Source organism: Halichoerus grypus, chromosome 9 (genome assembly GCF_964656455.1).
Source record: "Halichoerus grypus chromosome 9, mHalGry1.hap1.1, whole genome shotgun sequence".
Taxonomy (NCBI): Eukaryota; Metazoa; Chordata; class Mammalia; order Carnivora; family Phocidae; genus Halichoerus; species Halichoerus grypus.
Genome location: NC_135720.1, coordinates 108,957,047 through 109,474,743, shown reverse-complemented (window position 1 = coordinate 109,474,743; position 517,697 = coordinate 108,957,047). Strand labels below are relative to the sequence as shown.

The following is a 517,697-nucleotide window of genomic DNA, read 5'->3' as shown; positions in this document are numbered from 1 at the left end:
TCTGCCAGGAAAGCTTGATTCTCTCAGTCTCTTTCTCTTACACCCTCCTGTAAGCCAGGGGAAAGTGTAAGATTAGGAAGGGACTAGAGAGGTTGTAGAGAATGGGGATATCAGGAACTAATCCAGCCGCAAAGGCGAAACTCTCCCCTATTGCCCCATTCTCACCTGCCCTGGTGAGACAGACCCCCACATCGGGGAGGAGCAGTTGAGGCTGCCCTGTTGTAGACGCTTACCAGCCACACACACTGTAACTCTCCAGGAAATACTTAACCTCTCCATACTCCCAAGTCTATACGGCAACTCTCATCTACACCCACACACGGGCACTCATCTTCCTTGTTGGGAGATATTTTCTTCCTGAATTCCTTCTAATATACGATATAACTCTAATGCACTATATAACAGTAAAATGACCGCTGGGGGGTAGGGAATCTGGACTGTTCAATGACATATCCTCAGACCTTTACATAGTAGACACTCAATAAACATTTGTGCAATGAAGGAGTGAATGAATTTGTCAAAAACGGACACTGAGGACGTTTCTCGCTCTCGCTCATCTAGCTTCGTCTATAAACCTCAGGGAATACCACATCCTTTCCATGCATCATGAGCTGGGCCTCTAATTATACCAACCTTGCAGTGAGGAAACGGAAGCCGTGTTGGGTTAATTTGTTCAAAATTTCCAACCAGCCAACAGCCAGAAGTTGGAGTGGCACATTCCAGCACTTGGTACCAAGGGCTGGCCCGGACCCTCTGTGGGGGCAAGGCAGCAGTGAGCCAAATTGGTGCATGGCCTTTAGCCAAGGCCTTTTATTCCCACCCCCCCACCCCCACCCCCACCCCCCGCCATGGGGAAGGTGAGGGACTTTGCTCAGGTGTCAAGAGTTAGGACAGTTTTTACTGGAGGGGGAAGTTATCTGTGGTGTGTCTGAATTGGGCAGGAACAGAGGGTCTAGGGATACAGGTCTGAAGGATTGATCTGAGTTTGTGGATGTTTCTGTCTCTCCTTTATGGCACCATGCGTGTGTCTCCAGGAGGCCGGGGCAGGAATCCCCATGTTTCCTAATTCGGTGTCCCTGGGGACTTAGGGATCCAGGTCCCCTCAACGAGGCCTCTAAGTTGCTCCCTCTGGATCCCACCCACTCCCCAGCCAGGCCTAGGCCCTACCCCAGGCAGACCCCTCTTCTGTCCTCTGCAACTCCTGTCTGCCTCCTACCCACCCTGCACCCAAGCTCTGCAGTCCCACCCTCCAGCCCTCAGCCCACAAGGAGTCCAGGCTTCTGTCCCAGATCCCCTGTGTCTGGAAAGAAAGTCAGGGACTGTGGTGTGAACAGTTCATCCAGCGGGGGTGGGGGCAGTTTGAGAGGCCACAGGCTCTCTCTCTGTTTGGAAAATTCTCCACCGTTCCTCTCCCACCTCCGGTCTGTGTTCTTTTCCTAAGAAAATAAAGGGCCTCTTCCTATTTCAGTTTCACTGTCTCACAAAAACATTGCAGAATACTTTGGGATGAATCAGGTTTTATTCAAAGTTTTTATAATTTCTAGTTTCTCTATCTTTCCATTTTACCTATTTCTCCATTTCCCAACTTCTCTCTTGCCCTCAATGTGGTGCTCACTCTCTCCTCATCTCTCCTTCTGTGGTCCCGTTCCTTACCTTCCTGTGTCTTCCTGAACCTCTTGACTTAGCTCTCCATTCTCGTGCCTCTCTCCCCTTCCTTGGGCTCCTTCCAGAGTGAGTGTGCTTCTCCTCCTCTCCCCTCACTTCCTCCACCCTCCCAGACTCCATCCACACATTTGGGTCAACAATTTCTGATGGAGATCAGAAACTATGGCCGTTCTCTGCACAACAGCCAGTGGGTGCTTTTGAAAATATAAACTGTGCTGGAACCAATGAATATTAGACTACTTGAGCCTCGAGGATGGAAAAGTAAAAGTAGGTAAAAGGCGGGGGAGGGGTATTTTCTTACACAAGCTGATGTTGGGAAGCAAGAATTTCCTGTGCCCTTCTGGGTCCTTCTAGCTGGACTAAGAAAATCAAATTGACATGAGACAGATTAACAAGAGAAAATCAAATTTAATTTCATATTTGCAGGAAATCCACACAGACATGGAAATTCCAAAGACAGTTGGTCAAAATGAGGTATACATGTCATTTTGAACTAAGAAGAAGGGGGTAGGGGTCTGGGACTTCAAAGGGAAGGATTGCAATTCACAGGAAGATGAAAAAGAGTAAATGTTTGGTAAACAAATGTTTGCTAGGTCACTCAGAAACAATGAGACATAGAGGACTTTGATCAAACAGGCCTTGCCAGATTCCTCTGTCTACCATAGCTAGTTCATAGTGTAATGTAGATATCTATGGTGATAGCTCTCTTCCTGGAACAGATCCTCTATCTGAATTCTTTTTAGCAGTTGAGGGGGAAGGTAAAGAGCCTTTCTTGAATCTGCTGGGTTTTGATTGCTTTTTAACTCAAAATAATCTCTACGATTTGGCATAAAGTGACCCATCTTGGGGTGGCCTGCCCTTGGCCCCTACACTGACTGATACAATGCTTATGGCTAATAATCATTTCAGAGTGCCATCTTTTGAAAGGCAATCAGCTTTGAGAATGGAGTTGAATTTCACATTGATAGCAACAGGTCACTAGATTTACGTGGGTCCCCCCTAGGAGAAACTGACAGAGCAGATCAGCTGTTTCCCTCCAAGTCATGCTCTGGCCACAAAAGTATCCACATTTACCTTTGTCTTCCTTGGTTCAATTAGGTAAAGGGGTTATCCTCTTGGTGAATGAATGTTTGATAATCCTTTTTTTTTTTTTAAGATTTTATTTATTTATTTCTCAGAGAGAGAGAGAGAGCACAAGCACGGGGAGTGGCAGGCAGTGGGAGAAGCAGGCTCCTGGCCAAGCAGGGAGCCCAATGCGGTACTCGATCCCAGGACCCTGGGATCATGACCTGAGCCGATGGCAGATGCTTAACCCACTGGGCCACCCAGGCATCCTTGATAGTCCTTTCATAACACTTACTGCTTTATTTCTTTTTAGGAATATTTCTGTTTATATTCTCTTTAGGGATTTCAAGTGGAATAGTTCCCCTCTGAAATTCACATATGATCTAAGGAGACATATAAAAAGCCATTAAGAACATCGAGTGGTTCAACAACACAATCACTTGAAAACCTTGTTTCTTTAGAAAAAACTTTGTAGCTGTCAATTCAGAAGTTCAAAAGGTTTTATTTTCATTTTTGTTCCTGTCATGTTGCTTGAAGGATAGACAGTTTTAAAATAGCTTACATTATGAAAGATTGTCAATTACTTTAATATCTATTAAATTTTCATGTCTACTAATCCTCTGGCTCTTCAGTTAGAAAGGTTCTGAGTAGTAAATTCAATATACCCAATATGACAACCTTCGTGTTTTATCCTAGGAAAAACAAAATAAAATCACAGAGCAATAAATTTGTAGTGAAAATGGTGTAAGTACAGTGGAATATTATTCAGCCTTTAAAAAGAAGGAACTTCTGGGACACCTGGGTGGCTCAGTCGGTTAAGCGACTACCTTTGGCTCATGTCATGATCCCACGGACCTGGAATCGAGTCCTGTGTCGGGCTTCTTGCTTGTTGGGGAGCCCGCTTCTCCCTCTGCCTGCCGCTACCCCTGCTTGTGCGCGTGCTCTCTCTCTGACAAATAAATAAATAAAATCTTAAAAAAAAAAAAGTGAACTAAAGTTCTCTTTATAAAAAAAAAAAGAAGGAACTTCTGACACATGCTACAACATGGATGGACCATGAGGACATAATGCTAAGTGAAATAAGCCAGTCGCAAAGAAGACAAGTACTGCAAGATTCCGTTTATTTGAGGCATCTAAAGCGGCCGAACTCTTAGAAGCAGAAAATAGAATAAAAGTTGCCAGGGAGTGGGGGTGGGGGAGGGACGGGAAGAGCTGCTCAATGGATATAGAGTTTCAGTTTCCTAAGATGAGAAACTTCTAGAGGATTTGCTGCAGAATAAGGTGCATGTAATTAACACTCCTGTGCTGTCCACTTGAAAATGGTAAAGATGGTAGATTTTATATTATATGTAAAGTTTAACGTAAACACACACAGACACACACACAGTGAAAATTAGTGAAAATTGAACTTGTAAATTCAAGGTAAGCTATTTGAAGTTACAAGGATTAGCCAGGCATTGAGGAGAGTGACGTGGCTAAGTGGCGGGAATTAGTCAGTAATTAACCTTCAGCAGGGTTTCAGTTACTCTTAATACTGAAGCTCCATGTCCATCATTCTGAGAGCTTGTAAAGCTGTGGAGAAACATAACCTTGTAAGTTAAGAACAGACCTCAAGCACCAATGCTGAATTTTTGGTCCTGGAAGATTTCAGATAGATCTCTGTAGCCATTTCAAAATCTTTTCCTTAAAAAGGAGGCATGGCAATATGAGAATTTCACAGTTGTGGGACAATATCTGAAACGTCTATGGCCAGGAAAAACAATTCGTTAAGAAGCCCCCAGTCTGGCCAGTTCAGAGGTCACCCAGAGCTGTTCTTTAGACTGGGTCATTTTTTAGAGTTGACACAGCAGGGTGTGAGTTCTGGGACTTACACCCCAAATCTTTCTCTCCAATTGTCATTGATGCCTGAAACCCATATTGGAGACTCATGCCTTTGTGTTACACATTGCCCTCTTCCTAAGACCTCTTTTTAACTCCATGAAAAGGGGATGGCGTTAAGACTCTAACAGTTTACTTCTGTGGATCTTAACCTTTTCTTGTTTTGTTTTCACGACTTTGAGTATCTATGATTTTTTTTTCCCCAGAGTTTCTTTTTTTTTTTTTTAAGATTTTATTTATTTATTTGACAGAGAGAGACACAGCGAGAGAGAGAGCACAAGCAGGGGGAGTGGGAGAGGGAGAAGCAGGCTTCCTGCTGAGCAGGGAGCCCGACGTGGGGCTCGATCCCAGGACCCTGGGATCATGACCTGAGCCTAAGGCAGATGCTTAATGACTGAGCCACTCAGGCATCCCGAGTATCTATGATTTCCTTGGAAAAATGCAACCATGCACCGACCCACCAAAATTTTTACACAAGTTCTGGTGGTTTCAGAGGGACACCCCATTCTCACCTCCCACCACAGTTGCCCCTGGTTAGCCTACTCCATCAACTCCTTCGGCAGGGAGGTTTGGGGGGACTGGGCAGAGCTGTTTGATGAGGAGGAGAGAAGAAAAAGGTGAATGGAGGGACGCCTGGGTGGCTCAGTCGGTTAAGCATCTGCTTTTGGCTGAGGTCATGATCCCAGGGCCCTGGGATCAAGCCCCGCATTAAGCTCCCTGCTCAGCGGGGAGCCTGCTTCTCCCTCAGCCTGCCGCTCCCCCTGCTTGTGCTCTCTCTCTCTCTCTGACAAATAAATAAATATAATCTTAAAAAGAAAGAAAGAAAGAAAGAAAGAAAGAAAGAAAGAAAGAAAGAAAGAAAAGAAAAGAAAGAAAGAAAGAAAGAAAGAAAGAAAGAAAGAAAGAAAGAAAGAAAGAAAGAAAGAGAAAGAAAGAAAGGTGAACGGAAAGGGGGTGGGACACCAGGGCAAATTTGACATATCTTTACAAATTTGCCTATAACAATAATAATAAGGCACTTTTTATGTGTTCCCTATGTGCTAGATATTTAATAAACACTAAATGAGGTAATGCAGATAAATAAAACATACTATTGTTATTATTATTATCTCATTTAATGGTTGCAATAACACCACAGGGGGTTATTAGCCCATTTTACATATGAGGAAGCTGAGGCCCAAAGAGGTTAAGTAACTTGCTTGAGGTACCTTGTACAGGGTGACTTGACTCCGGAGTCCATGGCTGCTTGTCCCCATTGACCTGAGCACATGCTGTCTCCACCCCCCCCCCTTCCATGGCCTCCTCTGGCTCCCCCTGAAGCCTCCTAGTTTCCTTCTGTACTGTGCGTCTTCGCCCTGCTGGCCTAGGCCCTCCCCAGCTCACTGTGGGAGTGACTGGGTGCACCTGGCAGCCTGTGGGGCTACCTCTCTTGTCTCTCTGTCCTGCGGTGAGCAACCTCCTATGTAGCCTGCAGGATTTCTTTTGGATATTGTGGGCTGTCCCTGCTGGTCTCTTACAGCCTGCTCCCTTTGCTGGTCACCCTGAACACAGAGAAGGGCTTTGGAAAGAAGAAGCTGTCAGTGGAGTCAACTGTTCTCTGCAGGTAGAGATGAGACTCCCATACTGACCTTGCCAGTATCTTTGGGCAACTGTTTATAATGTCTCATATTCATGCATTTATTTATTCATTCATCCATTCTTCCATGCTTTTTTTTAAAGATTTTATTTATTTATTTGAGAGAGAGAAGGAGCACAAGCAGGGGGAGTGGCAGGCAGAGGGAGAAGCAGTCTCCCCACTGAGCAGGGAGCCCGATGTGGGACTCGATCCCAGGGCCCTGGGATCATGACCTGAGCCGAAGGCAGACGCTTAACGGACTGAGCCACCCAGGTGTCCCTCTTCCATGTTTTTTTGAGCAAATACTATGTGCCAGGCTCCAGCATAATGTGGCCCCATCTTTGTCCCAAAGGGCCTTTGAATGACCAGGAGACAAAAGGGCAGTAAAAGTCCACCTAGGGTTGGGAAGCCAGGGATTACAGAAGTGGGGCTGGGAATCAGTTCCATCTGGATAGAGTCAAGAGTGACTTCAAAGAGGAGCTGATCTTGATAGTCATTTTAGAAGCTAGGTAAGAGTTCACCAGGCGAACTGGGTGGGGGGAGCAGCAAGAAATGTCATGAAGGCAGAAAGCAAGGAGGTGGGCTGAGCAGCCACAGGAGACTCAGTAAGACTAGCGCTCAGGGGAGGGGCAGCCAGAGACCAAGTCCCAGAGCTACAAAGATGGTGTGTGTGTGTGTGTGTGTGTGTATGTACACGCATGTGCACATACACTCAGGAGCATAGGGGAGGGGGCAGGGGTGTCATGACAAGGGGTTCTAACCTGTAGTAAAGAGGTCCATGGATAAAATTCAGAGGCTCCATGAACTTGGATGTAGAGACATTTTACATCTTTATTTGCACTAATCTCCGTCTGGAATTTTTTTTTAAAGATTTATTCATTTGAGAGAGAGAGAGAGAGAGAGGGAGAATGAGCAGGGGAGGGGCAGAGGGAGAGGGAGAGAGAGAATCCTCAAGCAGAGCCCCCACTGAGTGGGATGCCCATGGCAGGGCTCGATCCCAGGACCCAGAGATCATGACCTGAGCTGAAATCAAAAACCAGCCGCTTAACCGACTGAGCCACCCAGGCGCTCCTCTCCATGTGAAACTTAACGTCACCTTCAGTAATAACTGCAGATGACAAACACAGTAGCATTAGCAGCACAGGAGACTTCGTCACCAACAGATAGTCACCAACAGATACCGCATTTTCAGCCCCCGTGCAGTGGTAGTAGATACCTCAAAACATTGTTTCAAAATTATGTCATTAGCCCCATTGCTGTAACTTATAATGTGTTAATGAAAAAGCACATATATTCCTATACACAATTTTTATCTTTAAAGAATATTTTGATAATTGTGTTTTGATATCAGCTATGTCCTTGAGAAAGTGGGGGCAGCAACAGTACCGGGGGCGGGGGTGGGGGGAGAGAGTGGGGACCAAAAGGAAGGTAGAAACAGTGGCAGTGAGAGGCAGGACTCAGGAGGTGTGAAAGGGTTGGGAGCTTTGTGATTTGGGGGCCTGTCACAATTTTTGGAACTCCCCTACTTCCTGCCTGTCGTTTGTGGGACCTGCTCCATTCTGGAGTTGGGCACCCATGATAATCGGCCTCCCCTCCCGCATTGCCTGAACACAGGGCTCCCACAAGAGCCTTTCCCCCAGCCTGCCTCCCCTAGCCTCCCTCAGCCCCTGGCTGCTCTAAGCAACCCCAGAAGGCCTCATTTAGACCCACTGTTCAATGCCTACGACAGCCCCATCTGGCCCCAGTGTGGCCGATACCAAGGGATGTAAAAATCCCAGAGACAATTGGCTACTTGTCCAGCAGATGAAAGAGGGGCCCGAGGATTGGATGGGGGGGGAGGGGAGGAGGATGAGGAGAATGCCAAGGGGCAGGAGGAACTGGGATTCCTGGAATTTCTGCCTTCTGAGCCAATCTCAAGAGTGAGCTGGGCAATAAACAGAACTTGAGCACACATAGGACTTTGGCCTTGGAGTCCTGAGACGTGTGTTTCTGAGCAGTGGCTCACCAGGTGCTGGGGCTCCAGGCACTTGGAGCCCCATACCTTGTGACAGGACACGTCACACGGAAGTTACTATTCACTGACTCTCCTGAGGGACTGGAATCCCGGTTCCCAGTCACAAAGCACCCCCTCTTCAAACCTTCCTGCGGGTGAACATATTGGGGTGAATGTTCTAGCCCCTTCCCTTGTACCGTCTGACTGTCAGGGCAAGGAGGGGACCTGTCAGAAGCTAGGCCATGATAGGAGTCACCCTTCCTGTGTATTTCTCACGTGCCTGGTGCTGCTCTCAGCACTCGAGACACATGGCAGCGTGTACCGCACAACGGTATGACCCTCTAAGGTAAGCCTGGCCAGTCTCCCCATTTTACCTGGGAAGGAACTGAGGCTCAAGGAGGAAAGTGACTTGGTTGATCTGGTGTGTGGAGAAACCAGGATCGGAACCCGGGCAAAGGCCTTGGAGCACTTAGACAGGGCAGGGTCTGAGAGAGCTTCCCTCCTCCAGAACCTGTCCCCTGTCTCCCCTGTCCCTCCGGAGCCAGGCTTTTACCTTTGGGGGCGGGCAATGTTAATTTGTCTATCCTCCCCCATCCCATTGGCTATCTGCTGCCTCTATTCTTTTCATTATGGTCAAATATACGTAATATAAAATTGACTGCTTTAACCATTTTTATTTATTTTTTATTTTTTTAAGGATTTATTTACTTGAGAGAGAGAGAGAGTGGGGGAGAGGGGCAGAGGGAGAGGGAGAGAGAAAATCTCAAGCAGGCTCCCCGCTGAGCACAGTCTGTCCACGTGGGGCTCGGGGCTCAATCTCACAACGCTAAGAGGATAACCTGAATTGAAATCAAGAGTTGGACGCTTGACCGACTGAGCCACCCAGGCGCCCCTAACCCGTTTTTAAACGTACAATTCAGTGGCATTAAATACATTCACAATGTCGTGCAACCATCACTGCTATTTGTTACCAGATGTTAGCATTTTTAATATGATGTTGTGGCTTAAAAATAAGAAACATTTTCTTTTTAGGGATTAAACAAAATGCCGAAAGAATCTTGTCACTTCTCTGTTTTCCCGAGGCTTGAGATAAAGTCCTGTGTTCTTACCGTGGCCTCTATAAATCCAGTCTTCGCCTGCCTCTCTGGTCACATCTCCCACCATCTTCCCAGCCCATCCACAAGGGACCCAGCCACCACTGTTCATGCCAAGACCATGTTGTGACTTTTGTGGGAGGTTTAGCCTTTGCAGGTCCTTTCCTCTATAAACGATATCTTACAAATGTATTAGTATAAAGACCAATACATGAATATCATATTTAAAACATTTTCTTCAACTGAAAATTTGGTTTTTTTCTTCTGATTTTAAAATAAAAATATTTTCGGGGTGGGGGGCGCCTGGGTGGCTCAGTCGGTTAAGCTCAGGTCGTGATCCTGGAGTCCTGGGATTGAGCCCCGCATTGGGCTCCCTGCTCAGTGGGGAGTCTACTTCTCTCTCTGACCCTCCCCCCTCTCGTGCTCTCTCTCTCATTCTCTCTCTCTCAAATAAATAAGTAAAATCTTAAAAAATATATATATATTTTCATGGGCTCCTTGTAGTCTGGTGGGCCCGGGACACTGTTCCCAGCTACAGCTAATGGAAAAGTTACCCCTGTTCCAGAATCGTACTGTCTCTACCTCCCCAAACAGTCTCTTCTCTATCCCTCCATCCTGGCAAGCCCTACTCTTCCTTGGAGAAGGCTTCCCTGACTGCCCCAAGTCCCCAAGAGAGCTGGTGGCCTCCATCATAGGCATTCACGCCTCCTGAACCCTGGCTTCATAAGAAGCAGCACAGTTGAGAATCATATATTAATCTGTGTGATTCCTTGCTTGATGTCTGTCTCCTCCACTAAATTGTGCATCTCTGTATCTGCAGCGCTTAGCCCAGTGCCTGGCATTTGGGGGTATATCATGATAAATATTTTCTGAATAAAGAAATGCATTGGAAGTATAAAGAGACACCAGTTGTGCTTAAAAACATTTGAATAGGAAAGAGAAAAATGTCTGGAAAGAAATATACCCGAAGGGTAACCATGTATTTGGGGGAGGTAGTTAGCAGGAGGTAGAGAGTGGTAGGTTTAAGAGTGATTTTTACAAAATTGCTAAGAGACTAGCTCTTGGGGGCGCCTGGGTGGCTCAGTCGTTAAGTGTCTGCCTTCGGCTCAGGTCATGATCCCAGGGTCCTGGGATCGAGTCCCACATCGGGCTCCCTGCTCGGCAGGAAGCCTGCTTCTCCCTCTTCCACTCCCCCTGCTTGTGTTCCTGCTCTCGCTATATCTCTCTCTGTCAAATAAATAAATAAAATCTTTAAAAAAAAAAAAGAGACTAGCTCTTGAAGTTCTCACTTCAAAAAAGAAACAATAATTTTGTGATGTGATAGAGGTGTTCACTACCCTGCAGTGGTAATCATGTTGCAATATATAAATGTATCAAGTTGATAAGTAGTACACCTTAAACTTATTCACTGTTATATGTCAATTATATCTCAATAAAAAAGAGTGATTTTTTTTCCCTTGAATATGCTTGAGTGCATTTTCTAGTTCTTTCTCTATGAACATCTGTTGCTTGTGTATTAAAAATATTAAATGAAACAGCAGAGAAGCATTCTTTCCAGACAAGTCCTGAGAGAAAGACCCCACTGACTGCAAGCTCCTTGAGATATGGCTGTAACTATCTTGTTCTCAGTGGCGTCCCTTGTGATGGCCACATTATAGGTGCTCAATAAATATTTGTTGACTGACGGAATGCTGATCCGTGAGGTCTGCATTGGAGATGGTGACAGCAGGGAGGAGGCTTCTGCCTTGCCCTGTTAAGGATGAGATGGGGATGCCATGCAGTCAGCAGAAGGCGGAGAGAGAGGGAACTTCTGGAGGCAGGATTATCAGACTCATAGAGAAAGGATTCATTTTACCTGCACAACTGGATGCATGGCAAAGTAGGGAATAAGGTGGAGAGAGTACAGCAGAGGGGGCAGATAACGAGCTCACCCTGGGGCTTTTTACATGGAAGGTGCTCTCGGCATACCTGGCAGAATCAGCCCAGAGTGCAGAGAGACCAAAAGACCAGAAATTCAGGAATTGGAAGAGACAGATTTGGGGGTCATAGCACCCAGATGGCGGTTGTCTTCTTCCAAGTGGCTCAACGGCCCGCTCCCGCTCCCAGGCTGGAAACAAAGATGTTAGCTTTGTTCGGCTGGCTTCCGAGCTCTTGAGAGGAAGAGGGAGCTTCGCTGGGACAAGGATGCAAACCGGTTCCAGGGGCCAGACAGAAGCTGGGGATGAGCCTCTGAATAGAACACTGGAACTGAAACAACTATCAATTACCCCCACTGAGTCAGAGTCCAGGCTGACATTTAAGAGCACAAACACATAGGAACACGTAGAGGAGGCAGAACTTTCTGTTCAATAAAAATCACGGCTGTGACCCAGCTGAACCGTCCTTCAGCTCATGCCTAGACTGGAACCACTTCTCATTCCAGGTGCGTCCTTGCTCTGAAATGGGCATATGAGTCACTTGGAAAAGAAGATTTGATTAGCAAAGATTCAATCAGACTACAGCTGTGGCCAAAAAGTGGGGCGCACCTGCAGGGTGAGACTTCCCTGCAGGCAGCTGGATTGCCAGGCACCCCATTCATGCCTGCTGCCTGCCACTGTGCCCCAGATCTCACCATTGGGGGGCACGCCACTGGGTGAAGGCATGGCAGCCTCCGTGGTTCTTACTGCAAAATGTGAATGTCCCTTCATGGTAGCACATCGCAGTGGTTGAGAACTTGCAGCACATCTGTTTCTGATTCTCCTTGAGGGTTCACTAGGATCAGGACCCTGAGAGAAAGGAGTTTTAATGAGGGAATGGAAAGACAGAGACAGTTGTGTAATTTGGTATGATGCGGAGGGTGGGGTGCAGCTTAAAGGCTTTGGGCACGGGGTGGGGATGGGGTACAGCACAGGAGGGGTCTGCATGAAGTGTAGCTGTGCTGCTCCAGGTGTATGTGGAAGCCAATCGGGCTGATCCTGGAACAGCTCACAGCCATCCAACCCTGTGCCCCTGTTGTGGATTGTTCTCCCGTCCATGTATGCTCCGTGATTATTACCCAAATGTATGGAAAACCACCTCTTCTTCCAGGGACCTTTCTTCAAAATTCTGTATCCTTTGAATCTCTTGGCATCACACTGGGCACATAGTTTGTGTGTTAATAAGACATGTCCATTGTTAGCTCAGAGAGAAAAGCTTCGCCAGAAGCCAAGCATCCAGCAGACATACTGATCACCTTCAACAAGTTCTTCAAGTACCTACAGATCTGCAAATAACAAAGAGCTCCACAAAGATCTGCAGTCTCTGCAAACAGCAGTGGGCTCTGTAAACACCTTCGAGCTCTTCAAACAGCTGTGTATTGTAAAGCAATTACAATTTTAAACTGTGATTTAAAAATTTTTAAACATTTACAAATGACAGGCTCTGCAAACAGGGATGGGGCTCTGCAAACATCTGTGGGATCTGTGAACAGCTAGAGGCTTTGCAAAAAGTGACAAGCTCTGTAAACACCTGCAGTCCACCAGCACCTGCATGTTCTGCCCTGTAGCCCAAACCTGAGAGCACTATTACAGTTTTCGAAACTGATTATGACGGACCCTTTCCAGAAGGAATAGATATTAGGAAACAGATGGGAAGGGATGGGAGAAGGATAAGTAAATTTGATAAAAAAATGTTATGGGCTCTGGGTGGGTTCAACAAAACATCAACGGAATCATTTTTGTTGTTGTTTAAGATTTTATTTATTTATCAGACAGAGAGAAAGAGAGAGAACACAAGCAATGGGGGAGCTGGAGAGGGAGAAGCAGACTACCCTCCCAGCAGGGAGCCTGATGTGGGACTTGATCCCATGACCCTGGGATCATGACCTGAGCTGAAGGCAGCTGCTTAACTGACTGAGCCACCCAGGTGCCCGCCCCCTATGGAATCATTTTTATGTGCTGAGAATGGTGTTAGGCACAATGGGAAGCAACGGGAAGTGTGGAGAACCCTATGCACTCACTGCTCATGGAAATTCAAACACCCTGCGCCATTTCGGATAGTCATCGAGAATACCTGTACACAGCTCAGATCGATTTCCTTCTGAGTCATGATTACAGTATACCTGGCTAATACCCCTGGTTATCAACTGAAGCAATAAAAACCCATCATAATCCACCTGCAGACTGTATCCAAAGGTGATTGACACTTCTGCTGATGGTTGCTGGCATCAGGGCTGGGCCAGTCTTGTCTGCGGGGACACAGGTACTTGAAGGGCAAAGAGCAGGCCAGGACAGGGGGCAGGACTCCAGGCATGGCACGTCCCCGGTACATGATGCCCACATGCTCCCGTGTGTCCTTCAGGGCCTGCAAAGCATGGGAACGATGCTGAAGCATTTGCTCAACTGAAGGCTCCTGGCAGGAGGAGGAGAGCTCAGGACACACTCACACCCGCCACAGGCTGGAGAGGAAGATGGCTGTTGAGAGGAGAGGAAAGGAATAGTCCTAGGGGAATGCTGAAGCCACTGCACAGACACTTTCCGGCTGTGTGGCCTTGGGAGGATGATTTGACCTTTCTGAGCTTTATTTTCATATTCTGTGGAAACAGGGGATAGTAGTACCTGCCTTAGAGTGTTGTTGTGAGAGTCAGATGGGTTTGTGTCAACAAAGTGCTCAGAATAGCGATGGCAGATGGCATGTGCTTAGCTTCAGCTTAGTGAGATGACAGTGATGAGGAGGAGGATGGTGGTGATGGTGAAGATGAGGGTAGTCGTGGGGGTGATGCTGTTGCTGATGGCGATGGACACTGTATCCATTTCCTGGGGCTTCTGTCACAAAGTACCACACACTGGTGGCTTAACCAACAGAAATTCATGGTCTCACGGTCTGCGGAAGCCTCAGCTCAAGGCGCTGGCAAAGCCGGGCCCCTCTGGAAGTAGGAGAAAAATCGGTTGCGTGTCTCTCTCCTAGCTTCCACTGATTTGCTGGCAATCTTTGGTGTTCTTTGGCTTGTTGACCCATTCCCTGATCTCTGCTTACACATTCACATGGCATTCTCCCAGTGTGTGTGTGTCTCCCTTTGTGTCCAGATTTCCCGAGGACACCAGTTACATTGAATTAGGGCCCCACCCTAATGACCTCATCATGACATCTGCAAAGACCCTATTTCCAGATAAAGTCACATTTCTGAGTACTGGGAGTTAGGACTACAACGTTTTGGGGAGGACACAACTCAACCCCTAACGATGATGATGATGACGGCAGTGGTGGTAGTATGATGGTGCCCTTCCTTTTTCTCACCTCTCTCTGCCTGATAGCGGGCTTCCTGCACTGTATCGCTTAAAGAAATGCCTGTTCATTGGCCAGTGTCAGATCTTGCCCATAGGGGGCCCATGATAAATACCCATTGCATTGACTTGCCGTCAATCCCACCCCGCCATGACCTTACTGTCTGTTTGGGGTCTCCCATCCAATCCAAGATAGAGGGGGTGGAAATACTCTGCCGAGGAAGCAGGAAACAAGCTGTTCCAGCCAGCATCACCGTATCGATATTCCCAAGACTCTGAGCAAGCAAGGCATGAGGCTGTATTGTTTTATTAGTGTCTGTATAAACAGATGGCAGGAGAGCACTCAGTTGGGACAGGAAGGGGTGATAAGGCACGAAGAGTCATAAACACTTGGGTGCAGGCTTCATCCCAGCTGAGCCTAAGGCTGGGTGTTTGCCCAGGTGTGGCCTTGCCTCCTCCCAGTGCAGATTGCATCACTTTTTGCCCTGGGGATAAGGGGTTAATCTGGGGGGTGGAAAATAAATAAGCACACTCTTCACGGCAACAGCCCCACCCCCACAGACAGCACACCCTTTTGGAATAATCCCACATTCTAAAAAAAAAAAAAAGTATAACAACAGTCCCCTTCTTACCTTCTCTGCATTTTCCAAAGCATTTGGGTACACTCTTTTTAAAAAATAATTTATTTTGAAATCATTTCAAATTTACAGGAATGTTGCAAGAACAATAATACTAAGAACTCCCTTAACCCTTCACCCAGATTCTTTAACATTTCACCACATTTGCTTTGTCACCCTCTTCCTTTAGATACACCCATTAATCTTTTTCTGAATTTAAGAGCAAGCTGCAGACATAATGCCCATCACTCCTAAATACAAAAAAAATAAAAATAAAAATAAAAAAAAAATCTCTTGTATGAATCATCCTAAGGCTCTCCAGGTAAGGGAATTGACATCAGTAAAGACTACCATTCAGTCCACAGATCCTGTTCAACTGTTGCCCATGTCTTTTTCCTTTCATGGCCCAGGATAGAATCTAGGACCATGCATTGCATTTAGTTGTCATGTCTCATCCATCTTCAATCTAGAAGTTTCTCCATCTTCCTTGCCCTTTGTATCCTTAGCAGACCTAAAGAGTTTAGGCCTTCTATTCTGTAGGATGACCTTCAATTTGGGTTCGTCTGATGTTTTCTCTTGAGCAGCCCCAGGCCACTTCTTCATTCTTGACAGGAACACCACAGATAGGATTCTGTGCCTTCATCCCGTGGACCATCTGGTGTCTGTCAGCCTTCCACACCACACAGTCACCATCTCTGCTTAGTAATTAATACAGATGTTGTGAGGAGATACTATGAAATTATGCCAATATCCTGATCCTCATCGAACCTCTGCCCACCTGCTTTAACATCTGTTGACAAGTCCTGAATCAAACACTACCACTGTGGTTGCCAAATGGGAATGTTTCCATTTTCAGCATTCCTTCTACCATTTGTTGGTTGGCATTTAATTACAAGGAAAACCTTCCTCTCTCCCCCATTTGTTTGTTTGTGTATGTCAGAATGGGCTCATGGATTCCTATTTTATTTAATTGGTTGAAATGCATTAAGATTATTATTTATTTTAGTGTTCAAATTATTCCAAGTTGGGCCAGACAGACCCCCTTCAGGTTGGCTCCTTGTGTCCTTTGCCATGTCCCTATCGTGCTTTGAGCATTTCCTTAATGTCTGGGGCAATAAAGCGTTCCAGGCTCATTTGTACTCTCCCTGCTCCAGCCTTGGAATCAGCCACTTCTATAAGGAATCCTGGTTCCTTTTAGTGGAGGGTGGTATTTAGAAACCAAGATCTGGGTGCTCAGTGAGTTGTTACGGGAGCATCATTACTTCTAGGCCCTCTGAAAACATAGAGCTAAGACAAAATATATATACAGCCACTCTCATTCACAGTGGTTGTGTTTTATAAAGTTCACCAACACTGCATCAGTGAGCACTGAACCACTGCTCTTAGAGGAAATATAAGGTTAGGTTCCTGTGAGCCTTTGGTCACATTTCCACCAACCAATCAATACATAACCTTGTTTTATGCGTGTTTCTGTTTAAAGACATCTTATTTAATAGATACTGTTGACTCATGGACAGTGAATGCATTGCCATCTGCTCTGTAACTTGTGTCTGAACAAAGCTTGTCTAACATGTATTTCCTCCGTGAGGCACGTCACGGCTTTCTTGCACGTGCAGCACTAGACACTTCAGCACTATGCTTGGGCTCCATTTTAAACAGCAAAATCACCAACAGGAAGCACCAGAATGAGAACAAGGTGGCACTAAATAGACCGTGACAAGGATACTTGTCGACAGTATGAGAGTCGAAACGAGGAGACAAAGCAGTCCTTGTCGACCTCAGCTGAGAACACTCACATTGGCAGACTAAACTTTTTTACCTCTCTGTGTGTGTCCGTAACCTCAAAAGTGCTGCAAGTGTTTACTTTGGGGTTACAAATACATTTTGGTGAGTAGGTGAATTTGCAAATATGGAGTAATAAGGATCAAAACTCATACAACTCAATAGCCAAAAACCAATCTGATTAAAAATGGACAGAGGATCTGAACAGACATGTTTGCAAAGAAGACATACAGGTGGCCAGTGGGTACATGAAAAGGTGTTCAACATCACTCATCATCAGAGAAATGGGAAATGGAAATCAAAACCCCAGTGAGATATCATCTCACACCTGTTAGAATGGCCCTTATCAAAAAAACAAGAAACAACAAGGGTTGGCAAAGTTGTGGAGAAAAGGGAAACCTTTGTGCACTGTTGGAGGGAATGTAAATGAGTGCAGCTATTATGGAAAACAGTATGGAGGGTCCTCAAAAAAGTACAAATAGAACAACCATGTGATCCAGCAATCCCACCTCTGGATATTTATCCAAAGAAAACGAAAACACTAACTCGAAAAGATATCTGCAGCCCCATGTTTATTGCAGCATTATTTACAATAGCTGAGATATGGAAGCAGCCCAAGTGTCCATAGATGATGGATGAGTGGATGAAAAGTTGTTTTACATACATGTAAAATATTGGAATGTTATCAGCTATAAAAAAGGATGGAAATCTTGCCATTTATGACAACATGGATGGACCTACAGGGTGTTATGCTAAGTGAAATAAGTCAAACAGAGAAAGACAAATCCCATATGATCTCATTTATGTATGGCATCACAAAAAACAAAAAAGCAAAGTCCTCAAGTTCATGGATGGAGAAAACAGATTGGTCATTGCCAGAGGTGGGGCTTAGGGGGTGGGCAAAATGGATGAACAGTCTTAGAAAGTACAAGCTTCCGGCTATAAAATAAATAAGTCCCGGGGATGTAATATACTGCATGGTGACTAGAGTTAATTACACTGTATCGCATATTTGAAAGTGACGATTGGGATGCCTGGGTGGCTCAGTCCATTAAGCGTCCAACTCTTGATTTCGGCTCAGGTCATGATCTCAGGGTTGTGAGACTGAGCCGCGATTGGGCTCCGTGCTGGGTGTGGAGCCTGCCTGAATTCTCTCTCTCCCCCTGCCTCTCCCTCTGCCCCTCCCCTGTTCATTCTCTCTCTCTCTAAAAAACAAACAAACAAACAAACAAACAAACAAAAACCAGGAAAAGTTGATGGGAGTAGATCTTAAAAGCTTTTGTCACAAGAAAAAAAATTGTAACTATGTGTGGTGATGGATGCTAACTTGACTTATTGTGGTGATTATTTCACAATATGTACAAATATCAAGTCATTATATTGTGCACCTGAACCTAATACAATGTTGTATGTATTTATTTATATCTAAATAAATAATGAGTTTTGACCGTATATACATACAATACACACATACACACATAATACCTAATACACCACATAGAGACATCCACAACTCTTTCAGTATCTATCTGCATCAATGTATTTTAAAACCGTGAGTTTGTACCGATACTTCCTATCCCAGTCCCGAAGCTCCAGATCCTTCTAGCTTTCCCTCTCTTCATGTGCTTGTAAAGCATCTCTCTGACAATGAGAAACTTAGCTCCCGTTATCCCCAAGGTATTTACTTCCTGTGCCCGCACCTTCTGAGCTGAGTTCTCTCCAGTCATACACATGCTTCTGTGCAAACCCTTACCCCCTCATGGCCTCACTCCTTTGGCTGCCCCGTGCACCCACCGTTCTGTGAAGAGAAGAGACCCAGGGGAAGGGAGGGAAAGGGAAGCTCGGGTAACCATTAGTATCATACTGGCCTGGTGAGGCAGACAAAGTATTTTTTACCCACTTTACAGATGAGGCTCAAAGAAATTGACCATCTGGCCTCGAGGTCAACAGGGAGTAACTCTAATTGCTGAAGAAGTGGCTCTCAGTCCTGCATGCACTTTAGAATCCCCAGCAAACTTTCCCAAAAGACTAAGACTCAAACTCCACCCCAGGCAATGGGAGAGGCAACTGGGAATGGGAGGCCAGCAGGGTTTTTTTCAAAGCTTTCCAGGGCATCCTGGTGGCTGTAGCCAGGGCGAAGAACCACGGCCTTAGGGCCACGTGAGTCCAGATCAACTCCCTGTTGTGCCGCCTGAGCACAGCTCAGCAGGCTGCTGAGATGTTGGGGAAGGTCCTGGGGCAGGAAGCGGCCACCTCGAGGAGGCGTGAGCCTGAGCTTACATGGGATTGTCCAACATAGCTGTGGCTGAAAGCAGACCCGCGCCCAGGAAATGTGAGGCAGGCAATCATGAGCATCTTCCAACAGATACCAGATACCTGGGAGGGTTGCCGGCTCTTCGCTGGTCAGCCCAGAAGGCTTCTGGAAGGGTGAGCAAGCAGGGAGTTGCTGATCCTTATAGATCCAAGATTGGAAGTCAACCTTGACTACTCTGAGGGCTTTTGTTTTGTTTCTGATAACACAGGGACAAGGACTCCCCCCATCTGTTGAGGATGATGCCATGATGGCAGATGGTGTCTCAGGCTTGAGAATGGGGAGCACATTCTGCACTGCTCCGACCCCCAGTCCATCCCTCCTGCTGCCCAAAGACAACAATGCGTGATGTCATCCCCTCTTGGTTGAGGTCTTTGGAGAATGGGACCCTGTGTCCATTTGGAGGGAACTTTAGGGAAGCTCAATGTTTTAGTTAGGAATTGCATTTGGTTGCCAGTAAGAGAGATTCAAAATGATAGTGGCTTAATACGATAGAGCTTTGTTTTCTCTCAAGTAAAAGAACTCCACAGATAAACTATCTTTAGAGTTTCAGTGTCAGCTCCGTGGTGTCGTGATGCCCCAGGCTCCTTCCAGCTTTGTGTCTCTCCATCCTTTGCATGGATTGTTATCTTTTGGGTCACCTCATACTCCAAGATGGCAGCTGGAGCTCCAGCCAGCACATCTAAGTTTCAGAAAGGAAGGAGTATGGGAGATAGGGCAAAAGGCACCTGTCAGCTCAATTAGGATCCTTACTGCATTTCCCCTGAAACCTTCCCCCTCCCTCACCATCAATGTATCATCAGCCTTCCTGCTGTGAAAGGGAGTCTGGGAAATGTTTATTTGTCTGTTTGTTTTAAGCTGGGTACGTCATCACCTCCCACAGTACAATAGTATAAGGAAGAAAGTGAGAGTGGATATGCTATGGCAGCCAGCAATCTCCACAAAGGGCTAAGAACTCTCCTGGCCCTCAAAGGAACTGGTTCAAATCCAGGATGGACAGAAAACCTGGAAAGAAATCCCACTTGTGCAATATCCTGCCCAGCCTTCAGATTTCACTTGTGCAATACCCTGCCCAGCCTTCAGATGGTGGCGATGAAGCTGATGGTGGCCAAGGGTCCAGGTGGTTTAAGACCAGTGCTCCCAGCTGACAGCAACCCCATTTGGGAAGCCCAGTGTCCTCCACCAAGGGGAGGGCAGGCCTGGGACCTTGGTCCTGCTTGGATGCCTTCTCCCGTGACTCAGCCACACTCACTCTTGTTTTCCACTTGCCTGGGCCAGCGGACATTAGCACCTTCAGGGATCTGTGGTTCCATGCCCAGAAGGGATCTGAAGTGGACTGGGGAAGCAGAGGCCCATGGAGTGGCCCTGTTAGGAGGTGGTGAAGGGATGGGGAGGAATAAAGTCAGACAGCTGCATACCCAGAAGAGTTTGACCCCCAGAAAGGAACCGCATAAGCTCCAATTCAATGCCTAGTACCGACTGAACTGACCTCGATTAAAAGAGAGAGGGGAGGGGGGCTCCTGGACTCAAGGGTCTCTCACCCCTCCCCCTTGCTCCTGGATGGGACCCAGCCTGACCCAGGCAGCCCTTTTCTGGCCTTTGAGGCACATGATGGAAGTGGGGGGGGGGACGACTCACTCCTGGGGTTAAAGTCTCCCTCTCCATGCTTCTTGCACCTGAACACCCCCACCCCAAGACTTACTCCTTACCACCGCCCCAGTGCTTAAACATTTACCTGGGCCCAGTCAAGTGGCTTTCCAGGAGCTTTGACCCCGTCAGGCACTGATGGCCACTGAACGCCACCCATTTGTTCATGGAGCAGAATTGCAGATGCTGACTTCGACGCCCTCTGCCCCGGGCCCCCCACTAAGGCAGCTACAAGCCAACCACCCTTCAACCTCAGACTGCCTCCCAGACCCCACCCGCCATTGCTCTGAGCTCCTTTTGTCACAAAAGCACCAGGTTTGTCCTCAGAATGCAAAGGGGGTGGGGAGTGTGTGTGGTGGGTGTATGTGGTGGGGGGGAGGGAGCTGGGACTGTTACAGTCACCTCTGAGTGACAGGTCAAGGAGAGTTGTAAACCTGGCTTTGACACCTGTGTGACCTCAGGCAAGTGATGTAAACTTCCCTGGGCCTCAGTATTTTCATCTGTAAAGTGGGAAAAACTAGATAGGCAGACAGACAAACATGATAGATAGATGATAGATAGATAGATAGATAGATAGATAGAGATAATAGATAGATGATAGATAACAGAAGATAGGTAGATAGGTAGATAATAGATAAATATAGATAATAGAAGTTTCACAGGGCTCCAGCGAGATCAAGAGTACTTATAAATTGATGAAGATAGGAAGTATCTACCCCCTTTAGGTGCTTCCCCAGGGGTCAGCATTTGGGCAGCCCAGATGCTGAGGGATGACACATCTGGCTGTTAAGTCTCAAAAGCCAAGAAAAGCATAGCTAATGTCCGCTGTCTCAATTATTCAAAAGTCTCTGACACTCTCAACACTAATATATAATGTTGGGAATTGCCTGAAATATTTTAAAATGGTCATTTCAGCACTTTTTTCAAATCACAGTGTTTTCAGTTAAAAAATTACATCTTTGAAATGTATTATTACAGTTATATTATAGAGTTCATTTAAATTAAATACTTGTAATGTATAGAGACTAATTTTGAGGTTTTCCAAGGTAAGTGCGTTTACTGCTTGAGGAAAAGCATGCTTTGTTGGACAAATTCAAAATGACAAGTTATATTGTGTGTCGATTAGGGATTGAACGATCTAAAAGTGGGTTTGATACTACTTTCCATGTTACAGAGTCAACAATTGCTAAAAACTTTCAGGACATGATGTGTGAAATTCTTGCATTTCGCATCATGAAAAATCATCTGGTTCCTTGTCACACTTTTCAAGTCTGGTTTGCACATGATGGGAGAGAAGGTTTCAGACCACTTTTCCTTTTTTTTTTTTTTTTTTTTGAGATTTCACCTATTTATTTCACAGAGAGAGAGAGCGAGAGAGCGCACAAGCACGGGGAGCAGCAGAGGGAGAAGCAGGCTCCCCACTGATCAGAGAGCCCAATGCGGGCTCGATCCCAGGACACAAGGATCATGACCTGAGCCGAAGGCAGACGTTCAACCGACTGAGCCACCCAGGCACCCCTCAGACCACTTTTCCTAAGCATGTCTGCACACATAACACAGGGTGGTATACATAGCCTCCATTTCTAATAAAAGCACAGCCAAATTGGAAAGAATCAACCCTCTCTTGTTTTGTTTTAATATTGTTCAATAATAAGAGCTCAGGACATCTTGTTGTGCTTTAAAAATAATTTTGATCAGATGAATGCAAATTATGGATCTGCTGATGAGCACTGGGAGGCAAATTGCCAAAGCCCATATTGGGTGGTTATGCTTTAGAATCAGTATTTTTTTCTCCTTCCCCTTCCTAACCAACCAGCCATCATAGATAAACATAAAACAATAAATGACAGTATCTAAAAACTATTTAAGGTTGTTTAATGGTCAAAAAACGTGTGGCTGAGTAAGAAGCTTCATCCCCACTGAGCCACAAAGAGGGCAGGCTCCCCTAGTAAGCTCTCACATCTCCCTAGGGAGAAGCTTTTATTACTTTTGAACGGCTAATATGGTCAGGTGGTTTCAAATGCAAAAACTACAAAAGCAAAGTGGAGTGGCTGGGTCAAATGAATATGCATTTATAATTTCAATAGCTGTAGCCGAATTGTTCTCCAGAGGATTTCTTCCAATTTACATGCTCAACAGAAAGATCTGAGTGTTGTTTCTACATATCTTTGCCAACTCAGTATACGGACAAATGTTTGATGTTTGTAGGTGGAATCCTACGTTGGGGCTTGTTTATATATGCAATTCCCTTACTACAGGTGAAATTGGGCATCTTTTCAAATTGAGCCATTCAAATTTTCCCTCCCTGTGGATTGTCTGTTGATGTCCTTCACTCACTTTTTTCTATTGAAGATTGTTGGGTTTCTTCCTTATTGATTTGTAGGAGCTCTTTATATATACTAGGGAAATTAACTATCTGTTTATGGTGTTAACCACAAATACTTTTCCAAGTTTCTTGCTTGTCCGTTGGCTTTGTTTATGATAGCACCTACCATGCAGAAATTTGAAAAAAAATTTTTTTTGGAGTTAAATTTATCAAGCTTCTATTTTATGACTTCTAGATTTTGTGTCATGATTAGAAAGACCTAGGATGAAAAAAGCAATTATTTAATTTATTGAAGTTATAAGGCACTGACATGGAAATAGACACCATCATCTCCTTTAACTAAAAGTCCCTGGTTAGGAAGACCTTGGGAGACCCTGGGCTTTCATAAGACTTCCGTTGGTGTAAGTTGATTTACTCCAACCACTGCACTGAATCAGAGTGAAGACTGAAACCTGGAGCAGAAAAATCCACACAGAGTTGGTGTAGAATGAGTCTGCTCACTTTCCCTTCCGGGGACCTTGCTGTCTCTTTGTAAGCCATCCCCAGGTGAAGGAAACTCACACTGGGCTGATTTCTGCATGCACCCTATTCCTGACTCTGCTGGGAAATGGGGGAGAGAGGCTGTTGGTTCCAAAGAGAGAGGCAGATTCTCCGTGAGCAAGGGGGTCTGTGCTCTGAAGGAAGGGTGGGGTGCCTGCCAGGTGGGGGAGGAGCCTTGGCTACCTCCCCTTCCCACCATCTTCCCTGGCCCTCCCCCTCCTGGAACCCACCACTTTCCTGTCAGAATGCCCCCCCTCAGTGCCCAGCACCCTTCCCTTGAGCCATATCCCGAGGACTCGTTCCTCTCATTAATATCTGCACTTCTAAGAAGCAGGGGCTTAGTTTACAGTGAGTTGGGTTTACTGAGAGGAGAAGCTCATGGAGCTCAAGCTGCAGGGTCTGTCCCGCACTTTCCAGGCCCCCGGGATGGGCCCCAGCAATGAGTTCTCATGGTCACAGGTTTTTGTAAAATTTGTCATTTTGAATGATTTCACTAAGGGTGCCCCCTCCCAAATTGTGGGCGCTTCGAGCCCCACAACCCGTGGATGATCTATACTTAAGTAACCGTAATGGTGGGATCTCGGGCAAGCTAGAGGGAAAGCGTTATTTGGGAGGGGAGGATCCTCCTGCCCTCTCTAAAATCACGTGGAGCCAGTGAAGCCCTCTCAGCCTGAAGCTCACAGAGCACTGTGTCTTCTTCACCCCTGTGTCCCCAGTCCCTTGTGCAGAGCCTGGGCCATAGCACAAAATGAGCCAGTGAGTGAGCCAGTGAAGAATGTGCCCCGGGCGAGCACTGGTCACCTCCCTTCCACAGCAGCCCTTCTCAGAGAAGCAGAAGCAGCCCCAAGGCACTGACTCCCTCTCCTAGGCCCAGCCCAGCAGCCACTTCCTCTTGGCTGTAGTGAGAGGTGCAGGTGGGACCTTGATTGCAGGGTGGGGAGGAAGGTGGTGTCCTTGGATGAGAAGTGTTCAGTGTTCTCCGGGTTGGGGTGGAGTGTGTGTTCAAGTGTGAGTGGAAGATTCTGAGTGGGAAGGAGGAGGGCAGCAATGCCCCACGGTCCACATATACGCACCTCCAACCTCCTCCCACACTTTTGGGTAGTGTTCCCCTTCTTCCCTTTCCCTCAGTCACCCCTGCCTTTCAGACCCTTCCTAACTGGCAAGTCTTTCCAGATTATCTCCAATCCAGACCACACCTGCCTTCAGTGTCTCCTTGGGAATTTTGGATGTGATTAGCTCTGTTTGTTCATCCACTCCTATTGTTGGGTCTCCTCTGTCCTCTCCAAGGCTCTGTAATTTCTGCTCCTTACATCCTGCTGAATCTTCCTTCCTGGTGGGGACAGCCTCCCTCCTCAGACTAGGAGCTCTGTTCCCCAGTAACTGTTGGCATTTCTGTAAAAGGTAAGAATGGAGGGGTGGGGCAGGGAGGGTCACTCTCAGACAGGGGTCTGGGGGTGAGTGGAGACCCAGGGGTCTATTAAAAGACCCCAAGAAAGTTTTTGAAAAGCACATGGGCTTTTCTCCCCTTTCTTCTTTTTTAGTAATAAAAAAAAAATTGGCACTAGGTTTGACTTTAGCTTCAAAATTCCAAATATATAAGGAGTGCCAAGTGAAATTCAAGTATCCCCTAGCCCTAGCCTCTAAACACCCCGTTCCCCTTCTTGCCCTCAAATACTATTACCAGGCACCACTGTGTATGAAATATGTTTACGTAGGCTTAGATTTTCTCTTTAATTAAAAAAAAAATGGTGTGCCACCCACTTTGGACAACTGGCAGTATCTTTAAAGCTGACCACTTGCATGCCCTGTGACCCGGCAATGTCTTTCCTAGGTTTCTCCCCAAAGAAATGCACGTGTCTGCTCACCATGAGACTTCAAAATGTCCATAACAGCTTCATGTATAAATCAAACAGTGGAGGGGCGCCTGGTGGCTCAGTCGTTAAGCATCTGCCTTCGGCTCGGGTCATGATCCCAGGGTCCTGGGATCGAGCCCCACGTCGGGCTCCCTGCTCGGCAGGAGGCCTGCTTCTCCCTCTCCCACTTCCCCTGCTTGTGTTCCCAATCTCTCTCTCTCTCTCTCTGTGTGTGTGTCAAATAAATAAATAAAAAATCTTAAAAAAAAATCAAACAGTGGAAACATCCAAAATGCCCATCAAAGATAGAATGGATAAATAAATTATGGACTATTCTCATAATGGGACATTACGAAGCAATGAACATGAAGCCGTGGTCGCTATGCACGACAACACAAACATATCCCATAAACATGATGTTGAGTGAAAGAAACCAGAGTCAGAAAGGGGTGTATTGTGTGATTCTGTTTAGAGAAACACAGCCACAAAGAATCGATAGTGTTAGGTGTCAGGCTAGTGGTTACCTTTGAGGGAAGTGAGGGTGGGTGACATGGCCACGGGGAGAGAGGTATCTGGAGCATTCCAGGTCCCTGCATGGGCCCAAAATCCTGAAGACCTTGTTCCTGTCCAGGGCCCACAGTGCACTGGAGTTGAGGACCCACAAGAAAATAAGAATGGGGGTGACATCATGACAGAAGAAAGGCATCCCAGCTTGGGAAATGTGGTGAGCCCCACAAGGGCTGAGCAGACTGGATGACCAGCCCTCTACTTGGTCTTGGCAGCACGTTAGCCTGAGCAGGGCTGGGAGACAAATGAGGTGGTGAACAAGGCACAGGATTTGAGTCAAAAACCTTCCCATTCAGTTCAACAGACACAAGTGCCTGCCCTGGGCCGGACACAAGTCTAGGCTCTCTAGGGACCCGAGATAACAAAGGCTTGGTGTCTGCTCTTGGGGAGCTCACAGTCTGGTGGGAGAAAGACGTGGCAGATAGATGAATAGTTAGCATGCCACGTGACACATGCCAGAGAGGTATGTGCTTTGTCACAGGGGCCCAGAGAAGGAAGTATGTGACTTGAGCCGGGAGATGACACACGAGAGCTGAGTCGTGAAGGGCAACCAGGAACCGCGAGGCCAGCAAAGGCGCTCTCGACAGGGGCACAGCATGTGCAAAAGCTCGGAGCTAGGGAAGATCATGGTGTGTTGGGGAGCTGCATTTTGTCTGGAGCATAAAATCTGTGCAGCAAAATGAAAAGAGGTGAGGAAGCTACTGGCACAGGGCAGGGCCCAGAACTGTGAAGAGCTTGGCTTACCTCACTCGGGAGTTTGGACAGGAACCCACATGTCATCCATCTTGCCCTTCCTCCCTCCCTTCCTTTCTCTCCCTCTCTCTCTTTCTCTGTCTCCACCCTTCCTCGCTCCGTCCCTCTTTTGCTTCACTTTCCTTACACGATACAACTAATACGTGCTGCCTGCAATAACTTTGGAATATGCAAAAACCAAGAGTGGGAGCTCAGGGAAGAGAAGAACTTTGCTAATTCCCCATCATTTCCTCAGGGTCTATTTGTGGCACCTGACACTAGGTAGACACTCAAAAACATATTTGCTGGTGACATGGGTGCTGGGCAGCACCCTGGAGCCACAGTCTGGGCAAGACAGATGGGGGACTGTCCCCGCCAGGGTCACTGTAATTCACCAGCAACAGTCACTTGGCAAGTGCCGTGGCGGGGAACTGGGGCAGAAACCCCTAACCCTGGGGTGTGGTGGGGAATCCAGGGAAGGCTTCCCAGAGTGAGCAGTGCAGAAGCTGAGAGCTGAAGGCCTGGGCAGGAATTCTTCAGAGGGAGAGTGTTCCCGGCAGAGGGAACAGCATTTGAGAAGGCCCAGAGGCCAGAGAGCCCTAGTGGGGGTGTGGGGGAGGGGGTGTTGACTTTAAGGATGAAACAGCTATAGTGTAGAGCTGCAGGAGGGGAGCAGAGGTGAGTACAAAGCTGAGTAGGGGTCATATCTTGAAGGCCAAAGTAAGAATATGGGGCTTTGTCTTCATGACAGTGGGGTTTAGGCAGAAGAGTGCTGTGGTATATTTTGAAGCAAAGAGAAGGATCAGAAGGGGCAAGGAGGTAGGAGGCCGGCAGACAAGAGACTGTTAACACCAGCGGACAGAGGGGAGGGTGGTCCAGGTGAGGCCAGAGGCCCCGGCAACAATAGGCCAAAGAGCGGATTCTGGAAGTCCTTAAAAGATAGACTGGTCTCAGGGTGCCTGGCTGGCTCAGCCAGTGGAGCCGGTGGGGCTCTTGACCTTGGGTCTTGTGAGTTCGAGCCCCACATTGGGTGTAGAGATTACTTGAAAATAAAAATCTTAAAAAAAAAAATGGTAGACTGGCGTTGGGGACTGAAGAACAGAGGGGGCAAAGGAGAGAGGAGTCTAGCATGACTCCAGGTTTCCAGCCGGGACACTGGACTCATCTCAGGGAAGAGGAGTTCTGACATTATGCAAACGCTATACAAAGTTCCTGCCACTTCTTCTTATTCAAATGCAGTTGGCTTGTGGTTCCATGGAGGATGACTGACAGAAGCAACAGATGGGCTGTCCTGGAGCTCTGCTGGCTCTCGTCCTCCTGCCCTCTCCTTGCCAGCCTGCTCCTTCCTGTCTGAAGGGCTCACCCCAGCTCTGGTTCTTGGTCTTTGGACTCTCTTCAAAGTCCTTTCCCCTCCCTCCACTCCCTAGTTCTTAAGAAAGCAGAAATTTTTCCTCCTTGGCCCTGCGCCCAGCTGCCAGCCCAGGAATGCATGATCCCTCCCCGCTGTCACCTGTTCCTTGCTCATTCCTGCATGGAAATGCCCCACCAGAGACCAGCTTGGCCACCCCGGCTCGCTTTCCCTTTCTTCCACCTGGGGTTTTCGGCTAGCCCATCAGGCTGACCCTTCCTGCATCTTTGGTGCTCTCACTTTTCCAATGAAGCCACAGCTTCTCTGAAAATCTTCACCCTTCGAGGACCCCCTTGATTGTGTGTGAGTGTGTGTTCCTCACGCGTGCGCGCACACGGGCAGACACCACCAGAGCGGTAGGTCTGCTCCAGCACAGGCATGTGCTCAGCCTGACCCTGACACACAGATATTGAGGCCCAAACCCAGGTATGTGCAGGGAGACGGGCGAGACTGGAAGCTCCCCAGGACAGAGACCGGTCTGATTTGTTCGTTTCACATCCCGGAAGCCTGGCACCCAGCAGGTGCTCGGTCAACGTGTGTCGAATGGAATAATGCGGTGGATTTGGACATGTGCTGTTGCAGACTTCCCTTCAACTGCCTGCCCAGTTGCAAGGAGTGGGGTGAGCTGAGGGTTCTAGGTCTTAGCCTCTTCCAGAAGCCCGGGGCTGGGGCCAAGGTGCAGAGAGGGGCACCCAGGACACAAAATGTGAGGACATGCTGGCCGTCAAGGTCATGTGAGCACCTCCTGTGGGCGTGTGCTGTGGGCACCGCCTCACCTCTCCAACCTTGAGCTTGAGGGCCACTGGCTGAGCACAGCGGCGATTCTAGGGTCTGGTCATGTCTGCCCAGCGCTGTCAGGGCCCCTCTGCTGGGCAATCTTTGCTCTGCAGTTCTCCGGATGGGCTGGGAGGCAAAGGTCAGATCTGCCCATCCTGCCTCTGCCTGTTTCCTTTCTCACAAGTCACTCCCCGGGGACCCTTCCCCATGCCCACCTCCATCTCAGCAGCTGCTTCCTAGAGAACCCAGCCTGCTGAACAGGTACATCCAGGTGACAAAGAAATAGACACACACACATGCCCATGTGAGTACCTCTCGCTCAGTCCTGAACCCAGTGCCTGGCATACACTAGGTGTTCCATAAATCACCAGACAATGGCTGAATGATGGGAGGCTAGTGACCAGATATGTTAACCCAGCTAGATGTCCCTAACCTGGTGTTCCCAAGGCACCCTTGAAGGCGACAATGGAGATGGAAGGGTTCTTTCCCTGGAATCCCAGTCTCGTGGAATATGTGCTTTTAGATGAGATAAAGCCATTCGGGTTAACTAAAAGGTCCAACCTTTTGTCTTGACAGGAATGATATCAGGGTAGTGTGGTAACACGGGGTTATCTTGGGGTGAGCAATGGTTCCCAGTGGCAACTCCATACAAACATGTTTTTTACTGGGCACAGTGGAGGCGGAAGTGAGGAGTGGGAAGGTCGATGGCTCTGGACGGTCAGATGAGGTATCCTCGGGCAAATAAATCATCCCACGTCTCCGAGGCTCTGCATTCTCACCTGTGGAAGCATAACAGGCTCCAGAGTCTGGGGTTTTGGATAATCAGGTCCCCCCAAGATACTTTCCCCTCCATTATCTCATTTGATTTTCACACTAATCCCAGTGGCTCCCTGGGCAGGAAGCCCTATTATTCTGATTTGCCTTTCAAAGCCAGCCCAGATAAGCCCTTCTCCAATAAATGCTTCTCTCTCTGCCCGTCCCCCCATCTCCCCCCCGCCCCCCCGCCCCACCTCCAGGTTAATCATTGCATTCTGGGGGCTGGGTGGCCTCTGAATCTGGCATGGGCTCCTGCCTTTCCACTCAACCCCCTACCTTGCATCAAGGGCACTGACCCCTCATTGTCCCTTTGGTTCCCCAGGGCCTGGCACACAGTAGGGCCCAGTGGCTGTTGTAGGAACACCAAACTCATTGTTCATAGGGCAGACCACCATCTGGATTCTGTCTTCCACAGTGCTCCTGAGTCCACTCTGCACCTGCCCTTTCTAGAAGCTCGATAGGTGGGCATTTGTGTCTTCATCCCAGTCGCTAGTGACGGTTCTGGCCAGGAAGAATCCAACAGCAGAGCCCTGGGCCCCCTCTGCAGAGGGCGTCACCCTCAGGAAACCAGTCCTACAAATAGCTGGTTCCAACACCAAAGAGCTTGGAAATTACCTGCCCTGCCCTGGGCCCAATGTCATCTTACAAGCGCCCAGCCCAGGAATGGAACCCAATGGGCGCTTCCCTAATGTCAAATGCTAGTTCCTGCCCCCTCCCTTCCCTAAGCAGGTGAAGGTAGGCAAAGGGGAGACTCCAAATGGGTTTCCAGTTTACGCCTTTATTACGGCCGAGTGCAGGGGTCCCCCCCCACCGGCCACCCACTCCCCCTAGCGCCCGCAGCTACTTTGTAATTTATCCAAGTCTGTTTCCTGCTCTCAGGGTTCTGGGTGGCCTTCTCCTTGGGAGGAATTTGAGGGGTGAGGCAGCCGCTGGGGTTATAAACAGTCGTGTTATGATGAACAGCAAGGATTTGGAGCTGGGCAGTCCCAGCTGAGCCACCCGGGCAAGTCACTGCACCTCTCTGGGCCCAGGGTCCTCATTCTGTGAAATGGGGGTTATAACAGTACCTCCTCATTGGGTTGGTAAGGGTCTTGGATGAGGAAATATTTGTGAAGGGACGGGCAGAGTAAGAATAGTGGTTTTTAGGATCTGTTGCCATTGAGGGGCAGTGGAAAAACTGGGCAGGACCCCTCCAGAGCTGCCCCCCAGCCTCGAGTGAGCCCAGGAGCTGCCCTGGCAGGTGAAGGGTACCCAGGCAGCCCTGCACTCCCTGCCACCAGGGCTGGAAGGTCCTGGGTGCTTGCATAAAATTTGGGATGGGGGATCCAAGCGGTTCCTTGTTGGCAAAGCCCCGCTCTCCCTGGGCGCAGAGGCTGCAAGCCTCAGCCAGACTTTCCCGGTGATGACATGTACCCACTCTGGGCAGGGCCTGTCAACTGCTGCCATGGCCATGCTGCCCCACCCCGCTGGAGCGAGAACGGAACAGCGTGTCTCCCTCTGGGTGTCAGCCTGGCCCAGTGCCCCGGGCCCCAGGTACAAGGGTGGAGAATCAGGCAGAGAGAGCGAGACGGTGGACCCTGGTTCAAGTCCTGGCTCTGTTTCTGGTAAACTGATGTGACTTGGGGTAGGCCTCTCACCCTTGCTAAGTCTCAGTTTCAAGACTTTCAAACTCTCAGTTTCCTTTTCAGCTCAAGGAGGTGTCTCCCTCCCACTCTTCCAGGAAAAAGCAGCCTCTTTCCTAGATGTTTCCTGCCCTCTTGCTTCTGTCAAGAAACCTGGGTTTGGATTCTAGTTTCATTCATTCATTCATTCATTCATTCATTCATTCATTCATTCATGTTCTCCTAAGGACCGGGCCCGTTCTGCTCAACACCTATTCTTGAGGCTTAGGGGTTGAGAGGAGAAGAAAGGTCACAAGCCCGCGCGTACTGCAAATCAGTCAGGTGACAGCCGTGCCCAGAGGGGCTCAGAGGGTGTGAGGGCAGCTCTGAGGGGTCAGATGGGACTGAAGGAGAGCCAGATGCGGCACACCGGAGGGAAGGGAGTGCATTCGGGCCGAGGGGCAGGGTATGTGCCTGAAAGGGCAGGAATCAAAAGCCCTGGACGGTGAGCGACCACCCTCAGACCATTCAGGCCTTCGCTTCTGTGCACTGGCCCCTGCCCAGACCTAGGCCCAGCCCTGCTGTGGGGGATCCCTGGGGCTGGGAGCAGCGTGCTGTGTGTCCCGCGCCCCCTCCCCCCCATGATTCTGTCCGCAGCTTCAGTGGCTGCTCTCAGCTGGTCGCCAGCAACCACTGGAGGGACGAGATGGGCCAGCTGTGGACGCTGGGTCACTAGCTGCATCTCTTCACTCTCCCTTTTGGTTTTCATTCTCGGTTCTCGTCTCTCTCGGGAGCTGTGATTTTCCTACTGCTGAGTCACCCAGGGAAGGGCAATAAAGGAGCGTGATTAAAAGTGTTTCAGTTCCCGGGATTTCCCATTTCTGTTTACAGGAATTCAAAGCAAAGCCACAGCAGTACCTGTGGTGAGCTAGACAGAAGCCTCTGTGGGGCCCTAATGAGGTACCCCACCAGGCCTGGGCTCTCTTAGGGCACAGCCAGGGTCTCCCTGACAGACCTAGGGCTCCCCAAGGGCAGGGGCACTACTTCCCCTCAGACTGGGGCTCCCTGAGGGCAGGGCTGTGTCTCCCCCTCAGACTGGGGCTTCCCGAGGGCAGGGCTGTGTCTCCCCTCAGACTGGGGCTCCCTGAGGCAGGGCTGTGTGTCCCCCTCCATCAGGCGTTTCCCTGGGGTATATTCAACTCTCATTCTTCGGTACCAAGCCCCCTGTAGCCAAGGGTCACTGGGTGTCAGGAACAGAATAGGTGGCCTCCTGGGGCTCCTCTTATGTCAGGGGAAGTAGTCAGGACATAAAGTGTCTCATTGCTCTCCTGTGTTCCTTTTTCCTCTTGCCTTTACCCTCTCCCAGTCAGACCACAAAAGGTTGCAACCGTTTCTTCATCTTCTCCCACCCATCCCACATTGAATCCATTCCTACCCAGCCCTTTGGTCCCCTGTTCTAGCCTCGAACCACTCTGGTACTCATTGACCAGGGAGCAAAGGTGGCCGAATTGGATACTGTGGGTGAAACCAGTGACCAAACAGACGGTGGAAGCCCTGGCCATCTTCCCTCTTGTCTCCTCTCACTGATAGCTAACCGAAGGCCAGCAGGGCTCGTTCTGGCTCTGTCTTCAGTGGGAGCTGAGGGCCAGAGGACCGGCTCTGTACTCAGAGGGAGAGAACAGGGATGCCTTGCTGATAACTGGCTGGGACCAGGAGAAGTGAACATAGCTACTTGTGGAGATTCTGCCAACATCTGCCATCCCTTACATCGTCAGTGACTCTGGGGTCACTGCCCTAGGGCAGCCCAGGGTGACTCCACACACAGCTGTCCCTAGCTGTCCCTAGCGGCAGCAGCTACTCTTTGCAGAGCCTGTCCTTCGGACTGTGGCTGTTAAAGAACGCTGATTTTTCTCAAACTTTTCCACCAGAATGGTGCCCAAAGGGGCCAGACCACATTCCCCCAAGGGCCTTGGCTCAAAACAGCCAACTCAAAGCCCTAGTAGAATCTCAAGGCTTCTGTTTATCTAAAACCCACACATAAGTTTTGCATTCTATCCCATCATAACTGTGTTTAATACAAAAAATAATATTTTCCTCACATTCTTTGAGTCAAATGGATGTTGCAGGAAGATGGGGCACATTTATCCTTTGGCTTTGTGGCCAAAGCAAAATGGTGGCACAATGGTGCCTGTGGTGGGAGCCTAGAGCAAGTGGCACAGGGCCCACGTGGCCTCAGATTTAGTCCTGGTGCAAACCTGCCCCCCAACCTCAGCTGTGCAAGAAGGTTCTCTGTCGGGGCGTCTGGGTGGCTCAGTGGGTTAAGCATCTGTCTTCGGCTCAGGTCATGATCTCAGGGTCTTGGGATTGAGCCCCTCATTGGGCTCCCTGCTCAGCAGGGAGTCTGTTTCTCCCTCTCCCTCTGCCCCTCCCCACCGCTTGTGCTCTCTCTCTCTCAAATAAATAAATAAAATCTTAAAAAAAAAAAAGTCTCTCTGTCCTTCCTGACCTCCCTTACCCAGGTATTCCAGTTGGCTCCCTGAGGGTGTGAACAGGGGTGGGTGAAGGGTTGGGGATGTGCTACCCTGTGCGTAGGGCTCTATGGCTCTTCTTCCAGAGAGGACTTGGCTCTGTTCCCCTGGAGAGACCTGAGAGGAATCCCATTATTGGATTCAGGCAGTTAATGAATCCAGGGACAGTTGGGGATGTCTCCCATATCCGGTTCCAGAAGGCCTGTCATGCCCACAAGCCTGGCCACTTGACAGGCGGCTGTGTGGGACCCAGCAGCTCCTGGAGGGGCTGTGAGGGTGCATGCCCCGAGGAGGAGCTTCTTTGAGCTCAGGGAGCTGCCCCTTTCTGCTCCCGTATGTCCAAACCAGTCCCAAGACCCAATATTTCCATCCTCCAAATGCTTCTCAAATCCATTTCACTTAATTTTTTCCCCAGTTTCACTGAGACATCGCGGACATACACAGCATGGTGTAAGTTTTAGGTGGACGGTATAACAACCGGACTTCCATATATTGTGCAATGATTTCTACAGTAAGTTCAGTTAACATCCATCGTGTCAAATGGATATATAAAAAAAGAAAAAAAAAAAAGAAAAAGTTTTTTCCTTGTGATGAGAATTCTTGGGATCTACTCTTTCAGGAACTTTCAAACATACCGTACGACAGTATTAACTATAGTCACCGTGCTGCACGTTACACCCCAGGGCTTACTTCCCCCATGACCGAAAGTTTATACCTTTCGACCGCCTTCATCCAATTCCCCCTCCTCAAGCCCCTGCCTCTGGTAACCACAAATCTGTTCTCTTTTTCTGAGTTCTTTTCTTTCCTTCCCCCTTCCCTCCCTCCCTGCCTCCCTTCCTTCCTTCCTTCCCTCCTTCCTTCCTCCTTCCCTCCCTTCTTTCCTTCTTCCTCCCTCTCCTTTGTTCTTTCAAGATTTCCACATGTGAGATCACAGTACTTTTCTTTCTGTCCGCCTTATCTGACTTAGCATAACGCCCTCCAGTTTCATCTATGTGGTCACAAATGGCAGAATTTCTTTTTTTATGGCTGAATAATATTCCATTGTTCCATACACCACGTTTCCTTTACCCATTCATCTGTCAGTGGGCTCTCAGGTTCTTTTCCGTATCTTGGCTACTGTAAATAATGCTGCAGCGAACATGGGTTGCAGATATCTCATATATTCAGATATATTTCCGGAAGCGGACTTGCTGGATCATATGGTATTTCTATTTTCAATTTTTTGAGGAACTGTTCTACTGTGAAAACAGTATGGAGACATAGCAACCGCACCAGTTTGGAATCCTACCAGCAGTGCATAAGGGGTCCCGGCATTTATCTCTTGCCTTTTCGATGGCAGCCCTTCCAACAGGTGTGAGGTGACATCTCATCGTGGTTTTGATTTGCAGGTCCCTGGTGATGAGTGATGTTGAGCACCTTTTTATGGACCTGTTGGCCATTTATTTGTCTTCTTTGGAAAAATGTCTATTCAGGTCCTTTGCCCATTTTAATTAAAAAAATTATTTGTGGGTTTTTTTTGTTTTTGTTTTTGTTTTTTTTGCTATCGAAGTGTATGAGTTCTTTATACCTTTTGGATATTAGCCCCCTATCGGATATATGGTTTGCAGATATTCTTTCCTATTCCCATAGGTTGTATTTTCATTTTGTTGACATTTTCTTCAAAATAATCTTTGAATCTTATCTCAAAATCTTATCTCATTTTTTGGTTTAAAACCCTTTAAAGGCCTCTCTCCCTAGATTCCAGACAATGTCCAACTGGTCTGGCTATCTCTATCCTCATCTCTTTCCTCTCTCTCGACTCTGACATCTTTTTTCTTTCTTCCGTCAGAGGCTTTGCACATGCTGTTCCCTCTCAATATAGAACACTTATCCCCTCATCCCAACCTTGTGCCCCATTCTTCTCCCCCAACCAGTCTGACTCTTAATCATTCTTACTCTTATTCACCCTGCACATTTGTGTCTCCCATGTTCCAGGCCTGGGGGAAAGTTCTTCCTCAGGCTCCCAGAGCACCTCTCCTCACAGCAGCTGGATGATGCTTATGCGGTGTTATGTGGTGTCCTATTCCCGCAAGGGTGGGTCATGACAAAGTAAGAAGCAGAAAAGTCTCTGGCCTTTGTGTCTCAACCCCAATCCCTTAGGGGAACTACAAGGATGTGGGAGTAAAAAATAGGAGAAATGTTTAAAAAAACAACAACAGTAAGCACATGAAAAGATGTTCAATATCACTAATTATTAGAATCATTAGGGAAATGCAAACCAACACTACAATGAGATGCCACCTCACACCCATTAGGATGACTACTATCCAAAAACCAAACAAACAATACAACAAGTACTGACTTAGAGAAGCTGGAACCCTCATGCACTGTTGGTGGGAGCATAAAATGGTGTAGTAACGGGATGCCTGGGTGGCTCAGTCGTTAAGCATCTGCCTTCGGCTCAGATCACGATCCCAGGGTCCTGGGATCGAGTCCTACACTGGGCTCCCTACTCCGTGGGGAGCCTGCTTCTCCCTCCCCCTCCACCTGCTGCTCCCCCTGCTTGTGCTTTCTCTCTCTCTCTGTCAAATAAATAAGTAAAATCTTTTTAAAAAATGGTGTAGTAGCTGTGGAAAACAGTATTGCAGTTCTTCCAAAAATTACAAATAGAGTTACTGGAAAGAGCAATTTCATTTCTGGGTATCTACCCAAAAAAACTGAAAGCAAGATCTCCAACTGATGTTTGTACACCCATGTTCATAACAGTATTTTTTTTTTAAAGATTATTTATTTATTTATTTGAGAGAGAGAGAGAGAGGGAAAGAGAACATGAGCAGGGGGAGAGACAGAGGAAGAAGTAGACTCCCCAGTAAGCAGGGATCCCCATGCAGGGCTCGATCCCAGGACCCTAAGATCATGACCTAAGCTGAAGGCAGACACCTAACCGACTAAGCCACCCAGGCGCCTCTCGTAACAGTATTATTCACAGTAGCCACAACAGGGAAGCAACCCAAATGTCCTTTAATGGATGAATGGATGAGCAAAATGTGGCCTATCCTCACAATGGTGTATCAGTCAGCCTTAAAAAGGAAGGAAATTATGCAGTATACTATAACATGGATGAATCTTGAGGATGCTAAGTAAAATAAACCACTCACAAAAAAATAAATACGGTATGATGCCAGTTATATGAGGAGCTTAGAGTAGTCAAATCATAGAGACAGAAAGTAGAATGATGACTGTCAGGGGCCGGGGTGAGGAGAGCATGGGGAATTACTGTCTAATGGGTACAGAGTTTCAGATTTACAAGACGAAAAGAATTAAGGTGATGGATGGTGGGGATGGTTGCACTATGATGTGAATGTATTTAACACCACTGAGTTGTACGCTTAAGAATGGTTAAGATGGTAAATTTTATGTTATGTGTGTTTTACCACAATAAACAAAACAGTGGGAAAAAAGGTAAAGAGGTCCCCTCTCCATTTGCATGGTAGATTGTATTTTCCAAAAATGGTCACAACCCTATTGCTTCCCCACATGCTCTTCCAGAAGAGGTGGCTACTTCCTCATCCCATGGAAACTGGGTGGGAGCTTGGGACTGCCTGGATGACAGAAGGCAGTGTGAATGTCCCATATGGCTTCCCAGGCTAGGTCGTATGGGGCAGTACAGCTTCTGTCCACTCTCAGGGTTCACCCTTGCCCAGCAGCCAATATGTCATGAGCAAGCCTAGGTCACATGGAGGTGAGCTAGGTCTCAGCCAACAGCCCATTCCAGACACGAGTGAGCCAGCGACTCTGTAGATGACCCACCCAGGCTTCAAGCCGCCCTCGCTGATGCGGGCTAGAGCAGAGTTGTCCCCCCAGCACCTGCCTGACTTGCAGCTTTGTGAGTGAAATAACTGTGACCATTTTAAGCTGCCAAATTTTGGGGGTATTTTGTTACACAATCATAGTAACTAGACTGCCCTGGCCCCCATCCCGTCCTTGACTTGAAAAATACTTCTCCTGGGCTAGAAGAAAGGAGGAGAGAGTGAAAGGAGTTGATGGAAGAAGAGAAGGCAGAAGCAATAGAGAATGAATACATTCTCCTTTTACCCTGTTTGAGGAGGCATTTAAAATAGAGATTGAGTTATAAAGAAAGAAAGAACATTGTAGTTCTTGCCAATACAAGATTGTAGCTCTCTCTTTCCACACAGAACTGGGATTGCCTGTTGACCTGTTTGCGTCCTTGACCCCGTTCCTGTCGCTGTCTGGGTCCCCTGTGACTTCTCAGCTCCAGAATTATTCCTGTTACAGACGAGACACTCAATAAACATGTGTCAACGAGTCTATGAACGAATGGCGAATGAATGAAACCCAAAGCCCATCATGGATTTTTTCAGAAAGGTCTTGGTCATTTTCTCAGAGAACATTCATCCAAAGTCAGGTTGGGAGACTCACTCCTTTTATAAATGAGGACACTGAAGTCCAGAGAGGGGCAGTGCCTGGCCCAAGGTCTCATGTCCCCTGGGTGGCAGAGCTGACCCAGGACTCAGTCTCCAGGAGCCGAGCCCATGCTCCCCCCCACCCCTCCCTGTCTCCTGGCCCTGACTGCCACCAGGCTGCTCAGACCCTGGGAAGGATGGGCTGGGAGACAGTCTTCACTGTCTCAAATCATGATTTGCGTTAAGTCTACTTGCTGGTCTGGTCCCAGTCCCTCAAGGGCAAATAGCAGATACAGAGAAATTATCCGAAAGGGAGCCCTTGAAGGCTAGTGGCTGGGACTAGGAGGAGGTGTTGCAGAAGGGTATCTGACATATAATAGGAACTCCATAAGTATCTGTTGAGTTGAATTGAACTGAATTGAATTGAATTGACATAAACACCAAAATAAATATGTAATTACAAACTTGTAAGTGCTATGGAAGAAGGTTTCAGGGAGATGTGAGGGCTTTCAAGTGGGGTCATGCTTCCTTCTGGTAAGGCCTCTGAGGAGACGACACTGATAGGTAAGGAGTTGAGTGTGTGGGATGGAGTGGGGGAGAGCCTACACGCTGTTCTAGGCAGAGGAAACAGTTTATGCAAAAGCTTCCAGGTGGCAGAGAATCAAGCTTGTCCGAGGAAACCAAGAGAAGGTCAATGTGACCATTGCTGAAGGAAGAAGGCTGTGTATAACAGCGACACAGAAAATGAGGCTGATGAGGTAGGCAGAGACCAGACCAGTGGTGCTCTGGGCTCTTTGTCGTTTAGCTAAAAGACTTATCTCCCAGCTTCCCTTGGAGTGAGATGTGATCTTGTGACTAACTTTTAGCCCATGAAATAGAAGCCCATGGGCTCTTTAAGAAATCTCCTTGAAAGTGGTGGGGAGTGTGGAGCATCTCTCCTCCCCTTCTTCCTTCCTGAGTGAACGTGGACATTATGGCTGGAGCTCACATGGCCATCCTGAACCAGGAGATGATTGGAAGGTGATGATCTCGACGCTTAGTTTCAGGAGCTCAAAGGAGAAATCTGGTTTAGAGATGAAAATTTGAGAGAGGTCAAGCTGTGGTTGGTTGTTGAAATCTTGGCAGGCACTTGATGGCCTAGGGGGAAAATACGGAATGAGAAAAAAGATGGCCTAAGGATGAACCTTGGGAAAAACCAACATTTACAGAAAATAGAGCTGGTCATGGGGCTGGGATGGCAGATAGGACTCCAGTTAAAGTTTCCAGGCTCCATGGGCCCTACTGCAGGAGCTCCAACATCTCCCTCTGGAACTCTGTTATCTGCAGCTGACAACACTCTCAGGGGGCTTCTCAGTCCCAAGGGGCTAAGGCCTGAGATTAAGCATGGGGTGAGAGAAGACTAGAGCCCTGTAGTCTCATCTCTCCACAAATCTCATGGCCATAGGTCACTATTGTACTTGGTCCAGCACATTCCTCTCTCTGAATATCTCTAAAGATCTCACAAATTGTCCACCCGCTCCCCCAAGCTCAGAACAATGGATGCCTGGTTGCCCTGCATTTGAGTAGCTAAGTGTTCCCCAGAAGCGACGCTTTACCTGACAAAGAAGTTCAGTTGTCCTCCATTTCAGAAAGGAAGGAAAGAGGGGAGGAAGGAAGGAGCGAAGGAAGGAAGAAGGGAAGGAGGGAAGGAAGGTAGGAAGGAAGAGAAAGGAGGGAGGAAGGAAGGAAAAGAGGAAAGTATAAAAGAAGGACAGAAGTAAAGAGAGACGGACTATCCTGCTATACTTGAGAAGTGTGGCCAGGAGAGCAGGAGGAAATCCAGTAGAGTGCAGCCATGCATATGCCAATGTGCTATGAGGGCCAAGTAAGATGAGACTGTAAAGTGTAGCTGATGCGAAGGGCTGACTGTTTTCCCTCAAAATTTGTATGTTGAAACCCTACCCCCAACGTGATGGTATCAGGAGGTCAGGGCTTTGGGAAGTGCTTCAGCCATGAGGGTAGATGGTATGTGAATGGGATTAGTGCCCTCATAAGGGACTTTTAAAGGAGGCCCGAGAAAGCTCCCTGTCCCCACTACCGTGTGAGGACACAGTGAAAACACGGCATCAGTGAACCAGGAGCAGGCACTCACCACACACCAGCACCTTGATCTCAGACTCCCCAGCCTCCAGAACTGTGAGAAATAAATTTCGGTTGTTTGTAAGTCACCTAGTCTATGGTATTTTGTTATAGCTGCCTGAATTGACTAATACACTTGACTTAACAACCTGGAGGTCTGTCCTCACAGAGAAACACTTGAGGTCAAATTCTACATTAGAACAGGTTAGGGGAAGCAGGGTCAGGGGCTGTCTTTGGGGGCACTATTGGGCAGTGTGGAGACCCAGGGCTTTAATGCCAGGTGGGCTGGACACAAGTCTGGCTGGACGGAACCCCTGGCATTACCACCTCGCTGAAATGAATTGATGAGTCCAGGCACATAGCAGGTGTTGAGGACGTTGGCATTTCCTTCCTTCCCCCATTTAATACTAGAGATGCCCGTGGGCAGTTCATATTCTCTGAGCCTTGGTTCTTGCTTCTGAAATAAAATGCCCAGCTCCACTGCCTCTCTTCCTCCAGCAGGTTAGTCTAGAAATGTTCTCATGGCTATGGTAGACAGAGCCAGACCCAGACAGAGAGAGAGAGAGAGAAGGAAGCTCAAACTCATAAGTACTGTTTGAGCCTTTGTGGGCATCTCATTTGCTAACACCCCATTGGCCAGAGCAAGTCATATGACCAAGCCCACACAGAGCGTGGGAAAGCATTGCAGAGTCAGCCTGCAAAAGGGAGGGATCCAGGGAAAGATGAAGACTTGGGGCTGCTTTTCAGTCTACAACACAGGGCCAGGGGTGAGTAAAATATTAGAATGTCCCATGAGTCCCCCCTTCCCTCCCATTTCCCAGAACATGCGACAACTGACAATTTGGAGTGTTAGGAGAGGAGTAGCTCCGTGCTGGAAAGAAAACTATCAGTTAAGATTAAGTTTAGCTGCCAGGGACAGAAAATCCCAAACAGCAGTGGGCTAAATGAGCTAAAGGCATATTTCTCTCTCCTGTAAACCAAGCCCAGAGGGAAGCAGCTCAGGGCTGGTATCGCTGCACCACCATGGTTAGGGCTGTAGCCCTCCTATGTAGTCAGTCTACTTCATGAACACAGCTTTCACCTCATGGTCTAAAGGGGCCGTTCAAGCTTCTACAATCACATCTAGAATATTCCAACAACAGGAAGAAGGGCTGAAAAAGGGAATTCTCCTTTCCTTTAAGGACAATTCCTAGAAGCTGTGCACACAAACTGACTCTAGCCTGTTGCCAACACCGTGGCCGTGCACCCCTTCTGACATAGTAATGGCATTTTTAACCAGTTGTATACCTGGTCGGCTGACCAGCCTTCTGTGGTTAGGTGTGGTCATGTGACTGACTTCCCAACAATACAGTGTGAGTAGAAATGATATTTACAGCTACTAGTTGTGACCTGAAAGGGAACAAGTATGACCTTTCTTTCTCCTTTCTCTCCTTCCCACTAGCTGAGATGTGGATGTGATGGTAGGGGCTGGAGCAGCCATGTTATATGATGAAACGAAAGTCTTACATTGAGAATGATAGAACAACAAGATGGAAGGATCATAGACAACCTCCTAGGCCTTTATATGAAAAATAAATACATTTCTCCATTAGTTAGGTCACTACTATTTTGCATCTCTGTTTCAGTAGCAAAACAATATCCCATCTAGTATACAAGCCTTAGTTCTTATCATAAGGCCACACTGCCTCAAGGGAGCTTGGGAAAGGAGGTCTTTATTCTGGGCAGCCATGTGCCCATCTAATAATTAGGGGTGCATTACTGGGAAAGAGCAGATGCTAGAGGAAAACCACTAGTTCTAGATGCTGGAGGGATAATGACAATAGTCATAGTGTCTATCTACTGGGAGCCAGGCTCTGTGCTGACCACTTTGCTTCCATGTCCTTCTGGAATCTTCACAGACATCCTGAGGACAGGTATTAGAGTCCTGGCTTTAGAAGTGGAAAGACTGAGACCCAAAAAGTGATGTGACCTGACCAAGGTCACACAGCTCCTGGGAGTAGAACCTAAACCCGTGGTTCTTAAAGTGTACTTCCTGGACCAGTAGCTTCCACATAAGAACTTGTACGAAAAGTAGATTGTCCTAGCAATCACATACTCCATGGATCGGGCCAGCAATCTGTGTTCGAACAAGCCCTCTTGGGGATGCGGATGCACAATTGGGGCTGAGGGCTAATGCTCCAAGCTGAACCTGGAAACAGTGTCCACTTGCCCTCACCTCCTCTCTCCCCAGACAAACCGTACCACCAAGAGAGATTTAACCCTGACCAGATCCAACCTTTATTTCTTCTGCCATCCCTACCCCTGGAACTTAGCTTAGCTGGTACACGCAGAGTCTCCGCCAGACGGGAAATGGCCCTGCCTTCTCTAAGAGATTCCTGAAGCGGGTGGGTGGAGAGGGGTGTAGCTGTGATGTCAGGCCCTGGATGTAGCTATGTAATTTTGGGGTGGAAGGGGGAAGTTTGCACTATCTTGGAATCAAGGCTTCTGAGGCACCTGACATTTCCTGTTGAATGCATGCGATCACACATTCTCTTTCCCTCCTAGTCTCGGGTCACTGTTGGCCAGGGTATGGTTGGTTTTCAGTGGGAAGTTGGCGGGGAGGAGGGCTGGGAGTCTATGGCTAGGCTTCAGGGAGTTTGCGCATTTCATGGACAGGAGGTGACGGTGATGAAGATGACAATGGCTATCATATCTGTAATATTTACTCTGAGCCAGGCCATTTTCTATGCTTATTATATGTATTGACGAATTTACTCTCAGAACCCTTTGAGTGAGGTAGTAGTATTATCCCCATGTTAGATGAAGAAACTGAGAGGTTAAGCAACATGTCCACTGTCACGCAGCTGGTAAGGAGTGGAGCTGGGCTCCAAACTCAGATGATGTGGCTGCGTGTCCAAGCTCTTAGCCACTGGGCTATTCAGCCTCCAAATAATAATAAAGATGTTTGTGGGACTTTTAATATTCCAGGTACTCTTGCAAGTGCTTTGCATATAAAAAAGTGGGACACTCTTACCATGGTGACAACTGAGATATTTCCAGCAGACACTTGGCGTTGGAGGATTAAACCTTTGTGGTTTGGGCTATTTTTTATAACTCTGTGTGTGCGTGTGCGTGTGCCCGTGTGCTTGCATGCATGCACACATGTGTGCTTCTCGCCAGAAGTGGGAAAGGCGAGGCCAAATATTGTTGCTCTTCCTGTGGTGTCATGTTCTAAAATGAACCTGTGCATCACACTTGTGGTTCCTGGGGAAAAATAAACCAATCCCCACTACCAGTCGAAACAACAATATTTGCGCAGCTCCGGTAATAACCACTGGAACCCGCCCTCCTCCTGGCTTGCTGGTGGCACCTTGCTCTCTGCTCCCTCTCGCTCTCAGGGCCTCTGCAGCCTTTTTTCCATGCAGCTCCTGTTCTTGGGCTCACAGCAGCTGCTGGCTCAGGGCTCGCCTCTCTCTCCTTCCCTTCATTCCCCTTCATTCCCCTTCCTTGCCTTTCTTTGGCATCCCTTTCTAGCCCTGCCCATTCCTGCTTCTCGGCCTTTGCTCTTGAGGTTCATCCACGTGGTCTGCCTTCCCCCGCTCCTCACCTGTCAACCGGGGCCCAGCTCAGGGCCTCGTGCCTTGATCCAGCCTTTCCTGATGTCTACGGGCGTCTGACCTCATAACCTCCTCCTCTGACTGGCCATGCCTCTCCACCATCTAATCAGCCCCGCTAATTCAAGCATTTGAATCTCTCTGGACTTATTTGGCATTCATTGAAATATTTATTGCGAACCCATCCCGTACAAGGCCTGCTTCTTCCTTTGCCTGGAAAGCTTGTATTCATGCTTCAAAGCTCACCCAGGAAATATCTCCTCCTGCCTTGACCCCCCTTTCCCACAGCTGGGCAGGTGTCTCCTCTGCTCCCATGTCTCCTGCCCAGTTTGAGTGTAATTAACACGTTCAGTGTTACGAGACAGTGCCCTGTCCTCTCTGCACTGACCCATTCCCACGTACTCCGCAGACTTCTGCCCCACATGTGCTGGGGAGGAAGCACCTCCCTCTTCAGGCAGAAGCCCTCACATGCTGAGAAATGGGAGTGGGGAGTCATATGCCTCTCTTCCTTGCCCCTCGGAACAGGCAGCTCTGAGGCACGCTCCACCCAGAGTTCTGCAGCAGGCTGGAGCCCGATTGCCCAGCAGCCCTCCCCTGCCCGTCAACTCTCTGGATCACTCTCCTTTTCCTCCTGGTGCTCTTTGGAGCCACTTCTCAAATCAACTACTTGACAGCCAAATCCTGCCCCATGATCTGCTCCTGGGAAACTCAGACAAAGAAGGTAAATCATAGAGAACTGACTTTGTGCCAGGTGCATGAACCCATTCCACCTACACCACAGCCTTCCTCCTGAGGCCGATTGCTGTTGGCACATGGGGGAAACTGAGGCACCGGGAGATTAAGTAGAGTGAACAACTGTCCCACTCTTCCTGGGACTGAGGGGTGTCCTTGGAGGCGGCACTTTCCTAGGACAGTCTCCAGAGAACTGGGACCAGTTGGCCACCCCAAGGTGAAGTGACTTGCCCAAGGGTATACGGGTGTGAGTTGGCGAGTGCCCCAGGGACCAGCTCTGGACCACCCGCGGAGAAGGAGCTGTATTCCAGATGGTGGGGGGGGGCGGTCACACTTTGCACTTTTCTATGTCTCTAAGGTTTGCACTGAGGAGTTGTTTGTTGTTTGAGCTAGATGCTGGGGATAATAAGAAAACAAATGAGTGAGGCTAGCCCCTGCACTCAGGGCACAGCTAGTCAGATGGGGGAGACATGGCGCTCCAAGTCTGACAAGGAGTTTCCTGTGGGGAACACGGTCTGTCCCTTCTTCCCTGACTTCTCTGCGTGGCCCAGAACATGGTTGAGGGGAGCCTTTTCCCCCTTCCTTCATGTTGCTGTCCCCAGCCAGGCAGAAGCAGGTAAGGGTGATGGGGTGTGCCTGGCACCTGGGCCTGGGTCTCCACTCTTGTTACCCTAAGCCAAAGCTGGAGCCTCTCCTGGATCAGGGAGGCTGAGTGGATTCCTCCATGATTTTAATTCAGTGTTTTGAGCCTCCAACTCCCAGCTGGGCTGCAGTCTGGCTCAGGGAGGGAGCTCGGGTTGATGAATTGGGTGCTCGGATCAGTTGGGTCTTTGTGGGAAGTAGATGGCACTTCCCGAAGGTTCATAGCTGAGGGTGTGATGAAGGGAGCATGGAGAGTATGGGCAGGTCTAGGTGATGGTGCAGCTCAGGGACCGGCGACAGTGGGGAGTCATTACGGCCCCTGGTCCTGAAGGGGTGGGGAGCGGGGCTCTCACTAGAGCCCAGTCAGTGTTGCTACCTTGGGAAAGGCGCCAGCCGGACAGGCGCTGTGCCCTCAGGGAAGGAGTACAGCACTGCCAAAACCAGGGCCTGCTGGGAGAGGGGGCAAATACCCTGACTCCTCTCCCCTCCTCCCCTCCCACCACTTGCCCTCTTAGGCTTCCGCAAGTCAGAAGCCAAAGACCAAAGGAGCCTGGGTGACTCAGCCCATGGAGGTCAGACCCTGCCCCCACCGGGGAGGTTCAGGGGTTCAGAGAAAGTCCGAGAGTGGATGGGGAGAAGGAGCCAAGACAGATTATCAAGGAGCGCTGTTGCAGGCTCACACCCACCCCCCAGGGAAGCGACCTGACCCAAGAGGTCGGCCAGTGGGCCGCTCCTCCAATACACACACGAACCCTCTCACTTTACTGGTGGTCTCGTGCTGCCTCCCAGAGCCTTGGCAAATGTATTCCCTCCATCCCTGCCTCACTTCCTGCCCCTCCCAAGTCCACTGGAGGCCAAAGGCTGGGAGGGTCTAGGAGGTCTTCTCAAAGGAAGTCAGGGAAGAAGGGACAGACCGTGTTCCCCACAGGAAACTCCTTGTCAGACTTGGAGCGCCATGTCTCCCCCATCTGACTAGCTGTGCCCTGAGTGCAGGGGCTAGCCTCACTCATTTGTTTTCTTATTATCCCCAGCATCTAGCTCAAACAACAAACAACTCCTCAGTGCAAACCTTAGAGACACAGAAAAGGGGTGCAGAAGGGCTCCATGAGCTGCCTGATGAAAGAGGGTGGGGTCAGGGAGAGCTTCAGGCCAGGAAGAAGAGAAAGGGAGGGGAGCAAATATTTCTGAGCCCTACGATGTAGCAGATCCAACTCGGGTGCTTTCTCATTCATTACTCACTCCCCCACATTCATCCAAACATTCCTGAGGATGGTATCAGCATTTCCATTTTAGGCTCAGAGATATTATGTGACTTCTCAAATGTTGCACAGCAAGCAAGTAATTGATAGAGTCGGGATATAGATTCACGTCTGCCTGACTCCAGGGAAGAGTAAGTGAGATAAAAGTTGGTCTGAAAAGATGTGGAAAGGATGGAATGCAGGCAAAGGCTGAGCTGGATCCTAACCCCAGAACCAGGCAGGGGCAGGGGGCTCAGTGGCTGATGGGAGTGAGTCTGATTGGTTTTGCTTTCACACTTCTGGAGACTATGCTGGTGTGGCAGGGGGAGTGTCCCTGGCTCCCCACAAAAGCCCTAACTGGGGTGGGGGGTGTCCAGCTCTGGTTGCCCCTCCTGCCTCCAGGCCTTGCCAGGGCTGCCATGGGGATTGGGAAGGGTGTTGTGACTGGAGTGGGGGGTGGGCTGGGAATCTTGGGCAAAGACCCCAAGGATGGGCTGAGGAGGCCTTGCGGGGGAGGGGGATTGCTGCCTCCTGAACCCCAAGGAACAATTTTAACTGGAGATGAGTTTTGGTTAGCAAAGGGCAAGAGGGTTAGGACATAACAGGGCACAGCACAGTATAGAGGGGAGAAGGAGAGAGGGTCAGTGGGGCCAGGGCCCAGCACTGAGAGTGTCTGGGGTGTGGGGGTGGGAGGGACAATAGAGTGAGAGACCCAGCGACCAGTAGCGTGGGTGGTTTAGGGAGAGCAGAGGGGGGCTGTCAGAGGGTCAACTTCAGGCCATTGCTCTCCGGGCCTGGAGCCCAGGGGTGGGGAGCCGGTGAGGTAAGGGTAGAGGGAACTGGGGACGGGGAGAGTCTCAGATAGCTGTTGCCCAGACTATGGGGGTCCTCTGGCTGCTACTGAAGCCTTCTCTGGCCCAGTTCCTAAAATGAACGGACATCCCTCCCACAGCCAGGCTGCCAGTGCTGGAGGGGCCGTGAGGGAAGGACCTGGGGAACTTTGTGTGTGTGTGTGTGTGTGTGTGTGTGAGGGAGGGAGAGAGAGAGAGGGAGAGAGACAGATAGATAGACAAAGACAGAGTGAGACTTCCTTGGACCTTTAGGTCCAAGCATTTATGCTTAAGACAGCCCAGGAGAGGGCGCCGGGGTGGCTCGGTCGTTAAGCTTCTGCCTTTGGCTCAGGTCATGATCCCAGGGTCCTGGGATCGAGCCCCACATCGGGCTCCCTGCTCAGCGGGGAGCCTGCTTCTCCCTCTCCCACACCCCCTGCTTGTGTTCCCTCTCTCTTGCTGTGTCTTTCTGTCAAATAAATAAAAATTAGAAAATCTTAAAAAAAAAAAGACAGCTCAGGAGATGGTTGGGGCCAGGAACTGCTCTCCCTGAAACATGGTCAACTAGAACAATCCAGACAAAATTCCAGAGGGAATAGAGCCAGTAAGATGCAGAGTCCCCGAAGTCAGCCTCATCTTTTACAGAGGCACAGAAAGGGGAATGGCTTGTCAAGATTACAGAGGGCTTAGAGGGAGAGTCTCCCTGCCCCCATGCCAGGCCCTTACCTCTCTCCTGCTCACCCACAGGACGGGCGGCTGTCTTTGCTTGGCATCCAGTGAAAATGTCATTTTCCCTGTCTTAAAACTGCATTAAAAAGAACAGCCCCTTTCTCGGAGTTGATGGGAGAATAACTCAGTACAAGCAAAGTGCTTACAACGAACAGTGCCTGGCGCATAATAAGCACCCCATAAATGTTAGGAAATCATGATGATGACCAGGATGATGACGTGGTGATGACGAATGTCGCTGGTTTAAAGGGAACCACCATGTGACAGTGAGTCTGATCTTGCCCTGGCTGTGCTGAGGCCACAGAACTGGACAGCCTGTCCGGTGGGGGGGTTGGGGCAGAGGCACAGAAGCCACTGGGGTGAGGGGTCCACCTGCCCCTCTGCGTTGTGGGAGCAGCAGTGGCCGGTCCCCTGGCCCTGCGTTTGCACGCTCAGCATGCACTTCCCCTTCTCTGCCAAGAGGCTCCTCTATGACTCACGCGTGTCCAGACCCCCTCATCCTGGCTAGCAGCGTGATGGTGTCAGCCTGGAAGCCCCCCAGGGCGGGGCTGAGTCCTGCGTCAGCGCTTGCTCCCTGGAGCCTGCCTGGCCAGCCCCGAGCCCTGAGAGGGGTCAGCACGTAGCCACCAGCCCTGCCTCCTGCCTGGTCCCGGGGCCCGCTGTGGGACGCCAGAAGCTGAGATGCACATCACGCCTCCTCGGGGACGACGCACACCCTGCTGCTACTTTACACACGCATCGAATCCCGGGACACAGCCCGGCTCTTATCTCCCTTCCTAGAAGAAGAAGCCGATGCAAGATGTGAAGTGATTTGCACCGGTCACCGGAACGGTGAGCCAGGTAGGCTGGCTCCGAGCTCCGCACCCTGAGCAGCCGGGCTCTACGGCTCTGAAAGGCCCGCTTTCCCTCCGCTTCAAGGTGGTGCGAAGGAACGAGTGACCTGGTTGCTTGTCCGCACGGGGCGGGACAGCTTTCTCAGGCTGCCATACGACGCCAGCAGCACGCCTCCTTCCCCTCCCTCTCATCTGTGACTGCAAGACCTCACTGCCCCTTCTAGTCTGTGCTTTCTGGGCCGAGGTCTGACTGTTCTTGCGCCTTTCCCAGACCCAGACCTTTCCCGGTGGCTCCCAACATGGTTTCCTGAGGCTTCTTCTCACACCCCACACCGCTCACTCTTCCTCTTCGTTCCCACCCCACCACCCCTCTCACTTTCTGGGTGGATTTGTGCATCAGGGCTCCAGCGACCCCTCTCATTGGCTGTGGGGCAGACATCTGCAGGCAACTGGCCAATCAGAAGCCTGCCTCTGCCCCACCGTGGGTACCACGGGCTTGTTCTCCCCTGGGCATTGTGAGCATGGGTCTGGGTGTGCGTGGGGTAAAGAGATTGATGGGGGGTGAGAGGGACTCTGTCTAAGAGGCCAGGCATGGGGAGAGAGGGGCTCAAGGTGAGGCAGAGTTGGGACCATGGATATAAACCCAGCACTAGCCTCTGTCTCTCCCAGTTTTGAGTTATGGGTCTTCTCTGTGGAGTGTGTTAAGTACAAGGATGCCAGTTCCAGACCTCCAGCGATCTCATCCTCACCTCCATTTTCCTCTGCCCAGCCTGTGGGCCTTAGGAAGAGGGCATGGACCTTGTTGTTTACTCGCTGGTGTTTGCTCCTGGGGCTGGCCTTGGTCCACTTAGGGCCAGGCCAGATGGCGTAAGCTGGATGGTGTAACAACCCTTCCTTCTTTTTTGGCCAAAAGGCTGCCCCTGACCCAATTTCAGGAGGGCTCTGAGGCCGAGGTGTTTGTCCCCAGGGAGAGGCCACATGGAGCCCCTCAGGTCCCTGTGCCACCACAGGTAGGACAGTGGAGGGGAGCCGAGTCGTGGATATCCACCGAGGCCAAGAACCCAGCTGCCCCCGGTGACCCTCAGGTGTGGCTGGTACTGCCAGGGGCTCCTGGCTGGCCTGGGGACCTCAGTGTGATAAGGAGTGTGCTGCCTTAGTAGCAACCCAGAAGCAAGAGACAGAAAGGCTCAGGGGGAGACACTCTATCTACAGACTGAAGTGACGTCTGCAAAGCCTACCTGGCCTTGCAAACTGTGCAATCACAGTCTTCAAATGAAGTGGGGTGGGGTGAGGCAGGAGGAGCCCACTGGCCTGCCCCTGGCTTTTCCCTGGTGTGAGGAAGCCCTAGGGCAAGGATTCAGCAGTCAAACTGGGACCAGCTGCCTGCTGGCTGGATCAGCCCTCACAATGATCTGCAAATCTTTAGTGAGTTTACCTAGAAGGTCTCTGGAGGTGGAGGAGGAGTTGTACTTCAGCCTTCAACCCATCCCTTTCACCAGGGAGTCCTGGGCAAACTCACCTGGGAAGGGAGTGGATTCTCACTGTGTATGTTTCAGTCTCAGATGCTGCCTTTGTCTCTGGGTGTGTATGTCAATTAGAATTAGCTGTGGTTGTGAGTGACAGAAAAGCCCAAACAATACTGTAGTCAATAAGACCGACATTTATTTCTCTCTCACATAAATGAAGTCTGGAGGTATTCAGTCCAGGTTTGTTATGGTAGCTCTGCCACCATCAGGAACCTGGGTTCTTTCTATCTTACTGTGTCACCAATCTCAAACACGGCCTCTACCTCATGGTGCCACGTGGTTGCCAGAGCTCCAGCCATGATATCAGCATTGCAGCCAGCTAGAAAAAGGAAATAGTGAAGAGGAACACCTCCCGCCCCCCTCCCCGCCCTGCTGCGAAAAGTCACATTCATAAGTCACACAGGATACTTCTCTGTGGATTCTATTGGGCAGAATTTAATCATATAGCTTCAAATAGCCTCAAGAGGAGATTAATAAAAAACGTAGTCTTTAGTCTGAGTGGTCATGGGCTAAGCTTAAAACCAGGGGTCTTGTTGCTGAGGAAGAAGATGGAACACATACTGGAGTAGAACTAATTGTCCTTTCCACAGCATGAGACCTGAGTAGAAGGTTCTGGATGCTGCATGATTCCCATAGGCTCCTCCGGATGGCAGCCTGGCTGTGGTGAATGGGGTTCTGCCTCCCCATCTGGGTTCTGTCTCCAGCTTTGGGACTTGAAGTTCTCCTTGGAGCTGTGGTGGTAGCAGGAATACGATCTCCCTGGCGTCTCCAGCAGGGAGAGGATGAGTTTGATGATCAGGGCCAGCCACGCCATCCCAAAGAGGATCCATAGGGACACTGTATTCTTGTACCATAGCGGGTACCTCCGGGAGGGGTCCATCCCTGGGGGGAGAGGCAAAGTAAGAGGATGGAGGCCTGGGAAGGTCAAGGCCACATTCCCAAACAGAAACAGACACACATGGCTTGATGCATATGAGCAGAATATGGGAAGTTCAAATTGATTGGAGATTGCTGGCCTTGGGGCCACCTCTGTAGGACTCTAGGAAGCCTCCTTGGGTTGATGCCTTGGGTTTGGAAGCTAAATTTCCTCTTTGGCTTTCTGACAGATTCTGCGCTCTATCCCAGTGGTTCTCAAAGTGGGGTCCCTGGACCAGCAGCATCAGCATCACCTGAGAGTTTGCTAGAAATGTAAATGGTCGGACCCCACTCCAGACCTACCGAATGCAAACTCTGGGGGTTGGCTCAGCAATCTGTGTTTTAATAAGCCTTCCAAGAGATTTTAATGCCTTCTCTGTTGTTTGCCTGTCTCTGTGTTTGGTTTCCTCATATCTAAACAGAGGCAACTTGCCAGGAGCTTTAGGAAGCACAGAGGGAACCACTGGAGTTTGTATCCGCCTCGGTTCTTCCTAGCTGTGTGACCGTCATCTGTCTGAATGCCCCTCCCCTGTGAAATGGGGAAGATGATTATTTTCCAAGGCCCTGGTTTTTGGGATGAAATCATAAACTCTTCTCCCAAGGTCCTTATCTACTCCTCCAGCCTCGATTTGCACACCTCTTCCCACTGAGTGCTGTGCTTGTCACTCTGGGCTTTCCCCACTTCCTCCGTCTATCATCAGTCCTGCCTTTGCATTTGCTGTCCTCCCAGCTCAGAATGCTCTTCATTTCCAATTCTTCTTGGCTTAGTTAACTTCCCCTCATCCTGCAGATAGATCTCAGCTAGTCTTCACTCCCAGAGATGAGGCTGAGCCCCTCTGTTACACTCTCTCCCAGCCCATGTACTCTGCCGGCTAAGCTACTTATTCTCTCTGGGACTTGACTTCCTCATCTATAAAACAGAGACAACAAGAGGTCCACCTTCCAGGACCGGCTTCAAATATCTAAGGTTTTCAGAATGGTGCTTGGCACATAACAGGTGCCCAAGACCTGGAGTTGGGTGATTGTTTTACTCACCATTAGACCCCCACAAGGGTGCTCCCAACATAGTCAGGACTGGATAAGCAATGGCAGAGGGAAGGGACAGATGGAGGTCACTGGAGGCTTAGCCTGCTCCATAACTTAATTTTTCCCTCTTTCCTAGGGGTCTATCTTGCCTCCCTCATCAGATCGGGTTTGTTCAAAGGGCGAGATCTGTCTTCTTATTTCCTCAGCATCTTTTTCTGTCTTCAGGTCCCGTCCCACCCACCCCTCTGTCCACTCCCATCCTGCCCTGCTGGCCCCAAGACAACCTCTCTTCCCAGTCACTGAAGCCTGGGCCCCTCTCCTGGGCCCCAGCTCGGGAATGAGCCTGCAGCCCTTGACCCCACCTCGCCGCCTGGCAGGAGCCAGGATTGGATTAAGCTGATTGGGTTATGGGGCCAAGATTCCGCTGGCGGTCCCAAATGAGATCAGTGGTGAGCCAGCTCTCTGCCCCTGCCACCCACCAGTTCGGCTTGCTCCTGGCAACTGAGGGGGAGGAGGTGTCCTTCTCCGGTTTGATTTCATTGTTTTAGCCGAAATCGTAAGTGGCGGGAGATCTGGCAGCTGGCAAGGCGCTTCAATGAGTTGCAAATGCAATTGGGGGATGTGGGGGTATAAGGCCGGGGGGGCACAGATGGCTGGGACTGGGGTGCCGCTCTTGGCCACGGCCTTCGGGGAAAGAAGAGCGGCCGTGAAGACAGCACCCCTGTGGTTGCTGATACAGGGACAACGGGCACCCCGAGTCCAGACTGTGGACCTCAGCATTCCCATCCAAGGAAAGGGTTTGACCTTATCCTTGGAGGACAGAGAAGGTCAAGAGACATGAGGAAGAGGCAGGAGTGGGGTTTGTCCCCGCTCAGCCTTGGAAGATTCTGCAACATAGGTATCCTGGCTTGGGAGTCTGTCTTCGACCTGCTCTGGGCTTGCCGGCTCTAGGACCTTAGTCAGCCTCTTTCCCCTCTCTGGGCCTCAGCTTCTGCTTGCAGATGAGGCATTCAGGGGGTCTGTGTGTGGTGCAGGAGGCTGTGGCAGGACCCATCACATCTCGCAGGCCTGGGCTGAGCCTCTTCCGGCTGAGCTCCTGGTGGCCCAGTTGCAGGGTGGAAGAGGGAGAGCTCAGAGTAGAGAGGGAGGCAGGGCTCAGCCACACAGAGGCCCTTGCCAAAATCATGGATTTTGGACTCTATCCTAAGACTGTGGGAAAACACTGAATGTTTTCAGAGGAGCTGGGCAGGTGACATGATAACACCTGTCACTTTTAAAGGTCCTAAGAGCCAAGGGTGGACAAAAATACAGGCTGCACAAATCCATGGGTGCCATTCCGTTGTGCTCTGTGTGAATAGCAACTCCTTAGGGTTGTGCAGTGCTCATCTTTGTAGCCAGCCATGTGCACCTGCTCTGCCTGGACTAAAGGGATGACAGTGGGAACAGAGAGGAGAGGACAGATCCCAGAATCACTCTCTGAGCTGTGAGGGGGCTAGATGTGGCCCTTGGAGCCACTGGGCTCAGCTCTCCTTAGACACATCTCTCCATTTTGAGGGTAGGAGTGAGAGCATACTCAGTTGGAGGAAACCTCCAAGATTTCCTTCGAGAGCAACAGGCTTCCTCCCAGGATGGAGGATATCGGGAAGGGACAGCGTGAGGCCCCTGACACAGGACCCTTCTTCCCAAGGAAGGAGAGGTTCGGGGAAGGGGGCTCTGCACACAGGTGAGAAGGCCATCACCTAGCCCAGGCCCCCCATTTTATAGACAGGAACACTGAGGCCCAGAGAGGGGATGTGTGAGGTGGTCTGGAAAGAGTATGAGCTTGGGAGTCAACGGATCAGAATTCGAGCTAGCTGTGCAATTGCAGGCAAATGGCTTGGCCTCTTTGAGCCTCAGCTTCCTCCTTAGTAAAATGGGCAAAAAATTGTCACTCTAGGTTGCTTGATGAGCTAACTGCTTGTTACTTTGGTAAGACCTCATTTCAATATTCCAGGCAGGGTTCTGTCTCTAAAGATGTGAAGAAAGACAGGGCCTCCTCCCTAATCGAGGGCCAGGGATCTGAGGGAGGGTGTAGAGCCCCTTGAGACCACTGTGCTGGTCGTACCACTAGTCACTGAAGTGGCCACTGCTCTTATGGTGAACCTTCGGGGAGGGCAGCAAAGGGGGCTGATGAGGCGGAGCGGAGGGCCCAGCCACCCCTGAAGCCCCACAGAATGTTCCTCTACCGCCACCTGCTGGGCACCTGCCTCATCTTTATTATGCAAGGCCCGAGGTTTCTGGGCCCCTCGCCTTGCCCACACTGGGTGGTGACCACTGATCTAACCTCACCTTGGGCCTTCTGGACCACACAGCCCTTCCTTGCTGGTGCTCAAAGCTTGTCTGCCAGTTGTTTTCCAATGCAGACTCTCCTGCCTAGTCCCTGGGGCCACGTGGAACAGATGGACCGCGGCCCAGGGAGAGTGGGAAACTTGGCATTTCATGGGGCAGGGTGAAGTGGGGAGGAGAGACCCCGGGACAAGGAAGGATCAGGGAGGGAGGTCAGGGACTCCCCTAACTTGGTGAGCGCTCATAACAATAGTTGAGCCTCAGACATTTCCAGTGCTTGTCAAGAGGGCCAGGAGTGTGACTTACAGCCAGCCCCAAGCCCTGGGGTCAAACTCCAGGCGTCACTTTTTAGCCGGATCTTGGCCCCATCACACAACAAAGCAGGTTGAACTTGCCAAGGACCGTGTCCTTTGGACTTTGGGCCTGCAAACCCCCACGGGGCCTGGCACGTAGCAGGTGCCAGCAGACGGAGCGGGCGAGTGGAGGGAATGGAGGCCGGCAGCTGCGTGTCCAGGCCACTCTCCCACCGCCTGCAGGGCTCTCTCACCAATCACGTAGTCGCCGAAGCCCACGGTGCTGAGGGTGATGAAGGCGAAGTAGAAGCTCTCCACGTAGCTCCAGCCCTCCATGTGGCAGAAGAGCAGTGGGGGAAGCAGCAGGAAAAGCAGGAGGCCCGAGAAGAGGGCACCAGCACCTGCCAGCCACCGAGCTTTGGTCGGGTCCTGTGGGTGCACATAGAGCCCTGTGTGGCCTCTACCCAGTGCTGGGGGACCAGACAGCCGGGGGGGGGGTCCCGAGTTGGAGGCAAGGCGAATGCTCCCTGCCAGGAGGAAGGGGCTGCCCTTGCGACCCCTCTACGTAGTCTGTGTTCTCCAGGTTCTTGGGCAAGACCTTGGCTGGCTCATTCCCTTCCTGTCCCCCAGGTACCACGGCGTCTCCCCCACTGATGCCCCTTTATTACTAAAGACCCCATTCTGGGCAGTGGCCTCCAATCCCACCACATCCTCACCAGGAACCCTGCTTTCCAGAAGTAACCCCTGCTCCTCTGGGCCCCCGATTCCCACTACCTGGCTCATCGTAGCATAACCCACCCCTCCCCTTACTCCCACAGCCCCCTCACCTGCCAGGCGCCCCCCAGCCTGCGGGCACAGCGGTGCATCCCCCTCTGCATGAGATGCCCCAGTCGGTTGAGCACCACGAGGTTGAGCGGGATCCCCACAAGAGCAAAGAAAATGCAGAAGAGGCGGGCGGCCATCGTTCGGGGGCTCAGGTTGCCATAGCCTGAGGCGAGATGGAGGCACATCAGGGGCCCTTTCCATCCCCAGGGGCCACTGCTCCTCACCCCCTCCAGACTCGGCAGCTGGTATTTACCGAGACCTTTTGTTCCCGCTCCAGGACCGTGCCTTCATTCCCCCAGTCCCACCTCACAACCGGCTGTCCAAGTGGGGATCACGCCCCATGTTTTACGGACTGGAAAACAGAAGCTCCAGGAGGCTCAGAAGTGTGTGTGAGCGCAAACCCACCAAGTGTGAGACTCCATTCTCTCCCTTTGTTTCCCCCTCTGTGGACAGACAGAAGGACGTGGAGAGGGACACAGAAGGGTGTGGAGCCTGCAGATGCCGCACCTCTGGGACAGACACCATTCCAGCCAGGGCCCTGTTGCCTCCAGACTCCTGTCTCTGGGCGCCGCCCCAGGCCTATGCAGTCAGTCTTGCTTGGGGCTCCAAACATCTCTCGGGCTCCTTCTTCGTCCTTCAAAGACCTCCTTCCCCTCCCCCGATACATCTCTTACACATCTGATTCTGTCTTGAAACCTGATTGCCGGAGGGCCCTCACTAATGCACCTGGGCTCCCCCCCCAGCCCCTTGGAAGTGAGGGGCGGTGGATGGACCATCAGGTGCCCTGGGGGAGGGGGAGGTTGGCTATCTTCCTGTCATGAAGATAAGGGATGGGGAGGCTAGGGGGACGAAGCATTCCTCGAAAGATTCCATCAGCCTGGGCATTCTTTCCTCTATCATTCCTCTCCATCTCTGTCCCCCCACTTCTTGGTCAGCACCGCTGTCTTGCCTTGAGTCAGATGCAAGCCTGATTATATCGTTTCCCAGGATTCCTCGAGTCTGCTGAGGAAAGCCCAAAGTCTCACCCAGCCAAGCTCATCTGGTCCCCCACTTTCCCAGTTCCAGCCACATTCCTGCCCTGCTGAGTCCCCAGCCCCTTCCTGCCTCTGTGTTTTGAGCATGACTCTCCCTCTACCAAGAGCATAGAAATGGCAGCCCCAGTGCCATGGCTCCCCCAGCCCTCTGCCGGCTTTGAGGGGAACCCACTGTATGGGAATGATTTGTTTCCAAGTCTGCTATTCTCAAGGGCCCCTCAAGAGCATGGGCTGAGTCATAATCAGCTTTATATTCTCAGCAACTGGCACAGGATTTGACACCTCATAGGTGCTCACCAAATGTGTGTTGAATGAGTTTTAAGAATGAATGAATGAATGAATGAATGAGAAATACAGGAATGAATGAGTCAATAGATGAACAGATGCCCTGCACCCTGCACCCCCTGGGGAAGCAGACTGGGTCAGCACTCCTACATACCCCATGCTCACTTGTATTGGTGGTTTACCTCACTCTCACCTTATTGGGGGGTCTCAGAGGGCATAGTCCCAAGAGTGGCCAAAGCATGCACTCATCTAGAGCATGGGCTTTGGAATCAGAGGTGCTTCCTGCGTTTGAATCCCAGCTCTGCCCCTTGAAGGCTGTGGGACCTTGGGTGAATGGTTTGACCTTTCTGAGCTTCTGTGTCCTTGTCTGTAAGATGGGTATACATCTACCTCACAGTGTGCCATGGGACAAAAGGAGGCAATGGAGATGTGTCATGGATAGGAATGTGTCCCCTCAAGCATCTAGTATACTGAAGCTGCTAGAGGAATGTTTGCTTCGTGAATGAATGGATGAATGACCCAACTCCACTGTACCAGCTTCTGGTCTGAGGACATCAGCAGCCCCCTTGCTTTAGAACCCCATGCTCCATCTAAGCCACCTCTCATTTCAGCAGGCCTCCCACCTGTCACCTCTTTTCCATTGCTAGTCCAGCCCCAGGACATCCTGAGAGAGCCCTACCAGGAAGGCCTTGTGTGGCTGCCCTGCACCTCCTCCAAAGTCAGGCCTCATTTCCAACCTTTCCAGTCACCTCGTCCTCCTTCCTGTTGCCCAAGCCCAGCAGTCACACTCCTACCTCAGGGCCTTTGCACTTGCTTCCCCAGATATTTAGATGGTTTTCTCCCTCATTCTGTTCATGTCTCTGCTTCAAGTTTACCGTATCAACAAGGCCTTCGATATACAATAGCCCCCTTCACTATCAGAGCCCCTTACCTGGCATTATTTTTCTCAAAGCCCCTCCCACTGAATATTGTCTATGTATCTATTTGTTGGGTGTCCTCTTGCACTAGAATGTCAGCACCCTCCAAGGGCAGGGACTTGTCATTTTCCGCTCACCATTGTTTCCCCAGAACTGTCAGGCTCCCACAGCTACTAAGTCTATTTGTTGAATGAATGCATGACTGGATAAGTGAACGAATGAGCAAGCCAGAGATGGAGTTCATAGGTGATGGACAAAGTGGGGGCTTAGGCCTGTCTGGCTGGTCTAGAAGTGTTCAAGGGCCTGTCAGACCCTATTTCATCTTGGGTCTTGGAAAGTACAGCCTTTACTGGGTGCTGGACCCAGGGCCCCAGGGACGCCAAGGAGGCAGTCCTCTGCTGTGTCTCTCAAATTATTCCTTCCTTTCCTTGTGGAGTGTTCCATAGGTACCCCGTTTCCTATCTCTGCCTTCCTCCTCCTCTCTCTGCAACCCCTCTGCATGCTCGTGCATGCGTGTGTGGTCAGAATCACAGGGACATGAACTTCCCTACTGTCCACCCCAGAATGGCCCTCTCTTTCTTCCTGTTGTTTAGAATTCCCACTCTATCTTGTAAACCTCCTAAAGGTTTATGCTTAAGAGCAATATTGTCCCCTAGCTGGGTTTCCAATTCCAACTCTGCTGCTTATGTGACCTTGGGGAAATTGTGTAACTTCTATGTGCCTCAGTTTCCCCCTCTGTGACATGAAAATAATAAGCCCTATCCTTGGAGATAAGGCCATATGGACAAATCTCAATTGTAAAAGAGCCCCTCAATTGAAATCTCAATTGTAAAAGAGCCCCTCACAGTGCCTAGTACAAGTAGATCATGTGTGCAGGGTGGGGTGGGCTCCCCCTTCCTCTGCCCTTCTTCCCTTCAGAGAGAGCTGCATCAGGCCGAGTAAAGAGGAAGGGACAGGCTACCAAAGTCAGAATTCAGAGGGCCAAAGTCCAGGGTCTGGGGCAAAGGGTGTAGGAGGTGTAGGGTTTAGAGACTAAAGGCCCCCACACACCAGGGAGGCCTCCCTGCAGTGACTGCTCCTCAACATCCCCTCCCACCCTGGGACTCAGTGAGTACAGGTGGAATGGGTATTTTTGGAATTCATTAACGTGTCAGGGTTTGTTGAGTGTCCACTGTATCGGGGCTTTGTACTAGGCTCAGCGGGTGTAAAGAGGAATAAACACCATCCTGGCTAGTCCTTCCAGGGTCACAGGGTCCGTGGAGTCTGAGGCGCCTCCCCCAAGCATGCTTGCCTCAAGGAGGAGGGCTGCCCAAGCTCCTGTGTAGCCCTCAGACCCGTTTCCAAGAAGTATTTGCTGCTTTAAAACTAGATGGAGAGTCCTCTGGGTGCTCCTGCCTGGCTCCACTCTGGGGAGGACGGAGGCTGGGACCCTGGTTCCTGGGGAGAGGATCCTGGCGCGCCCAGAGCTGGTAGAGGTGGCCCTGGCCAGCAGTGGTGTCAGCCTGCCACCTGGTGGTAAATCCAGTGTCATGCAGGGCGGGGCAACCCCAAGGGCAGGGGGATGGGGTTCTGGACTTGAGTTATTTCTTGGGTTTCAGAGCTGGAGGGACCTAGGCTGCTCTTCTCCTTCCCTTTCCAGCAGCCCCCAGGCACCTTCCCAAGACAAGTTCTACCTTTGCTCTCCTGAAGGCGGGGCTGGGGAGACGGGATTGAGATCTGGCTCCAGGGGTCCCTGTGTGTGAGGGAGGAAGTGGGCTTGGAGAAGATGGTGAGGAGGGTGAAGGGTGCCACAGTGAGCTGGGGAGAGGCTTCCAGGAATGGCCACCTTTCCCCAATGCTGAGAAGAGGGGCCGGAAAGGCTCTTTTTAGATTTCGGCCCCTCCCTCCTTCCTAATTTTCCCTTGCCCCTCGTCTCCACCCCTGGGCTCAGTGTTGGGTGGGCTTGGCTCTGGACACTTATAAAGTTGAGAAGCATCTTTACTGCTGCACAGGGGAGACCCCCTGCTTCCTGAAAGGTTGTGTGAGGCAGAAATCCTCCAGAGCAGCGCTTCTCAAATGTGAGTGTTGCACACAAACCTCCTGGAGACCTTGGTGAAATGCAGAAACTGATTCAGCAGATCCCAGGGGAGCCCGAGATCCTGCCCACAGGCAGTGGCCACACTGCAGGGGCTGACTACACTTGGAGTCACGGGGCCCTAGTCACCCCTCTAAAAGGCACTGGTCCCCTGTCCCCCATCCTCTAGGGGGAGACCAGCCTCCCCAGTCCCACCCACTCTTACCAATGGTGGTGACGGTCGACACGGAAAAGAAGAAGGAGCCCATGAACTCCCAGCGTCCCATGCTGGTGGTGTTGCCAAGGACAATGTCCCCACTTTGGTATGCTTGGATGATGCCCTGGGGGAGAGGCTGCAGTGACCACCAGGCTCTGTGGGGCAACTGGGCCCCTGCACCCAAACACATACACATGTGTGCATGAATACATGCACATGCATGTGTGTACAAACACACACACACACACACACACACACACACACACACACACACACATTCATGGACATTCAACCACTATTCAATCTCAGCCCTTCCAGGGCAAGGAGGTTCTTCCCCTCCACCCAGGGCCTCCCCAGGGGCAGGGACCATGGGGACAGCTCCTTCCCTTCTTTACCCTAGACCCCAGGTCAGCTCAGGGTGTCTCAGCAGCTGGAAGAACACCATTCCATCCCCCCTCCCCTGCTCACTCCCATCCTTGCAACGAGCACTGCCAGGCAGGACACGTGGTGTTTTAGGGGACCCGGAGATGTAAGAGACAGGATCTCAGTCCTCAGCGGGACAGAGACAGACTTAACTCATACAGTGCAGCCAGTGCAGCTTTGGGCATTAAGGCGGTACAGCTGCATGACCCTGGACAAGATACCTAACTTCTCTGTGCCTCAGTTTCCTTATCTGTAAAACGGGAATACTAATAGCACCTACTTCATAGAGTTGTTGTGTGGGTTAAATGTGCTATTCGGTGTAGACTTAGAACAGTACCTGGGACATGGTAAGTGCCAGTGGTTGCCATCATCCTCATGGTTACAAATATAATAATAGGAATGCAAAGAGGAAAGGTGTTCATTCTGCTGGGGGTAGGGGCAGAAGACTTCATGGAGGGGGTGAGGTTTTAGTTGGGCCTTCTTTGAGAGTTGAAAGGGACTGCTCCTGGTGGAAGGACATTTAGGGAGATTTAGGGATTCCTGCGGGGCAGGACTGTGCCTGGGATTTAGTACAGGGAGACTGAAAGACAGGTGGGGGCCAGGTCATGCTTGGCTCTGCCATGCCAGGGATGGAGCAGCAGGCCTCTCCCAAGGTCACCGAGCAAAGAGGAGGCAAGATCCGGTTTGTGTGTTCCCTGGCAGCTGGCACCAGAGGTGTGAGCAGACCAGAAGGGGAGAGAGCCTTGCAGGGGCGAGTAGCCTGCATCCTGGCCGAGTGGTCCAGGAGGAACCGAGAGGAGATACTCAAAAGCCTAGGCCGTTGGCCCTATTTGGTGTGGGTAGTGAGGGAAGCCTCTAAGACCACTGTGGGAGTGTGTGGATGTGGGGCCGATGACGGAGATTTGGAATAGGTGGAGGTGCAGGGCTGGGAGGAGGAGGGCTGCTTGCTCTTGACCTTGGGGGAATCTGGGGAAGTTGCATGTACCTGTCTGTACTCAGTGGGAGATCTGGGCTTCGGACACACCAGATCCTTATCTCGGGGATGGTGGAAGCCACGGGATGGTTGAGGAAGGGGCGAAGTCGAAGTGCGTGTGGAGCAGAGGGGGTTGGAGGGGAAGCTAAGGAGATGAAAGCCCTGCAGGAACTTTGGGGAACATCCCCCACAGATCCGCACCGAGCCCCATCTTGGTGGTTAACAGGCCCAGCTCCCTGGCTATGCAGCCATGTACTTGTATTTAACCTCTTTGAGCCTCAGTTTCTTCATCTCGGAGATGGGATGTAGGTGAGGATGAAATGAGTAAATGCAAGTTAACCCCCCGGAACAATGCCTGACACACAGCGAGGGCTCTGCAGAAGCACTCTCTGCTATCATGGCCATCACTGTCATCCTCCCTGGGCCAGTGCTGCAGGTAAGGGAGGTTCAGCACTTCTGCAAAAGGGGTGCCGCCCAGCCTCCAGGACAAGGCAGTGCCGCTGCATTTGTGAAAGTGTAGAGGTGGGGGGTGGGTGGAGGTGCGACGTGAGGTCCTTAGCAGAGACAGTCCTCCCGCTGCCCAGTCAGCCCAGGCCAAGTGCTCAGGACCCTACCACTGTTCCAGTGCAGGGTCACTTCCCACCCAGAAACGTTTCCCTGCTACCTTCTGGGGACTGGCTTCGGAATGGCCGCTCTGGGACTCAGGCCCTGCCCTCCTCGATGGAGGCGGCGCCAGGACTGCGGGTCCGGCATTTGGGGCTAGGGACACAGCTGTCTGGGTCCCCGGACCCAGGGAGGTCCCGGGACGTTAAAACATCAGCCAATTCTGGGCGGGTCCCGGTCGGGTGTGTCCTGCCCGGAGTGAAAGGAGACCTCCATCCATCTGCGATTCCCCCCTTCCCCAAGAACCCTCCCCTGCCTCTCCCCTCCCCCACGCCCCGCTGCGTCCCGCACTCCCTGAGCAGTCTCTGTGCTCCGGGACCTCTGGATCCCCCGGACGCGTCCAGCCCGAGTCCGAAGACCCGGAGTAGAGCGGGATCAGCCAAAGAGCGCCCCTGTGACTGCCCCCCGCTTCTCTCAGAGCAGGTCTGTGCACTTCGAGCTCCCGGCCCCATACCACTCACCCGCTGGGACAAGAGCGCCCTGGACCCTTTCCTACCCCAAGACTCCCACTCAGCGCATCCTCAGACACTGCCCGTCGCCCCCTGTCCTCCTCGCCCCCCCCCCCCGGTCGCATGTTTGCACTCTCTGTGCAAGGCCTCAGGCGCGCCCTTCCGTCCTTGGCCCGCGGTGCGACCCCGACACAGCGGCGCGCGGGCCTGGTGGGACCCTCGCCCCGCCACCTCCCCGGCCGTGCGAGCGCCCCGCCCCGCCAGCCCCGGACCCGGGTCGGCGCGCCCCCTGTCCTCCCCATGCTCAAATTCCGGTGTTGGCGCCTGGCAACCCTCTCCACGGGGCGGGTCGTGCCCTCTCCGCCCTACCCGGGCACTGAGCGCCGCGCCCGCTTCCCTCCCGCCTCAGCCGCCGGTCCCGCCGCGCTCCAGCCCGACCCTCCAACCCCCGCCCGCCCCAGGAGGTCCGCGTCGAACCCCTCCGCCTCTCTGTCCCCTGAGAGCTGCCGGCGGGGCCCGGGCCGCAGCCAGGGCGTGCCCCCTCGCCCCCGCCGTGCCCCCCGCTCGCCCGCCCCGCTCGCCCCTGACCCGGATCAGAGAGTCCAGCGCCGGGCCGTCCAGGCACGTGAAGTTCTGCAGCAGCGCCCACTTGTCGCGCTGGAACCTCGCGCTGGAATCGCGCGCCGCGGGGCTCTCCAGCACCCAGAACACGCCGGTGCCCAGCGCCAGGTAAACCAGGTAGGCGAGCAGCAGGAGCAGGGTGCCCGGCACCGCGCACTCGGGAGCCCTGTGGTCGGCCTTCGCCCGGGCTGGGGGTCTGCACAGAGCCAGAGAGGCAGGGAGGCCTGGGCCTGGAGCCATGGGCCAGGTCTGAGTCGGAAAGAAAGGGCTAGGAGCTCGGCTGGTCCCCTCCTCAGCCAACGCCTGTCTGTGGCCAGTTTTCTCAGCAGAGGAGGCTTGCTGGGGAATGGGACAGCCCAGCCCCACCCCGCACAGGGATCCAATCCCAGGGACAAAATGAGGCCGGAGCTGTGGGCATCTGGCCCCGCCTTGAGTGTGTGTGGCGTGCTCACCCCCCAGGCCTAGCTCAGGGAGAAGGGGAGGGCTGCGGGGTGACCACAGGCCTCAGAGGGAAGGGGCCCAGAGCCCCCCAGGGTGTCCTACTGTAGGGAGCAGAGGGAGGGACTCCTGGAAACTCCACGCAAGAGGAAGAGAAAGTAGAAGACATGTTCATTGCCTTAGGGCCCCAGCCTAAGTTCTTGGATCCTGGGACTATCACCAAGGACTTGCCACCTGTCAAGTCCTCCCTGGATCTCTTGCAACAACCCCCTTTCCATTGTGTACCCAAAGGTGAGGGACCCCAGCTGATCACCTCTTGTCTATGAACTTGGGAGGCAAGAGGATCCTTGACCAGTGGGTTTGTTCATTCCCTGCTTCTGAAGAGGCCCCCTAACTCCCTTCCTGGGGGAAAGGTCCAGGGTATATAAGGAGTCCCCTGGGAGTCTTCCGTTTCCCAGGCCTCTTCTTCATACCAGGAAGTCCTGTGGTGTAACCTGGGTCACTCTTGTTGCTGTAGATCCTTCCCTGTGTGTCCCATCTGGAGCCTCCTCTTCCTCACAGCCTTGCCTCAGTCCTGTCCAGAGCCCCCGGCCACTATTGGGCCTGCCTTGATGGCAGACGTAGGGGCAGAGGTTTGGAGTCCTTCCCGAGGCTGGGCTTTGGATGGACTGGCCTCAAACTCTCATGTCCTTCTGGCCCGAGATGTCAGAGTCCGGCAGGAGAAAGGCCAGGGCTGCAGAGCGCGTTCCCAAAGGAGGCCAGGCCTCCATGGAGCTCATTTCCTGGGGGATCTCCTGGGATCTGCTGGCTCCCCGTTTTCCCAGGGTGTGTTTAGAAAGGCTCTTAAGACAGACGCTCAGAGGGGGTGATGAGGTCAAGGGGTGCCCTGAGGAGTCAGGGGGAGGCCACATTCCGGAAGGTAGGTGGGACACCCAAGAGCCCCGCCTTGTTGACGGACAGCTCCAGGCCTTAGGCAAGGGGAGCTGGTGGGCTCTGAGAGGTAGCTGCCACCTTCCTGAGGGCAGCTATCCTGTTTGCACGAAGATGCTCCAAAGTCTCTGCCCAGCCTCTCTCCTTGACGCTCCCTGCCAGCCCCTCCTATGGGCTCTTGTCATACCTGCTCTACCCCATTGGGGGTACTGGCTCAGGGCCTCGAGGCTTGTCTAGTCCTTCCATTGGATGAAATGCACAGGGAGAGCAGGATCTTTCACTATTTGCCCCCAGAGCCTGGAACTCTGCCAGACACACAGTGGGGGCCTGACAAATGCACATTGTGCATATATCGAGTGAGGTGAAAATAAACTCACCCTTTGTCTGCTGTACTGAATAAAGTCTCCTGGGTGGGGGGGCGGGATGCAGTAGGACATCATGGGGATTTGACCAGAGTGATCCATGTCTGGATTCAACTTTGCCAGGCCACATTTGGGGGAGGGGCTTTGGGACAACAATGCACATCTCACTCCACACACATCTGTTCATCCTGTCCTACATCTTGCAGTGACCTGCTTGGGCATTCCAACTCCTTTGCTCTCTGGAGAGCTCCTGAGAGCGGCCCTGGCTAGGAAGGGAGTGGGACAGGACACGGAACAGGAAGTCCAGAGGGCATACAGGGGTAGGGGCAGCAGGAGGGGCTCCTGGGGCCACTGGTGACCTCACGCAGAGATGGGGATCTTCTGAGGTCTGGGGAGCCCATCCATCTCGGGGGCTCCCCGGTCCTTGAGGCTGAGTCCCCTGCTGAGCGGCCAGAGCTGGGAGCACCTGTGCAGAAGCAGAGGGCCTAGCGGGAGGATCAGCGCCAGCCACGCCAGGCCCAGGAGGATCCAGATGGCAGCCAGGCTTCGGTACACGGAGATGTAATGCTTGCTGGGGTCTGTGCCTGGCAGGGAAGGAGACATGATACATGCTAGGGATCTGAGGGCACAGCCCCCGTTGCCCCAGGTTCCACAGGGGTCCCCGCCGGCCTCCCCATAACAAGGATCTGCAGTGGAGGTCCCCGGAGGAAAGGGCCATGGGTCCCAGGCCACAGATATCTAAGGATGTTAGAATCCTCAGCAGCCTCACAAACTGTTGGTCTCCCCTGGATAACCAAGGACTATCTGATCCTCAAAAGGTACCTCCTGCTGATATCTCCCCATCCCCTGAATCCCCGTGGCCCCCACCCTGAGCTATGTGACTGCCTTGTTCTCACCAACAACATAGTCCCCGAAGCCGATGGTGCTGAGAGTGATGAAGGCGAAGTAGAAGCCTTCCCCAAAGCTCCAGCCCTCCACATGGCTGAAGACCATGGGTGGGAAGATGAGAATGACCAGCGTCCCCAGGGTCAGGAACAGAGCCAGGCCCAGGATCTGCAGCAGCTGGGAGCGAGAGAGTCTGTCTCTGAGTCTACTTGGAAGGCCCCAGGATTGGGGAGGGACAAATCTGGGAGTAGAGCTGGGCCATAGCTATGTCTCTTCCTGGCTCTGCAGACCTTTGGGGTGGGGGTTGTATTCTGTGTGTGCGCTCTTGCCCAGGCCAGGGAATATTTGGTCAGAAGGATTTCATTAGTGGGTCAGGCTGGAATCTGGAGACTCTTCTGGGCCTGGGGATCACACTTGGATAGGCCCTCGGGGGACTCAGATCTGGGATGGAGGACAGCCACTGAACTGTCCCGCATTGCTCTGCACCTCGGCCCTCCTTCATGTGCCTGGCTTTGCAAGGTGCTGGCCAAGCGGGTGGGCACTGGGGGGTGTGCCGGGTGGCCTGGAGTTTATTTTTAACCACAAGAGGAGGTGCTAGAGCTCTGTGATGACCACAGGGATGTGCCGCCCAGATCCCCCTTCAAAGAAGACCTTGTTGACTAGCCGTCAGCCAGTGGCCTCCAGCTCTCAGCTCCTTGGAGGTGACCCTTGGCTACAGAGGACTGCCTGGCCCAAGGGCACACCCTTCCCAGGAAGGCCACCCTGTGCCTGATGGACACGAATAAAGCCCTGGCCAATTTAGCCCCCCGTGGGGCCAACTTCACCGGCCACACACAATGCAGAACTCCGTGAGGGGCTGTCCAAGTCTTTGTTCCAGCCTGATCACAATTCAACCTCTTCCTCGGCACAGCCCTTTCTTCCACAAGCATCTACCCCTAAGACCCTGCCTGCCAAACTGCATCTTGGTGTCAACTTCCATTTTCACCCTGCAGCAGATCCCATCAGGGCAGGGCTGGAAGGGGCTGGAAGGGGCTGGAAGGGGGGAAGGGCCCTACCTGGGAGCGCCTGGGCTGCTCCTCCCACCTCTCCAGGGTAGCCAGGTGGCCATGCAGCCCTGCGCCCAGGTGGTTGAGGAAGACCACGTTGAGCGGGATGCCAACCAGGGCGTAGAAGACACAGAAGACCTGGCCTGCCTCCGTGCTGGGCGCCAGGTTGCCGTATCCTGCAGGGGGGAGGAGTGTGCAAACATGGAGAAGAGAGCGTTCAGAGCTGCCTCCCGCACAGGCTCTAGCAGAAGGTGGTCTTCCACTACCTCTGGGGATGGAGGGGAAGCTCCTCTGTTCCCAAGAACATTCTCCCCACCCCCCCGCCCCCACTAGAAAGATCTCTATTTGTAAGACTCCTGCTTGTCTTTGAAAGGCCCATCTCCAGGGACACTGCCTCTAGGAAGCCCTCTTGACTGCCACCCTCTTCTTCCTTACTAGGAGTGATTCTCCATAGTGCTTTGTGTCATTCTTGTCTAATTATGTACTTTGCCTTGTACTATTGTTTTTTGCGTGCTTATCTCATTCCGCTTCACTGGATCAGAAGCTCCTTGAGGGCTGAGCCTGGGTCTGATCCAAGTTTGTACCCTCCTAACTCCCCACTCCCTCTGCTTTAGTTGTCCCCTGAGCTCAAGGAAGGTATGTGGAATCGAATTTAATTGAATGGATGGGTAGACCTTGGAAATGGGGGGTCTGGGGTTTCCTTGGGAGAGGTGGTGTGGGTTTTCTAGGTGAGGGGGTGTAGCAGATGCTGTTGGGTGTCCTGTCCCCTCAGAACACCTGGGGCACCACCTGCAGCTCGGGGGACAGTTCCTGCACACACAGGTGGCTCTCCACCCCAAGTCCCTGCCTCTCCACTTGAGAGTGTGCTTGGTCTGTGGGCAAGTTTCAAATACTGGAGAGTTAACACATCTGGGATCAGCTCTCAACCAGCAAGGGCAGGAATTGGTAGATAAATAGCCCGCTTCCTCGCCCCTCACAGGCACTGTTCTGAGGCTGGGCTCTGCCTGGCCTCTCAGAGGGCCCCGGTGGGAGCGAGGCCAGTGACCCTCACTGGGACCCTGCTCGTCAATGCAAACTTTGCTGTCTTTTCTCCCCTCCTGCTCTATCTCCCCACCTCTCTACTCGTGCTTCCTGGCATCATCTCTGAGACAAACCGCATCCTGGTCTCAGCATCTGCTCTGGGGAACCCAAACCAAGACAGGGGCTTTGGGGAAGCCCTTCCCCACCCCGACCCTTTACCTATGGTGGTGACAACCGTGCCTGCGAAGAAGAAACTGCTGCCGAAGTCCCAGTTGCTGGGGTTGGTGGAGTTGCCTTTGGGGTTCACGCCCTTTACCCAGGCTTCCATGATGACCTGTGTGGGGGCAGGGGGGGTGGCATGGGGTGGCAAGAAGAGGGAGTTGAGGCACCAGCTGGTGGCCAAGCTCTCTGCAGGGTGCTTTCCTGTTATCTCATTTAATGATATCCTTAGGGGCTCTTGTTTCCATTTTGTAGAAAAGGAAACCACGGCTCCATCTGAGTAGCTAACTGACTTGCCCAAGGTCATTGGATTCCAAATCCACGGCTTGTTCCACGGGCCAGGGCTGACTGAGGTGTGGGCTGTAAACATGGGCTGGGGGAGGGGAAACAGGTTTGAGGAGGCAAAGGGTGCTTACGGGGTGAGCCAGGTGGGAGATGCTGCCTATGGCCAAGAGGGTGAGGCGTAGGTGTGTTGTGAGGCCAATGGGAAGATTTCAGGTCGGATGCTCCCAGAAGGGCTTACTAGGGAACGTGGGGTTTGGGGACCACAGGGAAGCCATGGGGCTGCCCTCCCACAAGGTGGATGGGGGAGACCAAGAGAACCCTGTGTTCTCTGAACTTCCAGGTGAGCGGGTGGCTTTGCTCTTTGCTGTCCCCTAGTGACGCCCCGCCCAGGCTTACCTATAAGAGAAATTCCACCAGAGGCCAGGGCAAAGGTCGGTGTGTAGCAGTGTTTCTGCGTGGTGTGTTGTATACCCGTGACGTGCATGGGTTCTCTATGTTGCATGTATGTGCATGTGTGTTGAGTCTGTGTTTACACAAGCTGAACACTTGTGGGCTCAGGCCGAAGCCCCTCTGTCCCTAAGACCAGCCCTCTTGGAGCTGGTTAGGGATCCCTCTCCCGTCTGCTCCCCAGTCCCCTCCCCTGTCACCGTGCATTGTCCCAGGAAGCAGCCCAGCCTTGCCACGTGATAGAGCCCCCAAAACAGGAGGAGGCAGTGGGGGAAAGGGCCACCCCGGCCTCTAGTTCCCGTGGGAACCGTTTCCCTACTGGCAGTTCAAGTGTGCTCCCTGCCGGGGTGGTGTGGCCCTGGTAGGCTGGGCCAGTCTGGGAGTCGTGACACAGGCTGTCTGCTTTTCTTCACTTTGGCAGAACTGGTCTCGTCACATGTGGACTTTGGTCTCCCTCCCTTTCCCACACACCCAGGGAGGCCAGGACGGAACATTCTGGAACACGCTCGCTCCCTGGAGACCCTCACCCTTGGGAGCAGCGCTTGCCCTAGGCCCAGCTGTCTCCCACGGCCAACCCGAAGCTCTCCAATCTGCTGAGGAAGGGGCCTTGATTCAGCAAGGGTACTGAGTTGGGGGGGCCCAATGCGACCTTCCAGTTTTCTGTAAGAATCCACACGTGGTAGAGAAAGTCAGACATGAGTCTTCTGAAACTGGGCAAGGCCCTTTTCTTACGGAGGAGTCTCTCATACTGCTTCTGGTGCTGCTAATAGCTTTTTCCTCTTGCGATTGTACCAGTAACGTGTGTTCTGGAATCCTAGACCAGCGTTCTTACTGTCAGCCAGGCATCCCCTGGCAACTGAGGCTCCCTCCCAAGGAGGCTGAGGATGGGGGTGTCCTAATCAACAACAGGGGTGCCGTTAATCAGTGGCTGAGGCTGCAGTCAAGCCTGTTGTCTCCCACCTCTGTTTACAGAGCTAGTCAGATCCAGCTTCAATCCTTCCCGCACCCTCCGGCTCCTGGGTTTCCCCTCTAACCCTAGGCTGGGGGATGAGGAGGTATCATGACCTCCAGGGCTTCTGCCTTATCCCCCAAGGTCTTGGGAGGCTCCAGAGCCCTTCTCAGCCCCATAGGGCTGCTGGAGAACAAGGAAGCCTCATTTCCTGGGAGAAAGGGTCTGGACAGGGCTCTCACATCTCCGGAAATTTCCCTCTGACCACTCAGCCCACCCATCATCTTCTACGTCAGCTCGTCTCCATCTTGAGGGTACGGGCATGGTCTGGAGGGCTTGTTAACGACAGGCTGCTGGTCCCGCCCCCAGAGCTGCTGATTCCCAGCGTCGGGGGTGGGGTGCCATCACTGACATTTCTAAAGGACTCCCACGTGACGCTCTTGCATCTGGTTCACACTTGGAGAACCTTATCCTGCCTGCCCTCCAACCCCGCACTTATGCTAATTTGTATGGTGAAGAGCTGCTGGCCTATGGGTGAGTTCCGTCTCTATCACTCACCGTGCAGTCTTGCCAATACTCCACCCCTCTGTGCATTTTCCATCTGCCAACTGGAGACAGTGATGGTAATAGGTTGTTATGAGGAAACACACACAAAATGCTTGGCTCCAGAGGATGGATCATGACTGGTCTGACCCATCACGATGACCCTGCTCCCCACTGTTTTAGGCATATTGTAAATGCTCACTATGGGCCATTTATCTCTGTGATGACTCTGCACTTGGCTTGTTCCTTTGTGGTGGGTGTTGTCATTCACCGGGCCCCCTGGTCTCGAAGGCATTCACAACACCGTGGTTTTGCCTTGCTTCTTGGAGAGAGGGTGCTGGGGCCCCAGAGTTTGTGCCGGGGAGCAGAAGGGGCCCAGGTGGTGGTGGTGGGGGAACCCGCTCTGCCATCAGAGAGATCCCCCTACGGACACCTTACTGGTGGAGCTGTCGCCCTGGCCACCGCTCACCCGGCCGGGGAAGGCCAGCGTGGCGGCTGCTCCTGATCTTTCTTTGTGTCTCCCGCCCCCCCAGCCCTCAAGCATGGTCAGCACAGGGGTGTGAGCGGGGAGAGGGCAGAAGGGTTAGCAGCCCTGGAGTCGGCGTTAGGGGAAGGGCAGAGCGTGGGAGAAGGAAATCTGCACAGTGTTGATGACGCCGACACACAGCTCACGTTTATGCCCCAAGTGGCACCTTACAAAAGGGCTCTTAATGTGCCGTCAATGCCTGCAGCGCATAGGAGAGTATTCTCACCTTTTAGACGGGGCATTCGGGAGCAGGGAGTTGAAGCGACTTGCTCCCTGTCGCACAGCATGCAGCACTAGGGCTCAGCCGGCTCCCTGTTGCGCCCCGCAATGCGTCAGCCCCTGGGTGGTAGCTGCGGACCTGCCGGGAGAACCCGCATTCTGCCCACCGTCCCCGCGGGCCTCTCCCCTCACCTGCACAAACTGCTCCAGGGCCCGCTGGTCCAGGCAGGTGTAGTTCTCCAGGAAGCGCAGCTTCTCAAACTGAACCTGGTCTCTGGACTGAGCTTCCGCCTGTTTCTCCAGCAGCTGGAAGACCGCGGCTCCAAGCAGCAGGTAGCAGACATAGGCCAGCAGCAGGGGCAGCACCCGGCCGCCCCAGCAGCCGCAGAGCCTGGCTTGGGGCATGGCGTGGCCAGGGCTCTGCCGGGGCCGTGGGGCTGCCTATGGGAGGAGAGGTGGGAAGCGCCCAGGGGCCCGCGCCCAGCCTCCTGCCCGCCTCGCCCTCCTCGTCCTCCTCAGCACAGGTGTCTGGAGGCCGGAGAGTCTGTTTGAACAGTGCAGCTCAGCTTGGCTGCACTAAGTGCCTCCAGTGCAAACAGGCCTGCCACCCCCAACCAGCCTTTTTTTTTTTCCACCATGGAGAGCACAGGTCAGTGGCACGGACCCCTCAAACAGACCTATGGGGTCCTCCGGAGGTCATTTTGTCTTGCCCTCTGCCTCTAGGTTGGATGGGTGTTTCTAGACCAAACCAGATGCTTCCCCCTCGTTTTGCCCAGGCCTGAAGGGCTGCCTTCCACAGCCCCCAGTTTTTCACCCATGATGCTTCAGACCCCCAAGCTGGGAAGAAAGCAGGATGGGGGTGGCGCCTGGGTGGTGCAGTCGGTTGAGCATCTGACTCTTGGTTTCAGCTCAGGTCATGATCTCAGGGTCCTGGGATGGAGCTCCGAGTCGGGCTCCCCACTCAGCCTGGAGTCTGCTTGAGATTCTGTCCTTCCCTCCCCCTCTGCCCCTCCCCACTCATGTTGTCTCTCTCTCTCTCTCTCAAATAAATAAATAAATAAAATCTTATAAAAAAATAAATCAGGATGGGTGTGAATATGCCTTGTGCCCAGTTGCCCTGGCTACAGAATGGGGTTGGGAGGATTGACCTGCCTACTGGGGGACCCTGAGGATAAGTAAACTGGGTGACAAATCAGGGCAAAGCAAATAGACACATAATAGTCTCGATCAGGAGAGGTACTGGGGTTGATGCTCCTAATCGGACACATTTGTTTCATAGCTTTTGCTGATAGTTTTCTGTGCTTGAAATCCTTTAGCAGGTTCCCTTCAGAGGATACTGTATTGGCGAGACGTATGTGTGAATAAAAAAGAAACTAAAAGTATATCCTGGCCTGAGATGTTCACAGTGGCTCACTCGGGGGAGTGGAATCTAGGGTGTTTTCCTCTCTTTCTCTTCTTGGCTTGTATTTGTAATAGCTTTATTGAGATATAATTCACATACCATATCATTCACACTTTTATTTATTTATTTTTTAGAAGATTTTATTATTTATTCCAGAGAGAGAGAGCACAAGCAGAGGAGAAGGGCAGACGGAGAGGAAGAAGCAGGCTCCCCACTGAGCAGGGAGCCTGATGTGGGACTCAATCCCGGGACCCCAGGATCACGACGCGAGCCAAAGGCAGACGCTCAACCGACTGAGCCACCCAGGTGCCCTTCTTTCACACTTTTAAAGTATACAATGGAATGGTTTTAAGTATGTTGAGAATCATGCAACTATCTCCACAATCCCCTACCCCCATTTAGCTATCATCCCCCTATCCACCCAACCTGCCCCCTCAGCCTCTGGCAACCATCAGTCTGCTTTCTGTCTCTGGACATTTCGTAGAAATGCAATCAGACTCTACATGGACTTTTGCATCTGGCCTCTTGGTGTAATGTTTTCAAGGCTCATCCATACTATGGCACGTGTCATCCATACTATGGCATGTGTCTCAGTACTTCATCCTTATTTATAGCTGTTTCCTATTTCATTGTATGGATACAGCAGTGTTTTATTTATCCATTTATCAGTTGATAGATATTTGGGTTATTTCTACTTCTCGGCTATGATGAATAATGCTGCCAGGAATATTCATGGACAAGTTTTTGTGAGGATGTATGTTTTCGTGTCTCTAGGAGTGGAGTGCTGGTCATGCGGTCACCCTAGCTTTTTGAAAAGTGCCAGACTTTTTTCCAAAGCGGCCGCATCGTTGTACATTTGCACCGACAGTGTGTGAGGATCCAAGTTCCCTGCTCACGTTTTCTGTGATGAGCTGGGGCAGTGGACAACATGGGCCTCCTGCCCACATCCTTTCCCTCCTTCCTGGCTAAGAGAGCCCTACTAGTGTACATGTCAGCTCCAGGCAGTGGAGCATGATTGTTCTAACCCGTCATGATTATCCTGCTCCCCAGGCTCTTAGCTGGGGTCCTCGGGAGCAGCCCTGAGAGGACGATTTGTGTATGAGCAGCGGACTAGGGGAAGACCGGTAAGAATGTGGGGCAGGCGGAGCCACGCAAGGGACCGTAGTCCCAGCTCCGCCTGGTTCCTGGAGAGCCCCGGTGGGGAATGCACACCCTGTGAGTCCCAGGTGGAGGCAGGGAGCCGGGCTTTCATAATCCCACACCGGCTGGTTGTTGAGGTGTCTCTTGCTCTGCACACCAGCAGGCAGAACGGCTCCAGTAGCCTCTTCAGTCCGCTGGAGTCCCAGGTCATTGGCAGGCCAGGCATTGGAAGCAAAAAACACCTTAAAGAGGAGAAGAGGGGCACAGAAATGGGGAGGGGATCAGAGGATTGACGGTGTCCCTTGCAGCTGGGGCGGCCATGTGACCCAGTTCTAGCCAATTAGATGCGTGCAGAGCCCGCCGTGGAGGTGTGGGGTAAAGCTGCTCTGTTCCCACAAAGGGCTCAGCTGCAGCCGGCCCCACCGTCCCCACACAGAGCACCGGCCCTGCCGAGCCACCTCGTGCCCTTGAGGGAGCGGTCCGGAGTGTGGCAACGCCCATCTCTAGATTTCAAAAATGTTAGAAACATAAAGCCTGTTCTTTCAAGCCACTGCCAGGCATCCTGTTACTCCCCAACGGCTACACAAGTTTTTGCCATTGCTGTTGTTGTTTTCATTGTTCAAGGCTTATTTGAGTTGGAAGGAGCAGGAACACACTCCAATTATCTTAAGTAATTGAAACAATTTGTGGTCGGAGCCCAGGAGCCGCCAGCCTTCTGGAGCAACCGAGCCTGTGTGTTCACTCCTGACCGTTAACAGGCTCCGTCCCCTCTCCACACGGGGCAGCCCCTCCACTCATCTCTCTGCTCGCAATTCCGCTCCAGGCCGCCGCCCTCATCTCATCAGCGTCAGCTGCTGGGTCCTCTTCTTCTTTCTCTTGGTACTTCTTGCCTCGGGTCCTCTGTGGTGAGGCCAAGTGTCCCAGGGCCCCTTTTCACGCAGGCCACTTCACAGGTATCTGGCCGTCCTTGCATCGGGCACCACCTTCAGCTTCTCTGCCCCTGCACACGGACAGGTGTCACTTGGAAAAGGCTATGGGGAGGCAGAGATGGTGGCCTGCGTGTCCAGCACGAGGGAGGGGAAGAGAAAGAGATTGTAGAAAGCAAAAGTCAAGGGGGAGAATTTTACCATTTCAAGTACGAGGGTGATCAGGAGAGTGGGAGCATCATAGGTTCTTAATCTGCTCTGAGGCCCAAACCAGGACAAGAAATCACAGGGACCCGAGGTGCAGGCAGGATGTGGAGGCTGCACATGGGGACATCCCAGTGCTATAACCAGTGCTGAGGGCAGGCCGCGGTGTCCTCCGTGTCCTCCGAAGCACCTCATCTTTCCCGGGGTTTGGGTGGGGCCTGGCCTGGGCATGGCAGCTGCCTTCTCTGTGATCCTGTTGGTTCGGGGTTCCCCGAAGCCACCTGGGGATCTCAAGCTGTCCTGTACGAGGCTCTTCTATACCCAGAGCTTTCCCGGACAGCACCGGGCTGGGCTGTGGAGGAGGAAGGAAGCGTCAAGACTCACAAGACTCACCCTCGACTGGTTCTTCTTTATGGTCTGGAGAGATGGGATGACGGGGCCACCATCTTATCATTACAGACTTGCTAATAATGCCTGGCTTTAAGCTAGGCTTGTAGCTACACTTCAAGACCATGTAATAATCAAATCCTATTTTATTGCCCTAGAGAAGCTCAACATGTGAAGAGTTCTCTTATGTATCATTTAGAAAGCTCATCCATGGACGTCTGGGGGATCTCAGGCATGTCTTAGCAACCTCTGTAGCCCAGTGTCCTCGACGGGTCTGGACACCATCCACAGGTAATGGTGGTGGTTCTAAGGTGGAAGGAAATGAAGGGGAAGAGCGTGGACTACCTGTGTGGGAGAAAGGGGTGGGTGCAGGGAGCCAGAGGTAGGTCTCTGATGTGTTGGGCTGGAGGGAGGGCTGAATCAGCCCTCACTGGAGCCCCCTCTCCCCTCCTCCTGCAGCCTCATGTCCTGGGCAGGTTCACCGGGGACAAGACACTCCATTCGCTTGCAGCTGACCTACTGAGAACCTCCCGTGTGCCAGCAACCTTGGCCCCCCCTTGCCCGGCTGCTCGCTCTCCCCTTCTCATGCTCCTTCCTCTGCTTGCACCCCCCGCCCCGTGTCCTGTTCTCATGCTCACTTTTCACAGACACCCAGAGACCTGACTGGAATTTAGATAGAGTCCTTCTTGGGAGCACTTCCAGTTTAATGGGGGGTCCTTATGAAAACCCCAAGGCCACAGGGCCAGAGGGTGGTTAATGTAATGGCAGAACTGGTGGATGGGGGTCAAGTAAAGAGGCCCTCAAGACCCTGTGCACCACACAGGCAGTCCTCTTTCTCTCTCCCTGTACTGATTCAGCACACACTCGTTGAGCCCTCTGTGCTGGGACCTGTTCCAGCCACTCCTTCTGTCAGCTGAGGCCCCCTTAGGTCCAGTTTAGGGGAGAACCTACATGACTGTGGGCACCTCCCCTGGCTCTCAAGCACTCCCTCTCCCTGCCCGACACGTCCCCATGTGGGCACACGCCGCTGTGAGGGATGGATGGACACAGGGCATGATTTTTAATTCCTTTCAGGGAATTATTGCTGCTAATGGGCCGAGCCAATTCGTGCTCCCCAAGTGGGGAGGGCAAAATCAATTAATGGAGAGTCAAACCTGGCCAGGCCTGGTGGCAGAGTGTGGCCTGACATCCGGCAGTGATAAGGGACTTTCCGAGGCTGAACTAATAAGGAGACCGGAGGAAAAAGAAGAAAAACAAAACCCCTCTCAGATCAATTTCATGTACAATGGGCAGAGAATGCAGGGTAAACAGAGCAGCTGGGCCCGGGGCCCCTTTCCATCTGAATGAGCCCCGAGATAAGGAAAAGGACAGGCCGCCACCCCGCCAGCCAACATCGGCATTCGCTCAGGGAGTCACTCGATAGGCAGATATCCGCACGAGTGAAAAAGGGCACGTTCCAAACCGGAACTGGAGGGAGAAGATAAGGCCCACCTGCCCCAGGGACGTCCCCTGTGGGGAAAAGGGCGAGCAGAGGGAAAGAGCCCTGGTTTCAGACGCCGCCTCCCTGTGCCCACCGGATTGGCGGCAACACGGGGCCAGAGTGGCAGGACAGGTCCTGTGTGTGGTCATCCAGGCTCCTGGATGTCCCCCACGGTGAGGGGTGTGGGAGGGCGTCCTCTGTGGGGGCAGGGGAGGTGGAGGTTCGTGTGGGGCTTTGCCCTCATGGCCAGAGAGTGTGATCGCTGGGAAGGTCCAGCCCAACGGCATGGCCCGCAGAGAGGAGGGAGAAAGCTGAGGGGTGATTTGAGGGAAAGGCTTAAAACAAACAAACACACCTGGTATTGACCTTGTTCAGATTTTCCATTGTGTTTTTTTGGAGCAGCAGGATTCCTTTCTCACATGAAATCTTTCCCTGTGCCTCAATATGTGGCACCGTGAAGAGCAGGGCTCTGGTTGAAGTTGGGGATGGGGCTCCCACTTTTACCACCTCGAGGGCTTGATTGCAAGAGCCCCCCAACTCGTGACTTTGAAATAGATGCCCTTGTTCACATTGGGCTCACTTCAGAGCAGACCCTGAGGCAAAATCTGGATGTGTGAGCGGTTCATGGGGGAAGTGATCCTAGGAGATGATCCCAGGAGCATAGGGAGGAGAGACGGGGGGCAGTCAATACAAGGTGAGTTATCGAACAGGTGACCGCTGTGGGCAGCTGGGGCCCAGCCCTGCTGGGGAGCTCTGGGACACTGTGTGGGACACACTTCAGAGTTGACCCACAGGGAGGTGAGGCAGCTGAGAGTGTTTATCCACCAGCCCCTCCCCCTCAGTAGTTGAGGATTGTTCCAGGAGAGGCTAACTCCTGCACTACTGGCCTGCCCTGCATATGCGCCGAGAGTGCCCTCATGACCAAAGAGAACCTTCGGGTAGAGACAGACAGGTACTTGAGATGAAGCTATTGGTGGGGATGGGGACTGTTCACGTGGGACCTCCAAGTGGGCCGGGGGACACTGCCAGTGTCTGTCAGACTCTTAATTCTCTACCCCTTTTTCTGAGTCATTATAGTTGTACATCCTGCAGGACAATAGCTCATCTGTGGAACAGAATGAAGGAGTCATTCAGCTTGTCAGACAAATGCCCTTGGGAGACGACGGAAGTGGGAAGATCATGCCTCTCTCTCTCGAAGGCCACTAAATTTGAATAAGCCTCCATCAGATACCCCATATGAAAGAAGCCCTCCCCCCCCCCCAAAAGAAGCCCCTATGTCTCCTTCTGTCTGTCTACTATGGAAAAACCCAGAGCTGTAAGATGCAATGAAGCAAAAGCAGAAATAAGCCTGGGAAGACATGGACCAGGGTGTGGATGTGGGGTGTTGACCAAGGTATGGTCCATCTTGGCTGCAGGGATGAGTGGAGCCTCCCCAGGGCCTGAGAGACGTAGTGAATGGAGGAACTGAGAGTACGGAAAAGGCCAGGCCTGCTCCTCTCTATAGAAGCAATTCGATAAAAATTATGTCAAATTCATGAGTCCATGTGAGGTATAATAATTTATTGGTGAAGATTTAGAATGTAGCAGAGAACAGGTACTCATGGATTTGTTTGTTGTCCATTCAGTGCATGTGAAGATTCTTTGTTATACGTGAGAGTCACTCAAGTGAGCAGGTCAGCACCATTCGAGTGGCCCAGTCTTGAGCAATGTCATGAGTGGAATGCTCAGGTCAGTGGAATGATCTGCTCACCAGGCTGTTCTCCTGGAACCAAGGATTGACCAAGGGGCCCCAGCACAACTCCATAGGCATGAATCCTGGAGTATCTTGGGGCATCTGGTCAACCACCCCATGCAAGAATAACCTGAAGAGGGGCGCCTGGGTGGCTCAATCGGTTAAGCATCTGCCTTCAGCTCAGGTCATGATCCCAGGGTCCTGGGATCGAGCCCCCCCATTGGGTTCCCTGCTCTTAGGGGAGCTTGCTTCTCCCTCTCCCTCTGCAGCTGCCCCTGCTTGTGTTCTCTCTGTAAAATAAATAAATCTTAAAAAAAAAAAAAAAAGAATAACCTGAAGGGAGGAAAGGGAATGAGGCCCACATGGGCCCACTTGATGACACTGTTGGCCATGGCAGGTCCCAGCGCTGGAGGGAGGTTTAGAAACTTTCTGGCAAGGCATTTTAAAGTGTCTGAGGCATGGCTGAGGGCATCTCCTTGCCTGGCTCTAAGGAAAGTCATGGAAAAGGCCAACCCAAAAGATACTTCAGAGGAGAGATGACATTAGTATCTCACACATGGGACAGGGAGTGTAGGGGGCATGGGGCTGGTCTGGGGAAGTGCTGCCTTCTCAAGACAAGGAGTTGAGCAAAGTGAGAGGGAGACATCCCTCACCAGCTTTCTGCTTGCTGGTTGCTCCAAGTTCCCCCTCAATGTGCATAAAATGGGCTCAGCCCTGCTCGCTGGCACTTGGCCATGGAAACTCAAATAGAGCAGTTAATCCTAATAAAGTTTGCCACCTCTTCCCTAGCCCTGACAGAAGCATCCAGGGCCATAGCCAGGGGCCACCTGCCATACCGAAGATGGAACCTGTGTTAAAGGAAATGCTATTTCTCCTTCCACATTTTACATGGACATTTTCACCTTCTAACATTCACAGCCAACCTTTCCACACCTCCTCTGCCTGGTTGCCCTGGCAGACCCCTGGACACATGTCATGAGATACTCTCTCCCTCCATATTCTTCAATGACTCAGATCCCCCAAGTCCCCCTATTTGCCATGCTCCACCTTCCTAATTGATGGCTCAGCCCCAGGCCTCTTCACATCCTCGAACCCCTGACCTGGCATTCTAGTCCTGAGCCTGCATCTCCCACCTTTCTCTCGGTACTCTGCCCCACCCTTGATGGTGAGCCCAGGCCCATTCTATCCCACCCCAACTCCATCTTAGCTCAGATTCCCTTGTTTAATTGCTGTCTGTCTCCCTAATTAGAATGTAAGTTCTAAGAGGGCTGGCACTTTCTCTGTCCTGGTCGCCTCTGAGTCATTGGAACTTAGCACAGTGGATGGCACATCCTTGTTAAAAGAATGACCAGATGATTGAGTCATGTTTACATTTAAGGAATGACAAGGGGCATCTTTCTCCCTATATTTTAAACATACACCCATTGCATTAAAAAAAAAAAAGTCCTTGTCTATTAATTCAATCATCTGTGTCATTCCTGGGTCTGTTTCTAATTCTTTCGATTGGTTTTTCTCCTATGGGCCATATTTTCCTGCCTCTTTGAATGCTTGGTCATTTTTTTACTGGGTGCCACTTCTACATTGTTGTTAGGTTTTTTTTTTTTTTTTATTCCTTTAAATATTTTTTTAAAAAAGATTTATTTATTTGAGAGAGAGAGAGAGCAAGAGAGAGAGTGCATGATTGGGGGGCAGGCAGAGGGACAGGGAGAGAGAAACTTTAGCAGACTCCTTCTTCACTGAGCTTGGAGCCCGACGTGGGGCTTGATCTCACAACTCTGAGATCATGACCTGAGCTGAATCCAAGAGTCAGGGACTTAACCAACTGTGCCACCCAGGGATCCTTTACATATTTTTGAGCTTTGTTTGGAAACTCACTGAAAACAGTTTGCCTCTCTTGAGGCCTACTTTTTAGATTGTGTTAGGCAGGACCAGAAGAGCTTTGATCTATGGCTAATTTGGCCCCACTTCCGTGGCAGTACCTTTACTTGATTTCTGTTCAATGACTCTTTTGTTTGAAGGTTTCTCCACTGTGGCTGTTGGGAGCATGAACTATTCCCAACCCTGTGTTATTTCTGGAAATGGTTCCACCTGCTCCTTTCTGGTGGTTCTTTCCCCAGCCCTGACTGATTTCCTCCCCACCGTGCATTGCCCAGCTGTGAGCTGAAGACTTGAGAGTCTCCACAGTACCCTCTGGAGATCTTCGGAGTCTGTCCACTCTCTCTGTCTGCAGCTTGCTCATCCCTTGTACTTCACCTTGCCAGTAGAAGCCACCTTGGCCTCCCTGGACCGCTGGTATCAGTTCCTCAACTCAGGAAACCACTAGGTACCCCATGGTGGCCTTCTCCTGGACTGAGGCCCAAGCCCTGCATGAAGTTAAGTTCCGCAATCTTGGGCTCACCTCACTTGTTTCACTTCTCTTGGCGGTTGGTGTCCTGTACTGCCTTCTTCCGTTGTTTTATACATTTTGTCTAGTTTTCAGTTATTTCAAGCAGGAGGGTAAATCAGGTCCCTATTGCTCTATCATGGTCATAAGTGGTGTCCTACTTTTTCGTACACAGCTTACTCTCAAGTGCATTTCAGTAGGCAGCATGGAAGAAAAGAGTGAACTTTGAGAAATTCTGCATCTAGCCATCTACCCTTTCTGGGTTTCAATATCTGTATCTGTTAGCCATTTCTACAATTAATGCTCCCTAACAAATCACCCCAAGTCTCAGTGCCTTATATGGGGTCTTTGGGTCAGCCAGGGTTCAGCTGATCTGGGCTGAGCTTGACAGGGAAGCTCTGCTCCAAGCCACAGGTCAGCTGGGCTTGGCTCCAGGCTATAGGCTGGGCTTAGATATGCTCTGTGTATGTTCTGGGATGGAGGCTGAAGGGGCAGCACCTATCCCAGGCATGTTCTTCTCAAGGCAGATCCCTGGAGTGCAAAGAGGCAAGCCCGAGCATGCAAGGCTTGCATCATGTCTGCTAACATCCCATGGAGCAGGGCAAGTCACAGGACCAAGCCCAAATTTAAGGGGTAGGAAAGTATACCCTGCCACCATGAGGCCATGGCAAAGCTTTGGATGTATAATTTTATTACAGAGAGTAAAGTCTTAAGACTGGCTATTTGATCTACCATAGTTTCTTTATCTGCTTCCTAAAAATCCCTTTTAGCAAGATCTGAGCAAGCCCTCCTCCTAACATCTAGACCACCCTCCTTCTCCTCACATCCCTGTCAAGTGAATAGCAGAGCAAATTGAATTCTAGTAGGGACTGGGCTGGAGTCACCGGCCAGGCTACTTTCCAGAAGACGTCTTGGAAAGCTCCAGTTTGGCCTGGAGTGAACTCAGATGCTCCACTGAGCTCAGGGTTGCTGGACAGTCTTTCCAGAGGCTTGCATCCATTTCTCCCTTTTAGAGGCCAGTGAACTTTGGAGAAGATGCACTGTGCTCAAGCATGTGTCCATGTCCAAGGCCCAGCTTCCATTGAGAGGGGACCTTTGGAGAGGGGACTCCCTCTCCAGTGGCTGCATACACTTTGTATATGACTCCCTGCAGGACACCATGACCCAGCTGTCTGTTTTTCTCTCTTCTTTTCTCTCTGCTCTAGGAGGTGGGTTCACACCCTGCATGGGGCCAACCACACATCTCTGTCAATAAGGCCTTTGGATCCTGGAGATAAGTTCTCAGCAGGAGATCTAAAGTCAATAGACTCTAACCAGCTCTAGAGGGCTGAAGGCACTCAGGTGTGCTAGGTACACTGAGGCTGTCTCCAAGGCGCTCTGGCCAACTCCATGCTGCCTTCAGCGCTCTTGAGAGTGTGTGTCTGTTTGCTACGTGTCGGCCCTGTGGACTTGGGGAGGCTTCTAGGATCAGGCTGGAAGGGCTCTGTTTGATCTTCTCGGGTTCTATAGACTTTATGGAGGACTTACTATGTGCCACAGAACCATGAGGGACCGGGTCGACCAGAGAGACTGGACTCTGCCTTGATGGACCTCAGTCGCAGAGCCAGAGTAAAGGCGTGGGACAGACGTGAGCCCGAGAGTAGGAGATCTGGGTTCTGACTCCGCCACTCATTAATTGAAGGATTATTTATTTAGTACGAACTTGTGCTGGGAACACGGCGGTGAGCAAGACCTATAGGTCTTTGTTGTCATGGAGCTTTTAGTCTCAGGGAGGGGTGGCAGGCCATAAAAAAATAAGCAAATAAAGAAAGATAATATGTCACGTAGTGATGGGGAAAATGAAACAGAGAAATGGGGGTGGCTCTAGTTGGGGGGTTAGGGAAAACCCCCCAAGGCTCTTAGAAGCCAGTCCCTCCTCTCTGTTTCAGGTTTCTAATATTATCAATAGTGGTGTGGATTAGAGGGGCTCTATGGGCAGACTGGCTCTGAAATGTGATCATCTACCTTCTCTCACATGATCCTTTTACCCAGTCCTGGCAAGGGGAGAAATTAAGCCAATTATATGTATTTTCTCTCTGCTCTCTCTGTGGTGGCAGGTCCTGTATTTACAGGACAGAGATAGTGGGAGTGGTAGATGGACACTGTTATTCACTTAGCTTCATCGCGGTGCCATTCCTCTCCCCACTCCCCACCCCTCCCCACCTACAGCTGGCTTGGGACCTTGCTGATGCTGCCCTTATGCAGGCCAGGTGGCAGTTCTCCAAGGGCCTCCTGAGGGCTGGCCCACCCTCCTCTGGGTCTCTATCCTGCAGCCAGGCCCTGGAGTGCTGAAAAGGCTCACGGAGGCAAGCCCCCAGCAGCTGTTTCCTTGGTAGGAGTGGAAGGTTTTAGCCCCAATCCTTGCCCAAGTGGCTCGGTGAGGGTGTGAGGCCCCAGCTGCCTATACTGCCCCCTCTCAAGCTCTCTGCAGGGCTCCCGGGAGCCATCTCCTGCTCTCGGGTGCAGCGATGTCCTTGGACCCTGATGGAAATATGGCCGATTCAGGTGCTGTCTATGGGTCATCCGGGCTGTGAGGGTGATGGTGGAAGGTTTGGTTTGGGAGATCAGGACTGGCCATCAAGATGCTTTGTATTCAGCTGCGTTATCTTGGGCTCTGACAGCCTGTCCTGCCTGGCTTGCCCCAGCTATTCCTGGGCTCCTACACCTGGCTGGTAGTTAGCTAAAAATAACGGGCTATCATTTCTCCCATATTCTACCAGCACGAGCTTCCCCTGCCGCTACATTCTGATGGTACTGTTTCATAATGTCCCGGCTTTGTAATCGACCATGGGAAGAGCACCACAAGAGTGAGCAGAAGCCCCTGTCTCGCCCCTGTCCCGCCCCTGGCACCCTGGCATTGTCTCTAGCACCCACAGCAAGGACGGCACCCTAAGCCCTAGGCCCAGCCTCGCCGGCGGCCTTCAGGACACCGTCCTTAAGGAAACACAGCCCCTTCTATTGGAGCCAAAATCACTAGTTGCTCTCAGCAGACCGCAGATCACGTCTGAAGCCAGGGTGAGTGAGAAAAGGCGCCTTCCTTCATCCGTACTCTGTTCCTGCGGCCACGATGCATGGCTGGACACCTACTGGAAACCTGAAAGGAGACGGGATGTTCTTGGTTAGGCTGTGCACGGGGGCACCGATTCCTCCCCAGACGGAAGGGCGCGGGGCACAGGGAGGAGGCTGCAAGCCACTCTCCTCGGCTCTGGGGTGGTGCGCCTCTCAGTGCCCCGACTCCCAGGGGCTGCCTTTATTCCCCCAGCTCTGCAGGACGATGCCTCCTTTGCCCTCTGCAAAAGCTTAATCTCCCTGAGCCAGGAACCGTACTCATTGTCCAACCGCACGGTTTTCACAGACACCCCTGCTAAATTCTCCAAGAGATTCTCTTTTTGCTTTTTGCTCCTGATATTCATTATGTTCCAGGGTGGCTCTTTTTTTTTTTTTTTTTAAGATTTTTATTTATTTATTTATTTGACAGAGAGAGACACAGTGAGAAAGGGAACACAAGCAGGGGGAGTGGGAGAGGGAGAAGCAGGCTTCCCGCCGAGCAGGGAGCCCGATGCGGGGCTCGATCCCAGGACCCTGGGACCATGACCTGAGCTGAAGGCAGACGCTTAACTACTGAGCCACCCAGGTGACCTCCCAGGATGGCTCTTTCTGACCACATGGCTGGACACGGAGAAAGGTTCTCTGGACTAAGAACCAGGGCCCCTGAGTTCTAGCCAGGACAGTCCCCAACCCGTGGTGTGGCTGGGCAAATCATGTTCGTTCTCTGGGCCTCCTTCCGAACATCCAGATCCATGGAGCAGATGAGGTACCCAGAAGAAGAAAGGTAACTAGCATGGCTCCTTGCTTCTCAAAGTGTGAGTCAGCAGCCCTGGCATCCCCAGGAAGCTTGTTAAGAAGTGCAGAATCTTGGCCCCCAACCCAGACTTCCTGGACCAGAATCTACGTTTTAACAAAACCCCTACATTTACTGGCACATTAACACGTGAGGAGTGGTGTGAGTGACAAGCAGTTAATTTGCTTAAAGTCTGGCTATCATAATAGGAGCCAGAGGGCCCCACAGACACAGACTTCAACCCCAGATAAAAGGGGCCATTTCTGGACCCGCTGAGCCCCAGTGACGTGGTGGTGGAGCCGTCAGTCTGTAGGGGATTTTGTGACTGTAGGTTCCCAGACTGGGGGGTATTGCTGCAGAGCAATCCTGGAGAGGAAATCACTCCTCACTGTGTTGGGCGAGCTCTCACCACTGAGGCCAGTTCCCCCAATAACGGCTCCCTGGTGCTTGGCTGCTTAGAGGGGACTTCTATGGATGTTATCTCAGGAGGGGTTGGCCACCCCGAGGGGGGCGAAATCTGAACTTGACAAATGTGTGAGGTGAGCTGCCCAAGATCATATAGGGCCGAGGGCAAAGGAGCCCTGGGTTTGGGCCGCCTCCCTCCCAGTTCTAGGTTCTTTCCATTTCACTGGGACAGATCCTGCACAAAGGCGAGCTGGAGGGTTTCTCGGGGTGCAGATGGAGGAGTTGGGGTGGCAGGGGTCTCTGAGGCACTTGGCAAGAGCCTCTTCCTGGCACCAGCCAGAGAAGAGGGCGTGGTGGTCATGGGGGTCACACTGAGGTTCCTGTCCGCAGGCAAAAAGTTCCAAACTCAGGGATTAGGAAGATTTTTTTTTTTTTTAAAGCACTCTAGAAAGGGGTTAACCTCATTTTCTCAGATTTTAAAGCCATCCTCGGCAGTTAGAACCAACAGATTTGACACTATGGATGACAAACACCCCGTACGGGGGATATATACCTGTCCACACGTGCCCCTGGCAGGGATTTAAACGTTCCACAGCTTTTCCATGATCCTAAATCAACTAGGTTCATCCTGGCCCTTGGTGAACTGCAAGAGCTGGCGGGCGAGGCGTCTGTTCAATCACCCTCTCTGGGTTCCTGCTCCCAGGCTGATAGTCACAAATTCCCCATAATGAGCCCTCCTGAAGAAGCCCGGACAGACAGCGCCACTAAATTAAGAGCGGAGGGAGCCCAGGGCAGGGGAGAGAAGTGTTTGCTTTGGCTGGGGAAGGTGCCTGGGGCCCGGCCTGCATGTTTGCCTGACGCGGAGGCCTGATAAGGGGGCTGCGTAGAAAGTGCTGCGTGGTGGGGCCTGGCCATCTGCCGCCCGTCGGAGAGGCTGCACCTGCTGGCCCTTTGGCCCTGACCTGGAGGAACAGGACCCCCTGTCACCCTTCTTCAGCTTCCTTTGCAGCCTCATGGTCACTAAGAACCCAAGATTACTTTTTTTTTCCCCTTAAGAATAAAAATTGAACCCTTGAACTTTTGTTTTGATGAATTACTTCCAGGCTGCTATTTGTTTGGAGAACAAAGCTCCCCAGCTGCAGGGAGGGTGGAGGCCAAGAGATAAACACCCGACCGACCACAGAGCAGCTTTTCAAGACAGTGTGGCCATGCAGAAAGAGTGCAGAAAAGCTGGGTTATCCTGGCTCTGCCATTCAACTGTTGCGTGCCTCAGTTTCCCCACCTGTCAAAAGGGGGATCAGACTCTAGGCTCTGTACACTAAGGGCGCCCGCCTTTCAGCACAGCTTTCTGTACCCTCTGGGCACTGTGTTAGCAGGAAGACACCATCCTGACATAGACCTTGGGTTTATGCCTCTTCTTCTCTGAGAGGGTTGGAAAGAGTGTCTTTATTATGCGGGCAAAAGCTCAGTAAACATAACTTAAAAATGTTGCTTATGTGGACTTCTTGAGGGGATGAATGATGTTTGATTTCTGTGCATTTGTTCCAGGGGAGGGGAGTCTCCCAGCTCCAAATGCCAACCGCTCACTCCACTTAACGTCTGTGAGAACACGTCTGTGTAACCCCTGCTTCTCCTTAGCCCCAGCCTCCTCCCAGCTCAGCCCCTGGGACAGCTGGCCCCACTCCCCATCTCTGCTCTCCTTCTTTTCTTTCCTCAACCACTGCAATGGGCCTTTCGTCCTCCCGGCCCCCCCCCCCGCCCCCCGCCTACAGGGCGCTTGTCCAGCCCACGTGACGGGTGAGTGGCCAGTGGGCAGCGTCCCGTTCGTGCTTCCTCAGCCTCCAGCAGCCCTGGGCTCTAGTGGCCCGTCTCCGCTGGACCACGTTCTCCTGCAGGCCTGCCTGAGGCCACGCTCACTCCCCTGCTGGCCCTTCTCTCGCCCTGGCCGAACCTTCTCTGTAGCTTTGGTTGGATCTTCCCGCTCACCTCCAAACGTCAGAGTGCCCCAGCGGTCTGTGTCAGCGATTAGAATAACCCTATTTGTTCTCTTCGACAGGGATTTCACTCAGGGCATGGTGCTATAGTCCACCCAGACTCGTGTTCAGGGGCCTGCTTATCTCCTCTGGGGTCTCAGGGGGCTTCTGAAACTTCGGATGGGCCAACTGGAACTCTGAATTCCCCCAGTAACTTCCCTCTGGGGTCCACGCCTCCCTGCCTTTCTGCCGATGGCATCCCCAGCCGGTTAGCTGCTAGAGCGGATGCCCGCCAGCCCTCCTGGCTCTCCTGTCCCTCACGACTCACGTCCAACCTGCTGCTGGGGCCAGGCTACCCTCACCCCTTGCCTGGACCTCCCCAGGAGCCGCATAACTGCTATTCCTCGGCCCCTGCAGCCTCGGCTGTGTACAGGGGCCAGAGTAAGCTTGCCAAAGCCCCAGTCAGACCACATCACGCCATGGCTTAAATTCTTCAGGGAGCCTTCACTTCTTGGAAGAGAAGCCAAGCCCCTTACCCTCGCCCACAAGGCCTGTTGAGCTGGCTCCTGCTCTCTAGCTCAGCACCTCAAGTGATCTTCCCTATTTGTTGGTGTCCTCTCTTTTTTCAACAAGGAAATGGAGGAGAGAAGGCGAGCCATGGTGTCACCTCAGGCTGGTGGCAGAGCCTATCTCAGGTCTCAGAGACCTCGCAGTGGTGCTGGTCCCCGAGAGCGAACAGTGGGCTGGCTGGCATCTCGGCGAGGGCGCCTGCCTGCTGTCGGTGCGCATGATGTGCCAAGGCCGGCGTTGGCCTGCCACGCTCCACCCATGTGCGAACCTCCTAGTGTCTGAACTGCAGAGAGCTGGCCATGAAAATGAATGTGGGCCTCTCGGGGCAGGTGTGACTCCTGATAGGATCCAAGTCTGCCATTTCATCCATCACGGGGAAGCAATGCCCGGCCCTCTGCTAGCCTTTGGCTTACTGGAATGAGGTTAAAAGTACGGCTGGGCTCAGGGGTCCTGGGTCTCATCCCTGGGGGTCTCTGGGGAGAGGGGAGGCAGGAGAAGAGAAGGCCTGTCCACAGCCAGGCAGCAGCTGCCAAGAGGAAGATGGGGGGACGCGGGTGACAAAGGCCAGGAAGGGCCTTTTCGTTCTCTTCCTGTTGCTGACACATCACCAGTATTTCTTCTTCAACTGTTAATGGTGTCCTCAGGCCTGAGCCTTTAGATGGTGATTATGTCTACAACTCATTGGTAAGAACCAGGCTCCAACAGGAGAATGATAATTCTAGCCAGGGACTCACGCCACCAAATCATCACTCAGCCCCTTCTTGTATGGAAAAGGCTGAACAGAGGTGAGCTGGCTTTGGGGACAGAGAACACAAGGAGCCAAAGATCTGGAAGAGGGAAGGAAGCTTTGCCAAGCAGGGCGGGAACACCTGGGCCCGCACCCCTTTGAGCCTGTCTTGGTGTTTGTGATGCTGCCTCTTGGAGCTTTTTCCTGGAGGAAGCAGATGCTAGGCACGTGTGAGGTGACCGCAGGGTCAGTCCTGTGGTTTCAGGAATATGCAGGACGCTTCCGACTTCCTTCTCAGCTCACTCTGGCCTTCCCCCTCCCTCACCCAACGGTTGGTGAGCAGAGCCCTGGAGGAAGGTGCACTTACATTTCTTCTGCAGAATGCTCTGTCTGGCCTTAACGAATGCCAGTATGTCCGAGTCCGTCTGGCTGTCCCCGGTGAGAGGGACAGATGATGCTGGCCTCTCAGGGATGCTGAGGACAACCACAAGTCACACATCACTGCACCTTACATTTGGACTCCATGCTTACCTTTCCAAAGTGCTTTCTGTGTTCAGAGAACGGATCTCACCCAGGAGGCTGGGGGACCACAGTCTGCCTCCTCACCCCTGCACCATATCTGGGCAGAAGCCACAGAAATCCTTTCACCTGCAAACGTGTCATGTCCTCTCTTAACCCTAACCCTAACCCTACCTTAACCCCTAACCCTAACCCTAAACCTTAAGCCCATTAGTGGCTTCTCGCATCACTCTTGGAATGAAACTCAAACTCTCATCTTGTGTGATCTGGCCCCTGGTGTACCATGCTCCAGCCACCGTGCCCTTCTTTCTGTTATTCTGTTACTCAATGACATGAGTTCCTTCTGGCCTCAGGACCTTTGCTTTAGCTGTCTCCTTTTCCTGGACTGCTCTTCTCCAAGACCTTTGCATAGTTGATTATGCCTTGTCTCAGCACCTTTCCCATCCCTCCCAACTCCTGCCCCCACCAAGGCTATTCCACCTGGGGCTTGACTGTCTCCTTCAGCACCCAACTTAGATGGCATATCCTGAAGGACATCTCCCCTGTGCGTCCCCATACCCTACCATGGCCTAGTTGCTCCTGGGGCAGATAACTGTTCTCTCCTCTCTTTATAAAAACATGGTATTTAGCTGAATATGTTACCATGGCTGGAAAAAAAAATACTACATTTCCAAGCCTCCTTTGCAGCTACGTGCAATCAGGTGACCAGGTTCCAGCCAATGAGATTTGTAAGAAGTGTGGAATTTCCAAGAAATCCCCTTAAAAAAGGAAGAATGCACACGTGCCTTTCTCCCTCCTCTTTTTCCATCCAATAAATCACCCCTAAAGAAAATTCAAAGCAGTGCCCTCCTGGCTTGCCAAGCGCCCCCCTCATCCTGTCACTCCACACAGAAGGTGACAGTGTCCACTGTCTCAGAAGGCAGTGAGGACAGGACATAATAAAGGGCTGCTCATGATCACAAGTAATGGTTTGTGTTGGCATCCAGCTGCAATCGAGGAGAAGTGCTCCCATGGGGCAGCACGGAGCTGTTCCTTCTGTCCGGGCTCTGGGAGGGACATGGCTGGACCTCACCTTCGGACAGCTTGGGAGGTGTGTAGGTGAAGAAGGGTGCTCAAGAGTTCTAGTCGGGGCATAGAGAGCACTGCTGGGGAGAGGTCTTGTCAGCTTTGTTCAGTCTGCAGTGAACGGTGCCCAGGGCCTGAGGCTAGGCTTGTTAACTCTCTATCCTTCTCTGCCTTGGGACCCTGTGGTGGGACTAGTGGGCCATGTTGGAACGGCCCATGGGCCAGCTCTTCTTTCCTTTAATGGCCCTGGGTACATCTATTTACAAGGAGACTTGAAGCAAGTCTGCCTGCATGGGGCCCTGGGAGAAAACCTCCCAGCTTTGGGACTCAGCATCTGTGAGAGACTCCAGGGTATTCCTAGGGTACCGGGGCGGGGGGGGGAGGCTAGCCCTGAGCTCTGTGCAGCTACCAGACGAGGGGCTCGCAGGATGTGGGACAAGAGAACTGGCAATTTTGACCTATTCCACCATGGCAGGGGCTGCCACAGGCATCAGAGGGAGGAGAAGACAGACCTGCCTTCCAGGGGGGCGCTGGTGCTGTTGTGCTCCCGGCTCTGCGGGGGGGGGTAAGGCGAGGGCAAGATTTTCCTGGCGTTCACTTCACTGCAAAAGAACAAAGAAAAAAGGAAAAGGAATGGGAGGAGATTTACAGAAAAGAAATTTAGGTTTATATTTAGGAGCTGTCCAGATTGAATGTGTGTGTCCCCCCAAATTCATATGTGGAAGCCCTGCCCCACAGTGTGATGTATCTGGAGGGGAAGCCGCTGGGAGGTAATCAGGTTTTGATGAGGTCATCGGGGCGGGGCCCCCATGAGGGGATTGGTGCCCTTACAGGAGGAGGAAGAGAGATCAGAGCTCGCTACCATGTGAGGACACAGGGAGAAACTGTCATCTGCAAGCCGAGAAGAGGGTCCTTGCCAGCGACTGATTTTGTTGGACCTCGACTGGGAATTCCAGCCTCCAGAACTGTGAGAAATAAATAAACTCCTAATGTTTAAGCCAGCTCGTCTATGGTATTTTGTTATGGCAGCCTGAGCTGACTACGAGAGGAGCCAGGAATCCTGTCGTGGATGGTGTCGTGGTCAGCTCAGGCTGCTGTCACAGAACGCCCTAGAACGGTGGCTCACAACAGGAATTTGTTTCTCACAGTTCTAGAGGCTAGGCGTTGGAGACCAGGGTATAGCATGGTCATGTTCTCACACCAGTCCTCTTCCAGCTGACTGCCAAATTCTTCCTGTGTTCTCACAGGCTGGAAAGAAGGTGAGCTAGCTCTCTGCCTCTTCTTACGAAGGCGCTAATCCCCTTCATGAGGGCTCCACCCTCGTGACTTAAAGACCTACCTCCAAATGCCATCACATCTGGCATTAGGTTTCAACAAATGAATTTTTAGAGGACACATTAAGTCCATCACATTCTACCCTGCCCCCTCCCACACCATCGTCAAATTCATGTCCCTCTCACGTGCAAAATACATTCCTTCCATCTCACCAGCCCCCAAAGCCTTAACTTGTCCCAGCATCAACTCTAAAGTCCAAAGTCCTGTCTAAATCAGATATGGGTGAGACTAGAAGTCGAATCACCCTGAGATGGAATTCCTCACCAGCTGTGAGCCTGGGAAACCAGACAAGTTATGTGCTTCCAAAATACCATGGTGGACAGTGTAGGTTAGACATTCCCATTCCACAAGGGAGAAAGAGGAAAGAAGGAAGGGGTGATGAGTCCCAAGCAGGTCTGAAACCTAGCAGTGCAAACTCCATGAGATCTTAAGGCTTGAAAATAATCCTCTCTGGTCCAATGTTCTTGCCCTCTGGACTCACTGGGGTGATGGTCCCATCTTCTGGATCCACTGAGTAAAGGGCCTGCTGGGCTCTGCAGGGCAGGGATCGTGCCCTCATGGTTCTGCAGGGAGGCCCTGCCCCACAGCTTTGGGTAGAGGCTGTTTGGTCTGTTGAAAGCAAGGCAATGCCCCCCCACTTTTGAAATGGAGGAGGCAGCCGGGATGATCTCTCAATTGCCTTTGGGGTCATTCTTCCTTTAACTTGGAAGAACAGTGCACGCTCACAGCAGAATAGCTGACATTTATAGACACCATCTACTCACCAGGTCCTAGAAAGTGCTCTGCAAACATCATGCCATTTCCTCCTTTCAATAGCCTCATTATCCTCATTACACAGGTGAGACAATGGAGGCTTAGGGAGGTTAAAGAAATTCTAAACATTACCAGCTGGCTAAGGGCAGAATCTGAATCTGATCCATGACTCTGTGAGGGGTCAGAATCCGTGCTCTCAGCCATGATACTTTATCAACCAGACTCAGCTGGAAATGCATGGCTCACCTCCGGCCATACCGACTGACCAGCCCCTGCTCCCAAGTGACAAGTCAGACCCAACAGCTCAGGCAGGTGCATCTTTGCCCGTTTAACTAGGCTGCCTGAGGTGTGCGCCTTGCCTTGGATTCCTGGTTGCAAACAGCAGAACCCAACAGTGCCCCTTGGGAGATGAAGGGGCCACCACTGTCCCAGGATGCCAGTGACAGGCTGGGGTTCTCTCCCTTGCTTTGGAATGGTCCTGCCTAGGCACCATATCAGGGCTGGAAGAGACCTAAAAGGTCACCTGGTCGGAACCTTCCTTTACAGATGGGGACACTCAGGCTGAGAGGTGGGCTAGGGTTGGGGGGGGCGGCTTTGCCTAGCCTGCACCATCCATCTGAGGCACTCCATAGGCCCAACAACCTGCTGCCCTACCCATGAATACAGCCCCTTCCCCCGTTCCAGCCTTCTGCCCTCTCCCATCTCAGCCAGCTGCAGGGCCTCTTTCCCTGGGCCTGCCTCCACAGGTTTGAGACTGTGGGTCAAACAAACAGGAAAGGAAATCAGAGCCTGGGAATCCCCCCATCCTCGTGCCTATTTCCCTGCATCCCAGAGACTGCACTGGCTAGTTGGGGGGGGCGGGGCGGGGAGCATCTGTGCTGTCTGGTTAGGGATGCTGTAGAACCAGAGGCAGCCACAAGGTGGCAGGCTCTGCATGCTTTTCTTTGGAGAACAGTGGTCAATGATCAGGGCTCCTTCTGAATGGTTCCTGGTGCAGGCCTCCAGAAGGGAAGGAGAAAGGGCTTTCCATTCTGTAGGAGCTTTGATTACACGAGGTCAAAGTCAGTTTGGAAACTGTAGCAAGTCTTGCAAGATCAGGTCACTGGCACTCAAATGGCTCATTAACTCAGTGGATTTCCAGTGGATTCCCAGTGGCTCCTTGACTAAGATTCCAGGGAGCATCCACAGGTACAAACAGTTGAGGGTTGGCAGTGGGTGGCAGAGGGGCAGAGATGGACGTGGACAGGGCAGAAAGGTGTCGTGATCAGCACCGTGGAAAGATGGGGGTATCCAGCATATTGCTGCAACCGTGTAGGAGGATGGCACAATGTGAAAGCTTGGGGCTCCTGAGGGAGATGACTCCCCCAGTTTCGAAGCTGCTAGAGTGCCCGTGGATGCCACAGCTCAGTTTCTGAACCCTTAGGATCACACGACAAATTACTTTTGTCTGCTTTCCTGACCAATCAGCCTTGCACATTGCATTCATTTCTCATGTTGACGTGCCTTCTGGAGAAAGAACACACCAGCCATCAGAACTATCTTTTTCTTAATAAGGGTTAATGAGTAGTATTAATAAAAGGCCTCCTGGGTTGCCAATCAGAGTGTTGTGAATTTAGTGTGATCAGCCCGCAGGCCATCCCTGAGGAAGTGATTCGATCAGGTTTCTTCCAGAACCTGAGGAGCAGAGGACTAGCCCCAGGCCTGCAGTGAGTCCATCCGGAGCAGCCACTCTGGAGCTCGGGGGAAAAAGCCAGTGGACTCTGGCTTTCTCACCCCTGCAGCTCCTTCCATGGCACTGGCACATTTATCTGCTCGTGGAATGATAGTGTCAGAGGGACCTAGATGTATCTCGAAGATGAGATGAGGAAATCCGCAAGGAGGGAGCTGCCTTGCCCAAGAGTCTGCTGCTTGAAAGAACTAAAATGAGGATTTGTTTCAGACATCCTTTGTGAAAGTCTAAACTGAGGGGACTCCTTGCAGGTAACCTATGGTGATGTGATGCACACCTCTGAAATCCACTGCTCAGAGCTTCAGGGTTAAGGGTCTCTTTCAATTGAAATACCTAAGGAATGTTCAGGAATGCCATGGTGCCACTTCTCACACCAGTGGGTGCTGGGAGGGGAGCATGATTCTTAGAGTGGTTCCCCAAGAAGATTCTAAGAGGCCCTGCCCAGTGGCTGGGCACCCTTTCGCAAAAGCTGACAGGTAAAGTCTGGTGGCAGAGGGGACAAATGGACAAGCAATATGGAGAGGCAGGCTTGGCTGATGGAGAGCATGGGAGAGGGGCATGATGCCTAGAGAGGGAGACAAATAAAAAAGAGGGAGAAAGGGAATGGAGGGTGGGGATAAAGATGAGCAGAGCAAGAGAGTGGGAGAAAGGGATGGGGAAGAATGGAGTGCAGGAGTGAAGCCAAGAGAGGAGAGGAAGCAGGGAGAGGGCAGGGGGGAGGGAAGTAGGAAGAAAGAAAGCACCACCACTCAGCCTGGAGCCTGAAGTTCAGAATTATCAACTACAGTGATAAAAACATCCCTTTTCCTTTCTGGGCCTCAGTTAGTTAAATGAGGGGATGGAATTCAGGGCTTCTCAGCAGAAGTGGTGGGGGCAAATAGCAGGGAGTTCTGGTTTTCCAGTCAGATGTTCGCTTTGTAGGCAAGTGTAGATTTGCTTTTTGAGAATCCTGGCCCCTTGGAAAAATCAGGCTGTGGACACATTGAAAGAGGGGAGGCCCCAAGCAGGAGGACCTGGCATTTGGTAGAATATAAAGAAAGCAAAGTTGTATAAAATAGCACAGAATATGGGCTGGAAAATGCCCACCTCCTACTAAGCAAGAGAATATACACGTGCTCCTCAAGGGCAGTCACTGATGTGAGGAGTGAGCAGAGTAGCTGGGCACTGACAGGTTCCAAGCCTGCCTTACCACTGATTAGCTGGGAGACCCTGAGCAAGTTAATTGACCTCTCAGAGTCCGAGTGTTCTCATCTGTAAAGCGGGGACAATGATTGTATGCTGCACATTTGCTCAGTGCTTGGCCTACAAGGCCCAGGAGAAGAAAAGAGAAGAAAGAAAGAGAAGAAGTAAAAAGAAGTAAGAGAAGAAAGCTAAAGCTGTCTCCTTGGGGAATTTAAAGACACCAGCAACTCATCCTCCACTGCTGGATGTTGGCAGAGAATGTCTGAGAAGCCATGATGACGTGGGACAGTGTGCCCTTCCCACCTCGTCCCTGCTAGAGTCCTGTGAGCTCTTTTCTGCCAGCATTATAAAGCACATGGCAGGTGATTTCTCTGTCAGAGGTGGAGTCCTACGCCTCTCCCTTTCCAGTCTCCAGCAGGGACCTTTTCCTCTCACCTACTGGAAACCTTCTGACTATAATTTTGGGAATCCAAACTGCTGCATGGAGGGAATTTAGGGGTGCCAAACACTCACAGTTGAGGTGTCTTAGCAAATACCATTTAGGATGCTTGGTTATCTCTGCCGAGGGTTAGAAGTCCCTCCAGAGCACCGGCTGCCACAGGAGATGAACAGCACTCCAAGGCCTATCTGGGCCATCTCTCCAAAGACCCTCCTGCCAGCAGTCATGAAGGGGCCTGGGGTAGTGCTCTGGGAGCAAGATTTTGAGAAAAGCTCCCATGGGTGATCTGATACACACTTTTGAAATTCAGGATTCTGAACTTTACTTGGCAGGCGTAGTCTATTTCTACCTTATAGCCCTGGAGTGTGCGTACTGGGCCTTTACACACACACACACACACACACACACACACATGCACACAATGCATTGTCTTTGAAACAAAAGAAAACTTAGAGATGGAGCTTCCTATTTGCTGGGCAGGATATTTCTACCGGTAAGGAACTATGCAAGAGATCTAGAAAAGAGGCTGGGGAAATAACCAGGGGTTCTGAGCCTCATCATTGGGAGGAGACCTTATTAATGTGTAGGACACATGAGAGGCTTGGGACCGAGCCAGAGCAATGACCAGGGAAAGCCCTGTCCTTTTGGCTGGGCCAGTGTTTTTCAAACATGTTCTGTGCAGTCCAGGAGTTTCAGGGGAAGGAGGCCGCTATATAGGGGTTGCAAACTCAAGTGTCCCAGAGGTCGGCAGGTACCTGAGGGATGCACAGAGGACCGGTGTAGGACGATAAGGCTAGGCTGTCTGCATTGCTGGAGAGCAAGTCTACTTACACTACCGTTTTAAAGAATTTAAATTGATGAACTAATTTTTTTGAGAAGTTTTAGATTTTTTTTTTTAAGATTTTATTTATTTATTTGACAGAGAGAGACACAGCGAGAGAGGGAATACAAACAGTGGGAGTGGGAGAGGGAGAAGCAGGCTTCCCGCCGAGCAGGGAGCCCGATGCGGGGCTCGATCCCAGGACCTGGAATCATGACCTGAGCCGAAGGCAGCCGCTTAACGACTGAGCCACCCAGGCGCCCCTAGAGAAGTTTTAGATTTACAGAGAACTGAGCAGATGGTACAGAGAGTTGCCTTATCTCCCCTCTCCCGCCTTGTGGATTCCCCTATTATTAACATCTTGCGTTAGCGCTGTACATTTGTTACAACTGATGAACCAGTATGGATACATTATTATTAACTGAAGTCCATAGTTTACCTGGGGGTTCACTCTTTCTGTTGTACAGTTCTGTGGATTTCAACAAATGCATAATATCATATGCCCACCACTACATAGCATACAGAATAGTTTCACTGCCTTAAAAATCCCCGGTGTTCCCCCATTCATCCTTTCCACCCTCCCCTCTTGCCCTGGCAATCACTAGTCTTTCTACTGCCTCCATAGTTTTGCCCTTTTCAGAATGTCATGTCGGAATCACACAGTATGTAGCCTTTTCAGTTTGGCTTCTTACACTCAGTTGTATGAATTTAAGCTTCCTCCATGTCTTTTCATGGCTCAATAGCTCATTTTTTTTTTAGCACTGCATAATAGTCCATAATCTGGATATACCACAGTTCATTTGTCCATTCATCGTTTGAAGGGCATCTTGGTTGCTTCCAGTTTAGGGCAATTATGAACAAAGCTGCTGTAAACACCCAGGCACAGGTTCTTGTATGGATCTAAGTTTTCAACTCATTTGGGTAAATACTAAGGAGCATGACTGCTGAATCGTATGGTAAGAGTATGTTTAGTTTAGTAAGAAACCACCGAACCGTTTTCCCAAGGGCCCATGCCATTTTGCATTCCCACCAGCAGAGACGGAGAGTTCCCGTACCTCCACATCCTCACCAGCATTTGCGGATGTCATTGTTTTTGGATTTTAGCCATTCCAATAGGTGTGTAGCAGTAGTTCATTGTTGCTTTAATTTGCAATTCCCTAATGACATATGACTTTGAGCATTTTGTCATACACATATATCTGTAAAACTTCTTGGGTGAGGTGGCTGTTCAGATCCTTTGCCCATTTTTAAATTGGTTTGTTTTCCTTATTTGTCGAATTTTAAGTTTTTGTGTATTTTGGATCCAAGTCCTTTATCAGATACATGTTTTGAAAGTATTTTCTCCCAGTCTGTGGTTCATCTTTTCTTTTTCTTATCAGTGTCTTTTGCAGAGCAGTGTTTTAAGTTTTAATAAAGTCCAACTTATCAATTTTTTCATTTTCGGATCTACACTGCCTTTTAAAACACCAGGCTAACCAAACAGAACACACTTTACTAATTGTTGACCCTGGACTTAGGGGCTCAGATAGGAGGTGTTTCCTAAAACTGGAACGTAAGTGGAAGTACTGGCACCTAGGGTCAGCTTGCGGGGGTATGCGGAAGTCCAGGGAAAATGTCAGTCAGGTGGTGGAGGGCTCACTGGCTGGCCTTTTTTTTTTTTTTTTTTTTTTTAAAGAATAGTTTCAGATGATAGCATAATGTATAGACTTGTGGAATTACTGCGTTGTAAACCTGAACTAATGTAACAGTATGTGTCAACCATACTTAAACACAACAACAAAAGAAGAGTTTGAGGTTTACAGAAAAGTTGCCAAGATAGTACAAAGGGTTACCGTGTCCCTCATACCCAGTTTCCCTTATTATACTTTCCTACCTTGGTATGGTATATTTGTCCCAACTAATGAAACAACGCTGATACATGATTATTAATTAAAGTCCATGCTTTAGTTGAAGTTTCTTAGTTTTTCCCTAATGTGTTGCTCTGACCTAGGACCCCTTCGAGGCTCGCACATTACCTTTTGTTGTCCTGTCTCCGTAGGCACCTCCTGTCTGTGACAGTTTCTTACATCTTCCTTGTTTTTGATGACCTTGACAGTTTTGAGGAGGATTGGCCAGGTATTTTGTAGAATGTCCCCAGGTTTTTTCCTCATGATTGGACTGGGGTTATAGGATTTTGAGAAGAAGACCATAGAGGTTGGGCACCTGGGTGGCTCAGTCGTTAAGCATCTGCCTTTGGCTCAGGTCATGATCCCAGGGTCCTGGGATTGAGACCCATGTCGGGCTCCCTGCTCAGAGTCTGCTTGTCCCTCTCCCTCTGTCCCTCTCTCCGCTCATTCTTTCTCTCAAATAAATAAATAAAATCTTAAAAGAAAAAAAAGAAGACCATAGGGGTCATGTGACATTCTCATCACGTTAAAGGTACTATCCGGCACAACCCCCACCTCCCACTAGTACCTTTATTTATTTATTTATTTATTACTTAATTATTTATTTATTTTTAAGAGAGAGAGTGAAAACGAGAGAGAGAGAACGAGCAGGGGAGTGAGGCAGAGGCAGAGGGAGAAGCAGGCTCCCCACTGAGCAGGGAGCCCGATGTGGGGCTTGATTCCAGGACCCTGGGATTATGACCTGAGCCAAAGACAGACGCTTAAAAACTGAGCCACCCAGGCGCCCCAAGTTCTATTTCACATTTCCCAACTTGAGAGCTCAGCTCCTATTCAAACCCAGTCAAAGGATTGCTCCTTGGTGGCAGAGGCCAATGCCCCACTCATGCCACCCTGGCCTCTGTCCTGACAGTAGGGGATCTGTCTGGGGGATGGAGGGTGGCCAAGGCATGCGTCCTAGGCCTTACCACCTGAGTTGTGTGGTTGGAAAGATAATAACATGGATGGCATGAGAAGGAACCTGCCTTCAGAAGGTGGTGTGGGGTGGGGGGGAGTGGCGTCCCTTCTGGATCATGCCGGCATTCAAGGAAACTGGCTCTGGGCTGTCCTCAGGTGGAGGCCGTCCTCATGGAAGGCTGCCCACAGCTGTCCTGAATCTGTGCTAGGACAGAGTCTTTTACCAGAGCTCCTCCATATCCTGGCAGGTCTGCTACCCTCTGACCTACCACCGACATCCCCCTTCTTTCCCATTCCCCTTGTGTCCCCCATGCTACTCTCCCTTCCACCTACTGCCAACCCCTTCTTCCTACCGGGGCTTTGCACAGTTAAACCACTTGTCTCTTGTTGCCATGGCAGTAGGTCCACTGGCTGTCAGAGCCGGGGAGAAGGACCGAGAAGGTGTGCTCAACAACCCTTGCTCAAACCTGCCCGAAAGCCACTGGCTTGAGTATCACAGCCAACATAACAGTACACGTGATTCATCTTCCCGGATCAGGCGGCCCATACAGACACATTTAGAGCAGCAAGAACAGGTGGAGGAGAGGTAGGGAAACTTTTCTGCACCCTCCCTCTGTTGGAAGAGTTCTCCCCTTACCTTTTGTTAGAGACAAGCTGAGGCCTCTCCTGCTGGGACTCAGGCGTGTGGGGAGAGCGCTTCATGTGAGTGAGTGAAGTCATTGCTGGCGAGTCTACCTGTTGGGCCAAGAAGGAATTTCACAGTATTACCTTGAAGCTACTGGCATGGCAAAATGTCCTTGATGTATTTTTTTAAGGCAAAAATGTTAGCTCTAAAAGTTGTTAGGTACAACATGTGTGGGAGAAAAAAAATTAATCTAGACATTGCGATGACTGTCATGATAGGCACCAAAATATTATCTCTGGATGGCAGGATTATGGATAATGGTTGGTGTATTCTTTGTCCTTTTCTGTGCTAAGTCTTCCAAATTGAGCATGTGTTGCTTACTTGCAGATAGGAAAAAGGGTTTAAAATGCGATCTGACAATTCTCCAGAAGTCCTCTCACTTTTGCCTCCCCTTGTCCCCCAAAGAGATGCTACCAGAGGCAGGAGAAATCCATTGAGCACTTCACGTCGAGGAACAGCTCCACCACGGTGCCCCAGCAACCCTACATGGCTCCACACAGGGCTTGTGAGCAAGGCCTCAGCAGCAGCTTCTCTGAGTCTTGGCAGAATGCCCTGTGATTCTCCCAGAACCTGAGTAGCTGCTCCAAGACTGTTCCCCACTTGCCTTCCTATCTCCCCGGGAGGCGGTCATGGGACAGTTTCTCAGCACCTCCCATGTTCTGATGAGGTTTAAGGCTTTCTGCCTCACTCCCCTCAGGGTACATTTGCAGGCTGTAAAACTGCCTAGCGGCAGCATAGACTTCACTCCTCAGCAACAGGGTGCCCCATCATCCCTCCTGCAGCCACCGGGCCCGTTTTGTTTTAGTGACTTCCTGTGGGGCAGAGCTGACATCTTTGGCCACACCAGTTTTCACTGTCTCTGTGAGCAATACACCGCCTGAATCCGTCCGCCTTGCCTTGACTCTTGCTGCGTCACACAGGATGACCCTCATCATCTACTGTTCAGTGGCTAAAGTCCCTTGGGCATCAGCAGTGGCTGACGGCCTCTCCCCGGAGGGTTCTTAATGGGGGAACAGACAGAATGTCGGGGTGCGGGCAACATGGATGGGAACCAATGACATTTTTAATTTTCCTAACTTCTCCCTGAAATTTAGCATTTCTCTCAACAGTACAATGTGGACAACAAACCGTAGTAGTGTATGTCGCATCAGTGACTTGTCACCAGTGGGAAGTCACAGATATTTTCATATCATATTACACTGTTGCAGAAATCTTGAAATACTGTGTTCACCATTACTTCGAAATTATGTTAAATGTTGGGCCCACCCCCTAGATCTTATTAATACATTTGTAAAGTGGTTTACATCTTATTATACCATAACTTTGCTTTAATATTTTGATAACTTTATTTCCATCTTACTGGTTTTCTTTGTCATCTCGTGTATTAAATTTTATCCAACTATTCTTCTCTAGTGTCTGATAACATGGCTATTTGGTAACATATGGCCACTGCTTGGCTGTGTGTCATTGGCCAAATAACTTCTTGGGCTCTCAGCTTCCTTGTCCTTAAAATAAAAGGATCAGCTGTTAATCTTTGAGGGTTCTGCCAGCCACACCAGTGATGTGATAATATGTATCTCGTCACTTCCATTATACCACAGCTGATGAGTTACAGGAGGACAATTGGAACTGGGGGTTTGTATTACACTTCTTAATATGTCATTTTAGCCTTCATAGTATTGTAGAGAACTTCCAGGAACCTGTCTAGCAAATGTGTAAACATTTATCTACAAATATGTTTCCAGTGCAAAACTAGAAACAAACATTAAACAATAGAAGATTAAGCAGACAAAAATAAATTCATAGGATGGAACAGTGACGGCCATTAGAATGATGTAGAAAAGTATCATGGAAGAGTAGCCATGCGATGCAGTGAGCACCACGAGCAAAAGCCATTTGTGATCCTTGAAGACCAATATGACTGTTTTTATAAAAACATACAGAAATATATGCATCGGAAAAAAAGATAAAATAATATAATCCAACATGATAATATTGGTTATCCTTAAAGGTGGGATTATGGTGATTTTTACTTCTTTGTGTTTTTCTCTATTTTCCAAAATTTCTGTAACTTATCTATAAATTATAGAAGTATATACTTACATATACATACATGATGTATACACACACACACACACATGACTGTAGTAAAAAACAGTCAATATTGTCAGTATGGTATCACAGGAGAACATTACACAAAGCAACAGTGGCAAATCCACTGGTCTGGGCATACCTTCCATCCCCCACCTTTCTACGTGTCAGGCCTCAGAGTACGGAGACAGCGAGCCCCCGGCCGGCGGCATCCTCGTTACTAGGATGAGCACTTGCCTCACTAGCTAAGGCTGAGAGCATGTGGGCCTGTGGGTCGAAGCCCCCACTCTTCTGCCTCTGACAGCCCCTCTCCAGGCCCCAGGAGGAGGGTGAGCTCTGGGGCAGTGAAGGGGACGGCGGCGAATACCTGCAGGCTGGCGGCTTCCTCTGTCCACCAGGCTTCAAACTCCTTCTGCAGCTTCACCTTGGCCTTGTCCATGAGCAGCTGCAAATGCTCGATCTCCACCTTCAGGGCCTTCAGGCGGGTGAACATTATCTTATACCTACAGTGAAATCAGGGAAGAGTCGTGAAAGTCGCTGGCAGGGGGAAAGGCTGGGAGTGGAGTGTCACTGCAGGGCCCGTGTCTCAGAAGTCTGGCGTGCCTCACTGGAACGAGGGACTGGGACCCCAGGGGAGCCCACAGAGGCCGGAGGCCAGGGCCTGGGCTTGAGCCCCTTACAGGGAAGCAGAACCACGTGTTTTTGCCCAGCAGGCCCATGGGCTCCATGTATGAGATGAATACCCCCTTCTTCCAGAAGGATGGCTAGTGTTACTGAGCATTTATACAGGGCAGGCATTGCCCTAGGCGCTCGGCATATCCACGCATTCAGTCCTGTACACAGTCCTATCAAGGAGACGCTCCACTTTACAGATGTGGAACCTGAGGCATGGAGGGGTTATATAACTTGCTCTGTGGGCTAATAAACCGAGGGGCCAGTATGTGAGCGCCGGCCATCCGGCTCTAGAAACCACAGCCACCTCTCTATTCCATTGGTTCACTTCGTACTGAGGACAAAAGTTGCACCGCATCCGTCACTGCGCACTCAGGTTTGGCGCATGTGGCCACGGGGCAGAAGTCGTCCAACAGGAACCAGTTAGGCAGCCGAACTGCAGACACAGCGTGGCTCCTGGAGGGACGCTGGGGTTGGGAATGTGGACCAAAGGGACGACACAGGGTGGAGTAAAGACACAAAAAAATGGGTTGGAAAGAAATTGGGAAAAATAAACAGAGTGAGGGAGGAAGAGGATAACTCCAGGGCAACTCCAGGGGGTGGAGAGCAACAGCAGCACGTCTGGGAGGGCAGCGCAAGGCTTTCTGGGAGGAGGATGCGGGCGGGACAGGCCCCAGTGCAGCTATGGGGAGGAATCTGGGGACCTGCTGCGTGGGGCCTTGTTCTGCTCCAGTCTCGGGGCGGCAGGGGTGTGTGAGCGGCGAGGGCGGGGCACACCTCGCCAGCCCAGGGATGGCACATGTAACACTGACTCCATCAGCATCCTGAGGGCCAGGAAGGTGACTTGTTCGCTCTCCCCAGAGCCTGTCCATGGCCTGCAGGGCATAGCAAACATTGGTGGAATGCATCAACCAAGGAATGAAGGAGGAAGCCGGACCGCTGTGTTAAGCGAGATTCTGCGACCATGGTGAGTATCAGTCACAGCCACGTGTCTGCTGATGCTGGATTCCTCGCTCTGTTCGTGACGTCATCTGGGGGCCCTGACTGGCTGCAAGAGGCTGTGAGGTTCTCAGGACGCCCTGCAGGTGAGGAGACTCAGGAGGGCAGTGGGGGCAGATCTGCAGGCAGGCAGGAGACCTCCGTGGTCATACTCCTGGACTCCCCTAGATGGCAGCAGTAGATAAGCCTAGTTGCTCCTGAGCCACAGCCGGGGACCTTGGGCGGGGGAGGGTGCCAACAAGCAACCCTCTCTGTGGGCTCCAGGGCCTGGCGAGGCCTTCCGCTCCGGATTCCAACCCCACGCTTCTTATGGTCCCTGCATTCCACATCTGTCTGCTCAAAGGCAGCACGCCCTCCAGCTATTTGAGGACCTGACCACTGGACCCACTTCCCAGAGGAGTTCCAGACCTGGGCTGGGGAGTGGCCACTCCGCCTGGCCTGGGCAGCTCCCGGTCATCCCCGAGGGCTCTCAGTGGATGAGGTCAGGGTGTGTGAGGTAAAAAAAAAAAAGGGTACCTTCTCTTTTCTTCCTCCAGTTGGGATCGGAGCTTCTCTTCCAGCAAGTCTGGCATCGAAGGCATGGCTGTGTTTTCTGAGATGCCTGTGGATGAGAGATGGGTTACTCCAACAAGGAAGAATGGTAAAAGGAGAAGTGTGAGATTTAGGGCAGAGGACAGGGTAAAGGACCTGTGAGGACCTTCTGGGGCCTTTGGGTGGGAGTCTGCTTCAGCCCCCTCCTCTGGATGGCAATCTCTGCTCGGGGGAAAGCCTCCAAGGAGAGGCTTTCATGATTATTTCGGCTGTCCCTGCCACAGTCCATCTGTCACTGGAAGAGAATTCGTCCTTACATTGCTACCAATCCTTTTACTGTTGAGTTCACTTATTTCCTCTCGAATCCCCAGGGAAGATGCAAAACAGCATTTTCCCATCCTCTGCTCCAGAGCCCCTCACAGATAGGAAGACATCACTAACCCGTCTCACATCCGTCACATCTGTCTTTGCACCAGTTGAGGTGCTGAGGGTCTCTGGCCTCCAATCATGTCTCCGGTTTTTGACTTCCCTCCAAAGCAGAGGTTGCCAAGCGTGATGAACCCAAGCAATGCTAATACGCAGCCAGAGCTGAGAACACGCTCAGACACCCTGCCCATGAGACAGGGCGGCAGGACCGTGCCACGGTCCTGGTGAGGGCTGTGCTCCCAGGCAGGCCGACCCCTGCTACTGGTTACATAGTTGCCCGCTCTGGCTGGTTGCCCGTCCGGGGCCTGGCCCATCCTAGCCTGCTGGGTGGGGTCTATTTATCCTCCTAGGAGTCCCTGTGGTTGCTCTGCATTTCCTAGCCCCACAGAGGTCATCTCGGAAGTCACACAGCTCTGCTTTTTTACTCCAAGTAGGGGAGAATCTACTTTGGGCCAGGTGCTTTCTGGACATGATCGGACTTCATCCTTCTAGTACTCATTTGAAGCATTATTGTTCTCATTTTGCAGCGGTTAACCGAGGGTCAAAGAGGTTAACTTGCCCAGGACCACCCGGCTAACTTCAGGAACCTGGATCCAAATCCAGCTGTGTTTGGTTGCACGGGCCTTGGATCCAGAAATTCCTTCTAACATTTCTGACAGATGGTCATCTACTTTCTGCCCAAATACTTCCAGGGGTGGGGAGCTCACTCCTTGGCACGGTAGCCCATTTCATGGTGGGTAGGTCTGTCTCCTCTTCCTTTGAGCTGAGACCCATCCCACTCACTTCTTTCCACCTCTACTTTGGTTCTTCAGGGCAGCATAGCATGTCTTCCTTCCTTTGATGGTTCTTTAGAGATTTCCACAATGACGACAACAAAATAATGTACTAACCATGTATCTGGAGCTTTATTCTCAGGCTGCTTCTGCCCAACTCCTTCATCAAGGGCTCAGTGACATGGCTGCTTTCTAACAACTTCCCACTCACCTTATTGCTAATTCTCAAAATAACCCAGCAGGGAGGGTCTTACCATCTCATTTCAGTTAGATTCTGAGGCTCTGAAAGGGCTGTGAATAACCCAAAGTCACACAGCTAATGAGCACAGCTGGGATTTGAACTCAAATTTTTCTGGTTTCAAAGAACTCAGTGTGTAGACCAGGCACCCTCAGCCCAATGCTGTTTCTGTTTTTCAAAGCTTTATAATTGTCATGGCCTGTCAGTTTGTCACTGGCCTCTATTAAGCTTGTGGTTAGTTTAAACACTTTCATATTTTTATGAGTGGTTGTCAAAACACATCCTATTCCAGTGTGATTGTCCTTTTCATCCTAAATGCCACCTTTCCCATCTATTGGGGGTTAAGCCTTCTGAGAGGTCCTTATTCTGCCATACCTTTATTCTGTCCATGTTAGCTGTCTTTTGTACCATTATCCAGCTCATTGATAAATATGAGAAGTCTGTCCTTTATCTTCCAGGCGCTGATACTCTCTCTCCATGTGCCAAGTGACAACTGTCTCTTGGAAAAATGACTGGACAGGTGTCTTACTCCATCTAAACACGGGACATGCAGATACCATTCGACTCTCCAACTGAGGATAACATGTCACCTGGGCTAGTGTGATTTTGGACCTGATGAGTTGGCTGCCTGTCCACGTTGCCCACGCTCCCCCAGGCACAGGCGCCAGAAGCCCCTGGAGGGCAGGGACTGGTCCTGCTGCTGTCGTATCTCCCCTGTGCTTCCTTCAGGCTCCACGTGCAGCGGGCACTCAATGCTTTTTGCGTGCACAGCCCTTGCCCTCTCTGAAAAAGGTCAGATGCAATAAACCGAAGACAGGATCTTCACATCAAACTGACAATGGTAGGACTTGAAATGGACAGAATGTTTCGCTGTCTCTTAACAGTTTCAGAAATGAGCAAATCTATCTACCAGCTTGTGGAAAAAGAAAAGCTGTGAATTTCCTTCCTTCTTTTAACACTTTTTGGCTCCACGCCCAGGGAACCCCTGAGAAATTCAACGAAGACCCTGCTCCGTAGTGCAGCCCCCAGCCGCACTCTGTATGAGAGGTCGCGGGAGGCGGGTGAAGGCAGGGCCGCTGGATCCGCACGGGGGCGTCTCACCCAGCCTGGCGGAGGCTATCTCTAAGGGCCTCATGCACGGAGGCCGAGATGACCTAACGGCTGTGGCTGACCCAGCATGAGTGAGGAGCCCATCTGCAAGAGAGGGCTCTCGCCGCACCCCATCGCTGGCTGTCTTTTCCTCGGGCATCTTGCAGGCTCCCCTGGCAGATCACAGTGGCAGGTGCCTTGGAGGTGTGTGGGTGTCCAGGAGCCTAAGGCAGGGACAGCATTACTCTGAATGCAGCTGACCCAGGAATAAGAGATGATGTCAGCTCCCGTTTGTGGGGCATGCTCTTGGTTCTATCCTCTGTGCCGCCTCATTTATTCCTGTCATTCTAGCTAGCAGATATTATCACCTGTTTTTCAGACAAGGAGACCAAGGCTTGGGTGACCAGGTGGCTTACACCATGCCATAAAGCTGCCAAATAGAAAAGCCAGCTTCGAATCCATGGCTGGTCATTCATTCTCTCATGTAACAAATGGGCTGCCCCTATTCCAGGGGCAGTCTGCTGGGGAAGGTGGACATTGAACCAACAAAAAATTGGGTTGACATAATGCCAGGGACCAAAGGACACCAGGAGGAGAGAAAGCTGGATAAAGGGTAGAGGGCTGCGATGTTAGGTAGAATGGTAGGGGAGGCGTCTCTGAGGAGGGGGCAAAGACCTGAATGAAGGGAGGGAACAAGCATGCAGAAATCAGGACAGAGAGTATAGCAGCGGGTGCAAAGGGCCTGAGGTACGTCTGCTTGGTGCTCTGAGAAACTGCGAGAAGGCCAATGTGTCTGGCAAAGTTGGTAGGGGAGAGAGGTGGGAGCTGAGGCCAGATCACATAGGACCTTGTAGGCCCTGGTAAGGATCTTAGCTTTGAGAGAGACGGAGGCTAGAGCATTTTGAGGACAGAAATGGCTCGATCTATTCCTTTGATTGCTAAGCCAAGCAGTTTTTTGCTGATCAAGACAAAGCTGCTCCGAACTAAAGAATGGTCCTTGTGAGTTGGCGCCGGGATGCTGTAAGCCTATTGAAAGGATGTGGGAAAGAAAGCTGGGGTGAGGGACCTTGGGCAGCCAGAATGAGGGCACAACATATCCCCAAGACACAAGCTGTCCACGTTGTCATGGCAACCAATGGGTTATTGCCAAAGGTGATGTCTGCTTAGTGAAATGCATTGTAACCCCAGCAGGAGACAGCCCCTGGCTGCTTCTGAGGCTTCCTGAGGTTGGGTTTATCAGTCTTCTCTGAAGAGAAAGAGGGGCTGGGAACTGAAAGGGAAGTGAACAAAAGGGGCTGAGCAAGAACAGAGGAAGAGGGAGTAACTGAAGGGCATTCGGGCTTTGTAGGTCTCCGTGCCCACTGGGACCATGGCCAGGGACAGAGCCTCCAGTCACCTGACAGGAGGCACAGGGGGCTGTCCTTTCAATCACAGGATTCTGGCTGGGACAGGAGCACAGAGGGTCGTAGCCCTGAGTGGCCTATGAGGTGACATTGTGACTCTGCTTGGGCAGCCGGCTCCAAAGCAATACAAAAGCAAGAAAGAAGGGTTTCATTCCAGCAGCCACAGATCCGAATGTCACACAAGGAGGGAGCCCTGAGTGGTCAAATAGTATATGAAACTTCCAACAGGCACCCCCAGTCCCAGGCTGACCCTATGTCTGGTGTGTCGGGTATTCGGGAACCAGCAGCACCAGGACAAGAGAGGCCCCTGCTGGGAAGGCCGGCTTCCCGTGCGCCCCCTCCTACCTGGCGGGGTTTGGGGACACTGAAAAGATCATTATAACTCCTCTTCCTGCTTCCCCATACCCTCCTCTAAACATATTGCACATGCGTGCATGTGCATGCACCCCCCCAAAACTCTCCTACAGTTATTTCAGTGTCTGAAATGTGCAGAATATCATTTCTTTGGTTCAGTGGCTCTCTATTGGGTGTGCACATGAGAGGCTGGTAAAAGCACCGAGACAGCTGGGCCCTTGGAGACTCAGATGCTCAGTCCTCGTTAAGAAACACTGCTCAAGGCTTTGAGCCCAGGTTCAATGCAAGTGCTCCACGCAAGCGTTACAAGGAATGCAGAATCTGCAGAGGTTTAGATGGGACAGTATATGGGGCTAGCATGTTCCTTTGCCCCCGTCCACTTTCTAGAGCCCCAGTGGGGAAGAGGAGCCCAGGGGTTTCCAGCAAGAAAGACACACTCTTCGTAGGGCTGGAGCTGCCTGCCCTTGACCCTTGTAAAGGGTGGACAAAATGTGAACCATGATATCCACCACTGGGCTGCTCCATGGGTCAGATACTTCCTGCGTCTTATCTCATATAATCTTCATGATGCCCACTACAGATGGGGAAACTGAGCTCTGATAGAGGAAATAATCTGCCCAGGATCACACTGTTAGTAAGCAGAGCTGGGGTCAGGACCCAGCTCTGTCTCACTTCAAAGCTAGTACTTTTTCCTCTGGAAGTGATTCTGATAATGAAAGAAGCCATGGGGCAGATTATTGACGTTGGTATCGACTTGTCCTTGGTGTTTGAAGGCAATGCCCTTTTTCCATGAATGCCTTTCAGATCTGGGGCTGGGGCTGACGGAAAGCCTCAGCCTCTCCTCGAGTGCTGGCCTGTGGAAGACTGCCCTTTACGAACCAACACCATGGCCTGCAGCCTGATCCCACTTGGTATTTGCAGCTCCCCTGCTGGGTGTGAGGAGTTGTCCTTACTGGAGTCTGAGCCTTTCCCAAGTTCAGTGGCCGGAATACCCAGAGCCAGCCTGCTCTTCTCCTAGACTGTGTGCTAGGAGTCCTGAGGAAGGCAATATTGAAATTTCCAACCAGGCGCCAGAGCCAAAAGGGCCCCTGTGGGCTTCTGGAGGCTTCCGTAGAGCAAAGGCTATAGGGCCCAACATGGCAGTTGCTGGTCCAGTGCCCTGTGTGGGAGCTCAAGCCATGAGTTATGTGGCTCTACCATGGCTGACAAGACCTCAGGGCCAGGGAGGCATTCCGGCTGGTCTCCTCAGCTATCCAATAATGATTCACTTACTGAACACCCACTCTGGGCCTTTTGGGGCTAAACTATCTCATAGAGCCATAGATTACTCAGCCCCACCTGTTTGAGAGGTCAACGTGTCTATTCTTACAGAGATTGATGGTGTCACGAGCTCAATTACTACAATGGTCAGCAGCTCAGAGGCAAAGATTCTCTGGCTTTCCAATCAGACCATTTCCTGTTTAATGGCTCAAATTTATTGTCAGCTGGAGTGATCACATGCTGACAGGCACTTGGAGCCTCCATCCATCTTGGTGTTGATTTTGTAACGCCTTAGCTGCCTGTGGCATGCTCAGGCTTAGGGTGTGATGAATACCCTGTGGACACATGGCTGGGAGCGATAATCTCTCGGGCACACTCACACCCACAGCCACAAATCCAGTCACTCAGCCGCCATCCCCCCAGGGAGCGGCCATGCTTTAGTACAACCAGAACGGTCAGGGAAGCCTTTTTAGAGCAAAACGGAGACCTAGACACACCCTGTAGAAGGCCGTCTGCCATCCCCTGCTGCCCGAGTAACCTCCCCTGTTCTACTCTGGGCTTCTCTGCCCAAGATCACAGCCCTGGGAGGGCGGCGCTCTCCTTCTGCATTTGCTTCTTCTCTCCCTCCATGTTCCCCGTGGAGGAGGCGAACTGTGCAGAGGGTCAGCGTGCACCAGGGTCCGTGTGGACTTGCAGGCACACCCGGGAGCACACTGCAGACACAGGAGAGACATTTCTAGTGCCATTACTTGCTTCAGCTTGGCACAGGGTCCCTTCCATGGTCACCTCTGTTCAAATAGGAACTCTTCTCTCTCTCCACAGTCCTTTCGGCTGGAGCCCCAGATCCATCTTTGGTTTGCTGTCAGTGTTCTCTGGTTGCAACCACTCAGAGCCTGGCATGGCGACTCTCCTTCAGAGGGTCCAGGTGCTGCTCCTGTCTGCTTTCTGGCCCACTTAGGCTCCCCCGCTCCTCAGACGTGAGCTCACATTTCCAAACACAGGGTTTCTCTCCAAACCCGAGTCCCTTGGTAAGTCTACTGTCTGTTGCTGCAGCCTCCCTGACCAGTGGTGACCACAGGCCTCAATCCGAGTGGCTTTTCAGACAGAAGTTAGCAAGAACCTTGCATCCCTAAAACCCAGTTTCATCTTTGTCACACTGGAACAAGCCAGTCTGGAGTGTTCTCAGGGCACATGTGACCTTGTGGGACGGCGGTTTTTCTCATGCCTTGAGAGTGAGCATGGGCCTTCCTCCTATAAAAACCTCTAATGATGATGGTTGGTGCGATTTAGTCAATTCTTTTGACTGGCTTATAAGAGACATTTTAGGACTTTCAGGAATTGAGTTGAGGATCCTTAATAAAACTGTCTCCTGCCACTTTGAGAAAACTTATCTGCTACTAGCCAATTTGTAAACCAATCTGTTCGTTTCCAAAAAATTTATTACACATTAGAGTCAGAAGTGAGTTCTGAGACGGACCACACAGTCAGGCTGGCACATTTTCAAAGTATGATGGCAAGAGCTTGCAAGACAACCAAAATACCCCATATCAAGACAAGGGCCAAAAGAATTTTTTGAAGAGAATTTCCTTAAAGAAAGCTGGCAGTTTGCGTTAAGTCCACCTTATCCTCTTCACTGGAGGCAATGTGTGTGTGGAGGTCCTTCTCCCTCCCTTAAAGATCTTGAGGGGATTTGAAGACCACTCAGAAAGATTGGTTAGAATCCTCGGGAATCCGTGCATGTGTGTGGGGTGTATGTCGTGTGTGTGTGTGTGTGTGTGTGTGTGCACAGTGGACAGAAATCTGATTCCCATTCAAGAACTCTCCAGCAGGGCATGGGCTGAAGTGCTGGGAGCAAGACCAGAGAGTTCGCCGCTGTGGAAACAATGTGGGGTGTACCTACTCCCATCATGGCTGATTTCAAGCTGCCAACATGATGTTCCTGAATTCGGAGCTGGGAAGAGATGCACATGGTCAGCTCTCACGAGCCAGTATGAGCTGGCTCCGCACACCACTTGCTCCCTCTAGCACACACTTAAAACTCAGATCCTTTTTCTTCAGTGCAAAAAACTCAGATCCTTTTTTAATAGGGCCAGCCAGAAGGGCAATGGGACCTAAGTAGAAAGAAACTTGGCAGTGGACCACAGGATGCCTGTGGGCTGAGCCCTGCACCTGTCTATTTTTCTCCCCTAAGTCCCCCCTCCACCGCCTTCTACTCTTCTGCCACTTGCCCTGGGAGGCTGGCTGGTGGAACAGTGGGCTTCCTTACCCCTCGCCTTCTGTCTGGGCTCAGCCAACGGTGAGCATGGGCAAGTGACTGGAGGCGCGGGAGGGGAGAGGGGCTGAGGTGCCATGAGCTGGATGCACTGCTTGACTGAAGGTCATAGCTCCTATCAGATGGCCTGAGTCTTTCTGCACAGCCCTTTCTGTCTTCAGGTTCAGGTAACTGCTCACTCTTCTTGCCCCCTCAGGTCTAGGGGCAGCAATGCTTCCTACCCTGCTGTTGTTACAACCTCTGCATTTCCCTAAATTCTGCTAACACCTTTATAAATAGGCTTGTATTCAACTCTCTTTATAATACTTAATTTGAATTTTTTTTTTTTTTTTAGAGAGAGAGAGAGCTCAAGTAGGGGAAAGGGACAGAAGGAGAGAATATTAAGCCGGCTCCACTTCAGCCCAGAGCCCTATGTGGGCTCGATCTCATGACTCTGAGATTATGACCTGAGCTAAAATCAAGGGTCAGATGCCTAACGGACTGAGCCACCCAGGCGCCCCACCTAATTTGATTATTGATTTCAGTAACCTGCGTTGTGTTTGGAACCCAGAAAGGCTCAAAGTGGGTAAGCAATTGTCCAACAAGATACATTCCATCAGATCAAGGGACTTCCAGGAACCCATGAAAGTACCCCAAGTGAGGAAGAGTCACTTGAAACATCTGCGGGGCCCAAAGAGTACAAAGCCATGTTACAAAGTACCAGTCAAAGTAACATCTTTACCAACTGCCTTTCCTCCTTCTCTCCAACTCCTTCTTGGAGTCAGGGGAAATTGAGCTCAGCAGACTGAGGGAGGAAGTGTCTTAGAAAGAGAAGGAGCTGATTGTATTCCTTTCCTCCAGGTGGTTAGCCTTAGCTGGGGAAAAGGAGAGAAGTCTTAGCTTTGAGTGAAATTTGAATTGTTGAGACTGTAGTTACAATATAAAACGACCAATGTTTTTTGGTTCTTGTTTGTTTTGTTTGTAATTAACAATGAAGGAGCAACTGAGTTACTGAGCTGTCCAATTTCCATCCAGTGCAGAGGCCGAACTGTCCCTACTGCAAGGACTTAGAGATGGTGGAAGAACAAAAGGTGGGCTTACAAGCACCTCCCCTGCATTGCTCAGTATGTCCGGCACACCCTCTTTAGCTATTAAGTCCCTCCTAGAGGACACAAGGCACCTAGAAAAGGAAATGAGAAGTGGTAAATTTTTTGTTCCATCTTTAAGTGAAATGCTCCTGACACAAACAGTAGTGAGGAAATGAAAGTTAATCAGAATTGAATTGGGATTTGGTTTTTACGACCACTGCTCTCATGGGGATTCCACTTAACAGTAATTTTTGTTTGATCTCTGAACCCTTGGAGTGTAATCCTTCATCGAGTTTGGAAATTATTATAAACCATTTCAAACATAAAAAAGTTTAGAGAGTGATATAAATAACACCCACATACCGCCTCCGTATTTTGAAAAACTCCATAGTATGCCATAGGTGCTTCCGAGTGTGTGCATGTGTGTTTGAATGAGAATATTGCAGAGCTGGGGGAGGCCTGCTTAGTACCCACCCCCAGCCACTATCCCTGCCCCCCAAAGATAACACTGTCCTGATGGTGCTGTAGACCTTCCCTTCTTGCTGGCACACTCTGACCCTGTATCTCTAATATCTCTTAAAATTACTTCATTACTTAGCTATTTCTTGACCTAAGAGGAGGTGGCAGAGGGATTCTGTTTGTAAGTATTTGTTGGACTGTACATCTGTACATATGTTTTATGCATTTTTCTGTACTTATGTTATCTTGCACCATAACACAGAGCTCCCACTCCCCTCCCCCGATACACAATATCAGCAGTTTTACAATTTACATAAATGGCATCATTCCACATATATCCTTCAGCAATTTTCTTTCTTGCAACCATCATTGTGTTTCTGAGATTTATTCATATTGCTACATGTAGTTCTAGTTTATTCATCTTTAATTCTCTATGGTGTTCCATTATATAAATATGAATTATATGAATATATCAGATGATATGAATATATCATAGCTGTAGCTCATTTATCTACCTGCCTACTGAGGGGACCTTTGGGTTATCTTCCGTTCTTGTTTTTGTTTGTTTTTTGGCTGTTCGCCATGATAAAAACAATGCTGGTTTCCTGTTGGTAGGTCTTCCCCAAACTCATGATCAACTTCTTTGGGGAAATGAGCTTTTGGGGAAATGAGTCTTACCTAGCTCCATTACTATGCAACAGAATTGTTCCTAGGGAACACCAATACCTTTCCTGGGCTGGGACTTGCCAAGCACAAATGGTGATTTTTGTCACTTGTGCCAGCTAGAGGGGCCGGCCACCATACATTTTACCTTACCAGATGACATCAAGAGGTTAGAATTTTGTCTTCTATATATTTGACTGGTTATATGTTTATTATACGTTATATATGTTGTATATGTTTGTTATATATTATATATTTGGATATGATTGTATGTTTGCTTGTGTAACCCCAAAATTCATATGTTGAAATCGAGTCCCCAGTGTGATGGTATTTAGAGATGAGGCCTTTGGAAGGTAATTAGGTCATGGGGGTGGAGCCCTCATGAAAGGGATTAGTGCCCTTATAAAAAGAGGTCAAAGAGCTTGCTCACCCCTGTTCTGCTGTGTGAGGACACAATGAGAAGCTGGCAGTCTGTGACCCAGAGGAAGGCCTTTACTAGAACCACCATGCTGTCACCCTAATTTCCGGCTACCACCCTCTGGAACTGTGAAAAAATAAATTCCTGTTGTTTATCACGCACCTAGTCTATGGTACTTTGTTATAGCAGCCCCAACTGACTAGGACATTGGTCGAATGCTTAATTCATTCAAAGTAGCATACATGGTTCCCGCACATTTGCATGATGAATAAAATGGCCCTGGCAACTGGTAAAAGGACCATCTTTAACCAGTGCTCAGTGGAAGAGATAGGGACCGGATTTTTGCAAGGTAGGGTGATCAGTGATGCCTATGAGCACATGTGGGTAGAGGGATGTGGTGAATGCAGAAATGTGGCGACCTCCACAGTTAAGCCAACTGGTGCTGTTGGCCCAGAGCCGTGGTAGGCTCAGCAGCAGGGGGCTGTGGCCTGGGCATCTGGGTGTCTGGTTCCTGGCACTCAGAGATAGGTTCCATGCTGATTTGCTGAGCATATACTCTGTCCTTGACTCCATCACACACACACTTCACCCAGTACTCAGACCAGCCCTGGGAGCAGATATTCTTCTCTTAGGGACAAGGAAATGGAAATTCAGGAAGGTCGATGGACAAAGGTCACATGACTAGCAAAGGGTAGAGGCATGATTCAAGCAGGGCCCTCCTGATTCCAAGGCAAGTGTCTTTTTACTAAACCACAGCTGCAGTTCGAGGCTGGCACCAGGGCTGATGCCCAGAGCCTCCTTCTGCTCTCCAGAATGGCTAGTGAGGAAGTCTGGAACTACCCAAGGGGACTGGAGCCTTGGCAATTGGGAACTCGGCAAGGAAATCGGGTGGGGACTCCTCACCCACAGACTCCATCTTGAGCCTGGGAATCTGGCCAAATTTGGCCTCATGTCACAGAAGCTGGCCCTATATTCACAAGCAACTGTGGATTGGAATTGACTCAGGTGGAGAGAATTTATTACTGGTCTTACAGAGCCACCTGCGTCCTTCTGGAACCAACTGAGATGACATCTTAGCGTTTGGGGTAGCTGCTTCCTTTACATTCTGCCTTACTCCAGGGGTTCGCATTTTGATCATTCCTTTCTGAGAGGATGAAGGCACCTCTAATCCAAGCCCTCACATGTCTCCCCACCAAGGCTATGTTTCTTGCATGTCTTAAGGAGGTCTGCATTCACAAAGAGGTAAAATCATGACACCTGAGGGTGAGAAGTGTTAGATTCATTTGTTCATTCAACAGGCAACCAGCAAACGCCAGCTCAGTTTCAGGATGTGCTGGGCACAGGATGTCACTTGGTCCGACCACCTCATTTTATAAATGTTGGAACCTAGGCACAGAACAAACCTTTATGGAGGACCTACTGTGTGCCAATCCCTGTGCTCAGTGTTGGGGAAATAAAGATCTCTGTACAGTGGGGGAAATGGATAAAAGACTGAATAATTATCACACAATGTGATAAGTCCTATCACAGAGGTACAAGCAGAATTCTGTGTGAGTCCAGAGGAAACTCAGATAGTTCTGGGGAGGGGACCTGGGAATCTGCCTCTGGAAATGTCTTAGAGCCACAAAGTCTGAAGGAAGACGTGTTAAAAGCTGCAGAACCTTTTCTTCAAACAAAGGCTTCACAGCAAAAAGAGAAATAGAAGTTGCTTTGGTTGAATCAGGGTGGGCAAAAATCCTGGGGCCCTGCCGCTTGCACCCTGGCTCTCCTCCCCCTCGCCTCATGCTCCCTAAGAACACTTAGGTCCCAGAGAACCCATTCTGAAAACTACTGAGCTAGAGAATGCAGGAAGGTCCCCTCCAGTTCCATCCCAATCAGTGGTTCCTCCCCATAGCCTGGACTTCATGGTTTCACGTTCTGACTGGATCATATGAGGTGCTCAGTGAAGTCTGATAAATAAATGGATGACATCTGACCTTTTGCTTTCTCTCAAGTTTGTTATCCCCAGGAGCAGAATTCCAAAAAAGCAGTTCCAGATTCAGTCTTAAACAACAGTTTGGAGAGGCAGAGGGATGGCAGAGGCCTCGGTCTAGAGAGCAGCAGGGATGGCTCAAGAGGCCACTGAAGGAATTCTGTTCTGGAGACGAGAACCCCTCAGCAGACTCTAAGCTGGGACAACGCAGTAGAATAGGCAGCCTCTGGCCTCAGTGGCTCTCCCAAGTCTCCTCAGGGCGCCTGCTGGGGACATGCAGCTGTCACTGCCCTGTTTTCAGGGTCAGGGAGCACACACCACCCAGGGGCAATCCAAGGGTCCACGAGGCACTGCAACCACAATAGACTGTTCTTGGGGGCTTTTTTTGTTCAAAGGATTTCTGCTCCTGGGGTGGTGAGAGGGGTGGGGGAGGGGAGAGGAAGACTAGTATTCAAGAGGCTAGTATTGGGGGCGGGGGGAATCTCAGGATACCATTTGGAACCTGCCAATGTCATGCTCACGGATTTTTATTTATTAATCATTATTATTTTTATCTTCTGTAACAGTATATTAAAAAACATGCCTACACATAGAAGCAATGGGACGTTCCAGGAGGTTATGTTTTCACAGAAGTTGGGTCAAGGGATAAATGCAGAGAAAGGTGTGGTATTATCCAACATGGACAGCTTGTGTGGGGCACATCTGTGAGCTTCTCAAGGGCTGTGATCTCCCCACTTCCATCTACCATAGAACAAAAGAATGGACTGACCACCTACCCACAAGGGGCCAGGCCAGTCTGCAGGGCAAGTGATCAGCGTGCAGCAACCTGCGGCAGCATCATATCTCAGCGGGTGATGTCGGCAGCAGATTTACTCAGACAGCCAGACGTCCCAGAGGCCCTCCCTGAGTTTGGGCTGGAAGCATGTGTGCCCAGAGGAACAGATCAGAGCAGGGCAAGTGGGCAAGGGGCTGGGGGTGGGGTGGTACAGATTATTTACTCATCAGTCAGAAATGCTGAAGAATTGGAATGACTGCTTGGGGGCTTTCTTTTCTTAAAAGGCCTCTTTGACCAAAGCTTCCTTGCTCAAAAATGTTCAGTGGCTCAACTGCCCATAAGATAAATGCTCAGATTCAAGGCTTTCAGTGAAACTGGCCCAACTCACCATTTTAGATTTTCCCTCCACTACTTCAAATAACTCCCCAAGAAAGTCCTCTCCCTCTACCCTCCACACACGAAAACACATACCCCACACAAAACATACACACACCCCACACAACCACACATACAAATACCCCACACATACCACACACACACACACACACACACACACCACACCTATCTCCCCACTCTGTTCCGAACCTCATGGTTCGGCCTAGGCCTGTGGCCTTGGTGACAACTGCCAGGGGCCACTCCCTCTGGTAAGTTCCCAAAGCTCTCATGGCCTGTCCCTCTCACCTGACACGTTTCACATACTGCTAGTGCCATGTGTCTCAAATCTGAATCACAGGCATTTGGTAGAGTTTTGACTGTGGGCAGAAAAAGAGCTTGTCCCTGATCAAATATTGCTCAAAAGAGACACTTAAGAGAGAGGCCATAGACCACATTCCTGGGGCTAGCTTCTCCTGGTTTTATTCCTGCTCTGTTGCAACCATCAGAAAGCAGAGTACCTGCAGCAGATTACCTCAGCCGCTCCCATAAATGTTTTCAATGAGTTATGCTTTAATGTCAGGCCTCTTGCTTTTGTTGAGGGTCGATATAAGAATCATCTGGTAGAACAACATTTCGGTATCTTTTGTAAGACTGCTGTTGAAGACATCATTCACTGTGTCACTCAATGTCTTTTAATAAGAATCTGCACAATAAATTCTGGGTTGTGTTTCATTCCAGGAAGAAATTCTATTTCTGCAGATAAATTAGTTAGAATGCTTCCTGTTGTCAGAAAATGAAAACTACATAACTCTGGGTGCTTTGCGTTTTGCTTAGTGGCTAGATAAGAGAGAGTCAAATTTATTGCCACTGTATTGTGATCGGCTCAGCTGTGGGGTCCAAAAGCACTTACTCCTTCTACTTCTTTTAAATGGACTTATTTTATGTTCAAATGTCCCATTATACTTTTGCAAGATGTGTGAGTCTGGAAGTCATCTGGGGAAGCATTGATTTGGCCTATTTATTGCCCATGCTGGGTGCGAGGGGTACAAAGATTATTCGACGCACCCAGCTTTCCAGGAGCTCACATTTCAGCATGGAGAATACAGCTCTGAAAAATACACATTACAAAATAAGGTTGGCGCCTTCCAGAGGTGTGTGAGGCTGGAGGACAAAGCAGGCTTGGGGAGAAGGGGCCAGGCAAGGCTTCATGACAGAGGCCAAGGCTGAATCCGTTTGGGGCTACGGTGGGAAGAGGGTAGTGAATAGGATAGTATGTGTAACTAAATCCAAAATTAGATAAAGAGTTACCTTTTTATGTGTATTTCCCCTTATGATGGCTAGAGTAGAAACACTTTGAGGGCAGGCATCGGATCTCTGTCCCTCTGTGAACTCCAAAATGCCCTGCACAGGGCTGAGGGTGACATGGTGTGGTGGTTACTGCACGGGCTCTGGACATGCGTGTCTGTTTACATCCCTGAGCTGAGCAAAGTTAGGCAGGTTCACTTAACCCCTTTGGGATTTAACTGTAAAGTGAGGGTAACAGTAATATCTCCTTCATGGGGATTTCAGGAGCATTAAAGAAGAAGCTACACATAGAGAGCCTGAGCTCTCTATAATAATAATATATAAGAATATATAATATAATTATATATATAATTATATATATATAATGATTATATAATAATAATATATAATAATGCCAGGCACACGCCAAGTTCTCAAGGAACATTTGCTGATCAGCCTCATCTGCATTACGGACAATGTTATACCATTCAGGGCAGCTTAGTACAATAAAGTGGGAAAACCACACGCAACTAAATGCAGCAAAGCAATTTCAACCCAACCAGCTGAATCTAGTTCAATTAATATCAGTTCCAAATGATGCCTGATTAAAAATAGCATTGTTTTCTTGTTTCCTGAAATGATATGTGGGAGTAGGCTCTCCTCTAAGACAAGAGGAACATTTGTTTGTTGATGATATTCACAGAACTGATAATTGATGTTTCTCTTAAAGGACCCAAGACTCTGGCTGTTATATCGAGGGCACACCCCGGGCCCTATGCTTCTCCTGCCCCACGTCTGTCTACCCTGGTTTCCCTGTCCACTCACTTTCTAAAGGGCCGGGTTTCCCTGGGTAGGCAGTAAATGAAGGAAGTACCATCATCTAGATATTCAGCCAGGAAGAGAAGTCTTTCTAAGAACACATACGTGCACAAAACTGGTGCTTATCTGGATGGCCATGCTGTGGTGACAAATGTTGAACCACCAGCTCTCTGGGGGAAAAAAGCGCCCCAATTTATAATAAAATTTGTCAATTTCCGTGGCGTAACTAGTCCCACGAGGCTGGTTTGAAGCTGCCGGGGTGACGTCCCTGCATGTGGAATTAGGAAGAGATGCACAGTAGCGCGACCTAAGACAGCATTTCCATGATAAAGACACAGTAGTAGCAGATAATCCCAAGAGCAGAGATAATAGTAAAATGTAGTAAATTACAGATGGTCCCCAACTTACGATGGTTCAACTGAGGATTTTTTGGCTTTCGGATGGTGCAAAAGTGATGCCCACTTAAGGGAACTCTACTTTGAATTTTGAGTTTTTATTTTTTCTCAGGCTAGCGAAAGGAAGCATGCCAGGCTTTTGTGACGCTGGGCAGTGGCAGGGGCCACAGCTCCCGGGCTGCCATGTGAACAACTGATACACTCAACCACCCTGTACCCGTCAGCCACTCTGTTTTTCACTTTCAGGACAGAATTCAATCCATTACAGGAGCTACTCAACACTCCATTAAGAATGGGCTTTGGGTTAGGTGATTTTGCCCAACTGTAGGCTACTGTAAGTGTTGTGAGCATGTTTAAAGTAGGCTAGGCTAAGCTAGATGTATTGTAGGTTAAGTGTATTAAATGCATTTTTGACGATATTTTCAACTGATGATGGGGTTATCAGGATGTAACCCCACTGTAAGTCAAGGAAGATCTGTAATTAGGAAGTGATAACTATTGAGTATTTGTTGCCTTTGTATTTTAATATAATTTAATAGTGAGTTTCTATAATTTAATTTTTTAAGATTTTTTAAATTTATTTGAGAGAGAGAGAAAGTGCGTGTGCAGGTGCAGGATGGGGGAGGGGCACAAGGAGAGGGAGAGAGAGAATCTTAAGCACACTCCTCGCTGAGCGCAGGGCCCTACACAGGGCTCAATCCCACGACCTTGAGGTCATGACCTGAGCTGAAATCAAGAGTTGGATGCTTAACTGACTGAGCCACCCAGGCGTCTCTCTTTAATTTTTTTTTAAGATTTTATTTATTTGTTTGACAGAGAGACACAGCGAGAGAGGGAACACAAGCAGGGGGAGTGGGAGAGGGAGAAGCAGGCTTCCCACAGAGCAGGGAGCCCGATGCGGGGCTCGATCCCAGGACCCTGGGATCATGACCTGAGCTGAAGGCAGATGCTTAATGACTGAGCCACCCAGGTGCCCCTCTAATTTACTTTTTAACAACAGCTGTGTCTTACCATGTCTCCCCAAATTTCTAAAATGGTAATGGTCGCTCTTGCGATGGGTGCAGAGCTGGCTCCAGCCCATCACCAGATCTACAATGTCTTCCACATGGCATCCCTCAAGTTGCCATTAAATCTTTGCTCCGCTGAGATACAAGATTGCTTTTACACACATTTTCTTAGGCATACATCCACTCATACATACACAGACATATTCTTAGGCAAAATACATGAGAAAACCTCTCCTACTCAGCCTTGCTCATTACCCCCTCCCCTCTTCCCCCCAGAACAACCAACCAACCTGACCTACACTTTCATGGAAACCTCAGAACATGGAGGCAAAAGAAAGAAACAATACCAGAAGGGAATACTTAAAATGGAGGGAGAGTAGACAGGAGACAAAGGAAGGAGAAAAGAGAGTGAGGAGGGCAAGAGTAGAAGTCGTCACCCCCCATTCCTCCCCTGGAAGCCCCAAGTACAGGGCACCAGGGTATACTGAACACTAAATACACCAAGCTGCTTTGGGTCTCCCCGGAACCCTGGGTCCTAGCCCTCGGCCCCAACTCTGGCCTGAGTGGCGAGGGTGAAGGCAGGAAACGGCTCTATAAACAATGTGTTGCAATAAGGGGTTTCTCCCCATGAGAAGAACTCTGAAATGTGGTCCCCAGGGGACTTGTGAGCACTGGCTGTTCCAAAACTCTGTCAGACAAGCTCCTGAGAAGTCTGGACTAAAAACATGGCATTTAAGCTCAAAATGGCAGCTGGGAGATGTTAACACTTCTTTTCTAATTGGGATAGTGCGCTTTTAAAATAAATAGGTATTTCAAATGCTCTTAATTAGACTTCCATCCAGAGTGTTTTCCATTTGAAGCCTGCTGATTACTTCAGGCAAAGCTGGGCCCTGTTGAACCTGACACCTGCCGTAATTCAGGAGAAGGCTCCCAGAGAGATGAGCAAGAGGAATTATGGAGAAGACATGCAGCTATTTCCCACAGGCCCAGGACTGTCTGGGATGGGGGTGTCGGAGAGGATGGGGCACCTCTTGCCCTGAAAACCTCAGGAACTGACCAGTGTTTTCCAGTCATTTTTTCTAGTCACTCAGCCTCGTGAAGACTGGAGAATAGACCAGATGGCAGCCCTCAGATGCAGGGCCTAGTGGCAGTCCTTAGGGATGACTCCCCACCCAGTGACCTATTCGTGAGGTCCGAGGGTCACCTTGGCACAGCTGCCCCACAGAGGTCCTTAAGACCCTTCCTAGCCCAGCCCTATGAATCAGGGCCCTGGGGGGAGTCCTGGCTGCTTCCTGGAGAAGCACTCAGGAGCATCTCAGCCCTGACTCCCTGCCTGCATCTCTGGTGATGGGAGGGCAGGCCCAGCACGTTGACCTGACCTCTCAGTGCCAGGGTCCATGGAGGGAAGCTCAAGTTCTGGTCAGTGTGCCTCAGGCTTCCTCCTTCCTTGTTTCTGATGCAACCAGGGGCTATGTGATATGATCATTACTCTAACTGAAACTAAACAACCCGCCTTCCTAATAATCCAAATTATTGGGGTTCAGTGGGTCATCCCTATGACATTGGGGGTCTCCTCCATCTCCTCTCTAGATGTCCTGGGTGCTGGACTTCTCTGACTTCAGGTGGTTCCAGGGGCCAGGCCATCTCAAGTGGAACCCTTCATTTGGAATACATGAATTGCTTATTTCATCGCCATAAGTGCTTGGCCAGCTGGAGAGGAAACAAGGGGGTCGTGCCCCAGATACCTGCTCCACCAGGCTTTCTGGGAGCTGAACTCTCCTCCCAGGTGACTTCCTTGGGTCCCATATCAAAAGGGGGCATTTTCTGCAGCTGTCCACTGCTTCAAAGATGCCAAGTTTCCCTTAGCATATCACTGTGTCGGTTAGTGTTTGCATTATTAATGTATTTAGTGAGCCCATCATTGTTGGCAGTGAATGGCATGGGGGCTAAGAGCACCACGTGTGGACTCAGAGACCTGGCTTCACATCCTAGTTTCAAGGATTCCTAGCCATGTGACCCTGGGCAAGTCATTAAATTGCCCTCATCCCAAAAAATGCACTTACTTCTGAGGACAGTCACGAGGCAGAAAGGAGACCAAGCACACACAGCAGTGCACAGGGGTGGTTCAGAAAACAGTCGCTGTCTTCATCACTCATGGTTGTTGTTAGGATTTGTTAGTAGTAGCTCTGGAAAGCTCAGAGTAGAGCTCTGAGAAGCTGGGACCTAGGGGTGAACTTAGGTTGGGGTGTGGGGTGGAAAGGTCAGGAGGATGAGGCAGCAGCTAGGAAGGTGGGGTGCCAGTCCGGACAACTGGGAGCAAGCATGCAGGACGGGGGTAACTTGTCCCAGAGAGCAGAGAGGAGGAGCATCCAGAGGAAGCTGCACTGACAGCAAACCTTGCCTTCCTTAACCTTCTTGAGGGTTCTAGATGGATTATCTTTTAGCTGGGTCTAGGTTTCCAAGACCACACAGCTTGTATTACCTTCACCTTCTTCCTGCATCTTCACTTCGTACCCACCTAGAGCTACCCGCTGCATATGCCGCTGGGTGATTTCTTCCTTCAGGCGACCTGTCAAAGACACAAAGGAAAACCACTAGTGAGTTTCCTGCAGGCTGGAGGAAGACTTTACCTCAGAAGCAGGTTGCAAGCAAAAAAACCCCCAAAACAAAACAAAAACAAGGTAGAGGAAGGAAGATAAAAGTGGGCATAGCTTCCAAGAAGAGCCCTCCAGGTACTGGGTGGTGTTGGAAGAACGGGCTGGCTGGCATGCTGGCATCTTGGCACATCAATGTAGATACACATTTCACCTTTGGGTTCAGTTACCTTAGTCTGTCACTTGTAACCTTTGTTAGGGCCCTAGTCTCTTCAATAGTTCTATCTGTCTATTATTAATGGAAGGAGAGGCAGGATTGGATCTTATAATAATTTACAGGGCCACTTTTAAATCTACTTTTATTCTTTTAAGCTGTATGAAACTGTGTCAAGGAAAAAAATGGCTTTAGTTAAGGATAACCTTAATATGAACACAGCAGTTGATCATTTACTATGAAACATATATTATTTATTCTAGGTTGCATTAATAAAGGTATAGTGTGTGGTTGAAGGAAGGTGATGGTGGTGAACTCTGCATATGTACGCTGTAGTGGTCAGACCACAGTTGGCATTTGTTCTGGGAGTTACTCTTCATAAGGAATGTTAGTAAAATAGAAAATATTTATAGAAAATGGTGAGGGATCTAAAACCATGCCATATGAGAAATATTTGAGGTGATCTGAGATATTTAGATGGAGAAGGAAAGACTTGGAGGGAGAAGAGGCTCAGAGATAATCACTGTCTTTAAAAATCTGAACGTTGTCGGGGCGCCTGGGTTGCTCAGTTGGTTAAGCATCTGCCTTTGACTCAGGTCACGATCCTGGGGTGCTGGGGTCAAGCCCTCATCGGGCTCCCTGCTTAGCGGGGAGTTTGCTTCTCCTCTCCCTCTGCCCCCCACCCCACTCATGCTTTCTTTCTCTCTCTCAAATAAATAAATAAAATCTTTTAAAAAAATTAAAAAAAATCCAAACGTTGTCATTTGGATGAGAGAACAGATTTATCTTGGTCCTCTCCCTGAGGGCAGAAGTCAAGTTGAATAAAGACAGACTAGGGGCTCAATAAGAGGGAAGAAACAGTTCACAATGAAGACTGTCTCAACATGGATTAAGTTGTCTCAACCTGGACTACATTTCCCGGCAGAGCAGTGAGTCCTTTCCTGACAGTGTTTGAGAAGAGGCTGGGTGATAGTCTTCGGGGTGTGAGAGCAAGAACTCCTGCCCTGGGGAGGACTTGGGGTGAAGTGACCTCCAGTGTTCCTCTATCTCTACTATACTTCCATGATTTCATGCTGGAAGGAGGGGTGAAGCACCCCACCCCCTGGGTTTGTTTATATCCAAGGGCTCAGCACACTTGTTAAAATGTCATTGCTGTCTGCATCACGTGTCCCATTCACGAGATGTGACCGGGCCCTTGGGGACCCCGAGAGAGCCTGGGAACTTCACCGCTCCCTTGTCTAATGTATTCCTTTCTTCACATAAAGTACATTTGACACCTCAAAGGCGATAGCTGAACTGAGTTTTCGAAAGATGAGTAGACAATGAAGCAGTCACAGGAGACCCCGTCACTCACAGAAAGTTCTAGGGCATCTCTATAGAATGCTATGACTGGGAGGGATGGCAGAGGTCATTCACTTTAACGTCCCGCCCCATTCAGGAGTCCCTGCTACTTGTATGACTTGTATGTATCCAGGCTGTTCCACTGATTAAGTTGCATAAAAGGAGTTACTGATGTGATGTTGACACTTGCTTCCCTTAACTTCCAGATTTGGACCTGGTCGGTTCTCTGGAACAGCATAGGAGAAGGATCCTCTCTCATTGGCAGTGAGGATCTGAGTATGCCATGTCTCCACCTGGACTTGTCCTCTCTGGGTTAAATGTCACCAGTTCCTTCAGCTCCTGCCAGAGTGCAAGTCTGTGCCTTGCCTTCCATGTGTCCCCACGGGAGAGGAGTACGCGCAGAGAGGAAGCCAGGGATTGGGCATAAGCAGTGGGAAACCCTAATTTCAAGTGGGGGAGGGTAAGAATTTAGGGAATGTGTTGGGCGGGGGGAGAGGTGGAGAAGTGGAAATCTGGCCCAAGGGTGAGAATTGGACCAGCCTGGCACCAACAGGAAAATGACCTGAAACCCAGGCCAGCCACAGCCACAGATGGGATCTTGTCCCCTCTCTGAGCAATATGACCTTTATTGTCTACATGGGCAGAGGAAAGAAGATGGGGGTCCAGGGGTGGTGCTGGGCTGAGGTTCCAGTCTATGTCCAACACCGCTGAATTGAATTGTAAAGAAGCAGAGCACATGTGCTTTTCAAATCAAAGGAGGAAAAGCAGTAGTGTTATGACAAACGCAACACACCATTTAGACACAGCTCCTGATGGAGAGTAGGTCATTAAGGGCTTTGTCATGCCCACAGCAGGGACAGCCAATGCCACCGTGGTGCCTGGGTCCTGGGGATCTGGCATAGGTGCCTTCCACCACCACCCTCTTCTGTGCCTCCTTCCGGTTGAGACGGGGTGGGGACTTGCTCCTTTGGAGGACACACTGGGCTGCATTCCTCCTTGGGAAACTGTCTCCCAACGAGACTCCGGACAGCTTGTCTCCCTGACCATGGGCCTCCCCAACGAGAGGTCTCCTCACCTACGTGCCTCCCACCCTCATGCCTCACCCCCGTAGGTGTTCAGTCTCGTATGGCATGATTTCCCCTGCTCCCAGCGCAATGACAGACCGGGGTCCCTTCTCCAAACCCCGGGGAAGCAGGGTTAGATTCTCCACGGCCCCCAGCCTGGGAAGAGCTGCTCATGTAAATAAAGAGGGGAATTTGCCCCCAGGACTGCCGGTTCTATAGACTCCACAAACAGAAATACCTACTCCCAGAACAATGAGCCATCCTGAGGGGACCGCAGGTGGGTCTTTATAATGCTCATATTGAGAGAGGTAGGTTTAATGTGTGTATGGATGTTCAGTTTGGGTGACTTGGCTAACGTTGACTACCACATGGCGATTTTTGTTTCTGAGATGTTCCCAAACAAGCATCTAAAAATAGCCTTATAGCTGATACCTAATTGCATTTTCTAACAGAGTCATTCTTCATGTGAAGATAACGGTCTCTGCAATCGGCTGGATCTTGCAGTTCCACAGGTTTTGGCAAAAGAAGGAGTTGAGGGGGAAAGCAGAATTCACTCAGCATGCGGCTTGCTGTCATTAGCATGGTGATAAATTTGCTGGTTTTGGCCTGGGTTCCTGGACACATCCCCATCCTGAGGTATGGAAAAGAGATGAAACGGAAACAGAGAACTCCCAGCCTGAGGCAGGAGATGGTCAGGGAGGGCAGCTGGGGCGTGGAGGGATGGGGGAGGCTCCGCTTGTAGGTGAATGGTGGTAATTAGTAATTCTGTCTCCAGTAACTTACAACAGTGCATGCCAGAAACACCTTCTCTCCCTTTCTGATTCATTGATAGCCAGAATGGGGGTGTTAGTAGGGGGCGGAGGGGTACTTGGAACCCGCAACCACCCCTGGGGAGCTCCAGTGGAGACGCATGACCTTCCTAATCGCCACATGTGGGGTGGTGTGGCGTAGAGTTTTTCTGTACCAAGTAGTTCATATGAAATATATTATCATCATTCAGAAGCAACACTTATTTTTTTACAATGATAGTCTTTTGGATACAACAATTTTCCTTAAGCTTCACATTTTATTTTGCATGCCTGGCAGTTTGGAGTTGTTCACCAAGGGAAAGCGGCTTAGCTGATCCAGAGCAGAGCGCTTCACTTTTGACCCCCGCCCCCTGGCAGAATATGGCCATTTGCAGGCTGCTTGTGCAACTTCCGTGATGCGGTGCCTTACTGAGGATGCTGCCATCACGACCAGGGAGTAAATATTTCTCGCTCACGCACTGTATGTTGAGCACCATGTTAAGTGCTAGGCTAGAATATACAGACTATTTAAGAAGTCTCTTCTAGTTCAAGAAAGCTAGCCTGATACAGGGGACCACAAACAGGGTGCCGGCATATTCTTCCTCTTAAGAGCTGGACCCATGACAGACCTTGCTCTTCCCTCATGGATGGTTTGTGTTCCTGTTAAGCCTGGGTTGGGCTCTTCAACACAGCACTTTGGGCAGCTATAACCGTTCACTGGGAGTTGACCTCGAGATGAAGCAAACCTCTTTGCCATTTTGGTTAAACTAGAAGATAATTACAGACTTGTAGGTCTACAGATTTTAAGTTCAAATCCCAACTCTGCTACTTCTAGTAGGGCAGGTTACTTAACATTTCTGAGCCTCCATTTTATCCTTTGAAAAATGGGTCATAGTAAAATAACTGGGATAATATCCATTTTACCATCTCTCAAGACGTTTGGGAGGATAAGAGATAACATGTCAACGTATGTGACACACCAGACTAGTTTAAGGCATGAAGGCACTTTCAGACATATAGAAAGGACACTATATTCAGAAGATGACAGGTCTGAAGGACGAGTGATTAAATGTCAAATCAATGGTAGACTTAAGCTTAGAGGAGGAAAGGTGGGTTATCGGCATTAGGAAAGGCATCATCACTAATGGTGAGCCTTGGGTGGATTCTGAAGGGAGCAGAGGTGTTAAGGTGAGGGTGGGGAAGACACTGCAGTCAGGATGATGGTGGGGGCAACGATGGTGGACAAGGCCAGGCATACACTGGTTTGGGGTGGGGGTTGGAAGGGAGGGCTTGAATGGAGCAGTAGGGCTGGGAAAGACTAGAGTCTAGGGTCCAGGGTCATTACTAAGGGCTCTGGACGCCAGTGAAAATCTGTTCTTCTATTTGACTCTATTACTATAGCATTTCAGTAAAATCAAATTAAAGTAAACTTCAGTAGCAGGATTGGGGTGTGGGGAGAGGACACAGAATTGTATCGCCTGCCTGAGGGGCCTCTTTGAAGGGAAAGTCTAGTTAGTGGGTCTGAATTCAGAGTGTGGATTTCAGCTGTGACGTGGGATGCCAGTTTCTTGGTACTCTAACACAGAGGACTGTGATTACCGAAAGGTTAGACTCCCCAAAGACGGTTTGTAAGGCTATTTGTAAAATTAATGGGCCCAGCATAAATTATGTGTGTAATGCTTAGATGAGTTTCCAACAAACAGGAGTATGTAAATCCTTTGAAGTCTTAAAATCAGGCATATTCATCTCCTCCTTGCTAATATCTCTTTCATCAGGTTGTATCTAAACTTGTTTGGATAATTTGAAAATCGATTGAGGCAGGACCTACCTCTTCCCACCATAGCAATGGTGAATAAAATAAAACAAGAGAATATTAAGGAGACTTTGCTAAATTAGCTTTCAAGACAGATTTCTGAAGACCTGAAGTGGGACAGAAATGAAGACTGGTCGGGGGAGCCCAAGTTTTCAGCTGGCAGGGCTCCAGGTCAGGAAGCAGGAAGGTGACTAAAAGTGCACCATGCAAGCAAGACACGGTCTGAAGCTGCAGGGTGGGGTGAGAGGCCCCTGCCACCCCACCTGTGACTGAAGGGGGACTGAGGAAAAAAAGTGCTGCTAGATGTTGCCAAGGGCTATGGTTCATGTCCTATTATAAGCCCAAGGAGGAAGAAGGTTTCACACGCAGCTACTCTCAGTTGCCACACCAAGCTGTCCCCTGAGGCTCTGACCAGATGGGCCACATCCCAGTATGGCCATGGAGCAGTCACTCCATTGTCTTTCAGATGGGGGGCCTGGAGGGTCTGCCAGATAGAGAGGGATGAGCAGAAACGGACAGAGGGAAAGAGAAAGGAATAAAATGTGTTTCATTAAAAATGGACCTGGCCACAAAAATGCCAAAATGTATGACTAAACCTAATGCTAAAAAAAGATAGTAAAATTAATAGCTAGAACATGAATTCATTAGAGACGAAAGTAATTTTTTTGATAGACAGATAGAGACATTTATTGCTGCAGACTCACAAAGGGTTGAATTAGTCTTATTCTTTAGTTAACAGCACATTATCCTTGTCAGTATGGATAAAGCCCTGCACGTATGTGTGAGTGTGTGTGTGTGTGTGTGTGTGTGTGTGTGTTTATCCCCATGCCTTATGCCCCATCTCTACTTCCCCTTCCCTTATGCCCCTACTAGGTGGCCCTTCTGATTGGTTTGATATATACTCTTTTATCACATATATTCTTACATTTCATGTTAAAGTTTTCTGTGCAATTTTTAAGCGATGAAAGAAATACTGTGCTACAGATTGCATTGTTTCCTATTTCCTTGCTAGCACTGTGTTTTTGACATCTATCCATTTTGCTGTATGTGCATCTAGTTCTCAGTTTCTAACTATTGCATACATTGCATAGTGTGTACCCCAACCTTTTACTTCCCTTCCCTGAGGGTAGGACAACTGGATAGCTTCCCACTCCCATTAACACCAGTAGCGCTGTGACGGCCATGCTGGAACATGAAGTCTTACAGGTCTGTGAGAGAAGCCCCTGCTGGGTCTCAGCAGATCTGTATTAATTTGAGGTGCTGCCTCCATAATGACCGTACCACTCTAGGCTCCCGAGACAGACTTAAAGTAAGTATGATGAGAATACTCAAAGAGATTAATGACGGCTTATGTTTTCTTTAAAAGGAATAAGAAATCATAGAGCAACTAGGTCTGAATAAGAATGAAACAAGAATAATAGGTGGATAGGAAAGATGTTTTGAAATGAAAAATAGAGTCATTGACACAAATAACCAAGAACAATAGAGGGAATAAGGGAATAAACCCCAGACTGGACACATTTTTTAAAAAGACATTTATTCATTTATTTATTTATTTACTTAGAGCTCTAGTGGGGGCAGGGGCAGAGGGAAAGGGGGGAGAGACTCTAAGGCTCCATGCTGAGCACGGAGCCCTATGCAGGGCTCCATCTCACGACCCTGAGATCATGATCTGAGCTGAAACCAAGAGTCGGATGCTTAACAGACTGAGCCACCCAGACGCCCCTAGACTGGACATATTTTAAAGGTGAATTAGTGATTGGAAAGATACTATGGAAAAAGTCACCCCACACCCACCTCAAACATGGAACAGAGAGCAAGACAGAAAATGTGAAAAGGCAGTTAGAAGTCCCAGAAGGGAGACTGACAGGCTTCGTCACATGTCTGACAAGAGTTCTAGAAGAAAGGGGGAGGGGCACCTGGGTGGCTCAGTTGGTTATGCATCTGCTTTTGGCTCAGGTCATGATCTCAGGGTCCTGGGATCTAGCCTGGAGTTGGGCTTCCCTGCTCAGTGGGGAGTCTGCTTCTCCCTCTCCCTCTGACCTCCACTTGTTCTTGCTCTCTCTCATTCAAATAAATAAATGAATGAATAAATATTAGGAAAAAAAAGATTTCTAGAAGAAAGGAAGTAAGCATGCTGAAGAAGCAGTATTGGAGAAGACAGCAGGCGTGCTTTTCCAGAAAGATGTAAGCCATTGGGTTGCAAGTGCACTCTGAGCACGCAGCAGTGCAAAGAAAGACAAATCCACACTTGGACATGTTGCAGTGGACAACTGCAGATCTTCAGGGAAGAAAAGCCCCTGTCCCTAGCTGCCAGGGGACCTGTACCAGAACTCCTTAGCCCACATCTCAGCCATAGCAATGGGTACTGGGACAATGCAGGGAAGTAACTGTCAATCTGAATTTTATACCTAGTCCAACTTTCATTCATAAATGAGGGCACAATAAAGACATTTTCTGTCATAAGAGGACTAAGAGCATTTACCACCCACAGATTACCACTCCCCAGAAAGGGGTCAACTGAGATGTTCAGTATACGGATGTTCAGTATATGGACTCTGGAGCCAGGTGCCCTAATTTGCAGACCAGCTGGGCTACCTACTGTGCACCATTGTGCAAGCTAGTGAATGGCCCTGCACCTCAGTTTCTCATCTACGAAACAGGGTTAGTACTAGTATCTGCTGTGAGGACTGAATTAGGTCACCTATGTAACATGCTTAGAAGAATGCCTGGGATATAAGAACCATATAAGTGTAAAAAGTTATTATCATGATCAGCAAGAAGAAAAATTAACACAGAAAAATATGTAGGAAAAAGAAACAGTGATGAGCATAAAAAGGAATAAGTAAGAATACTTAACTACTGACCATAAAAACTCTGTGCGTGAGTGTGTGTGTGTGTGTGTGTGTATGTATGTGTGTATGAAAACTAAAACTTGAAGCCATAATAACAAGATAGAGATAAGGTGAGGGGATGTTCAAGCTACAGCCCTGGAGGTGGGTGGGTAGAGGGTATATTTGCAATAACTACAGACATTGTTATAGTTACTTTTAAACTCTAGAAGAATAAATACATACTATAACAACCAAATCAATAGAGGATCAGAAAAAAGGCAGCGGGGAGGACTGCAGGGAAATAATGTCAAAATTTTAATAATTCAGTAGAGCAGGAAAGGAGAAAAAGGAAGCAAAGAAGACAATGGGGAAAAAAGGGCGTAAATGATCCTGTGTTTGATCAAACAATGACAAGAGCCTTATATACGTGTGTATAGAACTATGTGTGTGCATGGCACACACACACATCTATACGGCCATATGAACATGGAGGTAATTTTATTTTTAATTAATTAATTCATTAATTAATTTTTAAGAGAGAGTGCACAAGGTGGGGGTTGAGGCAGAGGGAGAGAGTGAATCTTAAGCAGGCTCCACACTCAGCGTGGAGCCTGACTCGGGGCTCGATCTCACGATCCTGAGATCATGACCTGAGCCGAAATCAAGAGTCAGGCGCTCAGTGGGACACTTAGCCTACTGAGACACCCAGGCCCCCCTGAGCATGGAGTATCGTGACTGGATCCCCATAAAGCTGTTACGATGAGTTAACTGAGGGTGGAGGATGAATTGGGTCGGAGAGGTAGAAGCCAAGCGAGATGAAAAAAAAATGGTACAAATGATTTATGATTTATGTAGAAGTCTATTTATGTATATTTATAGAAAGAAGTTAAAATTTAAAAACCACTGCAATTTGCTTCTTTGAGAGGGAATGGGATGTTCCTACAGCATGCTGACAATTGTGCTTGGGTACCGGCCACACAGTGACAATCATCCGTCCTGTGTGTCGACTGAAAATGGCCACGGTCTGAGTCCCACTGCCAGGGCTGGGGGCAATGAGGAGTTCCAGCTTATTGTCAGAACTCTGTTAGTGCTCAGGACCATGTGCAAGGAAGGAGAGGGTGAGAGGTGGAGGGTCAGAGGAAGCCCAGAATAGTGGCAGCAACCCAAGGGATTTCCACCAGCTTGGGCTGGGGGAGGCCCCCGAGAAAACTTCAGCCCTCTCTGGGAGAGGGAGGATGGGTCCTTTCATGGATTCCCCAAAGAGAAAGGTTCAGTGACAGGACACTGAGTGGGAGACCAAGAATGGTCTAAATGTCGGGCAAATGTTTTTAAGCCTTCTCATTCCAACATGACATTTCAATTCTCCAGATTTCAAGACTTTTCTTCCACTTGGTAACATTATTAAGTCACAGAGGGAAAAAAAAAGCAGCTCATTCTTAATATCAATAATTTCAAGAAAAACACATTGTAACTTGCCTTGATTTTCCCCCACCAGGATTTTCTCAAGAGCACCCATCACCTTGGCCCTATCTTGCAGAGGAGGATGTGCCCCATAATTGATGAGGATTTCAGCTCAGGATGAAAACACCAGACAGCAGTCTGGGCTTCAAGACAGCGCCTTTCTTATCACCAGGACAGTACATGATGATCACATTTTGGGAGAATGCTCTCATTTATAAAAAATGACCAAATTATACCATGTCTGGGAGACCTGATTCTTTTCCTGTGGGATATTCATTCTGGTTACCCAGGTAATCATAATAATCATATGAGATTAGCACATTCTATCTGAAGCTTAGGCATTTGGCTATTGTATCCACTTAATTAAGCTAAGGAGCTTATTGATATCACTATTCCAGTATGTGATAATATTCCATAAACATATTCAGAGAATTAAGTAAATAAGCACATTTGTTAAAAGCTCAAATAAATGTGCAAGTAGGTAAGCAGAAGGAAAATTTTTCAGCTCAGCAACCAGGATGAATTGTTAAGTACTAAACATCTCAGGGAGCTGAGGGCTCATGATTGTGTTGGCTTCCATTCAAAAGATACTACTTTAGATGCTTGGAAGTTCTTATCTCAGCAAGGGAAGGATCTAACCAGCTTTCAAGACCTGCCCTGGAGGAGTAGCTATAGATCACAATCCTTCTTTCCATTTGAAGATGTGGCTCTGGTTGCCAAGGCTGCTATCTGGGGCAAGGGGAGGGTCCATGTAGCATGGCCTCTGACTTCCATCCCGAAGCTACAGAGGTAGCCCACGGGACACGCCCAGGAGGTACCTGGGCACATTCAAGCCTCCTCTGCTCCACTGTGGGTGGGGCAGGTATTTCCTACTTCTTCCCAGTGCCCCCAGCTCACACGGGAGGCTAGTTTGTACAAGCCCCTCATTAACTGTGGATGTAGGGAGCAGGGCTCGTTTAGGGATATAAAGTAAACCCCAGGCACTAAGGTGTTTGATTTGGCAGCGTATTTAGTTTTTAGATAAATTAAAACATGAAATTTTTTTTTTTTTTTTTTTTACAAATGTGGGACCCCACATACTAAACCTATGCCTTCTGATCATTACTCACCCTCAAATTCACTATTACTTTCATTAGTAACCAGGTTTTTCATATTCCTTTATATAGTCAAAGATGACTGATTTCTGTAATTGGAAGTAAACGACTTTTTAATAAGCTTGCTTGAAATGCTGGTGGTAATAGTCATGGTTTCAGAGCCTGGGATGATTCCTACCCTCATCCTTTTGTTTTTCTTCCAGAAAATAGCACCAGAGCTCTTCCTCTTTTTGTTTCTCTTATGGCTAAATATTCTCAAAGAAGTGAGGGGAAGAAAGAGAGAGGCAGAGACTCGCCCACCATTTTGCAGAGGATGCCTTACAGAAAGGACATGGTTCAGGGAGAATATATTTTCCCCTCCTTGAACTTGAGCTCTGCCTACATGAAATGCCAGTGTGCATGGCCCTATTTCTGTAGGGATTTCTATCCCAGCTGCACATTTGGGGGATAAGTGGAGAAGAAGGAAACCGAGGGAGTTAGGACCAGAGAAAGGAGGAAAGCAGACAGCAAAACTGGAAGGGAGGTTTTTGCAGTGAAGCTTTGGGAGAGATGAAGGAAGTTGAAGGGGGAAGTCCACCCAACCTGAGAACTACCTTCTTCATTCATCAGAAGGGGCGAGGAGGGGGGCTAGGGAGTTGGAATGTGTGTAAGCAGGATCAATGGCACAGGTTTTGGTGCTGTGTCTCTGGGGAGTCACTGCTCCAAGTGATAAAAGCAGGCAGGGAACACTCAGAAGAAAAACAGACACGGAGAAGGAATTGCCATAATATGCAAAGATAAAAATAACTTACAAGCTTCATGTTGAAACTTCTGGGGAGAGAGATCCTGAAAAAATGTCAGCATATTAAGGAATGATAAGTGGAAGTTAAATATACACAACCCATAATGACAAGTTGAAGATAAATTAGATGCTATTATATGTTCTTTAGTGTCTTGGCTTTAGTGTTTTGTTTTGGTGAATATACAAATATTTGTAGGGTCTTTCATAAGTTTGCTTGCAAACTCCATCTTGTTTTTCATATAAAGGCTTACTCCTTAATTATGGCTTTTCTTATCACAGGGATGTTCCGAACCCTCATGGCTGGGGATGGATGGACACTGCACTCTACAAATCAGAGGACAGGACAGTGTATATCCCAGGGTCCAACAATTGTTGAGAACTTTCATTTCAGCAGAAGCTGTTTTCTGTTCAGCTCATGGAGTGTATTGGTCATTAGCTGCCCCAGGGGACTAAGTGGGGCCAGGACAGCAGACCTTCACATTCTTTGAACTTGGGGAGGTTAAAATTTTCAGAATTAGGAGCAGCTTCTGCCTCCTACGGGAGAGTCTAGATATCATCTTCAAGGCAAACAGCGCTGTTTGAGATAATCTAATCATTTAATGCACCATTCGAGGTCCCTATATATAAGGCTAAGCTCCACTATTCTTGGGGAAGCTCTAAAAAATGAGATAACCCAAATGCAGGTGTTTCAGGGTAAGAGTTAGGTGCTCTATGTTCAGAAATACACTGGATGTGTGTTTCTTTAGCAGAATTATGTGTCTGCGCAGCTAGAGAATTTTTTTTCCCCCTAAATCTCAATGTAGATTGTCATATGCCTTAAAAGTACTGTTTGTGCTTAGACTGTGTGATGGCTAATTTTATGGGTCAACTTGGCTGAGGTATGGTGTCCAGATATTTGGTCAAACACCAGTGTAGATGTTGCTTTTAGATGTGATTAACATTTATATCAGTAGAGTTTGAGTAAAGCCGACTACTCTCCATAATGTGGATGGGCCTCATCCAAGCTTTAAGAGAAAAAAGACCGAGGTTCTCTGAGGAAGAAGTAATTCCAGAATGCCTTGGGACTTCACTTGCAAATGAATGGCATCTCTCATTTAGGTGCCGAATAGTGATCATAAGAACAGGGAAAAGACATGACTGGTATTTAGTGAGCAGAATCTGGTCCTGCACAGTAAAGACCTGCCCTTCTCAACAGGCCAATGGCACTCCCATTGAGAAAGGTATGGTGAGGAGCTGGTCACTGGGTGTAGCCCACTGGGACTAGCCCCTTGTTTTGTCCTTTAAGACTGAATAGCCCAGAATTGGGGAAAACAAAGTGCCATGAACTATTTGTCAGGACTCTGAGTCCAGACAATGACCTAGAGAAAGGGATAAAGAGGCAGTTGGGCCTGGAGGCCAAAGCAGGCTGCTCCTTGGAATACCTGATGGAGGCCCAGAGCCACTGGGTGATGGCCCTCCAAGAGCCCCACTTCCAGAAGGAGCTGTTAGCGCCCAAGCCTCTGGTAAGGTCTTATAAAAGTCTGCCTGGCCTAGTCAAATGTGGTAGCCAGGAAGCAGTGTCCCTGGGGCTGGAGCAGTGGCCTGCAGTAATGCCACCATCAGAGGACAGCAAGCCCAGCATATGGCAGCCCCTGCAGCATGTGGAAAGATGAGGAAGCCAGGGAAGATGAAGGATCCTGGGCATGTACTGCAGAGCATTAGAGAGGCTGTCCTTGGAGACCCTTTCAGGATCAGTCTGGGGACTTGTTTTCAGAGGAGTGGACTAATTTTTAGCAGGAAAGCCAGTAGAGACTTCAGCCAATCTAATTTGGGAATAAAAAGGAGACATAGCCCTGTTGGGCTGTCACCAGCTGGTGAGGCCAGGGGTACACGAGACTCACTGGGAGGGGCATCCTCTGATGCTGTCCCCTCCAGGAATGAGAATGGAAGGCTTATAAGGGCAGGCGAGAGGTAAGAAGGCTATGCGGAAAGGACAGCATCTTTCAAATATGGCCTGGATGATTCCATTCCTAACCGGTGCCAAACCGAACTCCCAAACTGCTGAAGAAATGAGATCTGGTTAAATTTGTTCTTTTTTGCCCTCCTTAAAAATATCAGAAGCTAATATTTTGCAGCCGGCTTTATGCCAGCCATGCTGGCTGGCCAGGCCTCGTGGGTCCAAAACAAACACACCTGATCTGCATTTGGTCAGCATCGGGAGGCCCAAGGAGGCCAAGGAATTAACAGAGGAATCCAAGGATTGTTCCTTATCCCGGAAGGCCTCAACTTGAAATAGCTCTTGCTCTGGAGGACTTGTATGAGTGTATGGCAAGGAGCGGGGGCAGGACTGTGGGGGAGAAGCTTGTGAATCCATTCAGGTTCATGCAAAATGATTTTGACGCTGATCTGTCATTGGAAACAGATCCGACTCCTTCTTCATGGGGCTGAATATTTATGATCTTTTCTCTTCGTAGTCCAGGGTGTCAATGAAGAGTGAATATGGGTGACAAATGCAATTTTTGGTGAGAACTTCGTTCTGGGCCTGAGGATACTGTCTGCTACAGACAATATGCTTGAGGTAATAATTTTTTATTTCCTAGAATCACAGAAATCTGTTTTCCGTGGGATTACATATTAGCAGACTAATGTGAATGATCCTCTGTGGGTTGTTACTTTAACAATGAGGGGGGGTTTAGTGGAATTGGTGATTTTTACCTGGATCTCAGGAACTTGCCAACTCTGCCAATACAACAGATGAATGATGGGTGAGTTAAGATCTTGCATGTACAGCAAGAAAGAGTGAAGCGTCTGGCTGGCAAACAGGCACGCTGATTTCCTAATAGTGTGACAATATCAACACTGACAGGACTTCGAGGAAGCTCTCAAGGAGGGGCCTGAGGCCTTCCTGCAGTTTCCCAATCCACTTCAGTGCTCCTCGATCCAGCCTGCATAACCCTTCTCACAGTTTTCTCTGTCTTTCTTTGACCATTGGAGTCATGGAGACCCCCTATCTTAATGTGGTATCTTCCAGGAGCAGACCCCAGGACAAGTAGCTTATTTGGGAAGTGAGCCCTGGACAAATGGATAAGAAAGAGGGGAAGTGAGATGGGGAGGGAGAGCGGTCAGTGAAGGGAGCAATAGGAGCCTAGCTGCCAACTGTGGGCCATGCAGCTCAATCGCACTGGGTGCCTCTGGGGGACAGTATAGGACCCACATCTCCAAGTTGTCCCTCCTGGGGGTGAGGGAGGTGGGGTGTATATGTACCAACTTCGTCCAGACATTGGTTGAGGCCTCCTGAGGGGGGCAGGGTGGGGGAGGTGTTAATTCCCTGGCAGTAGCCTGCTCTAGATGGCCAGGGAATGCTCTCAGGAAGACTGGAAGGTGCTAGCAGATGAGGCCATGCTAGTGTTTACACATGGCACACAAGGGGATAAGGGTGAGGCTCTGATCGCATCTGCTCTAGCCTTTATTTCTTGGTCTTCATCCTCCTTGTCTGAGAAAGACCAGGACCTCCTACCGTCCGTGCAGTCTCTTACAAACAGAGCTAATTCTCTGGCAACCAAGCCAACCAACCAAGAGAGTGAGAGAGAGAAGAAATGAAATATTCCAGCCAGTCCATTGCCTGATTTCTTATAGGCCTGGCTAGTATTTTGGGGGCCAGGTTTATTTTCTGACCTAGCAGATAGGAATGCCTGTAACAGTCCCTAGTTTTCTAGTGATCAGATTTTAATAGATTGTCCAGCCCCTTGGCTCCCATTCTGCACACTGGGGGAGACTACTATCTCTCTTGCTGTCTCTGTTTCCCTTTTGGGGTTACACCTTGGAAATGAAGCTCTGACAACAGAAGCTCCTTCACGCTTTTGCTGGGAGATCAGCTTTTGCTTGGTGCAGGGGAAGGAAGGCAGTGATGTGCCGCTATGATGGTAGATGCCACTTTGACCAACCCTGGCAGAGGTGGACACCATCTGGGGGCATGAAGGACTCAAGCCATTTCAAGGACTCATCTTAGAACAATGCAAACAATGCATCCTCCTCGGCCTGGATCCCTGGGCCTGTTTTACTCACTCCATGCTATGTGTGGTAGAAGCTGGCAGCTATTTAGGAAGTCAGGGAAAGGCATCCCTGGCCGCGGGGTGGGGGTTGGTGGGGGGGCCGACTTGATGAAATACTGCTCTGTGGGGAGAGACTAAGAAATAAGGGCTGTCGTTAAGTGGGACTGAGATAAAAAAAAAAAAATCTCCTGAGGTTTGTTTAAGAAACACACAGAATTTGCTGGGTTGAGCATAGTAGGGGAGATTGTATTATCGATGATTATCCCTGATAAAATGTCTCCAAATCTTTTACAGGACATTGATTTGTGGTGACCTGTTATTCCGCCAGCAACAGGTGGAGAAGCCCTCAGTGTGTGGTGTATTAGGGGGCTCTACACAATGTCCACAGGGCTCAACCCTAGGAGTCTTCTTTGTCCTACTTCTCAACCAGCTTATAAGTCCCCAGAGGCTGGGGCTCTTGGGATTTGTGTGCCTCCCCCCCCCAACACGGCCTTGAACTTAAGAGATGCACAATAATTGTCAAATAAATCAGTCACAGGACCTAGAGTTTCCACGATATTCCTGATCATAGAAGCCCTCAATTGCCTACTCTTTTGTTTCTAATGCCAAACTGCCTAGCTTCAGGAAAAACTGTGGTAAAGGATCTTACTGCGTTCAGCCTGAATAATTCACCACACATATATCCTCAACCCACACACAGTTGCCTGAGCACCCTTTCTCTAGAAATTAAAAAAAATTCTGTTCTCTATATAAGATTCATTTCAAGATTATAGCTGAGGTGCGTTGTTTGATATGGCCTCCTGTCTTCTTTCTTTGGTGGACTGATAAGTTTTATTTTTATATTAAATTAACATACAGTAAATTTGACTCGGGTGTGTGTGTGCATGTGCATACTCCTGGGCAGTTCTGAGATTTAACACGTATATAGATTTGTATAACCACTATCTCCCAAATTCTATTATCCCCCAAAGCCCCGTCTTCCTGCCCTGTTGGAGTCATGCCCTCCCCCCACCCCTGCTCACCATCACTATAGTGTTGTCTTTCTCAGAATGTCCTATAAATGGAATCAGAGATTGTACAGCTTTATGAGACTGGCTTCTTTTACTTGGCCTGATGTCTCTGAGGTCAACAAATGATAACATAAATTATTATTTCTCTAGGCTAAATATTGGGTTGTATGATATGTCTATGTTTAACTTTATAAGAAACTGCCAATTATTTTCCAAAGCATCTGTACCATTTTGCATCCTCACCAGCAATATATGGGTTCTGGTTGCTCCACACCTTTGCTAGCATTTGGTATTGTTAGTTTAGAAAAATAATTTTTTAAAAGCTATTTTAATAGGGGGTGTAGAGATAACTCAGCATTGTTTAAATTACATTTCTCTAATGACCAATGATGTGGAACATCTTTGCATGTGCTCATTCACCATCCATACATCCTTTTGAGTGAAGCATCTGTTTACCAGACACTTGGACCCCCCATGACCCCTTCTTTTTTTTAGTGAGCTGTGGGGCGCCTGTGTGGCTCAGTTGGTTAAGTGTCGGCCTCTTGACTTCAGCTCAGGTCATGATCTCAGGGTGGTGAGATCGAGCCCAGCATCAGGCTCTGCGCTCAGTGGGGAGCCTGTTCCTCTCTCTCTCTCCCTCTGCCCCTACCCCCATTCTTTCTCTCTCAAACAAATAAATAAATCTTTAAAAATTTACTTGTTTCTCAAATTCCTCCTATCAGTGAGATCATATGATACTTGTCTTTCTCTGATTGACTTATGTCGCTTAGCATAAAAAAGGGTACTTTTTTATTACTTCTAGGAAGTTCCATCCACGTCTTTGCAAATGGCAAGATTTCATTTTTTTGATGGCTGCATAATATTCCATTGTATGTATATATCACATCTTTATCCATTCATGCTGGAGTGGGGGGGGATTGGGAAGGATGGGGTGGCTGGGTGGTGGCCATTGGGGAGGGTATGTGCTATGGTGAGTGCTGTGAATTGTGTATGACTAATGAATCACAATTCCTGTACCCCTGAAACAAATAATGCATTATATGTTAATAAAAAAATTTACTTGTTTTCCAAGTATGAAATTTGGAGAGTAGAATTTACTTCTACCCATATTCCTTTATTACTTCCAGTCTTGTAGGTTCTTGGAATTATCTAAATAGACAAATATGTCACATGTGAATAGGGACAAGAAACTGTGAATACAGTTTCGTTATTTCTTTTCAAATTTTACGCCTTTTTAATATTTTTCTTGTTTAATTGCACTGGCTAGAACTTTTGGTATTGTGTTAAATAGAAGTAATAAGAGTTAACGATCTCAATTGTTGCCAAATTTATATATTATATTCTGAATATAGGTCCTTTGTCAGATATGGTATTTGAAAATATTTTCTCCCAGTCTGTCACTTGTCTTTCATTCTCTCAACAGCATCTTTCATGGAGCAAAAGTTTTAATGATGATAAATGCAATTTATCACTTTTTTTCCTTTTGTGGACTGTGCTTTTGGTATGATATCAAGAACCCTAGTGATGAAGAGCTTCTTCCAAAATTTTATTGTTTTACATTTTACATTTGGATCTCTAATCTATTTTGGCTTAATTTTTTTTTTAATTTTTTATTGTTATGTTAATCCCCATACATTACATCATTAGTTTTAGATATAGTGTTCCATGATTCATTGTTTGTGCATAACACCCAGTGCTCCATGCAGAACGTGCCCTCCTCAATACCCATCACCAGGCTAACCCATCCTCCCACCCCCCTCCCCTCTAGAACCCTGTTTGTTTTTCAGAGTCCATCGTCTCTCATGGTTCTTCTCCCCCTCCGATTCCCCCCCTTCATTCTTCCCCTCCTGCTACATTCTTCTTCTTTTTTTCTTTCTTAACATATATTGCATTATTTGTTTCAGAGGTACAGATCTGAGATTCAACAGTCTTGCACAGTTCACAGCGCTTACCAGAGCACATACCCTCCCCAGTGTCCATCACCCAGTCACCCCATCCCTCCCACCCCACCCTCCACTCCAGCAACCCTCAGTTTGTTTCCTGAGATTAAGAATTCCTCATATCAGTGGCTTAATTTTTGTATGTGGTATAAGAATAGGTTTTTGTTTTGCATATGGATGTCCAATTGTCAAAAAGGTGATTCTTCCCTCTTGCAGTGGCACCTTTATTGAAAATCAATGGACCTTCAACATGTGGGTCAGTTTTTGTACTTTCTAACCTGTTCCATTGATCTGCATGTCAATCTTTTTGCCAATGTCAAAATTGTCTTGATTACAGCAGCTTCTAGTAAGTCTCAAAGTTGGGTGGTGCCAGTCTTCCAGCATTATTCCTTTATAAGATTGTTCTGACTATTCTAATTCCATTGGCTTTTCACATAAATATTAGAATCACCTTCTCTGTAACTACAAACAGTTTGCTCAGATTTGATCAGAATTGTATTAAATCTAAAGATCAGTTAAGGAGAACTGACATCTTTTCTATATTGACTCTTCTAATTTATGAACACAGCATGTCTCCATTTACTTAGGTCTTTTTTGATTCCTTTCATTAGAGTTTGGCAGCTTTCCTTCCATATGTTTTGCTAGTTTTATACCTATTTCTTTAATTTTTAACCTCTATAATTATGTATTAATTAATATGTATGTTATATAACTATATATTTTAAGGTATGAAGTGATAAATATTTAGTTTTGGTTGTCAATTATTCATGATTAGTATATAGAGATGATTAACTTTTGTGCATAGACTTTGTATCCTGCAACCTTGCTGAACTCCTTTATTACTTCTACCCATACTCCTTTATTACTTCCAGTCTTGTAGGTTCTTGGAATTATCTAATTTTCCAAATATGTCATGTGTGAATAGGGCCAGGAAACTGTGAATACAGTTTTGTTATTTCTTTTCAAATTTTATGCCTTTTTAATATTTTTCTTGTTTAATTGCACTGGCTAGAACTTTTGGTATTGTGTTAAATAGAAGTAATAAGAGTTAACGATCTCAATTGTTGCCAATTTTAGAGAGGAAAGTGTTAAGTCATCCACCAGTGAATATGATGTTAGCCATAAGTTTTTAAGAGTTGCCCTTCATCAGGTTGAGGAAGCTCCCTTCTATTTCTAGTTTCCTAGAGTTTTTGTTGTGAATGAATGTTAAATTTTATCAAATATTTTTCTGCTTCAATTGGAATGATCATGTGTTTTTCCTTAGCCTGTTAATATGGTGGCTTATACTGACTGATTTTTGAATACATCAAAATTGTTTTCCTGAGGTAAACCTCATTTAGCTGTGGGACATTACTCTTTTTATATATTGCTGGATTCAATATGCTGGTATTTTTAATTATGTTTATAGGCGATAGTAGTCTATAGTTTTCTGGTGATGTCTTTGTCTGATTTGGTATGAAGATAATACTGTCCTCATAAAATGTGTTGGGAAATGTTCCTTCTGTATTTTCTGGAAAAGATTGTGTGGAATTGGTATTATTTATTTTTTTAATGTTTGGCGGAATTCTATAGTGAAACAATCTGGGCTAGGAAATTTCTTTTTGGAAGAACTTTTAACTATGAATTCAATTTTTAAAATAGATATAGAAGCATTTAGTTTATCTAATTCTCCTTGTGTGAGTTTTGGTAGTTTGTGGCTTTCAAGGAATTTGTCCATTTTATCCAAATTGTGAAATTTATATAGATCGTTTGCAATATTTCCTTATCCTTTCAATAATGTAATGATATCCCTTTTTCATTCTTGTTATTGGCTATTTGTGTCTTTTTATTTCTTTGTCAATCTAGGTAGATATTTATCAATGTTACTGATGTTTTCAAAGAACCAGTTTTGGTTTCACTGATTTTCTTAATTGTTTTTCTCTTTTCATTGATTTTTTTCTCTTATCTTATTTCCTTCCTTCTGTTTGCTTTTGAATTATTTTGTTCTAGTTTCTTAAGGTGGTAGCTAAGGTTGTTGATTTAGAACTTTTTTTTTTTTGCCAATATATGTGTTTAATGCTATAAATTTCTTCCTAAGTACTGCTTTAACTACAACCCAGAAATTTCTATGTGCTTTATTTTCATTTTCCATCAGCTGAAAATATTTCTAATTTCTCTTAAGAATTTCTTTTTGATTCATAGGGGTTTTGGGGGAAGTGTATTGTTTAATTTCCAAGTTTTCAGAAATTTTCCATTATCTTCTGTTATTGATTTCTAGTTTAATTCCATTATTGTAAGAGAAGATCTATTGTATTATTTCAATTCTTTTAAATTTGTTAATGTTTATTTTATAACCTATACTGTGGGCTGTCTTGGTGAATACCTCATGCACACCTGAAAACAATGTATATTGTACTTTTTTGGGGTAGTGTTCCATAAATGTCACTTAGATCTGGTTGGTTGATCAAGCTGTTCAGTTCTTCTATATCCTTGTTAATTTGAAGTCTATTTGTTCTATTGATTACTGAGAGAAGAGTATTGACATCTCCAACTATAACTGTGAATTTGTCCAACTCTCCTTTTCAGTTGTAACAGTTTTTGCTTCATGTATTTTGAAATTCTGTTTTAACATATACATGTTTAGGATTGCTAGGACTTCTCAGTGAATTGCCCCTTTTATCCTATGTCATGTTCCTCTTTATCTTTGTAATTAATTCTAAGTAATTTTCTTGCTTTGTATTTGATCTGAATTTAATATAGCCATGCACGATTTCTTTTGATTAGTGTTTGCATTCCATATACTTTTCCATCCTTTACTTTAACCTATCTGTATTATTATATTTAAAGTAGGATTTTTGTAAATAGCATATGGTTGGATCTTTTTTTTTTAAATCGATTTTGCCAATTTCTCCCTTTCAGATTGGTATGTTTAGACTGTTTATATTTAATGTAACTATTGGTGTGTTTAGATTTAGGTATACCATTTTCTTGTGTTCTGTTTGTTCTGTTTTTCATTCTCTTTTGCCTTTCCCACCTTCTTTTAATTTGAGTATTTTTAGAATTCCATCTTAATTTATTGATTCAGTGTTTGATTATATTTCTTTGAGTAGTTTTTTAAGTGATTGCTTGGGGGTTACAATATATATAATTCACTTTTCAAAGTATATGTAGAATTAATGCTTTATCACTTTGAGTGGGATATAGAAACCTTAGCAACTGCAAGAAGCAGTGAATCTCTGGTATGTTAAAGGTTTTATGCATATAAAAGCGGTGGGGCAGTGCAGTGACCAAACAAGCCTGAAAAATGATGGATTAAACAAAACAGTTGCATGGGGAGGTTTCCCAGAGAGACCTTGAGTAAATTAATGCACATTATGACTCTTTAAAGGGGAGGGTAGACTATTTAGCATCTCTTAAGCTTTCTGATCTAGAGAACTCCTTGTTCATGGATTTTTCCCAGGACTATACTTTATGGAAGTCTGCCTTCTATGTGGTAGGTGCTCCACATTTTTTGAACCGAATTGACATAGGGTAAGTCTTACCCTTTTCATTTGACATTTGAGGACGGCATATTTCTCCTTGGTTTTTCTTTTCCATATTAACTACTCTCTTTAGACTTTCTTCCCCTGTAATTATCACCATCCTTTCTTATCATTGCTTTATTAAGTCCTTCTGCCTTCCACACCATAAGAGTGGGAAGGCAAGTTCACCACTTATCCCCATGAGCTCTCTCTTTTGGGCATGTTCATGAACAACCTTTAAGAATGGGGTGTCCAGAATGAACCTGCCATGTCAGAGGAGATCCAACCAAGGCAATCCAATGGGTGAAATTGTCACTACTGCCGTGTTTTGGACACTGCCTCTCTCCATCTGCCCAGGATCACATTGGCTTTGCTGGCAGCCATCACATGATCCTGCTGACTCACCCAAAGCTAAGCAGCCAATTGAGATCCCTGGCCCTTCTACACAGGGAGCTGTTTCTCCTGATACTCTTGATACTTCTCTCCACTTTTGCCATTTTCTTTTTGTTTGTGTGTGTTTAAAACAGCTTTATTGAGATGTAATTCACATGGCATAAAATTCACCCACTTGAAGTGTATAATCCAATGGGTTTTGGTATATTTACAGTTGGGCAACTATTGCCACAACTAATTTTAGAATTTCCATCATGCTAAAAAGAAACACTGTCCCCTTTAGTTATTACCTCCCAGTCCCCCCAACCCTTCTGGACCTAGGCCACCACTAATCTAATTTCTGTCTTTATAGCTTTGCCTATTTTGGGCATGTCATATAAATAGAATCATATGTGGTCTTCTGCGACTGGCATCTTTCACTGAGCATAATGTTTTCCAGGCTCATCCATGTTGTAGCATGTATCAGTAACTCATGCCTTTTTGAATAATAGTCCCTTGTATGGCTAGAGCAGAATTTGTTTATATATTCATCAACTGATGGATATTTGGGTTGTTTCCACTTTCAGTTATTGTGGAGAATGGTGCTATGAAATTTGTGTACAAGTTTTTATGTGAACATATGTTTTCAATTCCTTTGGGTATATACCTGGGAATGCAATTTCTGGGTTGTGTGGTCACTCTATGTTTACCTTTTTGAGGAACTGCCAGACTGTTTTCCAAAGTGACTGTTCCATTTTGCCTTCCCTTCCAGCAGCGTACCAGACTTCCAATTTCTCTACATCCTCTCCAACACTTGATGTTTTGAGGAAAGCTGTCATAAGGGTGTGATGTGGTATCTCATTGTAGTTTTGATTTTCTTTTCCCTGATGACTAATGATGTTGAGTATCTTTTCATCTACCTATTGGTCATTTGTATATTTTCTTTGGAGAAATGTTTATTCAAATCCATTGCCCATTTATTAACTGAGTTATTTGACTTTTTATTGTTGTGTTAAAGTATTCCTTTTACATTCTGGATACCAGGCTCTTCTCAGATATATCATTTGCAAATATTTTCTCTTGTTTTTTTACATTGTCTTTTCACTTTCTTGGTGGTATCCTTTTAAGCACAAAAGTTTTGAACGCTGGTGAAGTCCAATTTATCTATTTTCTCTTTTTCTGCTGATGTTTTTCATGTCATATCCCAAAAACCATTGCCAAATCCAAGGTCATGGAGATTTATCCCTATATTTTCTTTTCAGCATTTTGTAATTTTAGCACTTTGATCCATTATGAGCTAATTTTTCCATATGGTGTGAAGTAGGGTTCTAACTTCATTCTTTGTAATGTGAATATCCACTTGTCCCAGTGCCATTTGTTGAAAAGACTATTTTCCCCCCATTTAATGGTCTCAGTATCCTTGTTGAGAATCAGTTGACCATAGATACATGGGTATATTTCTGGGCTTTCAATTCTATTCCATTGGTCTATATGTCTATCTTTACAGCAGTACCACACTGTCTTGCTTACTGTTGCATTGTAGTAAGTTTGAAATTGGGAAATGTGAGTCCTCCACCTTTGTTTTTCCTTTTTAATATTTTTTTGGCTAACTTCATCCCTTGCATTTCCATATGAATTTTAGGATGAGCTTGTCATCTCTACAATGAAGCCTGCTGTGATTCTGATAGAGATTGCATTGCTTCTGAAGATCAATCTGGTGAGTATTACCATCTTAACAATATTAAGTCTTCTGATTCATAAACACAGGCTATTTATTTAGATTTTTCTATTTATTTAGATCTTTAATTTCTTTCTTTACAATGTTTTGTAGTCTTGAGAGTATAAGTTTTGTACTTTTTTTGTTAAATTTATTTCTAATATTTTATTCTGATTGATGAATTAGGTTCTTAATTTTTCTCTGTTCATTGCAACATGTACAGAAATACAATTTGAATTTTGTACATAATCTTGTACCCTGAAGCCTTGATGAACTCTATTAGTTCTAATCGTTTTTGTTTTTTAGTGAATGCCTTAGAATTTTCTATATATAAGATAATTTCATCTATGAATAAAGATAGCTTTACTTCTTCCTTTCGAATCTGGATACCTATTATGACTCTGACTTCTTAATACTAAGAGGAGAACTTTACATTTACTCCTATCACATTTAATTTTGTTTGTTTTAACCATAGTTCAGTTCTTTTAATTTGGATAGTCTTCTAATGCATTTTATTTGCAATTCATCTTTTTACCCCAGCAATTCATGTTTTTACACTGTTGGCACAGTGTCTTGTGTTTTGCATTCAATAAATGTTTGCAAGATTAAAATTATAGTATGAATCTGCGGTTTTGGCAAGGATGTCTTCTTTGTGTTTTTTACTGTGTTTATTTATTCACAAATGTTAAGCAACAGGGGTGCCATTAAAATTTCTGGGGCCCCAGGATATCAATGTGGTGGGAGTGGTACTGGAAGTTACCCTTTCTGAGTACCAAGAGGCCACGAGAGAAGTAGGAGATAGCAGTTTCAAGAAGCAATGGGGACATTTGTACCGGCCTTGTAGACACTAACTCCAGAGGAGAGAGGTGAGGTATTCTCACTTGACTCAGGCAGCAGATGCACCAAAGAGGTCAGAGCAGGAGAGGAGGATAACAGCTACCACGATGTAGGGGGAAAGACCTTGGTCATGTGCAAATGCTTTCTATGGATCCTTAAAATTAATGGAGGGCAATACTCTCAGTGGTCTGGGGACCCCAGAATAAGAAGTTGGGGTGAGAGCCAAATGTGAGTCATTTCATCTAAGGCTGCTGTGGTGTGGCAAAACTTGAGCTACACATGCAAAAGTCTCTCTGTCACAAATGGTTTCTTTGATTCTTCCTTCCCTTCAAAATGCTACATCAAAAACTAAGGTAACATGAGGGGGCGGAACAAGATAGCAGAGGCGTAGGAGACCTGGATTTCCTCTGGCCTCAGGAATTCAGCTGGATAGGAATCAAACCATTCTGAACACCTACGAACTTGACAGGAGATCAAAGAAGAGAATAGCAACAACTCTCTGAAAAGAAAAGCGACCACTTTCTGGAAGGTAGGACGTGCGGAGACGTGAATCTGAGGCGATAGTCGGGAGGATAGACGGCGGGGGAGGGGGCCTCCGTTGGCCGCTTCTGGCAAGTGATAGAGCCCCGGAGCACAAAATCGAAACTTTTAGAAGTCGGCTCTGCTGAGGGATTTCGCTCCAGTGGCTAAGGGGGGGTGGAACCCTCGCTGGGACAGTGTGGTCTCAGGACACTCGGGGTCACAGAAAGACTGGGGGTGCCTGAGTGCGGCAGAGCTCCCAGGTATCAGAGCAGGGAAGCCAGTTGCAGAGACGGAGCCGAGGCATGGGCTCTCAGCTTGGGATTGCCATAAACCGTGATCCACAGCACAGTCGGGCCACTGCTCCTCCAGCAGGGACCCAACAAATGGCAGATCCAGGGAGACTCCCCTTCCTCCCCCGGGAGGAACAGCACGGGAGCTCACCGCAGGGATCTGCTGGGTTTGGAGACCCCACACGGGGTCGTGTGCCAGAGATAGAAACGCTTGGTCACAGGCCGGGTGAGCACAGAGTGCGGCTGGAGACCGGGGAGACAGGAGTGATTGACTGCTTTTCTCTGGGGGCTCACTGAGGAGTGGGGCCCCGAGTTCTTGGGTCCTCCGGGGCAGAGATTGGGAGGCTGCCATTTTCACTCTGGTCCTCCAAAGCTGTACCGAAAGCTTGCAGGGAACAAAAGCTCCCGAGAGCAAACCCGAGCAGATTACTTAGCCCGGACCCAGCAAGGGCAGGGCAATTCCGCCTCCGGCAAAGACATTTGGGAACCATGAAAACAGGCCCCTCCCCCAGAAGATCATCAAGAACAGCCAGCCAAGACCAAGTTTACCGATCAATGAGAATGGCAGAACTCCAGAGCTGGGGGAATACTGCACATAGAATTCATGGCTTTTTTCTCATGATTCTTTAGTCTTTCAAAGTTAATTTTTTTTAAACTTTCTTTTTGAATTTTTCTTTTTCCCTTTTTCAACCAACATCTTATCAATCCCTTTTTTAAAAAACATTTTTATTTTTCATTTTTAGAGTCATATTCTATCCCTTCATAGTGGTTACCCTTATTTTTGGCATATATATATATAAGTTGTTCTCTCTTTAAAATTTTGAGATACAGTTTCTTCTAACAGACTAAAATATACCCTAAATCTCTAGTGTATGGCTTTGTTCTAGTCTCCTGCCTGATCACATTCTCTCCCTTTTTTTTTCTTTTTTTTTAAATCCTCTTCTTTCTTTTTTCAAACAACTTCTTATCAATTCCTTTTATAAAATTTTTTATAATTTTCATCTTTACAGTCACATTCCATCCCTTCATCGTATCAACCCTTATTTTTGTACATATATAAGTTTTTCTTTCTTTAAAATTTTGGGAGGCACTTTCTTCTAACAGACCAAAATACATCCAAAATCTAGTGTGTGGCACTGATCTATGCACCAGCCTGATCATATTTGATCATATTCTGTTTTTTTGTTTTGTTCTGTTTTTGTTTGTTTTTATCTTTTTCTTTTTCTTTTTTTTCTTTTTCTTTTTTCTTTCTTTCCCTTTCTTTTCCCCTGGCTTCAAGTCTTTTCTGATTTGTTTAGTATATTTTCTGGGTACGTTGTTACCCTGTTAGCATTTTGTTCTCTCATTCATCTATTCTCCTCTGGACAAAATGACAAGGCAGAAAAAATCACCTCAACAAAAAGAACAAGAGGTAGTACCGACTGCCAGGGACCTACTCAATACGGACATTAGTACGATGTCGGACCTAGAGTTCAGAATCATGATTTTAAAGATACTAGCTGGGCTTGAAAAAAGCGTGGGAGTTATTAGAGAAGCCCTTTCTGGAGAAATAAAAGAACTAAAATCTAACCAAGTCGAAATCAAAAAGGCTATTAATGAGGTGCAATAAAAAATGGGGGCACTAACTGCTAGGATAAATGAAGCAGAAGAGAGAATCAGTGATATAGAAGACCAAATGATGGAAAATAAAGAAGCTGAGAAAAAGAGAGACAAACAACTACTGGATCACGAGGGCAGAATTCGAGATAAGCGATACCATAAGACAAAACAACATTAGAATAATTGGGATCCCAGAGGAAGAAGAAAGAGAGAGAGGGGCAGAAGGTATATCAGGGCAAATTATAGCAGAGAACTTCCCTAATTTGGGGAAGGAAACAGGCATCAAAATCCAGGAGGCACAGAAAACCCCTCTCAAAATCAATAAAAATAGGTCAACACCCCGACATCTAATAGTAAAACTTACAAGTCTCAGAGACAAAGAGAAAATCCTGAAAGCAGCTTGGGAGAAGAGATCTGTAACCTACAATGGTAGAAACATTAGATTGGCAACAGACCTATCCACAGAGACTTGGCAGGCCAGAAAGGACTGGCATGATATCTTCAGAGCACTAAATGAGAAAAATATGCAGCCAAGAATACTATATCCAGCTAGGCTGTCATTGAAAATAGAAGGGAGATAAAAAGCTTCCAGGACAAACAAAAACTAAAGGAATTTGCAAACACGAAACCAGCCCTACAAGAAATATTGAAAGGGGTCCTCTAAGCAAAGAGAGAGCCTAAAAGCAACATAGACCAAAAGGAACACAGACAATATACAGTAACAGTCACCTTACAGGCAATACAATGGCACTAAATTCCTATCTTTCAATAGTTACCCTGAATGTGAATGGGCTAAATGCCCCAATCAAAAGACACAGGCTCTCAGATTGGATTAAAAAACAAGACCCATCGATATGCTGTCTGCAAGAGACTCATTTGAGACCCAAAGACACCTCCAGATTGAAAGTGAAGGGGTGGAAAACCATTTACCATGCTAATGGACACCAAAAGAAAGCTGGGGTGGCAATCCTTGTATCAGACAAATTAGATTTTAAACCAAAGACTGTAATAAGAGATGAGGAAGGACACTATATCATACTTAAAGGGTCTATCCAACAAGAAGATCTAACAATTGTAAATATCTATGCCCCTAACGTGGGAGCAGCTAATCATATAAGACAATTAATAACAAAAGCAAAGAAACACATTGACAACAATACAGTAATAGTGGGGGACTTTAACACCCCCCTCACTGAAATGGACAGATCATCTAAGCAAAAGATCAACAAGGAGATAAAGACTTTAAATGACACACTGGACCAGATGGACTTCACAGACATATTCAGAACTTCCCATCCCAAAGCAACGGAATACACATTCTTCTCTAGTGCCCATGGAACATTGTCCAGAATCGATCACATCCTAGGTCACAAATCAGGTCTCAACTGGTACCAAAAGATTGGGATTATTCCCTGCATATTTTCAGACCACAATGCTTTGAAACTAGAACTGAATCACAAGAGGAAAGTTGGAAAGAACTCAAATACCTGGAGGCTAAAGAGCATCCTACTAAATAATGAATGGGTCAACCAGGAAATTAAAGAAGAATTAAAAAATTCATGGAAACCAATGAAAATGAAAACACAACTGTTCAAAATCTTTGGGATGCAGCAAAGGCAGTCCTAAGAGGCAAGTATATAGCAATACAAGCCTTTCTCAAGAAACAAGAAAGGTCTCAAGTACACAACCTAACCCTACACCTAAAGGAGCTAGAGAAAAAACAGCAAATAAAGCCTAAACCCAACAGGAGAAGAGAAATAATAAAGATCAGAGCAGAAATCAATGAAATAGAAACCAAAAGAACAGTAGAATGATCAATGAAACTAGGAGCTGGTTCTTTGAAAGAATTAACAAGATTGATAAACCCCTGGCCAGACTTATCCAAAAGAAGAGAACTGACCCAAATCAACAAAATCATGACTGAAAGAGGAGAGATCACAACCAACACCAAAGAAATACAAACAATTATAAGAACATATTACGAGCAACTATATGCCAACAAATTAGGCAATCTGGAAGAAATGGATGCATTCCTAGAGATGTATCAACTACCAAAACTGAACCAGGAAGAAATAGAAAACCTGAACAGACCTATAACCACTAAGGAAATTGAAACAGTCATCAAAAATCTCTCAACAAACAAAAGCCCAGGGCCAGATGGCTTCCCAGGGGAATTCTACCAAACATTTCAAGAAGAATTAATACCTATTCTTCTGAATCTGTTCCAAAAAATAGAAATGCAAGGGCTAAAACGAACTATTGGGACTTCATCAAGATAAAAAGCTTTTGCACTGCAAAAGAAACAGTCAACAAAACCAAAAGACAACTGACAGAATGGGAGAAGATATTTGCAAATGACATATCAGATAAAGGGCTAGTATCCAAAATCTATAAAGAACTTATCAAACTCAACACCCAAAGAACAAAGAATCCAATCAAGAAATGGGCACGGGGCGCCTGGGTGGCTCAGTTGGTTAGGCTACTGCCTTCGGCTCAGGTCATGATCCTGGAGTCCCGGGATCGAGTCCCGCATCAGGCTCCCTGCTCAGTGGGGAGTCTGCTTCTCCCTCTGACCCTCCTCCCTCTCATGCTCTCCGTGTCTCATTCTCTCTCTTGCAAAAAAAAAAAAAAAAAAAAACTTAAAAAAAAAAAAAAGAAATGGGCAGAAGACATGAACAGACATTTTTCCAAAGAAGACATCCAAATGGCCAACAGACACATGAAAAAGTGCTCAACATCGCTTGGATCAGGGAAATCCAAATCAAAACCTCAATGAGATACCAACTCATGCCAGTCAGAATGACTAAAATTAACAAGTCAGGAAATGACAGATGTTGGCAGGGATGAGGAGAAAGGGGAACCCTCCTACACTGTTGGTGGGAATGCAAGCTGGTGCAACCACTCTGGAAAACAGTATGGAGGATCCTCAAAAAGTTCAAAATAGAGCTACCATACAATCCAGCAATTGTACTACTGGGTATTTACCCCAAAGATACAAATGTAGGGATCCGAAGGGGTACGTGTACCTCGATGTTTATAGCAGCAATGTCCACAATAGCCAAACTGTGGAAAGAGCCAAGATGTCCATCGACAGATGAATGGATAAGGAAGATGTTGTATATATATACAATGGAATATTATGCAGCCATCAAAAGGAATGAGATCTTGCCATTTGCAACGATGTGGATGGAACTGGAGGGTGTTATGCTGAGCGAAATAAGTCAAACAGAGAAAGACATGTATCATATGACCTCACTGATATGAGGAATTCTTAATCTCAGGAAACAAACTGAAGGTTGCTGGAGTGGGGGGTGTGGTGGGAGGAATGGGGTGGCTGGGTGATAGACATTGGGGAGGGTATGTACTATGGTGAGCGCTGTGAATTTTGCAAGACTGTTGAATCACAGATCTGTACCTCTGAAACAAATAATGCAATATATGTTAAGAAAAAAAAAAAGAAGGAGAAGATAGCAGGAGGGGAAGAATGAAGGGGGGAAAATCAGAGGGGGAGATGAACCATGAGAGACTATGGACTCTGAAAAACAAACTGAGGGTTCTAGAGAGGAGGGGGGTGGGAGGATGGTTAGCCTGGTGATGGGTATTAAAGAGGGCACGTTCTGCATGGAGCACTGGGTGTTATGCACAAACAATGAATCATGGAACACTACATCAAAAACTAATGATGTAATGTGTGGTGAATAACATAACAATAAAAAATTTAAAAAAAAGAATAAAAAAATGATGCCAGAAGTTTTCAGGAATAGGTCCTTGTATCTAGGAGCATGAATTAACAATAAAGCAATAGAATCTATTTTCAAAAATTGGATAAGATATAATCAGGGTGTGGTTTGGACAATTCCTAGTCTTTTGGTTCACCTGGTCTTTGTGTAGTACTGTCTTGCATGATGTGTCAGACTGAAACAGATTTCGATGCCTCTTCATTTTCCACAGGATTGATTTTATGAGAGTTTACTAAGAGGCCAGATGACAAATGGACTGTTACCAAAGTTTTTTGTTTTTGTTTTTGTTTTTTTACCACCATAATGATTTCTTAAATAAAGTATAAAACGTATGGGCTTCACAAAAACAAAACAAAACAAAACAAAACTAACGTAACGTATTGAATGGAGCACTGGGTGTTATACGCAAACAATGAATCATGGAACACTACATCAAAAACTAATGATGTAATGTATGGTAATTAACATAACATAATAAAATGAAATTAAAAAAACTAATGATACAGTGGCTAACTGAACATAATAAAAAAATGCTGAACAATTTTTCTTTTCTCCCTTAATATTAAACCCCTAAACCCCTCCTCTGCTCCTTCAACCCCACACTGTCCACAACACATTGCTGTTGGCTTCAGTGCCCAGCACCTACCAGATCTGCCTGTAGCCTCTCAGATTCGACTCTGCCATGACAATCAATTGATGTGTTCATGTTTTTGAAAATATTTTCTCTGGCTGTTGTTTGGATTAGATAATTTCTATTGTTCTCCCTTTAAGTTTGCTAACTCCTCCCTCTGTCTTCTCCATTCTTTCCTTGAGTCCACTGGCTATTTTATTTTTCATTTATAAAATTTCCTTTTGGTTCTTTTTATGTTTTCTATTTTTTTATTGAGACTTTCTACCTTTCAGTTTGTTTCTGGGGGGTCTTCCTTAATTCCTGAAGCATGGTTTTAGGAGCTGCTTTAAGTCTTTGCCTTTTAATTCCAACACTGTCCAGTTGGGGCTGGTCTCCAATGATTGATTGCCTTTTTTCTTTTGAGTTAAAATTTGTTGGTTCTTATACCAGGTAATTTTCAATCACATCCTGAACATTTTCAGGGTCTTGTTTAAATTCTAAGAAGACCACTGGTCTTTTGTTGTTGTTTCTTTGTTGTAGCAGACAGTCAGCCTGGTTAAGGTCAGGTCACAAATTCCAATAGTCTTTTCTGGGCTGTGTTTCCAGTGTCAGCTCTGTTTTTGCAGGCTTTGCAGTGCTATTCAGATTTGGCCCATGTATGTGCCACTCAGTGGCCAGTATAGGACCTGGGTGTTGGTTTACCTTATAGCAGGATTGTCAAAGCCTTTGGTATGCTCTTTGGATTCATGCATGCTCAGCTTGAAAGTAAGGGGCGTATGTAAACAATTTTATGGAACCATTGTCTTGATCTCCTTCCTCTCTGGGATCTACCTGCCTGACACATTATGACTCCCTGAGACCCATTCATGGACTCCTCAATTCTGCCACACAATTCTCATGACTATGTCTACATTTGGGACCAAGCAGTGGAAGGATGGAGAGAAGACAAAGCCATGAGGAGTCTTCTCATTTTTGGTACCACAGCTCCTGTGGTTAAAGCAAATGAGTCTCTCTGCATCAGAGTTTTAGGCTTCTGTTTGTCTGCTTCTGCCATCACTGCCACCAGAGGATTTTCTGGGGGTGATGACTTGATGGTACTTTGAATTCTGGTCTCCTTCCCTAAGTTGCCTGCTACCACTTATTTTTCCGAGTTCTTAGCTAGCTGTTCCATTCATTCTGTCCATGGTTTAGAGTTGCTTCCAGTGGGAAAGACAAGATAGAGTGTGATTACTCTACCTTCCCCAGAACTGGAACCTTACACTATTGTTTATTATAGGCAAATGTTCATGTCACTGGCCAGTTCCACAGTTCAGTCTGAAAAGTCTCATCTATAACATTTGCTTCATTTCTCTTTCTCATCATATGGGCAGACACAATTTCCCTCCTTCACCAAGTTCATTAGCCAATTCTATTTATATTGTACTTAATTCTTTATCACTCCTCAGGTATTTATGTCTACATGATCTTTGGACCTACCCACCAGGCCAATTCTCAAACACAGAATCTGTCCATTACCTCTCCTACCCCTGGAGTACTATAGATCTGTCTCACCTCAAATTCACATTACAGAAATTTTAACAGCCCAAATAGGGTGATGTACACAATCCTTACTGTATTAATATGATGTCCTTTGTCATTCTAAATCATGTAATCTTAAGCCGTTTTCATTATGCTCAGGAACATGATCAGAGATGCTGTTACCGTTATGAGCTAATAGTAATTCAGAGGCTCTAATGAATATAATAAGACAAGAAAATAAAATATCCAGTGTAAATATCAGAAAACAAATTTTCTTTTGTGATGCATATGACTGCATTTCTAGAAATCTAAAGAAACTATAGCAAGAAAAAGCCCATTAAAATTAAAAAGAGAATTTGGTAAGATGACTGGGTATAGGACAATATTTTTTAAAAATAGATTTTTCTACCCCAGGAAATAGAAAAATATTCCATTCACAAAAGCAGCAAAAAATATAATATACTTAGGAAGAAATCCTACTCCCTGGACTCATTCCAAGGACTGGCAAACTGGGGCTGGCAGGTCAATCTGTTCTGTGGTCTGTTTTTCTATGGCTTTGGACTGAGAGCTAAGAATGGTTTTTAAATTTTTATAGGACTGTGAAAAAGAAGAAGAAGAATATGCAACAAAGACCATATGAAGCCCACAAAGCCTAAAATATTTACTACCTGGTTCCTTACAGGAAAAGTTTCCATAGAAGTAGAAGCACCAGTATAGAAGGATATATGTGCATATTGCAGTATATTTTATGTGTCAGAAAAATGGAAATAAAGCAAATACCTGTCAGCTGGAAAATGATGGAATATGTTACACTACAACCTTTCTGTAGAATATTATGCAGCCATTAAAAGGAATACAATACAGCCATATATGAAATTTATATATATGAAATTCAGGATGCAGTGAAAAGCAGGATACAGAAAAATTGTACATGATTATTTTTATCTTTTTTTTTTTTTTTTTGGTAAGATGAGCAACCCAATTCCCCATATAAATAAGTGAATGTTAATATAATTATATCAACATGGAGAAAGAATCTGAATGTTAGATTAAGGGGCATGAACATTTTTGTAGGCCTCAGAGGTTTATGAGTGGGAGTGAGGAGGAGAGAGATCGGCTGGAGCTGTGGTTTAGGGATATGAATCTTTATAATGTAAGCTTTATTACTTATTACTTGGAATTCTAATATAAAGGTGGCCAACTTCCTATTGGCAGACTACTGCCAAATCTGCTATTTCCCTCACCACCCAACCTTCCCCCAGTGGATTTCTTATTTAGAATCAGCATCCGTGGATTATTCTTTAGTATTTGAACAGCTTTGTGGCTTTGGCAGCAGTTTGACTCAACCCTGACTCTGAAATCCTTCCTCTGCTGCAATCCATCTTCTCCCCCTAAGTGACAACAGCAGAAAGGTATTGTCATTATTGTCCTGTTGAGGACTGCTTGCCTAGAGAGTCCCCATCGCACACGGATTAGTGGCTTTTAGGCCAAAGCCTGTCCAATTCAGCTCTGCCCCTGTGGGTCTGGTATACGGCCTCCCTAGTGTTGGACCCCTTTCTGCATACGGCATTGCCTCTGTCATGGGAGCTAATAAAGGTTTTGTTCTAGTTACGCACTGTGGGTAAAGTAAAGCTAAGCCCTTCATGACTCCTCTCCATGACATATTTCGTCCTTTTTACAAGACTGGGGTATTTACCTCTGTAGGAGTATATTGTTTCGTAACTTTCAAACATAGACCTGCCCTTGCTTTAGGTTATTGGTGCAGGTGATTAATAAACTTTATGTCTTTGATGTCCCTTGCTTATTAAGTTTACTTGGTACATTACCCATTTCTGTAGTCATTCCTTAACTCTGTGCTTTTGTCTTCCAACAGAAGGGCGTACCCAAGGACCCTGCCATTTGCTAATGAGTTGCTCTGTACTGCTACATTCCAATTATTTATTAGGAGGTTTTCTAGACTTCAGCATCATCTCTACATGTGTTAATAAGCTGTTTTGCAAAATACAATTAAATTTTAAAAATATTCAGGCATCATTAAAGATAACTTCAATAAAGATTAAATTAATAAATTCAGTCTTTGCCTCATTACAAAGATTATGTCTTCAGCAATAAAATCACCAGACTAGTGGTCTGGTAAAAGGTTCAACATTCTGTACGCAGGGCTCATGTACTCATGTAGTGGTCAGTGGCTACAAGACAAATGATCTGAAATGGTCATATCCAGTTTGGGCCCATATATGTTTTGGTGAGTGCTGTGCAGTGTGACTACGTTACCCTGGATATCTTCTTTGGGGCAGTGTTGTGAGGCAGGGTGATGGAGAGATAGATGAGAGCCTATCTCTGGTGAGGTAGGGTGGATAACTCCCAGTTACAGACAACTTCCAATAAAGAAGAACCAGACAAACCAGTCTTATCCAAGGCAATTTTTTTTTTTTTTAATTAGGGAGAAGCAACTGTCCTAGAGTTCTTCCAAAAATCTTAAGAGAAAATTAAAACAAGTGGCAGACTGGAAGAAAAACATCTGCTACATACTCCATAGACAAAGGCCCGATATCCAGAGGACACAAAGAGCTCCTACAAATCAAAAAGAGCAATTCAACCAACCAATGAGCAAAAGATATGAGACACATGAAAAAGCATTCAATTCCACCAGCTGTCAGGGACATGCAAATTAAGACAATAATGAAATACAATTTTTTGCTCTCCAACTGGCAAAACCTAAAATGACTGATATTATCATGTACAAGCAAGGGGGGGTACTGTCATACACTAATGGGAATGCAAACTAATGAAACCCTCTTGGGAAGGCAACTGGGGAGTACTCATTAAAATTAAAAATACACATCCACCATTGTTTTCCCCAATTCTACTTCTAGGCATCTAACTCAAAGAAACACTCACATTTGTACACAAAAATGCATGCAGTGTTTGTGACAGAAAAAAAAATGGGAAAAAAAAATGAAATGGCTGTTACAAGGGAGTAGTTAAATAGATCATGGTTAATTCATACTTATAAGTAGCCCCATCAAAAATGGTAAGCAGTAGACCCACACTCACTGGTACATGAGAAAAGCAAGGTGCAGAGTAACAAGTACATTGTGGTCTCATTTATGCAACAGAACAGGGTATCTTCACATGAGTCTGCTGGCTGGCTGTGTGTGTGTCTATGTATGTATGTATGTATGTATGTATGTAGTATCTATCATGAATCTATCTATCATCTATCTATCTATATCTATCTATCTATCTATTATCTATCTATCCATCTATCTATCATCTATCTATCTATCTATCATCTATCTAAAAATGCACAGAAGGGGATGGAAAACATGCATCAAATTGTTGAAAGTGGATATTCCTCTCTGGGGAAGGGGCGTAGTTGGTACTGGGGAGAGGAAATTAAGAGGGCTGTCACATTTTGATTTGTATATTAATGTAGTTTTTAAACATTCTACAGTGAAACTGCATCCAAGAGTCACGTGTACAATTAAAAAGAGACAGAAACTAAACCTCCAAGGATTTATAACTTTCTAAACTCCAGATCAGGGGAGAGAGCCTAGGAAGATAGGCCTGCCCTCCCTTGGCTGACTTCGCCCTTCTCCACCTCCTGCCAACCTCTCTGCCTCCTTCCCCTATTATATTGTTGAAAGTAAAGAGGGGATGAAGGCTTTCTTCGCTGGCTCCTTTTCCTCCTTTTTATCATCAGCTTGAACTCAGAGAGAACATGTGACCTTCCTGGGCACTTACACAACAGGAACCTAACACCTTCTTAGTTGAGTTGTGAATTCTGCCATCCAAGGGCATTGACCTTGGAGGCCAACAGTAACTGGTTCCAGCTCTGGCTCTGTCCCTCACTAAGCAGTGTATTACTGAGCAGGTTTATTAACCTCCTTCGGCCTCAGCTTCTTCATCTATAATAACAGACTAATACTAGTATCTCTACCGAAGTTACTTATTATTACTATGATGGTGGGAAATCCACCTCTTTGACTCTTGCCGGCCCAAAGTCTGTGGGCCACACAATGCCTGGCCTCGAGCTTCTCTGTTTACTCCCAGTCCTTTCAGGCAACCCCAATCTGTGCAAATATTCATCCCAAACTTCAGGGAGTCCCAGTGGCACTCCCGCTGGTCCTGCCTGTGGCTGCCCTCTCAGCTTTCCTCAGGCAGGTGCCCAGAGTCCTGTTGTTACTATTTTCTCCACACAAACTGCCAGGGCTGGGCTTTTGTTCAGGAGATGCCTGATTAGTGATGCAGCCTGAATGTGCTTGGGAAGATCTCAGTTTGGTTGTTTTTTTTTTGTTTTGTTTTTAAAGATTTTATTTATGTATTTGAGAGAGAGAGAATGAGAGACAGAGCATGAGAGGGGGGAGGGTCAGAAGGAGAAGCAGACTCCCCACTAAGCAGGGAGCCCAATGCGGGACTCGATCCCAGAACTCCAGGATCATGACCTGAGCCAAAGGCAGTTGCCTAATCAACTGAGCCACTCAGGTGCCCGGATCTCAGTTTTTTAAATGTTGTCCAACAGCTGACATCTACCTGTTGGAAGGAGAGTGCTGAGTCCCTACAGACAGACGAATGTCTCTGCACGGTATCTGGTGCCCCCTCTGCAGGTCTAAGCTTTAACTAGCACATCTTGGGGTGGAGCTGCACATGTGTATTTTTAGTCTTGCTTTGATAAGTTGTGGTGTAGACTGTGTGTTAGGGGGTGGGGCTGGGTCCGCAGGGTCGGGTTACTACATGAAGCCAACGGTAAACCCAGGCTGTCTCCACCCTGAACAGAATGACCACTGTGGGGGAAGGATATTCCCCCCCTTGTGTGTCCTCTGCTTTTGAAAGCTCTTGCTGGTTTCAGCAGGGAACTCATCAGTGTTTTCTGGGTGGTTGGCCGGAGACAGAGCAAACCCTCTGTTAGTTTCAGCTCTTCCCTGCACAGTGTCATTGACAAAGCCCCTACCCACTTCTAAGCCAGCTACAATTACTCCTCCTTTTTAATCAGTGTAAGATAAGACAATTCACTTTTTCTCCTTAGAGGTGAAACAACATGGTATCATTTATCTTCCCCTGGCAAATCAGTAAGGTGAACCAGCTTGTGCTGCCAGGCTTAAAGATAGCTTCCTTCAAAGAGCCCAGATGTCCATCGACAGATGAATGGATCAAGAAGATGTAGTAGATATATACAATGGAACACTACTTGGCCATTAAAAAGAATGAAATCTTGCCATTTGCAATGACGTAGATGGAGCTAGAGGGTATTATGTTAAGCAAAATAAGTCAGTCAGAGAAAGACAATTATCATATGATATCAGTCATATGTGGAATTTAAGAAACAAAACAGATGAACATAGGGGAAGGGAAGGAAAAATAAAATACGATGAAAACAGAAAGGGAGGCAAACCATAAGAAATGCTGGACTCTAGGAAACAAACTGAGGGTTGCTGGAGGGGAGTGGGGTGGGGAATGGGATAATTGGGTGGTGGGCATTAAGGAGGGTTCTTGAAGTAATGAGCACTGGGTGTTATATGCAACCGATGAATCACTAAATTCTACCCCTGAAACTAAAAATATACTGTATGTTAACTAAATTGAATTTAAATAAAAAAATTAAAAAAAAAAAAAGACAGCCTCCTTCCCTTCACAGAGTGTGGAGAGGGATCTCAGCCTGCAGGGACCACCCACTTAACAGATACACGCCCGTCACTACCCCTCCGTGAGCTTCCTGGTTTACATAAAAGGTGGCACTCCTCTGCAGGGTTATTCTGATATCCAGATAATAGTATTGGCTGGCAAAATTATTTTTGTAATACTTGTAAGAAAATGATCATGTCAAGGATGTACATCACTGCTATGATGACATTAGATGCATCATCTGCCTTCTGAAAATCTGAAATGACTCTCCTGTGAGGGGAAGAAATTTTATTTGAAGGCATTTCATTAAACCAAATAGGTGTTGGGAAAATTGGTTCTTTGCAAAAGATTCCACTTCGAGCCTCAGCTGATGCCATATTCCACAATAAAGCCTAAATGAGTTGAGTGTGAAAAATAGACAATAAAAAAAACGAGAAGAAAATTTAGAAAGCTTTAAACAAATACTCGGCAATGAACAACCCATCGTTATTATTGTTCCAATGACCCTTTCTAAGTACAAAAGCAATGAAGGAAGTCATAAAAGAAAAGATCAATGGATTTGACTATATAAAAATAACAAAATAAAACCCTATATATTATAATGCACTTTACAAAGATTAGTCACTAGTACTGATGGTAAACCACATGCAAAATGGTGCTCTGCTTCCTTTAGAACCTGCAAATGAAGGAACTGATATAACCTTATAAGAGCTGAACTAGCGAAAATCTTTACACAGCTCTCTGTAAGACAAAGCCCAGAGGATACAGGATATCAATCACTGTGCCCGCTCTACCCATCCTCCTTTCAAAAGAGAAACCTCCCCTGCTGCCTAGGTGGCCTCTTTCTGAGACCTCTTTTCCTCCTTGGCTGCCTGGACCAGGAGTGGGTTTCTGACCTCAAGACAGCACATTCTCAAGCTGGCCAGCAGCTGCTGTCCTGGAGGTCTACAAAGGATAGAGTGGGCCACTCAGGTTCTTTTTCTCATGACTTTGAGCTAAGAAATAAGTAAAGAATGAGCACATTCACCTTCGGAAAGGATGTTAAAGGATGCTTTCAGGTCCAGCTGGGGCCAGAGCAAGCCAAAGGCTAGCAAGCAAGACCTATCCGTCAGGACCAGCAGGCTACAAGAGCAGGCATACACAGAGGTGGCAAGAGGCCCGGAGGAAGGCCTGGGGAGGGTACACTGGGCTCTGACGCCCCCCTGGGACGCCCCCCAACTGCTCTGGCTCCCATTTCAGCTTGGATGGGTCTCAGATCTTATAACTGCACACTGAGGAGATTCTTGCCTCCTAAACCTGAGCTAGCTCGACTGGGTTTCTATTTCTGAAAATCGAAAGAACCAAACTAAAAGTGATTGTTCCTGTGACCCAGAGCACAATTCAAAGTGATGTGGGCTTCATCCCTGAGAGGCAGGAATGGGAAATAATTACAGTAAGTAGAACCCTAACGAATGGTATTTTATCTTTTCTGGAGAAAGGTTCTTATGCACAGAAGGAGGCCGTTCAGCCCAGAGACCGACCGTAATTGCTGTAGGGATATTTGCTCCTGTGGGCAATGGATGCCCTGGGAAGCTTTACCACGACTGTGAGAATCTGTCTCTCAAAGCTCTTTTCTTTGTTTTGATTTTCTTTGGGCCTAGCGCTGCCTATTTGCCAGCCTTCCAATAACTAATCTACTCTGTTTCTTAAGAGAAAATGCCCCAGATGGAGGCAGTTTAAGAGCTCCTGTCTATAAAGGAACATCCTCCATGGTCAATTTAACACTTGCTTCTCCAGTTTATAGTGAGTTTGATTGGCATGGCTTTCCTGAATCCATCCAGACAAGGCCAGATCCCGGGCCCTGGTTCCTTCATTAAGGTAGGACCACCCTGTCAGGACTCCAGGAGAGCAGTCATCCATCTTTTTTGGCTGTCATTCGAACCAAAGCAGGGCTTCCTTCCTTATACATGACAATTATTAGTGTTACCTCTTGTCAGTTAATATACTTTACAGCCCTCCGGCTAGCTCAGATCATTTTTGTTTGATCTCCAAACTATGACAGCAGACACTCAGTCCATTCCGTGAAGACATCAGTCAGGCTGGTTATGGGCTGTCACTCAGATAACTGCCTGTCTGGGAGTTTCAGCGTTCCAGATTGTTGCAGGAGGGACCCTGAGAAATCAGCTTCACCCTTTTTGTTTCTAGCTGCCCTGAGCCATCTCAGAAAGAGGCCCATCTATCCTGCTTTTAAGTAAGATTCCTAGAGTCTCTATCCATTTAAATTACCTTTTGGACACGATGTCTTTTCCCACAATGAACTGTATTTTCAATACAAGTGAAAATTATCTTTTTCCTTTTTCAGACTCTTTAAAGATGAATTATAATTTGTTGGTCCCTCTCCATGACATCACGTCATTTACTGTCCGCTCGCTTACGACTAAGTTCCTTTGGCAGAAATCCGCGTCATGCAGCAGGCTCATCTGCTCACAAAAGATTTTTTTCTTTAATAAGTTAACGTTTTTGCACCACCAGGAGAAAGTCACCAAATAGCTTGCAGAGCTGAGCCCCGTGGTCTGTAGAGAAGCACAGGACTATACACAGCCCCCTTCCCCCCGCATTTCTTCTCTTGGTCCAGGGTGGTCAGTGCGCTTTCGGCGAAGAAATGGCTTCTTTCTTGCTGTGCGGCTCTTCCCATCTTGTGCGTATTGGTCACGTTTCTGTAACTCAGCACCTCAACCCTTCCCGACGCCCCCTCTTCTAACATGAAGCCTCAAACTGGAAAACAAATCTGATGTTTTAGACAGTGTTTCCCTATGTATTACGAATTTAACACTTCTTTCTGTTTATATCATTATTTTTATTAGGATTGTAATTGGTTTTGTTAGAGCTCTAGTTATAAAGTTGCATGGGTTTTGAGAGGTCGCCCCAATCTCAATTTTCTTACCAGGCCGATTATTTTTTAGCATGTAATTCTGCATTTCTTCCATTATAACAGAAGCACTGATACTTAAAACTAGCTTTTTGAATTCCCCGTGCACAGCTTTCTTTTTTATAGGATACATCACTTTAACTGTTACCTTTTCTCATAGGACCTACAATTTGTTCCTTTACAGATATCTGTTTCAAACCACAGACACATTTCTGAAGGGTCTGTAGTGAACTTGGTTGTTGTGTGCCCAGCGTTTCTTCCTTTGGAGAAAGTTAACTCTTCAGTTCCTTACAAATCTTGTTCAGTTTATGTGGTGCAGGCGGGTTAAGCCCCCGCCTGAGGAATGGGTGGAGCCATCCAGGTCCAGCCAATCAAAGTGTTTCATTCCCCTTGGATGGAGGGATTGCTTTAGAGATGGGCACATGACTTCAGCCAGGCTAAGCATCCTCCCTCCAGGGACTTTTTGCCAACATTGTTGGGAGAGATCGCATTTACTGGGATTATGAATTCCACAGACCATGTAAACTGAGAGCTTTCAGAGCTACCTTGTCACTAAATGGGGTGAGGCCGTCAGGGAACTTAGTCAAGTAGCACTGAGAGATGGAAGGGGGAGGGGGAGGAGGAGGAAGAAAAGGAAGAAGAGGAGGAGGAGGAGGAGGGAAAGAAGGGTACATGTGGAGCCAACTGTACTCCTGGGGCTTGCAGGTTACACGAGACAGTAAATTTCCTTTTATCCTTATAGCCAAACATCCTGGCCAATACAAGTTGACCACAAATTAATTGAATTTTTTGATAAGTGTAGTTTAAAGAAAAATCACACAAATACTCTAAAGCACAGACAGAGCTTGTTAGTTAAAATAAACACGTGGCAAATTGTTTCATAAAGCCAAAGATCTACTCATCCCCTCAGCTGCTCTTCTCTGAACCATCTCTCTTCCCGTAGAGCAAAAGCAATGTGCACATGGAAATGCTGGGCAGAGTGAAAGTCTTGGTTTCTGCTTTTCTTAGTTTTGAGAATAGAATATTTTTCCACTTGGTGGTAACACATTTTTATTTTGTGGTCACTGATGATTTCTACGCCTGCCCTTAATCAGGTTTTCTCTGGTGCTTATTGGTGACTGTTTTGCATGAAGCAAAAGTACTTCATGACACCCATTCCTACTAAACCTCATCTAAGTTAATGCTTTGAATTCTCTCATGTTTCCTGAAGCATCACTAAACCCACTCAGCTGGAATTGTATGGAGTCTGAAAATACAACCCTGCTATTCTATTTTCCAACCCACTGAAGAGGATGGTTGAAACCCATGTGGGACACTGACTCCTATCAGGGCTGTTGCAAGTCCATAGCATATCTTTCTGCAAACCAGAAAAAGTCATCCCTTCCTAAGGGCAGACGCAAGCCAGGACTGGTGTACGTGGAAATGAGAGCAACGGCAGGCTGTGTTTCAGGCACCACCCGCCCCTGCAACAGAGCCCCAAAAGGCACAGGACGACCTATCCTTCATCATGTTACAAAGACCCTTTCATCTTCTTGAGCTGTGTGTGCATGAGCTAGGGTGTAGTTTGAGTCTTTTGTTGGGTACGCTGGATAAAGGCCAAAGATTCAGGAGACCTAAGTAACAGCAGAGTGAAATTTTAAACTCAGAAGAAAATGTCAAAGTCAGATAAATCTGAATTTAGGGAGATCATAAACTGTATTTAAAAGTTCTGCAGTTGGACAGAAATGGAATTTGATTCCAACTTAGTCACACAGCAGGCAACTTCACTGAAACTCCATTTTTTTAAATCTGCAAAATAAAGATAATTCTCTATTTCACAGAACCTAGATTATGTCAATGGTAAGACTCATCTTCATTCTAGAAGTTTGTAAAAGGTGAAAAAATGTCCAAATGTATCTTGATTTCAGAAGTGTTAAGACTAAAAATTGTGATCTAGAATATACAACATAAGGTAACACTCCTGCCCCCCCAGAGGTCATGGCTCTTCTTTGCGAGGGTTAAATGAGATAGTGTATGTCAAGGTTTGGCACGGTGCGGTCAGTGCTTAATACATGGTGGAAACTGTTGTTGGGGTGGTTGTTAATTGGGACTAGTGACAAAGAGTAACAAAAGATATACTTAATTCAGGTCTTCATGATCCAGCAAAATGACCTGGATGTCATCTTTCCCCTACTCCCGGAGAAGGTACTAGAAGCCATCATGCACCAACAGGTCCAGAAGCAAACCTCAAGGGAAGATCCAAGTACAGGAAGGCACACAACTGAAAATTGTCCTATTTACCCTGCTGATGGAGACCTGGATCTGAGAAATGATTTTCCCAATGCCCAAATATGTAAGAGAAACATTTTATTAAAGAGTGTTGCTCAAATGGGGGGAGGGGTGGCTGGGGTCCTTTGAATGCAGAGTAGGAGAAAGAAACTTCCAGAGTGTTTTGTTAGCTTTCTAGCGTTTGGTGTTTCCCTTCACCTCCCACTAACAGCTACTGCTATTACATTTCCTGTGACTTGTGAATTGATTACTGATTGGCCCACTAGTGAAAACCCTTCTATGTGGCATCCTGTGATGTTCGTTTTCATTCAGGCCTGGAGGGGTTGGTGGAGGATGAAGAGGTGCCAGTCAAGCTCTTTCCCCTGCCTCCAAAGCAGCTGGCTCCTGCACTGGTCTAGGGGTGGGCCTTATGCCAAAGGACAGCCCTTCATTGTTCCTTGTTGCCAAAGACAATGCTGCCGGGGTAGAACATCGATGTAGAAGAAGGAATGCCAGAATTCCAGCAAGTGAAAAGTGGTCTGGTTGATGCAGTCTACTTCTTTCCCCCCAGTTTGGGCTAAATGGCATTTTTAGAGATATGATGAATGGAAGCAGGGCATATGTGAACGTGTCAAATACACAGCCCGCGTGATGAAAAGCAGTCTAATGCTCTTGTGTATGGGCCATGTAAGTACAACGAAACACCTCTCCTACAGAAACAAAGACTCTACTTTTTTCGGGGAGATTCTAAATTGGCTATTTCTTCCATTTCTGATTTCAGCTAATTCGACATCAGAATTGATGTAAATGGTGTACAGAGAAGGACAGAAAAGGACTTGGTGGCAAGAGTTTATCTCCCTAGTTTGGGTTGGCTTATTACAAGAAACGGAAATAACATGGACGTTTTGGTTGACTTATTATGCCATGTAAAATGAGATATTATGTGGTTATAACTGAATTGTTAGCCTTTAGGAACTTTTGAGGACAAAACTCAAGTGATAGTTCTAGATCACAATGTCAGAGAAAAACAAATGACCCAGGAAGGAACCTGAACTTGAAACACATGGGCTGGTTGATCTGTAGTTCACAAATACAGTTTTCATTTCCTGTCTGCAGGCCAATGCCATGTGCACTCCACAGCATCCCATTCCTGCCTCAGGGGCCAGAGGCAGGATGTGGCACAGTTTGGGAGTGGAGCTGAGTCACCATCCACACATGTGATGGTAATCTGTGCCAAGCTCCCACCTCCTGACTCTTAGATTCACTAAGTCTAAGATTTCAGTCCCTGGGGACTGAAAATTCCACTTGATTTAATTTCTCCCTAGGAAAAATTGCACTTAGAAAGGTCACAAATCTCCTGAAGCCAGTTTCCTTCAAGATTGCCTTGGAGATTTTAAATTTAAATGTGTGTACAAGTTCCACCTTATACTTCCTTAATCTTAGCCTTGTCTCTGACGTGCAGTGATGATGGGCGACTTCCTGGCGTCAAGCACCATGAAAGCTTGTTCAGTAATGAAGCTGAGTCTCAGTGACCCACCTTACCTGGGCCCCCTTGGATCAAAAGCACGTTAGGAAGACCGGTGGCCCGGGGATGGGTCTTAGTCTGCTCTTCGCATAGGGTGAAGGAAGAGGGACATTGGCACTATTAGCACCACTAAACTAGCTACTTTCTCGGTAGCAGTGAATGCTTGAATCTCAACACTGCTATGAGCTCTGCTTGTTATGATCCAGAAAAAACAAAGGGCCACTTGCCCAGGGTTTCTGCTAGCATTTCTGGGCCCTTTGTGTGTCTAGATCATCCTCTCTGAGAGCTAAATTAGAGCCCTCACACCCTCGGACTCTGCCTCTTGGGCAGGGCACAACCCACAGAGCTGTAAGGCAGCCTCTAACTTGCCTTCTCTTGAGAATGTGGCAAACCGGATCCATACACATATGATATTGCACCAAAACTATGAAGAATTCAGAATTATTTGTGACAACCACCTGTACTCCAAGTGAAAAACTATATTGGTATAGGCCATTGGTGTCTTTCATCATGAGTCTATTTCATTAGTGTTGGAATGAACACTTTGGTTTTATTTTGGTTGAGAGAGTTAGATATTTTTCAAGAGCAAAACTTTATTACTTTTTGGGGAGAAGCAGTTTATAAAAGGTCTTTCCCTCTTATCCCTCCAGGGATAAAAACAGAACACTGGGTCCTTTGAGTCTCACAAGGCTGACAAGTCTTGGCCCTGGATGCACTGAGGCCTGCTTCCCCTACCCTCCCTCCCTTCCTTATAAGCCACCCAGCCAGGTGGGCCAGCACGGTCCTGCTGCTGGGCCTAGGCTGCTCCTCAGCCCTGAAGTCCTGGCACTGACGATGGGGCACTGACCTAGAACCAATTTCCTTATTAGTTTGGGTCACTGACCCCTCTGAGAATCAGACAAACTATGGATATTATCTCCAGAAAAATGTACACACCCTTAACACCCAGGTTTTTGCTTTTTTTTTTTTTTCATGTAGTTTTAGGGGTTTGGGAATCCAGGTCAAGAAAGGAGTTTGTAATTTGTTTTTTGCCAGAGTTCCTTCTGGCAGCCTGATGAAACCATGGACCCTCTCGCAGAATGATGATTTTTTGGGTGCATAGAATGAAAAAAATGGATTTTAAGAGAAATCAGTTATCCTGAAATAGTTATCTAAAATTTAAAACTTTTGTGATACAGAAATATCTATAAGCTTTTATATAAATGCATTAAATAATAAGATCTAATGGTGAGTCTGATAACTACCATAATTTTGAAGTCCTAATGAATATAAAAGATATTTTATGATATCTGCCACACTGGGCTGTGAAATGAAAATGTCTGTAATTTCCATGGGTGACAGGTGTTGCTAGTCCTACTGGGGTCAGCTGCCTCCATTCGTCACTGAAAATATGCTATATTGCAGTTAGAGGTTGGTGAAAATAAGGGCTCATTTCCCCCCCCCCCCCATACGAGTTCCTAGATCTTAAGTTAAGAACCCCTGAGGTTATAGAGATTCTCTGCACGGTGCTGGGCATGGCTCAGGGCCCAGTTGCCTCAGGTGGCAGAGGAGAACGTGAGACTCCTCTTTAGAGATTGAGTGCCTGAAGCTGTTGTAATTTTCCATATTCTGTGGGAAACGCCAAAGGGGACACTCACAGTGGTTTTTGTCTTGTCCTCACTTATAGGGGAGGAAGGTAGGAACAAGGGAGATAGATGCAGAAGGTCAGCTTCTCTGGCAAGAGGCAAAGGCAACAAGGGGCCCCTCTGCAGAGCTGCTCAGCCTGGGAGACACCCTGGGTGTCTTCTAGCTTGGGATGAAGGCAACATTTTCCTCCCACTTTGACAAAAATATGAGGCATATTTTTACCGAGTTTGCCTTCTGCCTTAACCTCATTTTTCCAGGGATGCTCACCTAAGTGGCGGAGCCCCACTGGGCACCTATGTCCTGGGAAGGCACAGAGGCTCATTTTCCTTCTCCTCCTCCCACTGGCTTATTGAGTGGTGCTGAAAAATGCAAAATGCACACCTGTGCCCCAAATGCTAAGTATAAGCTTTGGGGGTGTGTGTAGAAGTGTTCCACAGCACTTGAAAATACGAAACGTCACCGTAGTCTTGCCTTTGTGTCTAGTTGAGCTATTGTTGAGGAACACCGGGGGCAAAGCAAAACTTTCTCATTGGGATGCTAGAGCTCAGGCCTGCATGAGGATGAAAAGTTCAAGTTCTAGACAAAAGAAAACACTTTTCCTGATGGATGGTAGGGGAGATGACAAACTTCCAAGGAAAGGCGCTCTCAAAGCAGCTTCCTTGGCAGGGATGTCTTGAAACTCAGCTTCATGGTTATTTGGAGGGACATCATGACCTGATTTTTACCAGGAAAATGGTCTGTGAAAAAGGCTCACAGAATATCATCTGCTTACCAATTTTACTTCTTGTTTCATTTATACTTTCTCCCAGGGCCTTCGCTTCAGAAAATCTGCAGGGGGGAAAAAAGAGAATTTGTCGTTTTCAGTTTATCCCAAATTATGCTTTAAAAATAATAGATTCTTGAGAACTCTCTAAAATAATTTAAAACTTTATGGAAATATATAAAAGAAGATCTAAATAAATGACATATAGTGGGCTTAAAAATAGAGCTAAAATTTATATTAATTACTGGTATCGTGAATTTTTACTTCTCTATTCAGCACAGAATATTCATCCTCATATTCTGTAATTTATGATTTGCAATTTTGAGTGTTTTATGATGCAAGGGTACTGGAATAAAGCATGGCTGTAAGACTTTTGTACCCTGCCCTTCTCTATTAATCACAGTACCAAGATCCTGTAGTTATAGTTGAGAATACATGCTTACTATAACTTAAATAACATTTTTTCTTCCTGATTATAAAGTGACAGGTCAGAGGCTGGCCAACTGTGACTGGTCGTGAGACACATCCAGGCCACCACCTACTGCTGTAAATAAAGTCGTAATGGACCACAGTCACTGCGATTCATGTAGACATTGTCTATGGCTGCTTTCAGGTCGCGTAGGCAGAGCTGAGTAGTTGTGACAAAGATTGTGCAGCCTGCGAAGCTGAAAGTATTTACTATCTGACCCCTGACAGAAGAAGGTTACTGACTCCTGTTGTATATGATGTTAAATCACATTTTGAAAGTATGAAAACAGAAAAAAAATCCCTAATAACCCCTCCCCAGAAATCAGCACATTTTGAGCTTCATTCAGTCTTTTTTCTACTTCATTTTTATAGAATTAAGATCGTACCATCCATATGATTTTGTGCTTTGGTTATTTTTCACTTAACAGTACTAATCCCTCCACACGTCATTGTCTTTGATGGCTGTCTACTAGTCCGCCAGATGGTTGTGCTGATGTTTACTTAATGACTCCTATATATTTTCCAACAAATATGTATGAGATGCCCGCTGAGAGCCCACCTTTGTGCTGGCAAAGCGGTGTAGGATCTGGCCTATGTGAGAAACACGCAGTCTGGTCCCCTATACATGGGGAGCCCTTAAGAAATGTCAGTCTTTCCCTTCTCCTCTCTGCCATGGAATTTAAAGGGCAACCGAAAGGCTATGAAACAAATCCATAATAAGTGGCTACAGTAAATCACTGTGCTACCATGGATGACTGTGGCTAAGCCACTGGAGTATGACTAGGGAGGGGCCTGTCCATGAGTGGAGAGTAGGCAGGAAAGCTTCATGTACAAGGTAGGATTGACCTGGCTTTTATGGATGCATAGGACATGTTAGAAAACTCTACCTACCATCATGCTTCATTAACTATCAACACCGGGCCAATTTGATTTTAACGATCGCCTCTCTCCGCGTTCCCTCCCCACCCCCCCAAATCTTTCTGGATCCCAGTAAATCCCAGGTATCATGTTGTTTCGTCTCTAAGCTCTTTAGTGGTGTACGATTTTGTTAGAGGAGGTGGGAAGAGGAGGGCATTCCAGGCAGGGGAACAACGTGGGCAGAGGCCAGAATGCTGTGATGGCCGGCCCTGTGCTTGATGGAGGAGAAGTGTGAATTATGTCACCACTATTTTCCTAGTCTGGCTGCTTGGCCTGTGACTGCAGATGGGAAGTTTCCAAAGAAGGGGACTAAATTTCCTCTCACTGTTAGGTTTCTTGGGACTCCACCCCAGCTCCCTTATTAGGGTGTTCAGGCTTGTGACAGATTTATGGATGTGTTCTCTTCAGCTAGGGCCTGTCACCTTCGGGAGAGAAATGCAGTCCCATTTGATGCCATTCAGACTGAATTCAGTTCAGCAGACATTCAGGTAAGTCCCTGTGCTGGGCTCTGTGGGCTCACACTGGCCTTTGCCTATGGGGCAGGCGGCATCTGAGGTGTGGTCCAGGTCACTCAGAAGATGAGGGCTATTTTCATCCTGTAAGTTCTACAAAGCCAGGGGACTATAACTGTCTGATTGTTGGCTGTGTCCATCCCCAGCATCTAGGACTCCACAGGGCTTGACAATCCTTCATTGCTGGGTGAACGACTCCTCTTAGTGCCTGTTCTTGCAGAATTCACTCACCCATTTGGATTCTTGAGAATAAAGAAGATATGAGAGCAAGGCTGCAGAACTGCTGAATGGAGGAAACCAGAGTAGAGAAAGAAAAGGGGAAGATAGCGAGGTAGAACAGGCAGTCTTCACAGCAGCTGTTCAGAGAAGCCCCAACGGGGGGCCTGGGCTGGGGCTGGAGCCCCCCCAGCCTCGGCAGTGCCCACACGTGTCCTGGAGGGCACGGCAGAGGGAGCTGCTTCGTGCTGTGAAGAACCCGCTCCAAAGAGCCGCCCTGCCAGGGCTGGCAGACCCAGTGGGGGAAGCCACGAGCTGTTCCAGTCTCTCCTCTGCAGCCCAGCGCCGAGCTAAAACAGACTTTCCCACTGAAGGGGTGTGGGCTGAGGGCTGTCCTGTCCGCATGAGACCATTTTCCCTTCACTCTGCAGTTGTCCCTGCTCTAGGCCACCCCACCCACATGTGTTCCTGATCTCCAGTTGTCAAGACAAACTCTGGACTAAGAAAGCTCAGCCCCGAGGAAAAGAGGGGGAGAGTGCAGGGGAGGCGGGAGAGATGAGAAAAAAGGCGACCCCCATTTCTGCCACGTTCATCCTCACCCACCTGCATCTCCGTACCTGTCCAGCCCACGTCTCCCTCAGCCCCTCTGCTTCCCCTTGCTCCAGCCCCAGACTAAGTTCTGATCATCAGGAAGGGGAGACTCGTGATGACTCCTTCCCGACCTGAAAGAGGCACGTTCCCATTAATGATGTGGTTCAGGGAACCAGCCTGGGTCCAAGGCGGTTGAACCTGTGCTGACTTTCGCCAGGGCACGCTGCTCCTCTGGACAACATCCTCAGCTGCTGCTCACTGAGGGGGAGGCCTGGCCTATGTCAGGGAGGCTGCACCTTGGGCAGGGCCAGGGAGAAGGGTCTGTGACTTAACCTGTGCGCCCCCGAGGCTCTCCTCCTGGCGCCAAGGCATTCCTCTCTGGGAGTCGTTGGCTGCATGGCTCATTTCAGGAATCGCAGAGTTGCTGGGGGTATTTCCAATGTGGGGGCTGGCAGGCAGCTCTGTGCGCTGCACAGAAAAATCTCTACCTCGGGGCAAGGCCTGGGCTTGGAAGGGAGAAGGAATGCGGTCCTCTGGCTGCTCTTTCACAAGCCTGGCTTCCCGTGACACCCAGCCTTCCCTGATCCCACAGCGGCCGTGGTGCGCCCGGCGCCGCGCTGCACACTATCCGCGGAGTGCAAACCCTTCTCCTTCTTGGCTTCCGCGTCACCTCAGCCATCTCTCACCCTGACTGCTCCTTCTCAGTCTCCTCTTCTGCAGCTGTTCTTAGATGCTGCGAATCGCCAGGGTTTTGTCGTGACCCTCTCCCCGGGCACCCCATCACGCCAGCGCCTTCACTTGTCATCCCCACAGATAGCTCCCAGATCTCCCTCCCAGTCCCGCTTTATTTCCTGACAAACACATTTGAGGAACTGATCGCCCCCCACCCTTCCGAAAACCCCTCCCCTTCCTTTTTCCTTTCCTCATCTCACTGCCCAGGACAGACACTCACCTATGTGCTCCCGCCCCTCCCTCCATTAGCATCTTCACTCACCGCATCCATTCCCTGTCCTGGTCCTCCCTATCTCTCACAGCATTCCACCTGGCTTCGTTCCTTCGTTCCTCAGAGAAGGAGCAGTCCCATCACCCCATCACCTCAAAGTGACAATGGCTTGCGTGGCTCCCCGAATTCTTGCTACCTGCCTTCAGGCCACTTCCCATGAAGCCAGCAAGCCTTCTTAAATGCAAACCTGATCTTATTATTCTCCTGCTTAAAACTCTTCAAGGGCTCCCCAGGGACCACAGGACAAAATCCAAATTCCTTAACAGGGCTGACTAAACTCTTCATGCTCTGGCTGGTGTGGACTTCTCCAGAATCTTCTCTCACAGCCCCCCTGCCTTTCTAGGCTGGCCCGAATGGCCTCAGTTCCATCAAGTGTCACACTGGCTCACCTCGGGGCTGTTCCCTTTGCTTGGAAAATCTTTTTTCATCTGGCTAATTTCTACCTAACCCTGCAGTTGCAGCAGAGAGATCTCTTCCTCTGTAGGGCTGGGCAGGTCTGCAACCCCACGTGTTCCATAGAACTCTGAACTTCTGTCATCACGGGTACACCATGTGGGAACTGCCTGCTGACTTGTTTTGTCCCCTTGCTCAACATCATAAGTGCCCTGACGAGAGCGACCACATCTATTTAATTCACACGTCTATCCCTGGAGCTTAGACCGGGGCACGCACTTGGTGAGCATTCTATACCTACCTGTAGTGTACAAGCGGCAGAGCGTGAGGGAGCATGTGGGCAGCACTCCCTGGGGTGCAGAGACTTGGACTTGAATGCCCCGCTGGATCTCAGAGTCCTCGTTTGTAAGATTAGGATGAGATGCCTCTCAGGCTTGGGTTGATGTGGGAAGTATGTGCATACAAACGTCCTTTGTACCTAAATCATGACCACTGCCTGGCAGTGTAGGGACCCCCTTGCGTGATGGACCGTGACGTGGGATTGCATGTTGGAAGCAGCAACTACAGACAGGAATGATGGCTATCATCCTCTCAGCAAACCAAGGGGTCAGAGGAGGGATCCTTGCAAGTCCGTGGTCAAGGACACCTAAGATAGTTGCTGAGTTTCTCAATCTTCAGGGGCAATGAAAGGGATGGGAGTTGAGGTAGAATCTCATGTAACGTTCAAGACCTGCAGCTCCTGGGAGAATCCCATCCTGCCGTTGGTGTGGGTCAGGCAGAGATATGTCACCACTGGGGAGCAGCTGAGGAAGCGTGACACCTGGCTCTGCCCCAGGGCAGTTAGAACCACAGGCAATTTGCTGCGGACCAGGGGCAGCAGCTGCTTTAACCTATGGGCTAAGGGGAGGAGCTGATGTTCATAAGCCACTCAATCTCCAAGAGCCTCTGTGGTCTATTCCCTGTCACGTCAGCTGGGATGGTTTCCTCAGGCCAGTGGGGCAAATATGTCCTTGGAGGGCAAGGGGTTCCTCTTGACACCTTTCCTAGTCTTCTTGTCTACAGCAGTTAACTTCATATGTTGATTATTTACAGAGTGAACATGCGATCCTCTTCCCTATCAGAGAGGAAGAGTAGGTCTGCATCTGTGCCATTTCCTTCCGTTGGAGACCTATCCCTGACATGGCACCTTAGCTGTCTCTATTATATTGCCATGAAGATCCACCTTTCATTTCCCTTAGCCTTTTCTTTAATACCAATACTTCTTTTCTATTCCATCTTGTTTCCCATCAAGATGGCTGCCCCCCTCCCGTGTCCTGCTGAGCTGTTCCTTCCCTGTCTCGAGAAGCCTGCGGTTGCATTCTCCTGCTTCTAGGAAGTAGGTCTTGAGCAGTTTGCTTGGCTGCTATGACTTCTCGAAGTCAATTTCAAAGTGTCATTCTCAAGCCAAAGAAATATTTTTGAGTACTATTTTTGTGGCCAGCACTGTGTTAAAAACTGTGGGGAGGCTGGGAAGATACTAATCTAATCTCAGCTCTCAGAGTTCAAAATTCTAGTTCAGGGAATAAGGTGTAAATACAGAAAACAAATGGAAAAATAATAAAGGTTAAAATTGGAGTCTAATAGGAACCAGGGAACTCCTATTTGTCATGGATGTTATTTCCAGATGGTGCCACAAGATTGTTCTCCAGCCTCGGTCCAGTTTTCCTGTTGGTTTTAGATTGCTGTTCTAGTCTGTGTCTGAAGGATCCAACCTAGTGAAGGGGCGCTTTTCTTGATTGAGTTCTCATTATCATTGCCTTTGTTTCCAACTGCAGTTAATCTCTCTATTTATTTCTTCTTTTGTTATTTAATGGAACTCTGTGACAGAGGGACTCCCTTTGTATCAAAGACCTGTCACAGAAGAAAGTTAGCTGTGTGGTGCCTGGGCACTGGTCTTTGCCAAACATGGGGTCTCCAGCCTCTCTTCATATTATTATATACTACAAGGCTGAGTCATCCCTGATTTGAATGTAGATTTTGAATTGTAGTTTTCTTCCACTATAAAAATCCAGCTTAAGAACTGGCTTACATGTTCTAGTTCAGCAAAGGGTAAACACCCTATTAATGTGCCAATGTCTTGTTTTTCTTGTCACAGACAGGTAGCAAATCTCCTCCAGACTGGGGACTAGGGCTGAGAGATGCTAGAATTGCCTGGGAGGACAGCAAAGGGTCCAGTAAGATGGGGAAGAAAATCTTTTTTTCGGATGTGTACGTGTGAGCCACTGATGGACCCCTCTGTCCTGAGGCTCCAGGTCAACTCTTGTACTCTGGGGGAACTGAGGGATCAGAAGGGATCCGGGGCCATCGATGGTTCCTTCATTCAGACTTAGAACCTCCTTGCCATGGGCTAGAGAGGCTGAGCTGCCCCCAGGCTCCTGTGAGTCCCAAGCCCCTCTTTTGTGAACTTTGCCAACATGATGTCCCAACATTGGAAACACGGACGGTAGAGTGATATGATGTGAAAAGTCGGGAATGAATGGCGGGCCAGGACGCTGGGGCCTCGTTGCTGGGGGCTTTCAGAGGGTGAGACTTTCTCAGAGGAAGTAGTCTCCTGGGAGCTGAGTGAGGAAACAGGTGTTTAGCGCCATCCTGACTAAAATGCTGAGGTGCATGTCTGCATTCCTAGGACCGGCCAGCCCTCCTGCAGATGGGCCACATGGTGCTTCCAGTCACCAGGGGGACAGGCAGCAAATGCTTGGAGGGGATCGGGGTTACTGCAGACTGCTTCTTGAGGTAAGGACAGCGTGGAAGTCGCCCCCACTGGCACCTGTGGGGCCCTATTTTGATGTCTGCTGTAGGAGCAGTGCTTTAGTTATTTGTTTTCACAGAAAAACATTTTCTCTTAGTCTTCTGCCTCCAGCAGTTATGAGCATGTAATACCTAGTAATTGAATACTCTCCATGAATGCAAACAAAAGCTCCAATCCCGAGAAAGGTGTAGATCCTGGGTTACACTCACCAGTACCAAATATTCCTTTAATGATTGTTATTACAGTAACTTTAAACAGATGTAGACATTTTTTTTTAAAAATGTGGGCTGGTCTCTTGATTTTTCATTTGATTTAAAAAGATTGATTTACTGCTGGGAAAAACCCTTTTCAGAGGAAAGCTTTGTGCGAGTTTCATTAATTCCCTCGCTCTATGGCCACAAGCAAGATGGGACCACCAGTATTACCAGCCCATCCTATGTGATTGGATGTGTTTCAGCCCAAAAGCACATTTGTCATGGGGTTGTCAGAACCCTACTGTACTAGAGTTAAGTGAGCTTTGTATTAAGAGGCTTTGAAAGACCACATCTTCAGCCCTGCCATCCCAACCTACCCTCCCACTGGAAACAGACCTAAACTCGAGTATAAACCAGAACCAGGAACCATACCAATTCCAGAGTAATTCTTGGGGCGCCTGGGTGGCTCAGTCGGTTAAGTGTCTGCCTTTGGCTCAGGTCATGATCCTGGGATCCCGGAATCGAGCCCCGAGTCAGGTTCCCTGCTCAGCGGGGAGTCTGCTTCTCCCTCTCCCTCTGTCCCCCTCCCCCACTCATGTTCTCTGTCTCTTAAATTAAATAAATAAACTCTTAAAAAAATAGAATTCTTCCTAAGCTAGTGGTTCTTAAACTCATGTGCACAAAAGAATCGCTTGGTAATTGGTTTAGCCTGTAGAGTTTGGGGATCCTACCTCAGAGCTTCTGGATCTCAAGGACTCTGGACACTGTTTAGCCAGTGGTTTTCAAACCTGGTTTCATGTTGGAATCTTTAAACAAATGGATGCTTAGCTCCTACCTAATTAAATTAGAGTATCTGAGGGGTAAGGCCCAGTGTTGGAAGGTTTTACAAGCTCCATGGGTCATTTTAATATGAAGCCAGAGTTGTCAGGCCCTGGTGGAAGCTTTGAAGCCTTGGGTGAGAAGGCTGAGGGCCCCTTAGAAGCTCGTATTGGATGAGGCAGCAAGTGTGACGTGCTTATCTTCAGACAGACAGGTGTTCTGCTCCAACACATCCAGCTGACTATCCCAGAAACTCATGGCTTACTGTGAATATGCATTAGAAGGTTTGAGAAACCCCAGGATTCATTGCTAAAATTTGTGTGGATGCGCTATGTCCATTTTTCCAGGGGGAGGGTCCTCAGCTTTCAGCAGAGGCACTTTATTTTCTCCCCAGCCCTTGTTTTGTTCATTTATTCATTCACACCCCCCTGTCCTGCTCTCATTCTGCTCCCTCACACAGGTAACCATTCTTATGGTTAAAGTATGTGATAATCTATCTTCACGTTTGGCTATTTTTGGTTGTTTTGTGTGCATCTCTTTATGATTTCCATGAATTGTGTTCTTAGTGCTGTCCGTGCTGGTGTGGGTACATTCATCCATTGCTCCTGACTTCATGGTTAGCTTCCCCAAGATTTTACCTCTCTGCTTCCTTGGTGAGGGACACCCAGGCTTCCAGCTCTCCTCAGCCACAAACTGAGCTGCTGCGAACATCCTCACATACGTGCCCTTCAGAGCCCACTCGAGAGATTCCTGGGAGACAGACCCGGAAGCGGAACCACTGGGCTGCGGGGGCCACATGTACTTCTTCCGACTAAGGGGGGCAGCATGGCGCCCAAATGACTGCTCCCAGCTACACCCCTACCACCATCGTGGGATTCCTAAAGTGATCTGAGAGCCCCACTCACACGCCACCACAGCGAGAAAGCCAGTCAAGCTGGGCCCTCAGCGCTGCTTGCCTTGCCTTTTCTTTTTCCAGCTCTGCCTTCTTTCCGGTTCCCTGTGACATCTGTATGAAACCTCTGCCACTATGTCTGCTACCTCCCAACTCTTATTCCACTTCAACTTCCACAGACAGAACAGAGGCCGTCTTACCTTCCTCCCTTCACTTCCAAGGGCATCAGAGGCAGTGTCTTGTCTCATTTTTCTCTCCAGGCTCACCTCACCGGGATCTTTGATGCCCTCCCTCCCCAGATCTTCTCCCTGAGGCCTTGCTGCATCAGTTCTTCCCCTGGTCTGTCTGTCTGTCTCCCTCTCTCTCCACGGGCTTGCTTCCATGGCCTGCAATGTTGGCCACTTCTCTCCCGTTCTGAAACAAACCTCCCTTCTCCTCAGGCCTCCATTTTCCCTCCTTCGAATGTTTGTCGTCTATCACAAACTTTTTGAATACATGTTCACGTGTGCTCTCTTTGCTCAGCTCCTTCTCATGTGCTCCCTCACTCCCAGCCCTCCAACCCGTGGTCCGCAGTTGCCCGCTCGCTCGGTGTGTTCGGTCCAGTCTCCCCTGCTTCTTTCTTTCTAGTGTCAGACAGCACTCACAACATGCTTCTGGGAGCCGCCTCCCCTCTTGGTTTTCAAGGTAATATGTTCTCCTGGGTCTCCCCTGCTTCTCTCTCTGCTTTTTCTCAGCCTCCCTCACAGCCTCTTCTCCCTCCCTGCCCTTCAGAGCTTTCCCCCTGGTTCTCCCCTCTAGACCCTTGCGTCTCCACCTGTTTTCCTGAGCTCAGCCACTCCTTAAGCTTCCTTGAAGCATTTTAAGCATATGACTCTCAAACCTGGATCTCATTTTAATTCGGCGAATTGGTTTTGAAAATTTCCAAATGTTTGTTTGTGTGTGTGCTAAGATCCAGAGTCACGAGTGACTCAGTGTAAGAGTTCACAGACTAGAACTCTCTCTTCTGAACTCTGGACCCATGCACCTGGCAGTCTTTCTGTTTGCCAGTTTGTGGCTGTGCATCTAAACCGCAGATGAGCTGAAATGAAGTTTTTTTCCTAAAGGGTTCAGAGGCCAGCTTGACGATATGTCAGCAGACGCTGCTGCCCGCTCTGCTTCCGGCTGAGAACACGCCAGAGGCCTCTGGGTCACAGGCTGTGCGCACATATACTCTCTCTGAGTGGGAAGCGTGGGCTGCAGCAGCTAGAGTTCTAAGATGACAATTTGGTCTGCAGACTTTTTCCCCTGGCCCCTGGAACAGCGTGATATGGACAGAGTCACAGGCAGACGGGAATTAGTGTAACAGGTGAGAACTGTAGACAAAGTTGGTGCTGTCACTGACAGACCCCGCCCTGATGTTGCGGACCCCAGCAGTGCTGGCATGAGGAGTTTCCCACGTAGGAAAGTCCTACCGGGCTGGACATAATTCACCGTGCAACTAAATACACATCGGGCCTTTCTTTTAGAAGTTAGGTCAAGCAGATTAGGGACAACGGAGTAGCGAGTTTCCTTGAGACTGGCCTGGCTAAGTGTCGGGGGACCAGCGGCCCTGTGAATCAGCCTTACCTCTGCTTCAAAATCTGTTTGTTGTCTTCGATGGTGACGCTGTCAGCGTGGTCCCTCTTGAAGATTTCAAAAGCCTCTTGTCGTCCTAATGACATTTCTTCTTTCATCCCTGTTTGGAGACATGGGGAAATGGCCTCAGTCACGGCATCAGGATCCCATTAATTTCACTGTCACTTTAGGCGGACCACAAAGCTAGCCCTGGCTCCAAGAGGCTCACAGCCGAGAGGCTCCTGACCAGACAAGGTGGCCCCAGGCTCTTCCAGCTGGCCACCGACCCAGCGAGGAGGCCCTTCCAGCGACACCCTGCACCCTGCAGGGCTGGGCCTGTGCAGGCATGTGACTTGTGGGGGGCTGGAGTTTGGAATGTCTGGTCGGAGGAAATGAGAACCAGAGCCCCAGGCCCCAATTGCCGAGGACATCTGCAAATGCACTTTCTGCCATCATTCAGTGCTATAGCTCTCCCCGTTTTCCTGTTATGCCCCGTTTTGGTTTTCTGTTAAATTTCATGCTGGATTTCCAGGCATTTAGTTAAAAGAGGTACAATCCAGGCTGAAAGATACAGAACCTAGAAAATTCTACTCTTAGTCTCCATATAACGACTCATCCTTGTTTCCTGTGTCTAGGGAGGGGTCTTGGTGCTTACTCCGACGTTAGGTTCTCCATCGCAAGATCCATGAGCAGGTTGTGATGGCGGCTCTTAGTTCACGTCTAAATCCAACATCCTGGGTCGCTATCGTCACTATGTGCCAACCCTTGCTGCTGGGCCCTGCTCGGGGGCCAAATTCTGGAACCCAGAGTCAGGACGTCCAGGGACGGCGGAGTGAGCAGATGGTATTCCTGTACCGCAGCCCTCTTCCTCCCGGCCTCCCAGAGCGAGGCTCAATGCAAGTGTGTGCCTGGGACTCCCTAGGCAACAGCTGAATTCACAGCTGGATTTTGGGTGAATCTATGGAGTTGTTTTTTTATGCCTCTTTTAAAAGCGTTGGTTCTTTTTCCCCATGTTTTCATCCAGTTAATTCTACTTATCTTTGAAGCCCTGGCTGAGTGTCACCAACCCCGAGAAGCTTTCCCTGAGGCCCAGGCAGCACGAATCCTCCCTCCGCAGTCAATGATCCTCTATTAATGCATCTGTAACACACACAGCCCAGTAGACACTGTCACTTCACATGACAATCCTTTCTGGTGACAGGCATGTTTCTAGGAGGTAGAGATTACATTTTTGTGAATCCCTAGTGTCTTGTTCAATGTCTGGCATTTAGAAGGTGCTCAACAGATGTGTGTTAAATGAATCAGGTCAGGAACGAACCAGGAGTGACAATGAGCCTTGCTCTAACTGCCACATGAACATGATCCAGGGCGAGGGTGGTTCGCCTGTGAGGCCCCAGGTTCCGGAGACGCATTCATATGGGCCACATACCACATCTCCTCTTGCCTGGAAAAAACCCGCTGAGTCTCATCACCAGGCCTCAGGGTGAGGAACTGGACCAGCCCATCTGACACCAATTTAATGATTACCGTTGATAAAAATAGCACCATGAAGAATGTCTGAATGGTGAGGCACACAAGACGCCCCACCCTTTTCCAATCAGAAGCAAATGGGCATGTCTCGGTTTTGTCTCCACATCTGCCCTGCACACTCCAGAACCGGGTCGGCCTGGGAATGGGTTTGTGCGAGACTCGGAAAGATGAGTTCTGCTGCATGAGACACATTAACCGGGGGGCACTTTTCATCCAGCAGAGCCCACCAGGAGCCAAGGGACTCACGCCATACCTCATCCCCCGCCCCTGGTCTGTGCCCAATTCTGACAATGTGTGCTTTTCACTGCCAATGAAACAGCAACAGAGGGTAGAGGGAGCGAATCTCTCTGGAACGGAGTGGGGGATGAGGAGAGCTCCATGGAGACCACCTGGGAACCTGCCTGGGGGATCCCCCAAATTGCCTCCCACAGAGGAGGTGATGAGAAGGCAGCGGCAGGGATGGGGGGCCGGAAGAGCGTTATTCAAAAAGTTGCAGTGAAGGAGTTGGGTTCACGGCCTTTTCTCTCCCAGGCTCTGCTTTCTTTTAGAGCTGACAGTCCGAATTGACAGCTGGGTGGAACGGCCGTGCTGAGGCTTCTCAGCGCCCACGGCACTGTTACAGCAGTTGGTCCTGGAAGAACTTAGAACCAACTGAAAACCCCGCTGCATCTTCCCTGAGGTGCGGAGGGGCCTGGGTAGTGGGAACAGAACGGACATGGGGTGCACAGAGGAGACAAGCCCAGGAAGGTAGTTTGCTATCACTCTCCAGAGGATCTTGACATGTGGGGCCAGCGCTGTATCACAAGTATGTAGGAGTCACCAATTTTCCAAGAGTTAAAATTCAGTGAAGTGCAGGTTATGAGACAGAAAGTTACACTGGAAGGACTTAATACTTTCGGTGACTTAAGACGTGCTTGGGGTCTTGCAGTGCCGTGGGCGTATCATCGGGAACACAGGACAATGGAGAAAGCATTCTGGAATTGGAGTTCTCTGATGGTGGGGAGCTCAGGTGAGCGGACATTAATATGTGAGGGCTGTAATTCTGGCAGCTAGCATCCCCCATGTCTGCTCAGGGAGGCCAAGGTGCGGTGGCTGATGATGCCCATCGTCTGAAGGCAGAGAGGCAAAGTAGGGCCTGGAAGCCTACTGAAGAGCTGTCTTCGCCTCTCAGGATTTAGAAAACAGCTTTCTAATGCAGCAAGCCCTGGCCCCCATTAGAAGGACTTAGAGCAGCTGGAGCACGAGAGTGACTGAAAGCTAATGAGATAATCATCTATTTATTTATTCTCTCCACCAGTATTTATTTCTCTTAGGCACTGTGGTTGGCATGTGACCGAGCTATAAACTTGAACAAGAAGATTAAAGCTTTGATCCTTGCCCTTAAAGAATTGAAAGTCCAGTGAAGGAGAAAAAACGTGAACAGTAACAATGAAAGCTGCTATTTGCTGTGAGGCAGGCCTGTGTCCAGCGCCGGGAAACAGGGAGGAGGAGGGTCAGCTCTGTCGGGGAGACTGGGAAGGATTCTGAGGGACGAGCAGCATTTGCCATGTAGAGCAGAAGTGGAAGAAGACCCCAGAAGGAAGGGACAGAGGAGGAGAGTGCATCAAAAGGGCAACTTGATTCATATGTAAGGTTCTGCCACCCAATAGGAATGGCCTTTGGGGAGAATAAAATGAATTTCTTATATACTTTACACTAATCACTGTATCAAGTGCTTCCTTACCTATTATGTCAGTTAACCTTCTCCATGATCCCTGGTCAAATAGCATTTTACAGAGGAAGAAACTGAGGCTCAGTTAAAGAAATGTTATAAAGGGGTAAAAACGGTCTGGCTTTTTAGAGGAAGTCAGTTCTGCTCTTAGATCCGTTTTGCTAAGGAAAGCATAATGACTCTCATTACTGTCTATCTTGTCCCAAACCTTGCATTTTCTTTACGGTATCACAGAAAAAAAGAATCACAAATTTTGTTTTACTATTTCTATTATTATTTCTAGAATGTGTGCACTCCATGGGGCAGGGATTTTTGTGAGTTTTGTTTGCTGCAGTAATTCTAGCACCTGGATGGTACCTGGCACATAGGAGGAACTCAAATTCTTTTGAATGAATAAATGAATGTCCTACATGCTTACTGTTCTTCCTTCTGGCATAGCATATTGTGACATGATGGGGTAAGTACATTGATGGCTCTTCCTTCCTCCGCCACCACACTCCTCAGTGGGTGCATCCCCTGTATAAAATTCACACACACACACACACACACACAAGAAATTCAACACCATCTTCTCCTACTACATGTCACTATGCTTCATAGCCCACTCTTAGAGATTCCAACTCCAAGAAGCTTTTATAAAAATGCAAATACTCTTGAAGGCATCACCGTCTTGGAGCTAGCAAAGACAAACTCCATGATCTGTTGACCATTAGCTAACAGATCCTGCGAAGACGAGACATAAGATGGTGTCTCAGGCTGGTGCCAAAATGGGGGAAAATCTGAGCTTAAAAGGGAAGGTGTGATGGCAAAGACAAATTGTGCCTTTTCCCCAACTTTGTTTAGTCTGTCAGATTCAGCTGCTCAACAAAGCAGAGGACCTTAGGAGTTCCACTTGCCGTGACTGTTTCTAGCTTGTGGTTGTTTCCTTTTAGTGAATTTCAATCATAGGTCACAGTGTCGAATCCCAGAAAACATGTATGACTCAGAGCAGCCTGCTGGCTTGCTGAGGCACAGGACTGTTTAAGACCCGGAGGAGAGCACATAAAATATTACAGGCCAGTATAAAATTTCAAACAAAACAAAGCAAAAACCAAAAGACGAACAAACAAACAAACAAAAAACCCTAAAGAAGAAGAGGAGTTTCTCAGTCTCGGCCTCCAAAACAGGACATTGCAATTCCAGGTTGTGAGCTAGATGGAAAACACTTCCAAATCCTAAAGGTATGGCCTCTTCTGGATTTTGATACTTATTATGAATGGCACTTAGGTAGAAATGGCAGACAATAAGGCACTTGCAAAATCAGCCTTGGAGTGAGGCTTCTGTAAATGTTAGGCATATAAAATTCTTTGGTGCTGGTCCCTCACCCGTTTCTATAATGTTCTCTTTTTTTTGGCCATCCTGAAATTTGGCTCCTTATTTTGCTGAAGAATATGCATCGGTACTTTTGGAAGCCCTCCTCGCCCCCAACACAGGGTCCCATGGAAACCAAGTGGAAAGGAAAAACATCGGAAGTGGAGAGTTTATGCTCCTGCCTTTGGGCCTGCTGTCTGATTGCCTTTAGTCTGGAGCACAAGGGCCAGAGCTCATTTTCCTGGCTGCCCCAAACAACTTACTGCTTCTCAAGCTATTGCTTAAAAATTGACAAAGGTAGAATGATGGAGAGTTGTGTTATTCACCCTGAAAAATGGATTTCCTGGTCAGAGCCAAAAATCTATTTTCCTTGGGAAAGGCATCTATTCATGTGGTGCCTCAGTTCCCTCTGACTGAAGAAGGAAGGGGAGAAAAGAAGACCCACAGAGAATGAGGAAAAGTGAGCGATGGCGTGGGATTCTGACAGGAAGGGGGCTGTGGATCACACTGGTTGGGACCAAAAGCAAGAGAAGGCTCAGAGCTGGGTGGGGGACATTCAAGGCTGAGAGAGGGAGGAAGCTGGATGTGGGGGATGATCATACGGTTTGTGGCTTGGTAGCGGAAGTTTTCGAAACCAAAGGTGAGGGAGTGGCTTTGATATAGTGACATGATGAATCCCCACAATATGTAGGACATGGGAGTGCAAACAGTAATGAGAAGCAACAGGCAGGGATAGAGTGTGGCTTTGTACGATAACTGATACAAGGTTCTCTAGGCACTGGAATTTCTCAGTAAATGTTGACTTATGTGAAATATACAAAAGTATCCTCCTATAAATAATTAGAAGAGAATTCCATGCTTTGGTGTATAGAAAAGTTAGAATGAATGGACCAGTGGGAGGGAGAGAAAGGAGGAATTTAGATGAGAGGAAGAGATAAATCTATCAAGGCAGCATGAAACATAAAAGGTCAGGAGGGAAATGAAGGAAAGGTCAGTGGTCCAACACTCTTGGGAATGGTGCCTGGGACAAGGATGTCCCGAGGACCATCAAAAGGAAATGATGGCTACAGCCAGACACTCTGCAGTGAAGGACAAGTCAGCAGCTTCTAGCATGGAAAGCAAAGGGTCCACTGATGCTGGACTGAAAACATGCATGAGATGGGGAGGTGCTAAAAGATCTTATAAAGAGAAATGGTCCATCTCCCAGAAAGATTAGGAGGGACATTTGAGACACTTGACCTTCCTCTCCTCACTGCAGGGAGGATGCTGTCATTTAGGAAGGAGGAGGTTTCTGGAAGTTACGTGAAAGACCTGCATGGCACGGAGGTAGTCCCCACGTTCCCACATTCCTTCCTCACACTCACGGAAGACATTGTCAGGCAGCCTACATCATTCATCCCCTTTCCCAGATTACCACCCAATCAAATGACAACTGCTGTTACTTTCATCATTCCTATGTTTCTGGGGGAAAATAGCTGCCCAGTTTTACCACCTTAAGGGCTGACATGCAGGTGATTTTCCCCAGGGAGCAGCATCATGCCTTCAAGTGCCCGAATCACAGAGTGGCCGCCTGGGGGCAGATGCCAAGGAGCCCTCCGTCCATGCTTCCCCACCCCCAGGGTGATGGAGGCCACCATAGGAAGCGGTGCCATGTGCCATGGCTCTGTTTACTTTAAGGGCCAGCTCAGCTACAATTTGAGGGGTGGCTGGGTGGGTGCAGCGGGGTATGGAATCTGAAGACAAGGGGAAGACAAAACCACTTAGCCACGGCCAAAGTGACTGCAGATGTGAAGACCAAGAGTCGATCTTTTGGGGTGACCAAGGACACTTGCCCAACCTACTTCCTGCTTTTGAGTGACACTTCTGGAATGAGTTGGTGCCCTAGGCCTTGGGGTTAAAGGCTTATGTTCAAACCAGAAGATACCACCTGGGCTGAAGTCCTCAGATTAGGACTGGCCTTGGAGTTTCCTAAGCTGCCACATGAAAGCCGTCAAATGAGAACCTTTAATTTGTAGATTCTTAGGGCTGGCTTGGACCAGGCTGAAGCATGGTAGGCTTGGCAGGGGCTTGAGGGAGTGGAGTAAAGGGAAAATCTGAAGTGGAAAGCCACGGAAACCTTAGGAGACCCACCCAGTAGTGGCACCACATCTAAATAAATCAAATGGGTTCCTGACTCCTGGTGCCAGAGATCACACGTCCCACCAGCAAGCCTCGCAGGCCCAGCAGCACAGACCATGTGGGCTGGGTGGAATTAGGGGTCAGTGTTCGAAGCTGGTTGTGTTTCTCTTTCGTCTTGGTAACCATGTCTGAGTCACCTTCCTGCTGCAGCTGCGTGCTGGATGTTAGCCTGAGCGGGTGCCGAAAGGCCCTGTGTGCCAACCAAGTGGACAGACTTGGAGTGCCCGGAAGAATGGCAGCTGCTTGAGGGCAGTGGCCCATTTCCAACAGTCACATTAAGCCTTTAAACCATGGTCCTGAGGATCGTCTGCCAAAGACCTTCCTTTTCCTAACCCGGCCTCTCTGGGGTTTTTCTTTTGTGAGTGTTCTTATTCAGAACAAAGTGCCCATGTGGGTTGCTTAGAAAAACCCGTGGACAGACACAGGCATGGAGCTTGGAGAACAGCCTGGGTCATGTTGGCATTTCTGCGTTTTGGAGTTAATTCAGGAATCTGGAGGCCAGCAACATTTCCATTAAATAAGACAGCATGCTGTGGCTCCTGATGCCAGGCGAAACTGGATCTACAGAGTCTTTTCCATTGATTTCAGTCCATAGATGTGGCAGCCTTGGTGACCAATTCCATGACCAATATTTGAACCAACCCTGGAAATCTGGGTGGAAGGACATGTGGGCTCTAGCCCTTTGTGGGTTAAAGGGCAGTTGACCGAGAGGCCCACTGAATAGAAAGGCAGCATTCCTCTTCAGCTTAATAAGAGGCTCCAAATGCTGCAGAATCTGAAAAACACAGATTCCCTGAGTTTGAGATGTCCTGACCATTTCTAAAGGCTATGGTCAACCGGGTTCTGTTGACTGGTGTCCACCCCGATGAGCTCAGTTCTCACGTCAGCCTGTGCTTTGGGGGCAGCAGCTAGAGCATTGTTCACATGCCCTATTGTCTGACAAATGAGGGCAGTTTTCTATCTATGCCTGAATTAGGAATGAATTCCACCGTAGTCTCAAATTTATTTTGCGACATTCTTAAAAGAGAATTAAAAAAAAATACATTCTAGCCTAGTAGCCTCTTCCCTGAAATGCATATAGATTTAAATAAAGTTCTGTTTCTCTTGCTTGGAAGCAAGCAAAAGGTAAAATGGAGTTTGGGTATACTGGTATTCATTCCTTGGGGGCAAAAAAAGGAAGAGGAAAATTATTTGTTGTGTGTCTTCTATGTGATAGGCACTGTTTCATGCTTCACAAATATGAACTCACAGATATTAACTAATCTCACAACAAGTCTATTGGTGGTGATGGGGGGTAGCTAATGCTTATTGAGAACTTTGCATGTGCTAGAGGGATTTCATATGTTGTCTCATTTAATTCTCACAGTGACCCTGTCAACTAGGTAGTATTGGGCCCATTTTATAGGTAAGGTAATTGAGGTTGAAAGAAGTTAAAAGTGACCCCAAGACAACAGTTAGTAAAATGGTAAAGCCATAACTTGATCCCAGGTTTGTCTCACTCTGGAACCCTTCTTCTGCATACTGTGTTGCTAAGTGAAAATCATTTGTCAAGTAGAAATGATCTCACGAATACCAGCAAACCACTGAGGTCAGACATATGAGGTCAGGAGGTCATGAGAAAAAGGCAGTGTTGGGAGGGTTGTGAGTTGGGATGTGCACTGAAAACCATGAATGCACATGGCAGCTCGTTAGAGCTGGAGATGATCATGAATGGGAATCTGGGGCAGGCACCAGATGGCCAGGAAGAGCTGCTCCACCTGGAGTCCCAGGGCCTGGGTAAGGATCAGAGGGGAAGGGAGGGTTGTAGGGGAGGCTTGGCTTTCTACCATGAGGACTTCATTAGTTAACCAACTAGGTCAGGTCCAGCTGAGTAATTATCTTTCCCTAATCTACATGGAGCTTCAGTTTTGAAGAGTCTCCATAGTCAAAGAGTTTATGCACTTCAAATAGTGGTGTTGGACCAAAGCAGGGGGATACTACAGAGAGAAGGGGTATGGTCCAGGTTGCAAGAGTGTGGACTTTGGCAGAGAATAATTTCCCATCCTCAAATGAGCAATAGCCATGAGAAAGAGGTGAAAAGGATCCAAGGGGCCATCATTTTCCCTTTGACCCCTCTGTATCCTGACTGTTTTTTCTCTGGAAAGAATTTCATTATTTAAATGTAACATTTGTTTATTCACGGAGATTGTGAGTCAACTGGTGAAGGAGACCATCTGTCAACAAGTACTGAGTATCTGCTCTTTCGACAACCCTCTTCTATGGTTAATGTTACAGATAAATAAAAGAAATATTGTCCTTGACCTTGTGATAGAAAGCACTGGGGGTATGGGAAATTCAAGCTTACATTAGAAAGTAGGTGAACACTCATAGACAATGCATTGGTGGTAGTATGGTGCAGGTGGTGCAGACAATTGTAAGAAAGTAAAAGAAGGGGAGTGGTCAGATTGCAGAGGGCTTTTCAAGAAACAAAGCAAGGTCATAGGGGTGGGAAGGAGCCCACCATGGTCAGGGACTGGCACAGAGATTGAATAAAAGGACCTTGGGGTTTCCTTTGACTGTGGGGGGAATTGGGGCCCAGTCCTCTAGGTCCAGACACCATACCCTTAACAAGTCCCCTGCATCCCCAGGACATTCCCAGGCAGAGGTGCACTGGAGTTTTCCACAGGCTTGTCAGGCTACTCTCCATCCCTCAGACGATGGAAGAAAATCTGCTTTAGAGTGTAACTCTGAGCTACTCTTCTACTACTCTTGTGCAGTGGTTGGGGAAAGGCGATAGAATTTAAAGTAGGAAGACATGGGTTTGAGCACGGGTTTCACCCACTAGCTGTATGATCTAGGATCTGCCATTTATATTGCTGGAAGTCTCAAGCCCCTCATCTATCAAATGAAGCTAATAAAAACTGTCTCTTAAAGTTACTGTGAAGTGTTAATAAGAGATGGTGGCACTTTGTGCATCTCTCCATTTTGGAACTGCTGAATACATTTGTAATAAACTATTTGCATGACTATCTTATCTGCCCACCTTCTCCACCCCTCAGGCCATGAGTTCCAAAGACATGTGACTTTGCCTTATGAATCTGTAGCCCCAGCTCCAAGCTCAGTGCTTGGAAGATACTCCAAACAAGGTTTGTCAACTGAATGAATAAACAAGGATGAAATACCTCTAGTTAACTTGTTTTTCTTAAAAGCATTATTTGTTAAACTGTACATGCATCTCTAGGCAGTTTTCTATGTATATATTTTGCAGTAATAAAACTGAATATGGCAGCTATGAATCATTTATTTGAAAGTCTGACAGAATGAATGAATAAATACGGAATACACTATAAAAAGTGAAAGTGTAAAAATGAGTTATTATTGTCATCATAAGTAATAATGAGTCATCTAAAAGCCTACCCACAGCAAGCTGTTCAGAGCGCAAGAACGACTTGAACACAGTAGGAGAATTCTGAAGGTAGTTGCTAGTTATGAGTTAGCAATGGAGGAAGAGAGGGTGGTTTAAACTGTCAGGCAGGCTCCACTGCTTCTGTGTTCTCTGCTCCCTGACTACCCCAGGAGGCTCATCCCACAGTAACAACCTCTTCTCATTGGGGAGATAAATGCAACAGGACAGGGGCTACCTCATCAGTCCTGACTGGTGGACTCAGTGCAATCCAGGCTTTCCTTCTGGTGAGAATGGATCAAGCATCCATCATCTTAACAAAGGCCAACCCCTCTACCTGGGCTGTGGTTCCCAAACTCCCCTGGCCTTCTTCTCTTGTCCCTTCTCTCTTGCCTGAGCAACTTTCCGCCTCTTCTTTGGATTATGTCCATCACCACAAAACCATATTTTAAAATCCATGTTGAATTAGATATAGTTAGATGTAGATATATCTGAATTTGTAGGTACAAAATGGAAGGTTAAAACATTCAATGTTCACTGGCCTTGGTTTCATTAGTGAAATAGGAGACAAGTTCATCTATTTATAGAAGGATTGCAGAGTAAGAGATTCAAGGACATTTAGATACCCAGAGGAAGGAAAAAAATACTGTTTAACAATATTCCCCCTCCCCTCCCCATTAACCTTCTAGTTATCTTTCTATTTCTCTGGTCCCTTTTCATAAAAAAAAAAAAAAAAAAAAGCTTCATCAGCGTGGTTGATATTCACCATCTCTATTCCCTCACCTCCCATTCTCTCCTCAATCCAGTCCAATGGAGTTTCATTCTTTCCACTCTATTGAAAGTATCTTTTTAGCATCTTTAGTGATCTAAGCATAGCCAAAGCCAGTGATCAGTTTTCTGTTCTCATTTTAGTTGACCTCTCAGCAAATGGTAGAGCAGTAAAGTCACCAACTATTTCATATGCCAGCACCCAGTCCCTAGGTCCCCTGCAGGTTGGGAAGGTGCACGTGACTGTGATATGTGTTACCCCCTGGCCGAAGCACTGAAGACTCACTGTCCCATTTTCCGTGCTCTTTCTTCTCTCACTCTGGTGATCGGTGTCATCACAGATATGTGTCATCTATGTCAGCCTGGGTCCCTGGTGCTTGTGGAGCAGAACTTCCACCCTTCTGACCCACAGTGTTCATACAATGTGAATGAGAAATAAATGTTGTTGTGATAAGCTATGCACAATTAGTGCTAATTTATCACCAGAGCATAACCTAGTAAATCCTGACCAATACGCACCACCGTTAGACATAGTTGACCCCTCCCTTCTGCCCGCAGCACCTCCTTCCTTGGCCGTCTGTGACATCACTCCCTCCTGATTTTTCTCTCACCTTCCTGCCTTCTTCCAACCTCCAGATGTTGGAGCACAGTAGGGTTCAGTCCTGGGCACTCTTCTTTTTCAACAGGTGATTTCATTTAGTATCGTGGCTTTAAAATGTATTATACACCAATGGCTCCAAAATTTATATCTTTAGCTCTGACCTCTTCATTGAGGGCCAAATTGGGACATTTAACAGCCCACTTGAAATCTCTACTTTAATGTCTAATTGGCATCTCAAACTTAACATGTTCCAAACAGAACCCTTCATGCTCCATTCCAAAATCTACCCCAAGATGTTTCCTCTAATTGTTTCCATATCAATAAATGGTACCACTTGCTCAAGCAAAAAATCCTAGGGCTCGTCCATGATTCCTCAGACCCCACAACAGTTCTACCAGCAGATTCTGTATGAAATCTTTTAAAAGTATGCGTTAGACCTCGTTGCTTCTCTTTGTTTCCTTGTTTATCCCAACTGAAGTCGCCACCATCTCTCACCTGGACTGTCTCCTGTTTGCCAGCATCCATCTTGCCCTCCTACAGCATATTCTCCACATAGCAACCTGAGTGATTTTTTAAAGAACATAATCATGTCATTCCTCTGCTTTAATCTCTCCAGTAGTTTCCCATGGCTCCTGAACAAACTCCAAACTCCTCAGTCCAACAGACCTCACATCATGGTCTCTGCCTACATCTCTCCCTCCTCATGCCCCTCTTAGATAGCCTTTGCTCATGCCTTCTCAGGTCACTGGTCTTCTTTCAGCTCCTCAGATATGTCCACTATGTTCCTACCTCTGGGCCTTTACACTTGCTGTTTGTTCCTTCTGTTTGGAATGTTCTTTCCCTGAATCTTTATGACTATCAATTCATTATTCAGTTCTCAGCTCACATATCACCTCTTCTGGTCTCCAACCCACCCGGACTGTTTCTTATCCTATTATTTTGTTTTATATCCTTCCTAGCACTTGTCGTCATCAGAAGCTACACGTATATATGTATTGTATAAAATGAAAACTCCACAAAGGTGATCTGTCTTGTTTATTGCTCCTTTTCTAATGCTAGGAAGGAAGGAAGAGAAGAAGGAAGGAAGCATGGAAGGAAGGAAAGAAGGAGGGAGGGTAGGAAGATAGAAAGGAAGGGAGGAATAAAGGGAGGGAGGGAGGAAGGTCAGCAGTTGTATTGGAAATAGGTGCCCCTAATATGTACTAAATTTGCACCCTGCTTCCTGCCCTCCTGCTCAAGCCCAAACTGCTCTCCTATGAGAACCCTGATGCCTGAGTTTGAGTTCTCTCCCCTCCACACCCACAGTCAGAACTTCTCTTTAAAGATTTTATTTATTTATTTTAGAGAGAGAACAGGGGGAGAGTGAGAGAGAGAAGCAGACTCCCAGCTGAGCAGAGAGGCCGATGTGGGGCTTGATCCCAGGACCCTGAGATGATGACCTGAGCTGTAGGCAGCCGCTTAACGGACTGAGCCATCCAGGCCGCCCCCCACAGTCAGAATTTTTAAAGTGTCCCCTCTTTCTCAGGAACCTAGCTTGGGTCAACTTCCACAGCTCCCTGCTAACCCATTCTCTGATTAGCTTTACCACCTCACTCCTTGATCTCTCTCTCCTTTGGTTTTCACTTTTGTGGTTGTTTGTTTTGTCTCTGTTTTATGCATACTAAACCTATAAATAATTATTTCTAAAGGGAGCCAAACTAAACACCACACCTAAATGGTGAGTGGGCTTGTGAGAATAGCTCCCCTTCCTTTTCCTGGCAAGAATTTCCATTTCTGAGACAGAGAAATGAGAATCTTTGGGGACATCTAGCATTATTTCAGAACACTATAGGGTCAGCCAGTTAATATCTGTGCCTAGCATTTGTACATTCTCAACAGAAAGAGGTAATTTACCATTATGAACCATTTATAATAAGCCTTTCAGGAAGGCTTCTGAGGAATTTTTCTTTCACAGATGCATTATCTTATAGGAATTCAGAAAGGAATACAATTCATGCATAAAGCAAGTCCTAAAGATTTAACCCCCTATATCTTTGCCTGATGAGGTAAGAACATCTGAAAGTTATTATTTTACTTTTCCTAATTATCAAGGTATAGCTTGTCCCTTGCAAAAAACTGGGAAATAAAGAATGGTATAAAGAAGCAGGAAAAAAAAATAACTCACAATCCGTCTACCTTCCTTCCAGTTTTTTCTATGCTTTGTTTTATCACATAGTTAAGATGATAATGTAGATACAATTTTGTAGCTTGCTTATTTCACTTAACATATCTCATAATCCTTTTTCCTAACTCATCAAATTCTTCATAAATATTACCTTTTGTGGCTATGTAATATTTCCTCATTATAATCTATTCTCTAGAATTAGAATTTTACATTATATATATATATATATATATATATATATATGTGTGTGTGTGTGTGTGTGTGTGTGTGTGTGTGTGTAAGTAATGCTGCAGTGAGCATCTTGGTGTGTAAATGCTATTCCACATTTAAGTACTTAATTAGTTCACTAACATAAATATTTACTGAGTGCCCACTATATCCCAGTTACTATTCTTGGAGCTAGTCAACAAAGGCTATTTCCTTGGAATGCTGACATTCTACTGAGGGTGACAGACAGGAGAAACAGATAAATACATACTATCAATTAGCTCTGTGAAGAGAGGTAATGCAAAGTAAGGGGATGGAGAGATCCCAATGATGCAGGAGGCTGTTTTCCTGAGGGGGTTAGAGGAAGATCTCTCTGAGGGAGTGGTCTTTGCACAAAGGCACTTTGGATTATTTCTGTAGGCTAGATTCTTCAAGGGAATTTCTGAATTAAAGTTCTTGCTTTCTAGGAAGCCAGTTTATTCCAACAGCAGTTCTCAGCAGTGCCTGGAAGAAACAACAGTTATAAAAATGTACCCTACTAGGGTGTGATCTTGAGCAAGTTACTTAATTCCTGTATTCCTTAGTTTTCCTGTGTGAAGTGGAAATAATTATGCCTGTATGTGTACGTGTGCGTGCATGAGTGTATGTGTGCATGTGTGTGTGGGCGCGTGTGTGGCGGAGGCAGGAGGGTTGGGGATGGCCATGGGGAGGGAATGTTAAGGTTTCTGTATCCTGGAAGGACTGGGTTAGGGAGCAAACACATGATCAAGCTGTGAAATGTGTGCAGGGCATTCCAGTGATGGAAACTTAATTGAAAGAGGGCTCTGGAAGGTGTGGCATGAACACTTACTGTGCCTGGCACATAGTAAGTGGTCAGTAATGCAGACTGAGTAAAAGAAAGAACCCACCCTCTTGGGAAGAGCTTATTGATTGATACTGGGGAGCTGAAAGAGGAAGGTCTTAGATGATTGGTCACCACATAGCAGTGCAGTGTGGCTCATGATGTGTCAATCAGACAAGCTCCTTTTCATCCATAAGATTGCAAACAGGTGGTATCCTCAGTTTACTCAATCAGAAAATGGGGCTAGTAATATTAACCTCATAGGGCTATTTTGAGGATTAAAAGGGACTGAAATATGGAAAGAACACAATACTGTGTCTTGGTCATAGTAGGCCCTCAACAAACGCATGTTTCTCTCCTTCATTTTGCAGATGGATTAGGTAGAAAAGGATCTGGGATAGTAAAGAGGTAGGACAGTGGGATTTAAGTAAAGTATTATCTCTCCAAACCCCAGAACTGGATAGTGTATTTGCTTATGCACCTACATTTGTGCTGTATTCTTTTGAGTTCTCAGATCTATGGTAATAAAAACATTTTGTTGCATCTAAGATAATTAATGTGTGCTGCTGTTGACAAAAAACTCCAAGGAAGGAGTTTCAAGGCCCTAGTTTATGGCTGATCGTAAGCAAAGTTATCAAAGGAATCTATTTTAGCATCAGACTTAAATGCTCTCCTCATTTAAAATGATTAACTTGATTTGGAAAACAGCCAGAATCACATCTTCTTATTTCCTCTTGGTCCTTCTAGCAGTGTCTCCCTTCTGTTAAGGTCCCTCCACCTCCACCCTCCACCCCTCGTCTTTGGCTCACTCCCCTCCATCATATCTTTCTGATCCTGGAAGAGGCTCTTTGTAAGGCCTGCCAGACTGGGCACCAGGCACACCCTGTATGGTAGTGCACATCAAAAGGACACACACATTTAACATGACCACCAGTATCATCCTTCCTTTTCCCAAATTCAGTGATGTCCAGGGTTCCTTAGTCTTGAGGCTGCCAAGTTGTAGCCACAGATCTGTTCCATCTACTGCTGGGCTCCTGGCTTCCACTTGTGTCTGTCTTCTACTCTTTGTCACCTCTCTTCACGTGGTAGCAGCACATGAGCAGCTCTTCACTCAGTACTTGCAGTAATAGCTTTGTCTGACTTCTTTCCCTACTGTTTAGGTTTTTTTATTTTTATTTTTTAATCCTGTCTTTTCTTTAAGCCAGAAGCAGAACTGGATTGTGGAAAACAATGCCAAGGGCATGGGGCCCTGACTATTGCCATCTGCTACAATGGCAGGAAGAGGAGGAAGAAGGAGAGGGTGCTAAAAGTTAAGTAGATGAAGTAGTTAGTTGATGAAGAGGAATCTAAATTTAATTTGCTTAAAGCTTCTCAGACTGGCATTCATCTGTGGTGGAAAATGCTCACTGGCAGATGCTCTAGGAGCTGGTTAACTGTTTGTGGTTCACATGGCAGGGTAGAAAGACTCCTTTCTGTCCAAGCCCAAGAAGCTGCCTGTCTTCACTGGGTTCACTAATGAGCTTTGGGTTGCCTTGGGCAGTAATTTGCTCTCTGGATAAAAAGAATCCAAAGAGTGAGCAGGCTGAAAGCCCCTCTGGCTGGGTTTCCTCTTCTTACAAACAGCCAGGCTTTGAACTTGTAATTATGAGTCATGGGGCTCCCAGTCTGGCGCAAAATTGACTCATTTTAAGCAAATTATCAGTTTTTGCCCTGTTACCAAATCCTGTGATCAGCCATTCTGTATTAAAAAAAAAAAAAAAAAAGGAACAGTTTTATTAAAAGAGCAGGATGTGTATGGAAGGAGAATGAACTACACTATGCTTTCCAGACGTATGGACCAAAGTCAAGCTCAGGCCCAGTGTAAGCCAAGCAACAAAATAAATAGTAAAAATGGCACAGAAAGCAAACGATCAGGAAAATTCATTTCAGAACAGATGCAAACCCAACTTTTGCAGCCAACAGCATACGATTCCTATAATGCTATGATTCCAGGACATTCTCCCCTGCCCAGCTTCCAACTCACTTGGACGTAATGGAACTGAGGTCAAGGAAGAAATGTCCTTCTTTGGGTTGATTTAACCCACAATTTTGTTAAAGAGTCAGTGATGATAGATGCTTCTGAGTTGTCCAAAGTTAGTTACTTAGACAGATGGACTGATAGAGCAATCATAGTAAATAAATGTGATCTAGTGATGAGTCTGTGGTGGAAGGAGAATTCCAAGGCCTTCTGTTATAGAGCCCTCTCCTGAGGACACCTGCTACATTAATGGACTTTGGCTGAGGAAACATTTGAAATGATCATTACTTCTTTGTCAGTTCCAAGAATAGTAACTGATCTGGAAGACAATTTTTTTTTTTAAAGATTTTATTTATTTATTTGACAGAGAGAGAGACAGTGAGAACAGGAACACAAGCAGGGGGAGTGGGAGAGGGAGAAGCAGGCTTTCCGCCAAGCAGGGAGCCCCATGCGTGGCTTGATCCCAGGACCCTGGGATCATGACCTGAGCCGAAGGCAGATGCTTAACAGCTGAGCCACCCAGGCGCCTCTCAGTCCATTTCTCCTTATCATTGTTTTAGGAAAGTGTTAATCATACCCAAGGCATCAGAGAAGAAAAATTGTCTTTTCAGGGGTGCCCGGGTGGCTCAGTCGGTTAAATGTCTGCCTTCGGCTCAGGTCATGATCCCAGGGTCCAGGAACCAAGCCCCCAAGGGGCTCCCTGCACAGAGGGGAACCTGCTTCTCCCTCTCCCACTCCCCCTGCTTGTGTTCCTGCTCTCGCTGTCTCTATGTCAAATAAATAAATAAAATCTTTAAAAAAAAAAAGGAGAAATGGACTGAGAGTAAACTGGGAGGCTATGTGGTCCAAGTGTGTATTTTTTTGAAGAGTGGTTTGAAATTTCTTTTTTTTTTTTTTATTATGTTATGTTAGTGACCATACAGTACATCATTAGTTTTTTTTTTATTATGTTATGTTAATCACCATACATTACATCATTAGTTTTTGATGTAGTGTTCCATGATTCACTGTTTGTTATAACACCCAGTGCTCCATGCAATACATTCCCTCCTTAATACCCATCACCGGGATTTCTAATTAGTCACTTTAAATAGCTGCCCATTCATCTATACCACTGTAGAAGATACTTGGCTCTGGGTTAAATTGACTGACTTCCTATGATAAAAACTCTCAACAAAATGGGTATAGGTGGAACATACCTCAGCATAATACATGCTTTATATGGCGAGCCCACAGCTAACATCATACTCCATAGTGAAAAGCTAAAACCTTTTCCCTTAAGATCAGGGACAAGACAAGGACATCTACTCTCACCACTTTTATTCAACATAGTATTGGAAATCTTAGCCAGAGCAATTAGGCAGGAAAAAGAAATAAAAAGCATCCTAATTAGAAAGGAAGAAGTAAAACTGCCACTATTTATGGAATACATGATTTTATATTTAGAAAACACTAAGACTTCACCAAAAAAATGTTATAACTAATAAACAAATTCAGTAAAGTTGCAGAATACAAAATCAATATGCAAAAATCTGTTGTTTTTATACACTAGCAATGAACTGTCAAAAAGAGAAATTTAAAAAAATCCCCTCTAAATTGCATCAAAAAGAATAAAATACCTAGAATAAATTTAACTAAGGAGGTGAAAGAGCTGTACCCTGAAAATTATAAGACATTGATGAAAGAAATGAAAGAAGACACAAATAAAGACACAAAGATATTCTGTGCTCATGGATTGGAAGAATTAATGTTGTTTAAATGTCCATATTACCCAAAGGAATCTAAGATTCAATGTAATCCTTATCAAAATTCCAATGGCATTATTCACAGAAATAGAAGAAACAATCCTAAAATTTGTGTGGAACCAGAAAAGATCCTGAATAAAAAGAAATCCTGAGAAAGAACAAAGCTGAGGGCATAATGCTTCCTGATTTCAAATTGTACTACAAAGATATAGTAACCAACAGTATGGAATTGGCATAAAAACACATAGGTCAATGGAACAGAACAGAGAGCCCAGAAACAAACCCACACTAAAATGGTTGATTAATTTATGACACAGGAGGCAAGAATATACAATGGCGAAAGGGCAGTCCCTTCAATGAATGGTGCTGGGAAGCCACATGCAATAGAATGAAACTGGACCACTATCTTAAACTGTACACAAAAATGAACTCAAAATGGATTAAAGATTTGAATGTAAGACCAGAAACCATAAAACTTCTAGAAGAAAACATAGATAGTAAGCTCCCTGACATTGGTCTTAGCAACTTTTTGGATCTGACTCCAGAAACAGTGGCAACCAAAGCAAAAATAAACAAAGGAAACTATATCAAACTAAAAAGCTTCTGCACAGGAAGAATGAAGGGGGCGAAATCGGAGAGACGAACCATGAGAGACTATGGACTCTGAGAAACAAACTGGGGGTTCTGGAAGGGAGGGAGGTGGGGGGATGGGTTAGCCTGGTGATGGGTATTAAAGAGGGCACGTTCTGCATGGAGCACAGGGTGTTATATGCAAACAATGAAGCATGGAACACTACATCAAAAACTAATGATGTAATGTATGGTAATTAACATAACATTAAAAAAAGCTTCTGCACAACAAAGGAAATCATCTGCAAAATTTAAAAAGCAGCCTATTAAATGGAAGAAGATATTTGTAAGTCATATATGCAATAAGGGGTTAATATCCAAAATATATAAAGAACTCATACAAGTAATGAGCCAAAAAATCTGATTAGATAGTGGGCAGAGGATCTAAATAGACTTTTTTTCTAAAGAAGACATACAGATGGCCAATAGACACATGAAAAGATGCTCAGCATCACTAACCATCAGGGAAATGCAAATCAAAACCACAGTGAGATATCACCTCACATCTGTCAGACTGGCTAAAATCAAAAAGACAAGAAATAACAAGTATTGGTGAGGATTTGAAGAAAAGGAAACCCTCATGGGGTGGGAATGGAAATTTGTGCAGGCACTATGGAAAACAGCATGGGGGTTTCTCAAAATATTAAAAATAGCACTATCATATGATCCTGCAATTCCACTTCTGTGTATTTATCTGAAGAAAATGAAAACACTAATTCAAAAAGTGATATGCATCCCTATGTTCACTGCAGCATTATTTACAATAGACAAAATATGGAAACAGCCTAAATGTTCACTGATGCATGAATGGATAAAGATGTGGTATATACATACAGTGGACTACTACCCAGTTCTAAAAAATAAAATCTTGTTATTTGCAATGTGGATGGACCTTGAGAGTATTATGCTAAGTGAAATAAGTGAGACAGAGAAAGACAAATATCATACAATTCCACTTGTAGCTGGAATCTAAAAAACAAAACAGATGAACAAACAAAACAAAATTCACAGATACAGAGAACAGACTGGTGGTTGCCAGAGGGGAGGGGGGTTGGGGGGGTGGGTAAAAGGGTTAAGGAGTTCAAGAGGTACTAACTTCCAGTTATAAAATAAGTCATGGGGATATAATGTACAGCATGGGATCTACAGTCAATAATATTGTAGTGCAAATTTGAAATTAGCTAAGAAAGTAAATCTTAAAAGTTCTCAACACAAGAAAAAAAATGAATTGTACCTCACTGACCCAGCCTATATAGGCACTCACTACCACTAACCCCTCCCAAACCTGGAGTGAAGTGACCCCACCAAGGAGAAAGAATCTAAGACATGCTAGGAAATGAATATAAATTATTTATTGTAAAATGCAAAAAAAATTGACTTACAAATTTTATATCCTTTCCAAATTACTTTCAATTTAAAAATGCCTTTCTTGTTTTCTGAGTCTATTATCTCTTGCCCCTTACATAGAAACCATGGCGATTAAATGGCTATCTTTGTATGTTCCCAGATCCCCAAATAAAGTCCATTAATCAATCACTTAATGTTTTTTGAATATCCACCGTATATGCTTTCTGCTCATTACTGTAGTTAATGAGAATTCAATGAAATCCATGAAAAGTAAAGGCAGAATATAAGAGTCAGCAATCATCTCTTCATTGGCAATTCCAGGGCTCATTTTTCAATTCTCATACTTTTTGGCCTCTCTGCAGTATTCCTTCACTATTAAAGTGAATATTCCTTAACTATTCAGTTTAATATTTAGTTTATTCAATATTCTGTAACTATTCAATATTTATTCAATATTCCTTAACTATTCAGTTTAATATTCCTTAACTATTCAGTTTAATATTCAGTTAAATATTTAATATTCACTTAAGCTGAATATTAAACTGAATATTCCTTAACTATTAAAATTTCATTCTCTGGCATCTTGGCACAGTTCCCTCATTATTCTCCTTCTATGCCTCTGACTGTTTATTCTGAGCCTTCTTGACTGGCGGCTATGCTGTCTGCCTACCTGAGCAGCATAACTGACAAGGAGGAGGTCAGTGGGGACAGAAAGGAAGTGTTGAATTCAGTACACACTTCTGATGGAACATGATGACTAGCTGGCTGTGTGAGTATATATTAGAATTTCTGTGTTGCAAATAATGGAAACTAAATTTTAAGCTGGCTTTGAAAAAAATGGATTGTATCAGGTAATTAGAAAATGCAAAGGCAATGCTGGTTTCAGGCACTCTTTGAGACAAAGATTAAAAAAGCAAAAGAAAAAGACTAATCTAGGGAAATCAATCAAAATGTAGCACGGACATCTAAAGAGATAGTAAATATGAATTAGAGACTGAGATGTGAGATATAGAATAATAAGGTCCAACATAGGTCTAATAGGAATTTCCAAAGATGAGACCACAGAGAATGGAGTAGACTCAATATTTAAAAAGATAATGGCTTTGTATTTTCCTGAAATAATAAATATGTAAATCCTAGTACTTGGGAAGCATAATAAATTCTGGGCAAGAAATATAAAAACAAAAATTCTCTAGGCATAACATTGATACCAAGAGCACCAAAGACAAGAGAATCTTAAAAGTAGCCAGGGGTTTAAAAGGCATATTGTTTACTAAGGAATGATGGTTAGATTGAGAACATACTTCCCAATTATAACAATGAAAACAAAAAGACAATAGGATAGTGTCTTTAAAACATTGAGAGAAAATATATATCAACCTAGAATTCTATACTCAGCTAAATATACCCTCTCAATAATTGAAAGATCAACTAGAAAAAAATGAGTAAAAATATTGAGAACTTGAAATAATATGGTTAACCAGCTTCATCCAAAGAACACATAAAAATCCTATACCCACAAATAAGAAAGAAAATATATATTCTTTTAAAGCATACATGGAAAATTGACAAAACCAAACATGTACTAGGTCCCAAATCAGGTTTTAACAAGTATAAAGGTTTAGTCATAGAAAACCATGTTCACTGACCACAGTGCAATAATATTAGAAATTAATAACAAAAAGACAGCTTTAAAAAGTTCATATGTTTGAACATTTATAGAAATCTCAAAATTACTTGTGGGTCAAAGAAAAACTGAAAAGGAAAGTAGACGCTATCTATAATAATGTTAATGTTTCTTATCAAATCTTGTGGAATAGAGTGAAATCAGTAATTAGTGGCAATTCTATAGCTTAAGAGTTATATTAGAAAATAAATAAGACTGTAAGTTAATGAAATAAGCATATACTTTGAGAAGGCAGAGAAATAAAATTAGAATAAATCCCTTACAAAGAAAAAGGATATAATCTGTTCACATCATTTGCCTGCTTCGAGAAATATTCTGCTTATTCCTCACTTCACCCTTACAGAAAGTCCAAGTTCTAGCCTCAATTCCAAGCAGCCTCCTGTAGCTACACAAAATTTTCACCAGTATCCACATGCACTATGTCTTTTCATGCCTTTGTAATATTACCTCCTCATTTTGGAATGCCCATTCCCATGTGGTAGGCTCCAGCTTATTCTTCTAACTTCAGTTAAAGTGCTACCTCTTCTGGGAAACCTTTCATGACTCCTCCTGGCAGAATTATTAACTTTATTATTGCATTCTTTCCCATTTATTTCAATGTACAATAAATTTTTGTTATATGAAAGTGAGTATGCACATAGAGTAAGAGTGCTGAACTAGGTGATCAAAGAAAAATGTTTAGAAGAGGTCAACTTGAAGCTAGAATTTACTTAACGCCCAGCTAGACCTTGTTTAGGCCCAGCCTAAATGCAATAGGAATAACAATAAATCATAGTTAAGATTTATTGAACACTTTTCTGTACCAATTAATAGGTGAGATGAGAGGTATTCTTCATGTGCTGGTGATACAAGCAGTTTGAATGAGGCCAACCCTATTGGTTGGCTAACCTAAAAACCATCCCCAATCCTCCTAACTTTTGTATTCCCCTCGTTCTAGACAAGCACTGTTCAATAAAAATATAATGCAAGTCATATATATAATTTTAAGTTTTCTAGTAGACACATTAAAAATGTGAAAAGAAACCAGTGAAATTAATTTTAATAATATATTTTTAAACCAATAGATTTAAAATATTATAATTTCAATATGTAATCAATATTTATAAAATTATTAAGATACTTTACATTTGCTTTTTATATGAAATCTTTGGACTCCTTTGCAAATTTTATACTTATAGCACAGATGCTGAGTTCACACTGGAAACATCATTTATATTTAAGTTTCATAAAATTTCCAATTGTTCTAAACAACCTTAAAATTTTTCCAATAACCAAAGTGAGAGCTAAAAAAAGTATTGTCCTTTAATATTTGCATCCATAATGACAAAACTGGTCAATAAAATCTTTATGTGTATTACTAGAAACAATTTATGTGCCTGTTGACATGCAATGATTAAAGTGAAATATAATTCTACCAAAACAATAAAGTTGTATCTAATGGAAAAGTGTTTTTTACTGCTTCCATTTGATATTTAAATTAAATTAATTAAAATTATATAAAATTAGTAATTCAGAGCCTCACCCGCACTCACCACATATCAAGTACTCCATAGTCACATGTAGTTAATGGCTATATTGGACAGTGAACCTCTACAGGCTGGAAAAGCCATATACCATGTTCCCAGACTTCCTTGCACGTTAGGCTGGTTGTGTGATGTATTTTTGACCTAAGAAAATGTGTGAGAAAGTTTGGAATGGTCTTCTGATCCTGATTTTCTGACAAAGGGATAATCACAAGAGAATTTGCTAGCATTATTCCTCCTCCTCCTTCTTGCTTTCAAGAACATTATATGATCCCTGGGCTATAGCAGCCATCTTGTCACCATGAGACAACCCACAAGGATAAAAAATCAATACATTAAGAATGATGAAGCAATAACTTGAGATCTGGATGATAATCAATGAACTGTTGGACCAACTCTGAGATTCCCTGCCATTTAATTTCTTCATAAGAAAACCACATCTGTCCTTATAACTTAAGTCATTAAAATAGTCAGATAAAACTTGCAACTGAAAAGATTCCTACAATGTGTATGGCACACTAGGAAAAGAGACAATAGGAAGCATGAGCAGATAGAGGTATATGTTGAAGAATAATAGTAAGTTAGCAGAGATGGGGCGGAGCCAGATAATGGAGGGCTCACAGGTATCTCAACTGAGAAGTCCAGACTCATGCTCTGTCATATGGACCTTATCATATCCTGTGTTTTCTATGGTAGTTTGTACATAAGTCATTTTTTTGGTTACTAAATTATAAGGGCTGGGCATTTTTACAGAGAAAGTTCAGTAAATAGTCATTAGCTGAATGATTAGATAGAGAGTTAAAGGGATCGAGACTGGGTCTGAAGCATATATCAAATGTTTAACATTAAAGAAACCCCAACAAAAGAAAGCCCTCAGTGAGGGAACCTATTAAGAGTTCCTGTGTTAGTATGTCAAATAGAAAGTCTTTGGCCTGGGGCGCCTGGGTGGCTCAGTCGGTTGAGCGTCTGCCTTCGGCTCAGGTCATGATCCCAGGGTCCTGGGATCAAGCCCCACATTGGCTTCCTGCTCAGCGGAGAGCCTGCTTCTCCCTCTCCCTCTGCCTGTCTCTCTGCCTACCTGTACTCTCTCTCTATCTCTCTGTCAAATAAATAAATAAAATATTAAAAAAAAAAAAGAAAGTCTTTGGCCTAACTTTTATATCCCATAAACACCTAAAACAAAAAGGACCACATTAAATTGAATTTTGCCTAACCCTTTCTACTTTCAACTTAATTACTAGGTAGCACCTTTATCCTTCCTCTGACATTTGGCTTCTATTTTCATCTCTTTGAACATGTAATGCTTATTAGCCTCATGGTGTCCTTTCTGTTATTCCTCCTAACTGAGCTCCTCTATTTTCTCATCTTTATCTCACTCCCACAGTGTGAAACTAGGCCTCCAACTCACTGCTTGAATACTGTGCAAACCTCTACCAGCTGATCTACCACCAGCCTCACCAACCCCAACCTATAGTCTAATCAAATTCTTCTGATACTATTTTTCAAAGAACACATACTTTTTTTTTTCAGATTTTAAAATAATATATTCTTTGGAGACTATTCGGAATAAACTTTTAAAAAGAAAAGAAAAAAATAAGATAGTAAGATAACATAGTAATAAGATAGAGATAGTAACTATATTTTAGTGTATCTTCCCGAATTTTTTCTATGCAGGTTTAGATCTAGGTAACATAATTGAAATATTATAAACAAAACTTTGCATTCATCCTCTTTATTTCTCCTCATATCATAAAACATTCCCTGTGTCATTAAAAATTCTTCAAAACAATACAAAAATAACCATATGAGCCCATCAGATGGCCATGCTTGAACTTATTTAACCGTATTTTTATATCATCACTTCTCTTTTCTGAGTCCCCACAGGGACTGACAACTGTCTTTTGTAGTAAATAAAAATTCCCACTCTTGGATCCTGTCAGGTGCTATCATTCTACATCTGGCTCTACCCTCCAGCTGGTGTTTCATGTTCTAGCCAAATAAATTGGCTCCCTTCTTCCCATATACAACTTGCCTCTCTCCTGAGCCATCATTCATTTTCTTCCTCTTATATCCCAGGCAAATCATTGCTCTTCTTAAAATTTACCTCAGGTGTCATTCTAAAATCTCTCACTATCTCCTTCTTTATATCTCACATACCCTGGTTTATCTAGTGCACATGTTTATGACCTCAGCCGTGTGCTGGTTGTACTTATGTTTCTACCACATGTGTTGGTCTGATAGGGTGCCAGGGACCTGCATGGTGGGCAAACACAGGAGGATCAAGGCTAGCAGGTCAGGGGCCACTTCTTCTGGACCCCCCATTGCACTTTATGAGGTTTTGGTCGCTTTGGAAGGGAAGTGTGAGGTAGGGCTATTCTCATGCTCAGAGCTGAGCAGCAGGGAGTGGTGAATGTTGGCCCGGCTATGATTAACAAGATAGACTATCAGGCATTTGGAGGCCATCTGCATTTCCAGGCTAAATGAAAACATATTTATTTTGGCTGCTGAGTATCTGGAGGATGAGGGAGCCTCTGAGCATATGGGAGGCTTACCCTCCTTTGGAAAAAATGATCTCAATTAAATCCAATATCTGCTTTAGATTAGCCAGTGTGTTATGCATAAACTTGTGCACTAACTTAAGGGGCCCAGTGAAGTTTCCCTACTTTTGTATCCAATGTTTCTTTATCTTACACGGCTATTCTTTTATAATTGAAAATTGTGAGCATCTGGTTACAGGTTGAATCTGAAATACAAAACAGTCACTGGCCTCCTCCTCAGCCTTGTCAGGCCATCACTTGGCAGCTTGCCTCACACAGCCTGGATGCCAGTAGGCTGAGGTGGCCAGGCCAGGTCAGGCCAGGCCAGGTGGAATGTTTATGAGCACCACTCAGTGGAACAGAGCTTGTGCTAACAAGACCCCAAAGGAACCCACTGGTCTGATTGTGGGTGATCATTATGACTTGTTGAATTCAGTGCAGTGATACACCTACAATGGATTAAAGGCCTTTAAAAAACTGCACTTTAATATTGGTCATTCTTTATCCCTATTAATGTACAACGAACTTTTGGCTACTAAAAGCATGACTATCCCAGTTTATGGCAAAAGAAAGTTACACACAAACTGGGCTTTGTGCTTGTTAGCCACTTGAGCAAAAAGTTGGATGGGAGTTAGCAGCTTTAAGATGTATCTGTAAATTTTAATTGGTGAAGACTTCTCTCCTAGTAGCCCACTTCTCTAAATATTTCTGGCATCACCAGATGGCAGTGCATTTCTCATTTCCAGAATAGGTTATGGATTACTCTGCTGCTTCTGTAGGTAGACAGGGATGTTATACCCTAGGTATGCATAAACCTTGAGGGAGGCACCCCTATTCTCTGGTTGCTAGCGCACCACTGGCCATGAGGTTATGAAGGGGAGGGCAAGGAAGGGCTAGATGTTACAAATAGCATGATACAGACACATCTTTGGCAAGTGAAGAATTTGGACTAGTAATTCTCATCTTTCTAAAAACCAAAGCAATGATTTTGTCATCAAGAGGCAATAAATAGTAGGTAACTGAGAAACAGGTGCCAAATGTGAAATTTCTGAATCATCCTTGATCTCTTCTCCCCTTATCATTGGCATTTAATTGGTTACACAAACCTTTTGATTTCCTCTCATATGGATCTCTCCCACCCATCTCTTCTTCATCCCCAGTACCACTGTCCTGGTTCAAACCTTCATGATCTCATGGCCTAAATGACTGCAGCTCACACCTTCCCCATTTTCTCTCTGACTCCATTCTCACCCTCTCCTCGTGCTTGTCAGGAGTATCCTTCTAAAATAAATCTGATAGTTTCTCTCTGACTCTTAAACACTTCAGAGGCTCCTCAGTGTTTATGTTTATACCATTGTTTCCAAGCCTTATGGATTTAGCAACTGGGCCCCAACCTAAGTCTCTTCTTCTGCCACTCCCCCCATATAGTACATCTCATATTCTGACTTGTGTTCCACAGTCAAGTGCTTCAAGTCCTCTCAATGTTTCACATATCATGCTTTCTCATGCCTCTCTTCTTTTTTGCCCACACTATTCCCTATTCCTCAAGTGTTCTTCTCCATCACTTCTGTGGGATTTATTTCAAGAAGCAGCTGAGATGCTGCTGTCCATGAAGTCCACCCTAATACCTCCAGGCAGAATGTCACTCCCTCTCCTCCATAGCACAGCACTTTCCACACGCCTCCCTCACCCCTGCTACATTACATGGTAAGGGCTCCTTTACTTTTATCCACCTCTTTGACTTCTCTGTGAGCTCTTTGACCTCAGGACTTTGTACTCCAGGAACTAGCACATGTGCACAGTGCTCATTCATGTTTTCTGAATACATAAATATGGTAGTGGAGGAAGTTATTATGATAAGCAGTTTTTTGTGACAGTAAGACCAGCTTGCTTGTTTCTTTCCTTCTTACCAACAAACACTGGTACCAGAACTCTTTTGGACTTTCTGGAAGAACATAGAGCAATGGTTCCTCAGTTAAAAATCAAAGATAAGAGAGTTGGTATATCCAAAATGGTGGTGTGAGGAACTCAGAGGGTCCTCTCACCAGCAAAACAATCACAGCTAGTGAAAATTATTTAAAAAACACCAACCACTTTAAGTCCCTGAAAATTATCCTAAGGGCACATAGCAGATGGAGAGTATTTATTTAAAAATATCTACTAAATCTTGGTAAGAACAGCAAGAGTTTGTGGCATTTGAGCCATGACTCTCTTCTTCCCCATCATTTACCTCAGGGTGATGGAAGTTGTACACTGGGTGAGTGCAGATTAGAACACAAGACTCCCTCTCCCCATATCTCCCAGTCTAGTTTTATGGTATCTCCCTAGGAGGAACAGGCTACCATAATTTCTCATGATCCCCAGCTCTGTGTTGTAGAAGCTTTATTCTAGGTAAGAGCAGATGAGATGTCTGGGGCTCCCTTCCTCTACCTATCCCCCACTTGTAAGGCAGAAGCTCTACCCCAAGAGTAGTGGGCCAAGAATACTGGGTTCTGATTGTCTCTTCCTCAGTTGTTCATAAAATGATGGTTCCGTACTGGAAGAGGCAAGGTGATGAGGGAAAAGGCCACGGCTCCTGGCCAGCACCTCTCTCATAAAGCAGGAATGATGATGCTTCAAGAGAAACAGACCACTGTCCCCACCCTCAGCTCCAGAGCAGTGGCTCAGAGACTTGGCTCTTGGGAAGAGGCAGGTATAACAACAGAGAGCTTCACAGCTTTCCCAGGGGAAGTGCCTTATTTAGAACAGAAAGCATGGAGATGTTCAAATCTAAGGGTGCTATGGAAACAATGGAGATTTTGGTGGCAAGTTATTAAAAGGAAACTGGTAGCTCCATGAAGGCAACAAACTAAACAAGCTTAAGTTTAACAGAGATGAGACCGAAGTTTAACATAGAGAACCAGGGAAAGAGACTGTTAATAAGAGCCCTCCTGGGGTTAGAACAAGCCTTGAAGACTGGCCTCAAAGACTACTACAAAGGGGCTGGATTTAATTGCATCAAAATCTGGAGCAATTTATGCCCAGGTATCACTGAAAACAATGGATAAATCAGCTGTCAATTAGTGGAGGCTAACAGCTGGGTGTGATATCAACAGAGGCAGACAGCTTAACAGAAAAATCAGCGAAAGAGGCCATTAAAGAAAGGCCTGCTAAAACCACTCTCATCCCAGGTGACTATGCACCTGCCTAAGACTGTGCCCTCTGAGGAGCATCACTAGAACTTGCACACTGCACAGGAATAGACTTCACTGAGATAGTCCAGCCAAATCACTAAACAAATAAACAAATAACAACATGCCCTGGGGGAGGGGGAGGGATCACTATCCAGAGTTGCTACAATATATTACCTAAAATGTCCAATTTTCAACAAAAAATTATGAGAAATGCAAAGAAATAGGAAAGTGTGACCTATACACAGGAAAAAAGTAGGCAACAGAAATTGCCTATTAGAGGTTTCATATGTCAGCTTAGCAGATGAAGACTTCAAACCAGCTATTATAAATATAAAGAACCAAAGAAATCATGCTTTAAGAATTAAAAGAAGGCATGAAGCATGCCTTATGAAATACAGATTATCAATAAAGAAATAGATGTTATTAAAAAAAAAAGAACCAAGATGGAAAGTCTGAGGTTGAAAAGCACACTAATCAAAATGAAAATTTTAATAGAGGGTCTCAATAATAGATTTGAACTGACAGAAGAAAGAATTAATGGATTTCAAGAAAGATCATTAGAGATTATGCAATCTGAAGAACAGAGAGAAAAAAGAATTAATTAAAAAATAATAAAGACCCAGAGAAATGTGGACACGGTTAGCACATCAACATACAAGTAATGGAAATACTAGGAGAGAAGAGTGAGAAGAGCAGAAAAAAATATTTAAAGAAACAATGCTGAAAACTTCCTGAATTTGATTTAAAAAAAGATTAACCTATACATCCAGGAAGCTCAATGAATTCTAAGTGGGATAAACACAGAGTTCCACACCCAGCTACATCATGGTTAAAACGTTGAAAGTTAAAGACAGAGAAAATTTTGAAAGCAGTTAGAGAAAAATGACTTGTCATGGACAAGGGAACCTCAGGAAGATTAAGAACTGACTTCTTAGAAATGATGGAGGCCAGAAGGCAATGGGATGATATATTCAAAGTCCTGAAAGGGGGAAAAAACCCAACCTCCTGTCAACAAGAACTTATATCCAGCAGAACTATTTTTCAAAAATTAAGGTGAAATAAAGACATTCTTAGATAAAAATGGAGAGAATTCATTGCTAGCAGATCTGCTTTACAAGAAATACTAAAGGAATTTCTTCAGGCTGAACACAAGTGGCTCCAGACATTAATTTAAATCCACAAGAGAAAACAAAAAGCATTAGTAAAGGTAATTATGTAGGTATTTATAAAAAAGATATAGCATATTTCTCCTTTTAACTGATTTCAAGAGTAATAGCATAAAACAATATGAATGTAATTGTATTTTTGTGGCATATAATATACAGAAATTTAATAAGGTTGACATTATTAAAAGAGGTAGGTAGGGGCAAAGCTGTATTGGAGTAAGGAAATTACCAGGTTACACCAGATGGTAACTTGAATTCACTGGGATGAATTAAGAGACCCAGAAATGGTAAATCAGAAATATAACAAATTCTATAAATATGTAATTGCTCTTCTTCTCTCAGCTTCTTTAAAATACAAAATGATATAAAGGAATAATTATAACAATGTATTATTGGTTTGTACACATAAAGATGTAATATGTGTATTAATAGTAGTGAAAAAAAAGGAAAGATGGAGTAGAACTATATAGGATTAACATTTTTTATATCTCACTGGAATGAATTAGTATTAATCTGAACTAGATTCTGATAAAGTTAAAATGTATATATAGGAATGTGCATATATACATATATAACAAGATATATCTATCTTGTTGAAGTATAGTTGACATACATCAGTATCAGGTGTACAACATAGGAATTCAACAATTCTATACCTTATGCTATACTCACCAGAAGTGTAGCTACCATCTGTCACCATACAACACTGTTACAATATTATTGACTATATTGCCTATGTTGTGTCTTTCATCCTGGTGACTCACTCATTCCATAACTGGAAACCTGCATCTCCCACTCCCCTTCACCCATTTTGTCCTTCCCCCATCACCTGTCAATAAGAACTTATATCCAGCAGAACTGTTTTTCAAAAATTAAGGTGACAACCTTAATTATCTATCTGATAATCTTGGTTTTTTCATTGGATCTTTTGCATATGGCAACCACCAGTCTGTTCTCTGTATTTATGGGTCTGCTTCTGCTTTTTGTTTGGTTTGTTTGTTGGTTCATTTGTTTTGTTTTTTGATTCCACATATAAGTGAAATCATATGGCATTTGTCTTCCTCTGTCTGACTTATTTCACTTAGCATAATACTGGGCCTTTAGGCCCAGCCATATTGTTGTGAATAGCAAGATCTCATTCTTTTGAAAAAAATGGCTGAGTAATATTCCATTATATATATCTTTATCCATTCATCTATAAATGGACACTTAGGTGGCTTCCATAACTTGGCTACTGTAAATAATGCTGCAATAAACAGGGGTGCACACATCTTTTTGAATTACTGTTTTTGTTTTCTTTGAGTAAATATCTAGTAGTGGAATTATTGGATCATATGGTATTTCTATTTTTAAATTTTTGAGGAACCTCTACTCTATTTTCCACAGTGGCTGCACCAATTTACATTTCACCAAAAATGCGCAAGTGCTCCTTTTGCTCCACATCCTCACCAACACTTGTTATTTCTTGTCTTCTTTACACTAGCCACCCTGACAGGTGTAAGGTGATATCTCATTGTGGTTTTGATCACAAAAGATCAACAAAATATAGAAGACTTGAACTACACTATAAACCAACTAGACTTAACAGACATCTATAGAATACTCTAGCCAACAAAAGCAATTTGCATTTCCCTGATGATTAGTGATACTGAACATCTTTCTATGTTGGCCATCTGTATGTCTTCTTTAGAAAATCATCTATTCAGGTCTTCTATCGATTTTAATCAGATTATTATTATTATTATTTTGGTGTTGAGTTGCTTAAATTCTTTATATATTTTGGATATTAACCCCTTATCAGATATCATTTACAAATATTTTCTCCCATTCAGCAGGTTGCCTTTTCAATTTTGTTGATAATTTCCTTCACTGTGTAAAAGCTTTTAATTTTGGCATAGTCTCAAGAGTTTATTTTTGCTTCTGTTTCCCTTGCCTGAGAAAACATATTTAGAAGAATGTTGCTAAGGCTGATGTCAAAGAGTTTACTGCTCATGTTTTCTTCTAGGAATTTTTATAATTTCAGGTATCACATTTAAGTCTTTAATCCATTTTGAGTTTATTTTTATGTAAGATGTGGATCTATCCACCTTTTTTTTTATTATGTTATTAGTCACCATACAGGATCTATCTATCTATCATCTATCTATCTATCTATCTATCTATCTATCTATCTATCTATATATCTATATTTTTTTAGTAAGCTCTAGGCCCAAAATGGGGCTTGAACTCATGACTCTGAGATCAAGAGTCACAAGCTCTTCTGACTGAGCCAGCCAGATGTATATTTTAAACCCAAGCAACCACTGAGAAAATAACTAAAAAATAAATAATAAAAAATTATTAAAGGAATTAAAATGTTACACTAGAAAATACTCAATGCAAAATAAAGCAGTTAAGGAGGAAGAGAGGAATAATAATGATAGAAAAGAAAAAGTACAATGGAAGATACAGATTCAACTATAATAATAATAGCATTAAATGTGAATGAATGAAATGATCCAATGAAAAAGCCAAGATTATCAGATAGATAAAAAAACATGACCCAACTATATTCTATAGGAGACACACTTCATATGCAAAGACACAAATATGTTGAAAGTAAAAGGGTGGAAAAGATATATCACACAAACAGCAATCATAAGAAAGCTAAAAGAGTTATACTAATGTTAGATAAAATAGACTTTAAAAGCCAAAAATGTTAATAGAGATAAAGAGGAACACTCTATAATGATGATAGCGTTAATCGAGCAGGAAGATATAACAATTATGTGTATACAGCTAACACAGAGCCCCAAGAAAGATGAAGCAAACTGACAGAATTGAAGGGAGAAAAAATTTAACAATAAAAATAAAATAAGATAAAAACAGAGAGGAGACAAACCATAACAGACTCTTAACTATAGGGAACAAACTGAGGGCTGCTGGAGGGGAAGTGAGTGGGGGAATGGGGTAACTGGGTGATGGGCATTAAGGAGGGCACTTGACATAACGAGAACTGGTATTATATGCAACTGATGAATCACTAAATTCTACCCCTGAAACTAAAAATACGCTCTATGTTAACTAAATTGAATTTAAATAAAAAATTTTAACAATAATATTTGAAGATTTCAATACCCCACATTCAATAATGGAAGGAACAAGTAAGGAAAAGATCAACAAAATATAGAAGACTTGAACTACACTATAAACCAACTAGATTTAACAGACATCTATAGAATACTCTATCCAACAAAAGCAAAATAAACATTCTTCTCAAGTGCACATGCAATATTCTCCATGACAGACCATAAAACAAGCCTCAATAAACTTAAAAGTATGTTCTTCAACCACAGACCAGTGGCAGGGAAGGACAAAGGGGATCACAGAACAAAGTGTAGGGAAGGACCAGGAGTTGGCATAGCAGGGCCAATGGAGGAGGAGGTGAGGAGACAGAGGAGGGAACTTCAGAGTTTGAGGTTCAAAATTCAGAGGTCTAAGAGCAATTTTATATGGATGAAAGATCAATGCAGTAACAACAGCTTGCAGTCTGACAAGTGGCTGAGCTGTACAACATGGTTAAATACAACCCAAACACCTGCCTGGTAGCTCCTGCCAATAACACAGGAGGTCACAGACTTCTCTTAGGAGCATCTGGATTGGTCACAGCAGAACATCCAATGATGTGCCCTAATGAACTTGTCTCTAAGCACTGCAAACTGGAATCCACTAGATGACTGTTCTGGAGATTATCTAAGGATGATACCAAGAGTATGATTAGGAGAGATCTCCTTTCTTGCTCCCCAGATGATGTGGAAGATGTTGTACATTCAACAGGGTTAGGTTTAGAAAACAATATATTTTGGGGAAGGAAAGAGGAGCAATACGTCACTTTTTTCACCTATAGCGGTAACCATCTACTGACAGATGTTCCCACTATTCCTGTAAGTGAAACACTTGGAGAGAAGCATTAACTCTGTCCATAAGTACCTTCCCAGCATGCATATGTGTTTCCAAGGGATCAACAGGCACTTACTGCCCATACTCCTCTATACACTGCCCTTTTTAACATAGGTTCCTTTAAGATCATATTGCTTTAAGATGATCAGATTTTTCCTTTAATGGAACACCACAGAGCTCTTTTTCCCCTTGACCTTTTAATTCATGTTGAATAATAAAATTTAACATTGAGCTGTGCTTTGATATTACAACACCAGGGATGCCAAAGCTAAGGCCTTGAGTTTGCCAGAAGATTGCAATTCTTGGTCCAGCAAGATTTCAGGATGCAATCTGGAAGTGTTTTAAATGCCAAAAGAAATGTGACACCCCTCTCTTCTGTTTTCATTTCCTTTTCTCCTGTTCTTCTTTTCCCTTGGTATCTTTTATAGTTTCCATGTTTCCTCCTTGAGGCAGTGTCTCCAGCACGTGGACCAACATCTTCCCAAGGAAGGCTCTGCTATGTGTATTTGCCACCCATCTATTTTTGCTTCCTCCTCTCTGACTGCCTGACCTTTCTTTCCATTATGTCTCTGTGGCCCACACCCCACCATCTTATTGCCTTCTTGTCTAGTGATGAGATTGGGTACTCCATGTCTTAGGTTTTACTTAACTGTAGTCATTTTTAGGTCATCTATTTATGAAGCCACATGTGTTCAGCAAATGTGTACCTGTGATGGCTGCAGGCTATCTAGAGGCCCTCAGGTGTCCTGATCCTGAATATCTTCAGGAGAGGGTGAGAGTAGTAAACATCCTCTCCCAGCACATCTGGAGACCAGCCCAAGGCAGAAAAGGTGTAAGTAATTCAAGTCATTGTATTTCTCCCAATGGAACTACTTTATCTCTAGGAAAACCAGGTTCTCCAAAAATGTACCTTGGTCTTGATAGGGTTATTTCCTGAGCACCTAAATTGAGGGGATATACATATGGCCTTTCCAAGGAATGAACAAACACCAAGAAACTCATAGAAAGTGGAGTAAATTGTAAATACATTGCCCTGTACTTATTCCACTTTTTAATGAAGCCATTGATATTGCTGACACACCAAGGAATTCCAACTGTATCCTAAAGCCAAAGAATCCTAGCATATATGGCACTCAGAATTTATGTGTGACAGCACTGTATCCTAATACAAGCAACAATAAGTCCCTCCCTGGACCCCATTTTTTGAATCTTCTACTAACTTGAGTCTTCTTCCCCTTCACAAGCAGACTCCTGGAAGAGCTGTCAGTGTTCCCTGGCTCCATGTCTTCAACTATTCTTCACACCTCATTTCACTGCAGTCTGGTTTCTATATTCAGCACCTCATTGAAACTGCTCTTTTGAGGTCACCCACCACCTCCTCATTGCCACACCCAATAGTCTTTCTTTTAAAATAGACTTTGTTTTTTAGAGCATTTTTAGTTTCACAGCAAAACTGAGCAGAAGGTATAGTATAGATATTTTTCAAAGACCCCTACTCCCACACATGCACAGCCTCCCGTATTATCAGCATCCCCCACTATATGGTACACTTGTTATAACTGATGACCCTATATGGACATATCATGATCACCCAAAATCCATTAGTTTACCTTGGGGTTTGCTCTTGGTGTTATACATTCTATGCGTTTGGACAAATGTATAGTGGCATATATACACCATTATAGTATCATACATACAGTAGTTTCATTATCCCCCAAATCATCTGTGTTCTCCTTATTTATAGCTCTCTCTACCCAACCTCTGGAAACCACTGATCTTTTGCTGTCTCCAAAGTTTTGCCTTTTCCAGAATATCACATAGTTAGAATTACACAGCATGTAACCTTTTCAGATTGGCTTCTTTCACTTAGTAATATGCATTTAAGTTTTCTCCATGTATTTTCATAGCTTGATACTTCATTTCATTTTAGCACTACATAATATTTTATTGTCTGGATGTGCCACAGTTTATTTATCCATTCACCTACTGAAGGACATCTTGGTTGCTTCCAAGTTTTGGCAAATTATAAATAAAGCTGCCATAAACATTCATGTGTAGGTTTTCGTGTGAACATGTTTTCAACTCTTTTGGGTAAATACTAAGGAGCACAATTGCTGGGTTGTATGATAAGACAATATTTAATTTTGTAAGAAACTGCCAAACTGTCTTCCAAAGTAGCTGTACTATTTTGCATTCCCACCAGCAATGAATAAGAGTTCCTGTTGCTCCATATCATCCCCAGCATTTAGTGTTGTGTTCTGGATTTTGGTCATTCCAGTAAGTATATAGTGAAGTTTCATTGTTTTAATTTGCATTTCCCTGATGACATATGATGTGGGGCATCTTTCATATGCTTATTTGCCATCTGTATATCTTCTTTGGTGAGGTGTCTATTTTTTTTAAATTTTATTTTATTATGTTTTGTTAGTCACCATACATTACATCATTAGTTTTTGATGTAGTGTTCCATGATTCATTGTTTGTGCATAACACCCAGTGCTCCATGCAATACATGCCCTCCTTAATACCCATCACCAGGCTAACCCATCCCCCAGCCCCTCCCCTCTAAAACCCCCAGTTTGTTTCTCAGAGTCCATAGTCTCTCATGGTTCATCTCCCTCTCCGATTTCCCCCCCTTCATTTTTCCCTTCCTACTATCTTTTTTTTTTTTTAACATATAATGTATTATTTGTTTCAGAGATACAGGTCTATGATTCATCAATCTTACACAATTCTCAGCCTTCACCATAGCACATACCCTCCCCAATGTCTATCACCCAGCCACCCCATCCCTTCCACCTCCCACCACTCCAGCAACCCTCAGTTTGTTTCCTGAGATTAAGAGTTTTGGTGAGGTATCTATTAAAGTCTTTGGCTCATTTTTTTAATAGGGTTGTTTGTTTTCTTATTGTTAAGTTTTAAATGTTCTTTGTGTATTTTGGCTAACAGTCTTATATCAAATGTGTCTTTTACAAATATTTTCTCCCAGTTTGTGGCTTTTTTAATTTTTTAATTTTTTTTCTTTTTCAATTCATAGACTATTTTTTTATTATGTTATGTTAGTCACCATACAGTACTTCATTAGTTTTTGATGTAGTGTTCCATGATTCATTATTTGCATATAACACCCAGTGCTCATTGCAATATGTGCCCTCCTTACTCCCCATCACTGGGCTAGACTATTTTTAAGAACAGTGTTAGAATTACAGAAAAATTGAGCAGATATTTCAGAAAATTCCTATGTACCTCTGGTTCCCCACATGACTGTGGTGTATAATATAAATATGCATTGTTGGGTTTGACTTGCTGATATTTTGTTAAGGACACATTGTTGCTATTAAATTACTTTGAACAGTTATCTATTTGATCAGTTAAAAATAAGAAAAATTAGAAATTTTATTTTACCTTAATTTTGTTCTCAGATTCTCTTTTTTTCTTAATTCAGATCGAAGCTTCTGACCCATATCATTTTCTTTTTCTCTGAAAACTTTTAGTATTTCTTGCAAGGCAGGTCTACTGGCCACAAATTCTCTCCATTTTTGTTTGAGAAAGTTTTTATTTCTCCTTCACTTTTGAAGGATAATTCCCTGGATACAGAATTCTAGGTTGGTGGTTTGTCTTTTTTGAAAACTTTGAATATTTCACTCCATTCTTTTCTCACTTGTATGGTTTCTGAAGAGAAATCCGATGTAATTCTTATCTTTGTTTTTCTATAGGTAAGGTGTTTTTCCCCCGCTCTGTCTTCTTTAAAGATCTTCTCTTTCTCTTTGACTTTCTGCAGTTTGAATATGATATACCTAGGTGAAGATTTTTTTGGTATTTATGATGCTTAATGTTCTCTGAGCTTCCTGTATCTGTGGTTTGGGGTCTGTCATTAATTTAGTAAAATTCTCAGTCATTATGACTTCATGTATTTCTTTTGTTCCTTTTTCTCTTTCTTCTTCTGTTATTCCTGTTATACCTTTTGTAATTGTTCCACAGTTCTTGGATATTCTATTATGATTTTTTCATTTTTTTCTCCTTACCATTTTAGTTTGGGAAGTTTTTATTGACATATCTTCGAACTCACTGATCCTTTACTCAGCCATGCTCAATCTACTAAATCCATCAAATGAATTCATTTTTGTGAGAGTTTTTAATTTCTAGCACTTCTTTTTTTAGTCTTTCTTAAAGTTTCCATCTCTCTCTTTACATTTCCATCTTATTACATTATCTTCAGGCTGTCTGCTTCAAAAGATCTTATTTATTTATTTTAGAGAGAGAGAGTGAGTGCAAGCAGGGGGAGGGGCAAGGTGGAGGGAAAGGGAGAATCTTAAGCAGAGCCCATGCTGAGCATGGAGCCCAAAGCGGGGCTCAATCCTATGACCTTGAGATCATGACCTGAGCTGATATCAAGAGTTGGCCGCTTAACTGACTGAGCCACCCAGGTGCCCCACCAGTTTGTGGCTTTTAAAGATTCTCTTGATAGTGTCTTTCTGAAAGCAGAAGTTTTTAATTTTAAAATTTCAGTTTATTAATTCTTTCTTTCATAGATTATTCCTTTGATGTTGTATCTAAAAATCATCACCAAAATCTAGTCATCCAGATTTCCTCCATGTTATCTTCTAGGAGTTTATAGTTTTTTGTTTGTTTTACATTTAAATCTGTGATCCATCTTGAGTAATTTCATATGAAAGGTGTACGATTTGTGTCTAGATTCACTTTTTCACATCTGTATGTCCAGTTGTTCCAGCACCATGGCAGCAGCATGTTGAAAAGACTATCTTTTCCCCAATGTATTATCTTTGTTCCTTTGTCAAACATCAGTTGACTATATTTAAGTGGGTTTATTTCTGGGTTCTCTGTTCTTTTCCATTTATCTATTATTTTGCTAATACCACACTGTCTTGATTACTATAGCTTTATAGTATGTCTTGATGTTGGGTAGTGTGAGTCTTCCAACTTGTTCTTCTCCTTCAATATTATGTTGGCTATTTTGGGTCTTTTACCTCTCCATATAAACTTTAGAATTAGTTTATCCATATCCACAAAATACAGTTTTGGGATTTTGATTGGGATTGCATTGAATCTATAGATCAAGTTTGGAATAACTGACAACTGGACAATATTGGGTGTTCCTACCCATGAACATAGAATATCTCTCCATTTATTTAGTTCATTGATTTCTTTCATTGGAATTTTATAGTTTTCTTCATATAGATCTTGTGCATATTTTATTAGATTTATAACTAAGTATTCTCTTTTGTTTGGATGCTAATTTAGGTATTGTGTTTTTAATGCCAAATTTCACTTGTTCATTGCTGATATATAGGAAAGTGATTGACTTTTGAATGTTAATTTTGTATCCTGCAACATTGTTATAATCTATTATTAGTTCCAGGAGTTATTTTGTTGATTCTTTTAAAATTTTCTATGTAGACAATCATGTCACCTGTAAACAAAGAGTTTTATGTCTTCCTTCCCAGTTTGTATACCTTTTACTTTCTTATCTTATTGCATCAACTAGGACTTTCTGTACAATGTTGAAACATAGTGGTGAGAAGGGACATCCTTGCCTTGTAGCTGATCTTAGTGAGGAAACATTGAGTTTATCACCATTAAATATGGTGTTAGCTAAAGGGTTCTTTTTCCAGATATTCTTTATTTAGTTGAGGAAGTTTCCCTCTATTCCTTGTTTGCTGAGAGTTTTTATCATGAATGGGTGTTGGATTTTGTCAAATGCTTTTTCTGAATTTGTTGATATGATCATAAAACAGGGGGGGCCTGTTGATGGATTACTTTAGATGGTTTTTGAATGTTGAAACTGCCTTGCATACTTGGAAACAATCTTAGTTGGTTGTGGTGTATTATTCATTTTATACATTGTTGGATTCAATTTGCTAACATTCGGGTAATGATTTTTTTGAAAAAAATTTCAGCTTATTAAGGTATACTTACTATACAAAATACTGCACATATTTAATGTATGTATTTTGATGAGTTTGGACATATGCACACACCTGTGATACCATTACAACAATTGAGGTAATAAACATACCCATCACTTCCAAAAGATTTCTTATGTCCTCTTGCTTGTGTGTTGGGGGGAAGAACACTTAGCATGAGATCTGCTCTCTAAAGTTTTTAAGTGTACAACACTCTGTTGTCAGGTATAGGCACTATGTTATATAGTAGATCTCTAGAAATTATTCATCTTGTATAAATGTAACTTAAACCCATTGAACACAACCACCCATTTCTCCCTCCCCATATGCCCTGGAAACCACCATTCCAGTCTCTGCTTCTAGTCTCTGAGTTTGACTATTTTAATATTTCATATGAATGAAATCATGGTGTGTTTGTCCTTCTGTGACTGACTTATTTCACTTAGTATAATGTTTTCCAAGTCTATTCATATTCTTGAAAATAGGATTTCTTCCTTTTATAGGCTGAATAATATTCCATTGTATGTATATGCCACATTTTCTTTATCCATTTTCTGTTAATAGACATTTGATTTGTTTCCATATCTTGGCTATTATGAATAATGCTACAATAAACATAGGAGTGTGGATGTATCTCTGAGATGCTGATTTCAATTCTTTTGGATATATACTCAGGAGTGACATCGATGAATGATACGATAATTCTATTTTTAATTTTTTGAGAAATATCCATACTGTTTTCCATAGTGGCTGCACCATTTCACATTCCTGCCAACAGTGCACAAGGGTTCCAATTTCTCACATCCTTGCTAACATCTGTCACCTTTTGTTTTTTTCTGATAATAGCCATTTTAACAGATGTGAGGTGATATTGTGGTTTAGATTTGCATTTCTATGATGATTAGTGATATTGAGCACATTTTCATATACCTGTTGGCCATTTGTATGTCTCCCTTGGAGAAATGCCTATCCAAGTCTTCAGCCCATTTTAAAATCAGGTTATTTATTTATTGCTATTGAGTTGCAGAAGTTCCTTATATATTGCAGAAATTAACCTCTCTCCCCAATCAAATATATAGTTTGCAAATATTTTCTCCCATTCCACTGGTTGCTTTTCCATTCATTTGATTGTTTTCTTTACTGGACAGATGTTTGATAAAAGGGAACACTTCCAAACTCATTTTATGAAGCCAACAGTACTCTGATATGAAAACCAGTCAAAGACCGTACAAGAAAAGAAAATCACAGGCCAGTATTTGTGATGAACACAGATGCAAAAATCCTGAACAAAATTCTAGCAAATCAAATTCAACAGTACATTAAAATGAACATATATTATGAACAAGTGATACTTACTCATGGGATGCAAGGATGGTTCAAAATGTGCAAATATATAAATGTGATACACCACATTAACAGAATAAAGGATAAAAATCATATGATTACTTCAAAAGAGAAAAAGCATTTAACAAAATTCAACATCCTTTTATGGTAAAAATGCTCAGTAAGCTCCATATAGAAGGAATGTACCTCAGCATACTAAAGGTCATATATGACAAGCCCACAGTTAACATTTAATGGTGAAAAACTGAAATCCTTTCCTCTAATATCAGGAACAAAACAAGGATGTCCACTCTTGCCACTTCTATTCAACATAGACTGGAAATCCTAGCCAGAGCAATTAGGCAATAAAGAGAAATAAATAAAATCCAAATCAGAAAAAAAGAAGTAAAATTTTCTCTGTTTGCCGATCATATGATGTAGAAAACCTTAAAGACTCCACAAAAAAATCTGTTAAAACTAATGAATGAATTCAGTAAAGTTGTAGGGTAGAAAATCAAACTATAGCAACTAATAACAAACCTACCAAAAAGGAAATTAAGAAAACAACTCCATTTTCCATAGCATTAAAAAGAATAAAATACTTAGAAATAAATTTCACTAAGGAGTTGAAATATTTTTTTAAATTTTATTTTATTATGTTATGTTAGTCACCATACAGTACATCATTAGTTTTTGATGTACTGATCCACGATTCATTGTTTTCATATAACACCCAGTGCTCCATGCAGTACATGCCCTCCTTAATACCCATCACCAGGCTAACCCATCCCCCCAGCCCCTCCCCTCTAAAACCCTCAGTTTGTTTTTCAGAGTCCATAGTCTCTCATGGTTCATCTCTCCCTCTGATTTCCCCCCCTTCATTTTTCCCTTCCTTCTCCTAATGTCCACCATGCTATTCCTTATGTTTCACAAATAAGTGAAACCATATGATAATTGACTTTCTCTGCTTGACTTATTTCACTTAGCATAATCTCCTCCAGTCCCATCCATGTTGATGTAAAAGTTGGGTATTCATCCTTTCTGATGGCTGAGTAATATTCCATTGTATATATGGACCACATCTTCTTTATCCATTCATCTGTTGAAGGGCATCTCAGCTCTTTCCACAGTTTGGCTATTGCGGACATCGTTGCTATGAACATTGGGGTGCATATGGCCCTTCTTTTCACTACATCTGTGTCTTTGGGGTAAATACCCAGGGGTGCAATTGCTGGGTCATAGGGTAGCTCTATTTTTAATTTTTTGAGGAAGCTCCACACTGTTTTCCAAAGTGGCTGTACCAATTTGCATTCCCACCAACAGTGTAAGAGGGTTCCCCTTTCTCCACAACTGCTCCAACATTTGTTGTTTCTTGCCTTGTCAATTTTTGCCATTCTAACTGGTGTAAGGTAGTATCTCAATGTGGTTTTGATTTGAATTTCCCTGATGGCTAATGATGATGAACATTTTTTCATGTGTCTGTTAGCCATTTGTATGTCTTCTTCGGAGAAGTGTCTGTTCGTATCTTCTGCCCATTTTTTGACTTGATTATTTGTTTTTTGGGTGTTGAGAAGTTCTTTATAGATCTTGGATATCAGCCTTTTATCTATAGTGTCATTTGCAAATATCTTCTCCCATTCTGTGGGTGGCCTCTTTGTTTTGTTGACTGTTCCCTTTGCTGTGTGGAAGCTTTCTATCTTGATAAAGTCCCAAAAGTTCATTTTTGCTTTTGTTTCACTAGCCTTTGGAGATGTATCTTGAAAGAAGTTGCTGTGGCTGATGTCCAAGGGGTTACTGCCTATGTTCTCCTCTAGGATTTTAATGGATTCCTGTCTCACATTGAGGGCTTTCATCCATTTTGAGTTTATCTTTGTGTATGGTGTTAGAGAATGGTCGAGTTTCATTCTTCTGCATGTGGCTGTCCAATTTTCCCAGCACCATTTATTGAAGAGACTGTCTTTTTTCCATTGCATATTTTTTCCTGCTTTGTTGAAGATTATTTGACCATAGAGTTGAGGGTCCATATCTGGGCTCTCTATTCTGTTCCATTGGTCTGTATGTCTGTTTTTGTGCCAGTACCATGCTGTCTTGGTGATCACCTATCCACAGAGACCTGGCAAGCCAGAAAGGGCTGGGAGTTGAAATATTTTTACACCAAAACTACATTACATTGATAAAAGAAAATGAAAAAAAACAACAACAACAAACCCAGAAACAAATGGAAAGACATCCTCTGTTCATGGATTGGAAGTCTTTTTTTTTTTTTTTTTTTTAAGATTTTGTTTATTTACTTGAGAGAGAGAATGAGATAGAGAGAGAGCATGAGAAGGGGGAGGGTCAGAGGGAGAAGCACACTCCCTGCTGAGCAGGGAGCCCGATGCAGGACTCGATCCCAGGACTCCAGGATCATGACCTGAGCTGAAGGCAGTGGCTTAACCAACTGAGCCACCAAGGCGCCCCGGATTGGAAGTCTTAATATTGTTAAAATGTCCATGCTACCCAAAGCAATCTACAGATTCATTGCAATTCCTATCAAAAACAATGATATTTTTTTACAGAAAGAAAAAAAAATCCTAAAATTCCTATGGAACCATAAAAGACCCAGAATAGCCAAAGCAATCCTGAGAAAGAGGAACACAGCTGGAGGCATTACATTTTCTGATTTCAAAATATATTACAAAGCTACAATAATAAAAACAGTATGGTGCTGGCATAAAAATAAACATATAGACCAATGGAACAAAATAGAGAGACCAGAAATAAACCTATGCATATACAGACAACTGATCTTTGGCATCAAGAACACATAATGGGGAAAGAATGAACAGTCTGTACACTAAATAGTATTGGGAAAATTGAATAACATGCCAAAGAAAGAATCTGGATCCTTATACCATACATAAAAATTAACTCAAAATGTATTAAATACTTAAATGTAAGATCTGAAACTATGAAACTTTTGGAAGAAAACAGGGAAAATTCATGACATTGGTCTTGGCAATGATTTTATGGATATAACACCAAAAGCACAAGCAACAAAAGCAAAAATAGACAAGTATTGAGGACTTTTGCATTTATAGTAATAAGAGATATTGTTCTGTAGTTTTCTTGTAATGCCTTCATCTGTTTTTGTTATTAGGGTAATGCTGACTTCATAGAATGAGTTAAGAAGTATTCCCTCTGTTTCTACCTTCTGAAAGAGATTGTGGAAAACTGGTATAATTTCTTCCTTAAATGTTTGATGAAATTCCAGTGAACCCACCTGGGCCCATTGTTTTAGAAGGTTATTAATTATTGATTTCTTTAAGAGATATAGGCTTATTCAAATTGTCTATTTCTTCTTCTTAAGTTTTGGCAGATTGTGTCTTTCAAGGAATTGACCCATTTATCTGATCTAGGTTATCAAATTCATGGGCATAGAGTTGTTTGTAGTATTCCTTTATTTCCTTTTAATATTCATAGGGTCTGTAGTAAGTCTCCTCTTTCATTTCTGATATTAATAATTTGTGTCCTCTCTTTTTTTTCTTAGTTAGATGGACTACAGGCTTATTGATTTTATTGATCTTTTCATACAACCAGTTTTTGTTTCATTAGTTTTTCTCTATTGATTTCCTATTTTCAATCTCATTGATTACTGCTCTAATTTTTATTTCTTTCCTTCTGCTTACTTTGGATTTAATTTTCTCTTCTTTTTCTAGTTTCTTAATGTAGAAGCTTAGATGACTGATTTTAGATCTTTCTTCTTTTCTAATATTGCATTCAATGCTATACATTTTCTTCTAAGCTCTGCTTTTGCTGCATTCCACACAATTTGATGTTGTATTTTCATTTCATTTAGTTCAAGGTATTGTTAAATTTCTCTTGTGATTTCTTCTCTGACCCATGTATTATGTAGAAGTGTGCTGTTCAATCTCCAAGTATTTTGGGATTTTCCAGTTATCTTTTTGTTACTGATTTCTACCTTAATTCAATTGTGGTCTGAGAGCAGATACTGTGTGATTTCTACTCTTTTAAATTTGTTAAGGTGTGCTTTATAACCCAGAATGTTATCTATCTTGGTGAATGCTCCATGTGAGCTCAAGAAGAGTATGTATTCTGCTGTCTTGGGATGAAGTAGTCTATAGATGACCATTATATCCAGTTGAATGATGGTATTTTTGAGTTCAACTATGTCCTTACTGATTTTCTGTCTGCTAGATTTGTCCATTTCTGAGAAATGTTGAAGTCTCTAACTACAATAGTGGATTCATCTATTTTTCCTTGCAGTTCTATCAGATTTTGCCTTAAATACTTTGACACTGTTGTTATATGCACACACTTTAAGGATTAAGGATGTCTTCATGGAGAATTGAACCCTTTATCATTATGTGATGTACTTCTTTATTTCTGATAACTACCCTTGCTGTGAAGTCGGCTCCATTTGAAATTAATATAACTATTCCCACTCTCTTTTGATTAGTGTTAGCATGATATACCTTTCTCCATTCTTTTACTTTTAAACCTATATGTGTCTTTATACTTAATGTGGGTTTCTTACAGACAACATATAGTTGGGTCTTGTTTTTTGATCCTTTCTGACAATCTCTTTCTTTAATTGGTGCATTTAAACCATTGACATTCAAACTGATTACTGATATAGTTGGATTAATATCTACCATATTTGTTACTGTTTTCTATTTGTTGCCTTTGTTTTTGTTCCTATTTTTGTCTTCCACTTTTTCTGCCTTTTGTCATTTTAATTGAGCATTTTATATGATTCCATTTTCTCTCCTTTCTTAGTATATCAATTGTACTTCTTTTTTCACTTTTTTGAGCAGTTGGTCTAGATTTTCAATATACATTTACAACTAACCAAATCCACTTTCAAATAACACTATACCATTTCATCTTGGTAGTATAGTTTACAATAACAAAATAATTCTAATTCCTCCCTCCCTTGTATCATTGCTGTCATTCTTTTCATTTATACATAGGCATGTAAATATATATATACACACATATAAGCATATATATACATACACATATATGAATATATATACACAAGCATACATAATCAAATACATTGTTGCTATTATTTTGAACAAACTGTTACCCATTACATCAATTAAGAATAAAAGAAATAAAAGTTTTTCTTTTACCTTCACTAATTCCTTCTTCAACACTTTTCCTTTATTTATGTACATCCAAGTTTCTGACCCATATCACTTTCATTTTTTCTAAAGAACTTCTTTTAACATTTCTTGCAAGGCACATCTACTGTCAACAAATTCCCTCAATTTTTGTTTGTCTAAGCAAGTCTTTATTTCTCCTCCAGTTTTGAAGGGTAATTTTGCAGGGACCAAAATTCTAAGTTGGTGGCTTTTGTTCTCTCAAAACTTTAAATGTGTCACTCCATTCTATTCTTGCTTGCATGGTTTCTGAAGAGAAATTGGATGTAATTCTTACTTCTGCTCCTGTGTTGGTAAAAAGTTTTTCCCCCTCTGCCTTCTTTCAGGATTTTGTTCTCTATCTTTGATTATCTATAGTTTGAAAATGATATGTCTAGATGCAGTTTTTCAGTCATTTTCCTACTTGGTATTCTCTAGGCTTCCTAGATCTGTGGTTTGGTGTTTGAAATTAATTTTGGAGAAATTTTCAGTCATTATTATTTCAAATATTTCTTCTCTTCCTTTCTCTCTTCTGCTTCTGGTATACTCATTACACATATGTGGCCGCCTTTGTAGTTGTCCCACAGTTCTTGAATATTCTGTTCTATTTTTTTCGGTCTTTTTTCTTTTCAGTTTGAGAGGTTTCTGTTGAGATATGTTCAAGCTCAGTGATTCTTCAGCCATATGCAGTCTCCTAATAAGTCCATCAAGGACGTTTTTCATTTCTGTTGTAGTTTTTTATCTCTAGCATTTTTTTATTCTTAGAATTTCCTTCAATCTGCGTACATTGCCCATCTTCTCTTGCATGCTGTCTACTTTATCCATTACAGCCCTTAAGAAATTCATCATTGTTTTAAACTCCTGGTTTGATAATTCCAACACCCTTGCCATATCAGTGTCTAGTTTTAATGTTTGTTCTCTTTGAACTGTTTTATGGTGTGTTTTTGTTTGTTTGTTTGACTGATTTTTGGATTGGGGGGCATCTGTGTCGGCTTTTTTTTTTTTTTTTTTTTGCCTTTTAGTATGTGTTGTAACTTTTTCTTGATAGCCAGACATGATGCACCGAATAAAAGAAACTGCTATAAATAGGCCTTTAGTGATGTGGTGGTAAGGTTCCGGAAGAGGGGAAGCATTCTATACTACTACGATTAGGTCTCAGTGTTCTAATGAGCCTATGCCTCTGGTTCATGAGCTTCACTCATGCTTCTCAGTCTCTGCCACCTCCACTCCTACTTTGGTGGGACATGATTGCAAGAGTGGGCTGGAGTTAGGTATTTCCTTTTTCCTATATAGAAAGCTGGGGGGGCGGGTACAGTTGGGCATCTACCTTCCTCCAGGTCAGTTAGGATCTGATAAAACCCCAGCAGGTTAGGCTCATGTTAGAGCTTCTCCTGAGGGCAGACCTTGTTAAGAAGAACAGAGTGCTCTGGCATATTTCAAAGTGTTCCTTTCCCCCTGCCCCTGCCAGAAACATTAGATTTTTCTCTAATATTCACTTTGAGGATATAGTAGAGCTCTTGGAGGTAAAACAAAATACAAAAGTATGGGGACCTCCAACAATTTGTCAATTATGGTTCAGGTTCCCTACCTTGCCACTAGTTCCTGTAAAGATTTGTACATATGGGCCTCTGATCCAGTAAATTATGGTTCTCTGTATTCACCTGTCTCTCCAATTTTGAAGTCAGGGCCCTGTGACCTCACTTATTTTATGGATCTAAAAAGAACTGTTGATTTTTCAGTTTGTCCAGCTTTTTACTTGCCATTAGGAGAAAGTGATGACTTCCAAGCTTCTTACATGCTGGACCAGAAATCCCCAATAGTGTCTTTGCAGTCCTCATCTGATTTGATACCATGAACTAATCCCAATTCTGTTCTCTTGTTCCCAGGACTCCACATTGCTGGTTGTCCTCCCATCGCTCTGTTGATCCTTGCTCAGTTTTCATAGCAGCCTCTTTCTCTACTTAACACTGGCGTTGTATTCTTTCTTACCCTCTAGCTAGAAACATTCATGTCTCTGAGTGAAACTATAATTCAAAAATTGTTAGTCTTAAAATGACTAATAATGAATGACCCCAAAAGATTGATTGTTGATGTTTTTGCCTGTACATTATTGGGGAAGTAAACATAGCCCCATATTGTAAAGAAATGGTTGGTCCCAGTTGCAATAAGAAATCAAACAGATTTCTAGGACTTTCCCCATAATGTGAGGTAAAAAACAAAACAACTAATAACAACAACACCCCCCCCCCCACCAACGCACACATATTCTAATGTGACACTCTAGTTTTAAAAAAATGTAGCTGCCTGGGTTTTCTTGGTCTTGCTGAAAAATCAAACGTTCCAGATTTTCTGCTCCTACAGATGAGCCCTGGCCAAGCAGGCCAATGCAATTCACACTGCCTCTGATAAATCCATCACACTCTTTTTGTTTTAATGTAACTGCAATGCCAATACCACAAGATTCTCCAATAATAAAAATGTTGCACATTTTCCAGTCACTTACTGAGCATAAAAATTTCTACTTTCTAGGCATTTGCCTAAAAAGAAAAAGGATCAAAATTGATTTACATAGAAAAGATTTTGTTAATGTTTCTGTATGTGTGACATGACAAAACCTTTTTTTTAAAAAACCATTCTTTTTTTTTTTTTAAGATTTTATTCATTTATTTGTGTGTGTGAGAGAGAGAGAGCACAAGCAGCGGGAGTGGCAGGCAGAGGGAGAAGCAGACTGCCCACTGAGCAGGGAGTCCGATGCAGTACTCAATCCCAGGACCGTGGGATCATGACCTGAGCTGAAGGCAGATGCTTAACCGACTGAGCCACCCAGGCATCCCATGACAAAACCTTTTAAGAGGACTGAAGTTCACACATTTCTCCTACACATTCTCCAGTATAATAGATGTACAAGAAGACTTGTTAATTTAGTGGCTTTGAATCCTCTAGACCCACTGCTGCTTACCTGTAGATATTGAGTTTAAGAAGCAGGGCCCTATGCATCAGGAAGAGACTAAATGTTGTATCATATACTTTCCTTATACTGACAGAGCCATGCAATAGATTTTTAGGATGTTTATCAAAACATAAGATTGGTTAAAATGAAAAAGAAAGAGATAGACTTCAGTTTTTTGCAAATTTCCCTTATCTGAAAAATTTCATTTACTACTAGTGTAGGATAAATGACTCTACTTGATCTGAGGCCAAAGAGTGAACAGAAATCAGGGTTAAAACACTGGGTATATTTATCTCTAACTTTGACTTTTAGCTTTATTTTCCCTTCTGCTGAAGAGCTTCACTGATTAATTTGGTAACTTGAGTATGGTAGAAAACTCTGGACACATCCTTTTCCAATGAATAATTTTCTTTGTGGAAAATTCATTTGAGTTTTGATACAGGACCATGATTCTGACTATGACAATATCAACCACTTCTGTTCTTTATTTGGGCTTTGGAAAATCCAATCCTTGGAAATAATAGATGTGTGCTTCCAAAGAGGTTTCATATTATTTCTGTGTGAGTCTGCAGAAAAGCTTTTATCTGAAAACAGGTAAAGACTGGGGGAAGGAGTCTTTGATAAGGGAATGTTTAAAGAAGCAGTTATTTTTAAGAGTTTGAGATATTTATAAATCTTCAGTTACATGTAAGCCATGATGTGTGACTAAATACTATGTAAAATAATTGATAAAAATATTACCTATTTTGCAGATAGCCTATTTATTCTCAAAGCAAATTTCTTTCTTAGTTAAGAGGTCTCTTTAATTGCAGGCATCTGGTAACTAAAGTAACTGGCACACAGTACGTGCTTAATAAATTTTTCTTTACTTGCATGAATGAAGTACATCTTACCAACCTTATATTTCATCACAGAAAGCTAGAGTCTTCAATATTTCCATATTTCCACGGGGATAATCACTGACCACAAAAACATGATAATAAATGGGCTGGAACTGATAAGTGAAGGTTCTATGATCATGTGAGAGAACAAAATAAATCCTTAATGGAACTGTGTGTTGTCATGTTGTGGTTTATGAATTGTGACCTAGCAAGTTTATCTCTAGGTAAGTGGCAAATCTTCAAGAGTGGTTCCAGTTCTAACTTGTAGATGAACTGCCTTGCAGTAGACCCATTGCCCTGTGGCATAATCATCAGGTTGATCATCCGGAGGTATGGACTACTCACTTAACCCCGTTTGGATCCAGCACAGTTGCTATGGCTTCAGATCATCACAAAACAATTTTAGAGTGGTTCTATTGCTGAAAGTGAAGATAATGCTTCTTTTTTGGCACTTCTCAGTGCCAGAATTTCTTCCCTGAGACCAATTTTACAAAAAGCTAAGAAACAAATCCTGGAAAGAGCTCCAGTTTGGGGTTCAGAAGACCTGAGTCAAAGTCTGGGCTCTTTATGAAGTATGTGACCTTGAGCAAGTCATTCAACCTCTTCTGGCTCCTCTTTGTCTATAAAATGGGTGAGTAGTAGAGATGGAAATAACACACGGGGTGTTCAGAGGAGGAAGTGACACAACAGACACAGATGTATTAAACAGACTATAAAATGTTGAACATAGGTTAAAGTTGTTTCTTCTTGACCTGCCATTTTAACACATACACACACATACACCCCAAAAGTAACAACAGAAAGGAAAAGAACCAACAACGGGAAGGTTGCAAGGATCTTAATTTTCCAAGTATCCTTATTTTAAACAGCTAATCTCCAGCAACAGAACCATTTAAAATACTGAGTCCCCACTCACATTATTTTTTAGGTCCCTGACAATATTCCTTAGTTATTTTTAGTTATAGAGGGTCTGGAACCAGGATTCTAACCTGAATTTCAGACTTACCTTCTCTTTCTTCTTTTCCTGTCCCCTCTCTGCCTCCCTGCTCTTTAGGTGGCTGTCACAGCTGACCAAGCCCCTGGCTTGATGTGATCTTATATTCTGGGCTGTGACTGTGGGGGCAGCTCTCATTGTCTAAGGAGGAAGGGGGAGGCTCATAAACAGGTGAAGGGCATCATGGGTCTTTTCGGGTAGGCTTTCCTTTAGGGACCATGGTTCAGTTCAAGCACAGCTCTTAGATAAGTCACTTCAGGTAAGAGTACACCATGGAAGTTCTGCTTTGTTCTTGCTGACAATTGTTCTCACCCTCTGCCAGTCTAGCAGGGGCTTCTCTTTGACTGGAGATAGCATAAAGCAAACAGTTGGCAAATGTGCTGCTGGAGAATGGAATTCCATACAATTCATAACACTAGCAAACGATCAAATATGCTTTGCTGTGGCTCACAGTATTTTGATGTGAGAACACAGAGAAACCACAAAGAAACAAAGAAACTCAGGCTTCAAACCCTAGCTAATGACAGTTTACTCTGCCATAGGATCTGAGTTCTGGGTGGATTCTGAGGAGAAATGAAGGTGGAAGGAGCCTGAGGAACTCACATGCTGGGGTCTTATTTTGTCCTTCTGATTTGCTTCTAGTTCTATGGAAACCACTTAATCATACCAGCTTCAGACCACTCTTTAAGTGAACAAGAAACTATGGAAAAGAGCTATGGGATTCCTTCTTCCCTTTCTGGGGACGAACACGGCATTTCATGTAAATTTCTTCACTTTTCAGCCTAAGGCAAGTAATCATTCACTCTTAGAATACGGCATGTAATCTTTGAACATACATATATGTTACTTTTATATCTGCCCTGTAAGCTTATCCTATCTTTTGCTGCTTGAGGGAAGAATCATATCTAATTGAAGATTTATAAATCCAACAGCATGACCATGTATTCAATGACTTATCCACTCATTCATGCAAAGATTTCTTGGGTTTACAAATCTTGACTGAAAACCTGCTCTGTAGCGAGGCCTTTGGGGAGGCTCTGGCGGGGGGGTACAGAAATGATGAAGTCATCCCCCTAAGAAGGAGCTTAAAATCCACTGGGCCCAAAAACATATGAAAAGATGCTTAATTTCACTCATAATAAGAGAAAAGCAAATTGGAGCTGCATGAAGATTTCACCAACAGAGCAGAAAAATCCCCAAAATGATAACCCACTAGCTAGTGTTAGGAATGGCCAATAGCCTTCATCCTGAGTGCTGACTGCCTCCCATCAACTGATAGTGGCTCCCTGGAGTCCTGTTGAGAAGGATTTTGAAGGCCAGTCTGGCTTGCTGGGAGAGAGTACCATAATCCATTAGAGATGTCTGCCATGCACTCAGAGTGGGAGGTTGCTTTTTTTTTTTTTTTTGTGGATTTGTCATCCTTTGATCCTATCTATATTACAGACAGGGAAACTGAGTCCTAGAGAAGGGGAGTGTCTTGCTCAAGTTCTCCTTATCAAGCTAGAAACAGAACCCAGGTCCCTTCTTTTCTATCTTGGCTTCTCCATTACCTTGTAAGGTTTTCTTTTTGTTTTGTTTTGGTCCTTTCTTTCTTCCCTCCTTCTCTCCCTCTCTCCCTCCCTCCCTCCTTCCCCACCCCCCTTTTCTCCCTCCCTCCATCCCTCTCTTCCTTCCTTTTGATAAATGGAAAGGTAAGGATAACCAAAATAACAAATTATGTAAAACCTTGATTTTTGTTAATTTAATTAACAGTTTTATTCTTCTATTCCTTCCCTCTGCCCCTCTACAAAAAAAAATTATAAGTGTTTCATAAAATAGTCAACAGATGTGAGATATTTTTCTCCTTTCTCTCTGGCTCTCTGCCTACCCTTTGAGGGGGAAAACTAGATGGAACTGAAGAGGCAAAATATAGGCAGTCTGAAGGAGAATGAAGTAGGAAAATATTCAGCTAGTCCACAACTGAGTGAATAATCTGAGTCGATCGAGCCCACAAGCTTTTCTTGCGTGCACCAAGGTCCTTTCCCTCCACAACTGCTGTTTTCCTGAAGCTCCTTCCTCCAGCTCTGCCACATACAACCCCCACCCCATTCCACAACTGATTTCTGCAGCTGAGTTTACAAGGAAACAGTGATTTTTTAAGATTTCCCACCTGCCACATCCCATTATGAGTCATCACACTGGGGTGTACCTTCGGCCAGCATGCCAAGTTTTCTCTGCTAGCATTTTAAAAGGCAGTCTTTCACTCACAAGAACAATTTAAAATCCACTGATATAGAGAAGGTTTTAAACTCGTGCATTTCAAGCATCTGAAAGAGATCTAAGGTTTGACATTAGAGGCCCCAACATTAGGGGCATGGGCACTTAAATGTTTCGCTGCTCTTCCAGGCCTTTATCCAGGACTCACAGGAAAAACTCAAGCACTGGTGCTGTAAGACCCAGGATATTAGCCCTAAGAGAAAAAGGAAATGGAAAAAAGCCTACCAGCATTTCAGGATCAATACATGAAATGAGACAGGCTCTGACGGAAGACAAGGTATTTAAAAGTGACATTTCTTGGTGACTAGCTGCTCTGTTCATTCCAAAAACATTTATTGAATTCTGACCAAGGGCCAGGAACCAGGGATAAAAACATGAATCAGTCATATCCCATGCTCTTCAATTCACTGTGTGGGGGAGGCCCACATGCGTGTCACCAGGTGATTTCAGGACAGTATGACAAATGATAATGAAGATGAGGGCGTGGAGTGATGGGGATGCTTTCAAGAGGGACTCAAAAGGACTTCCTGCTGCTAACATTTATTTTGTGCTTATTATACACCACTCTACGCGTGCACCTGTGCATTTCTACTTTATCTTCCTACTACGTTGTAGGGACCACACTTTCAACTTATTTTGTTTACAGGGTCTGCTCTACAGCAGATGCATAATAATTATTTAATTAGATCCGCAATTATTTATTGAGCAGCTGGTACCTGGTACAAGACAAGAAGTCGAGGAGGCTTACTATGATGAATACGCTCATTCCCACCTGCAGTAAAAATGGAAGACATGGTATGATAAAGGGTCATAAAAGCAACACAAACCAAAGTGTTGTGGGAATGCAGGGCCAGTGGCGATCTGTCTGCTTAGAGGAACAGGAAATTCTGAGGTCTAGGAAAGAGCAAGGAGCAGTATGGACAAGAACCACTGGAAAGAAAGTGGTGGGAGATGGAGTGGCAGATGCCAGAAGTGCAGACAGGCCGATGATGTGTGGAAGACCTTGAACTTTATTTTCCAGGCAACAAAAAGTCTATGGTTGATGGATTGATGGAAGTGATGAATTTCAGGAGTCACAGATGTGGGCAAACCTGGCAGTATTACCGGAGTTAAGCAACTACTGAGAGTCACCTGGACTGTGAACCTTGGTGGGATTGTTCCATGCATTAAGCAACATCCCCTATGCTATGAACTGGGCCTTTCTATATAAAGGTAAAACCATTCCCTCACTCATAGGCCAGGCTACAGGGCAGTGGAGTGGCTCAGGTGGTCAGCCTGCCATTGTGACTGCCATCATTTCCATCCCTCCTCAGTCTGGTGTCTGCCTCCCCCAGGGAAGCTCCTCTAACTAAGTCCACACCATGTGTCCCTGGGTCCCCTTTCTCTGGCCTCTTCTCTCCACTCTGAACCCTCCCTTTATCAGCTTTCCTCTTCCCAGCAATTCACTGTCACCCCTCACCCACAGGGCTTTACCCTTGGCCTAAAGATTCCTCCATTTTGCAGATGAGGAAATGAAACCTTTGTGAGGTTAAGCAACTTGTCCACTGTCACACTGCTAGGAAGTATAGTTAGTAGAAAGGGACCTGCAGCAATGCCCCCAGGGCTGGGACACTGGGTCATTTTCTAGCAGTGACACTAATACAGTCTCCACAGAGTGGGTGAGATTAACCACATGCAGAGCTACTTCACAGATAGGACGTCCCAAAAAATTAAGGAAGAAAGGAAAGCTCTAGAAACTTAAATGTGATGAAATGTGAAAATGCTCACAGGTCTCCTGATCAAAGAGATCATCCCTGATACTTTATCTAAAACCATTGCCCCCATTTTCTGCAAATCTCAGGGCTCTTATTGTGTTTGATTTTCTTCAGAGCACCAATGACATCTTTGCTTACTTGGTCACTAACTGTCCCACTTAGTTGAATATGAGTCCCTTGAAAGCTGGAACCTTGTATCTTAACCAAACTCAAATCTCTGGCACGCAGAACAGGGCTTGGCACACAGTAAGCAATGGATTAATACAACCCATAGTTTCAGGATTCTCAAGGAAGAACTTGAAAAAGCACCACCCACACTCCCCCTTCTCAGTGGGAGATTCTGATCTCATCTGTCCCACTGATCATCAGTGTGTGGAGAGCAACTGTCACGAAAGCAGTGTGTTGGCCTCTCAGGTACGTCAGACCATAACAAAGGGGCAAGCCACTGATGTCTAGCTTGAACAAGGGTGTGGATACATTTTTAGAAAGAATGTCCCAACACAAGAACAGTAAAAGAAAGAAAGTAAAACAAACAAACAAAAAACAGTAACAGAAAAAAAAAAAAAAACTTATATAGCACTCTGCTCCTTTCACCCTGCCCCACCAGCCTGATGAACAACTGCTATTCACATTTCAGGACTCAACAGAGATGCTCCCTCCTCCCGGAAGCCTCCCTTGCCTCTCTGGTGCTGGGTTAGATCTCCTTCCTGTTTCCCTGAAGCTGACTACTACCCTTGCTGTTTAGTAGGTGGTGGACTCCAAGAGCTTAGGGACTACATCCAGCCCCTATATTTTATATCTTACTTAGCAATGACTCCCTAAAACCTGACATAGTGCTTGGCACTGCTTGGCATTTTGTAAGTATCTGTTGAATAAGCAAATACCTGTTTAGCCATGTACACAGTCCTACTAGAAAGAGATTGTTCCCGACTGGCTATTCCCTAACCAAACATTAGAATCCTGTCTTGCTTGGTAAACATAAACAATTGTGAATTCTTGTCAATTGATATTTTGTGATTTATAGCTCTATGTTTACATGAATCAGTCCCCATTAATTTCATAAACTCTAACGTCTTGATTATAGCCATCTGATGTCTGACCCTGATAGTCTTACCTTGTTCCCTGACATCAATTTTAAGTGTCAGGCCAGTATCTGAAATCTGAGGTTCTTGGCTTTTAATTATTTGAATTTCTATTGTAGGATTTTTTTTTTCCTTTTTGAGGGTTAGCTTTTTTTTTCCTAAGGAAGGCTATTAACAATTTTCCAAATTGTTTTATTTGAACAATGAACTGGTCCGCATTGAATACATCTGTTAGTTTAAAAATCAGGGGTAGTCATGGCAATAGACTTGAGAGAAATCTCAGCTGGAACCAAGGTCTACATGGACCTATGCAATTACTGTTATCATTAAAAATAACCTTTAATTATTTTTTCCTTGTTGCCAGGATAGAAAATGAACAATACTAGCACAAAATCTCCAACAGGAAAAGTGGAGAACAGAGAGGGATGACAACTGCAACAAGGGCAGTAGTATTTCAGTGCCTTCAAAGGGGCCACACTGTTTCATGATGAAGTATTTCCCCCAGTGGCTGGCTTAATAGCACCAAGAAAAAAGCTTCCAGAGAGAGCCATCTGAGAAGGGGAAGGAAGGATAAAGGTCTTACAAATGAGCAAACCAAACCTTACTAAACTACTTAATACAAACCTAGAGGCACTACGACTTTATATTATTATCAGTCATTTCCAAAGGAAAAATTAAGGTCTTTAGAGCAGGGCACAGAGGCCAGGGAACGATGCAGAAGTAGAAGGTGTAAAATACATTCAGAAATGAACTACTGGTGGTGTACGTGACCCGTGACAGTTTTGTTCTTTTTATCCTCTGGCCAAATTTCACTCTTGGATATATATGTAACAGTTCTTACTAAGTTAAATGGAAGTTAAATGTGCATGCTCAAAGGACAAATTTGGTAATGAAATATATGTTAAGAAAGAAAAAAAGAAGAAGAAAAATGTAGCAGGAGGGGAAGAATGAAGGGGGGGAAATCGGAGGGGGAGAAGAACCATGAGAGACGATGGACTCTGAAAAACAAACTGAGGGTTCTAGAGGGGAGGGGGGTGGGAGGATGGGTTAGACTGGTGATGGGTATTGAGGAGGGCACGTTCTGCATGGAGCACTGGGTGTTATGCACAAACAATGAATCATGGAACACTATATCTAAAACTAATGATGTAATGTATGGGGATTAACATAACAATAAAAAAATTAAAAAAAAAAAGGACAAATTTGGCCTGAAGTCTCTTTCCAAAGATATTAATAAAATAGGAGAAGCGGACGTGATTGTTGGGCCATCGGTTCTTGTTTCAGATGAGAAATGCCGGATAGACCGGAAGGATGGCGTTACATTCTCCTCTGAAGAGCCTCCATCTCTGCATTCCCTAACATCAGTGTGTTCTAACACTTAAAGGTGCCCACAGAAGCATTGTGGATTCCAAGTAAACCTTCTGATCCCCTGCAGCAGCAGGCTTCCAGACAATGTGAAAGCAGAAAGGCTTGGGGAGACATCCAGTTAGGGAAAATAGGAGCTTTTATGCTAAAGGAGGAGAAGTGAGTCATCATACCTTTCTTGATGAGAGAAGTGGGAACGTTACATGGGAAAAAGTATGGGTCTGAGAATCTAAACCAGGGGTTTTAGGGTCTGGTGCCTGTGACCGATAACTTGCCTGACTATGTGTGTGCAGCAAGCATCTTTGCTGTACGAAGCTTCGGGTTTGTCATCTCTAACATAAAATAGTTGCTTGAGAGAATAAATAAGGTATCTTTAGCCCTAATATTCTGTGATTTTATGAGATTTAAAATTATCTATAAAAGTTCTACTAGCAATTAAAGGCAATGATAAAAGTTATAAAGAGGAGGGAGAAAGGAAGTTAAAACAATACTTTATCTGAGAAGATTCTGACAACACTCAGGAAAAAAACATACTGAGTGGTAAGAGTAATAATGATGTGAGTAATAATAAAATAATTTATTTAGCCACTACCTGGCTATGTGCCAGGCACTTTGCATTTACCATCCCTAACCCTCACTGCAGTCTGCACCTAGGTGTGGTGGATTGTATTTTCCAAAGATGGCCACAATGCTATCTTCCATCCCACGTGGAATCTTGTCCCTTCGTCATCAAGAGGTAGAGTCTAATTTCCTTGTCTTTGAACCTGGATGGACTTGTGACTCATTTATAACCCACAGGATGAGCAGAGGTAATTCTGGATGCTCCTGGGTCTAGATCATACAAGGTAATGCAGCTTCTGACTTGTTAGATTGAATTCTCGCTCTTCAATACTCTAGTTGCTAAACAAGCAATCTGGCTGCTTATACGAGGGGGCTTCCACGTTGTGAGAAAGCCCATCCAGAGACCACATGGAGAGGTCCTGAGACAATGTGAAGAGAGGCCTAGATGGCTCCCAACTTCTCCAGCATCCTTTTCCCTCACTGTTGCAGCTCTAGCTGCCATCTGACTGCAACCACGTGAGAAGCCCTAAACCAGTACCACCCAGTCAAGCCTTACCAAAGTCCTGATCTACAGAAACCATGAGAGATAATAAAATGATTGTTGCTTTAAGCCACTAAGCTTGGAGTGGCAGCAATAGCCAGCAATAGCTAACCAGTAGATTTGGGTAACATTGCTACCTGAAGTGGGGCCACTGCAGTAAACAAAAACCTGTAACATGTGGCATTGTCTTTGGGTCTAGACAGCAGTAGGAAGCCAGAAGGGACTTGAAGAGTCTGTTAGTGAAAGCCTAATGAGTTTTACAGTGTTAGCAGAAGCCTTGAGGAAGCTATTGATGAGGGCTTCCTAGAAAGTGAGAGAGATATTATTTGAGCTGGAGGAAAACAGACTCATGTAGTGGGGGAAGTTTCACAAAATTGTCACCAGCATAATGTGGTAAGTAGAGATTGTACCTAATGAATTCAATGACTTAGCTAGGGAGATTTCCAGGAAGAGTGATAAGGGTGCTGTCCAGTTTCTTCTAGCTGTGTCTATTTTTTAAAAAAAGATTTTTATTTATTCATGAGAGAGTGAGAGCACAAGCAGAGGGAGAGCAAAGGGAGAGGGAGAAGCAGGCTCCCCACTGGGCAGGGAATCTGACAGGGGGCTGGATTCCAGGACCCTGGGATCATGACCTGAGTTAAACACTTAATTGACTGAGCCACCCAGGCGCCCCTAGCTGCCTATTTTAAAATGGGAGAGTAGAAAAATGAAATAAGGAATAAGATCCAGAAGAATCTTTTCAGCCAGCAAAGGGTTCTTAAGGAATGCTTCCTGGAAATGATGCCATCCAGAGCGGGATGGTACGATTCTTTGTTAAGACCTCATAAAGATTAGGGTGCCTGGGTGGCTCAGTCGTTCAGCACCTGACTCTTGGTTTTGGCTCAGGTCACGATCTCAGGGTGGTGAGATGGAGCCCCAAGTTGGCCTCTGTGCTCAGTGGGGAGTCTGCTTCTCTCCTTCTGTCCCTACTCACACCCCACACCTCCCCTCTCACACACACTCCCTCTCTCTCCCAAAAAAATAAATAAATCTCAAAAAAAAAAAAAAAGATCTCATAAGGATCTAGAGTGGTATTTCTTTGACCCTCTCAGACAGACAAAAGTTCTCCTAAGGATTTTAAGGGCATGTCTCACAGATCCTTATAGTTAAATAATAGGACTTCTAATGATTTTAAGGGTATCATCCCACAGCAGCCTGCCTCGCAGGGAGCCCAAAGTAGAGAAGGACTCATCTCTTATAGAGACTCATGGGTGCGGGCTTTGTCTAACAGAGTGGATTATAAACTGATATGCAGGCAGGCCATAAAGTTTTTAAGGAAATTGTATTAGTTTGGGCTGAAGTAGAGATAGTATGAAATATAAAGAAATCTTTGGATCCCCAAACTTTTGCAGATAGGAAGTAAGCTAAGGTGCTCAATGGAAAAAAAAAAAAAAAAGTTGCTCAATTGCAAATACAGGCCACTTCTTTGGGAAAAAAAGGATGACCCAGAGACTGGAACCAAGGGCAGAGCCAAAAGCCATGGAACCCAACTCCCAGGAAATCAAATTAGGTTCTAATGAGGGTCCTGAAACTACGTGCCTGGATAGACTTTATAAAGTGGAGAGGACCCCTCCCCTTCTTTTAAAAGGGAGTATCTACTGCACTTATCTGAGTGTGGCACTAAGCTCAGCATATCCATTGGATATTATATGTGAGGAGGGTGGGTAACTTGTCTCTACTGGTCTTCAATTGGGTAAGTATGGCACTCCCAGTGAAGTATTCAAGGAAGTACACCAGATTTAGAGCCTAGACCTTGAGCCTAATGCTTGCTTCAGGCTCTTGATTTTTATAGGAAAAATTATAGCACAAGGTACAGAAACTGTCATATTTAATGTCTAGATTTCCTTTTCTCCTTGACATATAAACTATTAACTTATCTAAACTATTAACTTATCTAAACTATTAACTATGACTGCTTCATAACTGAAAATAAGCTCCTTTGGAGCAGGAATGAAGCTTCAATTCACCGAGCATGCAGCTCAGGATCTTACATTTATTAGGCATATATTAAATGCTTGATGATAATTAAATGGTGATAAAAGCCTTCTGCCCTTCCTTCTCCTTCTGCAGAACCTCGGAGGGTATACTTCTCCTAGCTGCAGAATTCTTAGTTCAATCCTGGATGACCCAAACTATTTATGCAAGATAATTCTTGTATATTCTGGAATTTTAGAACTGGAAGGTACGAGAGAGATCCAACAGGTCAACCCCTTCATTTTACAGATGAGGACATTGAGGTTTTACTGGTCAGTGGGATGATTTACCATAATGTGGTTAAGTGACCTGCCTAAAGTCATGTAATTAATGACAGAACCCAGACTAGAAATTTCTCCTGTCCTTCCATCCCTGCATTCAACAAACTTTTCTGAGAACTTGCTATTTGTAAGGCATGTGTTCGATTCTTTCCTTTTCTGTTTCCCTTTGATATTCACTAGATGATGTTAAACAGAATCAGGAATCAGGTAGTAGAGAGACATTCAAGCCAGTCCACTAAATCCCCTTTTAATAGTTCTAGAAAAAGTCTGATGGGTGGGGATGTTAAAACTTGCCTTTGTCTTCCCACCAACAGTGTAGGAGGGTTCCCCTTTCTCCACATCCCCGCCAACATCTGTCATTTCCTGACTTGTTAATTTTGGTCATTCTGACTGGTGTGAGGTGGTATCTCATTGAGGTTTTGATTTGGATTTCCCTGATGCTGAGCGATGTTGAGCACTTCTTCATGTGTCTATTGGCCATTTGGATGTCTTCTTTGGAAAAATGTCTGTTCATGTCTTCTGCCCATTTCTTGATTGGATTCTTTGTTCTTTGGGTGTTGAGTTTGATAAGTTCTTTATAGATTTTGGATACTAGCCCTTTATCTGATATGTCATTTGCAAATATCTTCTCCCATTCTGTCGGCTGTCTTTTGGTTTTGTTGACTGTTTCTTTTGCTGTGCAAAAGCTTTTTATCTTGATGAAGTCCCAATAGTTCATTTTTGTCCTTGCTTTCCTTGCCTTTGGCGATGTTTCTAGGAAGAAGTTGCTGCGGCTGAGGTTGAAGAGGTTGCTGCCTGTGTTCTCCTTTAGGATTTTGATGGACTCCTGTCTCACATTGAGGTCTTTCAACCATTTGGAGTCTATTTTTGTGTGTGGTGGAAGGAAATGGTCCAGTTTCATTCTTCTGCATGTGGCTGTCCAATTTTCCCAACACCATTTGTTGAAGAGACTGTCTTTTTTCCATTGGACGTTCTTTCCTGCTTTGTCAAAGATTAGTTGACCATAGAGTTGAGGGTCCATTTCGTGCAGCCACTCTGGAAAACAGTATGGAGGTTCCTCAAAAAGTTGAAAATAGAGCTACCCTATGATCCAGCAATTGCACTACTGGGTATTTACCCCAAAGATACAAAAGTAGGGATCAGAAAGGGTATGTGCACCCCGATGTTTATAGCAGCAATGTCCACAATAGCCAAACTGTGGAAAGAGCCAAGATGTCCATCGACAGATGAATGGATAAAGAAGAGGTGGTATATATATACAATGGAATATTATGCAGCCATCAAATTATGTTGCCATTTGCAACGACATGGATGGAACTGGAGGGTATTATGCTGAGCGAAATAAGTCAATCAGAGAAAGACATGTATCATATGACCTCACTGATATGAGGAATTCTTAATCTCAGGAAACAAACTGAGGGTTGCTGGAGTGGGGGGTGGGGTGGGAGGGATGGGCTGACTGGGTGATAGACACTGGGGAGGGTATGTGCTCTGGTAAGCGCTGTGAATTGTGCAAGACTGTTGAATCTCAGATCTGTACCTCTGAAACAAATAATGCAATATATGTTAAGAAATAAAAAAGAAGAAGAAGAAGATAGCAGGAGGGGAAGAATGAAGCGGGGGAAATCGGAGGGGTAGACGAACCATGAGAGACGACGGGCTCAGAAAAACAAACTGAGGGTTCTGGGCGGGGGGAGGATGGGTTAGCCTGGTGATGGGTATTAAAGAGGGCACGTTCTGCATGGAGCACTGGGTGTTATGCACAAACAATGAATCATGGAACACTACATCTAAAACTAATGATGTAATGTATGGGGATTAACATAACAATAAAAAAATAAAAAAAACCTTGCCTTTGTCAAGGTATTGCCTGTGATTTGGGATTATTTAAGGCAGATAGTTTGTGTACCATCTTACCACCGATAACAAAAACTTAAATAAATTGGCTATTTTCCAAATAGAATATTTTTCTTTCTCAGATGGCTACCTTTAAGTTGTACAAACTCCATTTAATTCAAAGTTTTACAGCAATCCTTCTTACCAGTGCCTTGGCCTATTCCCTGCCTGGCCCTTCCCAAAACCCATCACTGCCTCTCAGCAAGATGAAGCTCAACTTGGAGCTCCTCCTGGCTTGCAGAACCTTCTTTTGATCTTTTTCTGCACACAGCTTGGTGAGGTCTTGGCACGTTTCATCAAAATTTTCTCCACCCCTGGCACCAAACCTCTTATTGCACAACTTCCTACATAAGGAATATTCTCTGTTTCTAAGAACAGTAAGAACTTTCTTGATATTCTTAGGAAAATCTCACTAAAGAACCCACTGCCCTTTTAATCCTTTAGGATTTTAAGTGTGGAATGTGGATTCTCCCACCCTTGCCACTTTTTTTCTTGTCCAGAGTTTATTATTGACTTGATATGTAGCTTAGAAGGTAAGAGTGATATCTGGTGAGTGACTCTGGGTAGTCCCTGGTATATCACTAGGCACTCAACAGAATTTAATATTACTTTTAAGACTGCACACTCATTCAATTGACTAAGTTCTGGGAACAGTGCTCGGTTTTATCACTTAGATGTTTCTATATTAAGAAGTAGATAAAGCCTCTTCCTTAAGAAGTTTCTAAAATAAAAGGTTTATAGTGAAATGAGTGACAAACTAGCAAATTAATACTCAACACCAAATAAGAAAATACTGGTTTTTTTAAAGGTTAAATAATCACAGGCATTTTTGGGGTATTAGAGAAGGGGCAGACACTTGAAATAGTATTTTTGTAAAAGAAATATGGAGAACTGTATCATTCAAACAAAAGCATGTATTAAATTTGATAACAAATCAATGCCTTTATGATTCTGAATTTTTGAAAGAAAGTTTAATATTCAGATGTAAAATAAGGGGGTATTTTATTCACGGGCAGAAAAACTATGGTGATATTTTCTTGTCCTCAGTCCTTGTCCTTTTTGTAGGAAAAAAATCAAGATCAATAAATGATGAGGTACCTAATCGCAAAAAGTTAAAATCTGTAAGAAATGACTCTAATGACTTTGTAGACAAGAAAAAAGATAAGAAAAACTAATGAACATGATGAATCCACAAAAACTTTCTAAACAGGCAGGGTAGTTGCCAGGATCATCTTTAACCAGCTTCTAAACATACTTTTTGCATCAGGGGAAATTTCTCAGGGGAAGTGGAGTTGGGGACACCAGAGGCTTCTGAACTGCCAAATTTATTTAGGGAAAGGAAATAAAGGTGGAAAAAATGTGTATCCGCAGCTCCTACACCCCATGTTCGTGGGCACTTCCAACTAACTGGTGACCAACAACATTTTCAGCAGATGAGATAGCTTCATTCTCAAGCAGCCACAAAATGGACAAATTACCATAATTAAAACAGTTTCCATAGAGTTCTAGCTCTTTTAAGGCACTAGTGAAGTGATAAGTGCGAGACTCAGTCTGGGCTCTGCTCTCTATGTCTCTATACTTAAGTGAAGCCCAAACGGGGAAGACACACAAAATTTAGCAATTTGAAGCAGCAACACAGAGCAATAGTCCCTAGGTCAAGAGGAAGAGAAAGCGCTTGGTACAAACAGAGAAGAAATGGACTCACTGGGTGCTGAGCAGCATGCTGTATCCCCAGTCCTAACTTATACCGAGATGTAAGCTTCCTGAGGGCAGGAAAAGTGACCATCATCTCTATTCTTTGTATCTCTTTCTTCAGTGGCCACTTTGGTGCCTTATATCAGCATTTACTGCAATATGCTGCAAGGAGCAGTGAATCTCTGCTATGCTAAAGGTTCTATACATATAAAAGGGGTGGAGCAGTGCAGTGACCAAACAAACCTGAAAAATGATGGATTAAACAAAACAGTTGTATGGGGAGGTTTCCCAGAGAGACCTTGAGTAAATTAATGCACATTATGACTCTTTAAAGGGGAGGGTAGACTATTTAGCATCTTTTAAGCTTTCTGATCTAGAGAACTCCTTGTTCATGGATTTTTCCCAGGACTATACTTTATGGAAGGCTGCCTTCTATGTGGTAGGTGCTCCATACTTTTTGAACTGATTTGACATAGGGTAAGTCTTACCCTTTTCATTTGATATTTGAGGACAGCATATTTCTCCTTGGTTTTTCTTTTTCATATTAACTACTCTCTTTAGACTTTCTTTCCCTGTAATGATCACCATCCTTTCTTTGCTTTCATTGCTTTATTAAGTCTTTCTGCTTTCCACACCGTAAGAATTGGGAAGGCAGGTTCACCACTTATTCCCATGAGCTCTCTCTTCTGAGCATGTTCATTAACAACCTTCAAGAATGGGGTGTTCAAGCCAAGAAACAGACTCTTAATTATTGAGAACAAAATGGTGGTTGCCAAAGGAGAGATGGGTGGGGGATGGGTGAAATAGGTGATGGGGATTAAGGAGTACATCTGTCATGATGAGCTCCGGGTGATGTATGGAAGTGTTGAATCTCTATATTGTAGAGAAACTAATATAACACTCTATATTAACTATACTGGAAAAAAAAAAGAATGGGGTGTCCAGAATGAATCTACCAGAGAAGATCCAACCAAGGCAACCCAACCAGTGAGACTGTCACTACTGCCTCTCTCCATTTGCACAGGATCACATTGGCTTTGCTGGCAGCCATCACATGATCCTGCTGACTCACCCAAAGCTAGCAGCCAGTTGAGATCCCTGGCCCTTCTACACAGGGAGCTGCTTCTCCCAATACCCTATTTTTGCCATTTTCTTTTTGTTTGTGTGTTTGTTTAAAACAGTTTTTTAAATTTAAATTCAATTAACCAACATGGATTACATCGTTAGTTTCAGATGTAGAGTTCAGTTAATCATCAGTTGCATATTGCATAAAACAGCTTTATTGAGATGTAATTCACATAGCATAAAATTCACCACTTAAAATGTATAATCTAACAGGTTTTAGTATATTCACAGTTGTGCAACTATTGCCACAATTAATTTTAGAACATGTTCATCATGCCAAAAAGAAACACTGTTCCCTTTAGTTATTACCTCCCAGTCCCCCCGACCCCTCTGGACCTAGGCAACCACTAATCTACTTTCCGTCTCTATAGATTTGCCTATTTGGGGCATGTCATATAAATAGAATCATATGTGGTCTTCTGCGACTGGCATCTTTCTTTGATGTGAAAGGCTCATCTATATTGTAACATGTATCAGTAATTCATGCCTTTTTGAAACTGAAAAATATTCTATTGTATGGATAGAGCACAATTTGTTTATATATTCATCAATTGATGGACATTTGGGTTGTTTCCATCTTTTAGCTGTTGTAAAGAATGGTGCTATGAACATTTGTGCACAAGTTTTTGTGTGAGCACATGTTTTCAATTCCTTTGGGTATAAACCTGGGAATGGAATTTCTGGGTCGTGTGGTCACTCTATGTTTACCTCTTTGAGGAACTGTCGGACTGTTTTACAAAGTGACTGCTCCATTTTGCATTCCCAACAGCAGTGTACCAGAGTTCTAATTCCTCTACATCCACCCCAACACTTGACTTTTTGGAGAAAAGTGGTCGTAGGGGGTGTGATGTGGTATCTCATAGTTTTGATTTGCTTTTCCCTGATTACTCATGATGCTGAGTATCGTCTCATCTACCTATTGGTCATTTGTATATCTTTTTTTGGGAAATGTTTATTCAAATCCATTGCCCAGTTCTTAATTTGGTTATTTGACTTTTTATTGTTGAGTTAAAGTATTCTTTGTATATTCTGGATGCCAGACCCTTCTCAGATATATCATTTGCAAATATTTTCTCCTATTTTTATGTTGTCTTTTCACTTTCTTGGTGATATCCTTTGAAACACAAAAGCTGTGAATGCTGGTGAAGTCTGATGTATCTATTGTCTCCTTTGTTGCTTACACTTTTGATGTTGTATCCAGAAGCCACTGCCAAATCCAAGGTCACAGAGATTTATCTCTATGTTTTTTGGTAAGCATTTTGTAATTTTAGCTCTTTGATTCATTTTGAGCTAAGTTTTGCATATGGTGGTGAGACAGGGGTTCAATTTCATTCTTTTGAATGTGGATATCCACTTGTCCCAGTGCCATTTGTTGAAAAGACCATTCTTTCCCCCACTGAATGGCCTCGGCATCCTTGTTGAAAAATCAATTGACCCTAGATATATCAGTTAATTTCTGGACTGTGAATTCTATTCCATTGGTTTATATGTCTACCTTTATACTGTATCATTCTGTCTTGATAACTGTTACTTTGTAGTAAGTTTTGAAGTTGGGAAGTGGTGAGTCCTCCAACTTTTTCTTTTTCAAGAACATTTTGGCTATTCTGGGTCCTTACTTTCCATATGAATTTGAGGATGAGCTTGTCATTTCTACAAATAGCCAGCTGAGATTTTGACAGAAATCGCATCACCTCTGTAGATCAACTAGGAGAGCATTACCATCTTAACAATATGAAGTCTTCTGATCCATGAACATGGGCTACCTTTCCATTTATTTAAATCTTTAATTTTTTTCAACAATGTTTTATAATATTCAGAGCCAAGTCTTGTATTCCTTTATTAAATTTGTTCCTAAATATTTTATTGTCTTTGATACTGTTGTAAATGGAATTTTCTTAATTTTACTTTCAGATTGTTCATTGCAAAATGTGTAAAAATACAATAGTTTTTACATGTTAATCTTGTACCTTTCAATCTTGCTGAACTCTTTTATTAGTTCTAATAGTTTTTTTTTATTGGATTCTTTAGAATTATCTATCATGTCATGTCTGAGTAGAGGTAGTTTTACTTCTTCCTTTCCAAACTAAATGCTTTTTCTAATGTTGGCATTTTAATACAAAGAGCAGAACTTTACATTTATTTCTGTCCCGTTTAATTTTGTTTGTTTTAATCCATAGCTCTGTTCTTTTCATTTGGAGATAGTCTTCTAGTGAATTCTGTTTGAAATTCATCTTTTTATCCCCAGCAGTTGGCACAGTGTCTGGTGTTTTGCATCCAATAAATGTTTATAAATTACAATTGTGCTATGAATCTGTAATTTTGGTAAGCTAGCTATGTTCTCTGTCTTTCAGTAACAAAAATGTTAAGCAACGTGGGTGACAATAAAATTTCTACAGTCCCAGGATATCAGCGTGAGGGTAGTGGCACCCAGAACCTGCCCTTTCCCAGTACCAAGAAGCTACACCAGAGGTAAGAGATGGCAGCCTCAAGAAGCAATGGAGGTGCAGCCATTATGAAAAAAAAAAGTATGAAGGTTCTCAAAAAGTTAAAAATAGAACCATATAATATCCAGCAATCCTATTTTTGGGTATATATCCAAAGAAAATGAAATCAGTATTTCAAAGAGATATGTGTACCCACATTCATTGCAGCATTATGCACAATAGCTAAGAAATGGAAACAACCCAGGTGTCCACCAGTGGATCAATGGATAAAGAAGATAAATACAAAGACACACACACATATATGCACACTGAAATATTATTCAGCCTTAAAAAATAAGGAAATCCTGTCATTTACCACACTGAAACACCTGGAGGACATTATGCTAAGTGAAATAATGCATGCACAGAAAGACAATATATCATGATCTTACTTATATGAAGAACCTAAAAGAGTCAAACTCATAAAAGCAGAAAATAGAATAGTAGTTCCCAGGGGCTAGGGGATTGGAGGGACGTTAGTCAAAGGGTTCACAATTTCAATTATGCAGAATGAATAAGTTCTAGAGATCTAATATACAGCATGGTGACTATAGGTAATAATAGTCTATTGCATTCTCGACATTTGCTAAGAGAGTAGATCTTAAATGTTTTTACCACACACATAATAAAGGTAAATGTGTGAAGTGATGGATATGTTAATTAGTTTTATTGTGGTAATCATTTTACAATATATGCATATATCAAAACATCATGTTATATGCCTTATATATATATATGTTTTTGTTTGTCAATTATACTTTGATAAAGCTGGGAAAAATTTAAAAACTGAAAAAAGAGAAGCAGTGGTATCACCACTGGAGCAAACATTGGCACTGGCCTTGTGGACACTAACAACAGAGGATAAAAGTGAGACATCCTCACCTGGGTTGGGTAGAAGATGACACCAAAGAGGCTAGAGCAGAAGGGGGAAATGGCTGCCATGATATGGGCAGGGTGCAAATGTGCAACACTCTCTATGGAATCTTACAATTAATGGAGGGGAATACTCTCAGGGGGCTGAGGACCCCAGAATAAGAAGTAGGGATGAGAGCCAAATGTGACTTATTTCATCTCAGGCTGCTGTGGTATGGGAAAACTTGAGCCACACATGCAAAGGTCTCTATCACAAATTATTTCTTGGATTCTACTTTCCCTTCAAGATGCCATTCTATTTTTCTTTTTTCTCTTCATTGTAAACGCCTAAGCTGCCTGCTCTGCTTCTTCAAATCCCATACTACCCATAGCCCATTACATCCTGGCTTCAGTATGGACCATCTACTGAAGGAGATCTACCTAAAGTCCCTCAGATCTCACTGTCACATCACACTTCATTTTCTACATGACCAAAGGATGGACGGAAGTCATAAGGGGAGGAAGAGCCTTCCACATCTAGACTGTGTGCTCAAATGGCTTAGTTGCCTCCCATAATCACAGTGATAGTGCTAGCGTTGCCAACATTCCTTAAGTGCTTATTCTGCTTAGACATGATTTTAAACACTGTATACATATGTATATGTGTGTGTGTGTGTGTGCATGTGTGTGTATCTTTAAGACTCACAGTAACCCTCTGAGGGTTAAGAAACTTTCCCTTTCCTTGTAAATGGCAGAGTCCACAATCCTACACCAGTCTTCCTACACACGCTCAATTGAAAGAATAAAGTTTAGACAAAAATAAGCCCTCCATTTTCAATCCTGACATGTTAATAGGGTAACCATCTATTTCTATGTGAAAATCTTATTTATGGAGAAACTATGCTCACCATCTAACATCAACAGAAGTCACTTAACAATGGTAAATTATTAACATTTTCACATTGAGCTCAGAATGATGAGTATACATTTAGTTATTACAAGACTAAAATGAGCCAGAGCTTGGGTTAATATAAGTCTATGTTTTTTTGTTTTGTTTTGTTTTGCTATGTTCAGTTAGCCAACATATTTAGGAACTCTACTTTTTTGAGATCCTTCAGAAAGTTAGCAAATTTAGGAATTCGACTTTGACTTATAGTGCTTAATCAAATTGCTTAAAAAGTCTAAGTCTTGTACCATATTACAAAACCATCACTATGCTAAAATAATTGCTAGGGTCACAAAATGAAGATTGCAAACTGGAGTTCTAAGTGCCTCCTCCGCAGGGCAGCAGCTGGACTGCACTACACATGGAAAACTGCTCATTCTACCTCAACTACTTTTTGCAATCTTGGTAAGTTCCTCAGTGACAGGAGCCAGGCTGCCAAAAATCAGCATCAGGATCTGGTCCAACATAAACACCCAGCACTGTGTGGCTAATGCACTGAATTAGAGTCATGCTGCCATCCCACCACTCCTTACTCAAAGACAACTTCCCAGATCCAAGAAAAACAGATCTGTCGGCATGAAAATTGGTATAGTTGTCAAATAAAGTCAATGCCGTTCAAGTCCATTGTCATCAGCCAAGTCTGAAGAAGACCTGCAGAACTGCAGGCTTCTGACAGACCTGTTGCTTGGGCTCACCAGATTTTGTTTTTCATCTTCCAATATCTCAGGCAGGTGGCTCCGTATGGAGAGGAAGGGATTATTTGATCCATTTACCATTCAATTCTAGCACAAAGCACAGTGTTCAAGGAGGCTGCCCACCAGCCTCAGGCAGGCTAGAACCAAACTTTGTTCCACCCATTAAAAGGTAAGAAATTTCAACCACAGTGACAGCTTCTGTGTGACCCTATGGGGCCAGACCTCCAGATAAGAGCCATATTGAAGTCACTTTTGACAACCCTTCACTCTCCTGTCATTCACCTTCCTGCTCCAAACTCATGTTTCCTAACTTTAATGTTCTTACAGATTCTTTCTCCCTGTCCTCTTTACCAGGCAGCCCTCTCCTTGTTCTATTCTTCTCTAGATTTCTGTAAGTGAACATCTAGTAAATTATGATTGTGGTCTAGAGAGTCAACTTAATTATTTTGCAAACTCATTCTTGTTCATCTTTAAAGGAAGCTTCTATCCTATAACCAGAAATCTAGGATGTCTTATAGAGAGGAGAATTCTGTGATTCTCAAACTTCAGGATGCATATCAGAGTCATATAAGGAACTTGGAAAAATGCAGTTTGCCTGTGGTGGGGCCCACATTCACCAAGTGCCCACATGGAGCTCAAAATTTGGCACTTTGACAAACCTGGCCTAGACAGAGACAGAGACCTTCCCTCCCTCTCAATTCCTGGGCCCTGCACAGTCTACATTTTCAAAAGCCCCTCAAATGATTTAGATGCAACTGAGCCACAGACCTCACTTAAAAAATACTGGCCCATACAGTTCCCTCATCTTCCTCCAAAATATCTCCCTAATCAGCTGTTGATAATTCCAAAGCCCATCAGGGTAGACAGCAGGTGAAGAGAGGGACAGAACGATGAGTGCTCAAGTTATTGAGCTATTGAGTCTTGAGTTATTGAGTCTATTGAGTTATTGAGTCTATAACAGAAAAGAGAAGATTGGATGACCACTGACAAATTTTGACTCCTTCGCAATTTCTTTTAGGGCAAGGGTCAGCAAATTTCTTCTGGAAAGGGCCAGGTAGTAAATATTTTTTTCCTTTGTGGGCCATATGGTCTCTGTTGCATCTACTCAATCTGCTCTTATAGTATGAAAGGAGCCACAGACATGCAAACATATAAACATGACTGTGGTCCAGTAAAACTTTATTTATAAAAATGGGGTGCTGGCCATGGGCTGTGGGCCATAGTTTGTTGATGCCAGGTTTAGAGTCAATATTATAGTAAATAACTTTAAACAAAATTCTCGGAGAAGAGATGTTAGGGCACTGAGTTCTAACTGCGTTTTTGAAAATTATTTTAAAAACAACTGGAAAGAGAAAAACTGACTGGCACACTTGCTGAAAGTTGACTTCTCTGCAGATAAGGGATATTGGTATATTCAAGCCCTCTGGCCTCTGCTGTGAGCACACAGAAGAAGAAATAAACAGAAAGGGGGAGAAAAAGAAGTACTAATTAAAAAATAGTTGATAAATGCTCTGGAAATAATGAGTAACCACTTATCACTACAGAAACTGTGATATAGAGAAGCTATAGAAAGAACAAAGAATCTGGGGCCAAAAGACCTTAATTTAATTCTGCCAAGTGGTCTGGGCACTGAACATGGCTAAGACCCTACCCTTGGAGAGACTGAATCCCATGGGGGACAGGTTCCTAGCCAGATGGCTGGAACTGCATGTTTAAGAGTAGTGGAGACCCAAGAGAGGATGATCTAGCTCAGTGTGGAGGTGCGGGAGGGCTTCCTGGAGGGGGTAACACAAACAGAACCTTGAAAGTTAAAGAGAAGCTGGCTTGATTTTTTTAAAATAAAGGGGAAAAAGAAAGGGCATTACAAGAAGAGGCAAAAACATGAGCAAAAGCATGCAGATGAGAAATGGCAAAATGGTGATCCCAAACTTGGGAAGAGAGCAGGTTCAGGTCACAGGGGGTTGCGTCCCACTGCAGGAACCTGGCATATCTAGTTTACCACCTACTGGGTCATAGTTCCCCAACAGCCCAACAGCCCCTTCTGGTCCCCTCCCCTGTACATCTCTATAAATAGTTCCTTCCTTTAAAAACCTCTGCAAATATCCCAGCTGGGCATGCCATCTCTGTCTGATTCTTGCTGGGACTGAAAATTTGGATGGAGAAGATGGGTAAACACCTCCCCCTCTTCTTGGGCCAGCAGTAGGAAAGTCAGTTTTTCTAGAAGAAATCCCCACTTCTAGCCCCTTCAGCATCCCTTAGATAGCCTCAAAGTGGGTGGTAATAAGTTCCAGGTCGCAAAATCGGTTTCAGCTTTTCTGGGAAGTGCTTACGATTTAGTTCGGGAGCTAGACCTGTGAATTAATTCTCACAAGCAAGGATGAAGAACTGCTTGTTAGAGGTACAGGCAGGGTGCTGTTGGTTTGTGAAGGAGAGTGTTGAACACTGGCTGGTGATGTCCTGCCCCCACCTAGGGAGAGGCAGCGTGATGTGTGGATGCATGTTTGGGATGGGGCATGGCATCTGGAGTGGCTTCAGCGGACACACATGGAAGATGAGGCTAGAAAGTGAAGTTGGGCCTGTGCTGTGTTCAAAGTATGGACTCTAATGAGTTAGGGATGGGAAGACCATGAAGGAAGCTGAGCAGGTGAGGGACATCCAGGCAGTCTTATGGGAGTTCACCTGGTAGTGGCATGAAAGTGATTGCAGATGGTACGAATGGAGACAACGAAACCAGATGCAATAATGCAGGTGAGAGATAAAGGAATGGGAAAGAAGGGATAGTCTCCAGAGTTCAGGGGGATAACTAGTTAGAATAAATAACCACGTTCGTAGTGGAGAACTAGGGGATGAAGGAATCTGAAATTAGATGAAGCTTTCCCACCATGACAACTGCTGATGTCATTAAGTGAGGTAGAAAAATACAGAAGGAGGAGCTAAGGAATTATAATTAGATAAACTGGGACAAATTTCCCTAAGGGGGTGCCTTGAGGCACCCTGGGGATTTTGGCTGGGTACTTACCAGCGTTAAGATTTGAGGCAAGTTACTTAACCTTTCTCCTCCTCAGTTCTACCATCTATAAAATAGGCAATGTCACTTACCTTATGGGGTTCTGGGAGGATTAAATGATAAGGCAAGCAAAGAGTTAGCCAAGAGCCTGATACATAAAAGGGCTTGACAAATGTCACTGTTGTTGTGACAGGGTCATCTTATTTTTTTTTCATTTTTTATTGTTATGTTAATCACCATACATTACATCATTAGTTTTTGATATAGTGTTCCATGATTCATTGTTTGTGCATAACACCCAGTGCTCCATGCAGAACGTGCCCTCTTTAATACCCATCACCAGGCTAACCCATCCTCCCACCCCACTCCTCTCTAGAACCCTCACTTTGTTTTTCAGAGTCCATTGTCTCTCATGGTTCATCTCCCCCTCCGATTTCCCCCCTTGATTCTTCCCCTCCTGTTATCTTCTTCTTTTTTTTCTTAACATATATTGCATTATTTGTTTCAGAGGTACAGATATGTGATTCAACAGTCTTGCACAATTCACAGCGCTCACCATAGCACATACCCTCCCCAGTGTCTATCACCTAGCCACACCATCCCTCCCACTCCACCCCCCACTCCAGCAACCCTCAGTTTGTTTCCTGAGATTAAGAATTCCTCATATCAGTGAGGTCATATGATACATGTCTTTCTCTGATTGACTTATTTCGCTCAGCATAACACCCTCCAGTTGCATCCATGTCATTGCAAATGGCAAGATCTCATTCCTTTTGATGGCTGCATAATATTCCATTGTATATACATACCACCTCTTTTTTATCCATTCATCTGTAGATGGACATCTTGGCTCTTTCCACAGTTTGGCTATTGTGGACATTGCTGCTATAAACATCGGGGTGCACATACGCCTTTGGATCCCTACATTTGTATCTTTGGGGTAAATACCCAGTAGTGCAATTGCTGGATTGTAGGGTAGCTCTATTTTCAACTTTTTGAGGAACCTCCATACTGTTTTCCAGAGTGGTTGCACCAGCTTGCATTCCCACCAACAGTGTAGAGGGTTCCCCTTTCTCTGCATCCCCGCCAAAATCTGTCATTTCCTGATTTGTTAATTTTAGCCATTCTGACTGGTGTGAGGTGGTATCTCATTGAGGTTTTGATTTGGATTTCCCTGATCCAAGCAATGTTGAGCACTTTTTCATGTGTCTGTTGGCCATTTGGATGTCTTCTTTGGAAAAATGTCTGTTCATGTCTTCTGCCCATTTCTTGATTGGATTCTTTGTTCTTTGGGTGTTGAGTTTGATAAGTTCTTTATAGATTTTGGATACTAGCCCTTTATCTGATATGTCATTTGCAAATATCTTCTCCCATTCTGTCGGCTGTCTTTTGGTTTTGTTGACTGTTTCTTTTGCTGTGCAAAAGCTTTTTATCTTGATGAAGTTCCAATAGTTCATTTTTGTCCTTGCTTTCCTTGCCTTTGGCGATGTTTCTAGGAAGAAGTTGCTGCGGCTGAGGTCGAAGAGGTTGCTGCCTGTGTTCTCCTTTAGGATTTTGATGGACTCCTGTCTCACATTGAGGTCTTTCAACCATTTGGAGTCTATTTTTGTGTGTGGTGGAAGGAAATGGTCCAGTTTCATTCTTCTGCATGTGGCTGTCCAATTTTCCCAACACCATTTGTTGAAGAGACTGTCTTTTTTCCATTGGACATTCTTTCCTGCTTTGTCAAAGATTAGTTGATCATAGAATTGAGGGTCCATTTCTAGGCTCTCTATTCTGTTCCATTGATCTATGTGTCTGTTTTTGTGCCAGTACTATACTGTCTTGATGATGACAGCTTTGTAATAGAGCTGGAAGTCCGGAATTGTGATACCGCCAGCTTTGCTTTTCTTTTTCAACATTCCTCTGGCTATTCGGGGTCTTTTCTGGTTCCATACAAATTTTAGGATTATTTGTTCCATTTCTTTGAAAAAAGTGGATGGTATTTTGATGGGGATTGCATTGAATGTGTAGATTGCTCTAGGTAGCATTGACATCTTCACAATATTTGTTCTTCCAATCCATGAGCATGGAACGTTTTTCCATTTCTTTGTGTCTTCCTCAATTTGTTTCATGAGTATTTTATAGTTTTCTGAGTACAGATCCTTTGCCTCTTTGGTTAGATTTATTCCTAGGTATCTTATGGTTTTGGGTGCAATTGTAAATGGGATCGACTCCTTAATTTCTCTTTCTTCTGTCTTGTTGGCGTATAGGAATGCCACTGATTTCTGTGCATTGATTTTCTATCCTGCCACTTTACTGAATTCCTGTATGAGTTCTAGCAGTTTTGGGGTGGAGTCTTTTGGGTTTTCCACATAAAGTATCATATCATCTGCAAACAGTGAGAGTTTGACTTCTTTGCCGATTTGGATGCCTTTTATTTCTTTTTGTTGTCTGATTGCTGTGGCTAGGACTTCTAATGCTATGTTGAATAGCAGTGGTGATAGTGGACATCCCTGCCGCGTTCCTGACCTTAGGGGGAAAGCTCTTAGTTTTTGCCCATTGAGAATGATATTCGCTGTAGGTTTTTCATAGATGGCTTTTATGATATTGAGGTATGTACCCTCTATGCCTATACTCTGAAGAGTTTTGATCAAGAAAGGATGCTGTACTTTGTCAAATGCTTTTTCTGCATCTATTGAGAGGATCATATGATTCTTGTTCTTTCTTTTGTTAATGTATTGTATCACGTTGATTGATTTGCGGATGTTGAACCAACCTTGCAGCCCAAGGATAAATCCCACTTGGTTATGGTGAATAATCCTTTTAATATACTCTTGGATCTTATTGGCTAGTATTTTGGTGAGAATTTTTGCATCCATGTTCATCAAGGATATTGGTCTGTAATTCTCCTTTTTGATGGGGTCTTTGTCTGGTTTGGGGATCAAGGTAATGGTGGCCTCATAAAATGAGTTTGGAAGTTTTCCTTCCATTTCTGTTTTTTGGAACAGATTCAGAAGAATAGGTATTAATTCTTCTTGAAATGTTTGGTAGAATTCCCCTGGGAAGCCATCTGGCCCTGGGCTTTTGTTTGTTGGGAGATTTTTGATGACTGCTTCAATTTCCTTAGTGGGTATAGGTCTGTTCAGGTTTTCTATTTCTTCCTGGTTCAGTTTTGGTAGTTGATACATCTCTAGGAATGCATCCATCTCTTCCAGGTTATCTAATTTGCTGGCATAGAGTTGCTCATAATATGTTCTTATAATTGTTTGTATTTCTTTGGTGTTGGTTGTGATCTCTCCTCTTTCAGTCATGATTTTGTTGATTTGGGTCAGTTCTCTTTTCTTTTTGATAAGTCTGGCCAGGGGTTTATCAATCTTGTTAATTCTTTCAAAGAACCAGCTCCTAGTTTCGTTGATCTGTTCTACTGTTCTTTCGTTTTCTATTTCACTGATTTCTGCTCTCTTTATTATTTCTCTTCTCCTGCTGGGTTTAGGCTTTATTTGCTGTTTTTTCTCTAGCTCCTTTAGGTGTAGGGTTAGGTTGTGTACTTGAGACCTTTCTGGTTTCTTGAGAAAGGCTTGTATTGCTATATACTTGCCTCTTAGGACTGCCTTTGCTGCATCCCAAAGATTTTGAACAGTTGTGTTTTCATTTTCATTGGTTTCCATGAATTTTTTTAATTCTTCTTTAATTTCCTGGTTGACCCATTCATTCTTAGTAGGATGCTCTTTAGCCTCCATGTATTTGAGTTCTTTCTGACTTTCCTCTTGTGATTCAGTTCTAGTTTCAAAGCATTGTGGTCTGAAAATAGGCAGGGAACGATCCCAATCTTTTGGTACTGGTTGAGACCTGATTTGTGACCTAGGATGTGATCGATTCTGGAGAATGTTCCATGGGCACTAGAGAAGAATGTGTGTTCAATTGCTTTGGGATGGAATGTTCTGAATATGTCTGTGAAGTCCATTTGGTCCAGTGTGTCATGTAAAGTCTTTATTTCCTTGTTGATCTTTTGCTTAGATGATCTGTCCATTTCAGTGAGGGGGGTGTTAAAGTCCCCCACTATTAGTGTATTGTTGTGGATGTGTTTCTTTGCTTTTGTTATTAATTGCCTTATATAATTGGCTGCTCCCACGTTAGGGGCATAGATATTTACAATTGTTAGATCTTCTTGTTGGATAGACCCTTTAAGTAGGATATAGTGTCCTTCCCCATCTCTTATTACAGTCTTTGGTTTAAAATCTAATTTGTCTGATACAAGGATTGCCACCCCAGCTTTCTTTTGGTGTCCATTAGCATGGTAAATGGTTTTCCACCCCCTCACTTTCAATCTGGGGGTGTCTTTGGGTCTAAAATGAGTCTCTTGCAGACAGCGTATCGATGGGTCTTGTTTTTTAATCCAATCTGAGAGCCTGTGTCTTTTGATTGGGGCATTTAGCCCATTTACATTCAGGGTAACTATTGAAAGATATGAATTTAGTGCCATTGTATTGCCTGTAAGGTGACTGTTACTGTATATTGTCTGTGTTCCTGTCTGATCGATGTTGCTTTTAGGCTCTCTCTTTGCTTAGAGGACCCCTTTCAATATTTCTTGTAGGGCTGGTTTCGTGTTTGCACATTCCTTTAGTTTTTGTTTGTCCTGGAAGCTTTTTATCTCTCCTTCTATTTTCAATGACAGCCTAGCTGGATATAGTATTCTGGGCTTCATATTTTTCTCATTTAGTGCTCTGAAGATATCCTGCCAGTCCTTTCTGGCCTGCCAGGTCTCTGTGGATAGGTCTGTTGCCAATCTAATGTTTCTACCATTGTAGGTTACATTTCTCTTCTCCCGAGCTGCTTTCAGGATTTTCTCTTTGTCTCTGAGACTCGTAAGTTTTACTATTAGATGTCAGGATGTTGACCTATTATTATTGATTTTGAGAGGGGTTCTCTGTGCCTCCTGGATTTTGATGCCTGTTTCCTTCCCCAAATTAGGGAAGTTCTCTGCTATAATTTGCTCCAATATACCTTCTGCCCCTCTCTCTCTTTTCTTCTTCTGGGATCCAAATTATTCTAATGTTGTTACGTCTTATGGTATCGCTTATCTCTTGAATTCTGCCCTCGTGATCCAGTAGTTGTTTATCTCTCTTTTTCTCAGCTTCTTTATTTTCCATCATTTGGTTTTCTATATCACTGATTCTCTCTTCTACCTCATTTATCCGAGCAGTTAGTGTCCCCGTTTTTGATTGCACCTCATTAATAGCCTTTTTGATTTTGACTTGGTTAGATTTTAGTTCTTTTATTTCTCCAGAAAGGGTTTCTCTAATAACTTCCATGCTTTTTTCAAGCCCAGGTAGTATCTTTAAAGTGATGATTCTGAACTGTAGATCCAACATGGTACTAATGTCTGTATTGAGCAGGTCCCTGGCAGTTGGTACTACCTCTTGTTCTTTTTGTTGAGTTGATTTTTTCTGCCTTGTCATTTTGTCCAGAGGAGAATAGATGAATGAGAGAACAAAATGCTAACAGGGTAACAGAAAATATACTCTAAACAAATCAGAAAAGACATGAAGCTGGGGGAAAAGAAAGGGAAAGAAAGAAAAAAGGAAAAGAAAAGAAAAGAAAGAGATAAAAACAAAGAAAAACAGAACAAAACAAAGAGAACCAGAATATGATCAAATATGATCAGGCTGGTGCATAGATCAGTGCCACACACTAGATTTTGGGTGTATTTTGGTCTGTTAGAAGAAAGTGTCTCCCAAAATTTTAAAGAAAGAAAAACTTATATATGTACAAAAATAAGGGTTGATATGATGAAGGGATGGAATGTAAAGATGAAAATTATAAAAAATTTTATAAAAGGAATTGATAAGAAGTTGTTTGAAAAAAGAAAGAAGAGGATTTAAAAAAAAAGAAAAAAAAAGGGAGAAAATGTGATCAGGCAGGAGAGTAGAACAAAACCATACACTAGAGATTTAGGGTATATTTTGATCTGTTAGAAGAAACTATCTCAAAATTTTAAAGAGAGAACAATTTACATATATATGCCAAAAATAAGGTTAACTACAATAAGGGATAGAATATGACTCTAAAAATGAAAAATAAAAATGTTTTTAAAAAAGGGATTGATAAGGGGCACCTGGGTGGCTCAGTTGGTTAACCATCTGCCTTCGGCTCGGGTCATGATCTCGGGGTGTTGGGATCGAGTCTCGCATTGGGCTCTCTGCTCTGCGGAGAGCCTGTTTCTCCCTCTCCCACTCCTCCTGCTCTTCTCTCTCACTCTCTGTCAAATAAATAAAATCTTAAAAAAAAAAAAGTGATTGATAAGATGTTGGTTGAATAAGGGAAAAAGAAAAATTAAAAAAAAAAAGACAGTTAAAAAAAATTTAACTTTGAAAGACTAAAGGATCATGGGAAAAAAGCCATGAATTCTATGTGCAGTATTCCCCTAGTGCTGGAGTTCTGCCATTCTCATTGATCAGTAAACTTGGTCTTGGCTGGCTGTTCTTGCTGATCTTCTGGGGGAGGGGCCTGTTGCCATGGTTCCCAAATGTCTTTGCTGGAGGTGGAATTGCCCCGACCTTGCTGGTCCAGGCTAAGTAATCTGCTGGGGTTTGCTCTCGGGAGCTTTTGTTCCCTGCAAGCTTTCCGTACAGCTTTCGAGGCCAAGAGTGAAAATGGCGGCCTCCCAATCTCCGCCCCGGAGGAGCCGAGAACTCGGGGCCCCACTCCTCAGTGAGCCCGCAGAGAAAAGCAGTCAATCACTCCCGTCTCCCCGGTCTCCGGCCACACTCCGTGCTCACCCGGCTGTGACCGAACGTTTCTATCTCTGGCACCTGACTCGGTGTGGAGTCTCCAAACTCAGCAGATCCCTGCGGTGCGCTCCTGCACCGCTTCTCCCAGGGGAGGAAGGGGAGTCTCCCCAGATCTGCCGCTTGTTGGGCCCCTGCTGGAGGAGCAGTGGCCCGACTGTGCCGCGGATCACAGTTTATGGCAACCCCGAGCTGAGAGCCCGCTCCTCGGGTCTGTCTCTGCAACTGGCTTTCCTGCTCTGATACTTGGGAGCTCTGCCGCACTCAGGCACCCCCGCTTTTTCTGTGACCCCAAGGGTCCTGAGACCACACTGTCCCAGTGAGGCTTCCACCCCCCGCTTAGCCACTGGAGCAACGTCCCTCAGCGGAGCAGACTTCTAAAAATTCTGATTTTGTGCTCCGAGGCTCTATCACTTGTCAGAAGCGGCCGACGGAGGCCCCCTCCCCCACCGTCTATCCTCCTGAATATGGCCTTGGATTCACTTCTCTGCACGTCCTACCTTCCAGAAAGTGGTCGCTTTTCTGTTCAGAGAGTTGTTGCTATTCTTTTCTTTGATCTCCTGTTGAGTTTGTAGGTGTTCAGAATGGTTTGATCCCTATCCAGCTGAATTCCTGAGACCAGATGAAATCGAGGTCTCCTACTCCTCTGCTATCTTGCTCCACCCCCGTGACAGGGTCATCTTAAGAGAGATGGGATTGTGGAGTTGAAGACAGGGGTAGAGCCAGAGGTAGAGATTTGGAAGTTGTCTCCAGAGAGAACGTAGTTGGGCTCTGAGAGGGGCTGAAATCCATTAGGGAGAAGAGTAGAAGGAAATGGACAAAGATCTGGCAGCTAAGGATTTGCGAACTTATTATAAGCAGATCCAGAAGGGATTTTTTTCCCCCAGTGAGGCCACATCCTACCACTTGACTCTTCAATTTCTTTATAAATGTTGTTCTGCTCTTTGGCTCTCCATCCCGGTGCCGTGAAAATCCTCATGTTTTTGACAAAGATATTTTCTCCAGATATGACATACTTTTATCTAATAATTTATTTCCTAGGAGCCCGGACTTGGGAGGCGATGAGAAACAAAACTGGGGTCAGGAGAGTTCTAGCACAGGTTGGAGCAGTCTTGCAAAGTGTGGGCCATGGGTTCGCAATGCAGGTTCCCAGGGACCAGCCACAAATATCCAACAGGTGGTTCCTTTGTGTGAGAAAGTTTGATAACTAATGGGCTAAAGGATGGGTTCCAGATGCTATAACCAGTAATGAAGAAGCCAGTATAAAGAATCAGAAATAAAGAAAAGGGCCTTTCTTCTCTGCAGAGAGACGAAAGGGGTGGTGGTGGTTAGAAACAATATTATCATTATTATCATTTTTATTATTATGTTCAGTTAGCCAACATACAAGTACATCATCAGTTTTTGATGTAGTGTCCAATGATCCATTAGTTGTGTATAACACCCAGTGCTCATCACAACACTCTCCTTTCATCCTGATTCTTTTATGTTGTGTAATACAGGATTTTGTGGATGTTTTAATTGCCATCCTTTGTTCATGTGCTTGTGATGCTGGTGGGCCACGAAGAAGGCAGGTATTTCCAGGTTTTCTGAAAGTTGCCCATCTGCTCCTTTCTAGCCCTCTGGGGTGTGGGGTCTCCATAGCCTCCCACCTGCAGCCCATATCTGTGTTGGCTGTGGCAGGTTGCATGTTAGCAACCTTAGTCCTTGTGCTCTGGCATGAGTCTTACTACCCTCTGCAGTGTTCTAATGTTTCTGGTGGTGAATCTGGGCACGCTTCCCCTTCCTCCCTCCATCTGGACACAGGTTATATGAAAGAAAGCATTTTGCCTCAGCTTCTTTGCCTACCATTTCAGTTCCCCATTGGAATGCAGTTTCATCCAGAGCTTCATTCACCTTGGCTGGGACCCTGACATCCATTTTCACCCCCACAGATCCTTTCAACCTAAAGGACTGGCTTCTATTTCTTGTACCTCTAACCACAGGCTAAGATCTTATTACAAATTGATGGCTGATGAAGATCAACAGGAATGTTTCTGACCTGACTTTGAGTTTTGCCTGCCTCTAAGAAAGAAGTCCACAAAAATTTGGTATATGCGCCAGGCATATCTATATGTTTTTGTTTTCATTTCCCAATTAGTTCTTTGACAACTCCCCCGCACACAACAAAGTAGTTTTTTATAGATAAGTGAAGTAGGGCTCAGAGAGGTTAAGTGACTTGCCTGAAGTGACACAGTTACTAAGTGCATATACATGAATATTCTAGTCCTGATCTTCATGACTCCAGAGCTCATGTCCTTTCTTCCATACCGCAATGGGAGGCTCCCTGCCAGTGGTCCCATCTGAGTTTACCATGACACTTGAGCTCCCACAACAAGTGATCTGGCTGCCTTTTTTGGGGTCAGCCAACCTGCAGCTAGGTTTGCTTCCCCCAGTGCCTATGGCATCTGTATCAGGTTTCCTCCCCTTCCTCCCTACCAGACTCCTGGGTGCCTGAGCTCCCCCAGGTCCTGCAAGCAGCAGGTACTGGCAGGCTGACTGCTTTACCCTCTCAGTCCCTACTCACCATGATCCAAAATATGCTGCAGCGTCATTGCCCTGAAGCTAAAGAAGCTCAAGCTTTAGGACCTTCCCTTGCACAGGCCCCTGAGAGGGTCTTGGTAGTATGGGCACATGGTCAGGAGGTGTTAGTATTTTTCAAAAGTAGATATTTTAATTGCAATCAGTCAAGAAAGCTGGATCTTTCCACTTGGACTTCCCATCCATTACACTTCCCATTTAGTCTGGAAGTGTGGAGCAGTGGAGTGACCGTTGGCATTTGGGGGTCTGACGAAGGAGAACATTTAATCTTGTTTTAGAGTAATATAGCCCCATGGTTCTTAGTGCCTTCTGTTTGAGCTTAAGTTATTGCTAGCAGTCCTGGTGTAGGAACAGTTTCCAGCAATACGTTCTCCACTCATCATGCCAACCCACCTGCACTTTGGCATGAAGATATGGCTCTGGAGGTTATCCTATGATATGAACATGCTCTGTGGCACCCAGCATTGGAAAATTTGGGCATTGGGATAAAAACAAGCTTGAAATGTAGGAACACAGTGATGGGTCTGTGGAGGTAGACAATTTCTCCAAATGGGATAGCTTGCATATGAAAGAAACATGATGGGAGTTTTCCCAAATTTGAAAATTCTAACAATTTACATGACATTAACAATGAAAAGTTGTAAGATGAAAGCATCTTTTCTAAACTGCCAATAATAGAATTAAGTTTCAGCCAACCATGTTTAGAAGAGAAATTGAGTAATCTTTCTTTTCTCTATAGAAAATAGTATGACAAAATGGTTATGTGAAGTAGCAAAGATTATGCAGCAAAAAATGTAGAGAAAAAGTATCATAGAGGTGTGTCAAGCAGTTAATTAAAATATATTTTTATGGATTTTATTATGTTAGCTTTTTAAAATTTATAATGTGCTGTGATGCATTCTTTTCTATTTCATAAATATTCAATTTCCTATCTACTTTTGAATAATTAATTTTGAATTTTTTTCTTAAAAAGGAACACCCCCCCCCCCCCCAATGCATAAGCTTCAGGTCCCAGGAAACCTGGATTCTTCTCTGATAGTGGAATTTACAAAAGGGTTCTCTAGATCTAGGGGTACAACATGTAAAAAGTCATCAGGTTTTTTTCTTTTTATTTTATTTTTTATTTTTTTAAAGATTTTATTTATTTATTTGAGAGAGAGAGAATGAGAGAGAGCACATGAGAGGGGGGAGGGTCAGAGGGAGAAGCAGACTCCCTGCCGAGCAGGGAGCCTGATGCGGGACTCGATCCAGGGACTCCAGGATCATGACCTGAGCCGAAGGCAGTCGCTTAACCAACTGAGCCACCCAGGCGCCCAGGTTTTTTTCTTTTTAAAAATGTTGTTCTTGGGGCACCTGGGTAGCTCAGTTGTTGGGCATCTGCCTTCGGCTCGGGTCATGGTCCGAGGGTCCTGGGATCGAGCCCCACATCGGGCTCCCTGCTGGGCAGGAAGCCTGCTTCTCCCTCGCCCACTCGCCCTGCTTGTGTTCCCTCTCTCTCTGAGTCTCTCTCTGTCAAATAAATAAATTAAAAAATCTTAAAAAAAAATGTTGTTCTTGTTGTTTTTCTGTTTCCTTTGGGAGGTTAAATGGTTCAAATGAGGAGAAAATCCCTGTTCTTTCCCTTCCTGATACCAGCTGTGAACTGGCTTCTTCCCCCAGGCATTAGAATGTAGGCAGAGAATGACATGAGAGATTGAGAGAAAACTCTCTTTCATGTAGGGCACAGAGTTGGGAAAGAATGCAAATGTGTTCACGAAATGTCTCTTAATTACATGCAAACTTAAATATAAAATGTATAAGATTTAGGGGCACCTGGGTGGCTTAATCAGTTAAGTGTCTGACTCTTGATTTCATCTCAGGTCATGAGCTCAGGGTTGTGAGATCGAACTGCAAGTTGGGCTCTGCACTGAGTGTGGAGCCTGCTTGGGATTCTCTCTCTCCCTCTCCCCGGCTTGATGACTACGCTCTCTCTCTCTCTCAAAAAAAAAAAAAAAAGTATAAGATTTAATTTTTGCATTCCTCAGAATAACTCTGGAATGCAAAAAAATGAAATCATTCAAACTTCAATTAAGTCCACCAATATTTGCCTTGCTTATGTGCTTATTTGCCTTGCTTATGTGCTTATTAGCACATAGAGAAGACATATATAATACTCACATAGAAGAAGATGTCATGAGACACATTTGATTATCTCATTTATGAAACTACTTGGATGAAGTTTCCAAAAATAATCATCCAAACTCAAGACTTTTTATCTGGAGATAATTCCCCCTACTACTTCATTTAACCATTTTCAAGTTAAATGAATGGATAGACAAATGGAAAATAACAGCACTAATTTGAACATCAAAACTTGACTAATGATGGAAAAATCAGCATTGTTTTCACTGATGATTAAAGTGAACAAACCAAAGAAAAGCTTAAATCATGTTTTTATGTTACATTGTGATAAAGCAGATCTATAATAAAATAAATGCTCTGAAGCCTCAACTGGAAAGAGAAAACTATGAAACCTACTAATTTTCTTTAACTATATGAAAATAAGTTTTCCTATATGATGCACATTAAACGCATGCAGATTGGAATGAGGTAAGGAAAATATTTCAATTATGAGGACTGGATTTCATTCTATACTTGAGGCTCTTCTTATAAGCCTCATTCTATTTGTTCAGACAGAAGGGCTTTTTCACATCTTTATCAAACCCGAATGTCTAGAAACAGGAACGCAGGCTTTCATAGTTCAGGGGGATTTAAGAAGGGAACTAGGTGATGTCACGAATAAGAACCATATTGGAAGATGAAAGATAGGAGTTTAGCACCAACATTGGCCTTCCCCATGTTTGATGTGGACTCAGATAAAGCTGGCCCACTTCCCTTTCCCTGGGTGGATCACGGTCACTTGATGCTGTGGTCCGGGCCCTCCCCCCGGGGTTCTCCTGCTGCCATCCTTCACATGTAGTTTCTGGCCACAACTCTTTCATTTCTACTCCCCTGGTCACCGCTCTCACTTTGATTCCTATCATTAAAACTTTGATGCATTATCCCAAGGAGAAAAAGAAATTTTCCCTCACCAACCCTCTCAAATATTTCTCTTGCCTTGTACTTCTGGTCTGACAACCCAGGATGCAACCGACAAAATCATCACAAAATGATATAAGAGATGCAGTTACTTTATCTCTTCCACCACAAACAGGGAAGGAAAAGCCACAAAGGGGGCCCTCCCCACTGCCAGCCAACTATAAAGAAATATCTAGCAGATCCGATTGCTAGGTCAAAACTTCATGACAATAATTCCATCAATATCGGAATGTCTAAATCACCTGTGATGTAACCACATTTATGCATCATTTAAAATGACTGAGGTGCATCTATATGTATGAAAACGAATAAACCTCCAAGACATATTATGGAGTGAAAGAAGTTTGAGAATGACAGCATTTACTACAATGTAAGTTTCATGAGGACATGGATCTTTGTTTTATTTAGGATTCAACTGCCAGCCCCACCTAGAAGAGTTCCAGGATAGAGCAGACACTTCACATTTGCTGAATACTGAATGATTATTTATGGAGTAACACACAAATATATTCACATAAAATAATGTTAGATATTCTCTATGGATTTACTATATATAAATAAAAATAGGTATTCATATATAGTAAACATAAATATATTTATATTATTTATATATTTAAGTATATTTATATTTGAGTATATTTATATTTACATTTAAATATATAAATAATTATATAAGTAAAATTTTATATTATTTATATATTTCAAATTATGTATTATCTCTCTATAAATATAAACATACATACATAAATATAAGTATATATGTGCACATATACATATATAGAAAAGGGGAAATTACACACATATATATAAAGAAAAAGTAAGAAAAATGATCTTATACACACAAGTCTATCTTATACACACAAGGTAGGGACTGAGAGACTGGCATGGGTTGTCAAAGGGAAGTTAGTGCTACTTGTAAGGTTTTAATTATTTTCAAGGAAAATAACTGCAAGTATTACTTGTAACATTAAAAGTTCTATGGCATCATTCTTGCTAAGCTACATGGATGTTACAGCAACATGCGACATAGAAGAAACTTACAAAATCCTTCTACAGGCTGCACACAGCAAATTTGGGGCCTGTCTTGATAATATACTTCCCAGATTTCAGCACTTGTTACCAGAAAGCCAGCTGGTTCCCCAACCCCTTTCCTGCTCTTTCCAGATGCGGAGTGAGCCCTGGGAGAAGGGAAGGTAGGAGGAGCCACATTTCAGAGTGGTCCACTTCATTCTCCTCGCTCTCTCACTGTGCCCCTGTCCTTCTCCCACTGACCAGCATGCTGCTTTCCAGGCTTCTGGAAAACGGGCCCTCACTGCTAAGTACCCTGCCCATGTGTGGAGTTTCCTCAGATTACCTCCGTTTATCTTAGCTAAGAAAGGAGGTGACTAAATGAAACACACTAAGGTAGAATGATAGATCTTTCTAGCATAACCTTCTTAAGGTTGTTATCCCATTTACCCCTATGAAACTGAAACTAATAGGATTTCAAGCTTAGGAGAGTAGGAGGATATTTGGGGCAGAGCATCCCTAGCCCCCACCAGAGGTCTCTACTGTTAGGGACATGGAAAGAAGAGAGAGTTCTATTGAGAATCCAGGCTGCAGCAGGGACTGGCTTAAACTTTGGCAGATTTGGGTTGTGACAGTGAATGACACAGACTGATGGGAGTTCCTCTCTGTGGATACGTAAGATACCATCCATAGCACTGTCACCTACTGCACCTGGTGAAAAATGGGGTTTTCAACCCTGGAGTCAATCTTCTGTCAAACAAAACTATCCCAGAAAAATGGTTAATTGAACATGGAAGCAATGAGTCTGGGATAATGAGGTCCTGTGGGCTCTGTTTGCTAATGGCAAGAACTGATTATTTCACACAGCATACGTAATTAAAATGGAAGGGGTAATGAGCAATGAAGTTATGAAATGAATATGTTAACCAATTAGGTTTTTACTTCTTTAAAATTTTTTTTAAAGAGCCTATCTATTATATATCCAAGCTAACATAATCAGCTTAACAAGCCTTAATGAGTTCGGAGAGAGCAATAGACCACTAAATCCTGTCTATCTCCCTGTAGGGCATTAACAAAAACCATCTCGGGCCTTGGTGAGAAAAATTACACACACACACACACACACACACCACATTAGGCAGAGGATCACTTTTCCATGATCTCATACATATCAAATGCTGTTCTGGTCCTACTTGTGTTCACAGAATAAAGTGGGTCACAGGAATTCATTGAGATCATAAGGGCCAGATAAATGCTAGAGGACAGCAACCCAGTAGCTGCCAGACTTAATGGAGTGGAACAAAACTGAAATTTAACCTATGAGTCAGTAAATCAACCATTTAGATAGTTCTGGACCAGTAAGTATGGCAGGACATTTGCTTAATTTCGTATGGACTAAGAAGACTAGACCAGGACAGGAGATATTAGAAAAGCACAAAGGATGAAACAGTTGGTGTGCATGCCATGTGTTTTGTGTGTGAGTGTGGTATGTATGTGTGTTCACAGTGTATTGTGTGAGTATCTACGGTGTGTGTGCATGAAAGTATACGTATGCACACATATATCTGCACAGCTGTGATTGACGGAATGATTTAGTCACCCCGTGTTATTTGAGTTAAGTGATGAGCATTGCAGACTAATAGTTTAAAAGGCTCAATTTCTCTTTCTCATATCAGTGGACTGTAAAATTCTAAGGTGACATATCTCACTGTGAGTTTTACTGTAATATGGGAGAATGACTGAACAACATAGGACTTGAAATATGAAGTACGATACTACAGTCTTGTAAAAAGAATATACCAGGCATTTGCTTGGGATTGTAAATATAAATTTCTAGTGAAAGAAAAAGAAAAAGATACCATGCCTACATTCAAAATCCAGATGGTGCTTAAACTCAATTAGATCATGTTAAGTAATGAGGCCTGAAGGTTGAGCCCATTGCTACATGGCACTTCTTGGAATAACCATTGTCTGACGCCCTTTAAACTCTTGTTGGTGAAGTCATTCATATTCTGTAAAACCATCCACATGATCAATGTTGAGCTCTAGAGAAATAAAGCTCCTAAAAAGGGATTTGTAAACACATCACAACAGCACAACTGGTGAGGGGAACCTAGCGATGAGTTGGTTTTCATCAGGCATACTACAGCATTAAATGTTAATATCCCCTGTTCTGTTAACTTCACAAAGTCTATGACATCATGCACAGAACTGAGCTATAGAAGCTTCAAAGTCTGGCTGCCTTGAGAAGTTCAGAACATCCACAGGCTATCCTGATTGTATGGTTGGTCAAGTTAGAGTGGGAATCCTTCACTGGAAGAAAGTACTGTATATGATTGTTCTATGTTGGCTTTTCAGCTTAAGGAAACTAGGTTCAGTGTCTTTCTGGGCATCTGAAAAACTTCCAACAGAAATAAGCTACATTATTAATGAAAGCATTGGTTATATACCTTATTTCCAAAAATAACCATATACAAATGACTGGGCTCTAGGAACCCACTCTCAACAAGATACGGAGTTTATCATGCCATGGTTTGAGCCAGTACTGGTCACTGACAATAAATCTGAAGAATATCACATTGGGTGAACTCTACATAGAGCAAAAAATGTTCATGGGGAATACTGCACAGCAGGTGTTCTAGAGAGCACAAGCATCCTGTGAGATCCTGACAGGCGTTCTGAGGCAAAAGTTTAAGAGATGCTATGCACCGTAACTCTCCTGTCCTCCTGCTAGGATCAGAAACTTGGAATTCCACCAGTATAGAAAGAGATAGCTATAGGACAAAGAATAAAAAACTGCAGTGTTTGGTGCTAGAAGATCAACTCCACCTCCCCCCATGCCCCCACACCCCACCAATACAAGAACCCTGCAGCAGTCCCGCAAGCCAATGGACCCACACAGACCCCCTATTCCTCTTCTGGAGCAGTTCCTTAAAGGCTGTCTGGGAACCCCCGTACCAAGGAAACATCACAACAAAGAAAAGGGCCAGGGGTAGCATTGTCAGGTAAAATACAAGATTGCCCAGTGACATCTGAACGTAAGATAAACACCAAACTTTATGTTTTAGTATAAGTGGGTCCCATTCACTATTTGGGATGCTATTTACACTAAAACGTCATGCATTATTTATCCTTAAATCTGATAATCCCAGCCAGAAGCACACCTCTTCTATTAGTTTTGGGACAGTACTCAACACAAGTTTATGAGGTTCAAGATATTCAGAAAATGGATTGCTGTAGGAGTCCCAAGAAATCTCTTCATCAAAATGAAGTAGAATAATTGAAAACAAAGAACTTACCAGAGTCACAGAAGTATCACTAGAAATTAGGGAACTGGAAGATCCTCCTGAAATGCAGCTAGAGGGAGTGAAGTAGTTAGTATTTCTGCGCAAAGCTTTCTGGCTGAGGGAGGTTAAGAGGTAGAGTAACAGGTGACAAAAAGCTTTTCAAACGATGACTCAGGGTCTAATCAAAAGACAAACTTCACGTGTACAGTGGAGAAAGGCTCGTTGTTTCCCAGGTGGTCTTTGTAGCCATACCTGCTCCACCCCTCAACATATATACTGATTGTAGTAAATATCAATGACACAACCATAAACATGAAAACCAGCTGAACTTAACTGTAGTAAGAGCAGAGCGGTAAATTCTGGCTTGGGTTGTCAGAGCAATTGATAGATGTTTTACAAAGATCACGTCTTATGCTACAAAGAAAGTCAGGGTTCATCTATCATGTTTCCAAAATACATTTCCTGCTGAACATAGTGACAGAAACTATTTTCGTCTTTGTTGGTATAAATCCCAGAAAATCATATTTGAAAAAGGAAGCGCTGATGAATTCTCAAACTCCATGGTCAAGGCAAATGCTGTAGCTCAGTGCAATTATTGTCTCTCATCGCAGGAGGAAGTCTGATTACGTGATGGCCAGAGGGAAATGACAGAGTTAACTTTGTCAGATAGGAGGTTTAAAGATTCTCAGCTCTGTGCCTGACCCAAATCAAGCAGACCAGAAAAAGAATCTCCTTGATTCAATTCTATTTCTCTTTCTTTAGTGTCTCTGTGTTACCTCCAGAGGGGGCTCTGAGGAGGCCTCTGAGCACAAGACCTCCTTAGGAGCTTACAATTTAGGAAACGCAATACCAAAATTCTAAGTATCTGACTTAGGAATGACCCATATCTACAAAGCCACAAAACTACCACTAATGCGAGTGTCCCCATCAACTAGGAGAGGGGCTGCTACTGCTGGAATCAACCAGCAAGAGAAGAACACGTGGGAGACATACAAACTGCTCCCCACAATGTGAGGAAAACTCTACCAGAGAATTTCCAGTACCTTTCCAAGCTTTCCCATGCTGTACCTTTGTCCTAAGCTCACAGGGTCCTGCATATTTCACTGGAAGTGGAATGTTCCAGAAGCCAGCTGATCTTTCCCCTCACCCGCATTTCAAAACATCATCCACGAAGAGTTCATGTCAAAGGAAATCATCAGAAGCGTATCATTTAAAAACCAGTAAGAGACTGAATCTGCCATACTTCCCAGGCCTGTAGCCTCAAGGATAATCAGTCCTACCATGACTTCTATCCCTATCATCTTTGGCCACCCACAAAATGCAAGCCCCTGCAGGCAACTGTCATCTCACTTATTCTTTACTTCCGTGCCCTACCTCAGTGTCATTCCACCCATTCCTCCTTCCACTGCTGGCCTCCCTGAGAACCTGTCCTACTCTGCTCTCTGGACCCCACATTCATTGTTAATTAAGCTCTCCCACATGCTCACCATTTTTATATGGAATACCCCCTTCAGCTCTTTCTCTTTAGTGAAATCTGACATTTCCTTCAAGGATACTGACTTATCTGGAGCCCTCTCAAGTGGAGGATGTTCATTCTCCTGTAGTGTAAATACTGGAAGGGCCAGAGACAGTGTGGCCTTTTTCTGAGTCAACAGTACCATTTCAAAATCACTATTTTTAACATCAAGGCCCAAATCTTTCCTCCTCTGAGATTTGTGCCATTTGGTGCTGCTACCCACTCTCTCTGATGCTGCAACTTAAGGTATATATTGGTCCAAAGAATGAACAAACCACCCAGCTACCCTGAGCAGAACTTGGGCTCCTGGCTCACAGTTTCCCTTTCCGCCCCATTTCCTGCCAATATCCTAAATGACTTCAACACCCACAAAGAAACTCCATTTAACAATGCTAGCCTCAAAATTCTTTCACTTCCAATGATCTCTGTGACTATTTCTGCCTCACTTCCTCTCTTCCCACTCTTCAATCTGGTACAGTGAGCTTTCTGCTCCCTCACTCTTTGAAATTGCTTTGGCAAAAGACACTGATCACTTCCCATCCAAATCCAATCGACTGTGCAGTTCTCATCTAACTTGACCACTCCGCGACATCCAACACTGTTAACCACATCCAGCTCCTTGGAATACAACCTCTGGTGGGGCTTCTGAGATCTCACTCTCTCTTGACCCTCTCTTGCCGTTCACAGTTCTGCTTTGCTGGTTCTTCTGCTTCAGCCCACCCCATTAATATTGGGAATCCTAAGTGTTCTGCCTTTGGTCCTTTTGTCCTCTTTTTCCTTTCTACCCATCTCACTGGATCACTTAATCTACTCTCATGGCTATAGGTCAGTGATCCATGTCTCTAACCCCTTGCCTTGAGCCCTGAAGCTGTGTATTTACTAGCTTAGACACTCCCATTTCATACTCCTTCTCAACATATCCATAATTAAATGAATAAACCCTCCTTCCAGACATGCTTCCCTTCATGGCTCATGGTCTCGGTAACCTGGGAGTCATCTCAGATTGTTCATCTCACCCCTATTCCAACCAGTCACAGTCAGTTCTCCTTCCTATGTACCCCTAACACTTTTCTCATCTTTTCAATCCCTACCGTGGCTGGTTTGATCCAGGCTCTTATCATTTCTGACCTTGGTTAATACTACAACATTATCCATTCTACCTTCCCCCTAGTTTCTAGTTACTCAGCACATTGCTATCAATGATCTTTCTTTAACAGAAATATGATCATGTTACTCTCCTATTAAAAAGCTATAATGGGGGCACCAGGGTGACTCAGTTGGTTAAGCTTCTGCCTTCGGCTCAGGTTGTGATCCCAGATCCTGGGATCAAGCCCCACATCAGGTTCCCCACTTGGTGGGGAGCCTGCTTCTCCCTTTCCTTCTGCTCCTCCCCTCCACTCATGCTCTCTCTCTCTCTCAAATAAATAAATAAAAATCTTTTTTTTTTTTTTTAAAGCTATAATGGCTCCTAACTGCCAGGACAATTAAGTTCTAAATTTAGAAGCATGGCTTTTAAGCTTCTCATGAGCTCGCTTTCTTCACCTTTAGTTCTCGGTAAACACAATCCTATCCACACAAACCTTACAGTCTGGCCAAACCAAAGACTTGAACCATCACAAACATACCATATTCCACACCTCCATACTGTTGCTTGAGAAGTTTCCAAGGCACTCTGTCTTTTGCTTCCCTCCTCTGTTCATTTTTCCAGACATAAATGTGATTACCTTTTGAAGATTTTGTTCAAGTACCACTTCTTCCATACAAGTTTTCCTAAACCTACCATACAAGAGTGGACCATTCCTCTTCCATGTCCCATGGCACTCTCTGTTGCATATTCACTACAGGTCCTCTTCTAGATTGTAAACCCTTTAACAGGTACTGGGGCTTATTCACCTAGCGTAATAACTGGTACATAGCTTCAATTCAATGTTTATTAAATGAATTAATTAATAAGAGCCACTGCTCCTGCAGCTAAGAATAGTCCTTCATGTTTCCCAGAGCCTCTGTAGTAGAATACCTTATATTCTCCACATCATCTAGAATAGCACAGTACTTCAGGTGTTTTATAAAGCAAATACACAATTGGTAAAAAAGTAATGTTTTATTGCCAAAGTCTGGGCAAGACTTTGCATGGATATGTGTGTGTGCACACGTGTGTGTGTGTGTGTGTGAGAGAGAGAGAGAGAGAGAGAGAGAGAGCATGCTTTTTTTTTATTATCTGAATGTTTGATCTTTTTTAAAAAAATTTTTTGTTATGTTAATCCCCATACATTACATCATTAGTTTTAGATGTAGTGTTCCATGATTCATTGTTTGTGCATAACACCCAGTGCTCCATGCAGAACGTGCCCTCCTCAATACCCATCACCAGGCTAACCCATCCTCCCACCCCCCTCCCCTCTAGAACCCTCAGTTTGTTTTTCAGAGTCCATCGTCTCTCATGGTTCATCTCTCCCTCCGATTTCCCCCCCTTCATTCTTCCCCTCCTGCTATCTTCTTTTTTTTTTTTCCTTAACATATATTGCATTATTTGTTTCAGAGGTACAGATCCGAGATTCAACAGTCTTGCACAATTCACAGCGCTTACCAGAGCACATACCCTCCCCAGTGTCTATCACCCAGTTACCCCATCCCTCCCACCCCACCCCCCACTCCAGCAACCCTGAGTTTGTTTCCTGAGATTAAGAATTCGAGAGAGCATGCTTTTGTTCCTCTGCTGCCAGAGTGAAAGGGCATGTGTTCTTGACATCCCAAGTAGGAAGGCAGAATATATTTTATCATGAAAACAATGCTAAAAGTAGTGACTGGATAACACAATTTTTATATTTATTCAGATTTATGAGTCATATTACTATAGAGTGACATTATGAGCTATAAGTAACATAATTCAGCTAAATTAAGCACTGCATTTGTATTTTGGATATCCTGGAAAACTTACTACCTGTGGTGGATACTGTGATGTGCTTTCCAGATACCCCTTCAAGAATGAAGGACTTCGGGGCGCCTGGGTGGCTCAGTTGTTAAGTGTCTGCCTTCGGCTCAGGTCATGATCCCGGGGTCCTGGGATCGAGCCCCGCATCGGGCTCCCTGCTCCATGGGGAGCCTGCTTCTCCCTCTCCCACTCCCCCTGCTTGTGTTCCCTCTCTCGCTGTGTCTCTCTCTCTCTGTCAACTAAAATAAAATCTTTAAAAAAAAAAAAGAATGAAGGACTTCAAGAATAAAACATCTAGAAATAAATTTAGCCAAGGAGGTAAAAGACCTATATATAGAAAGCTACAAGACATTAATGAAAGAAATTGAAGAACACACAAATAAATGGGAAGATATTCTGTGTTCAAGGACTAGAAGAATCAACATTGTTAAAATGTTTATGCTACTCAAAGCAATCTACAGATTCAATGCAATCCATATCAAAATTCCAATGAAATTGTTCAAAGAAATAAATAGACTTCATCAAGATAAAAAGCTTCTGCCCAGCAAAGGAAACAGTCAACAAAACTAAAAGGCAGCCTATGGAATGGGAGAAGATATTTACAAATGACATATCAGATAAAGGGTTCACCATATCCAAGATCTAAAAAGAACTTATCAGACTCAACACCCAGAAAACAAATAATCCAGTCAAGAAATGGGCAGAAGATATGAACAGACATTTCTCCAAAGAAGACAAAGAAATGGCCAACAGACACACGAAAAAATGCTCCACATAACTTGTCATCAGGGAAATACAAATCAAAACCACAATGATATGCTGAGCGAAATAAGTCAATCAGAGAAAGACATGTATCATATGACCTCACTGATATGAGGAATTCTTAATCTCAGGAAACACACTGAGGGTTGCTGGAGTGGTGGGGGGTGGGGGGGATGGAGCGGCTGGGTGATAGACATTGGGGAGGGTATGTGCTATGGTGAGCACTGTGAATTGTGCAAGACTGTTGAATCACAGATCTGTACCTCTGAAACAAATAATACATTATGTGTTAAAAAAGAAAAAAGAAGAAGAAGAAGAAGATAGCAGGAGGGGAAGAATGAAGGTGGGGGAAGTCGGAGGGGGAGATGAACCATGAGAGACTATGGACTCTGAAAAACAAACTGAGGGTTCTAGAAGGGAGGGGGTGGGGGATGGGTTAGTCTGGTGATGGGTATTAAAGAGGACACGTTCTGCATGGAGAACTGGGTGTTATACGCAAATAATGAATCATGGAACACTACATCAAAAACTAATGATGTAATGTATGGTGATTAACATAACATAATAAAAAAAATTTAAAAAAAAATAACCACAATGAGATACCACCTTACACCAGTCAGAATGGCTAAAATTAACAAGTCAGGAAACAACAAATGTTAGCAAGGATGTGGAGAAAGGGGAACTCTCTTATACCGTTGGTGGGAATGCAAGCTGGTATAGCCACTCTGGAAAATAGTATGGAGGTTCCTCAAGACATTAAAAATAGAGCTACCCTATGACCCAGAAATTGCACTACTAGGTGTTTACCCCAAAGATACAAATGTATTGATCCAAAGGGGCACCTGAACCCCAATGTTTATAGCAGCAATGTCTACAATAGCCAAACTGTGGAAAGAGGTGAGGTGTCCATTGACAGATGAATGGATAAGGAAGATGTGGTATATATATATACAATGGAATATTGCTCAGCCATCAGAAAGGATGAATACTTACCATTTACATTGACATGGATGGAACTAGAGGGTATTATGCTGAGAGAAATAAGTCATTCAGAGAAAGGCAATTATCATACGGTTAAACTTATATGTGGAATATAAGAAACAGTGCAGAGGATCATAGAGGAAGCGGGGGAAAACTGAATGGGAAGTCATCAGAAAGGGAGAAAAACCATGAGAGACTCTTAACTATAGGAAATTAACTGAGAGCTGCTGGAGGGGACGTGGGTGGGGGGGTGGGGTAATTGCGTAATGGGCATTAAGGACAGCACGTGATGTGATGACCACTGGGTGTTATATGTAACTAATGAATTATTGAACTCTATATATGAAACTAATGATGTACTATATGTTGCCTAATTGAATTTAAATAAAAAATAAAAAAATAAGCAGTCATAAAATTTATGGAATTGCACACACACACATGCACACATACACACACACACACACAGACAATAGCAAAAGCAATATTAAAGAAAGGAAAACAAAGCTGGAGGCATTGTGCTCCCCAATTTCACACTGCTATAATAATTAAAACTATTATAGCTATTACAAAGCTATAATAATTAAAACAATGTGGTATCAGCATAAAAACAGACATACAGATCAATGGAACAGAATAAAGATCCCAGAAACAAACCCATACATACATGGCCAATTAATTAATGACAAAGGAGACAAGAATATGCAATGAGTAAAGGACAGTCTTTTTAACAAATGGTGCTGGGAAAACTGGATAGCTACATGCAGTAGAATGAAACTGGGCCACTATCTTACAATGTACACAAAAATTAACTCAAAATGGATTAAAGATTTGAACGTAAGACCTAAAACCATAAAACTCCTAGAAGGCAGTAAGAATTTATGAATCTGACATCAAAAGCAAAAATAAACAAGTAGGACTACATCATACTGAAAAGTTTCTGCACAGCAAAGGAAACAATCGACAAAATGAAAAGGAAACCTACTGAATGGGAGAAGATATTTACAAATCATATATGTGACAACGGGCTAATATCCAAAATATAAAGAACCCATACAACTCAAAAGCAAAACTAAACAAAACAACAAAAAAACCCCAACAATCCAATTAATAATGGGCAGAAGATCTGAATAGATGTTTTTCCAAAGAAGACACACAGAGGGTCAACAGGCACATGAAAAGATGCTCAACATCTTTAGTATATGTGCTGCCGAAGCAAGCACGATGCTCAACATCTTTAATCATAAGGGAAATGCAAATCAAAAGCATAATGAGATATCACCTTACATTTGTGATATTGGCTATTATCAAAAAGACAAGAAATAACAAGTGTTGGCAAGAATGTAGAGAAAAGGGACCCCCGTGCACTGTTGGTGGGAATGTAAATTGGTGCAGCTACTATGGGAGACAGTATAGAGGTTCCTCAAAAAACTAAAAATAGAACTACCATATGGTCCAGCAATTCCACTTCTAGGTATTGAGCCAAAGAAAAGGAAAATACTAACTTAAAAAGATATATGCATCTCTGTGTTCATTGCAGCATTATTTACAATGCCAAGATATGGAAATGACCTAGTCATTTGATGAATGGATAAAGAAACTGTGAGACACATATGTATATTATTCAATTACAAAAAAGAATTAAGTTTTGCCACTTGTGATAACATGGATGGGCTGACTTCAAGGGCATTATGCTTAGTGAAATAATTCAGACCAGAGAAAGACAGATACTGTAGGATCTCTCTTATATGTGGAATCTAAAAAAAAAACAAAACAAAACAACTCATAGATACAGAGAATAGATTGGTGATTACCAGAGGTGGGGGCTGGGGGCTGAGGAAAATAAAATTTAGGGTGAAAAACAAGAATGAAGGACTTATTCCTCCACCTCCTAAGAGTACATTAGCAGCAAGTCCTCAGTTGTCAACCCTCTTTGGAGATTTTCTCAGCTGAAGAAAACTGCCTCATTCAAAGCCTTGCCTCTTCCATGGGCAGGCCCACACCCAGTGACTGATCATTCTTAATGTAGAAAAGCCCTGTCCCATTGCCTCAACTTGGGACAACTCCAAAGGACTTGCTCAGTGCCAGAGCCCCTGAGGCCTTTGTCAGGACTCTATCACAGCTCAGCCTCTCTGTCTGCCAAGTCCTGCATCTTTCCTTTCCCTTCCACAGCTGTTGGTCCCAAGGGCCCTCTCTAATAAACATCTGGCTGAGACTTTGCTTCCCAGGAAACCCAACCTCCCTGTATATGGGAGAATGAAACCTGAGCTCTAAATAATCAGCTGAAAAATTAATTTTTGAATGCAATGTTTAATAAAATGAAAATGACCTGTGTTCTGACCTAATCTTCATATTTATGATCCTTTATCCTAGAGCCAAAAGATAGGGTTCCCATGCCCAGAACCATTGCTAACTTTCTGTTGCATACATCACTTTGGGCAACGGGTCTTCCACGACTGTTTTGTTTGGGTCCTCTACCAGACCTGAGTGCTGTCCCTTCTTGCAGCAAGTTTTGAAGGAGATTTGAGGGTATCCCTCCTATTAGAAGAATCAATTTGTTGAGGAGGCAATATTCTATCTACTCTATTAACATAATGGAATAGAAATAAAGCCTTTCACCCCATACTTCAGGGCAAGGTGAGAAAGATGGCATTATCTCAGAATAAGAATATTCCGGGGCACCTGGGTGGCTCAGTCGTTAAGCATCTGCCTTCGGCTCAGGTCATGATCCCAGGGTGCTGGGATCGACCCCTGCATTGAGCTCCCTGCTCCGTGGGAAGCCTGCTTCTCCCTCTCCCACTCCCCCTGCTTGTGTTCCCTCTCTTGCTGTGTCTCCCTCTGTCAAATAAATAAATAAGATATTAAAAAAAAAAGAATCTTCCTACAACCAAGTAGGGAAATGAGGATGTTGGCCTGCATTTTACCTGTTTTCTCTTGGTGATTCTAGAATAATACTCACTCATGCTAATGGAAATAAACACAAAGCAAACAATATAATGTAGGCAAACCTTTTCCCCATTCAGGCTCATTTCAACTGGCTACAGCTTCTTCTACCATCTCCTCCCTACTGCCATCAGCAGTCCTCTGCTTTAGTCATTTTACTGAGCACTTGGGTATCAGGCCATGGTCTTCCTCTACATACCTAACCCAGCAATTTTAATGTCCATAGGCAATAGGACACTGCTTCTTTGATACCTCTAGTTCTTTGATTCCTAGCCATATTCAGAATCTGTGTTCTCCTTCCTGACAAAACCGTTTCCCCAAATAATATGGAACTGATGGTTGACTAGGCTACAATTTTTGAGGAATCCTCAAGTCTCCAGGCCCCTTTTTTGAACATTTTCATCATACTAAAAGACAGCTCTATCTACCTACTTATCTCCCTGACTAGATTAAAAATTCCTGAGATGCTCATAGATGATGACTTCCAAGATAGATAGATAGATAGATAGATAGATAGATAGATAGATAGATAGATAATAGATAGATAGATGATAGATAGATAGATAAAGGCACATGGGAGCTCATGGGTGTCTATTGAATCTAACTGAATGTCAGAAGTTGAGTCCCATCTAGGGCCATGCTGCTTTCCTCTAGAAAACACATTGACTCTTATTTGTTTGTTCACTTTTTAGATTTGGAGACCTTTTTGGAATCACAAAGATTATCAGATAAAATAAATGGAAATGGGAGTAAGCCTTGATTTTAAACCTAAAGCAGAGATCTGTTCTCAGTTTCTCTCTCTCCTTTTTCTCTTTTTTGGACATCATTTATTCATTTCATCCAATCTAGGGACCCTTCAAATAGGAGGGATGCAAAGATGCATTTCTCAGAGGTAGTGCTCAGAGTAACCTCAATATTATGCCCTGCAGAAGTGAGATTAGCCATGGAGCTAAAGAGAAGGCAATGATCCATTTACTGACTGTCTCTTTAATTGCATTCAAAGGGAAATGCAAGGACAAAAGTGTGGTCAGTTCCAAAAAGAGAGGGTAAGATGGATCATGAGAGGTTTGAAAAGCAAGAGGTGAACCTTTATGCCTGAGGCTTACAACAAAGCAAGTTGGAAAGGATCTTAGAAAACCTAATCTCTATTCTTTTTCTCTGGTTTTATGGATGAGTTTTGCTCTATTGATTTCTCTTTGAGCTCTTCTTTTCAACTTAGTGGATAATGTAACAGTAGCTTTTGGTCCAGAGAGCAATCCTTTAAGCATGGGTAAAGCAAACTCAAAGAATGGACTCCAGGTTTGATGCAGCATGCCAGAGAAGCTCCAGGTTCCCTGTTCTCCTGGCCTTGCCGTAGCTGCATCCTCAGTGCCAGAAGAACTGGGAAAACCAGGAAGAGGGAGAAGAAAGAGTTGTTTATGCCATGGAGAACTGTTGTGGGCTCCCTCCGTTATATCTCTTCATGCTCCTTGCCTCTTCTCTGTTTCCATCACTCCCACCTTGGACTATTTTATTTCCTAAACCATTTACTCACATCTCCAGGCATCTCATCTCCAAGATACTCTAAAGATTTCTTCCACAAATACCTTCCCAGAGCACAGCTATCACCATGCCCCCTCTGTCTTGGTGGTTCCCTGCAACCCAATGAAGGCAATTCCCTGGCGAGGCATTCAAGAAATTAAGTGCAAGAAATTAAAACAACATGAAAGCATATAAAGTTAAAAGGGGACATTCCCATCTATTCCTCTACTCCCTCTCCCTGAAGAAGCCATCCCAACAATTTCCCACTCATTTTTCTAGCCTTATGTCTTCAGACTTCCTGTACTTCTCTAAGACCCCAGCTAAACAAGTACCCTTGCCAACTCTACATATTTTCCCTTGCTTTCCTGTTCCCAAGCCTTTACTCATAATATTCTTTAAATCTGGAATGTAATAGAATGTTCTTCCCTCCATCTTTATCCAAATTCTACCGATCCTTTGAGACCTAACTTCCATGTCACTTGCTTTGTAATGCTTTCCCAATCCACTTATTAAAATCCCTGCCTTCTCCTTTGACTTCCCACAGCATTTCTTCTAGTTCCTGCGTATATAGCACTTGTTACTTTATTCTCTACTCTTTGGGTACCAAGCCAGCCTCTGCTATTTAAATGTAAGCTCCCAGGGGCAAAGACCATTTCTCAGTTTCTGTTGGTGCCCCCTACCACCCCTACCCTTGGACCTTCTGTGCACATAGTGGGGATTCAATACATTCTTAGGAGTGAATAAGAGAAAAGAGCCTGGAGCCTCCAGACTGTGGCTTTGGCTTTCAATTTACCTTTTAAAATGCCAGTGGCTCTTTCAACAGTTTGGCTATTGTGGACGTTGCTGCCATGAACATTGGGGTGCATGTGGCCCTTCTTTTCACTACATCTGTATCTTTGGGGTAAATGCCCAGTAGTGCAATTGCTGGGTCATAGGGTAGCTCTATTTTTAACTTTTTGAGGAAAGAGCCGAGATGCCCTTCAACAGACGAATGGATAAAGAAGATGTGGTCCATCTATACAATGGAATATTGCTCAGCCATCAGAAAGGATGAATACCCAACTTTTGCATCAACATGGATGGAACTGGAGGAGATTATGCTAAGTGAAATAAGTCAAGCAGAGAAAGTCAATTATCATACGGTTTCACGTATGTGTGGAACATAAGGAATAGCATGGAGGACATTAGGAGAAGGAAGGGAAAAGTGAAGGGGGAGAAATTAGAGGGGGAGATGAACCATGAGAGACTCTGGACTCCAGGAAACAAACTGAGGGTTCTGGGGGGAGTTGGGGGATGGGTTAGCCTGGTGATGGGTATTAAGGAGCATGGAGCACTGGGTGTTATCCGCAAACAATGAATCATGGAACACTACAAAACAACTAATGATGTACTGTACTGTATGTGACTAACATAACATAATAAATAAATAAATAAATAAAATACCAGTGGCATCACCTGTGATAAGTGGGTTCTGTTAGCATCTCAGTTAAAGGATGTGGTGAATCATCAGGGGCTTTTGGAATACTGACTGGTTCCAGGTGACTATCTGGAACACACAGAGAACTAAACAAGTAAACAATGACAAAAACCCGAAAAAAAACAAACAAGAAAACCAAACTATCAAAGTCCTGCTATTTTAAAGAGAACCATATGACTCTTTTCAAAATGTAGAGCTGAACAATCCCTCTCGTTGCTTCAATGAAACCAAAACAGACATTTAACCTCCAAAAAAACCAAGAAGCCCCAAAGCCCCTAACCTTCCTTCCTCTGCCTTGGCAGGCTGCTTGCACAATGACTGTGTGGGGCTCTCTAGTGAACCATGAATTTAGTTTCATTTTCTTTTAGTACAAGAAATTTGAAAGAAGTCATTTTTTCAGCATGAAGTGGGGGTGAAGGGAAGGAGGAGGGTCACCAGAGCGGGGACAGCTTCCCAGCAGCCTCAGACTGGACAAGGTCAAATCTACTTGCTTTCTGCATTGAACGCAGCCCAGTGGATGGTTAATAGAAATTGACACCTACATAAGGCAGAAATCTTTCAAAACAACATGCTTATTAATTTTTTTTTTGTATTTGGCTTGGTTTACACAAGCTTCTTGTATAAAATAATGCAATAATAAAAGCCTAATCAGCTCCCAGGATCTTTAAACATTGTAACAAACTATCCCATTACCTGTTGCTTTGCAGCACTAATTCATCCACAGCAATTTCATCCTATCTGTAGTTTTGCCAAGAAATAAAATCAGTCCTTCATCAGTCCCTCCTCCAAATGCTTAGATCATTATCAATCCATTTGTGAGCCTACTCCTACTTAAAGTTACTGCTAGAACTATATCCAACAACAGTTAAAACAACTCAAAAACCCTTTCAACTATAAGGCTCTTCTCCAAAACTCTTTTACCTCATTTGTACTTGGACTTTACAAACAATTTCCATTATTTTTTTTTCAGCGACTTTCTACTCAAATGAACTTAATTCATTTTCCAAACAAAACTAGTTTGTCTTGATAGTAGTATCAAGGGAGGAGAAGAGTTACTGAAAAATTTGACTATAATTATGACTTAGGAGAGAGATTATGAGATGCTGTGGGGAAGAAGAATTATGAGAAGGGAGATGGTGTGGGCAAGAGAAAATAGAAACAGAAAAGGTCTGGCACACAGCAAGGGGCAGGGCAGTGATATCGAGGCCATTTCTGCAGGGGCATAATGGTGTCTGTCTTTGGAGAAGGCCAGTGAACAGTTCTTCCATCATGAGCACAGAGTTCTAACGTACGGGTACTGACTGCGACCTTTCCTATCACTAGAGATGCCAGGCTCTGCTCTCTATAGCCAACCATGCCAACTGCTGCACTGTTCCTTACCTCCACAAAAAACCTCACCAGCCACCTAGAGACCTGGGGCCCATCCTCACCCTTACCCCCCAACATCCATTAGTCACCAAGCCCTGCTCACTCTCCCTCCTAAATGCTTCTGATCCCCCCATCTCTCTCTCATCCCCATCCTTTGGCTTGGACCACTATGCTACAATGGCCTTCTAATTAGTCATTCATACTCTGTGTCCTCTGCCATTCTATTGTGCACACATTATTCAACCTGTCTTCCCAGCCTCTCCCTGCCACATCCCACCACCCATCCTGGCCTTCCACCTCCTAAAATGCTCCTTTCCACCACAAAGACCCCGAAAGCTATTCAAATGATTCCTTCTGCTTACAATATTGCTTCCAGCCACACTCCCCTCCTCATGTCCCTTTCTGGATCTTTCTGATCTTAACTTGAGGTTGGGTTCCCTAGTATGTGCCCCATCAGTAATACAGAGGTGCACTTTTGTAATTAATTGTTCAAATCTCTCTTCTCTGTTAGTCTCTAAGTGCTCTGAGATCAGAGGTTGTGTTTGTCCTTGTATATTCTTGTATAATATGGGGGTAAAACAAGAACTTATAGAATAAGGATTAGATGAGTTAATCCAATCAGACAGCTTTGAATACCACCTGATATATATGCAAGGTTATGTAAGCTGTAGCCATAATAGTAATAATTAGCACGGTACTGGAACAAAGCATGTACTCAATAAATACATGTTGAATGAATAAAGGAATAAATAAATTGATGGATGAACTAATGAATTCACCAATCCAGAGGGTCTCCTTTTTTTAAGAACCAGCTGTTACCCATAACTGAGTACAGGAATATTGTATGGAAAACGGTCACAGAGAGGAATAATTGTTTTCCTGTCTACTGCCACCATGATAAATGGTAAAAATAGCAATTTTGGTTTCCTTTGATTTTGAATTTACTCTACTGTATTGCTAACTAAATATTCAAAGCAAGGAGATTTTGAATTAAGAGATAAAGGGATATAATATCACAAAGTATATTTCCAGGCTTCTTGACCTTGCCTTTATTAATTAAAAAGCGTCCTTCTTGAGGAGTACCATCCTCTAATTAGTCCCAAGCTAAATCCTTTAGAAAACCCTGCATATCAGGTCACCCATCCCAACAAACATTTATACAGAAAATTTCAACCTATGTTGCCAAAAAGGGAAGGTTTTCACCCCTCTGTTCTAGTACCTTCCATATTTCAGATTCCTCAATGTCTTCAAGAGAAAGGCACCAATCACATGACTGTATATCATGCTCTGCTGGTCTAACAAAAAGAGAAAATAACACAAACTAACCCGGGCCTCTAGCCAGGGTTCTGTAGTTGCTGAGAGGACATACTGATCAAAAGCTACAAGTGGGGAAAGTGCCTCTGAGTTGATCCAACCCAGTCAAATCCTACTATCTGACAAAGTTTTGTTTGTTTATTATCCTTTAAGGCAGACTGTGATAATATTTTTAAATTATTTTGCTGCAGATAGCTTATTCGGATTTAGAAATAAATACTGTGTCATCACATTGGCAATGCAACATCTGTCCTTATTCTTTCCCTCCTCTATCAGAGGAAAGGTTTTGTTCCTTTCTCTAACTTTAACTTTTCTCCTGTTGCCCTGGACCCATCTATTTCTGCCTCTGAGCTCTGTGACAATTCATACTTTGTTTTCAGTTCAGTCATCAATTTTGGAAACTGGTATTTAAGAGATTTGATAGTTATAAAAAATAACTATAACAAATAAGTTGTCATTTCTTCATATTTAAAACCAAAAAATGCTATGCTGAATTCCATTATGGAGCATGAGGAATGCCAGACTTGTTTCTTTTTTTTCCTTTTGAGGATAAATTTTACTTGGGGATTTTTGTTATTGCTGCTGCAGCTGCTGCTGGTACAACTTTAAAACCTCAAGAAATACTAGTAATAATAACAACAAGAATTACAATGATGAAGAATAGAATGATATAATTATTTCCATGTTTATTACTTTTTCTATAGATGGATAATTTATGATAGCCTATGTTTTCTCATTTAAGCCTATTTTTTCCATACTTAAGATAATTTATATATATATATAAGTAAATATAACTGACCTGTTTTTCTGTGGAGCAAACTGGATTGGTACCCAAAAGTGCTGACATCCTGGACTTGTGTGGTTGCTGAGGATGGCAACATCCTCAGACCTTCAGGGTTCCCAGGTGGGAAGGGCGAGCTCTGTGAGTGTCTACATTCACTTCTATCCATGCTGGATAAGTGGAGAGCATCTTGAGCTTTCTTTTTTTCCTTCTTTAGCATATTGACCAGAATATCTGAAACTCGATTTAAGGATTTAGTGACTCATGCTAAGTTGGAATGATCAAAACACTAATGTTTCAATTGAGGTTAATATTTCCAACAATATTTGCTATTTGTCATATGGTAAAGAGACCACTGAAGAAGACTTCAACTTCTTGAAGTCATTTATCTAGTTATAGACAGTTTAGGAAGCAACTGGTCTTTCAATATGGCACCATTATATGAAAAATTAGCAAACCCAAAGGTCTTTAAAATGTTCTGAGTTTAAACTGGTAAAGACTCAAAATTCTTATGAAAGGGTTTACAAGAAATAAAATGAACACTTAGTAGGAGTGGGCAAAGGAGCTATGGTTGTATCTGTGAATAAGTAAGACTTGAATCCAGGATGCCGCTCAGGAGGCAGCAGGAGGAGTGGAGAGGGAGAACACCAGAATCCGCCCAACTGGCAGAGCAGCCAAATCAGTTTTGCTGGCCAGAGCACTCCTACATCCAACACATGTTTGCTTAGCATACATTTGAATGGGACTTACAGTCATTTTTTTTAAAAAGTCTCTAAATCTTGGTCCCAAATGGAACTGAAAAGAAGTGAACTGTTAGTACAGATACATTATTTTACAGTGCACCTTTTGGTAGGCCATTTCAATATATTGGGAGCACTGATGAGGATCGATAACATCACTGCATGCCACCCTCCTTTGCTGTTCTTTCCGGCTCCAGATGCTGAGAACTCTAAGGGATTTCTGCCATCACTGAGAGAAAAGACTAAAATCCCTCTTGAGAATCTCAGAGCTCCAAGTGCATATGCAGCAAGCTGAATTGCAGGCCTCCAGCGTCCCCAGAGATGGTGAGTGAGGAAATATGGAGGTGGTGGGGAGAGAAGACCGCAACTCAGATGCCTGTTCTTGGGCAAGTCTCATAGGGGTCATTTGATTTCCATTTTCCTCTTCAGCTTTGACTCTAACTTCTTGGAGATTTCCAGAAGCATAATCACTCTTTCTCTCAGAGTCCCTGATGTGGCTTCCAATCTTTGCCTCAAAAGATGTGTCCTTACCAAAGGGGGGTGTGGGCCTTGGCCTGGCAGAGAAGAGCAGTGCTCTGCCCACATCTTCCACTCCTTCTCGTGCAGAACTGATTATCCATAGCATCAGATGCTTCCACTGGCTCACACACTGCACTGGCAATATCCATTCCCTCACCCATTCGACAGTGTGCTGTGGAGCTTGTACTATGTGCCAGGCATGATTCTAGGCAGAGGGATGGAATGATGAAAAGGCAGACTAGTTTCTTGCTCTCATGAAGCAGATGTCCTCCTCGGGAAAGTCAGATCTCAAGTACATGCACTGAATGTTAGAGGATGAAAGGATAGCTAATTTTTAAAAGGTCAAGAATGACTGAGCAGCTACTCTACATTGAGTGCTCACAAAAGACTTAGGAGATTGCCATTTGAGCTGAACATGAAGAGGCAGTGGCCAGAGGAAGAGTATGTCAGCAGAGCTCATGGCTAGCGCTAAAACCCTCAGGAGAAGGGCCTTCTCAGTGGCTCCCAACAGGGGCTATTTTACCACTCAAAGGATGTTTGCCACATCTAGAAGCATTTTTGGTTGTTGTACTGCAGTGGGGGGGGGGCAGGTGTTGGTTACTTAAGTCTAGTGGGTAGAGGCCAGAGAGGCTGCAAAACATCCTACAATGCACAGGGGAGCCCCCACAACAGAGAATTATACAGCTCCAAATGTTGAAAGTGCCAAGGTTGAGAAACCTGGTGTTAGAACAACCACAGAAAGGACACTGTGACCAAAGCCTAACACATACAGGAGAGAGACATAATAAATGAAATCAGGGGCTTGGCAGGGGCTCCATCATGTAGGGACTTGTGATCTGGAGTAAGGAGCTAAGGCTCATTCTAACAAGCCCTGGCAGAATTTAACCAGAGATGTGCAGCATTCTGATGTACATTTCATGATGATCAGAGTACAGATTTATCTTCTTGGCTGCCTTCCTTCTTCCCACCTTTCCTTTGTCTTCTTCCTGTGCCCATTCCATTTAACTTGGGCCTTTGTTGTGCGGGGTCCTAAATGACACACTGTTACATGTTTGGCGAAGGGGTGTCTGAACTTTACTCAGACTGATAATGTCACTGAAATGACACCATTTTCACTCCCTTTCCAAGAAGAGTGTTCAATGTCATTCGCTGTCATTTTGGTTGCTTTACCGTCTTTTGTTGAGCTCAAGTATTACCACCTGTTTTTCTCATATACCAGATCTTTCTCATTCCTCCTGTCAGTCTTCGCCTTGGTGGTTCTACAAATGAGATGTGAAAATATCCTCCAACCTGGCTGTGAGAAACCTTGAAATTTCAACAGCCTTTCTTGGTTATTAGCTCTTGATGAGCACAAGATTTGTGATGAGTAGATCTGAGCTGCAATTTTTCCTCCTTCTGAGTTTGCCCATTGTCTGCAGAGTCATATCTCCCACCCTAGCACACCAAGCACTTTCCAGTACCCCACCTTACTGGTTTTGCTCAGCACTATGAGGTTGGCAAGGCAGGCTCTACGGTCCTACTACTAAAGAGTAGGAAACCATTCCATTGAATAGCTGTGGAGCTAATGCAGGAAGAGCGAGGATGTCAATCCAGGTGTGAACTTGAAGTTCAGCGATCTTTTCACCATGGCTCCTACATACCATCATTTTGAACATGAGTCTCAGAAGGAGGAGATGCTGCTCAGGTCATTCCCAGTCAGTGAAGAATCCAGCGCAGCCCCACATGAACAGTGGTACCTGGATCTGGTGGTCAATAAGGGAGATGATGTATGTCTCTCTGTCACTCTCCTGTTTAAATAAACATACATGTGTAAGCCCAGACTTGTTCCTCGCTGTCATATCTCATCTCATCCCTCCTATAGGCACACACATTCATAAGCCCAGGAGGGGATTAAGAAGTTGGTAGGAGTGTTTAGGGGAGAAGATCCTAAAATAGGATCAAGATTTGGAAAAGAAGCAGAGCTCAGACTGGGGCTGGGGCCAGGCCTGAGGTCTGGGCTGGGAGCATCCCTGGAGCTGGATAGGGTAAGAGAGAGGAACAGGAATGCAGGGTGACCCTGTGGGCAGCACTCACAGATAAGGCCTCGTGTGGGAGTAGAATTCGCAGCTGAACCTACTGTTGTTGGCTGGATAAGAAAGCAGCTAAAACTCACTTGGATCAGGCATAGAGGGTCTGCTAATACTCAGCTAAAATTAGAGAGTGGGGTTCATCAGGCAGTGTGCCTACCTTGTGTGTGGTTTGTTTTTACCTCTTTATTACTGGATGTCCTTCATATAGGTTATTTTTATGCATTTTTTTTCACATTAGCCACAGCTAAAAAGGCCCTTTAGTAATTTTTAAAAATGAACACAAATACCTGTTGATAAGAACTGACCGAAATAACTTCTTGTGCACATTTAAAGTCAGCAAATGCAATGAAAATGTCAAATCTTTTTACAAGAAGCTTGACAGATAAAATGAGAAACAAGACTGAAGAAATGCTGGGGAAACCTGAGGTCTGAGCCCCCAGCCTGTACCTGGAGGCAGCTCCCATGGGCTGCTGGCTCTCGTGGCACCCCAAACACACTGCCTCCTAGAGCCAAAGAGGATTCTATCTTGAACACCCATAGACACTTGCTTCCAAATTTGGGAACATTTGTTAAGTGGAACCTAAAGCAGTAGATCTGGGTTTTAAATAATAAAAAAAAAGTTACATTTAAATCAATCTCTGCTCTCCATAAGCTAAATACCATTTGTCAGTTTTCAGCCACCATTTGAGTGCCACCCACACACCAGCCACAAATTCTGGGCCCTGGTGAGGCTGTGGTCAGCCCAGTGTCCGGTCAGTCAGCTAAAGATAAGCAGCTAACTTACTGGCTCAGAACTAAAACAGAAAGAGCACAGCGGAGTAGTCCAAAAAATATATTTAAAAAAAAAATTTCATGTTAAGAGATGGTGTAAAAAAGACCACGCTTTTCAATAAACTGAAATAGTCCCCATAATAGTAACTGTATCTAGCTAAAAACAAAGTCAAAGTGTTTCTTTTATAGCAACTGTGTTTTTCACTGGTCACTACATTCTCTGTGTGGGAAGGATCTCTCCTAAATGGCAAGAAGCAGTGTGAACTGGAAGCAGGGTGGGGGGCTAGAATGATGGGGCTAGCAGAAGGCACAGAAGTATTCCCCTCCCTCTTGCAAGCCAGGAGAGGGTCAGTTTCTAATCGCTTTGGAAAGGATACTGATTTCATTATCCCTCTGCTGTAGAATGTCTCGGAGCTTTTGGTATTCTTCCTCTTTTAATGGCTCTTGGCAGTCTTGATCTTTGATTTCAGAGGAGACTGTGCTTTTTCCATGAATCTTCTTGTCATTCAATAGTTTCTGTAAGATGAAATAAGAGCTTAGAGCCCATACCTCTCTTCCAAATCTCTTAGTTTCTTGGACTCTTTTTGCCTTCGACAATGCTTGCACAAATCAGGCGTGCCTGTCCTTTCTTGCCTCCTTGTCTCTGCAACACAGCTGCCTTCCCCTTCTCCCTGTCCCCTCTCTCCTCTCCCCTCCCCTTCCTCATCCTGTTCTCTGCTATCATCTCTCTCAGAAATTCCTACTCAAACATGATCCGCTCTTGAACTTCTTTCTCTTTCTCCTTAACCCCATACCACTTGCTTCACATTTTTATTTTATTTATTTTTTTTGTAAGGTCTTTTTTTAAATTTAATTTAATTTTATTATGTTATGTTAGTCACCATACAGTACATCATTAGTTTTTGATGTAGTGTTCCATGATTCATTGTTTGCGTATAACACCCAGTGCTCCATGCAATACATGTCCTCCTTAATACCCATCACTGGGCTAAACCATCCCCCCACCCTCTCCCCTCTAAAACCCCCACACTTTTAAAAATATCACTTATCATGTGTTATAATTATTCTCTACATATATGTCTTCTTCATGACTAACTTATTCAATTTTGCTTTCCCAATGTCTGGCCCATAGCAGACTCACAATAAATGTTTATTATCATAGTGAAGAATGCCAAATTATAAGTGAGGTAGAAATAAAAGTTAATGATATTCCCACTGTGTCATCATGAAAGGTAAAATGTAAGGCAAAGAAAAACTGAGGGTTTATATGGATAAATCTAAACAGCTGGGAAAAACGCAGGACACAATTTTCTTGATATATGTTGAAAATAAATGGTTTTTGAACATGGAATTATTCTGTGTACAAGTTAGAGATTCCTGGCAAAAGAATTACAAGTCTATGGTCTGAGCTTATTCACTGGCAGGTAAGATATAACCTTTGAAGAAATTCCAGAATAATCCCAGCCTTGTTGGAAGATCATAACGTTCTGGACATGTGAAGCTGGATCCTAGCCTTTTAAGAGTTGGTCAACTAGACAAACTTCATTGCAGTTTCAACATGGCAGACAATGCCTTCTACTAGAGGAAATGCTGAACTTTACCTTTAAATGATGGAAACAGTGATGAATTTTACGCATATCAGTGCCAACCTCTAGTCTACTTTCTGGATCTTGGTCTTCCAAAAAGGATGTTATTAGTTTTTCCAGCCTAAAAATACATAATGTATGAGAAGCAACGATGAGCTAGAAACTTTAGAAATTCTAATGGCATTATTTGGTTGGTTAACATTCAAAGTACAGGATATTTTCCCACTTCTTTATGGAAATATAGTTAACTGATTTAACTAAAAATTAAAGGGAAAGAAACATATTGACAAAGTGAAATCTGAAATGATGCAATTATTTGACTACTTTCCGATAAATTTTCTTTTCTTTTTATTATGTTATGTTAATCACCATACATTACATCATTAGTTTTTGATGTAGTGTTCCATGATTCACTATTTGCATATAACACCCGGTGCTCCATTCAGTACATGCCCTCTTTAATACCCATCAACAGGCTAACCAATCCCCCCACACCCCTCCCCTCTAGAACCCTCAGTTTTTTCTCAGAGTCCATAGTCTCTCATGGTTCGTCTCCCCCTCCGACTTCCCCCCCTTCATTTTTACCTTCCTACTATCTTCTTCTTCTTCTTTTAACATATAATGTATTATTTGTTTAGGAGGTACAGGTCTGTGATTGAACAGTCTTACACAATGCACAGCACTCACCATAGCACATACCCTCCCCAATGTCTATCACCCAGCCACCCATGGCTCCCACCCCCCACCACTCCAGCAAACCTCAGTTTGTTTCCTGAGATTAAGAATTCCTCATATCAGTGAGATCATATGATACATGTCTTTCTCTGATTGACTTATTTCACTCAGCATAATACCCTCCAGTTCCATCTACGTCATTGCAAATGGCAAGTTCTCATTCCTTTTGATGGCTGCATAATATTCCCTTGTATATATATACCACATCTTCTTTATCCATTCATCTGTAAATGGACATCTTGGCTCTTTCCACAGTTTGGCTATTGTGGACATTGCTGCTATAAACATGGGGGTGCACGTACCCCTTCAGATCCCTATATTTGAATCTTTGGGGTAAATACCCAGTAGTGCAATTGCTGGATTGTAGGGTAGCTCTATTTTCAACTTTTTGAGGAACCTCCATACTGTTTTCCAGAGTGGTTGCACCAGCTTGCATTCCCACCAACAGTGTAGGAGGGTTCCCCTTTCTCCGCATCCCCGCCAACATCTGTCATTTCCTGATTTGTTAATTTTAGCCATTCTGACTGGTGTGAGGTGGTATCTCATTGAGGTTTTGAATTGGATTTCCCTGATGCCGAGTGATGTTGAGCACTCTTTCATGTGTCTGTTGGCCATTTGGATGTCTTCTTTGGAAAAGTGTCTGTTCATGTCTTCTACCCATTTCTTGATTAGATCATTTGTTCTTTGGGTGTTGAGTTTGGTAAGTTCTTTATAGATTTTGGATACTAGCCCTTTAACTGATATGTAATTTGCAAATATCTTCTCCCATTCTGTCAGTTGTCTTATGGTTTTGTTGACTGTTTCCTTTGCTGTGCAAAAGCTTTTCATCTTGATGAAGTCCCAAGAGTTCATTTTTGCCCTTGCTTCCCTGGCCTTTGGCGATGTTTCTAGGAAGAAGTTGCTGTGGCTGAGGTCGAAGAGGTTGCTGCCTGTGTTCTCCTTTAGGATTTTGATGGACTCCTGTCTCACATTGAGGGCTTTCAACCATTTGGAGTCTATTTTTGTGTGTGGTGTAAGGAAATGGTCCAGTTTCATTCTTCTGCATGTGGCTGTCCAATTTTCCCAGACCATTTGTTGAAGAGACTTTTTTCCATTGGACGTTCTTTCCTGCTTTGTCAAAGATTAGTTGACCACAGAGTTCAGGGTCCATTTCTGGGCTCTCTATTCTGTTCCATTGATCTATGTGTCTGTTTTTGTGCCAGTACCATACTGTCTTGATGATGATAGCTTTGTAATAGAGCTGGAAGTCCGGAATTGTGATGCCGCCAGCTTTGCTTTTCTTTTTCAACATTCCTCTGGCTATTCGGGGTCTTTTCTGGTTCCATACAAATTTTAGGATTATTTGTTCCATTTCTTTGAAAAAGTGGGTGGTATTTTGATGGGGATTGCATTGAATGTGTAGATTGCTCTAGGTAGCATTGACATCTTCACAATATTTATTCTTCCAATCCATGAGCATGGAACGTTTTTCCATTTCTTTGTGTCTTCCTCAACTTGTTTCATGAGTATTTTATAGTATTCTTAGTACAGATCCTTTGCCTCTTTGGTTAGATTTATTCCTAGGTATCTTATGGTTTTGGGTGCAATTGTAAATGGGATCGACTCCTTAATTTCTCTTTCTTCTGTCTTCTTGTTGGCGTATAGGAATGCCACTGATTTCTGTGCGTTGATTTTCTATCCTGCCACTTTACTGAATTCCTGTATGAGTTCTAGCAGTTTTGGGGTGGAGTCTTTTGGGTTTTCCACATAAAGTATCATATCATCTGCAAAGAGTGAGAGTTTGACTTCTTCTTTGCTGATTTAGATGCCTTTTATTTCTTTTTGTTGTCTGATTGCTGTGGCTAGGACTTCTAATACTATGTTGAATAGCAGGGGTGATAGTGGACATCCCTGCCGCGTTCCTGACCTTAGGGGGAAAGCTCTCAGTTTTTCCCCATTGAGTAGGATATTCGCTGTGGGTTTTTCACAGACGGCTTTTATGATATTGAGGTATGTACCCTCTATCCCTATACTCTGATGAGTTTTAATCAAGAAAGATGTTGTACTTTGTCAAATGCTTTTTCTGCATCTATTGAGAGGATCATATGGTTCTTGTTCTTTCTTTTGTTAATGTATTGTATCATGTTGATTGATTTGCAGATGTTGAACCAACCTTGCAGCCCAGGGATAAATCCCACTTGGTTGTGGTGAATAATCCTTTTAATGTACTGTTGGATCCTATTGGCTAGTATTTTGGTGAGAATTTTTGCATTCGTGTTCATCAAGGATATTGGTCTGTAATTCTCCTTTTTGATGGGGTCTTTGTCTGGTTTGGGGATAAAGGTAATGGTGGCCTCATAAAACGAGTTTGGAAGTTTTCCTTCCATTTCTATTTTTTGGAAGAGTTTCAGAAGAATAGGTATTAATTCTTCTTGAAATGTTTGGTAGAACTCCCCTGGGAAGCCATCTGGCCCTGGGCTTTTGTTTGTTGGAAGAGTTTTGATGACTGCTTCAATTTCCCTAGTGGTTATAGGTTTGTTCAGGTTTTCTTTTCTTCCTTGGAAGTTGATACATCTCTAGGAATGCATCCATTTCTTCCAGGTTATCTAATTTGCTGGTATAGAGTTGCTCATAATATGTTCTTATAATTGTTTGTATTTCTTTGGTGTTGGTTGTGATCTCTCCTCTTTCAGTCATGATTTTGTTGATTTGGGTCAGTTCTCTTTTCTTTTTGATAAGTCTGGCCAGGGGTTTATCAATCTTGTTAATTCTTTCAAAGAACCAGCTCCTAGTTTCGTTGATCTGTTCTACTGTTCTTTTGGTTTCTATTTCATTGATTTCTGCTCTGATCTTTATTATTTCTCTTCTCCTGCTGGGTTTAGGCTTTATTTGCAGTGTAGGGTTAGATTGTGTATTTGACACCTTTCCTGTTTCTTGAGAAAGGCTTGTATTGCTATACACTTTCCTCTTAGGACTGCCTTTGCTGCATCCCAAAGATTTTGAACAGTTGTGTTTTCATTTTCATTGGTTTCCATGAATTTTTTTTAACTCTTCTTTAATTTCCTGGTTGACCCATTCATTCTTTAGTAGGATGCTCTTTAGCCTCCATATATTTGAGTTCTTTCCGACTTTCCTCTTGTGATTGAGTTCTAGTTTCAAAGCATTGTGGTCCGAAAATAGGCAGGGAATGATCCCAATCTTTTGGTACTGGTTGAGACCTGATTTATGACCTAGGATGTGATCGATTCTGGAGAATGTTCCATGGGCACTAGAGAAGAATGTGTATTCCGTTGCTTTGGGAGGGAAAGTTCTGAATATGTCTGTGAAGTCCATTTGGTCCAGTGTGTCATTTAAAGTCTTTATTTCCTTGTTGATCTTTTGCTTAGATGATCTGTCCATTTCAGTGAGGGGGGTGTTGAAGTCCCCCACTATTATTGTATTGTTGTCAATGTGTTTCTTTGCTTTTGTTATTGATTGCCTTATATAATTGGCTGCTCCCATGTTAGGGGCATAGATATTTACAATTGTTAGATCTTCTTGTTGGATAGACCCTTTAAGTAGGATATAGTGTCCTTCCTCATCTCTTATTACAGTCTTTGGTTTAAAATCTAATTTGTCTGATATAAGGATTGCCACCCCAGCTTTCTTTTGGTGTCCATTAGCTTGGTAAATGGTTTTCAACCCCTCACTTTCAATCTGGAGGTGTCTTTGGGTCTAAAATGAGTCTCTTGCAGACAGCATATCAATGGGTCTTGTTTTTTTATCCAATCTGATACCCCGTATCTTTTGATTGGGGCATTTAGCCCATTTACATTCAGGGTAACTATTGAAAGATATGAATTTAGTAGTGCCATTGTATTGCCTGTAAGGTGACTGTTACTGTATATTGTCTGTGTTCCTTTCTGGTCTATGTTACTTCTAGGCTCTCTCTTTGCTTAGAGGACCCCTTTCAATATTTCTTGTAGGGCTGGTTTCGTGTTTGCAAATTCCTTTAGTTTTTGTTTGTCCTGGAAGCTTTTTATCTCCTTCTATTTTCATTGACAGCCTAGCTGGATATAGTATTCTTGGCTGCATATTTTTCTTATTTACTGCTCTGAGTATATCACGCCAGTCCTTTCTGGCCTGCCAGGTCTCTGTGGATAGGTCTGTTGCCAATGTAATGTTTCTACCACTGTAGGTTACAGATCTCATCCTGAGCTGCTTTCAGGATTTTCTCTTTGTCCCTGAGACTCCTAAGTTTTACTATTAGATGTCGGGGTGTTGACCTATTTTTATTGATTTTGAGAGGGGTTCTCTGTGTCTCCTGGATTTTGATGCCTGTTTCCTTCCCCAAATTAGGGAAGTTCTCTGCTGTAATTTGCTCCAATATACCTTCTGCCCCTCTCTCTCTTTCTTCTTCTTCTGGGATCCCAATTATTCTAATACTGTTTCATCTTATGGTATCGCTTCTCTCTCGAATTCTGCCCTCATGATCGAGTAGTTGTTTATCTTTTTCTCAGCTTCTTTATTTTCCATCATTTGGTCTTCTATATCACTAATTCTCTTTTCTGCCTTATTTATCCTAGCAGTTAGAGCCTCCATTTTTTAAAATTTTTTTATTGTTATGTTAATCATCATACATTACATCATTAGTATTTGATGTAGTGTTCCATGATTCATTGTTTGCGTATAACACCCAGTGTTCCATTCAGTTAAAGCCTCCACTTTTGATCACACCTCATTAATAGCCTTTTTGATTTCGACTTGGTTAGATTTTAGTTCTTTTATTTCTCCAGAAAGGGTTTCTCTAATAACTTCCATGCTTTTTTCAAGCCCAGCTAGTATCTTTAAAGTAATGATTCTGAACTCTCGATCCGACATTGTACTAATGTCCATATTGAGTAGGTCCCTCGCAGTCGGTACTACCTCTTGTTCTTTTTGTTGAGGTGATTTTTTCCATCTTGTCATTTTGTCCAGAGGAGAACAGATGAATAAAAGAACAAAATGCTAACAGGGTAACAAAGACCCCAGAGAAATATACACTAAACAAATCAGAAGAGACTGAAACTGGGGGAAAAGAAAGGGAAAGAAAGAAAAAAGAAAAAAAGAAAAAAGAAAAAAGAAAAAGATTAAAAAAAAAAGAATATGATCAAATATGATAAGGCTGGTGCATAGATCAGTGCCACACACTAGATTTTGGGCATATTTTGGTCTGTTAGAAGAAACTGCCTCCCAAATTTTAAGGAAAGAAAAACTTATAAATGTATAAAAAGAAGGGTAAATACAATGAAGGGATGGAATATGACTATAATGATGAAAATTATAAAAGGTTTTTATAAAAGGAATTGATAAGATAAGAAGTTGGTTGAAAGAAGAAAGAAGAGGAATTAAAAAAAATGGGAGAGAATGTGATCAGGCAGGAGACTAGAACAAAGCCATACACTAGAGATTTAGGGTATATTTTAGTCTGTTAGAAGAAACTGTATCCCAAAATTTTAAAGAGAGAACAACATATATATATACCAAAAATAAGGTTAACTACTATGAAGGGATTGAATACGACTCTAAAAATGAAAAATAAAAACGATTTTTAAAAAAAGGATTGACAAGATGTTGGTTGAAACAGGGAAAAAGAAAAACTAAAAAAAAAAGAAAACGAAAAAAAGAAAATTAAAAAAATTAACTTTGAAAGACTAAAGAATCATGGTAAAAAAGCCACGAATTCTATGTGCTGTATTCCCCTAGCGCTGGAGTTCTGCTGTTCTCATTGATTGGTAAACTTGGTCTTGGCTGGCTGTTCTTGCTGATCTTCTGGGGGAGGGGCCTGTTGCCATGGTTCCCAAATGTCTTTGCTGGAAGCGGAATTGCCCCGCCCTTGCCAGGTCCGGGCTAAGTAATCTGCTGGGGTTTGCTCTCGGGAGCTTTTGTTCCCTGCAAGCTCTCTGTACAGCTTTGGAGGCCGAGAGTGAAAATGGCGGCCTCCCAATCTCCACCCCAAAGGAGCCGAGAACTTGGGGCCCCATTCCTCAGTGCGCCCCCAGAGAAAAGCAGTCAATCACTCCCGTCTCGCCGGTCTCCGGCCACACTCCGTGCTCACCCGGCTGTGACTGAGCATTTCTATCTCTCGCACCCGACCCTGTGTGGAGTCTCCAAACCCAGCAGATCCCTGCGGTGTGCTCCCGTGCTGCTCCTCCCAGGGGAGGAAGGGGAGTCTCCCTGGATCTGCAGCTTGTTGGGTCCCTACTGGAGGAGCAGTAACCTGACTGTGCCGCAGATCACAGTTTATGGCAACTCCGAGCTTAGAGCCTCCGCCTCGGCTCTGTCTCTGCCACCGGCTTCCCACTCCAATACCTGGGAGCTCTGCCGCACTCAGTCACCCCTGGTCTTCCTTTGACCCTGAGGGTCCTGAGACCACACTGTCCCAGCGAGGGTTCCACCCCCCGCTTAGCCACTGGAGCGACGTCCCTCAGCGGAGCAGACTTCTAAAAGTTCCGATTTTGTGCTCTGCTGCTCTATCACTTGCCGATAGCAGCTGACGGAGGCTCCCTCCCCCGCTGTCTATCTTCCTGAATATTGCCTTGGATTCACTTCTCCACACGTCCTACCTTCCAGAAAGTGGTCGCTTTTCTGTTCAGAGAGTTGCTGCTACTCTTTTCTTCAATCTTCTGTTGAGTTCGTAGGTGTTCAGAATGGTTTGGTCCCTATCTAGCTGAATTCCTGGGACCAGACAAAATTTAGGTCTCCTACTCCTCCGCCATCTTGCTTCTCACTTCCCGATAAATTTTCACACACAGCTTTCAACTGAAGAATCATTTGATTTCTACAAAACATGCATTCTCATGAAGCTGAATTTCCATGCCTCTATGCCTAGTTGCCACAATGCCAGAGAAAGTAATGCAAAAGTTTTCTTTTTATTAGTTTCATTAAAGATTCATGCCATGCCTCATCAGTTTGGACCTCAGTGATGCTCCACAATCCTGCTAATCATCCCTGGTTGACTTATTTTTTTTTTTTATGTTTTTATTGAAATTCCAGTTAGTTAACATACTGTGTAATACTAATTTCAGGTGGACAATATAGTGATTCCATACTTCACTACATCACCTGGTGCTCATCACTACAAGTGCCCTCCTTAATCTCCATCACCTGTTTCACCCATCCCCCCACCCACCTCTCCTCTGGTAACCATCAGTTTATTCTCTATAGTTGAGTCTGCTTCTTGGTTTGCCTCTATTTTTCCCACTTTGCTCATTTGTTTTGTATCTTAAATTCCAATATGAGTGGAATCATATGGTGTTTGTCTTTCTTTGACTTACTTCACTTAGCATTATACCCTTTAGCTCCAACCACCTCGTTGCAAATGGCCAGATTTCATTCTTTTTTAGGGCTGAAAAATATTCCATTGCATATATATATACTACATCTTCTTCATGCATTCATCAATCGATGGACACTTGGGCTGTTTCCATAATTTGACTACTGTAGATAGTGCTGCTATAAACATTGGGGTGAACAGCAACATGCAAAAGAATAAAACTGGACCACTTTCTTACACCATACACAAAAATAAATTCAAAATGGATTAAAGACCTAACTGTGGGACCCGAAACCATAAAAGTCCTAGAGGACAACACAAGCAGTAACCTCTTTGACATTGGCTGTAGCAACTCCTTCTAGATATGTCTCCTGTGGCAAGGGAAACAAAAGCAAAACCAAACTATTAGGACTATATCAAAATAAAAAGCTTCTGCACAGCAAAGGAAATAATCAACAAAACTAAAAGGCAACCTACTGGATGGGAGAAGATATTTGGAAATGACATTTCTGATAAAGGGTTAGTATCTAAAAAATATAAAGAACTTCTAAAACTCAACACCCAAAAATGAATAATCCAATTTAAAAATGGGCAGAAGACATGCATAGAGATTTTTCCAAAGAAGACATCCAGATGGCCAACAGACACGTGAAAAGATGTTCAACATCACTGATTATCAGGGAAATACAAATCAAAACTACAATGAGATATCACTGCACACCTTTCAGAATGGCTAAAATCAACAACACAAGAGACAACAGGTGTTAGTGAGGATGTGGAAAAAGGAGAACCCTCGTGCAATGTTAGTGGGAATGCAAACTGGTGCAGCCACTCTGGAAAGAGTATGGAGCTTCCTAAAAAAGTTAAAAATGGAAATACCCTACAATCTGGCAATTGCACTACTAGGTATTAACCCAAGGAATACAAAAATACTAATCCCTGGTTGACTTATATACTTCACAGTGGCTGTTCCATGTCTTTCCAAGCCTACCACGACTCTCATTCTGTCAATATTGTAACTTACCACTAGACAGAGAAAGTCAAACTTGTTATAAATGGACTCTTCCGGTTTCCTCTTCTTTCACCTCCCAGAGCATCTCTGCCTCACCATTCAGGCCCCCTTCTTTCTTTTACATGTTTTGTGTAATATCCTTCCTCCTCCTCATGGCTGTCCTCTCTCCACGGGCTCTCTTCAGGCTTCTATCAGGGCTACCTCCTATTCATCACCTCCTTTATTTTACCTCATTGTCACATCTCCATATGACTCTTTCCCCTCTGCTTACAATGATGTTCAGGTTTTTTTCTATTCTAAAGCAAAATCAAAACAAAACACCTCCCCTTGGAGGGGGCGTCCATCCCCTCTATTCTGAAGTCCTAGTTTAGTTTATGCATTTGTGTGTTTACTACAGTCCCCATTGCACTTCAGAGCCAGTGCACCACCTTAGCTCTCCCATCAGATTACAAGCACCAGGAGGCAATGCTTGGCTCTTATTCATCTTTGTGCTCCCTCCCCCGCCTAAAGCAGTGCACACATTAAGTTCTCAGTACAAATGTGTTCTTTAGTTAATGCATTCATTTACATGGAAATCATTCTCCATGTTGGGATGGAATTCTTGAAAAGGAAGGCGTAAGGATGGTGATCAGTATCTAAGATGCTAACTATCATAATACAGCAGCAGCATATCTTTCTCACATTATTATCTTTCTTAAAGTCTTTATTATTTATTTGAGAATGAGAGCGAGAGCATGAGTGGAGGGGAGTGGCAGGCAGAGGGAGAGGGAGGAGCAGATTCCCCGCTGAGCAGGGAGCCCAATGCAGTCTTGCTCCCAGGACTCTGGGATCATGACCTGAGCTGAAGGCAGATGCTTAGCTGACCGAGCCACCCAGGCACCCCATCTTTCTCACATTATGAAAATATTTACGTACTTTCAGCATCTTTTTTACCTGTACACATTTCCCTTCCGCTGTTACTATTAGCCCACTCAAACTAGATGTAATGATTTCCATCTATAGCAGCTTTGGACTTCATTTTTATCTCTTCCTATAATCTGTGACATGTGACAGCTGATATTTACAAGTGTGAGACAATTTATATTATTTTTTATTTATTTATTTATTTTAATTTTATTATGTTATGTTAGTCACCATACAATACATCATTAGTTTTTGATGTAGTGATCCACGATCCATTGTTTTCGTACGACACCCAGTGCTCCATGCAGTACGTGCCCTCCTTAATACCCATCACTGGGCTAACCAATCCCCCCTCCCCCCTCCCCGTTAAAACCCTGTTTGCTTCTCAGGTCCATAGTCTCTCATGGTTCATCTCTCCCTCCAATTCCCCCCGCCCATTTTTCCCTTCCTTCTCTTAATGTCCTCCATGTTATTCCTTATGTTCCACAAATAAGTGAAACCATATGATAAATGACTTTCTCTGCTTGACTTATTTCACTTAGCATAATCTCCTCCAGTCCCATCCATGTTGATGTAAAAGTTGGGTATACATCTTTTCTGATGGCTGAGTAATATTCCATTGTATATATGGACCACATCTTCTTTATCCATTCATCTGTTGAAGGGCATCTCGGCTCTTTCCACAGTTTGACTATTGCAGACATTGCTGCTATGAACATTGGGGTGCATATGGCCCTTCTTTTCACTACATCTGTGTCTTTGGGGTAAATACCCAGCAGTGCAATTGCTGGTCGTAGGGTAGCTCTATTTTTAAATTTTTGAAGCACCTCCACACTGTTTTCCAAAGTGGCTGTACCAACTTGCATTCCCACCAACAGTGTAAGAGGGTTCACCTTTCTCCACAACCTCTCCAACATTTGTTGTTTCTTTCCTTGTCCATTTTTGCCATTCTAACTGGTGTAAGGTGGTATTTCAGTGTGGTTTTGATTTGGATTTCCCTGATGGCTAATGATGATGAACATTTTTCATGTGTCTGTTAGCCATTTGTATGTCTTCTTCAGAGAAGTGTCTGTTCATCTCTTCTGCCCACTTTTTGATTTGATTATTTGTTTTTTGGGTGTTGAGTTTGAGAAGTTCTTTATAGATTTTGGATACCAGCCCTTTATCTGTAGTGTCATTTGCAAATATCTTCTCCCATTCTGTGGGTTGCCTCTTTGTTTTGTTGACTGTTTCCTTTGCTGTGCAGAAGCTTTTTATCTTGATGAAGTCCCAAAAGTTCATTTTTGCTTTTGTTTCACTAGCTTTTGGAGAGGTATCTTGAAAGAAGTTGCTATGGGTGATGTCAAAGAGGTTACTGCCTATGTTCTCCTCTAGGATTTTGATGGATTCCTGTCTCACATTGAGGTCTTTCATCCACTTTGAGTTTATCTTTGTGAATGGTGTTAGAGAATGGTCGAGTTTCATTCTTCTGCATGTGGCTGTCCAATTTTCCCAGCACCATTTATTGAAGAGACTGTCTTTTTTCCATTGCATGTTTTATCCTGCTTTGTCAAAGATTATTTGACTATAGAGTTGAGGGTCCATACCTGGGTTCTCTATTCTGTTCCATTGGTCTGTATGTCTGTTTTTGTGCCAGTACCATGCTGTCTTGGTGATCACTGTTTTGTAATATAGCTTGAAATCGGGCAACGTGATGCCCCCAGCTTTGTTTTTCTTTTTCAACATTTCCTTGGCGATTCGGGATCTTTTCTGATTCCATACAAATTTTAGGATTGTTTGTTACAGCACTTTGAAAAATGTCATTGGAATTTTGATCGGGATGGCACTGAAGGTATAGATTGCTCTGGGTAGCATAGACATTTTAACAATGTTTATTCTTCCGATCCATGAGCATGGAATATTTTTCCATCTTTTTGTGTCTTCTTCAATTTCTTTCATGAGTGTTTTGTAGTTCCTAGAGTATAGATCCTTTACCTCTTTGGTTAGGTTTATTCCGAGGTATCTTATGGTTTTTGGTGCTCTTGTAAATGGAATCATTTCTTTAATTTCTCTTTCTACAGTTGCGTTGTTAGTGTATAAGAAAGCAACTGATTTCTGTGCATTGATTTTGTATCCTGCCACATTACTGAATTGCTGGATGAGTTCTAGTAATTTGGGGGTGGAGTCTTTGGGGTTTTCCACATAAAGTATCATGTCGTCTGCGAAAAGAGAGAGTTTGACTTCTTCTTTGCCAATTTGAATACCTTTTATTTCTTTTTGTTGTCTGATTGCTGTTGCTAGGACTTCTAGTACTATGTTGAACAACAGTGGTGAGAGTGGGCACCCTTGACGTGTTCCTGATCTTAAGGGAAAGGCTCTCAGCTTTTCCCCATTGAGGATGATATTCGCTGTGGGTTTTTCATAGATGGATTTTATGAGCTTGAGGAATGTTTCCTCTATCCCTATACTCTGGAGAGTTTTAATCAGGAAAGGATGTTGTATTTTGTCAAAGGCTTTTTCTGCATCAATTGAGAGGACCATATGGTTCTTCTCCCTCCTCTTATTAATGTGTTCTATCACATTGATTGATTTGTGAATGTTGAACCACCCTTGCATCCCGGGGATAAATCCCACTTGGTCGTGGTGGATGATGCTTTTAATGTATTGTTGGATCCTATTAGCTAGGATTTTGTGGAGGATTTTGGAATCCATATTCATCAGGGATATCGGTCTGAAATTCTCCTTTTTGATGGGGTCTTTGCCTGGTTTGGGGATTAAGGTAATGCTGGCCTCATAGAATGAGTTTGGAAGTTTTCCTTCTGTTTCTATTTTTTGAAACAGCTTCAGTAGAATAGGTATTATTTCTTCTTTGAATGGTAGGTAGAATTCCCCAGGGAATCCATCAGGCCCTGGACTCTTGTTTTTTGGGAGGTTTTTGATCACTGCTTCAATCTCGTTACTGGTTATTGGCCTATTCAGGTTGTCAATTTCTTCCTGTTTCAGTCTTGGCAGCTTATAGGTTTCCAGGAAGGCCTCCATTTCATCCAGATTGCTCAGTTTATTGGCATATAGTTGTTGATAATAATTTCTAATAATTGTTTCTATTTCCCTGGTGTTGGTCGTGATCTCTCCCCTTTCATTCATAATTTTATTAATTTGGGTCCTTTCTCTCTTCTTTTGGATAAGTCTGGCCAGTGGTTTATCAATCTTGTTAATTCTTTCAAAGAACCAACTTCTAGTTTCGTTGATCTGATCTACTGTGTTTCTGGTTTCTAATTCATTGATTTCTGCTCTAATTTTAATTATTTCTCTTCTAGTGCGTGGCTTAGGTGTCATTTGTTGCTTTTTCTCTAGTTCTTTAAGGTGTAGAGTTAGTTGGTGAATTTGGGATTTTTCTATTTTTTTGAGTGAGGCTTGGATGGCTATATATTTCTGCCTTAGGACCGCCTTTGCAGTATCCCATAGGTTTTGGACCGCTGTGTTTTCATTCTCATTGATTTCCATGAATTGTTTAAGTTCTTCTTTGATTTCTTGGTTGACCCAAACATTCTTGAGCAGAGTGGTCTTTAGCTTCCAAGTGTCTGAATTTCTGCCAGATTTTTTCTTGTGATTGAGTTCCAGTTTTAGAGCATTGTGGTCTGAGAATATGCAGGGAATAATCTCAATCTTTTGGTATCGGTTGAGAGCTGATTTGTGACCCAGTATATGGTCTATTCTGGAGAAAGTTCCTTGTGCGCTCGAGAAGAATGAGTATTCTGTTGTTTTAGGGTGGAATGTTCTGTAAATATCTATGAGGTCCATCTGGTCCAATGTATCATTCAAAGCTCTCGTTTCCTTGTTGATTTTCTGCTTAGATGATCTGTCCATTGCTGAGAGTGGAGTATTGAGGTCTCCTACAATTAACGTATTGTTATCAATATGACTCTTTATTTTGGTTAACAGTTGGCTTATGTAGATGGCTGCTCCCATGTTGGGCGCATAGATATCTACAATTGTTAGATCTTCTTGTTGGATAGACCCTTTAAGAATGATATAGTGTCCTTCTGTGTCTCTTATTACAGACTTTAGTTTAAAATCTAATTTGTCCGACATAAGAATTGCTACCCCAGCTTTCTTTTGAGGTCCGCTGGCATGGAAGATCGATCTTCATCCCTTCACTTTCAGTCTGGATGTATCTTTAGGTTCAAAATGAGTCTCTTGTAGACAGCATATGGATGGATCCTGTCTTTTTATCCAATCTGCAACCCTGTGCCGTTTTATGGGAGCGTTTAGGCCATTCACGTTGAGAGTGATTATTGAAAGATATGAATTAATTGTCATAATGTTGCCTGTGAAGACGTTGTTTTTATAGATTGTCCCTGTAAATTTCTGTTGTAGATCACTCTTGGGGTCTTTCTCCTATTATAGAACCCCCCTTAATATTTCTTGCAGGGCCGGCTTAGTGGTCACATATTCTTTCAACTTCTGCCGGTCGTGGAAGCTCTGCATCTCTCCATCCATTCTAAATGAAAGCCTTGCCAGATAAAGTATTCTTGGCTGCATGTTCTTCTCATTTAGTACCCTGAATATGTCTTGCCAGGCCTTTCTGGCTTGCCAGGTCTTTGTGGATAGGTCTGATGTTATTCTGATGTTCCTCCCTCTGTACGTAAGGAATCTCTTCCCCCTAACTGCCCTTAAGATGGTTTCCTTGGTTCTAAGATTTGCAAGTTTTACTATTACATGCCGGGGTGTTGGCCTGTTTTCCTTGATCTGAGGAGGGGTCCTCTCTGCCTCTAGGACTCAAATGTTTGTTTCATTCCCCAGATTAGGGAAGTTCTCAGCTACGATTTGCTCAAATACATCTTCTAGCCCTCTCTCTCTCTCCACTCCCTCTGGGATTCCAATAATTCTGACATTGGAACGCCTCATGGTGTCACTTATTTCTCTGATTCTATTTTCATGGATTCTGAGTTGTTTTTCCCTGGCCTCCTCTTTTCCCTTTTTATCTATTATACTGACTTCCAGATCACTTATTCTCTCTTCTGTCTCAGTTACCCTAGCTGTTAGATTATCTAGATTGGATTGGATCTCATTGATAGTATTTTTAAGTTCTGCCAATTCACCTTTTATTTCTGCCCTTAGAGACTCTATGTTGCCATTAATTGATTTCTCCATTCTAGCCATTGTCTTCACAATTGCTAGCCTGAATTCCATCTCCTACATCTTGGTTATATCTGCATCCATTTGTAAATCTGCAGCATAAGTCATAATCTCTGAGTCTTTTCTGTTTTGTGGGCTCCTCCTCCTAGTCATTCTGTTGATGGGTGTTTGAGGGAATGTATAGAGTCCAAATTATTGACCAGAACCCAAGCAAGATGCACCTGTTTTCTTGGGACCTTAGGGTTGCTGGCCTCTTGTTTTCCCAGCCTGTCTTCTGCAGGAGGGGCCTGCCGCGATGTTACTCAGGCAACCCTGTTTGGGCGAAGTTGCCCTGCGCCCCTGTGGCGGGGGATGGGCTCAGTGGGAATCAGTCTTTGGGGCTTTTGTTCTCTGGCACCTTTCCCTGGCGGCTTTCTGCGTCTCTTCCATGAGTCAGAGCCGAAGAGACCGTTTCCAACCGTCTGCCTCAGAGCAGAGAGACCTCAGTCTGTTCTTCAGTGAGCTCTCCAGGCCACACCGTCTCCATTTCTGTCTGTGCTGCTATAAACTGCAGCGTCCTGGTTTGTGCACCCCTCCGCAGCGCTCCCAGTCCTGCCTCCAGGTCGGGGCATGTCTCTGCCTTTTGTGCTTCTAAAACCACCAGCCGCTCCCAGATCACGCGCGTGCGTGCGCGCGCGACTCCGCCGCTTGGGGTCCTGTCCCGGGGACTCCAGTTCGCGTGTGCGCAACTCCGCTGCTCCGGGTTTCCACCCCGGAGGTTGCAGTTCACCGGCGGGACCCCGGCACACCAGGTTTCCGTCTTGGAGGCTGCAGTTCGCGTGCGCGTGACCGACGCTCCGGGTTTCTGTCCGGGGGCTGCAGTTCCCGTGCGCGTGACGTGCGCGCGACCCCGCCGGTCTGGTCCTCCACCCTGGGGGCTGCCCTAAAGTCCTTTCCCGACGCTACCGGTCTGCGAGTCTGTGCCCAACCGCAGCGCGTGAGGCTGTCACTCACCAGCGGTGCAGGATCCCCACGTCCAGGCTCCCTCCCGCTGCCGTTTATCCTCTGATATCTGCCCGCAGAATCACGGCTCTCCGCTTCGTACCTCAAAACCAACCGCCTGCGATGTTCTGTTTGTAGAGATCCAGATCTTCTTACATCTCAGGCTGGTTTTGTGGGTGCTCAGAGTGGTCTGGTAGATATCAAGCTCAATTCCGGGGACCAGTTGAAATAGGGTCCCCTACTCCTCCGCCATCTTTCCCCCCTCCGACAATTTATATTGTTTAAGGAGTTTCTTCAGGTGGAGGAATGCTTGTTATTTGCACTATTTGCTGATTGATACCATGTTTCTTTGTATAATAGAGCTTCAAACCACCAGACACACAGAAAGATTAATTTCTGATACAAAGATTTTTTATGGCTTTTCATATATTATAAAAATACATGTTTATGAGAACAATTCCAAACAACACAGATATGAATAAATTCAAAAGTAAATGTGCCTCTCTGTCCCCCTCTCCCCTACAGCATGCTACCACTCACATCTCCTCTACTCACTCTCAATAGCTTGGGAGATCCACTGCTAACAGTTTAAATATGTTCATCTAGCTTTTAACCAAGCAGACACCTATATCTTTATGTTTATAGGTTTTGTGTTTGTCTTTACAAAATTGAGAGATCACATTCTGAATAGTATTCTCACCATTATTTTTCTAAACAATTTATCAGAGATCTTCCATGTCATTTCATTTTCAATGCATTAATGTATTTCATTATTATGTATTTCATTTTAATAGCCATATAATATTCCAAGGCATGGGTGTACTGATCCTCTCATGAGGAACATTGAGGTGACATATTCATAGTTGCTACTTTCCTCAGTAAACTATGAGGAGGACTGGATCTATAGTTCCCATTTAATGAGGCTTCAAAAAATGGTATCCACTTGTATTTTCCTTGAATACTTTTCCCAGAAATTCTGGAACTCTTAAAATCCCTATTAGTTCTAGGATATACCCATTCTTTGGAGTAAAAACATTTTGTGGTTTTCAGTGTCCATAATATTTTCAACAGACACTATTAGGTTAGAAGCTATGTTAATCCATTTTTCCTTCTTGATTTTTCTTTAGAAGACAATTTCTTCAGTATAGTTTGATCAGAAAGCATATATTCTAGGAAATATCCCATGAGGGAGGACTAAAGTGGAATCCTAGTTCATAAGAAAGCATTGTAAGAAAGAAATATTGAAAGGGGTCCTCTAAGCAAAGAGAGAGCCTAAAAGCAACATAGACCAGAAAGGAACACAGACAATATACAGTAACAGTTACCTTACAGGCAATACAATGGCACTAAATTCATATCTTTCAATAGTTACCCTGAATGTGAATGGGCTAAATGCCCCAATCAAAAGACACAGGCTCTCAGATTGGATTAAAAAACAAGACCCACTGATATGCTGTCTGCAAGAGACTCATTTGAGACCCAAAGACACCTCCAGATTGAAAGTGAGGGGGTGGAAAACCATTTACCAAGCTAATGGACACCAAAAGAAAGCTGGGGTGGCAATCCTTGTATCAGACAAATTAGATTTTAAACCAAAGACTGTAATAAGAGATGGGGAAGGACACTATATCCTACTTAAAGGGTCTATCTAACAAGAAGATCTAACAATTGTAAATATCTATGCCCCTAACGTGGGAGCAGCCAATTATATAAGGCAATTAATAACAAAAGCAAAGAAACACATTGACAACAATACAATAATAGTGGGGGACTTTAACACCCCCCTCACTGAAATGGACAGATCATCTAAGCAAAAGATCAACAAGGAAATAAAGACTTTAAATGACACACTGGACCAAATGGACTCACAGACATATTCAGAACTTTCCATCCCAAAGCAATGGAATACGCATTCTTCTCTAGTGCCCATGGAGCATTCTCCAGAATACATCATATCCTAGGTCATAAATCAGGTCTCAACCAGTACCAAAAGACTGGGATCATTCCCTGCCTATTTTCAGACCACAATGCTTTGAAACTAGAACTCAATCACAAGAGGAAAGTCGGAAAGAACTCAAATACATGGAGGTTAAGAGCATCCTACTAAAGAATGAATGGGTCAACCAGGAAATTAAAGCAGAGTTAAAAAAATTCATGGAAACCAATGAAAATGAAAACACAACTGTTCAAAATCTTTGGGATGCAGCAAAGGCAGTCCTAAGAGGCAAGTATATAGCAATACAAGCCTTTCTCAAGAAACCAGAAAGGTCTCAAGTACACAACCTAACCCTACACCTAAAGGAGCTGGAGAAAGAACAGCAAATAAAGCCTAAACCCAGCAGGAGAAGAGAAATAATAAAGATCAGAGCAGAAATCAATGAAATAGAAACTAAAAGAACAGTAGAACAGATCAACAAAACTAGGAGCTGGTTCTTTGAAAGAATTAACAAGATTGATAAACCCCTGGCCAGACTTATCCAAAAGAAAAGAGAAATGACCCAAATCAACAAAATCATGACTGAAAGAGGAGAGATCACAAACAACACCAAAGAAATACAAAGAATTATAAGAACATATTATGAGCAACTCTATGCCAGCAAATTAGATAACCTGGAAGAGATGGATGCATTCCTAGAGATGTATCAACTACCAAAACTGAACCAGGAAGAAATAGAAAACCTGAACAGTCCTATAACCACTAAGGAAATTGAAGCAGTCATCAAAAATCTCTCAAAACACAAAAGCCCAGGGCCAGATGGCTTCCCAGGGGAATTCTGCCAAACATTTCAAGAAGAATTAATACCTATTCTTCTGAAACTGTTCCAAAAAACAGAAATGGAAGGAAAACTTCCAAACTCGTTTTATGAGGCCACCATTATCTTGATCCCAAAACCAGACAAAGACCCCATCAAAAAGGAGAATTACAGACCAATATCCTTGATGAACATGGATGCAAAAATTCTCACCAAAATACTAGCCAATAGGATCCAACAGTACATTAAAAGGATTATTCACCACAACCAAGTGGGATTTATCCCTGGGCTGCAAGGTTGGTTCAACATCTGCAAATCAATCAACGTGATACAATACATTAACAAAAGAAAGAACAAGAATCATATGATCCTCTCAATAGATGCAGAAAAAGCATTTGACAAAGTACAGCATCCTTTCTTGATCAAAACTCTTCAGAGTATAGGGATAGAGGGTACATACCTCAATATCATAAAAGCCGTCTATGAAAAACCTACAGCAAATATCATTCTCAATGGGCAAAAACTAAGAGCTTTCCCCCTAAGGTCAGGAATGTGGCAGGGATGTCCACTATCACCACTGCTATTCAACATAGTATTAGAAGTCCTAGCCACAGCAATTGGACAACAAAAAGAAATCAAAGTTATCTAAATTGGCAAAGAAGAAGTCAAACTCTCACTCTTTGCAGATGATATGATACTTTATGTGGAAAACCCAAAAGACTCCACCCCAAAACTGCTAGAACTCATATAGGAATTCAGTAAAGTGGCAGGATAGAAAATCAATGCACAGAAATCAGTGGCATTCCTATACGCCAACAAGAAGACAGAAGAAAGAGAAATTAAGGAGTCGATCCCATTTGCAATTGCACCCAAAACCATAAGATACCTAGGAATAAATCTAACCAAAGGGGCAAAGGATCTGTACTCAGAAAACTATAAAATACTCATGAAACAAAGTGAGGAAGACACAAAGAAATGGAAAAACGTTCCATGCTCATGGATTGGAAGAACAAATATTATGAAGATGTCAATGCTACCTAGAGCAATCTACACATTCAATGCAATCCCCATCAAAATACCATCCACTTTTTTCAAAGAAATGGAACAAATAATCCTAAAATTTGTATGGAACCAGAAAAGACCCCGAATAGCCAGAGGAATGTTGAAAAAGAAAAGCAAAGCTGGCGGTATCACAATTCCGGACTTCCAGCTCTATTACAAAGCTATCATCATCAAGACAGTATAGTACTGGCACAAAAACAGACACATAGATCAATGGAACAGAATAGAGAGCCCAGAAATGGACCCTCAACCCTATGGTCAACTAATCTTTGACAAAGCAGGAAAGAATGTCCAATGGAAAAAAGACAGTCTCTTCAACAAATGGTGTTGGAAAAATTGGACAGCCACATGCAGAAGAATGAAACTGGACCATTTCCTTCCACCACACACAAAAATAGACTCCAAATGGTTGAAAGACCTCAATGTGAGACACTGAGTCCATCAAAATCCTAAAGGAGAACACAGGCAGGACCTCTTCGACTGCAGCCGCAGCAACTTCTTCCTAGAAACATCGCCAAAGGCCAGAGAAGCAAGGGCAAAAATGAACTATTGGGACTTCATCAAGATAAAAAGATTTTGCACAGCAAAAGAAACAGTCAACAAAACCAAAAGACAACCGACAGAATGGGAGAAGATTTTTGCAAATGACATACCAGATAAAGGGCTAGTATCCAAAATCTATAAAGAACTTATCAAACTCAACACACAAAGAACAAAGAATCCAATCAAGAAATTGGCAGAAGACATGAACAGCCATTTTTCCAAAGAAGACATCGAAATGGCCAACAGACACATGAAAAAGTGCTCAACATTGCTCGGCATCAGGGAAATCCAAATCAAAACCTCAATGAGATACCACCTCACAGCAGTCAGAATGGCTAAAATTAACAAGTCAGGAAATGACAGATGTTGGCGGGGATGCAGGGAAAGGGGAACCCTCCTACACTGTTGGTGGGAATGCAAGCTGGTGCAACCACTCCTGAAAACAGTATGGAGGTTCCTCAAAAAGTTGAAAATAGAGCTACCCTATAATCCAGCAATTGCACTACTGGGTATTTACCCCAAAGATACAAATGTAGGGATCCGAAGGGGTATGTGCACCCCAATGTTTATAGCAGCAATGTCCACAATAGCCAAACTGTGGAAAGAGCCAAGATGTCCCATCGACAGATGAATGGATAAAGAAGATGTGGTATATATATACAATGGAATATTATGCAGCCATCAAAAGGAATGAGATCTTGCCATTTGCAACGACGTGGATGGAACTGGAGGGTATTATGCTGAGCGAAGTAAGTCAAACAGAGAAAGACATGTATCATATGACCTCACTGATATGAGGAATTCTTAATCTCAGGAAACAAACTGAGGGTTGCTGGAGTGGGGGGTGGGGTGGGAGGGATGGGGTGACTGGGTGATGGACACTGGGGAGGGTATGTGCTCTGGTAAGCGCTGTGAATTGTGCAAGACTGTTGAATCTCAGATCTGTACCTCTGAAACAAATAATGCAATATATGTTAAGAAAGAAAAAAAGAAGAAGAAGAATATAGCAGGAGGGGAAGAATGAAGGGTGGGAAATCGGAGGGGGAGAAGAACCATGAGAGACGATGGACCCTGAAAAACAAACTGAGGGTTCTAGAGGGGAGGGGGGTGGGAGGATGGGTTAGCCTGGTGATGGGTATTGAGGAGGGCACGTTCTGCATGGAGCACTGGGTGTTATGCACAAACAATGAATCATGGAACACTATATCTAAAACTAATGATGTAATGTATGGGGATTAACATAACAATAAAAAAATTAAAAAAAAATGAACACAGTCTCCTTGGAAGAGTCAAGAATGGGAGATGCTGTTAAAAAGCAGCTTAAACACACTATTCTCAAAAGAAAATATTACCGATTTGAGTGCGTTTTATTTACTATCGTGTTTAGGTCTATAAAAAAAAAAGGAACTCCTGCCTAAATGAAAGAACCAGGTTGCTTTACCCTTTTTAGTACAAAACTAAATCTGGTACAAAACTAAGAATGAAGATCAGGGCTTTTGACGTGCAATTTTTTCTCAGTGCTTGAGACCATAGAACCTCTTTAGATAAGAAAAATGCCTGGTCTTTCCTTCATACATTTGATGTATTGTAGAATTTATTTTCTTATCAACCAAGGACTTGATCTAACAATTAAAATGCAGAAAAATGCCTTATTCAAATGTTTCTGATGTTTCTGTACTCTTCTAGTAGTTAAGAGTGAACGACTGACCCCAAATTCCCTGCATTTTTCTATCTCCCAAAATAGTTCCCAAGTTCATACCTAGTCACTGCTCCCACTGAGGGGTCTCCCAGATGCCAGAACCCTGCTGGACAATGAAGAACTGTTTGCAGAAAAGGCTCTCTAAGGAGGTCAGATGAGTACAATAAAGTCTGTTCTTTAAGAAAAGCCCAAGTAAACAAACAACAACAACAAAAAAAACTTTACTTTCTCTCTACTTTCACTAGGAGAGAAGAAGGAAGAGAAAAGAATCCTAGGGGAGGAGTAAAAATAAATGTATGTCATTCAGTTCTAGTTCATATGGACAGGAAAGATCACAGATAATCTACCTGTGTCTGAACACATAACCTGGCTGACGATAGGTGACTGGTGGATGTCTGGTGACTATGCCTATGGCCACCACCTTGACTACTAGCGAGACGCCCCTGATGGCCTGGAGCCTAGTCCAGCAACTCTACCGTATTAAACGTTTGATATCTGAGCACATAATAAGAATCGACCGTATTTCCTAACGTGTGTTCTACCCCTTGAGACCACTTTAGTCCTCTCTGCTCCCAATATTTCTTGCCAAAAAATGAAGTTTTGTCTGCAGCCACATTTTGGTGAAAATTTAGGTTAAATGGCGTGAATAAAAAGGCAGAGCAAGTTAATTATCATTAACAGTAGCTAATATTACTTGAGCAAGTACTAAATGCTAGATACTATTCTGTACCATTTGAATACATAATTTCCTTAATCCTCACAACAACTAGAGGAGATAAGTACTATTATCATCCTCTTATTGTAGGTGAAGGAACTAAGGTATCTTAGTTAAGTATCTTGCCTAAGGTCACACAGCTAGCAAATGGCAGAGCTGACATTCAAACTCAGGCAGGCTGACTTCAGAATCCAAGTTTTTAAACACTATACTTATACACTACACTATACTTACCATACTATTGCAAATTTACTAAATTTATTTAAATACCATGCTGGGAAATGTATTTCTAAAGGAAAATGACATACCTATGAGAAATCTTTGAGGAGGTAAATAGGTGAATAGATAAGCAAGAAATAACTGAGCAGCAGTTGCTTAGATCTTAACAAGGTCACTGGCCAGCATGGTATTTTATTAAAAGCAAAAGAAGTTGAGAAAGAATCAGAATGCCCCACATTAGCAAATTAGTTAAATAAATTATAGTATAATTATGTACATAGTAAGCAACTATTTAAAATAATGGGGAGGGGTGACTGAGTGGCTCAGTCAGTTAAGTGTCTGATTCTTGATTTTGGCTCAGGTCATGATCTCAGGGTCCTGGGATTGAGCCCTGTGTCTGGCTCCACACTCAGCACAGAGTCTGCTTGAGATTCTCTTTCTGTCCCTCTCTTTCTGCCCCTCCCCCACTCTCTCTCTCTCTCAAATAAACAATTCTTTAAAAAAATAATGGTGAAATGTATATTTATTGACATTAAAAATATTTACACTATATTATGATAGGTAAACAATGAATTCCTTTACAGGGATTCTGCAAGTACCCTATAATACACCGAAAAGGCAGAAGATAAGAAATTAAAAAAGAGGGAAGGAAAGAAGGAAGGAAGGAAGAAAGGAAAGAAGCAAAGAAGAAGGAAGGAAGGAAGGAAGGAAGGCAATCCTGAGATTTCTACCCAGTTGTTTTTGGCTCAAGAATATTTAATATCTCCCTGTGAAGAGAGTCCAGTGATCCAAACTAAACTGGCTCTTCTGCAATATTTTTATGATTATGTTACATTTAACTGTTTATTAAATTAAAATCATTGTTTATACATTGAGTGTGATTATGATGTTCTCATTATTCTGCATTAGTCTTTGTTAAAAAAAATTTTATGAGCATGTTCCCATCAGCATTAGCTTCTAAAAATGGATTAGAAACCTTATGTCTATGGTGCTGCTTGTGGGAAAGCTGAGAGAAAAGAGGAATGGGACATTACTAAGAGCATACCTGACCTGGAACATGGAGACCCTGCCTGGTTCTTAAGCACAGGGAGGTGTATCCTGGGGAGGGGGTGGGGCCTTCATAAAGGGGTACAAACATAACAGAAGTGTCCTACATCATAGTATTTATTCCAGGGAATTTCTAAAAATGAGGCTAGGGATTCCACAGTAATGGGACCTTGTCCTCTGATATTGAGCTGGAAAGAGTGAGGTGAATAAAATATATCTCCATTGGTGGGTCAGGGCTATTTTGTGGTTAGAACCATGGAAATGCCTAGTATCCCCAAGCTGACGGCTCTTAGTTCATCTGGCTTCTTACCGGTTCTAGGAGAGGAGTAGGTAGCTTATTCTAAAAAAACAGGAAGGAGTTCTGATATAAAAACCTAACTGATATTAATTATGCCAAAAAGCATTAAAATCTGCCTGACCTCTACCGATCTTTTGCCACTAAAGATGGCTCCATCAAGAATGGGTTGTCTCTTGACCGGGTTAAGCAACACAGATGCTGACAAACTATGGTTACATACTAACATGAGCAAAGATCTCAAATGAAGCTGGAAAATATGATAAAGAGAGAAGAAACTTGATTACTCTTAACTTTTAAAAACATAAAAACTAAATAGGAAGGATGGGAGAATAGTTACAGAATTTAAAAAAAAAATGATCTTGGTAGATAAGGAATGTGGCTGAGCTATTGGGTTGAAGGATCTCAACTATTAACTGATTCATCAACCCCTGTTGTCACAAGTTGCTCATTTGTAAAATGTGCAAAATAATATCATCTCTAAACTCTTTGAGCTCTATGAAATAAGATATTGCTAGGAACAAGAGAGGATATTTATTGTCTGGCCCATTGATGCCAGGAGATTCAAAGTGTGAACAGTAAGCCAACTCAAGGCATCACCTGGGAGCCTCTTAGAAAAGTAGAGTCACAGGTCCCATCCCAGACCCACTGAACCAGAACTCAGGCCCCACACCAGACTGCTGAATCTCCACTTCAACAACATTCCTGGGTCATCTCTGTGCACATTAGTATTTAAGAAGCACTACAACGAGGCAATCTATTGTTGAATGCTGAGTCAAGAATATACACACATCGTGTCAGCCCTGGAAACCAAGCAAATAAATAACTTTAAATGTTAAATGAAAGAGTAACTAATATCCCTTGATGGTCAACTATGTCCTGGCCACTGTGCTAGTTACTTTACATGTTTTTTTCTTATTTAAGTGGAAAAAGAATTAAAAGAGAATCTCATAGTCTGCTTCTCTTCATAACTGCCTTTTTCCAATTATTTTATTATTACCTTTACTGATCATCCATTAGACACCAGGCACCTCATGTGCCTTTTGCTATTCATCTGGACCATAAACCTATAAATTATTTTCCCTCTTTCATAGATGAGGACAGGAAAGCTCAGAAGTTAAGTAATGTGCATACCATTACAAACTTAGAAAACTGAAACACAGGGATTTAAAAACAGATCTTTTGAATCAGAAACCCCCACTCTTTCCACACATATAAGAAAGCCTCTCAATCAACTCAGAAAAATGCCTTGCACTTGCCATAATCTCTGGTATACTAAATTTGTATTTTCAATTCAAATCTTTCTGCAGATTTTTTTTTTTTTTAAGAAGTAAAGATGCAAACAAGGTCAACTTTGTGTCTGGCATCTCAAAGACAAGAATTTTTAACAGGATGCAACAGTGGGGGTTCTTGAGACCCAATGATGACGGGTAAAGGAAGGCCTTATTTTGACCTTCCTAACATGACAGGCCTCTTTTATGGGGTGTCACCCTCTAAAACATACAGTGTTGGGACAGCATGTAATTTACAAAAGGAAAGTTCAGATAAGAACAATAAATTCACAATTTATGATTAACTATAATCCACAGGACAAAAAAACTGAAGACTGAAAGTGTGCCAGTAGGACCACGACCAAAGGAAACTATACAAATATTTTTCAGGGTCATTAGTTTCATGTTTGTTTTTTGTTAGATTCTGCTGAAAGCAGCATTCCCAATTGGCTTAAAGGTGGTTACTTCAAGATTTTTTTCTTTTAGAATTTTCTGGCCTGTGACAAGTATTAGATACATTATATACTCCCCCACCTCTAATCAGTAAGTGAAAGACATGGACCTTCATGCACAAGGAATTGAGTTCAGGGTCAGCCACTTTGTTGGAATGAGCTCTTTTTAATAACAGTAGGGGGCCAGAAAATTCATGTTTTCCCTGTTGCAGAGGAAATTCCTATGCAGAGTTTACCTTCAAGATTTGTCTGAGTAAGGAATATTTCCTTTACCTCCATAAAAGCACAGTTATCTGGCACCCCAAATGCAGAGTTGCACAACTGCTTGATCCTTTCTATGTTTTGAAATGACAACTGTGAAAAACCCACATCAAAAACCAGACTGGCTTGCCTCTTTAATGGTGAAGGTATAGCTTATTTATAGGAAAATGCATTTGTGGCCATGTACTTCAGTTTATGGAATTTTCAAAAACTACTTTGAAATAATTTTTAAATAAACTAAAACAACTTTGAAGATACTAAAGACTTTGATTTTCCTGTTGTTGTTGTCGCTTTTTGTTTTTTTTTTTTCCAGCACTTCAGTATTTTTTTTCAAAAGACATATTTTAACAGTTTTGTTTTGTTTTGTTTTAAATAGGCTCCATGCCCAGCGCAGGGCTTGAACTCATGACCCTGAGATCCAAGACCTGAGCTGAGATCAAAAGTCCAACACTAATTGACTGAGCCACCCAGGTGCCCCTCAAAAGACATATTGTAAAAGCTCTTTTATAATGCCATGATGAAGGCTTTTGAAAGTTATAGAAAACGATTCTGATTTTGTCAATCCAAATTTAATGGCATATATTTCTTGATATGATCAAACATTTTAACTTCAAGATGTAGAAAGGCTCAGTGGTTTAGAACAAATGTAAATAAGAAATGAAAATAATATAAATTAATCAATCCACGGATCTTAATAACTACCTCTTTAAATTCTAATGTATCTTTTGAACACTTGGTTTGTTGTAGGCAAGCACTATCTTACTTGTGTTTCATGTAAACAGGAATACTCATCTACATAAATCCGTAATAAATAAGAAATTGACTTACAGGAAAGAGAACGGTGGTATGGTAGGATGGGGGCAGAGAGGCTAGTTAGTAAGCAGCATAGCTGGAGGCAGGAAAATATAAAAGACAAGTCACATTCTGGAAGGCAGCAATGACAGTGAGCAGAAGCAAGCTAGAAAAGGTCTCCTGCCATTGTGGCAGAGGCTGGGGGAGCTGAGAGAGAGGTGAAACTGGGAGTAGAGAGACAGAAACCTAAGGCAAGGCGGAAAAGGCGAATTGGATTAGAATGTGCAGAAGCTACCAAGAGAGCCCCTCTGAGCAGAACACTGGGGACTGTGAGGAGATCAAGTGTTGGGACTGAGGCAAGAGAGAAGGAGAGAGAAGGTAGAGAGGCAGGAGGGGAGGCGGGGACCAGGGATAGGAAGGTGGGGCAAGAAGAGGATGAGGAAGAGAGAAAGGGAGAAGAGACAGAGAGAAAGACAGACCTCAGAGGGATAAAACCAGAGCCTACCCATGGAACAAAAGTTTACTGGGAGATTTGGAGGAATAGGGCCTTTGGAAATGGGCTGGGCTTTACCATCACCATATGGCTCCAGGGTTCAAGTTTCCCATCCACAGACTCTCCTGACCGTTCATTAATTTAAAGGCGTAGTGAAAGCTTTATCCACCCTTTGCTCCAAGTCTCTGAACTCCTTTTCTATAATTCTGTCTTGTATTAAATTATATTTGTAGATAACATGAAACTTTAGACATAAAAACATTTCTCATCTGGTTCCTTTAGTGAAAATTTTGAATGACAGCGTTGGTTTATATACAAAAATGTGGAACATATATATTTTTTTAATTAGAAAAGTTGTAAAAATTTTAAAAGACAGATTTTAAAAGATTCTGGTATGTAAAAATATAAAGTAAATCCTTGTGGGTATGTTCTTATTTGATAGCAAATAATTTGTTTTATTCTATCATATGGAAAACGGCACATAGCTGTTTATGAAACATGTGTATGAAACGTATAAAACATGTGTTCATGCAATGTAAATCTAGAGCAAATTTGTGTAAATTGAACCATACATTATCACTGAGTTCTATATTAACTTGAAGATGGGTTTACAAGGTAACAAAAGAGACCCTAAGATACAATAAAAATCATAAGAAATATCAAAACCTTAATAAATTCAATGTTTTTCTTAAAAAATGACCATTAAATTATTAAAACAGTGATGTGGGACCTGTATAGAAAAAAGTAAAAATTCAGAAAGGGAACAAAGAGGACAAGAACACACTGGGAGGCTTACTATGCTCCTGAGTGGGAAGATGCACGACTGTAACCTCTCCCTAAATTTATCAATAAAAGTTAAAGTAAATCCAATAAAAATCCCAATGCATCTTTTTTCTAGAAATACATACACACACACCTCACAAAATTTTGTATACGTTTTTGGGGGTGAAGGGTCCCCAAATCCTGCCAAATCTATACATGGATCCCATAGGTCAAAGATGGACATACATATTGATATAAGAAGATGTCAAAATCGAATTAAAACACAAGTTAAAAAACAGTAAATAAAGTGTGACCTCATTTTTTCGGGGGCTGGGCAGCAAAGCAAGGTTTATTAAGTGATAGGAAAGTGATAGTACAAAGCTCCCACAGAGGGAGGGGACCCCAGGGGGTTGCCATGAGCTCATTTGTATTAAAATATACATTTATATGTATTCATTGAAAATGTTGAAGGATTACAACCAAATAATAATAGTTGTTACCTCTGAGTAGCACAATTACCTGCGGTTTATATCTTCTCTTTGTTTATCTGTTCATTAGCACTTTTCCACAATGAATGTGAATAGTTGGCAAAATAACAAATTATAAAACTCCTACATTCTCAAAGCAAAATTAAAAAAAAACAGGAGATGAAATTCTAAACATTAATGTATAGCATTTCACGTTGCTTTCCCTGAAGATGATGCTATAGGAGCGAGATACACTTTATTTGCTATTGGGTCCTTGAAATGAATTAGGTCCTTTGGTTAAAACCCAAAGCCATTCCTCTGCTGCTTCCAGACAGGTTTGATTTGTTAATATGATCTAATTGCTTATTTTATGGCCCTGATTACACTGGTTGGTGGCTATTTCTGCATTTGTTCATGCATCCTCTGAGCAAGCTATCAGGAACCAGGTGTTAGACGTTGCTATAATTTATTTTTTCCATAAGTGCACATTTTCACACTGTGGGTTTTCTTTAAGTGGCATAAACTATATAAAACTGTAATTAGAACAAACATTTGTTTCAGGAAGTCTTTAAAAATATCCAGCGCCAATACAGGCAAACTTTTCCTGTGAAAAGGTTATTGGGGAAAGCAAGAGAGAAATACAAATATTCCTGGCTGTGATGAGGGGTCTCATTCCTTCTTTTAAAAGAATTCCCCGGAGCTCACAAAACCCAACAAGCAAAACATAAACAGTGAGAAAGCACTGAATAACTAGAAGGATGAAATGGCATGTTCATGCTTTCCCACTCAAGACTTTCTAATTTAGAATCAAGTACTTGGACTTCTGAGGCAAGAGCTGTCCAGTGTGTCAACCATAGTCCAACAAATAGCATTGCCATTCACGCCCCGTCCCCTTTCCATGATCTGCTTTCAATATTCATTCGTTTGGCCTATTAGAACCCAAAGCACTTAAACTTCAGGAGAATAAAATAATCGTTAAAGTACAGAAACAGTCCTAACACGGAGATAGGCCTTTTTAATCATATTAGATAACGATGTCTTAAGAACTCAAATGCTTCCATAAACTACCCAAGGATAATTAACACAGGCTGTAGACCATGCTTTTAGTTTTCGTTTTAATATCTTCAAAATGTAGTGTCAGGACCAAAAACACTTTGTACCGAAGTGGAGAAACCTCATCTGTAGTGAATTATATCTCATGAATGACTTCAGAGACCTGATTTCTTATAAAATAAGAGAGGGAGCATTATCCATTAATGAGCTCTGGGATATGTAATCTACAAAGCTTAGGTTATTGTTTTATAACCAGCCATATTAAAAGCTAGAGTAAGGATGCCTAGGATCCAAGAGATGTGAACTCGGGACCATCTTAGCAGATAACCCGTCAATTAATTAATTAATTAATTAATTAATGTAAACAATGCCTGATTGCTTGGGAGGTGTGAATTAAGCCGTCAGCAAACACTAACCATGATATGAGATGTTTCTCATTCTCTACCCAATGAGACATTTTAGAAAAGAACTACATTTGGGGTTTAAATTTGTCACTGCATAAAGGGAGACTCTCAGATAAGAGGGAATAAAAATCAAGAAGGGGCTAACTCCTTCATTCTTAGGTTTATTCAGACACCATTTACTGGCTGCCTACCATGAAGCAGGCATTGGGTATATAAAGATGAAAGACATTCAAGTCTATTCTCTTCACCTTAACTTCCCCTGGATCTTGATCTTTAAAAATCTTTGAGGCCATGTTCAATGGTACTTTAAAAAAAAAAAAAGGAGAAACGCAAATGTCAATTAGTTGTTTTTAAGGCAAAACTCTCTGCAGGAATTAATAAAAATAAATTAATAAAAATAAAAACTATGATCATACAAGAAACTGAAATCAGGTTACAAAGATCACACTGGACACACTTATACAAAAAAAAATAGTTGTTTATCTGAAATTCAAATTTAAGTGGATGTTCTGCATTTTTATTTGCTAGATCTGGCCTCCCTAAGCTGGAAGCCGGAAAGGCCGCAGGTAATCCAGCGCCATGCAGGCCTGTGGGGGCACATGGCTGGGGTGCCTGGACCTGGCAGGTGGGTGGGCACTGGCGACTGTCAGGTTCCTAACCCACTCACTGGTCATAAAGACAGGCGAGGCCCAATGCCACTGTTCTTCCCTCAGAGAATAAAACATACTGAAAGCACTGTCCACAGCGTCTAAACGTTTCCACACTAATAATAATAATACACTACACTTTCAACGGATTTTATTTTATTATTATTATTTTTAAACATTTTATTTATTTATTTGACAGAGAGAGAGAGAGCACAAGCAGCGGGGAGCAGAGGCAGAGGGAGAAGCAGACTCCCCTGCTGAGCTAGGAGCCCGATGTGGGGCTTGATCCCAGGACCTGAGCTGAAGGAAGATGCTTCACCGTCTGAGCCACCCAGGCACCCCTCAAGTGATTTTAAAAGCTAAAAATTCAGAGTGATAAAACTGTTTAGAGCCCTCAGGGAGCCAGAATTTGTGCAGGCTGATTTTCTCAGGAAAAAATCCAACTTGGTAGAAATCTTTTGTAAGCCACATTATTTCTCTGGATCTGTTTATGAATCCATAAAATAAGGAGACCAGACTATAGCTTTGCTCCTATCGATCCTCCTCTAACTGAAATGCTCCCCCTGTCCAACTTTCTTACTTAAATTTTGTCTTAATTCATAGGTCTGCTAAAAATCATCCCTGATCTTCCCACTCAAAAGTAATTTCTACCCCGCCAGCTATCCCAGCACTTTTGTAGGAGGAATCACCTTTCACCTCATATTATAGATATTCATGTACTTGTCTCTCTTACAAGACTGAAGCTCCCTAAAGACAGAATCTGTCACTAACTTCATCTTTGTTGTCCCTGCCCTGCCATCCCCACATAAAGTACCTTCTTTTGTTTAATGTCCCTGCTGTGGGCTGAGGACACAGCCTTTTCTTTGTGACTTTTTAGGCAGAAGTTGTTGGCTGGGCATTTTCTGATTCAAGTCAGACTCTCTAAAATGTCCTGCCTTTGTACAGAGCTGAGCTGTAGCAAGCAGAAATAAAAATAGCTAAAGCAAGAAAACTTCTACTGCACACACTGCTGAGGTAGTGTAATTGCGATAGAAAGTCTGCATCTTAAAAGGCTGATTGGGGGCACTTATGGACTGAGAAGATAAGTTGCCCTAACAACAAAAGCATGGATCAACATTCAAAGCAGAAAGCATGGCCAGTGTGGGTGCAGAGGGGCAGCTCACAGAGTCAGAAGACAAGGCAGAACCAGACCCATGAGAGGGGCGCCTGGGTGGCTCAGTTGGTTGGGCATCTGACTTTTGATTTCAGCTCAGATCATGATCTCAGGGTCCTGGGATCGAGCCCTGTGTCCAGCTCCACACTCAGCGCAGAGTCTGCTTGAGATTCTCTCCCTCTCTTTCTCCCTCTGCCCCCCACTCTCAAATAAATAAATAAATAAATAAAATCTTAAAAAAAAAAAAAAAGGAACCAGAACCACGAGAGAAAGGTACCTAAGCTAGAATCAGAAGAAATCCTACCTTAGGAGAGGATCAACAGCTAAACCAGACCCACATAATAAGTTATTACAAACCTATATATTATCTGCAAAGAATATTTATGAAAGTCATAAAGTGTTTTTCAAGAAAACAACACCTAGAATGTTAAAACGTGAATATCAAACAAATCTTTTAGAAACAAATATGTGTAACCTGTGCTTTCCTAACTCACGAGGAAACAACAATGCTCTGGTTCAAAGCCCAGCTCACCCAAGGAAGAAGATTCCGCTTAGCACCTGGAGGGGGGCCTGGAGAAGCCATGGGCAGGAGAGGGTCACCCAGGGAGTCCCCAAAGACTAAGTAACATCCTGTATTTATGAGGTCAGGCATGAGGAGATCCCACAGTTTCTCCCCAGCCATCTGAGCTTCTAGTTGTGTGACACAGTCAACATAAGCCCTCTGAGAACATGTTTCTGTGAAATCAGTGATACTGACTGAAACAAAAAATCCCATACATTTCCGCTAGTCCCCTTTGGCTGATAACAATGAAGGATGAAGGAATGAACTTTGGAAAAGTTAGTCATTTGACCCAAATGGTGGCTAATAAGAAGAATTAGAATCTGTCCCTGTGTTTCTTAGCAACTACCTCATAGGTTAGTGGCCCCATGATTACTTGAACTGTGAGGAATTTCATTATTGGCATGAACTCTTGAGTTTTATCAGCTGTGGTTACTTCTACATAAACTGTCTCATATTAAAACAAGCACTGGTTAATATACTTCTAACACACCAAAAATGAGCCAACAGGAGTGGGCGGATATTTACGTTATGGCCCTGTTCTCCATCTTAGTTCAGAAGCTAATCCCTTAGGATAGGAAGGGGGATAATTATTACTGCAAGTTTGCTGAGTGATTTGATTATAACTTACGGAAAATGTTATGAGTTAGAGAGTATTTCACTTTTGTATCTTTAACATAATTTAAATACTGTTATTTCATCTGATCATAAAATGATACATGCCCAATACAAAAAGTTGAAAAATTTTGAATGAAAAAGATTACTCCAATCCTAGAACCCAGAGATAACACGGTGAAATTCTGGGGTTTACACTTCCAGACTTGTTTGTAAGCATGTGTGTGTGTGTGTGTGTGTGTGTGTGTGTGTGTGTGTGTGTGTAAGTGTATACATGAAAATGCACTTTTTTGGTTACCCCAGGCCCTGTCCTTTGGACAACCCACCTTTGGCCCTGTCTACTCTCTGCAGTGTAGGAGCTCACCCATACCCTCCCTGACATGGGATATCATACTGATAAGATTGGCAAAAAATTGCATCTCATTTTAATCTGCTTTTCTTTGATAATTAGCAATGTCTTGGTCTCCTGATGGTTGCTTTCTTCCTCCACACTTATAGGAAGAGTTATGGCTATTAAACAGAGCACATGAGAAAAAGTGAGATGCACAAAAAAGAGGAAACATGTGGCTGCAAATTTCAATTAGGGTTTCAGATTCCATAGCAAAGTAAATATACAGTACTGAACTCTGGACAGCACATGCTAGGTGACAGATCTGGAAAGCACATGGATGAGGAAAGCAGTGGGAAAGCAGTGATAGTAAAAGGTGGGTTTGTGACTGAGAAGGGGAAATCTGATTCCTCCAGGAAACTGAAGAAATGATACACCAGGCAGTAGCTATCTTGACATTAACAGTTACAATTTCTGGAGGTTGCGGTAATGGTCATCCTTATGATCAGTTCATGATAAACACAGAGGGAACCCTAAGGAAATTAGGCTGGGAGGATGGGAGTGAGAATGAGGAATACAGGCACACCTTGGAGCTAGTGTGGGTTTGGTTCCAGACCACCACAATAAAGCAGATATCACAATAAAGCAAGTCAAATGAATATTTTGGTTTCCCAGTGGTATAAGTTATGTTCATGCTATATTGTAGTGTTTTAAGTGTGAAATACCATTATGTCTAAAAAAGCAATGTATATACCTTAATTTTAAAATACTTATGGCTTAAAAATGCTAGTCAACTGAGCTCTCAGTGAGTCAGAATTTTTTTGCTGGTGGAGTCTTCCCTCGAAGTTGATGGTGCTGACTGAGCAGGGTGGTGGGTGCTGAAGATTGGGGTGGCTGTGCCAACTTCTTAAAATAAAACAATAATGAAGTTTGCCACACTGATTGACTCTTACTTTCATGAACAATTTCTGTGTAGCATGAGATGCTCTTTGATAGCATTTTACCCACAGTAGAATGTCTTTCAAAATTGGAGTCAATCCTCTCAAACTTTGCCACTACTTTATCTAAACTATGTTTATGGAATATTCTAAATCCTTTTGGTGTCATTTTAACAATCTTCACAGCATCTTCACCAGGGGTAGATCTCAAGAAACCACTTTCTTTTCTCATCCCTAAGAAGCAACTCCTCATCCGCTCAAGTTTGATTGTGAGAGTGCAGCAACTTAGTCCCATCTTCAGGCTCCACTTCTTTTTTTTTTTAATTATAATTTTTTTATGTTATGTTAGTCACCATACAGTGCATCATTAGTTTTTGATGTAGTGTTCCATGATTCATTGTTTGCATATAACACCCAGTGCTCCATGCAATACATGCCCTCCTTAATACCCATCACCGGGCTCACCCATCCCCCACCCCCCTCTAAAACCCTCAGTTTGATTCCCGGAGTCCATAGTCTCTCATGGTTCGTCTCCCCCTCTGATTTCCTCCCCCCGTTCATTTTCCCTCCCTTCTTCTAATGTCCTCCATGCTATTTCTTATGTTCCACAAATAAGTGAAACCATATGATAATTGTCTTTCTCTGTTTCACTTAGCCACTTCTGATTCTAGTTCTCTTGCTATTTCCACCCCACCTGCAGTTACTTCCTCCTCTGAAGTCTTGAACCCCTCAAAGTCCTCCACAAAGGCTGGAATCAACTTTTTCCAAACTCCTATTCATGTTGATATTTTGACCTCTTTCCATGAATCACAAATGTTTCTTAATGGCATCTAGAATGGCGAGACCTTTTCAGAAGGTTTTCAATGGACTTTTCCCAGATCCATCAGAGGAATCACTATCTATAGCAGCTATAGCCTTATGAAGTGTATTTCTTACATAATAAAACTTGAAAGTCAAAATGACTCTATGATCTGTGGGCTGCAGAATGGATGTTGTATTAGCTGGCATGAAAACATTAATCTCATTGAACATCTCCATCAGAGCTCCTGAGTGACCAGGTGCATTGTCAATGAGCAGTATTTTGAAAGGAATCTCTTCTTCTGAGCAGTAGGTGTTAGCAGTGTGCTTAAAATACTCAGTATACTCAGTAAACCATATTGGAAACAGATGTGCTGTCATCCAGACTTTGTTCCATTTATAGAGCACAGGCAGAGTAGAGTTAGCATAATTCTTAAGGGCCCTAGGATTTTCAGAATGGTAAATGAGCATTGGCTTCAACTTAAAGTCACCAGCTGTATTAGCCCCTAACGAGAGAGTCGGACTGTCCTTGGAAGCTTTGAAGCCAGGCACTGACTTCTCCTCCTTAGCTATGAAAGTCCTAGATGGCATCTTCTTCCAATCTGTTGTTTAGTGTAGCCACTTTCAACAATTATCATAGTTAGATCTTCTGGAGAACCACTGCAGCTTCTACACCAGCACCTGCTGCTTCCCCTTACACTTTTGTGTTATGGAGATGGCTTCTTTCCTTAACCCTCGTGAATGCACCTCACGCTTTCAAACCTTTCTCCTGTAGCTTCCCCACCTCTCTCAGCCTTCATAGAACTGGAGAGTTAAGACCTTGCTCTGGATTAGGCTTTGTCTGAAAGGAATGTTATGGCTAGTTTAATCTTCTACCCAGACAACTAAAATCTTCTCCATAACAGCAATAAGGCTGTTTCACTTTCTTATCATTCATGTGTTCACTGGAGTAGCACTTTTAATTTCTTTCAAGAACTTTCCATTTGCATTCACAACTTGGCTAAGTGGTGCAAGAGGCCTAGCTTTTAGCCTGTCTTGGATTTTGGCATGTCTTCCTCACTAAGCTTAGTCATTTCTAGCTTTTGATTTAAAGTGAGAGACGTGTGACTCTTCCTTTCACTTGAATACTTAGAGGCCACTGTTGGGTTATTAATTGGCCTAGTTTCAATATTGTTGTGTGTCCGGGAATAGGGAAGTCCAAGGAAAGGAAGAGAGATGGGGTGTTCCAGCTGGTTGGTAGAGCACCTAAAACACATACCACATTTGTTGATTAAGTTTGCTGTCTTACATGGGTGTGATTCATGGTGTCCCCAAAAAATTACAATAGAAATACCAAAGAGCACTAATCACAGAGCACCATAATAAATAAAATAATAAGGAAAACATTTGAAATATTGTGAGAATTACCAAAGTGTGACACAGAGATACGAAGTGAGCAAATGCTGTTGGAAAAATGGTGCCAGTAGACTTGCTTGATGTAGGGTTGTGACGAATCTTCATTTTGTAAAAAATGCAACATCTGCAAAGTTCCATAAAGCAAAGTACAATAAACAAGGTATGCTGTACTCTGAGGAATAGAGTACAAAAACACCCAGTCTTGAGTCATCACTGAGCTTAGCTCCTTAGAGTTAGGTCATCTAGAACTTGGACAGGTTGTTTGCTAGGCCAGTCAGGGTAGGCTAAGAGCCTATCCTTGGATGGTCTTGGGGGATGTTTGTCTTTTGCCCATAATGACGTAAAGGCAGGCAATAAAGCAGGTTTCTATAAGAAAGCCTAGGGTCAGTTGGAGGTGGAAACAGGGTATGTTCGTGAGGCATCTTACATTTTATTTTGGTGTGCCTCTGCTGGGAGTTGAAGGTATATCATGAACTCAGATTTACGTTATTTGGAGATAATTCTCCATGATGTTGTGCCAAAATAAAGGGTCTGTCAAACTACCACTATCAATAGGTGTAAAATTAAAAAGAAGTAGGATTTATACCAGTGTTTAGCTGAATACAAAGATAGTCACCATCTCATAGTCCAGTGAATGACACAAATTACCCCTGTTCCATTTGGGGGCATTCTTAACTTTATTGGTGCTGGGATGTCCTGCTTTGGGGTTCTTTAGTATAAAAAAAAATCTCTGGAGTTTCTCACAAGTTCTCAGATCTTTACTTGAATGTCAGGGGGATGGCTATCCATCCTGGACACAGAGAAGAAGCATGGGTGTCCATACTGTACAGAGAAGCTGAAAAATAAAAGCCAGTTGTCCAATTCTAGATTCCACACAACTTGGTAGCAGTTCCGAGAGTCCTTAAGTGCTTTCCTTCATACTGAGTCTGGATAATTCTTCAAGCAGGCCACATTTAGATTTTTTTAATATACAGACAATTACTTGGGTAATTAATTAATCTTTCTTTCATTTGGTCCTTTACACTCCTGGTCTTTATTGCTTATTTTGTACATGATCATTTCCTTGTCTTAATCTTTAGTTTGTTTTTTTGTTTTTTCAAAAGCATATGTCACATGTCCTCACATAGTTCCCTCTGGCCAGGCACCATGCTTTATGTTTCTACGTCTTTGCAGCTTTTAGCCTAGTGCTGTGATGTGCTTAATAATACTCAAGGACTGACAATCCAGTGGATAGAACCGAATCACCAATTTTCAGCTGCAGCAGGGCCAAGGATTGAAATAGAAGGAGAAATCTTTACATGTCCTCTCCCCAGTCTCAGGGGATGAAGCCAAGACAAACTGTTCTCTTGGAACTCTCTGGAGCCCACAGATTTGTAAACAAATGAGCTACATTACAAGATATACCCAAAGGTTAGGTTCCTAAGGTCATAAGACAAGTTAGCCTCCCCTCCCCCCCAAGAAACAAGCAATCAAACAAAATCCTTCTCCGTAACGACAACCACAAAACCTCAACTCAATCCATCTTGCCCATTTATAGGATTTTAGGATGTTCACTAAGAATTGTATGTTTGCATATTTTTAGTAGAACTATTATACAGATGTTGAAATGCTAAATTCAGAAAACGGGAAACAGAAGGCTTTGTTGACACATCTGGCATTGGAAAGAAAGAACAGAGGGTTCAAGATAAAAACAACTGGGAAGTACCTGAAAAAAGTATGAAGTTATTAAAATAAACTATTCACGTTGAACTTCCACAGAGAGCTGTGGGGAATTCCAGCTGGTGGGGATCCTGAAGAACAGGGGGGAAGAGAGAACAGGGACTTGGAGGATACGCCTTAATATTGGATAAAACACCTACAAGTGTCTGGCAAAGTCACCTGGGGGAAAAGCCTTCATCAACATCATTCAAGAGAAAAGCATCTGCCTTTTCCTTCTGGCGTGATTCTCATGCACTCAGACATGGGCACATGCATATACATATTGTTTTCTTATTTGTCTCTGTTTTTCAGAATTTCTGTAAGTACACGTCCCTTACATACTTATACACACTATATAGTGTAAAATTACATACATATATTTACAAAGATTTTATTCCAGTTTATAATGTTATTTTAAATACAAGTAGAAACTTTAGGCATCAATTCTCTTCATGATTCAGGCTGCTACTTTATCTTTAAATTTCCAAATTATCTGAAAAGTTTCAACAAATTGTTCTCACTTTGGGAGTATGTGGAGCACTGTTATGGTTAAGGAAGTGGACAGTAAGATGCAAAGCAAACAAGTCCAATTTGGAAGCATTTTATGAACATTCCATTCTAGCAATTTATAGGTTTTGTTTTATTTAGTTGTTTAGATATACAGTCTTATATCAACTGTATAAGAAAAGCACCACTCTGAAGTGACTGATTAATAATACACAGTATTATAGCCCAAATATACAAAAAATACTACAAATATTAACTATAAAAATAAAGTTAAAATTCCAGAAGCAGATGTAATTTAGATCTCAGAACCAACTATGTGGGTTGTGCAATAATTTGCTATATGCCAAGAGAGAACATTTGCTTTTAATTCAGCTATGAAATTTAGCGTAAAAGTAGAGTTAACAAAGAAGGGCATTTTTTTTCTGCTATTCATTAATTAGGTGAATGACTTTATTTTGCCACTTGGAGGTGTAAAATAGATAGGTGACATTCATTCTTTTAAAAGTAAATTTTAATTTTCCATAGAAATTTTAGGAAACAGAGCCAAGTAAAAAGAACTAGAAAACAAAAGCAAAAAATATAATTCCAATAACATTTTTGTGGTTTTTCCTTTTGGTACTCCTTCTTTGTGTGTGAATGTGTGAATGTGTGTATATTCTAAAGAGAGATATTAATATGTGGTTTGTTCCTTCGTTTCTAAGAAGCCTGACAAAATATCTATATAAGTAAATAGATTCTTCAGTACCAGTAAAAATTATATCAAAGAATCATAGGTAAATTATAATAATAATAATAATTGTGTTTAGTGCATAACATGGATTTCTTTAACAACCCTTATAACAGCACTGTGGTTAGATACCATTGTTACTCGCACACAACAGATTAATACCTGGGACACACAGAGATGATATAATTTGCCCAAGGTCATATACCTAAGATTAGAAAATGGTGGAGTGATCATTTTAAGATAACGCATCTCTGTAGGCTAGAAGACAGGTCACGATTAGAATTCAAGTCTGTTAACTCAGTTCGTTCCAGTAAATTTTCTCTGCCAGATCTCGGTGACTCTGGACAAAGTTCAAAAAATAGTTGTGGGCCAAATTCTGAATATTGCAAATAATTCCTCATCATTCACACTCATAAATCCTTCAAAGGCCTAGCACACAATGGATCCCAAACCAGTGATGTTGAATATGAATGTCAGGAAGTGCTTTCTATCCACACAGACTAGTTCTGAGGGCCCCTGCTCACACCCAACACCCTAGGACTGCTCTGAGTGGAGGCCCTGGAGATGCCTGGGTGGCTCAGTGGGTTGAGTGTGATTTCAGCTCAGGTTATGATCTCCGGGTCATAGCAACAAGCCCCGCACTGGGCTCTGTGCTCAGCATGGAGTCTCCAGAGATCAGCTCATTCTCTAAATAAATAAATAAATAAATAAATAAATAAATAAATAAAATCTTTAAAAAAAAAAGACAGCTATGGAACTCAGACCCTGACAGAGTGTTCACTAATTCATTCAACACAGTATATTCATGGGCCAGGTACTGTTTTAGGTGACAGGGACATAATGGCAAACAACACAGGTAAAGCCCAAGTCCTCACAAAGTAGGCAGAAAGGCAGAGATAGACAATGGACAATGAAACATTAAAAATGCTGTTGCTGCTACGAAGAAAAATAACTCAGCATAAAGGGGATAAAGAGTAACGGGAAGGTGTAAGTTTTAGATAAGATGGCCTGAGAAGAAAGTCTTCCTGATAATGTGACACTTGAGTAATGAAGTGAGGGAGGAGCGTTTCAGGGGAGGAATGGTGAGGAGGCCAGGGGGAGAGAGAAGTGTGGGGGAGGGAAGCGGGCCCCAGCAGTTGCCAGGGGCCAGACCACAGGCAGCCCTGGCAGGTCCTGGGAAGAGATTCTGGAGAGTCAGAGATAGTCCATATCACTGTCATTGGGATAATTTTATCCATAATGACAAAAAATTAGGCATAAACCTTCCTGAGATTTTTCATTTTCTGAGGAGCAATCTGGTGTAGGAAAGAGTTCAGTCGTATGTCAAACAATTTTCAGGAGATTGTTCAGACTCCTGCCTGGGCTTCTCTCTCTCTCTCCCTGTCTCTCTCTCTCTCTCCGCACAATCTCCTCTCTCTCTCTCCCATCCTTGAGGAGCATGGTTTCCTGAAATCCATTCCTCCCTGCCTCCACAGTGAAGACTCTTCCAGAGAACAATCAGGAAAGCTCATCATGTCATAGAACTTACACAGCCTAAGTTATGGTTTTGAAACATATTTTTAATAGCAGCTTGACAAATAAAACCACTCTGGAGGCCAGTGACAATAAACTGAATATAAAAAGGATAAAGTATCCAGAGTTAAGTACTGACAAGAGATTCTCCCAAAAAAGACTGGTTTGGTATCTAATTCTCAATAGAACTATATTAACTCCAATATTGTGGGGATTTATTTGTTTGTTTGCTTCATCTCATTTCTTGAATAGTCTGAAGGTACAGTACAAGACTTATAATCATGGTGATGCTATATCTCAAATTATATGGGATGGTCTTGATTTTAATTGTTCTGTCCCATACTTTGGGGAACAAGTTATCAAATTTTAGGTTCAGGAGAGCCACTATATCTGGAGTTGAAATCTATTTTATGGTTTTAATCCAGTTCAAACAAATTGAGGAACTGAACCCAATTAAACTTTTATTAGACTAGCCAAATAAAAAAAATTGAACTTCAAGTTAACTGTGGTAGAAATGACTTCTCCTGAAGTCACCTTGAAATGCTTACTACAAGAGGATGAAAGCACTGATGGGTTTTCTGTGTGTCACTTCCTCCATAAAGCCTTTCCTCCCTGTTCCCCTGCCCTTTACAAAAACTCCCTTCCCCATCTCGGACCACAGTGTCTCTGACAGCAGCTCAGCCTCACCAATAAGCATGCATGTCTGGTCATCCGCCCCTGGCTCCCAGGTCCTAACAGAGTACCTGACATGGTATCGTCAGTACCCAACCAGTGTTTCTTCACTAGAAAGAACGAATAAAAGTATAAATTACTTCCAAAAGATTTACTTGTTGGGAAAATGAAGATTTAGAACTCTTCCTTCAGGTATATTCATTTACATGTCCAAGTAGAAGTTTGGACATCAAGGAAGCTTTTATTAGTACAAATCTGTTCTTTTGAAACAAATTCTGTGTTTGTGGGTCTGATAATACAATGTGCTTGATTTTAAACTATATTTAGTCTTAAGTTATTTAATTTGACAAAGAATAAGGAAAGAAATCCCATCAGATAACAATCTCCAAGTAAGCCCCAATATGGAGTGTAGACAGCCCCAAGGATGGAAAGCGAAGGTCTACCCTCTATTTGGCACTTGGTTGAAGGGCTTGAGGGTCAACTCTAGCACAGCTGCCAGCTGTACCAACTGTTTCAGTCTGGAAGGATGGCACCATTTCCCACCAGAAGCAGGAAGCCCAGCAAGAGCACCCTGGGGACTCCTGAGGAGTAGGAATGACCCTGTCACTGCAGGAACCATTTCCCATTCGGTAAAATGTATACCAAACTAGGGCCTCATCTGCTTAGGGTGATACCTGCTTGCATGGATGGAGTTCAGTAGCTCCATCTCTCAAATTGCTTGATTATGTGCTCATGAACCTGTCAAATACCTCTCAAGCTTTTCCTGCTGGGGCTTTAATGTAGCTTATGCATACTCTCTGCTGTATTAATATTCACTGCATATTCTCTGATTACGTGCCACAAAATGATACAGATTGAGGTGCTGTGTACTTTCACTGCAAGCAGACATGGCCTTAAAGGCCTTTTGGTGTGGTGAAGGACACAGATAACCACCAAACCATACCCCAGGTACATGATTCTAACTGGAGATAAGCATCTGACGGAAAAGTACAGAAAAGATGAAAACCTGTCATGATTTAGTTGGGGCTGCAGATGAACCAAGGAGGCAGAATTTAAACCGAGGTTTGGAGGAGGAGTAGAACAAACAAATCGAGATATATGTGTGTGTGTCCCCATGCACACACAGGTCATCCCAGTCAGAAGGCAGAGGCAACTGCATGTGCAAAGACCCCAGGGTGAGAGACAGAATGAAATATTTAAGGGACTGAAAGGCCAGTGCTGTTGAAGCCCAGGGGCAAGGGGGAGAGGAATGTGAAATGTGGCTGAAAACACAGAGAAGGGTTAGATGGGGCAGACAATTACAGGTCACAGAAAGGAATTTGGTCTCTTCCTGAGAACAACGGGAAGTCAGAAGTCACTGAAGAGTTTTAAGAAGAAGAGTGAAATGACAAGAACTGCACTTAAAAAAAAAAAAAAAGAATATTCTGGCTGCACAGAAAAAGAATTAAAGGGAGCAAAGTCAATTCAGGAAAACCTATTATGACACCATTTTAGTAGTAAAAAGAAGGTGGCTGAGGTTTGGAGGGGGTGTGAAGTCATCCGACCTAGGACATGTTTTGAAGACAGAGTCAACAGGACTTCCCAATGGGTTGGATTTGGAGGCGGTAAGAAGAAAAATAGAGTCACAGGTAACTTCCAAATTTCTGGCTGGGGAAAATATAAAGTAAAGAGAGAAGGGGAGGTCCTGGGACAGTGCCTTGAGGAATGCCAACATGAAAGGAGGAAAATGTGCCAGGGAAGCCAAGGAGCATCAGGAGAGGGGAAGGTCCCAAGAGGACAGTGTGTCAGTAAGAGGGTCGTTTAATAATGGCGAACGCTGCTGACAGGTCAAGAGAGATGAGGACTGAAACTGACCCATTACATTTGTCCACACGTAGGTCATCAGAAACTGTAAGGGCACTTCAGCATGAGGGGGCACAAGCCAGATCAGAGGGTGCTGAGGACGACGGAAGGGAACGGACACCGTGAGTGAAAGCAACTTCTTGGAGTAGTTAAGCTTCAAGAAGGAAAGGAGCAGTAGGTAGAGGGGGAGGCTGGGCCAAGGGGGAATATATATATTCTTAATATGGGAAAACTTGAAGATTAAAAAAAAAGAAGGATAATGGACATTCCTGAGATGGCAGAAGGGACTGGGACTGAGAGCATGGTTGGTGAGGGCAGCTCTGGGCAGGAGAGGGGACACATGACTGCAACAGGAAGGAAGGAGGGGGCAAGGACAGACGTGGTTTAGTCTGCATGTAGGTTTTATGGCAGAGCAGGAAACTGAGGAAATTCTTCTCAACTTGTGCATGCAGTAATTAATTGTAAAAAGATATGTCTATGTGCTCTGAGGGGCTTATAGTCAAAGATAAGTTTCTATTATTAAACTAACTACAGCAAAATTTTACCTAAAGGAAAATTCCTCACTGTATGGTTTTGTTTTACTTTGCTTTGCTGTATTTAGTAACTGGTTTTTAAATTTTATATTACCTTTTATCATACAGATTTTTCAAGTTGTTTTTAAAGGTCAGGTTAGTTGAGGTTAAATTTACAGATAGTAAAATTTTTAATTCACCTTTTCTAGATGTGTAGTACTATGCATTTTGACAAGTGTGTATAGTTATGTAACTGCCACTAAAATCAAGATATAGAATATTTCCGTCACCCTAAACAATTCCCTCTTGCTCCTCTGTAATCAATTCCTCTTCCCTCCCACCCCCCCACCAGCAACCCTGGCAACCATTACTCTGGTTTCTCTTACTGTACTTGCCTTTTACAGACTGTCACATAAATAGAATCATATAGTATGTAGCCTTCTGTATCTGGCTTCTGTTACTTAGCATAATGCTTTTGAGATTCATCCAAGCTGTTGAATGCATCAATAGTTCACTCCATTTTTACTGCTGGGTAGGATTCAACTATATGGCTGTACAGCCATTTGCTTAGCCACTCACTGGTTTAGGATGTTTCCAGTTCTGGGAGATTTTGAAGAAAGTTGCTGTAAATATTCATGGAGAAGCCTCTGTGTGGGCATATGCTTTCATTTCTCATAGAAAAATTCCTAGCAATGGGACTGCTGAAGTTTATGGTAAGTATTACATTTAATGTTATCAGAAATTGAAAAACTGTTTTTCCAAAGTGGGAGCTCCATGTAACATCCCCACCAGCAACGTATGAGAGTTTCAGGGTCTCATCCTTACCAGCACTTACTATTACTAATTTTAAAAAGCTATTCTAAAAATTGTATAGTATTACACTAAGGTTTTAATTTGATTTCCCTAATGACTAATGATGTTGATCTTATGTCCTTATTTGCCTTCTGTATATCTTCTGATATATGTCTGCTCAAATATTTTGTCCACATTATTGTTTGTTCTATTATTGAATCGTGATCATTTTTAAAATATATTCTGGATACAGGTACCTTGTCAGACATGTGTTTTGAAAATGTCCGTGTTTTTAAAATTTTCTTAAAATGTCTTTCAAAGAGTAGGTTTTTTTAGATTTTGATGGAGTCCAATTTATCATTTTTTTTCTTTTATGGTCTGTGCTTCCTATGTCCTATAAATTTTTTGCCTAACTCAAGGTCACAACAGTTTTCTATCTTTTCTTTTAGAGGTTTAATATTTTACATTGTATATTTAGGGCTATGATTCATTTCAAATAAATGTTTGTATATAGTTTAAAGTATGGATTGTTTTTCTTTTACAAAACCATTTTATCTATTCTAGGTCCTTTGCATTTCCATGAATTTTAGAAGCAACTTGCCAATTTCCACACACACAAAAAAAGCCTGCTGGAATTTTGGTTGGGATTACATTAAATCTCCAGATCAATTTTGGAAGAACTGACATCAGAGCATTAAATAGCCCAATCCATGTACACAGTATATTTCTGCATTTACTTAAGTGTTTTTTAATTTTTTTCATCAGTGTTTTATCGTTTTCAGCATATGAATCTTGTACGTATTTTGTTAGATTTATCCCTATTTTGGGTTTTGATGATATTATAAACGATGCTGGCTTTTTATTTCAATTTCTAATTGTTCATTGCTAGTATACAGAAATACGATTGGGTTTGTATATTGACCTTGTATCTTAAAATCTTGCTAACCTCATTTATTAGTTCTGGTAGCCTTTTTTTTTTTTTTTTTCTGGAGTTTTTTGAGTTTTCTACATAGACAAACATATTGTCTGTGAATAAGGATAGTTCTATTATTTCCTTTCCAATCCTTTATGTGTTTTATTTATCTTTCTTGCTGTATTTCACTGACTACATCTCTTTGTATGATGTTGAATAGAAGAGGTGAGAAGAGACATCCTTGCCTCGTTTCCCATTTTAGGGGGAAAGAATTCTTTCTTTTACTGTTAATTGTTAAATTAGCTCTACCATTTCTTTGTAGATATACTTATCAGGTTATGAAGTTCCTTTCTATTCTTATTTTATTGAGAGTTTTCACCATGAGTAGATGTTGAAGTTTGTACACCGCTTGCCTGCATCTATTGAGATGATCAAATATTTGTTGTTCTTGTTGTTAGTTTGGTGATATGGTGAGTTGAATTGATTGATTTTTGAATGTTAAACCAGTCTTGCATTCCTGAAATAATTCCCACTTGGTCATGATTTATTAATTTTTTTGTTTGGTAGACTCAAGTTGCAAATATTTTATTAAACATTTTTATTCATAGGGGATGTTGGTTTCTGGTTTTCTTGTAAATATATTTGTCTACTTTAGATATTAGGGTAACACTGGCCTTGTAAAATGAGTTGGTAATTGTTCCCTCCTCTGTTTCCTGGAAAAAGTTTGTGTAGAATTGGTATTATTTATTCCTTAAATGTTTGGCAGGATTTACAGTGATGCTATCTGGGCCTGGAGTTTTCTTTGTTGGAAGGTTTTTATTACAAATTCATTTTCTTATGTAGATATAGGACTATTCAGTTTTTCTATTTCTCCTTAGTAGTCTGCGCCTTCAAAATTTGTCAGATTTATCTAAGTTAGTAAATACATTGTTATAAGTTGTTCATAATATTCCCTTGTTATCCTTTTAATGTCTCATCTTCCTACACTGTTTATTATTAACACTATGAGTCATAAAGGAAGGGAGATTTTTTTCCCATTGGAAAATAACCAATGAATGGAATATTTAATTATATATAAGTCGACATGGGGACTTATCCCACATGGGGATGATGTGGTCAAGTAAAAAGATAAATTCAGTTGGTAAGCTGCCTACAGTAAGTTTGAATGTAAGGAGACGTGGTCTTGTTGATCCTGATTACTGCCTATTTCAAATCAAATTGGAGAATTTCTGAGCTGGCTTATGGACTTGACTTCAGCATTAAGTCAACTCAATACCAGTCACTCCAAAATTTAAATCGTTAGCCTCAACCTTCTTTTAAAGTTCCAGAACGCAACCTGTATATTGTATATTCCTTCATCATGTCAAGAACTGAACATTTCTTATCCTCAACCAGCTTTTTTTTTTTTTTTTAAGATTTTATTTATTTGACAGAGAGAGAGAGAGAGAGAATGAGGAGGGGGAGCAGTAGAGGGAGAGGGAGAAGCAGACTCTCTGCTGAGCAGGGAGCCTGATGTGGGGCTTGATCCCAGGACCCTGGGATCATGACCTGAGCCAAAGGAAGATGCTTAACCAACTGAGCCACCCAGATGCCCCTTCAACCAGCTTCTTTTCCTAACCTCTGATAATCCATCTTAAGTCTTGACCTTTTACCATTAGCCCTTTCTTATCTTTTATATTTGTAGCCATCACTTGTATTGATACTCCTCAACCAAGTATCTCACATTTGTCTACTCCTCTGTTTTCACGGTCATTACTGGAGCCTTTTTCCTCATCATCACTCCAAACCTGATGGTAATTTCATCCTGATTTCTCATTCCTGCTCATTCTATTTGTTGCTATCAGCAGCCATGAAAAAAAAATCTTCATCCTATAAATTCTTTCATGATCATCCTATTAAAACTGCAACTCCTGTTTTATTTTTCTCTTTGCACTTTCTGCTCTCTGAAATGCTCTGTATTTTAGTTATTTATCTTGTGTATGATCTCTCTCCCCACCAGAATGTGAGCTCCATGAGAGCAAGGACTTTGTTTTGTTCATTTCTATATCTCTGGCACTTAGAACAGGTGCCTAGGAGAAAGGAAGAGCACAATAAACATTATTATATAAATGAATGAACTGCAATACTCTCAAAGCACAATATTTCCTAGTCCCCATTAAATAAAATAAAGTAGTAGCTCCTCTACACATGGTATTCATCTCATCACAAGGTTACTGTTTATGTGTCTAATCCTATTCTTTAATTCTTCCAGGAGAACCCCTGGCTCCTGCCAGGCCAGTTTCATCCAGATCCTCAGTAGGCAGTGCCTCTCACATGCAAGCCTCCATACTGGTTTCCTGCCACTGCCCCTGCCCCCCAACACACACACATGCTCACACACGCACACACGTGTGCAGACACTGTGCTCTTTCCCTCTCAGCACCTTCCTTTATGTGGTCTCTCATCTTCATCTTAGTGTGGTAACTTCTTCCTCTTGACATCCTTTAAGGTTTATTTAGCTTGCTCAATGGTGATACCAGTAATGACTTCCCAATTGCTGAATTCCTACATGATTTGGCTTTTCATTATCATAGATAATGAGTAAATAACATATTAAAACGTGTAATACGCTGATATGAGATTTAAAAACATGGAGCTTAAAGAGGCCCAGATTGCATTTAGTCCATTTCTCTCACTTTATACATGAGGAAACCCAAATCTAGAGAGTCATTAAAAACCTAATATAGGTAGATTAGAACTATAATTAAGGTTTTACAATTCTCAGTGTCCATTTATTCTTTTCACTAATATGCTATCTTATTCCGTTTTATATATGTGTGTGTGTAAATGTGTGCATTTTCGTATATGCATTATGTCCCCAGTAAAACTGTCACCCTTAGAATTATTTTCTGTGTCCCATATTCCTGAATAGCCAAAAGCACCCATTAAAATGATTAGCATCTAGTAGGTGCTCAATAAATTCAGGATGAAGGATTAACTGACTTGTAAAAAATAAGTAAGAGAAACAAGCCAGGGGAAGACAAATACTATATAAAGTCACTTATGTGTGAAAAATAAAGTTGGACTCAGAGAAACGGAGAGTAGCTTGGTGTTGGCCAGGGGCTGGGGGGTGGGGGAAATGGGAGAGATGTTGGTCAAAAAGGCAAAAACTTGGGGCGCCTGGGTGGCTCAGTTGGTTAAGCGACTGCCTTCAACTCAGGTCATGATCTCAGGGTCCTGGGATCGAGCCCCGCATCGGGCTCTTTGCTCCGCGGGAAGCCTGCTTCTCCCTCTGACCCTCCCCCCCCTCCAACCCTCCCCCTGTTTGTGTTCCCTCTCTCACTGTCTCTCTCTCTGTCAAATAAATAAATAAAATCTTTAAAAAAAATTAAAAAAAAAAAGGCAAAAACTTCCGGTTATAAGATGAATAAGTTCTGGGATCTAATATACAGCATGGTGACTATAGTTAATAATACTGTATTGTGTACTTGAAAGCTGCTAAGAGAGTAGATCTTAAAGTTCTTACCACACACACACACACGCGTGAGGTGATAGATGTGTTAACTAACCTTATTGTGGTAACCATTTCACAATATATACATATATTAATTCATCATATTGTACACCTTAAACTCACACAATGTTATATCTCAATTATGTCTCAATAAGGCTGACAGGAAAACAGAAAAAAGAAAAGGATCCAGATGTCTGGAAGTTTACTTTGGGCAGACCTGAGCCCATGAGATCCAATTCAATTCCATCTCAGAAGTAAAATGTTGCTATGCAGAAAATATTCTGCTCATTTAGACTTAGGCCAGGATATAATTCTTCCAAATTTGCCAGAGATCTACAGGCTTTTTTTTTTTTTTACCAGAGAAAGAAAGAGGTATGTGTTTAGAGAACCAATCCGCATCAAATCCTCACCCAAGAAGCTCTGTATAAACAGTAACTTGGCTATATAGCCTTCACCCAGCTGTCTCTTTTCAAATTTACACAGGCAAAAAAAAAAAAAAAAAAAGATGTAAACTAAAAATATCACAATAACTGGAGGCTGACATCTGCAATCCTCTTCAGTTGAAGCATCCAAGTCAATGCAACAAATATTTACATTAAGAACTGAAATGTTAGGAAATAGTTCAAAAAATTTGGTAGGGCTAGATATTAACAGACATCTCCAAAGTGTCCAGTGCACATAACATAGACTATAGAATACGTTATCGATTAAATATCTGCTTTCTGACATCCTTCACAGAATCCCTAATAGGAATGTCCTTATGCCATGCCAGTCAGCATAAAGCCAGAAATCAGCAGGACAGAGAAAGTTGACCAAAGCCACTACATTTCTGCCTTTCTGTCCTGCCAAGCCATGGGACTCTTCCTCTCTCCAACAGCACTATCCCCCCCCCCCCACCTTCACCATCCAGGGAGTCCAGGCACAATGAGAGACTGGATCTGATTCATACTCCTGAATAAATGTCCAGGGGCCCCAGAAGACAAAGAAGCACAGAATAATGATATTAAAAAGCAATGCTACATGCCAGAAAATTTTAATTTCTCTTTTTTACTTTAAGATGATACAGGACTCTTAAATCTGATGAATTTTAAGTTGTGCCAATATTCAATCTAGCGAATTACGGCAAAACAGAACTATAACAACAATAGAATGAAAACCATAACAAAACCCCACATTACCTGAATAATCCTCACCGTCAGTATGAACAAGCACCCAAGATACTGGATGGTCGTGAACCCCTATGCTTTGTTTTGGCAGAGTGGGCGTAACATTTTGCCACATTTGTTCTCTCTTGCTGCTGATCAGAAGTCATTAATAAGATGTAACGCTATATAGTATACGTATCTTGACAGCAGAGAAAGCATTTCAACTGGGAACTGTGGAAGTTTACTTACCAGCACACCAACTAATTTTACATGAGAATCCTGAGCTCAGAATTAATCATTACTATCTCGGCAATCTCGTCTTTTATTTATATCTTCTCATAACACTCACATTTTGCATCGTGATTAATTGTGCTTGTGTCTGTCAGTGCCACTAAATTGTGAACTCCTTGAGAGCTGAATCTAGGTTTTGTTCAGCTTGTGTTCATCTCTCAACGCCTAGGGCAGAGTTTTGTGAACACTAGATGAATAATAAATGTTGAATGAATGAATGAACCAAGTGCCCAGAAAAACTAATGACAACACTACATACTGTCTATAGAGAATCCGTTCCAATTGACATGTGTGTATTTGTTATCTGTGGATCAAAGGAAACCAACTACATCTGAGAGTCTGTCAGTATTTTAAATCAGTTGTCACATTCTTATTTCTCTCCAGTCTACCCCCCAAACTTCTGTGAATGGCAAACTTGATTGTTGTCAATAACTTTTAAATAGAAACATCTGTGTATGTGGGAAGTGGCAAGTTAGTAAAAGATATAATGTAAATATAATACAATATTAAGTATCGTAAAGAAATAACATCTGTTCATTATTGTTTTTTATACATTGTAGCATTTTTCTTTTTGTGAAATGTAGTCTGTTGTAATCTCTTCTAGAGAGGGACTAGGGTGGTTAGCTTTCTGTCTCAAAGCTGGTATGTCTGAAAAATGCCTTGTTTCATGTTCGCATTTGAATGCTAATTTGGCTAGATACAGAAATCTCCATTCAAAGTCCTGTTTTGTTTTGTTCTGTTTTGTTTTTCAGCACCAGAGGCCCAGAGGTTCCTGTTTTCAGAGGTTGATGAGAAGTCTGCTCTAAATCAGATTCTTGATTGTTAATGATATTTTTCTTCTCTGATAACTTTTGGGATTATTTTCTATATTTTGAGGTCCTAAAATTTTTCTACAGTATTATACAGCTTAGCACATGGTAACCATTTCATTCTGAAGTCTTTTTTTTTTTTTTAGTTCTAAGAAATTCTTAGATATTATTTCTTTAATCATTGGCTCCTCTGTGTTATCTCTATTTCTCCTTTATAAACTTCTCTGTGTTAGATATTGGTAAAGCTAGAGCTATTTATGATTCTTTTCTTTTAAACTTTCTCTTTACCCTTTCATCTTATGTTCTGGAAGAATTCCTTAGCCTTGCTCTTCCTAGCTGACTAATTTGCCCCTCTGTTTTTTCATTCTGCCCCTGAGCCATCCATTAAGTTCTTAATGGCAACAATTACATTTCTTCATTTTTCAGATTTCCTCTTGAGTCTGTCTTTTATAAAAATAAAGGTCCTGTTGTTTCATGGATGTCTTGCCATCTTTTACATCTCCAAAGATATTAATCACTCTTCCTATCATGTTTAGTTCTGAAGCCCTCTCCAAGCTGTAAAGACTCTTGTTCTGGTCTTTCTCCAAGTCCTATTTCTAGTTGTTCCTGACTGTGAGCTCATCTTTTCTAGACTCTCCATGATCTCAACTTGGGCAGCCAGTCCTGGAGGAGGGGCTGAGCAGCGGTGGGTGCTTGTGCTCCTTGCTGTTTTCAGTGGGAACAGGGGACAGGCAAAGCTGAGGACAGCTGCTGGCTTCAGAGCTTGTCTGGTCCCCAGTTTATCCTGGATGTCATCAATTACCTGTAGCCTTTCCCTATTTCTCCATCCTAAATTCTGACGTAAACACTGGATAGAGGAGGGAAGAAGGAGTGCACAGGGATTCACAGGACAAACTGCTCCCACTATCAGGGCTCTACCAAACCCTCGCGGGCAGTCTCCAGCCCTCTCCCGCTCCAGGGTGCCAGCACGCAGAGATGTGGCTTTTCCGGTCCGCACCTGGTGGCTCTCGGTCAACCCCACCCTTCAATCTGCTAGGAATTCCTTGAAGCCTCTAGTCTCTTGAGAGGTTTATGTCTTATTCCTAGGTATGGCTAGAGATTCAGATGTTTCTTTGTATCAGTTCTATAATTCCTCAGATTTGGTGCAGTGGAGGGAACGGTCATCTTGAAACTACCACATGCATAATCTTATCCTTACATGGAGCCTCCTAAGCAACAGATAGGATATACTGGAATTGGAGAAAACTCTGGTACTTATTTGATATGTTGGCCATTTCCCTTTATACTCTTGGATCCTATTTCTGTTTTTCCCCTCTTTGACCCTGCATCACCAGAAACTACATTCCCTGACCCTCCTAACACCTGGTTTCTGGGCCAGTTCAGCCAATGGGGCCACGGGTGGAAGACCGGAAGTGGTGTGAGAGAGAAGCTTGGGCTCGCTGACAGGATGACGCCTCTGATAACACCTGAGGCTCTTCGGTGGCCCCAGCACTCATCACGGGCTAGCTCCTCTGGTCAGCTCTAGTCTTAGACATTAGTTAACATAAGCTTCTACCATCCTCTCTCCACTCCCAGGGGTGTAGGGCCCCCTGCTGTTCCTGATCTCTGGGGTGCTGTGTATTTCCTACAATACCACCTCCTTACAACTGATTTCCTATGTTAAACTCCTTTTGTTGGGAGGCCTAGGATGGTTTTGTTTTCCTGGCTGAACCCTGACTTGAAGATCAAAATTCTGAAGAGACATCTCAGATCATAGATGTCATAACTGGTATAATAGAAGATGATAATTGGTAATTCCTTTCTTTGAGGGGAAGGGGGCATCAGAGGGAAGTAATACTTAACTTGGAGAAGTTTCTCTGAAGTTTCTCTGTATCTAAGCTATCCCAAGTTATTTCAAGGAGTGACAGGGAATTCTTCAAAATTCTTTTGGCAATATATTTCACTTTAATTGCATATATGCCACAAAGTGAATTTGCAAGGAAAGCCTTAGGAGCCTCTCCTATTATTAAACACAGTGTTCTAGAATTACGAAATGGTATCCTAGAGGAGTGAAAGCTTTGATTATAGCAGAAACCTTGCTTAAGGCTCCTCAAGCTTTAGGCCTACCTCTGGGCGCAGCCATGAAATAGTTTAAAGAAAATACTTTCATCATCTCTATTATTTACCATTTTCTCTGTTGGGAGAGGACTAGGTGAAATGATACTAAACCCTTAAAAAAATCTCGTGTAGCTCTCTTTCTCATTTGGAAATTGAGAATATCACTGCCTTCTAAGCCCAGCCCATTATTATCACTCCACAAATGCTTTGTGAGCTGCACAGAAACAACAAGAAAGCCCACCACTGTGGCTCATGATCAGAGAAAGAACGAGAGCCACACCATGCCCCCGATATGCCACATGGCTGCAGGTATAAAAGGCCCTGAAAGATGCTGCCACTGGTAGAAAAGCCCTGAATCCCTGCTTTCATTCCCATTTCCAGTGTTTGAACAATAATATATGGGCCATCTATTTATTAAAGGAGAGAGCTACATTGGCATGGGATAAATTGGTGCTTGTAGCAAGATGCTTTTTAATACAAAGGATGTTTCTTGAATTCCTTTCAGATCTGAGATCCGCAGCTTATGAGTGTTTGGTGTGTATGTTTTAAAATTGCATGACTATTATACAAGCCCTTCTCTTCAGCTGGCATGAGAAGGATATTCCCACCCTTTATAGGCTCTGTTCTCTACTCCCTCAAAGCTGAGGCGGCAAAAACCCTGCCAGCCTTATCCAGCTTTTCGTGGAAAGCCGCCACTCTTAACTGGCGCCTAAATGCAATTTCAGACTGTCCCAGGAGACCTTCATGCTTTGAGGTGAATTCGTAACATTAGGGCCAACAAAGAAGTTAACACAAACTTCCACTGTTAAAGACACAGAAACAAGTCTGCAGGCTTACTGGAGCAGCTCTGCGTCTGTGAGCACCTCCGTCCTCCGCTCCCCAGTGACAAGGGCCAGTTCATCCTTCAGTTCCTGGATTTCTTTTTGTAGGCGTATAATCATCTACAAATGGCAAGGCGGGAGAATAAATGTCAACTCCTCATTAAAGGGAACTTGGGGACAGAGAACATACATCTTTGAAAATTATAAACAATTTCGAGGATACAAAAAACATCCAGAGAATGATATAAAAGCCACCCCTCTGTACCTATCACCAGCCTTTGTTAAATCTTAACGTTTTGTCAAAATCATTCTAGAATTCATTTTAGCAAATAAAACAGTGCTTGTGTAACTGGAGCCCCTAATTCCTATTCCCTTTCTGTCTTTCCTGGGGTGATCACTGTACTGCATTTAATGGGGAGCATTTCCCTGCATGTTTTCATATGTTTACTCCATCTGTATGGATGTAACTATAAATAATAGATGGTATCATTTTGCATGCTTTAAACTCTATGTAAATGTTACCACGCTGCATGGAATGGTAACTTGCTTTTTTCTTCCTCACATTATGTTTTTGAGATTCTTTATACTGCTTCATGTAGCTCTAGTTCATTAATTTTCATGGATATATACTGTTTCAGTAAAGGAATATATCACAATTTATCCATGTGTCCTGTCAATGGACATTTAGGATTTTTACCTTTGCTATCACAAACAGTGTTGCTGTGAACACTATAAATCTCTGGGCACATATGTGAGTTTCGCTATAGGGTGCACTTAGAAATAAAACTGTGTGGTTGTAGAGTATGTGCATCTTCCCTTTAGCATATATTGTTAAACTGCTCTTCAGAGTAGTCGTATAAACTTACATTCTGTATCAGCAATATATATAAGTTCCCGTTTCCCCACATTTACTTCACTATGTATGTAGTATTGACAGACGCTTTAATTTTGCCAGTCCAGAAGGTGTAAAATGGTACCTCATTTAGTCCTAATCTGCATTTTCTGATTATTAGGGAGGTTGATCATCTTTGCACATGGATATTGGCTGCTTGGGTTTCCTTTTCTATAAATTACTTATTCATATTCTTGCTCATGTTTCAATTGAGTTGTTTTTCTCTTCCTTATTGATCAGCAGGCTTCTTTATACATGAATCCTTTGTTAGTTTTATGCAAGGTACATGTTTTCTCCCAATCTATGCCATGTTTTTCACTTTTTTAAAGATTTTATTTATTTGTCAGAGAGAGAGAGAGAGCACAAGCAGGGGGAGCGGCAGGCAGAGGGTGAAGCAGACTCCCCGCCGAGCAAGAAGCCGGATGCTGGGCTGGATCCCAGGAACCCAGGATCATGACCTGAGCCTAAGGCAGACGCTTAACCAACTGAGCCACCCAGGCATCCTGCTTTTTGTTGTGTTCTTTCTGTTAAGTGAAGATTTTAAATTTCAATATAATTTTATTATCAACTTCTTCCATTATGAGTTGTTTTTGTGTCTTCTTAAAATCTATTTTACCTAAAACCATAGGAATATTTTCCTATATGTTCTTATAAAAGTTTTAAAGCTTTGTTTTTCACATTTAGGCTTTTGTTTTGTATAAAGTATGAGATATGTATCTAATTTTATTTTTTTATATGGCTAACCGTGTAAGATTTGCTATTATAATTCTGTTATATAACATGTTTCTACATATAAATGTGTCTTTTTCTGGGCTCTTAGTTAAAAACATTTATGTACTTGACTATATGTGCAGCAATACTATGCTATTTTAATTATTATATCTTATGAAATTTTGACATTTAGATAGAATAAGCCCCTTCCATTTTATTCTTTTCCAAAATAGATATGGCTATTCTTGGTCATTTGTTCTCTTGTATAAGTTTGAGACACAGCTTGTAAAATTCCACCAAAGGTCCTCCTCAATTTTTAACTGGAAATAAATTTGATTAAAAGGGTAATCTGGGGGGCACTCGGGTGGCTCAGTTGTTTAACTGTCTGCCTATGGCTCAGGTCATGATCCGGGGATCCTGGGATGGAGCCCCGCATCGGGCTTCCTGCTCAGTGGGGAGCCTGCTTCTCCCTTTTCCTCTGCCTGTCCCTCCCCCTGCTTGTGCTCTCTCCTTGTCAAATAAATAAATAAAATCTTTTAAAAAAATGGGTCATTTGGTAAGACATATCAAATTAGTGATGTTGAATCATCTCATTCATGAACATAGTATGGCTTTTCACTGATTCCTTTCAGTAAAGATTTATGTTCTCTATAAATATATGTTTAATTAGATTTTTTTCCTAGAATGTTAAAGTTTTTATTGCTATTATTAATGAAATTTTTGTAAAATTACATTTTCTAATTGTTAGCTTTTGATTTATAGGAAGGCAATTAATTTTTATGTATGGATTATGTACCAAATAATTTTCTGAACATTGTTTTGGTTCTGTTTATCATTAAATATTTTTAGATGTTCTATATAAGCAATCAAATTGTTTGCAAGTAATGACAGATGTTTTCTTCTTTTCAAATCCTCATACCTTTTTTTTTTTTAATTGTCTCTGTCCTAGCTAGGACTTCCAAGTATAATGCTTCAGACATTGATTCTTATCTTACTCCTTCTAACATTTCACCTTCAAAATGTTTGCTGTAGTTTTTGGTTGATACCCTTAATCACTTTAAGGCTGTTCACTGATATTCATAGTTTGATGAGTCTTTTCAAACTATGGGTGAATGTTTAATGTTAAAAATACTTTTTCTGCATCTAGTGATGTGATCATATAAGTTTTCTCTTTTCAACTGTGAATGTGACGAATCACCTTGATTCAGGTGATTTTTTTTAGCATGAACTACTTCAGATATACAAAAAGATATAAAGGATATCTTGTGAACCCACTACTTAGCTTAAGTGAACATCAATATACCTACTATGTAGCTTAAGAAATAAAACCTTACAGATGCTTTTGAAGCCTGAACCTCTGTATAGCCTTCTCTAAATGAATCCCCCATTACCATTACCTGAAATTTGGTGTTTATTTTTCCCATGGCTCTTTTTCTTTTACTATATACACTAACATGTTTTCTAATGATACATTATCTTTCAATTCCCAAAATAAACCCAACTAGCTCATGATACCACATATTGTATTAATAATCATAATGCAAAGTTCCTAAAACAAGAATTGGCAGACTGAATTCAATTTATATTCTTCCTTCAATATTTGGTAAACTTAAAAAAAAACATGGAGTCTGCTCCATCCTTCCTTCCTTCCTTCTTTCTCTTCTTCCCTCTTCCCCTTCCTCCCCCCTTCCCCCGTTCCTTCTTTCCTCTTTCTCTTTTTCTTTCTCTCCTTTTGGTAGCTTTGTTATTATTGAGTCTGTTAGTCATAGATATATTCATGTTTTTAAAAATTCTTCTTAAAATATAAAATAATAAAATAAATTCTTCTTGCATTAGCTTCAGTGTTATGTTTTTATAGGAAATTGTCCATTTTGTTTGTTTTTAAATTTACTGCCATAATTTATCATTATTTTAAGCTATCTACTGTACCTATAGTTAAGGCCTCTTTTCATTCCAAATACTGTGTGGATTTCTGCCTCTTTATTCTTTTCTTCATTAATTTTTCCAGAGATTTTTTCATTTTATTAATAGATTAAAAATCAACTTCAGGTTTGGTTACTCCTCTCCACTGTATCTTTGCTTTGGGTTTTGTTTTCGCTCATTTTTACACTTTTTAATTCTTGTCTTTCTACTCTTTTGGATTTATTTTATTGCTCCTTTATCTAACTTCTTGGCTTGGAGTCTACCAGACAAAGGGAGTTTGTAAATTTGAACTTGAAACCCATGGGAAGCAGAGCCTTAGGATTTCAAATTTCCAGAGAAACCACCTTTTGCTCCACCTGAAGTTCAGGTTAAGGCAGATAAGCTTCCCTAGCATCTTCCTGTGCCAGTGGGCAGACTTTTTCCTTTCTGGCTCACCCTTTCACTGGTTTTATGTTGGGAAGTAGAGAGGATGTCATGGGTTCATCATCCATCTTCCAAGATTCCAGGGCTCCAACTTTGATGCCTTTCTTACAATTCCCTTCATCCCTTTACTCCAGGACAACTGCAGCTTCAGCTTGGTTTCTGGGCCCTGGAGAATTACATTACCTTATTCAGCCTCAGACATATATTTCAAAAGTGCTTGTTAAATTTTATATATAGGTGGAGTTCATATTATCTCTGCCACATTGACAGGACCAGAAGTTACAAAGAATAGGATACTGAGTATTTTGAACATGTCAGTCCTCCTAGAATTTCATTTAAATGCACAGGATTGAGTGGGTTTTCGTTGTTTGCTTCTTTTCAAAAACATGCTCAGAATCATCAAGCTCTGCAGAGTGAAAATCCTTAGACAGGAACTATGTGAGTCATTCATTTGTATCTCCCCCCCCCCAACTAAATTAATATTGATGCCATATTTTCTACTTCTGCTAAGGCTTTCAAAGTCAAATCTAACAACCAAATTAACTTCTGTCACTGAACAGAAATCTCAAAACTAAGCCAACTTTTCATGATTTTGAGATTATTACAGTCACACCTCCCATCAAATTACTGTAGAAACTTTGTAAGGAGAGCCATCCTTAGAAGATTTTTTTTAAAGATTTTATTTATTTACTTGAGAGAGAGAGTGCACAAGAGCGGGTAGGGTTAGAGGGAGAAACAGACTCCCCACTGAGTAGGGAGCCTGATGTGGGACTCGATCCTGGAACTCCAGGATCATGACCTGAGCCGAAGGCAGTTACTTAACCAACTGAGCCACCCAGGCACCCCTGTCCTTAGATTTTGGCCCATATGAGTCACGAAAGACTCTGGCCTCTTTACAATCCTTTTATCACCTTGTCTTACTGAGGTATTAATACTTGTAAAGAAAGCAAGTCAAAACCCTGGTGATCCTGATCTTAGAGGGCTGGTTCCACATGTGCCATTGGATTTTGAGAGCAAGATATTGGAAATCCCATCCAAGTTGTGTTTTGGGTGGTTTTGAGGACAAATTTGCAATTGCCACCTGTGCTTCAGAAAAGCTCTGTCCATAAAGTCATGAACAGTAATGTCAGTTTTTAGAAGCCATTATAAAAGAGACCAGGAGATAATACTTGTCAATTACCAGATTGTTCTGCACCAGGAAGATCTCAATATATATATATATATATATATTTTTTTTTTTTTTTTACCTACAAATCTTATTTTATTTTATTTATTGTTTAGATTCAATTAGCCAACATATAGTACATCCTTAGTTTCAGATATAGTGTTAAATAATTTATCAGTTACATATTACACCCAGTGCTCATCACCTCACAAATAAAACTGGACCATTTTCTTGCACCATACACAAAGATAAACTCAAAATGGTTTAAAGACCTCAATGTGAGACAGGAATCCATCAAAATCCTAGAGGAGGACATAGGCAGTAACCTCTTCAACATCAGCCACAGCAACTTCTTTCAAGACATGTCTCCAAAGGCAAGGGAAACAAAAGGAAAAATGAACTATTGGGACTTCATCAAGATAAAAAGCTTCTGCACAGCAAAGGAAATAGTCAACAAAACTAAGAGGCAACCCACGGAATGGGAGAAGATATTTGCAAATGACGTATCAGATAAAGGGCTGGTATCCAAGATCTATAAAGAACTTAAAAACTCAACACCTAGAAAACAAATAATCCAGTCAAGAAATGGGCAGAAGACATGAACAGACATTTCCAAAGAAGACATCCAAATGGCCAACAGACACATGAAAAAGTGCTCAGTGTCACTTGGCATCAGGGAAATATAAATGAAAACCACAATGAGATACCACCTCACACCCGTCAGAATGGCTAAAATTAACAAGGAAGACCTCAATATTTGTTCAATTAACAGCTGTCAGCTTTGATTCAGGTTTCTTTCTTCTTTACATTTCTTGCAGCCCTACATCAAACACATGACAATGTTCACCTTTTTTCACATTCCTCAAGTACCCTCAAAGTTTCTCTAGCCAAATTTAAAGAAAAAAACCCTCCAGCATTTAGTATGTTCATTTTCCTTCAATTATGCACTACTTTTTGTCTTCAGGCTAACAACTCACGGCTGTCTTTCTCAGGCTGTGACGCTACAGGGCTGCTTGCTGGTGAGGCAGGGATGGCAGAAGAAGTCATCCTATGAGTTCCCTTCCCCTTGACTCATGCCTTAGAATTCTGACTCCTTCTTCCAGCGGGGGCACTGTGTGACCAGGGCCTGTGCTGCAAAGAGGCCCTGCCTCACCCACTTGGTTTCTCCAGAAGAGATTTCCATCTGGGCTGCTCAAGCTCCTGAGGCAAGCAGGGTAAAACAAGTAACCCCATTATTCTTTTAACCTTGTCTCTATACTTCAGCGCAATGATTTCAGGGAGACAGGGCAAACAATCAGAAGGAAATAATTAATATGGGTAACAGTGAATTTGAGAAGGTTATTATTATTATTATTATTATTTTGGAATTTGAGGAATTTATAAATGAAGCAGTGTTGGTGAGATTTCACACCCTTTTTTATAATGCGTACTGCTAAGCCTACACTAGCTTACGTTCTAGAGAAAATTTTAAAAGCTGAGTGATTTGAAAAGTAATATAATCTTAATTTGGGAATGTACAAAATTGAAATATTTTATTTCTACATTTTCAATGTTGGCATAAGTTGATTCCATGTTGTATTTCATTTAGAGAAGACTAACAAAATAGAGAGAAAACATCTGCATTTAAAATGAGGATCTGAGTCATGGAACTTGCAAATATTTTTGCTTTAAAAAAGCACTCTGATAAAGCAGGATTCATTGTTATAAAACTAGAAGTTTGGCTATTTTTCCATGGACCCAACCAATGATTAATTTTTTTAAAGATTTATTTATTTATTTTGAGAGAGCAAGAGAAAGCAAGGGAGCAGGAGAAGGGGCAGAGGGAGAGGGAGACAGAGAATCTTAAGCAGACTCCTCACTGAGCACGGAGCCCAACACGGGGCTCAATCCCACAACCCTGAGATTATGACCTGAGCTGAAATCAAGAGTTGGATGCTTAACTGACTGAGCCACCCAGGCACCCCAATGATTAATTTTTTTGTCTCTAAAGTAAGTAATAGGACAGTTGTGCAAAATACGGTTCTACTTAATAACCATTAAAACTTCTTTTTCTGTTAGCTTTTATAGAAGATGGTCTATTATTATTATCTCTAGAAACTTAAACTGATGTTTTCTGAACGGCTACTACCTGCATGTAAATATAACTGGCCACGACTGTGTCACACGCATCCTCAGGACTCATTTCATTATCCTAGGAGCAGACTGATGGGACTGCAGGCGGCAGGTCCTTGCATCAGACCGTCTGCACCTGAATCCTGGCTCTGCCACTTGTGGAGGCTGTGACTCTCAACAAGTTAGTTAACATTTCTGTGCCTCAGTTTTGTCATCTGTAAAGCGGGAATGGAGATGACATCTACTCATAAGCTTCTTGTGAGAATTTAATAAATTGATATGTTTCCAATACTTAGAACACTGCCTGGTATGGAGGACGTGCCCCTCAAGTTTTACTAATCTTTGATCCATTTTGATTTTTCTTCCAGCCTCGTAAGTTCAAAGCTGCTTACCAATTTAGGATCGATTTCTTCATTAAGAACAGCTTCATTCTTTATGAGCGCCACTCGTTGTGCAAATCTGCAGGTAGATATCGACTCCTATAAAGCAAAATAACTCCTTAAAATGTTATGGCTTAGAGAGATAAACCTTAATTTTTGTTCACAGAAGAAAGCAGCACATCTAAAGAGTGATGTGTATAAAACACAATGAGGGAACATACCTCCAAATTAGGAAGCTTTGCTCTAGAATATCAGTTTTATTAAAATTTTATTTTGGCCTAATAAAATGATCCATGCCAAACATGTGGGAGATCATGAAATCCTATGTGGTGACTGTATGTAGTTTTCAACTACTAATCTATGAAACCAGAGCCACATATATGTCATAATCATAGCAGATACTATTATAATCCACAAACCTGAATGACTACAAAATAAACATTTGTAACAGGCCAGAAAGAGGCTTTGTGAGACATCTTAGAATGCACTTAGGGATTAGCCTCGTTCTGGAAGACACCCTGCCACTTCTTGTTTTCCTCTTCTGGAGAAAGTCTGGATCCCAAGCATTAGACTGTGGTGCATAAAACATGAAGCTGAGTCTAAAGCAACCCAGGAAAGCCAGTGAGTAGCCAGCCCTTGACAAAGCATCCTGTGCGCTGCACTCAGTGACAGGTCTAGGGACACATCCTAGAGATGCCTCCAAGGTATCTTAGTAATCAGGAGCTAAACAGAACAGAAGCTAATGGGTCTCCTCTCTCATGTCCTCTGGCCAAGATAACTAACCCAGCAGCAGGCTTTCCAAAATTTGTGTCTGAGCCTTCTTCCCACCATCCTGGCCTGTGTGAAGTCCATTCTTAAATGGGGGTAATTATACCGCTGGCAAACCAGCCAAAGCTGTGAACTCTGTAGGGTGTTTACATCTCAAAGCATACCCCAACCCAGCTGAAAAGATGGAAACCCACCCAGGACCCTCAACGCCATCTCATAAACTAGCAACAGAAACTCAGACTGAGATCTCCAGAAAGAACCAACATACGTCGATATTCCTTTTCTCTAAAGACAGTGTTGCGATCATGGTCGTCATGCAGTTCCCTCCCAAACTGTCTCTTAGGACACTGGTCATCATGGAGTTCCTGTAGGGAATGTGTGCACGGTGTTTTTCAGAAAGAGCAATGATCACCTGTGGCATGGTAGAAAAATAATGGCATTAGGTTAGCAGACAATGCACATCTGGAGCTCAGCTAAGCTGCAACTGCAGTGAAAATTCAAACAGAAATCATAACTGAATGCAGGGTAACATCTAAAACTTGGGCTCAAAATAAATATCTTAACATGATTTGGTACAATAATGGTAGAGATGGAGGGAAGTAAACTTAGCAAAAACATACCACTGTGAACGCTGTAATTTTTGGACAGATGATATAACTTGGCATAGAATAGGATACATTATTATCTTGTCTTCAGCCATTGGAAAATTCATGTAAAATTCTAAAGGAAATCATGCCAGAGTTTTAAAATCTTACCAAAATTGATCTCTATGACCCATCTTTAAGGCAGAAGAGGCAGAGCAGTAAATAAGAACTATGAGAGACAGCAGGGGTTAGTGTGGAGACCCAAGAATCTGGTACCACATTGTCCAGGTCCAAATTCTAGCCTTACTAGGACATGTCACTCAACATCTCTGCCTCAGTGTCCTCAACTGTAAAACAGAGAAAAGATAACATCTACCTCGTAGGGAGTTGGGATGACTAAGAGTTAAAATGTACAAATTACTTTGAGAAGTACCTAGCTCAGTGCTGTATACATGTTTGCTACCATTCTAAGTGATGGAGGAAGTTTATGTTGGTTCAACTAAGGCTTGCTCATCTTACTTTTCACTTAATAGGAAGGTACTAGCTGGATGAAAGGTTGCTGTGGAATTGTCCCCAAAGGGAGCCACCAGGGGTTCATGGTTTTCCTAGGAAGATGAACCCAGTGCTAGGATGTCCATCCCAAGTATGAGGAATAAGACACCCACAGATGTGACTTCAGAGGCATCACAAGGACCCGACTCTTGAAAATACCTCTAATAACACCTACCATTGTTCTAACCTTCCCTCCCTTCAGGTGTGTAATCCCCACCATCAAAACTTGTTCTACTCCCTTGGTTTATAAAACAAGGTTGTTTTCAAAGGCTGTTTGGGGCAAAAACACACAATACCACTGGTCCTGCTTTAAATTCATGACCACAGATTTTATTATAAACCAGATATCCTGTGATAATTTCTCTCAAAAATTACTTCTCCACTCTCAGGAATGAGGCTTTCACATCTTATCCTTTTGTTTCAGACCTCCACCCAGCCTCCTCTTCCTGCCTTTAGTCTTAGCTGATGGCCACACACCCTTCCATTAGATGTGAGCAGCCAGACCAGAACCATCTGCTGTCCCATCACTAAATGCCCCACACACTCTGCCCTTCCTGTGTCACCAAACTGCTCCTTCTAAGGCCAGCCCCTTATTCTCTCCTTCTCCTCTCACTTACCTTACTCCTAAAATTATCCCTTTTCTTCTCCATCAATTTCTCTCTCTCACTTGGATCATTCCCACCCTGCATGCCCACTAGTCTAAAGACTAAGATGGCTCTTGCCAAGGCTCAGCAACCCCTGTTGTACCCAAAGCATTTATTGCCATCTTATTAGACTTTTGAGTTGAGTAAGCATTCAACCCAGGTACTCACTGCCTCCTTTTGGAAAAACACTTTATTCATTGGTAACCAGGACACCACATTTCCCTGGTTTTCATCTTCCCTCAAACACTAGTTAATGAATGCTTCCTTTCCTTCTTCCTAAATTATAAACATTGGAGTGCTCCAGGGCTCAGTCCTTGATCCTCTTCTCTTTCTTATCTACATTCTCTCTGTGGAATCTCATCCAATCCCCTGGCATTAAATACATATATATCCTGACATCTCCTCAACTGATATCATCAGCTTCCACCTGTTCCCTGAGCTGCTGTCTCTGTGGCAACCCTAAATCTCCACTTGGATGTCTATTCTTGACCTTCTCACCCCTCTCCCCACAAATCTGATTCTTTTCTGGTCTTTACCCATCATTATTGATGGCACCACCATCCACCTAGTGGCTCAGGCCAAAACCCTGGGCATCATCCTTATTTCCCCTCATTTCCAACATCTAATCCATCAGTGATTTCTATTAGTTTTACCTAAAAGACATGCCCAGAATTGGACCACTTTTCCCACTTCTTCTGTCACCATTCCAGGCCAAGCCTCCATCATCCCTTCCTTGGACTACACAAGGCTTTTACTCAGTCCTTGTTTCTCTTTTTGCCCACCCTCCCCGCCCCCCACCCCCAGTCTACTCTCCACAGACAAATCTTTATAAAATATAAGTTACATCAAGTCACTTCCCTGCTTACAACCTTCCCGTAGCTTCCTGAAACACCACAATGACCCAACTCCTGCATGATCTGGTTCCTACCTATCTGTCCTCATCTTCTGTTGTGCTTTCATAGCCCACATTTGCCTTGCTGTTGCTCCACCATACCAAGATTGTCTCCACGCCTTTGAATTTGTTGTTCTTTTTATCTAGAATGTTGCCCAGATTTTCATATAGCTTCCTGTTTCACATCATTCAAATTTTTGCTCAAATCTTGTCTCCTCACAAGGGCTTTCACTGAACACCTTGTCAAATGTAACATACCTATCTCCAGGCTTTTAATCTATTTCATTTTTTTTCCTGTTCTTATCACTATTTGAAATTCTATTCATTTATTTACTTTTTTAAATTTGCTTCCTTACTTGGCTTTCAGCTTCATTAGGCCAGGGACTTTGTTTCTCTCATTCACAGTTCTACCCCACTGCCTAGAGCAATGTCTGGTCCCCAGTCCATGGGGCAGAAACTACATTGTCTTATTACTCAGTTCTCAGGATAACCCCCATTCTAGTTTCACTTACTATGAAGCAACACTTCCTGTCTCTCTTACAACTCAACGTTCTACATGAGACCTAGCTCCATCAAAAGGACACTCTTGTGGGAGTGGGGCTGGGAGGTGAGTGATGAGAGGTGGTGGCCACAAAGAGGAAGATCAGATTTATAGGAGAGTGTGGTGGCGAAGGCATCTGGTTCCTTTGAGGCAGCTGCAGGAACTTTCTGGAAGCCAGGACTTACTGTCCTGGGTGCCAAGGGGGGATAATGGTAATATTTCACACAGCAGTTCAGTGGTGTGGTTAGATGTGTCTCTTGTTTGCTGTGCTTTGGGCTGGGTAGTATCCAAGCCCAGTTTTCTAACTTTTCTTGAGGTTCTTTATGTTTAATAAACTCTATGTTGCTTAAATTAGCTACAGTAGGTTTTCTAGTTTATGATTAAGAAATCTGACTAATACAACATGTGTTCGACAACTTTATGTGAAATAAATAAATAAATAAATAAATGAGTAGATTAATTAGCTTCACCTAGGAAGACAGCACGAGGATCAATAGTATGGAATGAGATTTGGTGGAACTGAGTTTCGATGTAATTGGAAAGGAAGTGGGGAACGTGGCAGACCCAAATCTGAGTGGCAAGGTGGTAGCAGGGGATGCTGAGTAGAACTCCAGACCCTCAGAACCAAGAGGACAAATGAAATATCTCTAACAATCAAGGCAGGCCCAAATGCCAAACACCAGACCAAACAGGGGTTGGTCTGACAGATGTGTGAGAGGGTGGCATTATTGTTTATGAATCATAATTAAGTATCTGACAATGTTCTAAGTACTTCGAAATTCTTTCATAAAACAAACGTCACTATTTTTTTTTTCCTGCTCCAGGAAACAATCTCTTCTATTCAACAGCTTTATGACAACTTAGATGACATAAAGGAGGATATGCTTATTAAACTTCATGCTGGTATTAAATTCAATGGGGTTAGTTAATTTGCTATTGGCTGCAGTAACAGAAAATGTAGCCCAAACTGGATTTATTCATAAGGTAAATTTATTGGCCTATGTAACTATAATAGGAAAGGTTTTAGGTTACACATAACCCAAAAGGTCAGTGCTGCCACCAAGGATTTAGTTTTCACCAATATCTCTGCTCTACCTTCTATGTTGTAGAAGTCTGCCTCTCTTCACGGCCACGGGATGGCTGCCAAATATCCTTATTTATAACTGATGTCAGAAAGTTCTCTAATCATTAAACATATATCCCGAGCTTCCCTAGGGACCAACTTGGGTCATGGGCCCATGTCTGAACCAATCACTACAGCCGAGGCTCCAACTGGCTTAGACTAGTCAAGGTCTGCTCCTAGATCTGGGATGGGCTCATGGCTGCTACTCTTGCAGTGAATGTTGTAAAGGCAATTCCAACGCCCTTTCCAGAAAGGGTTCTAAAATGGTTCAAGAGAATAATTAAAATTCCAAATGCGGCTATGGATTGGAAAGCATGGTCTTTAAAAATGGGGAAAATGAAAGCAGTGCATAATAAAAGAAAGAACCCCGGACTTAGAGGCAGAATCTAGCTGCCTCACTTGTGCAATTTTAGGCAGATCTCTTAAATTTATTAGTCTCTGTTTCCTCACCTGTAGAAGTGGGATTAAAATACCTGCCTATCTCACAGAAATGTTTTAAAGATGAATAGAGATTGTTTCTGGGATAGTAAAACAAAAAGCACTCCGTTTGCAGAGGTATCCAGGCTATGTTCTTTAGGATCCCTCTGGACACTTGTTACAGCTATATAAAGCCAGTCCTGGGCCATTTCTCTACCAGAGAGCTCCGAACAGGCATCTTCTCAGCTCTAAAGGAGCCTGGGAATATCAGAATAAGTCCAGACCCCTTGGAGAAGATACAGATCTTCAGAGTGACCCAGAAATGGCTGGTATTCGGGAAAGAGGCAAAGATGGATTATTCTTTACGGGGTTGCTTTGGGCTCTCTAAATTGGCCCGGAACCAAATGATCTGAATGGCACAGGCTAAGGAGATGGTTATACAACCTGGACTTTTTTTTTAAATGTTTACTCCCACTTGGAATTTCATGTATAAATACAAAAAAAAAAAAAAATGTTCCTGAAGGCATTCTTTAAGCAACAAAGAGTAGAAACTCACATTATACTTAATAATATCTTCAAGTACCTAGAAACTATTCTTAAAATCAATCAATCAGATTACTATTCAATGAATTAAAGAGATTTTCTTTTAAAGAGCTCAGCACATGGAAAATTATCCTCTGAAAACTGACAATGATTTGGAGTGGTTACAACTGGCACTGGTAACATTAGTTTTTCTCCTGAACACACACATTCAGTGGAAGCCAAGTGGAAACTGAAACTCTGAAGAAGTCCCACTTATGGTGGATAACTGGCTGAAGGAAAACCAGATTCTGATTTCTGTAGAGGCAGAGAGCAAACACTCTGTTCCCAGCGGTTTCTCACTTGATGTTTGGGCTGACAGAGACCGAGGGTCACACCAGGAGCACTCAGTGAGGCTTATGGTAAGAACAAGTATGCATGCTCCCCTCCTTTTCTTCCATGGACTTAATTTCTAGGGCTGAGATGTACCCTGTTATTGTGGCTTAAAATGTTTTCGAGGAGACTTTTTGGAAAGAGTACTGCATACACAAGGAAAATTCCAAAACCAACAATACTCTGACAAACAGAAATTTATTTACTTATAAGCACAATAAGGTGCATTCAACTCAGAAAGGCTGTACCCTGGGAGCAGGTGTAAGGTCCACAATGATGGCCAGAAAGGCAATGACAGTTCTGCATGGGATTTCTATAACCAACGTGGGCTAAGAAGTGTAAGAGAGGTTACCAAATTTTCTATTCCCTAGGACATCTCCATCTATATATTGAAACTGAGATGGAGAGGATGTAATTAATTACATGAATTAATGAATTGCTAATACAGCATTTATCTGACCATATGTAAGGATTTGTTTATATGCTTTGCTCCTTCACTGGATAACTTGATAGCACCATTTCTCAATTGTGTATTTACTCCCATTGTCTAACGTAACTCATAGTACTTCAAAGACACTTAGTCACAGTTTGTTGAATGAATGAGTGAAATGAATGAATGAATGAATGAATGGAGTTAAACTAAAATGTGTTACACTTCCAGTCTCATTAACCCCATAATCAAGTCCTGCATAAAGAAAACCTGGGTATAAAAGTCCTTGAATTCCGTTATTTCATTAATAGTATCTGCCCCTCTTTTTATTATTCTCCTTCCCCTGTACTCCTTAGTTCTCTCTCGCTTATCTCTTTCTATGTGAAATACCAAAATTTCTCTACTACCCACCTACTTCCTCTCTCACCACAACTCCTAGATTTACTCAACCCCACGTATCTATGTCCATATCCTGCAGTTTTCCATATTTCTGTCCCTCTTCCCTCTCATGCTAATCTTCCCCTCCTTCTCTCTCTGTTACCTTATGCCATAACCTCCAGGAAGACATTTGTAGATCAGTGTAAGTAGTTAACAGCTGGAGTGATGCGTTGGATGCACATGAAACAGATAACTGACATTCAGAAAGCCAAAGGTCAATGACATGTGAGTATTGCTGTGGCCCTGGCTGAACTGAACCCCCTGGACTGGAGCTAAGGGCTAACGGACTCCCAGTTCCCACTGCCTGACATGCTCTAACCCCAGCCCTGCCTGGTTCCCTCCTACTTGTTTTTTGAGTCTCTGTTTAATATCAGCCCTGAGAGAACTTTCATTCCCTTTGCCCTCCTCAGCCGAAGTCTGGTCCCCCATTACAAGCTCTCCTTACCCCTTGGCCTTTCTCTGAACAACTCACCTGGAGGACAGCCAAGTATTTAATGACTATTTATTCCATGCGCATCTCCCTGCACTGGCCCCTGAGACCTTTGGTGCAAGGGCCGTTTCTACTTTGTTCAGCACTATGCTCCAGTGCCTAGCGCAGTCCTCAGCACACTACTGCTCCTTGTAAATAAATAAATTCATTATATAGAAAATCAAATGCATAGAGCCACCAAGACTACTCACATGAGGCTGATGTTATAAGAATTTTGAAGAGAAGAGATGTGGGGAGAGGAAGAGCTTTAATGAGAAGTAGCAGCTTGCAAAGGTTGTGTAGAATGAAGAGAGAGGATTAGGGGCAGAAGGTTTTCCTTGAGTGATAACAATTGGTGGAAATTCTGATTTAACTAATGAATATAATTTTGTATGAACAGATGGGCACAATGGGGATTAAAGCAGACAGTGCTACCATCAGAAACAACTGGGTATATTTCTTTGAAATAAAGCACTTTGAATATAGTCCATTATGTTTTCATGTCAGTGTTTTATAAGTGGTCTATTAAGTAAAAAGCTCTGTTAAGCAAAAGTACTATGTAATATTTGAGCAAGGAAGAGGTAGGAAAGGCTGAGTCTTGTCAGAAACACTAAAATCATCTGAACACCATGCAGGCCATTAATCTCTGGGTGCTGCCTTACTGGGGTTCATTTAGTCAGAGCCTAACTGCACGCACCTTGTTCAGATACAGCTCCCTTAGGTTTCTCTCAATCTGCTTTCTCAGCCAACTTGACCATTAGGAAGCATTTAACATCAGGACAATATCAGTCTCAAAAGGGTTTATTAGGCAGTAAAAGAAAAGGGGGGGAGTTCTGTTTGTTTTTTCAAATCTTTTAGCCTCCAACACTCATTAGAAAGTCCTTCTGCCTTGCCAATATACTCTGTACTTCTCTTCTCTAGTTTTTGATCATGCTTCTCTTTTTTTTTTTCTTAGAATTTGGAAGCAGTTGCCATCTTTAACATTCAAGTCACAGCACTTTACTCATGGAGCTGGAAGAACTTGAGAAATCATCTAATTCAATATGCTCATTTTAGGGATGAGGATTTTTTTTTTTTCCTGGAAAATTTATTTAGCTAAATTCAGACGAGCTTTCTTTGCACTTGGAGTCAGATTCAGAAATCAAAAATAGAGCATAAACTGGGATAGATTGTAGTAAACTTGGGGTAGGGGTTGGCAGGGGAAGAAGCTAAAGCAAAGAGAACCTTCATAGGATCACAATCACCAGCTAGATGAAGTCACCAGAAGCTGAAAAGATATCAGTCATCTCTAAATTATGTTCCCACAACTAATCTACTAGCCTGAAAAGATAGGCCATGGGAGGCCATTTATAACCTATACTCACACCCACTACAAATTTTATAATAAAAACAATTAGTTTTAACAGCCTCTATAATAAATTATTATTAATGCTGCCAAAAAGCAGTACTGAGAAAAAACAAAAACAAAAACAAAAACAATAAGGTATAGTGAGAGAAAACATGGTCTTTGGAGCCAAGCAATTCAAGATTCGAATCCTCATCTCACCATTAGCTGGTAACCTTGGGAAGGCCTCAGGAAGACCTGAGTTTTAAAATCTTTAAGATGGGAATAATTAATACCAACAGTATAGGGCTGTTGTAAGGTTTAAATGCAATGGTATATACAAAATGCTAGTAGCTACACCACTGTTCACAGCAGCATTATTCACAATAGCCAAAAGGAGTAAGAACCCAAGCATCCATTGATGGATGAATGGATAAACAGGGCATGGCACGTGCATATAATAAAACATTACTCAGCTTTACAGAGGAATGATATTCAAATACATGCTACAACATGGATGGACTTTGAAGACATTATGCTAAGTGACATACACCAGACTGAAAAGGACAAATATTGTATGATTCCACGTATTTGAGTATCTAGAACAGGCAAGTTCATAGAGACAGAAAGTAGAATAGAGGTCACCAGGTACTGGGAGCATAAGGAAATGGAAAATTATTGTTTAATGAGTACAGAGCTTCTGTTTGGGGTCATGAAAAAGTTCTGGAAATAGATGGCAGTGATGGTTACACAACACTGTGAACTTAATGACACAGAATTGTACACTTAAAAATGATTAAAATGATGAAGTTTATGTTATGTATATTTTACCAAAATAAAGGAAGAAAACAACAAAACAACAATGCTAGCCAAGTGCCTGATGCAAAGTCTACCAGCAAATGGTGGATACAGTTACACCCCATTGTGCCCATTTTTACCTGTTCTAAGTAATGTAGGGACAAGTTGATATACTTGGCCTCTGTTAGAAGTTGGCCCCCTACTCCAGTCTTCGCAACTCGCTCTGAACCAGCCAGGTCAACCAAATGAAGTTTAGCATGCCGGACAGTTGCAGATCCTGGTTCCTTGCTTGATAAATGAATAGTGAAAATGCAGTGGGAACGAGTTGAAGCCTGGTTCATTGGAGTCTGTAAAATGAAAGTGCAAAACAAAATTAATGTGAACAATGAGAATTTTGGCAGACTATCAAAAAGTTTAGATTTATGTTTGTAATGGTATGACCTTTCTAATGAAGCTAATGCTGTCAAACTCAACAAAAAAGCTTGTAGCTGAGATCTCTCAAAGTGAGTTATTTTTAATATACTGTCTCTTGAATGACTGACAACAGATATGGATGGGTTAATTCAGAAAGTGAGGAAAGAGTTCAAATGAAGTAAAGTGTGGGTCCTCTTACTAATATGATAACTTAATTTCATTACATGGCCACACTCCCTACCTTAACCTTGGCTAGCCATACTGCAAATGCTTAATGGGAATGTCATGGGAAAAAAGGTGAAAATGGATGCAGTGGGGGAATTCATTATACACTTATATATATACATATATAGTGTATATATATATACACTAATAAACACAACCCAGAGGATGCCCAGTATCACTGCTACTACCCAACAGTGAACAGGGGTCCCAGCCAATGTAATAAATAAGAAAAAGAAATACAAGTCATAGTGACAGGAAGAGAAGAGATTAAAACATCATTATGTACAGAAAATATGGTGGTCCACATAGAAAATGCAGGAGCATCTATAAACTGTTAAAAACTAAGAAGTTTAGCAAGGTTGCTGGATCCAAGATCAACATGCCAAATCAAGAAAGTTCTAATAACCCAGCAATAATTAATCAGGAAATACAATACTTCTAATGGCCACAAAGACAATGAGATAACAGACGGCTAATCTTATAAAAATGCGTGATTTGTAGGGAAAATTATATTAAAAGATACAAAAAGGAAACCTGAGTAAAAGGTGTCCAGATATTAATATACCATGTCAGGGATGGGAAAACTAAAAATTCATTTCTATATTAATTTCTCTGTATTAACCTATATATTCCATGCAATTGAAATAAAAATACCACACATTATGTTTGTGGAACAGAACAAACAAATTGATTCTAAAACACAGATGGAAGAGCAAATATTAAAAAATAACAAAAATAATTCTGTGAAAGAAGAACAAGAGAGGGGAACTTGTCCTGCTATACATCAGGGTATATCATAATGCCACGGTAATTAAAACAGTGTGGTGTTGCTGCAGGAACAGATAAACAGTAAAACATGCTGGGCTCATTTCAGCACTCTGTATAAGATAGAGGAGACATCACACTGCTGTGGAGAAAGGATGGACTAATTAACAAATGGTGCTACAATAACCGGCTCTCCATCTTAAACAAAATAAATTTAGGTTGCTTTCTCACACCAGACACAAATAAATTCCAGAATGTATTAAAGACTTATGCATAAAATAACACAATTTTAACACTAATATAAGAAAATACAGAAGCATATCATAGTCAACCCAAGGTAGTAATGGATCTTTTTTTTTTTAATAAAGATTTATTTGAGATTTATTTGAGAGAGAGAGAAAGTGAGAGAGCAAGTGGGGAGAGAGGCAGAGGAAGAGATCTCAAGCAGACTCCCCACTGAGCGTGGAGCCTGACACGGGGCTCAATCTCATAACCCATGAGATCATGACCTGAGCCAAAATCACAAGTCAGCCACTTAACCGACTGAGCCACCCAGGCGTCCCTAGTAATGGATCTTTTATGATAAGACATTAAACACAAAAATGAATTGATTGAAAGTATTTGACCAAATTATCCAAAATTGAAGAACTTCTGGGTGATAAAATCTACCACAAATTTAGAAGACCAGGAGATGATATTTGCAATCCATACAGCTGACAAAAGATTAATATTTGAAATAAAGAACTCCCACATGTCAATAAGAAAAAGACAACTCAGAAAAAAATGAGCAAAGGATATGAACAGGCAACCCATAAAGAGGAAACCTGAACATGGTCAATAAAAGTTGAAAAAAAGTGCTCAAACTCACAAATAATCAGGACAAATAATTCGAACCATAATGATAAACTATTTCATTCACATCTGTCAGACTGACAAAATTAAAAAAAAACAAAGTCTAATGAGATAAGGTTTGTAAAGATACAAGGAAATGGGAACTTTTATATACTGCTGGTGAGAATATACATTAAGAATCCATTTTTGATAGAGCTACCATACGATCCAGCAATTGCACTACTGGGTATTTACCCCAAAGATACAAATGTAGGGATCCAAAGGGGTACGTGCACCCCGATGTTTATAGTAGCAATGTCCACAATAGCCAAACTGTGGAAAGAGCCAAGATGTCCATCGACAGATGAATGGATAAAGAAGAGGTGGTATATATATACAATGGAATATTATGCAGCCATCAAAAGGAATGAGAGATCTTGCCATTTGCAATGACATGGATGGAACTGGAGGGTATTATGCTGAGCGAAATAAGTCAAACAGAGAAAGACATGTATCATATGACCTCACTGATATGAGGAATTCTTAATCTCAGGAAACAAACTGAGGGTTGCTGGAGTGGGGGGTGGGGTGGGAGGGATGGGCTGACTGGGTGATAGACACTGGGGAGGGTATGTGCTCTGGTAAGCGCTGTGAATTGTGCAAGACTGTTGAATCTCAGATCTGTACCTCTGAAACAAATAATGCAATATATGTTAAGAAAAAAAAAAAAGAAGAAGATAGCAGGAGGGGAAGAATGAAGGGGGGAAATCGGAGGGGGAGACGAACCATGAGAGATGATGGACTCTGAAAAACAAACTGAGGGTTCTAGAGGGGAGGGGGGTGGGAGGATGGGTTAGCCTGGTGATGGGTATTGAGGAGGGCACGTTCTGCATGGAGCACTGGGTGTTATGCACAAACAATGAATCATGGAACACTACATCTAAAACTAATGTAATGTATGGTGATTAACATAACAATAAAAAATTTTAAAAAAAAGAATCCATTTTTGAGAGCAATTTGACAATATGTGATAAGGTTGCAGATGCATATAACCTACAACCCAGTCTCAGACTACGAGGTATTTCCTGGAGAGAAATCTGAAACAGGGAACACCAGGAGAGAGAAAAGGTGTGGATAATATACACACATATGAACATTTACTGCAACACTGTTTGGGGATAGTAAAAAATTGGTGCAAGATGTATCACCTAAATGAACATCTGTGGTGGAAAAGATGAATAAACTGGGATAATTCAAACTATAGAGAAGTTAAAATGAAGCATCTTTTGGATAGATTGACAGATGGGATTTCTGAAATGCTGAAGAAAAAAAGCATATTAAAGAATGATATAAACTTAGATAATCAAAATGATACCTGTGATAGAATTTAGGTAATCAAAAAAGCAATGTTACCTAAAAAATTTGTTCATGGCTCTATAACTTAGGTCATTAAAGTACAAAAATATGGTTTGGAAGGACACAGCAAATTAATGATAAGAGTTGCCTTTGTGAGGGATACAAAGCAAAAGGCCAACAAAAGGACTTCAATTGTATCTGTAATATTCTATGTATTTAAAATGATCAGAAGCAAATTCTGATACCTAAAAATAAAAAATCATCTAAAAATATTCCAAATGAGTGCTCACATAAGTAAATGGGTGCAGCTCTCCACCTCTGCAAAATGGGAGTTAATGAAACAATTTCCATATGGATGCTCATGTATTCAGATACGGTAACACACTTGGATGCTATTTTAACCAGAAATTTCTTTCTGTAAATAGGAGTTCTTGATATACACCATTGTTGATTTATACCAAGTAGCAAAATACACTGATGTCAAAATACTGGCATTGTTTTGGTGATGATGTAGCCAGTGAGTTAAATGGGCTGAAAATGTGACCCATTACTCGTTGCCACAATTACTATACCCAGATCTGGCCAGTGTGTGATTTTGCATGCTGAAGTGGATCGGCAAATAACTGTGCCTGCAAAACCGCAACTCAAATTTAGAACCTAAGTTGAGGTGTCTTGAAAGTGACTGGAAGTTATTTGCAGAACTTAAACATGGGTTTCATTTCACTGTTATATTCACACAACGATAAATTCTACAGTACTGTCACAAAAGTCAAATTGGCGATTGATATAAATGAATAACACAGAGACTATCCCCAACAGCTGTCTTCAGCATCTACATGGATACACTGAAATCACAGCAAAATGTGGCCATTAGCAAATAATGGAAGAGTGGACCCATTTCAAAGGAATGTGAAATTTACATCAAATTAAATTGTATTTCTGGAGTCTGTAATTAAAATGCAGTAATATGCTGTCAGAGTCCATGCCTACAATTTTGTAACTTCTCATAAATATTTCCTGCATGAAGTAGTAGTTGCTGTCCTCTTAGCTAAAATTTTCTTAAACCTCAGAAAACATTCTTTATGTGTAGCTGTTTTAAGTGTGATTGAATGTGCTGGTGTCTGCTCTGTGTTTATTTAAGGGTGTCTTTATGTCTCATAAGCATGCCCCTACGTTTGTCCTTTTAAAGGTAAAATTGTATTAAAACATTTCTGAAACTGCCTAAGAACAGATGGCAGCATTTAGGCAGATTCATTCAAATTTAAGCGCACATTTTAAACAAATGTGCTCTTGGCACTAGAGCCTGTGTCTTTGGAAAAATTTTAGTGATGATTAATCATCTGCATGCAGAGAGCTTTCACATTTCATATCAGTCTATGGCTACAGCTCTGCATCAGGCAGCACAAAGACTAGAAGGAAAGTAAGACATAGACCTTGCCCTCAAGGAATTTATAATCTAGTTCAAGAGCTAAAGACAAAACAAGTGAAATGAGAGTGAATGATGAGAAAAAGGCAAATGTGCAATAAAGAAAGTGGTCTGTTCTCAGAATTGAGTATCCTGATCCTCTAGGCAATACCTGAGAATGATAGCCATCCCCTCATTCTGGAAGTTCTCCACCTACCCTGCCCCTCTTTGGTTTCTATAATCAAACATTTTCTGGCACTTTTTTTTTTTTTCTTTTTTAGAGAGAGAGAGAGCGAGAACTCACATGAGCAGGGAACAGTGGGGGGTGGGTGGGCGGGGAGGAAGGGCAGGGGGAGAGAGAGAATCTTAAGCAGGCTCCACACCCAGCGTAGAGCCCAATACAGGGCTCAATCTCACAACCCTGAGATTATGACCTGAGCCAAAATCAAGAGTCAGAAGCTTAACCAACTGAGCCACCCAGGCTCCTCGTGTTCTGGCACTTTCTAACTGCTGTCTCCTTTTCCTTTATTAGATCCTTTTCTCTCTAGTCCCTAAAACAGGCATGTCTCAAGCTGTGGTTATCATATTTCTTCCCCTTGGAAAGCTCTTCTTCTATAGCTCTGATTACCACTGGATAGGCACTATAGTGGGATTAAAAGTCACATACCAATGATTTTAGAATTTGGTATTGGGACACCTGGTTTCAAGTCCTGTTTCGTCACTTACTAGTGTTGAAATCTTAAGCAAATTTACATAATTTTGGTTTTCATGTCTTTGTAATGCCATAATAAGACTTGCTTTGCTGGGGCACCTGGGTGGCTCAGTCAGTTAAGCATCAGACTCTTGATTTTGGCTCAGGGTCATGAGATCGAGCCCAGCATCTGGCTCCATGCTCAGCAGGGAGTCTGCTTGAGATTCTCTCGCTCCCTCTCCCTCTGCCCCTCCCTCCACTTGCAAACACACACACACACTCTCTCTCTCTAAAATAAATAAATAAATAAATAAATAAATAAATAAATAAATATCTTTAAAAAAAAGACTTGCTTTGTTGCAAAGAGCTATACTGAGTGTTGAAGTGGCCCATGAACCATAAAAGATCATATAAACGTCCATCTCTGTTGATATTCACTCTATTCAGATGCCTCCCATACCCTTATTTCCAACCACAAATTCTCTGTACACTAAATTAGAATGTGTACGAGCCTGTCTGATAATTGTCTCTTAAATGACTTGCCAGCATCTTGGACCTAATGTTCCCCCAAAACCACCTCATCACTTTCCTTCATTCTGTGTCCTACACATGGGTATCCAATCCATTTTATTCCTGTTCAATTTACCTCTATTTGTCTCCAAATATCCTTTATCCCCCACCTAGGTCATGACAGTCTCTCCTCATTAGTCTCCCCATATTTACTCTTGTCTCCTCCAATTGTTCTCCACCTTGCAGATAGAGTAATATTTTTAAAAGACATATTTGATTGTGTCAATCCTACCTATATCCCTGAATTAGACTATCATGCTCCCTAAGACTAAATATCTCTAGTTCCTTCAAGTGTGTCTTAAGCAGCTGTTTCTCAAAATCTTTTTTTTTAAATATAGCAGGCACTGTGATACCCTGAATTGCATATATTGTTTCTAATGTAGCCTCACCACAGCAGAGGACATTGGAATCTGGGCAATCTAAATCTTGTGTTGCCAGTAAATAGCACTTGAAGAATTCTACCATATTTGCTCCACTTTTTACCCATGCTATGAAATTTACCATGCTATGAAACCCACCCCCCCCCCACACACATTTATTTGATGACTGATTTAATTAGAATGTTACAATCTCTTGAGATATTTCTGGAACTGATTTTTGGGGTGTTTTGTTTTGTTTTGCAATTTTGTGCTATCTATAAATGAAAATATCCTCATCCAAATAATTTGTTAGACACCTAATAGAGCAGAACAACAACACTCCATGAACACTCCTATCCTCTTATCCTGTTAGGCAACAGTTTTGGACATTTTCCAATTGGCTTCAATCCAAGTACTTTCATATACCTTCAATTTCTCTTTATATCCCCAAGGATGTTTTGAGAGACTTTCTTAAATAAATTGGATTCATTTGATCTATGAATTTTTATAACCTTATCAAAAAAGTGAATGGAATTAGTTTAGGGTGAATCAATGTTGACTCTTTCCTAATTGCTTACTGACATTATTTAAGAATCCTTGATCAGATTCTTATCTTAGGGCATAGTGTCAAAAATACTAACTTGCCATTTTCTGAATATGTTTTCCTTTTTGTAAAAGTTGAAAATAGATGACTTTCTTTTAGGGGGCAAATGTCTAAAAACCCAGGCTCACTGGGTCCCTTATAGATTCATCATAATAAAGTCCGTCTGAAGGGTTACCTCCTCTAACAAAGTCTCTCTACTTCTTTCCTCTTCCCACCCAGATTCTGAGCTCCTTCAGGCTGGGACTCTATCTTATTCATCACTGTAACCCTAGCATAACATAACATGTGTTCAAAAATAATTGTTTAATTGTTGACCTTATTCATTTCTAGCTTTGTGGAATCTCTATGGCATGCTCCATAATTTCTAAAAATCTACATATAATTCAGAGACCACATCGGAAAACTCTTCCCCCTCCAAAAAAAAACTCTTTAAGTCCATGGAATATAACTCATTTAAGTCTAAAAATTAGAATTATTTGAAAAAATAAGACCAACTCAAATCTGTCTATCTTGGGCTTCTATTAATTTTTGTGCCTGATTCCAGAGCTCTCCCACTACCCTCTATATCTTCAACTGCCTTTTCTCTTACTTAGAATGTCCTCTTGCTAGTTAAGTATTGCCTAGCATTTGTTACTGGAAAAGTATGCCCTTTTTCTCCTTCCCAAATAAGCCTACTCAAAATTCGTTTATCTTCATGAATTCCCTTGGACTATTCCAAATGGATTTTGAAATGTTTACCATTTTAAAAATTATGACAATATATGAATAATTCGCCACAGTGGGCAGTAAGAGGTGATGGTGTGCTCTATGAGTGTTGGGTGGCCAGGCCATTTTGCGTGGTATAAAGAGCAATGCACATTATGAAAGGTGACTCAAAAATGACCCTGACAGACAATGGTGATTCAACCTGTCTATACAGAAGGGCTTAGAGCAGCAATGTGGCTGAGGAGTGGTACTTGAAACTGCTTTTGCAGGAGCACCTGGGTGGCTCAGTCGGTTAAGCATCTGCCTTCAGCTCAGGTCATGATCCCAGAGCCCTGGGATCTAGCCCCACCTGGGCTCCTTGCTGGGCTCCCTGCTCAGCGGGAAACCTGCTTCTCCCTCTCCCTCTGCTGCTCCCAACTGCTTGTGTGCACTCTCTCTCTCTCTCTCAAATAAATAAATAAAATCTGTAAAAAAAAAAAAAAAAAGAAAGAAAGAAACTGCTTTTGCAGAGCATTTTACATAATATAGCATTAAATCAAGAAAACATCACACGCCCACAGTAAAGACTAAAATTCCTTCTCCTGACCTCCAAGCCATTTACTGGCTCTGGCTGGGCTACCACTCTCAGAAACTATTTCATAAGTATAAAAATCTCAAATTTCATTGAACAAGAATCATTTTCTATAAAGCAGGAGACACTGGTAGGTTGAAAGAAATTTTTGAAAAGAAATGGTATGGTGACAAGAATCAGGCAACACTGATGAACATTTTCAAAAGGCTGTTCATTCACCTTCCCTTTAAAAAAAAAAGATTTATTTATTTTAGAGAGAGAGAGTGTGAGAAGCGGTGGAGGCAGAGGGAGAGGGAGAGAGAGAATCCTGAAGCAGACTCCCACTGAGTGCAGAGCCCTATGCAGGGCTTGATCCCAGGACCCTGAGATCATGACCTGAGCCAAAATCAAGAGTCGGACACTTAACTGACTGAGCCACCCAGCTGCCCCTCATCTTCCCTTTTGGATTCTGAAGATGTACAACAACCAATCCTGGTGCTCTATGATTTCATTATATATATTCTTTTGCAGTTGTTGTTATACATATTCTTTTTGGCAGATCAACAAGGATTCCCTGTGAATTAAAATTTTCACCTTTTTTATAATAAAATTTTTTTTCACCTTTTTTTTCATTATTTCACAATAGGGTTTATGGGTGTGTGTGTGTGTGTGTGTGTGTGTGGTTGTATGTGTGTGGCCATTTTCAAGGTTGGACGTTTTGATTTTAGGGGCAAAAACTGGTAAGTAAAATACTGTTTTGTGTTTACATAATATACTATTATGCTTTCAGTAAAATTTATTTTCTTTTAGTTAATATCGTGTCTTCAATCAAAATGATTATAGATAATATAGTCTACAATGATTCAAATAATCTCTTTAAATTACATATAACATTATTTCTAGGATCCTTTGAATGCTTCTTTATTTCTTATAAGCTTATACTCTATTCCTATGTACCAAATTCTTTTTCTTCAATCACTCCTCTATTTTGGAGTGAAATATCTCAAAAAGAATTTCCACTACACTAGAATAGGTCAGGTGAAGAAAATCTCTTAGACTGAACAGAATATATAATGTATACACTTGAGATTCTTTAAAGCAAACCAACTAAGGACAAAAGCTCATGCAGAATCCAGAATTGAGATTTCCACTCCAATTCTCCTTGTTTGATAACATTTTCTAGCCAGATAGACTAACTGATCTATTCCTTTGCTCATTTATTCTATCTGAATTGAAGACTGAAAATACTAACTTCTATGTGTTTTCTGGGCTACCCCAGCCCTTCAGGTTAAAATGCTCCCTTAACTAAGGATTCCCTAGGCCCCTCCCCACCCCACCATTGGTTAAATGATTCCTTATCTAATTCTTCCCATAGCAAATGGGTTGGATTAGGAGGCCCACTACACCCTTGATGTACACTAACTCAGAATGAAGTGAGGCCTGACCAAACCTAGTGGTATAGCATGTGACACTATAAACACCTGCCTTGATCCCTCCTGAGGCTGGGATAGAACGTAGTGCCTAGCAGCAAAATATCCCCAATTAGAGAAACTTGTTGGAATTAATGATCCTAAACTGCTTGTTTTTCTGAGTTTTCTCTTTATAAGACCCCTGGCTTTTAGAAAAGTAGTCAATATCATTTTCCCTTATTGCAGGATTTGTAGGCCAGGCATATTGTCAAAATAGTTTTGTAAAAGACAAAGACAGTTTAGGCACACCAATTTTGTTTAAAATTTAAAAGCAAGCTTTGGAGCAACCTGGAACATATAATAAGAATATTCTAGCAAGTATGATTTACATTTCTGATAAGAATAGACTATTATATTTTATTATATATCCCTCCTAACAAGTCTGGGATCAATTTGATGGATTTTTTTTTTTTAACTTTCATATCCTCCAAGATCTATTAGGTGATTTAATTTTAAGAAAACTAAATGTCAGGATTAGGGATAGCTCTTCTTTTGTTGGATGTCAGAATTCAGAAGATGGCCTCCCTATGGGTCATTTCCTCAGGATTTGACAAATGAAACTCAAGCACTTTTATATAAAAAGCTAAGTATGCTAAAATTGGCACATATGCAAACTGAGAAGGAATTTTACCCATATCTTGAATCAGAGTTCTGTCCAACTATCTCTCTTTTTATCATCCTTGAATGAGATATCGTTTCGTCATTACCAGAGTACAGGCTTGCTTTCTGAACAATGGAAATTATGACCCCAAATGTTCCTCTGCCCGCCCCCTTTTTTTTACTTGACTGTAAGAAGAATCATAGCTAAATTTATTCTTTGATGGCAATAAGTAACACATCCCTGTTATCTAGCACGTTTTGCACCTTTTAAATCGAATTTAACGTTTTTTCTCTTTTCCTTTTAAAATTCAGTCTGGCTTAACAATTTCCAAGTGTGGCCATACACATAACTGGAACAACAATATTATGGGACCAAAAAGTCTAATGATCTCAGGAATTGACAGAAGTTCAGTAGATTTGTCTTTAGGGAAAACCTATTTTATACACACTGCACAGCTTGAAATTATAGGTAAGCTGAAAATACCCTTTGCTATCCTGTGTACAATGAGATCAGTATGGATAACGCGCCAAGCAGAACTCACATATACATTCGTATTATTTTGTTCTTATAAAAGAAGTTTATCCCATCCAATTGATTGTGATAACTTTTTTTTTTTTTTTTTAAAGATTTTATTTATTTATTTGACAGAGAGATAGAGCCAGAGAGCACAAGTGGAGAGAATGGCAGAGGCAGAGGGAGAGGGAGAAGCAGGCTCCCCACTTGAGCAGGGAGCCCGATGCGGGGCCCGATCCCAGGACCCCGGGATCATGACCTGAGTCGAAGGCAGATGCTTAACCATCTGAGCCACCCAGGCGCCCCTGATTGTGATAACTCTTAATGCAACGTTTGAGGTCAGACATCAAGATCAGTAACAGACATGTCCCTCAGCCTATGGAAGAACTCTAGGAGCACAGAAGGCTACTATTAGATACATTATTTCACTCTGTTTTATAGTCCAATCTTTTTTCCACATTTTGAAGATTCCACAGTTCTCTCTATGGCCACGAAGACCTCTTGCTGTTACAGCTGGTAAGACTCCAAATGGCCTACCCGAAACATGATCATATTACTTGCTGAAGGTTTTTGGTGGTTGATAAGACCCCTGTCTCCTCCCTCCAAGCTTGAACCAATATAAGGAATACATACAAAAGTTAGCCTGCCAAAAAAATAAAAAAAATTATCAGCAAGAAATGCTAAAAGAATAGCTTCTGTGCTTAAAACTACAGCCAAAGTGGACTTGCTGCCAGTTCCCCCCTGTGTATTCCTGAATTGTAAGATAAGCCAAAAGCAATCTATCTGAGCTATTATCTCAGTTTCTTATAGAAATACTTTTACTCAGGGGCTAATCCTAGGCCCCTTTGCCCTCTGATCCATCCCTTCCCTTTCCTCTCTCTCTCTCTCTCTCTCTATATATATATATATATATATTTTTTTTTTTTTTCCTGTACCACGGAGACGCTGAGCCCTAAAAGCAGTATCTTCCCAAGACCCTCTTTGCTGGCATCCAGCTGGTGAAGTCAGGGAGGGGGAGAAATCCTCCGGCTTCTCCCTTGCTCATGCCCTCCCATCTCCTGCCAGCGCCTCGGCTGGCTGAGATCTGCCTCCAGGGGGCAGCACTCCCAGGGCTTGCGGACTTCTCTTTCTAGGTGGCACCTTCTCTCCTTATTTTTTGTATCCTTATTTCTCCACCACATTTCTTCCTCTTCTTTTCTCCTCCCCATCCTCAGCTTCCCCCTCCTCTTCTTCCTCCTCCTTTTTTGCTTCTAATGGCACTTTCATCTTTACAATGGCTTTCTTTTTCTCTCTCATTTCTTCTCCGAGTTCTCCAAGTTTGCTTTTCATCTTCTTTTCTTGTAATCCCTTCTATATTTTAGAGCTATTTTTTTTTTTAAACACAGATTACCCGGAGGTAACATATTTAAGACTTTGAAGTACACTTCCTCTGCTCCCTGATGTAATAAGCCTTCAAATAGATGTTCCTTAGCCATCCCCCGCCCTATTCCATATACATGGATAAGTCTTCGGCTGTTTTCTTTCTTTTTTTTTTTTTAAGATTTTATTTATTTATTTGACAGAGAGAGTGAGAGAGTGAGAGAGCACAAGCAGGGGGCAGAGGGAGAGGGAGAAGCAGGCTGCCCGCTGAGCAGGGAGCCGGATGCGGGGCTCGATAGAATCCCAGGACCCTGAGATCATGACCTGAGCTGAAGGCAGACGCTTAACTGACTGAACCACGCAGGTGCCCCTCTTCACCTGTTTTCTTTCTGATAATTTTCCCTCTGAACACATCCATCTTTTTTTTCTAAAGAATAGTCTAGGGGATGGATGAGGGAACATTCAAATTAAGTTTGTGCCCTGAGTATTTTTTCTTTATATCTGTTATGTTCTGAGTCTGAAGAACATACACTTTCCTCAATTTTTTGCCCAAAAAGGCCTGGGATGGTACAACCCCTTAAGTCACAAACTCTGAACCCCATTCACCAAACACCATCTTTCTGGCCATGAGCCAAGACCACTGACCATAAAAATGATCTGTCTTTCGGGTTTCTTCTTTGGATCCACCTTTCATAGTGTAGAATGAATATCTAATCTAATACTGCTCTCCCTCCCCTGTACTTGCCTATATTCTTAGATCTCATCACTGTAACCAAAAGATCATTGGATTTGTGTTTGAGAATTGTGACCATTTCTTTAAGGGGAAACTGTATCCTGACTGAGGCTGGAGGATAAATGTGTTGGCTTTCAGCACCCTCCCTCACCATCATTCAAATTTCATAATATTTGGCAGCTTTTCTCATGGTTTGAGGTTATGGCTATTTTCTTGTTTCACTGAAGATGGCTTTTTGTCCCCTGTGTTTTTTATATTTTGTTGCTGTTGTTGGGGAATTTCAGTAACAGGGAGTAGGGTAAAAATTACTTTCTTCTCTATGTTTAATCATAAATGAGAATTTGAAAGATCAGTAGAAACTGTGGAGCTAAACTTTACAGTCAAAAAAATTATGTTTCTTTCATCATGTATATGGAATATGTGCATTTTAACTTTCTAGTAATGACTGTACCAGACTACTTCATTTATTTTAATAAATAAATGTTTTAGATCTCAAAACTTACAGTTCATGTAATACTACTAATCAGGTTAGATGAGAGCAGAATGCAAACTATGTTATAACACAGAATCACTATTTTTAAGAAATTATATATCTCATATATTAAATATGAGAAAGAAATGCCTGACATATAGTAAGTGCTCAAAATTGAAGTTTCCTTCCTTCAGTGGATAAGAGAAGAGATTAGAATTGTCAACACATCTGCTGAGGCTTCTCCCTGCCTATGGAGACCTACTAATAAGAGATGCTATTCTTGTAATAAGAGCAGGGCCAAAATGCAGTTTGCATGCTGTGCTTCTTGCTCTTCCCAGGCTCACAAATCTTGGAATAAACTTGCTAATTATACACAATTAATATATCTTTCAAACAAAAATCTGTGGGGATGTATTAGTCAGTGGTCTTCTAACGGTCTTGCAGAATAGCATCCCGGAACGCTAACTGCACCCCAAATCCTCTTGTTTCCCACACACACCACACAAGATCAAGGCTTAGAGGGTTGTTAACAAACACATTCACACAGTAAAACAGCTCTTTCTTTCCTGTGCTGTCCTCATATTATTGGATCACATGTCCAATGCCAGTTGTTCCTACCAACTCTGCTCACACCCTGTCCCCCAGCTGGCTTTGCACTTCCAGGGGATCCAACATTCGCTCCACAAGTTTGATAATGTGCAAAGTCTGAGAAATTACAAAACATTCCAGCGCAACTCAGATAAATCTAACTTTTTTATTTCAAGCAAAGAACTAGGTAGGAAGACCTCTAACAGCTCCTGGCAAAATAATTTATAAATCCCATAAACTTTGTTGATAGGCTGATTATTTGGAAAGTAATCTCTTCCAAAAGGTCTGGAGTATCACAAACTGTAAAAAGTCAAAGTTGTCTGGGATGTATTCTGTACTTGCCAACAGGCACGGTGTACCATAAAACCAGTTTCAATTCTGGGCCTGAGATTGTAGGTCCTCTTTCCTAAAATCACCAAATCTTCCTCTCCCCATCAATGCAACCGAATAATTAATTAATGACCGAGGAATAGTTGCCAGGTGCTGAGAGAACGGAGTTGAACAGGCTGCCAGACTTATCTTTAAATAATTGGTAGCTGAAAATTGTAAGGTCTTCCCAAATGTCACTTAATTCTTACTATAACCCTAGAAAGTAGGTCTCATTGTGCCCATTGTACAGGTTAGAAACTGGGGTTCACATCGGGTCAGTGACTTGCCCAAGGACATATACCTGTCAAGGTGGAGCCAGGAGTGGAATAGGAGGTCATCTCCAAAGCTCGTGCACTTCGCCACTGCCTGACAGGAATGCAGAGTGATGGCAGAGAAGCCAGAGAGTGGACATCAACACTGACTGGAAGAACTTACCTGATGGTTCACTCAGGAAAGGAAGAAAGCAAACCACCTACCAATGGGACCCTGGACTTTCCCAGTGTTGGCACAAAGTGTTCTTTTCTCACCAAAGGTCCCCTTCAGGCAGTTTTGTAGCCAATGCTGTATACTAGATATGGCATATTATTCCTCCTAAATTCATCAAGGTCAAGAACTACACGAGGTATCAATCACTAAAGAAAATATAGTCTAGGAAGGGCGGAGCAAGATGGCGGAGGAGTAGGAGACCTGGATTTCGTGTGGTCCCAGGAATTCAGCTGGACAGGGATCAAACCATTCTGAACACCTACAAACTCAACAGGAGTTCAAAGAAAAGAATAGCAACAACTCTCTGAACAGAAAAGCGACCACTTTCTGGAAGGTAGGACATGCAGAGAAATGAATCCGAGGCGATATTCGGGAGGATAGACGGCGGGGGAGGGGCCTCCATCAGCCGCTTCTGGCAAGTGATAGACCACGGAGCACAAAATCGGAACTTTGAGAAGTCTGCTCCGCTGAGGGACATCACTCCAGTGGCTAAGCAGGGGGTGGAACCCTCGTGGGACAGTGTGGTCTCAGGACCCTCGGGGTCACAGAAAGACCGGGGGTGCCTGAGTGCGGCAGAGCTCCCAGGTATCGGAGCGGGGAAGCCGGCTGCAGAGACGGAGCCAAGGCGCGGGCTCGCAGCTCGGGGTTGTCATAAACCGTGATTCGCGGCACAGTCGGGCCACTGCTCCTCCAGCAGGGACCCAACAAGCAGCAGATCCGGGGAGACTCACCTTCTTCCCCCGGGAGGAGCGGCGCGGGAGCGCACCACAGGGATCTGCTGGGTTTGGACACTCCACACCGAGTCAGGTGCCAGAGATAGAAAGGCGCGGTCACAGGCCAGGTGAGCACGGAGCGCGGCCGGAGACCGGGGAGACGGGAGTGACTGACTGCTTTTCTCTGGGGGCTCACTGAGGAGCGGGGCCCGAGTTCTTGGCTCCTCTGGGGCGGAGATTGGGAGGCTGCCATTTTCACTCTCGGCCTCCAAACCTGTACGGAAAGCTTGCAGGGAACAAAAGCTCCCGAGTGCAAAACTGAGCAGATTACTTAGCCAGGACGGGCAAGGACGGGGCAATTCCGCCTCCGGCAAAGACATTTGGGAACCACGGCAACAGGCCCTCCCCCAGAAGATCAGCGAGAACAGCCAGCCAAGACCAAGTTGACCGATCAATGAGAATGGCAGAACTCCAGCGCTAGGGGAATACTGCACATAGAATCCATGGCTTTTTCAAACTGAGGGTTCTAGAGGGGAGGGGTGTGGGGGAATGGGTTAGCCTGGTGACGGGTATTAAAGAGGGCACGTTCTGCATGGAGCAGTGGGTGTTACGCACAAACAATGAATCATGGAACACTACATCTAAAACTAATGATGTAATCTATGGTGATTAACATAACAATAAAAATTTTTAAAAAAAAGAATCCATGGCTTTTTTACCATGAATCTTTAGTCTTTCAAAGTTAATTTTTTATTTTTAACTGTCTTTTTTTTTGAATTTTGCTTTTTCCTTTTTTCAACCAACATCTTATCAATCCCTTTCTTAAAAAACATTTTTATTTTTCATTTTTAGAGTCATATTCTATCCCTTCATAGTAGTTACCCTTATTTTTGGCATATACATATAAGTTGTTCTCTCTTTAAAATTTTGAGATACAGTTTCTTCTAACAGATCAAAATATACCCTAAATCTCTAGTGTATGGCTTTGTTCTAGTCTCCTGCCTGATCACATTCTCTTCCTTTTTTTTCCTTTTTTTTTTTTTAAATCCTCTTCTTTCTTTTTTCAAACAACTTCTTATCAATTCCTTTTATAAAATTTTTTATAATTTTCATCTTTACAGTCATATTCCATCCCTTCATCATATCAACCCTTATTTTTGTACATATATAAGTTTTTCTTTCTTTAAAATTTTAGGAGGCATTTTCTTCTAACAGACCAAAATACACCCAAAATCTAGTGTGTGGCACTGATCTATGCATCAGCCTGATCATATTTGATCATATTCTGGTTTTTTTGTTTTGTTCTGTTTTTCTTTGTTTTTATCTTTTTCTTTTTCTTTTTTTCTATTCCTTTTTTCTTTCTTTCCCTTTCTTTTCCCCCGGCTTCAGGTCTTTTCTGATTTATTTAGAGTATATTTTCTGGGGATGTTGTTATGCTGTTAGCATTTTGTTCTCTCATTAATCTATTCTCCTCTGGACAAAATGACAAGGCAGAAAAAATCACCTCAACAAAAAGAACAAGAGGCAGTACCGACTGCCAGGGACCTACTTAATATGGACATTAGTACGATGTCAGCTCTACAGTTCAGAATCATGACTTTAAAGATACTAGCTGGGCTTGAAAAAAGCATGGAAGTTATTAGAGAAACCCTTTCTGGAGAAATAAAAGAACTAAAATCTAACCAAGTCGAAATCGAAAAGGCTAAAAATGAGGTGCAATAAAAAATGGAGGCACTAACTGCTAGGATAAATGAGGCAGAAGAAAGAATCAGTGAGATAGAAGACCAAATGATGGAAAATAAAGAAGCTGAGAAAAAGAGAGATAAACAACTACTGGATCACGAGGGCAGAATTCGGGAGATAAGCGATACCATAAGACGAAACAACATTAGAATAATTGGGATCCCAGAAGAAGAAGAAAGAGAGAGAGGGGCAGAAGGTATACTGGAGCAAATTATAGCAGAGAACTTCCCTAATTTGGGGAAGGAAACAGGCATCAAAATCCAGGAGGCACAGAGAACCCCTCTCAAAATCAATAAAAATAGGTCAACATCCCGACATCTAATAGTAAAACTTTCCGGTCTCAGAGACAAAAAGAAAATCCTGAAAGCAGCTCGGGAGAAGAGATATGTAACCTACAATGGTAGAAACAGTAGATTGGAAACAGACCTATCCACAGAGACCTAGCAGGCCAGAAAGGACTGGCAGGATATATTCAGAGCACTAAATGAGAAAAATATGCAGCCAAGAATACTATACCCAGCTAGGCTGTCATTGAAAATAGAAGGAGAGATAAAAAGCTTCCAGGACAAACAAAAACTAAAGGAATTTGCAAACACGAAACCAGCCCTACAAGAAATATTGAAAAGAGTCCTCTAAGCAAAGAGAGAGCCTAAAAGTGACATAGACCAGAAAGGAACACAGACAATATATAGTAACAGTCACTTTACAGGCAATACAATGGCACTGAATTCCTATCTTTCAATAGTTACCCTGAATGTAAATGGGCTAAATGCCCCAATCAAAAGACACAGGCTCTCAGATTGGATTAAAAAACAAGACCCATCGATATGCTGTCTGCAAGAGACTCATTTTAGACCCAAAGACACCTCCAGATTGAAAGTGAAGGGGTGGAAAACCATTTACCATGCTAATGGACACCAAAAGAAAGCTGGGGTGGCAATCCTTGTATCAGACAAATTAGATTTTAAACCAAAGACTGTAATAAGAGATGAGGAAGGACACTATCTATCCAACAAGAAGATCTAACAATTGTAAATATCTATGCCCCTAACATGGGAGCAGCCAATTATATAAGACAATTAATAACAAAAGCAAAGAAACACATTGACAACAATACAATAATAGTGGGGGACTTTAACACCCCTCTCACTGAAATGGACAGATCGTCTAAGCAAAAGATCAACAAGGAAATAAAGACTTTAAATGACACATTGGACCAAATGGACTTCACAGACATATTCAGAACATTCCCTCCCAAAGCAATGGAATACACATTCTTCTCTAGTGCCCATGGAACATTCTCCAGAATAGAACACATCCTAGGTCATAAATCAGGTCTCAGCCGGTACCAAAAGATTGGGATCATTCCCTGCCTATTTTCAGACCACAATGCTTTGAAGCTAGAACTCAATCACAAGAGGAAAATCAGAAAGAACTCAAATACATGGAGGCTAAAGAGCATCCTACTAAAGAATGAATGGGTCAACCAGGAAATTAAAGAAGAATTAAAAAAATTCATGGAAACAGATGAAAATGAAAACACAACTGTTCAAAATCTTTGGGATGCAGCAAAGGCAGTCCTAAGAGGCAAGTATATAGCAATACAAGCCTTTCTCAAGAAACAAGAAAGGTCTCAAGTACACAACCTAACCCTACACCTAAAGGAGCTGGAGAAAGAACAGCAAATAAAGCCTAAACCGAGCAGGAGAAGAGAAATCATAAAGATCAGAGCAGAAATCAATGAAATAGAAACCAAAAGAACAGTAGAACAGATCAACGAAACTAGGAGCTGGTTCTTTGAAAGAATTAACAAGATTGATAAACCCCTGGCCAGACTTATCCAAAAGAAAAGAGAAATGACCCAAATCAAAAAAATCATGAATGAAAGAGGAGAGATCACAACCAACACCAAAGAAATACAAACAATTATAAGAACATATTATGAGCAACTCTATGCCAGCAAATTAGATAACCTGGAAGAGATGGATGCATTCCTAGAGATGTATCAACTACCAAAACTGAACCAGGAAGAAACAGAAAACCTGAACAGACCTATAACCACTAAGGAAATTGAAGCAGTCATCAAAAATCTCCCAACAAACAAAAGCCCAGGGCCAGATGGCTTCGCAGGGGAATTCTACCAAACATTTCAAGAAGAATTAATATTTATTCTTCTGAAACTGTTCCAAAAAACAGAAATGGAAGGAAAACTTCCAAACTCGTTTTATGAGGCCACCATTACCTTGATCCCCAAACCAGACAAAGACCCCATCAAAAAGGAGAATTACAGACCAATATCCTTAATGAACATGGATGCAAAAATTCTCACCAAAATACTAGCCAATAGGATCCAACAGTACATTAAAAGGATTATTCACCACAACCAAGTGGGATTTATCCCTGGGCTGCAAGTTAGTTCAACATCCGCAAATCAATCAACGTGATACAATACATTAACAAAAGAAAGAACAAGAATCATAGGATCCTCTCAATAGATGCAGAAAAAGCATTTGACAAAGTACAGCATCCTTTCTTGATCAAAACTCTTCAGAGTATAGGGATAGAGGACACATACCTCAATATCATAAAAGCCATCTATGAAAAACCTACAGCGAATATCATTCTCAATGGGGGAAAACTGAGAGCTTTCCCCCTAAGGTTAGGAACGCGGCAGGGATGTCCACTATCACCACTGCTATTCAACATAGTACTAGAAGTCCTAGCCACAGCAATCAGACAACAAAAAGAAATCAAAGGCATCTAAATCGGCAAAGAAGAAGTCAAACTCTCACTCTTTGCAGATGATATGATACTTTATGTGGAAAACCCCAAAGACTCCACCCCAAAACTGCTAGAACTCATACAGGAATTCAGTAAAGTGGCAGGATAGAAAATCAATGCACAGAAATCAGTGGCATTCCTATACGCCAACAACAAGACAGAAGAAAGAGAAATTCAGGAGTTGATCCCATTTACAATTGCACCCAAAACCTTAAGATACCTAGGAATAAATCTAACCAAAGAGGCAAAGGATCTGTACTCAGAAAACTATAAAATACTCGTGAAAGAAATTGAGGAAGACACAAAGAAATGGAAAAACATTCCATGCTCATGGATTGGAAGAACAAATATTGTGAAGATGTCAATGCTACCTAGAGCAATCTACACATTCAGTGCAATCCCCATCAAAATACCATCCACTTTTTTCAAAGAAATGGAACAAATAATCCTAAAATTTGTATGGAACCAGAAAAGACCCCGAATAGCCAGAGGAATGTTGAAAAAGAAAAGCAAAGCTGGCGGCATCACAATTCCAGACTTCCAGCTCTACTACAAAGCTGTCATCATCAAGACAGTATGGTACTGGCACAAAAACAGACACATAGATCAATGGAACAGAATAGAGGCCCAGAAATGGACCCTCAACTCTATGATCAACTAATCTTTGACAAAGCAGGAAAGAATGTCCAATGGAAAAAAGACAGTCTCTTCAACAAATGGTGTTGGGAAAATTGGACAGCCACATGCAGAAGAATGAAACTGGACCATTTCCTTACACCACACACAAAAATAGACTCCAAATGGTTGAAAGACCTCAATGTGAGTCAGGAGTCCATCAAAATCCTAAAGGAGAACACAGGCAGCAACCTCTTCGACCTCAGCCGCAGCAACTTCTTCCTAGAAACATCGCCAAAGGCCAGGGAAGCAAGGGCAAAAATGAACTCTTGGGACTTCATCAAGATAAAAAGCTTTTGCACAGCAAAAGAAACAGTCAACAAAACCAAAAGACAACCGACAGAATGGGAGAAGATATTTGCAAATGACATATCAGATAAAGGGCTAGTATCCAAAATCTATAAAGAACTTATCAAACTCAACACCCAAAGAACAAATGATCCAATCAAGAAATGGGCAGAAGACATGAACAGACATTTTTCCAAAGAAGACATCCAAATGGCCAACAGACACATGAAAAAGTGCTCAACATCGCTCGGCATCAGGGAAATCCAAATCAAAACCTCAATGAGATACCACCTCACACCAGTCAGAATGGCTAAAATTAACAATCAGGAAATGAGAGATGTTGGCAGGGATGTGGTGAAAGGGGAACCCTCCTACTCTGTTGGTGGGAATGCAAGCTGGTGCAACCACTCTGGAAAACAGTATGGAGGTTCCTCAAAAAGTTGAAAATAGAGCTACCGTACGATCCAGCGATTGCACTACTGGGTATTTACCCCAAAGATACAAATGTAGGGATCCAAAGGGATAAGTGCACCCTGATGTTTATAGCAGCAATGTCCACAATAGCCAAACTGTGGAAAGAGCCAAGATGTCCTTCAACAGATGAATGGATAAAGAAGAGGTGGTATATATATACAATGGAATATTATGCAGCCATCAAAAGGAATGACATCTTGCCATTTGCAACGACGTGGATGGAACTGGAGGGTGTTATGCTGAGCGAAATAAGTCAATCAGAGAAAGACATGTATCATATGACCTCATTGATATGAGGAATTCTTAATCTCAGGAAACAAACTGAGGGTTGCTGGAGTGGGGGGTGGGGTTGGAGGGATGGGGTGGCTGGGTGATGGACACTGGGGAGGGTATGTGCTATAGTGAGCTCTGTGAATTGTTCAAGACTGTTGAATCACATATCTGTACCTCTGAAACAAATAATGCAATATGTGTTAAGAAAAAAAAAAAGAAGAAGATAGCAGGAGGGGAAGAATGAAGGGGGGAAATCGGAGGGGGAGACAAACCATGAGAGACGATGGACCCTGAAAAACGAACTGAGGGTTCTAGAGGGGAGGGGAATGGGAGGATGGGTTAGCCTGGTGATAGGTATTAAGGAGGGCACGTTCTGCATGGAGCACTGGGTGTTATGCACAAACAATGAATCATGGAACACTACTTCAAAAACCAATGATGTAATGTATGGTGATTAACATAACAATAAAAAAATTAAAAACAAGAAAAAGAAAGAAAATACAGTCTAGGTTATGTGGACACTGGATTAGTTTTCCAGGGCTGTCATGACAAAGTACAACAAACTGGGGGCTTAAACAACAGATGTTTATCATCTAATGGTTCTTAAGGTTAGAAGTCCAAAATGGAGGTGTTGGCAGGGTTGGTTCATCCCTCTGAGGACTGTGAGGGAAAGATCTGTTCCAGGCCCCTCTCCTTGCTTATAGATGAGCGTTTTTGTGTTCACACAGCATTCTCCCTGGATATGTATCCATCTCCAAATTTCCCCATTTTATAAGGCCACCAGTCATACAGGATTAGGGCTCACCCTAATGACCTCATTTTAAATTGATGACCTCTATAAAGACCCCACCTCTCAATAAGGTCACATTCTGAGGTACTGGGGGTTAGGACTTTAACATATGAATGAAGAGGAGGGGGAAGGACACAATTCAGCCCAAAACAGACACTACTATGAAGTTTTGGTAGAAGACAACCCAGATACTATTCTCTTGTCCAAACTGGCTTGTAAAAGAGGCTTGTATTAGTCTAATGATTCACTCTGAGCAACATTACAACTCCTCTAAATGAATATTTAATGGCACTTCTAACAATGGAAGCTACTTCTAGAAGGAGGATTCAAAATGAACTCTGATTTTATTAATTCAGGATAGCCTTTTTCAAGATTCAGGTAAAATCCCCATGCCCCAGAAATCTTTGATAAGATCCACTCCTTCCTGATGATGATGATCCTTTTCCATGTCCCAGGTCAAAATGTGAACAATGGGATGGTTGCTACTGGGCATCAAATTTCAATTCAAAAAAACAAAATGCTTTCTAATAAGTAGAATTATTCATCAATGAGCTATTGTATGTCTAAGCATGGCATCCAAGGCAGAAACCATAAAATAAAAAGACCCACTTAACTATAGTAAAAAAAAAAGAAAAACCAAAAGAAAATTTATAAAATTTTAAAATATTAGCTAAATATATGACAAAGGCAAAAAGTTATTATCTTTAATGTTCATTCATTCAATGATTATTTACTGAACACCTATTATATGTCAGGTTCTGTTTCTAGGTATGGTGGATGTGAACAAGACCAAGTCTCAGCCCTCATAGAGCCAACAAATCAACAGACTTACCCTAAGACTCCAAGAGAAAAACAATTAGAAGACATAAACAAAAACAGAAATGCAAATGGTAAATAAATGAAAACAAGATTTTTTTTTTGCCTGCCAAATTAGCAGAACTTTCAGATTTTGTGGTGTTGGCAAGGGTGTAGAATATGGACTTGCCCACATTCTTATCTGAGAGTGGGTTTCAACCAGCTTCTTAATGGTAAAACCCAAACTGCCACCAGGTTTAGCCTGAGCACATTTATGCTAAGATGGCAAATGACATATCCAATAGAGGGTTAGTATCCAAAGTAGATAAAGAACTGATACAACTCAACACTCAAAAAACAAATAACCCAATTAGAAAATGGGCAGAGGATGTGAACAGACATTTCTCCAAAGAAGACCTACAGATGGCCAACAGATACATGAAAAGATGCTCAACACCCCTTATCATCAGGGAAGTGCAAATCAAAACTACAAGGAGATATCACCTCACACCTGTCAGAATGGCTAAAATCAAAAACACAAAAAACAACAAGTGTCAGTGAGGATGTAGAGAAAAGGAAGCCTCATGTACTGTTGGTGGGAACGCAAACAGGTGCAGCGCTGTGGAAAACAGTAAGGAGGTTCTTCAAAAAGTCAAACATAGAATTACCATATAATCCAGTAATTGCAATATTGGGTATTTACCCCCAAAATACAAAAACACTAATTCAAAGGGATACATGCACCAGTATGTTTATAGCAGCATTATGTACAATAGTCAGATTAGGGAAGCAGCTCAAGTGTCCACTGACTGATGAATGGATGAAAAAGAGGTGGTATATAAGTACAATGGAATATTACTCAGCCATAAAAAAGAATGGAATCTTGCCATTTGCAACAACATGGATGGAGCCAGAGAGTATAATGCTGAGCAAAATAAGTCAGTCAGGGAAAGACAAATACCATATGATTTCACTCATATGTGGAATTTAAGAAACAAAACAAATGAACAAGGAGCAAAAAGAGAGAGAGAGAGAGACAAACCAAGAAACAGACTCTTAACTATAGAGAACAAACTTATGGTTACCAGAGGGGAGGGGGTCGGAGTTTGGGTGAAACAGGTGATGGGGACTGAGGAGATCACTTGTCGTGATGAGCACTGGATGATGTATGAAAGTGTCTAATTACTATATCGTACACCTGAAATGAATATAACACTGTATGTTAACTACACTGGAATTAAAATTAAATTAAATTAAATAAAAAATTTTAGATCTGCAGGTTTTGCATTCATTAAGCATTTCTGTAAGCACTTACTGTATGTCAGGCAGTGCTCGAGATACTGGGGACCCAAAGATGAAGAAAATATAAAAAGATCCGGGCCCTGAAAGAGCTTACTCCAGTTGAGGGGACAAATGTAATTTTTTAAAATACAGTTTTGTACATGTTCTAGCAAAAAGAAATAAAATAAAATGCTAAAATGCATACTCCTGGGCTCCACCACAGAGATTCTGAATCCACTGATCAGAAATGAGATCCAAGAAAGGTCTCTTGACTACTACAGGGTATTCTAGTGCAAGTTACCTCAGGCCACACTTGGGCACAGAATGCTCTAGATCATGGGTGGGGCTGAGCCAATGGTCCCAGCAAGAGGACTTTGCAGGGCTTAACAGTCAAATGCAGAATGTCTTGGTCAATTAGATTTGATTAATTGATGGAAACATTTCAGTGATAAGATAGAAAAGTATCAAGTCATACTTGCTACTGGTGGGCTTTGACACTGGGTCACACACAGTTTAGCTTTGACAATTTATCCTCTTTGGCACAGCAAGTCAACTGTTTTAAAAAACCTACCCTAAGGACACAATCAGGTTTTATTCTAAACATTAGTAGGATTACAGAAATTATTTAAGAGTTCTGAATAAATAAGAAGAGGATGAAGCTACTCTTAATTACTTTTCCTTAGAATGTTGGCTAGGGGTAGAGAACACTGAAGGAAAGAGAGCTCCACTCTGTGTCCCTCAGATTCAGGCTCTGTTTTGCAAATGTTTCCTGGTTACCATGGCAACTTCTGTATGTCTCTGCGTAAATGGGAAATTGGGAACCTCATTTAAAAAAAATGATTAGTGTGTTCTTTTTATCCTGGTAAGCTCGTTCTGTGCTGACAAATTATATTCTGACAGCTAGGTTGTAATCTAAAACATACTTTTTTAGAGGCTCTGAATAATAAAGTGTTTCCAGTGATTAATAGTTAGTCTTCCTTTATATTTTTATGTATTTGCTTTCAATGAATTCAAGAGATAAACTGAAGTGCTAAATACTTGCTATACTTTTTAAATAACTCAGAAATATGTCCTCCCTTGAAAAAGTTGACATATGTCAATTTGATTATTGTACTTATGAGATGTAATAAAAGGAAAAAGCACAAGCTTCTAAATCAGTCAGACTTGAAGCTGAACCGTGGCCCTGACATTTGCTAGTTAGTTGTGTGACCTTGGGCAAGTAGTCTAACTCTTTGAGCCTCAGTTTCTATCTATAAAATAAGAATCAAAAATAACATATACATGTAGAAAGTGTCCACAACAGTGCCAAGTCTATTGAGCAGGTTCTTGATGTAACAAGTAGCTATCACTACCAAAGAAAAAATAAAAAGCAAGCACAGAAACATCCAAAACCTATCAGACTTGGTTTAAAAGAAATCGGGCTTGGGGCGCCTGGGTGGCTCAGTCGTTAAGCGTCTGCCTTCGGCTTGGGTCGTGATCCCAGGATCCTGGGATCGAGCCCCGCATCGGGCTCCCCGCTCAGTGGGAGGCCTGCTTCTCCCTCTCCCACTACCCCCTGCTTGTGTTCCCTCTCTCGCTGTCAATCTCTCTGTCAAATAAATAAATAAAATCTTAAAAAAAAAAAAGAAATCGGGCTTTACATAGAAAAAAAATGAATAAATAAAAAAATAATGCACAACCAACATTATTAGGATTGAACTTTGTCAGGTTTTAGCTATTTATGATACTATTATTAGATACTCAGCAGTAATAGGAAAAGACTGTTGGAATTCTGTAAGGTGGTAGAACATGACAGATACTCTGGCACAAAGAAGTTTAAAGTCCTCAAAACTTTAGAAAACAATAGTCTGAAAATACACCGTCAGCTAAAGTTAATGCATAACTTTGAAATACCAAATAGCCAAGCTTTCAAGCTAATAGAGGTCATGGTGAACCAGGGCAGGAGCCCTCCCTCTGTAACCCATTCAAGATGAGAGAATATAATTGTGAGGGGAAGGCCTAGGTTTCTGTAGGCATGAGTCACCTCTGGAGGAAGGTTAGCATCGTGGCAGGGACAGGTTTCTCTATTTTCCAATAGCATTTACAAATTTACTTTTTCTCTCTTTCATATTCTGTTGGTGGCCAGGACTCAGTTATATCCTGTATCTCTAGGTTTGCCCTTTCTGTGTATGGAGAATCAGGATTTTTAGTAGGGCATTCTAAATCTTTTGTCATTATTCTCCCTAATTCTGAATCCGCTTTTATTTCTTAAGCTTCAATTATCATGACAAATAAGATCACGGTGGATGATCACATGAGCAATTAATGTTGAAGCAAAACACAAATGCAAAACATTGGAAAGCAAAACAAGATATTTGGAAATTAAGAAACACATAAAACTTTCTTTAAATGAAAATAATAATTTCAAGGTTCTTAAATCCATGTTACATGTGGCACATAAACTCAACCTATATACGTTAGTCTATTGGAAAGCATTCATGCAGAACTGGTGAAAAACAGCAAAACTAAGGACTCAGAATAACAGATGACAGCACCATGCTTTCACTATCCGAATTTGGTTTCCATTTATTCATCTTATATCTAAGGCAGTACATTCTGGAAAGTAGAAATGGACAGGAAGAAAAAGTCATTTGATAGAGATTTTCTCAGACTTCTTATCCTCCCAGCTTACTAACCTCACCCACTGCTTGTTATCAGAGACAAGGTAAAACAGAACTCAGGGAGCATGGTTTAAAAAGGAAAGTGCCAAGAATATACAATGGGGAAAAGACAATCTCTTCAATAAATGGTGCTGGGAAAAGTGGACGGCTACATGCAAAAGAATGAAACTGGACCATACACAAAAATAAACACAAAATGGATTACAGACCTAAATGTGAGACCTGAAACCATAAAACTCCTAAAAGAAAACACAGGCAGTAATCTCTTGGACACTGCCCTTAGCAACATATTTATGGATATGTCTCCTCAGGAAAGAGAAACAAAAGCAAAAATAAACTATTGTGACTACACCAAAATAAAAAGCTTTTGCACAGCAAAAGAAACCATCCACAAAACAGAAAGGCAACCTAGTGAATGGGAGAAGATATTTGCAAATGATAAATCTGATAAGAGGTTAATATCCAAAATACATAAAGAACTGACACAGCTCAACACCCAAAAAAAACAAATAACCAAATTAAAAAATGGGCAGAAGACATGAACAGACATTTCTCCAAAGAAGACATAGAGATGGCCAACAGACACATGAAAAGATGTTCATCAGTTACCATCAGGGAAATCCAAATCAAAACTACAATGAGACATCACCTCCCACCTGTCAGATGGCTAGTATCAAAAAGACAAGAAATAACAAGTATTTGCAAGGATGTGAAGAAAAGGGAACCCTTGTGCACTGTTGGTGGGAATGCATACTGGTGCAGCCACTGTGGAAAACAATATGGAGGTTCCTTGAAAAATTAAAAATAGAACTACCATATGATCCAGTAATTCTACTACTGAATATTTACCCAAAGAACACAAAAACACTAATTCAAAAATAATAGGCATCCCTATGTTTATTGCAGCATTATTTATAATAGCCAAGATACGGAAGCAACTCAAATGTCCACCAGTAGATGAATGGATAAAGAAGATGTGGTATATAGAAAGAATGGAATATTACCAGCCACTAAAAAGAATGAGATCCTGCCACTTGCAACAACGTGGATAAACCTAGAAGGCATCATGCTAAGTGAAATACGTCAGACAGAGAAAGACAAATCCTATGTGATCTCGCTTATATGTGGAATCTAAAAAACAAAACGAACAAACAAAACCAAACAGACTCTTAAATACAAAGAACAAACTGGTAGTTGCCAGAGGTGAGGTAGATGAGGATGGGTAAAATGGGTAAAAGGGACTAAGAGGTACAAACTTTCAGTCATAAAATAAATCAGTCACAGAGATGAAAAGTACAGCATAGGGAGTATAGTCAGTAATACTGCAGTAACATTGCATGGGGCCAACGGTGACCACCTCATGGTGGCAAGCACTGAATAACGTATAGACTTGTCAAATCACTATGTTGTACGCCTGAAACTAATATAACATCGTATGTTAACTATACTTCAATTAAAAAAAAAAAAAAAGGAAGTGCCAGTGTTAATGGTAAGCTGTTCATTTGGGGAACTGTTCCCACACCACCCCCACACCCATTCTTTTACTTCAGTGTCGCTGGGTGAGAGCTTTGTGATGCTCCATCTTCAATCAGTAACTGGTTAGGGTCCGGGCCTCTGACCACGCTTAGTCAGTCCTGACTCCTGTCTACGGTTTCCAGGTGAAATACAGGCACCCAGTGAGGTCCAATGTTAGATTAACAATAAGTAAGTTTTAGTGTAAATACATTCCAAATATTGCACTGAGGCATACTTACTACACCCCATGGCGTAGACATGCAGATCTGCCAACAACAGCCGCAAATACATACAGCACTTCTCATGTTCCATGTATTGTTCTAAATGCCATATAAATATTAATTTCCTAAATACATGAAAATATATGGATCTGTAAACATGCTCCAATATTTGGAGGATCTGAGGTTAGGAATAATGAACTGTGTATTTTTAAATTTCAAAAATTATGCGAAAATTCCTATGATTAAAACATTTAAGGAGTTTCCATTGGTTATCTGCAAACTAATTTGTAGAAAATTGAAAATATCAAAGGTACCAGTCTAGAGATCAGACCCTGCTTCTTAACTAAGCTGAATGACCCTGGGAAAGTCTCAATTCTCTGAATCTAGGATTTCTTATCTGTGACATGAGATCTGGATGAGATTGTCTTTGAGGTTGTTCTGTCCCTAAAATTCTATTAGATCTTATAATATGGAAAAGCAGCTTGTGGAGAAAAGTTTATTACCTCAGCAATCATTCTGTTGGTGTCTCCTAAGAAGAGCAGATTTAGAGCTTCTTCCTCTGTGGCTGCCTGATGGAGAGACAGGTTTTTCAGGTGAATGTTCTGATCAGGGTCCTCGAATATTGTCACTTTCCTAGGGAAATGGGAAGCAACAAAACAAGGGACTTTGAGAATGAAAAGAACTGAAGTCTTCTTACAGGTTTATTTTTAAAAAGCTGTAGAGTACTACATCTTGAACTTATAAAATCAAACAATACACAAGACGCTGTACAGTACTGGATACACATCAAAACACTGACATTCCCTTGACAGTACTATTAAATAGTCTGGGGGCTGAAAAGTATATCACAAGCTCCTGATTCAAGGCCATCTGTCTTTGCAATCGTCGGATCACTAAATCATACATATTCTTGCCGAATTAAAAATGCAAATAGATAACCTTCTACCTATATATCAGGGAAGTCGGCTACATTGTTTTTTCTCTGTCTAATTCAGCTTCTTACATAGGTAAGGCACTAATTCTTCTTCTAATTTTTCCCTTTTGTTCAATTCCATATCACTTTCAATTTACATAACCTTTCAAACTGGTTAGCTCATCAATTTAAACATGCTAGAAATTGAAGTATCTGTCATCCTTCCAGGAGTTATTACCTTGTCTAGTTTTCTTATCAAGATGAGTTTTAAAATTATAATAAAGTTTTAGTTTGTCATTATTATTTTTATGTCCATCAAATGTGTTTCTTAATCCTTTTTTTTTTTTTTTAACATCATATCTTTTCCCTCCATTACATCCTTATGGTCAAAGCTTTAGGTCTGGAATTACATTCACCTATTACAACTGCCTTCATGGGATGCCAACATCATTTCCTCCCCAAGTGAATCTTAACTCTGTTTCCAGAGTTGCCTTGTCAATACTCTCCTTGGAGTCTTTTTAGGACTTTCTGCAACTGAATACAATGTGAACTCCTTATACTCTGTTTCAAAGGCCCACCAATTCAACCAATATAATTACTAAAGAGAGTTCCCTTCTGACTCTTGAGTGTGCCTCCTTGATTTTCTTAAGAATTGTTAAGGAAAGAAAATCTTAAAATTCACTAGTATTGCCAAAAATTACCTCGGCATATCAGCACTTGCTTAAGGCATTTGGGATCGATGATAAGGGCATCATCTAGCATTATTTCTCCTTTAAACGTACAAATAGCCAGTGGACATGTGTCACTTGTCTATTTATAAAAACACATTTAGAATACCTTAAAAATAGAGATTTTGCAAATATCATTTTTTTTCATCCTTCCCTTTGGTAAAGAGGTTATCTGGGCTTTCATATGTAGTTTGTGGGTAAGATACTAATTGACGGAAGAAAATGTAGCTCTACCACAGCACATCTGTGACCAATATGTCACTAATAATGTAGTCCTTTGCCAAGTTTTGGACTCCTTTTTGTCTCCTTCAACAATACCAACTAAGATGGAAAAAGATCTCTTCCCTTAATGAAAACAAGTGTATTTTATTTATTTTTCAACAAGACTCATAAGTGAGCTTATTAAAAACGCTTAAGAGTTGAAAAATGCTTGGAAAACATGAAGGCATTTTTAACTGAAATGGATGAATTGTGTTCTATTTTTAGGAACCCTCTCTATTCCTTAAACTTTAGACCCACCCTGACTTTCTAAAGTGCTCGAGAAGGTTTAGCTAAATGCAATCACTAGGGACACAGAAGTCAGAATTCTCCCTAAATCCACAGATTCTGGGTGCAGGAAATTAAGTAATACTGGAAGGAAGATGAAAACAGGAAACAAGTGAGGAGATGGTACATTCAAAGTGAAAATAGAAGAGAGTTCTTTTTCAACATGGAGCTAACAATGAATTCTCCAACTCTGAGGCCAAGTCATCTGTGATACATGTTGAACCACCAAGCCAGAGACAGCATTATCTTGTGCAAGTTCAGAAAAGGGGGAGGCTGGGGAGCAGGAAATGATTCAAAGAAGAGAGTGCTCATGCTCTTTGGGCACCCAAAGGGTGCCAGGCACCAGCATTGTTTCATTTAATCCAGTTGTTCTCACCTTGGCTGCACACTGGAACGATCTGTGGAACTAAAAGCAAACAATAAAAGGCTGATGCTGGGTCCCGTCCTAAGAGATTTTAATTTGATGGTTCTGGGGGCCTGGTCTGGGTATCAGAATTCATAAAAACTCCAAGTGAGTCTAGCGTACAGTCAAGATGGAAAGCCACTGAATTCATCTTTAATAACCCTACAAGGTAGATACATGGGGTGGAGATTTCTGGTTTCTTTATCTTTACTTTCCACCCAGTTCCACCCCATGCCCAAAGGGGAAAATTGCTCATCTTATGGGTTGCAGGAAGTTACTCTTGAACTACACCTACTAATAGGCAAGGTCACCATGAATTTTAAAAAGCTAGTCTTTTCTCGGGAAGTTTCTTGATTACTCCCTGACTTCCCATACAGCTGATGGGTCAACTAAGTCACCCATCAGCCACAGCAGTAACTAATGCTCAACTGGGGATTATGATCTACCTAAACATCCACATGGTTTTAACATTACCAAATCAAAGAAACCTAAGTGCTGGTAGGGACTCAACATACATACATCTCTCACCATTACTTCACTGAAATAAGAAATGCAGAAAACAAGCAGGTTTGGAATTCTGAAAGTGTTCATTTGTTAGACAGCCTAAATGGGTCACTGATATGGGATTATATTTACATAGAATAGTTAGAAGCATAAGGTGGAAAGTGTGAAATGTCATCAGAGGCATTTGGCTAAGCTACTTCTTTCTTCTAAATCACTAAGAACCTTTGATCTCCAGTGTGGCTACTTCAGAACTACTACACTTCTATATTTACTTCCAGGTCCTTGCCCAGCTTTGTCACTTTGATCAAAATACAATTTGCACACGCCCCCAGTTTTTCTGTCTAGAACTCTCAGCTGTCTCTTGTGACCCATTCCTATGCATCTCTCTGATGCTTTTCTGATATTATGTTTCCCTCACAATTGTCTGATTTCTTGCCCATGGAGGTTTTGAAAAGTAAATAAAACAGCAGGTTGGCGTCCACTTTAGTTTGGCTTCTTTCATGGTTCTCTCTCTACTTAGGGCTCATCTGTGGCCACCCTGTAAAAGGCTCTACCTCTGGCATCCTTCTGGAATCTTCTGTGGTGCAACTTTCTCTCTCCAGTCAGGATCTCCCTTACCAGTTCTTCTCCTCAGATTCTTCCCTGGCTTCTGTCCAATCCCTTGGGCATGAGGCTTTGTACTTCCTTCATAGCCCTGCCTGCCTTCACTGAAAATCCCTTTTGCACTAAGCCTGACAGCCAGTGTGTCAGCCCCACCCACTCTCATGCCTTTGCTCACAGAAGCCCAGCCTGAGCCATGCCCTGAGTACTAACTCTTGCCTAGGTGGGCTAATCTGAGAGTGAGAATGTTTTAAACTTTGCTGCTGGTGGAATGCGTTTTCAAAGGTGGGGGAAATAAGAACCATTAGCAAAAGTTTCTCATCAAATTGCTTCATTCCTTGGCCTTTTCTTTTTCTCTCTCTCTCACAAATCAATAGCTATTTCCTGAATCCTTAGTCCGCCACTCAATTCTGACTATAATTTTCATGGGCTTGAAAGAGGACTTTATTAGAGTTTCTTAAATAAACATCCTAATTCCAAGATGGAAACCCCCCAAACTATTATTTGATTCTTTTTGAAAGGGCTTGTGAATAGTTTTCCCTACAAAATGTTTCTAAAATGTTTAGATTTCAAGGAAAAAGTCACTGATAGCCTTAACTTGGACACCTAAGTGGAAAAGTTCTGCTAAGTATACTCGGCCTGCTTAATGATGGGGAAGAAGCGGGCTTTGTGTTTTCTCTGTAAACAGAGAATCTTTTCCATTTGGCTAAGTAGTTGGAATTTGTAGACTCTTTCTAACTGGCTGGAAGACAGAGAAAGAGCAATAGCCAAGCTCTTGTTCTCAATAATGGAAGCCATCAATGAAAGAACCCTCCCCTCCCCACACCCTACCTCCACAACATTCCAATACCACCAACTTGCTCAACAGGAACTTTCCAGGAGTTACTGCAATGAATCTGGTTTCTCATTTACATGTTGTAAACACGTGTTGCCATGGTGCTGGGTTTTTTTTCCCTACTTGCAAATGCCCCGTGTGATTGTGCAGCTGCCCTGCACAATGGCACCATGTCCAAGGGGGTGCAATTCACATCATAAGTTTGTATATTTATTATGAAAAAATGTCTGTCAGAGGGCAGTAAAGCATCTTCTAACAAAACTAGCATATTACAACAGTTTTCCAACAGATGGCAGGGGCGCCTTTTAATAATTCACATGAAGGTGCTATCCAGAATAGATATGAATAGAATAGAATAGAATAGAATAGAATAGAATAGAATAGAATAGAATAGAATAACCCTGTCTAGTTAGTTACCTTGACTCAGAAATATCAATAGCAGGCCGGCCTCATGAAAATGGAAGGGGATCCAGTCAGGTTCTTCTAAATAAATGGATATGTTTCACATGTTGAAAACACAGTCACACTATTCATTTTAATGAAGAAAATACTCTTTCATTCAGTGGTTTCAACCTCCTTTTTTTTTCCCCACCCCAACACACATTCTCAGAAGCTCTTCATGGTAAAGATTTGAGAAAAGGGAAGTGGCAAATTTTTAGGAGACGTGTAAGGGGAACCATCCTTCCTGCATTTAAATAGTTTTAAAGTTAGATTTTCTTCAGATTGACTAAAAATCTAAGAGATGTCCTCTGTTATATAAAAAATTGGAACATCCCTTGAGGAAGTTTTACAAATCTGTAATCCATTTTTATATTGGTCTTAACCTAGACAGAATGGACTAAAAGTAATGGATATTTTTTCTATTTATTGAAAATTTTTTCTAGTAGATTGAAAAACATATCTTTTCTTTATAATTTTATCTAATATTGTATCTTTTTACTGATAATGAAGAATCTAATCAATCACATGACATTTTAAAAACTAAGTTATTTAATTTCACCTACTAAAAATAACAGTTTCTCTAGCAAATATTTAAGGAATCAATTATATCAATTCTCAATAATCTCTTTCAGAGGAAAGAAGCAGAAGAACTATTTCCTAATTCATTTTATGAGGTCAGCATTACTTAATGCCAAAAATATACAAAGACATTGCAAGAAAACTAAAGACTAATATCTCTCATGAACACAGATGCAAAAATCCTCAACAAAATATTAGCAAATCAAATCCAACAAAGTAAAAAAAGAATTTACACCACACCAAGTGCGATTTATCCCATGTATACATGGTTGGTTCAATATTCAAAACTTAATTAATGTAATTCATCATACCAAGGCTAAAAAAGAAAAACCACATGACCATATCAACAGGTGCAGAAAAAGTAACAATATCCACCACCCATTCATGATAAAAACTCTCAGTAAACAAGGAATTATATTCCATTGTCTGGATGTACCAAAATTCATTTATTCCTTTATCTACTGAAGGACATCTTGGTTGCTTCCAAGTTTTGACAATTATGAATAAAGCTGCTATAAACATCCATGTTTATGAGAAGAGTGTTGTTTCTTCTACACATTAATTATACCTAGTATGATTCTGTCTTTGACTATCACGAGTAATTCTCATTTTGGTCTTCCATTTCCATAGCAGTGGCCAACAGCTTCCAGTTCTCTGTCTTGAGTTCTTGCTAATTTCTTGCTATATTCAGCCATAAATATCATGTTCCTTCTGGTGTTCCAGACTCACAAATAATCCATCATTTAATGAAATGCCTTATTTGACTTAATTCCATATAGTGATTATAGAGCCATACACTAAAAAATTTATCTTCTTCAGAGCTACCAACTTATTTTTCTAAAGAAAATATTTTTCCTCTCATTTTTCACTAATACTTGCTTTCTCATTCAGACTTCATGGTTGCACCATCAAAATTATGTGGTCAAGTTTTCCACATTAGGGGGAATTATAGCAGTAAACAGATCTAGAGGCCATGGATTTCTAATTTTGGAAAACCATAGCATTTCCTATCAGGGAAATAGCTTTATACACCTCTAAGATTATGCTATTGCATTTGACAAGTTCTGCACCTATTTACTTTTATTTATTTTCATTTTAACATAAGGTTTATTTTTTTCCAACTATAAAAGTCATACATGCTTCTTGTGAAAAAGTTTGAAAATTTAAAAAAGTAGAAAGAATTTTAAAAAATAAAAACAGAACCCCACCACAAGAACAATGATAATGCATTGATATACTTCCTTAAAACAATTTTCTTATGCTAAATATTTAGCAGATTTGTGGTAAAAATTTAAGTGCAGGCATGTTATTATATCCTTTAGTATTAATAATACATTTTCTTCTATTTTTTAGGATGCAGGTGCAGGGAAGGAAATAAAGTATCCACATGGATTTTTTTTTTCCCTCAGATAACTAATTGTGACTCACAGTGCAGGCTGCCTTTATGGAATCTGTGCCCCCTTCTGTGTAACTGTTAAGGTCTGATTTTTGTTCAGGGAATTATTTAAAAATACTAGAGTTTCCCAGACTCCCTTGCAACTACAACTGGCCATGTAACATAATTCTGGTCAGTGACAAGTACATGAAAGTCAAAGGATAGAGCTTCTGGGGAAGACTGTTAAAGGACAGGCTCAGCTAGCACATGCCTGCCTCATTTTTTCTTCCAGGAATATGGACATGCTGCTGAAGGTAGGGTAGTCATTCTGCATGAGGACTAAAGCCATCTGCTAAGACTGGTTCCAGCAGAATGATAAAAGGAAGCCCCAGTGGCATGCTGAAGCTTCTATAGCAGCCCTGGCTCCCATCTCTAGAATCCTTACTGTTGTGTGCAGGTTTGGGGCAGGGCGAGGGCAGAAGTCAGGTGTAGGGGTGGACAGACTATTTGGTCAAGGCACTATAAATTGGGCTGCTATTATAAGCAGTTGTTAGTTAATTCACTAACAAAAATGTTCAATCCAGTGACTGAATAACTCCTCCCTTTATCCACATTAAATAATAATATGCTACAGGATCTAATTCTGGTTTATCTGTTCTCTCTTTCTCATCTGTCCAATTCTGAAGTGGTACAACACAATTTCATTATTAGAGTTTTACCTAACTTGAATATATGGCATCACTGGGTCCTCTCTCATTTCTCTCTGTTTCAGACATTTCTTTGCTCATCTTGGTTGTTTTTCCTTTCAGATAAACTCTGGACTCCCACCTGTTTTTTAAAGTCTTTAAGATATTGCTTGGAATTTCACTGAACCCCTACATAATGGGAAGAGCTGACCTCTTCAAGGTATTCACATTTCTCATTCAGAACCAGATTAACAGCTTTCCATTTACCTTCAAAGTCTTCTTTTATTTTTCACCAAAAAATGCACTACCTGTATTGTTTTCACAAAGACCTGAACGTTTTACCTTCTTTTGCTATTGTAAAAGGGATCTATTTTTACCATTATTTCTTCTACCTGGGTTATTCCCAGGGTTTCCTTCTTGGATTGAGTCACTAAAAGATAATAGGTGGCCAGCCAGCCTGAGTAGCATCGGTCTGATCTGTGGCTCACAATAACTTTCACTTGGTATCTTACAGTCTTCAACTGTCCCAGAACTCAGTCTGAAAACACAAGGTCAATTATAGTCAGCTAAACAATACATAGGCTAACCTGCATGGAAGTTTCAGAGCAGGGAGATTAATGAGTTACCTGTGACACTCATCACCTGGTCCAGATGAGCCCTCTAGCTGTCTGAGAGATCCTCTTCCCCTCACTCTAGATTTCACTGGAAAGGCTTTTCCCCATGCATCCTCTCTCTAGGCTGGCTCAGCACTGCCCCCACCTTGGCAGCACTGCCAGCTCTTAGCTCAGTCAGAACTTTGGTCTTGGCATATGCCAGTGAAATTAGGAGATCACTGAGAGAGCAGGCTATGACAGGAGATTATTGGTTGACATGGCTCCATTCATGAGACTATTGCAGCTCTAAATCATTTTTATGTCTTTTTTGCATGTACACACATTATTAGCTGGACAGTTGAGAGCAGTTGTGTTTTGCAGAAGTTTCTTGTGGTGTTTCATGTGGATGCTGCATATTCCAACTAAATGGTACGTTCATTGAGGATAAACATACAGTATGACTTCTTTGTAATGCCCCAAAAGAACTGAGATTCCTGTAATATAATAAGTGCTTGGTATATATGATGCTGACACTCTCAAACAGTTGTAATCATTTTTTTCTGTATTGTTGAGCTGTAATAGTCAGATGGGCTTCCAAACCCTGTGTATTCTTCTAAATGACAGAATAAAGTGACCAAGGAAGCCTAAACCAGTCAATACTTTTTTAGGTAATCTTATGGTTTTGCTTTTATACTCAAAATTTAAAACAGATTGAAAAATTACATTGTATCAGACCAAACCAAATGATTCATAGAGCAATTATGAAGACTAAGTGGACAGAAAGTCAAAGAAAAACAAATCCACACTAACACGTAATTTTAAAAGTGCATTTCAACTCTTAATCTTAGAAAAAGAAACTGTATGCATTTGTTTATACGTAACATATGAGAAAAATGGAATAGATTTAGGTGACAGTGTTTTCGCTGTCCTTAATTAATCTCAAGTGACTAACAACCCTAAATATCACAGATATATTTTTACATGCCAGATGTATGAGTGAAAATGCTGCATCTGTTTCTTCCCATCCTTCTACACATCACATATGAGGCAACAGTTGGTGAAAGCTAACACCTCTGTTATGGACTGAACGGTTGTGCCCCCACAAAAACTTGTATGTTGAAGCCCTAATCTCTAATGTGATGGTATTTAGAGGTGAGACCTTTGGTAGGTAATGAGGTTTTAGATAAGGTCACAGGGTGGGATCAGCGCCCTTATAAAAAGAGGAAGAGAGACCAGAGTGCTCTCTCTCTCCACCATGTAAGGTCACAGCAAGAAGGCAAGAAGAGAGCTCTCACCAGGAGCCAAACCTGCCAGTTCCTTGATATTGGACTTCCCAGTCTCCAGAACTATAAGAAATAAGTGTCTGCTGTTTAAGCCACCCAGTTTATGGTATGTTGTTCTGGTAGCCAAGCTGACAAAAACAGCCTCCTATATAAGACATTTCAGATGTTGAGAATGATCTCTTCCAATTGGCCATTCAGAGTACGGGTTATTACGCTAGTGGGACAGGCTTTGGGTAGAAGTGTCATTTTGGGGCTGGAAAGGTTCTCTATTCCCTCTGTTAGGTAATTGACAATGTTCTATTTCTTCAAGAACGCAGTCCCTGGCCAGTCCATGAAGTTCATAGAGTGTAACTGACCATCACTAGTCACTGGTCACTTGCTCAGACCATCCTGTAAGACAGCAGCCCCACTTCTCAAGAGGTTGCCTTCCAGCTATATCAGTAGTTGACTCGGTTGAAGATTGGAGTTAGTTTTAACTTTGAGATCTATGCTTATAGGCCCAGGAATCTCCAAAAATGCTCAATGGGACCAGAAAAATAACACAAATAAAAAATATAATGCAATAGGTAGGAATAAGAACTGAAGGACCCGAGGCGCCTGGGTGGCTCAGATGGTTAAGCGTCTGCCTTTGGCTCAGGTCATGATCCCAGGGTCCTGGGATCAAGCCCCATGTCCGGCTTCTGGCTCAGCAGAGAGCCTGCTTCTCCTTCTCCCTCCGCCTCTCCCCTGCTCATGCTCTTTCTCTCTCTCTGTATCTCTGTGTCTTGAATGATTAAAAAAAAAAAAAAGAACTGAAGGACCCATGCTTCAGCTAAAGGCACTAAATTAAAAAATTTTAAACATAAAATGTGTAGGCCAAATAAAGTAGATTTGCTACCCATCCAAGAGGAGAACTGAGCATAAGTGGAAATATTGACTTGGAAAAGGACAGAGTTTCCTGAGGCTAGAGAAAAGTAGGTGAGTGGGAAGCAGGTGGGAGGCAGCAAGTTGGGGGAATTCATATTTGGCAGCTTCTGTCTGAGGTAAGGATACAAGTGGCTTGGAAGAAAAATGGAGCAGGCACTACATGACAACAGAGACAGACATTTGATATAATTATTGTGAGTAATGGGAGAAAAAGCACTGGGTACATGAAGATATTGCTTAGCAGACTGAGGGCCTAGCTGAGCTTGGAGACCATAATGTGGCAGAGTTTTTCCTCCAGCCTTCTCTGAACCCCCAGGTGGAAATCAGTATCCTCCCATGTACTGTTAAAGAACCCAGGGCATCTTATCACTTAGTATGTATGAAATGATCTGAAATGTCTGATCTGATCATGTCTGAAATGACCAATTTATGAGTCTGTTCTACTAGACTAAGTTCCCTTTGAGGTAAAGAACAGGTACTCTCCAAGTCTTGCAGAGTGTTAGACAAACAACAGACAGAGCTGAACAGGACTCAAAGCTTTGGCTCACACAAGAGGCTCCAGAGGCCTGAAGAAGCCCAGAAACCACAGTCTGCTCAGAGCTCAGATGGAATGCCAGGATACAACACGGATCTCCAGGGCAAGAGCATCAGCACCCCCAGCTTTGATGCTTGATGGACGGAGCTTGATATCCCGGTCCATTCTTGGCAGACATGGAATCTCAGGGAAATATCACATTATCTATGTGAACCACAATTTAGTCATCCATAAAACATAGATTAGGATACCTACTTCCTCAAATGAGATACTGCATTTAAAGTCCCGAGGACAGGGACTAGCACACAATAGGTGCCCATCTCCTCCTTTGGAGAGATTTTTCTGGTATCTCTAAAAAGAACCTTTCCTAGGTGGATAAGGGAAGGGATTAATACAGACCACCTTCATTAGAATCACCTGGGATGTTTATTCAAACATTTGAATTTTCTGGAGGTGGAGGGCCAGGAATCTGCATTTTTAACAACAATCCAGGTGATTCTCATACATAGTTATAGTCTCATTCATAGTTAAATGTCAAGCAACTGGATTATGTATTCCAGTTCTGTCCCTCCTTTTTACTGCCGTTGCCACCTAAATGGTCCTCATCACTTCCCACAACGCTCTGGAGTCTCTCTGACTCCCATCCATCTCATTCCAGCCCTACATGCTACTGACTGATTTTTCTTCTTAAAAGGTGGTTCCAATCTGCTATGCCCTTGAATAAAAAATCTCCGAGAGCTATACCTTCCTGCCAAGTCCTTCCGTTCCTGCCTTTCCAGTCTCAATGTTCTTACCTACTCCCTTACTGGGGTCCAGTCAAACAGGTCTATTACCTATGACAGAATAAGCTCTATGCTTTTCCCCACCTTTGCGTCCACATGAATGCCACATTCCACTGCCCCAAGTCCTACCCCTTCCCTCAAGGACTATATCATGTACCACATTTTCTGTGAATCTCTGATCACTTGACCTAATGTGATTTCTTTCTCCTTTAAGCCCTAGTCATTCTTTGTGCCTCTCTTATGATGGTTTTCATATTCCACCTTATGCTATTTTGTACTAGGTTTACCTACTCGACTCTGAGTTCCAGGAAAGGAAAGACTATGTTAGTAAACTCGGTGCCTAGCACAAAGTGTGGAATCAAGCTGGATTTCAATAAATGTTTGTTGAATAAATGAATGATTCTACATGACTAGACTGTAAGCCATGAGGACAGACACTGTGCTTTAATCTTTTCTGTAACTCCTGCAACACTTAACAGTGTTTCTTATCTGGTAGGTATTAGAAATGTGATGAATTAAACTTAACATCCATCAAATTTTATCTTTCCCTTTGATGACAAATTATTTTACAACACAGCCAAGATTTCAATACTGGATGCTGGAGTTTACTGACTTTTTTCTAATAGTAATAACCATGACCGTCTTTGAAACCTTAAGTCTATTATGTATCCCTATTTAGGAATACTAAAATTACACTAAAGTAAGGTGACTATTTTCCTTATGGTTAAGACCAGTAGTTATACTATTTTACTTCATAAGACATACTTAGATTCTAACTATATTCCCTTTATAGTATATGACATAAGGACTTTCAAAAATAGATGTTTTATTTTTATTTAAATTACTAAATACAGAACACATTAAATACACATGTCTCTATACAAATATATAGACACTTTTTTAAATTAAGCTTTGTATTTTGTGATCATTGTAGATTTGCATGCAGCTGTAAGAAATAATGTACCCATTACCCAATTTTTCCCAATGTTAACATCTTGTAAAATTATATTAAAATATCACAACCAGGACATTGGCATTGATACAATCCACTGATCTTATTCAGATGTCCCAGTTTCACCAGTACTCGTGTGTGTGTTGTGTGTGTGTGTGTGTGTGTGTCTGTGTGTGTTTAGTTCTACGGAATTTAATCACATAAGTAGTTTTGTGTATTCACAGCCACAGTTTAGATACAGAATGGTCTGTTACCACAAGGATCTCTCACTGGCCTTGTATAACCATTCCCACTTCCCTCCCTAACTCCAGTCAACCACTCAGCTGTTACCTACTTTTATAATTTTGCCATTTAAAAATTATTCCATAAATAAAATCACACAGTGTATGACCTTTTGGGATTGGCTTTTTCACTCAGCATAATTCCCTGGAGAGTGAGTCACCCAAGCTGTTAAATGGATCAATAGTTCATTCCTTTTTGCTGTTGCTATTTTATTAACTAAAGGTCCATAGCTTCTGTTAGGGCTCACTCTTGGTGGCATATATTCTGTGAGTTTGGACGAGTGCATAATATCATGCATCCACCATCATACTATCATATACACTAGCCTGTCTGCCCAAAAAGCCCCCCATGCTTCACCTATTCATCCCTCCACCTCTCCTCTCCCCAGCTACTAGTGATCTTTTTACTGTATCTATACTTCTGCCTTTTTCACGTCTTATAGTTGGAATAATATAGTATGTAGACTTTTCATGTCTTTTTGTGGCTTAGTAGCTCATTGCTTTTTATTGCCAGATAATATTCCACTGCATGGATGTCCCACAGTTTGTTTTTCTATTTGCCTATGGTGGGGCATCTTGGATGCTTCCAGTCCTTGGCAATTATGATTAAGGCTGCTATATCCACTTGTGGGCAGCTTTTTGTACTGATATAAGTTTTCAATTCATTTGGTTAAATACCCAGGAGCCTGACTGCTGGATCATATCCTAAGAACTATGTTTTATTTTTTAAGAAACTGGAAATTGACTTTCAAAGTGGCTGTGCTATACCGCATGAATGAGAGTTCCAGTTGCTCTACATTCTTGCCAGCATTTGGTATTGCTAGTTTTTTAGGTTTTTGCCATTCTAGTAGGTGCCTAGTAGCTTTAATTAGTGATTCCCTAATGACAGATGATGTTGAGCATCTCCTCACATGCTTATCTACCATCCATACATCTTTGGTGAGGTGTCTGTTCAGGTCTTTTTTTCATTTCTTCATTGGATTGTTAGTTTTCTTATTGTTGAGTTTGAAGAGTTCTTTGTATATTTTAGATACAAATCTTTTATCAGACATGTGTCTGGTAAATATTTTCTCTGTCTCTGGCTTATCTTTTTATTCTCTTGACAGTGTCTTTCAGAGAGCAGAAGTTTTTAATTTTAATGAAGCTTAACTCATCTATTTTTTTCTTTCACGGATCATGCTTTTGGTGTTGTATCTAAAAACTCCTTGCCAAACGGCTACAGCAACATTTGCAAAAAGCAATTAACTTTAGTCCAGTACCCTGACATCATACATACAAAGTCTGCAGGCAGTCTATAGGCAAATGCTTCAGTAACAGCTGAGAGTTGGAGCTCATTAGGATGTAAAAGAACAAGAAGCAGAAAAGGCAGAGTGCTCATAAGAAGAGCATCCAGCTGGTGATTTGGGGGAAGTGGTGTTGCTGCTCAGTGGTAAGAAACCTGCTACTTGGCTATTATTATGCAACATCAAAATGACCTTGGATTTGATTACACATGGCTATGCCAAGTACACGAATGTGGAAGCGATCAAATGTGTATATTGTCATTGTCCCTCAAATGGATGACTGCAAGAGAGAACCAAAGTCAACAGACATTTTACCTCCTATTTTTTTGGATCGTGTTGAGTGTTTGGGACATTCCAGCTCGCAACAATGAAACCAGTCAACCAAACGGACAGGATTGCAGAGTTAGAGCTTGTCCCAGTTTAAGAGTGTGTGAAACCAGATTAACAGTACATACTCTTTTTTTTTTTTTTTAAGATTTTGTTTATTTGACAGAGAGAGACACAGCAAGAGAGGGAACACAAGCAGAGGGAGTGGGAGGGGGAGAAGCAGGCTTCCCGCGGACCGGGGAGCCCGATATGCAGCTCGATCCCAGGACCCTGGGATCACGACCTGAGCTGAAGGCAGACACTTAACGACTGAGCCACCCAGGCGCCCCTAACAGTACATACTCTTAATCCAACCCAGGTACAGCAAAAGTCACATTCCATTATGAAGAATTACTTGATAATCTTAGTAAAAGGCAAACCTAAAATCCCCAGAAAGCCAGCAGACTCAATACCAGCCAAATCTCATAATCCCCACACCAAAAGACTGCAATTCTTGAGTTGTTTTGGAATTTTATAGTACTGAATATATTTGGAGCAAATAGGCTATACTCCTGGGATATAAGAATCTTCTTTCATGATGAGAATCTTCTCATTTTCATTTTAATGAGGTTTGTTGTTATGTAATTATATCCCAAAATATAAGATAAGAACATCTTTCTGTCCACTTTTGTATAGCTGTGGGGGAGGGTGGTAGTTCTCTGAAAACATCTGTTTTGTAACTGAGGTCACTTCTGACTTGAGTCGGTGAACTGGTTCTCCAACAGGAGGACAAAGCTACCAAAGAAGGAGCAGTAGTTTAAGACAGAAAGCTAGTGACATCTACAGAGACAATCTGATCCACTTTGAGAGCCATTACTAAATGTCAGGCATGCCAGGAAACATAGAGACATACAGTGAATTAAAGCATTGTCCTTGCTCTCAAGAGGCTGAAGGCTCCTTTCTAGGAGAAAAATATAAAATATCTACATCACTTCTTATTTTTTGTGAGGGGGAAAAGAGTCATCAAATAAATCCTATCCTGTGAGGTCAACAATCTTTGAACTCTAGACATTGGAAGTTGGAAGGTTGTTAAATATTATATAACCCAATGGCCACATTTTACAGACAATGAGAAACCCAGAGGGGTGCCTGGGTGGCTCAGTCGTTAAGCGTCTGCCTTCGGCTCAGGTCATGATCCCAGGGTCCTGGGATCGAGTCCCGCATCGGGCTCCCTGCTCAGCGGGAAGCCTGCTTCTCCCTCTCCCACTCCCCCTGCTTGTGTTCCCTCTCTCGCTGTCTCTCTCTGTCAAATAAATAAATAAATAAATCTTAAAAAAAAAAAAAAAAAGAAACCTAGAAAAGTGAAAAAAAAATGTCTAAGATTGCAGGGTTGGGACTAGAACCCAAATTTCCTGACTTGTAATCAAGTGTTCTTGACTCTATAGTACACTGCCTCTCTTAGAATTCAGTGACTTTGCTCACTCCTGCTTCTCACAGTCAGGCTGTGTCTTGTTATGTCAATTAGACTCTGATTCATAGAGCTCATGCTGTTTTCCCTTTCATGCTCTTCTTCAAAAAGTCTACTTCACAGTTTCAATTTGACAGATAATTTTTTAAAATATTAAGAACTTACTTTGGCCTACACGGTAGAGAGACTACCAACTCAAGTAAGGCATGCTTCCTACCTGTGAGGAATTTTTTATAAACATCAGGTAGGGTACTCTCAGACACCAAAGTTATGTATGTATGTGAAACTTATTACCACCACCCAATCAAGTTTTCTAACAGAGATCATCTTTTTAGTCAATGCTTCCTTAATTCTCTGGGCCCCACAGTAAAATCTTGAAGCTATTTTTGCTACTCTGGCATGAAAGTGGGAGTATGTGGTTTTCAGTCCCTGCTGTACCATTAACAGATCAGTTCTGAAACCTGGGCAAGTCATACCTCTCTGGGTTTACTCTCCTCAATTAGTAAAATACAGAGAATGAACTTGCTATAATTCATCTTCTTTTCAAATCCAAGCAAATCCAAGGTGAGAGGAATAATCAACGTATTTTATTTCTAGCTAGCTATCATCTATTTATTTATTTATTTTTTAAAGATTTTATTTATTTGTCAGAGAGAGAGAGAGGGAGAGAGAGCACAAACAGAGGGAGCTGCAGGCAGAGGGAGAAGCAGGCTCCCTGCTGAGCAAAGAGCCCAACACAGGGCTCGATCCCAGGACCCTGGTACCATGACCTGAGCCAAAGGCAGACGCTTAATTGACTGAGCCACCCAGGCGTCCTGTCATCTATTTTTTTTTATGCATATCTCTCAAATTTCTCTCTCTTCCGCTATGTTTGTCAGAGCCAAGCCCTTCATTTCTGAATTATTGCTAAGCAGGCTTCAAGCTCTTCAGTGTAGATGTGACTTGTTAAAAGCAATTTTAAGCAAGATTTAGCCTAGAGGTCCAGGTTAGACTGGAGGCTAGAAAACTAATTTAAAAGCCTATTAGAATAAAGATCAATCTCACAGCAAAAGCCTGTCATTCAAGTACTTCAAAAGCGGTCCCTCAAAAAAAGGCCTATTGGCCTTTCTGATTTTATTTCACGTGACTCCTCAACACATGGCCTTTCTGACCACATCTTCAGGTTGTTTTTTTAAAATTTAAATTCATTTAATTAGCATATATTGTGGGGCGCCTGGGTGGCTCAGTCGTTAAGTGTCTGCCTTCGGCTCAGGTCATGATCTCAGGGTCCTGGGATCGAGCCCCACATCGGGCTCCCTGCTCCGTGGGAAGCCTGCTTCTCCCTCTCCCACTCCCCTTGCTTGTATTCCCTCTCTCGCTGTGTCTCTCTCTGTCAAATAAATAAATAAAATCTTTAAAAAAAAAAAAATTAGCATATATTGTTGGTTTGTATTATTAGTTTCAGAGGTAGAGTTCAGAGATTCATCAGTTGCATATAATACCCAGTGCTCATTACATCACGTGCCCTCCTTAATGCTCTCACCCAATTACCCCATCCCTCCACCCACCTCCCCTCCAGCAGCCCTCAGTTTGTTTCCTAGAGTTGAGTCTCTTATGGTTTGTCTCCCTCTCTGATTTCATCTTACTCTATTTTTCCCTCCCTTCTCCTATGATCCTCTGTTTTGTTTCTTAAATTCCACATATAAGTGAAATCACATAATTGTCTTTCTCTGACTGACTTATTTCGCTCAGCATAATACCTCTAGTTCCATCTTCATGTTTTAAATGTTGCTGTTTCTAACCTTCCTCTGAGGGACTTCTTACCTTTCTACAAACTTAATTCCAATAGCTTCCTTAAGACCAATTTCTTCCATGGAGTCAGATTTTTCCTTTCTCTTCTTATATTATTTAATTAACATAAATATTTAGAGTACCAATAATAATCCCCCTTCCTAACTCCCTTTAATGAATATAGTTGGCATAACAGAGATGATATGTAAAAACTCTAGTCAACATTAAAAGGAAGAATACATATAAAGGTGATGTAAAGAGTATAACTTATTTTCTTTAGTATTTTCTCTTATTTCCTTTGCAAATTAAAGCAAGCAATTGGTTGTTGGTCTTTGTGGTAGAGGATTAATATATGTTTTTAAATTGTTTTAGAATATTTAATAAGAAAATTAAAGTACATTTTCTTGGCTACCAACTCCTGATATATGATGTCTGGACAAAAGGATATGAAGTATTACCATTAATATGTAATTTAGGCAGATACTCAAACAAGCAGTGAGTAATGTTATACAAATGCTGGCAGGGTAACTTAGTTAGTAGGTAAGCTCTGAAGACTATATTTCAGTCATGATGCAATCAGTGCCAATCTGACCAACTGATTGTCAGTGTCAGTCTTAATAACAGTAGAGAAGCAATGAGGAAGACAAAGTTTTATTTTCTCTCTTTCATATTCTCTTATTGCTGCCGGAGCCCTAATCTGTATCCCGTGCTCAGAGAGAGGCCACAATTAGAGGAGTAAAGGGTTTGATTTGATAAGAGTAGAGCAGCACCGGCATATCCCACTGGTCGTCTCAGCTCCCACTCTGAGAACATCCAGCGCACTCTCTTGCACCAACTCCAAAGGAGATTTTCCCAAGAAATGGGTTTCAAGCAATTTTAGTTCCCATCACCACTGTCTGCTTGTCATAACTGAAAAAATATCCATTATATTACAAAAAGATTCTGTTATCCAGTATTTGTTAATTATGATTGAGACCAGAAACATACAAAGTTTCAAAGGAAACAATTGAAGGGAACATCTGAAAGTGATTTTTCCCCCCTTCTTTGTTGTTCTGCTACTCACGGCAAATCTTCCAAACCGGAGGCTTCGTGTCTTGGATCCAATAGATCATAACCACATTCATTGTAGATTTCCAAATAGGAAATGTGCGTTGTATGTATTGTGCTGCTGTCCTGATTGGAAAAGGGGAAGACATTGTTTAATGGCTATAAATAACGATTCAGCTTAGAGGAGGATGAACACATTTATCACTACAGTTCCTCACAGCTTTCTCTCCTTTACTCTCTTCACTTTGTATGGTTTCCATTTTCAGTTCGTGACACTTTCAAGTTGCTAGTTACCATATGCATGAAGCGTTGTTTTTTTTTTAATAGCCAACACCCATGATTACAAGCAACTCTAGTCTGTTGTTTTTTTATTGGTTCCACGTTATATATACATGAAGAGTCAATATACACTTAAAATGAGCCAACTTGGTTGCAGAACTGTATAACACACCATTTTTTACTTTCCAGATCCAAAAAAAGGTTACTATGAAAAAATAAACTTACATTCTGTGAATAGCCTATTCATAAAAGAAAACAGAACTGTGACTTCAGTTTTAAAACTTCAGTAGCAAAAGAGTTTCCATCTTCAATCATAATTCTTTTTTTTAGCTTTTCCAATATTCAAAATTTCTGATGACATAAATAGGTAACAGACAATAGTTGATAATGGAAAATGAATCCCAGGGGACAGAAATACTTTAGATCAATCAGGTAACAGTAAGAGTAGATATTCACAGCTCACTGCCTGTATCTTATCTGTTGGGTGAATTTTCCTGGCCCATGTGGCTGATCAGGGATACTGAGCTATTGGTTTGAGAGGTATTTTCTGTGGGTCATTGCTGGTGAAGTGCAATGACACAGGCATCAATGTCATTAGGATAAAAGTTAAGGCGACAGGTCCTGTCTCAGTTCTGTCAGCAGACAAAAAGGACCCACTCTCTCTGAGATGGAATAAAATGGAATTTTTTTCAGGTCTCAAGAAAATTCCAGGCTCAGTTTTCAAGACCAAGTATCAATTAATAGCACCTTCTTCTTGCTTCTCCCAAAGTACAAATTCTTCCATTTTGGCAAATAGAGTCCTACTTCTTGTAAGGGGACAATATATTTGTGCCTTATGGCAAGAAGGTCAGCAGATTGTCAGAGAAGAGAATTTGCTCAGGATGACCTTCCCGTTGATTCTCACCCATATCCAAGACAATCCATTTGACAGATACTATTCAAAGGGAGAGATGACCAAGTCACAGAGATGGGGGAGAGAACAGGGGCCTGCAAATCCAGAGTTGGAATCCTAGTCCTACTTGCTATGAGCCCCTGTGATGTCAGGCTTCAGTTTCCACACCCATTAGTGAGGCAGTTGAATAATGAATCCCTATGTGTTCTTCAGATAAAAATTAATATGATTCTCTGGTCCTAACGCGACTCAAACTACCCAAAGAAAAACACCAACATTTCATAAAAACAAAACAACACCTAGAAAATTAAGGCAACTCTCAGGCAGCACATGACTAGAGTAAAACACTCAAGCTACAGCTGAAATTCCATGTTCTGGTGGTTTGGGAGGGTGACAGCATGGACTGAGTCTCTACTAAGCAAATTTCTCCCAAGCAAATGCTGGAAATCTTCCTGATGTGGGCGACTCTGGCTGCTCATCCTACCTAACACACGGCCTGTCAATCAGATTAGGTTAGTAAAGGCATCATTTCAACATCATTCTGTGGGTTATAACTTGGCTTAGCACAGGTATCAGAGACCATAAATACTAGGCAGACTCTGCATGGCCTTTAGTCTAATCCAGTTTTCCCTAAAATGTCCCATGAAATATCTTGTGGAGAAAGTGTTCCACGATCAACATATATGCTGTCCCTCTCTAGAAGATTCTCAGAGCACGTGAAAGGCCACGGGGGATCATTTACCAACTTCCTGAGATCCCGTTAAAAGCAATATATTTCTTTTTTTGGGTGGCAGAGATTTCTTTTTATTATGTTGTTAGTTACCATACAGTACATCATTAGTTTTTGATGTAGTGTTCCATGATTCATTGTTTGTGGATAACACCCAGTGCTCCATGCAATACGTGCCCTCTTCAATACCCATCACTGGGCTAACCCATGCCCCCACCCCCCTCCCCTCTAAAACCCTCAGTTTGTATTTCTAAAACTTATCTGACCATATCTGAAATATCCCATCTCTTATAGTTTGAGATTTTAGCAGACAGTTCTGGGCTCATCTTAGCATCAGAAAAAGCTGGGTTTGAACCCTGGATCTGGCATTTATAATTGAGTGATCCTGCATTACCCACAGCTGTTTAATTGCAGAATTGGGGAGAATAACCCTTATCTTGCAGAACTGTTGTGACAGAAATAGGGTTCTGTACTTAAAATCCTGCCAAGAATGTGTGGCCCTGTAATAATCCCCAATAAATCCTTGCTGCTGCTACTGCTATTATTATTGCTATTGTTATTGTTTTTATTGTTTCTAAAGGCCTCCAAATGGAGAATTCAGTACATGAATATAAAAGAGAAGGCAAAGAAAGGCAAAAACAACAGCCAACTTGTATGTTCATCTGCAGTGGAGAAACTCTCTTTCTTCTAGAAAGTAGAAGAAATCATCATAAGTCAGGAAAATGGCAAGTCCACTCCCCTGAGATAATGGGGATAATGCCTTTGGCTCCTCCAGCTTCTGCATTTTCTGGACTTTTATTGGAATACACACTTAAAAGTCACTGAGCAATGTGGCAAGCTACCTTTCCTTATTACTCCTTTTTTAGTGTTTAGGATTGCCAGACTGTAATGTAACACACATGTTTCCTGCAGACAGCCTTTTCTCCTGCCCCAAAACAAGTCTGAATCTCACAATATTCAAAAGTAATAAGCAGTGATTTCTAAAATAAATGGAATCAATTGTCTTCTTTTAAAATCACTGCAAATGTGCTCCTATCACACTCACAGGCACTTTAGGAGCCAGTATGCAATTGCTCTTAGTTTATCTTGAAATAAATACTTTGCATAAGTCAAATATTTCCTTTAAGAATTCTAGAGAGCTCCATGTGGCCCTCTAAAGCAATCGACTGGGGGCATCTGAGTACCTATCTGCATTTTTCAGCTACACAGTATGGACAAACTTAATGATCAACCTCAAGTTGCCTCTAATTTTGTAGCAGTTCGGTTTGATTATAATGAATGTGTTGTGCCCCATCATGGAAATCTGTCCTTTTACAGAGTTGTCCTGGCTATAAATTGGTCCAAGGGGCTCTCTCCAGTCCAGGAAGTGATTTAGGATCATTCAAAATGAAATGAGGTTTAGAATAATGTCATGACCAAACAGATATACAACAATGGACCCAAGAGATGGTAGGTATTCAGGAGACATTTCGACTTTTACTGTATTTGGTACCCATAGACAAAATTTTAGAAGGGACAAATGTATTTTCCGTTAGGAAAGGATTTGTTTATTCTGTTTAACTTAATCAGGGAAATTGGTTTCATTTGTTCTAATTTCAAAGGATTCTTTGAAATTAATCAGGATCGTTTGGCCACGTACGTGTGTGTGTGTGTGTGTGTGTGTGTGTGTGTGTGTGTGTGAATATAGGTATCAATGGTCGTAGTAATTGAGCTCATTTCTTGAGCATATATTATGTGCCAGGAACTGAACAATATCTTTAGATACAGTATGTTCAGCCCTCACAGCAAGTCCACAAGGCTGAGACGTTAAGTAACCGCCTCAAGACCACATGCTGTAAGTAGTACGTTTTCTCAGAACCAGGTTGGCCAGCACCAACTTCAGTGATCTTTCCAAGACAAAAGGCTTCCACGTTGGGCCACAGAAGCAAAAACCATTAGAAATTATATTCCCAGTTTGTGAAATCTGGGAACAAAACAAAACAGCTAATGTCAGAAATAAATGAGTAAATGAAAAGACAGGATCTGAATCCAACATATACACTATACTCAACCCTTTCTCTTCCACATTTTCTGGCATGCAGAGTTGGCATGTTTGAGCTAGTGAGAGATGAGCTGAACTAATGGGTAATTGCTACTTTATGGATGGAAATTAGAATTATGCAGATCTCAGCAATTTCTTCTCATCTTTGCAACTCAAAATGCAAAAAGCATACAGTCAAGAAATTTTGGAATAACTGTTACACTGACCTAGTTAGGACATTTGTTACACAGAATTAATACAACCAAGTAAGTGTGGGAACTAGTAGAGCCAATGGAGATCCTCTAGTACAATTCATTCCCTACTTTCACAGAGGGGAAAACGGAAACCCAGAGAAGTTATAGGACTCATTATTAGTTAAATACAATCAACAAAATAAAGCCAGTCTGAGACATAGAGGCAGTGTATATAGTGGTAAAAAGCACAGAGTTTGGCATCACACAGACCTGGGATGGACCTCCAAGTCAGCTACTTATAAAGACCCAGAGAAAGATATCTAGACTCAGTTTTCCCAACTATGAAAATGGGATAAGGATACTTACCTTGCTAGTTGTATTGTATGTTGTATTAAATACTAATAAAGCAATAGGCACTTAGAGACACACAGTCAATGATGCATATAATATAGAGAACTTCTCTTCCTAATAATATTAATTGCAATAGGATTTTTACTCTGGTAAACTCTTTTGGGCTTCTATTACAATTGTGAAAAAGGTACAATTACATCATCTTATTCAGTGCTTTAGTAGCTGAAATAAAGATGTCTTGGCAAAAGGACATCCAGTTTCTTAATGGGAAATATAAGGTGTTAGTTAGTAAAATGTGTTATCTGTTCTTTTAACCCCCATGGATGTATCAGAAGGAACTCCCTTTGAGCCTTTGCTGAAACAGCATCCCTTTAATGAGAAGCACCTTTATTTCTACTTCTTCAGCAAAATCCTAAACTTTCCTTAAATGTAAAGGCCAGAGTTATAACACAATAATACTTCCTCATTTAGATATAATATAATAAAATGTCACAATAAATTTTTTACCCACCATAAATTTCTGCTGAATATATCAAACAGAAAATGAACATAAAGCTCCATACCTTTTGTAATTGTTCAAAAATGTACGACAGTGTCCTTGGGATAATGCCTCGGTCACTGTAGCGTTCTGCCCCACCAGTGATGGTGAATGTCTTCCCACTGCCTGTTTGCCCATAAGCAAGGATGGTACCATTGTAACCTGCCAAGACACTATATAAAGAAATGGCACACTGCTAACATCAACATGGCGAATTGCATGAGTATTAAATGGTTTGTATTCTAATAGCAACCTCATTCAACACTAGTGAAAAGACATTTATAGAAGTATCTATATATTTGAGTATCTACCTAAAATAATTTACTTTTTTTTTAAAATCCAGGAGTATCAGCACACCAATCCTTTTCTCCAAGAAAGTTACCTGTAACTCAAATGGAGTCTGGTCATCTTAAGTATTTTTTTTTAATTTAATTTTTCTTTAGCAAGATTTTATATTTACATAAAAGTTGCAAAGATAGTACAGAGTTAACACATACCCTACGCCTACTTGCCTCACTGTTGATAACATTAGTATTGTGCACTTGCTATAACTAAAGAACCAATACTGATGTATTATACATCTTATAAAAATGTCCTTGGTTTTCATATACTGTCTTTTAATTTTTTTCCAGCTTTACTGAGATATAGCTGACACATAACAAATGTAACTTTAAGGTGTACAAATGTGATGATGTGATACATAAATATACTGTGAAATGAGTCCCACAATAAGGTTAGTTAACATATCCATCACCTCACATAATTATCATTTTCGGAAGTGGTGATAACATTTAAGATCGATACTCTTAACAACTTTCAAATATATAATATGTAGTTACTGTGCTGTACATTTGATCTGTAGAACTTATTCATCTAATAACTGGAAGTTCTTATCCTTTGATCAACATCTCCACATTTCCCCCACCCACCAGCCCCTGGCAACCACCATTTTTTCTTGATATCTATGAGTTCAGTTTTTTAGATTACACACGTAAATGAGAACATAGAGAATTTGTCTTTCTCTGTCTTATTTCACTTAGCATAATGCTCTCAAGGCCCAACTACATTATTGCAAAATGGCAGAATTTTCTTCTTTTTATGGCTGATTAATATCCCATTTTGTTTGTGTGCATGTTTATCACATCTTTATTCACTTATCCACCCATCAATAGACATTTAGGTTTTTCCATACCTTGGCTATTGGGAATAATGCTGCAGTGAACATGGGGATGCAGATACCTCTGTAAGATTTCATTTCCTGTGATATACTGGCAGAAGTGGCATTGCCGGATCATATGGCAGTTCTATTTCTAATTTTTAAAGGAAACTCCATACTGTTTTCCATAGTAGCTGCTCCAATTTACATCTCTACCAACAGTGCACAAGAATTCCCTTTTCTTTACATCCTTGACAGCATTTGCTGTCTCCTGACAGTTTGATAATAGCTTTCCTAACAGGTATGAGGACATATCTCATGTTTTTGGTTTGCATTTCCCAGATGATTAGAAATATTTAACACCCTTTTATGTATCTGTTGACCGTCTGTATTTTTTTTTGGAGAAATTTCTATTCAAGTCCTCTGCCAATTTCTTAACTGGATTTGTGCTTAACATGTGATCTATCCAGGAGAATGTTTCATGTATGCTTGAGTAGAATTTGTATTCTGCTGCTGTTGGGTGAAATGTTCCACATATGTCTGGAATCCATTTGGATTAAGGTATAGTTCACATCCAATGTTTCCTTATTGATTTTCTTTTTTTTTTTTTTAAGATTTATCTATTTATTTTTTGAGAGGGAGAGAGAGAGAGAGGAAAAGTGGGGGGGGCAGGGGGAGAGGGAGAGAGAGAATCTCAAGCAGACTCCCCACTGACCACAGAGCCCAATGTGGGGCTTGATCCCATGACCCTGAAATCATGACCTGAGTCAAAATCAAGAGTCAGATGCTTAACCAACGAAGCCACCCAGGCGCCCCTCCTTACCGATTTTCTATCTGGATGATCTATCCATTGTTGAAAGTGGGGTGTCAGATTCCACTACTATTATTGTATTGTTGTCTATTTCTCCCTTCAGATCTGTTAATATTTGCTTAATATGTTTAGGTGTTCTGATGTAGGATGCATATATATTGTTATATCCTTATGATGCACTGACTCTTTTATCACTATAAAATGGCCTTCGTCTCATAGTTTTTTGTTTTGTTTTGTTTTGTTTTTAAGAGTCTACTTATTTATTTATTTATCTGAGAGAAAGAAAGAGGGAACACAAGTTGGGGGGGAGAGCAAAGGGAGAGGGACAAGCAGACTCCATGCTGAGTGCAGAGCCTGACAGGGGGCTCAATCTCACGACCCCAAGATCATGACCTGAGCAGAAATCAAGAGTCGGACACTTAACCGACTGAGCTACCCAGGCACCCCAGTTTCATCACAGTTTTGGCTTAAAATCTATTTTGTCTGATATAAGTATAGCTACTTTAGCTTTCTTTTGGTTTCCATTTGCATGGAGTATCTTTTTCTATCCCTTCACCTTCAGTCTATGTATGTTCTTAAAGCTGAAGTGAGTCTTTTGTAGGTAGCATATAGTTGGGTCTTGTTTTTAGTCCATTAGCCACTTTATGCCTTTTGATTGGAGAATTTAATCCATTTACATTAAAAGTAAATAAGGCCAAGTATGGGCTTACTAATACCAACTTATTCATTGTTTTCTAGTTTTGTATTTCCTTTTTTTCCTTCTTCTTCTTTTACTGTTTTTGTGAAGTGATTTTCCCTATGGTATACCTTGATTCCCTTTTCTTTAACTTCTGTGTATCTACTATTGGTTTTTACCATTCATCCCATTTTTAATGTTTTGATGTCACAATTAACTTCTTTTTATAGTGTGTCTTCATTATCAAATTATTGTAGCTGTAGTTGTTTTTAATAGTTTTGTCCTTTAACCTTATACTAGAATAAGTAACACATCACCATATTATAGTATTAGAGTATCATAAATTTGCTTATACTTGCCTTTACCAGTATGCTTTATATTTTCATATGTTTTCATGTTTCAGCATTTCTTATAAGGTAGGTCTAGTGGTGATGAACTCCTTCAGCTTTTGTTTGTTTGGGAAAATCTTTGTTTCTCCGTAATTTCTGAAAGATAACTATGCTGGGTAAAGTATCCTTGGCTGTTTCTTTCTTTGAGAAATTTGAATACATTGTCCCACTCTCTCAGGGCCTATAAGGTTTCTGCTGAGCAATCTGCTGATAGCCTTATGAGGGTTCCCTTATTGTGTGGGTATTTTTTTCTCTTGCTGCTTTTAAAATTGTCTTTGATTTTAGATAGTTTTATTTTAATGTGTCTTGTAACACATCATTTTGGTTTGAAATTATAGGGTCACCTATTAGCTGTATGAACATGGATGTCCAAAAATCTCTCCCCAGATTTGAGAATTCCAAGCCATTATTTCTTTAAATATTCTTTCTGCCCCTTTCTCCCTCTCTTCTCCTGAGACTTTAAATAATGTAAGATTGTTTCCTTTAATGATATCCCATAATTCACAAAGATTTTCTTCACTCTTTCTCTTCTCTTTTTGCTTCTCTGACCGGATGATATCAAATGACATGTTTTCCAGTTAACTAATTCTTTATTCTGCTTGACTGTCTGCAATTGAAGCTTTCTACTGAATTGTCAATTCGATCACTGTGTTTTTAACTCTAGGATCTGCTTGGGTTTTTTTATGGTTTCTATTCCTTTGTTAAACTTCTCATTTTGTTCATGTATTATGAACAATTTCATTTAGTTGTCTTTGTTTTCTTGTAATTCACTGAATTTAAGAGTATTATGCTGAATTATTTGTCAGACAGTTCCTAGACCTCCATTTCTTTAGGGTCAGTCACTGGAGCTTTATTAGTTTCCTTTGGTGATCTCATGCCTGTGTGGGTGGACCTGGATACTGGGTCCACAGTGACTAACCAGGCACTGGGGATCACTAGGATGGGCCCAGTATCTGGATCCACAGGGACCAGTCCAGTGCTGGGACAGTCTGAGAGCCTGGTTTCACATAAGCCAGCCAGGAGGCTGAGGCTACAGAGGCCAACCTGGCATTAGGACCAGCCTAGAGTCTTGGGCCACGGGAGTCAGCTTACAACACAGGGCCTCATGGGCTAGGTTGGGTCTGCAGTGACCAATGTGGTGCTGTGCAGGCCAGGAGCCTGAATCTGTGGAGCCAGCCTTAAAGCTCAGGCTGCGAAGGCTGGCCTGGCTTTGGGGAGGGCTTGCAGTGTGGGTCTGGTGACAACCCACCGGGATACTGGAGTTACAGGAGTCACCCAAGGCCATGCTGGCTGGCCAAACAGGGATGGGCTGGGATCCTGGTTCCTAGAGTCTGCTGGGAGCCTGGTATCATGGGAGCTGCCTGGGGCCATGGGAGCCTGCTGGTAGCCTACTGCTGCAGGATCTGCTTGGGGCTACAGGAGCAGGCAAGTGGTAGGGTAGGCCAGGGGACTGGATTCTCAGTAGCTTGCCAAGAGCCTGGTACCATGAAGTCACCTGGGGCCATGGAAGCTGCCTGGGGCCACTGGAGTCAGCTGATGCTGGGATGGGCCAGCACTGATGTCTGTGGTAAATTCAGGTGCTCACTCAGTCTCATCCCATGGGGATGGTGTCTCTCAGTGCTAGGATGCCCGGGCTTCAGGGAGGGGTAATGGGATAATGTCTATCTATCTTTTCTACCCTCCTCAAAGTGTCTTTTCTTTTTTTTCTGTGCCCCACCCCAATGCTGTAATTCCTCACCTGGAATCCTTAGCTTTTGTGAAGGTATTTTCATGCTTGGTAGTTATTCAAACTGATGTTTCTGGGGGTACAGGTGCTAGAAATTCCTATACTACCATTTTGCTGAAATCGCTCTCTAATTAAATATTTTCTTCATCTTTAGTATACTTCAGTATATGTTGAAGGTAAAAGTTCTGAGGAAACCATACCTATAATTTGGCAAATTACAAACCCAACACCTGGCACTTCATGGGGCAAATACTCACAAGATGTAGTCACATCCTAGAACACCAGGTACAGAATACAGAATGTTTATCACTGTGTACCTTGTAATGTAATTCCCTAATTTAACATTCAGCACCAACTATAAATCCTCTAAGAATTCCCCTCCTCAGTTTTCTTGGAATGACTTTTTGGTAAGAGAGTAATCCAGATATGCTCTTCAGTCATACAGAGCAGCCTTTGATTTGATGGTGATTTTACGTAAGAACCCTGGGTTTTCTAGACTTCAGGTTATACTACAAAGCTGTAGTAATCAAAGCAGTATGGTACTAGCACAAAAATAGATACATAGATCAGTGGAACAGAATAGAAAACTCAGAAATAAACCCACACTTATATGGTCAATTAATCTACAGCAGGAGGGCAAGAATATACAATGGGGAAAAGACAGTCTCTTCAATAAATGGTGTTGGGAAAACTGGACAGCAACATGCAAAAGAATGAAACTGGACCACTATGCTATACACAAAAATAAACTCAAAATGGATCAAGGACCTAATGTGAGACCCGAAACCATAAAAATCCTAGAAAAGAACACAGGCAACAATTTCTCCAACATCGGCCATAGCAACATTTTTCTAGATATGTCTCCTGAGGCAAGGGAAATAAAAGCAAAAATAAACTATTGGAACTACATCAAAATAAAAAGCATCTGCACAGTGAAGGAAACAATCAACAAAACTAAAAGGCAATCTATGGAATGAGAGAAGATGTTTGCAAATGACATATTTAATAAAGGTTTAATATCCAAAATATATAAAGGACTAAGCCTCAATACCAAAAAACAATCTAATTTAAAAATGGGCAGAAGACATGAACAGACATTTCTCCAAAGGAGACATACAAATGGCCAACAGACACATGAAAAGATACTCAACATCACTCATCATCAGGGAAATGGAAATCAAAACTACCATGAGATATCACTTCACACCTGTCAGAATGGCTAAAATCAACAGTACAAGAAACAAGAGGTATTGGCAAGGATGTGGAGAAAGGGGAACCCTCATGCACTGTTAGTGGGAATGCAAATTGGTGCAGCCACTGTGGAAAACAGTATGGAGGTTCCTCAAAAAATTAAAAATAGAACTCCTCTATGATCCAGTAATATCACTACTGGGTATTTACCCCCCAAATACAAAAACACTAATTCAAAGGGATACATGCAGCCTTATGTTTATAGCAGCATTATTTACAATAGTCAAATTATGGAAGCCGCCCAAGTGTCCAACAATAGACAAATGGATAAAGAAGTTGTGGCATATACATACAATGGAATATTATTCAGCCATAAAAAAGAATGAAATCTTGCCATTTGCAACCGCCAGAGAGTATAATGCTGAGCAAAATAAGTCAGTCAGAGAAAGAGAATATGATTTCACTCATGTGTGGAATTTAAGAAACAAAACAAATGAACAAAGGAAAAAAAAAGACAAACCAAGAAACAGACTCTTAACTATAGAGAATAAACTGATGGTTACCAGAGGGGAAGTAGAGAGGGGGGATGGGAAAAATAGGTGATGGGGATTAAAAAACATACTTATCATGATGAAAAAATAAAATTTTAAATTTTAAAAAGAAAAAGAACACTAGATCTACTCAGCCACCATCTCTTCTCTCTTCTCCTCTCCCCTTCACTTCTCTCCCTTCCCATTCTCTTCTCTCTCTCTTTCTCCCTCTCTCTGTCTCCTCGCCATATGGGCTTTCCTAATACACCTTGCATGATTCAGACTTTCACAAGTGGATCTTTCCTCTACACCGTACAGAAAAGAAAACTATTATAGCATTATGCTCTTTTTTCTTACAAGTAGCTCCTTCATCTCTGAGACGTTTTCATCCAAACAATTATGAAGATGTCAGCTAATGGTGCCTTCATTGTGAATTGATGTTTGATAGATTGCTCCTCTGAGAATCACCCCTCACTGTTCACACTGGGATTCTTGCTCTAACACTTCTACTAAGATAATGACGACAGTTCTATGTTTTACTATGCTTTCATGCTTGTATGTTAAGTGATTTATCATTATCATGCCCCCTCAAAACACATAGGTTTTGTTTAGAGCTTATTGTGAAGTAATCAGTTAAGTCCTGGACAACTTATACAACTATTAAACTAAGAATAATATCTATAGTAACAATTCATGCATCCTTTGCTATGTAGGTAGAAGGTGTTATTAGTGCTTACAAACTCAAAGGACTTAGCACGTTAACAAAAAGGGATTACTACTGTGTGCTTCAGCTTTCCATTTCTGAGAGGCTTAATAATTTTTCTCCATGTGTCTTCACATGGAGTTGGAACTATAATGATTAATTTAGCTGGATGAATACAGAATCTTTCTGCTCAACAGCATTTGTCACCAATGATATAGCTATGTTCCATTAGCAATTATCATTTGAATATATGATATCTCTTGACCATAAATGCTTTAGGTAAATGAAGTTGATAACTTTAAGAATCAAGCTTTAAACAGTTTAATTTTTGATAGAAAATTTTCTAAAATATATTAGGCTTTCCCTGTCTTGAAAAGCAAAAAATGTACAGATCAGCATTTTCATTTTGACTTAGCAACAGCCTAAGAAAAGTGAGTACTGTAGCATGCTACATTGACATCTGCTGATTATTATGTTTATTTTTATACTTAAATCTTTTTCACTGCCAGTTGTCCTCTCTTCTAAAGCGTGCTTTCTCTCCCCCCATCTGCCGTGGAAAACTAGATGGCAAAGCTTCATAGAATGCTATTTAAAATAGAAAGGATGTAGGTTCCACCAATATATACTCTATGGCTATTTATTACATTGCTACAATAAAAAATTAAATGAAAAAATGTGAATGGGTAACATTTATCTCTAATTCCTTTCTGTAGAGCATTCTCAACCTAATCTTGTGCCTTCTCACCATTGAACACTGGACAATTTCATATGTTTGTAGTCTCAACCATCCTAAGAGAAGGTACTAGTTAAAAATAAAGAGAAGTGGTGGAGTAAGGACCTATGAAAATCCACTCCTCCACAAGAATAATGAGAACAGTGGCAAAAATTGTCAAAATCAACTTTTTCAGAATCTTGGAAGTTATCCAAAGGCTCACAACAATCCAAGGAGTGTTTACTCACGTAAAATGGCTGAATCTCAGTAAGAACAGTGAGCTTTGTGACATTTTAACTTGACCATTCCCACGCCCCCTCCCCAGCTCCATGATAGCCTTGAAAAATAACAGATGCAACCACATAACTGTGAAAAACATAAGTACAGAAACCACTGGAAGGGGTGGTACAGGTTTGGAGCTCTCCAAAAAGTTCACAGAATTGTACCACTCTGATCTGTCTTGCAGCTCCCTGGAAAAGCCCCACTCATAGTACTTGTCTTTGTTTGACCTGACTCAGTTTACTCAGTGAAAAAAAGTCATATCCCCATGGTGTTTGTTGAAAACAAATCAGTGGCAAGTGTTCAACATCAAAGTTGCCCTAGGCTGCAATACCAGTGAAGCAAACAAGAGGGTGAACAAAACCTTAAAATAAAAATCTGTGGAATACCATGTCTATAAGGGGCTTTGAAAAGTTATGACATATTTTTGGGACTCTAGAGGACCACACACATGTATGGGGCTGTGTGCATGCCCAGGAGAGACCAGAGAAGGTCCTATTTCTTACGTCTGGCTGACCTTGAGGCCCTGAATAAGCATGAAGTGAGAGCTAAGACAAAATTATAAACTTCCAAAATTATAATCTTCCAGTACTGATTGGGTACCCCAACACATACAGAGAGCACCTTATCAAAGACTTAGAGTGAGATTCAAGGCATTTTTTAAAAATCTCTCTCCAATCACTAACTGACCACCAAGCTTACTGAACAGAAATTTCAGGGGCTGCATACAACAAACAATGCAGGCTTTATAGAACTAGGCCATAAAATTTACTAAATAAATAAGCAGCTGCAGCAACAATAACAACACCAACAAACCTTGGGGAGGGTTGACATCTGATTTCCAGAGTTGTCATATCGTATTACTTAAAATGCCCAGTTTTCAACAAAAAAGATATGAGATGCACAAACAGCAAAGTATTTCCTGTGCACAGGAAATAAAATGTTTAACAGAAACAGCTCTTGAGGAAGCCCAGATTTTGACTTCTAGATAAAGAGTTTAAGTTAGGTACTATACATAAGCTCAAAGAACAAAAGTAAAGCATGTTTAAAGGATTAAAGGGAAGTATGAAAATGATGTTTCACAGAAAAGAGAATATGAATAAAAAGATAAAAATTATAAAAAAGAATAAAACAAATTCTGGAGTTGAAAAGTATGGTAAGTGAAATAAAAAATTCACTACAACAGCAGATTTGAGTTGGTAGAAGAAAGTAAATTTCAAGATAGGTCAATTGAGATTATTCAGTCTGCACAACAGAAATTATAAAGAATGAAGAAAAATGAACAGAGAAATCAGAGATCAACATTTGCATAAAGTCCCAGATGGTGAGGGGAGAAAATGTTTAAAAAAAAAAATGACCAAAAACTTCCCTAATTCGATGAAGAACATTAATCTATGTATCCAAGAAGCTCAATAAACTCAAAGGTATCCAAACCTAAGCACATCATAATCGAACTTTCTAAAGACAAAGAAAATCCTGAAAATAGCAAGAGAGAGGTGACTAATCACATACAAGGAATCCTTTTTAAGATTAACAATGGATTTCTCATCAGGAATCACGGAGGTCAGAAGGTAATGGAAGAACATATTCAAAATGCTGAAAGACTAGTTGGGATATCTTCCTTTGCAAAAATTAATAAGTCTCCCAAAATTTATATTTTATTTTTATTTTCAGATTACTTATTGTTACTGTATAGAACTATAATAGATTTTTCTATATTGATCTTGAACCCTGAAACTTTGCTGAACTTGTTTACTACTTCTTATCCTCTAAGAGTGGATTACCTAGGATTTCTATATACAAAATCATATCATCTGCAAATAAACGTACTTTTACTTCTTCCTTTCTAGTCTAGATGGCTTTTATTTATTTTTCTTGCCTAAATGCACTAAATTCTCTCAGCTTCTGTTTATCTGGGAATACCAATTTCTCCTTCACTTTTGAAGAATGACTTTTTGCAGATATAGAATTCTCTATTTGCAGATGGCATGATCTTGTACATATACAGAAAATTCCAAGGAATCTACCATAGAACTATTAAAAGCAATAAACAAGTTCAGCAAAGTTGTAGGGTACAAGACTTAATGAAAAATGGCATCCCCCATCTGATCTATAGGTTAAACTCCATCAAAATTCAAACTGTTTTCTTTGCAAAAATTGACCAACTTCTTCTGAAATTTATATGGAAATTCAAGGGTTCAAGAATAGCCAAAACAGGGGCGCCCGGGTGGCTCAGTCGTTAAGCGTCTGCCTTCGGCTCAGGTCATGATCCCAGGGTCCTGGGATCGAGCCCCGCATCGGGCTCCCTGCTCCGCGGGAAGCCTGCTTCTCCCTCTCCCACTCCCCCTGCTTGTGTTCCCTCTCTCGCTGTGTCTCTCTCTGTCAAATAAATAAATAAAATCTTTAAAAAAAAAAAAAAAAAAAAAAAAAGAATAGCCAAAACATCTTGAAAAAGAACAAAGGTAGAGGACTCACATTTCTTTTTTTAAATTTTTAAATTTATTTTCCTTATTTTTCAAGTAATCTCTACACCCAATGAGGGGCTCAACTCACAACCCTGAGGTCAAGAATTGCATGCTCTACCAACTGAGTCAGCCAGGTGTCCCTTAATTCAATACCTACTATAATAACAGTAATCAAAACAGTGGGATACTGGCATAAGGATAAACATATGCATGAATGGAATAGAATTGTGAGTCTAGAAATAGATCCTTATGTTTACAATCAATTGATTTTTGACAAGGGTGCCAAGAACATTCCATGGAGGAAAGAACAGTATTTTCAAAAAGGATGCTGGGACAACTGGATATTCATATGCAAAGGAATGAAGCAGGACTTCTACCTCATACCACGCACAAAACCTAATTCAAAATGGATCATAGACCTAATATAAGAGCTAAAAGTAAAAAAAAACTCTTGGAAGAAAACATAGTGGTAAATCTTCATGACTTTGGATTAGGCAATGGTTTCTTAGAAATGACCTCAAAAGCACAGCAGCCACAGGAAAAGATAAACTGGATTTCATAAAGAGTAAAAACTTTTGTGTTTCAAAGGACACCATTAAGAAAATCAAAAGATAACCCTTTGAGTAGAAGAAAATGTTGGAAAAATCATATATCTGACAAGTCACTTATCATAATCCATAATCCATAAAATACAAGGAATCCTCACAACTTAAATAATAAAAAGACAGATAACTCAATTAAAAAGCAAAAGCAGAAATAAACTATTGGGACTATACCAAAATATAAAGCTTTTGCATAGCAAAGAAAACCAACAAAACAAAAAACATTCTCTAGTGCATGACAGAGGATATTTGCAAATGATATAATGATAAGGGGTTAATATCCAAAACATATAAAGAACTTGTACAACTCAACACCAAACAATCTGATTCAAAAATGGGTAGAAGATCTGAATAGACATACTCCCAAAGACAGATGATCGACACATGAAAAGGTGTTCAACATCACTAATCATCAAGGAAACGTAAATCAAAACTACAATGAGCTATCACCTCAGAATGGCTAGTATAAAAAAGACAAGAAATAACAAGTGTTGGCGATGATATGGAAAAAAGGAACTCTCAGGCACTGTTGGTGAGAATGTAAACTGGTATAAGCACTGTGGAAAACAGTATGTAGGTTCCTCCAAAAATTAAATTCTACTACTGGGTATTTACCCAAAAACAAATAAGCAAACAAACAAAAAACAAAAACACTAATTCAAAAAGACATATGTATGCCTATGTTCATTAGAGCATTATTTACAATAGCCAAGATCTGGAAGCAACCCAAATGTCCATTGATATATGGTGGATAAAGATGTGGTATACACACACACACACACACACACACACACACACATATACACAATGGAATATTACTCAGACATAAAAAAGAATGAGATCTTGCCATTTGCAATATGGATGGACCTAGAGGGTAATACACTAAGTGAAATAAGTCAGACAGAGAAAGACAAATACCATATGATTTCACTTATCAGTGGAATCTAAGAACAAAACAAAGGAGCAAACAAGAAAACAAAGAGACTCCTAAATACAGAGAACAAACTGATGGTTCCTAGAGGAGAGGTGGTGTGGGATGGCCAAAAGAGATGAGGGGGATTAAGAGGTACAAACCCCCAGTCACAAAATAAATCAGTCACAGAGATGAAAAGTACAGCATAGGGAACATAGTCAATAATACTGTAAGAACATTGTATGGTAACAGATGATGGCTACACTCATGGCGACACTGAGTAATGTATGGAATTGTCAAATCAATATGTTGTATACCTGAAACTAATATAACTTTGTATGTCAATTATACATCAATGATAAAATTTTAAATAAATAAATAAATAAGAATACATTAGAGATTTTGAGAGAAAAAAAGTAGGCAAAGGATCTGAATGGACATTTCTCTAAAGAAGATATATGTATGGCCAATAGCACATGAAAAGATGCTCAACATCATTAGTCACTAGGGAAATGTAAATCAAAACCACAGTGGGACACTCATTATTTCATACTTACTCTAGGATGGCTAAAAGAGAAAAGAAAAGAAAAGAAAAAAGACAATTGCAAGTCTCACTGAAGAATGGAAAAATTGGAAACCTCATACATTGTTGGTATGAATGTAAATGGTGCAGCTGCTTTAAAAAAGTTTTGTAGCTCCTCAAAATGTAAACACAGAGTTACCATAAATAAGACCCAGAATTCCTGGGTATATGCCCAGTGGAATGGAAAACATGTCCACACAAAAATTTGTAATGAATGTTCATAGTAGCATTATTCGTTATGGCCAAGAAGTGAAAACAACACAAATGTCCATCAACTGATGAGTGGATAAACAAAATGGGTCATATCCATACCATGGGATACTATTTGGCAATGAAAAAGAATAAACCACTGATATATGCTACAATAACTGATCAACCTTCACAACATGCTAAGTGAAAGAAGCCACCAACAAAAGGTCATATACTGTATGATCCCACTTACATGAAATGTCTAGTATGCAAATCCACAGAAAGAGAAAATCAATTAGTGGTTGCCAGAAGCTGGGATAAGAGGAAAGGAGAAATGACTGCTAATGGGTATGGTACGGGGCTTCTTTTATGAAAATGTTTCTAAATTTAGATTACAGTCAATGATAGTTGCACATTTGTACTAAAAGCTACTAAATGGTACATTTTGAAGTGAATTTTCTGATATGTGAATAATATCTCAACAAAGTGTTATAACAATAAAATAATAATTTATTCCACATTGGTACTAATTAGATGTGTTTCAACAGCTTAGCAGTAGCATTTTTAAAAGACAGAATAGTAATTAATGAAAGGATGACAAGCTAATGGTAAGTTTCAGCAGTGAACAATGAGATGGACATTTGTGGTGAGAAATATTTCTCAACTTCCTAAAATCAACAATGCAGGCAACTGTCTAATACATCCCAGCTAGAGACAGCCCTGATATGTAAATAAATCAATGTTTTATAACCCAGCGTTTGGTGATCAGAGGAAATCTCTAGAGTAGAAACCCTCTCCTTCCTTTTGCAAAATGCATTTTCCCTAGAAATTTAAATTACAAAGCTGAGATATTTTGTCATTTCTTACTTTTAATATTTGCATGACTAAAACAAAAATAAAGCTTCTACCCTCTTGGAAACTATAAACTGAAGTATTACTACACACATATCACATGTACATGTCAGAAAAAATACAAACCATTTAAGTTTAGTTTTTCACTTTTATTACTCTTTATTTAACTACACCCCAAGTAGAAGAAAGTTGTCTCAAAGTATACGCAATAAAGTGAGAGCTCATTTTGTTTACCCAAATGAGAAGGCTTTAAGAATCTCCTTATACGATGTCTAAATCAAAGTAACCAACAAAAAATTATTATTGTGATGATAATTTAGTTCACTGAGCCAAACAAATGATATTTTAGTCCCTCAAATCTGAAGACACAGCATAGATGAAAACAACAACAAGGTAATGGGATCATGGATTTTATAATTGGTATCATCAGAGGTATTTTAACTATGTTTTGTCCAACAGAAGATTCCCTTCTAGGGCATTTCTGAAAACCGGGTATCTGAGCTATGCTTAAACAGCTGTTAGATTCAGTAGCAAGACAGAATCAGAGAATCCAGGTGGATTCATTTTGAGGGAAGAGAGAGAGGTGATGTGGTACTTTAAAAGATCATGCAGTTTAGCCTTAGAAATATTAAGAGTCCCAGAAAAAAATACATACTTTTATTTTATTTATTTATTTTGAGAGAGAGAGAGAGAGAGAGAGAAAGAAAGAGAGCAGGAGGAAGGGCATGGGGGAGGGAGAGAGAGAATCTCAAGCAGATCCCCCACTGAGCGCTGAGCCTGATGTGCGGCTAGATCTCAGGACCCTGAGATCATGACCTGAGCTGAAACCAAGAGTCAGAGGTTTAACCGACTGAGCCCCCCAGCACCCCTACATACTTATATTTTATTTTTTTCATTTTTTTATTATGTTATGTTAGTCACCATACAGTACATCATTAGTTTTTGATGTAGTGTTCTATGATTCATTATTTGCGTATAACACCCAGTGCTCCATGCAATATGTGACCTCCTTAATAGCCATCACCGGGCTAACCCATCCCCCCACACCCTCCCCTCTAAAACCTTCAGTTTGTTTCCCGGAGTCCATAGTCTCTCATGGTTCATCTCTCCCTCTGATTTCTCCCCCTTCATTTTTCCCTTCCTTCTCCTAAAGTCCTCCATGCTATTCCTTATGTTCCACAAATAAGTGAAACCATATGAAAATTGACTTTCTCTGCTTGACTTATTTCACTTAGCATAATCTCCTCCAGTCCCATCCATGTTGATGCAAAAGTTGGGTATTCATCCTTTCTGATGGCTGAGTTATATTCCATTGTATATATGGACCACATCTTCTCTATCCATTTGTCTGTTGAAGGGCATCTCAGCTCTTCCCACACTTTGGCTATTCTGGACATTGCTGCTATGAACGTTGGGGCACATACGGCCCTTCATTCCACTACATCTGTGTCTTTGGGGTAAATACCCAGTAGTGCAATTGCTGGGTTGTAGGGTAGCTCTATTTTTAATTTTTTGAGGAAGCTCCACAGTGTTTTCCAAAGTGGCTGTACCAACTTGCATTCCCACCAACAGTGTACGAGGGTTCCCCTTTCTCCACATCCTCATCAACACTTGTTTCCTGTCTTGTTGATTTTTGCCATTCTAACTGGTGTAAGGTGGTATCTCAATGTGGTTTTGAATTGAATTTCCCTAAGGGTCAATGATGATGAACACTTCTGCATGTGTCTGTTAGCCATTTGTATGTCTTCTTTTGAGAAGTGTCTGTTCATGTCTTCTGCCCACTTTTTGACTTGTTTTTTGGGTGTTCAGTTTGAGAAGTTCTTTATAGATCTTGGATATTAGCCCTTTGTCTGTAGCGTCATTTGCAAACATCTTCTCCCATTCTGTGGGTTGCCTCTTTGTTTTGTTGACTGTTTCCTTTGCTGTGCAGAAGCTTTTTATCTTGATGAAGTCCCAGAAGTTCATTTTCGCTTTTGTTTCCCTTGCCTTTGGAGATGTGTCTTGAAAGAAGTTGCTGTGGCCAATGTTGAAGAGGTTACTGTCTATGTTCTCCCCTAGGATTTTGATGGATTCCTGTCTCACATTGAGGTCTTTCATCCATTTTGAGTTTATCTTTGTGTATGGTGTTAGAGAATGGTCAAGTTTCATTCTTCTGTATATAGCTGTCCAATTTTCCCAGCACCATTTATTGAAGAGACTGTCTTTTTTCCAATGCATATTTTTTCCTGCTTTGTTGAAGATTATTTGACCGTCGAGTTGAGGGTCCATATCTGGGCTCTCTACTCTGTTACACTGGTCTATGTGTCTGTTTTTGTGCCAGTACCATGCTGTCTTGGTGATCACAGCTTTGTAATATAGCTTGAAATCAGGCAACGTGATGCCCCCAGCTTTGTTTTTCTTTTTCAACATTTCCTTGGTGATTCGGGGTCTTTTCTGATTCCATACAAATTTTAGGATTGTTTGTTCCAGCACTTTGAAAAATGCCATTGGTATTTTGATCAGGATGGCGTTGAAAGTATAGATTGCTCTGGGCAGCATAGACATTTTAACAATGTTTATTCTTCCAATCCATGAGCCTGGAATGTTTTTCCATCTTTTTGTGTCTTCTTCAATTTCTTTCATGAGTGTTCTGTAGCTCCTAGAGTATAGATTCTTTACCTCTTTGATTAGGCTTATTATGGTTTTTGGTGCTATTGTAAATGGAATCAATTCTCTAATTTCTCTTTCTACAGTTACATTGTTAGTGTATAAGAAAGCAACTGATTCCTGTGCATTGATTTTGTATCCTGCCACATTACTAAATTACTGTATGAGTTCTAGTAATTTTGGGGTGGAGTCTTTGGGTTTTCCACATAAAGTATCATGTCATCTGCAAAGAGACAGAGTTTATGAAAAACCCACAGCAAATATCATTCTCAATGGGAAAAGCTGAGAGCCTTTCCCTTAAGATCAGGAACACGACAAGGATGCCTACTCTCGCCACTATTGTTCAACATAGTACTAGAAGTCCTAGCAACAGCAATCAGACAACAAAAAGAAATAGAAGGTATTCAAATTAGCATACTTATATTTTTAAAAACTGTTTATTGGAACTAAACCAATTTCTTCATTCAGAAAATACAAATAAATCAAACAATACAAAGAACAGAATTTTTTCAGCTAATAGAAATTATACTATATTTACATTCAACATGATTAAAAATATTTGCTCAAGGTTAACAAGACTAATCTGCAACAGAATTATCAAAATTAATTACTCTATTTTAAATATAACTACTCTATTGCTCCATCTTGCATCTCACACAGTTCTAAAAGCCCCGGTAGCTGAAATGTACTTATTCTGATTTGTTTTTGATTCTTAGAACAGTTCATTGCTCTCCATTGCCACCCAGTTCCTAGAATAAAATCCCTCTTGTGTAGGCTCAGCAGCTCTTTGGTGTGGCCCATTGTCTTTCACAGAGAAAATGGGAAGGAGACTCTTAATTATTTCACTTTCAGAATATTTCTCAGAGCATAATTCAGCAGCCTGAATTTTTAAGAGGAATTCAAACCAAAAACAATAGCAACTCATAATTAACACAATTAACACAACTCAATTTTACCATATATAAAAATAATCTTCCCATCTGCTAAGCCAAATGAGCATACAACTTGTAAAATTTCCAGCAAAATTTGGTCATGGGGCATTCCCTCTGCTATAAGGAGAAGGGGAAAAGACGTTGGGGAGCTACCCTTCTAGGGAGCTAGAGAGGGCAGCTGACTGGGAGAGCTCTAGTCTTCTGCCCAGCAAGCTTTCTTGTTTTCTTCAGTCTTCTGGTAACAGCCCTGCCCCCAGTCCATTCTTCCACTCATGAGAAGCAGGTTGTGTGTGTGTGGGCGAGGGGGGGGGTGGACATGATCCAGGCCTGGCCAATCATGCTACCTCATTCCACCATGGTCCTCCCCTACCCCCAGCCCCAGCCCCGTCTGAACAGCTACTATTCCAAGATGATGTGCCTCAAGCAGAACAAATAAGAATCCCTCCTGTACAGATTTTGAGAGGAACAAAAGCTCTCTTTTTGCTGGGCTCTTTAAAGCACGGCTGCCAGAGGCCCTGTCTCCCGCCCTTCTGTACAAGGAAGCAGGGCCAAGCAAAGGTCATATGGGTGGAGAAGAAATCTTGGCTGTGTCAGGTACTTAGTTTAAGTAGCAACAACCCTGATTTTTATAGCCCTTCCTTCAATTCTCTCAGCTAACCCAGTTATGTGAGCCAAGAAATCCTCTCTTTTCTTTGAATTGGAATTGTTATAATTAACCAAAAAAGTCCTAACTCATGCAAAGTTTCTGGAAAAACATCTTTTATCCCTTGGTGTGGACCATCGGTCTCAAGCTGGCAGTGAATCTTACCTATAGGAACGTTTAAGCTTATCTCAATGTGAATGCTTTTATGTGGGACGGGTGTTCTCCAGTTTGCCACTGTCCCCCAAACTCCCTATTGTCTTAGACTCGCTTGCTTCCCAAATGCATGATACCTGTCTAGACTTGAAGGCAGGGCTGCATCGCTGCATGCTAACGAAGTGCCAATCTCGGTGTAGTCCACGTGAACACCACTGGGCCCCAGACCTGCATGGTGCTCGGTCATCCACATAGGCTACTGTGAATCATGCCCCCTTGAGGTATGTAATGTGGAAGTCTTGGTTAAAGGCACCTGAGTTTAGTTCCCCTGGTTTAGACCTCATCTCTTCTCAAAGTATGTTCTGGCAAGATCATTTGAAGGTCTTGAGAGCTTCGCTTGTATGCTATATTGATGGAATCCTGATACAGAAAGAAAGTAGATTACATAGCTAACCTTAGTTGACCTAAATCAGATCATTAGCTATCTGGGGGAAAGGAATATCTAAGGCAAGGATATCCAGATTGGAAACAATTAACTACATATCTAAAATATGTTTTTTTCAGAAAAATAAAACTGCAAATGTAGATTAAGTGGTAACTGACACACTTGGGATCATCGTTTAAAGCTCTTCTGTAAGTTCCTGTGGGCAAACCGGCTATTGGACTAGGGGCACAGACACAAAGCCGCGTACTAAATTTAGCCAGCAGAGCATTTGTTTGTCCAGCACTGTCATTTTAAAAAAAAACCCAAATGGAACGTTCTTTGCCGCCAAGACTTGTGCTCCCCCATTCAGCACAGACACCACTACTTCTTACTGTCCTTGTTGGCTTACTACAGATTAGCTGCCTGACCTCCATGGAATTTTTGAGTTTTGCAATCCCTGGTATAAAGCAACACAGATAAATGCGAAGAGAGGAGCACTATGATTGAGAGGGAAAAAAAACCCGAAACTAACCTATAAGAATGATATGAACATAGATCTTCCAGATTTTGAAATGTCATAGTCAATCTCCTCCCAGTCAAGCACCTAAGAAACAGACTGGGTATCTCTCCCATCATTGCTCACATTTTGTAAGTTTTAAAATGGGATAGGAAGACGGGAATTTGGGGCACATTCTTCTCAAACTGTCACTTTGGCACAATCAGGACATCTAGTCCTGGATGTGTCACAAAAACAGGATCAGTCACCGCCTGTCTTGAATGATTCGCAAATTCTCCTCCCTGGATATGGGGGCTGAGAAAGAGGACCTTTTGAGGTTCTTTCCAGCTCTGTGATTCTCAGGGATTTGTTCGCAGTCTTGTCTCCACTACTTCAAACCAAACTTTGCAAGAGGCAAACACATCACGGGGTACATAATCCAAACAGTCTCCCTTGAAAGGATCCTCGAGATCTTAAGCACACTAAACAGCTCCATATCCATAAGTTCATGGACCAAGTCCAGGCCAAAGTGCTCTCTAAATGAGGCTGTTTATTATTTCCCAAGTTCCTGAAGAAACCATTTTGCTTTAGTATTAATAATGAGCAGCTTAAAGCTGGAAACATAACAGAGATGCATGGAACTTTAATAGAAGAAAATGACCCCTTCTGAACACAATCCAGCTCTGAAATGTTTCAGTTGGAAGTCCAGTAGACTGTATTAGAAGGTGAAGCCTGTGTTTTTATCTTATTTACATTATGAAAAACGCATTTGCTGCAGCATTTCTGACAGATTTTTTTTCCGTGACCCTCGAGAATAAACACTTAGATTCATTAAACACATAATCATTCTCAGATGACCATCTAAGGAGGCAACTCAAATGAACCAACAAAAGTTTTATACGGTAATGTGGAAAAACCCATTGTCTATAGAAATTTATTTGGGCAGAATCTTGCATAAAGTCTGAACTATTACTCTGTGTTTCTTTTGTAGGGACACAAAAGAAAATAGAAAACACTTTTCCCTAAAATTATAACACTGAGTTTTCTATCAGTAAACTGATCAACCACATTTTTAAAGCAACGATTATATTATATTAGAAGCCTGGTACTACGTTCTATGTGAATTTATAGGAAAAAACAAACAAACAAGATAAGAGAAAGTAATTAGCAAGGTAAGTATCTTTAAATATATGAACATGTGCATACATTATGCATACTACATAATCTTTTAATTTACACATTAATCTTTAACCAAAAAAAAAAAAAAACCCACAATAAACAAAAAACCCAAATGACTTATTTATAAACGTTGTCTGTAGAGAGATGAAGAATTTATAGAAAGTCCTCTGTGAGGATTTCCTGGGGATTCCATTTTTCTTCACAAGGCCGAATGGAGCTTTAGGGTTCTCCAGCTGAGCAGGGAGCAACAGAAATGCAGGAACCCAAGAAGTAGGGCAGATAGGCACAGGAAAGAAGGGACAAAGGGGTATACCTCATGGGGAGGCAAAGTCAGAACAGTTCTGCAAGAGGTGGAGAGTGGGAAACAGAGAAGCACAGGGTGGTAGGGAGGGCTGTAGGGAGTGGCCCTGGGTGTGGGGGATGCTGACTGAAGCGGCAATGGGGAAGGGACACTGAACATGACTGCAATGCATTACAAATGCACTCCTCTACCCCGCACATTTCCTGGAGAGCCTGAATAGATCTGACTTTGTGTTTCTTCAAAAGTGACACAGTACACAGACTGGACCACATGGAGCTATAGTATAGTTTATATTTGAATTACAAGCCAAAATTTTTCTCTGTACTTGGAGTCTCAAGATTATTTGCTAAATAAGACCATCTAACTTGATTTCAATTTTATGTGAAGTAGAAGGCAATTTTCACAATCTTGGGCAAATCCAAACACACTTTGATCTCAACGGACAATAACCAAGGCGGGGAGGGGGGGATACTGCCATTTGGGACAGAAAGATAAATAAGGATACATCTCATGAAGTTGCCAGTCACTCTTCGCTGTGGTTTTAGTTATATCATGCAAACACAATTGTCTAATGAGATTTAAGAGTTGCAAGTCTGAAGCAGAAAGATGTGCCTTGATTGGGATCACTTGTAAATGAAGGGAATGAAGGGAAGGAGCCGAAAATGAGGAAGAATGTGTGGGCCAGATCATTATTCAGCCGACTGTTCAACTGAGTATGTCAAGCGCATCCTGCAGTCCATGGAGAGCCGTTGAAGGGTTTATACAGGGGGCAGGTGGCCAGAGGTGACTAGTGGTGACTAGGGAGGCAGGAAAGAAGTGGGAGGCTAGGAAGACATCATACAAGGGGCCTTTTCGGAGCACAGTGTGAGACAAGACGTAAGGAGAACAGGAGCGAACAGTTCAAAAACTTTTGCGAGAAACATGTCCTACTATTAGTTTATGAATAGTATAGTTAAAATACCATCTTATCAAATACTATTAACAATATGGTCTCAATAAACTAAAAACTCTCTAGTCTTAAAGCAACTAAAATTTACATATCTAAGTGTTTTGTAGCACTTCAAACTCAGTTTCATCAAAACTGAACTCATTATTTTCCCTCTCAAACATATTCCTCCTCCTTCATTCTCTAGGGAATTTCTCCTGGGACTTCTCTCTATTATCCCCACTTTAAGACAGAAAAAAAAAAAATGGAATCTGAGAGAAAGTTAAGTACACCAAGGTCACAGTAAGTGATAAGACTAAAATCAAGGTCTATCTGATTCCAAATATAATAGTCTTTCTACTTCCTAATTAAGTTATCCAATGAATCTGACTACCTTTTTTTTTTTAAACTTAATAATCCAGTGTGTTCATTAAATCATATCCAGTGAAATACTCATCTCAAAGTTGCTTTCTTCAGAAGTTCATAGGAAAAAATAACATAAAAGTCCTAGAGATTAAGTTTTCTGACTTCATTTAAAAAAAAAAGTGAGAGCTAATCAGAATAAAAAAGATTAATATAACAGATTAAGTTATGTACAATTAAATTACCCATTCCAATACTTTCCATTTGTTCTCATCTTTTTTTAAAATTTTATTTTATTATGCTATGTTAATCACCATACATTAAATCATTAGTTTTTGATGTAGTGTTCCATGATTCATTGTTTGCGTATAACACCCAGTGCTCCATTCAATACGTGCCCTCTTTAATACCCATCACCAGGCTAACCCAGCCCCCCACCCCCCTCCCCTCTAGAACATCTTAAAGCCACACCTTTTTTGCTCACACTGAATGTAGTAAGCATCTTATAGGTATGAATGTACTGCATATTTACAATCCTTTCATTGAAAGTACCTTGATTTGTATTAATTATATAGCAAAATCCTGCAAACACTTCTTGACACTTACCACTAACTAGGATGGTTAAAGGTAAGGACAGAAAATTAACAACAAAAATATCTGTATCACCCACTGAGAGAGAAACAAAAGATGTACCTTTATGTTAGTAATAGGATTAATAGCATAGAAGACAGAACAGAATGGCTAATCTGTTTAGGGTTTTTCCTTCTGGAGGGAGCTATCAAAGGGAGAAAGTACCAGACACTTGGGGGGGAAACCCTCTAGGAAAGTCAGAAGTTTCAGAGCAGAAGAAAGGACTCAGATATTTGCCTTAATGTCCTTTGATGCCTGATCTAAAAACTCTTTTCAATTCCCTATCTGGAACCCGAGGATCACAAAGGAATTGAAACTTGCAATGAGTGGCTAAATATATTTTACATAAAAGGTAAGGTCAGGCTGTTGGAAGGCTCTTAAAATCTGAAAGAGAGGGAAGGGCAGAACCACTTCTCCTCAACTTCACAGTTAGCTGACTGTTAAAGAGGAACAACAGAGGGCTTTGTGAGGCTGTAAAAGAAAAAAAAGAAATTCCAGAGAATGTAGTTTCATAGATTTCTCTGGGGAGAAAGCTGGGAACGTGGTCCTCTGAATGCACAGGAAACAGAAAAACTCTTGGGTACAAAATGGGATACACTAGGAATGAAAGCAAGATATTTGAAAGCAATTTCCCAGGTTCTTTCAGACAACAGGAATTGGTTCATTGATAGGGCCCATTATTATGACCTTGTGTTCAAGGTAGCATTGCAGGACTTGTGAGAGCATATGCAATGGCAGTAACAAGCTAGTCTTCACAAAGATGACAAGAGGACAGAGTGCAACAGCAATGAGATACTACTAACGTTAAATGTGCTTGAGGTGAACAGGTGGAGAAGCCAGGCAGTCACATTTACTGATAGCCATAGTGAGGATAACAGGGCACGAGGGTGGTGAGGGACAAGCTGTTACTTCAAAGAGAAAACAGAGATCACCCTACAGGAAATTCCTCAGCTCCTCTCTCCACCCCCTACCTCCACCCGCACATATTTATCTCCATTAGCCCCCTCCACTTCCTCCTCTCTGGTCCTAGAGATTGGTCCTTCTCTCCAAAGCGAATCTTTTCCAACTAAGTTCTAGATTGTTCTTTCTCCTAGCTCCCTAGGGACCTTTCTTCATCTATTAACTCGTCCCCTGTACTTTTGACTCCTTCCTCTCTATTGCTTGCTTCCTCCTTAGAAAATAGGAAGACTCAAGTTCTCTCATTGTGAAAAATATTTTCATTTATTTTTGATTATACAAGTAGTTCATAAATGCATGCATATACATGTCTATTAAAATTTTTTAAATTACCATAAATGTCCCACTTAAACATAATTCTCCTCTCCATCCTCAAACTTTCACCTTCATTAATCACTGTTATCCCTTTTGCATGCACACTTCTAGACTTTTTTTTTTTTAACATATAGCATTGTTTTATGTCCTTTTCCCTTTTTAAATAACTGGTTTCATACTATATGCACTTTGGGGCAATATTTTTTGTTCATTCGATAGGTCTTATCACATCAGTGGGTTCACCTCATCATTTTTTAACTTAAGTCAGTATCGAATGTCACAGTGTAAATATGTAACTTACTTAACCAGTCCTCTACAGATGAACAGTTGGATTCTTTCCAATTTCTTGCCATTGCAAGCAATGCTGGAAGGGACAACAGCCTTTACCATTTCTCTTCAGTAGATGCTCTGAAGTGAAATTTCTGGATCATGGAGCAGGTATCTGGCAGTTTTGATAGATACTCACAATGATGTCCTCTAAAGTGACCACAGCAATGCTTATGTACAAGTGCAATGAAAGAATTCCTATTTTCTTAGACTCTCACCTTGATATTACCAATTTTTCTTTTGCCGACTTAGTGAAGGGATGAGGTCTCTCATATCTCTAATTTTCATTTATCTGATCGTAATGTGATTAAGTATATTTTCATATTCACATTAAGCATGCTTTCATATATTTACTAACTAATTATATTTCCTCTTTAGGGAACTGCCTGTTCATGTCACTTGATTGTTTTGTAATAAATTATTTGTCTCTTTCTTAATTGGGAGGGGTTATTTCCATGTTATGGATATTAAGCCTTATATATATTTTATATCTTCTTCTAGATAGCAGCTTACCTTTTAATATTGTTTATGGTGGCTTATATTGTCCAATATTTTTATCAAGTCAAATTTGTTTTTGGCTTTTTTTTTTTTTTTGAGAGATAGTGTGTATGTGGGGGGGGGGAGTGGAGGAGGGAGAGGACGGGCAAAGGGAGAGAGAGAATCTTAAGCTGAGCATGGAGCCACCCAGGTGTTCTTCTTTTTTTTTTTTTTTAAGTAGGCTGTACACCCAAATTGAGGCTTTAACTCATGACCCCAACCCCGAGATCGGGAGTTGCGTGTTTTACTGGCTGAGCCAGCTAAACACCATTATTTTTTGCATTTTATGTCATAAGGAGGGACTTCTATTCTCCAGCATCGTAAACATGTTTCCTCCATTTCCCTCTATTTATTGCTTTTTTTAAATTAGTTATTTAATTTATCTTATGTTTATTTTTTGTTAAGGGCATGAATTAGCACTTAACTTTGTTTTTGCTGAGTCAATAGCTAGTTTCCCCAGCATCAGTTATTAAATGACCCATCGTTCCTCGACTCATTTAAAATGCTACTCTTATCATAAACTAAGTTGTCGGATGTACATGCGACTGTTTCTGAAATATCCATTCTATCCTATTAATTGATTTGTCCATTTCTGTACTGATAACCACACTATTTTCATTATCATAGATTTATAATATGGTTTAATATCTGGTAGGGCATCTCCTCATCCTTGTTCTTCTACAAAATTATCTTGGCTATTCTTGCACATTTTCTTTTCCTTGTGAATTTTAAAATCAGTTTTGTCAAGTTCCAATTGCTTCGAATTTATTTGACCACAGAACTCATTTTTCAAAGATCAATGTTCAAAAGAACACACTTCAGTGATACATTGGCTTAAGCTGTATCTGGCCCAAAGATTTATTTTGTTTGGTCAGTATAGTGTTGACCCGTTCATGTTTTTAAAAACGTTTGACACCCATCTGAGAGCCAAAAGTAAATAATGAATGTGCAACAGGGTGTGTGTATGTGTGTGGTGGGATGTCTTTGCTTTCCCAAATGGCAACAACTGGCTGGAGCCAAGTAGTGACTGCTTCTTTTATTTACTTAGGCCCTAAGTCCAAGTTCTCCAGTTTCTGAACTTGGCCTGTTCACTTATTTGTGCTATCTACCTAGACTTTAGACAGATTTTGCCTCTGAGAACCCTGTATTATAGTAACACCATCCTCAATAGTCTTGTGTCCCTCCAATTCATCCTTTCTCTACATTGCCACCAGAACGATTTTTCTATAACATATATAACTGGGCCACCACTCTGACTTAAATTTTTTGGCAACTTCTGACTAGTTTTAGGATAAGATCCAGTTTTCTCTGTAGGCCATATGAGGCTTGTCATCACCTGAAATATTTTTCATGTGTCATTTCCCATTATTTCTCCCTTTCTCTAGCCATTGGACCTGTCTACAGTTCCCAAAAGATTTCCCACATATTCATCCATACTTTAATTTAAGTTGTTCTGTGTGGAAGATCAAGTCAACCCACCACCCATAAACTTCACCCTCCAACCCTTTGCCCCAACCAAATTTCTTCTTTCCTCACATGTGTTTGCTTGTATAACACCTACATCTCCAAGTCTCAGATGCAATTCATCACTAGCTGCTCTTTACAGTTCTTCCTGACTGCTTCTCCACAGTCACTTTCAACCTTCCCAATACTATCCCAAGAAAAGAATGGAGGGTCTTCCTCTTTGTCCCTTCTCCACTCATTATACTTCCCACTGAATCAATACATGACTGATTTTCTTGTCTGTTTGACCCATAAGACTGTGTTCTCCTTGTGGTCAAAAATCCTATCTTAATCAAGTCACTGTCTCCTAAGCCTAGGATAGGGTAAGTAGAAGCCTAGGCATTCAATGGAATGGAATGAAGGAAAAGACTGGAGAGAGGATGAAGGGAGGGAGAGTTTAATGAGTCAATCATTGCCTTTACTCTTGAGGAGCTTGGAGATATATATATAATCACTATTTAAATTAGTAGGATTGTCACATGACCAAACAACTAAATCCCCAAGGAGAGAGTGGAATTAACCTTGTTCTCTATTTTAACAAATACCATAGACACAATCACGTAATTGCTTCTCTGGCAAACTCATAAGAGTTGTGCAATGCCACAGACAAATTCTCTCTAAATTTAAAGTTCTTAAGGTTATTTTGTCTTTAGCCAATATATTTTGAAATTTTCATTTCTAAAATAATAAAGGAATTTGATGGTAATAAGTGATAAAATATACAAATATTTGCTTTGCCTGCAGTCCTTCAGTAGTCTGTAAAGTTAAGACAACCTGTACTCAAATAAGACTGAAGGATGCTCTTTGGCACATATAAACATTCTTCTCGCATATTAAAGGTCAATCAGCTATGCCAGCTTTGTCAGAAAACAAAAAAGTGATCTCAACAAGATGCCTAAACCCTATAATCACATTTACAGAACATTTTTAGTTGTATTCTTAGTTGTATTCATCCTGTTTGGGCATTTTTAGCATCTGTCTAGCAGATTTGTGCATGCACATATAAAACACAAAATTCCATTAATACGACATTAAGGTTTCAAGTTTAAACATACAGGAAACTGAGAAGTTATGGCCCTCATAACAACTTTAACTCACCCACCTTCCATATTCTACATGTGTTAAGTTTAGATACTAAAAGGTTAAGCATTGAGCTGGAACACAAGAAGGACACATATATAAACAGTCCAAACTCTCACATTGCTTAGGATGTCTACTTTTATTTTCAAAAAATTAAACACTAATATGATCTATTTTCCATATACATAATGGATACATGCAGAGAGGAGTTGGAACTGAGCCTATTTCATTAAAATATTCAGGAGGTTTAAAGTTGAATATTCACACTGCATTAAAAACATCTCTACAGTGCCTTAAAAAGTTGCTATGCATTTTTAGTATATTCTTAGTTTAGAAAATTAAAACAAAAATATAGAAAACACCTATTTCCCAAGTAAGAGAAGTACAAGATCTGATTAGGTATCTTGAAAATTCCGTAATGGTTGAAAGAGCAAAAAAATTATACCTGACAGTCTTATGACATCTTTTTTATTCTATTTATTATTTTATTTTCTCCCTAAACTCTTTTTTATGGAGAAATTTTTAGAAAGAATTCTGTTGGCTTGGAAGTAAGCATTTACCTCTCTTGAAGAGCATCATTTGTTTCACAAATGAGGAAAAAAAACCTTATTTTGTTCTACTACTGCTTGACTCAGTATATTAAGTTCAGAGTTATACATTAAATAATTGCCCTATGAGCTGAGGCCAAGCACACATATTTCCACCCAAGGGGAAAAGTTTAGAGTGAATGAAAATAAAACTCAATAATGAAGGTCTTTGCGCAGAGGCAGTCGGCCAAGCTAGAGTGTAAAAATCCAACATGGTGTGTGGCTCTCACTTGAATACATGAAAAAGAACTACTAAATCATTTAAGTACCACCGGCTTCCTTTTGGGTTATAATGAACCATCAAACCTTGGGGCTAGCAGGACCGATCTGGTTTGTCCTTCTGCTCTCAGGTAGGCCTACCGAACCTATCCTGGACAGAGGAGAAACGGAGCTAGGTTTCAAGCCTGCCAAGAGAATCCACAATTGCTCCTAATAACTCATTCTAGTATTAAATAGCTCTGTCAAGAAATCTTCCCAGTATCTCCAGTAAATCCTGTGTGCTGAAATTTAAACCGGAAAACTGGCCCCAATGTGACTTTAACATGTGGTCCCTTAAGCTGGAGGTTATATTGTACCATAAAGACTCATACAATAGGACCAATTCTCTATGTATTTTACAGCAATTTCCCAACAGTTACTTAAGAGTATCTGGGCCAAGAAAGTGCTACATATAGAAAATATATGTCCTATTTTGTTTCAATATTTGGAATATCATCTCATTAATCTCGGTTTCTTTCTTTAAATGTGTCCACAAAGCAGCTAATCACAGAAAAAGACCAGTTCTATATATTACCACTGCACTGGTCAGTCAGCAAACTGACTTTTTCACCATACTCATAGTTGTTGATCAGCTCAACTATGCAATGAGAGCCAGTAAAGTTGTATTTTGTATGACTTATCCTCAAAGAAATGGCTTAAATTTGGCCATGCTAAAAACTGGCCAACCTAGCCATATCATATCTACCCATAAGTTCATGGACATAGTCATCAAAATTGCCAAAAATCTGTGTAAGGCCTACTATCTAACCCCTCATCCATTTCTTCATGCCTTCATTCCAACAAACATTGATGATTTCCCTTCTTCCATAGCACTGTTCCATGTACAGTATAATATACATAAGTAAAATTCTAAAACAGCCCTTAAAGAGCCAAACTTTGTTGAGCTAGAAGCCCCAATATTCAGTTTATTCTATTCAATGATATGAATATCATCAGTCTAAACATACACAGTACTGTGCCTCTCGTAAAAGAACTTTACAGCAACTTCAAAACACTAACAGCATGAGATAATAACATTGTCTAAGTAGACTAATACGATCCAGAAGCTTCCATTTTCTTTTCAAATAAGTAAAAAGTTAAAATACAGTTATTCTGGTCAGCAAGGACATTATGCATGATTCCATAATTACATCAAGTTTTCTAACGCAAGTGATAATTTCCTTTTCATTCCCTGTAAATCCCGTGAAAACACCTTGTAATGCTTCGTACAAAAAGTTGGTGCTCACTTATTTGTTTCTTGTACTGCTGCCCTCTCAGTGAGAGCTGCAAGATCCAAATTGGTCTTACATTCACTGCAATTATTAAACTATGGAAACAATCACTCCTCAAAAAGGCTGATAAATGCAGGAACTTAGGCATACTGACTTTTGTTCACAATCTGTCTGAAAAGACACATCAAAATCTATTTCAAAAGCTATTCTTACCCTACAATTATATATTGATATAAGATTTAATAACAATAACATTGTTTTACATGGGTAGGCTCAATTTTTCATCCAGATTCACTTCCACCATCTTTGGAAGGCCTTTTGTGATTCTATTGCCACACTAATCCCCTTGATTTGCATCTCTTTTTGTTTATTTTTTTAAATTTCTCTGATTACAGGAACAGTATATATTTCTTGTCAAGAACACAGAATAGAGTAGAAATTCAAAGTCCTTCATAACTTTGTCCTACAAAGATAATACAGGTTAACATATGCTGTGTATACCTTTAGATTTTTGTCTATCTGCCTGTCAAGAATGTTCTCTTTCTTATTTTATTTTTCCTCCACCAAGTCTAATCCCCAACCCACTTTCTTGTCAGGGCCTGATTTTCTTCCACTCCTAGAATCTGAAGCATCTCACCTCACCTCCAATAGTAGAACTGGAAGCAAATGAAAATCAAAGAATCAGAAAAGGAGTTAGAGAGGTACATAGTAGGGGAAAGAATAAAAGAGAAGGGTACAAGAGGCAAAGCAGAGATGTGGAAACTAATAAGAGTATCTTAAGAGAACCAAATAAAGTCCCTTCCCATGAAGAAGCTGATGAAGTTAGACAGACCCATGAGTCACTGCCAGATTGATATCCTCTGAACCACCCCCCCACACCCCCACCACCACCATTACCACCAATCCTTCACCACCCAGACCAGGAGCCATCTTTGAAAAACACAAATCAGGGCAATCTCTGAGCAATCATTCACCATAGGAATATTTCAATTGTTTAACCTAGTAACCTCAGCCATCCAAAGATAGTACAACTCCTTACCTTAATTGTGTTGCTACTTTGCCACCCCAGGAAAGATTAAATAAATAAGAATAGAGATAACAAAGTAAATCAAACCCCCATTCTTTATACTTTTTATGGAATATGTTTAAAAGTAATTTTCACATCACTGGGCTATTCTATGTATGTTTATTTAAAGAGTCTGAAATACTTAGAGATTATGATTTCAATTTGACACATGCAATTGATTTCAAACTTGTGATATGAAATTGGAAGGTGTAAGAACATTTGATTTAATTTTGAAAACAGTGTGGAAATGTTTAACAGAGGTTGACTTACTACATGTATATGTTTGATCATCATTTTTTAAGTTGCTTATGTTCTTAGAATGATTTGCTTGTTAGGTTTGTAAGTCTGCCCCACCAGGCAGTTGAGGTGCTTGAAAAATCAGATATATTAAATGTGTAAAAGAGGGTTAAAATGCTTAAGGGAACTGAATTACCAAAACTGGGATCAGAACTAATTGTTTAGAGAAATTTCAACTTTTAAACTTGAATTAACCAAATGTTAATAAAATAAAATATGAAAGAGCCTGTTCTTATTATTATATAATAGTGACTTGATTTAAAAATAGACTCATAAGATTTGTAGGTTGAAGTAGGTTTCTGAATGCACAGCTTTAATAGATTAAATATTCATTTAAAACCCAATTACATGTAAGAAGTCCCTTTTAAAAATTCCCCTTGGACAATAAAATGCTCAAACTGAAAGTAAGCTCCAAGAAAGGGATTTTCTCTACTGTGTTTACCCTGGTGACCTCAGAGCCTAAGACAAAGTCTGCAAATGGCAGGCAGTCAGAAATACTTGTCAAATGAATACCCGAATGTAGGACTTTGAGCTGGGAATCCATCTGGAGCAGTTTCTTAAACTTCAACTTGGTATCACTCAGAAGATCAAATTAGAGCAACCAGTCACACCAACACTAATGGAAAACCTGTGTTCTAGGATATGTGTAAATTTAAGGAAATGCAAATTTGGGAACAAGATTGCCAAGGGACGCTGCAGAAAGCCAGAAATTTAAGTATGGACTGTAACGATTTGTTCCCTGACTGGTGATTATAGACGGATTATAGGAAACAAAGAAGTAGGGAGTTGGGCAGTACATTGTAGAGTAAGAAATAAAGCTAATCAGCCTCAGGGTTCTCTCAGAAGGATGGCCCATATGCTACTGAAACCCAAGTAGAACCACAGCCAGTTGCATGGTATTGGACATGTAGAAAAGGTCAAAAAGAGCACAATGTAGTCAGTTTTAGATGTGGCTACGAGAAGTTCTAGGAAGAAGTGTGTTGATGAGAGGAACTTATGAAATATAAATATAGCGCAAATCAAGCTGTAGAGGGTTTTGAAGGGAACATGGCCAAGATGGCAGAGTAGACCATCTCTTCCAAGACCTGAGCTGGGAACGGAAGTGATGACAAGGAATAGTAAGTAAAAAGACAGAGACAAGTCTGAGGAAGTAGTTGCCTTTTATCCTCTTGTTTAAGCTGTGAGAGTTGGCTTCTCTTAAAGATGCAGACTGAGGAGAACATTTTATAATGACAGGAAAAAAGCAAGGATGGCGGGGGGAGGCAAGGAAATCACATCAGATGAGGAAGCACAATTTTACAAGAAAAATCTAAGTCAATTCCGTGAACGTTGCTAAAAACTTCAGCAGACAAATGCAGCAATAAAAATGTGGAAAGATTTATCCCCAGTATCCTATATGTACCAGGTACTAACTCTCTGAGCTGAAGATACAGCAGTGACCAAGACAGACAGGTCCCCTGCCTACACGGGGCTTACAATCTAGTGGAAATAATTAGGATCAGAACTAATACCAATTTAAAAAGTAAAATAAATGCTGTCTATAACGTAATTCCATGTGGTGAAATCAAGAAACATAATAAAGCAGGGGAGGGAGACAGAGAATGAAAGGACTTCATAGGACTGTCAGGACAAGGAGGAACAGAGTCCAGCCAGCCGTTTGGGGGTGGGAGACAGAAGGCTGGAAAGGAGGGAGGAAGATGGGGATCCTGGGAATCACAGTCTCTGGGAATCTCATTCAGCCTTAGACAATGGCATGACAATTACCTCTAATTTCCCCACTTGATGGCAGCCTTGATTCTGAGACTAAAAACTATAAGGCTTCTCTTTAACCCCCTTAGCATCTCACTGGCAGATGGTGGCATGTGGAAGGAGCTGTCGTTACAGGTCCTCTCCTGGCATTTCTAAATAAATCTGGGTCCTCTGGCCCCCAAATGCACCATGTTTTTCATGACAGTTGACTTTACATAAAAGTATGTGAAATATGTTTGGCAGTGAATTAGTTATGTACAGAAGAAACGTGAGCTGACTATGAGCAAGATCAATTACAAGCACAAGAAATCTAAAGGAAAAAAATAGCTAAAACATGTTTATTTTCCTCTTCTCTAGCTGGAGTTCAAGTTGTGAGGGTAACCAGTCAGGGAGACCTTTTCCATTGCCTTTCAAAACTTGAATAAATCCTTTGTCTCCTGTGTGATTTATTTTAAGCTTAGAAAATTAGAAAAGTTAAGCATTTAACTGCATCTTAAATAACCAAGAGCAATTTCCTTTAGGTTCTGTCTTCAAAATTAGAGTGATCATAGGATGAGTTCAAACACTGACTCATCCAACCAAAAGTACATGACTAAGACAAACTAAACTACTTAGAACTCTTGCCCTAGAATGCAAAGAGCCCTCAGAAGTCTCTCCCTATTGAACACCTTCCCACAGAATGCAGAGACCCAGTATAACTCTAGGATCCCCGACAGAGGGTCGTTCAGCCTTTGCTTGAATACTTCCTGTGATGAGAAGCTCATAACCTCACAGAATAGCCATTTCACTTTGGGTCAAGTTTCATCATTATATTAGGTTTCTATGCCCAGAGCTACAGGGCACCTCCTGGTAACTCTCCCTAATCATTTCTGCTTTGTTCATCAGGTTCTCCAAATTAAGTTAACTGTTCTTTAAATATCTCAAATAAGAAACAAATGCAATCCAAACCCTCTTACATTGTAATTTTACGTAATATTTAATATTGATTTCAATGTGGTAAATCTATTCTGTAAATACACATTATTTAAGCCCCTTTTCAGTAATGAAAAACAGAATCTACTAAAAACCAAATTTATCTGGAAAAATACCTAAAATTAAAAAAAAAAACACACTGAAACATTTATTCCTAAGATTAAATATTTAGCACTTGGGACTATACCATAAAATCCTTATTTTAGTTAATGTCCACAAAGTAACTTGAATATTTGCTTTTCAAAATAATTTATTTATTTTTACTTAACACCTGTACATTTGATTTATGAAATCAAGGGGAAAATATATTCTCTTAAAGCATTCACTTAGATGTTATGAGAAGTTGCAAAAACAGACCTGAGGAAAAAAAAATAAATGAGAAAATCTAACAAAACAAACCAAGTTAAATGTTTCAAAGGTCACTTTTTTAATTAATGTGACAAAGTATCCATTATGTAAATAAAGCTCTGCTCCACAAGTCATGCTATACCCCCTTCCACCATTCTGATTCTTAGAGGAAACGGCTAAAATCATTCAAAGGGGCTCCTTTCTTTCTGAGTTCTAATATTAAATACTCTTCCATGAGCATGATGCAAAGCACACACATATGGATTTATCCAAGACATAGAGGTTCTCCACAGAAGTTAAAAACTGACCTGCATAATTCATCTAAGTGCCACGTCGCTGAGGTGCTGAATCATTTCCTTTGCTTTAAAATATTTTCCACATCTCACACAGGTCCATTCTCAGTTTGTTTTCTTTTGAAAATGTTACTGTTCATTCATAGACAGCTACTTTAAAAATGTTAATTGTAATAATAAACCCTCGGGTTTTTTTTTCTGTAGCCTGACTTATCTCTGTCATGCGGGGTACTTGGGCTTTGTGCCTCGAACAAGATGTTAGGAGGTCCAGTTCCCAGGAATAGACTAGATGTGCTGAGAGGTATGCTGGCAACTTTGGTGACACAGCTTGGAGCCTGCAGTCATAGCTGGTGGCCAGGCCAGGGCAGAGATGGCAGGTGCTGGCTGAGCGGGCTCCTGGGTACCTGGGCCCGGGCTCCAGAACCACTCAGACCTGTAGAAATGTTGCCAGTGATGGCAAACTACATGTTGTTTGCTTCTCTGCCCTTAAAACAGCCTTTCTGACTAGTCCGGGGAGGAGTGAGTGAAAAGCAGATGACCCACTCACCTGGAGACACTGAGAAAGGGTCCTTTAGTGGAAAAAGCTACCCCAGGTCTCAGCTCAGCCAGTAAGAAAGTCCCCACTCCATGGCGACACTCTGGGAAGTCCATAGGGTTCTGCCTCCCTTCTTCTGTGAAAGTGTGTGCTTTTCACCCACTTCTCTGTACCCAAGTTTGTACCCAAGTCCATATTTGTCAGCTCAAGCTGCCATTAACAAAATACCACAAACTGGGTGGCTTGAATAACAAAAAATTAATTTCTCACAGTTCTACAGGCTGAAAGTCCAAGATCAAGATCCAGCAGGGTTTAGTTTCAGGTGAGAGCTCTTTTCGTGCCTTGCAGATCTCTCCACCTTTGCCCCGGGTCCTCACATGGCAGAAGAAGAACAATCTCCCTCTCTTCCTCTTCTTATAAGGCCAGAGTCCTATCAGATTAGGGTTCCACTCTTATGACCTCATTTAACCTCACTTACTTCCTAAAGACCCTCTCTCCAGATACAGTCACACTGATGGGTTAAAGCTTCAACAGATGAAAGACAGGTGCACAATTCAGTCCATAGCAAGTAGACAAGAAACTGATTGAATGGAAGGAAATGAAGTAGTTTATAAAATCTCCAGGAAATTTAGAGTACCAGACTGACAAAATAGGCAGGGCAGAAGGAAGCTACACATCCAGAAACATTCCCAAACTATTCCCAAAACCATTCTGATGAGGCCCCACTGCTACCATTGGATTCCACAGCCATGGCTGTTAGCCTATGTGGCCTAGAAAGCCAAACGCCAGTGTCATGGTCACCGCCACTACCATCAGCCTCGGTATTCACTTTCCCTGTCTCTGTCAGTCCCAATTCAACATCCCAGGCATCTGGTAAGTAAGCCTTGGTCAGAAGCCAGCACCTTAGCTGCAAAGGATGCTGAAGGCAAGCCATGGCATTTTTTTCATCTGTAACACAAGACAGGTCCTACCTCCTACCAAGACTCAGATGATTCACAGTTCTCTAGACATAGGGAAAAGGTTCAAATGCTAGGGAGACACTCCTCCAAATGACAAAAACCCATGAAATTATCTCTTTCCTATTGTACATAATAAGTTAATGGTTGGTGTATGTATATAATTAAAACAAAAATTTAATGAAAAAACAACCTGACTACAGCCTTGGACTCTAATATTGGCTCTCTCTTTTATTTTACATCATTAGAAAATTCTGATCATAAACAAGTAAATTGACTTTATAACCTACTAGATTGGGAACTGCAATGTGAAAAACATAGGACTACAATTAAAGTCAGGAGAAACGGAAAACATTTAGGAAGTGACCCAATTATGGGTGAGAAAGGATAAAGGTGTCAGCTAGGGCACTAAATGTGGGACTAAGACACCAGGAACAAATATGAAATGCTTCAGAGGGAAATACTGATAGGACTTCCTGCTTAATGAATATTGGTTGAGGTTACAGGGAAAAAAAAGAGTAACAATCAAATCTAAAATCTCTAGTTCCGATAAAAACTTATCCCTTAACTAAATTAAGCTCTTTCACTGAAAATGTGGTTTCATCATTAGTTTGCCTAACAAATTTTCAACGACTAACAATAAAACATCAGCTGAAGTCTTGGACCAAGTAGGAAACCCTGGATAAAAAAGCCAACACAAGGGACCAGGCCAAAAAACATAAAATTGATATCAGACATGTATATTGCACGATCTTTCTGGGAAAGAGGAAATTTGGAGAAGAGAAAATTTGAGAAAAAATTTAACCAAGGGGATAAATAGTTAGAATAGGAATAAAAAGCAAATAAAATATGAAAGTAACCTAACATATGCCCGATATTTTTAGTAATCCTTTATTGATGTAAAAATATTCTGAAATATTTAGGAATATAAAATACCAAAATGAATTAATTCACAAAAGATTATAGAGAGAAGAAATGTGGATATTAGTCTTGTGAAACTTTTCCCACATTTCCCATCAGTTGAGCATAAACTCAACTGATATGTTCATGGTACAGCAAAAAAAGCGAAGAGGGTGCCATAAACTAGCAATCAGTGAGAAAGAACCTGATCCGGAGCAAAATGCAGGAAGAGATTAGCATATGGCTGACTTATTTGTTTACTTGAAGTTTTCCTCTACCAGGTATGAGCATCATGAAGGAAGGAGCCGTGGCTTATTCTTCTTTACGTCTCTGGTGCACACAGTACACACAACGGCCCGTAGGGTGTACTTAAGAGATATTGGTGGAAATAAATTGGATTGAGCTGTGCAAGTTCACTAAGAATAAGCCTTGTAAGCCAAGGTGAAATGTAAGCTGAACTGAATAACAGAATTGGGACATATCTGTAAGTAATTTCAAAGAGATGTAATCAATGTTTACTGACACAGAGATCTTGAGTGGCATATCCTGGACTATGTGCATGGATTGTTCCAGTTTAATATTTTTACCAAACACTTATGGAAAACCAAGATGGTATGTACTTGAAACATACAAATGACTCAGGTCGGGAGGTAAAGCTAACACACTAGATAACTCAGTTAGGATTTTTTTTAAAAAGCTAGAAGGAGGGAGCACACTTAATGACAACAACTATAAAAATGTAATAGAGATCAATAGAAAGTCCTGCAGCTCAATAATAACAACAAACAAACTCACTGCATCAGCACAGGACAGGGAAATGTAAAATGATTGAGATCTCCAATTCTCCCATTATGGTTGCCCAGAGTGTTTGAAATTGCTCCCTCTAAAACTTACTTAGAAATTCGGTGGGGCACCTGGGTGGTTCAGTTGGTTAAGCACCCGACTTGATTTCAGCTCAGGTCATGATCTCAGGGTCCTGAGACTGAGCCCTGCATCAGGCTCTGCGCTCAGCAGGGAGTCTGCTTCCTCCTTTTCCCTCTCCCTCTGCCCCTCCCCCCTCAAATAAATAAATACATCTTAAAAAATAAAGAAATTTGGGATAAAATATAATATAGAACCTTTTAAATGCACAGCTAAATTTGCAAAAGAAAAAGTAAGGAAAATACCCAGGGACCAAAAAAGTAAAAGTACATGAGCTAATGCTCCCAGGAGTATGGGAGTAGGAAAAGAATGCTGGTATCAGTAACCAGGGTTTAGGTCAATGGGAACTGGATATTTGGAAATGAGATTCCTTATAAACCTGGGCCCATCACTAAAATAACAAACAAGAAAAGAAATTCATATCCATTTAATAGCATAGGAAATGGTAAGGAAACTTATCTGTCTCTGCCTGAACTATGAGTAGGAAAAGAAAAGTCTTCTTTGAACATTTGTAATCACTGACCTATCCACATACGTAATGGAGCTATAAATTTACACTACCCAACAGGTCTGCAAATCTCAATCCCTAAAATCAATACAAAAAGTGGTTTGAAAGTGATGATAGCCCTGAGGCAGCAGGCAGAGGCAAAAATAAATCTAGCCTAGAGTCACATGCCCTTAATGCTGTAGTATAGGATTCTGACAGACAAAACTCCACTGCAGAAGAGCTCACAGTCCAAAGCAACAAAACCCATAAAAATACAATCTGCCAGAAAAGAGTCAGCAGATGTACCAAACAGCAGGTCCCCACCTACAAGAACTTTTGATATAGAGACTATGCAATAAATGTGTGTAAAACTACTAAATACTTGAAATAAGTAATAAAAAATATTAAAATAGCAAGACACTATGAAAAGCAAGAACAGGTAGGGAAAGATAACTGGGTAGTACTTCTAAAAATGAAGATATAATCATTGAAATTTAAAAAACTCAGTTGAAAGGTTAAACAGATTGGACATAGGTGAAGAAAGACTTAGTGAACTAAAAGAGATATCTGAGGAAATTACCCAAAATGCAACAAAGAGTAAATACAAAGATAGAAAATATATATTTTTTGAAGTTTAAGAAATCACACAAAATGCAATGGAATGTGTTTTCAATATGAGTTACAGAAGTAGACACCAAAGAGAATGGAAGAGAGAAATTATTTAAAGAAAGAGTAGCTGAGAATTTCCCCAAATTGATGAAAGATATGAATTCTCAGATTTAAGAAGCACAAGTCCTGAGTAAGATAATTAAAAATAAATCCACATGGAGGCACACCATTATGACACCACAGAACATATATGCAAAGAAAAGCTCTTAAAAACAATGCAAGAAAAGACATTGCCTAAAAAAGACCAATTAGACTAAAACAGACTTCTCAAAAGCAAAAGTTAAAAAGTGATGGAATGATTATCTTTAAAATATTGAGAAACAGCACTGTTGACCAAGAATTCCATATTCAGCTACTATGCAAATCCAATAAAATTAATATTGAAGGTGTGAACCATTCACAGACCCTCTCTGAAAGAACTACCAAAGGATGTGCTTCAGGAAAAAGGAAACTGAAGCCAGAAAGACGTGAAAGGAGACAACATTGGGCAAAGAAAGTGGGAAAATATGGGGAAAACTGAAACATTCATTTTTTTAAATAAAATAACAATAATGAGGACTAATTTGAATCATATAAAAAAAGGTAGAATTAAAACATTTACCAGTGATAAGATAAAATGGGAGGGAATATGATTAAAGTCAATCATACAGATCAGGAGATGAGAAATATTAATTTTAGACTTTATGAAGTCAAGTATGTTTAAAAGCTTTTAATGATAACTACTAAAAGAAAAGAGAGAGAATATAAAATTTCCAGATAAGAAGTACAGAAAATGAATAAGGAAAAGCTGATTAGCAAAACAGAAGGTAGGAAAAAGAGGGGGACAAAGAAAGGGCACAGAAAGAAAGAAGATAAATAGAATGTAAATATGATAGAAACAATTGCAAATATCAGTAATCACTAACTAAAACTCAGGTGACAAAGTAAAGTCATCCATTTGTCATTTTTTTTTTTAAAGATTTTATTTACTTATTTGAGAAAGAAAGAGAACGTGAGTGGGGAGAGGGGCAGAGGGACAAGGAGACTCTGTGCTGAGTGTGGAGCCTGACATGGGGCTCAATCCCATGACTTGAGATCATGACCTGAGCCAAAGTCAGATTCTTAACTGACTGAGCCACCCGGGCGCCTCTCCATAGGTCATTTATAAAGGGACACAACTGAGACGTAAGAACATAGAAAAGTAAAAAGGTGAAAAATACATTTTTATTTAATCCCACTTAGTTAAATATTCACACATTTTGTTGTGATTGTATCAGTGTGCTTGATTACTGCTGGCCCAGACCCTTCAGTGCTGTTATATAATACTCTGTACATGTACTGGGGCCTTTTGATATGGGTCTAGATGAGTTGTTTTTTTTTAATAGACTTTAGGATATAAAGAATTCTTAGAGATAAAATCAATCACTACATAGGATAAAAGGAAAGCTTCTCAGGAAAATGAAGCAATTTTAAACAAACAACATAACCTCCAAATATAAAAGGCATAAATTGACAGAATTACAAGTAGAAATACACACATCTGGAAGTTTTTACACACCTCCTTTGGTTCTTGATAGATCAAAAAGAAAAAAATCATACAGATATAGCAAACTTGGACCACAATGTCAACAAGCTTAAATCAAAGGACAAACATGGACTCCAGCATGGAAGTTAATTAGCTCTTAAAAGACTTTAAACAATCTGAAATTGATCATTGGGATCACGCATCAGGTGGAGAGTCTGGTCAAATGGCCTCTAAGATCCCAACTAACTCTGGGATTGTTTAGTCTAGTTTCAATAAATATTTCACTCAAAGATTTAAAATCCAGGGTTTTTTTTTTTTCCTTTTTTTCAAAATTGGGTAAAGCTCTAGGATGAGTTATAGCTTGAGGTATAAACCTCAACATTCCCACTGTTTTCCACTTTGAGTTTGGTGTGGGGTGGGGATCACCAAGCTAAACCCAAAGAAAACTTCATGGGTGTAGTCCAAAGGGAACCAAATCAAACAAACCAACAATTTTGCACAAATTCCCATGAGCCAAACCACCGAATTTCACTCAGCAACAAAGACCCTCCTCACCAACTGGAGCCAAATTTTCTTAAACCTCAGACATGTCAAGGCACTGTTCAGTTTGAAAGATGAGCAAAAAAACTACATTTCAAAATAATCAACTTGAAACTATTCAAGTTTCTGTAACATTTTGGAGTCTTTACAATACAACATTTTGGAGTTTTTACAATGGAATAAAATTAGAAGAAATAAATCATACAAGGCCCCAGTCCCCTCTGCCAGGCAGCAATATTTCCTCCCAGCCATTCATTATGGGGAAACAAAAAAAAAAAGAATTTGTGTATTGATGTTCAACAAACAAATGACAGCAGCATTCTAGAAGGAAAAATAAATAACAAAGCACATGTTGAAATAATATAATGGGCTAAATTTACAACTAACATCTTTGTAAAGACAGACTTGGCCCAAACATCAGTCTGTATATACAATTATAGTTCTACTGCTATAGAAACAGATAAGGACAAAAGGGAGCCATCATTTAATTGGTTCATACTGTATCTATTTGTGTGGAAAATAGTGCTGTGTGTACTGATGTATGAATTTACATTTACAAATTTATGATTTCTCAGTGTCCCTTTTTAGAGAGTCCAATTAATTTGCTTACCTTATATCATTTTTAAAGGAAGCATTAGGGAGGAATTAACTTCACTGATGTTTACCTTACCACCTAGAGTGGGATGCCTGGGAAGGGCAAGGAGGGTGGAAGAAAAAGTTGACAGAAGAATCATCTGTCCTATGAGCTTCTAGATCCTTTGGCTTTTTCTTAAATTCCTTTAGGCTTTTGTATATGCCATGCCATCTCTCTGGAATACCATCCAGGATGCCCATGCTTGCGAATTTGAGATTAGTTTTATAATCATTGTATAGCTATCACATGGCAGGGTTTCTTTTCTTACATGAAAGCTATTACTAACATAATGGTATATCTTACAAAGTTCTGGCATCTCATATAAAGCAAACACAGTTAGTTTCAATCCCCCAAGCAAACTATCAGTTCCTTGAGAGCACACATGGCATCTTAATATTTGTCAGTTTTACCACTGTACCCGTTGCAATGCTTTTAGTGAGTATGCCCTGACTGCTTTGGTAGACTGGCCTTCAAACAACTTAGAGTTTAGTTAGATAGATAACTGGAGATAAAAGATGAGTAAGACAACACAACAGAAAATCCACTGAAGCATATGTAAAACCATAGAAAGAAAAGGGGTCAGGTGTTTTTTAGGGGGCAGATTGTGCTTCCTGGTAGAGGAAGACAAGACAGGCTTATCAAAGAAGACCTTACTCTAAAAGACAGAGAAGGCAATAAAACAGGCTGGGGACAAGCTAATGTCCCACCCTGCTTGACAGCTTGACAAAGACTAGAAATAATTCCCCTTTAAGCAAGCAGCTTTGTTACCAAGAGCAGGATAAGAAGTAGTGGACAATGTAAGGAATAGGCTAAGGTAACTGTAGAAATAGACACTACCAATCCATAAACATGTATTTAAAACCGTTTCTCACAGCACCGTTGTATCAGGTGAAATGGGGAATAGAAGGGAGAGTATAGGCGAGGAATGCACAAACTAGTAAAACACAGCCCTTGTCCTTAGTATGTTGGTTCACGATACAGGACCCAGGCAGATGAACGCGATTACAGTATGAGAAGTGCCATTTACCAAGTATCACAGGTGCAAGGGAAAGGGTAAAATACTGGTGTCTGAGTGAGCCAGAAAAAGTTCTTAATAACAAATATTTTAAAAAGTAACTCAAGACATTTTTATATAACATAACATTTATATGGCTCATAACATTTGAGCTTTAAAACAGAAATCCGATGATCTGATTTGAACACAATTACCATTACAATGAAAGAAAGATCTTTATAATGTAACAAAGCTACTGCCACATTTCAGAAGACACTGCAATTAAAAATAAAAACAAAAAAAAAACCTTCGCTGCTCTGTTTACAACAAACTGTCAGCACCAAATACTTCATAATAGGAACTGTGTTCTGTTTTGTCTTGTTTCATTTCCTGGCCCTTGTTCACGTATTTTCCCATGTGTAAAAACAGCACCTGATGCACCTTTTCATGCTATGAAAAGGAGAGGACGCTGTTTAGCTGAAACTTTAAAAAAGTGAACCCAAAATCTTTTTGTCACCAAACTGAAATTGCCTGTTCATCGTTCTCTCTTCAATTACCCCTCTTCTTCCTGTACTCGAATCACTCAGCAAGAAACACACAAAACACCCAAAGCCCACGTTCCACGTAGAATATCTGGGAGCCTGGACAAGGCAGGCAGGAGATTCGCTACACCCCACTCACTCTGCCTTTCAAAGTCCAAGTTTTTCCCTTCCCATTCTGCAAACAAATAGAGAATCAGCTGTTTCACCCCCAGTTCTGTAGACTGGAAATGCAATTTCTGGCTCTGTGACAAATTCCACTGTAGCAAAGCCAATAGCATGCCCCATGGAATTCACTATAATGGGATTTTAACTGTATTGGCATTATGTATAAATTCAAGGAAAACGACATCTTGGGGAATGGTGAATATCATAATAGCTACAAGTTCAGAAGGGTGGATTAAGATAATTCACTCCTCTTATCTTTCAGAGCAAAAAAAAAAAAAAGTTATGTTCACGAAGGTGAACGAATGAAGTTCTGTCAATTCCCTCATTCCACAGGCATTTATGAATGCCTACTACATACTGGGCATTGGCTGAGGTGCTGGGAATGCAGCAATGAACAAAAGAGAAAAGGATCCTGTTCTCATTGAGCTTCTGTTCCAGTCATGGTGAGACGGACCGTAAGTAAAATAGAAAAAGATAAGAAAGTGTTGGTGCTATGAAGAGAATGAAAATAGGGTGACATGCTAGAAAGCAACTAGATACAGAACTTTAGGTTGGGAGGTCAGAGGAGGCCTCTCAGAGGAGGTAATTTAAGCTGAGATCTCAATGACAAAGAGGAAGAACACCTAGGCATGAGATAACAGGTCCAATGGCAAGAATGACTTTGACCTATGCTAGGGGCAGAAAGAAGGCCGCTGTGGTCGGGGCAGGGAGAAGGAAGAAGTAGATCTGAGGGGCCAGCACAGGCCAATTATGGAGGGTTTTTTGTAAACAATGTAAGGGAATCTGGGTTTTATTCAAAGTTCAATAACGAGCCTTTGTAGTACTGTAAACAGCGAAATGATTGGACCCGATCCACATTTTTAAAAGCCCATTTTGGCTACTGAGTGGTGAGTGGACTATGAGTGGGCAAGACCTAGACTATGTTTCCACTGTGTTGGATCTAAGGGTATGGTAGCTGAAGGCTTCAGTCAGCTATCACCTGCAGGAGATTCTCATGAAGGGAGACCTAAAAGGCACACCTCCAGAGCCACCACCGTGTGATGTTATGTAAACCAAAAGTAAAAGAGTGTTTCAAAGAGAAGGGAAAAGTTAGCCGTGTCAAATGCTGCTTAACCAACAAGTAACACAAGAATGGGCATGTGGCCATTGTTTTTGACAACATGGAGGTCACAAACGACCTTAACAAGAGCAGCCTCAGGAGAGCATAGAAGACAGAAGCCCAACTGGAGAGGGTCAAGGAATGAACAGAAAGTGAAGAAGTAGAAACAAGAGGACAGATAACTCTTTTCAGGTAGTTTTGCTGAGAACAGGGAGCACAGAAATGGGAAAAAGCTGGAAGGGATACGGGTAAGTGAGGGCACTTTTTAATTTTAAGATAGGAGATACTAGAAAATACTGATGAGAATGATCCCATAGATGTGAAAAATCAATGATGCTGCACAAAGAAGAAAATTACAAGGGCAACATGCTTGAGAAGACAAGAGAGGAAGGCCTCAGGATACAAACGGAGGACTGGCTTCTGGCAGGGAGAGGGGAGTTCTGACAACCATAACAGGAAGGAAGCCATAGAGTTAGGTATACATGCAGGCTGGTAGACTTGGTGGCGGGAAGATAGGTAGTGCTTGTCTCATTGGGTCTATTTACTCAGTGAAGTATGAAGCAGCTGAGGGCAAGGAAAAGGGAAAGGAATATAGGGAACTTGAGAAGAATTAAATTGGGAAAGTGTCATCTCCAAGAGTGAGGAAGCAAGTACACCAGGAAAGTGTGTTAGGACTCTCATGTACCCTGACTGCCTACTTTAGGTGTGTGGGCATGAGTTTATGGTAAGACCAATCAATGCGATGTTTTTCTGTAGCAATATCAGAGGCCGAAGTGTAGGCATGGCATAGGTGGATGATCAGGTTTAATCAGACAAGGGGTTTTGCTGAGTATATGGTGGGGAAAGAGGTGGAAGGGTAAGTGGCATTTCTTGGATCGCCATGGATCCAACCCCATGTGGGGCTCAAGAGTCGTAAATGGGTCAAACTGACAACAGTTGTACTGACTGAATGGCTACGGCCCCTTCAACTTTCCAGACCCCTAGAAAAACTTTCACTCCTTTTCTTCTCCATTTGGGCAATCTCTGTACTTACTCTTCCTCTGTTGCTAATTAAACTCACAGATATCAACGTTTATAATGAATACAAGGCAAAACTCTGTGGCATAAGTTTGTTTTTGTTTTAATTGATTTTAATGACTAGTTTTTTGAAATTTTGTTATTTTTTTTTTTAATTTTTTTATTGTTATGTTAATCCCCATACATTACATCATTAGTTTTAGATATGAAATTTTGTTATTTTAGAATGAGGGTTGGATTTTAAAACATCACTGAATTTAAATATCCCTTATTTGGATGGCAGATGAAAGAGCCTTTTGATGAAAATAAACAAAATAGCTCAACATGAGACTTTCTTCTTAAGTCTTTGCCAGGACAATGGAGTAAATCATATTTGGTAAGGTGTTTAGCTTAGAAGATATGTCTAGAACTCAAATGTACATAAAACGGTAATTTTTTTTTTTAAGAAAAGATACCACCACATTGATCTTTTTTGCTGGAAATTTTCCCCAGAATTTCCCTATTCGAGCAAATCTTTGAAAATTCACTTAAAATATACCATAAGAGACTCCTGACTATAGGGAACAAACTGAGGGTTGCAGGAGGGGAGGTGGGTGGGAGGATAGGGTAACTGGGTAATGGGCATTAAGGAGGGCACTTGATGTAATGAGCACTGGGCATTATATGCAACTGATGAATCACTAAATTCTACCCCTGAAACTAATAATACACTATATGTTAAATAAATTGAATTTAAATAAAAAATTTTAAAAAAAGATATACCTTCTTCATGCAAAAACATTTGACCACAAAGATGCTATCTATACCAATCCCATGATGAAATGGAAACTTTGCAATAATCAGCTTTCTCTTATAGCCTTAAAGCTACAGTTTGTTTCAGAATAAATCTTAAATACAACACCAAGGTAAGTAGCTTGAGAGAATATAAACGATTGCTTGTGCTCACAGATTTGAATTTCTGATCAAATTCCCGAGTTTGGCAGTTGAAGCCCGTAGTAATAATGGGGTTCCAGGCAACAAGAAGAGAGAACTGCCAAAAAACTCTGGCCTTCTCCCATGACCCAACCGCCCACGTTAGAAAAAATGACTGGGAAGCAAATTTGTCAAGAACAGGACCTTCACTACGGAATAACCACCCAAAATCCAGACTATAAACAGCCACTCATTCAAATGCACTATTTTTAACAAGAACACCTGAATCACAAATGTATGTTTTTCTTCTTTGAGCTGCTAAACACCAACTGCATTTTCAAGTTTGCATATACCTGAGACTGCTGTAATTATAGGCGATCATCCTGTGAAGTTTTAATGATCCAAGGATCCCAAAGGGACTGCAAGAGAACTGTTTCTTTATTCTATTTTAGCATGAAGAAACGAAGCTACACTTTAGGAAGCTGCTGTGTTGGAAAAAATGTTAACTGCCAAATAAGTCAGTCCAGGAGCAGCATAGTGTAGCAACTGAGGGTACCTAGAGTCCAGAATCAACATAGCGCAGCTGCATTCAATAGCGGCACCACAACACAAGGCCAAGGGGACGGAAAATGTGATAGGTTCCACCACAGAAGAAGATGGAGGACAATGAACAATGAATAATGTGTGGGGACTGTGGGGGGCAGGGCAGAAGAAGACACATACCCAACACAAAGCAGACAACAGAATGATGGCTACGTCAGCTCTGGGAACGAACTGACAGGACCAAAATTATGTAAAAAAACTAGGTCATTGTGAGAAATGAATACTAACTCCTAATGTCAGGCTCTTAAGAAGAGAAAGAAGCTAAATTTGAGCCTTTGATGAGTTCATATTTTAAAAAGAATACTTAGTTGTGGGCAAATAATTTTTTTGAATAGGGCTGAGGATAATAAGTAAAATCTGAACTTCTTATTTCTTAACATCAAAGAATATCATTCTTTCAATCTTTCCTGGGTAACGGAAAAAAAAAATCACTCTTTTGAAGTATTCAGATGAAAGTTCTAGGTGGGGAGAGAGCACTGGCGATAATTTGATCAATCCATACGTGTCATCAACATAAGTAGTGTTAATATATCTTGTTATTGTGAACATTCCCAAAACAATGATGAAATCACTGTTGTTCATATTATCATACCTGGGCATAGGGTAGTGGTTAAGATGGTGTAGCCTGGAGCCAGGCTTTAATCCTGGCTCTGTCACATATTAACCCTGCGATCTTGCAGGTCATTTAGTGTTTCTGTGCTTCACTCTCCCTTCCTCTATAACAAGGGTACTGTTTGTGCTTATTTCATAGTCCAGATAAAAGGATTAAATTACTTACACCATGTAAGGCACTATATCAGTGAGATCCCAACAGGAAATCGATGGTACACTCCATTCACTGAGGGACTGTTTACAAAACTGTGGGACACAGGGAAGAGTGCTGAAATCCATGGCTGGTAGTGGCGGATCTGACATCACCTCCAGGCCTTCAAGTACAAGGGGAAAGAAAACTGTCTCCCCTTCTGGAACCCAGAAGGAGAGACAGTTATAGAGAGTAGGCTGCCTTGAGAAGTAATTGATTTTCGTCTTAAGAGAACAGCCAATCCAAGGTGAGCTTACAGAGAAGAAAGTAGGAAGGAAAAATGTTTGGCCTCACTGTCCCTTCCCCTCTGATGGCCTCCTGGGCCTTTCCATTGGCTGAAACCACTCAGAAGCTGGAGGGCAGGAAGGAGGTTGATGAGACCCCCACAGGCCCAACAGTGGGGCGAGACCAGGTAGAAAACGCAAGACAGGAGATCTGGAGGGGCAAAAGAAGAGATCCAGCTCAAGCACTTCTATGTACTGAAACTATCTGATGATTTTAAGCTTCTTCACTTCTACAAATACCCATTAACTGTAATTCATTACAGCATACGGATCAGTAGCAATCTTGAGATTAACTCAGCTAGACTGCAGTTCAAGATTAATAAACCTTATTTTCATTTTGATATAGACCAGGGACCAGAAACTCATTATTTACTCAACTTACTATGACTCAGGAGAAAGAATGAGAAAAGAAATGTCACGGGAACTAGTTGTAGACTTTCTCAGATCACCTCACAAGAAGCTGTGACAGTGTCTTATAACCAAGCCAAACCCATGTCTCAGACATACTCTCCAGAGCCTGGGGCTCCTACAACTGGGCAAACGGAGTCATGAGGAGAAAGCAGATGACTATATAGTTGGGCTTTTTATTTACCATGAATAAAGACTATCTAATTCTGAAGTATATGCCCTCTAGAAAATGCTTGGAAATAGCAACCTGATACCTACTTTCTTACCTTATCACTGAGAAATATACTGTAAACAAGGTATGAAATTTTTGAAATTATGAAAAAGCTTATTTTTAAGAGCAAAATGTGAAGAATTAAATATCAGGTCATGAAATGCTGCTGTTACATAGTTTAATAATACACATTTCCATATGCGTTTGGTCACAAAGCCAAACAGAATGCAAGGTGCCATTTTAAATATTAGTAATTCACATTTTTCTTATCTAATTAATTCAAACCACAAGAAAGGATGTGTCATTTGGTAAATGAGGAAAAGTCAAAACATTTGTTTGTATTTACACAATTAGGATAGTATTAAATTTTTATTAGGAATAAACTTTATAAGGTAACATTCACTAATACAATGATATAAAAACTAAGATACTACTTCCTGTTAATCTATATGCCTGGGACACCTGGATGACTCAGTTGGTTAAGCATCCGCTGTTGGCTCAGGTCATGACCCTGGGGTCCTGGGGTCCTGGGGTCCTGGGGTCCTGGGGTCCTGCAATCAAGCCTGTGTCAGGCTCCCTGCTCAATGGGGAGCCTGCTTCTCCCTCTGCCTGCCATTCCCCCTGCTTATGTTCTCTCTCTCTCTGACAAATAAATAGATCTTTAAAAAATTTTTTTTAAATATTTATATGCCAAATGATTACATAATTTGAAACATCTCTAAGGGGGTTTCCAATATTATATTACAGTGAAAAAGCAAGTGAATCTAAATGTGGGATAAACACTGATCTAAGGTACTGATGCAACCAAGACTAGAGAAATCAGCAGAAATCAATCCTGGGAAGTCTTACATGGGAGGCCTCAAATAAGGGGCTTAAGCTTCATTCTGTGGACCACAGCAAGTCACTGAAGGTTTTTAGCTGGGAAGGAATAAAATCAGTGCAATAGTTTAGAATGCGAACCCCAACTTCAGAGTGACCAGGGGTAGGGAGAGCCTAGAGCTGGAGGCCACCTAGAAAAGCAGGTGGACAGGGACCACTGCAGGCAAGGACCTAAACTGCAGGCAGTGTGGGGAACGGACAGACGAGGGCAATAGGAAAGGGAGAGAGAGAGAGGCAGAGGGAAAGACCAGGAGGAAGGGAGGGAAAAACGGACTGTGAAGGAAGAATGGACAGGACTGATTGACTAAATATGGAGGATGAGGGTATAGGTGACGCAAATAACCTGGAGGTGTTAAGCACAGACACTGCCATGCCATTTAGGAGAGGGATGAGGAGGAAGGGCGGATGGGTGAGTGACTGCCTTAAGCTGATAGAACAACAAAGGGAGAAGAGAATGCCATTCAGGTGCAAGTGGCCACAGGCAGAAGAAGATGTAGGGACAGAAGGTTGTCAGCATAGGTCAGGCCACTGAAGGAGATGTGAACTCCAACGAAGAAAATACATGACAATATCACAGCAATAAGGGCTGGAAGTAGGGTTTCCAGTTCGAATAGAGGACACCCTGTTAGATTTGAATTTCAGATAAACAATGAATTAATTTTTTAGTGTCAGTATGATCCATGCAACATTTGAGACATATCTTTTTTTTTAAGGATTTTATTATTTTTTCTTTTTTCTTTTTTTTTTTAAAGATTTTATTTTATTTATTTGACAGAGAGAGACACAGCAGGAGAGGGAACACAAGCAGGGGGAGTGGGAGAGGGAGAAGCAGGCTTCCCGCTGAGCAGGGAGCCCGATGTGGGGCCCGATCCCAGGACCCTGGGATCATGACCTGAGCCGAAGGCAGATGCTTAACGACTGAGCCACCCAGGCACCTCCATTTGAGACATATCTATAATAAAACTATTCGTTGCTTATCTGAAATTTAAGTTTAATGGGGCGGCCTGTATTTTCATTCGCTAAATCTGGCAACCCTAGCTGGATGTGAATTGGGAGACAAGCTTCCGAAAGAGGCTGACTGAACTGGAGACAAAGGCCTATGTGGTAAATTTAGTTAAGAGAAACTCAAACTTAAAACTAAGGAAAATGAGTCTTTCTAATGCTCGATTGTTTTTGAAACCACCTAATTTACCCAAAGTAACCGTTGTCATTCTTTTTATAACATGATGGCCATAAGAAGACAACGCTGCACTCTGGCTTAGTGTCAGGTCACTGGAATAGGTCACTCAGAATTATGCTCTACGAGAATTTTATAGAGGAGGTTTCACACTTGCTTTCTCATCTGTACTTCTAACCTTAGAGAGGTTGAAAACATCAGGTAAATTGCCACACAACTTTTTCAATATAAAATCGTGATATACGACTTAACCACATTTGAACATGTTTACGGTTCAAATAAAATATGCTATGTGTTTTTATATGTCTAACAAAGAAGAATGATGGTTATACCACTGAGATATTTCTGAACCTCTGTTCATTATTTTGTCAAGTAATCTCTAAGGGGAAATATTTTTACCATATCCACACTTTAATAAATTTACTCGAGGCTACTTAATATACAACTCTATTGTACTCTTACTGTTCCTTTAAGGATTTGCAATATGTGAGGTGAAACAGAAGAGTTATACTCAATAATTTCTTTTCATGAGAGAAGAGTATGCTGTACTTAATATATAGAAGCCTCACTTTTAAAAGTGACACAACAATGCACCAGCTAGATAGGACAGAAATGAGGTAGCCTCTCAGCAGTAAGAGGACTATCATAAACTCTCACCCACCGATTCATTTAGGGAAGAACGGTGGTAGTAACAGATGGCATCTGAGAAAGCAGTGGTCACATGCGGTCTTAATGCAGAGCCACACTGCCCAAGTCCACATGCACAGAGGCCCCTGGAAAGTCAGTATGCCAGGACTCTGTGAAGATCCACCAGAAGCCTCGTTATAGCATGTCTGGAGCCTTATGTAAGACAAGGAAGGGAGCTCTTAAGGGTACCAAACTAGCACAAATCCAGAGATAGTAAGACTTTTCCTAAGTTGGATCATGTGGTCTTCCAGCTCCATAACCAATGTCTGCTGTACATCTTAGGAGATAAAGTGTGAGGCAGAGACTCCTGGTTGCCTCCCAGTGGTCATCCGCCCCCCTTCTTCCTTAGTAGCCAAACCCCAGATTTTAGCTGAGCACATGGCCAACTCTAGGAATTACATTTCCCTCCTCACTTGCTGTGTGGTGTGGTCATGTGACTAAGTTAAGGCTAATGAGATCCAAGTGGAAATGTTGTGTGGGACTGCCAATAATTCTCTTTAAAAAGGATCAGCTGCAACCTTCTCCTCTCTCCTTCCTGCTGCCTACAAAGAACATCTTTGTGCTGGAGTTCAAGCAGCCATCTTGTGCCATAAGGTGGCATAAAACAAGGTTGGTGGGACATGAGAGAGGGTGCCTGGGTCCCTGGTGGTCATGACGCTGCCAATATAGCCTTGGATGGCCTACATCCAGGTTTCTTTTATGTGAAATTATAAACACTCGTATCTTTAAACCACTATTAAGTTTTTCTGTTACTCACAGATGAATCAATGTGCCTCATTGATTCAACTAGAATGTATGCCTATGTGTGTAAAATACTGCATAGTGTTGTTTATAGCCTAACACCTAGTAGAAACCTAATATGCATGTCAGTTCTTCTTTATCTAGTATAACTACAATCAGCCCCAAACATACAGACATCTGTAAACCTCCCCTTATTAGACAAATGAGCTAATCGTTCGATACCACAGAAGGACACAAACAAAATGTGAATAAGCCCTGCTCTTGGTCTTCATTTTCTATAGTTACCCTTGAATGTCCTCAAGCCTTAAATATCTCATAGGTATCTATGAGATATTTGTTTGTTTGTTTATTTGTTTATTTTGTTTTTATTTTTACTTGTTTATTTGTTTTTTTATTTACTTTGCCTATATATTCAAGGCAGAGACTGATCTGTCCAGCTTGTCTTCTTATGCCACTTTCTTCTGGCATCGCCAATATCCTGTCCTTTGGCAGAACCTCTTCCCCCCTCCAAGTGGTACTGGGTAGGGCTAGCCATCAGGTTGGGGAGATCTAGGTCAAGACAGTACCCCATCCTCTAGTGATAGTGATTTGTTTGGGAATGGCCATGCAAATCTAGACCTTCACATGATCATTCTACTGAAGCTAGTAAGAAAGGTAAATGTCCTATTTTGAGGGTCGGGGTTCTACAAGCCTGTAAATTTGGAGCTGCTGACCACATGGAGGAAACAGAGTCTGGAGTCAACACACTTCTCAACTTCCCAGTAACATAAGCCAGTAAGTTCCTTTCTCTAGGATTTGAGGTAGGTTTCTATGTCTTGTCATTGATAAAGTTCTGGAGACTAACATTACACTGATCATTTTTCCATGGTTCAATGATATTAAAGGTAAACATAGATCGGGAAACTATAGAATCAACAACTTTGTAGTATCCATCTTAGGATCTTCTTAATACCATAGAATTTTAATTCTTATTGCTCATAGAATATTATGAATATCACATGGAAATTGAGAAATCTTTGGAGCCATGCCTTCATCTAATACAGATATGAAACTACCATCATGATTTTCAACCTTGTAATTACATTTAAAGAAGCTAATCAAGTTTTTATGTCATAGCAACATTTAGAAAATAGTTTTGATATGTTACTTAAGTGTTTCATTATTCTAGTGGCTTACTTGAAAATTCAAATTTTATTGTCCTAATATAAATACTCCCTCTCCTAGAAACATACAGATAGCACAGCAACTTTCAGTAACAATTTCTCCCATTAAAGAAGCAATTCCACTTTTTTAAAAGTAGCATGCAGCACAAGCTTGTTATTAAAAAAAAAAAAAGGATGCTTCCTAGTTTAGTAACAATCCTGATTTTGTCTCAGTGAGAAAAAAAAAATGGTGTTCTCATGATAAACCAAAATTAAATCAGAAGTAAAAGGAATATTGATTTTCAAAGATCCTAGTGCTTGCGAGTGAACACAAGCTAGTAAATGAATTTCTGCAGAGCTGTGGATGAAGAATATTTTATCTCTGAATAAGAATAATTCCTGACACAATTGCCTATTCACCTAGATTAAGAATGAAAATACAGACACTCCTAAGTGAAAACATACTGTACTTCTATTATCATTTAGATTGAGGCTAAACAGGGTCTCATAGGAGATAAATATTCTTAACAAGCAAATAAAGAATTCAGCCACTGGGGTTTTCTTTTTATTTCAACTGTTTAAGCTTTTATAACAAAGTTTTTAGTGTTCTGAAAGCCTTTTACGGCTACAATTATATGAACGGCACAATTTAATTAGCATGCATTGAATATATAAATTCCTATAATGGGAATTTTCATTAATTAAAATAGATGGAAATATAAAAGCATTAGCTGTAAACAATTTGAGGAATCAAGAATCTAATTTGCCTATTGTACAACAAAGAAAAACACACTGCAGTTATGTGAATAATTTTGGCTTGCACAGCGACTGCACGTTTATCTAACAGTTTTAGACTTCATTCCACAAATATTCACTGGGTTTCTAGCATTATTGGTGCTTGGGAGTCATCAGCGAACAGAACAGAAATCCTACATTCTAATTCTGACATTCTAGCAGAGCAGACAGATAATGTACAACAGACATAATACATAAGCAATTATATATGTCAAAAGGTGTAAGTTCTATAGAAAAAAATATTTCATTTTTTTTTGGAGTGGTGGGGGTGGGAAGGATGGGGTAGCTAGGTGATAGACACTGGGGAGGGTATGTGCTATGGTGAGCGCTGTGAATTGTGTAAGACTGATGAGTCACAGACCTGTACCTCTGAAACAAATAATACATTATATGTTAAAAAAAAAAATAGTAGGAAGGGAAAAATGAAGGGGGGGAAGCTGGAGGGGGAAACGAACCATGAGAGACTATGGACTCCGAGAAACAAACTGAGGGTTCTAGAAGGGAGGCGGTGGGGGGATGGGTTAGCCCGGTGATGGGTATTAAAGAGGGCACGTATTGAATGGAGCACTGGGTGTTATACGCAAACAATGAATCATGGAACACTACATCAAAAACTAATGATGTAATGTATGGTGATTAACATAACATAATAAAATTTAAAAAAAAGAAAAAAATAAAAATGCAGAGTAAGATACGAGGGTCTGTGGTAGTTGGGGAGCGGGATAGGATGCAGTTTTAACCAGGGTCATCAGGGTGTGCCTCATTAAGAAGGGGACTTCATCAAGACAAAAAGCTTCTGCACAGCAAAGGAAACAGTCAACAAAACAAAGAGGCAACCCACAGAATGGGAGAAGATATTTGCAAATGACACTACAGATAAAGGGCTGGTATCCAAGATCTATAAAGAACTTCTCAAACTCAACACCCAAAAAACAAATAATCAAGTCAAAAAGTGGGCAGAAGATATGAAAAGACACTTCTCTAAAGAAGACATACAAATGGCTAACAGACACATGAAAAAATGTTCATCATCATTAGCCATCAGGGAAATTCAAATCAAAACCACATTGAGGTACCACCTTACACCAGTTAGAATGGCAAAAATTGACAAGGCAAGAAACAACAAATGTTGGAGAGGTTGTGGAGAAAGGGGAACCCTCTCACACTGTTGGTGGGAATGCAAGTTGGTACAGCCACTTTGGAAAACACTGTGGAGCTTCCTCAAAAATTTAAAAATAGAGCTACCCTACGACCCAGCAATTGCACTACTGGGTATTTACCCCAAAGACACAGATGTAGTGAAAAGAAGGGCCATATGCACCCCAACGTTCATAGCAGCAATGTCCGCAATAGCCAAACTGTGGAAAGAGCCGAGATGCCCTTCAACAGATGAATGGATAAAGAAAATGTGGTTCATATATACAATGGAATATTACTCAGCCATCAGAAAGGATGAATACCCAACTTTTACATCAACATGGATGGGACTGGAGGAGATTATGCTAAGTGAAATAAGTCAAGCAGATAAAGTCAATTATCATATGGTTTCACTTATTTGTGGAACATAAAGAATAGCATGGAGGACATTAGGAGAAGGAAGGGAAAAATGAGGGGGTGGGGGAATTGGAGGGAGAGATGAACCATGAGAGACTATGGACTCTGAGAAACAAACAGGGTTTTAGAGGGGAGGGGGGAGGGGGGATTGGTTAGCCCGTTGATGGGTATTAAGGAGGGCACGTACTGCATGGAGCACTGGGTGTTATATGAAAACAATGGATCATGGATCACCACATCAAAAACTAATGATGTATTGTATGGTGACTAAGATAATAAAATTAAAAAAAATAAAGTAAAATCATTACTTCTGTGCTTTTATGGTTAGTTACCCACTCAAAATCCTAAAGGACGTTACATAGCTAACCTCACAACCTCCCCAACCCCAGCTCCCTGAATAAAATAATTTATGACTCAAAAAAAAAAAAAAGAAGGTGACATTTGAGCAAAAACTTTAAAGAGGTGACAGTGTGAGCTATGTGGGTATCTGGGGGAAGAACATTACAGGCAGAAAAAAAACAGCCAGGGCAAAAGCCCTACCTAAGGCTGAAGATTTCTCGAATGTTAAAACCTGAAGCATAGTGAGTGAGCAAAGGGGAGAATATAAGAGAAAAAAAGAAAAAAGCTTTAAGGTAAGTGCCCCTTTGTTTACAAAGGGGAAGCAGATCTTGGATTGGAGGACCTTTTTGGTAGGGCTAATTGCATTATTTGCAAGGCCCAGTGCACAATGAAAATACATAGCCCCTTCGTTCAAAATGAGAAAAAGTGCTGTCAGAGGTATTAAAATATAAAGCTTTTTTCCTTAAAAATATTTTAGTATTTATAATATAGGGATTACTTCTAATTCAAGGCATATTGGTATTACATTGAGTAATGATAAACTTTCAAGTGGCAAATAAATTGGCATTATAATTTTATACATATAAAACTTTACTATTATTTAATGTTTACATAATTATCTATATAATTTATATAATATTTTATTAATATGTCTTGATTGATCATATAATTTTCCTGGCTTGCTTTTACTACATATTCACTTATTAGATCATCAAAATCTATATCTTTCATACCATTTTCAATTGATATAACTGAAAGCTGTCAGCAAATGCAAGATCATAAATAGTTTTTTTTTTTTCAAAAATTGTTTTTCTTGTGATGAGAACTTTTTGGATCTATTCTCTTAGCAACTTTTAAGTATACAATACAGTATTGTTAACTATAGTCACCTTGGTGGGCAGAGGTGGTCAAAAGGTAAAAATTTCCGGTTATAAAATAAGCAAGTCATGGGGATGTAACATACAAATAATTTTTGATAATTTTTACTTTTGAGAAAGATCTTTCTGCTGATCCAACTGTTACTGGAGCTATTATGAGTATTTTATAGACTACAACAACACTGAAATAAATTTCTTATAAATTACTTCAAAATATAAATTTTAGTACATCTAAGCATCTCACAAAATAATTTCTCTAAAAAGATTGAACTCTTCATACAAATCATTTTCGTGTAAGTTTGAATGTAATTTTATTTTTATTTCATTTTTTTAAAGATTTTATTTATTTATTTGACAGAGAGAGAGACAATGAGAGAGTGAACACAAGCAGGGGGAGTGGGAGAGGGAGAAGCAGGCCTCCCATGGAGCAGGGAGCCCGATGCGGGGCTCGATCCCAGAACCCTGGGATCATGACCTGAGCTGAAGGCAGACGCTTAACGACTGCCCCTGAATGTAATGTTAAATGCAGATATAGCCAATGCATTTTAATATTTGCTCTGACATCTCCTGTCATTCGTGGAGGTAGAACAAGAAACTGGAAGTGGCTCCGTAATTTGTGCAGAATCCAAGACACCTATTTATGTGTTTTATTGCTAGGTCTATGATTATAAGGAAAACTTTAATTTTAAAATTATTTCCTCCATTCATTGGTTCATTTGAAGCTTCATATACAAATAGTGTCCTTTTCTGTTGAATGATCTTAAATTTAATTTCTGCTTCTAAGCCTGAGGACATGTGCTTTACCTGCAACATTTTCAAAACGGAAAATTCTAACCTCTTTGAGGAATTCTAACTCTCTGATAATGCTTTATTGTAACGCTCATAAGTCCGCTTTTATTTTGTCATAGCTTACTGATCAAGTCTGCACCCTGAGCGCTAGCAGCTCTGTTCCAGTGCCCAGGCCGGAGACTTAAATATCACACACCGTTGGGACTAGCTCTGGGGACACACAGGGCAGCCAGCCTCCCGTGGCTGTCCTGCTGTTGCCCCCTCAGGAAACCGCTGCTTTTTTTTTTTTTTAATTTTTTTATGTTCACCATCTTTCGGGTCCTAAGCCCTCACTGTCTTGCATGGCTGCAACGCCCTTCCGCTGATGTTACAGTGGTCACACTCCCCATCTAGGTCCATGTCCCAGTATGCCCACCCCCTCAGGGTCCCACGGCACCCTGGACTGCTCCGAAGTGTGCAGCTGGACCAATGCTACAGGGTGGGCGCTGCCTGCCGTGCCCCAGCCCGTGTGCGTACCAGCTGCTAGCTGGACCACAAGCACATGTGCGGTCTGCTGCTCCAGGGCATCTCCGCTCCTCGGGAAGATGCTCCTCTGTCCCACTGGACTCCACTTACAAAATGCAAATTCCAATGTAAGCGTTTTAGGAATTTCAAGATGGCAACAGCAGAGGACTAAACCAAGCATGGGGCCCTTTTCAGTGTAGGGCCCTGAGTGGCTGCAAAGCCAAGGTCCATGAAGCAGGAGCTGGTTCTAGGCCATCACAAAGAGCTGGGCTTTTTCTTGGAATGAAACAGGGAGCCACTGAAGGGTTTTGAGCATAGAAATGACATGACACATTTCACATGCAGTTACTAGTGAAGAATATAGGTTTTGCATTTCACACCAGAGAACTGGCCTCCAAATGCTCAGATTTAAGCACTAAACATGACTTATACAGCCATCAGGTTGCTTTTGAACACTCAGTATATTCAAAAAGTAATTTTTTTAAAAAACACTATGTTGTACAATCTAAATACATACACTTCTAATTTTGTCAGTCACATCTCAACAAAACTGGGGGGAAAAGTAATTTCTAAATCTTTATCGAGGCCAACATTAGGTATAAACAAAGTAGATCAAGTCTACTTATAAAACGCGACCTTGATTTAATGAGATGCATTTGGTCAGAATGAACAAAAACCAAAGGAAGCAAGACAACTGCAAGAGTGTGAGGACACGCAGAAACAGGGATTTTCCTCAGGCTTCTCGCACTTAGGACCTTCCCCTTGTGTATCAGTTATGAACTAGCAGAGGCTATGACGATTCCTAACTGTCACCACCTGTAGTCCACAGTGATCCCTCCAGACTCTCATTCTCTACCCGTACTCTCCCAGCTCGGGCTCCTGCTCCAGAGGTCTGCTTGGTCCAGATTTGCCCGGTTCATTCCGCCAAGAGTGACACTCAACCGGCCCCAGCCCATTTCTATTTGGGTAACACTTTCAGCCCAGGATCTGCCTCCTAAGTCATGGGCAGCCTTTGCATGGCTGCCCTTGACTTGGATTCCTTGTTCTGGTCCCATTGGCCATGGCTGCCAGGGACTGTCACAGGGTCACAACCACCCTGCTGGAAACTATGGGTAGGACAGTTTTCCCCTTATCAGAACCTGCGAGGATTGACATGTGACATAACTGAACGCTTGCTCAAAATGTCTTCCAACACAGAGCTTAAGATCTCCCATTTCAGTGTATCATCATGCCTGAGATGCTATCAGTGCTGGCCTGACTTTGGTAAACAAGGATATTTTTTTTTTTTAAGATTTTATTTATTTATCTGAGAGAGAGAGAATGAGAGACAGAGAGCATGAGAGGGAGGAGGGTCAGAAGGAGAAGCAGACTCCCTGCTGAGCAGGGAGCCCGACGTTGGGACTTGATCCCGGGACTCCAGGATCATGACCTGAGCCGAAGGCAGTCGCTTAACCAACTGAGCCACCCAGGCGCCCCCAAGGATATTTTTGTATAACAAAAATTCCTCCAAGAAAGTTAAGACCTACTTGCAGTGCCTGATATGTAGCTAGCGCTCAATAAATGTTAGCCGAATGAGTGATGAATAATGGTTAATTTATCCAATCTAATTGTTTTCCTCACAGAACAGCCACACTGAATGAAGACATCTTATGGACAAAAGGAAGAAACATCATCTGGAGGACATGAACATTTGACAGAGTGTGGGAAAAGGGCACAGTGGTTACAGGACCGCAGAGATCATGGATTCTAGAGCACAGGAAGAACAAATCCAGGAGGTGGGAAGTAAAAGAGAAGTTGCATTTCACTTCCCATACCTGCCCAGCCCCCACCCCAAACACTGACCAAGACAAAGCCAACACCTCAGTTGTGCCTGTTTACAATGGCCAGGAGGAAAGAATTAACACTGTTGAATGCTCCTGAAAGTCAACCAGGATGAGGACTGAAAGCTGTCCACTGATTTGGTGACACCAAACTCATTGGTGAATTTAGCAAGGGCAATCTCAGCGAAATGCAATGAAATACATAAACACAGCTGTGTGATAGAGCAACCTGAGGATCAAAGGACTATGAAAGAAAGACCTATTCTAGTCTCAGCTCCATAACCTAACTACTGTGTGACCCCGCAGAAGTCAATTTAATGCTCAGAGCCCCAGTTTTCTCATCTAAAAGGGTAACAATAATACCTGTCTACCCATGGGGTTGTTGTAAAAACTAAGTGAGATAATACGTGTGCAAGTGCTATAAGGTTGGCAAAGCTCCGCATAAAATCAAATGTATTCTGGCTGTTATCAAATAACAATGAGTAAGTCTGTTCATGTTATTTAGCCAGAAATGCATTAAAAATCTGACCAAAAACACCTGGCCAGGCATAGTAATGGCCAAATTCACTGAGAATGACAGAAATTCTGCTTAAGTAAAACAACTTTCAAAAGAAGACATTTAGATCTCACACTAAATAAATTTACTGCTGTATTTATCCCAACAATTTAAACAACATATTTTAACTATGGTTGTGCTTTTTGCCAGTCAATTGTAAATTCAAATAACTATAGTAAAAACCTTGCCAGTTGTAATCAATCACTACACATTTGTGTAGGATTTTCCAGAAGGCTTTGCATTCCATTTGCTTTCTTTGTATATCATCCATTTGGAGGATAAGAAGGTGAATAATGATTAACTGGAAATATCTCTGGATCATCTGGGACTGCATCCTCATGTCCTGAAGTAAAGATTTCTGATAAAATTGCAGATTTGTGCCTCAGGAGAAACCAAATCTAACAAGAATCAGGGAGTTGGGGTGGGGGGAATCTATAAAGAAAAGCATTCATAACTTGGTAAAACCCTGAATTGGAATGAAAAATCTTAGTCTAGAAAAATACTGATGAGGAGCCAAAAATGGGTGATAGTCAACACTTCCTGAGCACACACTGTGTACTGGGGCATATGTTTTTCGTGTCCAGCTCATCTGATCCTCAGGGCAAATGAAGTAGCTATAATGGTGCCATTTTCCCCACCTACAGATAAAAAACTGAGACATGCAATGAGTAATTTGCTCAAAGCCACAGAGCTATCAAGTATTAAAGGTGGGAGCTGAACCATACTTTTATGGCTCCAAAGTCCGCGGCCTTAACGTGTTACACAATCTCCCTCACTTATTTCTTTAGAGAAAGTGTTTAAATTCTTGAAAACTAATCATAACTGATTACCTTAGCCGAATAGTTTCTGATTTCTCTGTTACTTTTTAATTGTCCTATAAACATTAACAACAGAGTATTAAACCAAGACAGGTGCCCTTCTGCACAAGGGGCCCTGCACATGGGGCTCACATCCAGGAAGCCTTCCCTGGCATTAAGATGAGGTGTTTCCACTCATTTTAGAAAGAAGTGGCATGAAATTATAAACACACATCAAATTTTCAGAAGTGTAAAGTTGTTCAGAGTACATCTCAGATCTCTGGGAAAGATACCACTCAAGACAAATACCAGGAATACCCTCTGTAAAGCTGCCTGCCTAGATCACACAATTTCCAACTTTAAGTTTAGTGTATCAGAAACATGTAGAGGCCTTGTTAGAAGAGACTGCTCTGATTCAGCAGGTCTGGGTGAGGCCGGGGAATCTGCCTGCCTCACAAGTTCCGAGGTGACCACTTTGAAAACCACCAGACTAGACAAAAAAAACAGCTGTCATGTTTAGATTCACTGGAAAGCCCTTTTTCCAAAAAAATACCTCAGGAAGGAAGCAAAAGTAAAAACTCCTTTTATAGGAAAAAGAGCCCATCACAATACATTCAGCAAGAAAAGGAAAGCTATAGCCCCAAAAGGATAATCCTCTATATACTGATCCTCTCACTCAACAGTTATTCATTGATATCTAATATATACCTGACGCTGTCCTAGGAGCTGAGGTTACAGCAGTAAACGCAGATGAAGAGTCCGTGCTTTCAGGAAGCTTACATTTGAGTGGGCAGAGGCAGGCAATAAACAAATTTAACAAGTAAACACTGCACAGAGTATGTTAGTTGGTGATACATGTTATAAAGAAAAATCGAGCATGGTAAGGATAAGTGTGGGGTGGGGGCTGTTTTCTTACATGGGGTGGTCAGGGAAGGTCACTGAGAAGACATAGGAGCAAAGACCTGCAGGACAAGGAGGTATAAGCCAGGAGCAAGAGAGAGTTCCAGGCAGAGGGGATAGCAAGAGCAAAGGCCCTGAGCTGGGAACCCACACTTGCTGTGTTTGAGGAACAGCACATATAAAAAAGAATGTTCTTAATCACTTATGGACAAGGGAACTGTTCTACTATCCTCAAGGATTAATGGGCAAAATGATACTGAGTATGTGAACTTCAAAAATTTGGGAAGAAAACATGTGGATGATTTCTCTTCATTCCGGTACCACAATGTTTTAAGAACCCAGTCTTACATAAAATGTAGTTACAAATCACATCAGGTTTTGTTTTCCTTTTGGATTTTGTTTTGATCTGCTTTCCTGTCAGGGTCATTGCTGAGAAGAGAAGCCCAGATGTTTTCCGGCGACAATCAGCAGAAATGCGGGTGTCCTGTTGCAGAAGTTAGCGGTGCTCCCACCCCTATCTACTCAAGACTTGCTGCTCCCATTCACACAAATGGCTTCTCACTGCAAGAGCCTGTTGCTCTCTGCCCACACACTTACCATGTCCACGTAGAGGTGAGGCTAGAAGTGCCACGGTGTTAACACCCTGGAAGAAGCCCCCAGCCAATAATGGACAGATGTGGTTGAATACAGAGGAGCTTCTTTGCCTCTTGGGTGGAACTCTGAGGCATGCCCTTCACAGTCCCCCAGACAACGCCAGTGGGATTGAGTCCCAGTTGCCCAAAGTGGTAACCTACTCTTTTAACATACCTCTTAGTGGCTGCCTTTCCTTCACTGTCTCACTTCCCCACTCCCCGGCTGGTGCTTCCTGGGCTCACCCCCCAAATACACTACCTTCACAATCCCAGCCTCAGGATCTGTTTTGTTTTAGTAGGGGGTGTGCCAGCCTAAGACAAGTATCTTCTGGCTAAGGAGCCACATCACTGCAAGAGAAAGCACCTCTGATCCACTGGTCAGTCTCCCCATTGTCTTCTTAATTTAAGCCATGCTATTTATTTCACCACTGACCCAGCGATTTTCATCACATGTATCTGCTCTGTCAGACAACTCATAGTCCCCACAGTCAAACTGCTTCATATAACTCTCAGACCATTTTTAGAGGTATTTTATCAAGTGAATCACAAATAGCTTTACCTTAGTTGTCATTGCAAAAATGAGGGTAGCATGCAATTTCTTGAATGGCCATTCCTAAGAAGAGACATCCAGATTTAGACTCATTTGTTTACCTATAATAGTAAATTTCATTATTTTAAATGTGCATCCTTAATACAATCTGTGCTTGTTAGGTGGACTGCCGTGCTCCCTCCAAGTTCACTAGCTGTGGGTGGCATGGCAATATGATCCTTACTAAGCATCTTTAGGTCATCATCTTACATAATTTCAGTGGGTTTTAAAAGCTGATACGTGTTCTGGTTTTTAAGCACAAAGCCATGTTTTCAGTTGAAGATAAAATTTTAAAAGTGCTATACTTAAAAGTTTCCATTTAAGAAGAATAGTGAAATCACAAAAGCTAGAAACGTCATGTTATCAGGAAATTTAGCAGAGCAGGAAGTGAAGCCAACAACAGGTACATGTTTATAAACAATCCATCTGGTGAAGTAAAATTGTGGCCAGAAGTTGAACAGATCTGTGGGAGCCAGTGGGTTTTTGTATAATTTGGTAGTGACCAATGTTTTCTGCTTAAAAGCCAACTTTAAGAAAAATAAAGTGTTTACTGGCAGGCATGTTGTGGTGTATGTCTAATGGAATGAGCTTTACTGAGTCCCATGGGGGAGAGTGCTAGTCTCATAATTTAGATTACCAAATTTACTGAATAGAAGAACATCACAGAACAAATGACACTAAAGTTTTCAGATCCAGAAATATTAATGTTTTATTCTGAAATTGTTATAAATTTTCAGGAAGTGGCAAAGAGAGGACAGAGTGGCTCTGTGTATGCTTCACCCAGTTCCCCCCAATGGTTATTTCTTGCATAACTCAAGTATGTTGTCAAAACCAGGAGGCTGACATCAGTACAATATGTGTATCATTTTATGACATGTGGAAGTTCAAAGAACCATCACTGCAATTAGATACAGAACTCTTGGGGTGCCTGGGTGGCTCAGTCAGTTAAGCGTCTGCCTTCAACTCAGGTCATGGTCTCAGAGCCCTGGTTTCGAGCCCCATGTTGGGCTCCCTGCTCAGTGTGGAGCCTGCTTCTCCCTCTCCCTCTGCTCCCTCCCCGCTCATGCTCACTCTCTCTCTCAAATAAATGAATTAAATCTTAAAAAAAAAAAAAAAAGATACAGAACTCTTCCATCACCAGAGATCTACTGATGTTGATATCTTACCAGTTTGAATGAAGTGTAGAAACCTTACTTCCTTGTAAGTTCCTTCACCCTCCCTTGTTTACAACATAATTGTCATCAAACAATGCTTTATTTTTTGATTCATCAAACACGGTTTTTTAAACTCAAGAGGAGAAACACTCTTCCTTGCTAATGTTCCAAGATTCATTCTTTTTTCATCTCCTTTTTTTTTTTTTTTTTTTTTTTTCAAGAACTTCCCTTATCCCTTCTTTTAGGGGAGGTACACTGGCAACTAATTCTCTTAGGTTTTCCTTTGTCTGAACATATCTTTATTTACCCTTTATTCCTGACAGATAATTACACTGGGTATACCATCCTGGGCTGACAGTTCTTTTCTTTCATCACTTGAGAATATTCTACTTCCTTCTAGATTTCATGATTTCTGATGAGAAATCCACTATAATTCAAATTATTCTTTTTTCCTATAGGTAAGGTATCATCTCTCTCACTGCTTTCAGATTTTTTCTTTGTCTTTAGTGTTCTGAAGTTTAACTATGATGTGTCTTAGGGGGATGTGCGTTTATCCTGTTTGGGGTTTGCTCAGTTTCTTAAAGCTCTAGATTTATGCCTTTTGCCAAAACTGGGGAATTTTCAGCCATTACTTCTTTGAATACTTTTCAACCCCACTCTCTTTCTCCTCTCCTTGGGGACTCTGATGACATGAATGTTAGATCTTTTGCTATAGTTCTCAGGGGTCTCTGAGGGTCTCTTCACTTTTTTCCAGCCTATTTTCTTTTTTTGTCCATATTGGGTGATTTCTATTGTTACCCTCTTCAGATTCATTGATTCTTTACTCTGAGCTCTCCCTTCTGCTGTTGAGCCATCTGTCAATTTTTTTTTTTAATTTAAGTCACTGTACTTTTCAGTTCTAAATTCCCATTTGGTTCTTCTTTATATCTTCTATTTTTTTGCTGAGACTTTAAATATTTTCATTTGTTTCAAGCATGTTCCTAATTGCTCATGGAAGCAGTTCTATGATGACTGCTTAAAATCCTTATATTATTCCAGACCTGTGTCATCTATGTACTGGCATCTGTTGATTATTTCTTATGTGAGTTGATGTTTTCCTGATTCTTGATATTTCGTAGTTGATGCATGATTTTCAGTTGTACCCTGGATAGCTTAGGTATTATGTTACGAGATTTTAGATCATAGTTCAATCTGTTTTAGCATGCCTCCTCTGACACATGCTAGTGGGAGAAGCAGGGTGCCACCTCACCACTGCCAGGTGGGGGTGAAGGTCCAGGCTCCCCACCCTATCTGTCTTGACACTTGGGGGGAGCTCCTTCTGTGGGTGGGGGTGAGATTTCAGGCTCCCTTCTAGGCCTCCTCTGACACTCTCCCTGGATAGGAGAGGAAGGGGCACCTTGCTGCTGCCCACTGATACCACATCAGGGTGAGGGAGGCCTTGTTCCTGCTGGATGGTGGTGAACTCCAGGATTCCATGTGACTTCCAATGACAACTTGGGGGAGGGGAGAGGGAGAAGTTGTCATCTCCAAGTGGGAATGAAATTCTTCCCACTCCTCTGATAGCACCCTGGAAGTGGGGGATGTGGTGCCCTGTGAAAGCCAGGCCTTTGCTGTTGGGGTGCAGCTGGGGATTTTTCCATGGTATCTGGATGGAGTAAGGCAACTAGTATCTAGAAGTTTCTGTCTCACGGGGTTGCCCCTTTCCCAGTCCTCTGGCTGTAGAGAACAGACTTTTCTTGCCACTTTGTCTGAGGCTATTGGTCTTTCTGGGTTGCCAGTTTTTCCAGCATCCAGCCTGGGACACATGAGGCAAAACAACAACAACAACAACAACAAAAAACAAACCCATGTCATTCCTCGGGTCCTGGGGTCCCCTGGCCAGTCTACCTTCTTCTCCCCATCCTACAGAATTTTCTTATGTTTCTTTTATATATAATGCCCAGAGTTTTTACTTGTACTTAGTGAGAGGAGTAGAGAGAAGTGTGTCTACTTCATCTTGGTCTGAAGCCATAGCTACTGGGTATATTTTTAAAGTGGAAAAAGAATACATATGTCTAATTTTTTTCAACCCTTAGAATGAAGAAAGCATTGAAGTTCACATGGCACATTTGAATGCACTCTTTCTTTTCATCCTCAAAACAATCTTGTAAAGTTGGTCTTGTTGGCATCTCCCTTTCTCTGAGGGGATAACTGATTAGGAAGTGGCAGGTCGGACCCAGAGTCTCACAGTGAGTTATTCACAGGGCTGAGGGCAGAATCAGATCATTCCACTGCCACACTGTTTGAGCCAGACAAGGTAGAAGCATGAGTACACAGAGGTGAAAAACCGGCCAGCGAGATTTGAAGTTACTTTTTTAAATACTCTTATTGTGGCTTCTCTTGGACCCCATTCTGGTCTCCTTGTCTCTGCTTATGCAGCAGGACTGGACAAGCTATGCAACCAACAGCATCAGCAGAGCCTGTTTCCTAGAGCCACAGGTAAGAGCGCTGCAGAGCCTTGGCCCTGCCCCACTGGAGGTGTGGGACCGCCCCTCCCGTGAGAATATCTCCTCTACCAAGCCCTGGCCTCCTGCCCAGCCACAGCACAGTGCAAGTATTCCACTACATCTTTCTCCAAGTCTGCCGTGGTAGCCCTGGAGCTTGCTTTTTCCCTTCATCCTCTTCTCGGCATAAACCGAAAGGTTGCACTTGGTATTGTTCAACTGGTAAAACCAGAGGTTAAAAAGAACTGGTTCAGGGGCACCTGGGTGGCTCCATCAGTTGAGCATCTGCCTTCGGCTCAGGTCATGATCCCAGGGTCCTGGGATGGAGCCCTGCATTGGGCTCCCTGCTCAGCGGGGTGCCTGCTTCTCACTCTGCCCCTTCCCCCCGCTCATGCTTGTGTACGCTCGCGCTCTCTCTCTCTTTTTCTCTCTCCGAAATAAATAAATAAAATCTTTAAAAAAAAAAAAAAAGAACTGGTTCATGGGGTGACTAAGTGTCATCACCTGGCTGGCCTTGTTGCACTGCAGATGCATTAGCTTGTCCAGTGTTGGCTGTGGGGACCTCTGTCTTTGGCACACCCAGTCCCCCTGATGGTGCGCACCCTACTCATTCTGGTCAAACCATGTTCCTCTAAAACACTAAATTTCTACGTTTTTCCAAAAGCACTCACTGCACATAAAAGTAAATTTCCTACACCCCAAGCTTTAGGCAAAACCTAAGATTGGCTGAAAAACTGGGATTCTGCAGACTTACAAGTGCATGGGATAGGACCTCAGAAAAGTCGAGACTTCAACCTTCTCTCCTTCAATTTTTCAGTAAAATTTGCACTTCAGGATGAGGTGCCATGTTTGGCTTGTGGCCTCAAGCATCCCTTGAGAGATCACTACATACTCCCAAGATAGATGCATGCCAGCTTGAGAAGCAGAACACTGGATGAAATGTCACATCAAACCACAAATTCCTTATACCTGAAATGAATATAACACTGTACAACAATTATACTTCAATAATAAGCTTAAAAAAAACCCTACAAGCTCTTTCATATGATGCAATACCATGCACTATACACATTTGTGTGCATTTGTGTGCCTACTAAACTTTATAAAAAACGCTCTTGGGTGGCTCAGTCATTAAGCGTCTGCCTTCAGCTCAGGTCATGATCCCAGGGTCCTGGGATCGAGCCCCACATCGGGCTCCCTGCCCCGCGGGAAGCCTGCTTCTCCGTCTCCCACTCCCCCTGCTTGTGTTCCCTCTCTCACTGTGTCTCTCTGTCAAATAAATAAATAAAATCTTTAAAAATAAAGAAATAAAAAATAAATAAATACAAAACGAGTCCAAAACCAATGAGCAAAACTAATATGATAAAAGGCTGTTTCTGCATGTTGCTAAACAACACAGGATATATTTCAGAAAAAGTTCAAAAAAGGTGGGATGACAAAGTACTTCCTAGTGGAGATGTACTCAATAATAAACAACTAACGACAAAGAGTCTTTTACTTAATCTCCAATGACACAAATGTAAAGCTTTATAAATTCTCACCACTGGTCATGCAGCTCTGTAGTCATGCAGTCTTACCACTCTTTGACTTAGATAGGAAAAGATGAGTCTAAATTAGCAAGACTCCTGAATTACATACTTTTGGAAAGAAATAGAACTAATTTTATTTTGCTTTAACTGTATACAGCAACCAGAATTAAGCTACAATGTGTTAACCCAACACACAGCTTGAAAGGGCCTGTGAAGAGTGGCTAGATTTCCACTGGACATGTATTCCTGAAGACTAATCTTCACAGGGAATACCAGGCATTTCTTAAAATCACCAATTATCTGAGGAAAATCTGCACCAGGAAAGCAACAGTAGAGCATAAACATTAAAATAAATAAATAAATAAAAGCAGAAAAAAAAAACAGAAAACAAAAAAACAAAAAAAAAAAGCAAAAAAAAACAGAAAAAAGAAAGCCAATTCAAAAGAAGATAATAATTGTCTTCAGAGTGAAAAGGGAGGATATCACATCAATAAACAAGAAGAGACTTTTTTCCCCATCTCCTAGAAGTGAAAAAATAAAACTGCTAAAATTAAAAATTTAAGCGGCAGGTGATAGAGAATGCACACAACTGAAAAGCAAATTACCAATGCTGGAAGATTGAGCTAACAAATTCTTTCAGAACTTAGAACCAAAAGGCAAAGAGATGGAAACTAGGAAACGACAGCTATAATATTTGAAGGCAAGAAGTGGTAGTTCTGGAAATACAAGTTCCAAAAAGAGAAAATAAACAGCTGGAGGGAAGGAAATGATTTTGTTCATTATTAAAGATATTATCAATGGGATGACTTGACCCTTGAGCTTGAATATAAGAGTTTTCAGATTGAAGTGGCTGAATGAGACAAGAATACATGAATACATGAAAAAACAGCCATACCTACACTATTAGTAGATTCACTGATATGAAACAAAGAACAAAATCAAAAAATCCTAAAAGCTTCCAGAAAGGAAAAAAAGGCATTTCCTATGAAGAAATAAGATCCAGATTGACACTGACATCTTTTCAGCAACACTGCAAGCAAGGGGGCAATGGGGCAGTATCTTCACAGTTATGAGAGAAAGGAAATGTTTAAGCTGGGATTATCCTATACCCAGTCAAATTCCATTTAACTGTGAAGAGGGATGAAAAGCTTCCAGAAGTTCCCCAGTCTTGAACTCTCAAAAAATTTATTAAAGGATGATGAGCAGCAAAACTCAAAAAGGAATCCAAGAAGTAGACAAGAGTATAAGGAACAGTGATGAGCGAAGTAATAAATATTAACTCAGAGATAAATTTAAATAAATGCTATTAATAAAAATGATTTACAACAATCCAGAATGCAGTTATCAGTTGGTCTCAACACTGGAAATGACAGGGATAGGAAAGTCAAAGTAAAAGTGTGCAAGGTGAGAGACAGACAGAGGGAGAAACTTTAGGTAGTGAGAAAAAATACAAATGAGTTTAAATATCTGAACTTAAACTACATGGGGGCTGCTGAAGTACAAGGTACACCTTGAGGGAGAAAATGGAAAGCAGCGGCAGCAACAAGCATAGTCAAACTAACCAACAGCAACAAAGGAAAAAAACAAAGGATGGTGAATGGAAAAAATAAATTAAGAGAGGAAGAATAGCTCTAAACATCATTATCATAATCATAATAAATATAAACAAGTCAAAGTACCCAATTAAAGATCAGGGACTCTGAGTGTGGCTGAAAGGAAAAAGCCAGTTATATTTTATTTGGGCCATGCTTAAAAACAAAATGTCACAGGGCGGTTGAATTAAGAGATGGAGAAAGATAAACCAGATAAAGGCTAACAGAAAAAAAAAAAAAAAAGCAAAAATAGTTTCAGAAAAAATGGGATATAAGGAAAAAAGTCTTAAAAAGGACAAAGGGGGCACCTGGATGGCTCAGTCAGTTAAGCGTCCAACTCTTAATTTCAGGTCAAGTCATGATCTCAGTGTCGTGAGATGGAGCCCCAAGTTCATGCTGGGCATGGAACCTGCTTAAGATCATCTCTCTCTACCCCTCTCCCTCTGCTCTCTCTCCCTCTCTTAAAAAAAAAAAAAAGGACAAAGAGGAATGTTTCCCACTGACAAAAGATACGATTCACTAAGAACACTTGAGCAGCCTGGATAAAAATGTCTATCAGTCTTGAAATCTTGTCATCATCAGGTTGGGTGTCATTGTCAAGTCAGTGAAAACAAATCCCAGCCTATGTGGAACTTTTGTTCTAGTGGAAGACAGACCAAAACCCTAATAAGCAACCAAACTATACAGTGTACCGGATGGGGATGAGTGCTAAAAAACTAAAATAAAACAGGGAAGGGTGAAAGGAAGTGCAATTTCAAGTGCAGTTAATAAAGGAAGACCTTACTGAGAAGGTAACATATGAGCAAAATCTCAAGGCTGAGGGGGCAACCATGAAGACTTCTGAAGGAAGACAATTCCAGGCCGAGGACCCCGCAAGAGCTGGAGGGGGAAGTGGGCTCAAGATGGAAGAGCTCAGTAGCAATGGGAGGAAAAATCAGACATCCAGGAAACAGAAACTAAGGCTCCCTCCCTGAATGATTTTAGGAAGTTTCAAAATAAAACACATGAGGTCAGCTAACTGAAAAATGACATAACCCAAAAGATTACTAAAAGGAAGAGAATTTTAGAGATGTGTGACATGAAGTCAAGGAGACCTGAATTTAACCCGAAGAGATTATTGGATTGTGACTATAACTAAAACAGCCAAAGCCTATTCGATTGCATTTCACCCACTGTGAAGGAAGACTGTTTTTACAGAGAAAGGCTTAGTTGGAGTAGGATTCAGAAAACAGAGTTTGAGAGACAAAATGTGACTATGAGTTTCCAGCAATGTCTGTGGGAGAGGGTATACTGATGAGTGGAATTGAAAAATGGGTTTATTTAACAGATATAGATCTTCCTCCACTTATAATAGGGCTCTGTCCAAGAAACCCACCATGAGTTGAAAATGCATTTAATACACCTAACTTACTGAACATCACAGCTTAGCCTAGTCCACCTTCAATGTGCTCTGAACCTCCCAGTAGCCTACAGGTGGGTAAAATCATCCACCACAAAGCCTGTTTTATAATAAAGTATTGAATACCTCATGTAACTTATTGACTAGTGTACTGAAGGTTATATGGGTACAGTATGGCTATAAGTGCATCGGTTGCTGACCCTTGTGATCACGTGGCTGACTGGAAGCTGTGCTCACTGCCTCCCCTCCGCCCAGCATCACAAGAGAGTACTCTACTGCAAATCGCTAGCCCAGGAAAAGATCAAAATTCAAAGTTCGAAATAGGATTTCTACTGAATGCCTATCACTTTCATACCATCCTAAAGTCGAAAAATCCTAAGTTGAACCATCCTAAATTGGGGACTATCTGAACATTTTTCATTTTAATCATAAAGATAGATGTATTTGGAGATTATGAGGTCATTAGAATCATCCAACTGATATCAGGATGAGAAAGCAACCTTAAGTAGTGGTAATTTCTCATACAGGTTTCCTATAAGAGGAGAGTGTACTTATCAAAAGGGCTTGAGTGTCTAGTCCCAAGGACACTTTTGCCAACATATACTAATAAAATGGCATTCTGATTGATTCGGTATTCTCATGTGAGTTTGGTTCTAATAGTCAGTAGCCTGGAACTATCTGAATACGTAGAAACACAAGGGACCTAGAAGCTAAGGGCCAAGCTTTGAAAAGTAGTTATTACACTGCAGTAAAGCTGGGTCAACCATTAGTAGTCCTCCCAGGTGTCACCCGTTCCTCAGCCTTCATCCCTCTAACCAGATGCTGGAAATGCTATATTGGAGAAAGAGCCCTGGACTTAACAGTACGGTGATGTACCCCACCCAGGGCTCCATTACCACTAGCCACACAATCCTGAGTGGTGTCACTTAATCTCTCAGATCCTCAGAGAGTTATACAGCCTTTAAAATGGGAGTAATAATGGCTCTTCTACCTCACTGGCTTGTTTTAAGGCTCAGAATCTAAATCTAAATCTGAAACAAACAGCTATGTGAATAGAAGATATTAATACTAGCATCGTTGCATGCCCTGCAGCTATGAGTATATAATTGATATGCCGAAGCACATTACCACAATTATCTGAAAATTGAAGACAAGATGAAAAACCACCAACCCACCGAACAAAATATAGGAAATCCTACCTCTCGGCAACTGGTTTGGCAATGTTTTCAAAAATGGTCTCTTGGTTTGCACCCTGATCAAAAATCTTTTGAAATCTGCAAATATGAAAGTAGTAGTTATTTAAAGGCTGAGCTTCAAACAAAATTGGATTAATATTTTTTTTCCTAAAAGCTTTGTAAATTACCCCATATTTACATCACTGGGCTTACCTAACCTGACACAATGTCTGCCCTGTAGTCCTGACCACACTGCCCTGTTGTACCCCTGTATACAAATGGTGGGTAAACAGTATTGCTTTGACAAGATCTGCACAATAAATCCCTCTGAAAAACTGCAGCAGCTTTGAACCAAATAATAAACTGTGTGTTCTTTAGCCCTCAAGAGGGACAGTGTCTGCAACTGGCATCAAATTCGAATCCAGATAAGTACGTGAAATGGAAACCCAAGAACAGGATGTAAACAAGCCATTGAATTTCTGATGTCTGACCTGTAAGGACAGAATGCAGCTGTGAAATATACGATTATAGAACTTGGTTTTAAAATTGTGAATTCAGGTTGATTTTCCATCAATAGGTGCTGTATCTTGGTATCGGCCACTTAAATTCTCAGGGCAGTTTTGCCCCATTGGGTTGATCATGAATCAAAAGTCAAAAAGTAAATCCAGATGGGCCTGCAAAGAGACACCTTTATCAGATTGGCAAGGCCAGGGCCATGGGGCGGAGGAACGGTGTCGACGTTGCTTGTCTCCCAATGGCGCCGTGACTGAGCTCAGCATAGGATCACGGGCACAGTGGGAAACCCAACGTAACTTTTATAGTGTGGTAAGTCACTTATCAGCAGGAATGGCCCTCATTAAAACATCATGAAGGAAGTAAGAGGGAGAGGGGACACATGGGGAGGGAAAAGAGGAGGGGAGCGAAGGGGGAGAAAAAGAAAGAGAGAGGCATAAGCATATAGGGCAAAATGTTAACAATTGGTGAATCTCCCACCAAGGGTCTAGGAGAGGCTACTGCATTATTCTTCCACCTCTTCCGTGTATTTAAAATTTTTCAAAATAAAAAATAGGGGTGGTGTGGCTTTAAAGAAAAACCTTTAAAACAAACATGTTGAGGGCATCCTAAGCAGCTTTCGGAGTGGCTTAGGAACTTCTGGTCCATGTGTCTCACTTGTGATTCACAAGTGAGTCGGATGCATATTCTATTGAAGTAGAGACTACATGGGGACGCCTGGGTGGCTCAGTCGCTTAAGTGTGTGCCTTCAGCTCAGGTCATGATCCCAGGGTCCTGGGATCGAGCCCCACATAGGGCTCCCTGCTCAGTGGGGAGCCTGCTTCTCCCTCTCCCTCTGCCTGCCACGCCCCCTGCTTGTGCTCTCTCTCTCTCTCTCTCTGACAAATACATAAATAAATAAAATCTTAAAAAAAAAAAAAAAAGTAGAGACTACATGAAATGTGGGACTATTTTCATGACCAAGGAGTTCAGAAGGATGTCTGGAGCTGGGTAGGAAATACAAAATAGAATGAAATTCATGGTCTTTAATCAACATTAACTTCAAAAGATCCTTAGAGCTTATCAACTTCCCTTTTGAAGAAGCAAATAATGAAACTATACAAAAAGAGAGATTGTCAGACACTCTGGTGACCAGGTCATTTAGCAGGCAAGATTATATCTTAGCAGTATTTACCAGTTTGCCCAGAATACTCCTCAAAACCCTGCAGGTGCATCACAGCTTCAGATATGAATGCTGACAACACAGGGGACGTGGCCGCTCAAGCACTCTTGAGAGTACTACCTACTGTGATTTCTGAGCACAGACTCAGCGGTGCTTTTGAGGATGATGGTGATAAGGCTGATTTGCTTCTTTGACCAGGCTGGCGATGACGGAGTGAATCCATCAGCCATTCCCAACTCCACCTCCCTAAGTAATAGGAATTACATCGACCACCATGTAAACCCAAGAGACAGCAGGCGTTTCAGTAAATCATACAATGGTACTTAAAGACCAAATATCATCATCCCAAAATATTTTATTTTATGTAATTTAGTTAGAGTAATTTGAAAAGTCATTAATGATCAGCTAGCTTCTGAAAACCATTGAAGAACAAAACAGAATCAGAGAGTTTAAAGAGTTCAGTCAAATCTTTTCCAGAGAAGGAAGTTGAGGCCCAGGGAGATAAAGCAATTTACTCGTGGCCCTGGAGCTAATCAGTAATGCTCCCTGAGACATAACTTCAGTGTCCTGATTCTGAGGAGGTCCTTTCATTTATTAGGAAATTGTGTAGGCCTCTTCTAAAGTCCATTTCGAACTTGGCATATGCTGACCTCTTCCCACCCCAAACCTGTTCTTCCTGGTCTTCCACATCCTAGTACAGGAAAACTCCATCCTTCTAAACACGCAGCCCAAAGCCCTTAGGGCATCCTGACTCCTCTCTCTCTCTCTCTCTCTCTCTCTCTCTCTCCGTTACACTCTGTATCCCACCCATCCACTAACTCTGTCAGCTCTGACCTTCAGAATGCATCTAGAATCCAACTATTTCTCAACATTTCTACTTGCTACTACCCCGGCCCAAGCTACCATAATTTCTTGCCTGGTCTCCCTTGAAACAGACTGCTCTTACAGTCTATTTTTCCACATGCCAGGACAAATGATCCTGCTAAAACATAGTGAAATTATTTCATTCTTCTGCTCAAAACCCTCCATTGCCTTCCCTTAACACACTGGGAAGAAAAAGCTTACAATGACTTTTTCCCCAAAACAATCCTTACAATGACTTCTAAGGCTCCCTATGATCTGGCCACTCTGCTGCTCCTTTAACCTTCTTCTTCTCCAGCCACACAGACCCCTTTATTCTTCCTCAGACATGCCAGCACTCTCCCATCTCTGGGACTTGCTCTTGGCTTTTCCTTGGCCTGGAATCCCCAATCCCTCAGACATCTGAACATCTGACTTCCTCACCTCCTTTAAGCCTTTGCTCAAATATCACCCTCCTGGGACGCCTTCCCTGATGGCCCTATGAAACACTCCATCCCTCCCCTTTGTGGCCCCTCTTCCTGGCACTCCTTATTCCCCTTGCCTGCCTTAGTTTTCTCCGTGACACTTAACACTTTCTAATATACACTGTACTTAAGGATCTGCCTATCTAACCCCTCCCACTAAAATGTAAGCACCATAAGAGCCGGACCTTTGTTGCATCCCCTGCTGTGTTCCTAGCCCTTAAAACAGCACATAGCGGATGGTCAATAAATATGTACTGATTGAATGAATGAATTTTCTTGGCAGGAAACACCCTTAAGATGCTGAAATATTTATCTCTGAACATAGGTATAAGTTAAATACTTTATTAATTTCTTTATTTAAAATGCTAAAGCCAATATTTTTAATCCAGAGATTTAGAAGGAATGAGTAAGAGATTTAAAAATAAGCAAATAACACATTTTCAATGAACATGTTTCAATGCACTGTTTCTATCTACATAATATAAAGAATACTTTGGAAAAGGCCAATAGATGGAGACATGGCCAATTGTTCCTAACAATCACATAGAATCACGCTGAATCAAATGTTTCAGCAAATTGTGGCTTTATAGAGACTGGCCTCGCCCAGCTGTCATGAAGTCATAGCTATTGAAGTATGTGGCATGCTTACATCAGTGGGAGAATGCCTGCTTCAGAAAAAGTAAGTCGTGTATTATAAAGCACTCCTTGAAGAACAAAATGAAAGGCAATAGGGAGCCAAAAAGACAGGGTAAGGACCACCTCACTATGCAGCCATGTGTTAGCAATCCCGCGTGCATACAGTAGAAGACACAAGGAGATGGGGTGGAGGTGGGACGAGGTAGATAAGTGAGACACAGAGGACAAACCGTCAAGGCCAAAGAGACTTCTTATGAGACATACATACATACATACATACATACATAAATAAATTTGAGAGAGAACCATAAAAAATATCTGGGCTGGTTTTATGCAAAGGGCGAGGGCAGAAACAGTATGAAAACAGGGCCCAAGCAAAACAGCCTACAAAGAAATGCAAGACAGCAATTAGGATTCCTTCCACGGGACCTAGAAACCCACTACCTAAATTTAGGCAGAGATCAAATATGGCTTTGACTTGGGCTCAAACTTCTTCAAAAGTCAAAAGTGTGGATGAAAGAAAACAGCACAGACTGAAACTAGAGAATAAAGGCAGCATCAAGGAGCCCAAATCCCCATTTCAAGGCCTGGCTACTAAAAGAGAATTTGGACCAAAGGCACTGATGACAATCCAGGGGTGGCTGTTGGGTATGTTTCACCCGATCCCTACAGTTCAGCACTGTAGGGATGAGAAATATAATGCAATCCATACATGTGAGTATATATGTAATTTAACATTTTCCAGTAGCCACTTTTTTAAACAAAGAAACAGGTGAAATTAATTTTAAGAATCTATTTTTAATCCAATATAACCCCAAACTTTATCATTTTAATATGTAATCAGTATGAAAAAATTCTTGAGATGTTTTACATTCTTTTTTTTTTTTTTCTTTTCCACACCAAGCCTTCAAAAAATCCTTGATATATTTTACACTTAGAGCACATCCCAGTTCAGGCTGGCTACATTTTAAGTGCTTAAGAGCCACCTGTGGCTAGTGGCCGCTACATTAGACAGTAGAGATATGGAGTGTGCATATGAGGATATGAGATCCAGATATCATTTATGTTATAAAGAAGGCTCATCTATACAGCACACAGATTATACCTTAAGTTATTAACTTGAATAAAGTTTAGTCATATACTGAGCTTCCTCTAAGTGCTAAATCATAGTGGGCCAAGTAGGAAAAGGACAACACCAGATAAACAGATGTAACAAAGAAAGGCTGGGATCTTGGGACAGCATCTTGGACAGAGAAACACACCCTTGGGATGATGAGGTGGCTCAGTCGGTTGAGCTTCTGCCTTCAGCTCAGGTCATGATCCCACTTCCGGCAGACTCTCTGCTCAGCAGGGAGCCTACTTCTCTCCCTCTGCCTGCCACTCCCCCTGCTTGCATGCCCTTGCTCTCTCTCTCTGTCAAATAAATAAATAAAATCTTAAAAAAAAAAAAAAAGAAAAGAAAAGAAACACACCCTCTTTTCAACTCTGGGCCCAGCGATGAAAAGACAACTTGAAATCTACCTACTAGATGAGATAGAAAATTGCACTACATTCTCCCCAAGAAATGGCACTAATGATTTCACAGGGGATATTAATGTACTATAAGAAATAGTAAATAGTAATAGTAAAAGTAATAGTAAATAGTAATAGTAATAGTAAAACAGAAACAAAGGCGAAAGATAAACTTACTTAAATTTGTAGCTTTCTCGCTTATTATTCACAAATCCAGCTGCCAAATCACGAGGTAAGATAATTTCCAGGCTAGGGGTTAATTTTTCATCTTCATCTATGGAATAAATCTGCAAATATGAAGACAACAAATGAATATAGCATGGTAAAATTATGGCTTGAATTATGACCATGTTATTATGATAGGCATTGTAACTGTATACAAAAAATTGTACTCTCAAGATAAGTCATAACATAGTATAATTTGGATAATTTTCCTCTTTGAACTGTGCACAGACTCTAACAAATATATGGAACAGAAAAAGAGGTAAAATCTAAATCAATGCTCTACCAAAGCTCAGATCCTCTCTGAATGATCTAGTATTCAAATTTGAGCATTTGAGTGTCTCTGTTGTTGAGAAACTAATAGTTCTGAAAGCAGGACATTAATCTAAGTACTGCTTTGGAATTATGTACCAGAAATTAACATCTTTCTACAACCAGTAAGCATTTCTAAGCATTTACAAAGTGGCCGAAGCAGATCAAAGGACTAGGTCTGAGACTTCTCAGAGAGCTCACAAGAATGCTCTAATTCAAGTTATATTCAAAGCAGCCCAAATTTCCATGAGACATATTCAGGCATTTGATAAAAGACATGTGGTTTCAAAAGACATATGTAATTCATGTCTTTGATGTCATCTTCAAGGTTCTCCTCCCAGCTCAGCCACTAATTAGCAAGGGACCTGGGAGAAATCACTTAACCTCTCTAAACTGATATGGAAATGAAGGGTCTTAACCAACCCCCCTTCCAACTGCAAAGTCTCTGACTCTCTTCTTGGTTACCTACTCCTTTATTTACTGGCCAGGAAAATCAAGGATCAAGCCTATAAAGAGGTCACGTGGAATAAAGAATAGCCTAAGACTTGGTACCCAAAGACTTGTGTCCAACACTGAGCTCAATTTACCAGCTGTGTGACCAGCTACCACATTAAGAATCTCAGTTCCTTTATACATAAAATGAGGAAAACAGAATTGCCTCCCTTACAAGATTGCTGTGGGGATAAATGATGTCATGGAAATGGAAGCATTTTGTAATGCACCATAAAAAATGTTAGTCATTAGATTTAGAGGTTTTTTAAAAAGACTTCTTGTCTTTCAACAGGAAATAAAAGTCTTTCTAACAGGCAATACTTCCTGTTTAAGACTCATTTAGATGCTTGATTATGGGGGGGGGGGAGTCATATTCTTAAACAAGTAAAAGCTCACCTAAATCTCCCAAAAGTAAGTAATTTTCCTAAGCAGATTTTTATTGAACCCTCTTACTTCAAATGTGAAGAATTCATGCAGAAAAGTCATCCTGTAAAATAAAATTATTTGTAGAAAGTAATGGCATCAGGTCCGAGACTTTCCGTGGCTAGGTTTTCTCAAGAGACGTTTAAAATATATCCTGTATGGCACTACACTAAAAAAAAAAAAAAGTTAATGGCTAGACAGGTGAGTGAAAGGGGTGTGTAAGACATGAAACATACAAGAGTGAGGTACTCCTTTTAATGTGAGTCACATGTTTTCAAAAATTCTGTAACAGTGCTCAGAAGACAGAAAGGACCATCGACTACGGTTAAGAACACTGACCCTTTACCTTGCTGATTAAGCCATTCTTTGAGGCATTAAGAAAAGTTCCTCTCAACCAGAAACTTATTTAGTCTAATAGACTGACTCTTTACCTTTAGTCATAACAATACTTACTTGAGACACAGTGGGGGGGGGGGGGTTTAGACCCAGAAGACAATTATAAGAAATGCAAGGATGAATGTGAACATGTTTTGAAATGTACTGAACACTATACAAATGAAAAGCATGGCCGTTGCTAAAATTATAAGAGATTTGTCTTACGCATCTTCTAAGTTACCATTCTATAGATTATTATAACTTACTTTATAGTGCCTTAAGGAATAAGACTAACGAAGTAATAGAACCACAAAATGAAGAAGAAAAAAAGAAAAACACAGGGGCACCTGGGTGGCTCCGTCAGTTAAGCGTCTGCCTTTGGCTCGGGTCATGATCTCAGGGTCCTGGGATCAAGCCCCACGTCGGGCTCCCTGCTCAGTGGGAGCCTGCTTCTCCCTCTCCCTCTGCGGCTCTCTCTCGCTCTCAAATAAATAAATAAAATCTTAAAAAAAGAAAAATACCTTTGAATCACTCCTGGTTGAATGTTACAGGCAAAGAAACAACCATACATCTCAGGAGCAAAAAGATAGGGTGCTAAAAGTGGGATTTCTAAGGGAGAGCAGGGATACACTAACTCAAAATGTGTTCAGCTGTGTTCTCTTATTTTTGTGTATGTGGCATAATGTTGCATCTTGGTAAGGATCTGCCATTATAAAAATACAGTAGGACCTAAAATACTCCCTGCAGTATCAAACAATCCACCCTACAGAATCTCACCAAAGAAATGCAAAAGAAGGCACAGTAAAATATCCAAACACTGCAATTTAAGAAAAGAGAAAGTTCAAATTACGCCCAAGATTCTCCATCAACCCCCCCCAACCTTCCCCCACCCCCTCACCCAACCAATCCTCTAACATTACCAAATCCAAGCACCTGCTTCCCACTGCTGAGTCTATGTAGACAAGCTCAATATTTTTGGCTAAAAATCTGAAGAGGTACAGAGGGACTTTACATATAAAACACTTGGTACATATGAAGCACTTTAAAAAACCTTCTCGTAAGTGAATATAAGAGGATATCCATGGTTCCTTTCTACACTGTTTTATTCCTGTAAAAAAGAAAAAAGTATTTTCTTTGGAGTCTTCTCATGCATCTTATCCTCAAGTAGTCCATGAGTAAAAAATCTTTTGATGATGATGACAAAGATGCTGTATTCTTGTTTCAAATACATAAACAACATGAGGCAAATGCTACATTATGATATACTATGATGTTACATATATACACATTGTAGATATGGAATAGATATAAAATATTATTAATAATATACCCATTCCAGACTGCCCTTACCTAAGTCCTCATGTAGACAAAATGCCTAAGTGGTAAGAATGACTATAGTCTTTCTAGGGAGAAAAAAACATGTTTTGAAACATTTAAGAAGCACACCATGTATCTCTACTCATGGCAAGGGCAAGGTCTTAACCTTCTTGTACCTCTGAGTTTAGCACACTAGAGGAAGCACCTAGTAAATGCTCAATGTTTTCTGAATGAAAAGTATATGTGTATTCTTTGCTTTGGGATGCATAAATATGTATATCTGCAAAAGGTACTATGTCAAAGGTTCGTGTTTGTGTTGCACAAGCACGATGTAGTTAGGCAACAAATTCCTCAGGGCCCACCGTGCACAGAGCCACAGTGGTATGTTTTTAGTCTGTGTATCTACCTACATTATCTGTATCATCTCAGACGTGCATGGACACGCATCTCTTGCTGGCACGTTCTGCCCGAGTGAGAAACATACACTTGGGCTTATCTGTGTGCAGAGTGTGCAGAGCTGCGCGACCGCTTCCCAGAAAGGTGCGAGAAGGGTGCAAGTCGAGGCGTGGCCCCTGTGAGCGCGCACACAGGCACACACGCACGCGTCGGCCCCTGCGTGAACACGTGTGCCCGGGCGCCTGTGTGTGGTTCTGTGCACAGGGTTCGCGCCCACAGGGCGCTGCGGCGCGGGAGTGGCCCGGGTGTCTGCCCGCGTCCCTGACAGTGGGGCGCTGGTGTCTGCGTGGCCGCCGGGGCGCCTCAGCAGAGTGTGCGAGACTCAGGGAGACATCCGGCGCCCTTCGCCAAACCCCCTCCCTAGCCTAGGGCCCCGCGTGCCGTCCCTCCCCTGCCTGGGAGGCCCCGCCGCGCCGGCGCCCTCGCTGCCCGTACCCCTTGTTGCTGCTTCCGGACAGTGGGCTTCACCCTCGCGAAAATCTGTATAGTCTGCTTCACCATCTCCTCCCGGCTCGGGCACTGACCCTTGACCTCTCTCAGGATCTGGCTCCCAAAACTTCTGACTCCCACCACTTCCGGCCAGCCGCAGCCTTAGCAACAGTAACTAGGGACACTACCCAAGGAGCACCGCGCCAACCAGGACCGCCTCCTCTCCCTAATTGGTTACTGAGTGTAGAGGGGGCTGAAGGGAAGTACTGAGGGGCGGGGTTGGGGCGGGGCCGAACGGAGAGCGCTGCGCACGCGCCGGGTTAAGATCTGGGCACCAGGTTTAGCTACAGAGCTGGCCTACTTAGAGGTTAATGGGGCGACAACCACCATGCCCTGACCGGTTCCTTAATCCATTCTTTCTCTGTGCCAACACCTCTTTTTAGCACTGAAGTCATTCTGTTTTTTATTATTCATTCATTGAAGAAATGTCACTTGATCTGTGACAAGCAATATGCTGGCTGGGGATGATCCTGAGCTGAGAGCACCACCACCTCTGCCCACTTAGAGACAAGGGTCTGATGAAGGAGGCAGCTTTTCCACAGGAAGTTACAAGTTACATCGGGATTGGGCATGGGATTCTGTGGAAGGCACCTCTTCTATCTCTGTTTTGGAAGAGGTCAAGACTGGAAGAGAGAGGGACCGTTTGCCATGCAATGGCCCTGTCAGGAATGGACGGGTTCCCTTGTGCACAGTTAGTAGGAAGGTAAATTTGTGCAGTCACTATGGAAAACAGGATGGAGGTTCCTCAAAAAATGAAAAATAGAAGTGCCTTTCTATTAGAAGTGCAATTCCACCTCTGGAAATATATCCAAAAGAATTGAAATCTGGATGCCAAAGAGATCATTGCACCCCCATAGTCATTGCAGTGTTAACCAAGACATGGAAAACACTTAAGCGTTCATCAGTGGATAAATGGATAAATAAAATGTGATATGAGTATATATGAAGATTATTTGATATTTATCTTCTATAAGTAATGGAATATTTTTCTGCCACACACACACAAAAAAAAGAAAAGATAAAAGGAAATCCTGCCATTTGCAGCTACACAGATGAAACTGGAGGGCATTATGCTAAGTGAAATAACTTAGATGGAGAAAGGCAAATAGTGTATGATCTCACTTATTTGTAGAATCTAAAAGAGCTGAACTCATAGAAACAGAGTAGAATGGGTGGCCAGGTGCTGGGGGCAGGGTACAGAAAATGGACAGATATTGGTCAAAGGTACAAATTTCCAGTCATAAGACAAATAAGTTCTGAGAATCTAATGTATAGCATGGTGACTCTAGTTAACAATATTGTGTTATATACTTGAAAGTTGCTAAGACAGTAAATCTTAAATATTCTCACCAGAAAAATAGATAGTAATTATGTGAAGTGATGGAGGTATTAACTTTATTGTGATAACAATTTTGCAGTACAGATGATCCCTGACTTATGATGGTTTGACCAGTGATTTTTCAACTTTATGATGGTATGCATAGTGATATGCATTCAGTAAAAACTGTACTTAGAATTTTGAATTTTGATCTTTTCCCAGGCTGATGATATGCAGTATCATGCTGTCTCATGATGCTGGGCAGCAACAGGGAGCTATAGTCCCCAGTCAGCCACATGATCACAAGGTTAAACAACCTCTACACTTCCAACCATTCTGTACCCATACAACCATTCAATGCATGGTTCAATACATTACATGAGATGTTCAATACTTCATTATAAAATAGGCTTTGTGTTAGGAGATTTTTCTCAACTGTAGGCTAATGTAGGTGTTCTGAGCACATTTAAGGTAGGCTAGGCTAAGCTACGGATGATTAGGTGTATTACATACATTTTCAATTTGTGATATTTTCAACTTAAGATAGGTTTATTGGGACATAACCCCATCACAAGTCGAGGAAGATCTATATATACATGGATCAAATTATCAAATTGTACACCTTAAACTTATATGTCAATTAAATCTCAATAAAGCTGGAAAATACATACATACACACATACATACAATACATATCTACATATATAAGGAAGGATGAGTACCTCGAAAGACACTGTTAGCACATGAAAAGATGTTCAACATCATTATCCACCAGGAAAATACACATTAAAACCACAATGAGATGTCACTACACATCTCTCAGAATGGCTAAAATAAAAAATAGCAACAAAACCAGGTCCTGACTGGGATACAGAGAAACTGAATCACACATACATTACTGGTGGGGTTATAAAATGTAAAATGTATCATGGATAATGGTACAGCCATTCTAGAAAACAGTTTGGCAGTTTCTTACAAAACTAACTATGCAACTACTGTAAGATCCAGCAATTATGCTCATGACTGTTTATCCCAGAGAAATGAAAACTTGTGCTCACACAAAAAACCTGTACTTAAATGCTCATAGCAGCTTTATTTGTAATAGCTCCAAAATGGAAATGACCAAGATGTCCTTCAACCAGTGAATGGATTAAAAAGCTGTGGAATACTATTCAGCAATAAAAATGAAGGGACTACTAGTACATATAACAACTTGGATGAATTTTCAGGGAATTATGCTGAGTGAAAGAAGCCAGACTTGACTCAAAGTCAAATACTGTATGATTCCATTTATATAACATTCTTGAAATGACAAAATTATAGAGATGAAGAGGAGATTAGTGGTTGCCAGGGGTAAGGAAAGAAGGGGGGGGGTAAGGTGGCTATGGCTATAAAAGGATCCTGGTGATGGAGTGTTAGTATCTTGACTGTGGTGATGGTCACAGAAATCTACATGTGTGATAGAATTGCATAGAATGAAACACACACTAGCATACACACACACACACACACACACACACGAGTGCATATAAAGCTGGTGAAAGTTGAATAAGATGGATTGATTGTATCAATGTCCATTCCTTGGTTGTGATGTTGTATTATAGTTATGCAAGATGTTACCATTGGGGGAAACTGGGAGAAGGGGGGAGCAACAATCTCTCTGTATTATATCTTACAACTGCATGTGAATCTACAATTATCTCAAAATACAAAGTTTTTAAAAAGAAACTCTTAGAGAATAAAAAGACAAGCCACAAACTAGGAGAACATTTTTGCAAAACACATATCTGATAAAGAACTTGCATCTGGAATACCTAAAAACTCTCAAAACCCAATAAAAAAATAGGAAAACAACCCAATTTATTTTTTTTTTTGAAGGGGATCAAAGATTTCAACAGACACTTCCCACTATATGGATGGCAAATAGGCATGTTTAACATAAGATGTTAACATAATTAATCATTAACAAAATGGGAATTAAAACCACAATGAGGGACGCCTGGGTGGAGCAGATGGTTGAGCATCCAACTCTTGGTTTTGGTTCGGGTCTTTATCTCAGGGTTGTGAGTTCTAACCTGGCCTCAGTCTCCGAGTTCAGCACAGAGTCTACTTAACACTCTCTCTCTCCTCTGGCCCCCCACCCTGTGCTCTCTCTCTCTCAATCTCTCTCTCTCTAAAATAAATAAATAAATCTTTACACACACACACACACACACACACACACACACGCACACACACACAATGAGATACTACTACAAACCTCTTAGAATGGCTAAAAATAAGAAAATAAAACTAGCAATACCAAAAGCTGACACAGGTAGACAACATCTGGAACTCTCAAACATGGCTGGAGAGAATGCAAGATGGACCAGTCACTTTGAAAAACAGCTTCATTGTTGCTTATTATATAAAGTGATATACACAGTTGCCATATCACCCAGCAATCCCACTCCTAAGTGTTTACTCAGTGCAAGGAAAACTGACATTCCCACAGAAAGGTAAACGTGAATGATTATTTTCGTTTTATTCACAATTGCCCTGAACTAGAAACGAAGTAAATGTTCTTCAACTGATGACCTGGATAAACAAACTAATACATATATACAATAAAAAGGAATAGACTGCTGATATCTGCAACAATATAGTTGAATATCAAATTTATTATGCTAAGTAAAAGATGCTAGGCTCAAAGTTACACACAGTATAATTCCATTTATATGACATTCTAGAAAAGGCAGAACTATAGGGATAGAAAACAGATCAGTGTTTGCCAGGGCTAAGGATAGGGAAGGAACTGACTGCAAATGGGCATGGGAGAGTTTGGGTGGGGGGGGAGTGGTGGGACTGTTTCATATCTTGATTGCAGTTGCAGTTACATGACTATATACATTTGTCAAAACTCATAGAACTTAAAAGTGTGAATTACATGGTATGCACGTTATACTGGTATAGGAAAAAACAAACAAACAAACAAAAAGATGATGGGGTATGAACAGGTGTGGTAGTAGCAGGGATGGAGAATAGGAGAGAACCAGGAGAGAACCAGGTATTTATGAAGTAGACTTTAAGGTCTTTTTCACCTGGTGCTGGGTGGTAAGGAAGAGATGATTTAAGATCGGGCAACATCTACATCTTAGCTGTTGTGAGTAATGCTGCAGAGAACGTGGGAGTGCAGATATCCCTTCAAGATACTGATCTTGTTTCCTTCAGTAGTGGGACAACCTAAGTGTCTGTCTATGGATAAATAAAGAAAATGTGGGAAATATATATCTATCTATACACACAACAGAATAGTACTCAGCCATAAAAAGAAGAAAATCTTGCCATTTGTGACAACATAGACGTACCTTGAGGATATTATGCTAAGTGAAATAAGTGAGAAGAAAAATACTGTGGGATTTCACTTATATGTAGAATCAAAGTCAAACTTACAGAAACAGAGTGGAATGGTGGTTGCCAGGGACTGGGGAGCCGGCGGGGGGGCGATGGGAAAACATTGGTGAAAAGGCATAAACTTTCAGTTATAAGATAAATACATTCTGAGGACCTAATGTACAGCATGCTGACTATAGTTAATAATACTGTGTTGTATCCTTGACAGCTGCTAAGAGAGTCAATCTTAAGTGTTCTCACCATAGAAAAATTTACAAGGTAACTACGTGAGGTAATGCCTGTGTTAATTAGCCTGACTGCGGTAAATGTTTCACAATGCATATGTATATTAAGTCATCACATTGTACACTTTAAATATATACAATTTTATTGTTTCAATTATACCTCAATGAAGCCAAAAAAAAAAAAATAGAAAAAGAAAAAAAAAAAGATTAGGCAATTGGGTGTATGGTGCAGATACGTACCCAGATAGGTAAAATAGGTTAGAATGGAGAGGTGGGAAATAAGGAGCTGCAGATATATTAGATGTCACGTGCCTATGGGTCTTCAGTGGGTAGTGGATAAACTTTAGGAGAAAGCTCTGGCTAAAAATACGGATTTGCGGGGCGCCTGGGTGGCTCAGTCGTTAAGCGTCTGCCTTCGGCTCAGGTCATGATCCCAGGGTCCTGGGATCGAGTCCCACATCGGGCTCCCTGTTCGGCGGGAAGCCTGCTTCTCCCTCTCCCACTCCCCCTGCTTGTGTTCCTGCTCTCGCTATCTCTCTCTGTCAAATAAATAAATAAAATCTTTAAAAATAAATAAATAAATAAATAAATAAATAAAAATAAAAATACGGATTTGGGAGTCATCACAGAGTTTCTTTTCCAGAAAGTGATCAAGTCTCTCCTGAGGAACAAGGCTGCAATCCTGGTGCCGATGGTTGGAGGTGGAGGTGGGGCTGCAAAAGGGACAGAGAGGAGCCGCAGGAGAGGAGAGGTTGGAGGGAGGAAGGGGAATGCCATTGTCATGGAAGCTGAGGGAAGAGGACCGTTTGAGAAGAAGAAAGTACTCAACAGTGTTGGATACTACAGAGGACGTGCTGAAAATGTACATCCACTTTGACAACTGGAAAGTCACTTATAATCTAGACAAGGCTCCAGTGGGGTCATGGGAGTCTAAGTCAGTTTGCAGGAGGCCCAGGAGTAAATGAGAGGTTGGGGAGTGGAGGAAGCCAAGAGAGAATACTTTTCCAGAAGCTTGGTGGTGTAGAGTTGTAAGGAAGGAAAGCATGGGGTAAAAGCTTGAGGAACCCAGGGTCAGGAAGGGTCTTTTGTTCCTATCTAAGGGGGCAAAGTCAATAAAGAAGGGGAGGTTGAAGGTACAGGAAAGAGAGGAGAAAATGTATGTCTCAGATAAAAAGTTGGCATTATACCAAGAATATGCAACAGAGGAGGCAAAAAAGCCAAAGGTATTGACAAAAGATCATTGTAAGTGTTGAATCATGAGGTCCAGGCTGCTTAAAGATGTTAATGGTCTTTGACATGGAAGAGTGGCGTGAGGTTAGGAGGAAAATCTGTGGGTCCCAGAGGTGGGAACTTGATACTTCCTGTCTTCAACTCCAGGTCATATGATCAATGGCATCAATGGGGTGAATGTGTGGGTTCAAATCCTGCTTGTATCACTCCTGAAGGTGTGACCTTGGGCAAGTCATGGGATGGATAACTGACAGCAGCTACCGCATGAAGGTGGCATGCAGGTTGTCTATGGACATGTGTATAAGAACATTACCGTGCGGTCTGTGCTGTATTCTAAACACCTCCTAAGGAGCAGAAGTTACCATGTGTGTACGTACGTAAGCCATACTGAGGATTACAAACTCAAATATCTCCCGGGCCCACACTGATGGTCTAAGTGTGCCGAACAGACAAGCCGGTGACAATAGGGAGTTGTCGCATTGTGAACTGGAGACTACGTGCCCTCAGCTAAAAACATTCACATTCGAAACCGTTAAAGCACAAGGCTGCCTAAATAAAGCACACTTGTGAGCCCCAGTTTACAACCCCTCTTTCTGTTCCTGGTATAGCCGACTTCAATACCTCCCAGGCCAAAGCCTCTGACTGATTTACCTAAATCTCAAACAGATGGCCCTAATGGGTATTAAATAAGTTCTGAGATTAAATCTCCAAGTTACAGTGTCTTTCCCACAACTGGATATATATTCAGTATTATTATTTGCACCTTATCTATGTGCTTAAATGTGGGAATTAAGATGCCTTTGTTGAAAAGATTCTTGAGCTCTGTAGTTGCCAAAATAACGTATAATTGTACCACACAAATTAGCCAGGGTTTATAGGCCTCAAATCTGAAAGAAATTAAGCTGTGCCTGAAGTGAATTAGTCCATAGGCCAGTGAGTTGGTTTTTGTTTGTATGTTTTTTAAGAAAAATTGAAACTGTGCCCCAGTACTAGTTTTCAATTACCTCTTTAGCTGTTGGTGCTACAACTGTAAAATGCATAATTTTTCTTTGTAAGTCTGACGGGACCAGTTAACATTTTATGGGCTGGTAATTTTGATATTATAGAATATGGACATAAAATTACCTAATTGCAGCATACTTTCCCTCCCTTATTTTATCCATGGCTTTGGGGGATTTATGATTGTTCTAAAATCTTTCATTGCTACAACATGACACTCCCCCTTACTATCAGACGAACAAGGGTGTTCAGACAGGAGTGGGAGACCCCTCGCTAATAAGACAAAGCATTTGATTGGGGTTTACTCCAAGAAGCAAGACCAGTAACCAGAATTGTGCTGCTTATTGGCAAATGGTGATATTAATAGAACAAAAATCAACTGATGTTAACTGTGTCTCTAGGCTCATGAAAGCTGCTCCGATACACAGTAAGAATGTGTTTGGGGATAATCAATAGGACATCAGGCATGACTACCAAGGGTCCCTGATTGAGGATTTTAAAAGATGAGGAAGAAAGAGCATATCTCCTGAAGAGGATGCATTCCTTAGGAATCCCCTTCTCATCTGAGTCCCCATCCATCTGCCTTATGTGTGGTCACTACCACAGGCATCCCCTTATTCCCATCAGTTAAAAAAGACCCACTTATTCCATTGTTTCTGAATCAAGTAGAGAATACACAGAGCATTTTCTGGTACTCGTTAAATACTAAATAACAGCAACATGCTGTTAAATTGCAGAGCAAGGGTACCACAAAATCTGTAATGTATAATTTCAGTAAAAAATTTTCTTTTGAGAATATGTTCAGCTAATTTAAAGCATAATTTCATTAACGTACCCCTCTTTGCACACATAGAGTGGAATTCTTATACTTAGCAGGGCTTGTATCAGAATCAGTGGGAATCGTCTGTTTCCATAAGCATGTGCTACCTCCCTTTTCCTATCAGATGGTGGATGCAGATTTTCGACACCCTACTGGGTTCTCTCTCCTTTGGGTTCATCCCCTCTTTGGCGGAGAGGCAGAGGCTTCTTTCTTCCCACTTTGTCTGATCCTCTTCCTGCAGCCCTCCTGGGGCTCCTCCTGAACAGCAACATCAAAGTCATTTATGGTTGGAAGCTGGTGGCCAGCCATATGGAATTATAGCCCAGGCTCTCGCCGGATTACAGAGTGTAGCATATGAATCAAATGACAGTGCCATGGCATGGAGGGAAGGCTGGTAAGGCCTCCAGTTTTGAATGGAAAATATGACTGCTTGTGTATTTATACTCAGGCTCCTCATAAACAACCTGAATGTTTCACCAACATCCCAATGAAGCAAGGGATGGGCTGAGTTAGAAATAGCTCCAGAATGCCTCTCTTCTAAGTAAATTACCCACCCTGTCCTATCTTCTCTGGGTGTTTAATGTGTTTCCCTGCATATTTCAGAATTACAGGAAATGCTTACCAACAAATAGCATAACTTAAGACATCAAAGAAAATGGTTCGCATAGCAGAGTTCCCTTATCTAGCTCATTATGATTGCCACAAAATCCAACCACATCGTACCCATCCTGAATCTAGCTTCTTAGCAATCCAATCTATCCAGACCTCTACTTCCTCATCTCCTGTTTCCCTTCTCAACCTCCTGTAGTCTGGCTTCTTCCACACTCCATGGTACCTGTTTAAGCTTTGCATCTCCAGAGTAATACCTCCTGTTTGTATGCCCTGGAATAACATCGTGATAGACCCAGCTGCCCAGGCTTGACCTCAGAGCTGCCCCCTGCTGAGTCCTATCCCTTAGATAGCTATATTCTGTTTGCAAGTCCTGAGGATCCTGCATCCCAAAGATCTTTTGTCTCTTCCCCATCAACTCCACGCCCACTGCTTATTGCCTGAGTGTGGCTTTTCATGTCTGCCCGAACTAGCAAAAGTTCCCTGACTGCTTTTCTTGCCTCTAATCTGGTCCTCTCCTTTATCCCATCCTGTACACCTGTTACCAAGTTACTTTATACAAGGCAAATCAGTTCATGTCACTACTTGTTTGAAAACCTCCAAAGCATTCCCTTACAAATAGAATCCAGTCCAAAGAGCCTTCCTAAGCTCGTCCCAAACTGTCTTTACATCGATTTCATAGCCCTTCTCTTGTCCTCCACCCCTGCTTCCCTGAGCCTCTACTCCAGTCCCTGATTGCCTGCGGTTCCTAAACACGTCATGCTTTGGCATGTCTCCATGCTATTCCTTCTGTGGCCAGTGCCATTTTCCACATTGTCCATTAGGAAAATTCAACCCCTCCTTTCAACATCTGACTCAAATGTCCCCTGCTCTGAAAAGACCATCAGCCCCATGTCCCTTAGTCAAAGTTAGAGACCCTCCTCTGTGCAGCTACATCTTATATGTTCCTTTGGAATAGCACTTCTTGTCTTGTCAGTGTTGCCTGTATGTATCTGCCCTCCCCCCCATCACACCATAGATTATTTTAGGGCTATGGCTGCTTCCTGTTTATCTCTCTGTATTCCCAGTGACTAACAGGGTTTTAGGCGCATACCAGAGATTTCTACATGTCTGATGAATGAATGAGTGGACGCATAACTCATTGCAAGAAATCAATAAAATCAAACTCTTACAATTTAAAATTTGTCTCTGAGGTTCATATTTCCATGGCGAAAATTGCTTTCTCCTCTCACCCAAGAGAACAAAGGTAATTTACAGACTGAGCAGACACTGAACAAGAGAAAGAGTTGGAAACAAATACAGTATCATTGTTTCAATTTCAGAACCCTCTTTCTTCAGGCACAAAAAGATGGTTACAAATTTCCCAGGGTAATAGAGGGAACATGGTTAATATTTGTATCAGTGGAAGATAACAGAAACAGAATAAGTATAGAAGCAAAGTAACCCATTGTTAAATTAGTGAGTTTCATCCAGGATGTCTGGGACCCATTTAATGAATCTAGGAATGAACTCCTTTTTAATTTAAAAAGAATGCACCATTTACAAATAACCAATTAAATGATTACTCACCTTCTTTTGTTTCATATTATAAAAGGCTTGTTCCGAAGTTTGACACAGGCAATCTTTGGTACTTCAATCAACTGCTTTTCCTCCTCTCCATGATTTTTATTCCTTCAAACATTAAAGAAATGTTTCCTAAATTACACAGCCTGTTGTACTTTTCTCCCTCCTCTTTCTCCAGCCCTTGCTTATTGTTCAGGCCCCAGGTAAAACACCTCTTTCTCTGAGAAGCCTCTCCTGATCTTCTCAGACCATATACAGAGCTCTAGCTACATGTGCCCTTAGTACCCGTACACACCCCTATTGTGTACTTAACACCACTTTGTCATTATTTCCCGTAACACTCGACTCACTCACCATCAGATTCTCAGTCTATGTAGATAGCAAGTGCTTAATAAATACGCATTTGATGAAAATTGATATATTTGTTGACTTGATGAAAAGATGCCTTGGCGGGGGAAAGGAATCAACATTGTCTTAGACCTGCCATCCACCTCAAACAGACTTTAAGGTAAGGATTTGGGTGTAAGGAGTTTATTTGGGAAAGGAGGAAAGCCAATGGTGGGTGCATTTATGGGTGGATTGTCATGGTGGGAAACTAGGGCACAATCCCACCCAGGACCTTGTGAAAGATTGTACATAACACAGCTCAACCTTGTTCCCCTGAGGCGCGAGGAAGCTGGAGTATTTATGCAGCAGCTCTTCCTCCTCATTATTTTGGGGGCTGCTCCTGGGGGTGCAGCACTTCCCCAGCACTTCCAGCCCACCTGGTGTACCAACATCCTGACATTCCAAGAAAGCCCTTGGGTAGAGAAAGATCCAAGTGCCTGAGGTAGGAGGCTGTTGGCATGCATAGGTATGTCCATCAGAGTTGCAGTGACGTATGAAGTGAACTAAAGAGATATCGATGGGTCACTAACAATGTCTTCTACACTATGCACTAATGTTTTTCTTCTGAATTTCATTTTAAAAATGTATGTTAGAAAATTACCAAATAGTTCTAAATCTTACATAATTACCTACCTCCAGGTAATAGTATCTACTTCTGAATAATAGTGTAATATCTTATACAGTCACAGGAAACCACATGAGATTTGTCTTATATAGGAACACATGACATCCAATCTCTGAATAGATGCTTATAGGCCACCTTTACCAACCAACCATACCTTTGGTATTACTTGCCTACTTGATGATCTCTGGTCTATGTCTGCACTGTGTTTTACAATGTCAACATATATTTATGGTAATATTCAATGCTTTTTATGTGCTAAACATCTGTACTATGCATTTTTTCATATGGATCAGTTGCTAAATCAAATGTATTTTAACAAAAAGCTAGCAATAACTCTCCCAAGTAGATGGTATTCCCTCTACACATTATACTTTTTAAGTGCCCCATGGTCAAATTATCTTGAGAAATTTTGTCCTAAAATCCCACCCTAAAGAAAGGTTTTGTTGGTTTTCCCCTGTCTATTGAATTAAGAACATCTTGCCACACTATTCAAGACACTCCATGAATTAGCTCCAACACTTGCCACTTTTTCTCCAAACTAAGTCTCTCACTGTTCTCTCACACAGCCTGCTTATCTACCTGCACCCATGCTATTATGTTTCCTTCTGATCTGACCTCTCTTCTCTCCCATCTCTGATCCCTGTCTACTAAATGATGCTTCTATTTTATTTTTAATTTTTCTTTTTTTAAGATTTTTTTAATTTATTTGTCAGAGAGAAAAAGAGAGCACAAGCAGGGGGAGTGGCAGGCAGAGGGAGAAATAGGCTCCCTGCTGAGCAAGGAGCCCGATGTGGGACTCCATCCCAGGACCTGAACTGAAGGCAGATGCATAACTGACTGAGCCACCCAGGTGTCCCATGATGCTTCTATTTTAAAGTCCATCTTAAATTCCCTAAGTTTTCATTTGTCATCATGTCTACAAAGTGATCTCTCCACTTTCTTGCCTTTAAGCACCTTGCCCCTGTGTGTACTTCTCTTGAAGCTCTTCATATAGACTGCTCTCCAGCACAGTTTTTAGTGACAATGTGTCATTCTCCACCCTAGCCTAAAGGCTTGTTATTTTATATTTAAGTTCCCTCGAGGACAGGAGCTCTGACCCTCATTTTTGTATCCTGTACTACCTTAGCAGAGTTCCTGGCACTCAAACATTAAATATTTGTTGAACTGGATTTTTAAAATTTATTTTTGAATTTATATACAGTAAAATTCACTTTTAAAAGTGTACATTTCTGTGAGTTTTGACACATGCGTAGAGTTATATAACCATCACCATAATTGGAATGTCGAACAATTCTATCATCCTGCAAAAATTCCCTCATGCTACCCATTTGTTCTCAAATACTCTCCTCTCTTTAGGCCCTTGACAACCACTGATCTGTTTTCCATCCATTTGATTTTGCCTTTTCCAGAATGGCATGAATGGAATCAAATGTTAGGTAGCTTTGATTCTGGCATCTTTCACTCCTTGAGATGCATTTGGGATCCATCCATTTTGTTGCATGTAGCAGTTCATTCTTTTATATTGCTGAGTGGTAGTCCATGGATAGATGTGCTACAGTTTGTTTATTCGTTCACTCATTGTAAAACCTAAGTCTTCATTTATCCAGGTCAATGCTTAGTTAATCCTACTGGATTGCTGGGTCATATAGTTAGTATGAGATTAAATTTATAGTAACTGACCACAACTACTTCCCAAAGTGTACAATTTTGCATTCCAACCAGCACTATTTGAGAATTTCAGCTGCTCTGTGCCCTCATCAACCTTTAGTATTGACACTTAAAGAAAAAAAAACTTTCTAGAATTCTATTAAGTATTGGTATCGCATGTGGTTATAATTTTCATTCTCCTAGTGACAAATGATGTTGAGCCTCTCTTAATGGGCTCATTTGCCACCTGTATATCTTCTTTGGTGAAGTGCAAACCTTTTGGCCACTTTTTAATTGGGTTGTTTATTTGCTTTTTGTTGAGTTTATATATGCATGCATATATACATACATACATATGTACTACATACATATGATATACAAATATTTTCTCTAGTCTGTAGCTTATCTTTTCATTCTCTGAACAGTGTCTTTTATAGAGCAAAAGTTTTTACAATGTTAATGAAGTCTAATTTATCATTTTTTTTTTCTTTGATGGCCCATGCTTTTGGTGTTATAGCCAAGAACTGTCTAATTCATGGTCGTGAAGACTTCCCTACTGTTTTTTTTTTTTCTACAAGTTTTATAGTTTTACACTAGTAGCCTCACATTTAAGCCTATCATGCATTCTAATACATTTTACATTTCCTTTTATATAAGGAGTGAGGCGCATTGACTTGAATTGAGTGCCTTTGGAGACATTTTGCCTTTACCTTAGAACACCCTGCTTCCAATTCGACCATTGCAAGCTTTAAGATGCTCTATTTTCTTACATCAAGGTTATAACTCTAGGAGGATCTTTGAGACTGTTTAAATATGAACTGAAGGAAGTTTAATTTTAATCAGACAAGATGACTACAATGAGGCTTAATAAAGAATAAAGAGCAAGGATACTGAAATATCTAGTCCTTTCTTTGACAAGTAAGTATTGGTTGGCAAAATCAACATATAGTATGTATGTTTATTTATATGTATGCATCAATTCATTTATACATGCACACACATCTACACAGTCTTAAATATTTCTGAGTTATTGCCTCTCCCTAGAGCTTTAAGTCATAATTTTACTTATTCAGTAATTCCAGCTACCCTTTTCCCAGGGGCAGGAGATTTTGGTTAGTGGCTTTAGAGTTTGTCACAAACTGTCACATTACTCAGTTTATAAAATGTCCTTGATTTGGGTAGACCAAAGATGGATTTTCCATTACATCACTTAGAAATGGATAGGGCTTTCCATAAACACACTTAGACATTTGATCCCAACTTTCCCTTGTTTTATATTTCCCTTTCATTTTTTAATGGCACTTTTACTGGCAACCAACACATCTCTCTTTGGAGCCACTGGCTGTGTCAGGAAACGGGTGCATCTGCCCTGCCCTGAACCAGCCAGAATGGCAGTGTAACTTCCCTGCTCAGGCCTGAGGCATCCCCATCACTTCTGTACACGAGGAGACCTTCACACAGAGCTGGGAGCATTTTAAATTTCTTGGATTTATGAAGAACGACTTTCTCACTGTTGTCAATTCTTTCGTGCTTATGGGTTCACTTAATATAACACTGTCAAGCTTTCGCCTAAAATATTATCCTTGCATTAAAAAAAGCAGTTATCTAGGCCACCTTTCACAAAACACACACACACACACACACACACACACACACACACACACACACACACTACTTACTCTGGAGGATTGAACTATTTGTTCCAACTCTTTACTCCCCTGCAAAAGGATTATACATCTATACCCTTTCCCTTGCATCTTGGCACTGCCCCCCACCAGGGCAATGGGGCAGTAGAGGGACTTTTCTTCCCTCCAAACTCCACTTTATTGGCAATTGGCTTGACCAATGGAATGTAGTGAAAATGACACGAATAGGCTCTATGCATGCCTACATGGATTGGCTTGCATTCTGGTACTACTGTGACCACCATGGGAAGAGCAGGGCCCAGCTAGCTTCTATTCCTTCAATTTGGGCCCAGAATGTAACACATTAAGCTTACCCAAACCTAATTTGCAACCTTGACCTAAACTAGCCAAACTGCAACCCGAAACAGAGCTGTCCTGACCAGTCCACACACCAGTGAATAAGAAAAATAAAATGCTTGTTGTTTATAAATCACTGAGTTTTGTTACACAGCATATTACAACAATAGCTGGCTGATAAACTTACCCATCTTCCAGTCATGTGTCCCACGGACAATAGAGTCAATATAAAACCCAGCACAAATTGTTAATTTGCCAGGATGAACACACAAGTGAATATTTGCAGCCATGGATTGGACAAAAATCCATCTTCTCATGGATTTTTTTTCCAGCCATCCCATTCTTCGTGAATCTGCTCTGAGCGGATTTTCTGAGTCTCCTTTAACAGGATCAGTCTGTATAGAATTATAGAATGTAAAGGCTGTCATTTCTTAGTTGTCCTCACCAGTGATAGGTCCCAACAACTGCAGCGTCTAGCAAGTTGTTGTGTTATGATTTATACATGAGTGATGGCACAGGTTTTGAGCTGTAAAAGCCAAGCTTCTTGACAATAGGAAAAGCCATTAAAATTCAGCCTTTCCCCAAGAATAGTAACAATCTCTGATCATTAGTTATTGTTCAAGTGTTCATTGCAATGTTCAGTGAGCATCAACATGAAATGACAGGCTGTCCCTTGTTTTACCAATATCCCCAAAGAGAGAAATGCATTTTCTGGAATTCCTTGCTCCACGGGTCCATTTTCCAGTTACATTACTGGGGTTGGCCAGACCTCACAAGTATATTTCCTTATACTGAGATCAATAGTTAGATAATTTTAATTGGATCTTTTATTATAGTGTGCTGTTTCAAATTTAAGGCCATAGATTGATACTCCCTTTAGAAGTATATCTCAGAATAAGATGCCATCATCTTATCAGGGAAAGTTCCTAGGTTACCTTGAGCCCCAGATTTGTATCTTTACAACATGGTCAAAACTAGTCTTCCTACTTTTAATAGGAGTCCTGAATGTAAAAAAAAAAATAGTCACCAAGAACATAAAAGTTATATTTAACCTTATAAAACATGTGTTGGCTCTGTTCATTTCCTCAAAGCTCACCTCCCCTTCTCTGCCTTGACCTTCTCTACTTCTCATCCCACCATTTTCATCCCATCCCTTCCTTGAATCAGATTGTTTGTCTTCTGACTAGCCCAACATCGGCAGATTGGGCAAGGCTTAATTGAATGATAGATATTTAGCCTATAACAATAAACACTAAAAGGGGACATTATAGTCACCTTTTAATAATATTTGGTGGTCTGTGATGTAGAAGAGGGAGTATGCTTGTCCTGTCTTGCCATAGAAAGAACAGGGCTACACCAATAACAAGTGATAGGAAGGAAAATTGGGCTTACTTACAAATCTTTCAGGCAATTGCTAATGTTCAGTGATAAAACAGAAAGCAATGAGCTCCTCATCGGTGGATGTGCTCAAGCTTCTCAGGCATAATAAAGATATAATACCTATGTTTCTGAGTAATTTCCAACTCTAAACTACCATGATTTGATCTATTTGATTCTCTATAGTTTATTAATGTGAGTGTTTGTATAGTGTGGGATAATGGCCATAACATTTTTATGATTCTATGGTTAAATGGAAGTGACAAGCAAAATTTGTAGTCTTGAATCCAGTATGTCCTTCTGAAAAGTCCTGGCT

At 42.6% G+C, this 517,697-nt stretch overlaps 3 protein-coding genes and 2 long non-coding RNA genes across 8 annotated transcripts; 2 read left to right on the top strand and 3 right to left on the bottom strand.

Annotated features, from left to right (window-relative positions):
- Positions 1 to 50,834: 50,834 nt before the first annotated feature.
- Positions 50,835 to 64,097, bottom strand: KCNK17 (potassium two pore domain channel subfamily K member 17). The gene is made up of 5 exons (XM_036074695.2): positions 63,686 to 64,097; positions 60,599 to 60,713; positions 56,086 to 56,246; positions 55,513 to 55,687; positions 50,835 to 51,581 (listed from the first exon to the last, which is right to left on the bottom strand). Exons 1-5 carry the CDS (start codon positions 63,956 to 63,958, stop codon positions 51,271 to 51,273), a joined length of 1,035 nt encoding a protein of 344 aa, XP_035930588.1. The 5' UTR covers positions 63,959 to 64,097; the 3' UTR covers positions 50,835 to 51,270.
- A 485-nt stretch (positions 64,098 to 64,582) lies between these two features.
- Positions 64,583 to 71,992, bottom strand: KCNK16 (potassium two pore domain channel subfamily K member 16). 3 transcript variants are annotated; one of them, XM_036074694.2, is made up of 6 exons: positions 71,780 to 71,992; positions 68,619 to 68,733; positions 67,389 to 67,555; positions 66,345 to 66,510; positions 65,892 to 66,032; positions 64,583 to 64,730 (listed from the first exon to the last, which is right to left on the bottom strand). In XM_036074694.2, exons 1-6 carry the CDS (start codon positions 71,990 to 71,992, stop codon positions 64,624 to 64,626), a joined length of 909 nt encoding a protein of 302 aa, XP_035930587.2. In that variant the 3' UTR covers positions 64,583 to 64,623. The 3 variants fall into 3 exon arrangements, with proteins under 3 accessions (XP_035930587.2, XP_077910544.1, XP_077910543.1); XM_078054418.1 differs by lacking the exon at positions 65,892 to 66,032; XM_078054417.1 differs by lacking the exon at positions 64,583 to 64,730 and having other exon boundaries at positions 65,809 to 66,032.
- A 1,168-nt stretch (positions 71,993 to 73,160) lies between these two features.
- Positions 73,161 to 76,207, top strand: LOC144378989 (uncharacterized). The gene is made up of 3 exons (XR_013440954.1): positions 73,161 to 73,295; positions 75,805 to 75,937; positions 76,106 to 76,207. It is a non-coding gene; the product is annotated as an uncharacterized LOC144378989 (long non-coding RNA).
- A 2,373-nt stretch (positions 76,208 to 78,580) lies between these two features.
- KIF6 (kinesin family member 6) lies at positions 78,581 to 501,295 on the bottom strand. 2 transcript variants are annotated; one of them, XM_078055376.1, is made up of 22 exons: positions 501,154 to 501,295; positions 497,299 to 497,408; positions 491,998 to 492,072; positions 419,715 to 419,862; positions 414,702 to 414,811; positions 396,373 to 396,502; positions 366,736 to 366,942; positions 357,740 to 357,883; positions 356,716 to 356,802; positions 349,114 to 349,217; positions 294,539 to 294,644; positions 293,315 to 293,453; positions 288,857 to 289,072; positions 182,269 to 182,377; positions 171,879 to 171,934; positions 124,024 to 124,074; positions 104,442 to 104,526; positions 102,622 to 102,757; positions 100,116 to 100,213; positions 90,893 to 90,982; positions 89,164 to 89,270; positions 78,581 to 84,374 (listed from the first exon to the last, which is right to left on the bottom strand). In XM_078055376.1, exons 1-22 carry the CDS (start codon positions 501,217 to 501,219, stop codon positions 84,364 to 84,366), a joined length of 2,385 nt encoding a protein of 794 aa, XP_077911502.1. In that variant the 5' UTR covers positions 501,220 to 501,295; the 3' UTR covers positions 78,581 to 84,363. The 2 variants fall into 2 exon arrangements, with proteins under 2 accessions (XP_077911502.1, XP_077911503.1); XM_078055377.1 differs by lacking the exon at positions 491,998 to 492,072.
- On the top strand, positions 103,837 to 107,164 carry LOC118524487 (uncharacterized). The gene is made up of 3 exons (XR_004911644.2): positions 103,837 to 104,011; positions 104,462 to 104,565; positions 106,352 to 107,164. It is a non-coding gene; the product is annotated as an uncharacterized LOC118524487 (long non-coding RNA).
- Positions 501,296 to 517,697: the final 16,402 nt, after the last annotated feature.

Coding starts and splice junctions, on each gene's coding strand:
- KCNK17 (XM_036074695.2), bottom strand. CDS start 63,958: ATGGCTCCAGGCCCAGGCCTCCCTGCCTCTCTGGCTCTGTGCAGACCC. Junction 60,714..63,685: donor CGCTGGACTCTCTGATCCGG/GTCAGGGGCGAG, acceptor CCTCTCCCCCAG/GGCATCATCCAAGCATACCA. Junction 56,247..60,598: donor GTCGACCGTCACCACCATTG/GTAAGAGTGGGT, acceptor ATCTCGCCTCAG/GCTATGGCAACCTGAGCCCC.
- KCNK16 (XM_036074694.2), bottom strand. CDS start 71,992: ATGCCCCAAGCCAGGCTCTGCGGCTGCTGGGGCGGCCGGGTGCTGCCC. Junction 68,734..71,779: donor CCCTGGAGCAGTTTGTGCAG/GTGAGGGGAGAG, acceptor GCCCCCACACAG/GTCATCATGGAAGCCTGGGT. Junction 67,556..68,618: donor CACGGTTGTCACCACCATAG/GTAAAGGGTCGG, acceptor TCCCCCCTGCAG/GATACGGCAACCTGGCGCCC.
- KIF6 (XM_078055376.1), bottom strand. CDS start 501,219: ATGGTGAAGCAGACTATACAGATTTTCGCGAGGGTGAAGCCCACTGTC. Junction 293,454..294,538: donor ACTGTTTCCATCATTTAAAG/GTAAAGTTCAGC, acceptor TTCATCTTACAG/AAACTATTGAATGACAAGAA. Junction 124,075..171,878: donor TGAAACAAGAAGTAAAATTG/GTAAGCAGATGA, acceptor TGTCTTTGACAG/GTCGCCTGAAGGAAGAAATC.